The following is a 523,232-nucleotide window of genomic DNA, read 5'->3' on the forward strand; positions in this document are numbered from 1 at the left end:
CTGCAAACTGGGGACCCGTGGCGGGGGCAGCAGATGGGCTGGGGAAGGGGAGAGGGCCGAAGTCAGGGGATGCACTTCCTCCTGACATGGAAAGGGAAACGGGGGCTGCTCTGCGGATGTCCTTGGCTTCACGTGATGCCCAGCGGAGCAGGGTGCGGCGCGGGATACGTGGCCAGGGAGCCTCCTCCTTGGCGCCTGCCCTCGCGCCCGACAGCCGAAGGGGCTGGTGTTTGGAAAGAGGGTGTTGTGCTGACCCTCCCTGACGGGCCAGGAGCTCGGGGAAGGTGAACACACGCTGCATTTTGCTCAGCCTGGAACAGAGATCAGTTTGTTTTTTCAGCCTGGGTTTCTCTTCCCCTTCAGGTCCAGCCTCCCACTCTTATTAAACAAACACATCAGTCTGGGGAAAGAAGGTATTTATTTATTTGGTTACTTTTTTTTTTCCTAGGGAGGAATACCATCCTGTCGGCATGACAACGACACTGTGGGCTACCATAAACACGGGCTCGTTAGCAGCGCACCAATGCATTGGGCTATTACGCAGGCCGCGGCCCGTCGGCGCGGCTAAGGTGTGTGGGTTTATGGTGCGATCTCGTTGGCATCGCAGCACGGCAGTGATCCGAGCAGCCACAGCCGGGAGCCGAGGTCCAGAGGGTGAAATCCCCCCTTGGCCAAAGTCTAGGCGCCACGAAGTCATTTGCTCGCACGCCACGTGAGTCCTGCTTGCACCTGCTCTCGGGGCAACGCGAGCAACGCGCTGAAAACCAGGAGCGCCTTGCACTAACCATCCCGCCACGTTGCAGCAGCCTGGAAAGTGGGTCTCCCGAAGGATGGGGGTTTCTTTTGAAAAAACCAGCTGTCCCTTCTGAGCCGTGTCGAGGGCACTCGGCTCCGGCACTTGTGACATCTTTGCAGAAATAATGCGAAGGACATTGCTGCAATATTGCAATAATGCATTACGAAGCCAAGGACATCCTCTTTGTCTTCGACTTTTCCATGCAGTGACACGCGGCCTCGTTGACCTGAATGGTCCTCGTCCTGGGCTGGGTTCTGCAAACTGTGACCCATACCGGTTCCCCATGGGTTTACCCGCCTGGGGAGAGGCGCCCTGAGAGCTGCTGGAGCTCTACCCTGGGCGCCCGGCTATAGGGCAACGTGGGGGAAACGCCCCAGAGGAGGGGACCCCTTTCCCCGGGGGCTCCTGAGACCGTGGGTGCAGCCGGAGCACCAGGGATGGGATCTGCCAGGCATTGCAAAACTAAGGGCTGCAAGCATGTCCGCTCCGGGGGCTCTGCGCTGCTCGAACACCTCTCCTCCGCTCTCCGCTTCCACCCCATTATCCCGGATCGCACCTCTTCCTGGAAAGGACTCCCCGGCGTCTCTGTGTCCCGCTGTCCTAGCTGCTCCCATTGAAGGCTGTTCTGTCCCACCCATAAACCCAGAGCTCGGCCCCTCTCTCCCCATCCCCGGAGGTCTGCTCTCCCCTTATCTGCCCTTCAAATGCACACCCTCTCCTCCCCAGCAGGTGAGCAGCTGCTTCTCCTCCCTGAACCTGTATAACAAAATTGTCTGGGTATGCCCATCACCTCCTCTGGGCGCAGATCCTGGGGAGGGGCTGCGCACCCTTTCCCCTCCCCGCGAAACCACAGAGGAAAATGGCCTGAAACGCAGCTGAGGAAGCTCAGGCCACGCAGGATCGGGCCCTCTGCTATGCATTGTGCAAAGTGCTATCCGTTTTATTTATGGCTCTCCATAAATAAAATAACAACGGTAATCAGCTGGATGGCCCTTCTTCACCATGTCAAATTGAAGATAATTTTCCTTTCAGGTTTTTTTGAAGGCGAGGGGGGAAAGGACCAGTTTCTCATTTCCAGATTTTTCCGCAGACCAATCAAAAGGGGCAGTAAAACATCCTTTTCTCTTGCGGAAGAGCAGGGGGTGGAAATTAAAGGAAAAAAAAATCTTTTTTTTTCAGTGAAGAAGTCCATTAATGTTTTTAAATACCAATGAAAGAGTCTGAAAAGATATAAATGCTTCAGCATATCTGTATCTATAGCATCTACATCTATATAAACCATATCTATATCTATAGCTATACTATGTATATTTTAAATACCAGTGAAGGAGCCTGAAAAGATATAAATGCTTCAGCAAATCTATATCTATAGCCTCTATATCTGTATCTATATAATCTACATCTATATAATCTATATCTATACTATACATATTTTAAATTTTAAAGAAGGAGCCTGAAAAGATATAAATGCTTCGGCAAATCTGTACCTGTATCTATATCATCTACATCCGTATAACCTATATCTATAGTATACATAGCATGTACCTATTTGCTGACGTACTACAGTTTTCTATAATGCACATCAATACATGGTTTGATATACTTTAAATTATACATTTGCTGAAGCATTTATATTTTTTATACTATAGGTTTACGTTTTATATATAGTGTTATATTGTTCTATATTGTTGCATATCCATATATCTGCTGAATCATTTCTGTATTACACACACAGGCATGTGTATGCACACACGTGTATGCCTGTATTTTAGCACAAGGCACCATGTTTGAAAGACTTTTCCTTCCAGCCCCCGTCCAGGGGGTCGCTGTCCCTCGCTCCCCCCGGCAGGGCACGGGCGCCTGGGCTTCGTTGCTTCCACTCCCCCCGGGACACCGCACCGAGCACCGACGAACGCTCGCTCTCCCTGACGAAGGGTGTTTGTGCCCGAAAGCTTGCAAAGAACAATTTTTCCAGCTATTTAGTTGGTCTAATAAAAAATATTGCATTTACCCAAAGCTGTCTGCCTGGGGACTGGTGCTGCATTTACCTGGAGGGGGGATTTCTGCCCCCCGTCGCCCTGCAGGCCATGGGAAGGAGCAGCCGGAGAGGCAGGCCACGTCGGTCCCGGGCACTGGGCTTTACTGGAGAGGGTTTTCCAAGCCTGGCTGGTCTCCACGAGGTCCCAGCACGGGAGGGAGGTCATGTGCAAAGCCACTCTCAGCCTCGAAAGCTTCTCTCCCACGGGCTGGACGTTTCCAAGCCTCATCAGGCCTACCAACAGCTGCGTCTGGGCGTGAGCGCTCTGGGCACAAGGCCCTGTGGATGACAAAGGCAGCAAATGCTTTCGCTTTTGCCTTCCTGGCTAGTCCAAACTCCAGCTCGTTCCCAGGCGGCTTATCTGCCCCCTCCCAAAGACTGAGCAGAGGCACGGGGCACTTGCGTGGAAAGGAAAAGCTTTTACAAACAGCGCGCTGATCTTGCAAGCTGAGCCTTGGTGCAAAGGCCGACCTGTCCATTGAATGCATGGACAAATAAATGAATATTAGGTGGTGGAGCGGGTGCTGGAGGGTGCTGTAGAGGCCGAGAGCACAGCGGGTTTCAAAATGGGGCTGGAGATTTCCGTGTAGAGGAGGTAGCAGGAAATATTTAACAATTAAACACGTCGGATGGAAGGGGTATTAACGCTCGTGCCTCAAGGTGTAAACCCACTTCCAATGACAGTGGTTGTGACCCCGTGACTGCAAAGCAAGGAGCAGGTTACTCCGTAATGGCCTGCGTCCCTTTTCCTTGCGTTTTCCCTGCTCCTGGCTGCGGTGAGAGGTTCACTCCCCGGACATGTGAGCTGATGAGGGCCCGAAAGCTGACGTGCATCCACAGATCCCCGTTAGGGCTGAGCTAGTGCCTTGCCAGGGGCTTCCCGTCCAGCCCACGGCGTGGGTGCAGCGAGGGGGGACGCGCCGAAGCTGGGGGGCCGGTGACAGAGGGAGCCAACTTTTTTGGCAGGCGTGCTGCAAATGAGCTCTGCAGCCTGCCTGAGCGCTGCTCTCATCCCCTTCCTCTGCCCCATCTGCTGCTCTGCTTTCTACCCCCTCCCCTGTCTGCTGCTCTGCTTTCTACTCTGTGCCTCATCTGCTGCTCTGCTGCCTGCTTCCTCCCCGATCCGTCCCATGCTGCGCACAGAAAATGCCCACAGTACATGCGGCCGCCCATGCCACTGGCACTGTAGTCCCACGGCATCTTGTCCAACACACTGTGCAGGACCTAGGTGGAAGGTAGAGTCACGAGGGTTTTGCCAAATAACCAAAAAGATGCTTTCTCAAAGCCCTTGTCCTCTCCCCAGCGCGACCTGACGGGCCTTGGGAAGGAAAAGAGCCAGCACCGAGAGCAGGCAGGCTTATCGGGGAGGCATCGACTCTTTGTCTAGACCGATGGAAATGCTGTTTCTCGCTAGATCCACGCGAAAAGGCCTCGTTCCTCCTTCTGGCGCACCAGGAGGAGTGGTCAGGGGCCACGTGCTGGCTCTGAAGAGTTTCCCGGCTCCGAATCCTAAACTTTTGGAAGACGGCACGCGTTTCAAGCATTTCAGTGCCGGCTGGCACATTGCTAAGAGCGATCTCTGCGAGCGGGACCCCGTAGGAGCCCCGTTAAGCTATTGGGCAATCAGCTCATCCGTCACGGGAGTAAGCCCGGCTCAGCTGCTTAGATCAGAATAATGTTCCCGAGCTAGGAGGTAAATCTTTGTCTTAAATGTCCTTGCTTAAAGGATCAGGAGCTGAGATATGACTGATGGGGCCACAAGCTCCTGTCTTAACTGCTGGGATGAAGCCACGAGCGGGAGGAAAGCAGACCCCCGCTCCAGGAAACCAGGGGAGGGAGGGTGTCGGCAGCTCTGCTTCTGGGATGAGATGCAGGTTTTGCATCTCCGTCCCCAGGAGGGGACAAATGGGCCTCGGCTCAGCCGTGGGCAGGTAGGGCCTATGACACACAGCTGAGAAATTCTGGTTATAACCAGGAGAGGGCACGAGGGTCACACCTCCTGGCTCCATCTCCCCTCTGCTAGAGCCGCAAGCAGGAGGTGCCTCGAGGAACTGGGAGCCGGCTCCATCCCCTTTAGGGGTGTTGCTTGTAGCCGTGCTGCCCTAAGGACATAGGCAGACCAGGCTCTTTGGGGAAAAGTTGATATCCTCACTTTTCTGAGGATGACCCCGCTTAAAGGCAGGCGGGAAGAATTCACAAGATCTAGTAGGAAGCTGGGGTGCAAGAGCTGTGCACACTCGCTTGCACGGCTGTCCTCACAGCCGCACCCGACATGTGCCTAAACTGCAGTCAAAAAGAGCATGTGCTCTGCTGGATACGATCGTGCACCGCTAGCGGCTTTGTTTCTCGATGGAATAACCTCTGTGGGCGCTTCTACACGTGCATGAACACGCTGTAGTTCATGCACTTTTAATTTAATACCTCCATTGTGAGGTACTAGGAAACTGTGCATTGGCCTGTCTTAATGTGCATTGAGGAAAAAGCACTTTTTTTAGTGTTGCTTTAATGTGCGTTACAATAGGCTAATGTGCATTAAAGCGCGCATGTAGATGCACCCTATTCATTTAGTTAAAAAAAGTCCTTCCGTAACTAGAAATAGCAAGCTTTTTAAAATAAAAATGGAAGGGTTTTTTTTCCCCAAGTTATTATTAGTATCATTGGCAGGATTACAGAAACCCTGTAGGTGCCTAATTAGGGGTCAGGGCTCCACCGCACACAGGCAGGAAAAAGAACACGGCCCCCCCAAAAACACAGTCCCTGCCACAAAGGGCTTCCGGTCAAAGGCCTCCCTCCCGCTAAGTCTTACCCACTGACGGAGCTGTTACACCACGAGGAGATGCATTGAAGTGCACGGGCAGAAAGCTGAGTGCACGCGTACATCTTAGCAGCATCGGGACCGCCTTGGATTTAAGCAGCCTGAATACGGCAATCCCGTGCTGGGGCACGAAAATGCCAAAGTCTGGCCCTGGCTTGAAACTCAGGGCAGACAAATGTGGAAGTGGTATCTCTGGCTGGACGATGTGCAAAAAGTTAAGTTAGACTCAAATGATACTTTTCACGTATTCATATTCTCAAATGAGGCTTTCATGGGAGTTTGTCTGCTCCCATGGGGACACTACATTGGCCTGTGTGTATTGGGCCAACTGCAGAATTGGGCTGTCATTAGCAACACAGATTAAGAATTAAAATAATAATCATTATGAGCATGAGTGCATTCGTTAAAACATTTTCTTAGGCTTTCGTTTCTCAGGGAAGACCACACAACACAGACTGTTTAGACTCGTGATGTACATCTGACAACAAAAGATTTAAGTATTCAAATGGAGTATTTTTTTTTTTTAATCTGAAAAACACTAGGCCTGATTCTCAGCTGGCATCAGGCGGTCAAGAGCCAAGGATCGAGCCCCTTTTCTCCACGCTAAGAGATATGGCCCGGCTGTTTTCTTTTGCAAACTTTGAAACAAAATGAATTGCCCTTTGGCTGAGAACAAGAGCAAGAAATTTCACTCGACAGGGTTTTTCTTTCGCAACGCTGCGAGTACGGCAAACACAGGCGTATGCTACAAGTACTCCCTTAACCCGACTCCTATCATCACGACTGCCAAGCTGTAAGGTAGGTTTGATTAGTCCTGCTCTCCAAAATATATTTCCCAGAGATTCCTGGGAGGCAGAAGCTGCTTTTTAACTTGATTTCTTGATGTGTTTCAGCACCCCACCACTTTTCAACGTGTGGCTAATATAGATGACTATAAAGGAATATTTATTTAAGTCCTCAGTTGTTCATTGATCTCAGCATGTGTCTCATTACAGGATCAGTGCTGCATGTGTATATCTGTGGTAGCAGAGCATGTCCTATCTAGGCATTAATATATAGCACTATTGTGTTTGTGAATGTTTGCATACGCAGCCTGTCGGGTGGATTTTCAAGGCCTGCCAGAAAGATGTGAGAAATTATCAGTTCAGAAAAACATAACTCTTGTTAGGAATAATCCTTAATTGTTCCAATCTATATTTCAGTCTGAGAAATCTAACTCTAATTAGGGGTAATTGGTGGCTCCTACTAATTGCTAGAGGAGATGCACAGAGAGATCAGACCTGAGATATGAGGAGGAGTGATCTTCATCTGGAATGGTTACAGCACCATTTCTGCCTAATAGCACAACAGGATTGCAGGGGCCTGGCAGGAGCAGCTCTTCCTCTGCAGTAGTTAGGGACTGATTTAATTATTTGCAAAGATCTCTTAAGTGGTGCCATGGGGAAGAGATGCCTGGGCTCCGAAGCACGTTAGGTAAGGTCCGAATTGACACCCCTTCCCTCCCGGGCAGGGTGGCCAAACGCGGGTCTAGGGACAGAGAGCGGGGTGCTATGTTGTGAAGGATTGCACTCGGGGATTTTGGCACCTACAGAACTTTTTGCAGCATTGCTGCCTTTCCTTGCACCGGTGGGAAAGCAGAGCCCTGCAGCTTCTCCAAAGGCACGTGGCGAGGCTGGTCCCGACTCCCAGCCTTACACCCAGAAGACGAACCATGCGGCCACGGTATCAGGGCAGGAGAAGGCATGACACTGTCTACCCAGCAGCATCCTCCTGCAGGAAGACACATGCAGCAGGCGACATCTTTCAGTAGAAGCATCCGTAAGGGTTGCACCGCACCTGCCTTGCTCTAGCAGACCGGGGCGGGCTGGGAGCCGAGGCGCAGGAGGTAACAAGTGACAACTAAAGTGCGTGAAACACCTTTGCACACCGGTGCTGGACGGCTTTCAGAAGCCTGGAGCCTCGTGTCATTTTTGGTTTTGAAATACTAAGCATGAAAGCCAGGATGGCTTTGTTTGGCTGTGTGTACTACCATTTTGCAAAGGTTTCATCCTGTGCAGGCCTATCTTGGAGCTGCTTAAAAAAGGGTGGGGAAATCCCCCCCTTCCTGCTCTCCAGAACTGTATTGACTCAGGGCCTGGGCTTGCATTTCTTAGCTACCCCCAACTGCCACCGACTCTGAGCCTTTAAACAATATGTGCATTTTCCACACTCCTGCCGAGCAAGTCAGAAAGAAACAGAGGAACTGCAGCGCTTCAGGGATGAGTCAGGCTTAACAACAGCTGTGAGGGTAGGAGAAAGCCCCAGCACCCAAACAGGAATACGCGGCCCCGCGGGTGACAACGCGAGTCGTTCCATGAAGGTGCTGATCTTCTTCCTCAATTTGCAGTCCGGCTATTCCCCGTACAGACTGACAGCGTTTCAGTGCACGGCGAAACGAGGCAGCCCAACTATTTTTTGAAAGAAAGCCCCCCTCCTAAATTTTTAAATCATATAAAAAAAAAAAAATAAATCCCTCCTTTGCTGAATAAATGCGCCTCTGCCATCAAATCCTGACACAGGCCACAAGAGAGAAGGAGATGAATGGTTTCTACTGAGCCCCCATCTCCAATTCAGCATGCAGTTTTGTCTGACGGGCAATTTCTGCTCAAGAAAATCCCAGGATTGGCATCGGAGGCAGGTAGGGGAGGATTAGGATTGAGAGGTGCATTGTGGAGGGAAATCAGTCCTTTGTGTGCACGGGCAAATATGCTTATAGGCGTAACACTATGGAGAGGGATCCTTGTCCTTGCTGCCGCATTTGAAGACCTTGTGTGTGCCTGCGTGCGAGTATCTGCGTCGTGTATGGGAATAACACGCGCACACGGAGACTCAAAGACCTGAATTTTCACCCTGGCTTTCCTGCTCTTTTCATACGAGGTCTGGCAGGGAGCTCAGGAGGTCGCACCCAGTCCAGCCCCTGCTCCAAGCAGGACCAGCCCCAGACAAGGGCTTTGTCTACCTCCAAGGATGGAGACGCCACCACCTCTTTGGGTGACTTCCTAAATAAACTGTCCTAATAAAAAGGTTCAGTTAGGAGTGGAGGTTCATCTTCCCTCTATTGCCAACCCAGTCGGGTAATCTCCCATAAAACTTTGTAGTGCAGAGAATTTAGACAACCCCTCCTTCCCTCCCCCCAGTCGGTTATCAGCCTCTCTCCGACTTTGAACCGTAGAAAAGGAGGGCTGGAAGGAGGAGGTCACATCTAGTGCATCTGCTGCTCGGGGCAGGACCAGCCCCAGCTACATCACCCCAACCAGGGCTTGAACACCTCCACGGATGGAGACTGCACCACCTCTCCGGGTAACCCTGCTCCAGTGCTTTACCAGGAAGTGGTTCCTCCTGTCCAGCCTCCAGTGCCTGGCTGCAGCCTGAGCCCATTGCTCCTGGGTCATCATGTCCCGCACTGAGCCCAGCCCAGCGCCAGGCTCTTTGCAGCCGCCCTGCAGGGAGCTGGAGGCTGCTGTGCGATGCCTCCCACCTCCCCTTCCGCAGACTCCCAGCCCCGCACCCGGCCCCAGGGGGGAAATCACCGGAGCAGCTCGGGGGGGTGCAAACCCCAGGCGGGAGGGGGTGGGCAGCAGGGCCGGGACTCCATTTCCCATGCTCCCTCGTACCCTAATGTATTCCGTGCTCAGCCGGGCTGTGTGCGTGTGTAGCCAGGAATCCCTGGGCGAGTGGAGGCTCATTCACTGATTAGAGCCGGCGCGGGGAGGCAGCGCGGCTCCTTCTCTCCGCCGCAGCCCGGGCTCCGCACGGCCCCGCACCCGACCCGACCCGACCCGACCCGGGGGCAGCCCCTCCGCGCTGTGAGTACCCGCTCCGCTCCGCTCCGCTCCGGGGGCGGCCGCAAACTTTGCGGGGCAACTTGGACGCGGAGGAGAGAGCCGGGGTGCTTGCACTGGATGTGTGTGGAGCGGGCTCGGGGCGTGCAAACCCGGACCCCGCGCCGGGGCGAGCGGGGCAGCGGCCCCCGGGCGGGCTGGGGGGGCTCCCCGGGGCCGGCGGCACCCGCGTCGCTCCGCGCTTTCCCCCCGCGGGGCTGGTGCGGGGGAAGCCGGCCGGGCCCCGCACCCCCGCGGCAAAAGTTTCGCAGCGGGCGAGAGAGGCTGCGTCCCGCCGGGCCCCGCCACCACCCGCAAACGAGGGGTGCTGTGGGGCTGTGCAAGGGGGTGCGGGCCCCGGCCCGGCGCTGCACGCCCCGGGGCGGGGGGGGGGGGGGGCAGGGGGGTTACTCCCCCAGCCCCGGGGGTTTCTCGGGCTTTGCGGGGCGCGCGGAGCCCGGAGAAACGCGGCCGAGCCCGCACCTGTTTCCTTCGCAGGCGCGGAAAGTTGCGCCGGGGCTGCTTGCTTCTTTCCCTTTCTCTTTTCTTCCTTTTAATTTTTTTTTTCCGCCTCCTTTCTCCGTTTTCCTTCTTCCCCTTCTCGTCTCTGCCCTTCTCGGGGCGTTTGCGAGCCGCCCCGCGTTTGCGTGGGGCACGGCTGGCCGGGGCAGTTGGCGGCGGCCCCCCTCCGGGCGCTGCCCTCGCCCGCGCTTCCTCGCCGCTTTTTTGTTGCAACTTTGTATCGGCGCCGCATCCGGGCGCGGGCGGCGGGCGGCGGGATCCGGCCCCGGGCGGCGGGATGCGGGGCCCGATCCGCGCGGGATGCGCGGCGGGGGTGCCGCAAAGCCCCGCTTTCGTTGCGGTGCCGGCGGGAGGAAACCCCCACCCCAGACCCCAACTTTTCCCCCTCAACTTGCCCGCGGCTCGCCCTGCGCCGCCGCTCCGGGTCTTGCCGCCCCCTCCCCGCAGTGTTTTTCCCCGGACGCCGGGACTTGCCGGTGGTTTTAATTCGGTGGCGTTTGCAAAGGGCTGGGAGACCGCAAAAATGCAACCTGTTGTGTGTCGGCGGGCTGGTGCGGGGGAAAGGTTTGCGGGTTGTGTGGCGGCGTGTCCGTGGGAGCTGCCGAGCTCGTCCGCCGGCCGCCGCCGCGATTTGTGTTTGCTCGGGTCCTCCCGCGTTTGCGATGCGGGCTCAGCCCCCGCCCTGCCTGGCTTTTATCGCCACTTTCTCCTGAACTACTTGCAAACAGCGCTCTCGTCTTTTTGCAGTAGAGGAACCAAAAGCGAGGCAGCGGTTTCCCCTTCCAACTTGTTCCACCGTCAGGGAGAGAAATAGAAATTGTATTTAATGCTCCAAGTCTCGGGCTGGGCTGGCGAGCTGAGCCTTGCCGTGCCGGTCATTGCTGTGTGCCGTGACCAAGCGGTCCCTCTAAAAAAAACAACCCTCCAGGCGGCAAAAGGTGCGTTAAAAAGTTAAACCTGTGTTTTTTGGTCTCTCTCTCTCAGGCTCGAGGCTGGTAGACAGTTTTCGTAGCTTCATAGATTGATCTCCACCCCCCACTCCCTCTACCCCTTGTTTAGTTAATTCAACAAAGACTTTTTGCAATCTGTTTGGAGTTTGTCTGATGCCGTGGAAAAGTAGCTGCTGATTTATTTGGTTGCTTTTCGATTTCTGTCTCCAGCCCGTCTTTTCTCCTCCTTTCAGCGGGCATGTCAGCTGTTATTACTTCCTATTGATCCCTTTGCAAAGTGAGAAGTGAACTAAAATTAATGTCAATTCCACTGCTCGGATCAATAGCTGGAGTTATTTTAATCTGGATTTGCACGGGGTGCTAAATTAAAAAAAATCAGCATAGAAGCAGAAAAGTAGCAGTTACTTTCTCCGTCCCCGCTGCCTCCTGGTCACCCAAATGTTCCATCAAGATGATTATCCCGCGATCCATATTTTTTTAATTAAGAAGGTCAGTTAGTTTTCTTATTTTGGGTTCTGTATTTAAAGCCCTGACATTTTGACATTGGGAGTGTATTAACTATAGATTTTCATAATGACTGGTCCGCCGCAGTCTCATCTGTACACGTTGCTAATGGGGGGGACAGCGAGAGAGAACTAAAAAGGAAGTAGGAGTTTTAAAAAAATTAAATTTGGCCGGGTGAGATATTGTAATGTGTTGATTTATTCCCCGCGTAATGAAGTTTGCAAACGAATAAAGCGGCCAGAGTGATTCACAATATCCTACAGGAGTGTCAAGTGTTGCGGCCAGATTACTAATTTATGAAATACATTTAACGTAATGAGGTGATGGCACAAGTAAAAATAGAAAAGGAGCAGGGAGGCGGTGGTGGGGATGCGCTCTTCCCCGCCCCCCCTCGCAAAACCGTATTTTCCCATGATCTCCCAGCCCCGCTTACATATTAATGACGGTTTATTTCGGTGTCAGCGGTTATTTATTTACATGCGTGTCTTTCCAGACATTTTACACGGCTGCTAAAAAAAAAAAAAAGAAAGAAAAGGGGGGGGGGGGCGCTGAAATTTGCCGGCAGATGCAATTTCCTGACCTCCAGGGTTTTGTGTGTGCGTGGCTCAGCCTCGCTGAAAGCAGCAAAACAAGCGTGCCCTGGATTGCAGCGCCGAGCCGCCTGCCCTTGCCATCTCCCCCCCGCACGCTCTCGCTGGCTGCAACTTGACAGGAAAGTTATTTAAAATTTGGAAGAGAGCAGATCCGTTAATGTGAGATACATAATCTGGTAATTTAGCGATGATGTCTATAAGGAAGGGTGCCAAATGAGGAAGCGGAGAGATGATGTCCACTCATCTTCACAATTAATAACAGTCAGTGCCGCGTCTGGGTACAGGATGGGAGAAAGGAAATGTTATCGTTGGACTGCGTTACAGCTCCAGACTGGGTTTCATACAATTTGTGAGCCTCGGCTCCCTCATTCATGCAGTACAAAAGGCACTCCATTAGGCAGACACTCTTTCAGTAAGTTTTATTTGAGATGTTTGACCCTCTGGATTTAAGAGACACAATTTGTACCAGCTTTTTATTATTATATGATTTTCGTGGCCCTTTGAGCTCGGGCAGGCTAGTATATTGTTTCAAAGTTATGGTCCTTGTATTTTAAGCTGGGTCCTGGGGCCTGAATAGTAGGCAGCGGAAGCTGGGAAGAAAAGACCCCGGGTTGCTGGGGGGAGAAGAAGCAAAACAAAAACCCCGGCTGAGCGCGGAGCCGCAGAAGGGAGGATGATTTCTGTGCCTCTCTTCGAGGGGCTTGTGGCTGGCTGGGCGGCGCTAGCCAAGCTCCGAGGCCTGGGAGAAAGCAAGCCAGAAATTTTGTTAACATTTCCCTGTAAATGTTAATGGCACATCCAGGGCAGTTTACAAATCTACTTAAGAGCGAGTGCATTAGGAACTAAAATTACTGATCCGTTCTCCGCCGTCCCCGACCCGAAAGGCAGACGCTTGCAGAGATCAGATGGCAGAGGCACCCATTATGATTTTAAATATTGTCAGAGGCGCCAGGCACTTTATTGATGAAGTCTCTGCCCCGGGTTTTTGTTGTTTGTTTTTTTTAAAGAAAGTGTGTGCCTGTATCGCCACGCATGTTCTGTACGTGCACGGAAAATGCACGCCCTTCTTTGTGTGTGGGCATGCGTCTACGTGTGTGCGTGTAAATATGGATGTACTGCACACGTGCCAGAGGCATGTTCTGTATGTGCATGGCAAATGCACACCTTTGTTTGTGTGTGTGTGTGTAAATATGGGTGAACTGTATACATGTCAGAGGCATGTCTGTATATGCACACAAATGCATGCCCTTGTTTGTGTGTGGGCATGCATCTACATGTATGTAAATATGAATGCATTGCACATGTGCCAGAGGCATGTTTTATGTGCACAGAAAATGCACGTCCTTCTTTGTGTGTGGGCATGCACCTACGTGTGTGTGTGTAAATATGGATATATTACACACATACTGGAGGTATGTTCTCTACATGCATGGCAAATCATGCCCCCCTTTGTGTGTGGGCATGCATCTGCGTGTGTGCGCGTAAATATGGATGTATTACACACATGCCAGAGAAATGTTCTCTACATGCACAGAAAATGCATGCCCTTTTTGTGTGTGGGCATGCATCTGTGTGTGTGTGTGTGTGTGTGTGTGTGTAAATATGGCTGTATTACACACATGCCAGAGGCATGGTGTGCTGCAGAAACACTCGTGTGTTTGTGCCGATCCGTACAACAGAGTGCTTGTTCTTATGTGGGAGTGTGTGTGCGCAAATAGTAAATTCACTGCTGTGCCCGGGCATATGCACTTACATTGTAATTCTGCGTGTGCATATCTATACAATTGTAATCGGGTTTCGTGACGACTGATATCTTCATTCTCGATTGCCCTGAGGTGGCTGGCATGCGTGGATCCGGCTATTCCAAACAGAATCGTCTGTATTAATTTCCGGGGTAGGATTTTTTTGGCCCGTGGCTCGCCCCTTTTGGGCTACACCCCCGTGGCGCGGGGGGCTGCTCGCGGTTCCAGCCGGGTGTGAAGTTGTCTATTGATTTTCCCTGAATGAGCACAGCGGCGCGTTGCTGGCCAGTTGGGTCGAAGGCGTGTGGCCTGCTGCGCCCAGGAGAGGGGCGTGCGGAAGCCTGACCGCTTGTGTTTTCTCTTCCCTTGTGTCTCCGCAGTTCGGGTGCCGTGATGATGCCCCAGTGATTTCCTCCGCGCTACGTCCAGGCGTCGCTTCGCTTTCCTGCCGGGGAAGATCGTTCCCTTTGTGACCCTGCTGAGCCAAGAGACTCCGATGGACTTACACCGGGCAGCCTTCAAGATGGAGAACTCGTCCTATCTTCCCAACCCGCTGGCGTCTCCGGCGCTGATGGTGCTCGCCTCCACTGCCGAAGCCAGCCGCGACGCGTCCATCCCCTGCCAGCAGCCGAGACCCTTCGGCGTCCCGGTGTCGGTGGATAAAGACGTGCACATCCCCTTTACCAATGGCTCCTATACGTTTGCCTCCATGTATCACCGGCAAGGTGGGGTGCCCGGCGCCTTTGCCAACCGTGACTTTCCCCCTTCCTTGCTGCACCTCCACCCCCAGTTTGCGCCCCCCAACCTGGACTGCACCCCGATCAGCATGTTGAACCACAGCGGCGTTGGCGCTTTCCGCCCCTTTGCTTCCACCGAAGACCGGGAGAGCTACCAGTCGGCCTTCACCCCGGCCAAGCGCCTGAAAAACTGCCACGACACCGACTCGCCCCATCTGCGCTTCTCGGACGCCGATGGCAAGGAGTACGAGTTTGGCACGCAGCTCCCCTCCAGCTCCCCCGGGTCGCTCAAAGTCGACGACACGGGGAAAAAGATCTTCGCCGTCTCGGGCCTCATATCTGACCGGGAGACCTCGTCCAGCCCCGAAGACCGGAACGACAGATGTAAGTACCTCCGTTACCTCTCTCGGCTTCGCTTCGCTGAGCCTGGCGCGCAACAGGTGTGTTGCTCTGTAAAGCTGTGGTTCTGCTGACGGACGGGGGAACGGCCTTGCCGTCCGCCTGAGTTCAAGCATAAAATGTTGCCTTGCCTTTCCCCCCTCCCCAGCGGACGTTGCTGGATTGTGGGGTAAGGTGTGTTCGGAGGAGGCCCTGCTCCCTGTTCTCTATGCTTTAACGTGGGATGTTTAAACCCAGGCGGATGCCGGTGCCCCGGAGCTGGGAGAAAGCCTCTGGCATGTGTGTGTATGTGCATGTGCATGGGCACGGTGGGGTGCACAACCAGAAACTGGTTAGGGAACTTGATTGTGCAAACTGCCCGCTCCGCTCCCACCGCGTGCGGTTCTTGCGTCTGATGCCTCGGACTTTGCAAAGGGACCTCGTTCTGTATTCAGTCGAGGAGCGTTTCTGGCAGTCGGGGTCTCTCCCGGAGGGAGACGGCAGAGCATGCCGCTGTGATTCAATACGTTGGCTCCTGAAATAGGCCGTGCACTTCCTCTTCTCTCTCTTTCCCCCTTCAAATGACCAGTGAAAGGTGATCCGCCCTTTCCCGGCCCCGGCAAAACACTGTCATGTCTCTGCTCTCCGGCTGCCTTGTCCCTGGCATTATCTCCCGTGCAGCCGGGAACAGCTGCCCCGCTGCCCTCCCCGCGTGCAAGGCCGGCGGGTTTATCTGACCCGGTCGGTGTGTGTGCACCGTCCTGCCGGGGGAAAGCAGAGCGGCGAGGTCCCGCCGACCGCAGTCGGTTACAGCAGCGTTTAGCGGGAGCCCAGATGTGCCGTGCGGATGCCAGGGAGGGGTTGTTTTTATCTGGGCTGCTTTGTTTGTTCTGGTGGATGTTCGTCTTGTTGCCCTTTAAATAATATTATCTGTGTCTCTGTGCATGCCCAGACCGACGCGCGGCACAGAAACCTGCCGCGCGCCTTCCCCTCTCCTCTCCCCCTTCCGAGATGATTTTTCTTCTCCTCTTTATGATGCCGAGGAGAGTAATAGAGACATTGTGGCTCGCTCTCCCCTGTCGGCACTGCTTCCTCAGGCTGTCTCCTTGAATTAGGCACTGTGTTAACTTACCGGCGCTAAAAGGCATCTGCCTAAACCCAGCGTACCTTTTCAATAAAAGTCATCATAAAATCAACCTGCCTTGTAAATCCATCGCTCTTTGGTTTTGAAATATGCTGCAAGTGTGTCTTTTATGTCGGCGTTCGCGAGGGTGGGACGGTTCCCACCGAGAGGAGCCCAGGCGTGCCTCGCACGGCAGCTGCGGGCTCTCTTCTCCCGCTCACCCCCTTCGTCGCCCCCAAATTCCCCTCCATGCCTTGCAGCCGCCGTCATTGTTCCAGGTCTCCTCCTTGTGGCTTTCCACCCGGCACAAGTGCACACGCGTGCGTGTGTGTACGTTGGAAATGTGCATTGAATTTGGGGGGGAGCGCGGCCCCCGGTGTTATCGCGCTATCGGAGACGTCCTTCGTGAGTGTTTTATGGATCTCTCCCCTTTATCAGTAGAAACTGGGCATGGAAATGAAGCTTGCTCCGTTGACTACTCGGGGAGATAACGACGGAAGAGCAGGTCCGCGAGCTAAATGAATTTAGAGCGTGTCACTCGCTGTCTCTCGCTAGCAAAATCCTGTCAGATAAGCAGTTTGAAGGAGTGAATCCGTGCAAGGAATTGGACGGCGTGCCGTGGACTGCCGGACGCGCACGTGCTCCCGTCGGGAAGGGGACCCCGCATCCTTGCCGGCGCGGCGCCCTGCGTGCGGGTGCTGCACGATGCAGTGAAGTCCTGCGCCGGCCGCCGTGCGCTGGGCTTGCCATGAGAGGCACAAGACAAACTTTGCAGGTTGCTTTGCAAACTTGTGAAGAGGTGAAAAGCGTCCCCCCTCCCCTCGCTGCTCTTTTCCTTTAAAAGAGAGAGAAAATGGTTAAAATGACTAGCTCGACACCAGAGCAGCAGTCCTGGCATCGCAGCCAGCAGGACTGTGTATGGACTGACATGAAGTGGGGGGAAACCTGGATTTTTTATTTTTATTTTTTTTTCCCCCATTTCTCATGCCTCGATTAATTTTTAATCCTCCCTCAAAACGTGCCCCCGTGCTAGCCCAGGTTTGAAAGCCGGTTGTTAGGGGAATCCTTGATAACGGGGCGTGCGTGCTCTTTAGATGCCCAGCAGCGCGTTTCATTACGATTAAAGTTCTTAAACCAGCGAGCGGCGACACCTGACGCTCGCTCGCCCTTTCCCTCCATCCTCTGCCCACCGGGTTTTGCGGTTGCACTTGGGGCGCGCTTCCCGCGCCGGGGGAAGGATCGCGCCGTGCCATCCCAGGGATCCTCGGCGGAAGATTTTAGGATGCAAAATGCCCCTCCGGGAAGGGGCCGAGGGTGGCAGGACCGAAGGGGCTGCGAGAGGGCCGTCCGTGTTCGGAGGGGTTTTTACACCCGTGTGTCAATATGTATTTAAAGGTCTTTAAAATTTTTTTCTGAACTTTGCCCCTCGAGCAGTTTCCTGGCTTCCTTGCGTAAACAGTGTGTGTAACTCCTGGTGAAACGTGGATCCTTCCCCTGAGCGAGGTAAATGCCTCTGCAGACAGGCTTCCAGGGAAAATTATATAGGTGGGCGTAGGAAACCTGAACTGCATCAGTTAAGCCTTCATGTGTCCAATAGATGCCCTTCAGAATTGCAGGGTTCAGCCGCTCGCTTGTCTGCTCCCTTTCATGATCCTGAAAACCACAGCGCGATAGGCGTGTAACTCTGATTGCATTACTTACGTGCCGTGCACCACTACAAAAAACCCCCCCATTTTAAGCGGCCATTTGGAATTTTTTTGTGTGTCCTTATGACTTTGGGGACCATTTTCCGAGAAACTTTCCTTTTAAGAAAAGGACGGCAACGCGCTGGAGTTTTAAAGCCCCTGAAAAGTGGGTTGGCTAATGGAAAGGCTGTCGAGCCGTCACTGCAGAGCCGGCTGGACTCGCACCCGGACGCGTTCCCGGCAGCGTTTGCGGGAGTGACAGGGCACGCGCCTCGTGACACCGGTTCCTCCTCTCAGTTACTTCCCTGCAAACCCAGGCCAAACCCACTGGCTTTTAGTGGAGTTGCTTGGGATTTGCACTGGTGCAAGAGAGATCAGGATCTGGCCTCATGATGCCCAGACGCGACAGTCCCGCGGGCCCAGCTGGGATGTCGCGTGTGCATCGCAGCCTCCCGTCGGCGAGCGCCTGGGTTTTAGTCCTGAGCTGCACAGCGTGCACTTGTGCTCGCTTATTGATAAATCAGATGGAGGGAGTTTTGGGGGGTGTTGGGCAAGCGGCCGGTGGCTGCAGCGTGCCAACCTCGGTGGGGTAGGGAGAGGCCGTGCGTGCCGGAGGAGACACGCCATGCAGGGAGACGTGGCCGTGTGTTTAGACGCTTGCTTTGGCTGGGGCCGGCCGGCTTAGGCGCTCGCCGGGGAAGATAATGACATTTATGGCCCGGCGGAGGTGTCTCTCGGACAGCGCGCGCTGCGGGCTCTGACAGACACATTTCATGGGGCTCTTTAAATAAATGTACCCTCATTAGCAGGGGTGGAATAAATGTTATGTCCCCGTGTGCGATAGATGCCTGTAATCCCCCTTGGAAAAAAAAAAAGATTCCCTGCTTCGCTCGCCGCTCTCTAATAAAACCTGTGCTGATGGCTCCCCGCAGACGGTCACCGCGGCATCCCCTTCGCGCAGGGCCGCAGCTCTCCGCGCCCCGTGCCGCTGGCGCTGCCCGGCACCCACGTTCGGGGACCGCACGCGGCGGCTTGCCTTGGCGGGGTAAACCCTTAGCAGCAAATCGCGTTTTCTTTGCTTTGTTTTGGGAGAAATGGCCAAGCAGTTAAAGCACGCGAGTCAAGGCAGCGGTTCCCCTCTCCTCCTCGGCTCTGCGACTGCCTCTGGTTTTGGCGAGCCGGCCTCAGTTTCCCCATCTGCACGGAGACCTCGCGGAGCAGCCCAGCATCCCAAGGGAACCGCTTAATTCGGTAGCGTTTGGAGAGCTTTGCTCGCCTCCAACAAGTCCCATCTAAAGCGGCCGCAGTCGTTGACGGATGCTCTTTTATTTTGGCAGGACGTTAAAAAATGATCCGAGCGTCACAGTGCTCATCGTAGCAGGAAGTGAGCCGCTTGCTCCAGGCGGGGATTTTCACGAGTGTCTCTAAAGCACGGGGGCTTTTTGCCCGAGTCTTTGAAACAAACGTCTTGAAGTTTCTCTCCGGCTGCGTCCAGGGCCGGTGCGGTGCTAAGCGTAATGATGATGAGAGTTGTCATGTTTGGCTCGTTTTCTAAAGTGAAACAAGGCGGCCCTGCGAGCGGGTCGCACGCCGGACTCGGGGGGGCACGTGCACGGCTGTGCTGGTGTTAGGACCTGCAATAGGTGTGCGCGCACGTGTGCTCGTGTGCATGTCCCTCCGTTTCTAATTAGTCCCTAGCAGAACAATGGGGAGCGGCAGGGCGGGGCGGGGGACGCGCTGCTGTAATGCCCCCACCCCCTCCACGGGGGTAAAACTCGGGGGCGAGATAAAAAATGACGCTGCGTTGTTCATAACCCTCCGTGACGGTGCCGGATTTGAGCGCTTGAAACTGCTTCTGAAATAATCAGCTGAATTAAGTGGAACGGTTACCCCTCCCCAACCACAGTGCGGGGGGCGGGCAGGGGGGTGAGCGAGCGTGCACAAGCGTGCGTGGGGAGAGTGCAAAAGCAGCGGTGGGAACGCACGGGTCGGCAGATAGAGGGAGACGCTGCGGCCTCAGGGCCACGCTCTGGTGAAAGCGCGGCCGAGCGGAGTCAGGATCCGGCCGCGCGCCCAGCGGCCGGGGCGCCCCGCCACCCCCTGCTTTTTGTGTTTTTTGGCAACGACCGTCCTGCTCCCTCTGCAAACTGTTGCCGAGACTCCTTTTCATGCGGTCGGGTTTAATTGTCTTGTCGGGATAAAGAAATGTTTGAACAGTTAAAGTGGGGACAGGCTGGATGGGAGCAGCCCCTGCCGGCTGCAGGGCCATCTGGCCTGGCTCGGATCTGCCGGTCTCCAGTTTGTATTTCTCTCTCTGTTATTCGGGGCCGTCTTGCACACTCGGCATGCCTAATCACCATGGTGAGGGAAGGAGAACAGACACTGCTGCCTCTTCCACCGGCCCCCCTTGCCTCTGCCTCTGCCTCTGCCTTCCCCTCCCTTCCCATCAATTGTCATGCAGAACCGATCCGGGTGACCGTTTTACTCGCAGCCGTCATTTGCTGTCTTCGCCTGGCTCTTGGCAGAAGGATGGCTTTTAATTGATCGTTTGGAGGGAGGGCTGGGGCTCTTTTCTCCTCCAAAATGTTTCCCCACGCACAGCCTCTGCCACCCGGTCGTCTCGGAAATGCCAGCCGTGCCTCGTGCCCTCGCCTTCCTCTTGGACCGGCGGCCGCTGGCTCCCGCAGGTCTCCGAAGGGCTCCTCGCGGCCGGGCGAGGAGCGCAACGCTAAATGCAAATGTCATATTTATCCACCTGCAGCGGGAGAGATGGGCACACGCGCAGTAAATATTTATCGGCCTCTCTCGCTCTGCAGGCGGGCACGGGGGCGCGGGTGTCCGTTCCAGGACGAACCCGGAGTCTCGCTCGGTGAATCGGCAAACCAAATATTTCTCCAAAAAGAAAGGAAGGAAGGGGGGTGGGGAAAAAAGCACCCATCCCGGCAGCGCGGGGTTCAAATTCTGCTCCTCCACACAGATGTAATTGCAGAGCACTGATTTCCCTTTCCTCGGATGGAGCTGCTTTCACAATGTCGAGCTAGGGAAGGGGGAAGCCGACCTTGCGGTGAAGGCAGCGAGTTTGGACTACGGAAATCGCTGGTCTCGGGCGAGCCTTTGAACCTCAGTTTCCCCGTCTATAAAATGGGGCTAATGGCACCTACGTCACAGCCGTCGGTAGTGCTTTGATATCCTCTGACAGAAGACGTGCTACAAGGGCAAAGTATTAGTATTATTAATATAGTACAGTTAGTAGAATATTATGAACTATTATAAATCATTACAGCTAAACTACAGTTATTAAAGGAAATGACCAAAGTGCACTTTGTGAGCCACTATCCCCGACAGTTAAAACATTGCTTTATTATTCCACTTGCTAACTTGCAAAATTCAGGAGTTGGCCGTGGCATGTCTTAGTTTGGCGATTGATGGCATGTGCAGCTAGCGGAGGGGTGAGCGTGTGCGAGGGTGGGGGTAGACGGAGTGCAAGAGAGCCAGTAAGCATTTCTGCCTATATATATATGTGTATATATATATATATATATTCCCCCTGCTCCAGTCATCTTGGGCATTAAATACCTCAAGGGAAAAAGAAATTCTCGGCTGTTGAGATGAACAGGAGTCGAGAGGCCTGGCTCGCTCCCCGGGGTGGAAAGCCTGCAGCGTGATGGGGTCTCTTTTAACAACCGCGACTTTCTGGGATTCTTCCCAAGGGAAATTCTTTTGAGGCCGTCTGCGAGCCGGCCGCGTCCCTTGGTTGGCTGGCTGGTGTCTTTCGGACACGTTGCGTCAGACGCCAGCAGCAAAATTCATTCCCCCCCCTTCGCTCACCTCCTGGGGAAGCTGAAAAATGGGATAATTGTATTTTATACCAGATTTTATGGTTCCCCGTCCATCCTTTCTGCTGGTTAATATCTCTAGGTATAAAATAGATTCTGCCCGCTTGTGTGCGAGGCTGGCTCGGGGTAAATAATTGCCGTCTAAAACCCCAAATCTGCATAAAGACGACAGCGTATTAGTATTTGTGCAGAGAATAAAGTTAACCCATTTGTATAATATTAGGCTGTATTTTTATTAAGGATTTCTGATGCAAGCATACCCTGAGAGCAAAGCTGGTTTCTATTAATACTTTTGTGGACCAAGGGGAAAAACAGACACGGAAAGTGAACGGTAATAGTTTTTCTCCAGCCGTTCACATCCCTGTGCCGGTCTCCCGGCGTGTCTGCCTGCTGGGCAGGTTGTGGGGGGTTTTCTCCCCTTGCCTTCAGGTTTGCAAGAGAAGACCGCAGAGCTGGGGGCTGCTGGGGGTATTTTGCGGCGGTGCAAAGCCAACTCAGTGCTTTTTCTGGGTGTATTTGCAACTGGGTGCTTGTGCACGTGACGGGGCTTCACCGTCTCCTGAGCCGCGAGGGTGCAGCCTGCAGCGCTCCCCGAAAGACGGGGTGTGCACCTCTCTCTGGTTTCAGAGATGCATCTTTGATCTGTGTGCGTGCGTGTGTGCGTGCGTGCATACCTGTCTGCGTCTGGACGGGTAGCTGTCGGTGTGTGCGTGCAAACATGGGCGCCGTCGAACCTCCGGGTATAGCCCCTGACACGTGTCCGGGTTTATCCCCCGCCTGGATGTCAAAGTGTTTGTCGGCTTCACGGCTCCAATCCTCCACGCGGGACCTCATCCGGCCGTGCCCTGCGTGCGCTAACTGACCTTTTGGGCCCATCTCCTTGTCGTCGTGCTGGTGTAAATCAGGAGTGACTCCAGTTGAGCCGGGCAGGGGAGAATCCGGCTGGTGGGCTGTCTCAGATGGAAGGGATGACGTGCGCGGGGGGGGCTTGGTGCAATCTAGTCCTTCAAGTGCTGGAGAGTTTTGCCTGATCGAGGACCGGAGGGTTTGATCCTATCGGTGTCTTGGGGGTTTTTCATCTGTTGTCTTGTCTTTTTAAAACGCTGATGATGGTTGTGCTCGTCCAGTCGCCCCTCTGCGCAGATCGGAGCGGGGGCTCTTCGTCCCCGGCTCCGCGCAGGCGTTTTGCCGGGGCGGAAAGGAGAGGGTTGAGAGGGACCGGGACGAGGGAAGATTTAGTGGCCCAGAGCAGTTGTAGCTCGGGGGGGTGGAGGGGAAGAGGCTCTTGCAATCCCTCTCTTGTCGTTTCTCATCCCTCCTCGGGGTGAAAGGATCCCCTCCGGGCCGGGACGCGGGCCGGGGGGGTCCCCGCTGCGGTCTAGCAGCCCCTTCCCATTCGGGAAACTTGAAACTGGGATCTGCTTTCTCGTGACGTCCTCCCTCCAGCGCACAAAAATGCTTTGTTCTCGCGGGTTGATTGCGAGCGCCGGGCTTATGGCACACACTCATTTTTACAAGGGAAAATAAAAGCACTAAAATCTTTTCTTTTGGAGGGAAAATATAAGAAGTTATACAAGGGCTGCGTGCAGGCGTGAAAGGGAGGATCGGCGCGGGCGCGCTCGTCTGCCCGTGGGAGCACGGGGCTTTATTATTAACCCGGCGCTGGCTGCGATGCTAAACCCAGCAGGCCGGGGCGTGGAGGTGGAGGCGAGGCGAGGCAAGGCGGGCTGGCATCGCCCTGCCGCCTGGCTCGGGACGGGGCCGCGGGGTCAGGCCCGCGACGCGGGGCAGCAGCGAGGGCCTCACGTGCGCCCCTGCAGCGTGGGCTCCCGGGGAGCGGGGCGCTCTCCTGTCCCCAAAACACGAGGACGTCCGCGGGCGGGCAGGGAAGCGGGGCGTTCGGGGGGACGAGCGGCGCTGGGCGTGTAAACAGAGCGAGACGCTGGCGCTCGGATGAACGCATATTTGCGTTTCTGTCTGCCGGGCTTTTCAATCTGCATCGTGTTGGCTTTGCTTAATGTGATTTAACCCCTGTCTCTTTCTCTCTCTGGCCCATCTTCCTCAAAACACAGCGTTGGGAGCTGGGTTTTGACCTTGTCTCCCCCAGCCCCTCGGCAAGCCGCAGCTCCCGAAAGCCGGCGAGCGGGAGCAGTTGTCCGGCGCCCGGCGTCCTGCGCCGCGGAGCGGCCCGGGTTATCTGGCATTGCGCAGAGGCTCTTCTGACGATCAGTCTGGTGTGAGCAGGGTCCTGGACGTAGCTTAGACCGCTCGCCTCTCCTCTCCCCTCGCCGTCCTCCCTGGATTCATTTAAAAATGTTCGTACGGGTTTCTAACAGAGCTGGGAAGCCGGGCGGGCGGGCACCGGGCTGGGAGCCAGGACACTGGCGGGCTGCAGGGGTTTAATCCCAGCTCCGCCACTGACCTGCTGTAAGGCCTTGGGTATGTCACTTGCCCTCTGAGCGTGTCACTTCCCTTCCCCTTTGCAATTTAAATGGCAGGTGCTTTGGGACGAGAGGAGCCCTTCAGCGCGTGTGCGTGCATGCATGAACACCTGCAGCACCAAAATAAATGGCCTTTGGGTATTACTGTAATACAAGCAACATAGAAAATCAGAGTATTCCTTGAGCTCAGTCGTATAAAACCCTCCCAGAGAAACCCCCATCCCCAGCAGAACGAACTCGTTGGAAACGGAGCAGTTTGCAGCCGACTACGAGACGGAAGAGGGAGGCAGTTGCAGAGCCGGGACTTGTCCCCTCGGCCTCCCCGGCGGTATTCCCCGTCGCCGGGTGCGCGGGTGGCAGCCCCAGGGAAGCCCGTCTCCCCGCCGGTGCTGCCGAGTCCACGGGTAAATGAGCTAAGGGGCAAAATGCTTGCTGTCCCCCCCGAGCCAGCTCTGAGCCACGGGGTCCCTGCTTTCCTGGATCTACTCGGACCCAAAGGCAGGGAGCAGGGCTGCGGGCGGAGAGACGTCTTGATACCCCGCATCGCCTACCCCTCCTCAGAGAGCCCCTCGGGCCCAGGCGTGCTGACCGCGGGAGCTGGGTGGGAAAGACGCATCCGGATGGCCCTGTTTTGCCGCAGGCGAGAGGCCGGTTTGCCCGGGCCGGTTCGTGCCTCGGTGCAGATGGGAAAGGACAGCGGCTCTCCTCCGCTCTGTTTGCAGCGGGTTGGATCCTGCCGGTGCTGCGGCGCTCTCTGTCTCGTGCGGGGAGTGCCGTGGAGGGTGCTGCGCACCTGTGGAAAGCGGCTCCGGCCTGCAGAAGGGACCGTGCGGCTCCCCGGCCAGCGACGAGCCCGAGTCTGCAGCATCTGGCTGCAGGAGCCCAGCGTCTTCGGCTCGCTCGCCTTCTGAGCTGCAGACCGGTTTCACTTCCAGTCACCGCTGCAATGATTCATCGCGGGCTCTGCATTTATCTCGGCTGTCCCTTGCTGCTCGCTCACCTCCTGCCTCTCCAGGGAAGCATGCCTCGACGTGGGCGCTCAGCCACCGGCTCGCTTTATCGGGGTGACGGAGCAATGGGCGACCTCAGCATCCCCAGGAAGTGGGTGATACTGGGATAAAGGCCCCGGCCTGTGCGAATTCATACAACCAGATGTGCCACTTGGAGGAAGATGTGCAGCAGAGACGGGGGGGCACCACCTCTACGTGGCTACCCCGCCTGCCTAGCACAGCGGCTGTCCCATCCCCTTTCCTCCGGCTATCGTATGATGCACGTGCGTGCAGTACATCCTGGCCCTGATTGCAAAGCCAGCTGCGTGATGACTGGCAGCCAGTGTTCATTCATGATGTGGAGCCGCGGTGGTGGGCAGGGAAGTGTAGGTCAAAGGGTGAAGGGCGCTGGTGGAGCATAGGGCTGGCACGGGCTGGAAGGGGAATTTGTTTGCAGAATAAAGGCAGGGTCTGCAATGAGAGCGGTGTGACGGGCAGGATAGCCCTGCAAAGGCGGATACAGAAATCCCGGGGACCGGCTGGAATAGAGCGGGCGCAGGGGCACGGTTATGGGGCCAGGACGGCCGTGTTGTGCAGGGTTGCACAGCCCCTGCCCACATTAGCAAGCCCTGTCCTGCGGTCGGTGGGAGTCCTAGGAGAGGGGACATGGCTGGAGGATCGTCGTGGGTCAGCGAGGCAGCGAAGCTCTCGCCTTGCACTCGATCTGGAGTACACCTTGCACCGGTACCCTCAGAACTGGACCCAGCACGTAGGCCTGGCAGGGAGGGAAGGAGCTTGGATGCTCCTCGTGCTTGTTCGCGTGTGGGTGTCTCCCGCTGGGATGCCGTCAGCGGTGGCTCTGGTTCAGAAGTTGCACCCAGGTGGGATTGCACGAGGGCCCGGAGGGCATCTGAATGCATCGCCCGGTTCTTCCCTGCTGAGAGTTTCCCCCACTGCCAATGCACAGGGAAGAGAGGGCGATGCCTGGCGGCGTCCCCTGGACTATCCCAGCAGGCCCCCAGGCGAACGGCATTCGTGACCACAGTAGCTAAGGCATTTAGCTGGGCGTGGGCTCTGCCCCAGCTTGCTCTCTGCCTATGGAAGTGTGTTTTTTTTAATAGAAATTTTCTGGCCCGTGTCTTACTGGGCATTTCTGCAATACCCACTGTGACATGAGCGTCGCCCGCAGCTGCACCCACAAGAGACGGGAGGAAGGACTCGTGCTTCGGGCTCCAGACTCTCGCTTGGAAGACTCCTCGCTGACCACGTGGAGAAGAGAAGACCGAGGGGGATTGAATAGCAGCCTTCACCTCCCTGCCGGGGGGCTGCAAAGAGGATGGAGCTGGGCTGGTCTCAGTGGGGGCAGATGGCAGGACAAGGAGCAATGGGCTCAGGCTGCAGCAAGGCAAGTTGAGGTTGGATATTAGGAAAAACTTGCTCATGAAGAGGGTGGCGAAGCACTGGCGGCTCCCCAAAGAGGCGGTGCTGTCTCCATCCTTGGAGGTGCATAAGACCCCAGTAGACAAAGCCGTGTCTGGCATGATGTAGTTGGGCTGGTCCTGCTTGGAGCAGGGTTGGACTGGACGTGACCTCCTAAAATCCCTTCCAGCCCTCGTTGCCTGTGATCCTGCAAGGGGGCCCCTGCAGCATTTTCCTCTTGCAAGAGGGTGCTGAGGGCAAGCTCCTTGCTTGGGAGGAGCTCGGACGTGGACGCCGCAGAAGTCCCCGGCGGGTCCTGCCAAGGCTGAAGTGCCCACGTGCGGGTGAGGCGGAGGCTGGCTTAACGCATGCAGCGGCGGTTGCTTGTTTTAAAGGACGGTGGCCAAAGTTTAAAAAAAGCAAGGAAACTTGGATGAACTGCGCTGAAGAGCAGGAGGGCAGAGAAAGAGGGGAAGAACTGGGGTAAGGTAGATGAAAGGGGGAGATAAAAGGAATAATGCAGGGAAGGATGAGTAAGCGACATTCTTGGAGTCGGAGCCCAGGCTCCAGCTTCCTTCCTGAGCCGTAAAATAAAATTAAAACAAAAAAAAAAAAGTCTTTAGAACAACAAAACTCTGGACGCGCTGGCTTCCTTCCTGACGGGCCCGGCCTCCACCTCGTGGCGTTGCGGTGTGTCCTGCGTGGCTGATGGAAAAGCCCAAGAGGAGAGTTTGGGGGGGTTAACCCTTTCTGGGCTGCAATTAGCTCTGTTGCAAAACTGCCTTCTGGTTTATTGGGGGGGGTCGGGGTCTCCCTCTCCCACCCCCATCATTTGGGGAGGAAGGGCAGTGTTGTTCGTCCAAGGGATGGGTGCCTGTCTCCCCGCGTTCTTCGTGTGCCCTCGCCTCAATGGTCTCCGCATAGCAAGGGCCCAGGTGGCCGAGTTCGCTCCTTCGTTGTGATCTTCTTCCAGGAAGCTGTTGGGGAGGGAGGGGTCCCTTCCTCCGTGGGTTTTACCACGGGTCCCATCCAGAAACCCGGAAGAATTCATGCCGCTGGGATAACTCTCCCCTTGAGAAACCCTGGGCCCCATCTCCTCCTCTCCTTGGCGTGCGCGCCGGGCGGGCGGGCCATGGCGTTGGCATCGGCCGTCCTTTGGTTTCTTCAAAATTCATGTTTTCATTGGGGGTGAGGGAAAGAAAAAATGTGTTTCTGGGTCTCACAGGTGTGGTGAAAATCCCTGGGAGCACGGCCTGGCGTAGTGCGAAGCAGCGGGGTGGACAGCGCTGCGTCGGGTGGTTAACTCTGAATCCTACTGATGGATGTGGGGACATAATACTAGAAAATGAGAGTGGGAAGGAAGCTCAGGAAGTCACATCCAGTCCAACCCCTGCTCCAAGCAGGACCAGCCCCAACTCCATCATCCCAGACAAGGCTTTGTCTACCTGGGTCTTCAACACCTTGAAGGATGGAGACTGCACCACCTTCCTGGGTTATTCCAGTGCTTCTCCACCCTCCTGGTGGGAAGGTTTCTCCTATATCCAACCTCAACGTCCCTTGCTGCAGCCTGAGCCCATTGCTCCTTGTCCTGTCGTCTGCCCCCACTGAGACCAGCCCAGCTCCATCCTCTTTGCAGCCCCCCTGCAGGGAGGTGAAGGCTGCTATTCAATCCCCCTCGGGCTTCCCTTCTGCAGACTCAATGCCAGCGTGCATCTTCTGCAGCTGCTCTTCTTAGCTGAGCAGAAAGGGCTTTTCCCCTGAACTGCCGTGGGGAAGGTGTGAGACGCGGTCCCGTCCCACCAGGGTCAGGGCAGGTCTGGACGTCGGTGCTGGGAGGAGACGGGGAAGCGCGTCCTGCAGCAAACGCTCTCCGCCTCGCTCCTCTCGGCAGGGTTCCCCTCTCTGGGAGCTTGAAGCCACTTCTTCGTTCTCAACAGCTGACAAAATATTTATTTTCAGGTACTTAAAATATTATAATTTGGAAGTGGAATCGGGGGCCTGGCTGCAGCCGAGCCTTTTTCACCCACGGCTTCAGCAAAACGCCTCTTTTGTCCTCCTTCAGCCTGCCAAGAAACGCTCGAAACCAGGCGTGGAGCTGCCATCTCTGCGCTGGAGAGAGCGAGGGGGTCAGATTTGCCAGGAAACGTCCAGAGGTTGCAGCCGCGGGTCGTCCTGTTTGTCGTCGTCTGCCGTCGGCTCCGGCGGTCGGGGTCTCCGAGACGTCTGCGGACCGAGACGGTGAGGGCAGCTTTGTGCAAGCAGCCCTGCTCCTTCCCGCGCGCATCGATACCCCGAGACGCTCGGGCTCGCTGCCCCCCGAGTACAGCCGTGCTTCGAGGTCTCGTTTCCGAGGAGCAGGCGGCGTCCGCCCTCTTCGTGCCGTACTTCTCCCTGTCCTGCGTGTTCCTCTGACACCCGCTCGCCCCCTCAGAGGTGCCTTCGCCGTGGTCCCGGGCGAACTTTTGCAAGTTCAGGGTCACCTTTGGACTACGGGCCAGTCCCCGTCGCTGGTAGAGGCAATGCACTGTCGTGCCGATGCCGATGCAGGGGGAATGGGGCTGCCCGTGAGGAATTAGGGGGTTAGATATTAGCAAGACCTTTCTCACTAGAAAGGTAGTAAAACACTGGGGCAGGTCACCCAGAGAGGTGGGGAGTCTCCATCCTTGGAGGTTTGCAAAACCAGGGTGGACGAAGCCGTGTCTGGGATGATGCAGCTGGGGCTGGTCCTGCTTGCAGCAGGGGTTGGACTGGATGCGACCCCCCCGAGCTCCCTTCCACCCTCGTTTTCTAGGATGCCACGACCTACTCCCAGCCCTGGTGTGGGCACCGGTCAGCGAGGGCACTCTTCCAGCGAGCTCGGCTCCTGTCCCCTGTGCGCTGGTCCCTCGCGGACGGGGCCTTCCCCTTGCAGCCCCCCAGCGCGGGCGGGTGGATGGAGAGCCAGGCGAGGGCAAGGCAAGGCCTGCAAGTCTGCCCCCGGCTCCGCTCGCCCCGCTTTGTGCCATGCTGCCTGCATTTCTTGTGGTCTCACAATAACTGTGTGGCACGAGGGCACTTGGCAGGCTGCACCGTTGGCTTCCCTGCATGGGCTGCCGAGGCTGGGCCAAATTCTGCCCCGAACTGGCAAAATGTGCGGGGGGAAGCAAGTTTCCCAGCAGGACCCACACAGGAAAAGCCCCTTCCGGCTCCAGGCGCGAGCCCCTTTCCTGGGGGCAGCTGCTTGCCCCCCGGTTCTGCCCCGGCACAGTCAGCCAAGCGTGCTAATTTTCAGCAGAAGTGCTGTAATAATTAGGCAGCTCGTCGGAGGGTTTAGCAGTACTTAACCAGATGTGAAAAGCCTCGTCCCCCGGTCCCAGCTGGGTTGCAGCCAGCTGCCTTTTCCCTGCTGCCAACAAGGGACCGCGGATGCCTCCCTGCAGCCCGGGCCTCTCTTCTTATGCTAAATACTCGTTTGTGGAGGGGAAGGGGTGGGTGAAAAGCAAAGGGGAATGAGCCCCAGACACCTGCAGAGCTCAGCTTGTGCCCTCCATCAACTCTGCCAAGGGCCTGGCTGCCCTGACCGACAGGAGTCCTGGCTCTTGCTGTTGACTCGGTTTAGGAAGGTTGCCTCAGTTTCCCCATCTGCACCATGGATAACCCTGCCCCTTCTGCACGGCGACGCTCTATGGGTAGCAAGCATTATCGTTGCCGTCAGCACGGCTCTAGGTTAGAGGGGGATCCTAGCAAGCTGTGCTTTTTACCCGACACCGATACTGGCCGCTGTTGGAAACGGGAGCCTGGATTCGACGGGTCAAACGTCTGAGTCAGGCTGGCAATTCCTGTGGCTCTGCAGTGAAGTTTTACAAGCACCACACCAAAAGCGGCGCGTTACCAGCAACGGAAATGCATCTACAACATGCAGAGTTATGGTTATCATATAACCCTCTGCATTGTCTACAGGGGAAAAGACCTACTAAATCAGCGAGACCCGAAGAGCAAGCTGGCGAGTGTCTCGGAGATAAAAATGATAAACACGCCATAAACTCCTAATCAAACAGCATTCTTCTCCTGTCTGAAAAATAAAATGAAATAAAAACGGGGCTGTGCTTTGGACACGACGCCTCGGCGCGGAAGCGGCGAGCTCCTTTTCTGCGCTCCGGATTCGTTCCTTTAATGTGCGGCACGTACCGGGCGGCAGCGCGGGCGCGGCGGCAAGTACGGTTGTGTTTTATTGCCGGTGTTATGCTGCATAGCAGAGCAGGGCCCGAGAGCCGCAGTTGGTTGCGTGGCGCTGTAAACGAGAGCTACCTGCTGCGCTGGTTCAAGCGAGCTGCGTGTTTATTAGCGGCGCCGATAAAATAGGAATAAACCGGGAAGCTGTGGTCCGAGGCGGCGACGGGCGGAACGGGTTCGTTCCAAGCTCCCGCCGTCTTCTCCGTCTCCGGCTCGGCCAGTCCCCGACCCCGGGTGCTGCAGGGCTGCTCCTTGAAGGCTTCGCATTCGGGTAAAGGGCAAATCTGATTGCTGGGGACAGACTCGCATCCCCGGCGCGACTCTGTTTTTGGCCGAGAGGTCCAGTGTAGGAAGACACTGTGCTCCGGGGATGCTCGAATTCAGGTCTGAGTGTAAATCCTGGAGTAGCAGGAGTCGCTCCAGATTCACGCCACTGCCCGTCCGATACGACCCTGCCCTTGGGGACCGGCCGGTGCAGCAGAAAGCAAGCGCCGTGTTTTCCAGGGTGCTTCCCGGCTCCCTCAATAACAGGCCCTCCCTGCTGCAGCTACAGAAATAAGAGAAGTGAGAGCAGACCGTGGACGCTTGGAGCGACGGCTTCTGAAATACCGGCCTGTTTAACCTAGAGGGAGCTCTCCTACATGAAGAATGAGATCCTGGCCAACGCCGGCCTGCACGGCTCTTCCTCTTGTGTTTTGTGCATCTTTAGCCAACTCCTTCCCCGTACGTCTCTGCCGTGCACCCTGACCTCGAAGGTCCCGGCAGCGTTGCATTCAGGACCGCGGCGCGCTTTCACACCTCAGTGGTGAAGAGAGTAGCAGGGCCGGGCCAGGCCGGGCCTCCTGCGCTTGCTAGAAAGTGCATTGCTCTTGATGATTGCACATTTTTGCACGCCTAATACAGACATCTCAGGTCCCGGATGAGTCACGTCTGTCAGGATGCCAGACACCTGTTCCCTGACCTATTCTGGGGAAGTCTTGACCGGGCTCCATGGCCTGCTCGGGACGGAGGGAGGAAGCGAGGGAGGGAAGGGCGCTCTTCGGAGAATATCCTTTGTTGGCTGCGTGCGAGCAAGCAGGTTCACGTATGCCCCGGTTCCCGCGGGATGCTTCTCCTGAAAGCTCCCCTGGACCACGTCGTGCCCCTGGGGTCGACGCAGCCTCACGAGTTCAACGTGAAGATGCTCTGGGTGTAAAGGACGGGACGGAGGCTGCATCGGGGCAGACACGGGCCCGATCCAGACTAGCCCACGAGCTCTTCCAAAGCGTTTGGACGGTGCCGTCTCTGCTGGGAAGGCGCAGGCCGTGTCTCAAGGACACGTGTCTGTGCCCACCCTGAACATCTGGTGTTGAGGGCTAACGCGAAGGGCCGTGTTTCCTCCGTGCCTCCCATCCCAGCCTTTTGAGCTCTTGATCCCTTTCCTTTCCCTGCTGCACCCAGGGCCTTGATTTGCCGGCTGGAAGAGGAAGCAATGCCCAACGCAGTTGCAGATGCAGCTGTCTGGGATGCACCCAACGCGGTGGGAGCCCCAAACCTCGGCTGGTAACGCCGTTCCACCCACAACCGCCGCGGCTCATGTCTTACCCTCCCCGGCCCCCCTTCCCCGGGGCTTTCCTAAGCCGCTTGGCACGGTCTCACTTTCTTTAGCAGCCTTCTAACTTCTAAGAGGCTTAATAGTCAGGGAGATGGAGGGGGGTTTCTCTCCCTTTTACAGCTCTGGCCTTAAGGAGTTTATTTTATTAAGCTGATTCGAGTTGATTGCAAGGGAGGATGGAGTGGAGTGGCGGAGGGGTCGGGGCGGGGGGGCTGGTCCCTGGCCCTGCCTTTTGAAATGGTGTTTGTTGAGATCCCTGGCATTGTTCAGGCCGGACTTTCCCGCGAGCGCTTTCCTGGGAACGCGGGGGAGAAGCGGCAGGGATGCCCCCAGGATCGCTTCCCCTCCTGCCCTGCTCGGGGGGCATCGCCTCCTTGCCCAGGTCTCCTGCAAGGCGTCTGGGTGCTGCTGAGCGATCTCCGGCTCCGACCGCTGTGCGGGAAACGCTGCCCGCTGCTCCTCGAAGGAGGAGAGGAACTCGGGGTGCGGGAAACAGACGGGGCAGAGTTTGCACGGGACAGAAGTGAGCTGCTGGGAGAGTCTCTAGGCTGGAGTGAATTGGGGAATCCTAGAAAATGAAGTTTGAAGGGAGCTTGGGAAGTCACATCTAGTCCAACCCCTGCTCCAAGCAGGACCAGCCCCAACTACATCATCCCAGCCCAGGCTTTGTCTACCCAGGTCTTCAAAACCTCCAAGGATGGAGACTGCACCACCTCGCCGGGGAGCCTGTTCCAGCACTTCACCACCCTCCTCGGGAGAGTTTGTCTTAATATCCAACCTCAATGTCCCTTGCTGCAACCAGAGCCCATTGCTCCTTGTCCTGCCGTCTGCCCCCACTGAGACCAGCCCAGCTCCATCCTCTTTGCACCCCCCAGCGGGGAGGTGAAGGCTGCTGTTCAATCCCCCATAGTCATCTGCAGACTCAGTCAGCCCACTTCTCCTCACCAGTCCTGTGCCCCAGCCCCTCACCATTTTTGTTGCTGGACTCTCCAATGTGTCCCCATCCTTTCTGCAGTGGGGCCCACAGCTGGACACAGCACTCCAGATGTGGCCTGCCCAGTGCAGAGCTGACCTCCGTCACGCTGCCGTTAAGGCTGTTCGCGGGGCGAGAGGGGGAATGGCTGGAGCCGGCTGAAATCCCGGCGTCCCAGAGCATCGGGTCTCGCACTCGCAGCCCCTTCGGACGGCGGGTGGCCGTAGGACCTTGTCCCCGAGGTTGGCCCTTCTGTTCTCTAGTTTTCCTCTTGGGCAGCGGTCCAGATCGCCGATCCATCCATGCCCGCCTTGCTCGCAGGCTTCCCGCTTGCCTGTGCATCGTTTCCTGTCTTTTCCCTTCAGGCTTTCCCTTGCTGGGGAAGGAAAAGCTACTTGTGAGGACGCACTGCGTGCTCTTGTCATGGGGCTAGGATGCCTGGTGGACCAGCGGGTGAGCAGACGTGCCTGCGCTTGGGGTGCAGTGAGATGACGGCTCACCTTCTTGTCCCCACACCCCTTTCCCCCCATTTCATGACGAGATAAAGCCACGTGGTCGAACAGAGGAATTCAGCTTTGCACGGACTTGCCAAATTCGAGGGTCTCAATAGCAGCTGTATCTTGAGCTAGACTGTATGGGCACCCGATAGCTCGCGCCAGCGGCACGGCACCTGGGTGCGCCTCGTCGCCCGTCTGAGCTGAAACCTTCCCGCGCCAGTTGGATGCTTGACTTTATCATTTCCAAATGCCCCCACTCTTGCTGCATGGCTCTCTGGGTGGCTGGCTAGGCAAGGTGCCCAAATTGTGGCCTCCAAATCCCTTTAACAAACGCTTATTATTGACTTGCTGATTGAACAGACTGAGCCTTGCTCATTTAATGTTGCATGGGTCAACTCCTCTCCCCAGGTGGGGAAGACCACGCTGAGCAGACGGGCACGAGACCTCCCTCGAGCGGGGTCTTGGGGGGTCCCATTGCTCGAAGGCAGCGGTGCCTTAGGCACGTGCGGTGCGGAGCAAAACCTCCAGGTCTGATGATGTCGGCGGCTCATTTTGGACCGTTATCATCCCCTTCCCTTGCCCCCATGGGGAGCGCCTGGACCTGTGGGTTGCTTTTAGGCTGTCAGCGGTGGCTCTTCGCAGCGAGGCTCCGTCCTTTGGGCCTGTACAAGGGATTGCTCTATGATGAGCAACTCCACATCTGTCCCACGGCAGTGTTGAGAACAACTTCTTCTACCCCATGAGACCAGGATTTTGGAGCTGAAAATGTGAATAGGTGGCATTTAGGGAACAGGGATGGCTAAGGACACGGATGCTGAATGGGCACGGGTTGGTAAAGTTCCCACCAGTGCAGGCTGCCAGGGTCTGCCTGACGGCGTGAGGATGGGACGTGAATGGGAGAAGGCGCCAGCGAGCCTGATGAGGACGGTTGGCTCGAATGAAGAGGAAGAAGCTGGTGACGAGGATGGAGTTGTCCAAGACGGCCGTGACCTCCGTTTTCCGCAAGCCCCTTGGAGGCATCTGAAAGCCAGGCTGGACCAAGCGTGGGGAGGTCGGATGAGAAGCACAGCCCTGGAGGATGCGTTTCCTGGGGCTCTCCCTCGCGGCTCTCGCACGCATTGCGGGACGAGGCATTTCTTCCGGGCACGGTGCATCGTTTCTGCGGCAGGGGTGTAGGTCACAGCCGTGGTCATCCAAGGTCGCAGGCGGGCAAGGCTCGTTGGGTAAATCCGGTAATTTTTCTTAGACCAACTCAAATGGTTGAGGAAAAAAAAACTTCTTTGCAAACTCTCGGGCACCAACCCCCTTCGCCAGGCTGAGGATGGTCTGCAGATGGTCCGCGCTCGTCCCGGGTGGAGCGGTAAAGCAGCCCGAGGCCAGCACGGATGCAAGAAGGCAGTTCGTTTCTGCCGCCGAACAGGAGCACGCTGCCTGCGTCTGCATCGGGCTATGGAGGAAAACTCCTTTTGGGCTACAAGGGTTGGTTTGGGGGTTTTTTTTGCCTTCCTGATGCCATTTTAGCTCCTTCTGAGCTAAACCCCCGAGGGGCGGTAGCACCAGGCTGGCAAAAGTTGGCCGTTAAGAGCTGAGAGCGCGGGGTGAGGCGGTCCTCGCTCTCCAGAGAAAACCAGTTTTTCAAGACTTTAGGGAGTTGTAACTAAGCAACAGATGGCCGGGGGCGGGGAGGGGGCTGAGCCCCTGCCCAGGCTGGCCTGGGAGCCCCTGGCAGAGAGGGGTTTGCAGGTTAGCACGAGAGGAGACGGCTCGGAGATGCTGCTGGAGAAGGATCCAGGATCCCAGCCTCGGTCTGCGATGGCGTCGGAGCGGTGAGGATGCGGTGGCGTGTCGGGTTTGGCCCTCTCTCTTGAGCTGCGCGGCTCTCACGTTGTCCGATTCGTCTTGGAGCCCTTTGCAAAGGCAGCTGGCGCGTGCCCCGACGCCCGCCCGGGTGGGTGGCTCTTTGGGCACGGCGTGGCCGTGCTGGGGTAAGGACTTGGTAGACAAGGTGCTTTGGGTAGATGTGCTCTCTTGTATCAGACCAACGCAAATGGCCGTGCGTCTGGGAAGGAAGGCGTCGGGGCGTAAGCAGCTGCCTCGCGCGGTCCTGTGTCCACGTGCCCGGAAACGGGCTGCGGGCGCGAAGGGCTGGCGCACGCCTGCAGCTCGCTTATCCCGGGAGCGCGTGGGTCCGGCGGAGAGCCCAGCCCGGGCCGGCCTTTTGCACGTTTGCGTTTCGGAAAGGCGGCGTCCGAGCCGACGTCTGGACTTGGGGTGCCGTGGATGCCGCGCGCCGCCGCCTCCCGCGTGCGAGGCGGTGGGGCAGGGTGGCGGAGCAGTATATAACTCGGTCCCAGGCCGCGCTTGTGTGGGAGCCTATAATTAGCAATTAAAGCATAAAAAATAGTTCCAGCCGGCGACTCCTAAATAAATGCTTGTCACTGCTGATCAGAGTTGGTTTATTTCCATGTGTGTTTTCCTTCCCTCTTTTTTTGTATAACTTACAGCCCTGTAAATGCTCGGCAGCTGTTAATATGATTCTGTCAATACGTTTACCATGGTGATTTGGCTATATTTGGCGAGCGTGTGAAGAAATCACTCACTGGCTGGAAGGAGGAAAGACAAGCTGTCGATATCTAGGGAGAAATGCTAATAACCCCGGTGACAAATCATTCCCGGGAATCTCGAAGGGTTAAAAAAAAGGGCCGTGCTTCCCCGCCCGAGTGGGAGTGAAGGTGACTCATCGGAGCTGCAGACACCAGCTGTCATCTCCAGCTCCTCGCGCACTTAATCACTTCACTTTTCTAAAGAAATATTTTGTTCCTCTCCAAACAGACCCGGGATTGTTTGTTTTCTATGAATTATTTACCGAGGAGAAGGACCTCTCGAGGTATCCATCTGCACTCGGGAAGCGGCGCGGCGCGGCATGCCGCCGGGGCTCGGCCGCGCAACTCGCACACGCGCCGTCCCTCTCCGCGGCGGCCCCGATTCTTCCCGGCGATGCCGGTGCGAATCCCACGTCGCGCCGGGCAAGCCCGTTAAGTTGCTTCGGAGGTGCAGAGGCGGATGTTGAGACTTCGTGTCTCCAGAGATGCGTGCAGCCCCGGCCCCGCGTTACATTCGTGCAAGCACTGTATTGCACGCGCATCGTGCCGTGTGATGCGTCACGGGTGCCGGCACCGTGTCCTGGCTTGCTCGTACGCGGCGTCCCGTGTTGCACGCGCGTGCTTGCTCTCTGCCCAAAACGGGGTGTGGGCCGAATGCAGCCGACCCCCTTCGCCCCCCGGTAAATCGCCCAGCCCAGGGCAAAGCCCTGCCTCGCGGCTCTCGTTTCTGCTCTCGGCGCGTCTGTGTAACTTCCACCGCCGACGGGAGCGCGGTGATGTTTTAGCAGTCCCTGCGGGCCTGATCCGGCAGCCACCGAAGTAAATGTAAAGCGCCTCATTGACTTCCGTGGGCATCGGGCTAGGCCCTAAATGTTAGTCAATTCATTGTGGGGTTGTGACAGGCAAATATTGCTCCAAGGTGACTGCTACCAGCATAATCGATCTATCTGCCTCGGATATCTCCAGGCTGCCCGTCACTGCCGCGGCGTCCGAGCGTGAGCGAGCTCCCAGGCGGGCTGTGCGCGACCGTCCCTGTCGGGTCCGAGCTGCGACCGGTGCTCGTGGGTGCCTTGAATTCCTCCTTTTCCCTTGTGCCTGCAAGAGCCCACCGCCTTCCTTCAGCCGTCTGATTGCATTTGCTTTGCAGCGTGTCCTTGTCATTTATTACCGAGAAATAACGGGCGTCGTGGGTACGCAGTCGTGCTCTCGACCCGCTCGGTGGCGAGGCCAGGTGGGGAAGGAGCACGTGCGTGCAAGTCTCGACATGGGAACGGAAGAGGAAACCCTTCAAGACGAGTCCATCCCGCGGGGCGAGCGTGGTCGGAGGGGCGGGGGGTGTCCAGGTTCAAAGCCTCGTCGAGAAGCCGTGCCAGCTTCCTGGGGGCTGAGAGCTTGCAGTCTTGTGTTTTAATTCTTATGTCTGACCGAGGACCCTTGGCTGCCGGGCCGTGTTGGACAGCCTCCGTGCATGCACACGGCTCTGCTGAGTGTGCAAGACCTGCCCGGGCAGCACGAAGCGCCGTGCTGCTCCACGCAGGGCTCCCCTGCCAAATACCCTCCCATCTCCATCCTTGGAGGCGTTTTAAGACCCGGCTGGAGCGATGCACTTGGGGCCGGTCCTGCTTGGAGCTGGACTAGACGTGACCTCCTTCAACCCTCGTTGTCTATGATCCTGGACCAGGAGCGTGCCCGCCATGCGCACCGCTGGGCTTGCTTTCTGCTTCCCAGATGCAACAGGAAGGGGGGCGTAGGATCGGACCCGGCTGTCAGGTGCCCCCGAGGGACATCGGGGCGGCTTTTGAAGCCACCGGTCCTGCCCCGAGCCCGGAGGCTGCGGAAGTGCAATGCAGGGCCTTATTCCTTGCTCCCCGGGCGGTGGCCTCCTCGTTTGGATGGAGCTACTGTTGACATGTGCGGGGGATTATCGGCGCAGGAGGAGAGCGGAGGTCGAATCCTTGATCCGATCATGCCTTCTCCCACGATTCCTCCGATTCTCCCGCTCCGAAGGCCCTTAAGAAACACTTAAAATCAGAGCAAATGACAATGTGTTGACTTCCAGAGTCCTGTGAGGTCTCCTAATCCTCAGGCTATTCAGGACATAAGCACTTTGGGGCAGGGACTTTGGGCCCTAGTCATCAGTGATGTGCAAATTAGCTTAATTGAAGAGCCCCCCGGAATTAGCATCTCTTGCAAACCGTCACCTGGCAAGCGGCAGATGCACTGTCTTACCTTCTGGCCACAGCTCTTCCTCGTCTTCCCCTTTCCTGGCGATGAAGGGCATCGTGCATCGCACGCTTCGCATTTCTTAAAGTACGGGGTGTTTGGATCGGCTTAATGCTCTTCCACCGTGGCCCTGCAGCTGCCTCGCCCCTCGACCTGGGGCCGCAGCCCGCCGTGGAAAACAGCCGTACCGTAATATAAAACCAGACCTCGTCGCTTCTGCCCGCCAGCCGGCGTGCAACGGGCACTATAGGACGTGCTGGGCACGGATCGGGGCGGCGTGAGCACCGGGGACTCCTGAGGTCTCCTCCCCGCTCGAGCGCCGCCTCTCACTTACCTTCCCTGTGCCTCAGTTTCCTCGTCTCTCAAAGCTGCCGGCGGCTACGCTTTAAAACAGCTCGAAACAGACTTCGTCGTCACCCTCGTCAGTGATTTCAATGCAGCCGGATCAGACGCTCAGCGAATTGCTCAAACCCTGCGTGACGCCAGCCGAGCCCTGCAGACGCTGGGAAGCGGAAATCCTCCGAGGAGAAGTCACCGGGCTCGGTTCTGGAGGGCGCGCCAGTAGAAAAGCCTCAGGAGCAGCTTTCCCGGTCACGAAACGTGATGCTGAGAAGCAGAGGGTCAGCCAGGTTAACCCTAACCCTAAGCCTACACGCGCGTTGCCTGGCCCGGAGGCGGAGACACGGGGGCAGAAGCTTAGGAGGACCGCTTCCCTTTCCAGAGAAGAGCCCCACATCCCCACTGCCCCGTTGCGGGGAGCGTGTGGACCTCGCCACGGTGGTGGGCTTCTTGGAGACCGGCGGGGTCAGCTGCTTTTCGTGCTTCAGACACCAAAATTAGGAAGGCATGGTCCTGGGCTCCCTGTCCTGACCTTGACTTCTCCCCACAGCTTGAGGCCATTGCTCCCAGTCCTGTCCCCTGCAGCCACAGAGACGAGCCTGTCTCCATCCTTCCGGGATTTGAAGCCTGTTATCAACCCACCCTCCGTCTTCTTTTCTTTGGACTAAATGAGTCGAGCTCTTCCAGCCCTTCCTCCTCAGTCTTGCCTCCCAGGCCCCGAATCATTGTTGCTCTGTGCTGGGCTCGTCCCAAAGTGCTCACATCCCTCTTGAAGTGCAGGGCCGAACCTGGACACGGGGCTCCAGGTGCCGAACGAGTGGGAGAACCATTGCCCTTGGTTTGCAAGTGACCCTCCTGTTCATACAGCCCAGGATGCTGCTGGCTTTTTTGCAGCAGGAGCACACAGTTTAGCATCCGCTGTAACCCCCGGATCCGTCCCTGCAGTCCTGCAGCCCAGGCTGGATTTGTGCATGCAGTTGGTCCACCCCAAATTGAGGACGTTGCACTTGTCCTTGTTGAATCTCACCTGGTTGATCGTGGGCCATTTTTTTCCATCCTCTCCAGGTCATTCTGGAGCCCAGCCCTGCCCTCCAGCCTGTCTGCAACTCGACCCAACGTGGCGTCGCGTGCAAATTTGCTTTGCGCGCGCTGGATCCTATTGTCCAAATCACGAATGAAGATGTTGAACAGCACCAGCCCAGGACCGACCCCTGGAGAACCGCACTAGACACCTGATGTTGAGCCGTTAACGACTGCTCGTTGAGCACAGCCGCCTAGTCTGCATTTCCTTAGCTTCTTAATGAGACCGTTGTGGGAAACGGTGTCAAGGTGTATCCCATCCACTGCTCCCCCGCAACGCCACTTCATCCGAGAAGGAGATCAGGTTGGTCAGGCATGGCTTGCTCTTGGTGAATCCAGGCTGGCAAGGGTAAGTTGGGATCACCTTGCTCTCTAGGCGCTTCATAATAGATCCCTTGAGGGCCTGCTTCATGATCTTTGCAGGTATTGGGGTCTGGCTGATGGGTTTGTAATTCCCTTTCTTAACGACGGGCTCTATATTTGCCCGTTCCCCATCATTCGGGACTTCACCCAACTTCCACAAGTTCTCCAAGACAGTGGCGCCAAAATTACCTTGGCCAATTCTTTTAGTCTTGAGCAATCCCACGCGGCCGAGGGTGATTTGTCATCCACAATTGTCTCATTTGTGGGTCCGAAGATGGCTGATGAGGCCGATTTTGGGATAGACGGACCAGTGCAGCTCGGGCATGCGGGGTGGGTGGCTCGGGGGTCTTGGTTCACGCTGTGTCTGCCAGTCCCGCTTTTCCATCTCCCGTCGCCATCACGAGGTTTCAAAGCACTGGGATCCTGGCAGCAGATCTTCCTCCGTTCGGGGCAGTCCTGGGCGAGAGTCTCCCACGAGTTGACGTCCATGTCGTATTTTTTTCAAGGACGTCCTTGAAGCGCTTTCTCTGCCCTCCTCTTGAGCCTACACCGGGACTGAGCTGCGACAATTAAACCTGCCTGGGTGTGGACTTGGGGCAGGGAAAAAGGCAGCCAGATGGATTAGGTGTAGTCCTATTTCCAAGCTTTGCAAAGACGGATTAGGCTTCATGCTAACGGCCAGCAAACGCACCTCCCCGCTTGCACCTCCTGCTGGGACGGACGCCTCTTGCTCCGCTGGGTTCAGAGTCCTACCTGCGCCCACGTTTTCACTCTGCAGGCCGTCGTGGCCCTCCAGGTCCAAGCTCAAAGCCAGTCTTTGACCCTCGTGCCTCGGTTATCCTTTGCGTTGAGGTTCCCTTCATTGCCTCGGGACAAGGAGCCCTTTGCCTGGCATCGCAGCATTACACGTTGCACGAGGTTAATGCACTTGTAGCCCTCTGATTTCTCCCCGCGGGCTTATCAAAGATCGCCTGCTCTTCGCCGCGCGCAGGCAATGGGCCCCTCCTGCCCAAACTTTGTCCACCTTAATGAGGCATTCGCACAGCACTTACCATCCAACTGAATAGGACAGAGCCACTGAGAAAACCCTTTGTTCTGCTCGTGCTGCTCCGCTCCGCAGTCAAAGGTGACCAAATCCTCCGCTACCCGGATTTGTGAAAGGAAGAGCAGCGCCAGGCAAATAGGATGGGATCCTCCTGTTAACATGAAAGCTCATCAGAGCAGTCCTGCAGGCACTTTGAGCAGAGGAGCCCTTCGCTGCCGAGCGGGAGATCTGCAAGGTGGCAATTGGGCATCGGTGCCTAGGTAGTGGGGGGCATGCGGGAACAAAGGCACTTCTATAGGAGAGGAAATAAGGGCAGGAATCGCAAAGCACGTCATGGGCAAGCCCCTTGCATCCCAGCCTGCCACTGCTTCTAGGGGTCTCGTGTATCTGCATCACCTCTTTTTTCTCTCAGCGATTCAGCCACGGCGCTCATGGCAAAGCTGTCTCGGCCAGGTGCTTGCAAAAGAGGGAGACTGCATCGTCTTTGATCCACCGGGCAAGGGTACCGCCGTCCAAACGGGCTGGCTTTCTCCAGGGTGAGGGGTCCCTCTACTTGCTGAGCAGGAGAGATGGAAGATGAAAGCCGGGGGCAAACGAGCTCTTTGGGCGGATGGACGGCGGCTCGCGGGAGAGCTTCAGGGTACAAAAGCAGAATCGGTCGCACGACTCCATCTTGTCTCTTGCTCCGGATGTCAAGTTAGTCCTTTGCAGACACAGGGTCGAAGGTGTCGTGTCGTCTTCGAGAACCGTGAAACAGCGAGCGGGAATCTGTCGGACCAGGTGTCTCCCAGCTCCTCGGGCACCGCGCCGGGTTAGACGTTCGGGCCAACGACCAGGGATATAGGAGCTCGGTGGGTGCGGCTGGGATCACGCCCGCGGAGGAATGAAGATCAGGGCTGGCCTCTGGGTCTGCACGGGTCAGGTCACAGCCATCCAGATGTGCTCCCTGGGTCCACCTGTGCAGATGTGCTTGCAGAGTTGAGACCTGTAGGTTTGGCCTTGATAGTGGTGGGAGAGAGGGACCTCTCATGCCCCACTCCCCGTGTGCTGCCCTCGATTAAACACGAATCCAGAGCATGCCCACAAGGTCATCCCTCATCGTAGCCTCAAAGCAACCACTGACGCCCCCGACCCTATAGCGTGCCCCAGGTCGGGAGCACAAGATCAAGGACCGAGCAAAAGCCTGCAGCGGGATGGACATAGCCAGGTACACGTGCCCTGGAGAGCCTGGGATTTGAGGTGAAGTCTTTTATGGGACCGACTGCATTGTTGGGATACGATCGGGCACGCTTCTGAATGCAAGGTGATCTTCTTCGGGTGAGCCCAGGAAGGGGACCGTGCCCCCCGCCAGAGGCAAAGAGGGAAGGAAAACCCCCAGTTGTCCTTGTCAGTCTGATCTTGGGAACGTTTCTTCCCGACCCCGTGCCTGGCATCGTGCAAGGCAGCCAAATCAAAACGTCACCTCCGGTGCACGGTGCCCCGCGCCGTTGAATCCTGTTGTCTCTGCGACATTTGTGTCTTGGCCAGGAGAGAAGAGAGGAGAAGTCGGGGCTTGTGCACCTGCTCTGCCGGGGGTGCACGTGTCGTGTTGCACGTGCTCCCACGTGGACATGCAGACATGTCCGCATGGAGGGAGCATGGATCTTCGCTCGGTTCTGCCAATGCGAGTTTGATATAAATTAGTTGATGATGCTGTTGTGTCGTGTTGAACGTGTTACTGAGGTTAGGATTTGCACCGGCTTGCAGATCGGGCGGCTTTTCCTGCCATGTTAGCGCAGTCGAGAGAATGGGATTGCAGAAATACAGGGCTGGAAGGGACCTCAGGCGGCCGTTTAGGTCCCTGCTCACCAAGATGTGAAAATTAAACGCACTCTGCCGAGCCCTTCGTCTTCCTGTTGAACTCTCCCAACAACTCTGCAACGCTGAAGTCATAAGCACTCGATCACTCGTCTTGTAGCGGCTGGAAGAATCGCGGTTGCCAAAGCCTGGAAGAGACTCAATGCCCCCCCACAAAATCACTGCCTGGTTTCAAAAAGCTTGGGATGTTTTAGTACTGGAAAAGTTGGACCGTCAAGTCAGTGTTTTACAGGGGAGAAAAAAATCCTTGGGTGGAAATTCTTGCTGTTTGCTAAAATCATCATCTCCTGCCTCCAAACCATAAAATGTGAGAAACGTGTCTGAATATGGCAGGAAAAGGCAGCTCCGAGTTAACCCTCCAGAAAGAACTTAAAGCAGGGTTGAGCAGAAGATAAGGAGAGTTTTGTATGAGGCAGAAGTCGAGGGGAAAAGGGTGGACGAGTTATTACGTAGAGATGAAGAAATGCAAAACTTAACATGGACGGAAATATGAAGGACCTGCTAGAGGCTGAAAGAAAGGGGCAGCCGAGACCCCTGTGGACGCTGCTTTGAGAGAGAGGAGCCGTGCTGGTGGAAGACCTCCATCTGTCCGCACGTTTTAGGGATCGGATGCATCTTTCCACGTCACACCTGCTCTTTAATCAGTTGGATTCATTAATAAAGTTAAAAAACGCATCGCTCCGGTGACCAGATGTAGTTTGCTCGCCTGAATGGAAACGGAGCCGGTGTAGTTCCCCGGGCGCAGGATTGCGTGGGTCATGAACGCCCGGCAGTGCTGCATCTGCGGGTCGCGGAGCCCAGCTGGGCCTTTGAGGTGCACCGGTATCCCGAGGGAAAGGGGACAGGGTAGCACGTGCACACGTTCACTGCAAGGTGTGCAACAGCTCGGGGGATGCGATACCGGGTGCCAGCACCTCCTGCATTTCCTTTCTCTTCCAAAGACTTTGCTCGTGGGGTGGGCATCCTGGGGAGAGCGAGGAAGCCTGGCTGAGACCCCTGACACAGATACCTCTCGCCCCTTGGCTGCCTTGCTAGATATTCTTGTTTCTCCATTAGCATTTCAGTCATCATGGCGATAAACACATCCATAACGGCGCCCTGCGGGTACCTCTCTCCTCCCGCTGCCAGGTGCTCGCGAAGTGCGTCTCCGGTCAGGCGTCCCGCGCTGCCACCGCCCGACGCCGCCGTGCCCCCCGAGGAGCCAGGTGGGCACAGGGGCCCTCCTCGTCGTCCCCTCTCTCTGCGAGCGGCTGGAAAGCGCCAATTCTGTTGAGATTAAGTTATAATTTAAGGCAGCGAACATGTGCTCTGCTGGCGGCTATAAAGATTCAAATCATAAAGTTTTACAGTGGAACGGTTTCTGTAAAAGCATCGTTAGAAAGCGGGAACCATGCCTTTAATTCTTATGACACGTGTGGTTGCCGGGTTTGTTTTGGATTCATTGGTGTCTGGTGCCAGGGGAGCAGCCCCACCTTCGTCCCTGAAGTCAGACCCTCTCTCTGCTCCGTGCCCACGTGCTTGGCGAGCTTGAGGGCCACTGATGCAGAGGTTTAAAATAACCCTATATCGGCTTAATTTTGACCTTGCATCAAATCGCTTGCTTTCTGCTGCTCACCCTTTCACCCCCGCTTGCGTGTTGGCGTCTCGGGCACGGGGCGTGCGGGGGAGCGGGTACCCCTTCTCTGCCTGGGCTTGCTCCGGCGGGTAATGGGTAATTCAGGGTGCGACGTAGGGAATTGCTATGGGATGGCACGATGGGGCATCCAAGCGCTGGTGGGACAGGGCTGGGTGCATTGGCAAAATATTGGGGAGTGCTTTGGGTTGGGGTTCGGATGACTGTTGTACGAACTGATGCAGCGGGTCGGACCGCGGGTCCGTCTTGCCCAGTGCCCGGTGTCACGCGGCCGCTGGAGGGACAGCGAGCGGGGTTTTCCCCCGTTCCTCTCCCCCCTGCAGCCTCCAGCACTGAGGGTGTGATGCCGAGCCCGTGCCCCTCGCTCACCTGCTCGATAGCGACTGATGCCTCTTCTCCAGGGACATCTCCAGTTTATGGAAATGTCCTTGAATCTGGTTAAACCCTCAGCGTCCCCCGCACCCGGTGGCAACGAGCTCCACCTGTTCAATGTCGCACGAGACCTGCCTTGTGCGTTTTAAACCTCCTACCTACCCGCCTCGTGTTGCTCCCCCAGTTCTTGTCTGGTGGGAGACGGTCAGCGATGAATCCCTCTCCACTTCCTCTTCGCTCGTCAATAGTCTGTAAACCCCGCTCCAGCATCTCCTTTCTGAACGGAGCAGGCCTGGCCTCATCGCCCCTCGTCATAGAGAAGACCCTCCGTGATGGCCCTCGCTGCCCTTCTCGAGGGCTTCTCTCTCCTTTCAGAGGTGCGGGGGCCAGGTCTGGGCACCATGGGGTTATAGAGGAGCATCCTAGGAGCACACTGATACTGTCCCTTGGGTTTATCAAACTGTGGAAAATTTGCCCAAAGAAAGGAGCATCGTTCCTGCTTCCTCCGCTAGCTTTGGCGCCCAGTTGGGCGCAGCTCTCATAAAGGTTTGGAAGGAAACAGAGCTGCCAAGATAGGGCCAGCATGGCCAAATAGGTCTTTCCCACTCCATGCTTCTTGGGGCTGGCCGCATATCTGGCTGCAGCTTACTCTCCCATTTAATTCGTTTCACTTAGTGCAGCCGGGGCAGCAGCCTGGGGGTGACCGACTTCTTATATTTCAATATTGAATGCCTATTTTTGCCACCCCTGCATCAGGGAGCCTGGAAGATTTGTAGGGGATGGTGCTCCACAGTGTTGGAGGTGCTCGGGATGTCGGGACCCCCTTGGGAGACGCGAGAGGCTGGGGCTGGGAGAGGAGCTCCTTTGTTGGGCGTTTAAGTGAAAGATTTGCAGAGTTGGAAATGTCACTGTTGATCTTCAGGATTCAGGCCAGCTCCCGTTTGCGTGACTGGACCAGGGGAGACCTCTTTGAGATGCTGGTTTGGTCGTTAGATGGGCTCGTTGGCTACATCCCACTCAGCTTCTGAAATTTCTTTGCAAAATCACAGACAACGAGGGCTGGAAGGGAGCTCGGGGGTCACATCCAGTCCAACCCCTGCTCCAAGCAGGACCGGCCCCAACTGCATCATCCCAGCCAAGGCTTTGTCTACCTGGGTCTGAAACACCTCCAAGGATGGAGACTGCACCGCCTCTCAGGGTAGCTTGTCCCAGTGCTGCACCACCCTCCTGGCAAGAGAGATTTTCTTAATATCCAACCTCAACCTCCCTTGAAGTTTAGATTTCATGCTAGATTGCTCATTCTGGATTTAAGCCTAGAAGGAGAGCCGAAGTCTTGGAGAAAAGCTGAGCACGCAGGGGTGGATCGCGGGGCAGGTATTTCCCATGGCACGCCGGGGCCCTGGCTGGAGCGCAGCACAGGGCCGTCCTCTGCTGAGTTGCATTGCAGGCATCAGGCTCGCGTGGGCGATACCCAGGATGGAGGTCGGTCTGGGTGTGAACCGTACAGGGCTGGAAACTCATCCCTCGGCGCCGCTCCAGATATCGCCTGAGAGCCGTGCGTGAGGTCTCCCCAGAGGGGAAGGCATGAAGCACGACAGCCTTGGTCCCCAAGATGCAGATGTTGTGTCGGGGGTCCTGCTCGTGCCTCGGCCATTAGACAAAGGCATTTCACCCACACTTTTTAAATTAAAATGTTGCTTCCAGGCCAACTGGGTTCTGAATTAGGTTGCATATTCAAGTCTGCATGGTGCTACCCCTGACAAGTATCCTACATCCAAACTCTTCAGCCTGGGGCTTCGGATACTCCCAGATCTGCAGAAGAGAAGACCGAGGGGGATTGAATAGCAGCCTTCAGCTCCCTGCAGGGGGGTGCAAAGAGGATGGGGCTGGGCTGGTCTCAGTGGGGGCAGACGGCAGAAGGAGCAATGGGCTCAGGTTGCAGCAGGTTGGATATTAGGAAAAACTTTCTCACTAGGAGGGTGGTGAAGCACTGGAGCAGGTTACCTATAGAGATGGTGCAGTCTCCATCCTTGGAGGTGTTTCAGACCCATCTAGACACAGCCTTGGCTGGGATGATGTAGTTGGGGCTGGTCCTGCTTGGAGCAGGGTGGGACGGGACGTGACTCCTGAGCTCCCTTCAACCCTCATTTTCTATTTGTCTGTAAATCCCTGGCAGGCATCAGCTGGAGGCCTTGAGTTTCGATGCCCCCTCGTTTCGCTTGTCCTGAGCCAAAAGGCGGAAGGAGCCAGCCAGGGGAGAGCCCAAGAGCCGCTGCCCATCACCATTCATCGCGTAGCCCAAATCCTCCTATCTGGAGGAGTGGCTCTCGCAGGGGCCAGCCTGCACGCGGGGCGTAGCGTTATAGATGTGAGAGGCTGGACGGGACCCTACCAACCATCGGGTCCAGCCCCCTGCACGAGGGCAGGAGAGACCACCGGGGTCAGATGGCCCCACCGAGATGGGCATCGAGACGCTTTTTCGAAGCTCAAACGACACCGAGTCATCCCACGCCGAGAAGACGGCATCTCCCCTCGAGCGACTTCGCAGCTCCACCCGGGAATCCTGCCCTGACGCCCGCCTGCCCGCCGGGCGGTCCCGCTGCGGCGTTGAGTCCCCGCGACGGCTAACCGAGCTGCGCGTTATTGAACCTGTCCTCCTCGCTCAGCCGCGCAGTCACACACGCGTCTGGCCGGATTTGCACAACCCCGCGACGGGCAGCCCGGGCCCCGCTCACACGGAGCAGCCGATCGATAGCCGAGGCGGTGATAGATGAGGAGAGTTAGGGATGGGTAGTCTGCTGAATTTACATGACCCGGGTGGTCCGGGGAAGCTGCGGCTTTGCTGGGAGACTTTCAATAGGAGACAGAAGTCTCCTTAGTTTCCAGCTGCTGCCTGCATTTGGAAAGCATTGCGGGGCCTGTTGGGTGGGTGGAGGAAACTCTCCAATTGTGCGGCAGAAAATAACACGGCGTGTTTGCAGCCTCCCTCCACGACCGCTTCCCCCCCCGGCCCCGGTTTAGCAGCATAGCCCAGCCGACGCACCATGCCCCACTGCCCGTGCTGGCAGGCCCTTTATCGGGGTGCTGCAAAGGGCCCCCATTGCTCGTCCCTTCAAAGCGGCCAGCGGCACGATGAGAAAATGCATGGTTTCTTGCTTTTCTTTTTTGGTCTCTTGTCTCTATTGACCCCCCACCATCGCCACCACCGCCAGATGCACGGGGAATCGATCTCCAGGCTCCTTGCGTTCATTAGCAAACACGCGCAGATAAACATCGGCGGGAGGACGCGGGCGCTGAGTGGCGCTGCTTTCCGGAGGGGACAAGCGCCGTCCCGGGCGGGTGGAGGCTGCGGGCCAGGGGCACGGGCACGGTCCCCGTGACCCAGGAGCACGCGGGCTGTGCCAAGATGGGGGGATGTGGCGGCTGCCCGCTGCGCTGATCTGCAGGCTCGGGACCCTTCACATGGGAGGAATGGTGCAAAACGACCCAAAATGCTTTCTTCCTCCTTGGTGGCTTCTGCGCTCTTTCCCAAGAGAAATCCTCCAGCCTAGAGGAAGTGCCCAGAAGGCGAAGAGAAAGCAGCCAAACGCTCGTCGGTGCCCAAACGGCGCCAGCGGCAGAGCGAGGGAGTTTGCCGAGACCCCTTCAGGTGCGATGATCCCGGATGTCGTGGGGAGGGTCGGGGATGCAGGTTGCAGCCGCGCTGGTCTGCGGGCAAAAGTCATCAGAACTCGTGGGGAGGCGACATCTGTTATTAGACCAACTAGATAGTTGCAAACAAAAAAAAAGGTCTTTATTTGCAAGCTTTTGGGCATGCACGCCCTCCGTCCGTCAGGCATAGGAGAATGCAAAGGTTGTAAAATGTCTCCCAGGTGGAAATGAAAATTCATACTTCGCAGGAGCGCTGAAAGGTGGTGTAGGAGGAGTCGACTTCCTAAAGCCAGGGCAGTTTCCAGCCCGGCTCTGCCCCTCTTGGCCTGCTCCCTGCACGGTTGTTTCAGTGCTGCCGTTAGGTACCTGCTGCACGACCTGGACCCGGGGGTCCTTGTAGACACCACGTCCTTGTAGACACCAAGGGTTTCCTTGGTTGCATCTGGCTGCTGGAGGGGAGATGACCCCTGCTGCAAAGTGGGGTCATGGATGCTCCAGAGACCCCAGGCCAAGGCCATGCCCCCACTGCAGAGGAAGGCAAAACTCCCCAGTCTGGACCAGTCTGAGCAGGGGGGAAATCCCTTCCTGCCCCAGTGCAGCATCGGTCTGATCCCGAGTGCAGGGGTGAGACCCTCCAGCCAGGACCCTGCGGGTCGGTGCCGGCAGGAGCATTGGCCCAGCCCAGCCCCATCTCCATCCTGGGCAGCAGCACCCAGCGCCTCTGGGGAAGGCAAACCCCCCCCAAACCCTTCCTTCCTGGACTTACGGGGCATCCAGCAAAACCCAGAAGCCAGGGATATACCCAAGGCAGAAGACAAGCCTCCAACAACCCTGCCCAGGGCTGGTCCACCTGAACCCCTCCAGTGATGGAGAGTCCCCACTTTCGTGGGCATCTGTCCCCCTGCTCCGACAGCTGTGATAAATGCATCTGCTGGAGACGGTGGGGTTGGCTGGGCATGGGGCACTCCCAAGGGCCCTGGCACGGGCATCTGAGCACAACCCTGTGTCCCAAACGTGGCCAAAACCCCTCTGGACTCCGATGGGATTTCCTCCCCCCACCACACGGTAAATGCCTTGGGGTTTGGCCTTTAAAGGGGGAGCTCGATGGTCCCAGCAAGAAGCCAGGATTAGGCAAGGTGCAGCTAGCTCTCCTCTTCTGCTTGTGTCTCTTGGTGCCGTCGGAGACCCCTGCGTTGCATGAAGGCCTGTGCGCGTGCATAAGTTGTAGCGCTTTAACGAGACCGCTGTCGTTAAAGCATCCCATCACCTGGAGCGCGACGTGGTTCCCGCATAACAGTGCTTCAACAGAAGGAAAAGAAAGCGGCCACAGCGGCGTCGGGCGCCTTTTTCACGCCGTGGCCGTGTCCATCCTTGCGGGGCACCGGTGTAGCTGTCTTGGCAAACTCTTCACCCGAAACCGAAGGAGTTAGACCAGCACAAAAGCTATTTGTAGGCGAAGCTGGAGTTTGGATTTGCTTCAATTCTCTTTCTCCTTAAGGGGGGAAAAAAATCGATGTCAGCAGCCTCGCGCGCCGGTGTGACCCTGTAATAACAAACTCGCGTGTGAAGGGCGGCATTCATGGCCAGCCCTACGGTAACAAATGAGCACGGGCAGGCAGGCGCTGCAGCAGCCCCGTGAATGCAAACCAGGCGCCGGAGAAGCCCTGGGCATGGGGCGGTCCGGGCGGGGGGACCGCTGCGTAGCCTGGCTCCTGTGGGGAGAGTGCCCGAAAGGTGGTGCCGGCTGTTTGAGACGGCCGGAGATGCACGACCGCAGCACGCCGTCACGCACGGGCTGGCCAAGGAGACGTCCTGAATCTGCCAGGGTCAATTCACAACCGGTCGGAGGAAATGCATGGTTCACTCGGTGCTTAATGCGACTGGGACCGCGTCCCTAACACTGGACGCTGCCGGGTCGAAAGCTCAGCAAGACTGGGATGATGGAGTTGGGGCTGGTCCTGCTTGGAGCAGGGGGCTGGACCTCCTGAGGTCCCTTCCCACCCACATTTACTCTGATTTGAAGACTCGGAGATGCTGGATGTGGTACCGGCATGCCCAGAGTCGTAGCTAATGTGAACCCGTTTTGGAAGGGACACAAATGACCGTGGGTCAGGGCTCAAACCAGTCTGCAGACAGCTCAAGTTGCCTTGCGAGGCTTGACCCCACATCTGCCTGCTCTGGAGTAATTGCGCCTGCCCTCGCCAGTGACTGCGGGAGGCGGACGCCGGCCCGTTGGTTATGCAAAGTGGGTCTAGGTCCACCGAGAGACCTGCAGACCCCTCTTCCTTACACAGGCCATACAACAGGCGACGTCCGGGGGAAGAGGCAGGGACGGGAGGGATGGTCAATGCCAAGTGACCGCCGGCCAGCCGGACCCCGGATAGATGGGTCGCTGGGCTGCGCGGCCCCGGGGAGGGAGCAGGGTTGCAGTTTCTGGCAGGTGCATGAGCATTTCATATGCATGTGCATAGAAATTCTCTATGTATCGCGTGTGTGTATGTGTGTATATATGTGTGTATATAAAACGGCACGTCTGTGAATAGATGTGCACCAGCACACCCACGCCTTCCCTACCCGGCACTGCCTGTCCGGTTACCTTGCAGGAATTAGGCAGCGTTTCTCTCCGTTCCCACTCCCTGACGTCTTGGGGAGCAAAACGCTCGCGAAGCATCCGGCCGAGGGCCGTCGGGAGCGGCGGGGAGAAATCCCCGTATTCCTCCGGCTCGGGCATTACCCCGCCTCGCCTTTGCAGCAAAGCTCCTCTCCCGCTCCCCCGTCTCGCTGTCAGCGCCGCGGCACCCTCCTTGCTCCCTGTTTTTAATTCTAGTTTCTAATCTCAGCCGCTCCTGTGATAAATTAATTGTAATGATAGAGGCCCCAGTTACGAGGTCTGCACCGTTTGCTTGTAATCTGAGCGACAGGTTTAGGGCCTGCTTTATTTAAGATGCGAGGGTAATTACATGGGAGTTAGCATATGCAGGCAGGGAGATATGATTCATTCTCCCAGCGACGGCCATGACACAGCTGTTTGTCGGATAAAATAGAGGAACCGTGTTGTTACAAAATGTTCCCCTTATTATACCTCATTAAAAACAAGGCTGCGATAAGTCAGACCTGGCAATGAATAAAATGTATTGCCCCCTGTAAAAGCTGATAGGAGAGAAAGGGGGTCTTTGAAGCAGCCCGGGGTCATTTATTTGTTTTTTGCCCTCTCACGCTCGTTCTTTCTTCCCTCGCCGGGTTTGTGCGTCGCGCCGGCCGCGCGGGGAGAGAAGAAAAATGGTTTTCATGCCTTTTTTGAACCCGGTGCTTTCCCTCCCCTGCTCGGGGAGACGTCGGATAATGCCGAATGCGGCCGCGGGCAATTAGCAAAGCCGTTTGGCGGGGAACAAAAGGAGAGATTTGTTCTCCTCGGCCGAGCACTACTTGTTCCTCTTCACCTTTCCCCAACGCAACAGGCGGAGAGAAATCTGCAGATCGCCGAGGCAGCCGGTGGGACTGGTGCCTTCAAAGCCCGAGTGCGAACAAATACAAATCCCAAATAATGTGAAAACCATCCTTTCAGGAGAGATGAAAATAGATGTGGGGGGTTTTTTTTGGAATAACCTGAAAAGTGTTCAGGTGTTCTTCTTCTTCTTCATCCCCCTCCCCTCCCCTCCCGCTTTCATGGAGGAAAATAGTGAAAGTTTAAACAATAAAAGCAGAAACCGTGGCGGGCGGGGGAAAAACACCAAGCAACTTCTGAGAGCCGTATGGGGGCGAGAGGTGTCGAGAGGGGCTCTCTGAACTGGCGTGCTCCCGGAGCGCGCTCAGGCGCTGACGTTCAAAGGACGGCTTTGGCTTTTTCGCTGCGTTTTATTCCCCCTTTGCACACGCTAAGCTGTCAGACTTTGCCGACTGCAAATCCCACCGGTTTATTATTTGGGGGCTTTAAGGGGACGGTCTTGGCTTTGGTTTTAATGCTTTTTTTTACTCGGGAGGGGCTGGTGGAGGTTTAAATGATCACCGCTATCTCGTGGACGCCCCGCAGAGCCCCCCGTCATGGCACGGGCAGTGGCACCGGTGCCGGGAGCTGCCGGAGACGTTTCAAAGGGCCCCCAGAAGCGGGTCGGTTGTGTGTCGCACGCTCGCCCCGGTCCATAAAGCTCCTTTGCTTTCCTTTGGCTCCTCTCCTGCTTTTCCATGGGCACCACGATGGCACGTAAGGATTGGCGAGGCTGGTCGATGGGAATCTACCCTTTGTAAATGGGCCAAACGGGCCAGGATCTTGCTGTCTCTGTGACTGCGGAGGGTGCCGACGACTAAACCCCGCAGTATGTTAATGCACTGGCCAGGGTGTTTTTTTAGGGTCAAATTAGGCACCTGGGAGCAAACTTGTGCAAGAGCCCTGTGCAGTTGGCTGTGCCATCGTCGGCTGCCTCGTGGGCGCTGGTTTTGAACCCACGGGCGAGACCGTGACAGTTGTCTGAGGAGCAGCGAGAGCACCGACGCCGGCCCGGGGGCGCGGGTGGAGCGGAGGAATCTGGGTGATGGCTCCTGGCGTCTCTGGGCGTGAGCAGGTCTCCCATCTCTCTGGGCCTTAGTGCTCCTGTCTGCGAAATGGGGATAGCACATGCTGCCCAGACTAGGAGGTGGCCCTTCTGCAGCCGGGCACTTGTGAAGCGCCGGCGTGCCCAGCTGGGCCTGCCGTGCCCTGACTCCGACCCGCTCTTTGTTCCTGGTTTGCATGGGGCTGGGACCAGCATGCGTGCGCACAGCAGGCGTGTAACACACCAGGATCCTGGCCTGCCCCTCCCCTCCCTGCACGCCCAGGGTCCTTCGCGCCCGAGGCTGGCCTGGCCCCCACTCCTCTATCGATCCCCTGCCCCTGCTCGCGGCGGCCGCGTCGATCGGGGAGTCGTCTGGAACGAGGTGTCCTGTTTCCAAATCACACGCCAGGCAGGAGTGATGGCTCCCAGGCTCCACCCTTCCCACCCGGGCAATTTACTAAAATTAGAGCTTAATTAAGCATGCTCTTCCTGGAGATTTTGCATAATTTAGCAGCCTGCCTTAGACAGCCTGGGGGCTGCAGGGCCGGCCGCTGAGGCGGGAGCGCGGGGGGCTGCCGCGTGCGTCAGCGCCTGCCTGAGGTCCCGATGCTGCTTGAAAGGGAGACTTGGGATGGCTAGTCCCATTTCACAGGTGAGGAAGCTGAGGCTCAGGGAGACTCGCCCATGCTTGCTCATGAGGCACGGCTGGGATGGACCCCAGACGCGCTCACCCGCGAGCCAAGGAGGCAGACTTGGCCTCCCTTTCCCCAGGTGGAAGTCACTGCATCTTCCCGCGATGCCCCACGTGCTCCCTGTAGAAAAGGGGGCAGACGCGTGTGCTTGTGCATGTGCGTGCACGCAGGCAGTATCTTCCTGTGCTCGCTGCTGGCTTTCTCTCCCGAGCCATGCTGACACTTCAGGCCCTGCCTTCCCTTCTCGAGGATGCACGGGCCATTGTACCGCGGTCCTTCGAGCCCTCGCGGGGAGCAGGTGCAGGGAAGCCGTGGGTCTAGAAATGCCGGAGGCCACCTGAGTCCTCCCCAAAGCAGCCCGGCGGGAGCTCACCCCGAAAGCTGCGGATGGGCAAAGGCAGCCAAACCCTCAGACCCGTGGCTGGGCTGGCAAGAAGCTGGGGTCCTCCTCGTCTGCTTATAGAGGGGTGCCCGGGGGTCGTTGCCTGCATGCCCGCTCTTGTCCTGCCATGAAGCTGGGAAGGGGGGTCAAGTGACACGGTTTAACTTCACTTATACCGGGGTAGGAGCAGGCACGTGTGCTGGTTCCTGGTGCACCCGACGTGCAGTCTTGCCTCCTTTCCTCTGCTTGCACGGCCGTGCCCTGGGCGAGCCCTGCCGTGGCCGTGGGCGCTCGGACGCCGGGTGCGTGGAGGGTCAGGGAGACGTGGACAGATAGGGGCTCCCGCGAGGGCCCTGGGCAGATCCCTGGAGGCATGTAGGTGCTTGTTCCTATTTCTCGACCGTTGCAGGTGCCGGGCGCCCCACGGTAGACTCCAGGCCCCCGTAGGAGAGTGTCATGTTTTGGTTTTCTCTCAAATTTGGACAATAATTCTTCTGTTGCAAAAAGGCCACAACAGGGCAGGATGTTTTGAAGCCTTTGGAAACCTCCGGCCTGATCTTGGGACTCCCGTCAGCACACGAACATGGCCAGGCACCCCTGAAAGGATCCCCAGGGACCCTGGTTGAGAGTCGCGGCTCTAGTCGTGCAGCTAGGTAGCTGCTCCCTGGGGTCAGGGGACGCTCCCCCTGGCCCAGCTGCCAAGGGGCTGATTGATGGATTAACAAACTCTCACATATGTGGCAGCAGGAGGAGGAAAAACAGTCCTTCTTGGCCCCTTGGGGTAGTCGGCAAAGCCCAGAAACCTGGAAAGTCCCCATAGCAGAGCATGGGCATCACATCCCTGCCCAGTCCAGCCTCTCCTTGAAGACCTCCGGGGATGGAGAGTCCACCCCTTCCCTGGGCATCTGTAATAAATGCATGTACTATTTATCGGACGGCGGCCCTTGTCCGAATCGGCCACTCCGGGGGTGCCCCTCGCCCCGGGGGTGTCTGAGAGCCAAGGGGTCTCTCCCTCGTGCACGGCAGGGAAGGGCTTTGTCAGGCCGAGCTCCTCTCCCGAGGGACCCTTAAACCCCTGCGAAGGACGGGAAGGCAGCCAAAGGGCTTCGCCCCGGGGGCTGCTGCGGAGAGGAGCGAGCGGCCGGCGTCGGGGGTCTTTGCCGGCTCCGAGGCGCATGCCGGGGGCATGGGTGTAGGAGCACCAGCAGCTGGAGGACGCCCCTTCCACCCCCCGGCTTGGCCCTCGAGGGGCTGAAAGGCAGGTGAGTAAATCACACGGCCCGGCTCTATCATCGCAGGGCGCCGCATTGTGCCCCGCACAAAGGCGCTAAGTGCTTCGGCCGCGGTGCGTGTGGGGTGCGCGCCGGCTCGCCTGGGCCCCGGGCCCGCGGAGGCAACGGGGGAAGGAACAATGGGCCGGACACAGGGCTGGGTTTTCCTTGTCGCCGGCCCTAAAGAGCCGGAGCGACACAATGCCGGGGGGTGGGCTGGGGGGGAGGGCTCTTTGTCCTCCTGTTTTATACACTCTCTTTTCAGGGTGGGGAGAGGGGCTGAAAAGTTTCTGAATTTCAATCAGCTTTGGCTTTGAAAGAGTTTGGCTTTTGTTGAGGGGCGAGAGCGCGGGGGCGACGCTGGGGGGGAGCGTTTCAGCTGGGCCCGGCGGGCGGTGGGTGCTGGGAAGGGGGTGGGAAGGCGTCTTTTGCATTTGCTTTAACGACGCTTCCTTTGGCTGCGGGGATTTTTCCCCACCCCACAAAGGGTCATCGCGGAGCTCGGTTGCGCTGGGGGGGATGAGGCTTAGCGGCTCCGAGCGGGGCTGGGGGACGTATGAAATATAGGCCTAGCTGAATAGCCCGTCCCGCGGCCTCCCCCTCCCCGGCGGCAGCTTGGACTCGCGTAAGCTGCTGAAGAATGGACCCACCCATGCCTGGAGACCACCTCCTCCCACCCCGGCTCCCCTTCCTGGGGCGATGAAGTGGACCAGATCCTATAGCGAGCAGCTGCCTGCCCCGGTGCCCGGCTCCCCAACCCGAGGGCACGGGGCGTCCGAGTTGGGCGCGGGTGCGCGCTGCCCCGCGGCACCTCGGGAGATGTTCCCGGGGCAGCAATTTGGCGTCCCCGGGTGGCCCCGATGCTGCTGCGTGTGTCCTCGCCGGCGGTGGGGAGTGGCGCATTGTGCGGGCCCCTGCTGGGAGGACACGGCTGCCACTGCGGAGCAGGCTTTAGAAAGGCTTGTTCGACCTGACACGCTGAAACCCCCTGGCCGGGCGCCGTGAAATTTCCAATCTCACGGCACCGTGACGGGGAGCGGCGAGCCGAGGGCGGTGCATGGAGAGGCGGGAGAACGACCTCCCTGTGCCAGCTCGCCCTCCCCCTCCGCTCCGGCGCAGCCGCCATGCCGGAGCGTGCCCGGAGCCGCGCCAGGCTCGGCCGCGGGCCCCGGAGCGCTGGGACCCCGACCAGCGTCCCCGGGCAGATGGCCCTGCCTCCTTTTGTGCGCGTCTGCTCGGCTCCTGCATGCAGCGTGGGGAGAGGCTCTTTGCCTTTGTTTTGCAGAGGCTCGGTTAAAGGAAACCACTTCCCTCGGCCTGGTGCTCGCCGGCGCGCCGTGGAGAAGGGTCAACGGGAGGGATGAAGGAAACCGTTTCTTCAGGGACGGGTGTTTGGCCACGGTTATGGCCGAGCTTGCACAATTCAAGGTCATGCATTGCGTCGTTGCAGCTCCGTGCCTCAGTTTCCTCAGCCGTGGAGGCGTGCTGTACCCGTGCACACCGGTGCCCGGGGAATGTATTCCCCCTTCCTTCCACCCTGTTAGAAACAGCACGGCCCCTTCCTCCCGGTGCTCCTCACCCTCGCCATCCCTGAAGACCTTCCTCCACCCCTGCCACTGTCTGAACAAGAAGTGCAAGCACGTGAGGCCTGGCGTCCCATCGCGGCAGGGCCCGAGATCGAGGGCAGGCCGGCGAAAGTCCGCTCGCGTGGCAGGCTGGCTCCGCTGCTGGATGAGGACACGATGAGGGTCCTTCCAAGCAAATGGCTGTGAATTTTTTCCCCCTCTGCCACTGCGTAGCCCGTGCGCCATGTGATACGGAGAAACCGCTCTGGAAACGATTGTCCCAAGCTTTGGGAAGGAAGAGCTGGTTTTTTCCTTGAACCTCCAGCCACAGCCAGGTCCTATCGCTGCCCTGGGCTGAGGCGTCCGTGAGGACCCAGCCCGGGGAAGCTCTGCAAATGCCCCCGGTTCTCGCCCCGGGGTGGGAAGTGGAGGAGTCCGACCTGCTAACGGGATAAACGTCCCGTTTCCAGTCCCTCGGGGGCCCGGGGTGTGGGACCGCGGGCTCACCAGGAAGAAAATAACTCGCGCCCGTCCTGGGCCTCATGCCCGCGTAGCTTGGGGGGAAATTCCACAATTACCGGGGAAAGCGGGAGCGGGGCTCGTTTGGTCCGGCTGTTTTCCCTTTAAGAGAGGCAGCTGGCGGAGGCCGTTCGGAAATTCGGGACCTTTGCCCCCGCGCACCCTGCACGTGTAACGTAGCACGTGTTGTGCCACGGTTACGTGCGGCTGCTTCATCGGAAATCATAGAAAATGAGAGTTGGACGGGACCTCGGGGGTCCCGTCCAGTCCAGTCCAGCCCCTGCTCCAAGCAGGACCGGGCCCAACTCCATCATCCCACCAGGGCTTTGTCTACCCGGGGCTTCAACACCTCCACGGATGGAGACGTGCCACCGCTCGGGGCTGCTGCTGCTGCGGGGTCTAAATCAGCCGCGGAGACATTTGTGGTGCTCAGTAACTACAAGAAAGGGGTGGCGGGCACGAAGATGTGCCACGTCCACCGAAGGAGTTGACTGCATCCCAAGCACCCGGCGGGAAGGAAAGCGGCATGCTCAGATATTTCTCACCCCTCGACCGAGGGCTTCTGGCAAACCATGGCGGGGTTGGGCTGTGGGCAGCAAAACCATCGTCCCCTCGCCGCCTGCAAAATCCCACGGCGGGGAATCTCCCCTTATGCGTGCAGGGCTGGTTTCTCGCCGTGCGCCACGGCTGCTCCTCCGTGGGCTGCAGACCGGCGCCGGGGGGAGCGGACGGACGTCCTGCCACGGGTGCTGTCGCCAGCCAGTGAATTGCAGAAGTGGCGGAGATCCCACGGGACCGGGAGCCACGGCCACGGGTCCAAACCCCCAAGGATTTTGCGCTGGGCTTGGATTCCCGCAGCCCAAAAGCTGCCAGGGGGACTCAAGCTGACGGGGCTTCCCGCAGAGACGGGCCGAGAAGGGGAAACCAATGCATCGCAGCAATGTGGATACGGGGCACCCACGGTCGGGCCGGATCAAGGCGCTATCCTGCCAGGACGTAAATCTGCATCGACCCCGAACGCGGGCCCGTCCGGACGAGCTCCGCCAGCTCCCGCAGGTTTCTCGCGGATTCGGGGCCAGCGTGCGGGGATTTCCGGGGCCGCTTTGCTCTTCAAAAATAAAAAACAGCGACTTCAGATTTCCCCCCTCCTTGTGCCCAATTCCCAGCTGGCAAAAAAAAGCGCCCCTGGGTTTTGCAGAGTTGCTTTCCTTTGCCTCCTGTAGCGCAGGTTAAGCTAGTGCCAGCTCCGGTCTCGGGAGAATCCCCTCCAACCCCCTCTTGCCTTGCTCCGTCGCCGGCAGCTTTTTCATTATTTATTTAATGTCTTGTACCGTAAATAATGGTGACTTTATGGTTATTAGGAACGGGTTAAGGTACATGCGGGCAGCACCAGGCTGCCTTCAAAAGGAACAGGCCCGGCATAAAATGTTGCGATAATTGCTTTACTGCTGAGTGCTTGGTCTTTATTTTGTGTCCGATTTGTCTCTTAAGCCAGCGTAACGTTCTCCCCGCTGCAGGAGAATGCAGAGAGCAAATTGAAGGTCTGAGCGTGAACAATGCAACATGGTGCACTGCTGGGTTTTTCTTTTCTTTTCTCTTTCTTGGTTCGTCTCTCGACCTCCCCCCCGGTCCTCTCTGCTCCCCGCCCTCCCCCACGCCCGGTCCTCCCTCCCGGCCGCTCTGCTCCGCCGACCTCTCTGCACCCTGGCCCGGGCAGGTGAGATTGGAGACCGGGCCCGGCCAAATCCTCTGCAAAAGCAAAGATAAAACTAAAGGCACAAAGTGCCGGCACAACAGAGCCTCCATCGGGGCCTCCAGCTAGCACGGCTTTTCTGCAGGGCCCAGCCTCCGGGGATGCACCAAAGGTCCTGGCATCCTTAGGGCCACGGGTGGCAGGGACGAGGGATGCAGGGTTGTGAAAGCGCCGAGTGCGAGGGGCTGCCTCCCCGAGAGGGTCCGTGCCATCCTGCCACACACACTAATTGCCTTGTTAGGAGTAATTAGACGTGGATTTGTGACTCCCTGAGCACAGAGCTCCTCTTTCCCTCCTCTTAATCATCAAAGGCAGCTGCGATTGAGCCACAAACAATGGACAGTCCCCGAAGCGGGGGCAAACCCCATGGCACAGCAGGTTTCTCTTCAGCCATCTATCTCTTGCACCCGCGCCCTGCTGCGGGGTTGTACCCGTGCCCTGCCGCGGGGTTGCACCCGCGCCCTGCCACGGGGTTGCAGTTTGTCCTTCCTTTTCCCGGGAGATTCACCGCCGTGGCAGCTCCCCGGCGGGATGGTGGCCGACTCGCTTCTGCGATGCTGAGCTGCTCGCTCAGCCTCTCTCGCGTCTTAGCAGGGATTTTCCCACCTTCCCTGCATGGCAGGGCGGTAGGGAGCCCCGTTGCCTTCCTTGTGGAGTCGAGGCCTTCGAGGCAGCCTTGGGATCCGTGCAGAGACGACGGGAAACGAAGCGGCATCGTTTCTGGTTCAGAAACGACGACCGTCTCCGTGAGCCTTCGCTCAGTCCCCTTGCCGCGTACTTCACACTCAGACCTGGTTATGAGGAGCTGATGCCACGGGACGGAGCCCGTGCATGGCTTGCAGGTGCCAAAAGGGCAGCAGTGGTCTCAGTGGGTGCATCCACATGTTCACTAACGTGCTGTCGTTGCTGCGCATGAAGTTTAGTGCGTGCATGACCAAGTACTACATCATGCGCAATAACTTGTGCCGCCGTGCAGCAGTGCCGGCGCATGGGTTTTGGATATTACCTGCGCGGTAGCGTATTAGCGTGGGTTTTGCCCGGCACGTTACTGCGCGGTGTTGTCAGGCTACTGCGCCGTTAGCGTCTCGTGTCAACACACCCAGCGTGTAAAGACCTCTCTGGCTTTGCCTCGCTCTCCCGAGACTTTTCCTGCTTTGAACCCAGGCCTTTTCTGACCTTTCTGCTGTCTTCCCACCTGGCACCAGGAAGTGCAAAGGTGCAAAAAACCCCGTGCTCACTTGGAAATAGCTTTGGCACGAGCTTTGGGCAAAGGTTTGGACCCGGTCTTTGTCCAAAGGGCAGCGGCTAGCAGGCCGATCCATCTCGTCGCTCCCGCGGCGCTGCGGCGTTCGTGGGAAAGGAGAGCCTGGAGAGGTCTCGCCTTCTCCGGGTCCCTGCAAAAAGCCGTGATTAGGGAGGCAGAATGACGCCAGGGAGGGGGTTTCCCCCCTTGCAGTGAACAAGGGCTCGTTTTAATCAGGAAACGCTGATACAGTGCAAAACCCCAGGTTGCAGCTCTGCCCAAGAGCATCGGGAGCATGCCTTGCACACAGGTGTGCCCCCCCCGTGCACACCCCTCACCTGGGCCCAGGGGCCGAGCCCTTCCTAAAGAGCCGGGAGTGGAAATATGAATGAAACAGGCCGCGCACGAGGGAGGAAGGATTTGCTCTGCGTATCTGAGCAGCTTTAATTAGCTGTTCCTGGCGGCTCGTTGGGGTAATCCATTTAAAGGGGCTGCCTTTCATCTGGGAGAGATGCTCTCTTCTCGGCTCGGGGAGATGGGCGAGCTGTAATTGGAGCAAGGATTAGGCCGGAGGAGTCCCGAATGCGAGTGCCCCTCGAGAGACGCCTCCTTTTAAAAAAAGAGGAGGAAACCCCCCCCCCAGCCCCCGAAACAACCCGGCTCCAGCGCCCTCGTCTAACCAGCCACGAAAGTCAGCAGCAAAATGGCCAGTGCTGCCTCTCCAGGCTTAATGTGTCCTGTTTTCTGACCCCGAAACGTTCCCTTTATGAAAGGATCAAGTTGGGAGCATTGTCCCAGCGCCTTGAAAAGAGCGGCACAGAATGCTCTTTTGTGTTAAGTTGCCTTTTTTTTAGCTACTGCCTGCTGTGTTTTTTTTCCTCCCCCCTTCTCCGGTGGGGGGAGACTGGGACGGACAGTGACACAGACAGAGACTGTCTTGATGAACCATCTGTGCCGGGGTGTAATCCAGTGGAGCTGAAAAATTAAACAGCATTTTCAATTAACTTTCTCTCTCCGGCTCTTTTTTTTTTTTTCTTTTCGGCCTTTCTTATGTGGAAGTTTTCTTTTAACCCTTTAAAAGACACTGGAGTGGGCAGCTGATGGGTCAGGTGGTGGGTGCGGGGGGCCGGGTTTCTCCGGGGGGGGAAGGGGACGGTCCTAGGAACGGAGGGGGTGATTTATGGGATCTGGCTATTGTTACGGCCGGCCCAGGACCCTGCCTGTGCCGGCGGTCAGAGCCAGGTGCTGCTGAAACACCATTCATACCAATTAATGCAAGGGTCATCCCTTAATTAATATGACCGGGGGTGTTTTGATTGTCTAGCTCTTTTATTTCATGATTGATTTTGGAGTTCTCTCTTGGTCTTGGCCCCCAGGACCGCGCGGCGAGGAGTTCCACGGGTGAATGATGCATTGGGTGTAAATGCATTCAAACATCTCATAAAATCATAGAGAATGAAGGGGACTCGGGGGTCACGTCCAGTCCAACCCTGCTCCAAGCAGGACCAGCCCCGACTACATCACCCCAGACACGGCTTTGTCTACCCGGGACTTAAACATCTCCATGGACAGAGGGTGTCTTTGGGGGGCTCCTTCCCTTCAGGGGAAGCTCAGCTTTGCGTTGTCCTGTTGATCCCCCGTGCTGTCCCGTTGTTGTACGTCCCATTGTTCCTGGCCTGTCTCTCGCACCCCGGCATCTCCCCAGGTCTCTCGCCGTTCCCATCGCCCACCTGGACCTCTGTGTCTCTCGGCCAGGGCTGACTGCAGCATCCCGGCGGTGGAGCAATGGGCTCAGGCTGCAGCAAGGGAAGTTGAAGTTGGATATTCGGGAAAACTTTCTCACGAGGAGGATGGTGAAGCACTGAACGGGTTACCTAGAGAGGTGGTGGACTCTCCATCCTTGGTAGACCCGGGTGGACAAAGCCGTGTCTGGGATGATGTAGCTGGGGCTGGTCCTGCCTGGAGCAGGGGTTGGACTGGATGTGACCTCCCTTATTTTCTGTGATGTCACGATCCCAGCCAAGGACAGTCTGTTGGTCCCCCAAATGGCATCACGCTTTGCAGCGCCGTGCTCGCGCCCGTTCCCGATGGAGCCGGGCGTTGGGTTTGCTGCAGCTGGCTGAGCTGGGGGCTTCCTCGCTGCCCCCCAGCACCAGCTGCAATTATTTTTGGACCCGGGGAGGGGTCCGAGAGCTCAGGTTGCTCCTTTCCACGGGCGCTGCCTTGTGCGGCTTCACGCTGCGTTTTTCCATGCCCGCGCTGCCTGTTCTCCAGGCTTGGGCAGGTCCCCGGGCAGTGTTTATGGGGAGCTTAGGGAAGCGTTTCTGGGCTCGCTTCCTGCCGCGGACCGTTTATCCCGACCCAGGTGCTTCTTCTGAGGGTCTGAGTCGAAGGCGATGCATGTGAATACGTTGCCAGCCCCTTCTCTTTTATCCTCTGTTTCACCCGTGCCAGCGGTGACACCTTGTCCGGCGTCTCCGTTTCGGACTTGCTTCAACCCGCTCGCCGGCGGTGCAGGTCCAGCACGTGTGTTGCTCACGCCCGTCCTGTCCTGGATCCCTGTGGTATCGGCTGTAGTGCGGGTTTGCAGAGCACTTTAGGAAGGTCGCTTATTCCCCATTGACATGCAAGGGCACGGAAGTGCAGGGAAGGTGAAGTGACTTGACCGAGGACACCCGGCACCCAGTGGCAGAGAAGCTAGCCCCCTGGAATTGGGGTCTGGGCCTCCACCTCCCTGGTTTCACCGGCTGCAAGGAGCTGACCTCAAGGCGAGCGGGGATGTTCGTGGGAGCAGCGTGGCTCCTTCAGGCTTGCTGGGCTGGGAAATTGCATTTGCCTGCTTGTGCGAACCCCCGTCTCAGGAGCAGGCAGTGGGGCAGCACATCGGGTTGCTCCTTGCCAGCTCCCCTTGCCCATCTCAGTGTGCTCTGAGCCCTGATCCCATCCTCTGCCCCTGCCTGTCCTTCCTTCTCTGACACCAGCTGCTCCAGTCCCACCGTGGCCTGGGAGAAAGGCGCCGGGTAGGACTTCCTACCTCTCCGGGCAGGTGCAGCGGTGACATCCAGCAACATTTCCCCGTCGCTCCATCCCAGGCCTCCCCGGTGGGAGCGTCCTTGCAAGGCTGGACGTGTCCTCCAGCAAGGCCAAGCCGCAGGCACAGTGCTGCTGGCCACGCACGGCCACGGGTCCAGCCCCCAAGTCACCAGATAGCAGCAGCCACGTGCCCCCAACCCCTGCCAGCTCCCGGAGCAAGCCCCGCTGCTCCCTCCAGCCTTGGCGCCTCGTAGCCCTTGTTCTCCATTGCTTTCCCAGGGGCAGGTCCGGGTGTGATGCCTGGGGCTGTATCAGGGTGGACGATAGTCTTTTTGCAGCGTTTGGATGATGGTCCGTCCGGCTTGGTTTGCCCAGGGCAGATCCTGCCGCAGGCAGGGCTTGGATTAGGTGTCAGCGGTGCAGCCCCGCGGCTCTGGGATCCTGTGCTCCTTGGCTTTCAAAGCAGGGAGGGGGCTGCCAGGGCCCCCAAACCCAGCGGCGAAGAGGGAAGGGTTGGAGCCCACGCGGTGATGCTTTGTGCACGGTTGAACCCTGCTCGCTCCAGCGCGCCGGGTGGGTGGGTGGGTGGGAGACGCGTGCCCTCGTGGACCAGGGCGGGTCCGGGAGGTGTGAGCTGGGCCGTGGCTCTCCGTCGGGTGCCCGTTCTCCCAGGGTTTCGGGCACCGGTGCTGGCGTGGAGACATCCCTGGCTCCGAACTGCCCGGGATCCGGAGAAGCGGGGACCCTGCAGCTGTGGCCCTTTTGCCTTCTCCCTCTCATGCTGCCCTTGCTTGGGGTCTCGGTGCTGGAGAAATACCCCACGCTGGCACCCGTTTCCCCTCCCAGCTCAGCACGCAGAAAGCCCCCGTTCCCGGAAAGGACCTCGGTGACGTGGCTGGGGCACCTGCGGGAGCTCCCAAACCTCCTGGTCTCACGCTCGCCCATGGCTCTGCATGGCCTCGGGGCAGCTGTGCCCAGGGGCAAGGGGTTTGGGGTCATGTCTCAGCCCCGAGCCCTCATTTTAAGAGCGGGAAGAGAAGTGAGGACGCCAGACCCTGGGTGCCCTCGCCCCTGCACCCGCTCCCGGGGACACGTGGTCAGCAGCGGGGGCCTCGAGAGCGGGGCCGGGGCAGAGACGGGCACGGAAATGGGGACATTACTGCCTCCGCCCCCGCGCCCCCAGCCAGCGCCTTCTCCTGCTCCTCTTGGCAACCTCAGAGTTAAAAACTTTACCAGTTTCTTTCTCTCTCTTTATCCCTTCCTTCCTTTCAGAGTTGACAGGGGCAAAATAAAGGCTTTTTTTTTTTTTTAAACAATTTTGTTCCTTCTGGGAGTGATGGAGCGAGAGTGAGTGAAGATTATAGCTCTGTGTGCTGAAGACCTTCGTAATGGGGGGAGAAGCAGTGACATAATGGGAACCTAATGGCAGTAATTGGCCTTGGTTTTGACAGGGCCTATATCACGGCTCGGGAAAAAAAGAGATGTTTAAAGTAAAAATTTACACAAAATTATACGGTTTGGGGGGTGAAAACGGCTGTTGGGTTTTTCTCGCTCTCTTTTTCCCCCTTCCTCCGGGGACGTTCCCTGGCCCCGTGTTTGTGTCTGTGTGTGTTTTCACGTCCATCACTTAGCGCCGGCACACGCGGCCGCGAACAAGGGAGCGTGCAGCTCGGCGCCCCGGGATTCACGTGCCGGGTTGGGGGGAGCGTGCCTCGGCCGTGGCGGGCCCGGGGCAGGGCAGCTGGCCGCGGACCGTGCCGCGGGGTCGGCCACGGGGTCTGCAAGACTTCGGGCGTAGCTGAGCATCGGCCGGGCCCTTGGCCGTTTGCAACGTGGGTAAAATAGGCAGAGGAGACGAGCGTTGTGCTGCTGCCGTGACACTTCCTCGGGTCCAGAGTAGTTTCCTTCCTCCATGGTGCTTGCACCCCCGGGGCATCGTCTGCCCTGTGAACCCCTGTCTTCCCTTCCCAGTACGCGATGCCGAGAGCGTAACACGTCCCGTGCCCGTTTCCTCCGGGCTGGGGACTTTGGGCCGCGCGGTTCTGGCGTCTCATTGATAGCCCACAGCAGAAAGGGTCCCGGCCCTGGTCCGGATCCACAAGCTCCCTTCGGGCTGCAGACAGATGTTACATTGATCCCGGGATCAGCCCTCGTCTATCTCGGAGCCAAGCGCCGTCGTACACACGGCCGTATCTGTTGTCCCGGGATAAATCCTGAAAAAGTCTCCGGGATACGAGGTAGTTAGTTTGTTCCGGGATGGTGCTAGGTACGTCTGTACGGGTGTCCCGGGGTTGTGTCGTTGAATCCAGGGCAGAAAAGCAGCGCTTGCAAACCCCTGATTAGAAGGGTGATGCGTGGACACCTCAATCCCGGGATATTTTTGTCCCGGGACATTCACAGGCACAACTTGTCCAGGGACAAATGCAGGCCTGTTGTTAGCCCGTTCATCCCCTCCCCTGCTCTTTGCCCCGCTGTCCTCCTCCTGTCCCCGGGCCCGTGCATTCGGAGTCTCAGCACTAAGGGCCCTTGGCCTCGCGGGTGGAGAGCGCTGGATTCGTCGCATCCGTGGGGATTTTTCAGGTCCATATTCATCGTTGCTCTGCTGACGCCAAAGGGCCTTGTGCCCAGCTGATCCCCCAGCCCGAGGCCCCCGAGGTCCATCGGTTGGTGGCTGAAGGTTGCTGCTCTCCTCTGGCCCATTTTCAAGAGCTGGACACACGGGACCAGATCCAGCTCCGGTGCTGAGCATCTCTGTGACAGCCGGGTGTGTAAGTGCAATCTTCTCTTCCACCCGGCTCTGAAAACTGCACGTGCCCGAGGTCAGGGATGGGAATTGGGGAATCGGGGGTCCTTCTCCACCTTATCGCCCTGTGGACTTTCGTCGTAAGGCTCAAGAGTTGGGCGCCTTGCAATGTGGATGCATCAGTGTTTTTGCAGGGGCCTGAGCAGAGGGGAGCCGGTTTGCCTTTGGGTGTCGTGTGCCCTGGAGGTGTCCACGGGTGGAAGAGGATCTGGCCTGTAATGTGGAGCAGAGACCTGGGCCTGCCCTGCCAAGCAGGTTGCGAGTGGCCCGGTGCATGAATCCCAGACAACGAGGCTGGGAAGGGAGCTCAGGAGTCACATCTAGTCCAACCCCTGCTCCAAGCAGGACCAGCCCCGACTCCATCATCCCAGACAAGGCTTTGTCTACCTGGGTCTTCAACACCTCCAAGGACGGAGACTCCTCCACCTCCCCGGGTACCCTGCTCCAGTGCTGCACCACCCTCCTTGTGAGACAGTTTTTGCTAATATCCAACCTCAACTTCCCTTGCTGCAGCTTGAGCCCATTGCTCCTTGTCCTGTCACCTGCCCCCACTGAGACCAGCCCAGCTCCATCCTCTTTGCAGCCCCCCTGCAGGGAGGTGAAGGCTGCTATTCAACCCCCTTGGTCTTCTCTTCTGCAGACCAAGCCCATTTCCCTCAGCCTCTCCTCACCAGTCCTGTCCCCCAGCCCCCAACCATTTTTATTGCCCTCCGCTGGATTTCACTAAGCAACTGGTTGGGTCCTTGCCGAGCCCGTGTTGCCAGCCCGAGCGGGGCGTTGCTGGGGGAAGGTTGTTTCCACCCAAGACGAGCTGGAGGAGCAGCTGTCTGAGACGTGGGCATCCCCAGTATCTGGCTCAGGCCTGGCCAGGAGATCCTATGTTATTTCCTGCTCCGTGTAGATGACGAGCTGCCGCATCTCGCTGCGACGGTGAGCGGATCCCGCTGGGGTTGCCCATCCTGCTCCCACGCCGGACACCACGTGCCCCTCTCTATACACAGAGGCGCAGATTTCCTCCCCAGGTGGCACAGGAAGCACATGCCAGAGCAGGGACGTGAATGCTAGAGCAGCGCGTGTGCATGCGTGCTGTTGGTTGTAGCCGTGTTGGTCCAAGGACCCCCACGTTTGCATTTTCCCAGACCTGCATTTTGCATATTGGCTTGTATTTTCCCCGGGGGAGTACATGATTCACCAGCAGACTCTCTCTGTGCCTGAAATAGCACGTTTGTGCCTGAAAGCTTGCAACAAGCAATTTTTCCAACTGTTTAGTTGGTCTAATAAAAGATATCACATCTACCCGAAAAACCTTGTCTGCCAAAGCAGTGTGCACCGTTCTGGGCTCCGTGTTCAAAAAAAGGACGTGGAGACGTTGGAGAGGGTCCAGAGGCAGGAGGTGAACGTGATCCAGAGCTTGGCAGGCAAGGCAGGCGAGAGAGGCTGGTGGAGCCGGGCACGTTCAGCTTGCAGAAAAGGTGCCAAGAGCGGCATGAGAGCGTCTCTGCACAGCCGTGGAGGAGAGGGCGAGCTCCTCGTCTCTCGCTGCACGGAGCAGGATGCGGAGCAATGGCTTGAAGTTGCAGCAAAGCAGGTTTAGGTTGGATCTTAGGAAACATTTCTTTGCCGTCAGAGCAGGGAGGCCGTGGGGGAGACACCAGGGAAAGGGAGACTTCATCCCTGGAAGGGTTCAAGGAGAGGCTGGGCGGGCATCGACCAGGGGGGATCTAGGTGCAGCAATGCCTGTGCTCTGCGATGGGGATGTCTCAGGCCTCTGGGCTGTGCTGGGTGCCGTATGGGGCAAGAAGGGGTTTTTTCTCGTCCCGCTGCTGCATATTTCAGGGTTTGGGGTTTTTTCCACCTTTCTCAGCAGCGCTGGGTGCAGGTTGGGGCTGGGCTCCTCCGCAGGGTCCTGGCTGGAGGGTCTCGCCCCTGCGCCGACGCTGCACTGGGGCAGGAAGGGATTTCCCCCTGCTCAGACTGGTTGCACTGGGAGGGTTCCCCTTCCTCTGCAGCGGGGGCACGGCCTGGGCCCGGGGGCTCTGCATGAACCTTTGCAGCAGCAGGGGCTGGGGCGATGCCTGGGGCTGCATCGGGGTGACTGTCAAGTTGCTCCGAGGTCGGACACGGGGTTTGGACGGGGCTGATCCTGCCTCGGGCAGGGCTTGGACCAGATGTGACCTTTGGGGCTCCCTGCCAGCCCCGCGGCTCTGGGATTTCTCCGAACTCGGGCTTCCCAGAGCCTGCGGTCGTGCCTAGCAGCTGGCCCATCCTCCCTGCCCCTCGCGGCGAGGGCCCGTGTCTGCGCGACCCGCTCTCCCTGCACCATCCGAGCGGCGCTCTGTGTGGGCGTGCGCACCTGACGGGGCTCGCACGAGTGTGCGAAACTCGTTTGGCGACCGCGGGGGCTGCTGGGGAGAAACATCTGCTCAAAACCAAGCGGTGCCTCCTGCTAAATGGCCTAGAAAGCCCCGGCGAGCGGGGTCCCGGGCGGAGGGCCGAACGCTGGGAATGTTTTGTCTGGAGGAGCCGGGCCCGGCGGAGGTGGGCGTCCGCGGGGGCTCCCACATCCTGAGAACCAGCCACATCTGGGGAAGTCGTTTGGCCGGCGCTGATGGCTCCCCAAGCCCGCCTGGCTTTAATGACTCGTGGTGCCGCAAGAAGTGGCCGTCTAATGACCATTCCAGCTCGGCCGGGGGAGCAGACCCCGCGCCGGCCGGAGCAGGGGGCTCAGCACCGTCCTCTCACCGTCCTCTCCCAGGGTCCGGATCGAGCCCTCTGCCCTGGAAAGCCCTGAATTGGGAACTCGTGGCTGGCTCTGAGCAGCCCTGGGCTAGTCCCCATGTTCCCTGCCGGGGGACAGACCTCCAAGGGCGAGGAGGCTGGTACCGATACCGCCTATCCCAGTCCAATCTCCCCTTTGGACCAGGTGCCGGGTCTCCCTCCAGGCTCGAGGGACGTCACCGCCCGGCGCTGTTCGGTGACATCCACCTGCGTGTCCGGTGGGCAAAGATGCACCCTGCGGGGCGAGAGGGATCCTTACGGGGGTGCAAAGCCATGCGCTGGCCGTTGCAATAGGAAGCGGGATGGTGACCTGCGGAGGGGTTCACGGGGCCGGCCAGTGTTGAACTGGGCTGGTGGGTGAGGACGGCGCTGCCCTTCTCCCATCAGCTGGGCCGCTGTTAATCCTCCACGGAAGGAGTCCAGGGGCAATTCCCCGTGGAAAGGACCACGGTTTCCCCCTCCCTGGTGGCAGGTTGGAGCCCATGAGCTCGGTCAAACCTCAAAAGTGGCACTTCCCGGGTGGGATTTGGCATCAAAATAGGAAACAAAGATGCGTCTAACTAGTGCAAGGCAGACAAAGCTCTTCGGGTGAATGTGATATCTTTTATTACACCGACTAAAACAGTAGGAAAAATTGTTCTTTTACACAAGCTTTTGGGTACCAACACTATTCTTTAGGTGTCTACAGTTGATTTAATACAAGATTTACCCAAAGAACCTCGCCTGCCTCCAACGCGGCTACATCCAGCACCCCTGTACCTAATGCGAGGGCATTCGTTCCCACCCGGTTGTAATCGCACCCGGCGTGTCATTAAAATGTGGAGCTCGTTGCAGTGGAAGCTGATGATTTAGGCGAGTCGCCGAGGGATGGGACACGTGCGCGGTCGGTCGGCTGCTATCGAGCAGGGGAGCAAGGGGTGCGGGCTCTGTATCCGACCTTCGATGCTGGAGGCTGCAGGGGGAAAACCCTGCTCGGACCCGGTCGCTCTGCCTCCAGCCTCGGCTCTGTGCCGCCGCGTGACACAGGATGCTGGGCGAGACGGACCTGGGGTCCGATCCGGCGCACGGCAGCTCGGATGTGCTTGTGCAGCAAGCACAAGCGTGCGAGCAGGCCCTGCCCGCCCGCTCCTAGCCATCGTGCTTTCGGGGGCCTCCACGTTCCCAGCAGCCGCGTCTGGCTCCGTTGGCAAGTAGCCGCGACATTTCTCCTGGTATTGTGATAACTCGCCCTGGCCCTCCCCCTGCCCCATGGGTCGCCCCAGACCCCCTGATGCATTTCCATGTCAATCCAAATGCAAAGAGAGCGCCCAAAATGCCGGATTTGCATATGCAGATGGAGGCCGGGGTCACGCCACCCCGGGCGCGGGGCTGGCCGGAGACTGTCCGCTGCGCGGGCGAGAGCCGCACAGCCCCGGCTCATAAAGCCGCAGGTGTGGGATGTTGTTATTTAGTCTGCAGCCTGGTATGTGACAGCTCCCGCTCTCCCGGAGTGGTCTCCGATAATTAGCGCATTACGATTGCTGCACCTCGAGCGCGGGCGCGGGAGGCAGAGCCCACCCCGCCACTCCTTGTAATTTCACATCCTGTGTTTTATGGACCCGAACTGTTTGGGGCGGAGAGCGGTGGGGGCCGGGGGGGGAAAGGGCAGCCCCCTCCTCTCCTCCCCCCTGCTCCATCAGCCCAACCGGGGTTGTTAAGGCGACCAAATGCTATTCGGCGCCTTGGCATCGGGCTCGTTTGCAAAAGTTTTCCCTTTTTTTGTTGCTGGCTGCGGTGGTTTTGGAGCAAGATGCTCCCCGCGCCCGGCCCGGCTCCGCGCTCCCTTTTTTTCTGTTTTTATTGCGCGCTTATCACCTCTTTCCCTCCTGCTTTGGAGATTGATTTCCTTTCCTTTCTCCCCTATTCAGGGCCTAAACGCAGAATGTTCGATATTTCATTTGAGGCCGCTAATCGCATTACCGCCCTTGACGTTTTACAGATATCATATTATGGGCGCAAATTTGGCAAATTATTAGCGCTGTAATGTATAGCTTGTCAAAGGTATTTAAGACGCTAAGAGCCCTGGGCTTATCGGGGTTAGCAGAGAGCTCACGTTGAGCTTTTGAAATGCAGAGAGCCGGTTATAAAACACACTGTGACTCTCTTTTCAGCTTGTAAAAAGGAAGAGGGGGGAAAAAAAGAGAGAAAGAAGGAGAGAGAAAGGAGGGGAAAAATGTCACCCGTCTATCAGGGGCGTCCAGGGCTGATAACAAGCAGAGTCTTCTCTCTGGGTTTCACTGGAAATGTGAGAAGCTTTTAAAACATTTCACAAGCTGTCTGGGAAAGAGGAAAAATCTTTATTGAAAGGATGTAGCAATCTTTTTACTGCGCGCTATTTATCTCCTGGGAAAGAGCCGTAAGCAGGAGTCCCCTCCCGGCCGGCGGCCTATCTCGGGGGCTGCACCCCGGTGCCGACCGCCGCAGCGGCTCCCGCCCGGGGTCTCCGAGCTCTCCGGGTCCGGCGGTGCCCGTTCGGACATCGGTTGCAACGGCCCCATCCTCTCCCTGGCATGGGCCTGAGTTGCACCCTCATCCCTTTGCACCCAGGGAAGACCGGCGAGAGGGTGCGGATGTGCCCCCCCATCCAGCCGCGCAGGCGAGGGGAGCGAGCCCCGTTTCCTCCCGCCCCGGCCGGGCACGGAGGCCGACAGTAAGTGTGGGCGTCTGCCTTCGCGCCCTCTTTGCCCTCCTAACCCGGCTCCAAAACCGGGGTCCGGCCCCGCGAAGGCTGCGTGGGGCTGTCGGGGGTCGTCGCCCTCTGCTCCCGTATTGTGATGCTAACGAGCCGCGGAGCTGGCGAGCGTGCAGGGGGCGGTGGCGCGGGTGCGATTCGCTCCCCGCTGGCGGCAGAATGGATATCATGCCTCTGATTATGGGCTGAGACGGCGCCCCGCCGACGGCCCCACGCCGCGCCGACGGCAGCAAGCCGTAAATAAGCAAACGCTGCGCAGCAAGGGTGTGTGCGTGCATGTGTGTGCGTGCGTGTGCATGCACACGTGTGGGAGTGCGAGTGAGGGACCCAAGTAGGGGCTGACTGGATCTGTATGTGTGCGGGGTGCGTGGGGGACCGCAGTAGGGGCTGACCGCGTGTTTCGTGCCTGTGTGTGCGCATGTGCATGTGTGTGCGCGATATAGGAGGGACCCAAGAAGGGGCTGACTATCTTTGTGTGTGCGCGTGCATGTGCGCGTGTGTGTCTGTGTGCCTGATATGTGAGAGGGACTGCACACAGGTTGGGGCTGAGTGTGTATCCTTGGGGGGGGTGTATGTGCGCACTCGCATGTGTGTGTTTGCACACGTGTGATGTATGAGCAGGACTGCACTCAGGTGGGGGGCTGACTGAGTATCCTTGTATGTGTGTGTAAGTGCACACTTACACATGTGCATGTGTTTGTGTGCATATGTCATATATCAGAGGGATGGCACTCAGGTTGGGGTCTGACTGTGAGTATGCTTGTGCACACTTGCGCACGTGTGTGTAAGAGGGACTGCACCCCGGTAGCTGCTGACTGTGTATCTGTGCGTGCCCTTGTGAGCACATCCATGTGCGGGCGCCTTTGTCACGAGGAGGAAAGGTGGGAATGCCGGCAGGAGGGCAGGGGGCTTGCATTGTACAGCAGTGTGTGTGCGTGCGTGCGTGCGTGCGTGCGTGTGTGAATAAACCACGAGGGATATGAGTGCCTGTGAGCTTGGGAAAGCCCACCACCTGCTTCCCTTCTGCAGCAGCCCTCGGCCCCCCGTTTCGGGCGAGGGGGGTCTGCAGTCTCATCGGAGCCGCTCTGCGAGCGCGAGCCCCCAGACCCGTGCTGCCGTGAGCACCCCAGACGGGGCGGGGGCAGGCGTGGGGTGCATCTGGTGCACCTGCCCCCGTGGCCACCAAGAAGGAGGGCGAAGAACGGACCCAACCTGGCGAAGGTGGCAGTCTCGCAGCCCCCCAAACGGGGCTGCTGACCCTCCTCAAGCGCCAGGACACCCAGGCTGGGCTGGAGGGACGTGGCCTGGCCGTGGCTGAGAAGAAGGGGGAGCGTTGCATGCTCTCGGCTACTCACCACGGGGCTGAAATCCTTGTGGTTTGCCTGGCATGACTTGGGGCTGCTCCCTGCTCCCAGGCTGGGAGGACATCAGTTGTCTCCTAGTCCTTGCCTTGGTGCAGACACGTGTCAGCCGTCTGCCGGGCTGGGCCGGACCGAGGTCCCCAGGGGCTGCACACGTGCGAGGGGGGAAGGCGGGCGACCTGCCCCGTCTAGGGCGCCCGCAGAAATCGGGGCCGTGGGGTGCCGGTACGGGCAGCGGGGCGCTCCGGCCGGCTCCCGGAGGAGGGGCAGGGGCAGCGATGCCTTTCCCAGCCATTTTGTCAGCATCCCTCGTTCCGGTCCCGGGAAGCAGGGGTGCTGCGCGTCCCCGGGAGTGCACATCTGTCCGGGGCGGTTCCAGGGGTGTCACCGCCGAAGCGGACAGAGCAGCGCGTGCCCCCCAGGGACGTCCGCGGGAGCCCGAGGGGGGAATCGGGGTTGTGGAGTGGAAACGGGAGCGACTCCGCTGGTGCGGACGAGGTTGCAGGAGCCGGCCAGGCCGGAGGCGCTCGGATCCCGTTGTCCTGCCGGCTCCCTTCCCCTCCTGCGCCGCGGCGTCCCCCCTCTCTCCTAGGAAATGGCGCATCGGTAAGTGCTACTTAAGAAAACACATGTTCTCCCCCTTGAAGGCAGCCCCCGCCGGCTCCCCCCCACCAACACCTTTCTTTATTCGACCCAAACCTCACCAAGGGGAATTTGCAACAACTGCGGTGATAAATCCGCCCGCAGATAATTGGCAAGAAAACAACACTTGTGCAGTATATAACGTTTTATGGTTGTTTCATGTACTTTATTATAATACTAATGAGCAGTTATATATCAGGAGCTAACTGCACGCCGGATTAGCTTGTTAGCATGATATGAAATGGCAGAGCAAATAGTCCAGTCCCCCTCACCCGCGCGCCCTCCCCCCTACCTCCCGTTCCCATTTGCACTGAGTAATTAGTATGCAAATTAGACCCCGGGACCACACAAGTTCCAGTATATTACAAGGGCTTTATTATGCTCTTGTGAGTAGATGATGGAAACGGCCCATGACAGTGTTTATCTCACTACCTCTCCCTTTTTCTCTCCCTCCTTCTCGCATACGTTGGCACAGAGTAAACAGGCTGGGAGCTGGACCCCGCCACGTTACGGCTCCCTGAAGGTCTCGCCAGCTTGCCTTGCTCCCGGCGCCCGGCGTTAAGAGCTTCCTCCTGGAAGCCGCGTAACAATGATGTTCATAATAATAATCATGCTGATGATGATGGCGATGATAATGCTAAGAGCAGCCTGGGCTCTGGCAGCGGCCGGGGAGCAAGGCGAGAGATGGGAGCGAGGTTGCCGCCACTGTTTGTCGCCCCTTTGGAGCATCCTCCGCGGATGCCGGGCAGCCCCGGGTGCAAGGGCAGGAGCACAGCCGGAGCTCGCGGGCTCTTGGCGAGCTGTCGAGAGCAGCCGGTTTGCTCCCAGCGTCGTTCCTCCTTCTCCCCTTGCTCTGTATTTCTCCCGCGCACGCTCTGCACCCCGTGGGGATGATCGCTGCCTCTCAAGTGCCTTTGGTGTTGCACTGACCTCCCTGGAGACTGGCCGTCTCTGTTTCCCCGGGCCGCGGGCACGTCCCCAGGACGGCTCTGCCAGCGTGACTCACTCTTGGCTCCCAGGTGAGAGGAACTCGGTCTCCATGGCTCGCTGACCGGCCTGCCGGGAACGCCGGGAGCCTGGGCTGCGATTGCAGCGACGGGGCAGGTCGAGGCAGAAACCATCCGCTCCCGGGGGCCGGGAGTTACTAGTCATCGCTAGTAACCCACGAGTTACTAGTGGTTACCAGCTGGAACGGATCCGCAGAGCCATCAAACAGCACCGGTTCCCGTGTCATGCCCTTCCCTCCAGCTCCGCTGTCTCCCAGTTGCAGCAATCGTCCCATCGGGGTGGGATTTGCAGTCCGAATTGCCCACGGGGCTGGAGGGGCCCAGGCAAGTCCTGGAGTCCAGCCTGGTACCGAGTCACGCACCTGCTAGTCAGTCCCGTTCCCAAATAGAGCAAGCCCCGGCTGGCAGGCGCTTGGGATCCTGGAAAATTTGGGCTGGGAAGGGACCTCAAGGTATCACATCTAGTCCAAGCAGGACCAGCCCCAACTGCATCATCCCAGCCAAGGCTTTGCCTACCCGGGTCTTCAAACCCTCCAAGGATGGAGATCCCGCCACCTCTTGCTCCGTTGCTCCCGTTGCACGGCCCTTCTCGGACCAGGACCCACAGCGACTGGCGTCAGGAGCTTCCTCCTGGAAGCACCGTAATGCCGATGTTAATAGTAATAATAATAATGCTGACGATGGTGATGACGATGCTAGGAGCTGGCTCTGCATGGCTATCCCTAGATTTGTATGCATTCAGGCTGGAAGGGACCTCGCGAGATCATCGGGTCCAGCCCCTGCCCAAGGAAGGAAGCCCGAGCAGGGGCTGATAGTAGGGGTGAAGACGAGGATCGTGGATGCCAGGCTGCCTGTTTCTACCCATGCTGGAAACCAGGCATTAGGCCTGTGGGTAACGGACCCCCAAATGCAGCCAGGAGGGGTCTGGGATGGGGAAATAGGGAAAGTAGGTGATTTATCCAGCGGCAACAGCCCTCCAGATTGACACCGGGTTGTACATGGAGGAGGTCACCAGCGCCACGAGTTGCTGAGTCTTTGCAGCGTTAAGGTAATCCCCTGGCACGGGGCATGCACCGCTGCAGGTTTCTTCCGACGACGTCTCGCTTTCCTCCCCCGGCTTTCTGGGCTGGCCGGCCCGGGCACGCGCTCTCCCCAGGGGCGAGAAGAAAGAGGAGGTGCGGCGGGAGAGCGAACGGGGATCCTCACCCGGCTCCCTGCGCCGTGCCCTTTCTGGCCTGCAGACCAAAGCGCTGCCAGCCCGGGGAGAAAGACCCGCCGGCCCCCGAGAGAGAGAGGAAAAAAAATTGGCTGCGTTCGTACTTAGCATCAGGAAGAAGGGGAAAAAAATCTGTGTAGCCGGCAGTTTTTGTAAAGCGTTGAAGTGCACCACACATCACCCCCTGACAGGCCCTGATGTTAGCTCCCGGAATGGATCACAGGAGACTCATTAGAAAAAACAAATATTATCGCACGCTGAAATGATTTATGGAGAAAAATGAAAAATTTTGTGTTGTTGCGTCCTCGCTCTCCCGCTCTCCTCTGCTTTCGCTCAGGGAAGTTATTTATGGCACCGGGCCCTCGGCTAGAGCACGGCACCGCTCCGAGCTGCTTGCTACTGCAAACTGCATGTGTTTGGCTTTTATTAGTGACTTAAAACTTCCTTCTTCTCTCGCCAGCCCCCCCTTTTCCCTCTTCATTATCTCAGATTAACTGAGATGCATTTTCATGTCTGCCCTTTGCATGTTGAATAGCGATCCTAGCACCGCTCGAGCGGTGCATAAAATGCATGGACCGCGGGAAGGCAGGCATGCCGGCGTGCCTGGCCCGGGCGCCCGCCCCGCTCATCTGCTTGGCACCGGGACAGTTTATTGTCAAAGGCGCAAATGCAAAAAGATCTGGGTCCAGATCTGGGACCTGCAGCCGTTCGTCACGTAGATGCACCGAGCCAAAAGGCTGCAAGAGCAAGCTAAGGGAAGAGCAATCCCCCATCGCCATAACTTGTGTAGCCATTGGGAGGAACTGGGCTCTGGCAGGGGGCGAAGGGCAGGTCTCCGCCCTCCACGACACCCAGTCATTCGAGGCCCAAAGAACGAGATCTCTGGTAAAACCACCTGGGCAAAACCATCATCGTGGGAGCTCGCCTGCCATCGGGGTCAGCAGTGGTCTGCACGCCCCAGGGCCTGGGTTCAGATCCCACCAGAGCTCGTGGTCCGTCTGCCCCGAAGCACCCGAGTCGCCCGCAGCTTGAGCGACGCACGGTGCCGACCCCGGCGCAGGTTTTGTGGGCGCGCAGCATTCGCCGCCGCCTCCTGCCATGCATTGCGGATGCCGTGCGCTGCTCCGGAAGTGGCTGCATTTCGGTCTGTAGCTGCAGTCGTGGACGCCCTCTGGGCTCCCCACGGGCCAGCAAGGCGTTCGGGGCCGTGGGGTGCGTGCTCCAGAGATGGAGATTCATTGCAACTGGGCTGCTTTTTTTTTTTTTTTGCAAAACTATTTATTTCTCTATCTATAAATCAATATGTTTATTATTTAGATATAACTCCACCTCCAACACTGCCAAGTGGCCCTTATAGCACAGGTGGCAGCTCAAAGCCCACTAAAAACCCGAGAAGGACACTTCCCCTGTGACGTGCCTGGGACCGGGCTGGTCCCCGCTGGCTCGCGCTGGCGATGGAGCTGGGAGCGGTGACCTGGGTGCTGTTCCTGGCCCCAAAAGACACCTGCGGTATGATCTGGACCGAGGGACCATGGACCGGAGGCCCTGCTCCTGCATGTTCAGACCCTCCCCGCTGCACCCGGCTTCTCCAAAGCTGCTCTGCTCCGTGCCTCAGTTTCCCCATCCCTAAAGACGCTGCCCTTTGCCGAGCGCCCTAAATCAGATGGGGCCTGGTGGGGTCCCAAGGGGGTCTCATGCCAACAAGCCCGTGGAGACCGGTGGTCCGTGAGCTGGTGCGTGCTGCCCGCCTGGTGCCCTTCCCCTGCCGAGAGCCCTGCACCTTCACGCTCCAGGGTAAATCCTGGGGGGAAAACACCCCAGCCCCAGGCAGGAAAGGTGGGACGTGCACATGCGTGGGGCCACGTCAGGGCCGTGGCCCCCTTCTCCCCGCTACGTGCCCCCTCTCATCTCCTCCCGCTGGGTCTGGCCAAGTGGCTCCCCTCGAGTGCCTTGCACATGCAACGCGGGGAAGCCGGGGTCTCCCTTTCAGGGCGCGACCCCCCCGTGGTGGCTGGCAGGCTCCTGTCCCCTTGACACGGTTGCTAAGTGTCCCCAGGGCTGCGGCGAGCACGCCGGCCCTGGGCCTCCGCCTGGAAACTCTCTGGGTGGTGCACGGCCCTATTCTTCGCGTGGCCGCTCCCTCTCTCAGCATCCCCACAGCAGTGCAATAAGCTTTCCGGAGCGATGGTTATCGCCTGCCCTTTTCCTCCGCTTCCTCTTTGTACTGAGCCTTCCACGTGAGCCGAGCCCAGGAGACCTCCCAGCCCTCGCCCCCCTCCGCGCTCTTCCCCAACGGGGCCTGATTGTCTTTCAATGGAGCCGGGAGCGAAGCAGGGGTTAATACCCACTGACACCTGCAGCTCGGCTGGTGCTGTTGACATGGGGGTAGGGGGAGGACGGGCGGGCTGGGGGGGCCGCGGGGAGAAGAGATCGTTGGTGGCTTTATTATGAAGAGCTCAGCAGGCCTGGGGCCGTCTATTGTCCAAGTGGCAAATAAATAAATAGGAGAAAGCAAGTCTTCCCTATGGCTCAGCAACGGGAGGTTAACAGCTGGACATGACATGACAAATTGGGCATTTTTCCGTGGGGGCTGATCTTAACAGCTCTGTGTGAGAGCCCGCGGGGAGGGGGGGGAGCCCGGGGAGAGGAGGGAGGCAGGGAGAGGCTTTCCAGCCAGCATCCATTTCTCTTCGGAAGTCACTTGGCTTTGTCCTGCGTCACGGCGCGCTCCTCGGCCCAGCCCCGGGTTCAGGGAGGTGCTCTGGGCTGGTGCCCCAAAGCCCCGGGTTCAGGGAGATGCTCTGGGCTGGAGCCCTGAAGCCCCGGGTGATGCTCTGAGCTGATGCCCCAAAGCCCTGGGTTGATGGAGATGCTCTGAGCTGGTGCCCCAAAGACCTGGGTGATGCTCTGGGCTGGTGCCCCAAAGCCCTGGGTTGATGGAGATGCTCTGGGCTGGTGCCCCAAAGCCCTGGGTTGATGGAGATGCTCTGGGCTGGTGCCCCAAAGCCCTGGGTTGATGGAGATGTTGTGGGCTGGTGTCCCAAAGCCCCGGGTTGATGGAGATGCCCTGGGCTGGTGTCCCAAAGCCCTGAGTTCAGGGAGGTGCTCTGGGCTGGTGTCCCGAAACCCCGGGTGATGCTCTGAGCTGATGCCCCAAAGCCCCGGGTTGATGGAGATGCTCTGGGCTGGTGCCCCAAAGCCCTGGGTTGATGGAGATGTTGTGGGCTGGTGTCCCAAAGCCCCGGGTTGATGGAGATGCCCTGGGCTGGTGTCCCAAAGCCCTGGGTTGATGGAGATGTTGTGGGCTGGTGTCCCAAAGCCCCGGGTTGATGGAGATGCTCTGGGCTGGTGCCCCAAAGCCCTGGGTTGATGGAGATGTTGTGGGCTGGTGTCCCAAAGCCCCGGGTTGATGGAGATGCCCTGGGCTGGTGTCCCAAAGCCCTGGGTTGATGGAGATGTTGTGGGCTGGTGTCCCAAAGCCCCGGGTTGATGGAGATGCTCTGGGCTGGTGCCCCAAAGCCCTGGGTTGATGGAGATGTTGTGGGCTGGTGTCCCAAAGCCCCGGGTTGATGGAGATGCCCTGGGCTGGTGTCCCAAAGCCCTGAGTTCAGGGAGGTGCTCTGGGCTGGTGTCCCGAAACCCCAGGTGATGCTCTGAGCTGGTGTCCCAAAGCCCCAGGTTGATGGAGATGCTCTGGGCTGGCGCCCCAAAGCCCCGGGTTGATGGAGATGCCCTGGGCTGGTGTCCCAAAGCCCTGAGTTCAGGGAGGTGCTCTGGGCTGGTGTCCCGAAACCCCAAGTGATGCTCTGAGCTGGTGTCCCAAAGCCCCAGGTTGATGGAGATGCTCTGGGCTGGTGCCCCGAAGCCCCAGGTTGATGGAGATGCTCTGGGCTGGTGTCCCAAAGCCCTGGGTTGATGGAGATGCTCTGGGCTGGTGCCCCAAAGCCCTGGGCGATGGTCTGAGAGGTGCCCAGCCCAGCCGGGGCAGAGGGAGATGCTCTGAGCCGGTGCAGGAATTGCAAGCCACGACCCCGTTCTGAGCCAGGGTGAGGCTGGGTCAGGGCCAAGGTACCACGCCGGTCTCTGGGGCGTGTACCCCTCGCACCAGCCCCGTGCACCAGAAGCATGGCAGGCTTGGCTGGCTGGTCACGCCCGGGCACACAGTGGACATCGATCCAGCAGTGGATCTGCTATGAACAGCGCCCTTGCCATGCTCGGCCCCTCGCCTTCCCCCTCTGTGGCTTGCTGGGGGATGACCCGGTAGAGCGAGGCCTGGATCCTGCACCGTTTGTCCTGGGGCTTTGCCGCGGGCGTGTGAACCCTGCCGGAAACAGTCTGCCATCCCCAACGTGCCGGGTGTCGCTTGCCCGTACGGTTCAGGAGGAGACTTGGCTTTATTCAAGAAGTTATCCTGGGGGAAGCCCCCGCAATCCCCCTCTTGCAAGCATGGGTGCTAACTCCAGACCTCCGGTTGTGCAGCGTCCAGATGGGGATTTTGGGCCAGGGGCTGCGGGAGCCGGCTGCACTGTGGCAAGCTGAGACGGACCGTGTAGCATCCCGGAGGGGGGTGTGGAGCTCAGGTGAACCCCTCCAACCCCATCCTGCACCCCCGACGCATGGGTCCTCGGCCGCGGAGGGGAGGGGAGACCCTGGCCTCGCTCCCCTTGGAAACAGCCAGCTGCAATATTAACTGCAAGAATGTGCCCCCAGCCCCTGCCCCGGCTCCGCTTCCTGGGGGAGGCCAGGTGGAGGAAGGCAGCGTGTTTGGACAGCCCGAGTGTCAACTAATTAGCGGGCGGTCGCAGGCCCATTTGCAGGGCAGCTGGCTGGAGGCAGGGGCCAGGGCGCCCCTCGCCGCTTGCATCCATCCGTGAGCAACGGGGCAGCTGCTGCTTTGATCTGGGGCAAGGAGCGGGGCTCCCAGGTGAGCTCTTCCCACTGCGCCGCGCTGCCCCAGCACCAAGCCTGGAGGTGCGCGAGGGTCCGGACCGGGGTCGAATGGTGTCAAACTTCCCTCCGCTGCCCCGGTCTCCCCAGGGCGCGCTCCAGTGCCCCGGTTCGTGGGGGTCTCACCCCTTCCTCTCCCTGATTTCCAGGCCTCTCCGGCTGTGCTCTCTGCACAGACCCATAAATGAAGTGTAATAACCCAAGCGGTGATTGTTTTCCCTGCAATAGCTGTGGAAATCTCTCCCCCGAGAGCGCCGAGCTGCCAGCCCCGGGTATTAGATCACAATCCCGCTAACCTTCCTGTCCCCTGGGCCATAGCTTGCCGCCACCGCCCGCGGAGCCAGGCACTATTTATTATATCTGCTGGCCTGGGTGCGCGGCGGCCTGTGCCGGGAGCCTGATGGAGCTGGAAGGCAAAAGGCCCTCGGGGGGCAGGCGGAGACGGATGCCAGGCTCGGCCTGCCCCATGGATGGACATCGCGCCCGCGGCCGTGGGGTGCGGGAGCCCAGATCCTCCCTGATGGAGGCAGGGGGTTGCGGTTGCGGTTGCGGTTACTCCACCGTGCCCCACGGCCATGTCTCCAAGAGCTGGGCGCTCCCTTTGAGCTGCTTCGTGCTCCTCGTGCAAAGACCCCGGCGAGCGTGGCCGGGACCACCGGCTGCTCACGCCGGCTTACGGAAAGCCCCTGGGAGCATCCTGGCTTCTTCCTGCCCCGTCGGCCGGCTGTAGCGGGGCAACATCGTGCATCCGGGTAGCGCTTCCCTAGGCTGCTGCTGCTGCATTTGCTGTGCCCGGGGGCGGTTTGCGTGCTCAGGCGTGTTGGGGCATGACGTGGACGGGGAGTAGTGCAAAGCGGTGCCCCGTGGCCCGTCTGCTGCTCGTGGCTCCTGGAGCAGCAGGGACTCGGGCGCAGGAGCAAGGGGCATCCCTGCCGCTTGCAGAGCTGGGACATTGCAGCTTTGCTGCCTGGCCTTAAACACCCCGAATCCGACCCGGTCTGTGCGCTGTGGGGTCCGGCCACGCTCCCGTGTGTTCCCCGTGTGCCCGGGACTCGCCTGTTGTGCACTTTGCTGCAGTGCACGCAGCGGCATGCGGTCGCCGGCGTGCCAGGGGGGTTGTGTACCAGTAAGGGATGCTCTCCCGTGGCAGGGCGCGGATCGGGGCCACGAGAGGGTCCCTTTTCCCGGAACCGGCCCCCTTCCCCCCGCCCGTTGCTCTCCTGTCTGCCGTGCCGCGCTCCAGCCCCTAACGGCTGCTCTGAGCCCACAGCCTGATTGAATTTGGAAGCCTTTGTTTACAGATGTCTGGCTGTACAGGGGTATTTATTGAATTTTCCATGAAATGTTGCTCCCCTAATGCTATAAAGAGCTGCCCACATCAGAGGCGCTGCGCGTTAACGGATCGGGTTACGCCGAGATGCATCGCTCTCCTGTGCCGGCCGTGTTTCACACTTGCCGGGGGCTGGGGGAGAGCGGATGTCCCCATGCCTGCCCTGCAAGGCGGCTGCCCGCGGCCCGTTGCACCCCGGCATGCCTTGCTCTCGACCGAGCCCTGCCTGCATCGAAGGGCAGCTTGGCCTGCAGCCGCAAGGGTTCGGCTGCCGACGAAGGGATTTAGGTGCTTGCAGAGAGGAGAGGCTGGGGGCATGGCGGCGAGGCCGAGACAGCCGGGCACGTCCTTTGTCCTGGCTCTGTCGTCCTCCGCTCCATCCAGCCCCTTGCAAGCCAAGCGGAGGAGCCGGCTTCCCCACGGAGACCCCCGCTGCATCCCCTGACCTCGGTGCATCGCTCCTAACCTCCGGCTGGGGCAGGAAGGGAGGCTGAGCCTGGCCCGCGGAGGGCACATCCGGCGCGGTGGCAGCTGGAGGAATGCCTCTTCCTTCCTCGAGAAAGAGAGAGGAGTACAAAACCATCTTGCAAAGCGCTGGGTCAAGAGCCCCAGGATCCCCGATGTAAAATAAATGGTTCTCGGGAGAGAGCATGTGTTCACCATGTTAGAAAAACAACCCCCTGCAAACAGCACAGACCGCACGCTGCCCGGGGCGGGGGGCAGCCGGCCCAGCATCAGAGCAGCACCCTGCCCCCCGTGCCGGCCGTATCTCCGCGCCGGGCTCGGCGAGGGCCGGGACGGTCATGGGATTGTTTTCTCAGATTCGATGGGTTTATTTATCCTTGGTCCGAGCTCCCATCTGGTCCGACTTCAAAGGGGGGCTGCAGCGAAGTGGGGAAGCCACCAAGAGAGACTCGGCAAACAGCAGTTGTGCAAAGTATATAAATATTCCCGGACACAGAAGTGACTGTGTCTGACGCGCCGGCAGGTGTGGCCGCGGCCGCCGGCCGTGCCGTGCCTCGTCCTCTGCTCGCCCCGTCCCGTGCGTGCCCCTCTGCTATTTGCATGCCTCCTTCACCGGGCACGGATGGCACGATGCCTGGACCACAAATGCCCCCTCCTCTCGGGTGACACTCAAGCCCTCGAAGGCTGCCCCTGATTTCAAGTGCTTTGGGGGTATGTGGGGGCAGAGCCAGGGTGCAGACCCCATCCCCTTCTTTCCCCTCTGTATTGGAAGGTGACGTGGGGATATTGCAAGGTCCGCAGGATGCAGCCTCTGACCCCGGGAGCCCCCTCGCTGGGTGGAAGGAGCCATGCCACGTGGAGGGGCTCGGGCCCGGAGACGTTTCTGGGTTCGGCTCAGCCGTGAGCGGGATGCCGTGCTGCAGGAGGGAGGGATGGGGACCAGAAAGCCCCCAGGAGGTGCCTCTTGGGGTGGACCCAGGCCCACGTCCCAAGGAGCTGCCCCCAAAGGCACCCCCACCCCTGCAAAGCCCAGGCTGGGGGGCACCTGGCCTGATCCCCCCCCCCCCCCCCAAACAACCTCACTTAAACCCGATCCCTCCTTTAAGGGCCAGCCTGGCCCGTCGCGGCGGTTTGCAAACAGCCTTCGCGCGGCTTCCCCGAGACATCAAAGTCTATAATTCACGCCCTCCCGCGTGCTGGGCCTGGCAAACCCCCGCCTTTGATGTGGCCCCCCTTTCCCCCGGGTTACCTGCACGCGGGGGCCGAGCCGGGCATGTGTCGGCCGCGGGAGGCACCAGGCCTCTCTGCAAGGCGTTTTACAAGGTGTCTGCTGTCACGCGGCGCGTTCCTGACTGCTCGCTCTGCGCGCGGGACAGCTGCAAAACAGAGGGAGCCGGGGGGGCCGGGGGCGGCTTCCCCAGCGCACCTGGGCTCGCCCAGCACCTGCACGTTAATGGAAAGCCCTGGCGAGCCGCGGCGGGCGCTGCGCACGGGGCAGGCGGCACGCTTTCGGGCCGCTCCGGTGCCCAGGGGCGGGAAGGTGGGGGGCACGCAGCGTCTCCTTTCCAAACTGACCTCCTTAATCCCTGCTCTGGCCTCGCAGCGTCTCCCCTGCGTGCCCCCCGTCATCCTCGCTGCCCTTCTCTGCTTCTCCACTCTCCTTTTGGAGGTGCGGGCACGCATGGATTTACACCAGGGATTTACAAAGGGGCATCGTGACACTTCCCACGGCGTTCACCATCCCCTTCTTCGTCGTCCTCGATGCTGCGTTTGCCTTTCCGGCGGCAGACTGGCTTTAGGGGGGAGTTTGTCAGCACCGGGCTGGGCGCGAGGACCCCGAGGTCTCTCCCTGTCCCAGGCGTCATGCCCCTTGCCTCGTTCCCCGTGTGAGCCGAGTTGGCTGCACATCCCCGTAGACAGCCCCGAGCCCCCAGCTCTTCGGCAGGCTTCAGCCCCTCTCCCCTTGCTCCAAAATGACCCCACCAGCTGTATCCAGACGCTCCCCCCCATCCCAGTTTGCACCAGTGGTCCCCATTGAATAGTGCAGAAGCTTTCTCCTGGCCTCTTGCACCATCACACCCCGTTGGCCCTCCTCCCAGTCCTGCTCAGCACTCAGGAGCCACGTCTGTCTGCCCTTTCCCCAGGCCTCTTCCTCCATCTCCTGCTCCGTAATACAGATTTAAGGCAGTTTTCTGTGTCTGTTGTGTATGGGAGACCCCAAGCAAGGGCAGGGCTCGGCATTGCAATCCCTCCAAGGCCGCGGGTGGGGCAGGCTGCGGCCATCTAGATGCTCTAGAGATGCTCTGCAATCTCAGCTTGCTTGCCCTGCTATTTCTTGCAATCAAGCCCGTGGCCCTTGTGGCTCTGAGATGCCCTCCGCATGGGCTGCAACGACGGCGTGAGGGCGCAGAGAGCCGGGAGCCTTGCTCTGCCCAGTTTCCTCCAAAGCCAGTGGGTCCTTTTAATATCCGAACGGTTTGGTCCTGCTTCTGTGTTATTAAGAGATGCTCCAGAGACCCTGGACCCAGGCCGTGCCCCTGCTGCAGAGGAAGGGAAATCCCCCCAGTCCGGACCAGTCTGAGCAGGGGGCAAATCCCTTCCTGCCCTCCAGCCAGGACCCTGCGGGCTTGCCCCGTCTCCCCCCAACTCGTGCACTTCCCAAATTGAAGTCCAGGCGGAAACCTGCCAGGGCGGCGCGGAGCCGTGCGTCTTGCAAGCCAGATGCCGCCCACGGCCGGGGCGTTGAGCCCGCCGACGGCTTTCGCGGCCGGGATGGGCGAGGATTTATTTTTTTGCAGTGGGTGTCTGTGGAAATATATGGAGAACGCCTCGCATGTGCTACCGGCTGGTAAGCTGGGAAGAAGGGGCATGAATCATGTCACCTGGCTCCGTCTTTAATCATATCAGCCCGGTTTGGTTCTCCAACAAGACAACATATATTATCTGTGTTAAAAAAGGCATTTTACAGGGTTGGGAGTCTAAATATCATTTATAAATATTTAATCCTACAAGTGATCTTTGCAAAAGAAGAATAGCTCTTCATTATCATACCTGTGTCTATTGAAATATCACCGTTATTTATCACCGCGCTTGGCACCCAGGCTGGCCGGGGCCGCAGGAGTCGTCGTGTGCCAGGTGCGGTCTCTTCCTTCGCGCCCGCGGCGGCGGGGACCGGGCTGAGCCTCACGCGGGCGCAGGGGCGGCGGGCAGAGCTGCAGGGACGCTCCGGGGAGGCGACTGCGCACCCCAGAATCAGCTGCTTCTAGCGAGAGGGGCTGGGCACGGCGCTGGGAGCCGTGGGAAGGGCACTGGCATCTCCTAGCGCGGGGCCGGTCCGAGGTGCAGAGCCGGTGTCTCTGCCGGCTGTTTCACCTCTCTGACATTCAGCCCGGCTCTGCCCTGCTCTGTTTTGACTCCTGACAAGCCTTTCAATTTGCTCTCCTCTCTGAAGAGCCGAGAAGCCATTGATAGTTTCTCCCTCTGAATTATTGAATCCCGGCGTCGGGTTTCAGCCCCGGCGGAGGGGCCTCGCGGGGCTGCCATCGATCCGCCGGGCTCAGGTTCAGCCCGCTGCCAGGCTCCCGGGGGCCGCGTGAGTGCTTCGCCGTGGGTGCACGGCTCCCCTGGGCGCTGCGGAGAGCGCCGGGGTCTGGGGGTAGAAGCAGGACAGGAGGGTTGATAGGACACGCAGCCAGCCCCCGGGCTGCCGCGCTGCACTCCTGGCCCCCAGCGCTTCTTGCACTGTGGCAGGATTGGACCCTGCTAGGCCTGGGCACTGCCTTGCAGCTGGGCTGAACCAGCTCCGTAATGCATGCAATGCAATGGCTGTGGGCCCGTAGTCCTAGAAAGGCTGGATATGTGGAGAAGCCGACTGTGCCTCAGTGACCCTTTCTGTGAAATGGGGTCATGGATCCCGGCTTAGGGGAAGCGGGGCTTCTCTGGCGGGAGGAGGGGAGGAAGGGTTATCACGGCATGCCCACCTCGGGCCTCCTGAGGAGAGGAAACGCAGCGAGGACAGAGAAGGGCACGTCCGCAGCGTCTTTCCCAGCCTCGGCGAGAGCCGGTGGGGTGTCGTTGCGGCTTTCAAAGCCTGCAGAGACACCTGGGCTTTCAAAGCCGGCGCTCACCAGCGCCCCATGAACGTGGCCACAGAGCAGCCCTGCCCCGAGCTCCCTGGGCAGCCCCACGGTCTCCCTCCCGCCCCATCCAGACCCGCACCGAGCGGGCAAGAGACCTGCGTGGGTGAAAGCCTCAGCCCCGTGCACAGCAGCAAGCAATGTGCCAGGGACGGTGAAGAAGGGGAGGAAGTACCACGATGCCCTCTTGTAAAGCCGCGGTGCATCCGCACCTCGCCGGCGGTGCCCGAGGTGTGGTGCCCGCACCTCCAAAAGGAGAGAGAAGAAGGGGACAGGAGAAGGGTTTGCAAAAGGGAGAGAGGAGCCGGGGGAAAACCCCAGCCGCTTTCCCTTCCGGTCTCCACTTTGTGCCCGTGTGACACCGGAAGACGCACCCAGGGGCTGCCCCGGGCTCCAGCAGCCCTGCTAGTCTCACATGCATCCCCCCGGGGCCGAACTCGTCTTCCTCCCCGTGCAGGTGCCTTTAAGAGGCGAGGAGGAGGAGGCCGCGAGGAAGGGCGCGCGGGGATGTCACGCACCGATAACACGTCTCCAAATCGGATTACGGCAGGTTTTCGGGGGCACCGCGGCATCGATCGGCTGGGCCAGAGCCGGGGGGGCGAGGCCGCGGCGCGGCGGCGCAGGGCAATCGGATCCCTTCCATTAGGCTGATCAATAGCCCCCACGCGGGGGGGGGAGCGTTGACAAAACCGAATAACTATAGACGCGAGAGCTGAGAAATCGCATTACGGCCCAGAGAGCCAACACAACACGGGTAACCCTGTCACCTCGCACCCCGCCAGGGGAGCTTAACCCTTGCGGGGTGGAGGGTTGCAGCAAGACCGGGGCCGGGGTTGCCTCGTCTGGATAAACCCCCTCTGGGGATACCCCGGCCTGGGTGCTGTCGGCAAAATCCCTTCCTGCCCCAGCGCAGCGTCGGTCTGATCCTGAGTGCGGGGGCAAGACCCTCCAGCCAGGACCCGGCAGGGTCGATGCCAGCGGGATCCCAGTCCCATCCCCAGCCGGGGCTGCAGCAGCACCAGCACCTCTGGGGGAGGCTGGAAATCCCCCAATGCATGGAGCAAAACAGTGAGGATGGGGCGTGGGGGGTACAGGGAAGGCGAGCATAGATCCCAGGCGTGGGGTCCTCGCTGTGGGACCCTGAGCAAGGCAGAGACTTGCAGGAAAGGAGGTGGGAAGGGAGCTCAGGAGGTCACCTCCAGCCCAAGCAGGACCAGCCCCAAATGCATCATCCCACCCGGGTCTTAAACGCCGCCAAGGATGGAGATTCATCACGTCTCTGTGTGACCTGCTCCAGCGCTGCACCACCCTCCTCGGGAGAAAGCTTTCCCTACTATCCAACCTCAACTTCCCTTGCTGCAGCTTGAGCCCATTGCTCCTTGGTCTCTGCCACCATTGAGGACCATCCTTGCCCTGGGGAGAGCGTGCCCCCGAGCCCAGGCATGGAGGTCCTGGCCCCAAAACTACCACACTGCCCAGAAGGAACGGGCAGGTCTAGGGGGCTGGGCTGCAGAGGGTGGAGAGTGTGTGTGTGCACACACCAGGTGTGAAGTGTGTGTGTACAGGGTGGGAAGTGTGCACATGTGTACGTATGCATGCATGCAGGGTGTGAAGAGTGTGTGCGCAGCGTGTGAAGAGTGCATGTGTGCATGTGCAGGGTGTGAATGTGTGTGGGTGGGTGTGCATAGTGGCAAGATTGTGTGTGGGTGAGAAGTGTGTGTGTGCATACAGGGTGTGAAGAGAGTGTGTGTGCAGTGTAAAGAGAGCATGTGGATGCAGGGTGTGAAGAGAGCATGTATGTATGCCAGGTGTCAAGTGTGGGTGTGTCTGCAGGGTGTGAAGAGTTTGTGTGCATTGTGTGAAGTATGTGTGTGTATGGTGTGAAGTGTATGTGCACACAGGGTGTGAAGAGAGTGTGTGTGCATGGTGTGAAGTATGTGTGTGCATATACCAGGTATGAGGTATGTGTGCACGCAGAATGTGAATAGTGTGTGTGCATGTGAAGTGTGTGTGATTGCATATACCAGGTGTGAAGTGTGTGTGCGTGTGCACATGTAGGGTGTGACGAGATGGGCGGTGACGGGCCCGGCGCAGAGAGGCTTGGCGGTTTGGCAGCGCGGCAGGGTGGGGAGCCTGGCACGGGGGTGAGGGGCACCGTGTGTGCCCTCGCGGGGCCGTGCCCGTGTGGGTCCTGCGCTGCCGGCTGTGCAGGTGCCAGGGCAAGGAAGCACCTGCACCCCGCAGCTCCTGCCCGCCCGCCTCTGCCCATCTCCTCGGGGCTGCCTCTCGTTTGACACGTCTCATTAGCAGACATTTAACACCTTGTTTTGCTCGGCTCGGGCTGCAGCCAGACAACACAGCCACAGCCTTTGACCCGACCCCCAGCCCCGGGTCACCTGGTCACTCGGGGCTCTCGGGAGCGCGTCCTGCACCTGCCCGGCGCCCCTGCCGTGCACGTGGCCCCTTCCCCGAACAGGATTGCAAGGTCTGCGTTAAAAAAAACCCACACGAGGGAAAGAGGAAACGAGCTTTGAGCATCCTGGTATGAACTGGAGTCTCCCCAGGTCCCCATCGCCGCCCCCCTGCACTTCTCCGCGCGCAGCGCTTTGCTCCTGCACTGCGAAGAGCGCCCAGGAGCTGCCACCTCCGTGGGCCTGCATTTCTCTGGTCCATCCTGGCATTTTGGGTCTCTCCGGGCTCCCGCATGGTGCCCGTGCAGACCTGGCAGCCGCACGCTGGGCTTCCCCGCGCTGGGCTCGTGCCCTGAGCTGTCTTCCTCGCCGCTGCATCCGGCCCCCCAAAGCAGCCGCGGGCCCTTTGGACCCTGGCACTGTCCCCAGCCGTTGCGCGGCCCGCCTCTCGCTGATGGACGTGGCTTTGGGATGGACGTGGTCTTCTCCCACCGGCCAGGGGGACGGGGCTCGGCTGCCAGCTCTGCTCTGCTTCGGGTCCCGGGAGCGCGTGAGGCTGGACCGCGTGGGGCGCCCATAACGGAGGCTCTCTATCGTCTTGCCCCTGGCTTCGCCTTGTAAAATCTGGCTGTAGCTGTCTCGGGGGGTTGAAGGGAGGGATGATTTTATTTATCTAGGATCCCACAGGCCTCGGGCTTTCCACGTCACCCGCCGCGGTCACGCACCGATTGTGATCTCTCCATCCTGCTGCGGCAGTGCCCCCCTCCACGCCTCCCGGCCCCGGTTAAATATAGTGGCAGACTTTGGAGGTGATTAGTAATAAAATTTTAACAAGCATCCATACGAACGTCCCTGTCACTTTTATGAGCCCTTTTATAGCGGGGAGATATAGGAGCGCCTTAAATCTCCCCCTGGCAGGAGGGGCCGAGGCTCTGCCGCGGCAGAAGGGGCGGCCGCAGGGGATGCCCGCCGTGCCCCAGGCGTTGGTGTGGCCGTCAGGGTCCCCGGAGACCTCCTGGAGCGTGGCGCTGCAGCACTGGCGGGGTTCGGTCCCAGAGCGCGTCCGGCATCCCGGCGCGTCCCGCCCAGCGCAGGGAGCCTGGACCTCATCCCGGTCAGCAACGCGGCCGAAAGCGCCTCCGGCGTCCTTGTCCGGGAGCTGGGGTGCGGTCCGGGCATGCCTCCCTCGCGCGGGGGCTCTCCCTCTTGTCAGGCTCGAGGCTCCCCTTGTTAGGCTCAAGGTCTCCTTGTTAGACTCTGCGGCCCCTGGTTAGGCTCAAGACCACCTTGGTACTCTCCATAACCCCTCATTAGACTCCATGTCTCCTTGTTAGACTCCACAATCCCTTGTTAGGCTCCATAACCCCTCGTTAGACTCTCTGGTTCCTCATTAGGCTTCATAGCCCCTCATTAGGCTCAAGACCCCCTTGTTAGACTCCAGAGCCCCTTGTTAGACTCCATAGCTTTTCATTAGGCTCATGCCCCCGCTTGTTAGACTCAGGGCCCCCTCGTTAGACCCAATACCCACTTGTTAGACTCCATAACCCCCTTGTTAGACTCAGGATTGCCTTGTTAGACTCAATTGCCCCTCATTAGACTCTAGGCTCCATAGCCCCATGTTAGGCTCTATGTCCCCTCGTTAACCGTAAGCCTCCCTCATTAGACTCCAGGTCCCCTCACCAGACTCAAGAGTCCCTTGTTAGACTCCGTTGCTCCTCATTAGGCTTAAGTCTCCCCTTGTTAGGATCAGGACCCCCTTGTTAGACTCCACGATCCCCTTGTTAGACTCAATACTCCCCTGTTAGACTCATTTTCCCCTCGTTAGACTCCAAGTTCCCTCCATAACTTTTCTGAATTTAGCAGCGCTCTGTTTTCTGACGATGGGAAGACGCCAGAGCGGGTCTGACGTGGCAGAGAACGCCGCCGGCCCGCAGCGGGCGGGGGGTTTGGCCCCTCTGGATTCCTGCCTGCCATTGCAAGTTTGTCTTGCGAGTCGCGTCTCGGTGCCTGTGCACCTCGCGGCTTCGTTGAAGCGAGTGCTGGGCAGCTCTTTCTCCTCCGGGAGCGCAGCGTGGAAGGGTGGAGCTCGTGGCCACCAGATGTGGAGGGAGCTGATGGTTTAACCATATTCACCAAAGGATCAGACCCGTGCTGGAGGAAAGGGGCATTGGGAGCCCCCAAAACCACCCTATTGCAGCCCCCACCCAGCTGCAAGGCTGCCGACAGAGAGTGCAGGACGGATCTGACGCCAAGTGCCTCGGCCCCGTGGGAATCCAGCCAAAACGGCCAAGGCCAAGGGAAACAGAGGCACGTGGGGGCCAGGAGTCAATGGCAAAGCTGATGGGGGGAGGCGACTCCCCTGCCCTCCTCAACGTGTGCCCTTGGCCCTTGCCTGCACCGCCTCCCACCCACGTCTCTTCGGTGCCATCGGCGTTCCCGCTCAGGGCCTGGCGTGCGGAGCGGAGTGGGGCGCACCTGGCATTTTTACTCTGCAAAGCACGTGGCGCTGTGGTTGGGGCTGGGCCGGCTCCTGCTTCTGCTTTGGTTTGATTGCAGAAAGAGAAAGCAGCTTTGGGCAGTGGTGCCGGGAAGCAGGAACCAAAACTGGCACTGCTGCAGCTCCCCAGCCCAGAAATAGCAGCCTGTCCCCACGTGGTCCCTGGCCCCAGAAGTTCCCTGCTCCTCGCCTCCAGCGGAGTTGGTGCGAGCTGCTCTGGCACCTCTCGCCGGCTCCATCTCAGGTCACCAAGTCTCTCCCCGCACAGAGCAGCTGTTCTCAACCGTGCGAGACCCCCTTGTTAGACTCAAGGCAGCTTTTGCTAGACTTGGAAAATGCCAGTTGTTAGTGTTCACCTGCTTTTTGACTCTGGAAAAATAATAGAGCGGGGGTTTCTTTTGCCGGAATATTTTGCACGCCTGGATTTCCAGATGAGGCTAAAGGCAGGGTGCAGGGGAGCAGGATAGGGCCTGTGCTTCCTGCCCAGCATCTCTGCACCTGGCTGCACCGAAACGTTCCCCGTCTGGCCAGTGCTGATGCCCTGTGCCAGGGTCGTGCATGGAAGGGGGGTTCTCCGTCCCTGGAGGGGTTTCGGGACAGGTCGGGGAGGATCTCGGTGCAGCGATGCCCGCGCTCTGCTATGGGGATTTCCCAGACTCCTGGGCTCTGCTAGTTGCTGGGCTTTGCTGGGACGTCTCCGGAGCGACCTGGGGGGACCGACCCCGGGGCCAGAGGGCAGCCGGAGCCCCCCGTGCGTGCCGGGGCCGGAGCCACCTCCGGGAGGAGGTCAAAAAGGCAAAGTTTCCTGGGAGGTGAATTATCAGTGGGAGCGATAGCGGCAGGTCAAGCACCTCGGCACGGGGGTAATAGAGTTAAGGTGCCGGTGGCGGAGGGCGCCCGGCCGAGAAGCGCGGCATTAAGGCAATGAGCCGGGCTTAATCTGCCCCCAGTGAGGGCAGCGGGGTCTTTAATATTGTGTCAGGCGCGCAGGCCCGCGGTGGCGGGCTATCCTTCACGGCGGGCTAACCGAATTAGCCCCTCCTGCACCGGGGTGAGCGTGGGGTTGCAGGGAGGGCGATCGTGCCTCGCAGCTGCAGGGAGAGCGAGTGATGGCCTGGAAATTCAATCAGGGGGCGAGGTGGCCGCAGATGCTCCCGCGACGCGGCCCGGGACCCGGGGCTCCCCTGCCGCCTCGCGGGGACGGCGCCCGCGGCTCCGTGGCGCGCGGCCCCCCGCACTGCTTCGTGACACCCCTAGACCTCGGCCCGTCTCCGGGGCCGGACTCTGAGACCCGCCTGCTCTACCCACTAGGCCCTGCTGTCCCCCCAGGAGGCCGTGTTTCCCAGCCAGCTGCCACCCCCTGCTCCGGCAGTCATCTTGCATCAGGAAGGGACCGCGTGCGGTGGGGTCCAGGAGCCGGTTTCTGTGCCAGCCTCTGCCACTGACCCCCTGGGTGTCCTTGGGTGAGTTCCTTTGCCCCAGGGGCCTCCTGATCCCCCGACGGGCTATGGCAGGCTGTATGAAGTGCTCTGAGCCTGCTCCTTCCCCCACCAGAAATGCCGGGGCTCCAGGAGCCCAGGCGCGGTGACATCCCCTCCCCGGGGACCCTGCTTCGGGCTTCGCTCTGTTCCGTCGGTGTAACGTCTCTCCGTCTGTCCGCGTCTCCGGCTTCGAGGAAATCGCCCCTCCGAGTCATGACACCGTCATGCGAGGACTCGGTGCTCCTGCCCCCTTCCAGAGCGAGCCCAAAATGGGCTGGTCTGTGTGTCATTGGCCCCATACTGCTTGCAGCCGCGGGGGGAGAGTTTCCTTCAGTGCAAGTGGCACAGCTCGGAGGGTTTGGAGGGGCGAGCCCCCGCCCCCGCACCTATCTGTGTGCTGAGCTGGGGGGGTTTGCCCGCCCTGCCCCGTCACGCACAGCCGGGGTCTCCGAGAGCCAGGGAGAGGGGTGGATGCTGGGGGGAAGGGACTTGCCCGGGGTTGCTCAGTGAAACAGTAGCAGAGGCTTCCCTTCCCTTTCTGCTCTGTGCTGCGAGCACCACTCCTCTAGGCACCCCTGCCCCCATAGCCTCCCTGCCTGAAGGTCTGCAAAAGGAGCGGACCCTCTTCCAAACGACCCTAACCCTACCCTGGGCCAAGCCCCTAGATGCCTGTGCATGGGGGCACCAGGACTCCCCCGGCCCCTGCAGCCGTGCACCCCCCTCCTGCCCCGCGCGCTTGCCCATTACAAACAGGCTCTGCCTGCCCTGAAAGAGCCGCATCTATCAGAGGCGCTCGCGTCGGCCGTAAATTGTACCGTAATGATGATTTCCTAAGTGGGCCGACGGGTGCTATATCCGCTCCCGCCTGCAGCCGCGGTTCCCTTCCCCCCGGGTCCTGCCAGGGCCATTTGTTGTCCCCCTCATCGTCATCACTGGGGCTGGACGGGAAGGGGACCATACGGTCCCGGAGCCCCCGCCTCCCCCCAGGAAGCCCATGTGTGCGTTGGGGGGGAGGCCAGGCTGCTCCAGGTAGGACCGGGGCAGCCGGCTGCATCTGGAGGCCCTTACGCCGAGCCCCCGCCGCCCCCCAGGCTGTGCGGAGCAGGCCCGACGTGTGAAAGCTGCAATTACGGGTAATCCCTCGCCCGGCGCATGGTTTGAATTTGGCAGAACAGGAATGCGAGGGGAGGGGGGCGTCGAAATGCCGCCCAGACCCGCAGCTGCAGGAGTCATCAGTGCACATCTGGTTGCAGCTGGCGAGCCGCCGGTTTTGCAGTGTGTCCTTGCCCCTGCGAGGGCCTGGCACGGATGTGCGCCACCCCCCGCCAGGCGCACGCTGCTCGCCGGGTCTCATCCTGGAGACTCCCTTGGAAGGCAGCGCGGGGCTGGTTTCGGGGAGGGGGGTCCTTTGGCCAGGGCCTGCCCCCGCCTCGCCGACGCAGCCTGGTTTGGGGCTCAGGGGAAAGCCGAGCGATCTGGGCTCAAGCCGACCGGTGCCTCAGTTTCCCCCGTCTGTAAAATGGGCAGATAAAACCACCTCACCTGGGCCGGGCGCTCTGAGATCTTGCGGGCAGAGAGTGCAGGACGAGAGGGATTTCCATGCTGGTTTCCCAGACTCCTTTGCATTTAGGTTGGCGAGGGCCAGACAAGGGGAAGGCAGCCCCAGCTCCTTCAGCATCCGACTGGGCCCTGGGCGGTGCTCGAGCATCATAAACCCCTGCAATGGGTCCAAGGCCACAGGGGACGGTGCTGGGGGGGCTGTGCACTGGGAAGACCCAGGGCTGACCGGCCCCCTGGCACTGGGCTCCCTGGGCTGAGATGAGCCCCCCACCCAGCACTCCCAGCTCGCTTACGGGACCAGCAAATCCCTGATGGGCGACGGCAGAGCGGATGGAGATGGGCTCTTCCCTGTGGCCCCAGGGGACAGATCAGGAGCAACGGCCTCCAACTGCAGAAGGGGAAACTGAGGCTGGAGATGAGGAGGGACTTTCTGACTGAGGGGGCTCGGGCTGGGAGCAGGCTACCCGGAGGAATGGTGGACTCAGAGAAGCAAAGAAACCTGGAGAAGTGGCCCCGGGGGTGTCCTGGCACTGGGCTTGTCTCTTTGAATTCTCCATCCAGGTGTGCAGCCGTTACCTGCGATCAGTGCCCGGCCTTTGCACCACTCTTTACATCCACTTGACTAGAGCCAGCATCAGCGGTCAAAGGTCCTCCTAGCCCTAAGCGCCGGCTGGGCCAGCGGGTTACGACATGCCCGCGTGCAGACAAGGGGGTGGCCGCCCGGCTGGCAGAGACAGGACCCAATCCTGGACATGCGGTGGCTGCATAACGAGGCACGGCTGCAAGGCAGCATTCGAAGTGCAATGCATTATCCCGCTGGGGAGACACGGATGAGCCACACCGGAAACCCGGCAGGGCTTGCAAGGTGGGAGGAAAGGGCCGAACCCTCTCCGCTGGCACTTCCAAGCAGAGGCTGGACACGCGTCCATCCGGGCTGCACGTTGCGGGGTCCGTGCAGGGCAGGGGGCTGCGGGACCCTAGAGGTAATTCTGCGATTGAGCGAGCACCGGGGTCTGGGTCCTTGCAGTCCCCTGCCAGCTCCGGGCTGGCTCGGACGGGAGAGCGTGTCCTGCTCCGTCGCTGGAGAAGCAGAGACGGGCAACGAGGGTGATCGGGGCGTGGAGGGGAGAGACGACGAGGCTAGCGAGGCCAGGCCTGCTCAGTTCGGAAAAAAGATGCGTATGGGGAACTGGAGAAGGGTTTGCAGAACACGAACTGGGGAAGAGAAAGTGAATAGGGATTTATTACCGACCGCCTCTGGACATGACAGAGCACGCGGCCGCTCTTCTGCCACGTCCCTCCCTCGGGTCCCGAGCCCGACCACCCTCCTGGCAAATGGGCCTGGCCCCGCGTACCAGGGCCGGAGGCCACGAGCTCAGCTCGCATGCTCCCGTGCCCTGCCATGGAGGTGTCCCCGGCTTTGGCTCCTTGGAAATTAATTTTCCTGTCGATTGCCGTATTCCCTTGAATTGATGGGGGCCAAGCCTCGGGCTGCTTGCCAGCCGCAGGCATCGCCGGAGCCAAGCGCGCGAGCGCCGCGGGCTGCGCAGCGTAATGAACTCTCCAAGGACTCGTTGCCGCCCGGCGCGTGCTCCACATTAGCCGAGGAGTCATCTGGCCCAGCCATTAACTGTCCCATTTAACGTCGTAAATTATTAACCTAATTTTGAGGAGGGTCGGTGATGGCTCGCGCTGCATGGCCCCCTCCCCGCCTCTTGGCAAGGGGTAAAACGTGTCTTGCTCCGGGCTGGGGCAGCTCTGGGGGGTGGGTCCTGGGTTCGGGTCTCTCCGAGTTCAGCAGCGTGGGTGCTGGGGCGCCAGTCACGTCCCAGCTGCAATCACTTCTTGCCCCGTGAGGTCCAGCTGGCCACAAACGACCCCCTGGAAAGCAGCGGAGGGGCACGGAGCCACGTGGCTGCCCCACGGGCCGGCTGGAGACGCCGTGGCCTCTCCCACGTGGGCCGGCAGCTCGCGGGGACTCTCCTTAGCACCTCTGCACCACAGCCGGGGCTGGGTCTTTCCCCGCGCCCTCGGAGAGGAGAAGCTGGCTGCGAACCTGGGGTTCTTCGCGTGCCTCAGTTGCCCTGTGCACGGACCCTGGTGCAGCGTCCGCGGGGCTGCGGGCTGAGTTCCCCGGGGCTCTGGGTTCAAGGAGGGCGCGGGGAAGCCAGGACTGGCCGTGGCGGGGTCATTTCTAGTGGCTTCAGAGCCGCTATAGAGGTGCTGTCATGGGGCAGAGCCTCGGGACGGCGTCAGCTCCCGAGTCCAAAGCTGAGCGCCTTCAAGCCAGCTCTGCCCAGCCCAGCCCAGCGCCGTGCCGGCACCGGGGGCCAACGCAGCCTTGCCACGAGCGCACCTGGGTTGATGCACCCGGCGCGGGGCAGCAAGAAGGGCACGATCGGGCTTTGCAGGCAGCATCCAACCTGGGCTTTGTGCACAAGGAGCAAAGCATGCTCCCAGGCCCGCTGCTAGCTGCAGCCGGTGGGCTCGAGGGCCGGGGTCCTTCAGACCCAGCATCACGCTCCTCGGGAGCAGCGCCGACGCCGGGCGTGCAGGCGTGAAACGTCCGGCCCGCCTCCCTCCTTTGTAGTCCTTCGAAAGGTTTCTCTCCCTGAAACCCCGCGCCCTCATGCCCTCCCCCCAAAAAATTATTATAAAGAATTATTGCCATTAGTACGTCTTTCCCAGTGAAAGGAGAAAATCGCCTCATTCATAATTTATACCCTCAATTACTATTAATAAAGAAATATTTCAGCAGAAAATCGCCTGGGAAAATTACACGTAACATTGCATTAACATTCTATTTGAACATTTTCATCACATTTGTTATAGAGTTAATAAGGGGGATATGCTCCCGTGACTTCTTCATGAAATTATGGGCTGCCTATGATAGTTTAATCTTTTAGACTTTATATAATATATTCACTTTACTAATTGAGCTATCCGAGGAGCAGTTAGGGATGTTCTTCAACGTGGAAGACAAAGCGATCGCGGCCGTGACTTCCTGACGGGAAGATCTCCTTCCGGAGATGAGGAGGGGAGACGCGCCGACGGGCCTTTGTCCTTTCCCCGCGGGCCGGCTTCAAAAGCGAGCGCGGAGGAGGGTGCAAGATGAGCTGAGCGTGCGAGGCTGCTCCTGACCAGGTCGCCGCGGCACGAGCGTGCAAGCCCGTGTGTGTAAAGCTAACCAGGGGGAAGTTGCTGTCCTGGGATAAGGGTGTCTGCACACGGAGCAGTGCCTGCTTTAGTCTGGGACAAAATGCAGTCGTCCGTGTCCGCTGTCCCGGGACAGACCCTTCGTGGGATGGGAAGAGCCGGCGGGTTATCCCGGGGCATCGCCATGTGCACCTGATCGGTTGTCCTGGGATTGCATCGTTGAATCGGTGGCAGAAAAGCAGCCGTGCATTGAGCCGCTTGCTCAACCCCGATGGACAGAGCCATGTGTGGACACGCCAATCCCGGGACGTTCCTGTTCCAGGGCAAACCCAGGGGCAGCTTGTCCCAGGACAAGTGCAACGTCTGTTCCTAGCCTCAGGGTCTCCAGGTAGGGAGCTGGCTGGGCTGGACTCTCTCATCTCCCCGGGGAGCGTTGCCCACCGTCTTTGGACATTTTTGCCGGGTCGCCGGCTGCAGAAGAAGCAGCCCAGGCGTCTCGCTCTGGTTAGACTCGAGGGGTCTCTCGGGAGGCTCACGCCTCCTCGGAAAACGCCGGCTCTTCGTTGTCACTCCTTTTTCTGCTGCAAAGAGCGCGGCGAGATCAGAGCAGGGCGGGAGGGTGTGGGCACCCTGGATTCCTACTGGAAATCTGCATTTCTCTTGCAGATCCAGCCTGGGTGTTTGCACGCCTCGCGGCACTCGTGTCATGCGCACCCTGGCAAGGATCTCACGGCACCTGGTTGAGCAGGTGCCTCCCACACGTGCGCAGGCGTGAGCGGAGAGCGTGCATCCCCAGCCCCTGTGTAGCACCGTGTCCTGGCGAGCCCGGAGGGGCTCAGCTCTTGCCAATGGGGCTCGGCCCCCCGTTCGATGCATCCCATATGTATTCGGCAAGGCACCCAGGTGCAGAAGCGACCCGTTCCCCTCAGGACTGAATAGTGCAGAGCTAATGAGACGCGTCGGCATGCCAGGCATCGTAGCTGGGTCTCGATAGGCACCGGTTTGGAGGTCCAGCCCGCATAGCCACGTGCCCAGGGGACCTGTCCCCTGCCCCAGACAGAGCGAGGCGGGCTGTACCCCGTGCAGCGGGGCACGAGGAAGCAGGGGCACCCTGGGGCAGCTCTCCCTGCCCTCTTGTATCCCCCCTGCCTTCGCTGCGTGCATGCAAGCGGTGCTGAGCTGAGCCGCTCCAGTCCCTCGCGGCGCTCTCCCCCAGCTCGCAGGGGACCACGTCACGGGGTCTCTCCATCGCCCAGTCCCTCTTGCTGCATAGCCTTTTGCCCCGGGCGCGAGGGGCCCCGCACCGCGTCGGTCCTGCCCCGGTGCCAGGGCGGGAGCATCCCGCGCCTCTTGCCCACGGCCCGCGGCTGGTCCTGGGCAGGATGGGCCGCCCCGTAAACAGGACGAGGCTTGTAAACAGCTCCAGCTGGGATAAATGCTGCCCGTTGGGGTGGCAGGACATGGCGTCAGGGCATTGTGGAGCGGAGAAGGGCAGGGAGAGACGCCGAATAAACAAATGCAGCTTGTCCCCGTCTTTCTTTTCTGTTCCTCTTTCTCCCCGCGCTGTTGTTCCAGCCGGACAATCGCTCTGCGGAGGGAGCGAGGGAGCTGGCCGCCCTTCAAGCGTGCTGGGGGTCGGCGGGGGGGTCTCTGTAGGCAGATGTTGAACGAGGTGGATGCACCTGGGCCCAGGTATACCGGGGGACTGTCAGGCCCAGGTGTGTCCACGGTATTCGACGTCCGCCGCCCCGCCGGAGTCTGCTGTCCCCGAGAACGAGCAGCCCGGGCAATGCCTGTGTGTGTCGGCACGCGTGGGGCGTGTATCCCGTGTCCCGGGATGTCCGTGCATGTGCTGGGATGGTGTGGTTGGGGCTGATCCTGCTTTGAGCGGAGGTTGGACTAGTTGACTCCTGAGGTCCCTTCCACCCTCGTCTCTATGCATCCCTGCACCGGTGTGTCTCCAGGCTCGGCCCCGTGGAGCCGGGAGGTTTGAGAGGCGTCTAGACTGAGCAGAGACGCTGTTCTGCCAAGTCCGAAAAGAGCCCAGGTCCGTGGCCCTCGGTGCAAGCTCCTCCACGCTCAAAACGCGCCAGTGCAACCTGCTCCGCTCGGGGCCACGGCTGGTTTGGAGGCAGCCCCGGTGCGGGCTTTTCTCACATCTCCCCGATGCTCGCACGCGCGCACACCCTGCTCTTGGCCGAGCGCCGCGGATCCCCGCGGCGCGTTGTCCGGGGGTGATATACAATCCAATGACACGTGGCATTTGGAAAAGGTCGTTTCTCCCAGCAGGATTCATTATCCTGCTTCAGGCCAGGAAGCCCGAGGGCTGCCCCCTCCTCCCCAGACCTCTGCCCGGTCTCGGGGAGCTTCGGGAGCAGGGTGAGCCCGCTCGCTCCCCACGCACGGTGCATCCCAAGGGCTTCCCTGTCCTGCCTTGGGAAGCCCCGGGGATGTGGCCGTGTGCGAGGCCCGGACGCCCGGGTCCTATTCCCCACCCGGCCCGGCGGTCTCGCCCCCGCGAGGTGGATGCAGGTGAGAAGGACGTTCCCGTCGCGCTTCCTGCCCCCTCGACGCCCGCGCGTTCTGCGGCCCCCGGCCTCTAATTATGCAGTCAGCCCCAAATCGGCTGCGTCTAACGAGGCTGACAGACTAATATCTCAAGAGCCCTTAATGCGTTATCGTCCCTCGCCGGATGACCTCATATTTATAGCGGCTCTGGCGGGAGGTTGAGAGACGTCCTTCTCCCCCCGCCGCCCCCCCAGAGCCGCGGCTCTTCAGCCTCATCTGTTAGGATCAGGAGGGGAGCGGAGAAATCTCCCCGTCCATCCATCACCGCCCGAGTTCGCGCTATTAGATGATTAAAGACATTTTTTATAATATTTGGAAGAGGCTTGGAAACGTCTCTCAAACCGCGTGATTAATTGCCGGCTTAACCCTTCGTTGGCCCGGCCGGAGAGCCTGGGTTGCTCCTGCCCCAGCGAGGTGTGATTCATAGCCCCGGGCACCTGCAGGAAGTGCGGGCCCCTCGGCAGTTCCTGATCCAACTGGGGCTTGGTGGTTTCTGAGGCTTTCAACGGCTCCAGCGCGGAGGAAGCGAGCCCCCGGGCTGTTATGCAACAGGCGGCGGAGGTGCAACACGCGTGCCCACGTTGCACGTGGTGTGATGGGCAGGGATCGGGGCCTCTCCGGGTCCCCGTGTGTGCCCCTGCCTGCATGCCCTGTCTCTCCGGGGTATTTGGCTCGGCCACGTGTGGCTGCAGCGTGTATTCAGCTGGGTGTCCAGCGTCACGGAGGGGACAGCGGATGCCCCCACCCCATAGCCATCCCCCCCGCAGGGTCGGCCCCAACCCCGGCCCCAGCTGCGTGCTGCTACGGGGCAGTGCAACACCTCCCGGGATCCCTTGTTGCGACCTCCGTTTCTTGCCGCTTGATTGCCAGATAGGAGCAATGGTCACGGAGGGCTCCTGACATCGGCTGCGCGGGGATCCCCTTGTTCCTCCGTAAATACCCGCTCTTTTCTTCCTCGTGCATCGTTCCTATAGGGGAAATGCACAGGGCATGGCGGGGAAGGAAGGGCGGAGGCGCCTGCAACCCATCCCGGCCACGCGTCCTCGAGCGAGGGGCAAATCGGCGATGTTTCAGTGTCATCGTTCAAGCGTCCGAGCCCTCCGCGGGTTCGTTATCGTTGCAGCTCGGGCCTTATCTTTGCACCGTGGACGTGTGCGAGGGCAGGAGGGGAAATCCTGGCCTGTTGTCAAAAAACAAGCGAAAGGACAGAGCCATTCCCCAGGCATCGCGTGGTTATACGCAGGCCCAAGCTGGGGCTTAGCGAGGCCACGGGGAGACGGGGGCATCATTCCTGCCATCGTCCAGGCAGGGGAAACTGAGGCACGGAGCTGGGCGGCAGCATTCACTGAGTCACGCGTCTGGCGCTGAGCCCAAGCGTCCGGCACCCGCCGCAGCTCCCTCAGCCGCCCTCGCCCGCGCGGGTCTTGACAAACTCTGCAAATGCCGTGATGAATCCCAGAGGCGCCCGGCGCGGGGTCTCCGAGGTCTCCGAGGTTTAAACAGCCTGACACGGAGGCAGCTGAGCCATCGCAGGCGGGAGCGAGGAGACTCCTGCTCTTCTGTGTCCAGGGAGCCTTTTCGGGGGGTCCTGGGCCCTGCAGAAGGCGGGGGGCCGAGCAGAGCGGGGCAGAGCATCCCCCGGACTGGCCGGCCGAGAGAAGGGCTTTGCCCGGTGAGCGCGGGGGCATGACCGGGGCTCGTCCCGCGGATGCTCCTTGGGGCGCCGTCCTGTCCTGGGTCATGGGGCGGCGAGGAAGGGGGCCGGGCGGGCGCTCGGCCTGGAGAGATGCTCCAGACCCCCTGACTCCAGCTGCCTCCTTCCCACCCTCATTGCTTATTTCTGGGCCATTACGTTGGACAGGGGGAATTTGTTTCTGTCCAGAGCAGATGCCTGGGCAGGCTCCGGCCTCCGGGAATCCATCAGCCCGCGCGCTTGTTTGTGCCTCCCCCGGGACCCTCGCCCTGCCCCTTGCACAGCCCTCGGCCCCCCGTTCACGTGCCCACGCTTGGCTCACACACACACTGCAGGCACACACACATGGCACAGGGGAGAGGCCAGGTCCGTACGCACATGCATGCACATGTGCAAGGGACTCGGGAACGAGGCTAAATCCATACACATGCTTGTACACACGTGCAGAGGGCTCGGGAACGAAGCTAAGTCCATACACGTGCTTGCACACACGTGCAGGGGACACAGGAAGGGGGCTAGGTCCATATATATGCTCACACATATGCATACACACACGTGCAGATGACACAGGAAAGAGGCTATGTCCATACACACATGCACACAGGGGACACAGGAAAGAGGCTGAGTCCATACATGTGCTTGTACATGCACACATGTAGAGGACACAGGAAAGAGGCCGGATCCACACACACAGAAGAGGGCACAGGAAAGAGGCTAGGTCTCTACGTGTGCACACACACAACAGAGAGGACACAGAAGAGTGGCTAGGTCCACACACACACACACACACACACACACATACATATGCAAAGGACACAGGAAAGACTCTGGGTCCATGCACACACACACAGGACACAGGAAAGAGGCAAGATCTATGAACTTACATGTACACTGGCATGCGCATGCACATACACACACCGAGGACACAGGAAAGAGGCTGGATCCACACACGCACACACACACAAGAGGACACAGGAAAGAGGCTAGGTCTCTACGTGTACACACACACACACAACACAGAGGACACAGAAAAGAGGCTAGGTCTGCACACACACACATACATATGCAAAGGACACAGGAAAGACTCTGGGTCCATGCACACACACACAGGACACAGGAAAGAGCCTAGGTCTGTACACACACACACAGGGCCCAGGAAAGAGGTTAAGTCCATGAACACACACACGCACACAACTCAGGAAAGAGGCTCGGTCTGTGAACGCACCCCCCCACCACACACACGCACACTCACAGCCCAGGAAAGAGGCTAGGCACACACCCATGCACCCAGAGCCGTGCAGGGGTCCGGCTGCACGCACCCCCGGGGAAAGGCTGGTGCTCTGGGCCACGCACTCCCCGTGCCACGGGGCCAGACCCTGCCTGGGTTTGCGGGGAGGGGGCTCCTCTCTCGTGCAGAGCCGAAGCCCCGGTCATCTTCCGGGCATGATGCTGCAGCCTTGCTGTGGCCGCGCCCGCGCTCGGGCAGGCCTGCCCGAGGGATGCCAATGCAGCAGCGTTTGCATCAGCTGTGTAATGACCCTGGTCGCGGAGCCGGACGTTTCCCATCAGGCGTGCAGTTTCTCCCCCCCCCCCCAAATTTCTGCATCCGACATGGAAAGGTAGAGATGTCCAGCTGCACCGCCCCTGCTCTCAGCAGCTCCTGGGCAGGGTGCGTTGCCCGCGGGCTGGACCGGAGCGTCCGGGGGTCCGGTCGGAGCAGGGGGTGGGCGCTGGGACCCGGCGGCGTGGGAGCCGCCAGCTTTTCCCTCCCTCCTTCCCCCACGGCCTGCACATGAAAGAGAAGCCCAGATACCAGAGCAACCTTTGGCACATTTATTGACACTCCCTGAGTTCATACCGCAACTCTACAATCTTTCCCCGAGATTATTAAAAATTAATTGATCACTTTTATATCCCCCCGATACCCAAGGCTGCTCGGAGCCGGGCGCTGGGAGCGGGGCGTGGGGAGGGCGGAGGGGGTGTAGAAAACACACTGATAAATGTTAATTACTCTTTTACAGCCCCTTGTCAAATTCCAAAGCAAGTCGTAAATTCATTAAACTCTAACGGATTAAGCACATGCAGCTTATTTAGTCGCCATAAACAAGATCATTTGGATGTTGACTTTTCCTCTTTTATTGCTTCGGCAAAAAAAAAAAAAAAAAAAAGGCAGAAAAAATAAAGGGGGGAAAAATGGAATCGGGGAGGGGACAGCGGTCGCCAGAGAAAAAGTTCAGGTCTCTTAATATCCAGCTGTCCCCCGAAAGCCCAGGGCAGGAGCCGGCCCCCTTTGTGCCGAGCTGGGCCTGGGACCCAGGTGTCCGACGCTCCTAAGTCACCAGGGCCTGTTCCTCGTGTGAGCGATTGAGGCAGGAAATGGCGTTCAGGAGCTTCGCCTGCCGGCGCGAGGCTGGACGGGCTGCTGGGTCGGGGAGTCTCCATCCTCGGAGCGGTTTAGGACCCCCTTGGCCAGGACGATGTAGTTGGGGCTGGTCCTGCTTGGATGTGAGGTCCCTTCCCGCCTCGTTGTCTGCGATTCGGGCTCCGCGGGGGTCTCGCGGGGTCCGCGTGCCACGGGCATCTCCCTCTGAGCGGGGCAGTAGGGCCAGGACCCATCGTTCCTTGACCGGAGGTGCAGGACTCCTGCCCCGCACGGCTTGTGATCCTCGACCGGGGGTTAACGAGCAGGGCTCCTGGGTTTCCCAGCCCTGCACGGCTTGTGATCCTCAACCGGGGGTTAACGAGCAGGGCTTCTGGGTTTCCCAGCCCCGCACGGCTTGTGATCCTCGACCGGGGGTTAACGAGCAGGGCTCCTGGGTTTCCCAGCCCCGCACGGCTTGTGATCCTCGACCGGGGATTAACGAGCAGGGCTTCTGGGTTTCCCAGCCCCGCACGGCTTGTGATCCTCGACCGGGGGTTAATGAGCAGGGCTCCTGGGTTTCCCAGCCCCACACGGCTTGTGATCCTCGACCGGGGGTTAACGAGCAGGGCTCCTCGGTTTCCCAGCCCCGCACGGCTTGTGATCCTCGACCGGGGGTTAATGAGCAGGGCTCCTGGGTTTCCCAGCCCCGCGCGGCTTGTGATCCTCGACCGGGGGTTAACGAGCAGGGCTCCTGGGTTTCCCAGCCCCGCACGGCTTGTGATCCTCAACAAGCCCATCTGGGTACAAGGACCTGCCTCCTTGGGCTACCTTCACGCCTGCCAACCTGTGCCCGGAGATGGGCAGGGCACAGCGAGACCTCCTGCCTTTGGTGAGCCCATCCCCAGACCCCTGTGCCATCTCGCCCGGCCCCGATCCAGGGGACAAGCGCCGCGATTTAGGGCCCAAGGGACCTCGTGCATTAGCACTACGGCCTCGCCTACCTCCACGTCTCCCCGGGGCGTCTTGGCTGGGGAGAGGCAGAGGCGGGAAGGTCAGATCCTGGAAAGTGCTTTCTTCCTGCTGGTCGTCAAGTACAAAGGGCATTGATAAATCTCCGCGGCGGGCAGGCGGGCGGGTGGGTGAGCGGGCATGTGTCCCAGCAGACCTGCCTGGGGGTGCCTTGTCGTACCAAATCCCGGCTTCCCGCCCCCTCGGGTCTCCCCGGGGGTCTCCCCTGCGGGCGCCTGCACCCCCTGGCCCGGGGCGGCGGGAGCGGGAGCCGGCGGCGGGCAGCCAGGGGTTAACGGAAGGCAGGCGTTCCCGGCTAAGCAGTAGCTAACAGCCACCGGCTAATAACTTTATGGCTTCAAAGCAGGGCATTTATCATGCTGAAGTTTGTTTATGCACTAGTTATATGGCATATTATACCCGATCTGTGTTGGCCTGATAAATCCTCAATGACAAGAGAGGCTACCAGCGGGGACCTGCCGAGTCCAAAAGACCAGTAGCTTTTTCCTGAACTCTGCTTTCTGCGATAAGGATGTTTTTTCCCGCTTTTGTTTTGTAAGGCGGGGCGGGGGGGAACCCAATGACCTGTAAACTTCCCCAAAAAAGCCCCTGAACGCGGAGCGGTCCCGCGGCCGTGCCGGCGGGGAAGGGGAAGGCCAGGAGGGCGCCGCGGCTGGGGTGAGTGCGGGATGAAGGACCCGGGTATCGGAGGAGGCTCCGAGCCCAGGTCCCGTGCGCTCCCAGGCGGAGGGACGTGGGACTCGGCGAAGCCCGGCATCCGGCCGGCATCCCCCAGGTCACTAGTGCCAGCGCCAGGCGCCCTTCCTCCTCGTCCTGGTGTCCGTGCCCTCTTGGGGCAGTGCAGTGCGGGCACAGGAGACTATTTCTCCTGTCTTCCAGCGATCTGACCCCTCTGCACCTGCTGAGTGAGCTTCAATGTGCCCATTACTGCGATGGGGAAACTGAGGCACAGAGAGGCCTGCTGCAGGATGCGTGGTGAATGGCTGGGAGTAGAGTCCAGGCCTCCTGCCCTGGCTTCATGCTCTCCGTGCCTCGTGCCCAGCACGGAGCAGCATGGGGATCCCCGGTGCACCCCGGCTCTGTCCCGTGCAGCACCAAGTCCCTTCTGGGAGCTGAGGCGTGCGCTGAGTCCGGCCCGCGTGAAGGGGGCAGGATCTGCCCACCTGGGTGTGCGGGGTCGGGTGGGATGGACGGAGCTGGGGCGTCGGGCGCCGGCGTGCCCTTGCGCTGGCCCGAGCCCCAGCCCCGTCCGGCCGGCCCAGGTCCCGGCACCAGGGCTGTGGGGGAGCTCTCGCCGCCTCCTCCGTGCCCCTGGCGTGGCAGGGCATGGCCCCCGCCTGATTGTCCTCTGGTGTCTGGTGTTGGGTTGTGGTGTGTGTGTGCGCGTGCGCACGTGTGTGTCTGTGAGCCTTCGTGTGGTTCTGTGTGTCTGTGGGCGTGTGTGTGTGCTCCTGTGCGTGTCTGTGCATACATGTGTTGGTACCCCTGCACGTGTGTGTATCTGTGTGTCCACGAGCTTGTGTGCATTTGTTGGTATTACTGCATGTATGTGTATGTGTCTGTGAGCATGTGTGCGCTCCCGTGTGTGTCTGTGCATACATGTGTTGGTACCCCTGCACGTGTGTGTATCTGTGTGTCTACGAGCATGTGTGCATTTGTTGGTATTACTGCATGTATGTGTATGTGTCTGTGAGCATGTGTGTGCTCCCGTGTGTGTCTGTGCATACACGTGTTGGTACCTCTGCATGTGCATGTATGTGTGTGTGTGTGTGAATGTGGACACGTGTCCACGAGCATGCATTGGTTTCCTGGGGTATGTGTATAGGAATGCGTGTGTGCGTGCGTGCCGGTGAGTGCATTGGTTCCCCAAGGTGCGTGTGTCTGTGGACATGTTTGTGTGTCCATAAGTATGTGTTGGTTTCCTGGTGGGGTGTGTGTGAACATGTGTTGGTGCTCCAGGGTGTGTGTATATGAATGTGCATGTGTGAGACCATGGGTGTGTCTGTGAGCATGTGTTGGTTCCCCATGATATGTGTGTACAAATCTTTGTGTGTGTATGTGTGTGAGAGCAGATGCCGGTTTCCCAGGGTGTGTGTATATGAATGGATGTGACTATGTGGGAGTGTCTGTGAGCGTGTGTTGGTTCCCCAGGGTATGTCTCTATGAGAGTGTGTGTGTCTGTGAGTGTGTTCTGTTCCCCAGGGTGTGTGTGTGAATGTGTGCGTGTGTCTGTGACTGTGTGTGTGCATGTCTCTGAGTGTGTGTTGTTCCCTGGAGCATGCAAGTGTGTGTGCATCTGTGTGTGAGCATATGCCAGTTTGGAGCCAGCATGTGTGTATATGAATGTGCGTGTGTGACTGTGGGTGTGTCTGCAAGTGTGTGTCCGTTCCCGTGTGTGTGTATCTGTGTATGAGTGTGTGTTGTTCCTTGGGCTGCGCGTATATCAATGTGTGCGCACCCTGAGCCCACGCTGGCCCCCAGCATGCGTGCGCCCACTTCTGCGTGTGTCGGAGCACGCGTGTCGCGGCGAGTGTGCACCGGCCCCGCCGGCTGTAAATACTGCCGGTGCCTGGGGGAGGTGCCGCGGTTTATAGCTCAAGGTCAGGCCCATGAATCACGCGGAGGTGTCGGAAGGAGCATTAACTCCTGGCCTTCTCGGGGGCGGCGCAGGGGCCGGGGGCCGCGGGCGGTGATTAAAGGCGGCCCCTTCCCCTGCCCGTTTTACGGTAAAAGGAAAGCAGTAAATGAGGGGCCTGCGGGCCCGGGGCTCGCCCGCCTGCCCCAGGGAGAGCTGCAGAGCTGCCCCGTGCCCAGGGGCAGGGGCAGGGGCAGGTCCCTCGGGCTTTGGCCCCCGCTGCCAGCTCCGCGCGGCGGATGTGCTGCCCCTCGTTACGACTTCGAGCCGTCAAATCATCTGACTCCAAACAGCGGGGAGATACCCATGTCTGTGCCTTAGTTTCCCTGTGCGTAGCAGGCACCGTGGTCTGGGCTCATCGAGGGGCAGCGGCTATGTTCAATGTCCTCGTTCGCTGGGTGGCGATGCCCATTGCTGTGCCTCAGTTTCCCCCTGTGCATAGCGGGTGCTGTGGTCCGAGCTTGGGGCCAACGTCATCATTTACTGGGCTCAGAGCGGGTTTTACTTACTCATATCTGTGCCTCAGTTTCCCCTGTGCATAGTGAGCACCGGGGTCCGGGCTCGTCCAGGGGTCCAGTGTCACCATTAGAGGGGTTTGTGCAGCGGCGTGGATAAAGGGGGCTCTTCTGCGGGTCAGCGGCCTGGGAGCCGGTGCCAGGCTCCTCCAGATCGGGCCGCGGTGCCCGTGACCCCAGGGCTGCAGCAAGGCGGGGAAGGGGGGACAAGTGCATCAGTCCACAGCAGCGGGAAGGGGCACGAGTCTCTCTGGGGGGGTTCAGGCCTGGCACTCCTCAATCCTGAGCTGGGACGGGGGTCCCCTGGCCCGCCTGCGTCCCCTCCAGCCCAGAGGCCACGATGATGGGAGCCGCCTGGCCCTGCCTGGGTGGAGGCGCGGAGCTGAGGATGCAGGAAGGGGAGCGAGCGTCGGAGCTCGCGGGGCGCAGGGGAGAGGGCCGTGCCCGGGGAGCCAGGCGCGGGGCCCGGGGCCGGACCGCGGGTGGCGTGAGACACCAGCCCTCCCCGCCGGTAACACGCCGTGCTGGGGGCCGGGCCCGGCACAGACCCGGCTCTGTCTCCGGCCGCCCCGGCGCAGCTGGGGTCCCATCCCACGGCCCCCCTGGGCTCGCCCCGAAGGCACCGGGCGGCACAGAGCCGCCTTTCTCTGCCCGCAAACAAGGCCTGATTGTGCTCCACTGCTGCCAGCCACGGACAATTCGGGGTGGGGGCAGGAGAGGGACATCGGGCCTGTGCCGTCCGCTCCACAGATGCTTTCCAAGGAGGCAGCACCCAGCGAGCGGCTGCAGGACCCTGGGTGCTTTCACCCACTCCTTGGCATCCCTGCCTCAGTTTCCCCATAGAGAAACGCATGAATCCTCTAAGCTTTGCTTGTGAGGTCAGCTCATCGGCGGGCAGGGCAGTATCCTTCTCCCCCCACAGCCCCGGAGCACATCTCTGTCCCCCTGGCGTGGTGGGTCACCGGAGGCGCACTGGAGCTGGGTTGTGCTTCAAAGCCTGCTCGGTGGGGACGGGCGCAGACACACGGCCCCCGGTCGAGCACCGCGCACCCTCGTGGGTCGTAGACACAAACTTCCTGGGCGGCAGGCAGCCCCTTACCCCTCTTGTCCACCCAGCTGCACGCGGGCGTATCCCCGCTTGGATCTGCCCCCGGTCCCGTGCAAGCAGCTTCTGCCCCAGGAGGGGGTAAGAAAGTCCTGGACAGTGTCGAGGGAGGAGCCCGCCCCGGTGGGAGATGGGACCCAGGGCGGGACGGCACCTGCCCACCCCTGCTGTGCTCACCAGCCTGGGACCTCCCGGTGCAGGATCGTCTCCCACCCTGCTGCCTTCGCCCGGCCTCTGGGCCCAGCTCTCCTGCTCCGCGCTTGCTAGACGGGGGGTCCCAAAGGTTTAGCCGCCCCTTTGCTCCCCAGGGACACAGGGGGCTGGGCTAGCATCCTGCCCTTGCAGGGTCTCGGCTGTCGCTGCCGCGCGCATCGGGGCCAGCTAGCTGCAGCGGAGCCAGATGCTCGTTCGGGGAAAGCCTCTTGGTGTCGCTGGCAGGTGGAGATGGGGAGCGGCTGGGGTTCTGGGTAGGGATAAGGGTTGGGGTGCGGGCTGGGGTTAGGGTTCAGCCAGCGATGCATTGAGCAGCCTGCTCGATGCTGACCTGGGCGACCACGCGCCGGCGACCTGTCTACACTAGGGCTAGGGGGTTCTGTGCCCACTAGAGCTCAACCGTGGGTCCGGTGGGAACATGCAGCTTCACAGTCACCCCGGGGGCAGGCTCAGGATGTCCCATCCGTCCTGCCCCGTGAAGCTCTCGGGGCAGGGTCCCGACGAGGCCTGGCAGGACGTGGGTCGTGCCCCGTGTTGGGGCGCTGGGGCTCGCTTCGGTCAGGGGCTGAGCAGCCGGCTTCGCGGAGCGGCGCCTGGGGACTTCTTCATCTCGCTGCAGGAGGAGCAGCTCGTCACGCCGAGCGAAATTGCCCGGCCGGTGGATTTATTAATTTTTCCTTCCTCGGCCGCCTGACAGGTGTTGTGCTAAGAGCCCGCGCCACCGTCATCTCGCTAAAGCCGATGGGGGCTTAGCGCTGAAATGGGTTTCTCGCCGCCGCGGTGCCTGTCAACAGCCGCAGCCCTCGCGCAAACAAAGCAGCCGCGAAAGCGGGCGACCGGCCCCGGCGCGGGGCGAGAGTGGGCTGCACGCGGTGTCCGTCGTCCGGGGCGGGGGGGACCGTGCTCGTCCCCGGGGACGGAGCAGGATTGTGCCCGGGGGAGTCCAGTCCCGGCAGTGCCCAGGGATTTTAGGGTAGTTTTCCTTCGGAGGCGGGGGGTCTGCGCTCCGGGCCTTGCACGGATGGGCTGGCAGTAACACCGAGTAGCCCATCATCTGGACAGGGCAGAGCCCACCCGTGCGCCGGAGCCCTGGTCCTGGCTCGTCTCAGCAGGTGCTGAATTGCTCGCTGGTCCCGAGTGCGAGGGACCCCCGGGCCCAGCCCCACGATGCCCGGAGCCGGGTGGGTGACTGGGCACAAGCCACAGGGGACAGCCCGGACGCCCGCAGCGGCTGGACGGGGATGACCGGTCCTCGCTGGAGCCTCTGCCTCCGGGCTGGAGCCACAGTGACACCTGCTGGCGATGGGCAAGGGAGCCCGTTCCCGGTGCCCAGCCCCGGGGGCCACGCGGGCACCGTGGTTTGGGAGGGCACGAGGATGGGGGGGTGAGGATACCTGCAAAATTCAGGCCCCCTTGCAAGCATCCCCCCGCCCTCCGCAGCAGCCGCGTGCGCCCCCGTGGCGCTCCGTCACCTGCCGTGAGCCCGGCCTGTTTCCAGTTAACCCAGTGGTGCAAAACACGCGTCTGGTCCCACGGAGGGGGGCGCCGGCGGCTCGGTCCGGAGCTCCTTCCGGGCTGCACCGGAGCTCCCCCATCACCCGGCCGGCTCCCCGGGCCCCCCCGGCCCGGCTCCCCATCCGCCCCGTACATTTACCTAACGCTAATGAGACGTATTGATTGGAATGATGGGATTTGTAAAGGTCACCGGGTTAAAGTACATAAAACCAGCCTTTCTGGAGCTGCAGCATCAGGGCCGATGGGTCTAGGGGGAGAGATTAAAAGGGCCTCGCGCTCGGAGAATGGAGGGAGCTGACAGCAATTACATTTCAGATGCGTCGCATGGTTATAGCCCATGCCCCGGGAGACCGCGGCCCCCTCCCGCCAGCTTCATCCCGCACCGACTCCGCGGCGGCCCCTTTCTCCGGTCCTCGCGGGGCATTTCCACCCCTCGCTCTGCTCCGGTTGCAGCCCTGCAAGGCCTGTCCCTGCTGCCCGCACCCGCTCCCCGGGCTCGCTGCTCTGGCCGAAGCAGGAGAAACGTGGCGGCGCGGCCAGGTCCCGGTGTCGTCGCCACTCGCACCCGGGACCTCCTCTTGAAGGCTGCGTGGGCTCCCGGGCGGATCGGGCACAGCGGGGCTCAGGACCAGCGCCTCCAGCACCTGGCACCCCCAGAAAGACACCGGCTGGGTTGCAATTAGGCCCGTGAGTTGTCACCTCTGCAGCCCAAGCGCTGCTTTTCCCCGGAGGGAAGGCCGTATCCTGCCGTGCCGGCTACAAAAGGCGCCTCCTCCCCGGAAAAGCTCCCGGCAGGGGAGTCCGTGCCGCATGCGGCGTCTCTGGCTCCGGCCCTTGTGCCTGCGTCTTTATTTATCCTCCATCCCTCCCTCTCTCAGCTGGTAATGAGTGGTTTTGCAGTGGGAACTAAATGAAGTTGATTGCCCACTGGTGTCTGCCATTAGTGGTAATTAGTTAAAACATCAGAGTATAAACAGTAAATTGGCTCTAATAATTAATACTAGCACTCAAGCATAGGAGAGACACCGAGGCTGGGAGAGAAGCAGCGGCAAGCTTGTAAAATCAGCCGGGGAGGTTTTAATTAAAACAGGAAGAATGCGAGGAACACGGCACCGGGGAAGGACGCGCGGCGCTGGGCTCGGGCCCGGCTGCCCGCCGGCCTGGGGCCTTGCCGGGACAAGGGGATGCTCCAGCCACGCCGGGGGTGTCCGGCGGGGCCGTGTGGGCAGCGCAGTTAGCACGCAGGGGCCACCGCCCCGGCTAGCATCGGCTCTTCCCTCTCCTCCTTCCCCTGGCAGCACGTGCCGCCGTCCTGAGAGCCCCCGGGGCAGCTGAGCATCCCCCCCGGATCGGGGCCACCGGCGTGCCCGGGGCGTGTCTGTGGCTGCCTGCGGGTATTAATTATCCCCCAAGTACGCTAACGATGCTAATGCCGCCGGTGACAATAGCCCATCTCGGCGCGTGATTTAGGGGCTCTGAGCGGAAGCCGGGCTCCGGGGAGCACATGCGCGAATTCTCCACTGATACTAAACCTCCCAATAAATCTCCCGCGCACCAAAAAGCCCTGGGCACTAAATCCTGCAATCCGGTAATTGAAACCCCGGGCGCTTGCTCGCGCGAGGCCGGGCCCCTGCCACATAATGGACGTCCCTCGCACACCTGATCTGCTCCCGTGCAGACAAAGGGAGACGGGTTGTGTCCTCGGGGGCGTCTCTGCTCTTGAGCCGTGGTCACCCCCTGCCTTATTACACCGGAGGAGCCTGGTTTAATAAGGCTGGTTGACAGCCTGGTTTCCCATGCCTCGGTTTTCCTGTCTGGGAAATGGGTATGCAACAGAAAGCTAGGGTAGCAACAACGAGCAGAGCGTCCCGGTTCCCTTGTCACCCTGCGGCATGTGGCTGGGGAAACTGAGGCAGGATGAGGCTGGGACCAGGAGTCTGGGCTCTCCGTTGCCTGTTTGACCGCGCACACCTGCTGATGCTGCACCCGGGGCCCGAAGGGCTGCTGTAACCACTGGGCAGCCCTCCCCTCCCCGCCCCGCCTGGGACGTCGCCTCCCTCCCGGTGCCAAAAACCTGCTTTCCGGGGACTCACCTGAGCCCTTTTTGGGGAGCCCGGGCGAAAGGGCCCCCCCGTCCGGTACAGACTGGGCGGGGGGATGCAAAACCAGGCGCTTTCCGCCCGGTCCCCAGCCCCCCCAAACGCCGCGCGAGCCGCAGCACCCTCATTTCTCAGGTCACTGCTTGGCTAATGGTCTATTAATTTGTTCCCGTGTCCCCCGTGAGCGAAACTCAATTTCTGCCTCCGTTCGGCCCCGGCTGGCGACAGCGTGATGGATTGGATGAACCGCCGTCACCGCCTGCTCCGGCCCCCCCACGCCCCGAGACGCGCCCCACGCCCGCGTGCACACGCGCCCGTCCAGCCGAGCCCGCGCGGGCCACGGGCGCCAGGGTCCGTGTCCGGCAATGAAAAATGACAGAAATCTTTCGGGACAAATCAGGTTTGCCGGCCCGCTGGAAGCCGCTGAGCGCCCGGGCGGGCCGGCACCGGGGGGGCGCTCAAATGGAATTTCCTTATCGGCGCGCGCTGCGCGGGCGCTATCAGGCGCGGTAATGCAGTTATAAATTCAATTTCGGCGGCCGGCGCTCAGTGTTTACTGTCGCCTGTTTGCTGGGGAAATGTAAACACTTTGCGGCCCGCCACGGCAAAATTAATTTCTGGCTGAAACCGGGGAAAGGGAGGGGTGGGGGAAGGAGGGGAGACGAGCGAGAGCCCGAGCCGCGGCCTGGCCCGTTCAGCGAGGACCCGGAGTGGAGCTCGATGCCGGTCTTGGCTTGCACCTGGCTGGGTTGGTGGGCTCGGTGGGCACGGGCGTCGTGTTTGGGGTTGGCCACGGGGTTTCGTGGTCCTGCCTCCACGCCCCGCTGCCTTGCAGTCGTCCCGGGAGCTCGCGTGGCCGCCTGGTTGCAAGGGGAGCACCGTGTGCACGACTTCCCCGCGGCACCGCGTCTGCCCCGAGCCCTCCCTCCCCGCCCCGGCACACGGCAAGCCCGGTGACCGGCGGGCGCTGCCAAGGGAGAGTTGAAGGTCTCCCATTAATTCCAGACTAAAAATGACAAATTCATCTTCTACGACAATTAAATGAAGTCGGTAATTGATGCTAATTGATCTTCCGCCGAGAGGCCTCTTGTGGTAGCGCCCGCACCGGCGCTTCCCTCCTTCCCGTGCCGGCCACGCGGGAAACCCGCCCGGCCACGGGTCCGCGGTCCCCCCTTGCCTGCCCGCGAGCCATGTGCGCGCCTCTGGCGCTCTCGCCCCGCGTTTGTTTGAAGGCAGGTACCAGGCCTGGCTGCGTGAGCGACAAAGGATTTATAGCCTACAGCTGTGTAGGTTTCCACTTAATTTTTATAAGCCCAGCATAAGAGGCAGCGGGGGGTAAAGCATACTTGGATTTTCTCTACTTAAAATATTACGGTGTTAGCACTTTTGCCGGAGCCCCGCGCAGGGCCGTGGGGGGCGGGCCGCGCGCGGGGGTGCGCTTGGAGCTGGTTGCTTTACAAGGCTCCTTTAATCTCCAGCCAATATGTCAAAATCAAATTAAGCCTTGGAGCGGGCCGGGGTGCGGCGTGCCAAGCGCGCTCGCTCGCCTGTAAAGGCCCGATTGTTTCTGGGATTGTTTCTGGGAGCCGTTAGGAAGGCGACGGGGCTGGTGCCCATTAAGGGAGGCAACGTCACTTCCGCCGGAGCAGGAGCAGGTTGCTGGAGCGGGGAGGAGGTGGCGGGGTGCCCCCCGGCTGGAGGAGCCGTGCCTGGGTGCGTGCTCCAGCACCGAATGGGTCCGGCGGGGGGCCCCGTTCCAGCCCCTCGGGGATAGAGAGGAGAGTCTGTGAACTCCCTGGGGCAGGGACTGCCTGCATTCGTGCAGCGCCTGGCGCGGCGTCTCCCTGAACCCCCACGGGGTACAAGGCACCGTGAGACAAGCCATCACCCTCCTCCAGGTGCGCTCACCTGGTGCCAGGGTGCAGAGCTGGGGCCCGGCTCTGCCCCCAGCAGCAGCACCATGTCGCATTCCTCCCTGGGCCTCGGTTTCCCCAGCTGGGAAATGGGCATGCAGTGGGTTCATTTGCAGCCCCCTGCAGGACTGGGAGGCTTTGCTTTCAACACAGCCCTCCCACTTTCCAAGGGCGAAAGGCTTTGCTCTCCCCCCTCTCCCTGTGAGAGGAGAGGGGAGCGTCTGTCTGCTTTGGGGGAGAAGCCAGTTCTGGGTCCGGAAAGGCTGGAGCGAATCGTTCCCGGGGCTGGAGCTAGAGGTGAATGCGAGGGGATCAGCTCACGCACCTGCTGCCTCGAGTCCCCGTCTTCACAGCGTGCGGACGGGGTCCAGCCTCGGGGCTGTTGGTCCGTATCGGGACTCGCGGGCCGTGGTTTTTATTGCGGCTGGGTGGAGGGGGATCTGGCGGTGCATATGGGGGTGGGCTGGGATTGCGGGGCGCTGGCCGAGCCCCGAGCTGGAGTAACGGGGGTTCAGCGCGTGCATTAGGACGGGTCGGGAGCGAGGGGCAGCAGCAGGGCTGGGAGAGGGGAGCAGACGTGACGGCCACTGTCTGAGGCACCTGGTGAAGGGAAACTGAGGCACTGAGAAGTGAAGCGACCACCCCTGAGATTGCACAGAGCCAGGGGCAGCCTCCTCCAGCCGCCAGCCCCTTCCCAGGCTCGGCCCAGCTTGCACCTCCTGCCCCGCGCGGGGACGTCCCAGCGCCAGCCGGCCGGACGCACCTCCCGCACCCGGTGTCTTTGGGATGTCGAGACCTGCAGCGGTCACAAGTCGGGGTGGAAGAGGTGTAGCGATAGGGATGTATTTATTTGTGCATCTAGAAATAACTATATTTGCAAAAAAATATATATATATAGTGAGCGGGGATTTGGACCCAGGTGGTTGTACTGACCTGGCAGGGGAGATCTCCCGCATCCTGGCCTTGAATGACTCGGTGTTGTTCGAGGGTGGAGACCTGGGCGGGCGGACCCCTGCCAGAGTCGAATTCCTCCCGATCGGAAGATTTTGGCTGCGCAACTTTTGGCAATTGATGGCATTTATTGTAACAGGTGCATGGGTTTTTAATGTGGTTCAAGATGTGTGAAAGTAAACTCATGCTACATGCTGTAACTATAACTATATAACTATATACACACACACACACACACATATATATAACTGTATATATATCTATAACTATATATGTGTGTGTGTGTGTGTGTATATATAGTTATAGCATGTAGCGCACATATATATATATATATATATATATATATATATATATATATATATATTTCCCCCAAAAAATATATTTTTTTTAATTATTTAAATTATTTCCAAAAAAATCCCCATTATGGCAATGGGGGATTGCTCTCGGGGTCTCCCTCTAGCTTATTCCTCTTGGCTCGGGGCAAGCGAGCGCAGGGGGCAGCCGAACCCCAAAGCCTGCAGGCTCGGGGCTTGCCCGTAGGATGCTGCAACGGATGTGGGAGCATCCGAGCCCCAGGCTGGGAGCGTGGAGACTTGCTGGTGGTGCAGCGATTGAGCTTCGCTCCATCCAAATAGAGACCTTAATTCGGACCTGATTTGGCCTGGAAACGAAATGATATTAAAAAAAAAAACCCGGCCTGGGTGGCTCAGCACTTCCGAGACGCGCGGCACCGGCTGTTTTCCGGGAACCGGTGGGCCGGGCGCAGATAAATAAGTGATCCAGACATCTCCACGCTAAACACACATGACGCACCCCTCCCGCCCCCCTCGTTCTATTAATCCTGACAAATGATGACGTACAGACGTGTAATACGGACGGATTCATCATACATTCAAATGCGCAGCCCAGGAGCAGCGGGAGGGCAGAGGCAGACAAGTGTATTACACGGATAATGTATTTGACGTATTAATAAAACCCGCCGCATTGCTCAATCCGGGCGAGGGGGAATGCCGATACATGATGACAGATCGCATATTGATGGAATCCAGATGTGGGGAATCATAGTCCTGGGGCCTTTCTCATATTGACTGGAGGTAAAAAATGCAGCCTGTCAGCACATTAAGTCTCCCCCCGCGCGCCGCGGCGGTGGAGGGGTTATTTATTTCTGGAGAGAGAAGCTGCCCCTGGCTTCTTGCACCTGCCTGCGTGGGGCTGGGAAAGGGGGTCGCACCCCCGGGTGCCTCTGATGGCAGATCCTGACTTCACTAACGACCGAGGGAAGACCGGGGCCAGGCTCCGGGTCTCCTCCCTGCTGCTGGGCGAAGGGGTGCTTTTTAGTGCCCCTTCGAAACAAAATCCTTAGCTTTTATAGTAAGAAGCCAGTGATTCTCACCCGGGAGATCCTTTCACGGGGCACCACGTGGTGTTAGCACTGGCGGGTGGGCAGACGGGGTTCACACGCTAAACCCAGGGATTTCACAGAGGAAAATGCAGCTGCCGTCTTGTTGACAGAAAACGGCTCCCGTGTTTCCCTGTAGTCAGAAAACGAGTGAAAATGCAGAGCTGGCATTTTCTGAGGGGGTCCTGGAGTCTAACGAGGGGTCCCAGAGTCTAGCAAAGGGGTCCTGGAGTCCAATAATGGGACCCAGAGTGTAACAAGGGGGTTGTGGAGTCTAACCAGGGGGTCATGGAGTCTAATAAAGGGACCCAGAGTCTAACAAGGGACCCTGGAGTGTAATAAGAGGATCCTGGAGTCTAACCAGGGGGTCATGGAGTCTAATAAAGGGACCCAGAGTCTAACAAGGGACCCTGGAGTGTAATAAGAAGATCCTAGAGTCTAACAAGGGGGTCCTGGAGTCTAATAAAAGGACCCAGAGTCTAACAAGGGACCCTGGAGTGTAATAAGAGGATCCTGGAGTTTAACAAGGGGATCATGGAGTCTAATAAAGGGACCCAGAGTCTAACAAGGGACCCTGGAGTGTAACAAGAGGATCCTGGAGTCTACCAAGGGGGTCCCGGAGTCTAATAAAGGGACCCGGAGTCTAACAAAGGGGCTCTGGCGTCCATCCAGGGATGCCTCGAGTCTAACAAGGTTGAGCCCTGCTGCAACAAGCAGCCGGCCTTCTCGTGGCAGCTGCCTTTTCATCCCGTCGGCGCGTCCCGCTGGGCTGGGCGTGCAGTAATTAGTATCTGTTGTGCACACAAGGAGCGAGACCCCCGGACGAGCCGCCCCTCTCTGCACCGCCGGCTTCTCCCGGAGCAATGGGCGCTGAGACGGCTCCTTGTCTCAGCGGGGGAAGCTCCCTCTCCTGCTCACGGCGAGCGCTGCAGTGGGACCTCCGAGCATTGAAGTGATTCCTCAGCCTGGCGCCAGCTCCCTGGCTGGGTGGGATTGCACCCGTGCGCTCGGCGCTGCAGGGTTTGGAGGGTGCACTGCCCGTGCCCCACCATGCCAGGTTAGGAAGAGGCAGAGACCAGGTGTTTTGGGTGTGCAAAGCGCTCGGTGCGCAGCGAATGGGCACCGCCGACTCTCCCAAGAGGGCTCAGACAATGTTAGTGGGGCCACGGGGGTCTTGTAGGGATGGGAGAACTGCCCCAGTGTGCCCAGTCAGCCCACTGGGATGCACCGTGCGGAGCTCACAGGGCTCTGGAGGGCTTGCTGCTCCCTTGTACACCTTGCCCTGAGAGCGTGTGCACCCGTTGGAGGAAGATGCAAGCAGGACCAGAGCGGGACTGGACTGTGATACACTGGCATTTCTCTGGAAGGGAAGGGAACCCGGGTCTGTATTGCTGCACCCATTTCACAGAAGGCGACACTGAGGCACAGCACCTATGTGCAGCATGTGCTGTACAGCAAGCATGCCACGCTGGGCTGGAAGCTGCCAGGGGGTGCGGGGATGCTCACACCTGCTGCACACGGCTTGCGGAGCGGGGTCCGAAACCAACCTTACCCAGAGACCCCGCAGCAGACCCCAGAGCAGGTGGGGTTGGTCTGAGACCCTACAATGGCCGGGAAGCTGGGGCGAGTGTCTGTTCCTGCCTGGAGGTCAGTGCTGCGGGGAAAGCGGGGCAGATATGCACCTTTTAGACTAACTAAGACCTATGACACGGCTGTGTCCCTCTCTCTGCTCAAGACTGGGGCGGGTGCTCTCAAAACCATCCGGCCAGCTGGGAACGCTGGCCTCGGGGTGCTTGTGAAATCCCTCCCCTCGCCCCCACGAGCCTCAGTCGTCTTACCTGCGAAATGGGGACAAGAGCAGGTCCAAACTAAGGCACCTGCTTCGACCCAGGGCTGGCTGCAGCCGGGGGGCGGGGGGGCGTGAACCACCCCCCGGGAGGAGCAAGGTCATTTTTCACATGGGGAGAAAGCTGTGCAGAGCAGCCATAAATCGCGGGCATGCGGAGGGCCGGGCACGCGGGGCGGGGGGCGCGTAAGGATGACAAAGCATGTCGTTCCAGCCGGCTGCAGGACGCTTTGCCCGATCTCATTAAACACTGCAATAAAATATTAATAGTTATTGTCCCTCTATTTTTTGTAATTATCCTGGCGAAGAAGGATCTGCCGCGAGTCACTAATGTATTCCCAGCAGCGGGTTGCTTTTTAATCCAGGCGCAGCCGTCGCGGGGCGGGGGGGCGGGACGGCAAGGATCAAAGGGTTGACGTGGGGCCAGGAAGGAGATCCTGCTGGGACCAGCCCCGCGGGGTCCCGGCTCGAGGGTCTTGCCCCTGCGCTCGGGGTCAGACCCACGTGGCAGTGGGGGCAGGAAGGGATCTCCCCCCTGGTCAAACTGGTTTGCACTGGGCAGGGGATTGCCTACTGGGGTAGTATGGGGGCAGTTTAACGATGGTTGCACGCCTGCCCATGCCATAAGCACGCACTGCACGCCATCCAGATGTGCACCGTGGAGGTCCGGTGCTCTACCATGCTCGGTACATGACAGCCAGTCGGACGGACACGGGCTGCCAGCAGACTCAGGGACACTTCTCCCATCTGGCGCATCCTGGGTGCCCCGAGCTTGGCCCGGAGAGTGGCTCTCGGGTCTGCCGGGATGCCTGGGAAGGCCTCGAGAGCTCGCGACCCAGCACGGCGTCCTCCTCCAGCCCCAGGGACGAATTCAGACATCGGGGGAGCAGTGTGACCTCAAGGGAGTCAACAGCATGGCCGGGGCCGGAGCCGGCGGCGGCGGCTGTCCTTGCCCCAAATCTGCCCCAGCATCGTACTCCTATCCCACTTAAACCCCATCTATCGGTCTGTCTGTCCATCCTGACTGCCACCCACCCACCCACCCATCTATCTATCTATCTATCTATCTATCTATCTATCTATCTATCTATCTATCTATCTATCTATCTAATATAGCTTTACACTGGCAGCACTGTCTCTATCTATCTATCTATCTATCCCTGTAGAGTTGCACCTCGTAGACTAGTAGGTATGTCTGTATTTGTCTGTCTGCCTGTGCATCCATCCAGTTGTCTGTCCGTCTGTCTGACAAGGCTGAGGACTGCGCCCGGGCCGTACAGCTAGGATGCTCCTGCTAGGATTCGGGAACGTCAGAGGTCCTGGGTTCGAGGGTCATGCCCCTAGGCGCAGGGTGGGTCCAATCCAGAAGGGGTTTGACCTCCGTGTCTGCTCGGCACCGCGCTGGGCTTTCTGCAGTGGGGCACAGTTCACTTCTTTGGGTCCCTTGAGCGTGGTGTTACCAACTCCTCCTGGTCCCGCCAGCGAGGACGCGGGCAGGGCTGTCTTCGCCGGCCGTCCCTGGTGCGATGTTTCGGGCACGGCGCCTGGTACTCGGGCGTGAAGGTGGTATGGGAAGCGGGTCAGAGAGACGCCTGTATGGGGTGGTCTGGGGGCTGATCCTGCCTCGGGCAGAGGCCGACCCGCAGCGGTGATTTCTCCGCTCCGCCCCGACCTGCCTTGCCGCCCCGGCAGGGTCCCGTGCCCGGCTCGGGTCCCGTCAGCGGCGGGGTGGAAGAGAAACGGTGCTGACAAGCCCCTCGGCGAGGTGGAATGAGGGGAAATGATAATAAATGCAGATGGTCAGGCGGGGAATGAAATGATCCATCTTTTGCAGGGGAGGCGGCGGCCGCCCCCTCCCTCCGCGCCCGCTCAATCAGGGGCTGTCAGCCCTCCAGCGGGCTGGCATTTTTGTGAAGAATCTCTCGGCTAAAAATTGTTGTCATTCCTATTTCCTTGTTATCAGTCGGCGGCACCTCGACGGCGCCCGGAGATTAACGCCGAAGCGCCGGGCACGCATCCATTCCGCGGGAACCTTATCCATTACGCCGCGCGCGGCGGGGCCCGCCTGCCTCACCTCCCCCATTCATCATCTTTAACGCTGACAGCCCGGCGCAGGCCTTTCAAATTTATCTCGCCGCGTCCCGGGCAGGGTCTATCCGTCAAAGCGCGCGAGGGGGAGCATGGGCTCCTCTTCCCCCGTTTGCTGGGGCCGGGGCCGGGGCGGGGGGGAGAGAGCCTGCCCGAGTGAGGGACTGGGTAAAAGATTGGTGCGAGATACACAATTAATCATGGCTCGCATCAATTTGGTTGATTTACTCCCCGGAGGGAGAAGGGGCGTAAACACGGCGTGTGCAGAGGCAGCGTGGAAACATAATGTGTCTGTCTATAGGAAAAACATTAACACATCATCCCCGTTGCGGCTGATTGATGGGGGACCGCGAGAGGGACAGCCGGAGCTGGCAAGGTGACAGAGATCCAGCAGCCTGCCAGGCGGGCCCAGCCGGGAGGAACCGCCGGTGCCTGGGGTGCGCGCCCGTCTCCCCCGGTCCGGCTGGGACGGAGGGATTGCGCTCGCCGTGCAGCTGGGCGAGCGAGCTCCCCGCCGGGTGCTGCTACGGCTGGGCATCTCCGGATCGCAAGCTGTCACTCCTTCCAGTTACCCATATTTTTCAGAGGCGGAAACTGAGGCACGGGGAGCCTGAGAGCCTCCCAGGGTCATCTTTGCATCCACCCGACAAGGTCCTCTCTGCACCTGGGTGCCCAGTCCCGGTGCCCCGATGAGGGAAGGGGGAGATGCACCCCACGTCCAGGCCTGCTGTGCTCGGGGGGCTCAGAGACAGAGCTGGACCCCAGGCTTTTGCAGGGAACGGCCTCCTCGGAGGGATTTGTCCCTGCTACGAGCGATGCTATTGTCCTGGGCATGCGACATGTATGTGCCCATCCTCACGCTCACGGGAGCACAGGCCATGGTGGCACGGGTGCCACCCATGCAGGCGGCAGCTCATAATTCACCTGGCAGTGCCCATCCTGGAGGAGATGGAGCAAGGTGATGCTGCCAGAGGACGGTATTGTACGGCCACAGGGCCCCTATTTCACTGCAATCTCCAGAAAGACACCGAGATCCAGGTCTATCCCGCAGTCATCGTCCCCGCTCTCCTCCGTGGATGCGAAATGTGGGTGACCGAGCGTCGTCTTTGCAAGGTATCGCCCGCGACGTCTCTGGAAAACCCTTCACATCCCTTGGGAAGATGTGGGGAAACTGGAGAGAGTCCAGTGGAGGGTGACGAAAATGGTTCAGGAACTGGGGTGCAGGACTGGTGAGGCGAGGCTGAGGGAAATGGGTTGATTAAGTCTGCAGAAGAGCAGACCAAGGGGGATCGAATAGCAGCCTTCACCTCCCTGCAGGGGGGCTGCAAAGAGGACGGAGCTGGGCTGGTCTCGGTGGGGGCAGATGGCAGAAGGAGCAATGGGCTCAGGCTGCAGCAAGGGAAGTTGAGGTTGGAGATTAGGAAAATCTCTCCCGAGGAGGGTGGTGAAGCACTGGAACGGGCGACCCAGAGAGGTGGTGCAGTCTCCATCCTTGCAGGTGTCGAAGACCTGGGTGGACAAAACCGTGTCTGGGATGATGCAGTTGGGGCTGGTCCTGCTTGGAGCAGGGGTTGGTCTGGATGTGACCCCTGAGCTCCCTTCAACCCTTGTTTCCTTGGATTCTGTGATTTCTATGATTTGAAGATCGCGACACAAATGCCAGCCAGCGTCCCCAGCCCAGAGCGGGCGATCCTCAAACACCCACCGCGCCGGACCGGACATTGGGTGCAGGTGCCTGACATCCCCAAAACTAGCGGTCTGCATAGTAACGGCCTGAGGTCTCACGGCAGCCAGAGGAGATGCTCCAAGGACACCTCGAAGCAACGCCTGCTGACACGGAGAGCAGCGAGGAGCTGGGTGCGACCTCCCCCAAGCGCCCCGAGGTGACGCATCTCACCCTTGGAGAGAGGCGTCCTGCCTGCAGCCTGCTGTCCCCGCGGAAAGACCTGCAGCTCCTGCGGACGGGTCGGGGCTCAAGGACTAGACTCGTCGCTCACCTCGAGACCCATCGAGGAGCCGTGGCAGAGCTCAGCCTCGAACGGCGGGCATGCCCACGGCGATACGCGTCCCCGAGGCAGGCTTCCCAGCAGCTTGGAGGCTCAGGCCAGATGGTCCCACGCATTCGCCGGGCAGTGCAACCCCCTTCCCTGGGAGTCTCCATTTGCACAGAGGATTTGCAGCACAAGAGCCTTCAGGATCCCTGTCGCAAGCACCCGAGCCCAACACCTTGGTGTTGGGATCAGTAGTGCCGGGCTGAATGCAACGGGTCAGGGCACGATAACCCCCGCTGCCAAATTTCCAGACCCATAGGGACCCCGGGAGGCATATGACAAGGCACCGTGGCTAGTAACAGCCCCGCCACGCATCACAGAGCCCCCGAGCCCTGGGGGCAGCCTGCTCTGGTGCAGGACGTGCAGGTCCTCTTGCTCCACCATAGCTGAATTATCTTAGCCGGTGGCCGGCGAAGGGGGAAATGCAGCGCTGGGCAGCTGGGGTTGGCTTCGGAGAGAGGCACGGTCGCACAGAGCAGGGGGGAGTGGGAGCAAGGGGCTTGCAAAATGCAAAATGGGGACGAGAAGGTCAGTAGGGGTTTAGTATGGACTCTCTCACCCCACAAAAGTAGGGTTCATCATGTGGAACGAGCGCTGGAGACGGGGCACGAGGACCTGGGTCTGACCCAGGACGTGGCAATTGCCACGTTCAGGTGGAGCACCCGGCCCCGAGAGACACGAACCCCGTGGCTCGCGACACCCGGCGGGGGCAGGCCGGCTCTCTGCTCCCGCTAACGTTTTGTAGCAGCAAAAATCGTGCCTGGACCCCAAGAGTCTGCAGCGTGGTTGGCATTTATCCCTTAAAAATCTCATTTTTCAACGGAAGGAGCCAAGTGCGGGGACGGGATCGGGGTTAGCTTCTGGCTCCGCTCTTTCCCGTCTCGGAGAGCGAGGGGGGACCTGCGCCGGCTCCTCTGCTCTGCACAACTTCCAGCTTTTTCACCGCAAATCTGCAAACGGGTCGTCTCCCCCGAGATGCAGACCTGAGCCTCAAAGGCGATCGGTTTTAGGTCTCCTGGGTCAGGCCAGGGGGCGATGGGGCAGCTGTGACCGGCTCCCTGCCCCGGGGGCGGATGAGCGAGCGCTTTGCTCCGTCTCACACACTCACGTGTCATAGCCGTGTCACACGCCAGCATCCAGAGCAGCTCCCCTGGCCGTCCCTGCTCCTGCAGCAGGCCTTTCACAGGGGACCGCATTGCACGTGCCCTGCCACCTGCTCCCATGGTCTTTAGCGGCCTGTCCGGTTGGAGATGCACGCTTGTCCCCTTTGCATCATGCATGCGCACACACACACGCACATATGTGCACACAGACATCCCCCTGCACGTCTCCTGGAGCTCGCACAAGTCTGACACGTGCACTCGTCCCCGGGCAGCCGCGTTTCCCGGTGTCTCTGCAGATCTGGTTCTCGGACCCGTCCCTCTCCCAGCCCCAAAGGAGCCCCCCAGTGCAGCCCCCTCCCCAGACCTGAAAGCCCCGTGAGCTGCACGAGGCAGGATCAGGGCCCCACCTCCGGCCCCGTTGTTTTTATTCATCCCCCGGTGCCTCGACATGAATCCTGCCTGGAGAGACTTTTTTTTGTTGTTTTCTCTTATCTGGTGGAAACGATCCATAATTTTGTAGTGGCTGTTTAAAAATATATATATATAAGCTGGTTTTTACAGCTCTGTTTTATCACCTTTTTATTATCTCGGGTCAAGAGCTTTACTGGGTTGTGTTCAGGGAATTATGCAAACTAAGAGAAAATACCATAGCAAAACTATAGATTTTCTCATTAAACTCTGCTTGGACACGTAGTTATTGTAGTAAAACTCTAGTAACTATTACGGGGCCTAATATAAAATTATCGTTTGACACCTCGACAAGATTGGCCTCGCGGTGCGTTTAAATTAACCCCTTCTCTCCCGCGCCGGCCTGGAGCACAGGTCCTCCTTGGCGGTGGTTCTCCGGGCGGTTACCTCCCCGGCGGCGGAGTCTCCTGGACGGCTGTCCGAGCAGCCCGAGGCAGCTCGGGGAACCGGCCGCCGGCTCTCCCTGCAGGATACGTGCGTTGGAGCGGCTCCGCCGAGACGTGGGAGCGACGCAAGAGCCCGCTAGGCTGTGTTTGGCCGATACATCCCCCCTTCCTGGGGGCCTGGGGATTGCTCCATCCCGGTCATCAGCATCCTCCTCTGGCCCCTGTGCACATGAAGCCCTTACTCCTTGCAGAGAAGGGTGGGTTTATTAACCCCATTCAGCAGATGTGAACACTGAGGCACTTGTTTAAGCTGTGGTCATGCAGCGAGGGATAAATCCCAGCTCCTTGGGCCAGATTTACCATGGTACTGAACCGATCAAAGAAATCCCCCCGTGCTGCAGCTCCTGCCCACCCCGTGCCCTGGCCCGCGTGTTTCCAAGGACGGGCTCCGTGACGGGCCCGCCGTGTCTTCGGTCCGGCGGGGCCGGGGCCCCGTCTCTCCGGCTGCACGATTAACATTTGAAAGCCACGGGGATAATAAGCGAGGGGAGCCTGACAGTTCAGCAACTTCATTCGAGGGAAACGCTTAATCATATTTATTATGTAAACACCGCTTGCCGTGCCCCCATTAAATTATTAATAGTGCCATTAACATATTTACATATAAATCTTCCTGCAATTGATGGAAGTGGCTCGCGGACCCCTGTGCCAGCTCCCTCGGTGATAATGGATTCTCTCGTGCAAAAAGCCCATTCATTACCAAGGCAAAACAGGGATTATTTTGCTAACGGCTCGACTCAGGATTGTCACCTCTCCGGTGCCGCCGATTGCTGCCTCTCCAGTGCCGCCGTGTTTCCCGCGGCTGGGAAGCAGTCGCTCTTTTTCAAACGTGGCTTCCCTCGGAGCCGTGGCCAGGCGGGACCGTGACGCCAGCTTGCAAAATACAGATCTTCCCACTTTGCCTTCCCCCCGGGTGCTGCGAGGCGACTGTCACGCCGGGGTGCAGCAATGCACACGCGGTCTCCATGCACGTGTCAGCACGTGCGGCACGTGCGGCTTGCAGGGCAAGTCTCTTGTAGGCACTCAATAAGGACTTGCTTTCCGTCTGCTGTCACACCCACGGCCCCCGGGCAGCATCCATGCCCCGATGGGCAAGGAATGGGGGGCACCAAGTGAAACTGCACGGTACTAAGTTGAAAATGAGCACGAGGCAGGTCTTCTCCCCCCAGGGTGGCATTAAAGGGTGGAGCTCGTTGTCACCAGATGCGGTGGGAGCTGATGGTTTAGGCACCAAGGGGCTGGCCCCGTGCTGGGAGGAGAGGGGCATCGGGAGCTCACAGGAGCGAGGGGTACGGGCTCTGCATCAGACCTTCAATGCTGGAGGCTGCAAGGGGGAGAGGAGCAGGGGAAACCCTGCTCGCCTTGCCCTGGACAGCTGCCGTATCACCTCTCTGTGCCTCAGTTTCCCCTCTGGGTGATCCAGCCACCCCTTTGCCAAGCCCTCAGGGCACCGCATAGGGACTCGGCATGATCTGGAGCGGGGTTGGCATCACCCAGGCCACCGCAGATGGAGCGTGGGAGGGATTTTTTTTTTATAACAATTAAGCAAACCCCCCCCTGACATGCCGTTACCATTGTCTCTAAAAACCGTGCCTGATTTTTCCAGCAATTCCTCACGAAACAGGCACTTTCAGAAAAATCATAAGAAAGCAATCGTTTCAAATTGGTCGTTTGGGACTCAGATTACTAATCTAATACATTTTTTATGGAGGGTTGCTGAGAGGTTCCATAAAACACAGTCCATGAAGCTGCCCAAACTTCCCAGGCTCGGAGTTGGACAAATCGAACCCAACAATCAGCTCCGCCATTCGGGTTTAGGGCCAAGGCAGCGGCCGCCGAGATGGAGACATTTATATTTCTCCATCAAAAGCGCCTCTATCTTGGCAGAGGTTCAGTCCCCTGGGGGGAGGCCTTTCTGTGTGCTGCGGGGAGGGGGAGATGCCAGGCTGGCGACTAGGGAAACCTCGGCATCTCCCCCTGCCCTCCAAGCCACCAGCCTGGGACCACGGCTGGCTTTGCCCGTGGTTGCACCCGGCTGTGGCCTCTCTTAGGCATGACGAGAGACGGGGCCAGGAGGGCTGGGGAGCTGGAGCCAGGACTCCTGGGGTCTTTGGGCAGCTGGTGCAGCCGCCGGGAGAAAGGTCATGGTCCTTCATCAGACTAGTTGTCCCAGCAGGGTGAGCAGGTCTCTGCCCCCCGGGCGCTTACATACGTGGTCCTTGTTCGTGGCCGGGGGACCAGAGAGGAGGGAGATGAAGGGCCTCACCAAGGGTCTCACAGGGAGTCAGTAGCAGAGGCAGGAACTCAGCCTAAGTCCCCCATGGCCCCCATCCACTGCTCTTCTTGCTGCCTCAGTTTCCCTGCTGGCAGCATCGGGATGGCGCTGCCTGTCTCCCTGGGATGCTGGGAGGTTTCTTCGCGTCGCCCGGGAGGTGCCGGTCGAGTGCCGGGCTTCAGAAATGCAGCGGGAATCTCGATGCATTGAGAGCCGGCTGTCGAGGCAAGGGAAGGATTTCTGGTAGCGCCGGGCGTGCGACACCAGCAGAGCAGGGGGTGCGGTATCCATGCCGGGGGGGCTAGGGGCAGCCAAGGGCGGGCACTGCCTTGGCAATCATTCCTGTGCCCCAAGCCAGCCAGGGCAGGACCCGGGGCCGAGGGCTCTGCCCGCAGCCAGGACGACTCACGTGCGTCCCCACCGCATGAATCCTGCACGGGCCCTTTATGGTTCTGCTGCGGGGTTGGCAATATGCTGTGTGTGTGCACGCATGCACAGCAGTGCATGCGCATGTGTGGAGGGGTGCGTGCATACCTGAATGCACGTATGTGTGTTCATCTTTGCGTGCCTGCATGTATAGGTGTGCACCCATGTGTGGATGGGTGTATGCATATGTGCATGTGTGTATATATGTGCGTAGGTTGTAGCCGGGTTGGTCTCAGGACACAGGCAGACAAGGTTCTTTGGGTGAATCTGATCTCTTTTGTTAGAACAACTTAAATAGTGGGAAGAGAATTTTTAGCAAGCTTTTGGGTTTAAAAACCCTTCGTCAGCTGCATGCATGTGTGTGCGCACCTGTGTGTGGGTGTGTGTCTGCATGTGCGCATGCACATATGTGCATGCACCTGTGTGTGGAAGTGTGTGTACATAGGTGCATGCATGTACATGTGGGCATGTATTTGCATATGCACATGCATGTATGTGCACAAGTGTGCAGTTGTGTGCACCTCTGTGCATGCATATCTGTGTGCAGACATGCGTGCATGTCAGAGTGCGCACATGCCCGTGTCTGCCTGCAGTTGGATCTAGTAGGAGCACGTCTGCTGCACGCCCTCACCCCCCGGCCGGCTTTCCCAGCACTGTGACCCCGGTGGGGACCGGATCCCCTGAGCAGCTTGGGCCCCTAAGACATCTCGCAGGACTCAGCTGGATGCCCCCCAGCGTCTCCCATCCTCTTTGCCCGCGTCCTGCTCCGTCCCGTCTGCCCGGCAGGGAGGGCTCTGTTTGGCTCCAGCGCTTTGCGCCGACCCGGCTCTGTCCGGCGCTCCCTGCAGCCCTCCCGAGGGGCCGTTGGGTGCATGCACCGTTTCCTGCTGCCGTTAGCACGGGCGGGCGCGCTCCCCTGTACCCGGCCACATGCTTCATAGTTTACACCCCTTTGCCCCTGACCGAGCGCCCCGGGCCCTGCTCCAGACGGCGTTGGGACGGCTCGGTTTCACTTAGTCCTTAAAAGCATCCTCTGAACAAAAAAGCCTGATGCTCCCCAAGGATACGGAGAGAGGCTTGTCGCCCCGCGGGGAGCTTGTTTGCTTCATTGCAAGCTCCAGGAAGTACCCAGGGGGCATTTATAAATCTCCTAGAAGCCAAATGGACCCGGACGCACCTCCTCTTGTACCGATGGGCCGAGGGATGGTACCGGAGGCAGCCCGCGCGTGATGGTGCTTCTGCTCCTGGCTGCATCGGGATGCTCTGTGCCACTATTCGGAGCGTGCATCTTTTGGGAATCGTAGGGGAGTTGCTGGGGCCCTAGAGCTGTCCTGGGACCACCGTCCCTCCCCGCGGCCCCTTCACCCAGCAAACGGGCATTGCACACATTGGAGCGGTGCCACCAGACTGCAAGCCACGCAGACCCAGACAGCCTGCCAAGCCCCGATCGCTCCAGCGGCTCTTCTCTGAACTCCCTCCAGCCCCTCAGTAGCTCTCCGGGCTTTGCCGCGGCCCCCTCCGGTGCGTGCCGTGGCGGCCTGCCATCGCGCCGCTCGTCCCAGGACAGCGTCTGAGTCCGTGTTTGGTTTAGCCGAAGGGGCGAGCAAAGGTCCCGGCGGGCGCGGGGAGAAGCGGTCGTGACGCAGCGTCTCCGGGCAGGGCTGTGCGACACACTTGGACGTGGAGAAGCGCGTGTGTGCCAAGAGCTGCTTGCGCCTTCCCCATCCCCTCCCTTCTTTGAATCCTCTGGATTTACCCCCCGGAGGAATTTGGCCCGAGGTCCTGCTGCTGCTGTGCGCCTGTGGGAGGCTGGGAGCCGGAGCCAGGGCTTTGATCGGCGTTGCGGAGAGGAAGCAGAGCGGTGCTTAGACGGGAGGCCCCGATCCTGCCCCTTTCCCTGGGATCCAACCGCAGGAGAGCCGAGCCGGGGCATCGGGCCAGGGCAGGGGCAGAGGACGGTCCCCCCAGCGCCTCCAGCATCTCTGTGCTGTGAAGAAGGAGCATGCATCGTGCACCAGGAGCAGCTTCTCCAAGTGGCGCCGGCTCCGGGCACGGCCAGGCCTTGCATTCCCAGCCCTGAGATCTCCGCGGGCATGTCCGAGGGGGGCACGAGGCCGGTGCAGCCCCCGCAGCTGCTCTTGCAACCTCTGCTGCAACCCAGGAGGTCTGGTGTGAAGCCCGCCCGAGCCGCTCCGCTATTAGCCGCTCCACAAACATTGCCCTTCGCGGCGCTCGATGAGCCGATAGCTCGATCGGGGCCACGGGGAGCCGTGCCGCCGGACCCCCGCCCGCACCCGGTGCGCTTCAACGCCAGCCTCTTTGGCAAAGCCAGGCCTGGCTCCCCCTCGTTCAAGGGGCCGCGGTAACGAGGCGACCCCAGTCCAAGCTTGACGCCGTGCAACCGTTTTTAGATCTGGGGGGGGTGGAAAGATCAAAGCTGTTTCTGTTGCCTTATTAAGTGCATGAAAGCGGCACGGAGCAGCCTGCCCCGGCCCCCCCGGCCCCGTCTCCCCTCTCGCTATTCATTAGTGGTCACAGCTGTGCAGTCGGCCAATTACTTGGAAATAATAAGTACATTTTGCAGTAAATTAAATATTAATTAGGCCTTGGCAGGTTGTTTTTCCCCTCGGTTTTTTTTCCCTCCCTCCTTGCTCACTAAAAACAATCCCAGGCCGCTGGGCTGGGCTGTGCCGGCATGCGGAGGGCAATTAAGGGACGGTTTCAGAGGGCGCATCCCCTGGCCGTGCTGCGGCCTCTCCTTGTTGCAGCTGGGCGCCTTCTGGTGCTCGTCCCAGCCCTGCCACTGACTTGCTGGGTGGCCCTGGGTGTGTCCCTTTGCTCCCTGGGCGTCTGTCCCCCTCCACCTCCCTGCCCCGTGTCGCTGGATGCCGCCAGCTCTTCCCCCAACATGACAGGGAAGGAGGGAGCCGGCTGTACAGCCTCCAGCTTCATATGGGACTCCGGTCCTTGCAAACCAAGCTTTTCTAGACCGGGCCGTGGGCCACAAGCAGCGTGGCAGGGCTCTCCCGGGTCCCATGCTGAGCCGGAGAGAGCGTCCTGGGTAGCTGTAGCTGTGACGGCCCAGGGGACACTCTAGAAGAAAGGGGTTTTGGGGACTTCTTGGGAGAGACGTCCCCTGAAAATCGTGTTTATTAACCCGGCACTGGGAGGCTTCGAGCTGCAACAGCAAGGCTGGAGGGACCTCAGGACGCCTGGGCCCCGTCCGCGGGCTGCCTGCAAAATGCCTGGGGTTCAGATCACCCCCAGCACTTGCTCGCTGTCTGATCCGGCGGTTTTATTTAAAAACCCCGGGGTTTGGGACCCTGCTGCAGGTGCGCGCTGCGCTGGGGGTCCCCTCCAGGCCAGAGGCACACGAGAGGTCGGCGCAGCACCTCTCCCTGCACCGCGCAGCTTTTGTTCTGCCCGCTATTTATTGGCATCCTGCCTCCTCCGAGCGCTGCGATCTCTGCCGACCTGCCGGGCGCCCCAGGGGCTCTTTGAAGCCTGCACGCTCCCCGACACGGGCTGCGATCCTCCTGGAGCAAGTGTGTGTACTCGCCCAGCCTGGCCGCTCGCTTGTGCGCGAGCTCGCCGTGCGCGTGTGCCTGTCTGGAGCACGTGGGCTGCCAGGCGTGCGAAGGGCGTGAGCTGCCGGCACTCGACAGGTTGTGTTTGGGGCTGAGTGGGTGCTTCTCACGCTTCGTTGTGGGCAGTGGTACTGGTGCGGCATGCCGGCATGGGATGCCCAGGCGTCGGGGCTTTGCCGGGTGATGCTCGGGGCTTGCTGCAGATGCAACCACAGAGGTTGCACCAGGCTGCAGCCTTGGGAAGGAGCCTGGCACCAGATCGGGATCCTGACTTGGGGTCACATCCCCCTGCTCTCCTGGGGTTGCTGGATGGGCTGCAGGGCACAAGGCAGCCTGGGACCGATGGACATTGTCCGATCCCTTCACATCTGGGTCTGGAGAGCGGCTGGTAATGCAGCCATGGGGCGGGGGGGACGCCGGACGCCGGGACCCCTGCGGCAGGGGTCATGCCCAGGCTGGCCTGCCAGCTTCTTTGGGTCTCAGGTCCCGAAAACCAGCTGGTGGTTGAAGTCCTTCCTTCCTCCGGCCACGGTCCCCTGCGCCCTGCCCTGCTCCCCTCTCCTTCCCCTCCCAGCGGCTCTGCATTCACGACCGCTCGTCCTCAAGGTGAAATGAAGGCCCCCGCCTGCGCTCCGCGGGGCTGGGGGGGGCGATGGGGGCCGCGCGGCCGCGCAGCCTGATCTAGTGATTAAACAAAGGGATTCAGCCAACATGTGTAAAATTAAGTGATCAAGAGTTGATTACAGAGTGCATTGATTGTGTACTGATGGATTAAACCCAGCCGTGCTCAGGGTGCGATTTCCCGAGCCGGGGAGAGCGCAGGCGACGGGCGTCTGGGCCGGGCGGCCCGGCTTCTCCCCAGCCCCGGCTGCTCGACATTCTCCGGATAAATCTGCAGAGAGGCCCGTGGAATGATAATCGATTATCCATTTCTCAAAGTCACTTAAGGGCCCTGAGCTACAAGCTAAAGTGCCGGGGCTGCGTTGAGGCATTGGGTATGCGCCGGCATGTGCGGGCGCTGGCGCGGGGGGAGCGTGGCATTGACCCTGCCTGCTGCAAGCTGATGAATCTATTTTCTTGTAGGAAATAGTTTTGACAGTTCAATATCTGTGTTTTCGATGTGTGCCCCCCGCGCGCCCGCCTACCTGCTGGGCGGGGAGGGGAGCGGAGCCGCGTGCGCCGCGCCGGCGGGCTGGGGACCGAGAGGCAGGACAAGCCTCTGCCCCGTCACCCCGGCAGGGATAGCATGTCCGTGTATCACGCGGGAGCCGCATGGAGGAGGCTGGGGTGCTGGGGAAGGGGGACAAAGCAGCGAGCAGCACCCCTGGGGCGCCTGGGTCCAGACCGGCGGTCCCCCACGACGTGCCCGATCCCGTCAGTCGGGTGGCGAGCTGCCGGGAGAGCCGGGGGCGTCTGGGGACAGAGGACCTCCCAGGTCCCCCTGCATGGGACCAGCATGGCACGGGTTGGGAGCCGTGACCTTCCGGGCCACGGAGCGGGGGCTCCTAGGGCCCTTGGGTATCAGAAACCAGGGATTGGGGGGATTTGCTGACACCCCCTGGGACCCAAGCACCTCTGGTCCTGCCCCGGGGGCAGCTGTGTATCGGGGCACTGATGGGAAGGAGTCCCTGCTCTGTCCCGGCCGGGGCCACGCAGACAGGGCTGTAGCATCTCCCTCCCCAGGTCGCAGGCCCCTTTCGCCAGGCTCTGTCCGACAGGACCGTGCGACCCGGCAGCCCCCTCTTCCATCCCACGGCTGCCCCCAAGTCGCTTCGTCCCAGCTGCCCGGCCCCCTCCTGCAGCCTGTAATCCCGGCTCCAGCCGCTTCTGAGTCCTGCCCGGCTGCAGGTGCATGGGCCTGTTGGACAGCGAGGCCTGGCCCTCCCAAGGGCCTTGTTAGCCAGTGCAAACCAGTCCCGAGGGCACCACTAACCAATGCAAACCAGTCCCAAGGGTGCCAGTGCAAACCAATCCCAAAAGCACCATTAACCAGTGCAAACCAGTCCCAAGGGCACCACTAACCAATGCAAAACAGTCCCAAGGGCACCAGTGCAAACCAATCCCAAAGGCACCATTAACTAGTGCAAACCAGTGCCAAGGGCACCACTAACCAATGTAAACCAGTGCCAAAGGCACCATGAACCAATGCAAACCAATCCCAAAGGCACCATTAACCAGTGCAAACCAGTCCCAAAGGCTCCACTAAACCAGTCCCAAGGGCACCATTAACCAGTGCAAACCTGTCCCAAGGGCGCCATTAACCAATACAAACCAACCCCAAGGACACCATTAACCAGTGCAAACCAGTCCCAAGGGCACCACTAACCAATGCAAAACAGTCCCAAGGGCACCAGTGCAAACCAATCCCAAAGGCACCATTAACTAGTGCAAACCAGTCCCAAAGGCACCACTAAACCAGTCCCAAGGGCACCATTAACCAGTGCAAACCTGTCCCAAGGGTGCCATTAACCAATACAAACCAATCCCAAAGACACCATTAACCAGTGCAAACTAGTCCCAAAGGCAGCATTAAACCAATCCCAAGGGCACCCGTGCAAACCAGTCCCAAAGGCACCATTAACCAGTCCCAAAGGCACCACTAAACTAGTCCCAATGGCACCATTAACCAGTGCAAACCAGTCCCAAGGGCACCACTAACCAATGCAAAACAGTCCCAAGGGCACCAGTGCAAACCAATCCCAAAGGCACCATTAACTAGTGCAAACCAGTCCCAAAGGCACCACTAAACCAGTCCCAAGGGCACCATTAACCAATACAAAACAATCCCAAAGGCATCATCAACCAGTGCAAACCAGTCCCAAAGGCACCGTCAAACCAGTCCCAAGGGCACCAGTGCAAACCAGTCCCAAAGGCACCATTAACCAGTGCAAACCAGTCCCAAAGGCTCCACTAAACCAGTCCCAAGGGCACCATTAACCAGTGCAAACCTGTCCCAAGGGTGCCATTAACCAATACAAACCAATCCCAAAGACACCATTAACCAGTGCAAACTAGTCCCAAAGGCAGCGTTAAACCAATCCCAAGGGCACCAGTGCAAACCAGTCCCAAAGGCACCACTAACCAATGCAAAACAGTCCCAAGGGCACCAGTGCAAACCAGACCCAAAGGCACCACTAAACCAGTCCCAAGGGCACCATTAACCAATACAAACCAATCCCAAAGACACCATTAGCCAGTGCAAACTAGTCCCAAAGGCACCATCAAACCAGTCCCAAGGGCCCTACTAACCAGTGCAAACCAGTCCCCAGGACACCACTAACCAGTGCAAACTAGTCCCAAGGGTGCTATTAACCAGTGCAAACCGGTTGTAAGGGCACCACTAAACCAGTGCCAAGGGCAGCGTTAGCGTGGGAGTGCTCCACTGGGTGCTGTGGGCCCCTTGCACTAGCGCGGCCACGTGGAAGAGCAGCGTGCGACCGGGAGCCCAACATTTCTGGCTTCCCCAGGAGCCGTTTCCCCTCCCAGCCGCCCCCCGGGAGGGTCTGCAGTCCGGGTCCGGCCGAAGTCCCGGGCAGAGCTGCCCTCGCCCTTGGTGGGCCCAAGGCTGCCTGGCGGGCACGTGAGCGTCCCGGGGACGGCTGGCAGGAGAAGACGGGGGGCTCGTCTCCTCTGAGCTCGCAGACGCCGAGGGCTGCACCTGCTCCACGACCCTCACGGCACGGCCCCTTCCCGCCCCGCGGGCCAAGACCTGGCCCGGGGAGGGGGAAAGCCATGCAAGGCAGTGCCTGCGGGAGGGACGGGCAGGGGAACCGGCGGTCCCGCGTGGCACTGGCGAGACCACGCCGTGGCCGGCCCCTCTCCTCCCTTCAGCTCCCTGCCACGCTCTCCCTTTCCTCCTGGCGTTCCCTCTCATCGAGAATTCATTGTCTTGTCAGGCGCTAGTTAGCCGGCATGCGTGCGAATCATAAATTACACCGCCCGGGCCTCTGCCGGGCTTCAGCGCAGACAAAAAAATTGCACTCCATCACCGTGTCTCCCGGCTTTTAGTGGTATTGATCAAGCCTGCTCCCTCCCGCCCCGCCCCCCCCGTTTCATTTTAACCGAGCCGGTTAAGTGCAGTATCTTATTTTGTGCTGGGACAAATGAAAAGAATATTAGCAAGGGCTGAAATATATCTCTTTTTTATCTCTCTGCTACTTTTTTATTGAATCTTTCTGAGTAGGTGGCTTTCCGCAGGATGACAGCCTCATGACAGGCTCCTCATTAGAGCTCAGACAGTAATTGTGATGCATTTCCCTGCGCGGCCTTTTCACTCCTCTCCCCCTTACCCCCCGCCACCGCCTCCTTCGCGCTGCCTCTCCCCTGATTTGTAAAGTGATTGGATGTACAGGCTCGCTCCCGTCCTCAAATTATGGCCCGGCTCCATCCGTCTTCCTCTCTCCTGCCACGAGCAGCCGTGGGCACCGTGGATCGGGCGCGGGGGCTCGGAGGTCTGGGCCCCGCGCTGCCCGCCGGTGCTGGGCACGGCTGGAGACGCGCCGCTTGGGCCATGCCGCCTTTCCAAAGACCATCTGCTAAAAAGTCTCCGTGCAAAGGCATTAGGCTGCGCTGCTGGGTTCCTAGACCGGCGGTTTGCACCCTTTTTAGACTCAAGGCGCCCTCGGTAAGCTCGCCGAGCGGCAGCTGCTCCTGTTTCAACGACGGGGGAATACCAGAGCGGTGTTTCTGGTGCAAAGAGCGGAGACCCGAGGTGCTGGACACGGCAGGTCCCTGGTTGAGAGCTCTTGTGACCCCGTCTACCAGGCTATCGCCCCATGGCACCCTGAAAGGATCTCTTGGGTGGGACACTCCCATGTTTGCGGGGTGCCAAAGCCAGCTGTTGGGACCGTCATAGGATCACAGGAAAGCAGGGCTGGGACTGTGGCAGGATCGACCCTGATTAACCCATCCCAGCAATGTGTCTGTGCACCCTACTCCTGGACCTCCCAAGGATGGAGATTGCAGTGTCTCTGGGTATCCTGGTCCAGTGCTTGACCACCCCAGAGCCAGAAGGTTTCTCCAACTTCGATGTCCCCTGCTGCAGCTTGAGGCCAGTGCTTCTGGCCCTGCACAGAGAAAAACCCCGTCTCCATCCTTTCTGCCATCGCCCTTTTGTTCTAGCCCAAGGACAGGACTTTGCACTCGCTCTTGTTGCATCTCATCATCTAGGCAGGGCTACCCACTGGTCTCCCCCAAAGCATCCTTCAACCCAGACAAGCTCTTCCAAGGCTCCCGGCTGCGGCAGAAATGCAGGTGGCGCGGGAGCCTGGGAGGCCGTGTCTCCCTGCAAATGTACTGAGCCCAGCGGCGATGCCCTCGGCCACGTGACGCCACTCTCCCTCCCAGCTGGAAGCAGTGCAGCCACGTCAGGCCAACGGGCCCTGCCCCTCGGCGGTGCTCGTTCGCCCTCCCCCAAGGCCGCACAGATGCTGCGCGGCTCCCGGGCGGCAGGCGGTACGTGCAGAGTGGGGTGGCATGGCTTGGGGCATCCCTGCAGGCCTGGGGCATTTGCAGTGTGCATGTGGCCCTTGCTACGTGGCAGGTCACAGAATCACGGACAAGGAGGGCTGAAGGGAGCTCAGGAGTCACATCTACTGCAACCCTCTGCTCCAAGCAGGACCGGCCCCAACTGCATCATCCCAGACAAGACTTTGTCTAGCCGGGTCTTCAACACCTCCAAGGATGGAGACTGCACCGCCTCTCTTGGTGACCTTTTCCAGTGTTTTACTACTCTCCTAGCGAGAAAGTTTTTCCTAATATCCAACCTCAACTTCCCTTGCTGCAGCTGGAGCCCACTGCTCCTTGTCCTGTCGTCTGCCCCCACCGAGACCAGTCCAGCTCCATCCTCTTTGCAGCCCCCCTGCAGGGAGGTGAAGGCTGCTATTCAAACCCCTTTCGTCTTCCCTTCTCCAGACTCAATCAGCCCAGTTCCCTCGGCCTCTCCTCACCCATCCTGCTCCCCAGCCCCCAAACATTTTCATTGCCCTTCACTGGACTCTCCAATGTGTCCACATCCTTTCTGTCGTGGGGCCCACAGCTGGACACAGGACTCCAGATGTGGCCTCCCCAGTGCTGAATAGAGGGGAAGGATCACTGCCCTCCATCTGCTGGCAATGCTCCTACCAATGCACCCAGGATGCCGGTCGCCTTGGCACCAAGGACACACTGCCGGCTCCTGTCCAGCTTCTTGTCCCCTGTCCCCCCAGGTCCTTGTCTGCAGAGCTGCTGCCCAGCCTGTGGGTCCCCCGCCTGCACCATTGCAAGGTGCCGGGACGCCGGCTCAGGCCATGCGCCCGGCTGGGGCTGGCTTCTGGCACTGCTTCCCCAGCTGAGCTCTGATTACATCACAGAAATTAAAATCATAGAAATTAAGGGCTTGAAGGGACCTCAAAAGAGCATTGAGTCCAACATCGGACCCTCCCGGCCTGGTGCAGCTGCTGCACCTGGGAAGGTGGGTGCGGGACACCTAATCCATGTGCATGTTGCACACCCTCGGCGTGCGTGCAAGACACTGCACGAGGGGCTGGGCTGTGGAGCGATCCTGATGGCATCAGAGGGGAGATGCCCCTTGCCATAAGGCCCCGCGTGCATGGTGCTTGCTCTGTCACCTTGTTCCCAGGCCCTGCGCTGCCATCTCCCCGCCGGTCGCCTTGCCGTTACCTTCCTCCCCTCTGCCCGCGGCAGCCCCTTCCCCACCACTTACTGTCAGGGCACGGTGCCACGGGCGGCCCAGCGCGCCGGGCCATTTCCGAGCTAATAGGAGGCTTGCTGGGGATGATTGTTTTCCGAGCGGGGAGGAGAAGCAGCTTGTCACCGCGATATCTGCTATCAGTACACAAATAACACCAGCCCCATCATCAGATGGAAATAATCGCCGCGGAAATGTGCCGGGGGGGATGCGGGGGTTGCCGGTGCCTGCAGCCGCGATGCCTTCAGGGAGGCTGTGTCAGCACTTCCCCGGCCACCTGCCTGCTTTCGGCGTGGCCCCCGCGACATGGGGCCACCACGGCCCCTGCACGCAGTGACACGGGGCAGCCGGCTTCAGCCCAGGGGATTGCAGCCTTTTCATCCCTCTGCCACCAGCCAGCAGAGAGGGGCTGCAAAGGGAGCCCTGGCACTATGAAACACCAGCAAAGCTGGCACGCACGGCTCCGGGCAGGGCTGTGGGGTGGGACACGTGTCACTTCGGAGGGGGTGGGATCAGCAGACCCCTGCCGCGTGGATGTGGTACAGATGCGTGGATGCGGTACCCAGCGCATCCGTGGTACCCAGCCAGCCTGGATGTGGAGGTCAGGCTGATGCTGAGATGGGGACATCGCATCCTTCTGCTTCCCCATCCGAAACCAACTCCCAGCACCGAAAACACAGGACGGGGGGAGACCCTTGAGAGGGCCAGCCCAGAGCTTCGCGCACAACTACCAGGCCTAATACCCTTGCATCCGGAGCAGCTTTGGGGGAGAGAGCAGGGGAAGGACCAGGCTCATATGTGCCCAAAGGAGTCGGCCTCTCTCTGGCAGCGCAGCCCGGACTCAGGTACCACCCGGCTGCAGGGGGGCATCGTAGGTGCAATTGTGACTGACTCTGGGGACAATTGCAACCTCTGGCCCCGCCTGGGCAGCAGAGCCCGGGCGGGCAGTGTCCCCCGTGGAAGAGCCTGCACCAGCACCAGGGGTGCATGCCACCAGCCTGCCCCGAGCCTTTGGGGGCCAAATTGAATCCCTTGGTGCCCTAGAAAACACAGCCCATTGCTGCTGCTGGCAGTGCAGCCACCCCCATGGTAGCAGCGTGCATGGAGCTGGTGTCCAGCCATCGCTCTCGGGCTCCGGGGAAGGGTTTGGCTTCGGGGCTGACCTCTGTGCAGCCGAGGGGACTCGGGAGCAGTGCCAGCCGGGCCGCTGTGATGGGAAAGGAAGCCCCATCCGCCTGTTTATTTTGGGCAGGAGGCGCGGAGCGTGGCATTGTCTCGCGGCAGGAGCGGGGGCTATAAATAGTGGCCGGGGGGACCCTCCTGGGCTATTTCAGGCCCCGGCTGCACAAAGGTGGATGGGCTCCAAGGGGAAGCGGGATTCCTGGCACGCCGGGGTCAGCACGCGCTGGCCGCTGCGAGGAATGAGGCTGCGCCCGGACACGGGAGGGCAGTCACGCCTGGCGGTCGGAGCCACGAGGCCTGGGAGCTGCGTGCGTGACGGGCTGGCCGCCTGTGCAGACAGGAGCCGGGAGCTCTCTCCTCGGCTCTGCGAAGGGAAGCCAGCCTAGTGGTTAAAGCAAGACCCTGCGGGAGCGTTCCCACCTCTCGCCCTGAGTGTCAGGGACTGCCTCCTCCTCTGCCTCAGTTTCCCCACCCAAAAAAGGGGCAGGGGTTTGGGTTAGTGCCTGGAAAAACCCACGGCAGGCACCGCTCAGCCCTGAGCAAGTCGTGCCCCAATCTTTTAGGGTCGGGGCCGTCCCGTGAGCCTCCGGTGCATGCAGCCATCAAATGGTCCCTTTTGGCTTCTGCATGGCCCCTTCCTGCCTCGGGCTGGGGTTCGGCCTGCCAGAGCCGCATCTGATGCATGAATAAATAATCCCGGGAGGGCCCCGGGCTGCAGCAGAGCTCGTCCCGCTCCCCAGAGCCGGGCTCACACCGCCCTCTGATGCGCGGCCACGCTAGTACAGCCGGGAACGGGGCCGGGCTGGACGTTATTGGCTTTTATATCAGCGCTGCCCATCGGCCTCGCTCCAGAGACGGGTCCCTGCCAAGCCCCTCAGTGTCCAGAGGAGGGATTGGGCCCATCAGGACGCAGTGCTGGGGTGTAACAGTGTAAAACCCTGCTCCTGCCCCGTTCGCTCTCCTGTCCGTGTCCAGGACGCTGGGCAGGACGGGTCTGGGGTCTGACCCGGGCATGGCAGCAGGTCCCTGGTGTAATGCGGCGGCCCCGGGGTTTGCCCTGCGCGGGGGTGAGGAGCCCTGTGGTCTGAGCGCGTTGCTCCAAGGTATGTGCAGTGAGTCCCTGCCCCGGGCAATTCCCGATGGGCACCGGGGTGGGACTGGGCTGCCGGGTCCCGGTCCATTCTGCCACCGACGCTTGGTGTGGACTTGGCCATGTCCCTCCATGCTGCAAGGAGGAGGATGGTGTCCCAGGGTGGAGGGGGCTGCAACGACATGTAATAACTAATGCCACGGTGTCACTCCCCGTGCTGTGGAGATGGGGAAACTGAGGCATGTGGGAAGACCAGGAACACTCTGATTTACGGGTGTATTATTGGAGCATCCGGGAGCCCCGTTGCAAGCCTATCTGTGCCAGGCGCTGTACAGACACTAAACGAGAGCCAGCCCCGGGCTACGTGCAAGGGGGGGGCAGCCAGGAAGTGAACCCATGGGGCTGCGGAGATCCACGGGGCACCTACCATCCCCCCCGGACCCCGGGCATGTCTGCAGATCTGCTGCATCTTCACCCAGCCCAGCCCAGCGGGGAAATCAGGTCAGGAAATCCCATATACCAGTGATTCTCGCGCCAGGCGTCTGGAGGAGATCCTTGCCAGGGTGCAAACATGATACCCCACGTGATACCCCCAGCCACGCATGCAGAGAGTTAACACCCTCCTGCCCTGCTCTGGGCTTGCTGGGTTCCCTGCCACAGGCGAAGTGGCAGGGTCGGGGGCTGCATCGGGGTGGATGGTGGCAGAGAGCATGGTTTATCTGGACTGGCTTGCACTGATGCTTCCCAACCCCTTGTGTCCCCACAGGCAAGAAGAAGGCCACGTTGTTCGACAGCCAGGCCCCGATCTGCCCCATCTGCCAGGTGCTGCTGCGCCCGGGGGAGCTGCAGGAGCACATGGAGCAAGAGCTGGAGAAGCTCACCCAGCTGAACATCAGGTAAGGGGCCCCACAGCTTTAGGCCCCTGGCATGGAGGGACCAAAGCAGGAGCAGCCTCGTTTCCACCTGGGGCTCATCTCATTGCCTTGAGGCGAGCTGGGGCTGAGGTCTCCGGAGAGCAAAGCCTCCGTTGCATGGGTCTGTCCTGTCCCCTTGCCCCGGTGCATGCAGGAGGGAGGCAGGGCTGGGGTTTCTTGCCCTGTTCTGCCCGTCTCCGCTGTTAAACACCAGCTGGCAGCAAGGATGGGCATATCTCCTTGCTGGTAGTGAGATACCAGCATCTCTACCCTCCCCGGATCCAGCCCCGTGGGGTCAGTCCCTGTGCCGAGCTGAGCAGGGAGCTCACCGAGGCATCGCTGCTCCCTTACTCCGGCAGGGAAGTGCCAGAGCCCCTTCCTCTCCTCCCCTGCCGCTCTCGCAGAAAGCAGAGTCCTCGATTCAAAGAAAAAAAAAGAAAGAATTAATTGCATTTTAACTGCTAGCAGTTATTTAGGAAATGGCTGCAGCCAGGGGTTGGCAGCTCCCTGCCCCTGCCTTAATAAAACTCCGCCGCCCTGGAAAGGAGCGTGTTGATTTCAATTATTAATGAATTCCCCGGTTATTAAAAGGTGAGGACAGGGAGCAGGCTGCCGGCGCGGAGCGCAGTGACGTCACCGGGCCGGCGGGGAAAGCAGCGTGCACATGCACACGCGTGTAAGCGGGGGGGGTATGTGCATGGGTGCACACGTGTCGGGGGTGAGCTCCGATCAGCTGGACAGACCTCCGCTGGGGTCTGCGGGGAGGAAAGGACGGCGCGGCTCAGCCTGCGACACAGCAGCAGCCTCCGGTTTCGGATGCGGGCGGAAAGGGGCGGAGGGAAATTCGGCAGGAGGAGGCACGAGGCTGAGACCTGCCCAGCTCGTCGCACTAGTGGCACCGTGCCACCGCTCAGCTCCGCGGCTCTTTAAGAGCAAGGGGGGTATGGGGGGGAAGGGAACGACCAGCCCATTTATCCCGCCCGACACCCAGTCCCCTTGCGCGCGTAATTTATAGTGTAATTTGGGCTGCATCCAACTTAATAAAGGGCCACTGCAAATTAGCGAACAGGTTTAAATGAACAGAAGCAATTAGCGCTCAGAGGAGCCCATCAAGGAAGCCGGGCCAATCTCCGCGCGGAGCTGAAAGCGCCGGCCGGCAGCCGCGATGGCGGGCGGGCGCACGGCGGTGATGGGAAGGTGGCGGTTAATGGGAAGGGAGAGGAAACCCTAAATCACGCTGCGTGACAAGGGCCAGCGCGGGCAGCTGACAAATGAAAAGGAGCGGCATTATTCCCTTAAATAACCCAGCCGTTAACGAGGAGACAGCTCGCCCCTCTCCGCCGGCCGCAGTGCCCGGCCACGCGCGGGGGAGGCATCGGGGGGCCTTTATTAATTATTAAATAACGACTCCCGCCGTGCCGTGATAGATAACGCTCCATCTGGGCCGAGGATTCAGGTGACGGAGGCTAATCTCGAACAAAGCTGCTCTCGTCTTCCCCCAGCCCTGGAACGGGGGCCGTCCACGAAGCCTTGGGGGTCCGGTGAGGCCGTGGACGTGCCCGGGTGAGCTCAGGCCACCCCCTACTCCCTGCAAGGCCGAAGCAGCTCATCTTTACTAGGGGATGGGGGCAAACATCGCGGGAGAGGGGCAAAGAAATGCAGGCAGAGGTCCTGTTGCAAGGTCCTGTCCCGTGCCATCTCGACCCGTCCTGTCCGTGCATCGCGGGTCCAGCTAGGGTGAGCCGTCCTCCTCCAAAAGCCCCGGGGCTCTCCCGCCGCCGGGTCCTGGTGCCTTCTAGGTGCCTGCAGAAGTGAGGGAGACATCACACAGGGCCGGGAGCTGGGCAGTGGAAAGTCACGGGCCAAATCCTGCCCGTGGATCCGGCCTGCGGAGTCGCCTCTGCCTATGCCCTGGGTGGTACCACCTGCCAGGCTGGCCCTGCACGGCTCCGGGGTGGGCGCAGGGACCTGAAGGGGGAAGTTGAGGATGGGCGGCAGGAAGAATCTCCCTCCGGGGCTCATCTCCAGGGTGGGGAGGTCCAGTCTTTGGGGCTTTGGGATCGGTGGCTGCACACAACACCGGGAAGCTCCCAGGGGGTCAGACCAGCGTGCATCTGCCCCTTGTCTCCCACCTTCCCCTGTGTCCGGAGGGCAGAGGACGGGGTGCTCCGGCAGGGACCCCATCTGCTTGGAGCACGGCGAGAGCAGAGCAAGGGCGTGCGTCACAACCAGTTCCCCCACGGAGCAGGGACTGGGTTGGACTGGGCAGCAGCGCTGGGTGGGCGTGCACAGGACGGGTCCCATCCGGGAGGCTCAGGGCCAAGATCCCCCTTGGGCAAATAAGCCAGAGCCCCCCGCCAGGCTCCGGCCCCCGGGAGCAGGGGGCTGCGTCTTCCCTCCCCGCGGCTCTCCCGGCCCCTCGCCGGCTCTGGCTGGGCTCCGGAGGGAGGTGGGGATGGAGAAGGCAGATGCAAATTTCATTTCTGAGCCACTGGCGCCGTTTCAAGAGCCGGCAGCCTCGGAGCCCTTCTCGGCGTTACATATGTAACAGCCTCATTGAACTTGACATGTCAAATTCAGGCCATTTGTGCAAAATCTCCCTTTAATAATACCGTTTCATTTCGCTCAAATGAGACTTGAATGCATGTAAAATGGAAAAGGATATTTAAGCTCTAACATTAGGCAGATGTCTTGCCAGAGGCCGATTGAATATATGAGATTTTGAAGTGCTTAACACGTTTTCGGTGCTCTCTCTTAGAATATGTCACCTGGCTTTCCCCCCCTCCCCTCCCTTTTTTCCTTCCTTTTTTTTTTTATCCCCCTCTTTAAGTGAAGGGTATAAATTGAAACCAAACAAAACTACAAGCCTCAGCTGGAAGGGGATTAACTCTCTCGGCCCCAAACCCCTCAAGGCCATCTTCTGTAGAGAAATGAGCTCCTGACGGAGCTGACGCTCGAGGCAGCACCAAGCGGTCGTACTGGACCGGGATATGGGGAGACAACCGAGTCTCACGTGCCCTTTGCATGCCCTTGTCATGTTAGAGGCGTACAGCCCCTTGCACGGTGGTGCACCATCTCGGCACGACCCGGGCAGGAGGAATGGATGTAGTCGGGGGAATGAAGCGTAGGCTGAGCAGGGTTTTTTGATAACAGACTTCCAATCCTCGAGGGGCAGAGAGGATGGAGACGGGCTTGTCTCTGTGGCTGCAGGGGACAGGACTAGGAGCAACGGTCTCCAGCTGCAGCAGGGGAAACTGAGGCTGGAGATGAGGAGGGATCCACTCTGAAGGGGTCAAGCACTGAACCAGGCTGCCCAGGGAGGGGGTGGACTCGCCGTCCCTGGAGGTTTCCAAATGCAGCTTGGACAGACTCACGGCTGGGATGAGTCTGTCATTGGTGACCCTGCCTTGAGCATCTGATTGCATGAGATGTGACCTCGGGAGGTCCTTTCCAGCCCTGCTTCCCTACGATCCTGTGCCAGCCCTGTGTGCCTCTCCATGCCCGTGCCCTGCTCAGTCCTTGCAGGCTGCATCCCCTACCTACCCAGGAGCCTGGGTGCTGCCTGCTGCCCGGGCCATGGGGAAGAAGGAGCATCCCTTCGCTGAGGGGCTTCGGGTGCAGGGATTGCAAGCAGCCCCCGGGACCCGCCAGCGCTGTTCTTCCCTAAGCAAAGTCGGTGCAGGTGCAAAGCAGGTTTAGGCTGGAGCTCAAGGAAAACTGCACTGGTGGAGCAGGGAGGCCATGGGAGAGATGCCAGGGAAGGGAGGCCGCTCCATCGCTGGAGGGGTTCAAGGAGAGCGTGGATGGGCACTGGTTGGGGATGCTCTACATGATGGGTTGTCTGGACTGATCCTGCCTCGGGCAGGGCTTGGACTGGATGTGACCCCACAGCTCCCTGCCAGCCCCGCGGCTCTGGGACATCTGTTTCTGATTCTAGGTGCAGCCCGTCGCATGACCTCCAGCCCAGGTGAACGCATGCCTTTGCAAGCCCCTTTTTAGGCACCTGGCCTTTTGCCCTCCTCGCACCCTCTGCTAAAGGGGATGTGACCACTGGGCCGTACTGCCGCCCACCACCTGGGCTCTGGTGTCTCAGCACCCCTTTGCTGTCAGCCAGGGCTGTGAAGTGCACGGGCAAAGCATGTGTGTCCTGCCCCGGTCGCGGCAGCACCAGGTGGAAGATAACAGCCTTCTACTGCAGGCCGTTGCTCTGTTCGCGCCGGTGGCCGAGGGCCGCCCGGTTGGGTCGATGCGCCGGCGTCTCCGCGTTTCTCTGCTGCTTGGAGCTCTTCGGGAACGGCAGCGAGCGAGCGTAGCGGCCCAGCCGAGCTCCCGGACCGCCCGGCGCCGGCGCTGGGCCCGGCACGGCCGCGCGTCGAGAGTCGGAATGGCACGAAGTCTGGTCTCGCCGCCTGGACGCTCACTCTGAATGGGGCTTGGGGCATCCACCCACCCATCCCGCCACCCCCACCTACCTACCCACTCACCTGCCCACACATCCCCCACCTACCTACCTACCCGCCCATCCATCCATCCATCCCCCCACCTACCTACCTACCTACCCACTCACCCACCCACACATTCCCCACCTACCTACCTACCCACCCACCCATCCATCCATCCCCCCACCTACCTACCTACCTACCCACTCACCCACCCACACATTCCCCACCTACCTACCTACCCACCCACCCATCCATCCATCCCCCCACCTACCTAACTACCTACTTACCCACTCACCCACCCATCTGTCTGTCCATCCATCCATCCCCCACCTACCTACCTACCCACCCATCCATCCATCCATCCCCCCACCTACCTAACTACCTACTTACCCACTCATCCATCCATCCATTTATCCATCCATCCATCCATCCCCCCACCTACCTACCTACCCACTCACCCACCCACACATCCCCCCCTACCTACCTACCCGCCCATCCATCCATCCCCCCACCTACCTAACTACCTACTTACCCACTCATCCATCCATCCATCCATCCATCCATCCATCCATCCCCCCACTTACCTACCTACCCACTCACGTAACCGTTCACCCACCCACCTACCTACCTATCTATCAACCTACCCATCTATCCACCCTTCCTTCCTTCCTTCCTTCCTTCCTTCCTTCCTTCCTTCAGTCCATCCATCCACCCACCCACCCACCTACCTGTCCGTCCATGCATCTATCTATCTGTCTATCTGTCTACCACCTCTTTTTGCCAGTAGACCTTTTGTGGGTGGATGAGCCGCATGTCTCGTATGTGCGAGGCCGGATCTCGCATCGGCAAGGAAACTACAGAGAAGCCCTGGCTAACATTTGGGGGTGGGCTGATCCGCTGGGCGGAGGGCTGGCCCGCGGGGCAGGCTGTCTGGAGTCGCTCCCTGGCTCTGCTACTGCCTGGCTAAGGGACCTTGGGCCAGTCGCTCCTGTCCCACCCGTGGCACTGGTGCCAGTGGCTGGAAGCGCCTCTTGCTGCCTGCTGTATCCCATCCTCCTTCTCTCTCTGGTGCCGCATCCTCATAGCTTCGCAGGGAACAAGAACAAGAGCCGGTGCTAGTTATCTCCCCCCAGGCTGTTGGAATAAACTCCTATTCCAAGACCCCTCCAGGGACCCCCAGGATGAAGGAATCGGGGAGAGATCCCCCCAGGGACGAGGACAGGGCCATCCCTAGCAGGCTCAGGGACAGAGCTGGGGACAGATACAAAGCACATTACCAGGGCATGGACTGGTGACCCTCTCCTTCATCCTCCCGCCTTCCTCGAGGTCAGGTCCACCCCCAGCATCCCTGGCAGAAGTTCGCCTCCATGGAGCCAGCTCCCACAGCCGCCTTGCTTCCTGGCTTGTGTTTCGTGGCCCTTTGAGTAGCATGTTTCTCTGATGGTCCAGCTGCAAGCCAAGCTGCTTTCCCTGCTCGTGGCCCGCTGCCATCTGCGCGGTCGACATGTCAAAGGAAGACGATGCCGGAGGGGCCTCTGGCTCCGTGCCGATATGGGGCCTGGCATATGACATACCTTGCCTGCCACGACTGTTAAAACCTGGCCGCAGTGTGGACAGCTCCGGTCGGGGGTTGGTGTGACACCAGGGCCCCCTGCTCTAGGAAGCGTTGTGTTAGCCCAGACCAAGCCCTTGTCTGAGATACCCTTACCCGGCAGAAGAGAAGAGGGAGGGGTGGATCACAGTCTTCAAATCCCCAAAGAGCGATGACAAAGAGGATGGAGACGGGCTTTTCTCTGTGGCCACAAGGAACAGGACTCGGAGTAACAGCCTCCAGATGCAGCAGGGGAAACTGAGGCTGGAGATGAGGAGGGACGGTCTGACTGAGCGTGGTCCAGCACTGGACCAAGCTGCCTAGGAGGTGGTAGACTCTCCATCCTTCCAAGAGCAGGTTGGACACACGCGTGTTTGGACAGGGCTGATCCTGCCTTGAGCGGGGGGCCGGGCTGGATGTGACCTGGTGAGGTCCCTTCCCACCCTGCTTTCCTGTGGTCCTCAAGTGGCATCGCTGCCAGCCACCAAGGAGACTCAGACCCAGCAGCTGCCCTGGCTAAGTCAAGTGGGTTACCCCCAAATCTGTCCTGCTGTCCCGTGTCACGTCTGGGACACGGCTGCAGCTGAGAGGTCCACCTGGGGACGCCAACTTGTTGGCCAAGCCATAGGCGCTGTCCCCAGGCAGCCAGTGCTGTGGCCAGGCCTGGCGTCTGAATGAGAGCTGAGGCATTTAGGAACGGGCTTTTTTTGTTAACAAAGCTCCCGAAAATCTCTCCCCTGAAAACCAGCGCGATAGCCGGGCACAGAGAGGGAGCGTCAGCGCTTCCCCACCGGCCCCCGTCTCCCAAACTTTTCCTCCTTCCCTTTCACTCCCTGCCCCTGTCTCTCTTTCTTCCTCTTTATTTTCTTCCCACCTGTTTTTCTTTTCCTCTTCCCTGCCTCCCCTGGTCTCTGTGGCCCCCTCTCCCCCTCCCCTCCCCCAGCCCCGGTATCAAGGCGACATCTCCCAGCCAAGTACTTTTAATTTCCCCTGTAGCCCTTGCTGACACGGTGGATATGCACAGCAAGTTAAATTCCCGCCTGATCAATAAAACAGAAGCAGTGTGTCCGACCGGTCGATATTTTTTTATCTGTCTTCAGCCCAGTCCTGCTGATGACAGCCCCCCGCGCTACAGCAAAGACACTCAAGGGCATCGAGCTTTGGCAACACAGCTCTTTTTTTTTTTTTTTTATTTAAATGAAAAAAAAATCCAGATGCTGGCAAAAAAAAAAAAAGTTCACGGAGTTTGGCCTTTGCTTAATAACGTTTTATGATTTATCTTAATTTTTAATTGAAAAAAATTTGCGAATTAATTGATTTCTGGGACTTGCCAATTAACATTGTAATTGGGTGCGTGATAAATTTCAAGGGAGCCTCATTTTTCTCCCTCTCCCTCTTGTCACCGTGGAGGGGACCCGCTGGGGCAGATGCTTCCCGTCCCCGGCGCGCCCCCCCGCCGCGGCCAAGGTGCTGCCGGCCCCCTGCTCGGAGGAGGCGCAGGCAAGCTAATAAAGTCGTGTTATTAGAGTCTCGCCAGAGGTGACCCCTCGAGGCATAAATCCCCGCCGGGGAGAGCAGGGACAGGTACTATTAAGTGCCTTGCACTACCTTCTTCCAGGCAGCACTGGGTGCCCCCCCTGCACCCACGGCCCCCTCCCTGCCGCGGCCCACACCTGATTGATCTCCGCCGAGGCCGGCTTGACAGCGGCCAAGTCTGCCGGAGCTTCCCCTCCTCTCGGCGTGGATGTACGAGGAGTTATGGAGGGGTGGGGAGAGGAGCGGGGCCCTGTAGCTCCCGGTGGGACCGTCCTAGGGGCAAGGCAGGGCTGGTTGTGGGTGTCTCGGACCCCGCCAGCCCTGACACGAGCCAGGCGGTGAGGGGAGGATGCCTCCAGCTGCTCCAGCTGCTTTCTCCCCTCGGCCCAGATTGGGAGCAGCAGACCACGCACTTCCGCGCCTGTCTCTCGATGCCCACCTCGAAGCCCAGGGAGGCTGTTTGCTTTCCTCCGTTGTACGGCTGAGCCCAGCTCTTGCACAGCGCCATTGCAGAGGGGTCTCGAGATGTGAATCCCAGACTCTGCTCTGGGTCCGAATTCAGGCGCTGGCTCCAGCCCGTCGCGGGGTCGTGAGAAACCTGCCTTTGCAACCAGCCGGCGCTTTCCTCGGCTGCCAGGTGCGCCAGGGTTTAATTTAGGCTCCCCCACAATGGAGCGGGAAGCCTGCCAGGATGCTTGGACATCCCAGGGAAGCCAAAGCAGGACAAGGCCGTGTGCGTGGCGCTGGACAAGCCAGGAGCAGGAGAGGAGGGGTGGGGGCAGGCAGGGCTGAGAGCTGCTGGCTGGGGGGGAGCATGGGTGTGCAATTAAAGCACACGGCGTTGCACGTCTGTTCAGCGCTGTTCAGCTGGCTTTGCCAGCTGGCTTGAAGAGTGTACAGGCTTTGCTTCATCCACCACTGAAATGCAGCCAGCTCTGGGGTGGAACGCAGCAGGGAGCCCGTGAAGGGCCACGGGGAACCTGATGGCGTGATGTCTCTTATTTTTAATGGGAAGACTGGACCCCCCAAGTCTGGCCATCGCTGATGGGGGGTTACATCAGCCAGAGCCCAGCGAGGCTGGCAGCAGCCCCTGGGCTTGCTCCTGTCCTGTCCTGTCGTGGCGGGGAGCAGGAGAGGAGAGGAATCCCTCCAGCATCTCTCTTGCAGAGGGAAGGCGGGGAAACGCAGCCCCACTGCAGAGGCACCGCTCCTCCCCTCCCCTAGCAGACCCCGGTTTTGGCCCTGCTGAAAACCCATGCGGGTTTGATGTTGGAAGCATCAGGTGCCGCGGGTTCGAGGGCCTTGTGGTGAGGGCATGAGGCTGGCTCAAAGCCAGGCCCTGCCACTGACTCCCTGTGCGTCACCTTGGGTGTGTCCCTTTACGCCCTGCGTGTACAGCGGGGATCACACTCCCCGTTCGTGACCTGGAAGCCCTCCGTCCTGAGGCGGTGAGGGCTGACAGCCTGCTCGTGGGTGCAACGGGGCACGAATCCCAGGGATGCCCAGAGACATCGGAGCTGGAGAAGGACCCTCGGAGCTGTTTCTTCCCCTCGGTGCCCAGAGCCCGTTTCTGCATCAGCGTCAGCAGCTGGTGCCATACGGTCCTTTCCCTGCAACCCCCCAGCTCAGGATCAGGCCTGTCCAAACCAGCCCAGACAAACCCCGGGGCCAACCTCTGCGCCACATGACAGTTGCCCCTGACACAGCCCCAGGAATCACCCTTGCCCCCGGGATACAGGGGGGCCACGGCTGCTGCCAGGGGGTCATGAATGCTCCAGAGACCCCAGGCTGAGGCCGTGCCCCCGCTGCAGAGGAAGTCTGCGGTCCCAGCCAGTCTGAGCAGGGGGGATCGCTCAAGGGAGAAAGGCCCAGAAGCAAGGGGGGGGTCTCCCTCTGCTTTGCAGCAGCAGCGTTGCTCCTGGGGGTAGCAGGGAGATGCATGGGCCAAGCTTGCAAAGATGCTGGGTGCAGACAGGTGCAAAGCCCCAGCCAAGTGCCCAGCAGACAGGACACGTTGATGAGGTCCAGAGAAGGGCCGGGGCCAGGAGAGACTAAAAAGGCCAGGAGTCCTGAGTTTGGAGAGGAGACGGCTGAGGGGGGATACGATTGAGGCTATAACATCAGGAAGGGTGTGGACAAGTGCTAAAAAGAGGGGCAGCCGCTGAAATGATGGGAGACAGGTATAAGAGCAAGGCCTTTTTAAAGCAAGGTGTGAAGAGGTGAAACTCGTTGCCCCAGGCGGTGCTGGAGGCAGAACCGGGTTCAAAAAGGGACTGGATAAGTTCGTGGGTGATGGATCTCGGGAGACGTTTCCTCGGACATGTCTACCCCAATGCTGTTGGATACTGAACAGGGAGAGAGACCCAGCTCAGCGCCCTCCCTCCACAGCACCCGGCCCTGCCACAGTCGGGGACAGGACAGCTGGACAGCCCATTGCTCCGGCCCCGTCTGGCCCTGCTGAGAGCCTGGGAGATGCTTGCAACAGCTGAGCTCGGGGGTCTTTTGCAAATCTGGTGTGTCCTGCCAGGTCAGGGGAGCTTCCAGAGATGCGACGGTGAAAAGCGTCCCCTCGGTTCCTCCTCTGGAGGCAAGTGACACCTCTGCTCACCTGCGCGGACATCAGAGACCCCCGCTCCCCTCTTCCCAGGCCAGCTTCCCTCTTGTGCAGGGGCAGTGCCCCCCGCCCGTCTCCTCCAGGGTCTCGCCGGTCTCCCCTCCAGGTCTCCCCACCTGGGTGTTGCAGCGGTCAGGCATTAAATCATATCATCACAGACAACGAGGGTGGGAAGGGAGCTCAGGAGTCACATCTAGTCCAACCCCTGCTCCAAGCAGGACCAGCCCTGACTACATCATCCCAGCCAAGGCTTGGTCTAATTGGGTCTTAAACACCTCCAAGGATGGAGAGTCCACTGCCTCTCTGGGTAACCTCTTCCAGTGCTTTCTTACCCTCCTGGTATAGTCGGAGAAACAAGCACCTTTCCCTGGAAGCGTTTCAAGGAGGCATATCCATCGTGGCTGGCTTCAGGCAGCATCCTTTGCGGGGTGGCACGGGGGACCGAGCCCTGCGAAGGCTGCCGCTGCAGTGTGGTTGGTTGCCAGCCGTTGCAAGCATCTCCCAGGCTGTCGAGCATCCTCTCGCTGAGGATGAGCACAAGCCTCCGAACTGCTCAGGTTCAAGAAACTCGGGGCTTGGCCGAGGCCAGGGTTATCCCGACCACTGGTTGGGTGCACGTTAGGGATCCCCTCGGATGCACAGTCCTCACCGTGCTGTTTGCAAACCGCTGCACGGTCTAGGACTGTGATTCTCAACCGGGGTCCCACAGCACCCCAGGGGGGCCTTGAGGTCCTTTCAAGGGGGGGCAGGCAATGCTAGCACTGGCAGGCGTGCAAACTCACAGGAGAAACCCAGAGGTTGCAAACAGGAATCTGTAGCATTAAAACCATCCTGCCCTGTGGTGGGCTGGCCCCGTTCTTGTGCGTGATGGCAGAAAGCCGTTCTTGCATTGCAAAGTCAAAGCATTTTCCCAGGGGTGCCCGAGTCTTTTGGGGGTGTCCCAAGTGTATGCAGGGGTCCCCCATGTCTCAAACGCCGAGAACTGCCGGTCTCGGGGCAGGCGCCGCGGCTGAAACACATCGGCCAAAGCCGCATTTCCCGCGACGTGTGCAGCCGTTGGCTCCATGCGAGCCAGAGCTCTTTGTGGAGAGTCATCCACGCTGTTTCCCTGCATAATCTGCTCATTTGTTTCTGCCTGGTAGGAGAGACCTAGCAAACACGAGCCTGGCTCAGCAGCAGAGCTGGCAGCCTACGTCTGCTCTTGCGTGAAGCCGGGTCCCTGGGCCCAGGAGCAGTGGGGTGCAGCATTCGCAGCCGTGACCCCCGAGCTCGCAGCCACGGGGATGCAGAGCTCAGCACCTCCGTGGAGGACCTTGGCTTTTGGTGCCAACGTCTCGGCTCCGTGGAGCACCTCTGAAACCAGGCCGCTTTCATGCAGTTTGGGGCACCCCGGTCTGACCCTTCCCATCCTCGGCGCTCTGCTCCTGCGAGGTCTCGAACTCGCCACAGCCCAACAGTGGCCCTGGCACCCCAGAGCTCATGCACACATGCTGCCCAGTCCTGAGAGCTGGGTGTTGCTGCTTTCCTCTCCGGGGCACTATCGAGGCAGCGGGAGGTATCAAGAGTATTAGATGAGCCCTGTCCTAAAAGCACCGCCTTTGGGATCGGCTCGGTGCAGGAGAAGCACTTGCGAGGGCTGCTGATAGCAGAGGGTTGGGGGCCGGGGGCTGCGGGCAACGGAGGATCCGATGCAGGGAGGGTTTGCTGCCCCTTTGGACATAAAACGCTCCCCTCCTGGGTCTGGCCGTTCCCTGGGCCCCTCGGAGCCGCTGCCCGGGAGCCCTCAGGTGCCTGCAACCCACCAGCCAGGCCGGCAGCATCCGCGCCCCGTGCTCAGGGTTTCTCCTCTTTCTCCCAGGTTTGCTGCAAGGAAATGTTCCTCTTAGCAGCTGTCGTGAAATCATAATGACGGGGTATAAATCACAGTCGAGCCGGCGAGGGGCCCCAGCCGTGCTCAGTCGTCGGCTGTAATGGGGCGACACCGGCGGATGCGGCCGTGTCGGGGCAGGTGCCCGGGGGGAAGCGTAACTCAGGGGCCGGCGGCTGCTGGAGACAAGGACGTTCCCTCCTGTGACCTACCCGATGCACACGGGTTGAATCCCCGAGCGTGGGTGAACAGCGGGCACGTGCGTGTGTCCAGCCCGTGTCCAGCCCTCTTCGCCCTGCATCTCTCCCTCGCCCCTTTATTTCCGCCTGGAAAGGAAAAGCAGTTGTTTGGTTGTAATGAACTAGATAAACAATTCCCCAAATAGATTAAAACGCACTGTAACTTATAAAAGCGGGTAGTAATTATATTTTATTAGCTAGCAAAACACCATTTTTTTATTTCGAAGGATAATTCCATGTAAATCACCTTAATTAGAAGTGTCAGGCGAGCCTGTGAATATCCTACTTAGTAACTAATTTCCTATGTACAGGTTATAATTTAAAACACATGGATCACTCGCCGAGTGGAAATATGCTAGCCGTGAAATAATGTGGGGAGTGTCGGGGTTATTACTATGTAAATGTGTAATCATCTCCGAGCACAGCAGACTGGCTTGGTGATTAAAGAGATCTCCGAGGTCTCCAAAGATTGTGCTCCCTGCCAGGGCCTAGAGCGAAAAACTTTAAAAGGCGCCGAAAAGTGTTTGAACTTTAAAGGTCTCCGCTTCCCGTTTACCATTTCCAATTTGTCTGCAGCGTTTATGGAACGGCAGGTTTCTCTTTGCCGACGGCCGCGAGCCCTTTCCCCCATCTTGCTATTTCGAGGAAGGGCGAATTAGCCCTCGGGGTCCGGGATCCTATCTCGAGCAGGGACCGGCGCCAGAGGAAGGTGTGAGAAGCCGCGTGTGCGGGAACCTGCTCCCAGGGGCACGCTCTTCCTCGCCCACAGTGGCACGCTGGGACGCGAGGCTTCCTTCCCAAATCCCCCCTCGTTAAAAATACCTGCTATTAATAGAACGGCCCTAAATTTAGCTGGGAAAGAAGGGGGCGGCTCTAAAAAAAGATCCCCCTAAATTAAAGGCGATAGAAACTTTTCCAGGAGATTTAAGCCAAAAGCCAGGGGACGTTTATCGGCTCCCCTCCGCGGCGGGACCTTGGCCTTTGCACCGACTGTGTGAAAGGCTGGCTCCGGTCCGTGCGAGGCAGCCGTGGCTCCGCCGAAGGACGCGGCACAGCGGGGCGTCTGTGCCCCAAATATCAGCTCCGAGGGCAGCTTTGCAGGGCCCAGGCGGGAAGGGAGCCGGCGCCTGTGTCGGGGAGGTCCGGACCACCGGCGGATCTCCTGCCACCCCCTGACAGTGCCCTGGGCTGGGCACGATTGCAGATCCCCATTGCTCCCCCCAGGCAAGCTCACGGCTGAGGCCAGCAGCACCCGCACCCCGACCCCAGTGCAATCAGGCACCCCAGCAAAGCCAGCTGTCGGGGTGGGGGGAAACCCCCCGGGGAAGACTTCTCCTCTCCTACACCCCTTATGGCCTGGTCACGCCGGATAATTCCTCCTAACACCCCGTGCAAGGCCCAGGGCAGGGCGGGGGCAGCCCCAGGAGAGGCCACCTTCCCTCCATCCCTTCTCATTTCATAACACCCAGCCATCTGCCAAATCAAGGCAGATTAGAACCAGCCAAATTCAATTTCTGCCCGCCGCGGCGGCAGCGCGGCATCTGGGGCCGGCGCGTCCCCAGCAAAGCGAACATGACAGGCACATTGCTTTTTTGTCACATCGAGTACCGCGTCGATCTTCTAAAAGTCTCATAAAAATTTATTGATGCCTCCCCTCCCGCGGCGGGCGAGGCGGGCCGGGGGGCCGGGCGCGCGGGCCGGGCGCGTGTCTGTGTGCGTGCGCGTGTGTATATTAATGTTCCTGAAGTCGATCTGATTTGATATGTCTTGTTCTATTGTCAGCATCTGTTTAGCGAAGCTTTTTAATACTTTCTGGCTGCTGATCACTCATCCTTAGCCCGGGATGCAGGCTTGCATACAGATTTTGTTATTAAACACGATTCCAGCCCCCCCGAGCCCCCCGCTCACCTCCCCCCTCCACCCACCCATCCATCATCTCCCCCGAGCCGCGGCGTGGCAGGAGCCAACCACGAGGTACTTACCCGCGCAGACACCGGCCTGGCAACATATTTCAAGCGCCTGGTTGCCGGCTGCAGGTGCTCCGCGCCGACAAATCGAATCAGGGGGAAATAATTTATTTCCTAATGCTGTTTGCGGCGTGTTCGCAGCAGAATTTACATGAGAGAGATTACTTTAATAAGCCAAACATCGCCGCCCGGGCCCGATCGCCGCCACCGCCACGGCGCGGGGACGTGTAATTGTTCGGGGGCTCACCTGTCTGCAGGGGGGAGCGGGATTAAATCCGCGGCTGTTCCCGCAGGGAAGAGCTGGGTGAGCCCCTCCTTCCCCGCGCCGGGGAATGGGGAAAGGGGATCCACGTGTCCTCTCACTGGCGCTTGCCTTCATCTCCTTGTGTTTAGGGGGTTACCCCGCTCTCGCTCCCCCCTGCCCCTCGGGCCTGATCCTGGGCTAGCTCCGCTCTTGGGGACCCCGTGCATGCAGGAGAGCCTGGTTATCATGTTCCCCCCGGGGTATTTTGTGTCCGTAGGATGCTGTTGCTTGCAAGCTAACCCTCGTCTCTTCTCTCTTGGCAGCAAGAACTCCATCCTGAAGGAGGCCATGGCGTCGGGCACTCCCAAGGTAAGTCCCCTGCTCCCCGCTGACGGTCCCAGGCCTCTCCTGGGCGCACTGGGCTAATTTCGGGCTTTGTCTGCGGCGCGGGCTGGGCTCCGAGCGGTCTGCAGCCAAAGCACGGGGCGGCCACCACAGCTCCAGACTGCAGCTAACGAGAGCGGCTCCAACACGCAGAGCTCAAGCCATCAACCCGGGCGTGAGAGTGGCGAGAGCCAGAGCCAAACGCCAGCTGGGGAGAGACGGGCGAGCGGCATTGCGGGAGAAAAGAGAGCTGCCGACCCATGCCGAGAGCTGTGCTGCGTCTCCGGCAGATGCCCTCCTGCATTGCCCGCCCGCCCCGCCGGCTCTGGGGATGGGAACCTGTTGCTCTCATGCTAAGAGTTTGCACGGACATAACCCTGGGGTGATTGGGGCCAAAGAAATGGATGGGCAGATGAAGAGATGGGAGGGGTCACTGAGCATGGTGCGCCCATTTCACAGGTTAGAGCAATGAGGCAAAGAGAAGCGACTTCCCCAGGGTTGCACTGACACTTAGGTGGCAGGGCCGGAGCAGACCCCAGGTGTCCAGGCTGCCAATCCACCATCAGCATCTTGCAGGGGAGAGTGTCGACCTATTTGCACAGATCAGGCCGTTGTGCTAGGAAAGCCTTGCGCAGGGGTGGAGGGCACAGTTCAGATATGCTCTTCCCTGTGCCATCAGGACGGTGGTCGTGGGAGGCTGGGCCAGTCCCTCTTGGTCCCGGCCGGGCTTGTCACTGCGCTACGAGGGACCGCGCACAGGCGTTTGTCTCCTCAGTCCCTCAAGCAGGCACTGCTGTCCTGACCCCCAGGCCTGGGGGGCTCAGAAGCCCTCAAGACCACCCTTCAGCAGTCCCAAGTCTCTGCCAGTCATTGCCCTCGTTAGCACAGACACCCAGCGCCCCTCGTTTCCCGCAGGCAAAGCCTCAGCACCTAGCTCACCAGCCTCAAAGGGGCACGTGCCCATACACACTACCTGCGGGGCTGGTGTCACCCCTTGTCACCTCCCAGGTCCTCCGGCTGCTTTCCAGGTCTTCCAGGGTAGAGCAATGGCAGTAGCATGTAGGACCGTGATCGCACTGCACTGCATCAGGGTAGAGCAATGGCAGTAGCATGTGGGATGGTGATAGCACTGCACAAGATCAGGGTAGAGCAATGGCAATAGCACTTAGGACAATAATAGCACTGCATTGCATCAGGGTAGAGCAATGGCAGTAGCATGTAGGATGGTGATAGCACTGCACAAGATCAGGGTAGAGCAATGGCAGTAGCATGTAGGACAGTGATTGCACTGCACTGCACCGCACCAGAGTAGAGTAGAGCAATGGCAGTAGCACTTAGGACAATAATAGCACTGCATTGCATCAGGGTAAAGCAATGACAATAGCATGCAGGAGGGCGATAGCGCTGCACAGCATTAGAGTAGAGCAATGGCAGCATGTGGGACAATAATGGCATTGCATTGCATCAAGGTAGAGCAATGGCACTAGCATGTAGGATAGTGATAGCACTGCACTGCATCAGGGTAGAGTGATGGCAGTAGCATGTAGTATAGCAATAGTACTGCACTGCATCAGGGTACAACAACGGCAGTAGCATGTAGTACAGTAATAGCACTGCACTGCATCAGGGTAGAGCGATGGCAGCAGCACATAGGGCGGCGATAGCGCTGCACTGCATCAGGATTGCTGGCCAAGGCTCCAGCCCCACATCACCGCACACATTCCCGCCATGGGAACTGATCCTCAGGGAGGGAACGGGGCTTCCCCAAAGCCCAGAGCACCTCGCCCACCCCCACTGTGGAACCGGAGCTCTGCCAGCTTGCAGGTTTGAACCCCCTGCCTGGCATCTCTCCAGTTAGGCTGACCCTGATACCTGAAAAAGAGCCAGTGGAGGGAGAAGCCGGGGTCTGGAGGCTGCCTGCCTGTCGCACAAAGGAGCGAGGAAGGGCGCGGGCAGGGTGGCGGTCCTGTGGCCGGCAAGCTCCCCTCTCCCAGCTCATCAGGGCTGGATGCAGGCGACTCCGCAGTGCCGAGCGTGGCGCCGGCTCGTAGGGGCAGATCAGCTCTTTGGGGGCAAAGACCCCCAGTCGCTGACAGATGCTGGATAAGCATTCAGGAAAGCCTCTCAGCCCCTGAGGATTCAGGATCTCTTAGTGCACGCCCTGTTGTGGCCCCATCAGTGGTTTTTGTGGTGTCCTGAGAAGGACGGGCTGGACGAGGGGAGCCTGGGAGAGGAAAGGGGGGGCGGCAGGGGCCACAGATGCATCTGAAGGGATGGAGACAGCCCTTGCCGTTCCCAGCTGGGGACCAGCAGACTTCAAGCCGAGTCACAGAGCTGTGGGGCTGGCAGGGAGCGGCAGGGTCACATCCTGCTTGAGGCAGGATCAGCTCTGTCCAAACCAGCCCAGGCAAACCCCATGTCCGACCTCGGAGCAACACGACACAGTCATCCCCAAGACGACACAGACCTAACTCCCTAACCTGGCACAGGGAAAGCAGCCGCTGATGTCCTGCTGCAATTAAATGTTGTCGATATTTGCTCAAGAAACCCCACGAGGCTGTGCCCCTGTTGCAAAGGAGAGCAAAACCCACCCCAGTCCAGACCAGTCTGAGCAGGGGGAAGCATTTAGCATCTCTCTAGTCATCGAAGCGGAGATGCGTGGGGCCAGATGGGGAGTGCACCCGTCCCAGCCCTGCTCATGGCAGCATCGGTGCAGCACTGCAGAGCCCGGGGAGCCGTCGGCCTGTGGAGCCCGGGCACGAGGGGCACAAGGGAGGGATGAGACTGTGTGAAGAGGGGGGCACGGGGCAGCAGCAGGGGAAGGCTTCTCCCCCACGCCCTGCAGGGACCCCCTGACTTGCAGCTTGTCCGCCCAGCTCAGCCGCACCGGGGCCTTGCTCGCACAGCCTCTGCTGAAGCGAGCACCAGGCCAGGATAGCTTGTGCTAGATGCACGTCTACTCTGGGTAGTCTAGAAGGTGCACGTCTACCCTGGTGTTTGCTTGGCTTAAAATCATAGAAAATGAGGGTGGGAAGGGAGCTCAGGAGTTGCATCTAGTCCAACCTGCTGCTCCAAGCAGGACCAGCCCCAACTACAGCATCCCAGATACGGCTTTGTCTACCCGGGGTCTGAAACCCCTCCAAGGATGGAGACTGCACCACCTCTCTGGGGAGCCTGTTCCAGTGCTTCACCACCCTCCTAGGGAGAAAGATTTTTCCTAATTTTCCCTTGCAGCAGCCTGAGCCCATTGCTCCTTGTCCTGCCATCTGCCCCCACTGAGACCAGCCCAGCTCCATCCTCTTTGCAGCCCCCCTGCAGGGAGGTGAAGGCTGCTATTCAATCCCCCTCGGTCTTCTCTTCTGCAGCCTCAATCAGCCCAGTTCCCTCGGCCTCTCCTCACCAGTCATGCCCCCAGCCCCCCAACCAATTTCATTGCCCTCCGCTGGACTCTCCAATTTGTCTACAGACTTGACTTCAGACTACATCTCAGCAATACTTAGCTGATGCCAAGGTCTCAGTCCGGAGAAGCAACCCAGGAGCTCCCCAGGGTGGTGCCTTGGCTTTGAAGCCAGCAGCAGAGGGCACAGATCAAGAGCCCCTCTCCAAAAATGTCCTGCTCCACACGCTTCCTTGCTTGTGTTTCCCTTTTCAAGCGAAGCTGGGAACTTTGCCGGATGCAGCCAGTGCCCGGCAGGGCCCCGTTCCCATCACACCTTGTCTCCCAGCTGGTTGCACTGCTCGGTGGTTCATTCCTGCTTTTCCTTACGTTCCCCTCGTGCAACTTTTGAGCTGTCTCTGTGACCTGTTCCCCGGCAGGGACCGCTCTGCGGGGCTGGGGAGGGCTATGCTGTGGGTTTGATATTCAAGAAGGGGTCCGTGTGGCTTCACCGGATGCATCACTTGGGTGTTTGCGTTTCTCCGGGGAAGGCTTTTCTGGACACAACAGATGATCCATCGGTGGGGCTCCCTGCCACGGGGCATCCCCTAGACCACAGGGCAACCTTTAGACCAAGCCCTCCGCAGGACCAGGATGAGGTTGGAGGTTGATATGGAGAGAGAAGGTATCTAAACCCTTGTGTATCAGGGTAACACCCGGTGTAGCCCCTTCCTGGAGCAGCCGGTACCAAGCCCTAGAGAAGGCAGGATGCCAGGAGAAGGATGCTGGGCTGCCCTGGTGCATGCTCATTGCTCACCGGCCTTGCCTGCCGTCCCCATCGAACGTGCCGGTGGGCAACCGAAAGCTACTGGAGAGCAACTGGGAGCCAGGACCATCTTTCACCCCAGAGCCTGTTTGCAACGGGTTTGGGTCTGTCCTGACTTTGCAGAGGGTGGCAGGAGGCAGGCGGCCAGTGTACAGCACACAGCCCTCCGGCTGGGCTGGGATCGGGGCCGCGGTGCTATCGCCCTGTTATTTTACAGCAGCGTGGAGCAGTTTGAGGAAGAATTACTGCACCCGGCGGGGAATCTGACCACTAAAGCCCTCCAAGGAGAAAGAGCTTTGAAGGCAGGCGAGGCTGAGAGCCGTAGACCTTGACAAGATCCCTGCGCCAGCACGGCCGGTTAACTCCTCGGGGCCATTGTACGGTGGTTGGAGTCAGGACTCCTGGGTTCGTAGTCCGAGCGCTGCTGTGCCCCTGGCTCAGTGGGTGACCTTGGGAGAGTCACTTAATAAGTCTGAGCCTCATCGTCCCTCAATGCAAAACTGAGCTATGGAGACACATCTCCAGCTCCATCTTCTCCCAGGAGACACAGAGGCTTTCAGGGACCAGACTACCACAGGGCATATCAGCCAAGGCTGTCAATGCCCAGTCATCTGGCATTGCCCCGGGAGAGAAATACAGGCTCAGTGTGCAGCTCCGACCCCCGGCGTCTGCAGGAACAGGGGGGACGTGTCTTCGTGGCCACGAGACACCCACACCTTGACTGGACACCAGCAGGAGCAGATTTGGACACCTGGCAAAGTTTCCACGAGGGTAGCGGGACCATCCCAGTATCAGAGAACTGCAAGCAATGGCATAAAAGCTGGCTGGGGGGACCGAGCCGCGGCGCGGTATCACACGTGGCTTTCAGGTTATAGTTCTCAAGTGATAACAGCTATTAGCAACACTCTGACTGCTTCCCCGCAGCGGAGGGGAGGGCGGGCGGCAGCCAGCATGTCAAGCCATCACCTCCATGCTAAGTGATAAGTACCTATTTAGACGGCAGAGTTAAAGCCCAGCGCATCAGGCAGGAAACACTTTGTGCCAAAATAAGGCAAAAATAAAAACCCAGGCCATAGAGATGTATAAAACGCGGGGCGAGGGTATTTGTTCTGCTGACAGCAGCCGTGATGGATTGTTTAAGAAAAATAGACTCCCTGTGTTTTTCCGGGGCTATCAGAAAGCAAGAGTCCAGCACTTAATAGTCTCAAATGACTGGCCTTGAAAGGCAGCGAATGGCAGCGACAGCCGTGAGCCTCTTTCCTGCGATGACACCTGACCTGCCGGCGGGAGATGGAGAAGGCGGTTCGGATGGGGGGCGGGGAGCCATTTCCAGCCATTTCTGGCTGCACCCGGGATGGACACCTTCCCCCCCCCCGCCGGCATGCTCAGTGGTGTGCACACGAAAGGTTTAGGGAGCTGTGTGTGTACCCCACCAGTGCGCTGTTTGTACGTGGGCGTGCAGGCCTGCAGAAGTACACAACCCAACATTTAGGGCTCTTGTACACGTAACTAAATTTGTCCTTTCTTGTGGTTCAGCAGCATTACTGTTTGCACGTGCGCGTTTTCCTGACGTTTATGGCATTTTAAAGTAAAACTCATCCAGAAGTAATTTAGTTTGGCTCACCACAAATTAAAATTTTGCGTCCGTGGTCGTGCAAACGGACGTGCAGTTGCAGCGCATGAAAGGGCAAAATCGTGGCGTGTACATGAGCCCTAATTGAGCTGGATCTGCTGCCGGAGGGTCCATTGTTGCCCCAGAGCCCTGCAGTGGCGGGGTCCCCGGGGCCGGAGATCCAGTGAAATGCACCTCTGTGATGGGTGAGCACAAGGCTCGGGCATCGCACATGTTTAACTGGGATCCGTGCCTCTGCAGGGGCTGTCTGCCCAGGGATTGCTTGCACTGCGTGCATACAGGCGCACACGGCATCACCTTCACGTGCTCCTAGCTCATCCTGCTCCTGCAGAGGCTCCTGGGAGATAACCTCGCTCCGACTCCAGCAGAAGAGGCAGCGATGGACAAAGCATGGGGTGGGGGGGTCAGAAGAAAGTAAAAGATCCCTGCGGTGAGCTCAGCCAGAGCCACGGCCGCCCTGCACGGCAGGAGGGAGGGAGCCTGAGCGAGTACGCGGCCTGGACAAGATTGATGGCCTCGTTGCCATTAAGAAAAAAATTAGCCGGTGGCGGCTATCATATTAAAGGGTGAAGAAGCCGTGAATTATTTTCTTAAAGATCTTATCACTTACAATGATAATTTTACCTTCCAAAAGGCCACTTTTAATGAGGCGAGCCAGGCAAAAAGTCATGATTTAATGCCGGCTTTTTTTTTCCCAAACACATTTTACTGCTTTTTTGTCCATGTTTAAAAAGCGCTGGTGACCTTTTTTTATTTAGCTCGCCCCAGGTGGGATGCCGGGGCCGGTCCTCGGAGGGTTTATCACCTCTGCAGAGAGCGCCTTTCCCCCGCCGGAGAGATGATTTAAGGGGGCACGGGAAGTATGAGGCTGCGCTGTTGGTTGTGTGCAGCCTTGGCTTTGCTTTCCAAAACCGCTGGGGCCAGGCGATGGGCTCTACCCAGGGCCTGGCATGGGGTAGGGACCCTGGGCAGGTCGGATGCTGGGTTGGAGTGGACTGGGGAGGGGGTGTCATCTTACTGGAAGTAGTTTCCCCATGGAAAAATGGGGGCAGTGAGCAGGGCATGTTAGCAGGGCAGGGTGAGTGCTGCTGTTCCCAATGGAAATAACCAGGGGCTTTGGGCCACATCTGTGGCTTGCTTGGCAGTTGCATGTCTGCACACATGCCAAGGTCATGCCTGCCATGAGCCCGTCATGAGAGAGCTATGGGAGGGTGCAGTCAGAGCCTGAGTTAGCTCCTGCAAAACACTGGATTTCTCCCAACGGCGTTGGCCACGTGCCACGGCTCCCACGCAAACGCAGCTTGGTTTGGCAATGGAGGTGGCCCCTAGTGCCACCATGCTACCCGAAAACACACGCATCCCAGGCAGGGGCACAGCTCGGGAGCAGGGCCGGAGCGTGGTCTGCCCACGTGCTTCACCGGTCTCTGTGCTGTCACCAGGTCTGCTGGCCTGGTCAGTCCCTGGCTGCAGACCCTTTCTGCTTCAGGGCTGGAAGATACGGTCCCGGCCATAACAGCAGGATTTCGGGGGCACCGTGCTCCAGATGTGCTCTCAGGGCTCTTCTACCACGAACGCGGTAACTCAAGGACTGCTGCCGGAGCCAGATGTTGCCAGAGGTGGACATGGCGACACACGTGGAGAGGGCTTGGGCTGGGGCTGTTTCCATTCTCATTCGGTGCCCTGCGTTAAGCACCGGCTTTGCTGCTTTAGGCCCTATCACGAGCACAGCAAAACTCCTGCAACGGGGTGAGCGTCGGGGCATGTCCACGTCCAGCCGCCACCCCTTCCCGAGCATCAGGACCGAGTCTTCGGCATTTCCTCTCCCAGGCCACCACGTGCCAAAAAGCTCGCATTGGCGCTTCAGCTTTGGGCCCGTCCCTCTTTGTTACTCACCCCGGATAAATGATGGTGAGAGTCCCCGCTCCCCCCTCCGCTGCCTGGAACAAATCCATCTCCTTGTCTCGAGGTCCCTCGGGGGATGCGGCAGTGCCGGTCCCTGCAGCCTGGGGATCGTCGGTCGTTTAACATGCAGGAAGAGCCACTTTAGGACAGCTCGGGACCTACATTGCTCTGTGTGGAGCCTGGGCTTGGATGGGGGTTATAGCTCGGTGATGCAGCCTCGGGGATGAAGGACCAGCTGTCACGTCACCCTCCCTACAGAGTCTGACCGAGGGATGTACCCCAGGGTGGTACCCGGCTGAGCAGAGCTAGCCTGGGAGATACCCCTCCAAGGACGGGACGTGCAGGCGAGCCCAGAATGGCCGGGGCAGCGAGGTGTGCTGATTGCAGCCATCCTAGCGGGCAGCCCCGGGGACAGTCCCAGCCACGCGGCCGGAGGCGCAGCGTGCTCCCCGCGGCTCGGGGAAATGAAATGCACCAACGCAGCACGGGGGAAGCGCGACCGGGTGTCCCGCATGCTGCATTGGGCACGCCGGCGAGGCACTTAGCATGGAAGGGCTCACACGCAATTTAAAAATAGACAGTTTATTAATCTAAACGGCGAGTGTATGTAGAAGAGGCCTCGAGATTGACATCTTTGGGATTAGCTGAGCCCTGCGTTTTTCCAGAGGTCATCGCCATGGCGCTCGGGAGGTTTGTGGAATAAATGGGGCCGGCATCCTTCCCAAGCCCGCACGCTAAAAACTAATACATAACGTTTAATTTACTGTCTCCATAGCTCGCCCGGCCATTTTTCACATAATCGTATTGGATGAGAGCGGCCGGCAGCGCCGGGGCGGGAGGAGCCGAGCGGGTCTGTCGGTCCGTCTGTCACTGAGGCAGGGGAAGACGCGTGGGTTTTCCCCCCTCCTGTTGAAATAATTGGAAGAGGAAATGTCTTTAACCCCCGTGCCGGGACGTCCCTCTGAGCTCAGGTGCAAGAGGGAGCTCAGGCGGTGCCGGGTCTGAGTCAGGGCTGGGCTTTTCCAATCCCTCCTTGCTCTTGTCCCAGGGTTCAGGCAGGTCTGCTAGGGAGCCCTGCAAAAATCCACCCTCTTTACCCCCGTGCAGCCCCTCGCCGCGGCAGGCGAAGCTATGCTCGCTCCCAGCCTGGGTGCAGGTCCCGCAGGGCAGGGGCGAAGCTCTGCTGCACCGAGACCCTCGCCCTCGGAGGTGTTTGCAGACTGGCAGGGGTCAGCATGCCCGCAATGCAAAGGCCAGGCTTTTGCCCGCAAACCGCACCGAGTCCTTCAAGGCGATGGGGCTTTCCCTGCAGCTCGCTGCTTTGGCGTGGGGGCAAGCGAGACCAGGGGGCATCTGATGGGGCTTGCATGCAGGATGCTGCCGTGGATGTGGGGAGTACGTGAAGCCCCAGGCTGATGGGTCTGGGAGGAGGAGACGTGCCGGTGGTAGCGCCGCACAGCCCGGAGCGATTGAGCCGTGCTCCGGCGATAGCATTCGGACGTGAGATTTCAGCCCCCAAAATTGCCAGTCGCCTCCTCCTCGAGCTGGGCATCGCGTGGGCACAAACCCCTGCCCCGTGCGGCTTGCAAACTTCCAGGGCGAAGCAGGCGCAGTCAGCTCGTTTTCTCTCCCGGAGGCCGTGTTGTGCCCCAAGCATCAGGCGGGGATCGCGCCCCAGCCCCAGCTCAGCACCATGGGCCCAGCACCCCGCTGCGACCCCGCCTGCCTTGCTCTCAGCCTGGTTCCCAGGCCCATTTCCTGCTGACGGTCAGCGCTACGGGCGGCTTCGCACCGCTCAGACCTTTCCAAAACGCCCCCCCAAAAGCACATTTTTCCACTTTTCACCTCAGCCCGGAGGCAAACGTTTCCGGAAAATTCCTCTTTCTCCAAAGCTTTACGCCTTTTAATAGCGCTGCTACCGCACTTGACCCGTCCAATTCAGATGATAGCCTGGCTTCCCTTCGCAGGCGTTTGTGTCATTTATGGTTGTTCCAGCCGACGTCCTCCGAAACAAAGAGCCGGAGAGTCATATTTACAGTGTGTATTTATTTTTGCAGTTAACTTCTTTTCACCGTCTCTCGTCTGCAGAAGTTGAACTGCTGTGTATTTGTCATAGGGGGGTTTTTTCCCTCCTCTCTCCTAATAAAAAGGTTCAGTTCATCCTCTCTCTATTGTCAGCCTCTCCTGGTAATCTCCCATAAAACTTCGTAGCGCAGAGAATTTAGACAGCCCCCCTCCCCAGATGATGTGAAGGTTATCAGCGTGTTTCTGACTTAGAAAACGAGGGTTGGCAGGTACTTCAGGAGGTCACGTCGGGTGTGTCTACGCGTGCAGTTACACACGCCTAAACTTAATGTGCCGTTGTTTAAGGCGCATTAAGGTGACTTAGGCGTGCGTCTAGATGTAGATTTGCTAATGCACATTAAGGCTCACAAAATTTAGGTTGGCATGGCTAAGTCTTATTAGCACATGTGTAGCTGCATTAATGCACATTAAGCATCTACATGTCAGCTAATGCGACTTAACTATGCCAGCTTAAATTTGGTACTTGCTTTAAGCAGGTATTCAATTTAGGTGGGATTAGCCTAAAACTGCCATTTTTAAGGTGCATTAAGGGCATGCATGTGTGGACATGCACCCTTACTGAGCCTTAAAAATGACGGTTTTAGGCTAATCCTGCTTAAAAGGGCCATGTGTGGACAAGCCCATCTAGTCCAACCCCTGCTCCAAGCAGGACCAGCCCCAACTACATCATCCCAAACATGGTTTTGTCTGCGAGGGTCTTCAAAACCTCCAAGGATGGAGATCCCCCCACCTCTGTGGGATCCCAACATCAAATCTCTCTCCCGCATCGGAGGAGGCTGCACTTATGCTTCCTGACCTTGAACTAAGAGCCTGGATGTGCCCTCACTGCACGCTTTGGCGTGTGCTCTGTCTGCAGATCGTCAATCGGGGATTATGAGAGACACGACGCAGTGCAGGGTTTCTCCCCAGCTAAATCAACCTAGACTATGTGCCTTTCTCTCCACCCATGCAACACCCCTTACCCTGGGATGACTGGAGAGCATGGGAGCCGGGTCACGATGCTCCTTGTTTGGGGTGGGGGGTTCCAGCCCTGCCTTAGGGTGCACTGGCAGCTGCATGAAGGGCCAGGGCTGGGGTGTGAGCAAAAGCAGCTCCCTGCCGGGGCTGCCTCGGTCCCACCCGCAGCCTTTGTGTGTGGCACGGTGGCACGTACACTTTGCACGCCAAGAGGCCAAACCACCACCCTCAGTGGAGGCCATCGCCCACTTGCCGGGCTTCTCGCCCGTTTATTGGGCAGAGAGCAGACACTTCAGTGGACGTGGGGGAGCTCTGCATTGCTCATGGGGTAAACGTCTCCTTTGCTCCCTTTCTCTTGCAGTCCATCCTGTTGTCGGCCTCCATCAAGCGGGAAGGGGACTCTCCGACAGCGTCGCCTCACTCCTCGGACGATATCCATCACTCGGACAGATACCAGGTGAGAGAGCCGGGCAGGCACCGGCGGGCACCGTCACACCTAAACAGGCCATTGGGCTGGTGGGGTAGGGGTATGGCAGTGTCTGGAGCCAGCGGCATGCAAGCATCACCGCTGGGCTGCTCTGCTGACCAGGTACCCAGGGACGGCTCGGTCCTTTGGGCATCCTTTTGGCTTGCATCTCACACCTGTGGAGCTGTAGCAAGGTGCCTCATTGCCTCTACCTCCCCGGCTCCTTTTAGCACAGCACTGGAAGCCAAGAAATGCTGGGCAGTAGTCCCAGCTTCTCCGACTCCCACTCTTGATGTACCCTTGGCCTCATGACTTCCATGCATTACCTCAAGCTGCCCATTTGTAGCATGGGGTTATCCATGACTGATGTTTGCAGGGCCCGTTGAGTCCTCACGTAGAAAAGCACCAGTTAGGATAAAAGCTGCGTCAGGCAAGTGACATTTTTAGCAGGGGCAGTCGGCAGGCCTCTGCCACATGAGCACGCCACGGAGCCACCTGTTGTATTGCAGCGTGGCACGTGGCCATACAGGTCTGAGTACGACCGTGTGGGCTTAGTGCAGCTCCGTGTAGATTCAGAGACACTTTTCACCCTCGTTCGTGATGTAGATTGAGGGCATAGAGCTGAGCCTGAATTATGCATGTATGACTGAAAGGGGTGGACATATCTGTATGAGATGCTGTAATATGGATGATGGAGCCCAGGAAAATGTTCCCTTCTTCCTCCCCTGTGTCCAAATTCCCTTCCAAACGGCACTGATCCCAGGCCGGGGATAGGTACCAGCCAGTCCAAAGTGGGCTAGTAAAGGTCCAGTAACCCACAGCCCATCAGGGCTACAGAAATGAAGAAGGGAAAAGGATACCAGCACCTGCCCCTAGCCCTCGTGGGATGCACAGCCTTAAGTGTCTGACTTCGAGTCACAGCTTTGGTGGTGGGAAGTCTGGCTCAGGTTTCTGTTGCAGTGATGGTTATAAAGCCCTGCTCCTTTCGAGCCCTCTGCATGTGTCTGGCTTCCTAACGCAGTCGAAGCGATGACCCCGTGCAATACAGAGGGTTGGGAGGGTAAAAATGGGCTCGGTTTCACTGGGACAACCTAGTCCATTTATAGGTGGCTTCTGAATAATAAGTGACTGATTCTCAGAGCATCTAAAAGGAGCTTGCAGACCTCAGAGAGGAGGGAGGACTTGCACCCACCTGCAACACCGGTGGGTGCAACACCGCAAGAGAGGTGCGGAGGCAGGTGGAGAGAAGGGAAGGGACAGTAAGATCCAGAGACCCCGAGCTTGCCCCTTCGAATGACGGGGTCTGTCCCGGCAGCTCAAGATCAGGTCTCACAGCATGCGGACTTCTGTCTAAATGCTGCAAGAAATGTGTGTCCGTTCCCATTCTGCCCTGCACGCTTCGAAGACCCTCTTAAACACAGGCTGGTAAAACCATCAGCCCTCCGACACGGTGCTCACATCTTCTTACCAAACGGAGCCCAGCTCTCCAGTGCCCTGAGCCCTGTCCGGCAGCAGCTCGTCCCCACTTCTGATATCTTTCCCCTCAACTTCGCCCTGCCCAAAGAGCACGCCTTCCTCCCCGGCTTTCTGTTCAAATGAAGAAAGGCTGGACTAAATGACCTTGCGAGGTCCCTTCCAGCCTGACTTTCTTATACCTGTGCTTTTCTTGGAGGCCGATCCCACACGATGGCAGCGCCCCTGAATTCGCAGCTTCGCCCCCCCCCCCCCTGTGAAACACGAGGGCCCTTCCAACCTTGCATCCAGGGCAGCTGTAAATTTTTATGGTGCCATACTTCAGTCCCCGGCTTCTCAGCAGAAGCCTCCTGCGTGTGCTGAGTCCAGCTTGTCTCTAATGCATTGGAAGTTTGCGAGCGTGTTTTATGGAGGGTTGCAGCCCCTTCATGCAAATGCGTAATGGGAGCGATACGTCTGCACTGCAGGGAGAGAAGACCTCTGGGGCCTGATTTTCATTTATGCCGCGGCTGCTTTATGTTGCTCTGGCAGCGTAAAGGGAACTTCCAGTGGGTGCCAGGGCTTCATAAAGCTTCGAGGCAGCCGTAATGATGCCTTCATGTAAATAAGGCTCCAGCCTCTCCACAATTAGGGGAGAGTTTATAATTAGCAAGTAAACTGCTCCCAAGCTGGAGAGCAGTAAAGTCATGTAGAAGCCGATCTCCCCACCCTTTTGGGGGAGACTCCCCGCCACTTCAGGGGCTGCAGAACTGAGCTGTTCATGTGCAGACGTGTGCTGTGATTATATATGTTTCTTCGTGCTGCAGTGCCGGTAATTTTGCCTTGCAAGTTACTTAGGTTATTTATGAGCTAATAGAGAACATACAATATATTAATAAAATGCTGTGCAGCACTGATTTCGGCTGTGTGCATTTTCAGAGGTGAGTTCCTGAGGCTTGGCTTTATTGGCCATCACATCCTCCTGCCCAGCAAATGTTTAGCGGAGAGGGAGATTTGGGAACAGCAATAGAAAAATAACAAGGATGCATTTGACTTCGAAACACTGAGCGCTTCTCTCATCTGTATAGCGCAAAATTCATCCTAGTGTCATCTGGACCATTCAGGTGCAGTTCCCAGGAAGGTCCTTTGGTGAGGACCCAAGGGTGAGGTCAGGACTGCTCCAGGCATCATAACCCTGGAGGAAGTGGCAGGATAGGATCGCTGGCACCAACCTGGCTCTAAAGGGTGGACATGTCATGAGGTTTTCAGAGGACATCCACGCAGCGTGGCGTAGTGCCATTGGGACCTACCCACGCTAGCTCCGTAATCCTCCAAATCCAAGATCCCTGGGGAAAGCAGCCAAGTCCTCTTGGACTTGGGCTCAGCCAGTTGTGAGCCGGTCATCACTGCCATCAGATGAATTTACAAGGGTTTCGGTGTCTCGGGCGATGGGAATCCCATGGGAAGAGCTGTTCTCGCGAGGCTGCAGCAGCATCTGATCCAGCAAAAGGGGACGGAGCCAAAGATGAACCCAAGCTGAGTTCAGGAAAGATTTGGGATCAAGTTTTTGGCCTGTAAGTGTCCATAATGCCCATCTGCTGATGCTCAAGAGCAGATCCCTGTAGATTTGATGCCTGCCAGGTCCAGCCCTATGCACCAAGTGAAGATGGGAAAATAAGCCGTCCCTGAATGCCATTTGTTTGGCCTTTAGTCAGAAGGGAACAGGGTATGAATCAGAGGTCGTTGATGCTGGGGGCATGTACCTGGCAAGGCTTTGCACGGGGGAGAGCATAATCATGCCTAACCGATTGCACAGGCCTCCCGTAATGCTGTCTCAGCCCCCAGCCCCGTACCCAACGGGGAAATGAGACCAAACACTACAGCAAGCCACTCATCCTGCCTTAAAGATAGCACTGAAGATCCCTTCTCTGCGAGGCAAGGGCACCCGAACCCGTTTATGGGGAGCCCATCGTGGGGTGTTTGTGGTGAGTAATTAGCAGAGGAAGGACTTAAAATCTTTGCCCAGCAGAGCTACATCTTTCTCTGCTGTTTGGACCACAAGGGTGACAGCATTTACCCAGCTTGTAGCTTAATTAATTAAAGGTGTGGAAACAGGAATCAGCGACTCGGATTTCATCCTTGAGCTGCAAAACAGGACTGCGTGTCGGCTCCCAGGGAGGACCTGCAGCGCATTGAACGAGTCCGCGCTGCAAACGGTCCCTAGCTGCATCAATCCTGAACGTTTCCCCATGGCAAAAAAATACAGGTTTGCTGCTTCCACCCTAGTAGAAACAATGAAGAGCAGAGACCAGGCCAAACGTGTAGCTGTGGCTCAACCAAACGAAAGCTGGTGTTCAAAAGCGACCGTGAAGTTTTTCTGAAAGGAAGAAGGATCAGGGAGACGGGTTTATTGGGATTGAAATCGTGCCCTGCTGTGTTTGTAGCCAACGCAGAGCAGCTGCCTGCTACTTGACCGGCATCTGCAAACACAACTGCGGAGTGAAAGGCAAAAAAAAAAGGAAAAAGTGGGGGGAGGAGTGGGAATTTCAATACACCCGCATTACAATGCAGTTAGTGCCTGGCCTGTATCTGGGCCGGGGCGGATGGATGGAAACGTGCCAGTTAAAGTTTGCATTGGAATTTCTCCTGCTACGAGCTTGAGCTTGGGTGCGCTCAACACCTGGGCGCTCGCACCTCCCCGCATGGGGGGCCGATCTGGTAAATCAGGGATTGGGGCCAGAGCAGGGTGCACCCCCGACAGGCCAAATTCCCTCTTCTTTCACGAGTATCACAACACGTGAGCCCCTCTGATATCCATCCTGGCCGCCTCAGCTACCGAGCTACTGACTGCAAGCTTAAAGCATCCTTTATTATCTTTGTAGAGCTTCATTTCCACTTCCCTCTCCCCACCTTCATGGGTTCAACCTGCCCTCGGTTTTACAAGCCTCGTCTTTGCTCTTCCTACTCAAGGATAACATGCAACTCCCCCCCACCCTGCCCCGGTAGCAGTTGTGTGCTCGAATGGGAGAGGGGAGATGAATTCCCTTTGGAGCCCACTAAACTCTGAGTTGTGCAAGAGCTCTGCACGCAGAAGGACAAAGACCAGCTAATTGTGATGCTGCGGGCTCTGGCTGGAGTCACTAAGGGATATTCCACTGACGACCCGCGTGCATCAGATCATATGGATAAAGCTTCTAACAAGGCACCAATAAAACACATGCACGGCTGGCTTACTGTACTAGAACGAATCTGGCAGCTGAGGCTTTGCTTGAAGCAAGAATTACTCTTTTTATTCCCCCCCAAAAACCCCAATAATCTGCATTTTACAACTGTTTTACTGCCCAGCTCAAAAAACTATATAGAATTTAATTCACTCAGCAGTTTGCGGTGGGTGTAGCCACACTTGAAGCGTTCCCTTTACCCGCCGGAGCAGACCAGGCGAGCTGGGCACCTCTTAGGATGGTGGGTGGCTGCTTTAGAGAAGGGAAGAAGTCGGGAAGGATTTCACAAATCAGCATTTTGTTGATCCCATTTCTCTGCCTGTTAAACCTGCCCCAGCCATTGACTTCAAACACCGGTGTTAACCCGCTTCCCTGCCTGTCTTGGGGTTAGAGCCATGCACATGAAGAAATAAACCTCCTTCTCTCTTCCCCTTCCTTTTTTTGAGTCCTCTCATTGCAAACGGGAGAGGAGTGAGAAAGCTTAACTTGTTTTAGGATCTTGCAAAGCTGCCCTGTATCTCAGCTCAATACTGGGTACATCTACACGAGACGCATCGAGTGCATTAAACTGCGCATTAGCGCGGCGGGCCGGGCCTGTGCTAACGTGCAGTAGATTTAATCTAATGAGCATTAACATCACTAAAAAAACCCATTTAACTAGTAGTGCCAGTTACGGTGCGCTAAATTAGTACCTGTCATTACAGGTACTCAACTTAATGTGCCATAACGACAGCGCATTAATGCATGTGTAGACGCATCCACTGTGTTTTAAAAAGGCTGCAAAACTTTACCATCATCCTGATGTGATCCTAGAGAACACAGGGCGGCAACTCACATCAAATGCAGACACTTCAAATGAACTGTGTTTTAGGGGGGTGTATTTGGGGGGGCTACAGACTTTAGCGGGGGTGGAGGGGTTCTTACTTAGCTTAACCCCTGTTTCCCAGGGTTTCTCTAGCAGTTTCAGGCCCAGTGACTTCCTTTAAGCTCGTGACTAGTCCTATTAATCTCAACAGCGCTACTCACGTGAGTCGAGTTAAACACGAGCATTAGTTTTATCAGGACAAGGGCCTGAGGGAAGGTTGTCGGGTAGTCCTTCTTGCTGCCAGAATAAGAGAGAATAATCATGATTTTATTCATTGCCAAGGACTGCAGAGTCGAGGTCGGTCGGACACTGAACTCATCCCTATCAAGTGCAGCCGAAGTGCTGCCTGAAGGGTGTCCGGGGTTTCTTTCGAGTCGGGTGGAAGCGGTACGTCCGGTGTGAGCAGGGTGGAGGCTGTGTAGCTGCACGTGGCGTATATAGGAATGCATCTCCTAGGTGGGATCAATCATGGAAACCGAGAAAACGAAGGAGCTCAGGAGTCACGTCCAGCCCAACCCCTGCTCCGAGCAGGACCAGCCCCAACTCCATCACCCCAGACACGGCTTTGTCCAGCCTGGTTTTAAAAACCCCCAAGGATGAAGATCCCACCGCCTCTCTGGGTGACCCGTTCTAGTGCTTCCCACCCTCCTAGCGAGAAAGTTTTTCCTAATATCCAGCCTCAACTTCCCTTGCTGCAGCCTGAGCCCATTGCTCCTTGTCATCTGCATGCACTAAAACCAGTGAGGGGCATTTCCCCGGGGTCGGGGGCAAGTTCTCTGCAAACCCCTATCGTGGTGTATGGTGGGTCTCGTGCCATTGGCGGGGTCCCCCCACAGCCCGGGCTGGCAGCCGCACTTCTGTCTGGGGCAAAACCTCTGCATTTAGGCTGCAGGAGCGAGGTGGCAGCCGCCCCGGGTGCCTGGAAACGTGGCCCCGAAGGCTGTGGCAGTGGAAAGCCAGTGCAAAAGCCCCAGGTCCCTTCCCTGAGCTCGTGCTGCTGAGGTTGGGCTGCTGCGGGGTGCGCTGCGGGCTCCTGTGCGCAGGATGGGGCTGGTCCCGTGCGGGGGTGCTCGTGGCCCCATAGGGGAACGCTCGTGGCCCTATGTGGGGATGCTCTTGGCCCTGTGGGGGGGTGCTCGTGGCCCCGTGGGGGGATGCCTGTGGCTGGTGGGGGGGTTGCTCGTGGACCCATGGGGGGGGATGCTCTTGGCCCCGTGGGGGGGTGCTTGTGCACCCATGGGGGGGGGGGTGCTCATGGCCCCGTGGGGGGATGCCTGTGGCTGGTGGGGGGGTTGCTCGTGGCCCCATGGGGGGATGCTCGTGGACCCATGGGGGGGGATGCTCTTGGCCCTGTGGGGGGGTGCTCGTGGCCCCGTGGGGGGATGCCTGTGGCTGGTGGGGGGGTTGCTCGTGGACCCATGGGGGGGGATGCTCTTGGCCCTGTGGGGGGGTGCTCGTGGCCCCATGGGGGGGTGCTCGTGGACCCATGGGGGGATGCCCATGGCCCATGGGGGGATGCCCGTGGCCCGTGGGGGGATGCTCATGGACCCATGGGGAGGGATGCTCGTGGCCTGTGGGGGGATGTTCATGGCCCCGTGGGGGGATGCTTGTGGCCCTGTGAGGGGGTGTCCCCATGGGGGGATGCCCGTGGTCTGTGGGGGAGATGCTTGTGGCCCATAGGGGGGATGCTCATGGCCCCATGGGGGGGTTGCTCGTGGACCCATGGGGGGGGATGCTCTTGGCCCTGTGGGGGGGTGCTCGTGGCCCCATGGGGGGGTGCTCGTGGACCCATGGGGGGATGCCTGTGGCTGGTGGGGGGGTTGCTCGTGGCCCCATGGGGGGATGCCCATGGCCCATGGGGGGATGCCCGTGGCCCCATGGGGGGATGCTCATGGACCCATGGGGAGGGATGCTCGTGGCCTGTGGGGGGATGTTCATGGCCCCGTGGGGGGATGCTTGTGGCCCTGTGAGGGGGTGTCCCCATGGGGGGATGCCCGTGGTCTGTGGGGGAGATGCTTGTGGCCCATAGGGGGGATGCTCATGGCCCCATGGGGGGGTTGCTCGTGGCCCATGGGGGGGATGCTGGTGGCCCCATGGGGGGGTTGCTCATGGCCCGTGGAAGGGGGGTGCCCGTGGCCCCGTGGGGGGGTGCCCGTGGACCGTGTGTGGGGGAGGGGGCTGGCCCACAGCAGCCCCTGATGGGGGGGCTGGGGAGGTCATAGGTCAGCTGCCCCAAGCCTTGCCCCTAGCAGCCACCCCCTCCCCCGATTGGTTGAGCTCCCTGGAACCCAAGCGCTGATTGGGCCGGGAACCCTACTCCTGCCCCCTCATTGGGTGCGGCTCCCCGGCCCGAGGGCGCCCCCGGCCCTTGATTGGGGGGCGCCGCCGGGTGCTGCCCCCCCATAGGCAGCGGGCCCGGTTGCTATGGGGACCTCCGCCCGCCCTCGCTCCCCGGTGAACTTTCACCCCGCTCGAGCGGCGGGTCACATGACCGGGGCCAACATGGCGGCGGCCGCTGGGGGTTGATCGCGGGCGCCTGGCGGGGCCGCGCCGCATCCGCCCGCATCCCCCCGCCGCCCGCGGGCTCCGGCCGCCGCGCCCGCGGCTATGCAGAGCGGGAGGAGGGGGCCCGGCGGCGGGGGCCGGGAGGAGGTGGGTGCGGGGGGCCGGGCCGCGGGGACGGGCCTGCTTTACAGTGTGTGGATGGACGGGGGGGAGGGGATAGTAAGGGAGTGTGGGATGGGGGGAGGGGATGAGGGGGTGTGGGATGAGGGGGAGGTGGGATGGGGGGGAAGGGGGTAAAAAGGGGGGAGGGGGCCATCTCCCCTCGAGCCCCCGGCCCCCGCAGCGGCCTCCCCAGCAGGGATGTGACGTGCTCTGCTCTTGTCTCCCCCACAGACCTTCCTGAGGGTGCGAGCGAACAGGCAGACCCGGCTGAACGGTGAGTGCCCCCTCCATCCCTCCCTACCCCCCCCCACCCCCCGCCCCGGTTCTCCTCGGGGCCGCGTCGAGTCCCAGCCCGCCCGTCGTGCAAATCTGTGCGAGACCTGACGCGACACGGACCTCGCACTCGAATTGTGGCAGCCGGCGTCCCGCTCCTGTAAACTGTCGACGTAGCTCCGGAGGTCCCGGGGGGAGGGTCGTGCCCCCCTAAACCCCCCCCCAGTACCGAGTGGACTATGGGGGACCTCCGTGCTGACCCCAGGCGCAGCGCTGGTCTGAGTCGGAGCGGAGGGGCAAGATTTTCGCAGGCCCGGCGATGCCTCTGTCACCCCTGGGAACCAGGGTGTCTGCGTCATTCCCCGTCTCCCTCCGCTCTCGCGGTGATGGAGAGCTGCGGGGGTGAGCAGCGACCTGGGCCGTGCCAGTATAGGTTGTCTCCATTAATAACCACATGTACCGGGGGGAGGGTTTATAGGGCCGCTCCCTCGTGTTGTTGTGGCTCTTCCTGCCCGCAGCACCACGTCAAATCGGGATCCGAGACCTGCCCTTTTGCCTTATCCTGCGTTTTGAATCCCGTGCCGGGTCACGTTGTGTCCGTAGGATCTGGGCCTTAGCAATGTAATCTGGCTGCTAGCGGCTTGCCGTGTCCTTGGCCTGACAGCTCAGGGCGTCTGGATCGTGCACATAGCCGTCCCCTTCCCGCAAGATGGGTAGATCTGCTTGTTTTTGTACTGAGTATACTCGGAACAAGCCAAAGCTCTGGGTGAAAAACAGAGTTGTAGGGCTGGAAGGACTAGGAGGGTCATCAAGAAATTCCCAGGTGGTTTTAAGGTTTGCTGTTCCTCTTTATTGCACAATTGACCACCGAATACAATGTGTTTACCCCTTATTTCCTTTAAATGATATTTCCACTTCATTACGTGAAAACAAGTTTGGTGCGACACTGGTGAATTTAATTTGGCCAAAGCCATGCAGCTTTCTTTGGTGAAACTTTAAACTTCCAGGTTGCTGTTTCTGTAGCAAATTTTAAATATTTCTTTTTTATATTGCCGCTTACCACTAAATTGGATGTTATTATAAAGAGGTCACTAATACGCAGTTGCCAGACTTGATGGTTCAGAATTATACTCTCAAAGCTGTGTTGATTCAGTCTTTCTCTCAAACTTTATGGGGTTTTTTATTTTTAAGCCAACAGAGAATGTAAACAAAAGATCCCGACTTAGTGGTCCCAAAGCAGAGCCAGTGAACAATTGGAGGACTGCACCTTGGTGTAGCGCCTATCATTTCTTTTATTTCATACGCATGTTAAGCCATTCTTAGCCTTAAAGTGGTTTTAAGTACAGTGTCGTACAATTGGCTTCTGCATCTCTTTGTGAGCAAGTCCAAGGCAAACTTGAAGGTTTTAATATCTAATTTTAGCACAAAAAAAAACACTTAAGTGTTCAGTGCTGGGGGAAAATAACTTCCCAATGCTTGGTTTCTCAGATGAAGTTTCATCATAGCTTCCTGACACAGCGTTACCTTCAAACTGAGACAAAAGCATAAGGAAAGTCTGTTAACAGGGACTTTTTTTTTTCTGTACAAGTGCCTGGCAATTCTGAGCTGTGGTTCTGTTATGAAACTGCTGCCTGTCACTATTGATCCTTTGCTGCAGTGCATCATGCTTCCATTGAAAGCTTGTGGGGTTTATACTTTTTGACTTCAGTGGAGCTAAGATTTGACCCCAAGGTGGAGCTGCATGTGGTACAAGTGTGGGGCTATGAGATGAGCTCTCTTAAATTCTAGTAGGCTCCATTCCCGGTTGGTTATTTAAGAGATGAATGTTGGTTTTGTTCATCATTAGTTTTGTCCTCTTTCTCTGGACCCCTTCTGCTTCTGCTGTATCCTTTCTGGGGGACAGTGACCAGAACTGGAGACAGTATTCCAGGTGAGGGCGCCCTACTAATTTTACGTATTGGCATTATCATTTTGATTTCCGTTGTTCTTTTTTTGTGTGCATCCTAATGAGATCTGCTCTAGCTCGTGCAGCGGTTCTGGACTGGTTACTAGAATCGCCAGGTGAGGTTCTGTCACTCGTTAGCAGGAGGTCAAACGGAGCTGCCGACTCTTTCTGGCCTGTACTTCCATGACTCTGTGCCCGTTCCTGTACATTGAGTGGACTTGCCCGTAGCAGTACCTGGGCCTTTCTACACATGCTTATATCTAATCGAAAACCCAGCAGTGCTGTTGAGTAGTTCAGATTATTCTTTCTGATGTTTATTGCCTTGCATTTGTCATTGTTGGATTTAGTCCTTCAGTCCTCTCTTTGCCTTGCCTAACAAATATGCTATGAGGTTGACAAACGTCCCTTTCAGATCGCTAATAAACATCTATCTAAGCCTTTGTCTGGACAGATAACCCTTCCCCACACTGAAAACTGCTCACATGCTGGTTTTCGCTCTCTGTCTCTCAGCCAGCTTCTAATCCAGGAGGGAGCTCTCCTCGTGCCCTATGACAATTTAGCATCCACATTCCTAATTAGTTTCCATAATAGCCTCTTACGTGAGAGTTGCTCAAAGGCTCTTTGAAAGTCCAAATATACTGTTGATTGATTTTTTTCCTTTTCTGCATTTGTGTGTGTGGTTGGGTTTATTTCACTTGCCTTTTTTATGCACCAAAGAAGTCCTATAGATCAGAAACAGATCTTTCTTGACAGAAACTGTCCTGTAGCACAGTGGTCATCTCTGTGTTACCAAATTGTATTTAATCATTGCTGTAACCAGTTTTTACCTTGGTGCTAACATGAGGCTTGCAGGTTTGGTTCCCAGGCTGCTCCATGTGATGTTTTCTTGCAGAGAGCAGCACACCGCTGTCTGATTTCCAGCATGTTTTCGATAGGTGTCCATTGTTTGGCTGGTTCATTCATAACTTCCTTCACAACTCCTGGGTCCTGATGGCTTGTTGTTCTCCTGTCAGGCTGTGATTCATGTCAGCTGTCAAGGAACAGCATGAGTGGAGCGGGAAGTATCATCTCAAGGTGGCTGTAGCCCTGGTCTTAGTATAGCTGGTCCAAATGGAGTTAATGTGATGTTACAGTTGGAGGACAGAGGAGCTCACCTGGGGGAAGCTCCTGCCAGCCCATAATGTTAGTTCTGTAGGTCAGCTCCGTCACTGGGAGTTGCAAGCAGGCTGGGGGCAGATGCAAGGTCTGGAGCGGCCGTTTAACATCCTCCACATGCAGAACACCAAGTGAACGTCTGCATCCTGTGCTGGCCATGCTTCAGGGGCAGAGGGTGCTGCTCTGGGTTCAGAATGGGCGGCAGCCCCTGAAGTCCCAGATGCATCACAGTGCTAATTTTTCTGCGTTACTGCATGCGGGAGGCTAACTAAATTTCATTTGCCCTTCTGCTGCTGCTGAAGTCTGCAGTCCACATTTTCAGAAGAGCCTCCTATGCGTTAGTGCTCTCATTTTGCATGGGCAGAAGCAGCATGCCTTGAACTGCCTGCCTGTGCAGTCAGTCTTATGGCGTTCTGGAGACCAGGCTGTCTGCTCGCATCTGGCATTCGTGACTGAGTCCAGCAGGCCAGGCACGGGCCTCTGTGTATGGAGGTGTGGAACGAGCCATCCCTGATGACCACGTTGGAAGCCTGGCTGCGTGACCGCCCCTCAGGTCCTCGTGTGAATCTGCCCCTCATGATCTCACTTGGGCAGCTGCGCCGTGACATACGCGCTGGGTCTCAGAGAGCTTCGCTTCCGCCCACCTAGTGAGTACATGGTTCTCTTGCTTCAGCCTGCTCTGGCGCCAGCTCGTCTCGTCGGTCCATGGCTGCTCCTGCTGTGGACCAGCCTCCTCCCCCAGCCAGCCTGGGGCTGTTGCATGGAGAAGTTTACAGCCTTGGTTTGGGTCCTGTTGAAGTTTTCCCAGCCCTGAAGGCTCCCCATCTAGTGCTGTAAGGAGCTAGTGCTAGCAAACACCAAACGCATTTAACAGAAAAAGAACCCCTCTTGCTCCACGAATGCGGTTTCTGTAAAACCCTCGGTAGAGCCACAAAAGAGGAATGGGCTCAGCCTGTGGATGGTTTACAGCTCCCTCCCCAGCAAATTCCAAGGGCCTGGTAACGCCCCATCCAGACCCTGACCCCTGGAGCTGCCTCTGCAGGACAGACCCTTCCTGAAGCCGGGTGGGCTCTGCACGGGTGGTCTGCACCTGCAAGGCACCCGCTTTGCGTGGCCAGCCAAAGGGCTGGGGCTGCTCCTGGCCGTTCTGCCGTCATGCAGGGGAGAAGTGACTGGTCCGTAGAGTTAACAGAAATCCTTGAACAATCATTGGACAAGCAGAAGAACACCAGAGCTGCGGGCACTCCCTGCACAGGCCCTCGCCAGCTGCTCCAGGCAGGAGGGGGAACTGGAACGCAAGCTCTACAAGCATCACCTTTTCTTCTTCTGATGCAGTCAGTGTTGTGTGCAGTGCACAGCCCTATGAGGCTAGGTACTTCCCAGGCAGGTCACCACTCCTTGTCCTGGCTCTAAAGGGTGCTCTGGGGTTATAGGATTCTCTCAAGGGGCAATGAAATTAAATCTAGGCCACTTTCTCTTGAAGCAGGCGGGTGAGAGGGTGACAAGGAGCAACAGCTTTCAGAGGGAAGGTAGGTGTGAGCAGTGGTGGAACGATGTGCTCCAGTAACTCAGCATGGGCAGGTTTGCCATTGTACTTGGGGGCACAGGAGAGAGCTCCAGCAGCAAGGGTGATGGCGGCGCTGAGACTCCACTCTGCCAAAGGCTGTTTTTTGTGCCCCCGAGCTAACTAGCAGGGAGTGAGTTCAAGCAGCATTTTGCCTGGTTTGATCCAGCCTGCCCCAGAGCAGGGAAGTGGCTCGTCCCGCTTTTGCCTAGTGCTGTGTTTGGGGACTGACCGGAGGCCATCCTGTGACACCCTACACAGCAGAGTGCTGTGGCTCCAGGTGTCCCTGCCCTGTATCCCACCTGCTCTCTTGCACGCTGTGGCCTGGTACCTCCCAAGCTGCCATGGTTCCCTCGTGGCCATTGCCTTCCTCCTGAGACTGGCTCCCCATGCCGCAGCGCTCCAGCAGATCCATGTATGGGGCCCCGTCTGTGCGGCTGGGTGTGCCCCGACTTGGCTGCGTGTGGCACTCACAGCAGCGGGCAAGGGGTGAGCAGATCAGTCTCTGAGCACAGCCCAGGGCAGAGCGCGTACGGTGGCGCATACTTAAGGTAGAGCTGATCAAGTACATCAGTTAAACTGAAGGCCACGAAGGTGCGGAGAAGCCCTCTGATGGCCTAATTATAATTATTAATACTAATAAAAATTAGTGAACTCCTCACCTCCTGGCAGAAGGCTTGAATAATAACCAAGGAGGCTTTGTTCAATCAGAAGAGGCAGAGGCACAACGGTGGCTGCAGCGAGCGCCGGCTGGACACCGCTCAGGCTCTCAAGTGGAGTCCCCTCTGCTCTGGCTTGCCAAAGGATTGCTGCGCTTTTATCTTCCTCAGTCAAAGGCAAGAAAAAACTCGGCGTCTCCCTGTTTGGTCCTGCGACAGGCACATGGGGGGAGAGAGATTAGTGAGCTAATTAGAAATGATTGCATCTCTCCACACTAATTAGCAGTGCTGTGGTCTCACTCGCGTGTTCTTTTGAGTTGTTCCCCTCTGGGACAGCCCCGCAATCGCCTCCTGCCTTTGGGGCTGCTCCATTCTTCCTGCGCTGATTGGAAGTGATAGCCGAGCTGCGTGCCAGGGATGGGAAGCATGGCTCGGGACAGGCCTCCTGGGATACAGCGCTCCCTTCATCTCCTAGCCGGTGCCTGGACCTCATGCGCTGCTGATGGCGCCATGCCACCGCTAACAGCCATGGGACGGAGCTGGCAGAGGAAGCTGCTTTCAACACCTCTTCTCCTGCAGCCGTGTGACTTGTGGCACTCCTGCCTCAAGACAAAGAGCACATCATGCTGACCAGGGGAGGTGCAGCTGGCCCTGGCATGGAGATGTGGTGACCTGGGCCCTCTTCCTCATCCTATTCCTGTCCTGCCTGAATTGGCAGCAGAGGGATGAGACAGCTGAAATGTAAAGGCCCCAACCTCCCAATGCAGCACAGCACAGCACAGCCAGGCAGGAGGAACTAGGAAGGTTCCTTCTAACCTCTGCTCCTCTTTTCCTTTGAAAGGACAGAGAAGTGGGGGAAGGCAAAGGAGTGACACTTGTGTAGAGGGGATTTGCAGTTCCCAGCTGCAGTCTAGCGAGCGTAGCCTGTTTCTCTGGTTCTCAAATGTCTTAGACTCAAGGCACCCTCGGTAGGCTCCAGGCCTCCCTCAGAAAATGCCAGCTCTTAGTTTTCCCTCTTTTTTTTTTTTTTTTTTTTTTTTCCTTCTTTATTTTTAACTACAGAAAAATAATGGAGCAATTCTTCTGTGGCATACAGTTCAGAAAACCCTCAACTGGGCAGCATGTTTTTAACACTCCTAAACAGTGTTAATGTTGTGTAGCACCCCTGAAAAGATCTCGGGGCACCCCGAGACCTCCCAGGTGGTCAGAGGAGTGAGGGTTGGAGACCACCTTCTTCTTCTGGGCTGCACATAGTCACATCCTCGGTGTTCATGCTACTTCCAACTCCCAATCACTCTGCAAGACCAAGCCCTTCTGTAGGAGAGGGAACTACCTTGGGTAGCATCCAGCTGACCTGGCCAACATTGCAGCATCACACTTGCTCTCTGAGATGCGAACTAGGAGGAGCCCAGTCAGGCTGGGCTCCCGTTTGTAGTTAGCAGGGCTGGCAGTTCAGAGAGGTGTGGATTTTATCAGGAGCAGAGTGCACGAACAAGGCCCTATGTGGTTTTGTCTGACTTCAACATAGGCCCCTTCTCGAGGAGGAGGCGAGGCAGGGAGCGAAGCATCAGGTTTGATAGGCCAAGGCGGGAGCTGAAACTCTGGGAGAGCTCTGTGCTAGAGAGAGGGCACCCCAAGCATGTGTGGGGAGACAGGTATTCAACAAGCCTCTCCATTCCCCATTGCCCAGAGTAGCTACTCACGAGGGCACTAGAGCCACTAGGATGTGCGGATGCTAGTTGCTGAAGCTGACGTGCGTCAACTGGGAATGGCAGGTCGGAGGGCTGGTCCCTGGCAGCATTTGCAGGAGTGGTTAGATGAGTATCTAGCTGGGGTCATCTAGACCCAGCACTCTTTCCTGCTTATGCAGGGGGTCGGACTCGATGATCTATTGAGGTCCCTTCCGATCCTAACGTCTATGAATCTATGGTGCATTTGCAGGGTCAGCTGGAAGGAGGGCACTGCTTTGAGGAAGCTTCTCTCTCCTCTGGGAGCGGGAACCCCTGGTTTGAGCACATGGTGGGCAGTGAGCATCCCTGCCTTGAGCTAGAGAAAGGTGATGTGCCCTGGTCTGAGGAGTATGAGGCCATGCAAGCCAACAAGGACTCCTTGCTGTGCTGGTGGGACCCCTCTCCTCCCCCCCCACTCTGTCTGTGCTCCTCTCCCGGGTTGCAGTGAGCCCTCGATCTCGCTGCCCACACATGCCAGGGCAGGCGTCACAGCATTCGGCACACGTGACGGCGCTCACAATGTCAGTAGCAATCTCTGGCAAATGCTGCTTCTCGGTGGTGACATCTCTCGTTACTGCGCGGGCTTTCCTTGGCCTCTTTCTTGTCTCTCATTCAGGATTTTGCCCTTCCTTATTAATTAAGCAGCTCCTTTCTTCCCTCCAGCACCCGAGCTATCCCATAACACCTGCCCAAAGCCATCACAATAAAGGACAGAAGTTCTGAATGCAAATGACTGGGTTCCAGATGTTTCGATCGCATTAGGCAATGGCTTAAATTAACTAGAGATTGGATTAAGCAGCAGGCTTCCTTGGCTGCTTTTCCAAATCAGCACGACTCCCCAGGCATCTGTCCCGCTCCCTTTCTGCTGTGCTGAGCATGGTAACCCCTTTTCTTAAATGAAGAATGTGTGTAGATCCATTGGAGATTGGGAAGATGACGAGGAGCTGCCCCCATGGGGCGCAGACAGTTCCTTGTTCTTCCTGCCTCCAAAAGCTGTCTTTTTGGCTCCAACCTGCTTTGCCCTCCTGTTCCTGACATCCCAGGGGAGAGAAGCACAGGCATACAGGGAGGCCTAAGGTGCTAAAAAGGACTGTTGTGCAGTGTGTGGGGGCTCTAGATGTCTAGACTGGAGCTCTCCAGGGCTCTGTGCTGGGGATCTGTGCTGGCTGGGGGCTCTGAGTGAGCAGGCAGAGGCAGGCCAGGATCCAGCTGCTGGATTGTGCCTGGAAAACAGGGGCAGATTCTTTAGCAGTGAAGAGAAGCAGCCACGTTGGCCCCTTGCCATAGGGGCAAGGCCAGTCCTCCCTTGCAAAGGGCCTGGGCTGGGAAGGTACCCAGGCACCTGCAGTCCTGCTACTTGTGATAGGGTCGGTGGGGCGTGGTGGGATCTCAGACTCCTGGTTGGATCTTGGTCCTAGTCTCCATGTCTACATGTCTTTGAAATGTGCATAGCTCAAGCACTCGCCACAGAAAGTTGGCGGGGAACCTCCCAGCCTATATTCTCCATGAGGCAGGACTGGCTGGTGACAACAGGGGGGACCCCCTGAGCTGCAGCCTTCAGGTTTGGGAAAACAGTGGGCCTGACCTGTTGTTTCTCTCTCCCTGGTTTTTTTCCATGCAGCTCGGATTGGGAAAATGAAACGGAGGAAGCAAGACGAAGGGCAGGTATGTCCCCTCTGCAGCCGGCCTCTGGCAGGATCCGAGGAGGAGATGAGTAGGCATGTGGAACAATGCCTTGCCAAGGTAGAGGCGCAGCAGGAACGGGTGCTGCCATTCCCTTCTCCCTACTCTCAGCTCTGTCTGCAGGCGACCTAACAACACTGAGCACAAGCTAACTGTCCATGTATGAGGCCAGGGGTGCTCTGCTGGAGAGCTCTGGTCACCCTCCCTGTCTCAAAGTGGCTCAGTAGTAATTTCCTCCTGTCCAGTGCTAGGAGCTTTGTTTCTTCCATGCTGCTCATGCCACGTTAAAGAGCTATAAACTGCATGGCTCTAGGCAGCTAGAGCCTATGGTCCCCACTAGCCGGTCTGCATTCTCTTTTCTTGCTTTTTGTCCCTGGCAACATCAGAACATTTGTCTTTTAAAGTGGCTTGGTTATAAACACAGCGGGTGCATCTCCCTCCAGGAGGTGAGGACCTCATGTGGGAGTGTAGCCCCCTCTCTTCTCAGTAGCATGAGCAGAGAAGGTGAGGAGGCATTGCTTTGAGGAGCAGAGCCTTTGAGCTCTCTGCACGGCCTCCTGTTGAAGCTGGTTCTGGGCCCCTGGCATACACCCCACTAGAGCACCCCAAGGAAAGCATGTACGAGGGGAGCTGGGTTTTTACCAGTTTCCCTGAGCTCAGTGTCTCAGGAGGCCCCGCAGACGGGAGCTGCCCTGGGGTCCTGGACAAGGAGTTGTCAGCTTCAGGTGAGGGCAGCAGCTGCCTGCCATGTAGTACAAGGCAGCCTGCACTGGGACCCTGGGAGCTATAGCTGTAACATGGGACTCTTGCTGCTTGGCTTGGTGTGCCTTGGAGGGCTGAGTGCTTCTGGCTGCTGGAAACAGGTCTATGGTGGGAAACCAGAGGCTGCTCCCGCCCCGCAGAGCTCATGGCCCCCAGGAGCTGCCCTGAGCCCCTTGGCGCAGTTCCCTCGTGCCGCTACAAGAATTGAGTGTCTCATTCTCCACCCTGCCCAGAGAGAAGGCTCGTGCATGGCTGAGGATGACTCCGTGGACATTGAGAATGAGAATGGCAACCGCTTTGAGGAGTACGAGTGGTGCGGGCAGAAGCGGATACGGGCCACCACCCTCCTGGAGGGGGGGTTCCGAGGTACTCGGGGCGTTGCGGGCCTGGCTGAGGGGCTGACCTGGGGACTGTTCCTTTGGAGGGAGGGGTCGACCCTGTTTGCATCCAGGCCTCTACCTCAGAGAGGCACTGACTTAGCCCTGTTGCCCCCGGGGAGTGATTCCTGTGTTTATCACCCCTGGAAAAACGAGGGTAAAAATTTTTAAGCTGATCTTAAACAAAAGCCTTGTTTTATTTGGTGTTCAGGAAGAGGTGGCTGGGGAGGGTGCAGTGGGGAGCCGCTCCCGGAGGGAGATCAGTGGAAGGAAATCACTTCTATGTTGCGCATATTAAGAAATACATGGATATATCTGAAAGGAGGGGAGAGAAATGAAATTGTAAAAATTCCCAGCCTGGAGTGACGAAAGCTGGTTTATCAGCCGCCGGTGATGTATTGAAGGTGACAGCCAAGTCGCTTTAGCACCTGCATAAAATATTAAAGGGCCGGTTGTGCATTTATCACTCCATCCCTTTTAAGGTTGATAAATGAGAATCCAGCAACCTGCTCCACACCTCCAGTGCGGCAGGCCCTCAGGGCTCCCAGACAAGCACATTTTCTTTTTTCCTCCTCCTGCCCCTTCCCCAGCGACAGGGAAATCAGTTACCGAGGAGAGAGTGAGTTATGGCAAAATTTGACCTCTTGTGAGCTTTATTGGGGGATGTAATTTTAGCTGGAACCTGGCCCCTTTCTTACACTCGGCCCTTTGGCCTCCAACACGAGGATTTACTAAACTGACGTGAACCTCCGGCGCTGCGGAGGCCGTCTCTCGGCAGCTGCGCACGTATGCCATGCCTAATGAGACAGGGGACAGCGGCTCCCACTGCTGCACAAAAGGACAGCGTGCTGCCTCTTCCCCTGCCAGCAAGGATTTTAATTTCAAGTACCCCAAGAGGAAAGACTGCGCAGGGATGGAGTTGAACTGAACAGCCAAACGGGAGCTTGAGCTGTGTAAGTCAGGCCTGTGTCCCCTGCAATGCCTTTGTAGTTTGGGAGTGCTGAGGTTAGGGAGCAATGGCTCACAGGCTTTCCTGATTGTCCTCCGAGCAGGGAGTCTGCTCTGCCTCGTGCCTGTGTACATGTGACCTCCACCATCCAGCACTGCTGCCCTCTGGGGTCATTTTGGAGGGAGCAGATGCACTCGCTGTTCCCATGATGTTAGCACAATGCCACTTCCTCAGCCCCTTGGGTCCTGGATTGGCCAAGGAGCCGGCACACAGTCTCAGCCTCTTGGCCCCACCCGGCTGCATGGTGGCTGGGTTTGGAATGGTGGTGAGGTGGGGAGAGCACTTCTGAGGCCTATGACCAGACAGAATGGCTTGCTGGCCTCTTGACTTTAGGTTTACACAGGCTCCTTGTATGTCTGCTGTGTAAATGGGGAAGTTGCCATGCTCACAGGGGCTGCACCCACCTGGTAGGGGGCTGTGCCTCATTTTCTAGGGGCAGCCTCAACCCAGACATGACTGTCCCTTCCCTTGCATGCCGTCTGCCCTCCCTGTGAGCGCTAGGCATCCTTCTGTCACTGAAGAACCAGGTAGGGGAGGTACACAGGCCTGGGCTGAGGAGGCATCCTACATTTGCTCCTTAAGGTCTCGATAGTTAGCAGCAGTCAGCTCCATTCCTTGCCAGTGCAGGAGAGCAGTCCTGCTGGCTCTCAGACTGGACTGGTGCTCATCACGAGACTGGGGGGCTCTGCCCTGTGGGTCTGCCTTGGGGACCTCAGCACATGTCCTCCCTCCTTCTCTCTGGTGGGGAGCTGCATTTTGTACCCGGACCCCAATTTTCCAGCTCTTGCTCCCTGAGAGCACCTGTGACAGGCTCCGTGCTCTGTGTGTGCTGGCCACAGAGCTGATGACCCACACCCCTTACGAGGTGCACGCTCCACTGGGCAGGGAAACCCTGCCACCATGTTAGCCTGGGATTGCGGGCTGCCCAGAACATGCCTGCAGCCTGTTGGGCAGTCTGCTGTGTTGTAACCAGCACATGCACTGAGCTTCCTGAAGTCTCTGCACCCAGAAGGACTGCAGGCTGAAAAGAGTTGCAGTTCCAAAGGGCCACGAGCCAGACCTCTCAAACCCCACTGCCAGGCTCCCCTTCCTCTCCCCTGACTGGTCATGGGCAGAGGATAGACCTGTTCCATGGAGCTCCAGGTGAATTTGGTGCGACTGACCCTCCTTCCTTCCCCCCTCCTTGTATCGATGCCAGCTGGCTCTCATCTGGGGATGGGAGCCTAAAGCATCTAACCTTCCAGAGCTGTGCAGCATCCTGGAGACGCCCTCCACTGCTGCAAGCTGTTTGGGGCAAAACTGGCAGCCCCCCATTAACCCTTTGTGCCAGGGTTCCCCCTCTAGCCCAGTTCCCGTGGCTGGAAAGGAGCAGTGATGCAGGAATCCAAGGCAGACCCTTCATGCCAAACAGACCTTTTCTGGGTTCAGTGGATGAGAGATGACACGGAGAAAAATACCCAGGTGGAGGGAGAACAGACATCCCCGTGTCTCATCAATCCCCGTTGTAACGGCACATGGCTCTGCGGCGACATTGCAGCCTGGGGCGCAGGAGACTGGCCAGTATTCATGGCACAGCTCCAGCTCTTCCCCCATGGGCAGGGCTGCAGCCGGCCCCAGACTCGGATCCCTTCTCCCCCCCACCCCATGGACAAGGAACTGCAGGTCCTGCATACGGGTGCCCTGTCCCACATCCCCTGCTTCTCACTGAAAGGATCCAAAAGGGCAGTGACTGAACAGCCCGAACACTGGCTGTGTGCAAGAGCCAGGAGCTTGGCCTCAGACCCCCTTGCCAAAAGCTGGCCTTGCCTGTGCACAGTCTGGGGACAGAGTTCTGGCCCCGTGGTGGGCCAAGTGTCCTTGGCTTGGTAAGGCTGTCCGAGGAGATGGCACCTGTCCAGTCTCCAACACTGCCAGGATTGTGGTGCCAAGGGGCCAGCACCTGGGAGCACCAGACCCCACGCACACACACGTGCCATAAAGCGGTCCCCTGCCCCAGTGAGCTGAGCACCTCTTGAGGCAACAGGTGGGTGAATCGATAGAAGGCCGTGGGCGTTGGGGCCTCAAGGCAGCGTGCTGGCTGCCTTGCAGGCGAGCATGGCGGAGGCATTCCACCCAGGGATTAGATGGTGTTAGCTGCCTTGAAACTCTTTCATTCGGGAGCAGCTGGTTTGCTAAAACCCTGTATATCTGGCTTGCAAATCTGCTGTGCTGTCAGCTGAGCAGGGGTCAGGGCTCTATCAGGGCAGGGCAGGCACTCTGGTATGGTGGCAGGGGGATTGGGCCCTTCCTGTCCAGAGCAGCCTTACCTTTTGTCCCCTTCGGCACTCTCCCTGCGGAGAAACATGCAGCTCGTGCAACGGCTTTTAATCAGGTCCTTGTTGCAGGGGGTGAAAGGTCAGCCTTTGAAATGCAGAGACCAGGTGGCAGAGACCTGTTCCTCCCCTCCCCACCCTCTCCAGCATGGCCAGTGCCTGAGCATGGGCTCCACACAGACGGGGGGAAGTGGCGTCTGTGTCAGGGTAGTGTCACGGGACGCAAACTTGCAAAACCTCCTGGCAGGGCCTGGCCGGCTGTGCCCAGATCCCCCGAGCCGTGGGGAGCGGTGTCTGCATTTGGCACTTTCCCTTTCTGTTCCTCTTTGCTCCGGAGAATTATTTCGTGCGACCTGTGTCTAATAAGCCAACCTCTGTTTAGGCAGCCGCAGGGCTCAGCACCGAAAGCACAGAGCATTTCCTTCTGTGATGTGTAGCGCCCGGCACGTTTGTCCCAGTCCTTGTGTCCCTCCCCGGCTTGGACGCGCGGTACCCCGAGTGTTTACCATCGCAGGTTCTCCCTTTCAAGAATTCCTGAGGGAAGTTCAAAAGGGTTTTTTTCCCTTTTGAAAGATTCGGTGTCTCTTTGTGTGTGTGTCTGTTCCTTGAAAAGAGGAAGGGGGGGAGAGGGAGGGAAAAAAGTGCTTTATCTGAAAAGAATCGCATCAGCTTCGCGCTGATAGAAGTCGCTGTCATCTCCTAAACGGCTTAGCGCACTCAAAAGGCGAGCAGACTTAAAACAGTGTCCTACACAGGGATCGATGTGTGCAACACAACTGGTAACTGCGGGGAAAAAAAGCCAGAGATAACGGTAATGATTGCATTGAAGGGAGCTTGAGGGAGGCATGTTCTTTGTAACACAGCTTCAAAGGGGTCTGGGCTGGAGCCAGAGCAAACTCTCCTGTGAAGTCCCCGTCTCTGTCGGCCTGCAAGGAAGGTGCTCCCCTTCTCCCTTCCCTGACTGGGGGGCTGCGAGGATGAGGGAGGGATCTGTTAAAAGCTCCATATTTATTTGTATTTTTTTTGGAGAGGGTCAGTCACTCGGGATGGCGTGCGGTTCCTTCAGCAGGGGAGGGCGGGGGGCGATCGGGGATGTCGGGCCGCGGGCGGGGGGGCAGCATGTCAGCTTATCGATTGCACCTCAGTCAGGAGAGCTGCAGGCGCAGCGCTCTGAGCACGAGCGGCAGCGTGCTTAATGTGATTGAAAGGCAGTTAAAATGGCGGTGACCTTTTCAGGGGGAATTAGATTGCCTGCCAAGAGTGGTTAGAGGGAGTGATAACGCCAGCTTGAGGAAGCTGTCCAGTCAACTTCAAAGAGAGAGAGACAGAGACAGGAAAAGCAAGCGAGCAGCAAGTACCATTTAAACTCCGAACCGCACTGTCTGATAGAACAGAGATTGCTGTCCTCTCCAGATATGAAAGGATTGAAAGATGGTCGCTAAGCCCCCCCGTCCACCTGCCGGCTCCCCCACCCCCCGGCACGGCAGCAAGCCACTTGCCCTGTGCTCTTATGGATTTCTTGTCCTCCAGCAGATCAGTTGCCTTGAAAATAGCACAGAGGGAAAGCCTTTGAACTCATTAAAGCGGTGAGCAGGGCACTTCCAAGGAAGGAGCCTTTCTAACGGAGATCGAGGAGACAAGGGCCTCAGCCAGGCAGTCTGCAGGGGCACTCACCAGGATGATTTAATTGTGGAGTCGCTCTCATCCCTCCATGCCTTGCTCCCAAGATGGTGCAGATTTGGCCCCAGTGAGCGCGATGGCCTGGACAAGTAGAAACGCAGCCCCGGATAGCATGGGCGAGGGGAAGTCCAAGTCACCGTGACCACCGAAGTCACTCCCTCTGCTTCAGCTCTCATGTCAAATGCAATCAGCCCGGCAGGTTGGAAGGCAGAACTTGGCAATGTCCGGCTACCCCAAAATGCCTCGCACGTGGCTGCAGTCCCGCTGCCAGCACCCTGCAGTGGTGGGACCCGTCTCGCTTGGAGCCCCCGAGGCAATGAGAAGGCAGGAAGAGCCCTTGCAGGTCATAGCCGGAGGGCTGGGCTGTGCACACTCGGGTGTGCTAGCAGCTGTGCAGAGAAGGCCCCTGCCCAGCAAGCAGGCTGTCTAGAAAGAGGCGACTCCAGAACCAGTAGTGACCTTGTGCTGCCCAGCACGTGTCTGGCAGCTCCATCGCACAAAGTCTTGGAGCTGAGGTTCACTGCTGAGCACCGCTGCTCTCCTGCCGCTGCACCACTGCACGTGGGGAGGTGCTTAGTCCCGTTTCTCAAATGGAAATCTCTGGCACAGAGCAGCAGCCCCTCCCCATCCTCTGTGTTACGTGCACACCAGAGCAGCGCCCACCATGTTATCCCACGGCTGGCAGCTCCCTCAGCCTGAATTGGAACAAGATCGGGCAGACAGAGGCAGCCAGCAGGTCTCCTGCCTCCCTCCCACCCCTCCCAGGAGCGAACATTGCAGTTAAGGTCATGCCAGAGTGAGGGGGACAGGGAGGCTTTTGGAGACATGGCAGTGATGGCGTGGGTGCAGAAATGGGGGTGAAGATTCCCTGGGGGTAGCCCAGGGAGCAGAAGGCATCTGTGCTATGCTCGGTGCCCTCTGCATGGATGATTTGCCGCCTGTGTCCCTCTCCCAGCCCTGAACGGAGCAGCAGGGCCATCCCCTGCTAGAGTGAGTTGGATTGGGTGTTGGGCGTGAGAGTGGCCAGCCCCATCCAGCTCCATTTGTGCGAGGTCCTTCATCTCCAGCAAGATGCTGGCTCAAAACCCCCTTCTCTGTTGCACTTCCCCTTCCAGCCTTGCCCCTGATTCCCCCACTCCATCCCTAGGGGACTTTAGTTGCGTGCCCAGCCCCTGCCAATGCCTTTTCCATAGGCGCCATTTGATAGAAGCTTCCTGCTGCATCTCAGCCTTTGCTGCATAAAACAGCAGGTGCTCCTGTGCTGTCTGAAGTGACAGGTGACACTTGGTGCCTCGCCAGATGGGAGAGCTCTGATTTGCACTGACATTTGCACTCCTGGGGAGAGACTTGTACTTGGCCATGATCTACAGGTGTAAAAAGGGGCCTGTTTGGGCCCCTTGTTGGTTCAGCTTTGGCAGCAAGGGGTTAGGCAGGCTGCGTGGGCCCTACAGGGCTGTATTCATGTGCAGGGTCAGCGGCCAGTAAATACCTCCCAGGCTGAAGTAGCCAGGCAGCGGTATTCAAGGATCAATGTAGCCGAGGCACCGGCACCTCCAGATACAAACAGCTTCCAGCCGGGCACACAACCCTACAGTGTTTGACATCTGTGCTCTGTCTGTACCTCGAGCCGGCCACTTTTAAACAGCCCCTTAGACATTAAATCATTTCCAAGACAACCTCTCCAGGCCCGGATAATGGCTAGGCTAGACTAGCGACATCTAACATCCAAGGTTAGTTTGCTTGCCTTGTTTCTATGATGGCAGTGGGCTACGGCCAGTCAGTTTTACTGGGGGCTTCCCTGCTGGGTCCATTACATAGGGAGGGTTTCAGTCTCAGCAGATGGCTCCCAGTGCAGTTCTTGAAAGTTTTGGTATAATATGAATCTGAACAGGTAGAATGTGCATGTCGTGGGTGAACAGCTGGATGGTGATTTAGGGGCCACAGTCCCACAGCCTGTCTCATTTACCCGGGATATGTCGCTGAAGATGGCTGCACGGGGTGGGGGGGGGAAGCACGTGGGCAGGAGCAGGATCCCCTGCACTTCCTTCCACATTTGACAGCAGTGTGGATCCAGCTGCGCTGCTCCGTCAGGGTGGGAAATCTATCACTTAGCAACGAGGGAGGGACGGAGAGAAAAATAATTAAAGAGGGAAAGGCAAATGGTGGTTGTAAACTGGCAGGAAGAGGCAAGGAGCAAGGCAGCACCTGAAACGACTCACTTTCGCCCCCCCCCCCCCCCTTTAATTGACTACATTTCAAATTGACAGCGTTGCTTTAAACTTGCATTTCCTGGCTGTGAGCCCCTCCAGCCCCGTCTGCCATCCAGACAGAGCTGCTCCAGCCCAGCCACTTCCCTCGCGCTCCGTCCTCTCAGCAGTCCCACGTTTGAGGCAGGCGGCGGGTGATCTTATTTTTTTTCCCCCCAAAACCATCTGCAGTTTTGCTGGAACTACAGCCTCCCTCTTGGACTCTCAGGTCAAACTTCAGCCTTAAGCACCAAGGGTTTGATTGACGTGATTTTAATAGCATTTTAGAATACAGTTGTTAAGTCAGGGGCAGTGAGATTTTTCTAAAGGAAAAGGGAGCAGGGTCTCAATGGCTCTAAACAGCTCCTGTCTCCGCATGTCGTCTCTTCCACGAGGCGGTGAAACGCATTATCGAGTAGTGCCCGGAAAGTGGCTAACTGCGTTTGACACACGCCAACTCCCTGCCTCCACACTGGATAATTGCATTGTCAACTGTTCAGCAAAGTGGCAGGTGACACTGCGGCCGGATTGATTGTCCTAGCATGGAGGCTCCTAAGACTGTCAGCTACCCAATCGATAGAGTTTACACAAGACACCGTGACTGCATCTGTAACTAATTTCAGTTTGAAACTCGCCAGCCGCCGCTGTCCCTGTTCCCCGGCTTGTGTTCTTATTCACCTGTATCTCCTTCCCAGGCTGGAAACTTGCTTTTCCCATTGAAAGCGCATCTTTATTTTTTAGTTGGGAGCAGCGAGTGAAGCAATCGATGGCGTGTTTTGTGGTCTTGGAGTCGAGGGCATTACTGCACATGGCTAACTAGCAGCTCCAGTTTTGCAATCGATGAGCTGATCAATTGATTAAATTAACACTGATTTTCTTTCTTCTTCCCAGCCCAGAAAAGAAATAGTTTGGGTAGAGTGGGCGGGTTCGTCTGGGAAACTTGAGGCCTTGGATTTCAGACCTCGACCACATCTTCCCTCCACAAATAAAACCGCCCTGCTCATCATCATTTAAAACAGGGGCCTGCTGCCTCTGTAAGCCAGGGTGTCGCTTCCAGCTGCTCGCCGGCCTCCCTGCGTCACGCTCAGCTGCGCTAGAAAAGTCGTCCTCCTGGCTCCGCTGGGCTGCTTTGTTATTGGCAAAGTTGCGACATTCCTGTGATCCCTGTCAGTGCTGCCTATTGATCCGGGGCTGGGAAGCTGCTTAGCGATTTGAGATTACTTTAATTCCCCTCTTCCCTTTTTTGTTTCCACCTTCTCCCCGCGGGAACAAAAGCTCCCCGAGCCACCCTTCTTCGACCACAGAAATCGAGCCAATGGCTGCCGAGAGCCTGGCCTCAGCTCTTCTTTTGTGCTGCAGCAGCAGGGTTTGAACTCCTGGCTGGAGGCAAAGCTCTGTGCTTGCCCCTTGCTGCCTTCCCTGGCACACAGCATGAGGAGGCAGTGTCATGGGGGTGACTGTGTTGGATCAGAGCATTGGTCTGAGTCCGTGTGCCTGCCTCCTGCCCCAGCCATCATCCAGTGCTGTGGCTTGAAAATCTGCAAATGCCCCCAGGCTTTTCTTCAGCACAACTCATAGGCTGGAGAAATGCCTTGAACCTACAGCAATTGGCACGGATCCTGAACCCTGAAACACTTGCATTCACTTGGTGTATCTTGCTACAAGACGTGTTAAGCAGCCCTTTCCTTGGAGTCTGCTCTTCTGATCTCTTGGCAGAGGTCCCTGCAACTAGGTAGGATCCTCAGTGTCAGCCTGGTGTCCACGCAGCTCCCACTGTGGGAGCGGGAAGGTACCTTGCCAAGCCGTGCATCGGTCATACACGTGCGCTTGCTAGAGGCTGCAATCGCTCTGCAGAGTTGATGCACCTGGAACAGGGTTGGCTCCTTGACCTTGGTTGAAAACAAAACCCTGCCCTGCAAAACCCCTCTCTGTACTCCTGGCTGCTGCCCCTGGGAAGGGCCACGTGAGCCAGCAGCAGAATCCATGGGCAGAGGAAACATTTGACTGTGTGATCATCTGGCCAGGGAAACATTATTGATTCAGGAAAGATTGCTGACGAGGGTCGCTTCACCCATTCGCTGCTGCATTTAAAAGATGCCCTGGCAGGTTTCTCTTTCCTTCCAAGCTGCCTTTTTAAAATAAAGCTGCTTCCGTGCCGTCTTGTTCACCCAGTGTGACATATCTGTGCAAATGTAGTGAGGGGGTGGGCCAGAGTGGGTCTGATGAGCGAACCCTCCAGCATGGGAAGCTTGTGGGGGGGCTTTTTGTTCCTGAGTATGTCTCCTCTACCTGACTGCGGTCCTCCAGCCAGCCCCCAGCTGGTCCACACACCCCTGGGGTGGAGCTGGACTCAGACCCACTTCTGCAATGTTTCGTTTCTGTAGCGCTCTGCACTAAAGGGTGGGGGACAGAAGTTTGAATTCAGGGCTCTTAAAATAGCTTTCTTCTCTAAACCTGTCCATACATTCTGTTAACAGATGGGATCTGAGACAGCTGGAGTTGTATACAGGGGATCTTTTGACTAAGAGGTTGTAAGAGGTGGGTTTTGGAGTGTCTTGCAAGGTCAGGAGGTCTTGTTCAGGCCTCCGGAGAATGCACAGTGAAACCTCATAGCAAGAGAAGAGAGGGATTTGGGAAGAGATTTATCTCCAGTCCCTTTGAATCCATGCCCAGGAGGTCATTGGAAAGCATTTCCGTTCTCCTTCAAGCCCTGCCAGTTCCCCTAACCTGTCAGCGCCTGAAGAGAGTGGCCAGGAGGCATATGATTGCACTTTGCAAAGCTTCCCATCCATATTTCAGCAGCCGCCTCGTGTGTTCCCAGCGTTCACAAAACCCCAGCTTGGTGTTAACGCTGCCTGCTCCAAGGCCAGCCAAAGCAAAGCTGTGTACACAGTGCCGGAGGGCTGCGGGCGCTCTAGGTAAGTGATCTTGATAGGTACATTCTGATTGATGGGAGAGTTTGTCTCCCAAACTGTCACAGGGTTTATAGAGGTGCCACTCAACACCAGTGCTGGAATTGCTTGTCAGATCACCTGGCTACAAGAGCAGTGGGGATCGGAGACAGAGCTGTAACTTTGTTTTTTCACTGCTTAATGGCTCCAGCGTCTGACCTGCCTGCTCACTCTTGTTTGTTTGGACCTTAAGGAGGCAGCTGGGATTAAGACTGTCAGAAAATTGCGCTGCCTTAGCATCAGTAGGGCTAACTGCATGGTGGAAGAGAGCGGGGGAGCAGGGCCTGCTGCAGCCGGCATGCCCACTGCCAGCGGGAGGGGGCTGCAGACTAAAAGGGGCGGAGAGGGTCATCTTTAATCTGAACTTGGCACTTCCAGGTGCCTGTGATGTAACTGCAGAGCCTGACCGGCTCCGTCGTCAGGTCCTTGGGTGCTCACATGACCAACTGCTGCAGGTCAGGCACCTGATGAGCTCCCGGCTTGGACCTAAAACTTGACCTGTGTGTGGCAGCTTGGCCATTCTTGGCAGTTGGGGGTGAAGCTGAGTCCTGAGGCCAGACCCCTTCAGAGAAAGGAGATGGCTTTAATCCATTTCTTGAAGGGGACTCCAAACCCTGCACAGCCTTCGGGAGCTGAGCTGTGCCTGAAGGAGGCTCGTCCTGATCCCTGGGGTACTGTGTTGGGTTGCAAGTCCTCTGGGGATAGCAAGCTGGGGGGGGGGGTTTCCGGAGACCTGTGTTTCCTTGCCGTCCAACAGCCTTGCTTTCAAGGGACTGCCCAACACACCAGGGTCCCTTCAGCCCCCCACTAGGCTCCGGTCCGTGTTTTCCCTGGTTTCGGCTGGCAGCCTATTCACAGCAAACACAGACAAGGGGTGGGGGGTCCAAGAGCTCTAGGCCCAGGCTTTTAGAGAAGCAGGTGTGTTCCTGTCAGGCCGCCCTTGCGTTTTGCGTTCCTCCTAATCCATTTATAACAGCGCTTGACCAGAAATCTGGTTTGAATGAGCCCAAGCTGAATGAATAATGTCAGGCAGTTCAGACGTCAAATATTTGAACAGCTGCTTGGGTGTTTTCGCTGGCTTTGCCCAGGGAAGCACCCCAGGGAGTTAGGCACGGAGGGACAGCTTGAAGCGGTGGCTGTAAACCCCGACCTAGCGGAACTGGCCTTACACACCGACCTGGTCTTGGGTGAGGGGGTTTTGAACGTGCGGGCCAGAGGCCACCGGTCCCCCAGCTGCTCTCAGCTCGGGCCGTGCACTGCATTTTGTTCTCCAGCGTTCTCCCGCATGCAGCGGTGAGCTTGGGATTTATGACCTTGTCATTCAGTCCCAATGCGCCACGGTACCGCGCTCCCTCTTCGAAACCAGGAAGCTGTGAATTTCTAAAACTGATAAATGGCACAGCTTATATTGTGACTCTTCCACCAGGCGCGGTGTGTGCTTTGTTCCACGCGCTGAGAAATACCGGTCCTGGCTTAGCTGGCTGACAAAGCGCAATCCATTATAACTTGCGTTCTTGGTACAGAAATCCTGGCCCTTGTGCAAGCAAAGGTGTGTGAAGCTGGGGACATGTATTCGAGAGAGACCTGGGGCTGGATTTCTGGGGCCTGCCTAACCCCTAAGTGCTGTCCTGCCAGGCCGGGGTGCCTGCAGCTGATCGGGGAGGGAAGTTTGACCTGTAGCCCCTCCTCTAAAGCACATCTGAATTTTAAACCCTCTGTGCCACCCCTTGCTCCATTCGTGGAGCTTCTCGACTTGACATCACTTCCTAGATCTTTTACGTTGTGCTGCAGTCCCTTTTGTTGTGATACCCCTTCAGGGCAGCCCAAACTCTTCGGTGTTGCCAGCTCCCCACGAGGCAGCTTTCATGCCAGTCAGACTCCACGTAGAATCACAGAGAAGCGGGGCTGGAAGTGAGGAAACTGCAGAGGTTGCATCCAGTCCAACCCCTGCTTGAGGCAGGATCAGCCCTGTCCAGACCAGCCCAGACGAACCCAGTGTCCCACCTCTGAGCAACGCAGCAGTCACCCCTAGATTGAGGTTGGACTAGGTGACCTCCTGAGGTCCCTTCTAGCCCTCATTTTCTATGATTTCTAAGACATCACTCCCAACCCTACCACAGGTAAAACAGGGGGGCTACAGCAACCAACATCCTACTGCTGTACAAGGGTGTTAACACAGCCAGAGGCCGTGCCCCTGCTGCAGAGGTAGGCAAAACCCCCCAGTCTGGACCAGTCTGACCAGGGGGGGAAATTCCTTCCTGAACCCAGATATGGCATTGGTCCACCCCGAGTGGAGGGGGAAAAACCCACTAGCCAAGAGCCTCTGGCTTTAAATCTCAGCAGGAGCATTGGCACAGTCCAGGCCCCATCCCAACACTCAGTGCTTCTGAGGATGGCTTAAAAACACCTTGACACATGGAGCAGAAAGAGAGAGAAATGGCAACCAGCAAAGCCCAGAAGCCTGGGAAGCTCCCATAGTAGAACCAGGCATCCCTACACCTAGATCATCCCTGACCAGTGTCTACCCTCTTCTTGAACACCTCCAATGATGAAGAGTATCAGGGTGTTTTTAAGCCTTCCTCTGAGTGAACATTACTCCACCAGTACCATTTAAATCGAGCTTTTTTACGGGTGACTCGGCACTCAAGCTGCTGCACCTCTCAAGAACCAAGCCTCTGTCCTCAGAGGAGTGGCTCCCTTCTGGCACCCTGTAGCGGGCGTGCAAAACCCACTAGGCACATGGTATCAGTCTGGGCTCTGCTGGTGCTGTTGAAGGCTCATCCTAATCCTGTCTTGTCCTAGCGGAGCAGACACAGGACCTGCTGCAGTTTTGCTCTGCACATGGTGACCAAGTAGGTCTCTGGTAGGAAGGGATGGAGGCTTATCTCAAGGCAGAGGACATCCATGCTTGAAGCATCTCTGAAAAGCATCCTCTGTCCTGCGGTCGAAGTGGTTTGGCCTCCTTTGTCGCACAGCTCTGCCCCTTGCAAAGGCCGCTGAACTTCTCTGGTGCTGGAAGAACAAAGGGTTTGGTTCCCTGCACTGAGACGGGGCCTGGCACTGATGGCACAGAGGTCAGAATGGAAATGTCCCCTCCTGGCAGCCCTAGGACTAGGGCACAGTCCCCCTGTTCTTCCAGTTCTCCATTAGCAGCTGTCATAGCTGGGAAGAGCCACCGTGGGATCTTACCGCACCACGTGGCCTGGTCTGTCTGGGGCAGTATTTCATGGCAGATGAAAACCAAAATGCTGCGTTCACTGAACCAGCTCCAGAACAGGGATGGCTCTTCTTTAAGCCTCCCTCAGAGGTGCTGGCTGCAGCCCAGGCTGGGGATGGGAACTGGGCTGTGCCAGTGCTCCTGTTGGGACCAACCCTGCAGAGTCCTGGCTAAAGGGTCTTGCCCCTCCGCTTGGGGTCAGACCGATGCCAAATTTGGCAGTCAGGAGGGAATTCTGCCCCCCCAGTCAGATTGGTACAGACTTGGGGGAGTTTTGCCTTCCTCTGCAGCAAGGGTACAGCCTCTGCCTCGGATCTCTTGTACGTTCAGCAACCTTTAACAGCAGCAGGACATTGGCTGCTGTGATCCCCCTGCCTTCCCTGTGGCAGGTTCAGGTGTGAAGTCCTGTGTTGTGCCAAGGGTGACTGTTGTGTTGCTCAGAGGTCGGACACTGGGTTTGTCTGTCCTGGTTTGGACAGGTCTGATCCTGCCTCAAGCAGGGGTTGGACCGGATGCAACCTCCATAGGTCCCTGCCGGCCCCGCGGCTCTGTGATTTCTACTGTGAAGCTGGCAGGCATCGTGTGGCTGTGCTGGGTTCTTTAAACATGCTGCGTGGCAGATGCCAAGGGAGCTGCCGCTGTAGATCTCTGTAAGGATTTGTCAGTCCCAGCAGGAGTGTGAGGGGGGCTGGTAGTGCCCTAATAGGGGTGCATTGCACCACACCGAGCAGGCCTGGCTTCTTGATTCTGAAATGCTTGTCTTTGCCTTACACAACTTGGAAACAAAATGATGGAAAGACACCCATTCCCCATGCACGCGGTCCCTTCAAGTGGGCTTGTGAGTCGCAGGATCTCTCTCCAGCCCCTGTGCCAGTCGCTCCTTTGACCCTGGGCCCGTGTCCCAGGCATTCGTTATCTGGCTCACGTTCTGCTCACCTCTGGGACTGGGCAGGTCGTGGCTCCAGCTTTGCATGATTTGTGTCTCCCTCCTCTTCAAAAGACAAATGTAGCCCTGCGTGTCCAGAGTTTACGGCCTTGTAGCAGTGATGGGCTAAAGCAGTGCCAGGTGCGGAGGATGGTGTTACGGGGGGTTAAATGCTACACTCATAAATTGTAGCCGTGTCGCCTGCGGCCAGTTCTTGGGCAGCTCCGAAAGTCTCCAGCTCCTTTGACAGGTCTCTCCCGGCACTTTAAATCTTCTCCTGAGCATCATGATGAATTGAGAGGGTTGAGATTTACTAGAGGAGAGAAGGCGGCTTGGGACAGATGCTGGCCAGTGGTGTGCAGTGCAATGTAACCTGGGCTTGAAATGAGATGTCTGAGGACGAAGCGGCTGCCCCAGCCTCACTGCTGGCATGACCCAGGTCCTCAGAGCTGCTGCACACCTCAGGCCGTAGCCTCGGTCTCTCCACTTGTACAGGGATCGAGTGAAAGTGGAGTGCAGTGGGGCAAGAGCTGGCTCCGCTTCTGGGGAGAGGGTCTTCTGGAAACCATTATGCCACTGCTACGGTCACCCTCCACAGAGCCCTCGGGTTTATACAAGGAGGGGAACTATCAGATCCATGTTAATGAATGTTATTAGTGGCTTTAGCAGTGGGGTAGCTCATATGTCTGTAGAGAGCAGCGGGATCTGGCTGCATCCCTTCCAGCCCTAAACTTCTGTGAATCCCTGCAGTGGCCTTGGAAGTGAGATCGTCCCCCTGCTGAGCTCCCCACACTGCTCTTACCAGCCAGATGTACTGCTGCACTCCTGCCGCCGGCAAAATGCAGCTAGTCTCCCGCTCCACAGTGCTCACATCAGACCCTGGCATGACCCAACAGGCTGCGCTGGGCAGAGGGATTCCCATCCCTATGGAGCATCTCTAGTGCTTCTCCAGCTCAGCCCCTGGGTAGCCCAGACCAGCCTTCCCCTTCCTGCAGTGACCCTCGGTATGAGGTCCCTGCTCTGAAAGCTTTGCTAAGACAGGAGCGCAGGGGCCTGGCCGGGCGGGAGGAGGCATGCAATCCACCATTCAGGTGTGTGGCTTTACTACAGCTGTGTAGCACAGGGATGTTGGCTGTGGGTTTAACACCCCAGGTTGGGATCCAGGAGGGCTGGGCTCCTTTACCAGCTTTATAACAGACACCCAGCGTGATGTGGGTGATGGTTACTCGCTTAACTCTCCATGCCTTGGTTTCCCCACCTGCCAGCAAAGACATCACATCACAAATGATGAGCAGGTCTACTTCCCCCATGGGTACTTGGTAATCTGTCCCCAGCTGCACCACCCTCCACCCATGGCCTTGGCTGCCTGGCCAGAGCTGTCCTGGGCATTAAGGAATGGACAATCACTGCCCAAGAGCCCGAATAGGCAGAATGCTCTTCCACTAACGAAGTGGAGCTGTTCCAGGGGAAGGGGCTGGTCCCCCTTTGCTTCTCCTGGGGTCGGATGGGGATACCCCAAGACAGAGGTACCGGCGCTGTGCTGACTCCCTCGTCACCTGTAGCCGGAGGGCCTGCGGGAGCCCTGGCCGTCAGCTGGCACCGAGTGTCTGCCCAGAAGTTGGGTTTATTCTCGCTCTTCAGCAAACAGGGTTCAGAACTTGCTAGAATTGTCATGGGGGAGTCCCACCTGCCACCACGCTGCTGTGAGACCCTGCCGCAGTTCCCAGTGCGTGGCAAGCTGGTGGCCTCTGGGTCATCATTTTTTCGGGCGTTTGCCACAGAGCTCCACATTGTGACGCCCGCCTGCCTGTTTTGTCCCCTCCAGGCTCCGGGTTCGTCATGTGCAGTGGGAAGGAGAATCCTGACAGCGACGCCGACCTCGACGTGGATGGGGATGACACGCTCGAATACGGGAAGCCACAGTATCATTTTTGAGAGGTTCTGAACTCGGCAAGCCCCGAGGCTGCGTCTGCTGCTCTGGCTGTTGCTGCAATCCCAGTTTGCCTCCTCGGGGCTGCAGCTGCTCCCCATGCTGCTGCTCGGGGCTTCTTTGGACCGGGATGGGCCCCCGTACCTGCTGTAATGCTTCCTTCCGTTTCCATTACGGTTCCTTCTCTGTGCAGGTTCCCGGCTCAGACCCAGGGTCTGGGAGAAACCCCTGAATTTGAGCCTTTGGGCTGTTTTCCTAGTGCAGTTGATGGGCTATTTCATAATCCTCCCCCGTTACCCGTGCCACCTCCAGCTGACTGCCTCAGCCTGCTTTGCTGTCAGCCCGTCACCCCCACTTCCTAGCTCCCCCCAAGGTTTCCCTGGCACGTGCCATCTCCTGTGCTTTTCTCAGAGGCGATGCGCAGGGCAGTGTGCACTAGCATGGCTTGCCTGCCTCCATAGCCAGGAGTTTGCTCTCCCAGCTGTGCCCTTTGCACTGAAAAGGTGCTTTCTAGGTCCTCCCTTGCAGTTGAGGTCAGGGCAGCTCCACCATACCTAGAAGCTTTCATAGTTCTTACTAGATCCCCAGCACCAGGGTAAGTAGCCCCCAGTTCAGCACCACAGGCAGGAAGCAATTAGACCCTTCCATCCTCAGGGTGGAGAAGGATTAGCTGTTCCAGGATTTTAATTAAAACTTGCACCTGTGTTTACAGCTAATGTCAGTCTTCTTTACTCAGCTGGGGGCAGTGGGCATCAGCAAGAAACCTAGCCCCGATCCACCGCAGGCAGAGACTGGCCTCCTAAAAAGGTGGCAGGGTATGGAGACCATGTCACCTCCTATAATAGCTCAGCCCCTCATAACATATCCAGGGGGTGTCTCCACATCAGACAGGAGGCCACTGCCCCCCCTCCTGAAGGGTGTCACCAGGGCCCTGGTTTGGCTCCTCTGGAGATGAGAACTCAACGCAGAGTGCAGAGGTATTGGCTGCCCTCAGTCAATCAGTGGCCGGTCCAGTTCAGCCTGCATCAGCTGGATGGCCGCTGATGCCTCCCTTGGCCGAGCAGTGCCCTCCTTAACCCTTCGTTCAGGTACACGGAAGCTGACATCATCCCTTGCACCGGGGAAGAGCCGGGCGAAGCCAAAGAGAGGGAGGCGCTCCGCGGTGCTGTCTTAAAGTGAGTATCTGGCCCGTTTGCTGGGCTGCAAACCGTGTGGGGTGGGAATGCTTGGGGCTGGTGGGAGATAGGGAAATGCCGAGGTCCCTAAGAAGACATTTGCAGGGTATGGGGCTGAATTCCCCACCTACCGCACAGGAGGTGGTGACTGGGGCTTCACAGACACCGTCCTGCTCCAGCCCCCAGGCCATGTCTCCTCCCCAGGCAGCGTGGCCTACTTTTGGGGCAGCACTAGCTCTCTCCTGGCTGGGGGGGGGGGTGCAGATTTTCACCACTGGAACCCTAGGCTCTGTCCTTCGCTAGGATGGAGCCCAGCCCTCGTGACAGAGGCCTGCAGCACATGGCTGCCACCCAGGCTGCACCGTGGATCCGCACGCAGAGGCTGGCCCTTGAGCGTGGCTGCTTGGCGTGGGACCCACAAGCTGACCCCTCTGCACTTCACCTTGGGGTGGGGGCAGGCCAGGGGTAGCCACTGGCCTAGGAGAAGAGTGCACCAGCTCGCTTACTGCAGTTTGCTAGCAGCCAGCACATGCCGGGAGCTGGGGCGCAGGGCGTGTGGAGAGGCACTTCAGGCAAATAGCAAAATGACTGTTAACAGGGAGCTGGGATTGTTTTCCAAGGCCTCTGCCCTGCCTGGAAACCGGGCTGAAATTACCCCTCTGTCTCTTAGACTGAGCGATCGTGTGAGGTCAGGGTTGAAGTGATTGATAGAGCGGTGGAATGAAGCTTTCTTACTGCTTAGCCTGTCACAGGCAGCGGCTCAGAATTAGGTTCCACTCCATAGAAACTTAGGGTTCGCCATGCTGAAGCAGACAGACTTTGCTTCCCGGTGCTTCCAAGTGAGGCCAAAGCCAGTCCCTCAGCCAGGTGAGCAGCAAAGGGGTGTGAAGCTCCAAGAAAATCCCTTGGCAGCACCTAGGTGTGTGTTGTGGCATTATAGCAGGAGGTGGGTACCAGGAGACCTGGCCCCTGGCCCCGTCACTGAGACGCCACGGCTGTGCTGGCACCAGAAGCAGCATGGTTGTGCCCCTGCGGCTCTCCGGCCAAGCCAGTTAACATTGCTGAGGGGCAGAGCCAGTTAGCCGGCCTCCACGTTCCTTGGTGTATTGTAGCACCCTGCAGACAGCAATGCCTTGAGGACGTGGCCCATGTCTCCGCCTGGCTCCCATGCCCTGCTTCTGGGCCGGGAGATGGCTGTGTGAGTCCCGTGGAGCTGTGAAGAATTCTGCAGCCCTGTGTCCTACAGCTGGTCCTCACGGAGCTCTGTTAACACAGAGCTGAACGTGCTCGTTAGTGGTCAGGATTTCCAGGCTCCCCTTGTATTGGCTTGCAAGGGAATGGACACAGTTGCCGGTTCCCTGTGCCTTTTTCCAAATTCCAAGCACTAAAAGCCCACTGCTGTGGCGGGGTGTAGCTCTTCAGGGGAGAAACCATCATAGCAGAGAGAGAAGCCTTGAACTATTGAGCCTGCCTCTCTGGAGATCCCAGGTCCAAGGGTGGGCTGTACATTAAATAGAGATCTCAAGCCTCCATCAGTATGTCCTGATCTCTGTGTGGCGTGGCAGGGGCCAGTGCTAGAGGATTAGGTTTTGAGCATGTACAGCAGAGCTGCGTAGGCAGCTCCTGTAAAGCCAGGCAGGTCCCCCTTCAAAGCCCAGACTGAAGGGCATGGGGCTGTTTGCAAGAAGCTACTAGATCTCCAAGAGGCATGTGTTTGCTGGGGCCGGCTTTTAGCCTTCTCTCCCCTTTTTGTTTCAGTGGCGGCACGCCCAGTACCCGAATAACGCCGGAGTTTTCCAAGTGGGCCAGCGACGGTGAGTCTCGGGCCTGTTTGGTGCCCAACAAGCAAATGTTTTACGTGTCCTGGAGGGGAGGGGGGGGTGAGCTTTTATTTCCCAACCTGATTTTCTTCTGTGAGAAGCTGACAGGCTATGTGGACAGGGGAGAGCAGTGATATACCTTGACTTTAGCAAAGCGTTTGATATGGTCTCCCACAACCTTCTCATTAACAAGTTAAGGAAATGCAGACTAGAGGAAAGCACTGTAAGGTGGCTGGATCGTTGTGTTCAACCAGTAGTCATCAGCAGATCAATGTCAAGTTGGGAGGAGGTATCAGGTGGGCTTCCCCAGGGGTTTTGTTTAGTATCTTCATTAACGAGTTGAATGATGGGATCAAGTGCACACTAAGCAAATCTGCAGATGATACTAAGTTGGGTGGGGTGGCAGCTACTCTACTCTGGAGGGCAGAGCTAGGATCCAGAATGACTTGGATAGACTGGAGAAATGGTCTGCAGTCAATCAGATGAAACTCAGCAAGGACACGTGCAACTTCCTGCACTTGGGATGGGATAGTTTCATGTACCAATACAGCCTGGAGAATGACTGCTGGGCTGCAGGACTGCAGAGAAAGAGCTGGGGGTTACAGTGGGCCATAAGCTAAATGTGAGCCAACAGCATGCTCTGGTTGCAAAAAAGCCAACTACATCCGGGGTTGTGTGAACAGGGGTGTCTCTTGCAAACCAAGGGCAGTGATTCTCCTGTTCTGCTCAGCACTGGTGAGGCCTCACCTGTGTCCAGTTTTGGGCCCCACTTCAGGAAGGATCTGGACTGTTTGGAAAGAGTCCAGCGCAGAGCAACAACAACAATTAGTGGCCTGGGAAGCAAGACTTATGGGGAAAGGCTGAAAGAGCTCGGGTTATTTAGTCTGAAAAAGGGAAGACTAAGGGGAGTTTTGATAATAGGCTTCCAAGCCCTGAAGGGTGATGGCAGAGAGGATGGAGACGGGCTTTTCTCTGTGGCCGCAGGGGACAGGACTAGGAGCAATGACCTCAAGCTGCAGCAGGGGAAACTGAGGCTAGACATGAGGAGGAACTTTCTGACTCTGAGGGTGGTCAAGCACTGGAACAGGCTGCCTAGAGAGATGGAAAATCTCCATCCCTGGAAGTTTTCAATACCAAGTTGGACAGACACGTGTCTGGGATGGTTTAGTCAGAGTTGATCCTGCCTTGCATCTATCCAGCCCCCTGTTCAACTTTGAAGTCCCTTCCAGCCCTGCTTTCTTATGATGTTTTATTTGTCATCGCCACCCCACCAACTCGCCCTCAGTCTTCTCTTCTCCAAGCTGGGTCATGTAACCTGAACAGACTTTGTCCTGTGTCCGCATAAAGAGAGCAGCCAGATAAGTCACTTCAGTGCAAGGGGCAAAGGCCGTCCTGGTAGCAGTCAGACCCAGGCTCAGTCCCAGCTACTGGCTCCTGGTAGGAGCTGATAAAGTGAGATAGCAAACATGTTGCCTGGAAATCTGGCCTCTCTCTGTGTCTATTTGGAAGTCTGTAGGATCCTTCAATTTTTTCAAGCCTATCCAAGGTGTGTCCTGGTTTCTTTAAATGCCAGCAGCCCCATAGTAAACCAGTGGGACCATGAACACCCCACAAACCAGCTTAGCACTTCTGAGCTGTAGATCCCAAGGGCTTTACAAAGCTGGGCAAAGGAGACCATCATAGCATTGGGATATGAAGAGTCTTGCTCAAGGGCACCTAGGGATAGAACTGTGAATAAAACCCCAGCACTTGTTCCCCAGGCCTGTGCATGCTGGACCCAGACCATTGCCAGTGGGGCCAGCACACTGAAGCAGGCTTCTCTGTGTGGGTGTGGAAAGGGTGGGGAAGGGGAAGTGTAAGGACTCTGCATCCCTTTCCTGGAAGTGATCTGTCCCCCATGAGAGTCTCTCAAAGGAGTGTAAGATCTCCTGGATATCAGAGATGTTCTGGGAGTTCGGATTTACCCCCATGGCACATACCCCATCAGCAAGTTCTGGTGCCATAGCTGTAGCCAAAGAGGTGCAGGGAAATCTGGCTGAAAGTTTTGTCAAGTTGCTCTCCTGAGGCTGGCTGTGATTTCCAGGAGCCTGTGTATGCCTCCCCACGGGACCCCACAGCCACTCAGCGCGTTCTTGTGCCCTCTGGGGTGTCTCTAGCTGGGCTCTCAGCGGCAGAGACACTCAGAATCCAGAGTCCCTTTTGCCAGTCATGCCTCGTTTTCCCCCCAGCTTCCCCTGCGGGGCCCGCTTTTATCCCTGCAGGAAGCCTGCCCTGCACAGCGGCTGCATCAAACTTTTATTGAATGAATTCCTGGCTGCCACCACCAGCAAAAGCCATGTGGATCATTCAAGCATGTGTACAACAAGGGTGGCACTTGTGCCGTCTCAGAGCCCTCTGTCCTGGCCTCCAGACAGCGGCGTGTCCTGTCAGTCTCTCCTCATTCTCCAGGAATTGACACTATGATCCTATGATAAAGCAGTGACTCATTGCCCCCCTTCCCCCTCCGCGTGCCTGCACCTGCCTCCCGTTTGCATGGAGCAGATGTTCCTTTTACTAACCAGGCTGTTCCTTCCCTCCACAGAAATGCCCTCGACGAGTAACGGGGAGAGCAGTAAACAGGAGACCATGCAAAAGACCTGTAAGAACAGCGACATTGAAAAGTGAGTGCATAGTGGGCAGTCCTGCCCTCCCGGGGGTGTTGGGTGACTTCCCAGGACCCTTGCAGGGAGAAAGGGGGATATTAACTCATGGAGGAATAGTGATGGGCATCTTTTTGCCCTCCTTAATCACAGCAGCGATTACCCTGAGACAAACCCCCCACATGCTGAACAGCAGCACTGCATCGCAGCTGCTCTTAGCTCCCAGCATCACATTCAGCTGATACAGGAGGCAGGCCTGGGGTGAGGCCATCTCTTTTTTGCACTCCTCATTTGCTGGGGAAACAAACTGGCCTTCATGCCTTGGCTCGCAGAAGAGCTGCCTTCAGCACTGGGGAGGTGGGATGGGGGCGAGTTGTGTGAGCACACTGCCAGCTTTGGGATTCCTCTCTCAAAGCCTCCCAGTGTCCCATGCTTCCCTCTCTTTTCAGCCCCTTCAGTGGTACGTACCTACCCCACGCAGGGAAGGATTCTCAGCTGCCCCAGGACTCTGGCAGCCCTAGTGCCTTCGTCTGAGGGCAGAGCTGAATGCTAGTGTCCCTGTGGCTAGTCAGCATGGGTCTTTGCTTGAGGTGTCCAGGTTGCTAATATGCAGCATCCTTAGACCCCCGCATCACAAAGGATGCAAGTGTGTTGTATCCTTGAGCAGATTCAGGAGCTTGGGGTCCAGCTAGTGATGTGCATCATAGCTTATAGGGCTCTTCATCACTCCTCCACCTTTTCGCTCTCCTTTTGACCTCCATGCAGGCATTGTCACTTGGCCCTGTCCAGAACCAAGCCAAACCCTGCTGTCTGCCCTTGGACGGTGCTCTGCTTGGGCTTCCCTCCCTCCGTCCCTCATGCCCCGCTAGCCAGGGTTTCCCCATCTGCTTTAGGCTCCTATATGAGATCAGTCCTCCGTCCTTGTAAAGTCTCTCCATAGATATTTTAATTCCCTTTTTCTGAGAGCTGATGACTGCCTAAAATAAAAACGTCACCCAAAGATCAGGCAAAGGGTAAACCTGCTGCGAGTGAGGCAGGAGCGCCAAGACGGTGTTTTAAGTTGAGCTGGAATTTGTGTCTTCGTTCCCGACCCCTTTGTGATTCGGGATGAAGAAGAGCTTCAGTTTAAAACTCAGTGCCGCCTCCTCAGGGACCCGCCTCGACCTGACTGCAGCGAGCTGAGTCCCCCGTGCATTTTTGGACTCCACCAGCTAATGCACCTTTGGGACTGGCTGGGTGGGAACTGAGGGAACTCCCTCTTTGCACCTCTGTTTTAGCAGCTTTTTAAAACCTCCCGCTTTGCCTATCTCTGGGACAGGCCGTTTGCTTTATTTACGCTCCTTTAATGCTTCTCGGTGAACGGGTTCCAGCCAAGGACCGGAGACTCTTGAACCCCAAGAGATCCGTGTGATAGGAGCCCCTCTCTCAGGTCATCTGTGTCAGTGGTAGGGATACAGGCACCTGCTTGAATCCCCTCAGCATCACTCTGTTGGGCTCAGCACCCCGGGAGGCCTTGCTTGGCTCCCAGGAGAGCCCGTGGGCCTCCACCCTCCCCAGTCCGCTCCTATTGAAAATCTTTAAACGGCACAAGCCGAAAGGATTTGACATTTTCCAGAACACTTGAGCCCAAGTGATAAAATTGACACAGCTTCTTTGATCAGATTATTAAAGCTTTATCTAGTGCCTTCGCAAGGGTCCCAGCGCACTTTCCGGACAAGGCGGACAATAACTCTGCGTCGTGAAATATGTGTGGATGTCCTGCCCCATATTATCTCTGCTGCACTTCAACTTGCAGGCTTGCTGGAGCTGCCACAGAAGCGGCAAAACCCATTAGAAATTATAGGTAAAGGCTTCATGTCTTGACTCTTCCAGAGAGAAATTCCTTTCTGTAAAGAATGGGGCGAGCCAAGGCGTTTTATTTAAAGGCCTGTATTTCCATCAGGATCAGAAAGCGATATAGGAATCCTCCACCTGAAACGCTACCTCCCCTCCTTTCCTCTGAGATTTGTGTGTGATGAATAGTTTCTGTCCTGCTGGTTAAAGAGCCTGGATGCTCCGTGTGTTTGTCTGTGTAGAGGGGCTCTGTTAAATTAATTGATAACAGGGATCAGACCTAGAAGCCTACAGGAAGGGAGGGGGGAAGTTTGCACTGTCTGGCTGCTACCACTCCACCGCTGAGCCATGATATATGGTGACCCAGCCCAACAGGCTAAATTGATTCATCTCCAGTTCCTGTTTCTTAATCTGGAGCTAAATTGGTTTCATTTTTCTTGTTTTGGGCGGCGCTTGCAGCGGGCGTTCAACAGAATCACTCGGCTCAGTTGTTCATAACTTGAATTTTTGCTTTTAAACATGGGGGTTTATTGATTGGCTTGTTAAGCTCCTGGTAGCATCTGATTAGCATTTTAAGCAGCGTTTCGAAGCATGCGGTTTCTCACCTGCGGCAGCTGTGCTCCCCACTTAGAGCAGCGGGTAATGGAGTTATAGCTGATCCCGCTAATCAATCTGACTTGTACGCGACTGATGCTCCTTCTCCCCTTCCCAAAAATAAGTCTGGGCACGGAGAGTATCTTTTTAATTAACTCATACAGTACAGCATGCTGTCCTTTCTTCAGCACACCGCTCTTGTACGGTGCCCGAAAGTTCACGGGAGCTGCATCCGGGCCTCCTCCAAAGGGTCTCCAGGCTCGGCGGCTAGTGTAGGACATCGGGGAAAGGCCTCGCCAATCTCCCCACCTCCTCCACGGGTCTCTGTTCTCCCACCACCGACTTCATGCTTGCATGCTGTACATGTGAACGTCACGCGGTGCCCACATGTAAGAAGCATCATGCCGGGGGCAAACCCCTAACTCATCTCTGATGGTGGCAAAAGCAGACTACCTATGACCTTCGCCAAAAGGGCGAGAGGCGTTATAGAGGGAGAGCTTCCAACCCTCCCTGGCATCTACCGGCTTGGAGAAGCCCAAGGAAACATCCCCAACCGTTCAGTTCAGCAGCCGCGAATAGATCCATCACCCGTGAATTTATCCGGTCCCTTTCCGAACCTGCCTGTGCTCTCCGCCTCTCATCCTAGAGGGTCACCGTGGGCCCGTCCCGGCCCCGTGCATCAGGACCAAACAGCCCTGCGGGGCAGCACGTGCAACGCGCACCTCTGGCTCGCCCGGGCACGTCGCTTTGCCCCAGCCCCGGAGACCCTCGCCAGCCCCCGTCGTTTCTCATCTCCTCCGCCAGCAACAGCATTCAGCCAAGCCCGGCGCCGCGATCTCTCCCCCCTTCCCTCCCGCTCTCCAAGTCGCCCATCGCCATTTTGAAATCAAGGTTCCCCGGGGTGAAAAGCCAGCATCTTAATTCACAGTGCCAATGTTCAATTTTGCTTTCTGCCACCAAACTAGATTGCAGGCCAGCGCCGGAGTCTGGGTGAGTGGCCCGCCGGGTCACCTCGCATTTGTTTTCTTCAATTTTGTGTTGTCATAAATTCATTCCAGCCCGTTGTGGTTGATCAGTTTATCTCAGTCGGGGCAGAGAGCGCTGCTAGCATGATATATGACACGAAACATTGTAGCCAGCCTCTCCATGAATCACTCCAGCTGTTCGGTGTCACCGGGAAAGCAAACAGGCCCGGGCGGCTGAGTGTTGACGGTGATGAGCTCAGTGTGGGAAGAGACATGACGTATGAATGTTTATTTAATAATTCTCTAATATTTCCAGCGGAGTGTGGCTGCGCCTCCCGAGGTGGGGGGAGGCGGAAGGGGGAAACTCTAATCTGTTGGGGTGGACCATAAATCAGGCAGACAACATCATTAATCAGGGGCGGAATAAACCTGGGAGGAGGTGGGAACGGAGCTGCCATCGTCGGCGAGAAGGGGGCCCCCACGCGCTCTTCCTCCATAAAACAAACCTCGTCCCCCGGCGGCGCTGGGCGCTCGCAGAACGGCGAGCCGGGGCGCCCGGCTAGCTCGGCGCGCGTCGCCTCTGCCGTGGACGTCACGATTTAAGCCCGCCAAGCATTAAATCCCTTTATAATTATCTTCTTTATATAACACTTCATGCTCATCATGCTTCGCTGGCCGAGAGGCTCGTTGGGTTAAGAAGAGGGGTTTACAGAAGAATTGCCATCGTGTTTGTTTTATTTTTCACTTCTCTTCCACCCTTCCCAACCAGCTGCTCTCACAGCTCCATCTCCAGGCCGGCTCTCCGGATCGGCTGGGATGAAGCCGGCGAAGCTGGCGGTGGGGGTCAAGTGGCCGATCGCGGAGGGAAGGGGCATGACATAGCAGTGCCCCTCTCTGAGGGGCTTCGCTCCTGGCCAAACCCGGCAGGTGAGGTAGGACAAACCCAGCAGGCATGGTAGGAGCAGGGGAAGCAAAGCCAGAGGGTTTTCCTTGGCCAAGGTGGCCAGGACTACACTAATCAGCACGGTGGAAGGGAGCAGGGAGAAGACATCAGGAACTTGCACAGTCAGATAAACCCTCCATGCCCCTTCTCCACCAAGCTCGCACCATCCGCGAGCGAGGCCTGACACGCTGGAAACCCATGGCGGCCGGTCGGCGCTGGGTGCACCTGAGGCTTGCATGCGGGTGTTTTCGGGTTCGGGCTCCCCCCTGCTGATGGTATGTAGCGTGTGTATAACACGCACATTGCTCTTCAAGAGGGCCGGTGCTCCCGGTTCAGCTGATGTCCAGAACGGTCTAACCAGGGCCACAGCAGCGAGAGCGGCGTTCTGAGACCCGTGTTGTTTCTGGCCAGTAGCCGTCCCCTGCAAGTGATTTCTTAAAACCGATGGGCCAGCCGAGCTCTGTCTAGATCCCGGCGTGTTTTGGTCCCAACGAGGCAGGTTACCAGGGGGAGCTCAGAGCTCTCCGTGAGTTGGGGGTCTCTTTTACGGCAGGACTCAAGAGGCTGTCTGGCCCTCTGCTACTTGAGACCCTTCACTGTCACTCGGCTTAGCAGGGCATGATGTTTTATGAAGGAGCATAATATAAGAGATCCCAAAAGTTGTAGGCTGAAAGCTTGGGGTAGTAGCTGCGGTCCATCCATTCCCACCCCCCTCAGCCATCGCCTGGCTCTGGGGCTCCTCCTCCGGCCCCCACGACCGATCACAGCTCCAGGAAGGCTGTGTGTGTGTGTCAAAGGCGCAATTCAAGCATCTTTTGCCCTTCAAGTCTCTCTTCCCTTTTTTTTTCTTTTTCTTTCTTTTTTTTTTTTAAAGTTCCAGAAATGCTGTTAACTTTAATTTGTGGAGTTGCTTCTCGAGAGTGAAAAATCGATGGGGGGCTATCGCAGTGTGAAATTCGACTGTCACCATTGAGCTATAGAGTTAGCAAGATGTCTTAGAAGGTAAAAAATAAATCGTGGCCCAGCAAGTGCTCAGCTGTGCTATTTCAAAAGGGATATGAGGCTGATGGGCCGTTAGAGGGTATTTCAGTTAGATGGATGATGATTCCCTGTGAAATATTGGAGTTATTCCATAGGTAAGAGAAACTTTAGCTTATAAAGCGCAAACAGCTGCCTGCCAGCAGCCTAATTCTGCCCTTGGACGTGGGAACAGCTTGTCGGCAAGAGAGCTGGTTCCTAAAAGCAGCCGCTCTGATGAAGGTTACTTGACCCTGCTGTGTTTTTTGTGGTGTGCTGAGGATGTGATTGAGTGTTTTGTCCTAGACTGTAAGCTTTATGGGGCAGGGCTTTTCCTCCTCGTGTGTGTGTGTGTGGGGTGGGGGGTACCTTGCACCTAGGAGCCCTCCGAGCCTGGTATCCCATGAATAATCAAGACTAATTCTGAACTCCGGGATGATCTGTGAATTTGCACAATGTCTCAAGGCTCATTCAACCCAAGGCAGGTGGAAAGTGAAGGAGCAGGTCCCCCGGCCTCCGTCCCAAGGCATCGCTCTGCAGCCAGGGCCTGCCTCTTGAGACCTGGCTGTGCTTGCCAGGGACATCGTTTTCCAAAGGGTTCCCCATAAAATGATGCTCCGGTGCCACGTTTATCAACTCCAGGAAGTGGGAAGTGTGGACTGTTGGCTTCCTCGCTCTCCAAACCGCTATTTAATGGTGGCTGCGGCAGTGCTTAGAGGTTGCAGTCGGGGTCTCCTTTGCGCCAGGTGCTGTACAAACAAAAAGGTAGTGCTAGTCCAGAGCGTTTGTCTCAAAACTCTTGGGCTGGTAAATGAAGTATTATTGCAAAGCAAGTGACTGGGGGAAAGAGCAGGCTGGAGGAGGAAACGGCAGTGTTCGTTCCTCTCTCGGCTGCAGCGTGTTTGCAGTAACCTGCTTCTTGATGTTAGAAACACACTTGGTCTCCGTGTCTCTTCAGTGCCGGGGCCTGAACCTTGCTCCTTTGGCTTCTGACTAGGCCTTTGCTCCCTCTCTCTCTTTTCTTCTAGGATTGGGTATTTGACTAGTCAAAAATTGTAAAAAATTCCCAGTAGGTCCAAATGATACCCAGAGAAAACACAATTTTTCACATTTAGAAATGTGGCCAAAAAACCCCAATTTAAAAATCATATTTCTTTCAAGAAAACGACAAAGAAATCTAGGGGTTTTTTTGTAAAATAGCTGTAATCTTAGATCAGTCAAAAACTATGCAGTCAATCGACCGATTTGTCAACCCTTTTGTCTCTCACTTGACGGTTTTGAATCTCCTCCCCAAAAGCCACATTACCCACTTTGATGCATGGACATTTGCTCTCCATCCTTTCGAGAGCTGGTTTCTAATTTCCAGCAGTCCCCGTCCTGTCAGCTGCTGGTTTCCTTCGGCAGCTCTGGCCCGGTGCTCAGCGAGGCAGCGTCAATAAATGCATTCACTTCCTTCAGCGGCTTTATGCTGCTTTTGTCGAAGGGACCGGTTTAGCGTAAGTGATGCTAATTCCAGGCCGCTGGTTCCCCGCAGAAGGGAGCTATTGAATAACACTCGGTAACTTCAGTGTGAAAGTTCCCGGGCAGGTCACGCGGATTCTAGGAAACTACTTTGCAGATGCATTATCACGATGCCCTTGTGTAACTCCCAATCAATGACCGTTAATGGGAAGTTCTGGAAAGCTTATCAGCTGGAGGCTAAACCCCTTAGCAGGCAGCAGAGGAATTCAAGCACCGCAGTGACAGCGTGGAAACTTCCTGTTTACTGCAGCTGCTGGCGTCTGTCCGTGGGAGTCGGAAGAACTTCATTGTGCGGAGAGTGGAGGTGAGGCTCTGCCAAGATCACCTCTCGGCCCCAGGAAACCGCCAGCCTCGCTGAACTGTGGCAAGTAGAAGGCCAGTGAAAATCAACCCAGGTGCCTTTTTGAGATCCTCTCCAGGGTGCTGCGGGGTACTACGCAATGGTAGCACTGTAAGGTGTGCAGACGTGGTCAAGATCAACCCAGAAATTTCAACTAGGAATCCAGAGCATTGAAAACCTTCTGCTCTGTGATCTTCCTGAGCTCTTTGCAATGGAAGAATTGCTCGATTCGTTTCCTGTAGTCAAAGAAACAAGTGGAAACTAAGCTGGCATTTTCCAAGGGGTGCCTTGAATTTAATGAGGGGTGCCCCGAGTGTAACATGGGGTGCCTCTGATCTAAAAAAACCAGTAGAGAGCTGCATCCAGTCTGTGTCCAGTGGCACAGTCCAGCCACCCCCGTTCGTCATGGAGAGGGGTCGCCTGTTTAGGCAACAGGCCTCTGCAGCCGTTCTTCCGTCTCGAGCCAAATAGGTTCTCCTGGAGAGCAAGGTGGAGCCACAGTCGGCACGCCAGCCCCTCGCATGAGGCTGTGCTTCCAGACTCTCTGGGCTCGCCCCCCAAACCCATGGTAGAAACGCGCTTGCATCTGGGAGACGCGCGAGAGGAGAAAGGACCATCAGCGTCATGTAGGAGATGAGCTGCGTCTGGAACTAGGCCTGGGAAGTTATTTCCTCGCTGCTTCAGCAGGGAACCTCGCCGCGCCACGGCAGCCTTCCCGCGCGAGGCTCTTGCTCTTTGCAGCCAGGGCTGCTTTAGGCAAGCAGCGCGGCGGCATTTATTTTCTCTTTGGAGCAGAGGACCTAGGCTCTAAATCTGAATCAGAACGACCCATGTATTCTTTCTCCCAGCTTTCATGTAGAACTATAATTGCTCAAATGGCATATTTAGGCTTTTGGCATGCGCTCAGCCTTTCACTAGCCTCCTTTTCCAATCATTCCCAGTGGCCAGCGGGTACTACGGCTGCATCTCAACACGCTGACTCAGAGGCTTCTTGCGTTCTGAATGAGCAGTCGTGCCATCTGTCTCTGTTTTGATCCGGGCTGGGCCCATGTGTCCCGATGAAACGCTGGCCAGGAAAAAAAAAAGGAGAGAGACACGAGCCAGCTCCTGAATTTACTCTCTGCCTCTGTAAAGACATTGTCGGGCTCTCTGTTGCCGAGGCAGGGGAGGTGTGAAAGCATAATGAATTCTTCTGTCATTAAACTCTTGGGGGAATCTTTACCCAGGTCCCAACTAAACGCGGCTTACAACGCCTCCCTGCAACGGTAAGCCCCCTCAGTGATATTGCAACAGTGCGTGCAAGTGTCAGAGAAATAATTCCTCTGCGGGGAGAGCGGAGACAACGGTTCGGGTTTGCATCGAGATGAAATTTAGTCAGGAGCAACCTCCAAACTTGGCAAGCAGCTGCCGGCATTAACAACTTGTGCAAGCAAGTATAAAATCGAGGCGCTCGTGCCTCGGAGAGCCGCGGCTTCGCCAGCCTGCGCCCTCGCCTCCCACCCCGTTCCGAATTCGCGACTCAGAACACGGAAACCAGAACGTGGAACATTGCATTATTCATCACTTGGCAACCGGGAGCCAGGGCACTTCGCCAAAATAAACCATCCGCTATAATTACAGGTGAAGCAACATTCTTTAATATCTTACAATACAAAAACATACATTAATCAAGGCAAGAGGGCGCTCTCTCTGGGTTGGTTTTTTTTTTTATTCATTTTTTTTTTCCTAGAAGACAATAAATTAGCATCCGTGCCAATTCCCTCAATGCATGTGACAACTCTTGACTGGATTAGAAGACCTCCTTTATTTTAAAAGAGGGTGGATTAAAGACAGGCCCCTGAAATGAGGTTTTTAATGTAGGTGTGGGGAAGCCAGTTCCTAAACCGCTGATGTCTTGCCAAAAGGCTTTAGAGGCCAGCCTTTGAGCTGGTGCGTAGCGTTATCGCTTGGTTGACTTCAGGGCTGCTACGTGCCTTTTTACGCCAGCAAGGGATTGGCCCCTTCTGCGTTGGCTTTCCCATCCGGTGAGATGTATTCCTAGCGCAGCCTCCTGCTGCCAACATCTGCCATAAGACCAGCCATTTATTGGGTCGGACCCCAGGTCCGTCTTGCCCAGTCTCCTGTGTCACGCGGAGGCTGGAAGAGAGAGTGCCTTAAGGGCTAGGAAGATGTGACGCAGAGGCCGTGCCCCTCCTGTACTCAATAGCACGTGTCCGATCCCTTTGTGAACCTGATTAAACCATCAGCTTCCACCACGTCTGGTGGCAACGAGCTTCCCTCTGTAATTTGACGCTGGGTGAAGCACAACTTCCTTGTGTTCGTTTTAAACTTCCCGTCTACTAGTTTGGGGCTGTTGTCCCTAGTTCATTTATGACAGTGGACGTCCCTCTGCATCCAAATGCTCGCCGACATGAGAGCATTGCAGTTGTCCCTTGCAAAGACCCCCCTGTAAAACCGGCAGGGTTTCATGCCCTAATTCTGCTGTCCTGTAGGGTGGCCCCCTGTGCCCAGCCTCCCCTGTGAGCCCACCTGGCTGTGATTGCATGACTAGCTCTGGAGTTTGCACCTACTGCAGTCGCTGCCAGCAAGGTGCAAGGCAGGTGATGTTACCCTGGGGACAAAAGACCTTTTTTTTTAAACTTTAAAATCCCCAATTAGGCGGTTTTTCACTCCTTAGCCTATCTTGCCTGGTAATTTCAGTGCTCCGGGTGTAGTGTTAAATATGAGCACGGTGCAACATTACGTCGCGTCGCTCCTTTAGTCTGAGCAAACGCTCCTCCTGCTACGTGTGCACAGCTCTGGTGCCGTGCGGTGCTTTACAGGCTAATAAAGCTCAGTCTCTGCGCCAGAGGAGTGCGCGGTAGTTATGATGTAAATGGAGGGGCAGGGAAGGAGGGTTGCAGCTATGCGAGACTCCAGTGTCATTGCTTTGCTTGTTGGATCAGGATTACGTTGGATCGCACCCCCAAAACGAGCTTTCCTCACTGCAGCACAGGGGCCAGGACCATCTTTGTTTCAGATCCATTCTTTGCTCTGCCTCAGTCCTGCTGCAGCCGAGCTTTCCTTCTGGCCATCCGGTATGCATCCTGTGCAAGCTGTTAGCAGCTTCACCTCTGCCCTTAGCAAGAGCCATTGGAACATGCTTTCTGTCGGGATCATCTTCTTCTTTCATATGATTTTAGGAGCAAGAGCGATCGTCACCGTTTTAATTTCAGATTCCCCAACCAGACCAGTGCCCTGCTGGAAAGCGAGTGCTGGGATCAGGGGAAAAGATTAAAACCAATGGGAGCCAAGCTTTTCAGCAGGTGTGCCACCAATTAAGCCCACACCCACCCGGAGTGCCACTCCGATCCCTTTCCCCTGCCCAGTCTGCCGCTCTGCTTTCTGCTCCCTGCCTGGTCTGCTGCTCTGTTCCCTCCCTACCCGCTGCGTGCCACACTCATAAGCTGTGTGCCACGGTTTGGCCACCCCTGTGCCCAAGTATGTCAGGAGCACGGCGAATTCTCCTGCCAACCACCACGTTCACAGGCATATGGAAACAAAAATAAATGTATCATGGAGGGGGGAAAGAGCGGAAGGTCGGGATATCAAGTGTCAAAAGTAGCCCATGAAATTTTACGGGCGGTGCATTTAATCAGCGCTAAACGTTTTTTACAAGGTACATACAAACAGCGGCGCAGTTAAAATTTATGGAATGTTATGTACAGTGCGGCCATTTATGAAGAAGGGAAAATTTATACCCGGTCGAAATAAACAAACCGGAGGGATGTTTTATGGAGAGCACTTGACAGCCGAGCTCCTTGAGCAAAACCCCCCGGAGGCAGGTCCTGGCCGACAGCTTCGAGGTGCTTTCCCGTCGCGGAGGCTGTGGCGCTGCGGCACCCTCGGGCTTGCGCAGGGGCAGGGACTTAAATGTAGTAATGCTCTTGTTTTACGGTGTGCGAGCGGCCTGGAGCGAGTCCCCGCAGGAGTGCTGCGGCGGCTGAGTGCTGCAGGTAGGAAGGTTTTTCGCACAGCTCTGACTCCTTAGCCCGTATTGGCTGGTGGCTTCTCTCCAGAAGGGCACGCAGCTGTCATCTGGGGTGAAGTTGGCTGCTCCAGCATCAGCATTTTTCCCCCCGTCTCTGGTCAAGTATTTTGTTGATAAAGCACAATCTTCGGTCAATTGAGAGATTCCAGAGCTGCGGAATCAGAGATAATTTAATTAACGGAGTTGCTTGTGATTGCCCCCGGGGACGGCGGGTGGCAATCGCTCGATTTAATTTGGAGAAACAAAGATCGCAGGCATGCTAATGCTTGACAAATAACCCGGCTTGGTTGTCTTATGGGGAGGCCAGCTGCCTCCCCCGGGAGACTCCCAGCCCATGGAAGGAGCTTACATGGAGATTATCGTCTTCTGGGTGGCTTCTTTGTCTCTCTTTTCCCAGGACTGGAACAGAGAAGGAGTGGGCAGGTTTGGGGTTTATTAAATAGCCATGGGGCAGAGGGAAGAGAGAGGCAACAGCTTAGAGCAAGCTGCAGGAAAGGGTTTGCTGATGCTCTTCCTCGTCTTCTGCCCAGTTCCATAAATCTGTCTCCTGGCGTGCAGCCGGCACAGAAACCTCTGCTGCATTACCGTCTGGTTGACCACAAAACCCAGCGAGCAGACAACAAAGGGAGTAACTCAGAGATTCATCCTCAAAGCTGGGCCCCGGTGACTCTTTCCCCTTGCCCGCATCACCGTGGCTGTCCAGCCGCAAGGCAGTGCCTACAGTCGGGGTTTCTGGGCACGGGAACCTGCCTCTTGTAACGGAGCAAATCCCCTCCATGGTGCATGTCCGCTCTGGGGGGAAAGTGGAGAGCGTGTCATGATAATCCGCACCTGGGAGGAGTGCTTACTGGGAGAGCAACCTGCACTGTTAGCACAGGGATGGTGAAAAGTCGGGCCTGTTGGGTCCAGGCATCCCAGCAGCTCTGCAGGACAGCTGCCCCTGATCTCTCTCTGTACTGGCATTAGTGTGTCCTGGCTCTCAGTGCTCGTTACACAGGTCAAGGAACGCTGTGGTCCACACCCGGACACCCTGGCTCCGCCGTTTTGTAGCATTACCAGACCTGGCCGAGGTGCAGAGCAGGACAGCGGAAGAGCTGGGGCTGGCCCCGGAGCCTGGACCCCGTTCCAAGCACCGTCTGCTGCCAGCCCCTGCCCTCCGCGCCCAGTGGTGCTCATGACGGTGTCAAAGCATGCAATGTCGGCCTGCATCACACCCCGTCTTCCCCAGGCACACGAGTGTGAGCATGCATGGGAGGGAGCTCCGTGCTTGCCCAGCACAGGAAGAGTCCTGTCAAGCGGTGCTTATGGGATGTGGGATGGAGTGGGATGTGCTCCGAGCCAGGCACATGGGAAGTGACTCTTGTCTTTATTCCCTCCCTGGAGGTCGGTCCAGCTTCCTGTATTGGCTGATGTTTTCCCTGTTTCCCTTGACCCCATTTCCTCCACCTTTGGAAGCCGCGGCATCCCGCTTCTCCCTTTTGGTGTCACCCAGAGTTTTGCACCTGTTGTATCTGCTGCTCTCAAAATCTTGCCTATGAGACATGCAGGTGGCCAGGACCTTGCCTATCTCTGCCCAGGAGAGAGGAGCAGAGCCCCATCCCCCAGATCCATCGTCAGGGCTCATTGAGAGGGCACCTGGCAGGGAGGATTGCAGGCTTTAAAGGCGGCTGCAGCAGCTGAGCAAGGAGAGGTTGCACCGGCTAAAACTCCCTCTCCCGTGAATGCCCCCCAGCCTTGTTAATAAATGTATATTTAACAATGTCTGGAGCGTATGAAGTGATAATAACTAAATCGATACCTCCAGCATTGATTGTGCAGGATCCCTACAGCGTGACGCATGCAGCGGTGCGGTAATTTTCCAGCTAACTAGCACCCTGATCTACAGCCCTCCTATTGATTGGCCGTTGTATCAGGCAGGCTCTGAGCATTATTGCTTATGCCTCTATTCAGCCTCCTTTTTCTGATTCATTCGTTTAATACTGGACAGGCGCGATTCTCTCGGAGGCTTTCCGAAACCGGCCGATGGGGTCAGCCGCTCCGACTCCTATGAACAAGCCATTTGCTATCGCCTCCCGTTGCGGCGGCAGGGAGTTTCCCTGGCCGTTGCGGGGCAGGGACAGATGCGTTCCCTGCATCCAACCTGAGAGGCTCATCACTCAGGGCGTTAAGAGGAGCCGTGCCTCCCCGCAGGCCAATTCAGCTGCTGTTGGCGGTTTGCTCATCAGCTGCTTCTGCTGGGGGGGAACTTGGCTCATTTCAGAGCTCTCTGGTCCCCGTGGATCTCTTCCTGCCCCTCGCCGGATAGCAGAGAGCAGTCGCCTTGCTGCCAATGCACGAGGTTTCAGGGCAGCAGCACTCCAGGGGCAAAGGGAGCAAAACTCTTTTCGATTTCCAGAAGAGTTGCCAGGTCCCATCCAGACAGGACCAAGGCTTGACAGCTCCTTTGTGCAATCGCCATCCCCAAGCACCGTGGGAGCCCCGGGTTCGTTCCAGCCCCTGCTGCAGCAGCTGTTTGTGCAGAGACGAGCAGCATCGGCCAGGGGTGGAGGGGGATTGTGCGGCCGTTCCACCTCACGCAGCTCTTCACTGCAGCGGGGACCCATACCCGTCTCTGCTGCACGTCTGCCAGGCAAGCAGCCGAACACCCGGGCTGGGACATCTCGCTGAAATGGGAGAGACGCAGCAAAAACAACTCTTCCATTCTGGCGAATCAGCATTTTCTAGCAAAACCGTTCCTCCAAAAATCCCCAAGCAGTGCCAAAGCAGAAAAGGCTCCTAGGGTAAATCCGATATCTTTTATTAGACCAACTAAAATTTTAGTTGGTCTAATAAAAGATATCGGATTTACCCAAACAACCTTGTCTGCCTGTGTCCTTAGACCAATACGGCTACAACCAACACAGCTCGGCCAGTGCAAAGGATTTTGAACATGCCCTGCCTCCTTGCTGAGGACCAGGCAGGTCATTGCAGCAGGAAGGTCTGTGCCACTTGTTCGTGAAGCTCTGCTCCCTTCAAGGTCTGCATTTGTCCTCTGCCCCCACCACAGTCTTTCCAGTGCATCGCAGAGCTGCTCGCTTTGCTCACCAGACCAGGGGGTTTCCTCCTGGCCGCCGTGCCCAGGCAGCATAGCAGCGGGAGAAGCCACAGCAACGTTCCCGTCTGCCTTGGGAAGAGCCAGCACAACAGTCCCCCGTGGCTGGCTTCCAGACTGCTCTCTGCCATGTCTTACGGCCAAGGGTGGTTACATACGGGGCACACGTGCGGCCCTTTGACCCAGCCATTATGCGTTCTGGTCCCTTGTATCCACCTGCTGATGTGCTGTTTGCTGGTTTCTGTGACCCCTGCATGCAGCTAGGCCTGTGGGACCCCGACCGGGGCTTCTAGCCGTAACAGCGCTATGTATAACAACTCGGACGTTAGCAGGCAGCCGTTCTTCCAACTGTCAGATTTGATCTGGGCTTCACCAAAACCACTGTCACCTGCAAACTAAGTCTTTTTCCCAGCCCCTCTGTCAAAGTTTCCCCAGAGAGCATCAGAGGAAAAGCCTGCTTGTCTCTGACCCGAGTCGCTGCGGCTCAGCCTACTCTACTACTCTTCTCCGGCATCCCCGTTTCCCAGCCTGGCTGTCTCCGGGTGCCCCTGGTTTTTTGGGGGCCGAATGCCTCTCCATCAGGCTTGCAGAATGGCTGTCATGCTCATCCCAGCATCCACATGACGTGCAAGATAACGCTGCCCATCCAGTGTGACCCCAGGCACACAGGCAAGTGGGGATAAGCTGTTTTTATCGCTCGCTGTGGTGTGCGGTATCTGCAGCTCCCAGTTTCCTCTGCGTTCATGCCTTGCCCGTGCTAGAGGAAGGCTCAGAGCTGCATATGCTCATTTGCAACGGGGAGGGAATTGCGTTGACATAGGAAAGCCTCAGGATGATCAGGCAGAAGAGGGTGAATGGAGGTGACCGCCCACCCGTGCAGACCATGCCACCCTCTGGCTGCAGCCTGCTCCAGCCAGTATTAACCACCCACCGTCCTTTGCTCACAGGTCTTAGCTGAAGCTTTACAGCCTGGCTTCGGTAGGACTCCTATCTGGCGCAGTGGAAACCAGGCTCCTCCTTCACCCTCACATGCCAAGCTCCTTTCCTCCCAGCCTTCTCCCATCCTCCCTTGCACCCACCTTGAGGGCCGTAAATTTAACTTCTCCTGTCCCCAAGCCCCGACGGCCCACCCGCCCTGACTCCTGTCATCTTTTGCAGAATTACGGAAGACTCAGCAGTGACAACGTTCGAAGCGTTAAAGGCTCGTGTCCGTGAGTTAGAAAGGCAGCTTTCCCGTGGGGACCGCTATAAATGTCTCATTTGCATGGTGAGTAGCACTCCAGTTGTGGTAATGAATCAGAAAATGTCTTGGTCCCGAGGCCCGGTGTCTGTTGAGGTGGGGAGAATTGTCCTCATCTCCTGGAAGGGGAGCGCACCCCTGTGCCTGCCCAAGGCAGAGCCCCTCACCTCCGCCCTGAGTACATGTATGACAAGTTTCTCAGCCCACAGCTTCCCTTTTGCTGCACACGCGGTAGCTCAGGTCATCCCCACGCATCCTAGGGGCCATAAGACCTTGGCCTCTCCTCTCAGCCTAGCTGTGCAAGGCTCCCCGATGTCCAGTCTGTTAGGGAGAGCAGCCCTGGTTTGGAGGTAGGACCGTGCCCAAGTGCTTAGAAGTTGCCTGCATCCTGATGCTTCCATGTGCGGCCGTGTTGTGACTTCCCTAAAGAAGGCCTGCAGCTCCCTCTAATGGCGCAGCGTCTGCAGCTGTCCCTCTTCACAAGACTGCTTCTCCAAGCTCCTTGTGTCAGCAGAAGGAAGGTTAAGAGCTTATGCAGGGCAGCCCCATGCACTCTCGGCTGGCAGCAGATGAGCAGGTCTCCCAAGGCACGCTGTCACTTGCTGAGGCCATTTGTCAAGGCAGGAGAGGGAACGTGCACTGGCCATGGTGACATTCCCTTGAAGCCGTGTGGCGTGCGCAGCCACGCAGGCGTGCCTGGCAGCGTGGCGTGAGCACGCCTGCACAGCCACGCATGCCATGCAGCTTAGAGGGAACGCTGGCGGGGAAGTCGCTCCAGCAGGGCAGATAGCTGGGATTAGGGTTAACCTCACCTCAGTCCCTGGTCTAGTATGGTCACGGGACCGTCCCTTGGGGATCAGTGCCACGTGGCTGCAGTAATTCCTGCGTTTCCCTCTCCAAATAACCAGGCTGAGCCGCGTCCCCCTTGAGCGGGTCATGAGTCTCCCTCAGACTCTTTCTGAGAGGCAGAGAAGTGGGCCGAGGAGGCTTCCCCCCGTTACGTCTTGCTTCATTTTCCCTCCATCTGGAAGCTGCTAGGAGCTTGTGCAGAGACCCTAGGATTTCTGCCCTCCCTGGTCCTGATGCTTCCTTGTTCCAGAGGTGGAAGGGCGAGGGGGGTCTCTGGCCTGCACCCTTTTGCCAGGCTCCAAGCAGGCGAGTGCCCCGGAGATGAGACCCAGGGGACAGGACCGTAGGGGAGGAACGGCCCGGCCTTCCCAGCGGCGGTAACGTCTCTGCTTCTCTCCGCAGGACTCGTACACAATGCCCTTGACTTCCATCCAGTGCTGGCACGTGCACTGCGAAGAATGCTGGCTGCGGACTCTGGTGAGGCACTCGACTACTTTCTTGTTGATTCGTAGACTTCTCTCACTCCCCAGACACGCGCTGTGCTTCAAATTACCGTGGGAGCCGGGGGCTGCTGTTTTGCACCATGTGCTCTGAGCGTGGTTCTGGCTCGGGGGTCCCAGCACTTGCAGCCAAGCGCCCCTCTCATGTTCCAGCCCCACCCGGGTTCCCCTGCCTGGAGTTGGGTGCGAGGTGCGATTGCTAGAGCAGCCCGGCGCCACACCATGGCTATAGCTGGCTTCAGGGCTGTGTGCTAGAGGGGCCCCGGGTGTGGAACGTGCTGGCCTGCTAGAGGAGTTCCTCACACGGGGCCGCTACAGCATTGGACCTCCACTGAAACGCACTGAGCTGAGCTTCCCAGGAAGCTTAGGGGGAAGTGAATGTAGCCGAGAGTGCTGGAGGTGGCTTTTATATCTAGAGGGGTGGAAACAGCATCGGGGGACGTGGCAATACTTCTCATTTGGTTTTGGACTGGATGGAAGGGGTGGCCTCGCACACCCCAGACTCAGAGTTTATTTGGAGGTGTCCCTGTCACCGCCGGCCTGACTCTTTCCTCGGCTGGAGAAGTGGAAATCAGAGCTGGTCCATTTTGCCCTGACTCTCCTGCCTTGGTGGGATGCTCCCATGGGGGAACGTCGCACCTTTCAGAGCAGTTGCTGCTGGGCACAGCGAAATCCTCTTGTCCTTACGACCCGACCATTGGGCAGTGTCTCCTTTAACACCGCTGCTTAAAAACCTTGCGTGCCAAAGCTGGCATCAGCAACATCAGGTCTTCATAGCAACCTCCATAACCTGGCTCTGCCCTGGGCAGTGTTACGCAGCTATTCCTCTGCGCCCGTCACCAGTTGGTCGTACAGGCTTTCATCCCCCAGCAGCAGCTGTCGTAGCAGGAAGGCGCCCCAGCGAACGCAGGCACCGCTGCCTTCGTGCGCCAGGGATTGCCGGGTTCAGGAGGGTGTTGCTGTCATGTATGGGGTCCCCCTCTCCTCCCTTTCCCCCTTAGCTGACCGGTCACAAGCCCTCCTGATGCTCATGTCCACCATCCCTGCTCCCTTGAGATCCCTTTGTTGCATTTCCCATCATCACGAGGCTGAACCCCTCCAGGCAGCCAGGGGTTCCCCTTGACTTTCCTCCGCCCCCCCCAGGAAAGCAGCACGTGGGGCTGCTCTCACTGTCCAGCCAGGGTCCGCGCTGGTCACTCGGCTCTTCCGCTGCCTGGGCAGGCTAGAGGGGATGGGGACAGGGCCAGCAGGATGGGGTAGGAGGCACTTGGCACTTGTGTAGGGGAAGCAATTAATAAGCAGCCACTCATCTGTTCCCCAGCCCTCCCCTCTCCCCGCAGCCCGCAATTTATTAAAGCAGGCCTTTCACGAGGCATGCTCCTGCGCAAAATCCCCCGGCCTGGGCTCGCATGTTTCTAATGTAACCATTAAAACGTAGCCCGAAGACAGCAATAAAAACCCTGGAACGCCTTGGTGCTTTTGTGTCTTGATCAAAGTCAATGTGTGTAATCTCGTTAAGGCTGCCCTCCCCTCCGCCTCGCCCCTTCCCCCGCTTTTTATGAATTTAATGGCACGCAGCAGCTGGGCCCGGCGTTGAGCGCGCACCAATCTACATTGTTCTAATTAAGGTATCTCCTTTTATTTCGGGCACAAAAGAGACTCTTGTTTTTTTTAACGAGCGAGGAGCTGTGGGATAGTGTGTGTAATAATCACCCCTGTTACCTTTCCCGGGGTATAAAGTGAGCCCCCCCCCCCCCCGGGGGGGCGAGGAGGGAGCCCGCGCGGGCAGCACACATGGAAAGACTTGGTCGGGGGAGCGGGGCGGCATTTTTCCCGTGTTGTGCAATAAACAATTTGTTGGAGTTCGGGGCGGGCGGCTCACGCGGGGCTTCCGGCGGCTTTTGAACGCGCTGGAGACCTGCCATCCATCCCGCCAGAGAGCAGCCCTGCTTCCCCTGCACGCCTGGGTTTTATATGTGCCGCCGAGGCCCGATACTCAATTAGATTTCTTCTTTGTATCGTCCGTTAAACAAGGAAACAAAGGATCAAAGCAGCCAGCAAAGCCGCGGGGTCTGCTCGGGGTGGTCAGAGGTGCGGGAGCTGGGCTGGGTGCCTGCATGAGTCTTCTCGCAGCAGAGAGGGCCTTAAAATGTTTTAGGCCCGAGGTTTTCCAGGCTCGGTCGTCTCTCGGCCCTCTCCCGCCTTCCAAAGGTGCTGCTGAGTATCGGGCCCGTAGGGCGAGGTTCTGCCCTGGAAAGGGCATGAAAAGGGCTGGTTTGTATCTTTGGCTTGGGCACGGGTCTGCGTGGTCGAAGAGGAAGAGGATGGGGGGCTACATACACGCTCGCCTGGGAGTGCGAGTCACTGGTGCATGCACCCTTTTCGTCCCTGGGACGTGCCGACCGTGGGGTGATCCACCAGGCAGGGCTGGCTGCGGCTCCTCTCCCAGCGCTGTATGGGGTGAGCAGGAGTGAAAGCACAGCGCCGACGGCAGCAGCCCTGGCTGAGGGCAGGCCTGTTCAGGAGGAAGCGTCCCTGATCTGCCGTGGAGTTAGGATGGCTGGAGTCCAGCAAGGGCCCAATGTGTCTTCATACCAGCAGGAGCTGGTGAATAATAATTCAGGGACTGTCCAAGTTGTGCCTGTTGTCTGGAGAGAGGACTGAGCCCCAGGGTGGTGCCCCACGCCCCGGTAGCAGCCAGGAGTGCTGCCACGTGGGTCCACGTGTGCCAGGATGCCGGGTGTGCCTGTGTCCCACGCAGCGGCGGTCTGCATAATCTAATAATCCCTGCCTGGATTGGTCTCCAGCTTTGTTTGAGTCGGCTTCTGAGCTCCTTGGTACTTGACAGCCTTTCTCCAGGGCTGAACCAGGTGTGTTTGATTCGGTTGGTGTCGTGCTTCCAGGAGGCAGGGGGTCTCTCTGTCCTCAGATAGGGAAACTGAGGCACGTTTGCAAAGCGACGGCTCCGTGAGACAGAAACGCAGACTCAGGGCACCGCTCCCCACGGCTCCTTCCAACCACGTGGTTTCCTGCTTGGCTCTCCTGCTCGAATTGGTGGCATTGTAGGGAACGAGAGCATGTCCCCCGGTACTGCCGGCTAAGCGATCTTTCCAGAGCCCAGGACAGCTGAAGCACCGCAGCGCCTCCTCTGCCGCTCACCCGCTTGAGGACTTCTCCGAAGGACCCCTGGGGCAGGTGCACCGCAAACCCCTCCAAAAGCCCCAAGCCTTCAGCCTAGGCTGGCAGAGGGCACAAGGAGCACCCTTCAGCCAGCAGCCGCTCTTGTCTAGAGCACGAGGCAGCAGCCCAGCCCACGCGTGCATCCCATCATGGCAGCATGCACGCAACCCACCTTGCTGAACGTGTCTTTGGCCCTGGATGGAGCCGCGCTGCCACTGGCGCAATCAGTGAAAGTGCTGCGCAGCCGTTGTCTGGCTGCAGCCGTCCCAGGGAACCGTGTCCTGAAGGACGAGAGCTATAAGGAATGTGGTCTGGCAGCTCGGGCAGGACTTGAGGAGAGGCCGAGGGAACTGGGCTCGTTTAGTCTGCAGAAGAGAAGACCGAGGGGGATTGAATAGCAGCCTTCACCTCCCTGCAGGGGGGCTGCAAAGAGGATGGAGCTGGGCTGGTCTCAGTGGAGGCAGATGACAGGACAAGGAGCAGTGGGCTCACACTGCAGCAAGGGAAGTTGAAGTTGGATATTAGGAAAAACTCTCTCACTTGAAGGGTAGTAAAACATGGAACAGGCTCCCCAGAGAGGCGGTGCAGTCTCCATCCTTGGAGGTTTTTAAACCCCGGGTAGACAAAGCCTTGGCTGGGATGCTGTAGTTGGGGGTGGTCCCGCTTGGAGCAGGGGTTGGACTAGTTGTGACCTCCCGAAGTCCTTTCCAGCCCTGATTTTCTAGGATTCTGTTACCTGCTCCACTGTTGCTTGGCGGTGAGAGACCCTGCGCAATAGCCCCCGCGTTCATGAGCTGTCCAGGGCTGGCTGCCGGTCTGTCCACTCCTGACCCCAGCAATGGCAAAAGCTGCTGCAAATGACCCCAGAGCGTGCCTTCATCGGTCCGGAGCACCCCCTGCCCGGATGCTGCATCCTCTTGGGAAACTGCCGGCCCCCCAGGGCAGTCGGAAGTATCTCAGCCCACACTTCACCTCCTCATTTCGGTCTAAAACAACCACCACGTCATTCCTCTTCCTTTTTTAAGAGGAAGCCTCTTAAACCAAAGCGCCCCGATCCTTCCCAGCCCCACGTGAGCCCTAACGAATTAGTGGTGCTTTGGCTCTCGTTAACTTCTTTTTCAAACCACCCAGAGCGATTAGCCGGCAGGGTGGATCCATCACTTGCCAAATCGTAATTAAGAAAGGAGCACAGGGCGGGGGAAACGGATCCCATTGTGGTCTTGGCCCCTCTTTTTGGCTGTGTTTCAGCCCTGAAGCAAACTTCCTGCAGCGGGTGGGTTGTTTTTTTTTTACAGACCCCTGAAAAGTGGGGTTTGTAATGGAAAAGCTGAGGTGGGCGCTCCTGTGGCCCACACGGCTCTTGCACATCAAGGCTTTTCTACCAAGGAGGGATGAAAGGAGCAGAAGGACCTGGAAGAAAGAAAAAAAGAAACGGCCGACAGGTGTGACTTGTTACGGTGCCGCATTTTTATTTCAAGGGGAAAGTTTTTAGTAAGTCCAGCTGGCAGGTGAGCTGGGGAGGTGTGGGGAGCACATACCTTCCCTGCTCCCAGTGCCAGCGCACGAGAGAGGACGGCTTTAATCGCCCCTTGTAACAAATAGAGCGCGCCACTGAAAAAGGGGCCAGGGCAAGGAGCAGAGTCGTAAGGGGGAGATTTTTTTTTGGTCTTTCAGAAAAAACCCAGTGCTTAGAAGTCGGGGCTCTGACCCCGGCACGCGTGGGGTGGGGCGAGGACGCCGGCCAGCAGGAAGAACTCTTGAGGGTCATTTGCACCTGCACTATTTAATGCCCAAGCGGGCACGGAGCCACACGCACAGCCAGCCCGCCGGCGGGACCTCTGGGCTTGAGCGTCCATGCTGCAGACAACAGCCTCGGGCACATCACCCCGCCCTGGGCACAGGTGACGTGCCACCCGCTGCCGCCGCTGTAAAAGAGCCCATGTCCAGGCACGAAGCACAGCCGGGCGTTTTTCCCATAGGCCCAGCAGCTGGACCGCGTGGAGACGCAGCTCCCGCCGTGCGCTGGTGGGCAAGGACGCTGCCGAACGCAGGGTGTGGGAGAGCCTGGAGGCTTCGTGCGAACGCCGGGAGGAAACGGGCAGGCTTCAGCTGGGCCTCTTCTGCCCCCGGCCTCGGAGCTTCACCGGTGCTGCCCGCCGGCTTCAGGCTGCTTTGACGAGAGCCAGGTTAGGTGACACGGGGACATACCAGAAGAGGCCGTTTATCTGCCTGCCGTCCTGGCGTGCCCAGGGCTAGGCCGTCCCCCTGGCTCTGGACCTGGCGCAAGAAGGGCGTTCTCACCAGATCCCAGCCGGGGGGAAGCGGCACAGGCAGGCCCTTCGGAGCAGGGATCCCCGAGGGAGCTGCCCTCGGCAGGGGCGGCCGTCCCCGCGATCGAGGGCTCCGTGTGCTCTCCGCCGGGCGTGTTCGAGCGCGCGGCTGTCAGAGCGGTGAGCAGTGCCGTTCTCCCGGGGCAAGCGCCTCCGCCCCCAGCGCCAAGCCGCGTTCTCCTCCCTCGCCCGGCTCTGGGGCCGCACGTGAAGCAGGTGGTGTGTGCAGAGCCGGGTATTGCTGGGGCAGGGGAGGACCGGCCCAGCCTCATTATACAAGGTGTGCAGGCTGGAAAGCACTGCCTCTTCCCTCCCCCACCAGCCCCCAGCTGCTGATCCCCTTTCCTGGAAGCCTGACACGCGGGTGTTTCTCTGTTGGCTTGGACACGGCTCTGCGCTGGGGCCTGCACGGCCTCGTGGTCGGCTCCCTCTCCTTGCCTGTGCTCCTTGTGAAAGACAAGGAGACAGCCCTCCGTGCTCAGACGTGCAGGGGAGCACCCAGCCAACCCCGCGCACCATCCTGACGGGTGACGCTGACTGGGCGTCCCCCTGCCTCTGGCCTTACAGGCTGGGCCCCGTCTCTGCTGGATGGAAAACCCAGAACCAGATGTGCCGTAGCCACCACATCTGGAATGCCTCAGCCCCCTGTGGGTGCTGCCTTTTGCAGCCACTGCCCAGCATGACGGGATTGTTCGGGGGCAGATGCAAACTTCGGGGCCCCGCACCACCTCTCGCTGCTGGGAGGGCCCCCGAGGACAGAGCCCCCGGGATGTGGGGTGATGAGGGATTGAAGCTGCGGGGCTGGTGCCTGCGCCCCAAGTTGCAGAGACTGGGTTTAAGGCAACGAGTCTCAGCCAGTGCCTGGGGTGCCGCGGGGAGCCACGCAGGGTTAGCACCGGCTGGCGTGGAGGCGGGATTCGCACGGGGAACCCAGAGGTTGCACACAGGAATCAACAGTTGTGGTTGTTTCATATTCGCTGCAACTGCTCTGTGGTCAAAAAACGAGTGAAAACTCAAGGGCTGGTATTTTCCGTGGGGGCCTTGAGTTCCCCGGGGGGCCTGGAGTCTAGGTAGGCTAAAAAGATTGAGGACCACTGGTTTATGCATTTCCAGGGAAGTACATCAGCTTCTGGAAAGGGGAAAGGGCCTGTCCTGGGCTGCAGAGTCCAGAGCTTTGCTCTGGGCAAGGAGATGTGGGGGGTGGATGGTAGACGTGGCCATCCCGCTGCTTCCCAGGTCTGACCCTCCCCTGGCAGCAGCACCAGGCAATCCCAGTCGGGACCAGCTCCACTGCCGAGCCTCACGGCATCTGTCTCCCCCGGGCAGGGCAACGTCTCCTGGGGACCTTGTGGGCCTGGCGTCGGAGGTGCTGAGCATCTTCAGCCCGGCGCTTCACGGGGGTCTCGGAGCAGCGTGGCAGGATGGGAGCCCTGCCCTGCTCCCGAGTCCAGCCGCCCAGAGCCCCCCGAGCCGCATCTCCCCCAGCTGCACGTGTTGGCAGCAGGGTCGGGGGCCACAAAGAGCAGCCCCCATACCCTCAGCATCAGGCGCCGTATGCTCCGAGCTGCTGCGCTGGCCTCCCCTCCTTCCCCGGGGCCAGGCCCTTGCTCCAGCCCCCGGAGCTGGGCAGGGCAGGGCAGGGGGCAGGCATTGGCCAAGAGGCAGATCTACCCCCCGTGACGCCCCTCTGTCTCTGTCCCCTGCAGGGTGCCAAGAAGCTCTGCCCTCAGTGCAACACCATCACGTCTCCGGGCGACCTGCGGCGCATCTACTTATGAAGGAGGCAGCCGGAGGGCGGGATCCGGCGGCTCGGCCCAGCCCGGCTCCAGCGCCGCGGCGGGAGGACGACGACCGCGACGGCAAGAGACGTTTTTAACAGAACCCAATAGACTCCGACCGCGGCCAGGAGGCTGCGGGAGCAGCGGGGACGCCACGGACCGAGCCTGGCCGTGGGACCTCCTTCAGCGACTCCGGTGGGCAAGCCCCAAACCTTTGGCTGTGACGCCCCCTTTTTAAACCAGTACCCCAGCCCCGTCTCCCCGGCGCTGGATGAGCATCGGAGGGGCGTGCGACCCCTTCAGAGCAAGGGACCCTTGGCGAGACACGGAGCCAGAACCTGTAACTCGTGCTCTTGGTTCGGTTTTTTTTTTTTTGGTTGTTTTCTGAGTTTCGTTTGGTTTTTCGTTCCGTTCTGTTTTCCCTTTGGGTTTTTTCGTTCGTGGTGTTCTAGTGACTTAAAAAAAAAAGGTTTAAAAAAGACAAAAAAAAACCTAACCCCCCTCCCACACACAGGCAGAAATGAAGCACATGTAATATAGACGATATATGTTTACAATGTTGTGTATAAATGGGATAGACTCAAACATTACATACTAATAAGTTTCCCTTCCGCCTTTTTTTGGTTGTATTTTTTTTAAAGAAGAAAAAGAGAAAGAAAGAAAAAGAGCAGAGAACATTAAACCCATATTTTTCTTGGTTCTGCAAAGTTTTGGCATTAAAGTCATTAGTTTAAAAAAAAAAAAAAAGAATATATATACATATATATATAATATAAATGGTTTAATGTTCTGTGGTGTATATTTCCTCATTCAGATATGAAGTTAACAGCTCTTAGTAATGGCTGTAGCATCACCCATAACTTACAGGACTTATGGGGAGTAGAGGAGATGGTTTTTTGTCATTAGTCGTAGCTAATGGGGCTATTTATACTAGGATCCTTTTCCCCCCGGAAGGACAACCGCGGTCATTTCTCAGCAGGGGAGGCGGAGGGCCCTGGCTCCCGGGCCCGTGGCCTTTCCCACCAGAGACGGCAACGAACTCGGCTGGTCCCAGCCTGCCCCGTGGCCCGCTCCGAGCCCAGCCGCGTCTCCCGGGCTCCCCCCCAGCACCGCCACCGCTGCCTCGGTTTGTGCCCCGTCGACGGACTCGCTGTGCTGCACGAAGCTGCCCGTGCCCGCCTGCCGCAGGGCGGCCCGCGGCCTTTTGTCCCCTCCCTGCCGGCTGGGAAAGGCCCCGGGGCCGGGTGCTTCCCGTCTCCCGTCGGGGCGGCGCTGGCTCTACGCCGGTCTCGCCCCGCACGGTGTCCCGGCAGGGAGACGCTAGGAACCGTCCCGACTTGTTCTGCACCTGGGGCTTTCCCTTCGCACACCTCGGCAGCCCCGTGCTCCCCGGCCTTCCAAAACCGCCGCGGGCCAGCGGCGCCGCAGACTCGCCTGCTCGCTCCCGGCTCACGGGGCCGTCTGCGCCCCCCAGGAGCAGAGCTGCGCCGCTTGGCCCGGCCAGTGTTGCAAGGCTGCGCGGGCACCGCTAAGCCAACGGCCGAGACCTCACCGTGGGCTGCGACGTTGGGGTCTTCTAGCTTTTCCTCCCCACATGTGAAGTGGCCACGCAAAGACCTGTGTGGGCTGGTGTATAAAGGTGGCTGAAGCAAGCCGTGGCGAGGCACCGGGGTCAGCAGCTCGAGCTGGTTCAAAGGCCTCTCCTGGGGGTGCCGGGATCTGGCTGCCGGACGTGTGAAAACACCCAGAGCTGCCGTCACGCACGGGCAGACGGTCGCTGGAGCCGGCATCTGGGGGGCAGCTGGATCTAGCCGCTGGGCGCCCTCCTCGCCTCCATGTAGGCAGCGCTCAGACCCTCCGCACCTTTAGCATGAGGGTTGTAGAAGCAGCCGGGGAGGAAACATCGCGGCGAGGGAACGTCAGGGCTTTGCTTCGGGGCCGGCACGGGCAGGCCGCGCAGCGTGGCCTTGACCCGGGAAGCGAGTTCGAGGGCGGCGCAGCGATCCGTGTTGGGGGCGGGGGACAGAGCGGGCGCTCGATGCCCAGGCCGGCTTCTCCCCCCGGTGTGTTGTGGACCAGCAGTGTGCTGTATGTACGTAGCTGTAAAACCATATGTAACCAGTACCGTTCCTTTCTTTTCATGTAAAGCCATCCCTGTTTCGTCACGGCGCGGGTGGGGGGTGTACGGGAACCGGGGTGGGGGGGAGTCTCGTCTGGGCCTGCTCTGGAGCCAGCCGCGGCCTGCAGCACGGCATCGCTTCCGCCTCTTCCGCAGGGAGTTTTAAGGAAAAAGGAAATAATAAAAAGACGTACGGAGTCGACGATCTTTGCCCAAAGAATCCCAATTGCACACGGTGATATTCCAGTCGTGTCCATGATTGTGTGTCAATGTATATTCTATAAAAAGGTACTTGTCATTCCCGTTTGTAAACTACATTTGACATTAATTAAACCAGTATAAATCCTCCCGTCTCTGCCTCCCTTCTCCACGCTGGGCCCTAGCCCCCGGCGCGGCGCGGGGTGGGCTCTGGGCGTGGGATCATACAGGCCTTGCAGCCGCTCGGGGAGAAGCAGCCGGGCCCTGGAGAGCAGCAGCGACCTCCCAGGGAGAAGATCCCACTGCTCCCACCACATCTACCACGGGCACGACGGCAGTGGGAGCAACCAGGGGGCAAGGAAACCATTCTCCCTGGCACGGCTGGGCCCGAGCAGCGTCGTCCCGAGGTGGCTGGTGTCCCCCAATGCGCCGGAGGCCGAAGTGGCTGGTTTTGCACCAGCTGGAGGCTGCAGCACCTGGGGATGAATCTGCTGCGAGGCTCTGAGCTCCAGCAGCCGGGAGATGCAGCCCCAGGCTGGGCTGGGTGTTGCTGCGAGCCAGGCGGAGAGGGATGTGCGGTCTGAGCCCCGCCATGCATCCATCCCGCTATGCCCCTGCAAGGTGAGCAGGAGACGGGCGGGTGTGAGTTCGGGCTTCCCCCCACGTCCAGGCGACGGGTGCTAGATGTGCCCGGGCTCGGACATGCCAGCGGTGGACCATGCACACGCTGCTTTGTCAGGGCAGGGTGGCCGGCAGCTCCCGGGGGCTGAGCCCAGGGGAGGGGGAAGCAGCCCCAGGACGCCCCCTTCATTGCAGCAGGGCCAGCCCCCCCCACGCCAGCTCCTCTGTGCCACAGCTCGACCAAGAGGAGACTCTCCAGTGACGCTTAGCAGTACAGGGCACGTGAAACGCACTGACTGGCTCCCATCAGCAGCAGGGAGCTGTCTCGCACACAACACACACACACGTGGCCTGACCCAGCTGAGGTGGGGTCATGGTGCAGTGATGCCGACACCAGTCTCAGACCCCACTTCCACACCAGACCCGCCTGGGCATCATCCGTGCACAGGGAGCCTCTCCACCGCTCTAGGTGTTGCAAGGTGACTTGCCCGAGGCCACAGAAGCAGGCAGTGGCAGAGCCCAGCCGGAACCCAGGTGCCCCATCCCCAGGCTGGGTGTAAAGGGAGCAAGGAGGAGGCAGCCGCCTGCCAGGGGCTCTGCCCAGCTGCTGCGGGCGAGTGCCTGGGTGGTTCACGGGGGGTGTCCAGCCCCGCGGCCCCCAGCCTGGACGAGGGGGTGGGATGCACTGGGGCACCTGGAGGTTGCACGCAGCTCGGCTGGCCTGAGCGCAGCCAGGAGCTGAGCGTCCAGCCCCTGGGCCCGCAGCTGTCCTGGGGGAGCCCAGGCCGGGGGTGACCCCTGCAGCCGCCCAAGCTGGACGGGGCGGGTGGGGGTCGTGGTCCTGGCGCTGCAAGGTGGGGCACTGCTGGCCCCTGCTGGCAGGAACGGGCTTTGCAGCAGCTGGGACAGGGCTGGGGGTCCCCCCCCAATGCACCACCCCGCTTCCCATCAGGGAAAGGACCCAGGCATCCTGCACCCCGGACCCCTGCATTGGGGGTGGGGGGGGGGATTAGCTTGGCTTCAACACACCTGCCAAGCGTGACCATGAGCCTGAGAGCAGTGGGGGGCAGTTTGAGCCCCCAGCGCCGGGCATGGCAAGGCTGGGGGTCCCCTGGGTCCCCAGTGCTGCTGAAGGGGGGGCAAGCATCCCCTTCCTCCCAGCCCAGCCCTGAGAAAGCGATTAGCATTGACCAGCATCCAGCTGCCCCCGGCCTGGAGAGGTCAGAGGTCAACGCCGGGCGGGGGGCAGGTTCGATAATGAAGTCACAGCAGCTGCATTATTTTGCCGTTTGCCTTGACCGGCGCGGGGCCGGGGGGAGCCGCCCCAAGAGAGCTGTGCACCTGCGTTAGCGCCCGGGGCAGGTTACAGCCCCCCCGTGCCCTCGGGCAGCGAGCTGGGCCGACGCAGCGCAGCTCCAGCACCCAAGCAGGGGCTGTGGGACAAGGGCCCCCCGCCCCCTTGCCCCCGCTTCAGGCACCCCGGGCTGCGCTGCCCTCGGGAACCCTCTGTGCCGCAGCGGGGAGGCGAGCAGGGCCTCTCTCCTGCTCTGAAAGCCCTGCCGGGGAAGGAGAATCCCCCTTGGCTGTTAGCATTACGGGGCTCCTGACACACGGATGCAGTGCCAGCCCCCGGGGGGTGTTCAGGCCGGGCTGTTTGCACGTTCCCCAGCAGACATTACAACCCCGCTTGCTGTGAGCAGCCCGGCGCTAGGCCAGACCCTCCCAGGTTTGGGGGGGTTGCTTCGCAGGGGGGTCCCTACACCTGCCAAAGGAGGTGACTCGATTCCCCTCTGCAGCCGGAGGTCCTGGAGCTGCGATGCCCCCAGACATGGCGGCTCGGGGCCAAGCCCCACCTGCGTGCTCACGGGACGGCGCCAGCTCCGCTGCAGCAGTGCCAGGGCAATCCCTTGGCTCTACCAGGACAGCCAGGTCCACACCAGTCTGGACCCCCTGGGCACGGGGGTTTGGGACGTTTCTGCCCTAACTGCAGGGGCCAGAGGGCTGTGGGACCCACGCAGAGCTGGTCGGAGACGTGGACAGGATGTGGTTTGGCCACGGGTTTGATTCTGGGGCTGGTCAGTAGTAACCGGTCAGTCCTCCGGGGCTGGAGCTGGTACGGACCGAGCCTTTTAGTGCTGGACGCTGCAAGGGAGAGAGGAACAGGGGCAAACCCCGCTCAGCCCTCACTCGCCCATGGATGCAGGACACGGCAACTTTTATCGTGATGCCATGCATGTCTGCAGCGGTGCGGGCGCAGGAAGCCCGGGGGCAGGCTGCAGGCTGGCAGGGTTGATTGCAGCCTGCCCGGGCAATGGGGCCAGCGGAGAGGGATAATTAGCTAGCAGGACGATATAAGGCTCCCAGGAAAGAGCTGGAGGGAGAGCGAGGGTTTTAGGGAGAGGAGCTAAAGACAAGCAGACAGATGAGAGGAGCTGGAGACAGGTGAACAGGTGGGAGCTAGCAGCCCGAGAGAGCGGAGCCGGCGGGTGAGCTCCTGGTGCAGCCGTGCAGGGGTTTATCCTGAGAAGTGTCCTGAGGCCGTGAAGAGCACAGCGAGATACGGAGACCGCGAGTGTGGGCATTGCGGGAGTACATGGACCGGAGACCTCGCTCAGTGCTTGCTCGTGTCCCGCCCGAGGGAGCTAATCAACCCCGAAGTCTAACGAGCGTGAGTGCCTCCAGGCCCAACCCTCATGTGCACGCAGGGCGCGAGGGTGCAACGCCGCCGGCCCCCGGGACGTTCCCCGGCTCAGCCAGGCCCGCGGGGATGCAATGGGGAGCACGACCGGGCATCGTGGGAATGCCAGGGAAGGGGTTCGGGGCTGGGCAGCATCTGGCGCGGGGCCCCGTCCGCGCCCGGGTCCCCCCAACGGGACGCTAATATTTTATTTAAAGCGCGGGGCGGGGCGGGGCCGTGCCGTATCGAACGTATTGAGCAAATGCTAATGTGTAATAGCGCGCGTCAGGGGGCTCGTCCATCACCCCCGCCGCCTTCTGGGGGGGATCCATATCTAATTAACAGTAATGAATGAGGGAGCCGGGCCGGCGACAGCGTGCCAGGTTGTTATGGAAATGAGGCAATCCCATTAGGCAAAACACTTAATTAAACAAAACCTCCTGGAAGGCAGGTGCTGGCCGGACCCTGGGCCGGGGCCTGGGGAGCCGTGCTCTTGGGCCGCCCCGTCTTGGTTGTCCCTGTGTCGGGGGGACGGGGGACTCGCGTCCTCCTCTGGGCCGAGGGCCGCGGCCCCGGAGAGACCGGGCAGCTTGGTGCCGTGTCCGGAGCTGGCTGGGTTGTGCAGCCCCTGGCGCCGAGGCTCGGCCCTTACCCGTGGCCTGCAGGCCTGACTGGCACCAAGACAGGGAGCTCAGCCCTCACGTGCCCATGGAAACCACACTGCTACACGTGTGCGTGTGAGTGTGTGTGTGACCATGTACACCATCACTACACGTGTGCATGCATGCCCCTGTACACCACACTGGGGGGGGGGGTGAGAGAGAAAGAGAGAGGGACCATGTACACCACTGCTACACGTATGCATGCACACCCATGTACACCATACTGCTACGGTGTGTGTGTGTGTCCATGTACACCGCATGGCTACCTGAATGTGTTTGCCCACGTGCCCCACATTGCTGTGTGTGTGTGTGAGAGATCATGTACACCAATACTACACATGTGCATTCGTGCCCCTGTATACCACACAGCTATGTGTGTGTGTGAGAGACAGACCAGGTACACCACTGCTACACGTGTGCATGTGTGCCCATGTACACCACACTGCTATGTGTGTGTGTGCATGTGCATGTGCGTGTGTGTATGTATGAATACATGCTTGCACAGCAACACACACCTGGTGCCCTGCACAAACGCAGCCTCACACCCACACCCTTGCACTGGACATGCACATGTGGGTCCACAACAGCACCTGTTCCAAACACACATGCAGAGGCCCATTGCCCACCTATGTGCATCACACACACACACACCCTGCACACACGCACCTGCCGAGGATGTGACCCTCAGCTCCCCGCCAGCCCCACGAACCCGGCCGGGCCTGTGACTCGGGTCCGGGCGCAGCGAGTCCCCACCCCGTGCCCATCCCAGCTCGTGGGGGAGCCTGGAGACTTAATTCGCATGCACGCCGTGCCCGCCTGGGTTTCATGCCCCCCTGGCCCTGGCCCTGCGCCCCCACATCGACGCGGGCGCGCGCGGCAGGAAGCCAGGCACAGATTTCCGATCGCAGGCGTGTACTTGGCTCCTGCTCTATTGACACCGGAGCTGGAGGGGCTCAAGGTTAATTCCTTATCAATACCCTATTGTCAGCTCGTTAATCAAAGCGGGAGGTCAGGGCTGCTGAGGTGCATCTGCCTGCCCATGCGTGTCCGGCGGCCGGATTGGGGTGGCCGGAGTGGACCCCAGCCTGGCCCAGGGACCACGGTCTGGGGGAGAGCGGGGCTGGCAAGTGTACATTGCATCTCAGCCTTGACCAGGCTGCCCTCTGCTACCCTGCCCGTGGGCACAACGCCCCGGGCCTCGAGAACGGGGATGGCCAACCCGCGGCGTGCGTGCCACGCGCGGCACCCACGGCACGGCCCGTGGCAGAGTGGAGAGGGAGCGGGGACACGGCAGCAAATAGGGCGGGGAGCAGAAAGCGGAGCAGCAGATGGAGCAGGGAGCAAAAAGCAGAGCAAGGGAGCGGGCGGGGAGACAAGGCAGGAAGCAGAAAGAGCAGGCAGCACATGGCGAGAAGCAGAAAGCAGAGCAGGAGCTCGGACAGGCGCACAGGGCAGGGAACGGAAAGAAGGTGAATAGATTGGGCTGGGAGCGTGGGCGAGGGAGCTGAAAGCAGAGCAGCAGATCAGCCCAGGAGCCAGAACAAGGAGCAGAAAGCAGAGCAGCAGATGGGGCGGGGGATGGGGAGGGCCCCGGGAGAGGGTGCAGGGCTGACCTGTGCCTCTCCTGCCAGTCCGGATGGCCCCAGATGCGGCTGAGTTAAGGTTGCTGGTGGTTCCCCACCACGCGGGGAGGGTCCTGGGGGTCTGTGCGGGCCGGGGGCAGTTTCACTCGTGACAGGGCAGCGGGACCGTGGCCCCAGCGTGACGTCTGCAGGGATTTCCTCCCCGCTCAGACTGGTCTGGACTGGGGGGTGCCTTCCTCTGCAGCGGGGGCACGGCCTGGCCTGGGCTTTCGGGAGCGTCCTTTGTAACAGCAGGACGTTGGCGCCCGTGGCCCCCCTGCTTTCCCGGGGCAGGGGCAATACCCGGGGCTGTCGGGGGCAACGGTGTCGTGTTGCTCAGACCCGGGGTTTGTCCGGGCTGGTTTGCACAGGGCTGATCCTGCCTCTGGCGGGGCTTGGACTGGATGTGACCCTGCAGCTCCCGCGGCTCTGGGACCCTCTGTGTGCAGCGCTGAGCTGGGGTGCGTCGGACCCCGTCTGCTGCTGTTCACGCCGGGCCTTGCCCAGCGGCCAGGGCACAACCAGGCGGTCCAGAGCCCCCTGCACGCGGCCGGCAGAGAATTGAACCGAGCACCATCCCCTGCCGAAATGACAGGAGGGTCCGGTGCTGTCATCTGCCGGTCACCGAGGGCAATGACCACCGTCCTTCCTACGGACCCGGTCCCATGGCTCTGCCCTGCCCCGATGGGATCCTGTACCACCTCTGGCCTCTTCCAGCTGTGCATTAAGCGGCCCGACTCCCGTCTGTCAAGTGCAGTCGCTTCTGTCTCTTCTCCTCCCTCCAGGACTAGGACCAGACGTTGCATTTGTCCCCAGATAAATTGTGCCGTGGTTGTTCTGGAACAAAAATATCCCGGGATTGGCGTGTCCACACATCGCCCTTCTCACCAGCAGCTGAATGCCGTGCCGCTTTCCTGCCCGTGACTCAATGGTGCAATGCTGGGGTAACCGTACAGATGTACTGGCAGGATCCTGGCATAAATTGTGACAACTTCTTATCCAGGAAACTTCTTTAGGATTTATCGCGGGACGATAGAAATGGATGTCTGTATGACAGCACTTTGTCCTGGGATTAAACTGGATTATCCCGGGACACGTGCGGTGTCTGTTCGCAGCTGAGGTGAGACCTGTGCAGGGAGGAGTGTGTTTCGATGGGGTTTGGGGGCTTGTTTGGGGTTTTCTTGGTGCCTGATTTACGGGGCGAGGGCTGGGAAACGCAGCATCGGCCTTTCAAACCCCTGTCCTGGTGGTGCCCGGGGCTTAACCAGGACTATCTGCTTTGCTTCCACTCTTTACAGTTTCTCTTCGGCTGCAAAACCCGACCCTCTCGCTGGGCTCGGGTGCCCCGAGCTGGGGGTGCCCGGCCCCCCCGTGCAAGGAGAGGGGACACGAGCACCTGAGCCTGGGAGAAGGGGAGGATTTAAACCCGCTGCTCTCCAGGCCCCGAGTCCCAAAGCCTTTACCGGAGTTAGGGCAGAACAAGCTACAGCAAAACGCAGCCAGGAGAGGCGGGCGCTCCCCTGCCTGCCCTCGCACCTGGTCGGGACCCGAGGGTCCTGCCCAAGTTATTCCGTGCTGCACAAAAGCCTTAAATACTCAGTGGCCCAAGCTGAACGCGCCTGCCCCCGTAGCCCGGGAGCTGGCAAGCCCGGCTGTCACCTGGGGAGCATCCTTGCCACGTGCCCCTGGTTTCTGTGGACATCAGGAGCCTTTTGGGGGGAGCCGGCTTGGGGTTTGGAGGGTGACACGGTAGCTGCCTCCCTGGGCTGCCCGCAGGAGCGATGCGTGCAGGGACGTGTTTTGCACCAGGCAGGTCTTCATTGGAAACCCCAGCCGTGCCCTCGGCTCTGTCAGGGCCCAGAGGATCCCGTCAGGCTTGGGGCACAGCACCGTTTGCTCCTGTACAGAGGACGTGAACTGGGCCCATGAGACATTCATAGATTCGTAGAAAATGAGGGTGGGGAGGGAGCTCAGGGGGTCACATCCAGTCCACCCCCTGCTCCGAGCAGGACCAGCCCCGACTCCATCATCCCAGCCAGGGCTTTGTTGACCCGGGTCTTGAAAACCTCCAAGGATGGAGACTGCACCAGCAGCTCTGAACATTTTTCCCGGGTGCCTGGACCCACACGTTGCTCTGGCCCGCAGAAACGAACGGCATTAACCGTCCCTGAGCAGACGCAGGGCAGCCTGCGCTCCAGAGCAAACGGCTGGAAGATGTACGGTGCCCAGGAAAGGGCTGAGCGTGCCCACCCAGCAGCAGCACCTTGCAGAGGAGCCGTGGGGACTGCCCCAGCCCTCCTCACCACCAGCAGCTGGCAGCGGGGACGGGGAAGGAGAAGAGACGACCAGTTTGCGTGTTCACGCTCACCCTGGGCTTGTGGACCTGAGTGATGGGTGTGCGACAAAGTGAGCCCACCTTGGAGCACCAGCCCCAGTGACACGGTTCCCCAGGGGCTGCGGGCTCCTTCCCTGCCTCCCACGGCCGGTCCTTCCTCATTCGATAAGCCTGGTTTTCTCGGGGTGCAGAAGAATTCAGGGGTTCAAGTTACAGGTAAACCAGGAGCCAGCAGGCGTGAGCCTTGCATCCCTCGCTGCTCCTGCGTCGTCGTTACCAACATACCTGGGCCTGCCCCGCTAGCACCGGCTTCCCAATTGCAAAGATTTTACTACAACCCCTGCTTGGCTTTGCTTGTGACCCGAGCAGCACGCGCCTGTGCCTCTCCCGGCACGAACGACTGGTCTCGTGCGCTCTGTTGCACAGGGGCCCCGGACAGAGCGGGCAGCAAAGTGGCACGTGCCGCAGGGGAAAGGGCAAGACACCAACCAGCTGCCTCTCCGGCCCTGCCGCGTGCTAAATAACCTCCCGGGCACGACCGTCGTTAGGACGACAGGATGTGGCACAACGAGCAGAGCCCTGCAGCTGGGTGCGTGTGGCTTACTCCATAACCCAGCTGCCCCATGAGGCGGGTGGGCATGCCCGTTCGTCCTGCCTCTGGATGAGGGTTTATTCCTCATGCCAGGCCCTGCGAGGACCCCGCAGCCGGTGTCTCCATGGTCAGGAAAGCAGACGGATCGATGCTTCAGTGCTGCCACCTACTCGCCGGGCTCCCGCACAGCAGCGCCGGGCTGGGGGCTCGGCAGCTGCGCGGTGCCGGAGTCAACAAATCTAGCGTCGGGTCTCCCAGTCTGGGCGACTGTATTAATTTATGAGGTGTGTACCATGAAATCAGCTTAAACGTTTCTATAAATGCCGCCACGGCAGCCGCCGGGGCCGAGGCGAGCGCTGGTTAGTTTAATAACCTTTCCTTTATTATCTCTGATCCTTAGGAGAGCTCTTACCGTCCTACAACTCATTGGTTTGATGTTCAGAAACAAAAATACAGCCCTGGCTCCGTGGCGGGCTCCAGAGGACGGGAACGCCAGCGGCTGCAGCGAGCTGAGGGAACGCCACGAGTGCCAATCCCGCCTGGACCGGCCCGGCTTGGCTAATGGAGCTCGTGGCACCGAGACAGGATGCCGTGCCGGCAGCAAGCTAGCAATTAAAAAAAGAAAAAGCCGCTTATTAAAATGAACCCAACTGGAGCTGGCCTCGGGAGCATTTCCCTTCTGGTTCATTCACACCCCTGCCTATACACGCAGGCACAAGGCCAGAGCGTCTTTAGGCTGCTAGGTCGGCGGTGGCAATCTCTCCGTTCGAGGCTGAGCTCTACCACGGCTCGTTGATGGGTCTCGAGGCGTCTTAGGAGCCCAGTCCTTGAGCCCAGGAGTTGCAGGTCTTTCCTCCGGGGAGAGCAGGCCACAGGCTGGGATTTCTCCCCTTTTCCTTTCTCTGCGTCGAGGGTAAAATACCTCACCTCAAGGCGGGATGGCGTTCAGTGGAGGTTGCGGTGCCATTGGGATCAGCTGGCAGCCAGCTCCTCCAGGGCAGCGAGATATCTCGGAGGGCCACGACAGCAGCGGGACATAGTGGCGCTCTGCTATTCTCCATCCCCCATATGCAAAAGGCAGCTGCGATATCCCAGGACGCGTCCGTGATGAGCAGACAGTCATCGCAGACGGACACCTGAAAACCAGATGTGAACTCTTTTCTCCAGAGATTTCAGACCCATCTATAGCTCCGTCCTCTCTTCTATTCCCAGATACCTAAAGTTTATCCGCGGTGGTGTTGTGGGGGGAGAGGGGAAATGGTGTCCTGACAGCTGCCGTTCAGCTCAGCAGCTGGGAGGTTGGTGCCAGGATCTGTTTGCCTTTTCGGCACGTGTCCTAGTGTTTGCTGTGTGGACACCACCAGGAAAAGCCGTTCTCTTCATCACAAAGGACTTTGCCAAGTTCCACGTTAGACGTTTTCCTCCTCTCCCCATTGTTTCCATCAAATGCTCAGCGTCCCGCGGCTCAGCTCCCTGGAGGAGATGGAGGGATCGTGCCGCTCAGCTGTAAGGTGCAGCACACCGCCCCCCCACCAGCAACAAAAGCTCCTCTGTACATGGCCAAAGATGATGTAAAAGGGCCCTTCGGTGCTGCAGAAGCGGCTCGCACTTGTTCCCGTAACGGCAAGGGGTATTTGTGTAGTATAAACCTTGGAGAATCACGGTACAGGCCTCGCTCCCTGCAAATCAGGGCAGATCTCAAAGTAGATATTTAACAAGAGCATTCGTGGGGGAAGTTCTGGCCCTGATCTCTCAGTGAAATGCCTGGGGCCCCTTCTGCTTTGCTTTACATCAGAGAGGCTGAAGAGGAGGTAAATAGGGAGAAAGCATGGCACTGGCTGGGGAAATAACCCACCGCACCTTGTGGTCAGGACAATGGCTGCACCGGTCACTTCAGGAAACATTTCCGAGACCCGACACCAGACCGGGCTTTGCCAGGCAGCGTCGCGCATTTCCAGGAGCTCGAGCCGTACGGCTGCAGTTCAGTCCACCCCTTCTCCGCCCTACAAAAGCCAGAGGCCAAGAATAGGCAGACAGATCTGCACAGATGGAACCAGCTGGTTATCAGCAGCCTGCAGTATAACCCACCGCTGCTTCACCCCTCGCTCCCCACGCCAACAAAACCAAACGGCAGCACGCTTTCTGTTTAAAGCTCTTGCCCTCAAACATGCTTCCCCAGGCAGCCTGCGTGTGTGGAGGACACGTGGATCATGGGACACGAGTTGGGAACGAGGCCCAGCCCGGCACCATCAGAGAGAACGCAGCTTCTCCAAGCCCCAGGAGATCCGGGGCCGGGAATGGAGGTAGCAACGTGGTTACAGAGACCCATGGGCAGCTTAGCAGATGGGTGAATCTACCCATCTGTCCCCCACCGCAGGGCTGGGGTGAGGAGGTGACAAAGACAGTCACAAGACACGCACACTTCACATCTTATTTCTTTTTACTCTTCCGCCAAAAGCTTTAAAGTCATACAGCTGACAAGGCTGGAGCCCGAAGAGGAGCTCAGCCCTGCTGCCATGCTCTCCAGGCCCAGCGAGATGGAGCCAGGCTGACAACTCGGTCGTGCTTCCACACACCACCCTTCCTGAGACCCCGTGTTTGGTCTGGGGGCCTGGTCTCAAACCCTGCAATGCCCTGGGGTTAGGGCAAGACAGCTGGCGAGAGGAAGAACCATGCCACCCTGCAGAGCTCCCACTAACTGCTGCAAGGTGGCAGGAGCAGCAGGATAGGAAGGGAGACTGAAGATCCCGGTTCTGGTAGACACCACGCGGGATGTCTGCAATGGAAGTGGTGCAGTGGGCAGAGACGGTGGTGGGGTCAGAACGGGGGAGACAGCCGGGAAAGCAGCTACCAAAGGGGCAAGAAGGGTTATGCGGCACTCCCCAGTGTGGCAGTTTGCTTCTCCCCCAACCCCCTCATTGTGAAACCTTGGCCTCCTTCAAAATCCCAGTGACCTCAACAGGGTCAGAATTGCAACCCCTGCCATGCACGTTACACCAGTCTCACGTCTCCTTGTCTGACCTGTCCCTCCGACTGGCCCGAAGACCTGCGTTTAGCAACGGCAAGGCCTGCAGAGGAAGCAGGAGTGCTTTGCCATCACCTTCTGGGCAGCTCAGGACTTTACTGACAGCAGAGATGTGTTGAAGGGAGAGAGGGGCATGGCGAGACAGCAGTCTGGTCCCTGTCTCAGGCAGCACGTGCTGGACTACGTCTCAGAGCAGCTATGAGCCCCCAGTGCAGTCAGCCAGGAAGGAGCCACACAGGCTGGTGTAATAGGAGGGGTGGGCCCGAAGGTGGCTGACGTGAGCGGAGTCCAAGAAGTCGACCACCTTCACCGGGACGCCGTGCTGCCGCCGTGCCTCAGCCATGCGCTCGACGTCGCTGGCCTTGATGATTTTGTCGGCCTTGGAGTAGAGATAGAGCTCAGGCCACCTCGAGGGGCCTTTCAGCAGGGCGTCGTAATGGTTCTCATGAAGAAAGCGGGTCAGAGGATACAGCACGATCCGCAGAATCACGACCAGGGCAGCAAACACAAGCAGGAGGGAGGAGCGGAGCAGCGCGTTCGTTGAAGACAATACCGCCGCCAAGGCGCGGAGGCTGCCCAGCACGTTCCGCCTGCCGGGGCCGCTGTCAAAGACGGTGCCCATCACCCGGAGGTACTTGAACTGCCTGTGCGTATGGAGCAGCTCCACGACGTAGCGGTACAGCATGACGCCGCCGTTGCTGAAGACGTGAAACAGCAGCGGGTTCTTCTCCAGCCGGTGGTCAAAGAGCAGCTGCAGGAGCTGCTGCGCGGGGGTCCGGAGGGATCGGATGCTGCAGGACTCTGAGAAAAACACCATTCTCCAGGGAGCTGTGTAGCGGATCACTGTGCAGCCCTGAGAGGAACAGACAGAGGCTGTCACCGGGGGCTTCACGCACCACCCGGCAGGCAAGTGGCAAGACAGAGCTCAGGTTCAAGAGCTTCAGAGGCAAAAACCTTAGACGCTCTAAGCTTGGCAAGTTTGTGAAAAGGGTCAAAGGAGGCAGCTGCCTGTGACAGCGGAGGACTGGACGTGGGAACCTGGAGCCACTCTCGTGGTCCTTCGTGAACCCACGGGCCCCGCTGTTTTCTGGGTCGACAGCTCTGGGATACAGCAACCCTTCTTCAGGGCCACCACAGGACATTTCTGAGGAGCAGAAACCACCTCGCTCACCTTTGGCACATCTGACACGCTCACAAGGCTACATGCGTGTGAGAGGAGAATGTCTTCCAGTCCCTGCCTGGTGACACGTTGAGCCCGACAGCATACGAACCTTGCAACAACCTACCAAAATCACTGCCGCTGCTGTTTCCAGGGGCGATTCCCACCTAAACCCAAACCCCACCTCCAGCTAATAACGTGCAGGTGTTACCAACCATGATCCCCCTGATCAAGTCCTTCTGTACCAGCTGGGTTAAACATTAACAGCAGGGAGGCTGGGTAATACTTCTTAATGAACTTTGGCATTTATATTGGAAACATTTTTGGATTCAGAACAAAGTCCATTCTCGCTACCGAGAAGAATAATGGATTTGTTTCTCTAGGTCCTAATGCCATCACCCTCAGTCATGCCCTCGGCCAACAAAACAAGGGCTTTCCAAAGGGGAACGGATGATTTAAGGGATTGGCAGCGGGACAGACAGAGTCACGACCTTTCTCCTCTGTGTCACCGCAGCAAACCCTGTCCAGGTGGGGAGTGACAACGCACGGCTGCCATCTGGGAGCTGTTCCCCAAAGGGGAAAATGAATTTGGGAGTATCACACCAATCCCTCGTGGATGTCCCTCAAGCCATATTAACTCCCCTAATGAGGATGCTCATTAGTCTTGGCACAAAAGGCAAAAGCTGAATGAACCACGGGGGAATGAACTCCTTCTTCAGCTCTTGCATTAGCCCTGCTGGGGCGGGGAGACTGTGTTTTCACCCCCACTGCCCCGTCAGGAGTGCAGACACACGGAGGATGAAGTCGTGCAAGTTTCACAATCTTCGATTATTTCCGAGGTTTGGATGGGGGAGCAGGTCCTTTTAAGCAGCACTTTCTGCCTCCTACCTGGGCCTCAAAGACAACGTGCAGCGAATCTACCGCCGTGCTACGGGAGGATGCAGAGCGCCTAGGGCAGGGGTGGGCACAATGCGGCCCGCGGGCCGGATGCAAACCGCCAGGCCATTTTATCCAGCCCGCGGGGCCCCTAAAAAACATAGAAAAATCAATATTTATCTGCCCCGGCTGCCTGTCATGCAGCCCTCGATGGCTTGCCAAAACTCAGTAAGCGGCCTGAAATAATTCTCTGAACAGAAAAGTCCTTTCACCAGCACACGGGAGAGAAATCAGCCCCAAAACAGCCTCGCTGCCGCCCGGGATCTCGAATGCATTTGAATGATTTCCGTCCCTGCCGCCGCTGGATAGCGACAGCGCTCGCCTCGCCGCCAACTCGGCGTCCGTGGCGCGTCGGGGCGCCAGGTCACTCGTCCGGTTTAGTTTGGAATAACCTAGACGGACGCGGGCGCGGGACGGTTCAGACGCCCTCGATCCTGCCGGGAGCAGGGCTGGGACGCGACGCGACCCGAGGGCGCCACCGGCGGCTCAGCTGCAATTGTCGTGAGCGTCGGGACGAGCTACTCACCCTCTGGCGGTAGACGCTGCTGTACTTCGCCAGGTGCTGGTCTCTGCAGCCGCCCCAGCCCAGCAGAACCACCACGGGCCGCGGGCGCTCGCTGCCCCGCTCTGAGACAACCCCGGAGACCCAACAAGGTGCTCAGCATCAGTCACAAGACCCCCCCCCCACCCCACCCCACCCCCCAGGGGTATTAGTTAACCCTCGCAGCCCCCCCCCCCACCCCCTCTCGGCCCCAGGGGGTAGGACAGCCTTCCCCCTCCCCCCTTGCAGGGGTTTGAATTAACCCTCTCAGCCCCAGGGGTATCAAACTCCTGCCCCCCCCCCCACAAGCCAGGAGCATGGTTTAACCCTTTCTACCCCACGGGGATCAGAGCCTGCCCCCCCTGCAGAGGTATTAATTAACCCCTTCTGCCCCAGGGGAGGGGGGGATGAATGAACCCTTTCTAAGCCAGGGGGATCAGAGCTTTGCCCCCCTGCAGGGGTATTGATTAACCCCTTCTGCCCCAGGGGAGGGGGGTGAATTAACCCCTTGTGGCCGGGGGGTGTATGTGAATTAACCCCTTGTGCCCAGGGGGCATCAGAGCTCTCCCCTGGTCGGGGAGGGCTGTCAGGGACATGCCCCCTACCCGGGCTCCCCCCCGGCGGCGGCGGCTCAATGGTCGCGTCCAGCTGCTCCCCGGCCATGGCCGCCCGCGCGGACTTCCGGCACTTCCGCGTCGCCACCGGAAGCGCCCGCCCCCCTCCCCGGGCTGCAGCCAATGGGAGCGGAGAGCATCCCCGCTCCCCATGACCTTTCCCCCTAGCAACGCGCCCCGCGCCCTTAGCAACGGGACCTCCCGCCCGTGGGCTCTGAGCGCCGTCCCCCATTGGCCAGGCGGGAGGTGCCGGCCTGCCATTGGCTCGCCGGGGTGTCAGTCAAGCTGAAGAGACAGGTGAGGGGCGGGGGCGCCGTCTCCTCTCTGCCGGCAGCCCCGGGTGGGGGTGGTGGGGGGGCTATGATCCCCCCCGGGGCAGAAAGGGTTAATTCACCCCCCTAGGGGGGCAGGGCTCAAATCCCCCCCCGGGAGAGAGAGGATTAAGCACTGGGGGGAGGGGGAGAGCTCTAATACCCCCCCTGGCGCAGAAAGGGTTAATCAATACACCTGGGGGCTCTGATGCCCCCCAGGAGGGAGGGGGTTAATTAATACCCCGGGGGGGGCAGGGATCTGATCCCCCATGGGGCAGAAGGAGTTAATTCATGCCCTTGGGGGGGTTGATACCCCTCAGGAGAGAAGGGGTTAATTAATTGTGGCCCCCGTCAGGAGAGAAGGGGTTAATTAATACCCGGGGGGGAGGGATCTGATCCCCCATGGGGCAGAAAGAGTTAATTCATGCCCTTGGGGGGGTTGATACTTCTCAGGAGAGAAGGGGTTAATTAATTGCGGGGCCCCATCAGGAGAGAAGGGGTTAATTAATACCATGGGGGGGGCTGGCTCTGATACCAGAAAGGGTTAATTAAAACCACTGGGGGGCTCTGCTGTCCCCCCTGGGAGAGAAAGGGTTAAGGACTTGGGGGGGAGGGGGAAATTTCTAATTTTAATTTCTAATTCATTGATACACCTGCAGGCTCTGATGCCCCCCCCCCCCGGGGGAGAGAGGGTTAATTAATACCAGGGGGAGGGGGGGGCTCTGATACCTCTCAGGAGAGAGAGGGTTAATTACCCCCCCATGGGTGCGACTGCATCTGGGGAGGTTTCGGGCTGTAAACTTCTTCTCACCAGATCGGTGCGAGGACGTGCGGGGTGGGGGGGGGCGCTTTATGGGACTGTAAATTTCGGGCGACCCATCTCGGGGAAACACGTTGCCGCTCCGCCCGCGCCGCTCGCGGCATCCGTCAGGGCCCGGCCAGCAACGTTCAGTAAATCACGGGCCCGCTCGCGCTCCTGTGAAATACGACTTTCACCCGCCGGCTTCACCAGAGGCTCCTAGCAGGCCGGTCTCCTGTCAGCACTGACATTTGTTATGGCTAATAACACTTTCAATCACAACTATTTTGGGAAAATGGATTTATTTGAAACCTTCTCTCCCCTCGAAGGAGATCCTGAAAAAAACTCTGCCAAGGACACAGACTCCTACAAACCACAGCCCATTAATTCCCTAATGAAATGCCAACTCCTCCTAATTCCCCGGCATCGTTTCTTCATCCAACTTTTAAACGATTCTTTTCAAAATGTCCTGAGCTCTGCGCCGCGGCGTGCAATCCAGCCCGGGCAGCGGTGATGGGAAGTCACCCCTGTGCAGGTGTCCGCTGGCTTTTATGAATGAACCGGAGATTTCGGACCGGCTCCCAGGAGCTGCGTCAGGTCCGGGTATTGGTGGGCCAGCGGACATAACCTCAACAGAAAGGAGCGACTCCTACCCTGTCCAGGCAGGGCTTCGCTTCGCCAATTAATTCGCTTCTAAATTGCATCTGCATTTAAACCTTCCACTTCCTGATGCAGACAAAGCCTCAGTCAGAGGGGTCTGGGCTGAATGAGGTAAATGAGGAACCGTGTTTTTTCCCCTCAAGGATGAGGCACGGTGGGCGCATCTACATGTGCCAATTTAAGGCGCTTTAGCCCAATTTAAGGCACATTAAGGGCGTGTCTACACGTGCGTGCCCTTAATGTGCCTTAAAAATGGTGATTTTAGGCTATTCGTGCCTAAATTTGATACCTGCAAAAGCTCGAATTTAGGCGCAAATAGCTTAAGAGCCTTAACGCACGTGTAGATGTGCTAAGGCACACCAACACCGTGTATATTAACTAACTTTAGTCCCACCTTGGTCCACACACCACATTAATGTGCCTTAGCACGTGCACATGTAGATGTGTGCCTAAATCACCTTAATGTGCATTAGGCAAATGAAGCGCGTGTAAAAGCATGTATAGACGCGCCCAGAGGGAACTGTACAGTATCGCAGCCTGCGTTATCCCTTTACAAACACCTGCGTACAAGCCCAGCTTTAAGCTTTAAGCTGAAAGTCAAGACCGTTGGTGTTGGCAGGAGAGGAGCTGAGTAAATAGAGGACTTCCAATTCCAGGGCCCTCGATGTGACACTTCCTACAAATACTGCTTACGCTGTAACGTGTAGAGGCAGGAATAGGGAAATCAAACAAATGGGTTAACAACCATTCAGCAAAGTGGGGATCGCTATGCTCAAGGTCCCCGGGGAGCTGGGGTTGCCTGCAACATCCCCATTCCTTGGATATGTTCATTATTGCTGCCCTTTTCCCCAGTTTAAGACCAGTGAAACCTCTGGGCACAGGTTGGGAAATCAGCTGATAAAACAAACCAGTGCAAGCATCTAAAATGCAAAGTTTCCCCCTTTTATGGTCATATCCCCGCACATCGCTGCTCCCATTTCCCTGCTTCCTCTCCAGTAGAGGCAGGCGTGTGATACAATAACCTTATTCCAAGGCAACATCAGGTGTCTTATGAACGTAGGAAAGAGGGCATGCTATCATGGAGATAGTTGGTGGCCAAGTCAACAGACGTGGATTCTGCTCCCAGTTTTGTTACAGATTTGCTATGCAGCCTTGGGCAGCCGAGTCAATCTCTCTGTGCCTCAGTTTCCCCTTTGATACAGCGGGGGTAGTAGCAGGGGTAAAGGAAACTGAAAGATTAAGTAATGGTTGCCCACTCTAATCAGTACTGGTCTTATTTGTTTGTACGGACTACGTTTCTCCTTCAGGGTCCTGTAACCCCCCTCTCGCACACCGCTGATCATGACTTCCGCAAAGGAGCAGGCGGCCATCGGCAGGCTGTTAGCCTTCCTGCAGGAGTGGGACAACGCCGGAAGAGCTGCCCGGAGCCGCATCCTGGACAACTTCATTGAGGCAAATCAAGGCAAGATGGGGCCGGAGTTGGAGCTGGAATTCTCGCAGGGAGCCAGCCTGTTCCTGGCTCGCCTGACAGCGTGGCTCCGGCTGTCGTATCGCTTTCCTTGGGAATATGGCAAGGGGTGGGAAGGGGAAGGAATGAGGATTGGGGTAGGCACTCCCTATGCAAAAACAGCCATGCCCAGTTGAGTTATTTTGGGCTGCTAACAGCGGGAATCTGGGGGCAATTCTGTGCTGATGCTATTAGCATAACCCAGCTCCTACTGCCAGGGTGATTCTGGGTTGCCCTGCAGATCTCCCTTTCTGTTCCCCTCTCCTTATACAACCCACATTGGAGCACCTCAGCCTTTTAATCAAGGGCCAAATGCAGGCTCCCTGCCCAGCTCCCTGATGCTAAGGGGAGGGAATTGCCCCAGCTCAGGGCTGGCCAGGCTGCCTCTGCAGTGGTTTGTGGGCCAGTGGGCTTGTGGAGCGAGAGCCTGTGCTCCCTCCCCAGCATAGGGTCCCCTGTGTTGCGGGACCTTGCATGATCATGAGCAGGCTTGGTGACCATGAGAATGAACTCCTTAACATCGCCAAACAGTTACATGAATGGAACATGCTTAGACCAGCTGCTGAAGGCCATAGGCATCTTTTTATCTGCTGCAAGTGGGTGAGTATCACACATCCTCCATGAGGTATGTTTGTTTGCCAGAATTACAGCAAACCAGGGTACAGACTGTAGCAAGGAGCCCTGATACCCTCCTATAGGGGTGTCAAACTCACCTGGGCGCATGGACCAGATCCAGAGCTCAGAATGCGTCTGTAGGCTGGATCCAGAATACAGGCTGCTCACTGGGCTGCACATTTGGCAGCAGCAGCATTAATTGAACCCATTAATTTCCTGGAGCCGCCACACCTCACATCATCACGTTTCTGGCCCGTGGGCCAAATGACAGCTGCACACTCTGGATTTGGCCTTCAGGGCCCCCCAGAGGGCTTGGAATTTGTCAGTGGGACAGGTGGAAGCAGCATTCATTGCTCCAGGAGCCATGACATTGAACACTGTCACTGCTCAGCCCATCACCAAATTTCTGGCCCTGTGGGAAACCCTGTAGGCCGGATGACACAGCTCCGCAAGCCGTATCTTGGACACCTCTGCTTTACTACTAGGGCCATGTCCAGGAAGGGGCTGTTGTCCTGGGCCTGTGCTTTTGAGCTCCCAGGCTGTAGGCAGGATTTTCTCATCCCCTCTGCCTGTCTCTAGATCCCTTCTGTCAGGAGAGACCCACCCACAGACTGGTGGTGTAGGTGGATCCATTCTGAATTGGGCTGTGGGGCATGAGAAGCCTGCTCGGGGAGCTCGGATAACGTGGTGATGAGAACACCCTCGAAGGAGAGGAGTCAGTCATGTGGAAGGTGCTGGACTTGCTATTTCGCACAAAGCTGGGCAAAAGCCAGGGCAGTGCCTGTTTGCCAGGAACACTCTTTTATGCCGTATTACACTCCATGCTGTATTTTATGCTGCTCCCTGTGTTAACTGTTCAGTGAATCCTGCATGTTCCCCACGCACAGTCCGATCGTTGGCCCCAGATCGGGGTCTGACAGGCATCTTCGTCATGGAGATGCACAGGTTCTCCATGTATGGTGTTCAGTATGTGAATGTGGCCACTCAGAGGAAAATCTCACCTGATCTGTTGGGGGCACAGTACATTTCCAGGTGGGGCATTTGCACTGGGGCTCCGGGCTGCCTTTGTGGTGACCAGTCCTCTTCCTCCGGGAGATTAGACACAAGGAGAAACAGGGCAGTACAATGAAGGTTGCCAATAATATGAAGAGCTGAGGAAAGAGGATTTTTTTTTTATAACCAGTGACCATTTCTGTTTTGTTGCCCTCATTTCTGCAGCCATAGGTACCTCATCGAATTTCTGGAGGTTGGAGGTGTCCTGACTCTCCTGGAAATATTAGGGTTGAGCCAACTAAAGGAAGAAGACAAAAAGGAGTCAATAAAGCTACTTCAGCTAGTAGCAAATGCTGGCAGGAAGTATAAGGAGCTCATTTGTGAGAGCTATGGTAGGTGTCAGGCGCCACATGTATTTGTTATCAGTCAAGCATTTAGGCACGGATCTTCTCTCTGGCCTCCAGACCCTTTGTTGCTCAAGCAGAGTCCTTGTACTGGAAGATTATTTTAGAATTTGTTCTTGTTGGAAGGAGTCCAGAGTTTCAGCCATTGCAGAGTGTGCGCGTTTCATCCCCCTTCTCATTTTTTAATGAGCCTACTTTGCGCTAGTTTTCCTTTGATGCATTACAGCAGTTGTTCTGGTTGCAACTATAGTTAGGGTTACAAAGCAGTTTCCCTTATAACCTGCTGGGTTCACGTACTCCTAACCTTCCCCAGCTTTCCCTCTTGGGGTGAATATTTTTATATTTGACATCTGTTGAAAGATCATTAAAATGACTTTTTTTTCTGGACAGTGAAAGCAAAATCTCTTCCCTTGGCTTGGAGTTTTGAGAATTAAAAAAAAATACCCTGCTTTTCCTACTGTAAAAGGAGCCCATTAGTGCAATCAGTGACAGATACCTGCCGTTTGAAACCGCTTCCTCAGTAGCAAGATGAAAATGACTGAACCAGTCAAGGGGTGCTCAGAGGACACAGTTGGCATCATTAGAGGCAGGTTCTTTGCTGGTATACATGCACGCATTTCCATTGACATCCGTGGTGTTTTGCCCCTTGGCACCAGCAGAGAACTTGGCTCCATTGTATTTTAAAATCAATGTAGTAACTACTGATACACTCCCAAGAATAAACTCCCCACCTCCACTCCCCAAGCAGTAATTAAAATGGGACGGAGTATTTGATCCTTTCTTGATATCAGTAAAGTGACCGGGCTACTGACCAAACTCAGATGAATAACCACTTGGGCTAATTTTCTTTTCAGCTGTGTGACTCAGAGAATCTTTTCATACACAGGTGTGCGATCGATAGCTGAGTTCATGGCCAGTTCCAAGTCAGAAAAGGCTCAGAGACAAGTGCAGATTCTGCTGGACTCCTTAGGCCACGGCAATCCCAAGTACCAGAACCAAGTGTACAAAGGCCTTATTGCTCTGCTGCCGTGTACCTCCCCGCATGCCCAGCAGCTGTCCCTGCAGACTCTCAGGGTTGTGCAGGTGAGTGGAGTGGAGCGAGGGACAGAGTTCAGCCCCAAGGCTGGCGTTACCAGAACGCTTGTTCCACCATGAGTCTGTCATAAACAGGAGGCAAAAAATATATGGAAACCCTGCTAGTGTTCTAGGGACCTGGCAAGAGCTTATTGAACAGAGAAGCCTGAAATAAAACCAGCTCTCAGGGACATCTACACATACACTTTAATGCTCATTAGCCTATTTTAATGTGCATTAAAGCATTACTAAAAAAACTATGTTCTTTAGTTAATGTGCATTAAAATAGCCTAATGTGCTTTAAAACATCACTAAAAAAACGGCTGTAGTTAATGCACATTAAGATAAGCTAATGCGTATTTTCCTAGTACTTCACACTGGAGGGTGTGTCTACATGTGCACGTTAATGCGCATTAGCCTATTTTAATGTGCATTCAAGTGTCACAGAAAAGTGCTCTCTAGCTAATGCACATTAAAACAAACTAATGCGCCTTTTTCTAGTACTTCATTATGGAGGTACTAGATTTAATGTGCAGTACCTAAAGTGCATTAAGGAATGTGTAGACCTGCAGAGGTACTAGATTTAGTGTGCATAACTAAAGTGCATTAATGCATGTGTAGACGCACCTGCTGTTTTGTAACTCAGCCGTAGGTGTACAGGGCTGCACACCCGATGTGGATAAGGCCGCACCAGAGTGAAGCCTGCATGCTGAGGTTATACTGGAGAAGGCAGCTGTGGAGCACGTATCCTTTTGTGTTCGGCCGTTACGTTATGTGACGTTAACCCAGAGCACGGGCTTTGAGTTCCCACACATTTCCACGCAGCGCTGAGAGCACTCTGAAAAGAACTGAGATGCCTAGCGCTCTTTTCTGCCTGATTTGAATAATGACATAATGAAGAGCTCCCCCCCCAGCCCATTTTCATGTCAGGCTCTGACCTCCAAGGCTGTGCATAAGCTGAGTGCTCCACTGAGATCTAACATTTTGCTTTTGAATATACTGAATGGAGACGATGCTTTATCATTCCCCGTCTCCTCTTGGCTGTTACTTCTTCTGAAAGGCGAGCATGAAACTGCCTTGTATTATCCTGGCTTTAAGAGAGTAAAACCCAGTCTTAAACTCAGATCATGCTCTCACTACCTGGAGAAGCCCAGCTGTTATCAAAGGAAACCGTATGTCGGGATTGAGCATATGGTCTGTAGTGCTTCACTCTTAAATCCTGCACTTCCCAAACTGGATTATTGACCCTTGAACTTAAAGCCTGCGCCTTGATCTCTTCTGTTGCACACTGCATCAGTAAGAAAGTGTGCGCACAGACAGAGCCACCGGCAGGTTCAGGCTGTTCCAGAGCATCAGTGGGACTAAAACCAGTTTAATTCTAGGGCTGATTAGTCCTAGCATCAAAACAGGGGTGGGACAGTCATTTACACACGAGGCTGAAATGGAGTAAAAGTTGCAGGATTGTGCCCTGGGTCTATTTCCCTTGTGCCACAGCACAGCCGGGCTGTTTAGCTCCCTGCCAAACCCAGATGAATATCTCACTGGGCTACAGACGTGCAAAACCCAAGGAATTAACACTCCACCTATTCGTTTGCTACCAGGCGATCGTGGGGAAGAGCCACCCCAGCATCGTGGAGGCCGTGCTGGGCGTGCTGCGCTCCATGGAGCTGGAAGTCCAATACGAAGGTAGGAGCCGTCTCAGCATTGCCACCCCCAGGGCTGCCCTTTCGATCCACTTGCAGGGCGATTCTCATGTAAGTTCTGACCAACCTGACGGTGGGTGGTTGGACCCAGAAAGGTGCTGTGCGAACAGGCCGGGGACAAAAGGGTTACGGGACCTTGTTTCTCCCTCTGTTATCTCTCTTCCCGTTGACAGAAAACGATTAAGGAGGCGGTGTAACAAATAAATGCTTTACTCACACTTTCGTATAGGTGGCTTCCTCTACAGCAATTTCAAGATTAAACTCGCTGGTGACTCGAGAGCTCTAAACACGTTTGAATGATATACTCGGTCGTGATGGGGGGCGCCCGGGGGGAAGGGATTTCATGGACGCAGGACCTCCGGTGAGGGTGATCAGGCCTCTCCGATATGGCGCGGGTCCTCTCTCTTTTTTTGGTGCGTGCGCTTTTTAAATGGGCTGCATCTGCTCGCCGCCTTTTTTTTTTTTTCTTTTCTCTCTCCTCCCCCGATCACGCCCCCTGCCTATCAGCGTGGGCTGAGACCTCCGATCTCGCGGCTATCAGGCCACGCTCATCACCTCCCCCACGCCACGAGCACAACTTGCTCTTACGTTTGGCGTTTGGTCATTTTTTTTCTTCTCTTTATCACATGCCCCCTTGACCAAATGCCAATTTCAGACATGTTTAAGCTCGAGAACTTCTTTTCCTATAGCGAGTAAGTGGGTATATACAAAGCTAAAACGTACAAAATACAATATCTAATACAAATACATAATAAGGCACTAAACAATGGTATCAAAAGTGTAAAATTTCACTCAAGACTTGCAAATAAGTCAGATAGTTAGTCAGTACTGAATCCAACCGCGTCTGTCTAGATGCAGCACGGCATTTTTACCGGGGTTGTCACCAATGGGTTCACTCATGGCAATAGTTGTCCCGAATGTGAGTTTCACACCATGTCATACATCGGCGACTTCATGGCGTTTCGGGCTGGAAAACAAAACTTGGGGTTCGTTAGTAATGTATACTAAACTGTACTACGTCGACTTAGCCAATTATGGTGGGCCAAGACGGTGCGTGCGGGTGAGACTGCTTCAAGAGAAACAAAATAGGTATTCGGGTACTCGCCGGGTTTAAGTACAACACTGGGAGCTGGGGTTGGGCGCTTACTGGTAGCTGTGGGAATGGTTAGCCACACTGTTTCTTGGGATGAGTAACATGGCTGCCAAGGCGGATGTGGCACCGGGGTGCATTCATTCCACAAAGCTTTAGTGGCGTTCATGGCAATTAGTACATCATTGTTGTACTTAGTCCAGTTCTTGAATGATCCATTTTCCCTTAGCCTTAACTGTTCCTTGTATAGTCCTATCTGGCGCTCCACGACGCCATTGGACTGCGGGTGATAGGGTAGATGGTGATGCCACTGAACATTGTGCTCTATCGCGAACCGCTCTAAGGCTTTGGAGTTAAAAGGTGGTCCTTCATCGGAGGATGTGGGGCACTTGCCAATGGGCGAAAGCGAGCTGTAGACATCCTTGAATTACGGGAGCGGTGGTCTTCCTCGTGGGGAGGACGAGGATTTGACGAGTTCCCAGGTCTACGATTACTAGCCCCTTGTTCAGTGTCTTGGCTCCTGGGAGTGGCCTGAGCAGGTCCACTTGCCACACCTTACCTGGAGCAAAATGCGCTGGGTCATAGGCGCCCTTTTGGTGCTTGTGGCGTACCGGTTTTTCTCGCGCACAGGCAGAGCAGGCTTGGATTATTCTTTTCCACTGTTCTACGCTCGGTCCTTTGTTGCTTTGTTTCCTCCAGCGAACTTGCGCCCTTTTTGCTCCGAGGTGTCCCCAACGCTTGTGGAGCCAAGCGAGAAAGGGGTCGGTGTCTATGATGTCAGTGACGTGTAACTGAGGTATGTCCTTTTGATTCATGGGTCCTTGGTGTGCCAGTAGCTGATCTATGACGGTATGTACGGGGTCCGTGTCAGGTCGGTGAGAACGCGTGTGCTTGATTAAGGGGCGAACAGAGAAACGTAATAAAGTGGTCTTGACATCGTCCCAGAGGGTTGTGTGTTCCGTAACTTGTGCCATTCCGGTAACAATCTTGTATATATATTCTGAGTCTACGGCTATGACAGGTACCGGAAGCGTCCCATCGTGGTGACGGTAGGTGTGTTCAAGAGCTAGTTGAAAGCCTCATAGTTCAGATGCTTGGACCGACTCTCCTGGATGGGACGTTTGGAGCTTGTAGTCGTGACAGGAGTCACAATAATATCCATACCCTCCGCCATCACGGGATGTACCATCTGAAGCTATCCACGCTGAGGATGTGGTCCCATACAATTGTAGTACAATGAGATCATCCTCTTCAGTGGCCGGAATCATTTCTCCGTCAGCGACTTGCCACGCCGACCAGTGATACTGGTGACGAAGGACTAGGGCGCTCCAAGGTTTTTCTGTGCCCTGATACTCCGGGTGGATTTTACCAGGGTTAAGTAATCCTAGTGTGGTGCCGCCGGGTGCAACAAGTACACCTGGGCTCGCCGCGAGGTGTTCTCCTAGTTGAGCCGCGAGCATGACTTTCCCTAGACAACCATACCAATGTTGGTGGCATTTGAGTGTGCAGTGACCAGTGTACGCGAGATTTCCCGTTTCGGCGTCACTGGCTCTAAACCAGATATGCTCCGTGGTGTAGCCCACGTGAATTGTCAAGGGATTGCCGGCGGGGGGTGCGATCAGACGCATCTTTTTAACCTCTGTCATAACTTTTTCCAACGCGGCTTGGTCATGCTCATTCCATGGGACTCTGCGTCGTGTTTTCTTGCGAATTTGGTGTTGCAACCGTTGGATAACTTTTAAATGTGATGGCATTAGGAAATTACGGAGCCAATTCATCTGGCCTAGCAGGCCTTGAAAGTCTGCCTGCGTGGTCGGCCAAGGTGAGGACAACTCGGGGTAGCATTGTGTGTTGTCCCTGATCGCCATTGTGTCCCCAAAAACTTAATGTCCGAGGATGGCTCGCTCATGGACTTGGCCGGGTTTACCGTCCATCCTTGATTGCTCAGGTAGTCCTTTAGGTCCGTAGTGGTGCCCCATGATGACAATGCTGTCGACATAGGTCCAGATGTGAATATCTGCGGTCGATCGTCCCATTCATCGCTGTGGCTGCTAGTGCTGGTGCGTTGCGGTAACCTTGTGGACAAACCTTCCAGGAAAACATTTGTCCGGCTACGCACATATTAAGGATCCCATGCGGGTCATGTATAGGGATCGAATAAAACATGTCCTTTAAGTCTAGTGTGGTGGCAAACCACTCTTCACCCCTCTGCATCTTGGTTATGCCATCGAGGATGTCCGAGACGGTTTGCGCAGCGGGCATTTGGAGCGGGTTACAGCGACGATTCGCTTGTCGGTAGTCCACCACTAGACGAGCTTCCGTTGGTTTTCCTGGTTTGGGGATGCCCCATCCGGCCGAAAGGTAGGTGGAGGATTTTACGGGCTGAATGCACCCTCGCTTGCACAGGTCAACCAAGAGGTTTCGGATCTGGGGCTGCAGGTCAGTGCACGTCGGGATTGGCTGATACCGCCAGGGCGCAGGGTTTACTAGCACTGGCTGGCGTTTTTCGCCTGGTGCCACAGTCAATGGGAGTGCTAGGTATATGGCGTTCTTTAAGGCCAGCGCCTTTATTGCGGGGATGCCCAAGATGTTTATGCCCCCTAAGACTCCATACAGGACCCTTTTGTTGATCCAAAACTTGACCACGGGCACGGATGTCATGGCGTTTAGCCCTTGTACAAAGATGACTTTGGATGTCTTGACATGGGGCGTTTCAGATCTCAACACGTTTACTTGGGCTCCCGTGTCTAGCAAAAAGCGCGTAGGGATAGGGGTAGAATCTGCAGTTGCGCTCACGCTATAGGTTGCGTACGGGCGTTTGTCGTTGGTGGGTCGGCCGTCGTTGCCCGTATCGACGGCCGCTATTTGTTTTTTTCTTTGTCTGGCTCCTGCCCCCAAGGCTTAAAGCCTAGGTTCAGCGCCAGTGCCCTTTGCCCCTCGTCTCCTAGCCCACGAAGCTGATTGTTCGTCAGGCCGCTTTTGTTTAGCAGAAAGCCAAACGTGGCACGTTCCTCAGGTGTGCGGTCTGGCGGTCGCCCGCGCAGCGAGCGATCAGTTCGGGGTTTACTAGGTGTTGCTTTCCACGCTCCTACCGCCTGTACTGCCGCTGGCGGGGTGGGCTTGGGTTCTGTTTTAGGCGCTGTGGTAAGCTTTCCCAGGCTACTTAGAAGGTTCCCTATCGGCCCCCCTACCAGTGGGTGTAATAACAAGCGGAACATGGGTGTATTCATACCTCCATAAATCTCAACGCAGGCCTCCACTGCTGATGCAGACACAGGGACCTTGCCAGGATCGTTACACCAGCGATGCGGCCAAACACTGTTTGCTTGATGTGGAGTCAGGGTTAGTGGATACCGTCCGGCGTCCCAGGTTAAGTAACTGGCTCCCGCTATTGCATACAGGAGCTGTGCGGGCGATGAATCACCGGGTGGATCCGCATGCCAAGCATGAGTTCGGTTTTGCAGCGCTGGGACCACAGCAGCACACAAAGGGATTGGCCAAACCTTGTTGTGCAGTATTTGAGTCGTGTCGCTACACGCTCCTCCGCTCCATGCGGGTTGGTGCATTAGGGCAGTACACTCCTCAGGGTCTACTAAATCTGACCTGTGTTCTAATATTAATCGTCCTAACCATATTACCAGTGTTTCACCTGGATTTAGTTGGGTGTCTCTTGCCAGCTCTTGGAGTTCCCCTCTGGTGCACGTGCAGAAGGTAGTGAGGGTGCGGGTGCCCGCGCCATCAGTGACAGTTTTCACTAAGGCTACAGGGTTTGCATGCAGAACGGGTGCGCCTACATCGGCGGGGAGGGCGGGATATAGCTCCGGCGGGGTGTTATACGGAGGCGGTTCCTCGGGTGGGGCCGACGGGGTTTCGCTAGCGTCGGGGTTTCCCGCCTGGAGCTTTTCGGTCGCTCCTTCTTCTTCTCCCGTGGCGCCATCTTTAAGTGGTGGCTCTGGCTGTGCGGTACTCTGCTGCGCGGCCATCTTAGTCAGCGTATCTATTATGCTGGCTTGGTTCGCCGCGTGTCGTAGTAAGGTGGTCACCGAGCAAAACAGGACATTAATCATTTTTCCCTTATTCCACTTTTGCCCTGTCCACCCTGTGGCGTCCCGTTCATCGGCCTCAAGACTCTCGTGGAGTGCCGTTAGGATTTCATTTTCGGCGCCCCCAGGATCGAGGTTAGGGCATCTAAATTTACCGGGAGGGGTTTCGCAGCCGCTCACCTCCTTTAGGTACTGGATGCACCTGGCGTACTCTTTCGCGGGAGCGCGGTCGTCTGTGCCTGTGGGCTTGACACGGCTAAGTAACGCCTCTGGTTTTGTGTCGGGCGGGCGGTAAAGAACCGTGGGGCTGGAAAGGAGGCATCCTAGGGCTGCGGGGCTGAGGCCAGACACGGCCCATTCTTTAAGCGGCTCCTCACTGCCCTCAGTCGGGCGGATGGAGACATAGCCCCCTATCTTCCCGTCTTGCCCAGCTTGATGGTACGCCACGTGGGCCCACAGAGTATCAGCGTCCGTGGTCGGGGGCCAGTGATGGTTCCCCCACGGGCAGTACCTGACTAGCTCGTCAACGTCTCCTTCGTTCCCCCTTTGCCCCGAGGATCCTGTCCATGACGCCATGACCAACCTGACGGTGGGTGGTTGGACCCAGAAAGGTGCTGTGCGAACAGGCCGGGGACAAAAGGGTTACGGGACCTTGTTTCTCCCTCTCTTATCTCTCTTCCCGTTGACAGAAAACGATTAAGGAGGCGGTGTAACAAATAAATGCTTTACTCACACTTTCGTATAGGTGGCTTCCTCTACAGCAATTTCAAGATTAAACTCGCTGGTGACTCGAGCGCTCTAAACACGTTTGAACAATATACTCGGTCGTGATGGGGGGCGTCGGGGGGGAAAGGATTTCGTGGACACAGGACCTCCGGTGAGGGTGATCAGGCCTCTCCGATATGGCGCGGGTCCTCTCTCTTTTTTTGGCGCGCGCGCTGCACGGGCAGCATCCGCTCACCGCCCTCCTCTCCTGATCACGCCCCTGCCGATCAGCGCGGGCCGGGACCGCCGATCTCGCGGCTGTCAGGCCACGGTCACCACCTCCCCCACGCCACGAGCACAACTTGCTCTCATGTTTGGCGTTTGGTCATTTTTTTTCTTCTCTTTATCACATGTTCCTGTGGCCGCAGTGTCCCAGGGCTCTTGCTTGGGCAGCGGCTGTGAGTGCTGGCTCTGTGGCCTGTCTCGGGCTGAGCTGAGGAAGAGGGGAGGGAAGGCATGGAGCTCCCAGGCTCAGGGGATGGTACCACACGCAGATGCATCACCACATCACTTTGCTGTTGCTGCTGGAAGCTCTCTGGCTGCTTCAACCACTGTTTGCAGGGAAAATACATCAAAGGGCATTCGTACTCTCTGCACGACAAGATTCTTTGGTAAATGTGATATCTTTTATTAGACTAACTCAATCATTGGAAAAATTGTTCTTTGCAAGCTTTGGGGCACAAACACCCGTCTTCAGGCACAGAGACAGTGCCCCTCAGTCCCCACACACAGCCCTGCTTGTGCCCCTTGCTCCTGACCCACACCCCCCCCGGCCCTGCCGGTGCCCCATTCCTGACCCACACCCCCCTGGCCCTGCCGGTGCCCCTCACCCCACTCCCACAGCGCCCTGCTCCCCCTGTGCCTGAAGAAGGTTGTTTGTGCCCGGAAGCTGGCAAAGAACATTTTTTTAACTATTTAGTTGATCTAATAAAAGATATCACATCTACCCAAAGAACTTCATAGTCTCTGCCAGTTTTCCCTCCTAAGCAGCCAAGGCCAATCTCCCCCAGGCTCATGGCCGAGGGCAGAACTTGCTTCTCAGCCTGGAAAGTAACAGCCCTGCAAGGGTCTCTAATCGCTGCCCCCACCAGCGCCCCTGCCGCAGAAACATCGAGCTGGGGGGAGAAGGGGCGGCCGGCTGGAGACCAGGCGCTCACTGGGGCGGGATCCCGGCTGCGCTGCCTTTTTTTTTTTGCAAAAATATTTATTTCTATTTATAACAGTATAAATATGTATATGTTTATACATACACACATACATACATATACATATATATATATAAAACTGTGTGTGTGTGTGTATAACTGTACCTCTAAATATATATATTTTTATACATACATACATACACACACACATATATATATACATATATATACACACAGTTTTATATATATATATATAAACCTGTACCTCTAAACATATGTATTTTTATACATGCATACACACACACACACACATATGCACACACACAGAGTTTTATAGCTATAAAAGTGCACCGCTAAACATATTTTATGCACACACACGCACACTGGTATACAAGTGTACCTATACCCAGGTGCCGAGGGCTGCAGTGCCCGGTGCTGCCGGTGCCCGGCGCTGTGCAGCTCGCGGGCGGGGCGGGCGGGAGCAGAGCTGGGGGCGGGGAGCGGAAGTTTAGATCTCCATAAATTTGCATACCCAGGGTGCAGTGCGGCGCGGCGGGGCCTCTCCCCCCGCTTTCCCTTGCAGAGCCCCCCGGCGGGGGCGAGGGCCGCGGGCGGGGGTCGGGCCGTGATTGCAGGCCGCGGGCGGGGCGCGTGCCCACCCCTGCCCCGCCTCACCCTGACCTGGGCGTCAGGCACCCCCGCCCGGGCAGCGCGTCCGGCGACCGGGTAGGCATACTCTGGTTTCTCTTCAGATCGCATAAATCTTTCGCCTTTTACTAAAGATTTCCGTGGAGAGGAACAGTTATGAGTTTCGACCCAATTTTTTGAGGCCCCGCTTCGGCGGGGCTGCCCCTGCGTGTGCAAAGACAGAGCGATCCGCCTCGGAAGCGAGCCCTAGGGCGGGCTACTTTGTAGCGAGCGGGAGCCCGGGAGTGGCTTCCGGCGAGGGGAAGCGCGCCCCGCCCCGCCCCCGAGCCGAGCCGTGCCAGCCCTGGGACTGCGCCGCGCTGGGCTGCCCCACCGCCCGGGTGTGGGCAGGGGAGGGCGCTCCGGGCTCGGAGAACGCCCGCTCTGCACCCGTGCACACCCATTGCACACGCACTATCATGCGTGGCAAGGCGGCCAGTGTGCTAGAGATGATCTCTGTTATTAGAGCGATGAAAGATGCCGCTGCTAACACGCCGACTGCAGGGTTTCGTAGCCCAGCGCAGCTCCCAGCTTCATCCCCGATGCACGACCGAAACTTTGATTCTCTTTTCCTTCCCATCGGCTCCGGGCAGCCAAAACCTCTATACGACCAGCGTAGAAAAAAGCAGAAACTCAGGTAGGAAATAAGAAGCAAACATCACTTCCAGCACTAACTAGTCTGTCTTTTTGCACACTCAAGAACAGCCCCATTGCAGCAGGGCCTCAAGAATTGGGGTCAGACTCACAACTGCTTCTCTCCACAGACATTCTTAGTAAAAGGCAAAAGATTTATAGGACTTGAAGGAGAACCAGAGTCCAGCATGCAGAACGGGCTCCGGAAATGCCCGGGGCGGCGGGCGGCTCCGCAGCACAGGTGGTTGGGGCCCAGCCCTCGCCCCCTCCCGTGCAGCGCTCCACATCCGGAGCCCGCAGCCCCGCACAGCAGGAACCACTGACTATTTTCCCCAAACAGCAAAGAAACATCCAGAGTCCCGCGTCTCCAGGCACGCTGCGTGCTGGGGCTGTGGCTGGGTCCTGCCCAGGGCGTCTGTGCGGGGCTGCAGCGCCGGGCTGAGCTGGGTTTCGCAGGTGCCGGCGGCTACGGACTGGGCGCAGCCACGCAGAGGCGGGCTAAGAGTCACTGGGGCCCTGGGCAAACAGCACTGGAGCCCCCACCCCACGGCATACAGCAATGATCAAAAAGCATTACTAAATAGACCCGTTAAATGTTGACGCCGCGCATTAATGAATAAAGCACAGCACGCGGTGTTGGAATGAACTGCTCGGTTTTGCCACGCACCAAACTGAATAAAACAACTTTGGAAAATGACTCGGATGCCTGGGATCCCCACGACTGGGCGAGGACATGAAAGGAATGATGATCTAGTTTAGCGGTCGTGGAGAGTCTTGCTTGCCTGCTTTTCTTAAATACACATTTCACATTGTGCCTACACGACAGTAAACTACTACAAGAGACATGCAGGCCGGGCCGATCGCCCCGAGTACGGCTCTGAGACTAGCGCCAGTGATTCTTGCGCTTAAAATAAGACAGCAGCCGACGCAATACAACTCCAGTCTGACCCACCTGCGTGTCTGCCTCTGTGCGTGTCCGTGTGTCTGTGTCTGTGTCTGCCCTCGCTCCTGACCCACAGCACCCGCATCCTGCCAGGGTTTGTAGGGACGCCCCCAAGCTCCAAACCCTACACACACCCCCACACCTTCACAAATAACCGCCTCCCACACTCACATACACACAGTTCAAAAAAAGCCTTTCATGATTTACATACCAAATCTCTTGATTTTTAACAGTTGTCTCATGATTTTTGGCAGGGTTGGGTTGGCAGTACTGCATTGATTTAATGCCCCCCCAATCTGGTTGACATCTGATACCTGTAGGTAACCAACCTGCTGCTGTTCCCTGGAGGCCTCCGAAATTAGCATTCCTGCGGAGCAGGTTTCTAAACACCCTTCCGGTGAATCTAATACCTTTTATTAGACCAACTAAATAGTTGGAAAAATTATTCTTACCAAGCCTTCGGGTTTAAAAATCCTTCATTCGGCTGAGAAAGCATCTGCCGTTGGTGTGCGCTCTTCCTGGCTGGAATGAAGAGTAAAGAGGCCAGCGGCTGGGCTGCAGCAAGACAGGCAGTCAGTGAAGATGTGGATTGAGGAGTCAGTGGGTGAAATAGTTGGAAAAATTATTTTTTGCAAACTTTTGGGCACAAACGCCCTTGTTCAGGCAAAGAGAGCGTCTGCAGGTGTTTTGTGCTGTTCCTGGATGATCCGGGAAGGTGGAGAGAGGGAAATGTTGACCTGTAGCTGGACTCTCTGGGTAGATGTGATAGCTTTTATTAGACCAAATAAATAGTTGCAAAAAGTTATTTGCAAGGTTTTACATTTAAAAAAAATACAGAACGCTAAAGTTAGGCTTTTAAGGCTTTGGGGATCTAGGTGAGTGGCGTGAAGATTTTCCAAGTATGCTAAGCACCCCATTCACTTAGGAGCCTAGCTTCAGATATGGAGCTTTTAAAATAATTTGCCCAACTGCTTGAACCACTTCCAAGGGAAATGGTGCTCGCTTCAACCTGGTGGGTCTTCAAAAGGAGGCTAGTCAATCACTTCGCTGGGGTCAGCTGACCCCAGCGCTCTTTCCTGCCAGGGCAGGGGGTCGGACTGGATGATCTGCTCAGGTCCCTTCTGACCCGACCTACTATGAAACTAGTATTTCCTTGGGTCTCTCTGCGCCGTCTGCTGCCTTTGCCCTGGGGGCCCTACATCCTGCCTGGCAAAGGGCCCAGGCAAACGCAGCTGGCAGAGACCTGAGCAAACAGCTGCAGCCTGCCTCTGCCCCGTGCACAAATCTGGGGGGCACATGCCCCCCCTCCATGCCTTCCCTGGCCCGGGGTGCACGCAGCAACAGAGTGCTGCTCCCTGCCCCCGCTCCGATTCCCTGGACAAGCATCCTGCTCCCTGCCCCAGGCACGCACTGCCCTGGCTGGGGCTGAGCAGCACTGTGTCCCCAGCCCCTGCTGCCCCGGCCCCAGCACCCTCCCTCACTGTGGGGCTTCAATTTGCCCCCACCTCATGCCCCCTTTTCCCTTCCACAAACCTACCTCCATGCAGCAAGTGGGCTCTGGGCTGTGCAGCTCTGCTGAGTTGCCCTGCTCCCCGTTCTCTGCCAGCCAAGCCAGGGGCTCCTGGCCACGAGCAATGCACACTTGCATGCCACCCCCCTGCCTGCCTCTCCCTCCCAAGGCCCCTATTTACTGAAGGGCCTTGGACTACTGTCCACCTGGCCTGGGCATTAATCCACCTATGACACGAGGGGCTTTACTGCGCAGTGGACTAATCTACTGTGCAGTAAAGCGATGCTGAGTGCGTCTACACGAGATGCTACGTCATCATAACGACAAGCTATGGTGACGTAGCTCATTGCTACAGCAACTTAGCATCAGTGGGCACTAACCATGAGGCCGATGAGGCACCAAGCTACTGCACAGCAAGCGTGTCTACATGTGTAGCTACGTGCGTCGGCGGGCATTTTGCATGGGAGCGCGGGTCCGCGGGTGTGTATTGTAATGGGTTTATGGCTTTTGTTGAGTGAGTTAAAGAATGGGAAGAAAAGTGTACTAGAAGGTGTATATACATACATACATACATACATACATACATATATATATACACATACATATATATATATATATATAAATAACTTCTATATATAGAGAGAGACATATTTTTCCCCCCCAAAAAAAGGAACGCACCTTTGTTTAAGGCACATGAACGTGATTTAGGTGCACATCTACATTTAAACAAGCTAAGGCACGTTAAGGTGCATTAAATTTAGGCTGGCATAGCTAAGTTGCATTAGCACATGTGTAGCGGGGGAAGTGTTACTGCACAATATTGTACTGTGTGATAAGCCTAGACAGCATTACTAGCAAGTGTAGATGTGCCCGCAGACAAATGGTTTGATTCGGTTTGAGCGCCATGTCTCACAGCAAGCTCAGCCCCTGCAGATAGACAAGGCCATTGCCTGCACTAAGTACCCCCAAAGCGTCCCGTGCTTCAGACCATCCTGGCTAATTGCAGACAAATGCCATTTGAGCCTTATGTATACAACTATCCCACACCTGTTTTGATGCGAATCAAATCCCAGGCTGAAGAGCCCCAAATTAGACCGGTTGTTGTTCTAGCCTGTCTCCACGAGCTTCCCTCTGCTCCACAGTCTGGGGCAGCCGTGACCTGCAGGCACACAGGACTTAGGGCAGGTGTGGCCTGGGGCTACCAGCCTCTCCTTCCCCCTGTCCTGACAGAGCTACGGGATGTCTGAACGGGCCTCTCCTCTCGGTGGCTCAGGGAAGATCTTGGTTCTCCCCATCTGTAGACAGCTCCCACCAGGGCTGGAGCAGAATCGGTCTTAAGTGAGAGCAGACAGGGAGAAGCAGGAGCGGTCCGCAGCGCGCTGGTGCCCAAACCGGCAGAGCCCAGAGAGGTGGGGACGCGGCGGTCTGACGGCTCCCCTGGGAGTTAGCGCTGTGCATACAAGTCCCTACGTCCCTTCTCTCCGTAGCCATTCAGCTGATAAAGGATCTCACCTCCTACGACGTCCGTCCAGCGCTGCTGCGGGGCCTGGTGGCGTTACTGAAGCCAGCAAGGAGGGAGGCTGTTAAGACACAAGCAAAAACCCTGGGAGGTAAAAGATCGGAGCAATCTCTCTTTGCACGGACCTGAGGGTGGGGTGGGCTGGAGGGGAACCGGGTGGCAGCTTCTGGACTTGCTCAGGCCACTGACGGATCACGTGAGAACCGACTTCAGGACCTTTTTCTCCTCAATCACCAACCCGGCCTGGCAAACCCACCCCTTTGCTCCTCTGCAGGGGCTCGATGCTTCACTTGATGTCCAGGCTGGGTGAGACACTGGCAGCCGCTCCCCCTTCCCCAACAGGATGTAGCAGCCCTTGTGTTACCCCAAAACCTTGGCTCAGGGGACCAGTTGGTTGATGAGAGAAAGAATGCGTGAGACATACCAATTTACGCTCACGTCAGCATAAGTCACCATATTTACTGCGCAGTGCGGGCGTGGATGTGTGCCTGGACTGCGTAGTACTTTCAGTTACTGCAGAGTAAATGTGCATGTGTAGACGCACATAGATACATCAGGGTGAGGGTCTCAAGTACATTCGTATCGAGATTTCTTTAGGCACATTGCTTTAAGCCCACGTATGCCCTTTCCCCAGGTGCTGCTGGTCTCATTCCCCAGGGTACTGCTCACACTTACTGGCAGATAATGTGCTTCCAGACAAAGTTTCCTCCCTGTCAAATGTTCTCTCATGCAGATCCTACCACGTTTGACCTCGCCGAGTCCTTGCCGGTGTACGTACAGCAGGCTGCTGCAGCAAAGGCCATCGGGTAAGAGACGTCAGAGCCACACACAACAGGAGCGCGGCAGAGCACATTGAGACGCCGAGGTGGGCTCTTCTGGGGGACTGGTGGCGACGTGGTTGCCTGTAGGACCTGATGCCCGAGATGGGAAGGCAATGCTAGGTCTTAGAGGCAGATGTCTGTAACGCGCTCCGTTATCCACTCCCATTTGCTGGGAAACGGAGTGGATAGCTGAGCTCTTGGGGACAAGTGAGGAATGATACAGACTGATGGGAGGGGATGCCAAGCCACAGGTGCCACAGGCAGGGGCTGTGCCCTGGGCAGCAAGTGCCCTCGCAGCCTCTGCTAGAGGCAGCTCTTTCATGTCACCCCCCAGCAAGCTTCCATGTGGAAGGACTTTGGGGTCTGACTGGGCCGGCTTCCTCGCAGCGTCCTAGCCAAGAGCTCGACCGACCTGGCCAAAGAACTGGTCCAGCTGAGAGTGGTGCACGGCCTCATGTGTGCCATGGGAAACCAGGATCACGCCACCGGCCAGCGACAGGCCAGCATCACTCTGGCGGTGAGTGAGCGTCTCCTGTGCGGGAAGGGTCTGTAATGGGGCTCTGCTGAGCAGGGGGATGCCCTTTGCGGCAGGAGAAGCTGGAACGGTCAAGGCTTTCCCAGGGCTGGCAGGGAGCGGGCCACTGCTTGCCCACCTTGCGCTCACACTGCCACAGAGATGCCAGGTGGACCCTGATTCAGATGTGTAACTAAGCTGCTGTCTGCCCTGCCGCTGGTGTGTCGGGGAGAGCCTGTCCCTCCCCACTCCAGCGTTTGCCTACGACTCATGACCTGGCGCTACAGTTATGGGTCACCCAATAAAAGATAGCTCCAAAAGCCCCTTATTCCTCTTCCCCCGGGGTGCACTGTCACCCTGTGAAGGGGCTGGCTTTGAGTGGAGCCAGATGATGCCCCGTCTCCCCCGTGCAGTCACTTACCGCAGCTCTTCTGTTGCAGCACTTTGTCCAGACATTTCCCGTTGTGGAGGAGCACGTGCGGAAGGCGATAGGAGAGCCCCTGTTCCAGCTCTTCATGGTAAATCCGCTTCACTCCAGAGTGTCTGTGGGATGCTGTGTGCGTGTGTGTGTGTGTGTGTGTGTGTATATATATATGTATATATATACATATATACATATATATAATCCTTCTGCTGAGCATGTGTCACAGCAACAAGGGCCAGGTTCAATTTTGGGGATACTAAATATATTTTCCCTTGGCTTGAGCCCCACCCAGTCTACCTGGGAAACACTAGATAAATCACTAGGGTGTCCAGTAAAACCAACAACCCCGTTCTCGCACAGCAGTGTGAACACAACACTCAGCTGTATTACAAAGCATAAAGAAAAAAACAAAAGCTATCACTAACTGTAATGTTAAAACACTACAGACTACAAAACAGAGTCTAGAGGTGGTACCCTCCATGGGGGGGGGGGTCTTTACCCACACCCAGGTCAGCTGGGACTTGGGACTCCCCAAAGGGCGGTTCTGAGCAGGGGCCACACTGGAAAATCCAACGAGCTGCTCCGTGGGTCGCTGCGCCGCAGGGAGCTGCTAGAGAGCCTGGGTCCTTCCACGCTGCAAAGGGCCCGGCGTCGCTCCCTGCAAAACCGTAGCGCTGATCCTCACTTCTGCATGGTGGATTTGAGGGGTGGACGGCAGCTCTGGACATACAACAAAAGAGCGCCAGGCCTATGTGGCGGTGACCTGGACATATAGTCAGGCTACACGGCTAGGCTGAGACCTAACAGCTCGGGAACAACAAAAGGGGAACCAGGCCTGTTTTGCCTTGGCCTTGAATTCGAACTCGCGCCCAACCACAGCACTTGGTTGGGGCACGAACTGAAAAAGGGGCAAAAGAAAGCCCAGGCCTATTTCAGCGGGCCTGGATGGAGCAGCAATTCAACTGCCCCTGCACGGACTCATCCCACTCAAAACCCAGAAAACAAATGGGGAAAGAAGCGGGAGAGAACAGGGGTGTCCCTTTGCAGGGCCGAGGTGGACAGGGCGTCCCCGTGAAGTCACAACAGATCCGGCTTCTGGATTTGAACCTGCACGAGCGCGGGGACAGGGGTAACGCTCTTGTTTTTGTGGCTGCGCCAGGGAAAGAGGTGCTGGAGACTCAAGACGTTCACGCTTTGAAAACTGTCCTGCTTTAGTCAGCAGGACCGAGCCTTTCCAGCTCCCTCCTTCCCTCTCGCTCCGCCAGAGCCAGGATGTCGGCAGGGCGCGGTGTCTCATTAAAGGACACCTCGAACCCAGCGTGTCTTCACCTGCGTTCAATTAGCCGACTCCTTCCTTCTCCCCGGCCAGGGGGTAGTGCTGTGCTGGAGCCATGCCTCCGTTCTCAAGCCGGGGCCATCTTGTCCTGACTCCGGCCCCGTCTCTGGCACAGATGGAGACAGTCCGAGGCTTGTCTGGTCCCTCACTCGTGCTGTGACCCTGGTTGTCAGACCTGCAGGGTCTGCGGTGTCCGGGAGGAGGCGGGTGTGCAAGCCACTGGCTAGATCTGGGCTGCCTGGATTTCAAGCCAGACACTAAGTCGGCAGAAACCTCCGGGTTTGGACCTTGAGACCTTGGCAGGGCCAGGCCAAGAGCGATGGCCTGCAGGGAGCAATGCTAACAGGGCCGGCGAGGCCTCTCCCAGCACCGGCTGGTTTCATTCTGCACCAGCCCTTCTGGTGCCTTGAACAAGAGCACGGCCATTACCTCCATGCCTTTCATTGCCCTTTCCTTCCAGCTCTCACACCACGGGGGTCAGACGTACCCAGTATTCCCCTTTCTCACACAGGCCCCGCATTTGCCATTCTCTGCTCAAACTGCAGCACTGACTTCCAGATTTGTTAACATCTCTTGCTTCCTGGCCTGCCCTTAGCTCTTAAACTGCTGTGATGTGATGTGCTCCAACACTGAGGTCCCTTTAGCTTGTGGGGCCCGGATAGGCTGCACCCCAGGCCATCTGCCGAGAGCTGGAGCTGGATGTCTCTGCTCACAAGCAGTTGTGCTCAAGAGCTCTGTGCTACGCACACGCGCAGTGCAGCGCCATAGGTAAAACACTCGACGGCTGCTTCGTCACGACACCCTTTGGCTTCTGGCTTTTCAAGGCTGCTTTTACTGGGGCATTACCCCTCCTGCCTTGCCTATCCTGTGGCCTGGCTGGTTTCTCTCACCTCTGTCTCTGCTCTTTGTCCTAGGGAGATCCCAAGAGCTTGTACATGAACATGGATGCGGTGCAGACGGACATCCTGGTATCCAACAAAGTGGACATCCCAGGGAGCCTGCTATGCCTGGAAAGGACGCAGCAGAAGGAAGGTGCGTGGGGAGGCACAGGGTCACTTGCGACAAAGCTGACCCCAGCCCTCCTAGATATCAGGGCTGAACTCCCTGCCCTTTACGCGAGTGCAAACCTGCACTCAGTCCTTTCTTCTGGATGGATCCCGACCAGCGCAAGGGAGAAGGGGTCAGACCGAGCCAGGCAGGATCCAGGGCAGGGGTGGATGCCCTGACTTGTAGAAGGGCCTGGGGGTGGAGGGTGGAGGGGTTACATGCACCTCGGGGCTCATGGGGCTCTTTTGGTCTTTCAGAAGCCTGGGAATGAGCAAACCACAGACCTGGACCAGCCCTGCTCAGCCCCTGCCACCCCCAACCCTCCAGCTCTGCGCCTCCCACGCCCCAGCCCCCCTGCTTCCTTCAGGTTGAATCTCAGAACATCTCGCAGGTTTGGTCCTTGCAAAAATCTCTGACTTATGAACTACGCAGCCGGACATCCTCCCTGCCCCAAAGCGATGGCAGAGCCAGTTCTTGGACTGCGCTAGGGCAGGGGGAGAAATCCCAGGGGAGAGGTGAGAGGGAGAATCAGGTCATGGCAGCGGTCATGGCAGCATCTCCCCAGCGCAGGGAGCAGGCTTTGGCTTTTCAGTTTGTATAAATCTTTCACCTTTTACTAAAGATTTCCATGGGGAGAAGCAGTGATGAGTTCTCAACCAATTTTCTGAGATCCTGCTTCAGCTGATCCGCCTTTGTGTGCATCAAAATAGATGCGTCGTTACTACAGCTATAGATGCAGTTTAATCTCTTGCTGATGAGATGCGTATCTGCATGCGCCGTTCACAGCAGAGCGTGCAAGGTCAGTGCTGTGGCCTGCTCACTGTCTCCCGCTGGGATCCATGGTGCTCACGCGGCTTCCCTGCAACTTGTGCGTTGCCCCCTGACAGCACCCGGGGCAGACGGGCCCGGGCAGGATGAGGCACTCGAGCCAGGGGCCTCAGGGCTCAGCAGGCAGAGCCAGGGTGGGTGGAAACTGAGCGCTGCTGGTTGCAAAGCCCTGAGCACAGGCTTTTGCTCCGGCGGTGCCGCCTTGGAGAAGTGCAAGGATGTAGCAGCCCCCCAAAGGGAAACACGGGCATGGGGGGAGCTCAGGGCAGTGGCACCTTGGCTGCTCTGACAAGTGATTAGTGGCAATTAACAATTTTTAACTATATCGTGGACACGAGTCCCTTCCACAGGGGCTTTATGGTGCCCGAGATGTGCAGTCTGCCACCCGTGCTGTCCAGTCACCTTGACCTCATGAGCAGGTGCTTCTCCCCTGCCTGAAGCCATGCCAGGGTCAAGCCCATGCTCTGGCTTCACTTCATCTCACATGACTCTTTCACCTTTAGAGTTTTGACTTTGGGCAGAGAGCTTGGACTTTGTTAGCAAGCTCTAATTCTGCCTGGGGGGTCAAGGAAGGATTTGGCAAGGGACAGGAGATGGGATGAGAGCCGACAGGATGACCGATACGTGCCAGCTGCTTGTGCATGTGTCTGCAAGCATGCCATTTCAGGCAGAGGCAATGAACTTGACTATATGCTGCAACTGGACTTCAGCCACCCACTGCTGCAAAACAATTCGAGGTAAAACCCGAAATGCTGGTGGGACTGGCATCGCTGCGGGATGTACTGCAGGTGAGCTGGGAAAGGAGAAGAGCATCGTGAAGGCACATGCTCCTCCTCAGGAGAAACGCTGCGAGTCACTGGTGCAGTTCGGGAAGGGACGGCCTGCTGCAGACCCCTTGTTCCTAGCTGGGGACTTCAGCCGTGTGCTGGGGGCAGAGGACAGGCAGAGACTGAAAAGGGGAGCGGGAGAGGTGGATAGGTCATCGCGGCTTTTAGCAGAGATTACGCGGGGCTCTGGGTTCACAGATGCAGGGAAGGAGGCTCAGGGACCAAGAGGATCATCTGGTGCTGGCAGCAAAGCGGGCAATAGGCAGGGAAATGCAGCAGGGTAAGGGTTTGGACCTTCCTGGGGCCACAGACGAGGAGAGCACCCACAGCTGCTGCAGGAAGAGCAGCATGAACCAGGCCGTGCACGAGGACAGCTCAGGGCCACCCCTGACACGGGCAAGGTGCCAGCACAGCACCAGACAGCCTGGAGGTGCCTGTGGGCAGGTGGCACAGCTGGGCTACACCGGGCTTCCACCGGAGACATCTCCCTCCTGCAGTGACCAAACAAGGGAGCACAGGCGAGCGAAGCTGCCAAGAACCGCTCGGAGACGCTGCAGTAAGGCCAAAACATTTATTTATTTTAAACAAGCTTAAGAAAATGCTGATTTTCCTCCCCTGCCCCCCCCCACCCCCAATGATCGTGCAGAGCCTCGTGGCTACGCAACATTAAAATGTGGCAGGAAGCCTAAACGATTCTGTGGGGCGCCGACCTGGCCGCACCGCGACGCGCTCGAGAAGGAGGCAGCTGCCCCTGCCAGCCCTCCCCACTCCCAGGGCTCTCGAGAGCGGTGCCTGCTAAAGGGGCCGGAGACAGCGCAGCTTGGCACGGGGCCGCCATGGTGCCTTGCTAGGGGACAACCCCGGAGACACTGGGTGTCCCAGCTGAGGGAGAAATGCCAAAATCAGTGACAGACACACAGACAAGGGCTTTGCCAGTGAACCAGGGGCCGATACATTTACTGCGGCTTCCTCTTGCTCATCTGCTGGCTGGCCTGCTCCTCCATCTGCATGGCGAGCTGCAAGGACTCCAGCGTGTCTGCAAAGGGGGGAGAAAGTTGTTAAGTTCTCGGCTGCGGTAGACCAGGAGCCCCCGACTCCAGCTTGGGCAGCGGTCGGGAAAGCCCCGCGGCTGCCAGAGCTGGCGACAGCCCCTTGCTCTCTCCCTCCTACATCCTGTCAAGGGGAGGCAGATTCCCCCACTGAGCTCTGCCATGGGCCAGGCACAGGCTGTGCAGCTGGCGAGCTGGGATGCTTCCAGCCCCCGCACTGGGCTGGCCGTGTTGGGAGCCAGGGGTCTGCAAGCACCACTCCCCTTCCTCTGCACCACTCCACGAACGAGTAAGAGATGCCAGCGAGAATCCCACTGGTCACTGCAGGTGCCTGGATGCTGCCTTCACCCCAGACTGCCCCCACCCAGCCCTCCTGCCAGCCACGGGATGTGCAGAAGGGAGCAGGAGGCATCTGGAGGGGCACCCGTACCTAGGATCCCGAAGGCACGCCTCGTCTCCTCCTTCAGCAGGCACACGGCTTGGCTGACAAAAGTCTCCAGGTCGTAGTCTGGCTGCTCTGTCATTTCCAGCAGGTCGTCGCACTGGGTCATTTTCTGCGTTCGGGAGCGAGGTGTAAGGAGAGGGACAGGTGTTAACGTGGCCGTCGCCTGTGATGCTGGGAGCAGTTTGGGGCCAAGGGCAGCACCGGCAGCAAGGGCAAGCCAAAGGGCAGCGCTCCGAGCCGCTTGTTCTGAGCCCTAAGTGCAGCCAGCCCGCTCCAGCTAGAACCCTGCTCCCCCAGGTCACAGCGCGGGAGATATGGCCAAGCTGAACCGTTTTGAGACCGTGTACATCTAAACAGCCAGATCAGGACAGCTGCTGCTCACAACACAAGAAGTAGGGTGCACGTGTGCGTGTGCGTGCAGGCTCAGAACTGGCACTCTGAGAAGCAGGGTGTGCGCACGTGCGCAGGGGCCTTAACGACGCTGAGGACCACTGGGTTATGCCCCAAGTTTGCAGCGTCTTGGTGTCAATACAAATCGGTCGGTGTGAAAAGTAACTGGTAAGAGAAAGGGCTGGGCATCGTCCAACACGTTGCCCAGGGTCCATCCCCACCCCGGCTCCCAGGCCGCCCCGCCTGCTTATCGTTATCGGCAGCGCACCCCTCCCCTCACCTGTCTCAGCTCCCGGAGCTCCTCCACGGCCTTCTCCTCCAGCTCGCTGATCTGCGTCATGGCGTAGCGGAAGCTGGACATGTGGGGAGAGAGCTCCTCTTCGTCCTTGCCCAGGTGCTGTTTGGGGGGAGGGAGAGCAGACCCAGGTGAGCCCAGAGACGTCATTCGCCCTGCGCCAAACCCAGGCAGCTCCTCCCCTGCCAGCCACGTACCTCAAGTTGCGGGCCTGACCCTTCCTCGCTGATCTCTGCCTCCTCGCTCTCCGTCTCCATGCGGGTCTGCATCTCGCCGGCGCCTCCGTTGTGAGGGCTGAGCTCTTTCACCCTGGGAAGGGGAAGGATTGCATCAGGGCCAGGCCGAGGGTCACGCAGGAGCTGCTGAGAACAGCTCTGCAACAACCAGGCTCCGTGCAGGGAAGGAGGGTGCCGTCAGTGACTGCAATGCGCTTCCCCTGTGCCCGTTCTGTGTGGTAACCCTCGGGACCCCTCCTGTCACCAAATCACCCACGGCCCCTGTGGCAGACAAGCTGCTGACGTCACTGGCGCTCTGCTCCACGTGGAACCAAGCCTCTCTCCGATCACACCGACCTGATGCCAGCTGGAGCCGGACGTGAACCAGACACAGAGATCAGCTGCCCCATGCCCCGGGCACGCTCTACTGAGGCCATGACGCACAAGAGCCTCCATGCATTGACCTGGCACGGTCCCAAGGGAGCTGCAGTCTGCTGTCCACAGCTGCTACGTCCACCTGCCAGCTCCCCGCCCCGAAGCCACGAGGGATCTGGGCCAGGGACTGCCAGTCGGGGCATGTGAGCCAGGTGGGCCGAGTCAACAAAGCCCCGGAGAGGGCAAGTGCGAAAAGCCTGGGCCCTCGTGGTTGTCGGCGGCAGGCTGGAGGCCATGGCTGCCCCGGGTCACCAGGGGGGCCTGAGCAGGGAGGAGCTCCCTCCTTGCCCCAGAGGCAGCCAGGGTTGGGGCTTCAGCGCATCTCTGCAGCCCCGGCCCAAGAGTCCCCCCAGCGCCAGGCCAACAGCATTGCTTCGTACAAGAGATCTGTCAGTCCAGAGGCCGAGTCCCTGGCGTGGTAGGCAGTGTGGCACACGCCTGGGATATGGGACACCTGAGCTCACGCCCGTTCCCAGGGCAGCACCCTGACTGGGGAGGGACCTGGTGCTGGCAGAGGAGTCGTAGCCGAGTTGGTTCAGAGACGAGTGCCTCCCCCCGGAGCCTGCTCGTGGATCCAACCGAGACAGCGTGCAAGGGCCTGCGGGAGCCTGCCGAGCCCAGCCCCAGCCCCGAGTCATCCAGAGCGATTACTGGGGAAGAGGGGAGTCAGCCCGACCTCCCAGCACCCCAGAAACCCCCCACACAGGCTGCTGGCTTCTGTCTGCACTGCTCTCCGAGGCGCCTGAATCACTCTGCGGGTCGGAGGCTTGGGCACCAGCTGGGCCCGGAGATGCCATGAGGCTGCAAGGGGCTCGAGTCAGGCGTTGCCAAGCCCAAGTTGGATTAGAGAGGAGAGAAGAGTCAGCAGGAGACCGAAAAGGCTTGGCCTCCTCAGCTGGGAAAGCAGATGGATGAGGCGTGCCAGAGAGGGCGACAGCAGCACCAAGAGTGCGAACAAAAACAGGGAACTGCTCATCGCTTCCCAGAACGCTAGAACCAACGTCCCGAGATTGGCAGGGGACGCGTTTAAAACTAACAAGACTAACTAAGGAGGCTCGTCAGGGAGGCCCTGAAGGGCTACAACCCCAAGGGGAGGGGAGTTCAGGAAGAGTGGCTGCTCCTCAAGGGAGCGATCCTGGATGCACAAGCAAAGTCCATCCTGTCTCGGAGGAAAGGCAGCAAGAGGGCACAGCAGCCCCCCTGGCTCTCCAGGGAACTGGCAGACCTCCTGTGTCTTAAAAGGAAGACCTACAAAGGATGGAGGACTGGAACCACCTCCAAGGAGGAATACTTTGCTCTGGTCCGGACCTGCACAGAGCAAACCAGGAAAGCCAAGGCTGCGACTGAACTCCAGCTAGCTACAAATATCAAGGACAATAAAAAGTCCTTTTTTAGATACGAGGGGAGCCGGAGGAAAGCAAGGGCAACACTGGACCCCTGCTAAACCAGATGGGACGACTGACAACCGATGCCCAGGAAAAAGCCAACTTGCTAAATGGGTATTCTGCATCAGTTTTTCACCACTCCCGTGGGACGCCCCTGCACACTGCAGGACAGGGAGACCCAGGTGAGGGAGATCCCCTGCCCTCCATCAGTGCTGACCTCACGAAGGAACACCTTGAGAGGCTGGACACCTTCAAGTCAGCCGGTCCTGATGGGTTACACCCCAGGAAACTCAAGGAGCTGGCAAGCATCATAGCCCAGCCTCTGGCACGGATCTTGGAGAGCTCCTGGCGCTCTGGTGAAGTATCTGAAGACTGGAAGAAGGCCACGTGGTGCCTATCTTCAAGAAAGGGCGGAAAGTGGATCTGGCAAACTACAGGCCCATCAGCCTGATCTCTATCCCGGGGAAGGTCTTGGAAAAAATTATCAAAGAGGCCATCCTTCACGGACTAGCTGACGGCAATATCCTGAGGGATAGCCAGCACGGGTTTGTTGCGGGTAGGTCTTGCTTGACCAATCTCATTTCCCCCTACGACCAGATGACCTATCACCTGGACAAGGGGGAAGAGATTGACGTCATATACCTTGACTTTAAAAAAGCCTTCGATCTGGTATCCCACGATCACCTCTTGGCAAAACTGCCTAACTGCAACTTCAACCTCATCACGATCCACTGGCTGGGGAACTGGCTCCGTGGTCGGACCCAGAGGGCGGTGGTTGACAGTACCCAATTGCCATGGTGCGCAGTGACCAGTGGGGTCCCTCAGGGCTGTCCTAGGGCCTTTACTTTTTAACATCTTTATCAATGATGTGGACATTGGAGTCAGAAGCGGACTGGCCAAGTTTGCCGAAGACACCAAACTCTGGGGTAAAGCATCCACATGTGAGGACAGGAGGGCGATCCAGGCCGACCTGAACAGGCTCATGAAATGGGTGGACGAGAACCTGAAGCAGTTTAACACTGAAAAATGCACGGTTCTCCACCTCGGGAGGAAAAACCTGCAGCATGCAGGTATGGGCTCGGCAGTGCTACGCTGGCTAGCACCACGGATGAAAGGGACTTGGGGGTCAGGATTGACCACAAGATGAACGTGACCCACCAATGTGATGCTGCGGCTAGGAAAGCGAGCAAAACGCTGGCTTGCATCCACAGATGCTTCTCAAGTAAATCCCGGGACATCATCCTCCCCCTGTACTCGGCCTTGGTGAGGCCACAGCTGGAGTACTGCGTCCAGTTTTGGGCTCTGCAATTCAAAAAGGATGTGGAAAAGCTTGAGAGAGTCCAGAGGAGAGCCACGCGCATGATGAGAGGTCAGGAAAACAGACCTTATGAAGAGAGGCTGAGAGCCCTGGGGCTCTTTAGCCTGGAGAAGCGCAGGCTCAGGGGTGATCAGGTGGCTGTCTATAAGTTCATCAGGGGTGACCACCAGGATCTGGGGGAACGTCTGTTCACCAGAGCGCCCCAAGGGATGACGAGGTCGAACAGTCACAAACTCCACCGTGACCGATTCAGGCTGGACATAAGGAAGAACTTCTTTACAGTCTGAGCCCCCAAGGTTTGGAAACCGGAGGTGGTTCAAGCAGTTGAATGCCTTCAAGATACATTTGGATGCTTATCTTGCTGGGATCCTATGACCCCTGCTGACTTCCTGCCCCTGGGGCGGGGGGCTGGGCTCGATGATCCTTCAGGGTCCCTTCCAGCCCGAATGTCTATGAAAGACACTGTATTTTTTTTTGTGCAGCGTGTAGCTCACTTGGGGAACTCCCTGCCGCAGGAGTGCGAGAGGCAGAGAGCAGAGCCAGGTTCAAGAGGGGGCTGGACAGATCCATCAGATCAAAGGGTCAGGGATGTGTCTGCCGACATGCTGGAACCAGACAGGTGTGAACAGGGAACGTCTAGAGCCATCTGTTGCCGTTCACACGCTCCCTGCCTCAAGCATCCGCTCCTGCCAGTGGTGGAGACCAGCCTCCTTGTACCATGCTGCCGTGGGCCGTGGGCCTTAGGCCCCCCCACCCCCCAGAAAGGTGGCTGGTGAAGCACTGGAACGGGTCCCTAGAGAAGTGATGGAGTCTCCATCCCTGGAGGTTTTTACAGCCCAGCTAGACAAAGCCTTGGCTGGGATGATGTAGTTGGGGCTGGTCCTGCTTGGAGCAGGGGTTGGACTAGATGTGATCCTGAGATCCCTTCAACCCTCATTTTCTGTGATTCTGTGAAAACTTTATAATCAAGGAAATTCCCGCAGGCGGAGAAGCGTAGAGAACAAGGCCGAGGGGCAGCATCTCACCGACAACGTTGCATCAGATTCCGTATTCGTGGGACTCCCTGTAGGATCCGAACCCCGGCCACCTTCAAACAGGCCCAGGGGGAGAAAGCACCAAGGTGGTCCCCACGAGCCTGGAACACTTCTCTGCTCTGCCACCCACCCCTGGGACCGGGGCGAGCTAGCACCCGTGTCTCCCCCACGTGAAGTGGAGACCCTGCAGCCTCATGGGCGTGTTGCCAAGGTCAACACAGAACAGCGGTACAGGCAGAACTTTGCTCGGGTGAAGCCGCTGCGCGAGGAGCGTTACCTGTCGGCGTATCTCAGGGTGTTCAGGGTGTATTCACAAGAGCTCATACCGGGTGAAATCATGGCGATCTGCAAATACACAGGAGGTTGTTACAGGCCACGTGGGCTCCTGCCGGCGAGACAACATGGGGCAAACGTCCCAGCCAGACGGCTTAGCGACCTGCTGTTTTACAGCCCGGGTTCAGACAAGATGACTTCTTTCTTCTAAAGCTAGGGCGTGAAACTTGGGCTGTGTGGATTAATGGCGGGCCAGTCTGCGGGCTGGATCAGGCCTGCAGATTGTCCCTGCGTGCTGGATCCACAGCATGGGGCTGGTTCGGTACAGGCGCCGCAGGCAGCTTATGCCCTGGACCAGCCCCCTAACGCCGCCAGCCCCATGCTCCTGGTCCAGGACAGACCCCAGCTGGGACAAACAGGCAGCACTGGGGTCTGGGTGCCAGGGCTCTGTAGGCTGGATCTTTGACCCCCAAGACGTTCGATTTCTAGACCTCAACTTAATCAGCTCTTCACCCTTGCTTGCTATAATCCAGGCTCCTGTTGCACGTTGTCTGGCAGCAACAGACTTCCGAGCTGGGGAAACTGGGTTGTACAGGCAGCCCTGCTATTTGCTGGCTTTTTTCACCTTGGGCAACTGAACTGTGGCACAGCAAGACGTCTGCCACCTCTCCACAGGGCCCGGAGCGCAGAGAGCTCCACCAGTTCAGCATTCAGCACCTCGCTCCAGTCCCGCTCCCGCTGTTGCAGGCCAGCAGGCGCTTAGTAAACTTGCTGGTGTGGGAGCTATTCCTTCTGGCTTCTGCAGGGGGTTGATAACTAAACTCTGAATGCAGAGCGGCTCTTGGTAGCATCAGCCGGAAGGAACTAGCTCAGCTGGGGAAGTTTCCAGGGAAGAAAATTAAATCTTTCACTTGCAAAGTGACTAGATTTGGGCTGGCATCGTTAAGAAAGGTCCAGTCACTTTTAGACACCTGCTTTTCTGAGTGATCAGCTGCCTAAATCCGACAGGCTTAGGAGCTGGAATCGGGCACCAGGTTTGTCCGCGAAGCGCTGTGCTCACCATGCAGGTCCGGGAGTTGGCGCCTATAAAGGAGTCCCGCAGCACCTGGGTCAGCTTGCTCTCCCGGAACGGCGTGTGGGACTTATTCTGGCCGAGCGCGCGGATGCACTCCTAGAAATAAACCACGGGAGTCTCGTCAATGCAGCGTCTCCCGCCAGCGCGCTGCGGCGCTACACGGCTGCTGTGGCACCACCCCGAGGGCTCCGTCAGGGTCAAGGTCCACTGGGTAGAGACTCTGGCAGCGACACTGGCCCCAAAGAGCTTCTCAATCTGCAGGAGCTCCACGCAATGGCTTAACTGCTTTGGCTTTCACACACGGTCGCCTTGAGCACTGCCTGGCACTGCTGCTGTCGGGAGCCCTGCACACCCCTCACCCCTTTCTGCTGCGCTGGGTACGTCCCTACAGTCCTCCTCACAGATGCTTTGTGAACTGGGCTGAACTGCTTCTGTGACCAACGACCAGCACGCGAGAGGAGCAGGGACAGTTTCACGGGAGATGCGTAGGGCAGCGACCGCTCGGTGCTAAAGCGACCGCGGGAAAGAACAAGGGTCACAGGTTGTGACTCGGTTTCCCTGCTCGACTGGCCAAGAGATCGTTCTCTCAAAGAAATGGGCAGGAATACAGACATCTGACTTATATAAGACTCCACATGACGGCACAGGGGTGGGAGTCCCAAACTCGCCTCAGACCATGAGAACGGATTCTGAGGGGCCGGCGAGCATGTCTGCTCTCCGCTGTTTGCAGCTGCTCTTGGTAATGACACCCAATTGCCAAGATCCCAATAAGCTGGTGTCTAGTTCAGAGGACCTGGCTTTGGCTTCTTTTGCACTTCTCCAGATAAAAATAAAAGCCGCCAGAGACATCCCGGGAGTGACAGCGTCACCATTCTCTGCCCTCCAACATTACACCGTGACTGCTAATAAGCCACGTAGCTTAAGCGCAGAGACAGGCAGGCCCTTGGGGGACTTTTTTGCTCTGTCTCCGTGTCCAAGTGCTCCGTAAGAAACTGCTCTGTGCTGGGAAGAATGTGCCGGCCACGCCACGCCAAGAGGACGCTCCCATCTAGGCACTGCTCTTACGGGTGACTCCCTACCTTCAGGGCCAGCAGGCTCTTGTTGATCTCTGCCCCTTCCATGCGTGTCTGCCGGTCGGCGCTGGAGGTATCTGCACCCCGCTCGTTCCCAGCCAAGTCCACCAAGGAAAACTTGCCATGAAGCTTCCCACGGCGGCGGAGGAGGATCTGGAAGCAGGCGTGGGACCGGGAGGAGCTGGAGTTCGCAAAGGTCTGCCCGGATGTCCTGCAGGGAGGGGTACAAAGACAGGAGGAGTTCAGGAGTCCAGACATCTCTGGGGCGAGCACTAGGTAAGCTGGCCTCAAGTCACGCAGCCAGACAGACAGTGGCACGGTCTAGCTGCCTTGCTCGTTATTTCACACAGGCTGATACGAGATGTGACCAATGTCCAATTCCTGCAGCTCAATTCAATCCACTCCTAACCCCTCCTCGCAGCCCCTCCCGAGCCCACCACTCCCCGTCCTGGCTCTGCTTCGGACTTCCCATTGAGCCGTTCAGACCTGGAAGCCGTGCACTGCAGGCTGTCCCTCCCATACAGGAGTGTTTCTCCCGGGCAGCACTTCTGACACACCAAGTCCAGGCTCCGGCTCAGCCCTTTGCGCTACACAACGGGCCCCGTCACCTGCTCGTGACCAGCCCTTGCTCTCCTGAGGAAGCGGAGCTGGCCCGTCACCCCGGTCCTGCACTACAAGTCCTCGCAGGGCCTAGCACCAGGGATGGGATCTGCTTTCCCTTGGCCTCTTAAACCAATCCATTCCCCCACCGGCTATGTTAGTGGCCAGGCCAAGCCCTGCCCACAGCCCTCATGTGTCAGGTCCACACAACGCAGAGCTGGGCGCGCACTTTGCTGCAAACGCACCCATTAGATCTGCAGGCTGGACTGGACCTCTGCATGGTTTGTGAGCACTGGAGGGTCCCCAGGGCCAGTTTGGGTTTGCTACTTGCTTTGGTGAGCATGTATATGTATGGCTGTGGACCATTAGCTAAGGGGCACGTGAGCTACTGAAAGCTCCCCTGCTCCCAGTCTTCAAATCTCCATTACCGTTACTAGGAAGGGTGGGGCATATCAATCAAATCAAATGCTGCTTGCTGCCAAAAGAGATGGTAGGGTCACCTCCCCACCCTTCCCTCAGGGAACTGGGTAAGAAAAAGCTCTACAGATGGGGCTGCCGCAGGGGAAAGAAGTAGAGTTTGGAAGTAGGTTTTTTAAGAGCAGTTTGTGCTTCAGCCTCAGAGCACGGGAAGGGGAGGGGAGAGACTCACATCTGGAGTGCAATCCCGACTGCCTTCGCCAAAGCAAGCTGCAAACAGGCTGGAAGGGCAGTGTGCTGTCCCGGGAGCCTGGCCAGCTGCTGGTTACCGTCTCACCTGGAGGAGATGCTTCTCACAGCGGCACAGGGCAGAGAGCAGCCACACAGGGCAAAAGCAGCAGCCTGAAGTTGTGCTGCCCCTCCTGACCCTAGGGCAAGCAGGGCCTCAGCTCTCGGCTGCCCAGCGAGGTCTGTGCTGCAGCGTGCCCGACAGGCCTCGAGAAGCTCCTGATAGGCAGGTGCTGACTGAGAGGCCTTTAAGGAGACAGACAGAGGTCTCTACAGGCTTTTCATAAAACAAGCCACCCCTTACAGTATCTGTGCCCTGCCATGTACCACACTGACTGATCTTACTCCCCTGGGAAGCGAAGGGTGCGCTCGTCACAGGGGAGTGCTGTTAGCCAACTCCCATCTGAAGCCTGGTCAAGCGGCCGAAGTTATGGATGGTCCAGTTCTCATAGGAGCTAGAAAGAAACTGCTGCTTCCTCTGGAGACGAACCTGCAGGCACTGCCCATCTCGATCATCTTGATGACGTCCTCAGCGCAGCCGACCTGGCGCTCTTGGAGGCCGACCACCTGGACCTGCTGCTTGCCGTCTTCCAGCACCCGGAGCTTTGCCTTCTTGTTCAGTAGGTCGAACACCTGGATTGAAGCACAACGATGGTTCCTTTCCTCGGGTCCGTCTCCCTACCCACGTCTCGAAGGGAAGCAAAGCCCAGTGCCACAGTGGCAGACCAGCAACACGTCACCCAAACGTCCCCATTCAATCATTCCAGAGGCACGAAAGGCCCAGCACCCAACAGGGATGTGCAGGCAGGAAGTAAAAAACACGTCAAATGCAAGTAAGTGATTTAAGCTACAGATGCGCAACGTCTCACCTTCCCATTATAGATTTCAAAGAACGTCACGTAGACTTCCAGGCTCATGTTCCTGTACCGTGGCTGGCCCTGGAGGAGGAAGACGTCCCGTGCTAACAGGGAAAGGAGGCAGTAGTCAGCTAGATCACAGACCAGTCCCAGCTGCATCCTTATATATATATTTATTTGTAAGGACCTTCAAAGGTCTTACAGGCTTCACTATAATAGATATGACCCAAGCGCACACATGCGTGTGCATGCACAGAGACGCACTGGTTTCTAGTTCAAACCCTTAGAAGCAACTTACATGCAAACGCATAGATCCCCTTGGAAGCATTCTGAGCTCTCCCTGAGAAATCTCCTCCCATGGTCTATGAAATAAAGGCAGGTCATTACTGAGAAGTCAGGCTAGCAAGATACCGCACCCCCCCCAATACATTGCACTCTGAGCCAGGGACAAACGTAACCTGCCGAAATGGAGATCCCGCCTATAGCGTGTGCACGTAAAAACACACCTTGTTTCATACAAGTATTGGGGCTTCTACACTTCTCACGTGACACATGATCCTCACACCTCATTGTGTAGGCTGGCACCCTGGTCTCATAGGCTGGGGATTGTAACGTGACCAAGATGCCAGAGCTAGGGGTCGTAACATGAAACTAGCAGGGAAGGAGTTTAAAATTAACACCAGGAAGTTTTTCCCCCCAGTGTGTCACTGATGCGTGGGACTCGTTTCCACTAGATGTGGTGGAAGCCAAGAGTGTAGCCAGATTCACCAAGGGACTGGACCCATGCTTGGAGGAAAAGGGCATCAGTAGCCATTGAGCCCGGGAGCGAGGGGCACGGCCTCTGCATCAGCCCTTCGATGCTGGAGGCTGCAAGGGGGAGAGGAACAGGGGAAACCTGCTCAGCCCCAGTCACTCTCCCTCCCAGCCTCCGCCACTGTGTGACGCAGGAGACTGGCCGAGATGGGCCTAGGGTCTGACCCAGGACAGGGCAGTGCTTATGCTCATATATTAAAATGTGCCAATTTGAGACAGAGCCCTGCATAACGGATCCCCCTGCTCTTCACGGGCTGCACAGTTAGAGTCAGCAGTATGACTTTTCCTGCCCACCAAAAGGCAGCAACTGCTGCCTTCCACTGTAGATTCAACATTATTGGCCCATTTGCTGGCAAGTGACCAGTCTCCCCCACGTGCCAATTCAGTTCCAAGTTCAATAACTGTGTCTACAAAACTCCATAAGCCATGAGACGATGACCAGGCCAGGATCCTCCCTTCCACGCCCACAGGCCTGGGGGTTCAGATACTCTGCCTATTCAGTCAGGCATTCTGTATGCAAGCCCCAGGTCCGGAGACCTGGGAGTTCGGATGCCCCCAGGCACACTTGATCTTAGCCACGTGGCCTATTGCTGTCATTTTAAAGGATGATAAAAAAAGAAGATGCAGTTTCCAGAGGAAATCACTGAGGAGTAACACAGTGTTGCACCAGGTAGGTTGGGCTAACTGGAGACACTGCAAAAGCCAAGCACTTACATGCGTTTTACCACTGCCCGTTTGGCCATATGCAAAACACGTGGCCTTCCCGCCCTCAAAGATCGTCTGCACGAGAGGCCTTGCGGTGAACCTGGGAATTCAGAACACAAAACCCAGAGCTCAGTGGGGGCAGACGACAGGACAAGGAGCGATGGGCTCCAGCTGCAGCAAGGGAAGTTGAAGTTAGATATTAAGAAAACACTCTCTGCTCCCAGGAATCCCAACAAAACAAACGATGCCACGAGTTAAAAAAACACTGGGGGTCAGGCTGATGCTGCATTGGGGTCAGGAAGGAATTTCCCCCCTGGTCAGACTGGTATGGACTGGGGCGGGGGGTTGCCTTCTGTGGCAGGGGCATGGCCTCTGCCTGGGATCTCTCGAGCGTATAGTAACAACGTTTGGAGCAGCGGGTCCCCTGCTTTCCCTGGGGCAGGTCCGGGTGCGATGCCTTGTGTTGTGTCAGGGCTGACTAGCTCTGCTAAGAGGCTGGGCAGTGGATTTCTGTGGGATGGTTTGGATAGGGCTGGGCCTGCCTGGGGTGGAGGGCTGGACCAGATGACCTCTGGAAGCCCCTTCCAGCCCGATTTCTCTTGGACTATGACTGAAACTTCACCAAGAGCCTTACTGGACGTACAGTCTGCTGGTTTCTAACCAAACTGGGGGTAGTCAGATGTGACCTTACAAGCACCTGTAGACCGAATGCCCCTAACTACGTAACCAGAGACAGCTGCTTTCAGTTTGCTAGCGAGACAGACTACATCTCACGGTGGAGACAGACGACGTCGTCTGTCTCCACCAAGTGGCAAAGTCCATTACCTATACACCATCTCGTTGGAGGCCGTTTCATCAAATGAGTAGTCGAATTTGAAGGCCTGGTTTTCCAGGTACTTGGTGAGGTCCACCTTCAACTTGGGCTCGTGCACCAGCAGGATGTTCTTGCTGGGAACTGTGATCACGTCACATTCCTTTTTGAGGCGCTCTGTTGAGGGCAACGTTCGGTACGTCACGCGAAGGAGGCCGTGTCCAACCCCCCTCAGAGCCCAGGGCAGGCTTCACCCGTACGCGCTTACCTTGCTTATTGAGGGGCCGCTTCCTCACGCAGACACAAATCCTGTGTTCTTCTATCTGGAGGAGAAGGACGACAGGTTACCAGAGACCGAGCAGAGAGCTCCAGGACTCCCCAGGCATGCGTGTGCCGTCTGAGGCTGAGCCTATGCCATGGAGTGGCTGCTGCTCAAACTATGGCAGCAGTGCTCAGGCGATGGGGCTGGTGGGGAGGACACAGCTCTGCTGGAAAGAACTTTTCTGCTGCTCGAGATTCACCTGCTCCTGAAAAGCGACAGCCGCTCTGCCGCGTGATCCCTTCCGACCAAGCCCTGCCAGCAGCCATCCATCATGAGAGACTGAGCCAGACAGAGGAGCTGTTTTTGCAGCTACTGGGCTGAATTCAGCCCATACAAGACTCCACAGATTTGATCGCCGATCAGGGCTGGCTTTGATCCCATCAGTCTGCAGTCAGTGGGGGGGCTGACTAGAGGAAAGGGCTACCCAAATGCCCATGGCTTGTACAAACATGATGCTGGCTGTAATCGCAGAATCATAGAAAACGAGGGTTGAAGGGAGCTCAGGAGGTCACATCTAGTCCAACCCCTGCTCCAAGCAGGACCTGCCCCAACTGCATCATCCCAGCCAAGGCTCTGTCTAGCCGGGGCTTAGACACCTCCAAGGATGGAGACTGCACCACCTCTCTGGGGAACCTCTTCCAGCGCTGCACCACCCTCCTGGTGAAAGTTTTTCCTAATATCCAACCTCAACTTCCCTTGCTGCAGCTTGAGCCCATTGCTCCTTGTCCTGTCGTCTGCCCCCACTGAGAACAGTCCAGCTCCATCCTCTTTGCACCCCCCTGCAGGGAGCTGAAGGCTGCTATTCAATCCCCCTCATAGTTTCATAGTAGCTAGGGTCAGGAGGGACCTGAACAGACCATCTCACCTGACCCCTGCCACAGGCAGGAATGGATGCTGGGTTCACAAGACCCCAGACAGGTGATCATCCAACCTCCTCTTGAATCTGCCCAAGGTAGGGGCGAGGACCACTTCCCTGGGAAGTTGGTTCCAGATTTTGGCCACCCGAACTGTAAAATATTGCCTTCTGATCTCTAACCTAAACCTATTCTCCATCAGCTTATGACCACTGTGGTGGGGTGGGGGAGACTTCTCTTCTCTGGACTAAATCAGCCCAGTTCCCTCAGCCGCCCCTCACCAGTCATGACCCCCAACCCCCAAACCATTTTTGTTGCCCTCTGTTAGACTCTCTCCAACGTGTCCACATCCTTTCTGTAGTGGGGGCCACAACTGGACCCGGGACTCCAGATGTGGCCTCCCCAGTGCAGAATAGAATCACTGCCCTTGATCTGCTGGCAGCGCTCCTCCCAGTGCAGCCCAGGATGCCGGTAGCCTTCTTGACAACTGCTGGCTCCTGTTCAGCTTCTTGTCCCCCATCACTCCCAGGTCCTTTTCTGCAGAGCTGCTGCCCAGCCAGTCAGCCCCCAGCCTGCACCGGTGCAGGTGATTGCTCTGTCCTAAGTGCAGGACTTTGCACTTATCCTTACTGAACTGCACAAGATTTCTTATGATCCAATCCTGCCTCGCAGGAGATGCCGTTGCCCCAATCACCCTTTGTGCAGCTTGCTGCGCGGCAGTGGAACACTACATGTGGTGGTCTGGAGTACAGCTTTGTCACCCTGGACTGAGCCTGACACGAGACAATCACTCCAGCTATCTGGGCGTTTAATGAAAGCTCGAGCAACTCCAGAGGTGATGCAACCCCCTTCGCTGCTTTGTCCACTGACCTGGTTTGAACGTTACCCTTAATGTTCAGCCCACAGCTCTGGTGCAGTAGGAATAAGCTCAGCCAGTCGAGCACGATGGGACTCTGTTCTAGCTCGTCCATACTTCTACTAGGTTAGGCTAAGCAAGTACCAAGGCCAACGTTTCTGGCCAGGTCGTAGCCACAGCCACAGCCACAGCATGATGAAAGGCAGAGTCCTGTGGTATTTCCACGGCAGTCAGTGACAACATGGACTCACCGGATCATCCATGGATATGGGCCGGCAGGCCAAAGTCGCTTGGAATTCTTTGATCATTCGTGCAAACTCCCAGTTCGGGCAGCTGCTGTCGAATTCCTGCAGGTCAGTGACAGACAATAAGGTACTTCAGCTGTTACAGGCCACAGCCAAGAGGGTGTTAAATACCAACACTAGGTGCCCTGGTCTCTACAGGGGAACCCCGTGGTGCTGCAAATCACCCGCTGGAACATTTAAGGCCGGACAGGGGGACTCGTCCCATGCAGCAGGAAGGACAACTTCCAAGGAGATGCGCAGTTGCATTCTGCTGCTGTTCCCCCTCCCTGCCTGCATTCACTGCCCTCCACCGAGACACCTGGGATTTCCCACTTCCAGCCCACTGCTGCCTCGCGGTACCACCACATCCAACGCGCTGGCCCTGTACAAAGCACAGCACAGCGACACTGGAGTCGGCAAGGGCTCCGCCACGCTGACAAAGACGCCACACTATAGAAAACTAAGGACAGTCAACCCAGCATTGAGCCAGCTCCCTGCTTTTTCTAGGGCCGTGATTCTCAGCCAGGGTGTTGCGGTACGCAGGGGTGCCTGGAGATCCTTTCAAGAGTGCCAAGCAGTGTTTGCACTGTTAGGATTCACAAGATAACCCCAGATTTCATTTAGGAATCTGTATTGCTAAAGTCATTCCGCCTGACTAGGGCTTGCTCAGCTCTTTGCAATGGGAGAATTCCTCTAATATTTTTTTCTATAGTCAAAAACAAGGAGTAAGAACACAGAGCTGGCATTTCCCAAGGGGTGTCTTGTATTTAAGAGGTTGAGAACCACTGATCTAGGGAGGGTAGCAGGAGAATCCTACACCAGCAGCTCTCCCTTGTGAGGCTTCATATGGCCAAGAGAAGAGAGGCCACGCAATAGAGATCTAGCATGGTCTACAGCCTCATTATCTGGTTACAAGCTCTGTAACCATATAACTAGCTCAGTTTGATCCGCCTGCCCTGCGATGAGGTTTGCCAGCAGCCTGCCTTACGCTGTCAACAAGCTCCAGAGCTGCACTTGGCACCAGGCTGCTTTCTAGGGCTAGCAGCAGGTAGCATAGCTGGCTCAGCTCAGACCCAGTGGAGCCAGGTGGAGTCTACTGGTGCAGCAAAACACCTGCAAGAACACTGCGAAGCTCCACCTGCTGCAGCGATCCCTGGACTGGCAGGAAAAACGCCGGTCAGGGAATTAACACACCCTCCCCCCACATCCAAAAATCAACTACCTGAGATCCTGAAAGAGATTCTATCCATGAGAAGAGCCCTTTAAAGAGTGCAAAGTAACCCGAAAAACCCATGCTCGATATCCAGCTTGCCCAATATGCGTACGCCAACCCGGCATGTTTCTCCGCTAGCTCTGTTTTATAAGCAGTGTCGTTCCCCACCTGTGCCCGTTTCGTCCTGATCTCACTGTTCTGAGCTCTCTTCTCTTCCCTCTTGTTCTTCATCTTCTCCATCTCTTTCACGATATTAGATTTCCTCCGAACTGGGAAAAAAAAGGACATATCCGTCACCCCTGAAAAGCAGTCCTGTCTAAAAAGAACCCCCGCCCTTTATCTAGGCCTGGGTTAATGACATCCCATTTGCACAGGAGCCCATCTTCCAGGGAACAATCCTTTGGTGTGGTCTGTTTTCTGTGCTGCCTTAGATTTCATAGACATTAGGGCTGGAAGGGACCTCGGAAGATCATCGAGTCCAGCCCCCCGCCCAAAGGGCAGGAAGTCAGCTGGGGTCACAGGATCCCAGCAAGATAAGCATCCAGTCTTCCCAGAAGACATCTACTTTGAAAAACCAGTTCAGGAGCCGGCACGTCAGAACAGATGCAGCTTGACAGCAAACAACATTTTAACTGGAAGCCACCAAGGGGTGTCTTCTCACCCCTAAGGCACTCTTGACTGAAGGCTGCCTCGAATATAGGGAAACCAAGTCCCAACAGATGCTGCTGCAATGCTGATCAACAAGCCCACCCTCCTCCCACTGCTCCCTGTACCTGGATACGAGGAAGAGCTGTTCCTGGCAGGTGGCAGTTGCTCTTCCACCATTTCGTTTGCCAGCAAGGATTCTGTAGCACAACGCTGCCTGCTAACCCGGGTTCGACTGATGGCTGAAGGGAAGTGGAGCAATGGAAGAGCATTGATCAGGCCTCAGAAGCGAGGACAGATGGTTTCCGTGTGCAAAGCCCAGAGGGCAGAGAGGGTTCAGGGAAAGGGGAAGAGAAAAGAGCTTGGGCCAAACAACAAAGGGCACAACCATAAAAAAGCACAAGGGCCATTCTCAGCCGTGCTAGGGCAGGGGGTGACAACGCTTTAAGAGCAGCAGCTGTGCAAGCTGAGCTCGCTCCAAACCAGGTCATGACACTCGTGACCCAGCAGCTGCTCCCCTGCACCGCTCAAGTCCTGGCTCCATGGGCTGTGTGACATCACTTAGCAGGCTGGGTCCGACCCACGGGCTGTAGCTTGCTGAGCCCCGCGTTGGGGTACTGCAGAATTCAAGTGCAAGATTGGCCTTTATGCTGCTGTACAACTCGTCTATAGGGACACGCTGCCTTCAGTTTAACAACCACGTGGCACTTTCATGTAGCCCCCCAGGCTCCCACCCAGCTGCCACTTGCTCCATCACTCTGGCTGCAGCAGCAGCACGGGTCTCCAGGCTCCCCCCCATCCCTCGGCTGCTGCTTCCTGCCCCCATCCCAGAGGGGTGGGGCAGGGCGGCACAGCACAGCACAGCCTGTGATAGTAAGGGACCTGGCGGCCTGGAACACCTGTGCTCACTGAAAAAAGCAGAAGAGAGGATGTAGCCTGTGACCGCGGAGCTGAGGGTAAGGCCAGGGCATGGGGAGTGCAGCAGCAGGGATGCCTGCCTGTGCCGCCTCCGGTGGCTTAGAAGTCAGACACCCTGCTTTAGGCAACAAGTGTGTTAACGGTGTGATCACATAGCATCGTTAGCTGCCTGTGCACCTGCAGTCTTCCCCTAGCCAGCCAGAGGTCCACCAAGCCCAAGAACTGCATCTAGTGACACCTGGCTACGCTGCCCCGATAAACCAAAGTCAGGTTTACTCCTGGGCGTGCAAACGATTGGCAACATTTACCTCCGTCGCATCAGGAGACTCTGCCAGGTGCCTCGAGACCCTCATCAACGGGCAGAACCTGCTTTCCAGCCGGGCACCAGCCTCTCACAACCCCTCCTGCTCTGCACGCAAAGCATTTACCAGCCAGCCACTCACCCGGAGCTGCCGCAGCGTTTCTTGCTTGCGTTGAAGTGGAAGGATCCACCTCCATCTCATTTTCCTGGAGCCTGCCCTGGGCCTCCGTGATGACAGACATCCTGGTGACTCTCCCACGCAAGGCTGCGAGGACAAGGAAAACGAGGTCAGTGTTTGTGGGCACTGGGCATGGAAAAGGCCCGAGTAGCACACGGCAGTACAGAAACTAATGTGGTTACACCAGTGGTGGCAGCATCTCGGAGGCTTTAGAGAAGTGAGGGAGGTGCAGTGGTGAGCTAGCCAGGCAGCTGGGTGAAAGGTGCTCGTGGGGGTGCCAGCAGCGGAAGACAAGACCGCTCAGATGGGACCTGCAGACCCAGGGGACTCCCTCCCTTGTCCCACTTGGCTCAGAGAATGCCAGGATTCATTAGTGCCCCACCGCCTGGCATCCTTGAAGTCCTTGTGCTGGCTCCCGAAGGGAAATGACAATGACTGCCCCTCTCGCTCTCCTGCCAGGTCTGGCATGAGGAAGCTGCTCCGGGGAAGCACTGTGCCCATCACCATAGCTGCAGCAATGCCCCCTTCACTTAACAGCTGTGGAGTTACTGCCTCTGTGACAACACTGCGCTGCCCCAGTGAGCTACTGGAAAAATGCAGGGAACATCCTCATGGTCATTCAAGACAGCAGCCAGCTTCCTACTTGGAGGAGCTCTGGGAGCTTCTCGACACTGGTGCCTTGGCTTAGGATTAGGATTGAGTCAGGGACCCTCCTAGGGAGCCCAGCCTGGGCAGCTGCACCTGCCTTGGGCTTCTGGCTGGCAAGCACTGCCCAGCTAGTTGACCGGCTTGCCTTCCCGAGCCAACAGGTCTGAGCTAGCCTGCTGCGGCCAGCCTCCTGGTCCCCGCTCCATCCCTGGACTCCATCTTCGAACATCCCTGTGGACCCATCTCCTGACCCCGCTTGGCTCTGTTCTCGGTTGATAACTTGGCATCTGATTCCCAGACCCTGCCCCTGGCTCATGCCATGGACTCTCCCTGGATTTCCTTCCAAATCTGGTAATTTGGCTCCTGAACTCTAACCCAGCCTCTGGCTCCAATCTTCCCCCAGTGGCCTAACCCCTAGGCCACACTGCCTATGACCTGGCCCCTTCGGACTGTTTGGCAAAGCAAGCAAATCAGACTGACAGTCTGCAGTCTAAAGCTTGGATGCCCCCTCTGATTGACCAATAATGATGCTGAAGCCAGAGTCAGACCCCCCCCTCCCCATTTGCACGTGAAGAATCAAGACTCCTTCCCCAGGTTTATGATTAGCAAGCATTCTGGGTAAGCCCTCTCCACAGCACTGGCAGTGGTGCCTGTGAAACATGCAGACCTCATCAGACCCCTTTACCTGGCAGCTGCTGGTCAGGTTCAGAGACCGTAGGTGTCACTTTTGCAACTTTAGGGACAAAACAGAAGGAGATGTTCATCACACTTGGAAAGGAAAGAGGAGATGCCACGCACCGCAAGGCACCACTTCCAAACCCAGGCTCGCCAGAGAGCCGGGCAGGAAGGCCACTCTGCTACAGAGCGAAGCTGCAGTCAGAGGTGGGGGCAGATTCGGTTTGTGGGGGTCTCACAGTACAGATCACTGCAAAAAGCTTCCAGGATTTACAAGCTTTGGGTTCGAGGTGACAGGGCCCACTGCACCCTGAGGGACTCCTGTTTCCTTACAGAGCTGCAATACCCAAAGCTGGGATTCAGCTTGCTCACCTTTATGCTACAGGGCTTGAACTGAGGTGAACTCAAGTGGCCTCGAGTGAGATTTGTTGGAGATAAGGGAAGGCTGAAAACACCCTGCTCTGCGAGCTGGCTTTGCTCTTGGAGATGGGGACCGCGTGCAGACTACATGCCCGACAGTCACGGGTCTCTGCTGCAGAAGAGCAGTGGGGAGCTCTGGATGGCACGTCCCACCCGTCAGGGACTCACTGCAAAGCCCTTTGTTTCTTCAGCTGGCCGTTCGCTTCCAGGAACAGAGCTGCCCAGACAGTCACTGCTGTGCCCCAAGATACCAACCAGTCCCCAAGTTTGATGGAGCAGTCTGGGCTTAAGGCCATTACAGCTGCTGTGACAGATTCACACTGGTCCTGCCCTGCAAGTCACCTTTCCCCTCCAGCATCACACAGGACCAAGAGGCAGGGTGGCCCGAGAGCCAGTCGCTCACAGCACTGACTCTCTGAAGAGGACAAATGGTGGCCAACAGGAGGTTTGCTGTGAACACGGGAATTTCTTCACCCCATCTCTGTCCCTCTCAGCAGCACCCGCTTCCCCTTTCCCCATCCTTTGTATTCAACAGCCCAGCTCGGGTTAGAGGTGGTCAGGGCTAGGACCAACCTGTAGGTAGCCAACCCCTGCTCAAAGCTGCCACCCTACTGTGCCTTCTGCCAGTGCGTGTGAAGTGGGGGGGAGTAGGTTTAACTGGTGCCCCGCCAGGCCAGGCAACCTTGCAGAGACCGCTCCTCTCCATCTTTCCACACCACTCTCCTCTGCTAAAGTCTGTCCCCAAACCATTTTGGTCTGTGAGCTCAGAGGCTCTGACCTGCGCGACATTCATGCACACGTTGGCTAGTCTAGAAAGCCCAGCAAGAGCCAGGCCTCCACTATTTTCTTAGCAGACTGTTCAACAGATGCACGCCCCTCTTCACTCCCAGTGTTTTCTTGTCGCTTCCATTTTTCTCCCCCATCTTATAGCTCAAAGAAGGTAGCCCTTTCCCTGCTCCAGAGGCTCCATAGCACCCACTTCCCTTGCACTGGAGAATGGATTAGAATTAGCTGCTGTAAGAACTTGCTTGTAACTTGTGAGTGGAACAGATTAAGTGAGAGCTATGGGAAAGGGCAAGTGGCAGCTTACCAGCCCTCTGGTTTGTGAGCTTGCTCACCCACAGAAACACTACAGCAGCCTGCTGGCAAAAGGCCTGCACTGGGGCATGAAGGCATCTGAACCTTCTTAAAGGTAATAAATGTACTCAAAGCCTTGTGACTTCCGAATTGAATCTGTAACATTATGTAGGTATCAACACAAGATCTTGATAATCAGACTGCGGCCATCAGCTTGAGTTGGATCACATTTCTGACACAGGACAAATAGCACCAGTTCCCAGGACTACAGGAAAGGAGCGGAATCGGACGTTCTTACCTTCGCGTGGGGCAGGGATTTTTGACGACGTTGTTCTTCGCTTGAATGTCTGCAATAAGCAATAAACTGCAGTCAGCAAGGGGGATAAGTTCCTAAATCACGTACCACACCTGCGTGTTAAGACAGTGTCACTTACTTAAAAGTGCTCCTTATCTATTTCAAATGGTAGAAAGCTCCGCAAACCCACCCCACTATAAACTCTACCTGTATATCCATAAGGTTAAAGGGTCAAAGTAGACTTTAAGAGGCAAATACTTATTTTGCTAGAGAGGCATTTACATCTCCACCTGCCCCACTTGAATTTCAGCACCGTGATAAAGTCTGCAGCATGTGAGAGCACTGACCTGGACACCTACATTCTCCTGCAGAGGAAAGTTCTCTTTCACCTCAGAGGGACTAGGAATTTCTTCGACGACCTCAGGATTTATTGCTATTACATCATTAATCTCAATCTAGAAAGGCAAAGACAAGGGTCAGAGAGAAAGGAAACAATTTTCCACCAACAAAATGGTAAATATCATAATGCCCCCTTACAAATCCACAGCGCATCCACACCTTGAATGCTGTGCCCAGTTCTGGCTCCCACACCTCAAAAAGGATAAGCCAGAGAAGGTCCAGAGAAGGGCAACAAGGATGTACGGGGGGACTTCCACACAAGGAAAGACTAACGAGACCAGGCCTGTCCAGTTTAGAGAAGAGATGCTCGAGGGGAGACATAGTGAGATTTACAAAATACTAAAAGGCGAAGAGAAAGTGAATAGGGATGTATTATTTACCATCTCTCCCGATACAAGAGCCAGCAGTCGTAACACAAAATGAGCAGGCAGCAAGTTTAGAACTAGCACCAGGAAGTGCTTTTTCACCCACTGTGAAATTAAAGGGTGGGACTCATTGCCATCGATGTTGCCAAAGCTGACATTTTAACCTGATTCAAAAAGGGACTGGATGAATTCTTGGAGACAAGAGGCATTAGTAGCTATGGAGCTCAGGAGTGAGGGGCATGGGCTCTGAATCAGAACTGCCTGAACCCAAAATGCTGGAGGCTGCGAGTGGGAAAGGAACAACGGGAAAAACCCCGCTCAGACCCAGTCACTCTCCCTTCCAGCCTCCGCGCTCCGCCACTGCGTGACACAGGGCGCTGGGCACGACGGCCTCGGGGTCTGACCCAGCACGCGGCACATCTCACGTTCTTAGCTGTGATGGAAGACTTAACAGCCAGATGCCAGGCTTAAACAGATCTGAGCTACCCACCTGCTAGATGGGGAAATTACGGCCTGCTTTGACTAACAACTTAGCATTTCAAATCCCGCTCGAACAGTCTAAAATTTAAAAGAAATGGGGTTTTGTTTTACTGTTTTTTCTACCAGGAGCTGCCAGGCAGGAGCCACCAGCACTTCTGGAGAGATGGGCAGGACAGGCTCAGCACCAGCCGGTTTAATATCTAGGGCAAGGGTGGACAAAATAAGGCTCGTGGGCCATATCCAGCCTGCCAGTCGATCCTATCCGGCCCACCAGCTGCTGCCGGGAGCCTGAGAAGGGAAGGCTGTGCCCCTCGACTGCAGCGCGCCAACTCTTCCACCCCACCCCACCCCACCCCAGCTTCCTGTTGGCTCTGCAGGTGTTGGCATCCCCCCAGCCTAAATAACTGCCCACCCGTGCTCTAGGGGCAGATCTTAGCAAACCCCAGTCACTGCATGATTTTTGCTCCGAGAGAGCGATGCAGGGTTCCAGAAACCCTAAAGCCAGGAAAGAGCTACTTACACTGAGCTAAACAGAGGACCAAGGTTTAATCCAAGAGCATTTTTTAGACTCCCTCCAGCTGGGTGGAAGCAAGCAAGTAAAGCGCTTTCACTTCAGCCCACCTGCTTGACACAGCAGCGACATCACAATCCTGCGCTGACAACATTCTCAGCTTTGGAAAAGCGTGGTGTCACAAGTGTCCTCAGGGCAGGGGGAAGAAGTAGGGAGAGGACCTCAGAGGGTGAAGACTTGGCCATACTGGCTCCTGTTTCTAAATCTCCACCTTTTATCAACAGCATGGTGCCAACTTTGGGAGAGTCCGTATGCACGACGCTTGGATGATAGATTACTGCATCCTCCGCAGAAATTCAGCTACCCTTGACATTAAAAACAGCACCGATGCTGCACAGAAAGTTCCTATTTTATACAGGCTTTTTCAAAGGCATCACTGGATAAAAATAAAGTCCGTACAAAGAGCAAAAAGTCATCATTGAAGCCTGCCGGACAAGCAAAATGGTACATTGTAGCCATGCACAGACAGAAAATTAAAGTACCTGTCAAATTTTATAGATTAGACCTCACACAAAGTTAGTCCACTTGAAAACGAAACGGTGTGACGTGCATTCACGCAGGTGGGTGCACGTCTAGTGCATTTGAGACCTGGCAGCTCTTCCTACAAGCTGCCTGTATGCAACCCATACAGGGTTCAAAACAAGTCCCTTTACTCCCGGAACTAGTCCAACTAAAAATCAGTTATATTTGTGGAGACAAGAGTATTGGTTACTCGGAAGCTTATGACACATCAAGTACTGTATAATTAAGGAATTTCTCTGACTACATCCCTTGTCAAAGATCTACTTCTGAGCACTGCGAAGGGTCACATCACACTCGCGGATGCAAGAAACTGGAGAAGACGATATCAAGGTCGCTCCTTTTCCCCTTGTGAAAGCCTGGCCTCGCAAGCTCACCAGTCTGAGGGTCATGGATTCTTGCCATCCAGCTCATCTTTAGAGAGCAAATAATAGATTGCCAATATCACACGCCCTCAGCAAAATTGGTGGGTCTACACGAGTATGACAGAGGGTCTAATTTGGCTGGCAGAACCTGGATTGACGGGGATCAGGCAGGACATGCCAAGAACCCAATTCCCTCTTTGAGGCTTCACCTGCTCCTTCAGGCCTCCACCTGGCTGGCGTGCTTTGTCTTCTGCCTGTGTGCGCCCAGGCAGCGTCTCAGGTGCCAGGTAATGCCATTGACAGCTGGAATCCAGCCCGAACAAGAGCCAAGCCCCTGTCTGTTGCAGACCTATTTGACTTTCAAGAAACTAGAAATGTCAGCGCATCACTACATTTCAGGGTGGTTTTAATACAGGACACGTCACATCATCAAACACAACAAACTCACCTCACCATCGCACACTAGGGGCTTCTTGGAGGAAACCTGAACAGATCATTAGGATCACAGCAAAGTAGGGCCAGAAGGGACCTCACGAGGCCTGCTCAAGGCAGGATCTTCCCAGGCACGTGTCTGTCCAACCTGCTCTTGAATGTTTCCAAGGATGGAGGTGCCACAACCTCGCTGGGCAGCCTATGCCAGTGCTTGCCAGTGCCCCTGAAAGTCAGAAAGTTCCTCCTCACCTCCAACCTCAATTTCCTCTGCTGCAACTTGAGGCTATTGCTCCTAGTCCGGTCCTTTAGTTGCAGAGAAAAGCCCATTTCCATCCTTGCTGTCACTACCTTTCAGGGATCTGAAGACTTATCAACCCCCCACCCCAGTCTTCTTTTCTCCAGGCTAAATAACGGGACCTCTTTCAGCCTTTCCTCGTCAGTCTTGCCTCCCAGGCCCCTAATCATTAGAGGCACTGAGCAGCCACATGAAGCTGCCAAACTCGTGTAAAACAGGACTTGCCAAGGTCAGCAGTGCCAGCTCACAATGCAAGATGGAAACCCACCATCCTATCAACTCCCCAAGAATTAAGAACACTATAACACTGCTTTAGGGAAGAAGCCATGATGCAGGGGCACCTGTAATTGTACAACACAAGAGCCAGGTGAAAGCAGATACATGTAAATTAATAGTCATTTAGATGTATTCTCTCAACTCCCTATAGTCTTATTACAGAAGGCAATGCTCTTTTCCAGTCCGTGACAAATGTGTAAGTGTCATCTTCCAGGAGCAAACATAGATTCGTCGGTGCTCGGGTCAGAAGGGACCTCAACATATCACAGAATCATAGCATCCCAGAAGTCGGGTCGGAAGGGACCTTGCAGATCTTCAGGTCTGACCCCCTGCCTGGGCAGGAGGGAAACTGGGCTCAAGTGACCCCAGCCAGGTAGGCATCGAGCCGCTTCTTAAAGCCCCCCAGGGTAGGAGCCGGCACCACCTCCCTTGGAAGTTGGTTCCAGATCCTAGCCGCCCTGACTGTGAAGTAGTTCCTACGGATGTCTAATCTAAACCTACTCTCCAACAACTTGTGGCCGTTACTCCTTGTTATCCCGGGGGGCGCTGGGGGAAACAAGGTCTCCCCCAAACCCTTCTGGTCCCCCCAGTGAGTTTATAGACGGCCACAAGATCCCCCCTCAGTCTTCTCTTGTGAAGGCTGAACAGGTTCAGGTCCCGTAGCCTCTCAGTGTAGGGTCTGCCCTGCTGTCCCCGGATCATGCGGGTGGCCTCCTCTGGACCCTCTCAATGTTGTCCACATCCCTTTTGAAGTGGGGTGCCCAGAACTGGACGCAGGACTCCAACTGCGGCCTGACCAGTGTCGCGTAGAGGGGGAGGATCACCTCCTTGGAGCCTGATATCATTGAGCCTGACCCCCTGCCTGGGCAGGAGAGCACGCTGGGGTCAGATGACCCCAGCCGGATACCATCTATCCAGCCTTCTCTTAAAGACCCCAAGGCAGGAAGAGCACCACCTCCCTTGGAAGCCCATTCCAAATTTGGCAACGCTTACCGTAAAGAAGTTTTTCCTGATGTCCAACCTAAATCTGCTATCTGTTAGTTTGCGACCATTGTTCCTTGTTACCCCAAGAGGTGCCCTGATAAACAGAGCATCTCCGATCCCTTGCTGCACCCCACTAATGAATTTGTAGGCGGCCACCAGATCCCCTCTCAACCTTCTCTTGCGGAGGCTGAAGAGGTCCAGGTCCCTCAGTCTCTCTTCGTAGGGCTAGTCCTGTACGCCCCTGACCGTACGAGTGGCCTCCTCTGGACTCTCTCGAGTCTATCCACATCCTTCATAGATTCATAGATGTTAGGGTCGGAAGGGACCTCAATAGATCATCGAGTCCAACCCCCTGCATAAGCAGGGAAGAGTGGTGGGTCTAGATGACCCCAGCTAGATACTCATCTAACCTCCTCTTGAAGACCCCCAGGGTAGGGGAGAGCACCACCTCCCTTGGGAGCCCGTTCCAGACCTTGGCCACTCAAACTGTGAAGAAGTTCTTCCTAATGTCCCGTCTAAATCTGCTCTCTGCTAGCTTGTGGCCATTATTTCTTGTAACCCCCGGGGGCGCCTTGGTGAATAAATACTCACCAATTCCCTTCTGTGCCCCCGTGATGAACTTATAAGCAGCCACAAGGTCGCCTCTCAACCTTCTCTTGCGGAGGCTGAAGAGGTCCAGTTTCTCTAGTCTCTCCTCGTACGGCTTGGTCTGCAGGCCCTTGACCATACAAGTTGCCCTTCTCTGGACCCTCTCCAGGTTATCCACATCCTTCTTGAAGTGTGGCGCCCAGAATTGCACGCAGTACTCCAACTGCGGTCTGACCAACGCCCGATAGAGGGGAAGTATCACCTCCTTGGACCTATTCGTCATGCATCTGCTGATGCACGCTAAAGTGCCGTTGGCTTTTCTGATGGCTTTGTCACACTGCCAGCTCATGTTCATCTTGGAGTCCGCTAGGACTCTGCCCACTGTCCAACCTGTCCAGGTCTGCCTGCAGCTGTTCCCTGCCCTCCGGCGTGTCCACTTCTCCCCATAGCTTTGTGTCATCTGCAAACTTGGACAGAGTACATTTGACTCCCTCGTCCAAGTCGCTGATGAAGACATTAAAGAGTATCGGTCCAAGGACCGAGCCCTGCGGGACCCACTGCCCACACCCTTCCAGGTCGAGACCGACCCATCCACCACGACTCTTTGGGTGCGACCCTCCAGCCAATTCTTGAAGTACAGCACCCAAAACTGGACACGGTACTCCAACTGCAGTCTGACCAATGCCACATAGAGAGGAAGTATCCCCTCCTTGGATCTATTTGTCATGCATCTGCTGATGCACGATAAAGTCCAGTTAGCTTTGCTGATGAACATGTTAGACCCAATGACAACGAGGGCTGGAAGGTTGCTCAGGGGGTCACATCCAGTCCAACCCCCTGCTCCAAGCAGGACCAGCCCCAATTACATCATCCCAGCCAAGGCTTTGTCTAGCTAGGTCTTCAAAACCTCCAAGGATGGAGATGCTACAGCCTCTTTGGGTAACCTGCTCCAGTGCTTCACCACCCTCCTTGTTAAATTTTTTCCCTAATATCCAACCTCAACTTCCCTTGCTGCAACTGGAGCCCATTGCTCCTTGTCCTGTCATCTGCCCCCACTGAGACCAGCCCAGCTCCATCCTCTTTGCAGCCCCCCAGCAGGGAGGTGAAGGCTGCTATTCAATCCCCCTGGGTCTTCTCTTCTCCAGACTAAAGATATGCAGTTCCTTCAGTCTTTCCTCACCAGTCCTGTCCCCTAGTCCCCAAGCTATTTTCAATGCCCTCTACTGGACTCTCTCCAACGTGTCCACATCCTTTCTGTAGTGGGGGGCCCACAGCTGGACACAGGACTCCAGATGTGGCCTCCCCAGTGCTGAATAGAGGGAAAGGATCAGTGCCCTCGATCTGCTGGCACCGCTCCTCCCAATGCACCCAGCATGCCGTTACCCGTCTTGGCACCGCGGGCACGCTGCTGGCTCCTGTTATAGCGTTACCATTTAGGGAGATGAGGCATAAGGCATTTCACAGCCTCCTTGTCCTCCAAAATGAAGACCAGCCTCACAAAAACAAATGGCCCAAAACAAGTACATGGAAATAAGTAAGTTCGGACGACTGAATTCAAACTCATCGTAACTGAAATAACGTTTAAGAGCGACTCCAGAGCAGCATCTCCCAGCAAACAGTGCAGATGGCGGCTGCATCACGTACAAGCACAACGCGTTTGCCTCCAAGGTCAAGGAAATGAGAAGCATTTCAAAAAAAGACCAAGAAAAAGCTGGGGGTCTACACCCGTTACTCAGGTTACGACCAAAGCAAACCAAGTGTTACTTTACTGGCACGTGCGTTCGTTTGCTGCATCACATAACGCATAAAAACACAGCGAACTAGGCAAAAACTACTCAAGGGATGTTTCCTTAGTCCTGCGGTGATTCGTCAAACATCAAGACCAGTAAAATTAGAGGGTCGTTAACACCCGCGGAACGGACCCACCTCCTTTCCTTTCATGGCGCCGCCTTCGGCCCACTCCACCGACACCGACAGCGTCTCGAGGGCCACCGCCTTGATCCTGGCGCTGTGCACCGCCCCTGACCGGACAGGGGGCGCGGTGAGACGGGCCCCGAAACAACCCCCACTTCCCCCCCCCACCCCATCCACACCCCACATCTACCCCCCACCCCATCCAGACCCCACATCCCCCCCACCCATCCACACCCCACATCTACCCCCACCCCACCCATCCACACCCCACATCTACCCCCCACCCCACCCCACCCCACCCATCCACACCCCACATCTACCCCACCCATCCACACCCCGCCCCGGTACCGTTGCTGCGCTGGATCTTGATGAGCAGCCCGGGGCGCAGGCGGCTCCAGACCCGCTGGTCCATGGCGGGCAATGGGGGGGTGTGGTGGTGGTGGGGGAGGGGCACGTGGAGTCGCCTCAGCGGCCCCGGGGAGAAGCCCCGCGCAACCGCCGCCGGTTTAAACCACGCGCCACCCACCGCGGGGCCTGCTGGGAGCCCGGCACTACAGCGACCGGCATGCCTCGCGGCGCCGCCGACGGAAATGGGGCTCCCGCCGGCCTCCCGCCTCTCCCGCCCGGAAATACAGCTCCCGGCATGCCCCGCGCCACACGCAATGAGGCTCCCGGCTGCCCCTGCGCTACCGGAAATAGGGGTCCCGGAAGTCTCGCGCCTCTCCTACTCAGAACTACAGCTGCCGGCATGCCCCGCGCCACCGGAAATGAAGCTCCTGGTTGTCCCTGCGCCACCGGAAATGGGGCTTCCGGCTGCCCTTTCTCACCTGGAACTACATCTCCCGACATGCCGCACGGCAAACCACCCCCCCCCCCCCCGCAGTTCTATGCCTTCCGGCTCCAGAACTGCTCCCGGCATCCCTCGCGCGATCGCAGACTATATCTCCCAGCATGCCCTGCCGGAACTACAACGTATGGAATTGGGACTACATCACCCGGCATGCCTGGCGGCAGCCATCGCCAAATGGCGCCCAGCACACCCCTCCGCCAGCTACCAGTGCAGCCCCCCCACCCGAACTACCACTCCCAGCAGGCCGTGCGCCCCCCAGGGGCCGCTCTCAAGCCCTGCAGGAGCGGGGCGTGATGGGAGTTGTAGTCCGTCGCCTCGAAACTCGACCGGGGGCTGCCCTCAGCGCTGACCCAGCACAGCACACGGCGCCTACCCTAGTACCGTCATCCTTGGTACCGTTACCATTACATCATCTTTGCTACCGTTACATCATTCTTGGCACCATTAAGAGATTCTTGGTACCATTACATCATCCTTGGTACCGTTACAGTTATGTCATCCTCGGTACCATGACATCATCCTTGGTGCTGTTATGTCACTCTTGGTACCATTACATCATTCTGGGTACCATTACGTCATCCTTGATGCCATTACGTCATCCTTGGTGCCATTACATCACTCTTGGTACTGTCCTGTCATTCTCGGTACCGTTCCATCATCCTCAGTACAGAAACGAAAGTGCACTTTTACAGTTGCATCGTTCTTCGTACCCACGCCGCGACCGGGTGCAGCGCAGCCCTGCTCATCTCCGTGTTAGGAAGCCTCTCCAAGGGCATCTAACCCCCACCTATTATTTCCTATTGTAAACAGCAAAGCGTGCTCCAGGATCAGGAACTGGCTGATCAACCACCAGCAAACCCCCAGATCCCACCCGCCAGCTCTCCCCAGTTTCCACTTCACACACACACACACACACGCACCAGCTATTTGCTGTCCCGGAGCAAGGGGACACCCCCACTCTGCCCCTCTCCCCCAGGAGCTGGGATGAAGAGTAAAGAGGCCAGCGGCTGGGCTGCAGCAAGACAGGCCGTCAGTGAGGATGTGAATTGAGGAGTCAGCGGGTGAGACAAGCTGGGAGTGGGGGAGAGGGAATGAATGTAGCTGGTAACTAGTGGAGAGGTGCCTGGGGAGTCAGATCTCAGGCAAGTTATAACGTGCCATAAACCCAATGTCTGTATTTAGTCCACCAGGACTCATAGTAGAGCAGATATCTTTTATTAGACCAACAAGATTTTTTGCAAAAAACTTTAATTGAAATTAAAAAAAAATTTTTTTTTTTGCAAAAATCTTGGTGGTCCAATCAAAGAGATCATCTCTCCTATGAGTCCTGATTGCCTTTTCCTCTAGACCAATGCGACTACAACCTGGATACCTATATTTAGTCCATGATTTTTTTTTTTCATCCAGGAGGTTGATGAAGTGAAGTTCGTAGGCTCATCTGAGAAAAGTGTTTTGTAAACTCCCTTTGAGGATCAGAACTGAGAGACTGGAGGGCGAGTGTATTTCTTGTAAGAAACGTGCCCCCGCTGGTAATTGGGTATTCTTGTCTTTCCAGCATGCATTTATTCTGGAGCACAGTTGCTGTTTGGTCTCTCCTACGTATTTTCTATCAGGGCATTTGGCTCAATGGATGAGACATATAACATTTCTGGAGCTGCTGGTGTAAGACCCAGGACTGGGGGTGGTTCTGTCGTGGGGGGTAGTTATTGTGGAGGTGGTGGAGGTGTCTTGGCAGGTTTACATGTCTTGTCCTGCATGGTCTGGATCCATTCGGTGTGTTTTGGGCCGTAGGAAGTTTGCTTGTGGTGATGAGGTTAGGAAGGTTTGGTGCTTGTTCGATTTAAAACGTCCAGCCCTTCCAGAAAATCCCTAACTACTTCTGTGCAGACCAGAGGCCTGGCAGTGCTGTCCCCAAGATTGCCCCTACCTGCGGTGGGAGCTGTCCTGGTCCCTGTCCAAGAAAACACGGGCAAAGAACTTGTTAAAGATTTCAGCTTTCTCGTCTGGTGTAGCCACAAGATTACCATTTGAGTCTAACCGGGGCCCTACATTACCGGTGCCTGCTTCTTGCTCCCAATGCATTTGAAGAAGGACTTTTTGTTGTCCTTAATCCCGGTCGCTTGGCTGAGTGCCACCGTCGCCTTGGCCTTCCTAATGGCCTCCTACACTCCCGGGCCAAGGAGGACTATTCCTCCCTGGTGATGGCCCCTCTCTTCCAAGGTGTGTGTAGGGTTTGGAGCTTGGGGGTATCCCTACAAACCCTGGCAGGATGCGGGGTGCTGTGGGTCAGGAGCGAGGGGCAACATTAGGGTTGGGGGGCGGGTGCTGTGGGTCAGGAGCGAGGGCAGACACAGACACACGGACACGCACAGAGGCAGACACGCAGGTGGGTCAGACTGGAGTTGTATTGCGTCGGCTGCTGTCTTATTTTAAGCGCAAGAATCACTGGCGCTAGTCTCAGAGCCGTACTCGGGGCGATCGGCCCGGCCTGCATGTCTCTTGTAGTAGTTTACTGTCGTGTAGGCACAATATGAAATGTGTATTTAAGAAAAGCAGGCAAGCAAGACTCTCCACGACCGCTAAACTAGATCATCATTCCTTTCATGTCCTCACCCAGTCGTGGGGATCCCAGGCATCCGAGTCATTTTCCAAAGTTGTTTTATTCAGTTTGGTGCGTGGCAAAACCGAGCAGTTCATTCCAACACCGCGTGCTGTGCTTTATTCATTAATGCGCGGCGTCAACATTTAACGGGTCTATTTAGAAATGCTTTTTGATCATTGCTGTATGCCGTGGGGTGGGGGCTCCAGTGCTGTTTGCCCAGGGCCCCAGTGACTCTTAGCCCGCCTCTGCGTGGCTGCGCCCAGTCCGTAGCCGCCGGCACCTGCGAAACCCAGCTCAGCCCGGCGCTGCAGCCCCGCACAGACGCCCTGGGCAGGACCCAGCCACAGCCCCAGCACGCGGCGTGCCTGGAGACGCGGGACTCTGGATGTTTCTTTGCTGTTTGGGGAAAATAGTCAGTGGTTCCTGCTGTGCGGGGCTGTGGAGCGCTGCAAGGGAGGGGGCGAGGGCTGGGCCGCTCCGGGGCTCCCGCTCGCTACAAAGTAGCCAGCCCTAGGGCTCGTTTCCGAGGCGGATCGCTCTGTCTTTGCACACGCAGGGGCAGCCCCGCCGAAGCGGGGCCTCAAAAAATTGGGTCGAAACTCATAACTGTTCCTCTCCACGGAAATCTTTAGTAAAAGGCGAAAGATTTATGCGATCTGAAGAGAAACCAGAGTATGCTAAAGTAGCCGGAGAGCAGCAGCCGGGCCGAGCCCGATCCCTGCTCTGCTCACAGCGACCCCCGCCGCGGCCGGCCCCCAGCGGGCTGCTCGGCCCCGAGCCCGGCCCCGCAGAGCCCCCCGCCAGCCGCAGCTCGGGGACCATCAAAAGAGCGAAAATCCCCCCCAATTGTCCTTTTTTGGAACCGCGTTGCATCCTGGGCATGCAAATGATGCGTCTCGAGGCTCCGCCCATGAAGTGCCCTGCCCAACAAGGCGTGCGGCTGCTCAGGGGTGCGCGGCGCTCTCCGCGTCCCAGCAGCCATGCGGCTGCCCCGACACTGCCCGTCGCAGCCCTGGCATCTCCAGACAGAAACAAGGCGTTTTTTGCAAAGACCCGAACATGTTCTTAAAGCCTCACTTCACGGTCCGTGCGTTGGCCTAGGCTCGCTCCCCGGTGCAGACAGACGTGACGCCCAGCACAAATGGAACAAACCACCAACACAAGGCGCAGCTGGTTGAGGACGGAGCCCAACGGGTCGCGGATGCCGGGAGCCCAATCTTTCTTTATTAAGAGGTCCCCGAGGTTTTACAGTAGCCTCAGCCCGAGCGGGCGTGGGGCGAGCTCTCAGTTCTCGTGTCCGCGCCCACTGGCCCTCCTCGGGCACCCATCCTTCGGGTAGACGGCGGGGCCACCGGTGCCAGGGGGCACTCGGCTCCGGAGCTGCCAGCCCGTCCCCTCCTGGAAGAGCCGGCCATGAAGCAGCTACTTTGCTTGCCCGCTCCCCAGGCCTCTCTGTGCACGCGCGCCAGCTGTCCTCGTACCGGGGTGGGCACAGATGGGAATCATCCTCAGCGAAGGCCACGCGTGACCTGGGGGTGAATAGCAGCTGCAGCCCCAGGGCTGGCGTTTAGCTGACAATCTCCGGCTGGCCCTCGCTCGGGGTGATCTGAGCAACCCTTTACATCCTGCCTCGATTGGTCTAAAAGGGCAAACTCCCCCTGGGTGTCCTCTGTTTTCCTTTTCCTTTCTTTTGTCTCCTGCGTGGCTGCAACCAGCTCTTTCTGCTCTCTTCCCTCCTTCCCTTCTCCTGCTGACAACGAAGCAAGCTTAAATTTTGGGTGCATTGGTCGTCCAGTTGTCGACCTCCTTTACCCAGGCTGCAGATTTTGATTCCTCCTTCTCTGTTAAGGCGGCAGACCTAACTTTTTCCTCCTCTATTATAGCAGCAGACCTAACGCTTTCTTCCTCTACAATCCCTTGTAACTCTTGCATCTCCTTCGGTAAGGCTTGGCTCGCCTGCAATAGACCCTGCACGAGTGCTGTAGCAGAAAGCCCCTTTTCCTCTTGCCTGCAGTTGCTCTCCCCTCTTTGGATATGTTTTTCCTCTTCTACCTTTTCTTCCTTCCTCTCTCTTTCACTTTAAGATAAGGAATTGTGTTTTGAAATGTGTAGGTGTGCATTTTGTATCTCCCCTTGTATTTTGGTATTTTTATCTATTTGTGTGCCATAGCATTACTTTTGTAGCTTATATTTTATACTCCTCACCTCTCAACTTTCAACTAAATGTGTTTAGTTTCAGAACTAAGTTATACATTGTAACAACGTTAACGAGGGCAGGAATCAAACTGCCCTTCCCTGTATCAGGCTGGCCCCTGAAAGAGCGAGTGAATCAGTGATTGAATGTGTAACACTGGAGCAGCAGGCAGCTATTAACACCTAAGGAAACTGCAGGTCAACCAACAGAAGAACTCAATAGAAGACAATGTAATAACCGGGAAATCTCTAAACGTCACTGATCAAGGGCTAGAAGCCCTGGCCTGAGTTAATCAACGCCAGAGACCAACTTTTGGGCTGAATATCTCCAGATCGACCACTCCCAGAGCCCTATTTAAAATTAATCAATGGACTCCCAAACCTGCACGTGCATGCGGACGACCCCTGGGGCTGACAGATGCCATCCAGTAGCGACCGAGGGGGGGGAAGTCCCACGAGGGTCAGTGACCCCTGGATTGGGCAAACCTGAAAACTGGGGAGTCACCAAAGTCTGCCAAGGACAGATAAAAAGCAGTGAAAAGTGACCCTCAGCGGCACCCTCTTGATCTCCAACTTGACCAGCACCTGCCCTGTCCAGCGAGAAGGACCAGCCGGCGACCCCCTTCTGGAAGATAACACCACGCTGAAAGAAGCCTCAATGACAGACTCCAGCACCTGTGGGATAGGTATACCTGACTCTTGTAGCTCGCTACTGTGTGTGCGTGTGTGTGTGTGTGGGAGGACCAGCCCCAAGGTTTACGATTTAACTCATTACAGTGTTTCAATCTGCCTAATAAACCAGAATTTTAAGGATCCCGAGTTGGACATTTGTAGCCAAGTGCCACCTTTTTCTCTTTCTCAGACAGTTTTGGTTTAACTGCCGTGGCTAACAACTCCCAAGCCTTGCAAAAGCTTAACCATGCAACAGGGCCAGCAAATATCAATGTTTGCAAGGAGTCCTTCTTACCAATTTTCAGCTCCTTCACAAATGCTCCAATGCTGCAGGGATCTCATGTGTGGGAGCAGTGACAGAATCAGGCAGGATGCCTCCTTTTATCAACCCGCCCAGAGCTGATCTGATCGAGAATTCGCTCTCTCTAGCACCCTAGCGCGGAGAACTAAGAGGGAAATCGGGGTCCTAGGTTGCTACCCTTGTCCCCCGGCCCCTAGAGATGACCTTTGCCCATCGGTTGTAGCTCCCAACTCGATGCCGTCACTCCGTGCCTGGCTCGCCCGTTGTTGCTACTAGGATTCTTTTTGTGTTGCTTAGCTCTGGGAAGGCCTGGACTATGCTAAAAGCCTGAGCATACCTCAGTTTGCCTGCTACACTGGGCACTGCTGGTGTGCTTGTGCTTGCCCCTCCGCTCCGGGGTGGGTGACACCTGCGACACCCATGACAACAAAGAATGAAGTTGTATTTGTCACGTGACAGAGCTCCAGAGCCCACTGGGCCTGCAGCTCTCACTGCTGATCAGCGTGTTTCTGGCACGAACCCCTGAGACACAGCTAAGACTTCAAAGTGCATCTTCCTAGTCATGGAGTGGCAGAGCCCAGAGCCATTTCCCTCAAGAAACGTAGCAAAAGCCCCAAACTTGAACAGAAACTCTACAGGCTGCCTGCTCCATCCTGTGTGCGATTCCCTGTGACTGCACAGAGCAGCCGGGCTGGCAGGTCCGCAGCAGGTCACATTTAGTTGGACTCCAGGCAGGGCCAACCCTGTCCACACCATCCTAGGCAAAGGTTTATCTCTAATCCATGCTTTAACGTTTTGGAATTTAACCCTTGCACCCAACCACCTACTACAATGGCTGAAACATCGAACACGCTGCAAACTGTCCCAGATACAGCAGGGCCAAGGGTGCTGCCAAAGTCCTGACACGGCAAGGACAGAACAGAACTAGCATTCCCGGGGTCAGAACGCCGGTCTGTCCTGCCCAGTCTCCTGCTTGACAGTAACCGAAAGCGGAGTCTGGAAGGGAGAGTGACCGGGTCTGCCACTCTTTTTTTTTTTGGATTTTATTTTGGATTTTAAACTTCATTGCAGAACAACAAGAAAGATGTTTTCACCTCCCTCCTGCCATCTGACACCTCCAGGGAAGCAATTCTACCCGATCTACACATCAAAGAGCTACTCAACACAGCTCACAAAGACACTTCCATGGACTCAGAGGGACAGCCTTCCATCTTCAGCTTCCTCTGTGCAAAAGTGAAGTTTACTTCTTACTTGTAGGGACTTTTTACCATTTGGTACCATCAATACTTTTGCCAGAGGCTGGCAAAGGGACTTTGATCCCGAAAGCTTGCAGAAAAGGACATTTTTCTTGCAACTCCTCTGTTGGTCTAATAAAAGGTATCATTTTGGAACCAAGAGTTCTAGTTTTTTGTATGGGTCTGCCCAGGGGTTTTCCCCTGTTCCTCTCCCCCCTGCAGCCTCCAGCATTGAAGGTCCAGGAAATTCTGATTCAGCGCCGTGTCCCTCTCTCCCCTGCTACTGATGCCCCTTTCCTCCAAGAACATGTCCAGTCCTTCGTGAACCTGGATACGTTCTCAGCTTCCACCATGTCTCGTGGCAACAAGCTTCACGCTTTAATCACCCGCTGCGTGAAAAAGAACTTCCTGCTGTTAGTTTTAAACCTCCTACCTACTCGTTTCATGGTGCGACCCTTATTGTATTGTGAGAGAAAGTAAATCATACATCCCTATCTACTTCCTCTTGGTATTTTTTTTAACCGGTGTTAACACCTCCCCTCTCAAGTGTCTCTTTTATTCATAGATTCATAGATGTTAGGGTCGGAAGGGACCTCAATAGATCATCGAGTCCGACCCCCTGCATAGGCAGGAAAGAGTGCTGGGTCTAGATGACCCCAGCTAGATACTCATCTAACCTCCTCTTGAAGACCCCCAGGGTAGGGGAGAGCACCACCTCCCTTGGGAGCCTGTTCCAGACCTTGGCCACTCGAACTGGGAAGAAGTTCTTCCTAATGTCCAGTCTAAATCTGCTCTCTGCTAGCTTGTGGCCATTGTTTCTTGTAACCCCCGGGGGCGCCTGGGTGAATAAATCCTCACCAATTCCCTTCTGTGCCCCCGTGATGAACTTAAAGGCAGCCATAAGGCCTGTTCAGTTTATAAACTGAACAGGCCTCTCCTCATAGGCAAGCCTCTTCGTACCACTGATCATCACCCCTGTCGCCCTTCTCTGATCCTTCTCTACTGCTTCCTTCTCCTTTCGGAGGTGCAGGGACCAGGACTGGGCACAGGAGTCAAGGTGTAGATGCACCATGGATTTATATAGGGGCTCTCGCTGCTGTTTGGGTAGCTCAGAAGCAGGGCACGCCTCGTAAGCTCCATTCGCAAAATGAAAAGAGCTTTTAGCCTTATTTGTCGCAGTGACAAGTCCTAAGCGATCCTAACCTGGGATCACAGGGAGTCTGACTATGGTGGTGCAGCAGTGAGGTAGCCGTGATGGTCCAGATGAGAGGTGAGGATTTCTTCCAGGGATATCCTTTCAGGGACCAGCTATGTACCTGGCTGGGGAAATACCGTGATCACTAAGGCAGTTTTCCTAGGTACAGGGGATACCTGCTTTTCCGTCATGGGGTGGAGGTAATGTATAGTTAACCTCCGCTTTCATTTCCAGTGGGAAGACCTTGGCTTTATGCCCACTTTACGGAAATGGAAGACTCCTCCCTAGCTTGCTCCTGCGACCGTACGGCCGAGGGCAAGCGAAACCCGGGAGCATCCAAACCCCAAACCGAACCCTAAACACAGGATGCCTGCTGAAGGATTTGGAAACATCTGAAGCCCCCGGTGAGGGTGCCGGTAGTACGGCCACACGTGGTTCTTGAACGACTCACGTATCACGGATTTGGAATTGATTTGTCTGATTAGGTTTGGAACACGGAAAATATTCCTTAAAAAAAAAAAATGTAGTTGAGATAAAGTTCAACCAACTTTTGAATGCAGGACAGTCATTCAGGCGCTCTGCGGATTTTGCCCATAGCCCTTGGTAGGAATTACTGGTATGTGAAAAGCATCGCTGGGCTGTGCCCGTGCTCCTGCTGGCACCAAACCCAGAGGACTTAAGAGGGTCTTGCCCTTCCACTCCAGGTCGGAGCAATGCCAGATTTGGGGCCTCGAAGGAATTTCCCCCATCAGAGCGGTATGGGCTGGGGGAGATCCCCCTTCCTCTGCAGCGCCCAGGACCCCTCTTTGCAGCAGCAGGGCGCTGGCGGCCACGGCCCGCCTGCATCCCGGGGCTGTCCCGCGGCTCTGAGGTCTGGGCGGTTTGGACAGAGCTGATTTTTTGTTTTTTTTTTAATTAATGAACATATACACTTAACACCTCACCGAGATCCGCCACAACAACCGAGACCATTGCTTTCCTCTGTCCTTGTAAGCGCAGGGACAGGGCACGTGCACGCACCCACGTGCTTCCCTTAGCGCGCCGCAGGGCCCAGTCGCCCTGTGATGATGTACCACTCCCCCGGGCGCAGCCATGTGACGCACCCTCCCCCAAGTCCGAGTCGCCGCGTGATGACGCCCGCAAAGGGCGCCTCTCGCGAGACTTCCGCCCCACAAACCGCCCCGTGAGCCTTTGCGACCTCCTCTTTGCAGCGGGCGCCGCAGGATGGGTGAGTGCGGCCGCGCTCCGCCATCCGCCGCCATCCGCCCGCGGGGCCGGGGCTCGGGGTGCTGGCTATGGCCGGGCGGCAACGCGGGGCTGGGGGGCACCCGCGGGGGCCGCCATTGCGTGGGGCCGCGCTGGATGGGGGCGGGGTGGAGCGCGGGCCGCCCTGCCCCTCCCCCCCTAGGGAGACCCGTGACCCCTGACCTTTCCCCCTATGCGCAGGGCACCTTGCACCCCCCCCTCCCTTCCCCAGACTGTGTGGGGGAGGGGGGGTATGACCCCTGACCTTGCTCCTCTGTGTGCAGAGCACCCTGCACCCCCCCGGGCCGTGGACCCCCAGCCCTTCCCCAAACTGGGGAGTAGGGGGGACATGACCCCCCCTGGCCCTTCAGGGTCCGGCCAGGCTCCGAGTCTCCATGATGAAGCTTCTCTCAGTGCTGCATGAGACCGAGCGCACCATGCGGAGACCAACCTTGGAGAGCTGAGAGCTCGGAGCCTTCCCCCCCCCCCCCCCGACCCCCAACCTGCCCCCCCCACCTCACCGCTGATGCCCCCCCTCGCTCCTTCCCCGCAGGTATCTCCAGGGACAACTGGCACAAGCGCCGCAAGACCGGCGGGAAGAGGAAGCCCTACCACAAGAAGAGGAAGTATGAGCTGGGGCGACCGCCGGCCAACACCAAGGTGGGGCTCAGGCCGCGGGTGTCCGTGTCCCCCCTGGCTTCTCTTGAGCCCGCGGGGCACCGGCATCCTGCCAGAGAGGGGTAGAGGCAAGTGGAGTGATGAGAGCTCGGCCTTAGGCTGGCGCTCGGGACCGTTCTGGTCCCTCGCGCGGCGCCAGCCGATGCTAGGGGTTGTCATAGTTACACTGACCACGCTGCCGGGCGCCTGGAGCCGGCCGCCTGGGTCCCGTCCCGTCTCGTCCCGTCCGGCCTCTCAAGCACACGCCGTTTCTCTCCCCGCAGATCGGCCCGCGCCGAATTCACACCGTGAGGGTTCGTGGCGGGAACAAGAAGTACCGCGCTCTGCGGCTGGATGTCGGCAACTTCTCCTGGGGATCTGAATGTGAGTGCCGGCCGGCCGAGGCACTCACGGGGCGCACGGGGCGGTTTTGAAGCAGCCAGGCTTTCCTCTACTGTTCTGGGCTCTGAGTGTGGCGTGGGGTAGGGGTCTGCCAGGGGGGCTCTGTGGCACGTGAAGAATGATGAGAGCTTTGACCTTAAGTGGGCTTTGGAGGAGGCTCCGATGCCTCCGGGAAGCTTGCGATGACGGGAGTGTCATAGTTACACTGAGCACGTTGCTCACAGAAGCCCCGGGAGGGGGGCAGAGAGGAGCCCGTTAGCATGGAGGGCTTCCCTTCGGACCAGATACATTTATAGGAGCATCAGCAGGGCCACGCTGGGTCAGACCAGCGGCCAGCCGGCCCAGTTTTCTGCTTCGGACGGTGGCAGAAGTAGGTGGTTTAGAGAGGGAGAGAGCATTGAACTGGGTATCTCTAGAGCAGTCTGTCATCGTTCAGGATCCTCCACGTCATCCAGTGCCATTGGTTTAGAGATGCCAGAGGATACATCTCCAACTCCTTAACCCCCACCCCAGAGTATATGCAGGCCTGAAAGCAGGGCAGAGCAGCTCAGGAGAGAGCAGGAAGGGGGCAAGGGATCTTGGTGAGAAGCGACTTGCCTGGGGTGGGATCTGGAGAAGGGTGGTGGGCAGGGAGGGGTGTGTGAAGGGGGTGGGCTGGCAGAGCTCATTCATAGTCTCATAGTTGAGGGCTGGAAGGGACCTTGCAGATCACCGATTTGTCTGCAGTCATCAGTGTTGGTGTCCGACTGTCCTTGTACGGGTCTGGGGATCCTTGGGCCTGGCTGAGGCCTCTGGAGAAACGGAGAGAGCTCAGCGCAGGCTGGCAGTAACTGACAGAAGGCTGGTTGGTGTCTCCGGGGGTGTCTGTGCAGCGACACCCACCACCCTTCCTGTCTTCCCTGCTGAGCACAGGCTGCAGGGTGGGTGAGACATGCAGAGGGGAAGGAGCGTGCTCACCGCTGCCCGTGAGGGATAAACGGGGCTTAGTTCCCAGGGCTGGCCAGGCGCTCTTCTGCTAACTCAGATTGTTGAGGCTGGAGGTTTTGCCCCGTTGCTGAGCAGCCCATGCTTTCTAGAAGCTCGTGGAGGATGGGAAGCCAGACCTGGCCCCATCCCATGGCTACCTAGGCCTGGGTTATTCATGTAGGAAGAACAGCTGTAGCTGCTTAGCCTGCCCTGTTTTCTGTAGGGAGATTGAGTTCCTCGTGGTAGGAAGCAGTTGCAAGACTGGGCCCTCCCTTTCTAAACCTGCCCTTACCTTTCTTTGCTGAATTGTAGAAAGGCAGGTCCTTAGGGAGGTTGCAGCTAGTCTAGCCCCCAGCTCAAGGCAGGACCAGCCCAGTTTAAACCCACCCCGGACAAGGGTTTGAAAAGACTTCCATGTCAGAATTGCCGTACATGAGACTGGATGATTGAGGCTGCTACTTGGTCTCTTCTAGGATTTAGCCTGCTCTTTTTATAAAGCACAAACTCTTGAGTTCATAGACCCACAGAAAAAGAGGGTTGAAGGGAGCTCAGGAGGTCACATCTGGTCCAACCCCTGCTCCAAGCAGGACCAGCCCCGACTACATCATCCCAGATGAGGCTTTGTCTACCCGGGCCTTAAAAACCTCCAAGGATGGGAGGTTCCACCACCTCTCTGGGTAACCTGCTCCAGTGCTTCATTACCCTTCTCATTAGAAACCACCCCAGGGTGACCAAGTATAAACTGCCGAGCTGTAGGGCCGATGGAGGTTGAGCATGGGGGGTGGTAGGCAGCCTGCTGGGTGCTAATGGGGCTTTGCTGTCCTTATTTGCTCCCGATTCTAATGAGCTCCCTCCTTTGAAAGGCTGCACCCGCAAGACCAGAATCATCGACGTGGTCTACAACGCCTCCAACAACGAGCTGGTCCGGACCAAAACCTTGGTGAAGAACTGCATCGTTCTCATCGACAGCACCCCGTACCGGCAGTGGTATGAAGCTCACTACGCCTTGCCCCTGGGTCGCAAGAAGGGCGCCAAGCTGGTATGTATTGGGCTGGGGGCTTCGTGCCCGGGGCTGGCTGACTTGGGGCCCCTTGTTGGGAGCTAGCACAGGGTTCCCGCCTTGCCAGCTGCTGCGTGAAAAACCTTTAGTCAGATGTGCCCTTGGTTGGTTGTCCTCAGCGGTTTGAGAGGGGCCTGCCAAAGCCATGCTTTTTCATGAAGCCCAGTATGTGTCCCTGCTAGGCTGGACTTTGTGAGGGGCCTGCCTCTTTGCTCTCAGGTCTTCTGATGATGATACTTTTGTCCAGTTCTGCTGCTGAAGGGACAGCGATGACAACTTACAAAGCTGAAGAAGACCTGGCAGACAGTGGGGCAGGTCCTCGCACCTGGGAGCAGCAGGTGCCACGAGCACATTCCCTTAGATTCAGAGATGTTAGGGTCGGAAGGGACGTCAATAGATCATCGAGTCCGACCCCCTGCATAGGCAGGAAAGAGTGCTGGGTCTAGATGACCCCAGCTAGATGCTCATCTAACCTCCTCTTGAAGACCCCCAGGGTAGGGGAGAGCACCACCTCCCTTGGGAGCCCGTTCCAGACCTTGGCCACTTGAACTGTGAAGAAGTTCTTCCTAATGTCCAGTCTAAATCTGCTCTCTGCTAGCTTGTGGCCATTGTTTCTTGTAACCCCCGGGGGCGCCTGGGTGAGTAAAACCTCACCAATTCCCTTCTGTGCCCCCGTGATGAACTTATAGGCAGCCACAAGGTCGCCTCTCAACCTTCTCTTGCGGAGGCTGAAAAGATCCAGTTTCTCTAGTCTGTCCTCGTAGGGCTTGGTCTGCAGGCCCTTGACCATACGAGTGGCCCTTCTCTGGACCCTCTCCAGGTTATCCGCATCCCTCTTGAAGTGTGGCGCCCAGAATTGCACGCAGTACTCCAACTGCGGTCTGACCAGCGCCCGATAGAGGGGAAGTATCACCTCCTTGGACCTATTTGTCATGCATCTGCTGATGCACGATAAAGTGGCATTGGCTTTTCTGATGGCTTCGTCACACTGCCGGCTCATGTTCATCTTGGAGTCCACTAGGACTCCAAGGTCCCTTTCCACCTCTGTGCCACCCAGCAGGTCATTCCCTAGGCTGTAGGTGTGCTGGACATTTTTCCTCCCTAGGTGCAGCACTTTGCATTTCTCCTTGTTGAACTGCAGCAAGGGGTGAAACCCCTTGGGTGGTTGCTTCAGTGTTTAGGCACTTGGTTCTGGCCCTTTGAAGGTATTTGGGTGCTCAGCTTGCCTGGGATTCGCTGGTTGCTTGGTGTCGAGATACCTTTGAGAATTGAAGCCCTGGGTCCTACATGTAGGCTTTGTCTCTGTTGATTGCCAGATAGATCCAGAGTACGTGGGGAACCACGGGTCTGCTTGTTTATGGGGCAAGGGGTAACTCGTTTTCCATTAGGGCATATCCTCTGGGACCTATTACATCTTATTGAATAACTGGACCAGCCAGAAGAAGGGGGGTGGCTTGAGGATTTCTTTCACTGGACCAGCTGTCTAGTTCGGAGAGATGTCAGGCAAGCTTTCAGGCACATGGTACTTTTCATACCCAGAAGCTTGTCTGACATCTCTCTCGCTTCTGCAGTTGGCCAAATAAAAGTTAGAAAAATGGCTTTTTGGCTTGCCTGTCAGCTGCCTTGTCAGAGCAACAGTGCTCCAACCCTGCTTTAGCAGAGCCCTGTGGTTGGTTCCATGCATCTAGCCTGTGACAAGGCAGCACTGGATGGAAAACAGGCCTTTCCACACCGTACTTGTATGGCCACGAACACCTCTGCAGCTTGTATTCTCCCAGGTTCGCCAGCTGGCACTAGCAGTGCACCATGAGTTGCTGATGAAATGTTGTATCCTTGCACTTTCTAGCATGCATGTGTCTGACCGTTGCATGCTGCTGCCAGCGAAGCAGAGACTTGGACGCCTAGAGAAGTGGGGCTGGAAGGGATCTGCAGAGGTCATATGCCCTGCCTGGGGCAGGATCAGCCCTATCCAAACCATCCCAGACAAATCTAGCTAGGATCCTCCAGGTTTTAAGTCCCAGCAGGAGGGCACAGCCCAGGCATTAGACCAGGGATTCTTAACCAGAGTGCCGTGGCGCCCATGGGTACCACCAGATCCTTTGAAAAGCTGCTGTGAGATGACAAGGGAGGTGTGAGCAGAGAAGCACTGGAAGGAGGACAGCTGGGCCTTAGCATAGCCCATCCTCAGTCCTTTGATGGCCTCGTTGCAGACACCCGAGGAGGAGGAGATCTTGAACAAGAAGCGCTCCAAGAAGATCCAGAAGAAATATGATGAACGGAAAAAGAACGCCAAGATCAGCACCCTCCTCGAGGAGCAGTTTCAGCAGGGCAAGCTGCTCGGTGAGTGCCCAGGGGGAAGAAGGGAGTCAAAGTTGGACCTTGTCCGTGTTGCTCTTTTGTGAGTTTTGTCTGACTCAGCTGGAGTGGGGGACTTGGGTAGTTGTGGGGATGGGGGTCAGGGCTGCACCTGTGGAGGAGTCCATGTTTAGTGGGTGTTGCCAACAGCTTCCCAGGCCTGGGCTTTGCAAGCTGTCAGGGCCCTGGAGGGAGGGGAGAGACCTCCCGTGGAGACCTGACCGTGCCAGCCTGGGCTGAGTCCTTACAGGCCAGTGGGAGCTGAGCGGGCAGCAGACACTCCACCTCCGGGGTTTGCCAGGGCTGCAGGAGTCTCTTCCACTCACCGGCTGCCTCTGCATGGGGGCTTGGTGCTGAGGTCTTCCAGTGACGAGAGCTTTATCCAGTTCTGCTGCTGAGCTCGAGCGATGACATTGACAATCTGAGGATGACCTCACCGGGGAATCTCCCCATGCCGTGTTCCCACCAGGGCACCTGTTGGCAGTCGCACGTGATCCTAGAGTGCTGCTTGTTGAAGCTTTCAGTTTCAGTGCCCGTTGCTGCTCCGTGCATCAGGCAGCTGGCGCCCGGGCGAGGGGAAGCCCCTCCTGGCTGGATGTATGCTGCGATAGTGTCTGCTTCCCCCGCCTAATGCCTGCCTTCTCGTTGCAGCCTGCATCGCCTCCAGACCGGGACAGTGTGGCCGGGCGGATGGCTATATTCTGGAAGGCAAGGAGCTGGAGTTCTACCTGAGGAAGATCAAGGCCAGGAAAGGCAAATAGATGTCAAATACTGACTGGAGAGAGAGAATAAAAGCACCCCGAGTCCTCTTGTAAGCGGCCCTGTGCTTTGTTGGGACGTGGTACAAGTCCCTGTCTCCCATCAGCCCTTTGCGGGAAAGGGCAGGGCTCAGGGAAATGCTGAACTGTTGGTGTTTTTTAGATGTGTCCCCTCCCTCCCAGGTCTTCCAGCTGCTGTCAGTGCAGTTCTTTCGCAGCCTCGGTACACACTGACAGTGTGGCCACGCACGCAGTAGGTGGCACTGGTGGGGTGGGCACAGCTAGCCCAGAACAGACCCCTGGCGTGTCTGGCTTGGTGCTCTCCTGTGGCAGCCAGCACTGGGGACCAGAGCTCCTAGCCCAGGACTGGTCTGGGCCAGGGAAGACTGGAGGACATGGGGTTGGACTGGGCATCTTGAACGTGCACAAGGAGCTGTGGGCAAGCCAAGGAAAGCAAACCCATGCACTAAACAGGTTCAGCCCTGCAGCAGGGGAGCGGACGGCCTGGCCGGCTCCTTCCACGGGGCTAGGCAGCCTTTACTGCCACACATGGTAAGGAGATGAGTCGCATGCTGCTTTGCCTGTGGCTCTAAGCTGCCTTGGTGCCCTGTGTCTGCGAGTCCTGTGGCTTGCTGCTGCCCTCCTCTGTCCAAGACGCGCACACCTAATAATAATTTGCAGCAGCGTCAGCGTTGACGTGGTTGGGTTAGCTGGTTCCTGCTTGCTTTGCAAGAGCCCTGGGTGTGGGGGGAGCCCTGGCCCTGCTGCCTGCACTGTCAAGTGACTGGTTGGTCTCTCCTTGGCCTCCCAAGTCTCATTCCAGTGCGAGATGAACTCCCTCCTAGCAGAAGGGCTGGGCCTCTGGTGGCTCTGTCCCTTTCGAAGGGAGGGTACAAACCTCCATCTCCCAGCACTTCCCCAGGCTGCAAGAATGGTGGAAGAATCCCTGTGTGGCTGTTAACAGGGAGAGGAGCTCCAGCTGGGTGCGGGGGTGCTTATACACAGTCTCAGGAAGTATTTGTCTGTACCTGCATGAAGCTGCTCCCTTTCAGATAGCTCCCCTGCGGGTCCTGCAGCCACCCATGCTGTGTGCCCAGCTCGGCTACCCGCCTGCACATGCCTGGGAGAAACTGGTGCCAGTGCTTTTTGCTTTTTAGCTGAAACACTGCCACCTTTGCCCTGCGGTGGCTGTGCCTCGAGGGCCCTGTGCTCTTCCGCTGCTGAGAGCCGTCTGTGCCCAACTGGTGCTAAGTGCGGTTAGGAAAGTCCCGGTTCCTCTGCATGCAGCCTGGGGCCGGAGGGAGCAGACTGCCTAGTCATGATGCCAGTGGCTGGGCTTTGAAGGGAAAACAGCATAGCCCTTGCCAGGCCTTTCCACACACCTCTGGCTGCAGGAGAGTGGTGCAACTGTAGCACCAAGCACTGCTCTATGCATGAAGGGTGTTCTCCTAACCCTCCTCCCCCTCCAGACCGCAGCCCCAGCAGGGTCGAGCCCCAGAACAGCATTTTAAAGGGCTGGTTGAGACGCCACGCTGCAGCCTTTCCCCCCCCCCATCCTCTGAGATGGGGGTAGCAGGGTGGGACTGCTGAGTGAGTTCATGAGATGGAGCCCTGCGGTTCTGAAACCTTCATACCTGTCATGAAGCCAGTTAGAGCTGGGGTGCTTTGCCCCCAGCCTGCAGACCTGTGCCATCCAGCCCACCCGGCTCCCCACAGCTCTGGAAACTTGGCAGTGCGGGCAGCACTAATTGCTGCTCCCCTGCTGCCAGGTTTCAGGGCCTGGATGCTAGACAGGGCACCGTGCGGCCAAGCCAGGCACACAGTGAAGATGGTACACGGCATGATTTCTTTCCCACCTGTCCCCAATGGCATGGAGAAGATGAGCCCTGCTGACTTACAGACTTCATTTTTCCTTGAATAAATGCAGGTGTGTGCCCACCTTGAACCAGCGCCAGGTATACATGTGTGTGCGTGCATGCATGCATGTGCATGCTCTGGACACTTGTCCAGCCCAGTGGAGAAGAGAAAGAGCGAAGTGCATGATCTCAATGCTCTGTTACCAGGACCAGGGCAGGGGTGTGGGGACGCCAGGGCACACGGCTTTCCCAGGCTCTTGCCATGGGTGCACTGTCACCCACGCCGTGGGAACCGGCCGTGTACCATTACCAGCGCAGCCTGATACAGCGCCATAAATCCACACGCAGCTCTGCCTGTGACACCTTTGCCTGGCTATGGAGGAAGTGTTTTATCTGGCCAGCCTCAGGTGTGTTAAATGGATAAGCCAACACGGCCTTGGAGCTTTTACCACCTTTGCAAAACCCCATCTGTTGTATGTAGGAGCATCTAGGCTCCTGGGTGTTGCCTGCTGCCCTGATTACAGTGGTGGTGGTATCCCAGTCTGCCCTGACTCTTCCCTGACCTAACTGTTGGCATCAACACGCGGCCTGTGTTGTGCCCGCACCTCCCCTTGCAAATCACACGTGCGATGTAAATGAAAGTGGGGCTGGTGCCTTGCTGGGCTGCGGAGAAGTCCGCGGAGCATCTGGGAGCCTGCTCCTAGTCCCGGCAGCGCAGGCCACGTTCTGGTTTCAGTCCCCAGTTCACTCGTGCCCCACACCAGTGCCCTGTGCCCAGGCCTTTATTGGAAATCAGTTGCAAGGGTGACAAAGCAGAGGGTAGAGTCTAGTAGGGGGCACAGAGCAGTGGGGGAGCGTGGCTAATCCAGGGCCTTGCTGACAGCTCGGGGCAGCTCAGAGCTGGGCCAGGCCTGGGTCTGTTTAGCGCAGACAGCGCCCCGAGCGTCGCACCTCTAACAGGCAAAGGAGGGAGCCACGGCCTGCACCCACTGCGGGACATTTCTGTGCCCCTTGCTTTGCCGCCTGGTCCCCTGCAGACCCAGGCCTGGGACCGGTATCTGGCTAACACATAGCCCCCTCTGAGATGAGCATGTCCCCGCCGTGCAGCTCCGAGCACCCCAGCCCCAGGCAGGGTTGTATGGGGGATTCGATGCCCGGCTGTGCTGGGAGCCAGGCGCGTGCTTCAGCCTAGCTCGGGCCCAGGCTGCGGCTCTCTGGGGGCCGGAGGGGGTCCCAGGCCCCTGCTCTAGGCCGCCGAGGAGTCGGGGCTGGAGCTGTTGTCGGGGACAAGCTCCACCCGGATCTCGGGGGGCTGCAGGCGGTTGGGTGCCCGGGCGCAGGGGGCAGGGGACGCGTTGGTCTGGCTGCCCTCGTCCTCCGTCTCCTCCTCCTCGATGCGCGCCACGGCTTCGGGGTCGTCCCCGCGGGTGGTGCGGGGGGACGGGGAGCTGTCGCCCCAGCGGCGCAGCAGGTGCGGGTGTCCGCGTGCCGTCTTGCCGAAGTTCTTGAGGCTGATGGCGGGCGAGGGCGCGGCACCCAGGAAGCGGCTGAGCAGCGGCGTGTGCGCGCGGGGCAGCGCGGGCGAGGCCTCCACTTGATGGCTCTGCTCCGGGTCCTCGCTCATCCTGCGGGGCCGCAGGCGTCACGCTGCAGCCAGCCTGGCCCCGGCACCCCGTGCACCAGCCTGGAGCCGGGGTGCAGCTGGGCCGTGCCCTGCTGCCAGCCTGGGACAGGGCCGTGCGACACCCCCCAGCTCCCGGGGCTACAACCGGAGCAGCACGGGTCCAGGGCATCCTTCTTGCCCGGTCCCCAGCGCCCCGAGGCGAGCATGGAGCAGCTATGGGGTGGCTGCTACCCCCATATCGAGCCCAGCCCCGGCCCTCTCACCGCATGTCGAAGGTGGAGCCCAGGAAGGAGGGCTTCAGGGTCTCGGCGGCTGTGGCGACAGTGTAGGGGGGCAGCGCTGTGGACTCGTCCCAGTACTTGTCCTTGGCCATGGGGGGCAGGTTCTGGTACATGTCGTCCACGGAGAGCAGGGACACCTGGGCAGGGCGGGGGGCTTGCATCAAGGGACAAACCTCTCAGGGGGGCATACCCCAAATCACTAGCCCCAGCTGTGAGGGTGAGGGTTTGGCCCTGTGGCATCAAGGTGAAAGGCCCCAGCTCCCAGGGGAGCCACGGTGCAGCCCAGACACCTGGGTCGCGGGCGCAGGACCGGGGGGACCCACCTGCAGGTTCCTGTCGATGAGCTTGTTGGTCTCAAAGTCGTCGTCGTCCTCCCCGAAGGGGTTGATGAGCTGCTCGGCTACCTGGGGAGGGCACAGCGCCCGCCGTGAGCCGGCTGCGAGCACCGTGGTCCGGAGCTCGGTTTGTCTGGTGTGGACAGGCCTGATCCTGCCTCCGGCAGGGCTTGCACTGGATGTGACCCTGCAGCTCCTGCCAGCCCCGCGGCTCGGGGAGTCTACGATTCTTCCCCCAACGGCCCGCCTGTCCCCGTGGGGGACCCGCAGCCTAGCCCAGCAGCGCTGGCTGGACACGGATGGATGTGGCCGTGCCAGGGCTCAGCTCATGGCTCCCTCCATCCTGGGCACAGCAAGTGCCTGGAGGCCCCGGGGCCCCCCCGTCCTGGTTGCAGGGGCTGGAGCAGCTGCCAACCCCTGCTGAAGCCAGCTGTGCCCAGCTGTGCCGGTGGCGCTCACCTTCAGCCAGCCGGCGTAGAAGAAGAACTGCAGCAGCGTGGGCAGGGGCACATACATGTCCAGGGTGGATGTGGCGCCCGGCTCCAGCGGCTCCAGGAACTGCCGCCCGATGAGGCAGAAGGCGAAGAAGGAGTAGACGGCGATGGTGACCACCTGGGTGAGCCGGACAGAGGACATTGGAGGGGTCCGGCAGGTGCCCAGACCCCTCCCTAGGCTCATCCCCCCTGGGTCGGTGCAGAAGGGAGCTCCGGTGGAGCAGGATTGTGCCCGTGCTGCAGCCATGCCGAGGGGAGCTCGGGCTGGGCATTGCTGCCTGGACGCCTGGGTCCGTGCCCGGGGATGAGGGCCGGACGGGCCTGACCTGGGTGTACACCAGGGGGATGCTGATCCAGTCGTAGTGGAAGAGGAGGCTGCACTTGGCCCGGTACAGGTTCAGCTCCTGGCAGACGGCGAGAGCAAGCAGCACTCGTGAGCGGCTGCAGCTGGGGGCGGGGGTCCAGAGCCCCCCGCGGCCCCCGACTCACATCCAGGAGCAGGCGCAGGGCGACGTCGTCCCGCACGCGCCCGTCGCGCCGGGCCTGGGCCGCCAGGTTGGTGAACCACACGCAGGGCACCCAGTACTTGTTGAAGTCCGAGTGGAGGCTCTCGAACTTCTTGCGCTCGTCCTGCGTCATGAAGCCTGTGGCCGGAGCCACGCGGGGGTCGGAGCCCGGGGTCTGCGCCACCCCCGGCTCCGGCCCCCTCGCCGCTGACCCTGCCAGGCCCTGGCATGGGGACACCCCCCATCCCCACGCCTCAGTGCCCCTTGACCAGGGGATCGCTAGCCAGGGACCATAGGGCACAAACACAGTGCTGGGTTTGCACACGCCTTGGCACGGTGGGGCATGGAGGTGGCACAGAAGGGGCCCCTGGGCATGGAGACTCCCCTCCAGAGCAGGACACGGTGCCGTGACCAGCCCCCCGCCCCCCGCATGCAGCCGCCCGCACCTGCATCCACGATGTGGTCCATGGTGGGGAAGCGCTTGAGCACGCGGGTGCTGACGGAGCGCAGGATGAGCACGGCGGACAGGTTGGCGTAGCGCACCAGCGTGCGGCGCAGCAGCCGGCCCCGCTCGTCCCGCCCGTGCACGGTGCTGGAGATGACGCACATGAGCTGGTCGGGCAGCGGGATGCTGCTGTACTGCGCCCACCACCGGTTCACGATCAGCGTCACGTAGAAGCCTGCCCGGGGCCGGCGCCGTCAGCCCTGGGGCAGCTGGTGCCCGGCAGGGGGGTAGGGAAGGACCCCTGCCCCAGGGAGGGGACTCGTGGGACAGCAGGGCTGAGGCCACTGCTGCTGGCTGGGGTGGGCAAGGCCCCGCTGGCCACGCACTGTGTCCTAGTGTAGACAGGCCTCCGGCGCCGCGGCCTGCTTGCAAGCTCCCCCACACACAAGGCACCACAAGGTCTGCCTGTGTGTCCTTGGATGGCCTGAAATAGCTTTGTAAATGGCTCTGCTGCCATCAGCCCCATGGGGCATGTGCCAGCCCCCCCGGTTTGCCCGGTTCCAGCAGCCGCCGGGTGCCGCTCAGGGCAGGGGGGTCCTTCGTGCACCGGGAGCCTGGTCGTGGCACCGGCCTGGCGGGGCCTGTCCTGGGTGCTGGGAAAGGGCAGGGAAGTTCCTCTTTCCCCCGGGCAGGGCCAGGCGCGGGTGCCATTAAACACCTGGCAGAGATAAGGTGGCCACGTTCCCAGAGTGGGGGGAGGGCAGGGGCAGAGCACCGGGGGGCTGCCTGGTTTCCTGCCCCTTCTCCACGTACCCCCAAGCTGCTCCCCGCCTGGGCCAGGCCCCCCAAGGGCCCCTCTGCTCCCCAGGGCGACCCCCAGCTACCTCCTTGCTCACAGCCCCACGGCCTCCATCCTCCACGGGGACCAGTGCACGGCACCGCACACACACACACATACATGTGTTCACATGCACATACATGCACATGCACAAACATAGAGACACACACATAGACACACACAAGCACACATGCACATGTTCCCACACGTGCGTACATGCACATGCAGACACACATACGACCATGCAGACACATTCATGTACCTGTGCACAGAAACAGATGCACACAAACCCATGCACACCCATGCATCTGCACGCACACACATACACACACACAGACACACCCATGCATGAACATGCAGAGACACTCACACCCACAAGCACACAGACACATGTTCACACACGCACAGACACACACACACAAGCACCCACAGGCGCATGCACTGATACATGCACCGGAACATGCAGAGAGACACATGCACAGACAGACTCACACACGTGTTCACACACAGACATGCACAGACACAAACACACACAAACATGCAGAGACATGCTAATGTGCAGACACACAGACAGATGCATGCACGTGTTCACACATGCATACAAGCATACAGACACACATGCACACAGGCACTCGTGTGCACATGCACTCACAGACAGCTGTCCTGGGAGGCAGCTGCCTCTGGGGTGGAGGTGATCAAGGGAAGGCAGCAGGTTGGGGGGACTCGCAGGTGGGGTGCAGGACGCCTGGGTTCTCCGGCTGGGTGTCCCAAGGGAGGACAAGCCTGTGCCAGGGCCCGGGGCGGCAGGGGCCTTACCTAGCACGAAGGAGAGGGGGATGAGGTCCGTGGAGCGGTCACAGTACTGGGCCACCTTGGTGAACAGGCGCTTCTGCTCCTCGCTCAGCAGCCGCCTGCCGGGAGCCCGGGGAGCCGGATCAGGCCCTCGCCCGGGCGGCTGGACTGGCACAGCTCCCTCGTGCCCCCCACCCAGGAGCAGGGCCTGCCCTCCCTCCCTCCCTCCCTCCCAGGGGCCCTGGCCAGCTCTCTGCCTCTCCAAGGGCTGCTCCGCGACCGCGCTGGCTGCAAGTGTGTGAGACACACGCACGTGCGAGGCATACACGTGTGCAAGGAGCCGGCTTGCAGGCATCTCAGGTAACAACCCGCTACTGCTGGCTGGGATGGGGACGCAGCCGCTGCCCCAGCAGCCGGGGGGCTCGGGCTCACCGGTAGACGAGGCTGAGCGTGGTGTAGAGCAGGGCGAAGACCAGCAGCTCCTTGTACAGCAGCTTGTAGATGCTGCCCTTCCAGCGGAACAGCAGCTTGGAGAAGCCCCCGAAGCGGGCGTCCGCCACCTCCAGCGTGTACGACACCGTCATGGCTGCACCTGCGCACGTGGGCAGGCACACGCCGAGGCTCACACGTGTGCACGCCTGCAGCACCTCGGGTGTGCATGCTCCCCATCCGGACCCCCGTGCCCAGGCAGCTCCGTCCCCAGCAGACCGCGGCCCCGGGGACCCCCCGGGAGCTGGGTCCCTCGCACACCTGCATGCCTGCCCCGTGCCTACCTGCCACCGGTGTCTGGGCAGCGCCGGTGCCTCCGGCTCCTTCCCTTAAGTACCCGGCGCGGGGCTCATAAACCTGAGCAGCGGGTGATGGATGGGGGCTGTCAGTGCCAGGAACAGGGAACTCAGCCCGGGCACGCCCGCCTGCTCTTCTGGGCACCCCAGGCTGGCCCGGGTCCCCTGCCTGCTCCCCGTGCCCTCCGGGCACTGCCCGTTGCCCCCGGTCTGGAGCAAGACTCACCCCCTTAGCACCCAGCGTGGGAGAGAGCCACACCCTGGTGCATTCTGGGATTGCCGGCCAGCCTCCCCCCGCCAGTGGCTTTGAAAGCAATGCCTTGTGGGAAGGCGCTTGGAGGACTGGGTGGGTTGGTGCAACTCTGGAGCCTAATGATGACCTTGCTGGTTCGGCAGAAGTGCCTGGCAGGGGGTGTGGGGCGGGGAGGTGCCGGTCCCCCTCGCACAGCGGCTTCCCTCCTCTCCTCCCAGCCCAGGTTCCTCACGGCCCCCCAGAGCCACAGGGCTGGGTGCAGGGCCCCCGTCTCTGTCCCAGCCGTGCCCCTTGGTCCCAGCCAGAGACATCTTTGATTTACAGCCCGTGCCGCTCCCACCCTGCCAGGGCAATCGATGCCCAGCTCTTATCTGCACCTGAGCCTGGGCCCTAAATCACTCCCGCCGTGGGGAGGCGGCTGGGTGTTCGTGGGCAGGCGGGGTGCCCCGAGCCAGGACGCCTGGGTTCCCTCCCTGCCCCCAGGCCGGCCTCCCCCCACGGGCAGAGGGGCCCCCGCGACGCCTGCACGCGGCACCAGGGTGGGCAGGGACATGCTTTATTTCTCATGGCACCCAGCACGGCACAACGCCCGCCTGCTTCTTGCACACACACACACACACACCCTGCTTCTCTCTCACACACATAAACACACACAGAGACTGCTGCACACACACGGCACAACTCCAGCCTGACACGCAGCACACCCCCAGCCTGCTTTGTACATGCACACACACATACACAACCTTTTGTTTCTCTGCCTCACACACACGTGCACAACCAGCCTGCTACACACACGTGACACAACCCTAGCTTGCTTCTTATGCACACATGCCCCCTTGCTTCTCTCTCTCTCTCACACGCACACACCTTGAGCCTGCTTCCACACCCCCAGCCTGCTTCATGCACCAGCACACATGCACACCCCCACTCCTCTCTCTCTTACAAATGCACACACACACGTACCACAACACACCCCAGCCAGCTTGCTTCACACACGCACATGCACACACACACACACACACACGCTGCTTCTCACATCCCCGCCAGTGCCCCCCACCTTCACACCACCACAAGCGAGGTGCACCGGGACGCCCAGTCCTGCCCCACGTCACGGCCCAGCCCGTGGTGCAGAACGATGCACCTGGGACGGGTGCTGCGTTCCTGCCGCTCTTCCAGGCCGGCCCCGGGCACACGAGCTGTTTCCACCCCGTCCCAGACCCTCTGCCCGTGGAGCCCGGGGCTCTGTCTGCTCCAGATCAGGGGTAACTGGCTTCTGGAGACCCCTGAGCCCCCGCCTGCTGCACCCCAGCTGGGCCCAGGACATTAGCGGCTTGTGCTGGCAGGTGGGGCAGGGTCCCACTCCAAGAGCTGCCATGTCCGGGGCGTTCTCTCTGCCCCCAAATCCAATGCAGGTCAACCGACCCCTTGAGCAACAGGAAGCCTCCTCCGCGGCTCCCCCCAGCCTTGCAGAGAGCTCCTGGGCCACGCTGGGGGCAGGCGGGCCGTGACACGGCTCAGCCCAGCTCCACGCTCTCGTACTCGGGGGGGTCCGAGTCGTCCAGCTCCAGGCCAGGCACCAGGCTGTAGTACTCGGCCGTCTGGCTCCGGTACAGCTTCTCGCGGGCGGCCGAGTCCCGCAGCACCTCACTCATGCTCAGCCTCTCCGCCTCGGGGCCGCCGGCCGTCTCCTCGGCCACGGGCTCCATCCACAAGCTGCTCGTGCTGCCTGGCACCAGGGCGGGGGGCATCTCCACCTCCTCGTACAGGTCCCCGTCGCCCTCCGGCAAGGTGGCGGAGGGCTTCGGCAGCCCCTGGCTCCTGGTGGGGGTGGCGGGCAGCTTGGGTGCCCAAGCCACCGTGGTCACGTGGCACTCCCGTGGGCCCTGCGCCGCTTTCCTCCGCCGCCGGCAGATGCACCAAGCGACGGCCAGCGAGGCGCCCAGCAATGGCAGGCACACGGCGAGGGCGGTGAGGTCGGGAGCCTGGCACAGCTCGTGCGCTGGTGCCTCCCATAGCTCCACGCCGCGATAGCGCTCCGGCGTGTGGCACCGGGAAGCACCGTCGGACACGGCTCGGGGCAGCCGCCGCAGGCCGGAGAGCAGGGCGCAGCTGCAGTGCCAGCTGTTGTTGGCCAGACCCAGGCGGAGGAGGGATGGCTGGAAGATGCCGGCGGGCAGTGCGGTCAGCGCGTTGAAGCCCAGTGAGACCTCCTGGATCCCAGCCGAGGCCCGGAGGAAGGAGCCGGGCAGCGCCTGCAGCCGGTTGTCCTCCAAGTCCAGGACACGGAGCCGGGGGGCGTCTGCCAGGAAGCCGTCGGGCAGCGTCTGCAGCCGGTTGTGGCCCAAGCGCAGCACCTCCAGGCCCGGGGGGCCAGCGGCCGTGCCGGACACGGCCGCGATGCCGCAGTGTGCCAGGTGCAGCTCCCGCAGGCCCCGCACCTGCCCCAGCGTGTCCCAGGCCAGGAGCCCCACGGCCGAGCCGGTGAAGTTCAGGCAGCAGGCAGCGGGGGCGGGAGCTGCCCGGAAAGCCTCGTAGTCCAGAGCCGCGCTGCAGTCGCAGGCGTCCTCCTCGGCCCCCAGTGCCAGGCCCGCCGCGAGCAGCAGCCGAGCCCAGAGCGCGGCCCCCCGACCTGCAGCGCAGGGGAGGGCAGCAGCGGTGCCAACATCTCCCTGGCGAGGGGAGCCCGGCATGAGCTCTCCCAGGCCTTGCTCGCCCTTTCTGGCCCCGAGTGCAGCTGGCTCTGGGGCGGATCCCGGCAGCGCGCTGGAACGACGGGTGGATATTGGTCTGCTCCCAGGCTGGGCCGGGCCTGCTCGGGCCCTCGCGCGGGAGAGGAAGCCAGGCTGGAACAATGGCCGGGGGCTGTTATGGGCCGTGCCGCCCCGGCGCAAACCTCACCCTTCCTGCCTGCCTGGCTCCTGCTGCAGGCCCGGGGGTCCCTGCTCAGCCCCTTGCCCGGCTGCTACCACGGAGGCAGGGCTGGGGGCTGGGGCACCAGGGCATCCCCTGCACCCCCCTGCCCAGGGCAGCCCCCGCACCCGGCCAAGGGGACCTCGTGTCGTGGGGGTTTAGGGGCAGGACCTGACTGCCGGGGCGGGAGCAGGGAAAGGGGCAGCTCCGGGGCCCCGATCCTGCTCCCCTGGCCCCGCACACTGCATCTGCGCCTGCCCCCAGCCCGGCACAGCCCACCCGGCCCTGGACAGCCACTCCCCGGTGCTCGGCGCTGTGCACGGGCCGGCCGGCGGTGGCTCCGCGCAGGGGCTGCCCACGCCCAGCTGCCCGCCAGGCCCTTCGTCCTCCTGTCTCCCGCCGCCCCGCCTGGCTCTGGGGGTTTGCGTCGCATCCATTCGTCGGTGGAATTGCCCGTCTGTCTGTCAGCCAGCCCACCTCTCCCCGTCCGTCTGCCCGTCCATCCATCTATCTCTTCATCTGTGTCTCGATCGGTTTGTACCCCACAGACTGCCATGTATTTGCCTGTCTGTCTGCCAGTCCATCTTTCCATCCATCTCTCTTTCTGTCTATCCATCTATCCATCTCTCTACCTCTCTCTCCCTACAGATTCACACCTTACCGTCTAGCCAAAGTACCTGCATATGTACGTGTCTGTCTGTCTGTCTCTATATAGTTGCACTTCATAGACTAGTCAAAGTATGTCTGTATGTATGTATTTGTCTGTCCACCAGTCCACCAGTCCACCAGTCCACCAGTCCACCTATCTATCTATCTATCTATCTATCTATCTATCTATCTATCTATCTAATACACCTTTACATTGGCAGCACTGTCTTCTTTCTTTCATGCGGGTCGACCTCTGATGTCCTGATGCCCCCCTGGGTGTCCCCGCTGGCAGAACCGTATATATGTATATATATAAATACTCCTTTTGTTCTTCGTGTTCTTGTTTTTTGCCTAGGCAGGCCTTGCAGGCCATGAGCCCAGGCCTTGTCCGTGAGGCCCAGATTCTCGGACCAACCTGGACATGATCTCTACTGTCCCCACTTGCCACCCTCCCTGGAATAAATGTCTCTTAAAAGTCTTAAAAGTCAAAAAGTCTTTCTTTCTTTCTATCAATTTGCACCCTATGGACTAGCCAAAGTATGCATGACTGCCGGTATGCATCTCAAGCTTTCCTAGGCTGAAGTTCAAGGCACTCCAGACTGAAAGACCCCCCGACCCCGTCTCCCCTCGGAGGATGCCGCCCCCATTGCTCTCACTGGTTTCTGCACCACAGGAAAATGCTGGTGCTGTCTGTCCATCTGTTGACAAGGGCTGTGCGAGCCCACACCAGGGCAGGGGATTTTACGGCTCCAGCTTTCCATTTGCCATTTCTGGGTGGATCGTGAGAGCCACATTTGCACCCCTTGCCGTGCTAATGGGGCGTGCACCCTGCAGCACCCCTGAAAGGTCCCGCGGCACCCGAGAATCACAGGGCTGGAGCCTCCTCCCCGGCTGATGCATCTTTAACCCTGGGGGTGGGTCAGGAACGGGCCGCTGGTTTCTAAATCTCTGTCCCTCTTCTGTCTCCTGACCCGGCGGGACAGCTCCTCCATCCCAAACTGGCCGAACTTTAGCCAGGCACATTTTCATTTGGGAGTGGGGGATAGGCCTGGCTCCTTCCAGGCTTGTGCAATACGCGCTGCAGCAGGTGAAAGCAGAGGGTCTCAGGCTTTCACCCCGCACAGAGGACACGTCCCACCCCGGGGCATTGACAGACAGCAGCACTCGCTCCTCCGATGGCAGATGTGGCTTATGACTGCACAGAGGAGATCTCTGTCCTCCGAAGCACAGGCGCAAGGGTGCAAACAGGTGCCTGAATGGGCCTGAGATAGTCTCGCTGCATCGGTTACAGCTTTTGCCCGTGGCGCACGAAGCCCGGAGGCGTCTCCCTAGAGGAGAGCGGGGAAGAGCACCAGGCACAGGCAGCAGAACACCATACTAATGAAGAGCATTCATTAGCAACGGCAATCAGCATCTTCAGCACAGGCGACCCACTCATGAACAAACCCTCGCCCCAGCTCTGGGGGTAGGCAGGTAAAAACTGTTCCTTCCCAGGGAGGTATTCCCTGCCCTGCAGGGAAACTGAGGCACGGGGAGCTAGGGGGGCCCAGGATCTTGCACCCCGTGTTCTTACAGCTGGTGGATCAGTAGCATTTCAGACCCGCTCTGCGGCTGGGGGTGACGGCGGGGACCGGGTATCGCATTGTTAGCAGGGGATATCGCAATGCCGGCCTGACCAGCCGCTGGCAGGACGTACTCGTGCCCCTGCTCACACGACCCACTGATGCCCCACGGGTGCTCCTAGCCTGGGGGCAGCTGGACCCGATACCCCACGACTGCTCCTTGCCCGGGAGCAGCTCTGCCTAGCTTGCTCCTCTGCTTTCAGACTGCGATCAAGGTGGTTTTGGGCCCGGGTGGTTTTACTGACCTGGCAGGGGAGATCCCCTTCTTCTCGACCCCTGCCAGAGTCCATAATGCCTCCCAACCGGAGGATTTTGGCTACACAATTTATGGTGATGGGGGATTGCTCTCGGGGTCTCCCTCTAGCCAGCTCCTTCCGCCTTTTGGCTCGGGGCAAGGGAGACCGGGGGCATCTGAACCCTGAGGCCTCTGGGCTTGGGGCCTCCACGTAGGATGCTGCCGTGGACGTGGGAGTGTCTGCAGCCCCAGGCTTGGGAAGAAGGAGTCTTGCCAGTGGTAGTGCCACACGGACTGGCACTACTGAGCTCCGCTCCATCGATATTTGGACCTGATTTGGCCTGGAAATGAAACTTTATTAAAAAATAAATCAATCCTGAGGGCTCTGAAATGCCTGCTAAGCCTCCCCGTGATGCCAGGATGGAGCAAGAACGCAGGGCGGTGCCATCTGGATGAGGAGGTCACGATGGTTCGTCATGCAAGACAACGCGGCTTGTGCATGCTGGCTCGGCCCCGGTCGGCGCCCGGAGCTGAGTGGTGCTGAGGCTGTTCCCGTACCTCTTTGGGGCTTTGGGCCGTGCACGGTTAGACATCCAGGCTGGCATGGTAGACTCCCGGTCCGGGACAGCAGCTAGTGCAGGGTCACCCCTAATTATCGCAGCGATGCTGCTGCGGCTCCCTCCTGCTCCCCAGCTGGATCTGGTGGGGGCACAGGAAAGAAGAAATGCAATAATGCAATAGGGGATGGGTTTTATCAGATGCAAGCAGGACAATATATATATATATATATATAGAAAGAGAGAGAAAGCAAGAGTGAGAGACCGGATCCCCTGGAATAGCAACAGTGCTTGGAAAGGTGCTGGAAGGGCCACAGAGGTGCTGCTTTGCAGGGAGGGCTGGGACCGCCTGGCACAGGGGACACGATCCCTGGGCGATCTAAGAGCAAATGGGCCAAGGAAGATTTTTTTTTATTATTATTTTTAAGGAAAATGTTTTGTGTCCCAAGTCCAATCAGCCAAATCAATTCCAAATCCACGTGAATCACTCCAGACCAGATGTGGCCCTGCACCCGGCAAGCATCCTCCACCCCCGCCCGGGGCTTGGCAGGGCAGATGTGTGGGAAGTGTCCGGCTAGGATGCAGCGAGGAGACCAGGGGTATAAGGTGGAAGAAGGGAGGTTCCTCGCTAGCCTGAGCTGAGTTGGAGCCCGGGGACAGCGAGACCCTCCCCGCCTTGCCCAGCTGTCCGTCTACTCACCGCGCTCTCGGGACGAATCCTGCGTGGGCGCAGTCATAACTTGCAGCCCTGCTAGCTAATGCATAGCTAGGATGCTGTCATCGTGCTTTCCAGCTGGCCTGTGCGTTTGGCAAGGGCGTTGGAGCTGGATGGCTCCCGGGGTCATTCGTATTCCCACGGAGGAGTGGGGGAGAAGCTGTTTCCTGGGGGCCAGCTCCTGGGCTGCTCGGCCAGGCTCCGTTTCCTCCTCTAAAGGCCTCTAAGTGGTTTCTAGGCAGGTCAGGCTCTTTGGGTTGATGTGATATCTTTTATTAGACCGGCCGAGTAGTTGGAAAAACGTTTTTTGCAAACTTTAAGTGGTTTCTGGCACCCGACACCACAGTGTCCGGCCCCTCCCTGCTGCCTGGGGTCACTTCCTTCCCGCGCCCATCCATGCCATGCGCAGGGTGGGGATGGTCGGGGTGCCAGGCCCTGCATGCCGCTGCCCAGCAACTCCGGCTGTTCCCAACAAACAAAACAAGCCCCGTGGCAACGGGAGCGCGGCCTGCGGGCAGCTCGGCGCGGTGACTCATGCAAGCGGGATCTCCTCCCTGGAGGAGTGGGGCAGAGGGCAAGGGGGGGGTCCGGATCAGCAACCTGGGGGCAGCTTTCTGGGTGACCCAGAGCACGGCGAGGGTCGAGATGCAGGCAGGCTGGGGCACTTGGTATGCTGGAGCATGTCGCATGTGTGTCAGGATTGGCATGGAGGGGGAGACTGCTCCTTTTGCACACACTCCTCGGGGGATGAATGCCTCTGAGCCCAGCCCCAGCCCTGCAATCAGGCTGGGAGGGAGCGGGGCTCATAGGGACTTGGAGGGGCTCGGCAGAGGACCATATTTGCAGAATGACTGTATTTTCCAGTGTATGGGGCATGCCCCCCAGTCTAACAGGAAGGTGTGTCTTATATGCTGGAGCTGTATTACCTGCAGCAGAGCCAGAGCTCGGTCATAGCCGGGAGACCTCGAGAGAGACATCCATGAGAGTTAGGTGCCAACGTGACCTTGGGCTCTGGTCCCGGGGTCTTCCCAGGACCAGCCGGGGTCTCCCGCTTGCTCTGAAATGCTTCTGGCTGGAATAAAGGAGGCCGTTGCTGGAAGGAAACCATTCACGTCTTGAATGAACGATGGAGCAGGGTCCGGGCATCCTCCGGCCGGCTCAGGCAGCGGGGGTGAGTGCAGGCTAGGGTGCATGTGATGGGGCTCTGCCCCATCCAGCTGGGCCTGGCAGTGCTGGGCTGGGGTGGCCCTGGCTGGAGCCAGCTGCCCCCTCCTCCCTGCTCGCTCCCTGGCCCAGGGGCTGCCTGGGACCTCTGGGCTCTCCACCCAGGTGCTGTTGGCATGCACCTTGCACTATCCCTTGCACCTGGGGGGGGGCATTTAAAGACACAGGACCTTGTGCACGAAGGCAGGGGAGCAGCGAGTGAGAGCAGGGGCAGGAGATGAATGGGGGCAGTTCAGGTTTGGGGGAGAGGGGGCAAGTCCAGTTCCCGGCTTTAAGCTCCAGAGACCCTGTGACTGCAGCCAGGCTGCACAGCCTTGGGGAGGGGGCGTCTGCCCCTGCCTGGGGGTGCTGAGTAGCCAGGACAGGGTGGAGAGCTGGGGGGAGGGGGGTTGCTGGGAGGTTCCCCCCATGCGTTCCCCTGCCCCCCCGCAGCCCTGGGAGCTCCCCCGGGGATCGATGCCTGTCGAGGGAAACAGGAGTGGGTCTGCTTCCCGCCACTGCAGGAGCACACTTGTGCACATGCACACACACTCATGCACATGCACACACACATCTACCCGGCTCCAGCAATGGGCCAAGGTTGGATAAGACGGAGCCGTGAGCATCTCCCCCTGGCCTGTCTCACTGCAGGCCTCAGCCCCGGACCCCCAGCACATCCTGACCGTGTCTGGATGCTACTCTCAGCGGCCCAGTTCGGCCTGGGGGTTAGTTCCAGGTCCCAGTGCCTGCACTCTGCCAGCTCCCCGCTAGGGCATGCACACACCTGCACATGCATGCACACGTATGCACATGCACCTCAATGCATGCTCCCCATTCCCGTCCTCTCCCTCCTGACTGTCACCCCTCTCCCCAGGCCTCAGTTATCCTTTCAGGACCCATCTGGGGGGACCGGTTCCCACCTCTCCTGCCCAGCTGTTCCTGTGGCAGCTGCGTGGCTTGCCCAGGCATGGGCACTTTGGGACCCTCTGATTGCCCCAGGTGCATCCCTTCCAGCATCCCTTCCCGCCCTCATTGTCTCTGATTTAACTGTAGTGACTCTAGGACTCATGGCACAAGCTCTGGCTGCTTTTTGGCTCATTGGTTATGATTTTTTCCAACATTGATGTCTGATCCAGCCTGCGAGTGCTGCGCTCCAGGAGCTCGGTTGGCTTTTGCCTGGATTGCTGACGGCACAGCATAGCACTTCTTATTTCTCTTGAACTGGAGAAATGTTGGGGCTGTGTCGTATGTGGGGAGGTGTCACAGCACCTGCCACCCCCATTCAACATCCTAGATCCGGCCCTGGCTGCAACCCTAACCCTGACCCTAACCCTAACCCTGTGCTTCCTGCTACCCAGTTGCCCCAAGACATGGGTGCCAGCCTGGGCTCTGCCCTGCCCGGTGGGTCCTGGGACCTGCAGGAAAGGTCTGGAGGAACGGGACTCGGCCGAGGCAGGGGCCAGGAGCCTGGAGGGAGCCGTGAGGAGGGCTCGGCTCTGCTTCCTGGTGCTGAGGTGACAGGCACGGCCACGCTTCTGTCACGGAAGCGCAGAGACCGCGGGCAGGAAGGACGGGGAGGCCCGTCGCAAGGGGCACCGGGCTGCTGGGTCAGGTGCGGAGGAGATGCCAGTCAGGCTCCATGTCTGCATGCACATGTCAGCATATCTGTGTGCCTGTGCATGCACAGGGGAGTGAGCACCTGTGTGCGCACGGCAGCATGCCTGCACATGCACATGCGAGCAAGCACCTGTGTGCCTCCATGTGAGCATGTGTGCAAACGCCTACATGTGCTCATGTCTGTGTGTGCACATGTGAGCATGCCTGTACATATGGAGGGGGGTGCACACATGTGCACTCAAGTGCATGGATGGAAACCCAGCCTCCTCCTATGTGACAAGCTGGTCCCAGCTCCTGCCAAGGCAAGGGGAGCCACGCGCCGTCCCCAGGCTCGGCACCATCCCTCTGAGGGTCCCTCTGCCCCGTGCTGTGGTCACCACGGGGCAGGGGACAGTGAAAGGCCTGGTGCAGAGCTGGGCTCTGCCAGGGCCTGCAGGATGGGTCCAGGAGCAGCAGGCAGGGTAGGGGGGATACCCGTGTCTCCAAACCCTCCAGCTGCACATGGCACGGCATCACGGTGGGCAGCCTGTGACTGTGGGGCTCACCCTCAGCCCAGCCCCCAGTGCCAGGGAAAGAAGTGGCGTGTGTGTGCGCGTGTGCATGTGAGCCCCTACCCCCCCCGGCCATACACAGGGGCCCAGGGGCACCAGGCTCCTGGCTGGGCCCTGCTCCACCCCCATGGGCTGCCCAGCCGCCGGGACACCGGGCCTGGCCCTAGTGGTGCGAGGCTCCGCCACGCCGAGCACAGCTCTGGGGCCCTCCCCGCTGAGGCCTGGAGCAGAGGCTCCAGCGCTTCTGGGGCAGGCTCCGTCGGAAAGAGCAGGGCGCCCCGTGACGCCAACGGGGCCTGGAAATAGGGCAGGGGGAGGGGCCGTTCCATGAAGCGGGGCCAGGCCGGGTCTGTGTGCGAGGAGCTCCCTGCGCGGGCGGCTTCCTGTGACAGCTGGAAACAGCAGAGCAAGCAGCCTCCGGGCAGGAGCAGGGGCAGGGGCAGGACTGGGGGGGCAGGAGTTAAGTGGGGACAAGAGGGGCTGTCCTGCCTGATGCACTGGCATAGCAGCTCCCCAGGGGAGGGGGTTGCACCCCCTGGGGGCCCAGCAGGCCAGGGTGGGGGGGGGGAGCACTCCAATGCACCCCCAAACAGAGGGGTGAAGCCCCTATCCTTACTGGGAAAGGCACAGATGGGTAAACTGAGGCACAGAGAAGGGCAGATTCACTCGAGGGCTCAGGACGGGCCCTGGCTTGGGTGGGCAGAGCCCCCCCGACATCCCCTCACCCCCACAGCTAAGCCTGTCCTGTCTGCCCACATCCTGCCCCCAGGCTCCTTCCCTGGGCATGGGAGGAACAAGAACCAGAGGGTCTTGTGGCCCAGCCAGGATCGGGTCCCTGGGGAATGGGGGCCCCGGGAGAGGCAGGGATGGGAGCAGTGATGCCTGGCATCACCAGCGCATCCCAAGGAGCTTCACAAACAGACCCGGGAGAAGGGGAAACTGAGGCACGGGGCGGGCGAGGCGACGCGATCTACCCAAGACAGCAGAGCTGGGTGGGGAGTGCGGGAGCCTAGGGTCCCCAAGCCGGGAGCAGGATCAATGGGGCTGGGGTCAGCCCTGCCAGGCCATACCCCGCTGCGGGGAGGGGGTCTGCATCCTGCCCTGGCTGGGGGGCCCAGTGACCCCCCAGGACCCCTCTCTGGCTCAGTGTCTCCGTGGGGGGCCTGTTTCCGTGCCCCTTTGTCTGCACCCAGAAACCCTGACTCGCCCCAGGCCGAATCCTGCCTCTGGCACAGGGGGAGGTGACGCCCGTCCCCGGTGCCTGCTCTGAGGGCCAGCGGGTGTCTGCAGACGGGACCTGGCCATTCCTGCCACCCCCATCCCGGCCGGATGGGCTGAAACGCACCCACTGACCCCCCTGGGGACCCCATGGCCTGGGCCTGTGCAGCCCTGACTGGGGGCCTGTCCCCTGCGGCAGGAGGGTATTGCACTGGGGAGGGGTGGGTCTGGGGGGTGCAGCGATGCAGTCGTACCCCACCTTTGCTTCCTGCCCCACCCCATCCTTCAAAGCAACTCCCTGGCATAGCAGCGGCATTTCTACCCAGGCGGCAGGGAGGGCAGAATCGCTCCCCGATTCTTGCTAATCTCTCTTCACTCTGTAGGTGTGAACGACCCCTCGGGAAGCAAGCTGTCCTTCCTTATGCCCTGCTGCTGCCTGTCAGCCCTTCCTGCAAGCGTCTCTCTCCTCTTTCTCTGTTTCCAGCTCTAGCCGCGAGCCCGAACTCTGGTGCGACACGATTCACGCCGAGGCACAAAGGACCGACGGCGACATGTTGGAGGCACGGCCGAGACGCTCCCGAAGGCCATGACTTTGACATTAGGTGGTGGATGTGTCTGGGATGGTTTGGGTGGGATGACCTGGCCTCAGGCAGGGGTCAGACTAGTTGTCCAGTCCCCTGCACAGCCCCTGTGACCTAGGGGTAGCTGTGCCGGCGGTGTGTCAGGTCTGATGGCAGTTTTTTATATAGATGACGGATTATATAGGATGGTTTGGACAGGCCTCATCCTGCCTCAGGCCGGGCTTGGGCTAGATGTGACCCCCGCAGCTCCCTGCCAGCCCCATTTCTCTATGGTTTCTATGAAATAAGAAATGTACTCATAAAACATCGTTTTTTCCAGCATCGGCGTCTAGTTTACTGTGTTTTCTGACGCTTTACGTGTAGCCAAGCACGTCAGGATGGCTCTAGGATTTGGAAAAGGGGGGGTGCATCGTCCCATGCGAAACAACCCCTACTTTTCTCCGGTTTAAAAGAAACTGGACACTTGACCGACACGCCGGGGGGCTCGCGTGGGTGACGGGAGCAAAAACACCTCGGACTTCATTGCAAGGAGTCAAATACGGGAGGAGGAAGGCGCGCTGGACGGCGCGAGGCGGGGAGCTCACCCGTGTGGAGCGGAGAGATGAGCAGGAATGAAGTCGGTGACAATGGGGGGGTCGCGGTTGGGGGGGAGGGGTGCACCCATTAGCAAAGCTTCCAGCCCCAATTCCCCTGCAGAGAAATCCGTGCCTCGTTGCACGCGATGAGCCCGGCCAGCACCCCGCGTTTAGGAGCCGGGGAGGGAGTGATAGAGGGCTGGATGGATGGATGGATGGATGGATGGAGTGCAGCGGCGCCTTTAAGAGCCAGCCCCGCCCCGAGCCGGAGGGAGGGGTTTCCCTGCGGTGACGTCAACGCCCATTGATAAAAGCGGGATTCCCTGCCGCGCGCCCCCACTCGCGGCCGATCCACGTGCGCGGGGCCATGGAGCCCGTGTGCGCCCCGGCCGCCTTCCAGCCCTGGCTCCGGCCCCAGCCCCGGCCCCGGCCCCGGCCCGAGCCCCAGCACCAGCCCCGCGCACCACCCGAGCCCACGCGGGTCATCGAGGACCCCGGATCCGGCCGCTCCTACGGCAAGGGCCGCCTGCTCGGCAAGGTACCGGCTCGGGGGAGCGAGCTGCTGCCCTCCCCGCGTGCGGGGTGGGGGGCCCGGCCCCGGCGAGACGCCCCTTGCCCCCGGGCAGGCGATGCCATGGTGGTGGGGGGCGGCAGGAGGCTCCTTGCCCCCCCCTTGGCTGGCTTGTGCGGATGCCAGGATGGGTTTGGGAGCCATGGAAACCCCCCGGTCGCGTGTGTCTGCGCGTGTCTGCGTGAGTGCAAGGGGGGAGGGCGGCTGTAGGCACCGACACTTCCACCCCCAGCGTCAGCCCCCCATCGTGTTGCCCCACAGGGCTGACTGTGCCCCCTGCCTCTGCCCCTGGAGGACGTGGCTGCCACCCCCCAGGCTTCGGGGACCGCGGCTGCTTGGGGCTCATGCAGCGGGGTGCGAGGGTGAAGCAGCGGCTGGGCGTGGGAGGCGGCTGCTTTTCCAGCCTCGGCCCGGGCGGACTCTTGCATCACGGCAGGGAAAACCTGCCTGGGCAGCTCTCCCTTTCGGTGGCCTGCCCTCTTCCCACTCACTTCCCATGGGCAGGACTTTCCAGCCCGGCCTGGGGCCCGCGGCCGCTTGCTCGCTCCTTGCGCAGGATTTTGCAGAAGTGGTTGCAGAAACCCCGGGCCACGCGCTTGTCACGCTTCCCAGCTGAGGACATGGAGCCTGAGCAAGAGCCGGGCTTTCGGCCACGTGGCCGGGGGAGCGGTCAGGAAGGCGCGTGGAAATGACTGTCCTGGCAGAGTTGAGAGTCTGGGCGAGTGAGTCACGGGGGGGGGGTGTAGGGACGCCTGGGGATGTCCTGTGTACTAATGACTTCCCCTTCCCTGCCAGGGCGGCTTTGCCAGGTGCTACGAGATGACCGATCTCTCCAGCCACAAGACCTATGCCGTGAAGGTCATCCCCCACAGCCGCGTGGCCAAGCCGCACCAGCGGGACAAGGTAGGTGGGCCGGGGCAGCGCCGCGGTGGTGGGGGTGGGTGAGAGGATCTCCTGGCCTCCTGCGGGGACTGATGGCTGCACGGTCCCTTCCAGATCCTCCATGAGATCGAGCTGCACCGCGACCTGCACCACAAGCACGTGGTCAAGTTCTCCCATCACTTCGAGGATGCCGAGAACATCTACATCTTCCTGGAGCACTGCAGCAGGAAGGTGAGGGTGGAGCCGGCCATGGGTGGCCAGCCCAGGGCGTTCCCAGGTAGCGCCCAGGCAGGGCAGAGCTCCTGCTCCCGCTCCCCTCCCCGCAGCCGCCTCGGCCTGCGCCCAGCAGACACAGCGTGAGAACTGCCCTGTGCTGGGTCAGGTCTTGCCCCATCCCCGGTGTGCTGTGGCGGCTGGAAGGGAGAGACCGACTGGGGCTGAGCAGGGTTTTCCCCCTTGCAGCCCCCAGTGAAGGCCTGATGCAGAGGCCATGCCCCTCGCTCCCGTGCCCGATAGCTCCCGATGCCCCTTTCCTCCAGCACGGGTCCAGTCCCTTGGTGGATGTGGCTGTGTTTGGTTTCCACTACGCCTGGTGGCAATGAGCCCCCCCGCCTTCGATGCTGCACTGGGGAGAAAGCTTCCTCTTGTTATTCTTCAACTTTGTAAACAGACTTTTCTCACCTCGGCCCGTTACTTTCGGTTTCCAGCCTCCCTGGTCCCACGCACTGCTTATGCAGCAGCCCTGGGCTCATGGCTGGGCTGGTCTTGGCCCGGCTGCGTCTGGATCTGGTCCCTGCCTCGGGCTAGCCTAGGTATTGCCCGTGTCTGCAATGCACAGGCTCCCGTGGAGCCGACTGCAAATCCCAGTTGCCGTTGCCCCGGCTGGGCCGGACCCGGTCTGAGCAGGCGAGGAAGGATGCTGCGTCCCGGGGTCATCCGTGCTGCCACTTGAGCTGCCCACCCCAACCTCATGTCCAACCTCTGCTTCTCTTGCAGTCGCTGGCACACATCTGGAAGGCCCGGCACACGCTGCTGGAGCCCGAGGTGCGGTACTACCTCAAGCAGATCATCTCTGCCCTCAAGTATCTCCACCTCCGAGGCATCCTGCACCGGGACCTCAAGCTGGGTAGGTCCAGGGCACCCCCCACTCGTGCTGCTGTCTTGGAGAAGTGGAGACCCCCCCTCTCCATTTGCTCTGTGCATGTACTGAGAGCCTGACCTCGCTCTCGTTACAGGCAACTTCTTCATCAATGAGAACATGGAGCTGAAAGTGGGCGACTTCGGCCTGGCCACCCGGCTGGATGCTGCCGACCAGAAGAAGTAAGAGCCTCTCCGTGCTGGGTGTAAGGGGCCATCTCCCCCTCTGCTTGGGGAAGGGGCTTGCCTGCAGCCTCCTGGCAGGGGAGGGGAGCGTGGAGATGGTGCCTCTGCGTCCTGTCTCCTCCCCGGGCAGCTGTGCGGGCTGGCCAGGCAAGCTGGCGGCCGGGGCCTGGACTCCCAGCCGGGCTGGAGAACAATGCGCCGACTGTGACCATTGTCCCGCCTGCCCCGCACAAAGCAGCTCTGTCATGTGGCTTCTCCAGCAGGGAAGAGAGAAGCTAATGCCAGGAAGAGGGGGGCTGGATGACAGATGGCAGAGCCTGCAGGGAAGGGGAGGGGGTGACACGGGGGTGGCGGGGTCCTGCGCCGGGCACGGGATAGCAGCTGTGCTTGCAAAAGCCCTGGGGCTGGGGGCTGGGGACCTGCAGCCCCCACAGTGCAGGGTTGCTGCCGCCTGGCTGGCTCATGCATTGCCCCTTACTGTGTTGTCTCCCCGCCAGGACGATCTGCGGCACCCCCAACTACCTGGCCCCAGAGGTGCTGCTGCGGCAGGGCCACGGCCCCGCCTCGGACGTGTGGTCCCTGGGCTGCGTCATGTAAGTTGTCATCGTGGGCCCCAGCCCCTGCCTGGTGATGCATACCCATGCGGGGAGGGAGGGGGCAGCCGGGGTCAACGGTGTCAACCGCCCCATGGCCTCCCGGGGGCGGATGCAGCCGGTGGCGGTGACTGTTTCAAAACAACGGAAAATATCAGCGGTGACAGCCGCAGGGCTATTTATACCGGGCTGATCATGGGCTCCGGCGTGATTGAGAGCAGCCTCCTGCACCTCGCCAGCCGCAGGCTTCCTGTCGAACTTTCCATCTTCTGCGAGAGCTGGGGCTGAACCTGCCTCCTTTGGCTCGGGGCAGGGGGAGGGCGCCTGGCACTTCCCAGAGGGGTCCGAGGGGCGTGGGTGGTCTGCACGCAAGAGGCTTCCCCGTGTGACTCCCCGCCTTGCTCCCAGGTACACACTGCTGTGCGGCAGCCCCCCCTTCGAGACCTCGGACCTGAAGGAGACGTACCGCTGCATCAAGCAGGTGGAGTACACCCTCCCGGCCTTCCTCTCTGCCTCCGCGCGCCAGCTCCTGGCCGGCATCCTGCGCCGCAGCCCCCACGACCGCCCCACGCTGGAGGAGATCCTGGACCACGAGTTCTTCCGAGTAAGTAGGGCCCCGGATGGGCCTGTCCCTCCCTCCTCCCCCAGTCCTGGGCAGCACATGCCAGGCAGGACGCGCTTCCTGCCCAGCCAGACAGCGATGCCTGGGGGCCTGTGGGTCACTGGCGTCGGGTGGTGCTGCGTGCCCTGCTCAGATTGCAGCAGAGTCACTGCCTTTCGCCTCCGGAGAGCCCCGGCCTCTGTGGGCAAGGCAGGGCCTGGTGCTGGGGATGGCTGGTGGCAGGGTCAGGGGTGATTGTTGGTTCCGTCCAGCCCCTGACCCCGGCCCCTGCTCCCCAGGCATACACACCGGACAAGCTCCCACCCAGCAGCTGCATGATGGCCCCGGAGCTGACTCCTCCCAACCCGGCCAAGAGCCTGCTTGCCAAAGTCACCAAGACACTGTTTGGGAAGAAGAAACCCAGAGGTGAGCCCAGGGCTGCTCGGGGATTGCTCCGTGCCCAGCTGCAGCCCTTCCCACCCCTGCCCTGGGCTGGGAGCCGCCCGCCGCGGTGTTGCAAACTGAGCCCTGCCTGGGAACTGGGAAGTGAAACTGGGGAGAAACTGCCCCGCCTGAGCCTGGAGGCCAGGAGGAGCTGGGGATGCAAGCCTGGACCAGGGGCACTGCGGCTGGGGAGCAGACGATGCAGCCCTGCAGCTCTGGGAGGGCTTGTGGGGGGTCCCTGAACGGGGTGCATCCCCTGCGCTGCCGGGCTGGTGTTGCCAGGCATCTTTGCTCACCACCTTTCCCTCCCTGCAGCTAAGAAGGGCCCGGTGGAGGACAAAGATGACCTCTCCAAGCTGGTTGCTGGCTTCATGAAGACCTCGCTCTGCCGACAGACCAGCTACAAGACTATGGAGGGGAACGAGGTGCGGGGAGACATGGCCCCAGGATGGTGGTGTGCTTTGAGAAACCCCAGCCTCATGCATGGGCTGGGGCTGAGCTGTTGTCTCTCCCCAGGTTTCCCCCGGGTCAGGCCAGACGGCCTCCCTCAGCCCGGGCGAGACGCTGGCCGAGGAGGGCTCCCGCAAGTCCGTGTCCCGCTCGGCCGGAGGCACGATGGCCAGCAGCTGTGAAGGTGGGTGATGAGCTGTGTCCAGAGCCCCCTGCTCGTGGCCTGGCCAGCCTCTTGTGCTCTGGGTAGGGGCTGCAGACCCCAGGAGGGGGCATGCAGTAGTGCTGGGGGTATCTGTGCTGGAGATGGATTCCCTGCTGAGAGCTGCTGGCCAGTGCAAACAGCTCAGCTGGGTATGGAGGGCTACAGACCAGCACCCCTCGCCTCCTACTGGGGACCCTGACCTGGGCAGAGCCCCTGTGCCCTGCGGCATCTCGGTGCCTAGCTCTCACGGCCTCTGTGCTGTGGCCTTGGGGTGTAAAACTCCTGCCTGGCTTTATCTAACCTTGCCTGTGCATCCCTGCAGCCCTCAACGACTGCGTCCCGGCCTCGGTGCTCGTCGAGTCAACCGTCAAGCTCCTGACCAGCTGCCTCTCCTCCATGCCTCCAGGTACGGGCAGCGCTGGGCTAGGGCCAGGGGTGGCGTGGCCGGGAATGGGTTTTAGTCTGTGCCAGGTGCCACCAGGACAAAGACTAGGCTGGGGCTCCCCTGCCTCCACTGGCAGCACCGTGCCCGGCTCTGCAGGACCCCGCTCACCCCCTCCTCTCTCCTCCCTGCAGCTGAGAGGAACCCGGCGTCCCTGGCCCAGCACGAGCCCTTCGTGTGGGTGAGCAAGTGGGTGGACTATTCCAACAAGTACGGCTTCGGCTACCAGCTCTCGGACCGTGCTGTCGGCGTCCTCTTCAACGACGGCACCCACATGGCCCTCTCCGCCAACCGCCGGTGAGAGCGGGGCTCTGGGCCCAGTCCTGGGGGCTGGTGGGACCCCCTGTCCTGGCTTTGGGGTGTGCGGGAGGTTGCCAGGAGCTCCTGGACATGCCCTCACCCCTCGTGCTCCCTGCAGCATGGTGCATTACCACCTGACCGGCAGCAAGCACGTGGCCTTCCGCGCCACGTCCGTGCCCCCCGCGCTGCAGGGGCAGCTGGGCATCCTGCGGTACTTCACCTCCTACATGGAGCAGCGTCTCATGAAGGTGAGTGCTGCAGCACTGGAGGGAGGGGCCCTGGCAGTCCCATGGGGTGTGGGGACAGGTGGGCGGTGGAGATGGGGTGCTGGATGTGGGGAGGTAGGTGCTGGGGCGCTCCCTTGGGCTCCCTTGGGCTGCAGAAGCAGTAGCCGGCATTGGCTGGGGCTCAGCCCTGGGTGCGTGGAAGTGCTACCCCGGTCCCTACCCCTGCAAGCCCAGCTGCCCCCATGGGGGTGGGTGCATGCACCTGGGGTCCCTCGTGACTAACGCTGCCCTTGCCCTCGCAGGGTGGAGACCTGCCCAGCCTGGATGAGGGCAGGCAGCCGGCCCTGCTGCTGCTGCAGTGGGTGAAGACCGACCTGGCCTTGCTTATGCTCTTTAGCAACGGCACCATCCAGGTGAGTGCGGGAGAGGGATGGAGAGGGCAGGGCGGGCGGGCGGACGTGCAGGGCAGGAGCAGGCTGGCTGGGGCATCCCTGGAGCTGGTTTGGCAGGTCTGGCCTGGGCTCAGGGTCTTGCAGTCCTGGAGGCCTGCTTTGCAGTGGGTTGCTTATGTGGGACCCAGGGGGAAATGAGGGGTCCCCCTGAACAGTCTTGGAGCCTGTGGGGTGACGTGTATCTCCCCCCGCTGCCAGGTGAACTTCTACACGGACCACACCAAGGTGATCCTGAGCGAGGCTGCTGGCCTGCTCACCTACGTCAGCCGGGACCGTAGCTCCTACACCTACAAGCTGAACAGCCTGCGGGAGCTGGGCTGCACCCCCGAGCTCCAGCGCCGCCTCCGCTACGTCCTCAAGCTGCTGCAGGACCAGGCTGAGACCTAGGCGCCGTCTGCACCTTTTCCCGGGCTCGCAACCTCCATTGCCCTCACAGCTGGCACCCGGCTCCCCCAGGGCCATCGTCACCGCTGGGCGAGGTGACCTTCTCTCCAGTCGGCTGCTGGCGCTCGGGTGGAGATGCTCCCGCTGGTGCTGTCAGCCGTGCACTGGGCTGGTGCTGGGGTCTGCTTGGGGGCACCTACTGCTTTGCCCCCAAGTGCAGCAAGCAGCAGCCACTCCCCAGTGGCACCACCCTGGTGTGGGAGTCTGTGCAAGCTCTGCCTTCAGGCTCCAGCCCCTGGCTGGGCTGGGCTGGGCAGGGCTGGCGTCTTGGCAGCGGCCAGCGCTGCAGCATCTCCCAGGGCAAGATGCCTGCTGCCTCAGCCTGGCGCCTGCCGCGGCTGTCCTGGACACACTGCGTGACTCATGGAGAGTGTTTCGGGCTGCCTTGCGGCAGGATCACTACACTACGGAGGGGATTGGGGCCCTTCCCCGCAGGCCGTGGAGCGAGCTACCCCCCTGCCGTGCGTGGCCACGGTACGATGCTCTAACGAAGGCAGGGCCCCCCCGGGCGGCTCCTCTCCCGCCCCCTCCCTGCCTGACTTTATTTATGGCTGTTATTTATATGGTGTCTATTTATTGTGGCTCACATGGGCAAGGCCTGGCTGGGGTCTCCTTCTAATAAAGACTTCCTTTTTCTAAAGCAGGAGTCTGTGCTGCCTCGGCTCCCTCTCCCTGGGGCAGCGGGGTCAAGCCCCGCATGCTCTCCTCGTGCTCCTGCTTGCCCCTGCTGCTCTGTACCCCCCGGGGTTCTGAACTGGGACCGGGGTCTCAGACCCCCTTGCAGCTAGCTTGCCCTTGGGGAGAGGTCTGCCTCCAGCTGCTGTGCCCTACAGCTGGGGGTGTTTGGGTTGGTGGCTGCCTGCTTAAGACCCGCATGCCTGGCCCAGTTCTGGGTAGGAGGATGGCAGAGGGGATGCCTACCCATTCTCCCCCTATTCCCTGGGGCTGGCTCCAGCACCGGTTGCACCTGCTGTCCCCCATTATCCGCCCAACAAAGGAGCGGCTGAGCTGCAAGGTGGCCCCCACGCTCCCTCTGACTTGGGTGCCAGCTGCCCCAGCACCCCTCTAGCCCTGAGAGGGGGGAGATGGGGATGGGGACTTGAGTCCTGGCAAAGCCTCCCCAGGCAGGGATTTCTGCCCCGTTATCCTGCCCCAGTGGGAGCTGGAGGCCCCGTACCTCTGCTTCCATCTCTGCTCCGCAAGCTGGGTTGAAACTGTCCGTGGGATATGCTGCAATGTGTGGCTCTTGGGGCAGAGGTCACCTCTCTGCAAGGTCAGCTACCACATCTGGCCGGTGGGCATGGCCCCGGGCTGTGGAGACCCCTGTGCCACCACCCCGCAGTGTGGTAAAGCCACTCCCTGGGGGGACCAGACACAGACACGGACCCAGCGATCGGGGGCAGCATCCTCTTTATTGCCAGCGGCCCCAGGACTGCAGCTGGAGCATGGTGGGGCATGGCCCCGGCGTGATGCAGCTGCTACTCGTAGTAGAGCCCATGCACGGTGGCCACGGCGAAGAGGGAGGCGTTGGCAAAGGTGGCGGAGGCGAAGGTGTCACTCTCGGGGTCCCAGAGAGCACGACTGGCCACGCGCAGCCCCTGCCGCCCCGCCTGCCCCAGCACCACGCTGCACACCAGCTTGTAGCGTGGCGGTGCCAGGTCCTTGAGCTTCCCCCGCAGCCGCTCGGCCAGGCTCTGCGCCAGCTGCCCGCCCGCGCTGGGTGTATAGGCCACGTCCTGCAGGCAGGCGGCAAGCGTGGCCTCCAGCGCCTGTTGGGCCGGCGCGGCGTGGAAGCGGCAGCCCGGTGCTGGCCGCGTGCGGTAGGTGTTCTGGCACCGGGCCTCGGGCACGGGCGGGAAGAGTGGCAGGCCCGAGAAGCTGACGCGGGCCCCCGGTACCCACGGACCGTTGGAGAGCCGCTTTGCACCCCCACCCAGCACCACCGAGCTGCGCCGGCTGGCCATGGGCACCGCCAGGCTGCCACGGCGTGTGGGCAGGGTGGGCAGGCGCCCCTCCTCTGTGCCCCGTGGCAGGGCCGGGGGCTCAGCCGGGTGGGAGCTGCGGCGGGGTGGGGTTGGGCCCCCTAGGCACGGGGCCGGTGGCTGCTGGGCCATGCTCAGGGTGGCACCTGGAAGGGAGTAGCGCCGGCCTTAGCAGCTCCGGGCCCCTGGCAGCCAGAGAAAGGCAGGGCTCCTTGCCCTGCTGCAAGCCTGGCTCAGGCGCTTGTGAGCCCAGCTCCCCCCATGTCTGCCTGGGACCCCCGGGAGCCGCTTTGCAAGCAACCCCCCTCACTCCGCCTGCTTTTGTCCTGAGCAAACACCCGACCACGTTCCTCGATGTCTCCGGAGAAACGGGAGCGGGGCTGCACCATGCAGCCTGGGACCATGGTCCCCAGCACTGGGGGCTGCTCCCTGCACCCAGCCACGGCCTCAAGCCTGGGGTTCGCCCGTGTCCCAAGTGCATCCATGTTGGGAGACATGGCCTGCTATTTAGAGCCCTGGGGCCAGCTCCGGGCCAAACGGCCTCGCTCCGGCCCGGGCAGACGGCACTGGGTGACCAGACACCGGCTGCAGCTGGGTCCAAGGCTTCGAGTCCAGACCCCCCAGCTCCTCCCTGGCAGGGTTCATTTGAGCAAGCCCCTGTTTCTATTGGGGTGGTGCCCGGCCCCCTGCCCCTGCTAGGTGCTAACCTGGCCCATGCCCTGAGCATCCTGGGCTGGGGCTGGGGTTTCCCGGGCTACGTCCCCATGAGCTGCCCCAGCACCTGCGGGCACCAGGCGGGCTTGTGGGCAGGACCGACCAGGGCAGGGGAGCTTGCAAGGCCCTGGCTTCATGCCCCATTGGGTGGGCTCTGCCTGGGGCAGCCCCTGTGACCCTGCCCAGGGAGGACACGGGGCTCCAGCCGTGCCAGGGGCTGTGCATTTCCCTGGTTCGACTCCCCTAAAGCGGCTCGTACACGAGGGCTTACCGGGTGCAGGGCCACGGGGGCAGGTGGTCTGGGGAAGAGGGCTGCTGCCTCCGATCCGGCCAGCGCTCAGCCTGGCCTGTGGCTCCCCCGCCGCCCGCCCAGCTCCATCACCCCCCAGGGCCATAAATCACGGCCCGTGACAGCTTTGCAAGGCAGCAGGCACAGGCGTGAGATGGGGCAGGGGCCGGGGTCTGTGAGGCCCCAATCCTGGCCCCTGTGCCCAGCCCCAGGCTGGCACAGCCCAGCAGGGCCCTTCCCCGCAGAGGCAGGATTGGGACCCCTTCCTCTCCCAAGATGCCTACCCTACCTGTCCCCGCTCCGGTCCGGGCAGGCGGGCGCCAGGGGCTGCCTCTGCACAAGGCAGGGCATGGCATGTGTTTTGCAGCGAGCGTAGCGTGTTGCTACGTGACACCGACACGCTTCGGGCACCAGCTGGCATGCACGACTGGCACGCCTCGCTCCCCGCTCCTGCCCGTGGGCGCTCATCCATGCCCCTTCTTGGAGTGGGAGTGGTTTTTAACCCCCAGCTGCACCCGTCTCCCCTTGTGCCTGCCCCCTGCCCCCGGGCTGTGCCCACCCCATGCTGCTTCTTAGCCCCCAAGTCACAGCCAGCTCCAGGCACCATGGGGGTCAGCTCCCACCTCCCCCGTACTCAGGCTGCTGCGTGCAGCGCCGTGCGCAGCTGTGGAAACGTCCCCGTTGGTTTCCAGCTCCCCAGCACTGCTGCGTGCAGAGCCCAGCACCCCCACGGCAGGACTGGCCCAAGCCAGTGGCATGGAGCTGGGGGCTGTTGTCTGCCAGGCCCAGGGGACCCGTGGGGCAGCGGTTTCAGGCTCTCTGCAAGCTCAGGCAGGCGCTTGCCCACTTACAGACCCGAGTCCCACTGTGCACCCGCGCTCCCATCTCAGGGGCACCGAGGCAGGCCACGTATTCATCGATCCACCCCCTTGGGGTCCTGCAGCAGCCCCCCACCCTCTTCCCGCCAGCCCCTCGGCAGGTCTGCTGGGGTCGTCTCCCGGGGCCTGGTGCCTGCGTGTGCACCGCCGTGGCCCCCTGCCCCCCGCTTGCTGCTGGGAGGCTGCTATTCAGGGCTCTGGCTTGGGGGTCCCCTTGGCGGGGGTCTCTGGGACCTCAGCTCCCCCCGCAGCCACGGGGCCGAGCCCTGCCGGTTTCCTTAGAGCCGGGCCGAGCTGGGCCTCCCGGCCCCCCCGCGTCCCCCGGCTCCGCATTCCTGCCTCCTCCGCAGCGGAAGCCGGGGTGGGGGCAGGAGGCCGCGGAGCAGCCCAGGCCGCCTGCGCCCCATGGCCCGGCCCCGCTCTGCCCGGCTGCACGGGGACGCGGATGGCTTCCGGGCCGCCCTGGCCAGCCTGGTAGACAGCCCGCAGTTCAGGTGAGACGTCCGAGCCACGGCCAGTTGCACCCCACTTTGGGGTGGGGGGCTCGCCCAGCCCCCCTGCACCAGTGCCCCCCAGTGCCCAAAGCCCCCCGGCCCTGCTGCCACGGTTGCACCCCAGAGATGGCTGCACGCGGGGCCGAGGGCTCTGAGTGCACAGGCAGCCCTGGGCATCGCGAGCCCCAGGTCGCAGGACCCACGGGCACCCAGCGCGGAGCTTCTTGGCTCCCAAATCCCCTCGACTTGTCTGGGAGTCCAGGGAGGGGCCTGGGGGCCGGGGTGGGGCGATGCCTCGGGCTGCGTCGTGTTGCTCGGAGCTCGGACGCGGGGTTTGCCTGGGTGGGTTTGGACGGGGCTGATCCTGCTTTGGGCAGGGCTTGGACTGGATGTGACCCCGCAGCTCCCTGCCAGCCCCGCGGCTTCGGGATCCTCTGTGCCATGGTGCAGGGGGCTCTCACCATGTCCCCGCAGTGACGTGACCTTCCTCGTGGGCCGGGAGAGGCGCAAGGTGTTCGCCCACCGCTGCATCCTTGCCTGCCGCTGCCCTGGGCTCCGGGGGCTCCTGGACAGCCCCCCGCCAGCCCCTGGGGCCCCGGCGCCGGCCCCCATCGCCCTCAGCAGCGCCCAGCCCGAAGCCTTCCTGGCCATGCTCGAGTTCCTGTACACCAACCGCGTGCACCTCACCAGCGTCACCGTGAGTGCCACGGCGCCGGGCACGATCCAGCCTGTTTGCCGGGGAGGGGGATAATAACCTACTGGTGCTGCCAGCCGGCTGGCAGGACCCCCATGCCTGGCTCCAGCACCTTGGGACAGGGGGTCTCGGCTATGCAGATGGCCCGGGCAGGGGCAGCCCTGGGCGCCCGGTTCTGGGCAGACGGGGCTTTTCCAGAGCCCGGGAAAGCCCCTGGGCAGCTGCGGGAGTCTCCAGCACGGGGCCACGGTGGGGCAGGGGCAGGGGCAGGGGCAGGCTCTGCCCTTCCTGGTGGTCGTGGGGCCCATCGGGGCAGGGGGCTGCGCTCTCACAGCCTGGGGCAGGGAGCCCGGGATGGCTCCAGGCCCCGGCGGGCTCGCCTGCTGGGAGCTGGGGGGTCGCGGGCACAGGCCCTTGCATGGGGGTCATGGGGTGTCTCTGCCCACAGGCCCTGGAGGTGCTGGCCTCGTCCGTGGAGTACGGGCTGGACGACCTGCGGCAGGTAACGGGGCCACGGGGGCTGGCATCCCCCATGGCCAAGGCACGGTGGGACACTGGAGGAGGGTTAGGGTTAGGGTTAGGGTTAGGCTGTCTCCATCAGGAAGGTGGGTACCGCCACGCCTGGCTCCCCTCCGAAACCCCCATTGCCCTGCCTCAGTTTCCCCTCTCCCCCTGCTGACCCTCTCTAGCACTCCCTGGGGCTTAGGGCTGCGGGGCGCTCAGCGCCGGCTCCTGGAGCCGTGGGCCAGCTGCCAGGACACCTGGGTCCCGCGGGCGGCTTGACTCTGAGTCACGCTGACGTGGCCGAGTCACGCTGACGTGAGCCCAGCACATGGGAAGCCTCCTTGGGTGGGGGTGGGCATCACGCGTGGGGTGGGGGGAGCCCATGTGGAGGCAGAGAGGCAGCCTCAGTTTCCCTACCAAGGCTATGGTGCCCACCTGGAAGGGGGATCACCCTTCCGGGCAGCAGTATGGGGCCCAGGCCACGTGGCAAGTGCCCGAGGCAGTGAAGCTAGCTGCCGGTGCCCCCCACTCCCCACCCGCAGCCCCCCTGCGGTGACACGTGTGTGGGCTTCCCTAGCAGCAGTCACCGGGGCCATGTGACTGCGGGGGTGAGACCGGGCGTCAGGGGAACCCCTCCCCAGCGCCAGATGCGTCACCCGCAGCTATTCTGGGCCTGGCGCGGGGCCCGGGGAGCTGGGTGTTTCCCGCCTGGGCTCCCCCCTGCCCTGCACTGTAACCCTTTCAGTGCCAGGGCATCCCCGTGCCCCCCCATCCTTGCCCGGGGGGGGGTGCCCGCCAGCTGCAACCCCCAGCGTGGCCCATCTGTGCCCGCAGCTGTGCGTGGAGTTCGTGATGGGCACGCTCAGCGTGGAGACGGCCTGCGAGGCCCTGCAGGTAAGCACCCCCGGCCCCCCCACAGCCGGCCACAGGCTGCCAGGGGTCCCTAGCTGCCGGCCTGCGGAGAGGGAGGGGTCTTGATCCCATACCTTCCCATGGCAGGGTTTTGGGGTGCTGCGGGTTGGGAGTGAGGGGCACCGGCAGGGCTGGGGGTGTGCCGGCAGCCCCCTGCCCTGCTCCCGACCCGCAGCCCCCACTTCCATCGTGCTGTGCCCCCCCGGCAGGCAGCTGCGACCTGCGGGCAGGTGGATCTGCAGCAGCGCTGCTTGGCCTTCATCGAGGACAACACCCAGGTAGGCGCTGGGGACGCTCCGCGGGGCACGCCTAGCCCCGCGGGGGCTGCGGCAGGTGAGGCCGGGGCTGCTCTCGGCGTGGCCGGGGCCAGGGCCCGTGGTCAGCCTGACGTGGCGGTGGGCGCCGCAGGCCGTGGTGGGCACGCGAGGCTTCCACGAGCTGTCGGAGGCGGTGCTGGTCCCGGTGCTGCGCAGCGACCGTCTGACCATCGACGAGCCCGACCTCATCGCCGCCGTGCGGGGCTGGGCCCGCGTCAGCGCCGTGAGTGCCGGGGCGACCGGGCTCTGACCCCCGCGTCCCACTGTCCTTCCATTGCTGGGGAGGACGCAGCCCCCCGGCTCTGAGCCCCCGGCCCCCACTCCCAGCAGGCGGTGTTCGGGCACCCCGTGGCAGCCGTGGCGGAGGGGCCGGCCCGGGAGCTGCGCCTGCCCCTGCTGGCACCCGGCGAGCTGGCTGCCCTGGAGAGCCAGAACCGGCAGGACCCGCTGCTGCCGGTGAGACCCCCTGCCCCATCCGTCCCCACGTCCCGGGCAGGCGCTGTGCCCATCACCGTGGCATCACACCTGGCTCCCCTGGGGGTGCCCTGATGCCCCCCTGAGCCATGCTGGGGGCCAGGGGAGGCACATGGGGGGCTCCCCTGAGCTCGTGGGCCCCAAGCACCCCCCGATGGCTAAGCCCCATCCTGTGCCCGGCAGATGGAGAGCGTGGCCGAGGCTTGGCGCTGCCACGCGCTGCGGGGCAACGGGGGGGCCCGGGCGCAGCTGTGCCGTCCCCGCCGCGGCACGCGGCCCCGGGAGCACCACCTCCGCCTTGGCCTGCAGCCCCGGTGACCCGGGCGGGGAGCCCGTGGCCAGGGACCCCCTGGTTCAGCCCCGCGGGCCAGCCTCGGCTACAGCAGCGTGGGGGTGCGGCGAGGCTGTGGGTCCGGCTCAGGGCTGCGTCTGCCTCGCCACCGAGGGAGGTGGCGTGGCGCCCACGGCTCAATAAAGCCCGTTTGCTTGGACCGGTGTGGGACCTGTGCTTGCGGGCATGGGGGCCGGGCTGGCCGCCGGGGGTGGTTGTGGTGTGGGGGGAGCAGGGGCTGCTTTGTGCAGCTGGTGCCTGGGGGTGCAACGGCACCACGGGAGGCCTGGCACACCCAGCCACGTGCAGCGAGTCTGGGACTGGGTGACGTGGGGCTCGGGCTTTCTCAGGCCCCATGCCGTGGGCAGCCGGGGATGCCCCTGGGCTGGGCCGTGGCCTGGAGGGGGAGGCACACTAGGCTGGGAACCTCCCAGGATCGGGGCCCAGATGCCAATTCCTTGCCCAGTTCCTGCTGCCGTGAGCCCTGGTTTTGCCCCACGCAGCTGCAGCACCCGCTGCTGGGGTTGGCATGGGGCAAGGGGTGGGTGCAGGGCCCCTGGGGGCTGTGCTGCATGGGTGCAGGTTCCCTGCCGCATGTGCCCGGCTCTGGCCCCATGGCCTTTGGCCCCAGGAGCCCCGGCCGGAGCCTGCACGGTGCCACGGCCACGTGCCCCCAGCGACGCCCGGCCCCAGGCAGCGCAGGGCACCAGCCAGGACCAGCACGGGCAGCACGATGGAGCCGGGCACAGCCTGCCTCGCCCCTGGAGGGGAGCGACGGGGAGTTTGCTGCAGGAGAGAGCCAGCGGGTGTGTACGCATATATAGTATGTATGTGCATAGCCGGGGTGTGCATGTGTGCATGCATGCTCAGTATGGTGTGTGCACGCATAGACGGTATGTATATGCATGCTTGTGCACTTGTGTGTTCATATGCATGGATGGTGTGTGGGCATATGCATATGTGTGTGCCTAGACTGCATATGCATGTGTACACTCATGTGTACATAGGCGTGTGCATAGATAGTATATATATGTATGCATGTGCTTGTGCATGTGAGCTGCGCATAAGTGCGTACAGAGACAGTATGCGAGTGTTCATATATGCATGCGTATATATGATGTGCATGTGCATATGTGTGTGTGCACATATATGGTGTGTGCTTGTGCATGTGCATACATGTATGTACTATTAGGGAAACAGTTCCCACAACCACAGACCCACACCCCTCTGGAGACAGAGTTCATGTGTGTGTGCATGTGTGCAATGCACGCCCAGAAGCTTGAGGCCATGTCCCCTGGCCCTGCTGCGAGCTGATGCCTGGAGCGGCTGGAAACCCAGGTGCCCGCGCACCTGCGGGACTGTGGCCTCTATGGCCAGGAGAAGCCCAAGGGCAGAGGACATGGGGGAGGTCGGGGGGGGTGGCCCTTCTGCTCAGGACAGAAGTCCCTGACTGTCACCGGGCTCCTGCACGGCGCTGTCTGCCTGGGCCCGTAGTCGGGGTGTCCCCAGAGCCCCTCCGACCACGGCCCTTCCATGGAGGCTCTGGCCACGGGGCTGGCAGCTCCCCTGAACAGCTCAGACGTGGCTACGGGGCTCTTGGCAGGAGCCTGGGACAAAAACCGTGCTCTCATCTGTCTTCCCCGCAGCAGGCAAGGGCCCAGGCATGGATTGCCAGGCGTGGGGTGGACGTGGTGGCTGTGGATGCTTCAACAGGGGCTGGACGTGTTTAAATCAGCTGGTCCTGATGTTCTCCACCCCAGGGTGCTGAGGCGATTGGCAGAGGTCATTGCGGCACCCCTGGTACGGCTCTATGAGCACTCGTGGTGCTCTGGTGTGGTGCTGGAGGGCTGGAAAAAGGCCAATGTGGTTTCCATTTTCAAAAAAGGGAGGAAGGAGGACCCGGGAAACTACAGACCTGTTAGTCTTACCTCGGTCCTGGGGAAGCTTTTTGAGAGAGTTATCCTGGCGCATGTCTGCGAGGGGCCGGCAGGGGAGGGGATGCTCAGGGACAACCAACACGGGTTCATTCGAGGCAGGTCCTGTCAGACCAACCTGCTGACCGCAGAAATCCAGGGCAGCCTACGGGCCAAAAGGGGAGCACATAAAAAGTGGAAACAGGGTGAGGTCACTAAAGATGAATATACCTCCTCTGCTCGTGCTTGTAGGGAGGCAGTTAGGCGGGCCAAAGCTGCCATGGAGCTGAGGATGGCATCCCAAGTTAAGGATAACAAAAAATTGTTTTTTAGATATATAGGGAGTAAAAGGAAGGCCCAGGGAGGAATAGGACCCCTGCTAAATGGGCAGAAACAATTGGTGACAGACAGGGGGGACAAGGCTGAACTCCTCAACGAGTTCTTTGCCTCAGTGCTCCTAAGCGAGGGGCACGACAAGGCTCTCACTGGGATTGTAGAGAGGCAGCAGCAAGGCGCCAGACTGCCATGCGTAGACCCTGAGCTGGTGCAGAGTCACTTGGAAGAACTGGATGGGTTTAAGTCGGCAGGCCCGGATGGGCTCCATCCGAGGGTGCTGAAGGCACTGGCCGACATCATTGCACAGCCACTGGCGGTAATATTCGAACGCTCGTGGCGCACGGGCCAAGTCCCGGAGGACTGGAAAAGGGCTAACGTGGTCCCCATTTTCAAGAAGGGGAGGAAGGAGGACCCGGGCAACTATAGGCCGGTCAGTCTCACCTCCATCCTTGGTAAAGTCTTTGAAAAAATTATCAAGGCTCACATTTGTGAGAGCCCGGCAGGGCAGATTATGCTGAGGGGAAACCAGCACGGGTTCGTGGCAGGCAGATCGTGCCTGACCAACCTAGTCTTTTTCTATGACCAGGTTACGAAACGCCTGGACACAGGAGGAGGGGTGGATGTCGTATACTTGGACTTCAGGAAGGCCTTCGATACGGTATCCCACCCCATACTGGTGAACAAGTTAAGAGGCTGTGACGTGGATGACTGCACAGTCCGGTGGGTGGCGAATTGGCTAGAGGGTCGCACCCAGAGAGTCGTGGTGGATGGGTCGGTCTCGACCTGGAAGGGTGTGGGCAGTGGGGTCCCGCAGGGCTCGGTCCTTGGACCGATACTCTTTAATGTCTTCATCAGTGACTTGGACGTGGGAGTGAAGTGTACTCTGTCCAAGTTTGCAGATGACACAAAGCTATGGGGAGAAGTGGACACGCCGGAGGGCAGGGAACAGCTGCAGGCAGACCTGGATAGGTTGGACAAGTGGGCAGAAAACAACAGGATGCAGTTCAACAAGGAGAAATGCAAAGTGCTGCACCTAGGGAGGAAAAATGTCCAGCACACCTACAGCCTAGGGAATGACCTGCTGGGTGGCACAGAGGTGGAAAGGGATCTGGGAGTCCTAGTGGACTCCAAGTTGAACATGAGCCGGCAGTGTGACGAAGCCATCAGAAAAGCTAACGGCACTTTATCGTGCATCAGCAGATGCATGACAAATAGGTCCAGGGAGGTGATACTTCCCCTCTATCGGGCGCTGGTCAGACCGCAGTTGGAGTACTGCGTGCAATTCTGGGCGCTGCAGTTCAAGAGGGATGCGGAGAACCTGGAGAGGGTCCAGAGAAGGGCAACTCATATGGTCAAGGGCCTGCAGACCAAGCCCTACGAGGAGAGACTAGAGAAACTGGACCTTTTCAGCCTCCGCAAGAGAAGGTTGAGAGGCGACCTAGTGGCCGCCTATAAGTTCATCACAGGGGCACAGAAGGGAATTGGTGAGGATTTATTCACCAAGGCGCCCCCGGGGGTTACAGGAAACAATGGCCACAAGCTAGCAGAGAGCAGATTTAGACTGGACATTAGGAAGAACTTCTTCACAGTTCGAGTGGCCAGGGTCTGGAACGGGCTCCCAAGGGAGGTGGTGCTCTCCCCTACCCTGGGGGTCTTCAAGAGGAGGTTAGAGGAGCATCTAGCTGGGGTCATCTAGACCCAGCACTCTTTCCTGCTTATGCAGGGGGTTGGACTCGATGATCTATTGAGGTCCCTTCCGACCCTAACATCTATGAATCTGTGAATCTGTGAACCTGGTGGCCTTCTATGACCAGGTCACAACATCCTTAGACGCAGGGGTAGCAGTGGACATAGTCTTCCTGAACTTCAGGAAGGCATTCGACACAGTTTCTCACCCCATTCTCATTCAAAAACTCGGGGACTGTGGTGTCGACACCTACAGTCAAATGGGTCGCTAACTGGCTGGAGGGCTGCACCCCCAAGAGTGGTGGTGGACGGGTCATTTTTGACCTGGAGGGCTGTGGGCAGCGGGGTCCCCCAGGGCTCGGTCTTCGGGCTCACACCGTTCAACATCTTCATCAGTGACTTGGACGAGGGGGTGGAAAGCACCCTGTTCGAATTCGCAGATGACACTAAGATGTGGGGGGAAGTGGGCACGCTAGAAGGGAGGAATAGGCTGCAATCGGACCTAGACAGGTCACAGGGGTGGGCAGATGAGAACAGGATGGGATTGAACACTGACAAGTGCAAGGTGCTGCACCTGGGGAGGAAGAGCCAGCAGCAGACCTACAGGCTGGGGAACTCCCTTCTCGTCAGCGCAGATGCAGAAAAGGATCTTGGAGTCATTATTGATGCCAAAATGAACATGGGCCGACAGCGTGGGGACGCAGTCAGGAAGGCCAACCGCACCTTGTCGTGCATCCACAGATACATCTCGAGCAGGTCCAGGGAGGTGATCCTCCCCCCTCTACGCGACACTGGTCAGGCCGCAGCTGGAGTACTGCGTCCAGTTCTGGGCGCTGCACTTCAGGAGGGATGTGGACAGCATGGAGAGGGTCCAGAGGAGGCCACCCGCATGATCCAGGGACAGCAGGGCAGGCCCTACGAGGAGAGGCTACAGGACCTGAACCCGTTCAGCCTCCACAAGAGAAGGCTGAGGGGGGATCTAGTGGCCTGTTACAAACTAGTCAGAGGGGACCAGCAGGCATTGGGGGAGTCCCTGTTCCCCCGAGCGCTACCAGGAGTGACTAGAAATACCGGTCACAAGCTGGCAGAGGGTAGATTCAGACTAGACATCAGGAGGCGCTACTTCACAGTCAGGGCGGCTAGGATCTGGAACCAGCTTCAGAGACGTGGTGCTGGCTCCGACCCTGGGGGGCTTTAAGAGGAAACCTCCTCTTAAATGAACACCTCACCGGAGTCGTTTGACCCCAGCACTCTTTCCTGCCGTGGCAGGGGGTCGGACTTGATGATCTGCTCAGGTCCCGTCCCACCCGACCAACTATGACACTGTGAAACGATGACAGCGGGCGATGTGCCGGGGAGGAGGGAGGAGGAAGAAGGGCTGCTGGCACGAGACAGCATCGCCCAGCCAGACGGGCTGGCACAGCACCCACGACTGGCGTGTCGCGAGCGAGGGCCACGCTCTGCTTCAGGGTGGGGACGACGGGCTGGGGGGGTCACCTTGGATGTCAGCAATTCACAGGCTTCTTCCCTGCTGCAGGTGCGAGGAGGCAGAAAGCAGGATGCGTTTGGGGAAGACGAGAGGAGGGAGATACAGGCCGATATCCAAGTGGGGACAGGGCTGGACCCAGGGTGCGCTGGGCTGTCGCACGCCTTTCTATTCCTTCTGAACGCTTCATTTCACAGGTGTGAACGACCCAAAATCATTTCCTCTGGTCCCACCGCGCCAGCTCTCCTTGCTCCTGCCTGTTTGCTGCTCCTAGTCACGTTGTGCCCATTTCGCAGCCCTGCAGACCGTCAGGGTTTGGCTTTGTTTTTCACTCGCAGCTAAAACCATCCCCTCAGGTGTGGAAATGTTCATTCAGGGGAATGGCAGCTCTGGGGTGGAAATCGCTGTCAGTGAAGCTCGGAGGAGCAGGCCAGAGGCTCAACAAGGCTTGATTTTGCTTTATGAATCGGAAAAAGAGACGTAAATTTACTGCTGGGAACGGCGAGATGACCGAGACGGCAGCTCTGGATTCCTGCCGCCAAGCGGCTATCGCATCCGTCAGATAGCAAAAACCACAGCAAATTCAAGCTGTTTCCAATAGATTTCTTTTTCTTCTGTCTTGAATGCTTCAGCTCCGGCCACCTACATTTTAGGGAGACACCGCGTGTCCTTGTGACGTACAGCGCAGCACGCGTCGGTCCCCAGTGATGATGCCTCCCACCAGCTGAACCCCCTTTTCTAAATCTACACTTTAAGGCAAATTAGCCCAAATGTAAGGCACACCCGTACTGTGCTTTAACTGTGGTGATGTTGAGCGTGCCTAAATTTGCAGGTATCAAATTTAGGAGCAAATAATTCAAGTGCATTCATGCAGGTGTAGACGTGTTAAAGCACATTAACGTGGGCTGGACACAAGTAGGGGAAGGGACGGTGCCTCTCTACTTGGCGCTGGTCAGGCCTCATCTGGACACCGGGTGCAGCTCTGGGCTCCACATTTTACAAGCAACGTGGAGAAGTGAGAGAGGGTCCGGGGTGGGCAAGGAAGATGCTCAAGGGCTTGGCAGGCAAGGCAGGCGAGAGAGGCCGGCGGAGCCGGGCACGTCCGGCTTGCAGAAAAGGTGCCAAGAGCGACGCGAGAGCCTTTCTTGCACAGCCGTGGAGGAGCGGGCGAGCTCCTCTTCTCTCGCTGCACGGAGCAGGGCACGGACCAGCGCCTTGAAGTTGCAGCAAAGCAGGTTTAGGTTGGAGCTCAGGAAACACGTCCTCACTGTCGGAGCAGGGAGCCCGTGGGGGAGACGCCGGGGAAGGGGGGGCTGTCCACCGCTGGAGGGGTTCAGGAGAGCTCGGGCGGGCGCTGGGCTGGACGGGCCCTCCCGAGCCCCCTGCTCCAAATCAGCCCAGACGAACGTCAGTCCAAGCTGCACCGACTCACGGCACCGTGGGGTCGCATCCAGTCCTCCCCTGCCTGAGGAGGTTCAGCCCCGTCCAAACCAGCCCAGACTGGGGTTGGGGTTGGGGCTGGGGCTGTGCCCATGCTCCTGCATGAGACCCCCATGGGCAGGGCCCCGGCTGCAGCCAGAGGGGAGGTCGGCAGGGGGCAGCATCTGCCCGCGGATGGGTGCAAGGGGCAGGGTGTCGGGGTCGTGCCCCCAGGGCCTGGCTCAGGGCAGGTTGATGATTTTGGGGGGCGAAGGGAGGGGGGGGGGTCTTTCTTTTGGAGCAGAGCAGCAATGGCAGGGGGCCGGGCCGCGAGCAAGCGAGGGGCACCCACAGCTCTAGATATAGGGGTGTTGGGGGGCAACGACTGGGACCTCGGGTCAGTTTGGAGAGGGGGGCTGGGGGCAGTCTCGGGCTCCAGGAGTCAGGGCCCTGCTGCCCCGGGAGGAGCACCCTCCGCCCCTGCAAGGGTCCCTCCCCCCCAGGTCTGCCCCCCAACACGGTACCCCCCGGGCAGGGCGCTGGCATGGCCGCCCAGGCACGTGCCCCCTGCCGCTCCCCGCAGCACAGCCCCCCAGTGCCCCGGGGGCAGCTGCCAGCCTGTCCTTTGACCCACCCTGCTCCCCCCGCCTGTGGGGTCCCCCCCGCCATGCTAGGGCTGTTGCCCCCCCCCGATCTTTGGAGGTGTTGGCCCGCAGCGCTGTGTGTCCCCCGGGCCTCGCAGATCACACATGCATGCACACACCCATGTGCACACGCACCCACGTATATGCTCACACACTTACATGCTTTCTCTCACACACACACACACACACACACACACGTTCAGACACTCTCACACACTTATGCACTTGCATGCTTTTACCTACATGCTCAGACACACATGCTCTTTCTTACACATACACACATGCTTACTCACACACATACACGCTTAAATGCTCTTACACACACACGCTTTCTCACATGCACACGCACTCATATGCTCTCACACACACATACACGCGCTCACGTTTCTGCCTCACACACACACACACACACACACACACACACACACACACACACGTGCGCACACACGTGCCAGGCGGCGGCGCGGGGCGTAGATAGAATATCGCTTTATTCCCGTGCGCGGGGCCGGCCCGGGCTGGGGCTCGGCGCGACACGACCTACAAAAATAGACTCTGCTCTGTGATATAAATAATTTACCTGCCCCCCCCCGCCCCCACCATGGAGACCCGGCAGGACCAGGGGGCACTGGCAGCGGGGCAGGGGGGCCCCATGACCGCTTGCACCCTGGGCACGGCTGGGGCTGGGCCATGGGGGTGGCTGGGGGTGGCTGCTGGTGCCCCCCTTGCCCCTGAGCTTTGCGGGTGCCCTCGCCCCCCCAGCAGGGGCGCCAGCAGGCAATTGGGGAGCAGGGGGGGGGCGGGGGGCAGGAATTAAAGTGCTGGTGATGGAGGTGAAGCGGGCACTGTTTGCCCTCCGGCTCCAGGATCGGGGCCCGTGCGGGGAGGGGGCTGCAGCAGGACCGAGCGCTGCCATTTCCCCCCAGGAGGGGAGCAGGGGGGCAGTAACCCCCCCCCCCCCGGGCACCCCAACCCAGCAGCCCCCCCTTGCATAGGAACTGGTGCCTGCAGGGCTGGGCTCTGCCCCAACCCCCCGGGGTCTCCAGGGCAGGGGCAGCGCGGGGAGAATAATAATAATAATATTAAGGGAATAGCAGCATGTCGTGGGGGCGCTGGCACCCCCCACCCCACTGGGCACCCCCGGCCCTGCCCACGGCTCCTGGCGCCCACAGTCCCCGGCCCAGCCAGTGGGACGCCAGGGCACAGCCTGGCACACGTGGCACATCATGGCTTGCCACGCCACGCCACGCCAACATGGCACATCATGACACAGCATGTCACGTCCTGGCACAGCAAATGTGGCACATCGTAGTGTGCTGCACCACGTCACACCATGGCACGTCTTCAGGGGCCTCCTGGTCCCGTGGGGCAGCCTGCAATGACACGGGGCAGCAGGTCAGAGCAGGCCCCACCCGCAGCTGCACTCTCCGCCTTACTCCCACCAGGCGTGGGCAGGCACGTGTGTGTTCACACGTGTGCCCGTGGCATCAGGCCCTGCAAACACACCACGGGGCACCTCTGCTGGGCTCCCCCCCAATAGCCCAGGGCTGCTGTCCCTGGTGCCCCCTGCTGTGGGCATGACATGTGACCCCACCTAGCGGCACGTGGCAGTGGCATGGCACCCGTGGTGGGTGCGCTGGGCGCCGGGCACGTCCTCGTGGCCATCGGACTCGCTGTCCTCAAAGGCGGCGTGGGCGTAGCCGCGGGCAGCACCGGGCAGGCCGGGGTGCAGTGCCAACGTCACCGAGGCCGTGGCCGTCACCGTGGCGTAGGTGGGCGGTGGGGGTGTGGGGCGGGCGCGGGGCGGCCGGTCTCCGGTCGTGGACTCCTGTCCCAGGGGCTCCGGCCCCACCTCGAAGGCTTTCACCACCTGCAAGACAGAGGGGGCATGAGGCAGCTGGCCCTGCTGCTCTGCCCGCCCCAGGGCACCCAGGCATCCGGTCCCCCTGCCCCGGGGCACAGCCACACTCACGGTGATGCAGGGAAAGCGGGGGTCCTTGCCGGCCTGGAGCAGGATGCAGGCCTGGGCACTGCCGGAGGGGTCCTCGTCACCAGGCCCCATGGCTGGGGGGGTCTCGGGGGCCGTGTCAGGGCCGTGCCAGGCTGGCGGGCGCCCCACATAGAAGCCGTGGTGGGCGATGGGCGGCGGGAGGGGCTCTGGTGACGGCAGGCGGCTGCTGTTGTCCACTGGCGGGACCTGGAGCCGGAGCCGGTGGGGAGGGCGGGTTAGATGGGGCAGGGCACCATGACACCCCTCTGAGGTGCCCCCAGGGCAGCTGAGCCCGGCATTCACTCTGAAGCCTACTGATGGCCGCAGAGACAGAGTCCCACTCCCGCTGCTTGACGTCTCCCGCAGCCGCTGCCAGTGCAGCACACATGACCGCAGGAGTCCGGCGCCCCCCTCCCCTGCCCCGCCCCCCTCCAAGGGGGCGCGGCTCGTACCTCGGCGGGGGGCCCGATGACCGAGAGCAGGACGGGCAGGAGCACCAGCCCGTTGAGGAGCCCCAGCACGGTGAGGACAGACAGCACGGAGAAGAAGTACCTGCCGGGGGGCGGTGCAGGTGAGCGGGGGCCACCCCTGCCCCCCATCCCTCCAGCATCCCAGAGTGCTTTGCAACAGGGGATGAAGCCAAGCCTCAAGATGCAAAGCAGGAGGAGAAGCCAGCTGCATCTGTCCCAAAGGCGTCTGGGAAGGTGGGGCCAGTCCAGACCCTACCTGCCTTGCCCCAGAGGCCTCTGGGAAGGTGGGGGACCAACTTGGAGACCCTGCCCCAAAAGCTTCTGGGAAGGTTGAGGGGCTGAGGTTACTTCCCCAACCCCAAAGGCCTCTGGGAAGACAGGGGCCAGCCTGGAGTCCCCCCCGCCCCGCCTTTGCCCCAAAGGCTTCTGGGAAGGTAGGGGCCAGCCTGGACCCCCCTGTCCTCTGCCCCAAAGGTCTGTGGGAAGGCAAAAGGCAGCCCGGCCCCGCCCCGCCCCATTGCCCCGAAGGCCTGTGGGAAGACAGGGCATGGCGCTCACCTCATGATGAAGTCGAACTCAGAGCCGGCGAGCATGAGGACACCGAGCAGGGTGGAGATGCCGCCGTCCAGCACGGGTGCGAAGACGTGCTCCAGCGCCAGCGCCGAGCGCCGGTCCCGGCTACCCACGGCCGTCAGGAAGCCCTGGGATACGGTGCAGCGTCAGCCCGGTCCAGCTGGCACCTGGGGTCCAGCACGGGTACTGGGGGGAGGGGGCGCTGGCCTGGGGACACTCACCAGTGCGACGTGGACGGTGAACTCGACGCCGATGCCCACGGAGGCGATGAGGATGACGACAGGCACGGCGCTCAGCTTGATGCCCATCAGCCCCATCAGCCCAAAGAGCTCCACTGTCATCATGGCCAGCACCAGCACCTGCCACCATGTGCTGGGTCAGGGGGTCCGCTGGGCACGCACCCCCCGACGCCCATGCCTGCCATGGCCCCCCACCATCTCCCTGCACCCCGGGGCTGCCCCCGTTGGATGCCCCTATGGACATATAGACCCTCCCCAGCACCCGGGAGACATACAGCCGAGGCCCGTTGTATAGCCAAAACTCACGATGACGCCGGCCGTCCAGGGGTTGAGCAGCAGCAGGGCGCACACCAGGAAGGTGCAGGCCAGCGCGATGCTGAGCGCCAGCAGCAGCCAGCGCCGCAGGCCCAGGTACTGCTCCCAGAAGAGGAAGGGGTCGCCGCTGGGGTAGCTGCGCACGCCATGGCGCCGCGCCGCTTCCTCACACACGGCCCGCACGCCTTCGATGGCCTCCACGAAGTCGGCCGTGTGCCGCAGCCCGCTCAGGTAGAAGGGCACCTGCGCGAACTCCAGGGGCTGCGCTGCTGGGACTGCAGGGGCACGGGGCGGGGGTCAGGCCGGGCCGGACCTGGCCCGTCCTCTTTGGCCACAGCCAGGTGTAGGCCCCTGATGCAGGCGTGGCAGGCAAGGCAGGAGGTTGGTGGGCTATGGGTCAGGAGTGAGGGGCACTGGCTGGGCTGGGGGCTGTGGGTGGGGAGTGAGGGGCCCCAGCGGGATGGAGGATGGGGTGGCACAGGGCACTTACTGCGCAGGTTCTCGCCGGTGGCATCGTACTTGTCGTGCACCCACTCGGGCGGAGGCGGGTAGAAGTTGGCCTGCGAGGCTGCCAGCCCCAGCGGGTCGTTGCTGGCCCAGACCGTCAGGCTGATGTAGAAGGTGTCGGGCGGTACCAGCCCATCCACGTCCACCAGGCGCCGTGTTGTCAGCTGTGGGCACCGGCCCTGTCACCATTTGCCCCTGGCCCCGCCCTCAGCCCCGCCCCTATGGCTCCGCCCAAGCCCCACCCCCCATGGCTCTGCTTCCAGCCCCACCTGGTCGTAGTCGAGGGGTTGCTGCGGGTTGCCCGTCTGGATGAGCAGCTTGTACGCCAGCGCACCGTCCTCTGAGCCGTTGCGGTAGCTGTCGCGGGTGATGCGCCCGGACGCCCACTCCCGGTCGAAGGCAACCTGGAGCCCTAGGGAGGGGGAATACAGTGGGGCATGAACGCAGGTGACCGGGGCCCCCCCGCCATGCACCACCCCGCGGCCCCGCTCACCCCGCAGCCAGTCCTGGAAGTAGTGCAGCCACATGCGCGGCAGCTGGCGGTCAGGCCCTCGCACCACGTGGCGCAGGGAGCCCAGGGCACGGTGCAGACCCAGCAGCGCGGCCTGGGCGTCGGGGTAGTGGAAGCCGCCGGTGGTGACCACGAAGGCATGGTAGGAGGAGAAGTAGCGGGCTTGCGCCGCCAGGAAGGCGTGGGCGGCCGTGCCCCGTGGCACCACGTCTGTCAGCGCCAGCCCGTCCCGCACCTGCGTCGCGCCGTACAGGCTCAGCCCCAGCAGCCCCACGAACAGCAGCGCCACCACGCCCTGCAAGGGGGGCGGTCAGGCCACGGACATCCCCAGACCCAGGAGCCTTGCAACCGGGGCACCGGGGGCCCCCCGCCCGTACCTTGCTTTGCGCCCGCAGCAGCAGTGGTGCATACTTGCGGCGGGCAAAGTGGGCCAGGTCCCAGCGGCAGGCTGGCAGGGGCAGGCAGGCGGGCGCCCCCGTGGCCTCGTCCAGCTGGGCCAGCAGGTCGCGGGTGGAGCTGGCGGGCGTGGGCGGCAGGACTGTGACCACGTGCTGCCCCGTGGTGTCGCACCGGGCCAGGGCTTGCACCGGGCCCCCCGTGGCTGGCGCCCCACCTAGCTCCTGTGGTGGCAGCTGGAGGACGCGTGAGGCGCAGGGGCTGTGGGAGGGAGGCCGGGGTGAGCGTGGCCCCCGGGTGCCGTGGCCGCCTCCTTGTCCCGGCCGGCCCCCCACCCGTGGGCACCTGGCAAAGCAGCAGAGCACGTCGAGCCGGCGGTGCCGGCGTCGGTGCAGGTCGAGGCTGAGCACGGCCGGGAAGACGAGCAGCACCATGGCGAAGTTGGATGCCACGACCACGGCTGCCTGTGAGGGACACGTGTGAGGCTGATGGTACCAAGGGGCAGGTGCCCCCGGCTCAGTGAGGAAGGCACTGCCCAACCCCCACCAGCCTCCAGGCCCCACGGCAACCCTAGGGACATAAGGAATGACGGGAGGTGGGGAGAGGGGTGTGGGGGCCTGACCTTGGGGTCAGGGATCCTATCTGGAGGGAGAAGGCACCTCAGGTGGGGAACTGGGGTCAGGGAGAAGGCGCAGGGCAGGACTGGGGTTGGGGGTCAGAGGTCAGGGATGGTACCTGGAGGGAGAAGGTGTGCAGGGGAGGGTGGGGATGGGGTCAGGTGTTGCATTTGCAGGAAGAAGGCTTACAGGGCAGGGTCAGGGGTCAGGGGTCGTAGCAGCAGGGAGAAGAGGCTCAGGGTAGGGAGGGAGCCCAGGGTTGGGGGTCAGGGGTTGCACAAGCAGGGAGAAGGGAAGCAGGCGGGGATGGGCTCAGGGCTCAGGGGTCGTACCTGCAGGGAGAAGGCGCGCAGGGCGGGGATGGGCACCAGGGCGGCCATGAGGAAGGCGATCATGTTGCTGAGGGATGTCAGGGCCACGCTGGTGCCCGTGCGCCGCAGGCACTCGCCCGTCCGCTCCTGGGGGCACAGCGGGGGGGTCACGGTGGGGTGGGGGGGTCCGGGCAGCTCGCCCCCTCCCACCCGCCGGCACGGGGGTCTCACCTTGAAGGGGACGTGAGGACCGGCCTCGGGGAAGGCATGCGCCAGCAGGAACATGTCATCCACACCGATGCCCAGCGCCAGGAAGGGCAGCACCTGCCACGACCCAGGGTTCAGCACCCAAAATGTGGCCCCCAAGAGGGTGCCCAGCCATGCACCCCTCCAAGCACTGCCCTAAACCCACCCTGCTTAGCATAAGAGACAGCCCGCCTCCTCGTCCCATTGAGCCACCACGCCAAGTGCCCAAAGCCACGCCATGGAGCAAAGGATTGTGGGAAGTGCCACGCTGGGCTGCCCCCCCGCCCCCCCTGTACCTGTGTGGTGGCCGCGTTGAAGGCGATGCCGAGCAAGGAGCAGAGCCCGAGTCCGGAGGCCACGGACAGGGCCACGAGCAGGACGCCGGCCAGGCCCACGGCGCCCTGCGACTTGGCGCAGTCCCAGCGCAGCATGGTCACGCAGGCGTAGGCCAGCTGCGGGCAGAGCAGGCAGGGTGAGCCGCGGGCGAGCGGCCGGGGCAGGGGGTGGCCGGGAGGGTGGGGGGTCCGTACCATGAGGAGGTAGCCGCCGGCCACGCGCACGGCGCTGACGTCGGAGAAGGACTTCATGATGTCACTCAGCGTGGCGCTGGAGAAGGCATGGACCACCTGCGAGCTGTTCCCCGGGACCGCGGCCTGTGCCACCTGCCGGGCACGGTGCCCATGAGCCCCGACACGGCCCCTGCCCCCCCGGGAGCCCACGCCCGAGCCCCGCCCTTGGCCCCGCACCTCCACGAAGGCCCGCTGCCAGGCCTCCAGGATGGCGCCCGCCTTCTCCTCGCTCCAGTTGAGGTCGTGGATCTCGTAGTCGTCCTTGAAGTGCTCGTACAGCTGCCGCGGGCTCATCAGCAGGAACATGCTCTGCAGGGCCTCGGCGCTGCGGGGGGCACCCGGTCAGGCTGCCCCCCAGCCCCGCCGGGCAAGACCCAGGAGTCCGGCTCCTGCCCTGTCCTGCTCCCCTTGCAAAGCCGGGAGGGAACCCAGGAGTCCTGCCCCGGTCCTGAGCCCCCGCTGCCCCCCACTTCCTCTGCCCACGGGGGACACGTGCAGCGCCGGGCGCAGGCCCCAGCCCCGTGCCGCGCTCACCTCTGCAGCCGGCCCTGCGGGTCCCTGGCGGCGCCGCCCAGGATCAGCTCCTCGTGCCACCGCATGAACTTGCGGGAGAAGCCATGGCAGCCGCCGGCCAGCTCAGCCGCCACGTTGGGGCTCTGCGGGGACAGCGGGCGTCAACGGGGGCGGCTGCAGCTGCGGCTGGACCCGGGGGCGGTGGCAGGGGGCTCCACTGCCCATGCCCACGCCCAGCTCCGATGGGTGGAAAGGGGACACACGCACGCAAGCCCACGCAAATACACCCACAAGTGCATGCACACCTGTGCACATGTGCTCACACCCTCACACGTGTGTGAGGTTGGACCCGGAGTGACCACGATACGGGTATGTACACCCACACATTCACACACGTGTGCACACCCACACATACACCTCGCGGACATGCATGCTCAGACACGTTCACGCATACACACACATACACCCTGACACATGCACACCTCCACCTGTGCACATGCATACACACCTCTCCCACACACAGGCACACCCCCCTCACATATGCATACCCTGACATGTGTGCACACCCTTCAGACATGCATGTACACCACACACACATGTGCTACATCCACTGTCACAGATGCACACACCCCACCCCCACCCCACCACCTTGCATATGCACACACCCCTCTCACATGCAGGTGCACGCACCTCCACACACACACCTGCCCTCCCACGTGCACCCCCACCTGCCCACCGACACTGCCCGAGCCGTGGCCCGGGGCCAGCCCACCTGCTGGGTGCGGCGGTTGGGGGCGCTGGGCGGGCACTGGGGGTCGGTGGGCTGCAAGCAGGGCCGCCCCATGTAGGCCTGCCCCACCTCCGCCTTGTCCAGCAGCTCCCGGAAGCCCTCGAGCGGCGTGAACTGCCCCAGCTCCTCCATCAGCTGCCGCGGGTCCAGGTTGCTCCAGCGGATGTTGGGGCGGCCCCTGCGGGCTCCGGGGCATCAGTGGGGGCCCTGCTCCTTGCCGCCCCCGGCCCCCACAGGCCCACACCCCCACTGAGCCAGGTCCAAGTTTCCCCTGGGGCCCTGACCCCGAGGGAGGGGAGCTGCTGGGCCCCTTCTGCAGATGGGAAAACTGAGGCACAAAGTCCTTCCATGCCCCCCAAAGGGCTGGGGGATGATGCCTAGCAGTGACCCCGGTCTGGGAGGGCTGTGACCCCCCCGATGGCCGAGCCCGCCCCCGCCGCGCCCGCCGGGCACTCACGGGAGGTAGGCGGAGCCCCCCTGCAGCTTGGCGCCTTCCCAGAAGCAGTCAAGGGGCGTCAGGATCATGCACGGGAAGAGTTTTTCGATCATCTGTGGGTGGCACCGGGGGATGGCGATGAGCCGCGGGGCAACGTCACCCCTGCCCCCCCGCCCCGCCCCGCCCCGCCCCGAGCCTCACCCGCTCGATCATGCCGTTCTCGATGACAGGGACGCCCGACTTGTAGCAGAGCTTGTTCAGGTCCCACGACCTGGGGAGAGAGCGGGGCCGGGCCGGGGTCAGGGGTCAGGGGGCAGCTCAGTCCAGGAAGCCCCTGCAGGGGAGAGGGGGCGGGGCAAAAGCACCAGGGGCGGAGCCATGGCAGGGCATGACGCAAGAAGGGCAGAGCCTGGGTAGGGTGTGGTGTGAGGGGGCAGAGCCATGGTAGGGTGTGGTGTTAGGGGGCTGGCCCATGGCAGGGTGTGGTGCGAAGGGGCAAAGCCATGGCAGGGTGTGCTGTTAGGGGGCGGAGCCATAGCAGGGTGTGGTTTGAGGGGCGGAGCCATGGCAGGTGCAGTGCAAGGGGGCGGGGCATCAGGCCCATGGCATTAGGGGCGGAGCATCTGCAGTGTCACACCCAGAGGGTGCAGGGCAGGGGGAACATAGGGCTCTAGAGTGTGGGTGTGGCTTTGAGGCTGGGCCTGGGGATGGGCGGGGCCTGGCAGGCTCCACCCCCGGTGCCCGACTTACTTGCCATAGAGCGAGACGCGGACCTTGCTGGCGGCCAGCGTGGCGCGGAGGTGCAGGCGCAGCGCGTCGGGCGTGAGCAGGTTGGCGCCAGCCGGGCGTGCCGTCTGGATCAGCATCTGTGCCGTGTACACCGCCTCCTCGCCCAGCTTCTCCCGCGTGTAGCGCAGCTCCTGGCTCACGCGGCTGCCGGCTGCGGGCACAGCGCTGCCCTCAGTGCCTGCCCGGGCCGGGACACTCCCGGTGCCCCCGCGCAGGCCCCGACGGGCACGCACACCTAGATACAGACACTTGCACACACACATAGATACGGATGCCTGCACACATGGGCACAGATACTCGCGTGCACATGCATCCACATGTAGATACAGATGCTCACGCACATGTGCACGCAGAGATGCATGCACTCATAGATACACATGCCCACATATGCACATGGATACAGGCATCCACATGCATGCACACACAGATACAGGCTTGCACACATGGGCACACGACTGCTTCCACGTCATCCCAGCAGCCTGCAGAGACCTCCTCCACCCCCCCACCCCCCCACTCCATCCTTTCCCCGCCGTCCCCGGTCAGAGCCACCGGCAGGACGTTTCGAGCAGCCCTAGTGCCTGGGGCCGAGAAAGGAGCAAGACACGGGCACCGGTGGCAGAGCTGGGGGGGTGCGGGATCCCGGTGGCCATTCCCAGCCCTGTCCGGCGGTGTGTGCTTCCTGCCTCCCCCCAGCAGCCCCCGCCCAGTCCAACTCCCGCTGCTCGGGCACCACGAAGCCTTGCCTGCAGTATTGCCCAGCAGCTTTTGCACTGGCTGCACAGGGCGCCAGAAGCCAGCCCTGGAGACGCTACAGCCCTGCGAGCAGCAGAGCTCCCGGAGAGCCCTGTTTGAAGGGCTGTGCCCCCGATCCAGTCCCCCCAGCCCTGGGGCATCACGACCCCCCACATCAGCCCCCAGGCAGCCGCCTCGCTGCCCCTGGCTCCAGGGCAGCCCCATGTCCCAGCTGTCTCCCCGCATCCCGGCCCTGTGCGGCTCGGGGAAAAGCCCCTTCCCCCTTTAGGACAATGCCTGGGGCTGGTGCACCTCTTGCCCCACTGCCTTGGGCACCCCCATAGAGCAGGGTGGGGGGGTAAGGGACTCTACCAAGGACACACAGGGGAGTCGGTGGCACAACAAGGACACAAATCCAGGAGCCGGTGGCTTTCTGGGGCAGGCAACGTGGCTCCCCCCGGCACAGGGGACACAGAGATCTCTTGCTGAGGCTGCTCGAGTCCCTGCGGGGACTGGAGGTGGCCTGACCACGGGGGCAGCCCTCGTGACTCAGCGTGGTCTCTCCCTCCTGCCCCCCGCGGCGGTGCCTTGGCTACAACAGGGCTGGTAGGGCCCAGCTGCAAGGGGAAACCCCCACAGTTTGGTGCAGTAGGGACCCCCTGAGAGGGGCAGCCCCCCGCACTGGGAGCTCCCAACCTACCCAGCGCAGAGCCAGAGGAGAAATTGAGGCCATGAAGGCAAAGGGAGGTGGCCGAGGCTGCCCAGCTGGGCAGTGGCAGAGCCAGGAGCGGCTCCTAGGGCAGCACTCTGACCCCTGGACAGGATGACCTAGGTCCAGCCGTGGCACGGGGCCTGCTTATAGTGATCAGGGCCGTGTCACCGCTCTGCCACTGCCAGCCTGCACAGCCCTGGGCACGTCCTTGGACCCTGCATCCCAGGGGGGAAGCTCTGTGGGCTGGTTGTGCAGCTCCTAGCACGATTGAGCCTGATCCCTAGTGCTTGCATGAGCTCGGGTCCTGGGGGCTGTAGGACAGGCAGGCTGGGGACGGGCAAGCAGGCAGGGCTGAACGGGGCGGGAAGGGCCGAGCTGGGTCCTTCTGCCCCCCTGGGCAGCCGGCTCCGGCCCCCACCAGGCTGCTCCAGGCCCCGGGAGGGATCCAGGAGAGGGGAACCAGTGGGGGCTTCCCCCCGGCCACCCAGACACCATGGAGCTGGGAACTGGGCCGGGGTGGGGGCCGGGCAGCCGGAGCTGGAGCAGGCAGGGAGTAGGCATGTGTGCATGCGTGTGCATACACACACACACATGCACGTGTGCCTGCCTGGCCTTTGCCGCCCACTCCCAGGCCAGCTGTTCAGCTGTTGGGGTTCAATCCACTGCCGCTGGAGGAGCATGGCTGGGGGGGGCATGAAGACACGCAGCCCCCCCCCCCGGCTCGCACACACGCATGCACACGTGCTCCGCCAGCATCCCTGGGCTGCACACAAGCCCGGGCCACCGTCAGTGTTGTGGGACGGATTAGCGGATTAGGCAGCACTGAAAGGCCCCATGCTGGCGCGGAGGAAGCCCGGCCCGGGGCCGGCGCGGGGGGGACCTGCACCCCCACTCCCACTCCCCCCACAGGCCGAACCCCGGGTGCCTCTCCCAGCCACCACGGCGCCCCTGTCTCCTCTGCCCCGGCACACACGGGTGACCGACCGGGGACACCAGGCCCTCGCCCCCGACCTGTGTTCAGACCCCAGGCCTTCACGACCGGGTCCCCCAGCACCGGGGGTCTCTGCCCAGCTGCGGGGGGCTGGAAAGCTCCCAGCACCCTGTACCATGGACCCCCCCAAAAAGAGGGGGGAAACTGTTCAAGTTGGGGTCTACTCAGGGCTCTGCAGCATCCCGGCACTGGCCATTTCCATATGCATGGGGCCGCGGACTAACGATGCTAATCACGCTCCGCCGGCCGCGGTGACAAATGGCTGCGGGAGGCGCTGCGCTGCCTGCTAATGCGCCGTGCTGGGTGGCGGGAGCCCGCGGCCCCCCCGTGCGAATGCCGAGGGTTTTCCACCCTGCTGCCTTCATTCAGGCCCGGGGGAGTTTCTGGACTGGGCCCACGTCTCCTACCCAGGGTGGGGGGATGACAAGGGCTCGTCTCAGCTCCTTGCGATGCAAAGCCAAAGGCGGGTGCAGGAACCAGCGTCGCTGGCAGAGCCTGCCCGTCCCTTGCTCTGTCCCTTGGCGAGACTCCGGGAAAGGCCCAGGAGAGAGGCATCCAGCCCGGCCTGGGGAAAACCAGCCCCCACGCGCCCGGGAAAGCCCCTCCATGCGGCGCATCCCCTGGCACGGCCCTTCCCACCCGCACGCCCCGGTGGCACCGGTGCCGTCTCCTGGCTCCCGGCCTGGTGGGGGCCCAGCAGTGCCTGTCGCTGGGACCCCCCAGCCCGGCTGCAGCCCCGCTCTGTGCCCCGCCGTCCCAGGTCCCTGCAGGGGCAACTCCAGGCTCGGAGGCCGCTCCAGTTAGCAATTCATGCGGCTTCCCTTTGAACCCTGCTGGGTGCTATAAATCATCGGGGAGGGGAGCTCTGCTCCCCCCAGGGCTCACGCCCCGTTCCGGGACCCCACAGCAGCTGCCTGGAGCTCGCCACGGCGCAGAGGGACTGGCCTCAGTGCCCAACGCGGGCACCCAGCACATGCCCTGGGGGCAGCTCCCAGCAGAGCCTGGCGGGCAGGGGCAAGACCCAGGAGGGGGGCAACAGGGCTCCCTGGGCAGGGGCAGGACGGAGCCGAGTCCTGCAAGCTCATCTCGTGCCGCAGCCTCGTGCAGCTCCTGGGCCACCCCCAGCGCCGCTGGTGCTGTCTGAGCTGGCCCGGGCCAGACTCCTCCCAGCTGCCGCCCAAGCACCTGGAAATCCCCGGCCGCAAAGTGAGGGGCCCTGACCTGGTCCTACCCGGCCCATCCCCCAGGGCCCCATCCAGAGCCAGCGTGGTGCTCAGTACCCAGGGCAGCCCTGCCTGGCCGTGCTAGGCCCAAGCACCCTGCCAGCGTCGGCCCAGATGGAGCTGGCAGGACAGGGAAACTGAGGCACAAACCTCAGGCAGGATCCAGCACCTTGGACCGGGCAGCGCAGCGCAGCCCCCGCCTCCCCCGGCCCCTGCACGCCTGCCCCCTTTCTGCAGGGAAGGAATCTCAGTGCCCGCAAGGCAGTGGAAACACTCATGCACACACACACGTGTGCACACACACATGTACACACACGCTGCTTCTTGGCCCACACCCTCCTCCTGCCGACCCCAGCGGGAAGGTCCTCGCTGACCCCAAAGCAAAGGGCCACGGCCGGGACGGGCCTGACCGGGATTCCCAGAGGACTGCGGCAGGAAGGGGTGCATATGCATGTGTGTGCATGAGTGTGCAAGGGCACACCACTCCTTTCCACCCGGGATGAGTCTCCCTCTGGCTGCCCTGAGTCCGGGTGCCAGGAGAGGAGAGAAGGGGTCACAAGTGAGGCCTCCAGCCTGTGCCCAGGGCCCGGGCACGTCCCAGCGGCGCGGGGCAACAGGTGGGCCCCGGTCCCAGGCTGTCAGCAGGGGAAGGGGGGCAGCCGGGCCAGGCCGGGGGTGGGAGAGGAAAGCTCCTTCTATTGTTGAACCCCGTCCAAGAGGCGTCCGGGACCACACACGCAGCCGGGCGGGGGGAGCTGGGAGCTGGCTGACGCGCGGCAGGCAGCAACATCTGCTCCTGGAAGGCACCCAGCACGGTCGCACACACAGCCGGGGTGCAAAGCCCCCCCGGCCCGTGGGGAGACGGGGCCACGGGTCACACTGCGGGCTCCGGCCCGTGGGCCGTGGCCGGCTACTTTGGCACCCTGGGCCTGGCAGGCAGCTGGTGTGCTGTGCTGTGCTGGGCACGCGTGTGCAGGCTCGGCAGGGGTGCACGTGCGTGCCCACGCCGTGCCCCACCTGGTGTCGCCCAGCTGGGTGCGGCGCGGCGTGCCACGCGTGCTGGTGGCTCCTACCTTCCACCCAGAGCTGCTCGATGTCGGTCTCGATGGAGGCGACGCGCAGCCCCATGGCCAGCGCCCCGAAGAGCAGCAGCCCCACGAAGAGCACCTTGCCGCAGTGCCGCTGCACCCCGCAGCCCAGCGCGAAGAGCAGCGCCTGCAGCCGGGCCCGGTGCCCCGCGGCCCTGCCCTGCGGAGAGGGGCAGCGTCAGCCGGCTCCCGGCGCCCCCCGGCCCGTCCCCGGCCCGTCCCCGTCCCCGTCCCCCCGCCGGAGCTGCGGGCTCACCTGGCGGGGCCGGGGCCGGGGCCGGGGCCGGTGCGCAGCCATGGCCCGGGGGCAGGGGCAGGGGCAGGGGCAGGGGCAGCGCCCGCCGCGCTCCCAGCTCCGCTCCCGGCCGCGCCGCCCGCCGCGTCTGCGGCCGCCCGGGCCCGGCAGCCGGGGAAGGGGCTGGAGGGGCCGGGCCGGGCCGGGCCGGGGGGGAAGCGCCGCCGCTGCCATTGGCTCGGGAAGCGGCAAATGACTCCGCAGCATCCCCCGCCACGGGCTGCTAAGCAACCGGACCACCCAGGCAGCCCGCCCCGCCCCGCCCCGCCCCGCCCGGGACCGGCCCCCGGCCGCGCTGCGCTCCAGCCCGCGGCCGCACGGAGCAGCCGCGCCCGGCCCGCGCTCCGCGCACGCTGCGGCGCCGCTCGGCCAGCTCTTTTCCAACTCTTGGCTGCCGAGACCCTGAGCCAGCCTGGCGGGCGCGCTGGCACGCCGGGGGCATGCCTGGGGGCACTGCCAAGCCTGGCTGGGCGGGGGCAAGGGGGGCAGTGCCGGCGCGGGGGTGAGGACACCGGCGCTGTATCCGGCGTGCGGCTGGCACTGGACCCCGCTGGAGGGCAGGAGCGAGGGTTTAGGACAGAAGTGCAGGATTCCCACCCTCAGCCCACTGCCCAGGCCTGGCGCAGGAGATGCCCCCCGGCTGCGGCCGGCGCAAACCAGGAGCAGCGATGGACGCCGCAGGCCGTGTCCGCGGTGGTGGCATCAGCTGCGGGGTTCAGCTCCCCGGGCGCGTGCCCCCCAGGCCGGCCGGCCGCGCAGGAGAATTTCCTCCTGCGGGAACCTCAGCCCAGCACCGCGGCCTGGTTTCCAGGGGTCAGCTCTGCCTGCCCAGGGCCCCGGGGGACGTGCCCTCTCCACAGCTCGCACCACCCTACGCGGAGCCCGGTGTAACGGCAGCTACGAGGCCCTGCGTCCGCCCAGGACGGAGCACCAGCTCGCACACCGGCGGCTGGCAGAAGATGCACAACTAGGAGAGCAGGGGGTGGTGCCAGCAGGAGCATTGGCACAGCCCCACGGTGTTACCGGAGCAAAGAGCCAGGTCCTTTCTGTGCGCCCCAAACCTCCACGGATGCATTTGCAGTACCGGGGGCTTCTCTGAACACGTGTGCCCTCCTGGCCTCAGAGGCTCGTGGGATGCCAGGCTGGGGAGCACGGTGGGCATCCCGGAGCCGTGCGGTGGAGCTGGCAGCACCCCAGGCTCCTCGTCTCAGAGGCAGCGTGTGTCCCCCCACCCCAGAGAGCACCCAGGACTGCTTGTTTTGCTCAAAGGTGATGTTTATTGGAAGGATCGACCCCAAAATCTGCCCCGTCCCCCCCTCTGAAGGCTGATTTCTGTCCTTGGCAACAAGGGAGGGAGGAAGACATCGGGTGCCGGCTCCCGGCAAGGGGTGCAGCATCCAAGGCTGTGGGAGCAAACCCAGGAGTTGTGAGGGGCTGGGATCTGTGGGAGGTGGAACAGGACCGAGCCCAATGGCCCTGAATACAGACCAGCTTGGCCTTGCAGGCTGGCGCAGACGAGACGGCGGCACAGAGCGGGGCCTCGACGGCCTGTCCTGGCTTGGGGGCCGACCCGCAGCTGTCTTGCAACGACGCCGCGTATGAGCCGCCCTGGCAGCCTGGGTTAAGCCCCCCAGGGACGTGCCCTGGGGACTGCTATGCATGCATTTGCCCCTGGCCCCCGGCTTTGCCCAGGAGGCCACGCTCCCACCTCCCCTCTGCGTGTGCCAACGTGGCCGTCCGTCTGTGGGATGCCTGCCCGAGGGCCTTCGCGATGCCCGTCTCTGCCTGGGAGATGCAGATGGAGCCCGGGGCTGTGGTGCTCTGGGGAGGATCTGGAAAGCTACGGGACGCAGCAAGCAGCAGGATTGCAGCTCCATACGGACCCCCCCGCGGTGGGCTCCCCTGGGTGCTGATGCTGCAGTCTCAGGCAGTAGTGAGTCCAGTGGCTCCCCGGCTCTCGCCTGCCACCCACCGACCATCCGAGTTCTGCCCTGTGGTGCTGCCTTCTGCATCCACCTCTGCTGCCCCGGGCAGCTCAGACACCTGCCGCCGGCTCTTCTGGGGACATCAGGGGAAAGGGAAGCAACTGGCAGTGGCCCGGGATCCCTGTACAGCTTGTCGCAGAGGTGTGCTGGGCGGGGTGGAGGAGAACGCAGCTCCCCAGCTCGGCGCACAGGCCTGGGCAGGCCGTACGTGGGCCGGAGCCGACAGCGCGTGCTCAGTCGCTGCACGACGGGGCACAAGTGAGGTAAAGACAGGTGCAGCGTTCCCAGAGAGTCCTGCTTCTCCAGCTGACCAATTCAAGGACCACACTTTCCGAGTAGCCTCAGTGATTTAGGAGCTGGAGTCCGATTTCCAAGAGCTCCATGACCTCTCCGCAGGCCTGCAATGATGCTGAACCACCTGCAGAACGAGGAGTCTTCCTAAAAACCCAGCCTAAATCTCCGTGTGCTGTGATTTAATGCCATTCCTCCTCACCCTGTCTCCAGCAGCTGCGTCCCCCCATACTCTTTCCAACCATCATTTGGGCATTCAAAGATGGCTCTCAAATCCCTGCTCCGTCCCATCTTCAAAAGGCATTTGGGCATCTAACGTGGCCTTTGGACAATGGACTTTTGCTCAATGCCAAGCCCTCGATACCATTGCACTCACCAAGTCCCTGACTGAGGCCACCCCAGATCAGCAACGGTTAACACTGGTGCCTGCCCGGGGACGTGTTAGGACCTATTATTTGGAGTTGTTCCTCATAATTGCTGCCACACACGGCGAGGACATCAAGAGCCAGTCTCTGCTTTGATAGTTCATGCTGGGAAATCTCGCTTGGCTTTTATCTCGCCCCAAACACCTGCAGGTTGTAAAAGGCGTGGAGGGAAAGAGCCCGCTCATCAAACCTGCCAGGTCCTAAAGCTCCAAAACAGGGCAGCAGGTCTAATTGACACAATAAAGGGCCTCCCACCCTGGCCTTCAATTAGTGAAACAAAAGGACCAGAGTGGGAGGTGAAGGTGTAATTAAAGCACAAGGAGGAGACCCTGAAGCTGTCAGCCTGGGGGGGCTGGTTGGTGGCAGAGAGAGGGGCTGGAGCAGGTATCTGAAGACCCCACCTCTCTTCTGGCTCTGCTGCATGCTCCCGGTGTGACATGATACAAGTCACGGGTCCCCATCTGCGCAGTGGGTGTGGGACAGCCTGCACGGTGGGTTTGTAAGCGCATCGGGGTCCCACAGACCAAAGGGGTTTCAACCTTATCCTCATTTTCAGACACCTGTGATGCAAAACCCGATCCATAGCACTCATCTCTTCCCCACAGCTCGTGACCACCAGCCCCCGGCCTGCGCTGGTCTCACTGGTCACCGTCGGCAATCCCCCCATTCGAGGATGATCTCTACCACTGCTTGTCGGTGGGTCTTGAGGCATCTGAATAGACCAGTCCTTGAGCCACAGATGTCGGCAGAAGGTGCAGGTCTTTCCACAGGGAAGAGCAGGCTGCCGGCTGGGATTCCTCTTCTTTCCCTTCCTCCGCTTTCTTTTCTCTGCTTCGAGGACGCTTCACCACGACACGGGCTGCCGCCTGGCTGAGGCGGTGGCTGCGGAGCTATTGGAGACTCCCCTGTAAGAGCCAGGTGGCTTCTGTGAAGTTATGGAAGGGCAGGGCAGGGCTGGACAATCATCTTTCCCCCGTCAAGTCTGCTAGGGACTTACAGTTCCCTCTCTTAACAAGACAGCAGCTGCCCAGCCGGTGCGGTGAGTGCCTCTGCATGGCCAAGGGTACCCGAATGGACTCCTCCACACGGCTCCTCGGTCGTTCCCCGTGTCCCAGGCGTAGAGGCTGGAGCCCAGCTTGTGTTCCCACCCCCCAATGCCACGCAAGCCTGGCAGACTTGTGCTTGTTGCTCCTCTCTCCTGTTTCCAGCACACGTGCAGTTTAAACAGGGAGAGGGCCACGAGTACCTGCAGTGAGCGACCTGTTTCTCTTTGGGTTCCCGGCCTCACGCTGGCCTCCAGGCCCCTCACATGCATCACGGGCAGGATTTCAAAGTGAGAGGAAGAGGCGAGGGGGGAAGAAAGAAGAGTCAGGAGCTGCTGGGAATGGACCCAGCTGTCCCAGCTCCCCCGTAGTGTGGCCGAGACGTGTCAGCTGCCCCTGGTGTCTCGAGTGGCCTTGGCGCAAGCCCCCAGAGACCCAGGGGACGTCAGCGCGAGGTCTCTTGAACAGACACTGTCTGTGCGGTGCCCGCTCATCCCGGCTGGAACGTACCGTGCATTCACCCGGCACGCGGGTGCTGCTCTTCCTCTGCACATGCCTGGCTGCGTGCCGGGGGCGCAGACAGACAGACACACAGCCAGCGCTGGAAACACTCCCTTTATTCAGACGTAGCTCTGAAGCCGAGCAAGAAGGGAGCGACAACAGGCCAGCGACTGCCAATGCAGGGTCTCCGGCTGGCGGCTGCGCTGCCTTCATACAACGGCCCGAACCCGCTGGGGTTAGATCTCCATCAGCTGCTCGGTGCCCACGATCACCTCGTTGACATGTTTGGCTGAAAGACAAGGAGAGCCAAGGGGAGTTAGGCCCCACTGCCAGCCAAGCCCTCGAGCGAACGAGCGGCCAGCACCTTTGAAAGCTGGGCTGTGGCTTTCGCCGCCCCCGGCCTGGCCCCCACCTCTGCTACTGACCACCCCTGAGGGCTGACCTGCAGGAAGAGCTGAAAGAGCAGAAGCTCGGGGGAAGTCCTGGCTGCAGCTGCCAGGGGAGGGTGTCCACAGCAGAGATACAGACCTGCATGCCCGAGGTCGCAGCACCCGTGTGGAAACTGAGGCACAGCCATCTGGCATGGGCTCACAGAGTGCCAGGTGCTCTCAATGCCCGGGGCCAATGACGACCAGCACCATGGCAGGATGAGGCTGGTAGCCACCAAGTGACCCACTGAGATCTCAGGAGACTCCAGGCACCAAAGGAAGTGCTAGGGCTTCTTCCCCAGCTCCCCCCCGGCATCCAGACCCCCAGGGAGGCTCTCCCCAGAGGCTCTCTGGGCAACGCCTCAAGCCACAGCCAGCCCGCCCATAACCAGAGCGGCCCAGCCCCTGCTGGGCTGTCGGGGAAGGAAGCTCTGAGACCAGGGCTGTGGATGGCTACGGAGGGACCCTTTGCAGCCTTGCACAGATTCAGGGAACGGGTCTGTCAAACCACAGGAGGGGAGAAGGGGGCATGGGAGACAATGACACGGCCATGGTCCACCAAGACCTCCTGGCTGCTGCTGCCAGACTGATGCCAGTGACCCCGGGAGACACTGGACTGTCAAGGAGCCGCCCCCCTACACAGCACCTCTGCTCCGGCTTGGGCGTCAGCGCACCAGGCAGGCACCGGGGAAACTCCCCTGCTATGCCTCTGCTAACAGCGGAGAGCCCCTGCCCACAGCACTGGCTCTTCTGCCCTCCAGCTGGACCCCACATGGCTTTGCTAACCTGCCTGGGGTGCCACTGGCTAGTCCAGGCCTAGCTCTATCCTTCCCAAGACACCAACCAGGCCCTGGGGACTCCCCCAGCTCTCCCAAGCAGCCTGCAGAGCAGAGGGCGGCTGCGATGCAGGGGGGAGCTGGCGCGGGTCCAGCAAGGAAATTATGCTCTGCTCCCGCAGGCTCGACGCACCTTCCCCAGGGCACATGTTACCTACGTGGGAACCCATCGCAGACCCCTTCACCTCCTGCCCCGCACAGGGCATGCTCTGCCCTGCCACGGCTCCCAGCTGCTTACCACTCCCTTCCTGCGTGCGGCCACGCGCGTTCGGCCTGCTGCAATGGTGCGCAGGACCTCCCTTCCCACATACCCGGGAGATGGAGAGCCCAAGTGACCTGCCCGTGGCTCTGTGGTCTAACAGCGGCATGGCAGAGAAGGGCTCCCTGCTCTTCGCTCTGGCTGCCAAAGCACCCTGTTCGTCTCACCAAAGAGTCACCAACCGACCGCCTGCCTCACGCTGATGGCTTGGCTGTGCTGAGAGCCGGGACATGGCTCCTACTGCCCTGCTTGGGCCTCCCTGCTTTATCACACCCCAACCCAAAGCCGCTAGTCTCTGTTTCACCCAGACAAGGTGGAGAACCCAAGCCCCGAAAGCTGTGGGCCTGGGTGGGTCCGACTCCTGGTCGCCCAAGTGCCAGACACTGGGCTGGGTGCTGATGTGTGCATCTAGGGGGAAAGTCCTGCACGCAGGCAGGAGGGAGCTGCGCCTGCCCCAGGGAGCTGCGCTGCAGGGAGCATCTCGTTAGCAGCCATGCGGGGCTCAGGGTGGTCCCTGGAGCTCTGGGGTGTAGGGGTGTGTGGAAGGGGGAGTGCCCTGCACACTCAGTCCCCCCACACTCCCCTCTCCTTTCCCCTGTGGAGGTTTCTTACCATGCTGCCTGTCCTCTGGCCCTGCCAGGGTTACAGATGCATTTGGAGCACAGAGAAAGGGGGATTAAAGACGAGGGGCTCTGAGACAGCCTCTGACTTGGGCTCAGGTCACAGTCAGCCAGATCCTCTGAGCCCCGAGCTGATCAGACCCGCTCAGTGCTCTGCTCCTGCCAGGCTGGGGGCTCGACTGAATGGCACGGCCCCTCGGCGCATGCCTGCCTGCGTACACACACTGGCCGGACTTGCCCGCGTGTGCCCAGGGGAAAGCCAGGACGCCAGTCCCGCTTCTCAGCTCCCCTGACCGGTGGCAGAAAGGACTCAAGGCCCTTGCACAGGCTTGGAGGCCGTATGCGCTCCTGGGGCTGCTGCTGGAAAGGGGACAGCACAGCGTCCCGGCGAGGGCCCCGTGAAAGCATCTCCTTGTTGTTTGCTCAATTAGCCCCAGACAGATTGCTGCTTCTGCTGCTGCTGCTGGGTGGTGCCGAGGCTCCCTTGTAAAGGAAGGGGAGGGGGAGAGAAGGGAAGGGGAGAAAAAAAAAAAGGTTAGGGCCAGGGCCCGGGACCACCAGGAAGCTGCAGGCCTCGGGGGCTCCAGCAGACGTTCAGTTTACTCACTCAATTACATACCCTGTTTTATAAACCCTTTAAAATAAAATAGAAAACAGTCCCTGGCACAGAATTACTGCTCTATTATGCAGCAGTGATGAAAGCCACTGCTGTGTATTTGCTCTCTTTCAAGCAGGAGATAGTTTAACTTTGAAAAAAAAAGAGGGCAAGGAGGGGAGGGGGGGGGCAGAGAAACACACGCACGAAACACGCTGTGGGTGGCTCCTGCCGCGCTTCCCCAGACAGCAGGAGGGGCGCAGGAGAGAAGAGCGGCCTGTGTCTGTGCGGAGCCGGGGAGGGGGTTGCCTGCTGGGGGGTGGGAGGGGAAGGGAGGCAGCTGCAGCTCCGCTTAGGAAGGTGGGGCACGTCCGGAAGGGGAGATAAAGCAGGGGAGCAGGTGGTGGGGCCGGTCGGTTTGTGCTCTCGAGCAGCAGGGCACTCCTGGCGAGGCCTGCTCAATGCCCCCGGACGTGATCCATGCGACCGGCGTAGACTGGGGTGGCCAAAGAGTGGTCCCGAAAGCCTCAAGTGGCCGGCGGAGACCACGGATGCGATGGTGCACCTCAAGCCAAGTGGCCTGGCTGCCTAAAGCTGGGCTCCCTGAGGTCCTTCCGCTAGTTTAGAGCTGAGGTCGGGGCCCATCAGGAGAGGAAAAGACGTGATGATGGGAAGAAAGGGGAGGAGAGATGGGTTCAGAGAATCGTAGAGCCGTGGGGCTGGAAGGGACCTGCAGAGATCACATCTAGTTCAAGCCCTGCCTGAGGCAGGACCAGCCCCGTGCAAACCAGCCCAGACAAACCATCATCTAAAGTCTTCGTTTAAGGACCGTCATCCCTACCACAGCACCAGACACCACAGCTGAACCTGCCCCAGGGAAAGCATGGGGATTGCGGTGGCCACCGTCCTGCTGCAGGCAAGGGTGTTAGTATCTGCTCCACAGACCCCAGGCAGAGGCTGTGCCCTGCTGCAGAGGAAGGCAAAACCCCCCAGTCTGGACCAGTCTGTCCAGGGGGTAAAATCCCTTCCTGCCCCCAGTGCAGCACATCGGTCTGAGCCTGAGCACAGGGGCAAGACCCTCCAGCCAGGACCCTGCGCTCAGCACTGCTGCGCCTCGGTTTTCTTAACCCCTTCACGTGTGATGCACTGGGGATGCGGGAGGGGCTGGGGTGTAGGGTGCCCTAGCAGGGAGGAAGAAGACAGAACCAAGAGGTGAAGCAGATGTCCAGCCTCAAATGGCAGGATGCCCCATGGGGGTGGAGGAGCTGCAGAACAAAGGTCTCTGGGAAACGGGAGGAGTCCAATCTCCTGGGGTCTGAGCAGGAGGCAACGGGTATGTCCTCAACCTGCCCTGGGCAAGCTGTGGGGAGAGTTGGCCTCCTGCACCCACGCAAAACATGGGGCCGACGGGGTTGAGGAGGAGAACGGGACGTCCACGAAGGAGATGTGACACCGTCTCTCGGCAGCACTGGGACATGACTCCCCACTGCCTGCCTGCACTTCATGAGCGTGCAGAGGGGTGCATGCGGTCCCTTCCCTGTGCAGATGGGTGTCAGGGGTGCCCCGTGGCTCTTCGCGTGGCTGTGCTCCAGCAGAGCGTGTGGCTGTTCTCCCCAGATGGGGCCTGCAAGACTTTCCACGAGGTTCAGCGCCACAAGTGACCAGCGGGCCAAGAACCTGGGGCTCAGCTAACCTCTTTGGCACCGGCAGCTGGACTGTTCCCAGCGGAGCGTCCTGGTGTGAGCAGCCGGGGGGCTCTGACGACCGTCGTTAACTCAGTGGACGGGCGAGGAAACTTGGTCGGCACCAGTGAAGGCCAAAACCCATAAACCATTTTTATATGCCTGTTTGGAAGACAACGGCAGGAGGATCGGTGAGTAACGTGCTGGTGACACAGGGATGATGTCTGCGACACACAGGCTTTCGCTACCAAGTCCTGCCTCTGGCGAGGTAGTTAAAGCAGTTCAAGGGATGCATCTCCATCTCAGCTAGGAGTTTGCTCCATTCTTGCACCATCTCTGGCCCTTCCTGAGCTACGTCCTTGTGCAAACTGTTTAGTTGGAGTTTGTTCCCGCCGGGATCTCTGGGGAGTGCAGCTTTTCGTACACCAGCGAGTGCTCTGTTTCCAAATCTGGAGCCAGGGGAGTGCTTGGTGCCCTCAGTCCCATCTTGCTGATCAGACCCTCCCGGACAGGAGCTTTGCTTGAATGCAGAATGGCTTTGGTACGAGAGCAGCCAGTGTGCTCCCCGCCCTACCTGCCCTGTCCTTGCCCCTCCGTCCACACAGTGCTGATGGCTGCTGATATCAGAGGTGAAGGGCCCCATACCTGCTGCTTGGCCCCTTATTCCAAGGATTTACTCCAGCGGCTTTGCTGAGCAGCTCTGGTGCCTTGAACTTGGGAGCTAGAACCTGGAACTGGGTGGGGAAGAGTACCTTGTCCTGCCCCTGGGAAGAAATGTGCACTTCTGACTGAGTTTCAGGTCTCTGAAAAGCCTCTGCAGGCACCTGTTCAGTAGAAACCCATTAGTGTGGCAGCTAAATTCTCCAGAGAGGATGCCTGCACTGAATGGGTTTCCAACCTGGTATTACAGCTACAGATGACTGAGGCCCAGGTACAGGAAGTGACAGCAGGGAGTCTATCTGTCCTGATCCCTTCGTACTCCCTCTGTTGGGGTCCAGGCAAAGAAGGAAGCCTTGAATGGAGAGAGGGGGCAAGGGTTTGACTGTGGCAAAGGGAACGGATGGGGACAAGAGGTTGGGGGGTGAAGAGGAAGGTGCTGGGATTGCCAAGCAGGCAAGGCGGGGGCACCTGCCTTCAGGTGAGGAGCTTGGGGACATGTATAGGAGGCACCAAGAAAGGAGACTGGAATAAGGAGCCCCATCGGGGCAAAGGCTGCAATGCGGAGCCCAAACATGAAAGCTGGGACAGGGATGGAGAGCCTCGAAGGTGGAGACAGGGTCTGGGACTGGGAGCTGCAAGGAGGTGAGGAAGACAGATGCATGGGGTAAGTTGGAGGGGACAGGGCTGAGGCTCTGCGACTCCTCAAGCACCTGCTCCTCCAGACCTGCGATGGGAACCCAGGTGTCCTGAAGCTGCAATGTTCCTGCTGTCAAACTTGCCAGCGTGAAGCCTCCCTCATCTCCTTCTTGGACAGACCCACGCTGAAGGCGACCCCTGCTGCTATGGCTATGCCCTTTGCTCCAGTGGCAACGATCTGCGCAGTAAAGAAACCTGCCAATGACCCACTCAAGGGCCTGTGTGGTCCATGGGAGAGAACGAAGTGTTCTTAGTTTCCTTTTTTTTAACATAAAAAAGATATGTCCAGAACCGGCAGAAAGAGAACAGCCAAGCTGTGAAGTCCAGCACAAAGCAGCTGGGAAAAGCCAGATATAAAGCCTGCCTGGACGGCTTCAACTGGGCTGTGCAGCACTTCACAACCAGGGTCCTGGCTCACAGCGACAGCTCCTCGAGGTGTCTATAATGCAAACAGTGCCGCTGTGGATGAACATGCCCACGGACTGGGGGACAAACGCAGCTCAGGCAGGAAGCCTCAGTTCCAGCCTCTCTCCCCAATGGACCGGTTGTTTCTCAGCCCTAGTGCTGTCCCTGGCAGGCAAGTCTGTGCGCCGTTCCAAAAGCCAAAGTTACAGCCCGGGACTCTGCCCCTAGGTCTTCCCGGGCCGAGAGCCCGGGTGCCTCGGAAAACCGGGCCCGAGTGTTCAGCATGTGTTTTGCTAATGCCGCGCTGTGTGTGTCTCTGTCATCTCTTTTGTTAACATTGCTTCGGAAGGAGTTTCTGCCAATTTACCACTTAAGTCTGTTTTATGACTAATTTGTCCCAGATGTGCAGCTTACTCCCTGCTGGATTTGGCTCCGAGATGCCTTCTTGGGAGTTGCACCCACTCAGCTCTGTGGGTTCGTGTGGCAGCCTGCAGGCCCGGCCAGCTTCCTGGAGACCCCCGCGCAGCTTTCCCTCCCTCTCGGCCTGCAGCATCTCCCTGGTGAGGAAACGTCTGGCAGCGCATGTTTCTCGTGGGCTCATCTTCAAGAGCAGGTTAACGAGGAGCAGAGCTCGAACCCTAACGGTACAGGCTGGGAAACAATGGGTGATCCAAAGCCTGGTGTAATTACAGTCTCCCACAATTGCTGCCTGACATTTCCTACCCCTCTAGCATCTCCCTCCCTCTTCTTAGGGACCTGTGTTTCTTTCAAACCACTGCTTGAGTGCGGGAGCTTTCTAAAAGCCTGGCTGTTAATGATCTGCTAGCAAACACCCTACATTAAAGTATCAGTGAGGAAGGAGAGTTTCCTAAAGCTGGTAATAACAGCAGGCAGCTGCGGCAAGGCAGCACCGCCAGGCAGCGCCCGCCTGTACCCAATGCCTACCAAGGACTGTGCAGTCGCCTCATGCCCCTGGTGGGTAACACTGGCACTGGGGTATCCCACCTTGGCTCGCCAGAGCTCAAGGCAGAACTGGGAGCCTGGCACGGGCAACAGTATGACCCTATGTGCCCCTAATTCTCTCCATCTGCAGAGAACGGCAGTGATGGGAGGCAGTGGGCTGCATCTGACAGATCCCTATGGCCAGAGGAGGATAAGTCTCTGGGGCTCTGCCCAGCCTGTTATTAAGCAGAGGGGGCTCCATGGGAGATGATGCCTCAGCCTAAATTGTGTCTCGCTCGGTCCTGTTACTCAGCTGTGCCATTTGGACCACCACACGTGGGCTCCTCCCTCCCCCTCTCTCTGCAACAGGCAGGCGAGGAGCTGGGCTGCATGTGCAGGTAGCGGGGTGCCCTTCTCATGTGTACCTGCAAAGGGGGCTCCAAAAGGGGCACCAAACAGCGTTGCTTCAGCAGTGTGCTCAGGAGAGTGGCAAGCTTCTAGCACTGCAGCGGAGCAACCCAGCTTTGCTGTCAGTTCTGAAGAAGGCTATGGTTTGGGAAATGCAGGCGCCTCCAAGAATCCTGGCTGGCGTTCCCAAGCTATGAAGCCCTGTGAATACACACTCACCTTTGCTGGAAAGGCTGCTGGCTGGCTGCTCTGAGACCAAGGGCAAGAGCTAGTCCCTAAATCATAGCAGGGGCCGACTGGGCTGGAAGCCGCTTGGTATAAAGGAAGCTCTTGCCCAGGGGCGACTGGCTTTTTCTGGCTGGCCCTTACCTGCCGGTGCTGGTGGCACTGGGGAGGGAAACCTGAGTGCTGCCACGGGACTAACACCAAATGCCTGCGTGCGCGCAGCCCATGTGTTGGGGCTGGGAAAAAGTCAAATCTAGGCTACAAAAACAAAGCAAGCAAATGTCCCTGGCCGGACCAAACGACCACAAAGACTCCGGCAAGAAACTCACTTTTGTCATCACTCTGCACCCTGCAGCTGAGATCTGCCAAACCCCAATCCATAAATATTAATTCAAAAGCCCTTTTCTGGAGATAGGATCACTTAGACAGTCCGTCCCTTGTCATCCAGTCGGGCAGGCAATCAACAAACCCGGCTGTGGGAGCTGCCAACGTCTTTGTACTAACAACTTGATTGGATGTCCTAGCTCTGTCCACATGGAAGCCACATTTTGATAACTTCCCCAGAGCCAAAAGTTTGCATTTAATTTGCATTGCATGGAGCTGATTGCAGCTGCTCTTGTACTGTGTACTGAGCACACTGGGTTCCAGCGTGTAATGCGCTATCCTGAGCCTGATGCCTTGCGGTTGGTCACGATGGAGGGGATGTGCTGGTACCTGCAGTGCTTTCAAGTGGGGGGTGGGGGCAAGGGGGCTGCCCTTCTTAAGACAGCAAGCAGCATCTGACACCCTGACACAGATAACAACTGTGGCTTAAGGACAACCTAATCATGGTCTCTGGTAAGAGACTCTTAGAAGGCCAAGCCCTTCATGCTGTCATTGGGAGTCTTGCTTCTGACAATCACCCACTCTTTGTTCCGGTGGGCGCAGCCACAAAATCTGACCCCCCTATTACAGGATATCGTGACAGAAGAGCAGTATCAGCCCATCAGCTTATTGATGGAGATGGAGCAAGGAGAAAAGCCCAAGTGCCTTAAAAATACAACTTGCTGCTTACATCTGGGGTCCAGATGCTGGCCGCTGCCGATCAAACAGTCCCTGATGTCGGAGCCTTTCCCTATCACCGCGTGATGGCAGAGGACGCTGTTCTGGAGGCTGCACCTGCAATACAAACACAAACAGGAGTTAGATACCCAGCGAATCCAGAGGGATGAGTGGATGTGGGAGCTTTCCCCAGAGCTTCTATCGAGCCCATCCTACAGACAGATCTAGCTGTGATGCTCCCTGTTCTCTCCTACATTTCCCCCGTTCCTCCTCTCTTGCCCTGCTCCTTGTGCTTGATGCTATGACAGAAGCTGTCAGCCTCGTGCTGCAGTCAGAAAGGAAAACAGAAGGTCAGAAATGAAGAAGAGAACTAACTGGAAATCAAGCAGAAAATGTCATCATGCCCCTTTATCAACCCAGGGTGTGACTACGCCATTCATCCTGCATGCAGTTCTGGGCCTCACCCCCCTGCAAAAGGATGTTGGAGAGGTAGAAAAGGCCCAGAGAAGGACACCGAGGAATGATTTCAGGATCCTGGAGAGGCTTCCATTCGAGGAGAGACTTTTCCATTCGAGGCCAGGACTTTTCATAGAAAATGAGGGGTGGAAGGGACCTCAGGAGGTCACGTCTAATCCAACCCCCTCCAGCCCCAACTGCATCATCAACTGCTGGAAAAGACAACGGCGCAGGCTATGAATGGCTTGTAGAAAGCAAGTAGGGATTATAGAGTTACTATCTCTCATGATACTAGAGCTAGGGGACACAACGTGTACTCGTGCTGTGGACCCAATTGCCACAGGATGGTGAGGGGCCTGGTCATTTAACTGGATTCAAAAGGGGATTGAACAAATTCCTGAAGACGGGGTCCATCAGTGGGTATCTGATGTGACAGTTGCGGCCGCACCCCTCATGTTAGGACTGTCTGGGCCTCTGAAAGCCAGATGCTTTAAGGGGAAGGGGCAGGAGGTGGATCAGTCTGGATAGGCATCTGTTCTGTGCTCCTGTGACAGGCAGGAGACTGGGGCCTGACCCAGCACATTTCTTATGTCTTGACCATAATGCCAGCTCTCCAGTGGGCCCACAAACAAGGTTTTCCAGCTTGCCCTCCCCCAGCGTAGGTCTAGCGGAGAGGCAGATGAACTGTGATGAAGCTACAAACCCATGGAAGGGGTGAACTATGAGGATAGGGCCCTAGGCTGGGCTTCAGCATTCGCTGGGGAATCGCATGGACGTTCACCGTCCCTCTGGTTGTCAGAGAGAGGCACCCCCACCGCTCCCCCTTGCACACCAGCCTGACGACCTCCTTCTCCCTCTCTTCTGGCTCGCACATCACCAGCAGGGACATGAAGTCTGCCCTCGAGCTCGCATCCTCATTCTGTTGCTGACGCGCGAGTCAGAGTCGATTCCAGGTCCCACGCGGAGAGCAGCGTCGCTGCTAGAGCGTTGTGAAGGAAGCAAGAGTAGTCAAAGCTCGCTGCAGTCCTTCAGGTCGGCAGACAGTGTGGTGCAGGGACACCTGGGACAAGCAGGCAACTGCAGGAAGGCTGTAGGCGAACAGCCATGGTGGAGCTATCCAGCTCGGGTCTCCTGGATGGGCTTTGACTCCAGCATTCATAAGAAAAACCAAAGGAAAAACACAAGGGGCAGATGCCGTGCTGTCTGCCTCTCCTCCATCCTGCCAAACGCGTCCTATGCAGCAGCTCAGTCAAGCGAGGGACCAACTTGCTCAGAAGACTGCACGGTGCTGCTGCGACTTTGGTGCGAGTGGCAAGATGGCTGTGGAGATGCCCCTCCACCACGACAATTTGCAAGCAAAGGGCATATGACGTGAAAGAGCCTGATCAGCGATGGGTTCACGCTGTCCAGGCCACAAGGGCCTCAAACAGGGCCTCACCCTTTGGGTGCCCACCATCTAAACCTTCCACGCACTGCAAGAGGTGCCGCAGGGGCTGGGCATCTCCCAGGGTCAGGCCAGCGGTTTGCAAGCCATCGCCACCACTGCGTAGCACGGCCATCAGAGAAGAGATTTTAAGACGGAGCTTCTGGGACCCTTGACGGAGAATCCTGGCTCTGAGCTGAGAGCGAAGCTTGGAAGTAGCTTTTTCAGGTCTCGAGAGGAAAGGATATCCCCGCAGCCAGCACGCTGCTAATGTTGCTATTCTCTTTGCATTAGAGATAAGCTGTTTTCTTGCCAAACAACGTGTGCCTATGGTGGATAGGACACGTTAGTGCCCGAGAACCAAGAGAAATTCCATCACAAACCAGGGGAAACCACCCATCTTCAGTGCTACTGTACAAAAAACCCACGTTACTGTCCCCCGGGGCTGCAGATTTTTAAAATCATGCAATCCCGAGCGTGTTCCTGCCATCACACAACGGAGTGGCAGATCCGGTTTTTATTGCTCAAACAGAACAAAACTCCAGGAGATAAAAACATGATTTGTGGGTGTTCCTTCCACCCGCTGACAGATATAACAGGCATTTTGAAACCACTTGTAAATGCCTTTTTTTTAAGTATGCTACAAAGCCTGCCAAGAGAAGTATTTTCTATGTTTATTTTTATTTTTTTCATTTAAAGAGTGAGGAATGAACTTTAATTCTCTGCAGGGTAAATGTCACATCTCATGACAGTCTCTTGTATTCTCTTTAAATCTATGGCCACTGCATCTCCTGGCTGTTTCGAATACGAGGTGCCATTAATCGCAGAGGGAGCTCCGACTGCATTCTGCTTCATGGACGGGGGGGACGTGTGCGCATGCTCAGAGTTGATGTACTGGCATCTAATGCAAACCATATTTTTCCCCCCCTAAAATGCAGTGTATTTTTAAACTTTCAGCACTGTGGAAATGGATATCTTCTGACCTTTAAAATCCAAGGAGCACGTTCAAACCCACAAGAGCAACTAATTTGGGGTGTTTGATTTATGGCTGAAATTTCCATGCGAATGTGTTTTCCTGTACACTCGTGCAGCTGGCTGCTTTTCTTGCTTGCTTTCTTTCTTTTTTTTTTGGAAAATAAATACAAATATTCGGTGTGCATCTGCGTCGGAGAGCGTGAGCGGTTTTACAAGCCCGGTCCTGTAGTGGTAACAGATGTTGATGTCGGCTGGCAAAGACGAACTAATTTGTTATACAGGTACAACATGCGAGCAAGGGGGTCTGTGTATCCCAGAGACAGAGAGGCTGACTTTGTTTAAAAAAAACAAAACCGTAGAGATGGAACGAGGGCAAGAGGAGTAACGGCCAAGAAGGGTGGGGGGATTACAAGGATCTGGGTCTTTCAACGGGAGACCACCTAACGAGATCACTCTGCAACACCACTAATTTCAGTAAGGCCACAGACCCCCCTTCCTGCTCCCATTGTAAACAGCTAATCCCAGCAGAAAACAAGAGCGAGCAGAATGTACACACATTCCAGGCCCTGCTTTATCTTGTATTTATTTTTCTAAAAGGTCAGAGAACGTGCTGGGAGGGGGGGGGGAAGAGAGCCAGAAGACGCCGTCCATCTCTTGTGTGGGCTCAGAGGAAGCCGGGCAAAGGCAATGTCCAAAAACGTATAATATGGAGCTTTTATAGCAGAACGAGTCCGGACGCGGCTTGCTCTCTCCCCCACCCCGTTTGCGGCGAAGTTGCATAGCTCCAAACCAAAGGACAGGGTGGTCGATCGCATTTGAAAGCAATGCAAGGAATTGGGAAAGAATTCCATCTCCTGGCGAAATTATATGGAAGGAAGTTTTAGTCCCAGAGACAGGCTGATTTACGTTGCCCTGGAACTGCTGGCTTTCGGGCTGGCTATCAGTCTATAAATCAAACGTCTCGATGGCCGTTGCAACGAGCTACTTAACAAAAGCAGAGCGTGTACCACCTAAGGTTGCTGGATCACCCGAGAACAGAGAGGCTGTATTCCTCTTAACCTTGCCACATGTAAATTGGAGATCAAACGCACTTTTGGGGAGTGGGAGATCAAAATATGCCATGCTCAGCACACAGGGAGCTGGCTGCAGGAATCCAAAACACAACCCCGTAATTACAGGCTACCCGCTGATTATTTAGGGCTCCGTGATTAAAGCGATGAACGCTCCTGGAAGAAAGCAGCTTAAGTAACTGAGGTCAAGACCCGAAGTGGAGCTCTGGCCCCGAGACTCGCGGGCGTAGCAAGGTATGGATGTCACAGGTTTGCTTCGCAGCCAATCCCCTGAAATGGAGACGAGGCGGTGTGGGCTCTTAGCTTAATCCAGCTGTGCGGAGGAAAGGCATTGCTGTTGACGAGCGATGAGGCAATAAACCGACCGTTTAATGTGCAACAGTGGAAAGCCGTGGACTCGGAGCCCGAGGGACGGGAAGGCAGCACGGTCCCTAAAGCCCGAAGCTTGGGGAGCCCGAGTCTCTCGCTCCGCTGGGCGAGCAGAGGATGGGAGGCTGTGGAAGAAATGATTCAAGGTCTCCAAGGCCCCATGTTCAACACCTGTGCTGGTAGCTGCATCAAGGGTCCGCTGACATCTCTCTTGCCCTAGGCTCCCAAGGGTCTTGGCCCAGCAGACCACTGTCAACCCCCAATGCTTCTCATAGACAACCGCATGCCACGTCATCAAGCTTCTCACTGAAATTGGGGTGGGCTATGGGGGGGCCCATGGACCAGTTCCCATGGCCTCACAGACCACCACTGGCTCATGGTTTGAAACCACTGCCTCAACCAGCTACACACAGACCCGTGGGCTCAGGAAGAAGGCAGCCACGCAGAAGCCCTTGTGACGAGAGATGAAGAAGCAAGGAGGTAAGAAGGAGCGCTGGTGCTCTACCCCGACCGCTGCCCTGTGGGAGTCCTACGCAGGCAGAGGACCCGCGCATGAGACGTGCCAGGACAGGGAATAGGATCGCGGGGGGGGGAAGCAAAACTCACAAGACCCTTGCGAGGAGCCTTGAAAACCCCTGCTATTTTGCTTTCATCGGAGTATCTCTTTCACATGTTAACAACCGATGTGGGGCTATTTCAATTCCCCCATTATACGCTTGAGTAAATGAAGACATAGCAATGGTATCTGCTATAATTTACAGATCATTTCCAAAGGAACCAGCCTGCTCAGGAGCTCTGATTTCCTGCACTTCCCCTCTCGGGGCAGTACAAAACTTCCCTCAACCCCGTCCGCCCTGGGCGAGTCTCTGCGGGTGGATTGCTGAGAAGCCTGTCGCACATCCCGTTTCTAGCCAGACCCGAAGTGGAGCTCTGCTTTACGCTCTGCCAAGGCCTGCACCTTACATGCGCCCCCATGCCACTCAGACCCGCTTGCACTCATGTTTCCCAGTGAAAGGTCACAGGATCCTTCGCACAAGTGGGGCTGAAGAACTGGCTCCTTGGTCACTTCGGCCTCGTTGAATCTTATTGACCCAGGAAGTGAATGAACTTGGGCCCTTTGCTGCGCTCACAGTCCAGTCTGTGAGACCCAGCAAAGAAGGTTGTTGCAGCCACTTTCCCAGGACAGCCTCCATGCAAGGGACTGCAAGTCTCCCTGGAGCTGTTCTCTTAGACACCTTGCATTAGGCCACGTTTCTCACGATCACATGCACGCCCGGCTGACGTGCAGGGGAAGTTGTTTGTCCTCCATTCTAAGGTCTCAAAGCAGAGTGGTTATTCTTTACTTTCCAAGGCTAGTTTAATCCCTCGGTTCATTAGCTGGCCTCCTCTGGGAAGATGCCATCGTTTGGGCAGTGCATAACCAGGAGGAACTTCCCCTGGCCCTTCTTAACTGCAACCCTCCTTGGAAACCTGATGTGTAGGCAGGACTGAGGGTTCCCCGTTCATTATTCATTCACTGATTCACCGGATGATCTGTCAGATCCATGTCAGACGGACAGACACAGGTTAGGAGGTGAGACGTTTTATCCAAGTGCCGTCCGTGCACGCTGAGCCTGGGGTCTGCGCAGGCTGGATTCTCCGCACCTAAAGATCCTGCAGGCTCACTTCTGCTGTAAACAACACCCGCTCACACCTCAATCATCTGATTATACCCTCAGCTCCACTTGTGTTAGCAATCCTCTTGACCAGGGCTCTCCAGCTCCTAACTGCCTGGGGGCAACGTGCCCCGTGGACTGCACCAGGGCAAGCCACAGGACCCCTGGGTCACACACTGCACGAACACCCCACTGTACATGTGCCCATGTAGCCCCAGCCACACTCTCCACTCCCTGCACTGCACTGCCCCACACCCTGGGGCAGGGGCAGGAAGCAGAAACTGGAGGAAGGAGGCGGGAGTCTGGAGACTCCAGCTGCTCCCAGAGAGATGGGAAGGAGTGTCAGCTGTGGGGGAGCTGAGGGGTGGCAATTTAAGCCCCCACAGGATGTATGCAGCCTGCGGGCCCCAGACTTGCTCTTGACAATAAGGGAATGCATCTCACTACCCCATAATCAGAGCAGGGTTCTCATGGGCACCAAGGGCAGCGAGGTGCAGAACTCCCACTTGAACATCAAAGAGTCAAGTGCCTCTGACAATCCCCCTTATTGGATCCATGGGGTGAGCATGAAAAGATACTTATCTTGATCTCTGAAATCTAACACTCCCCTGATATGTGGAAGGAGCAGATCCGCTGGGTCTGGAGCAGGGGCTTTCCATGGTCACTCTTCAGAGCTGCACCAGGCTCTAGCCATCAACATTTGATGTCCTTTTTATTTCCATGAAACTGTTTGGAAAGTGACTGGTGTCCCCTGCTCTTTCAGGGCAGGACGCTATCTGGAAGCAGGTTTAAAGAAGTCGTGATTTATGCAGCAGCTCAGATTCAACAGACCTTAGTGAAAAGGAAACTCTTTTGCAGAATTACTGGTTAAAGCAGTGTCAGGACCCAGGCAACGGAGGCATTTCATCAGCAGGAAGACTTGATATATACTGTAGGCATCTCGTTTGTCTCGCAAGACAAGATTTGCACCGAGTGAAGCATCACCTCATTAAACACCTGCGAGTGTGGCTGCCGAGCCCGGTTCTTGAGCGACAGTCCCTCCGCACTTATCGCACATGAAGTTCATAGCAAACAGTCCCGAACATGGTGCGGGTTCTTCCTGCGGTTTCTTTTTTCCTCTGTATGTTAGACTCTTCTTACCTCGGAAGCCTTCACTCCAGGCTTAGCAGATCGTTTCCAAGAGCTTCCACCCTCAGCAGTTTTCTCCCAGTCATTTGGCTCAGTGTTCACTGTCTTCATCAACATCTCTGAAATGGAGATGAGGATGCCCGCGTGGTCTTCCTGTACAGAGTTCTCCATACAAGAGATCCGTGGGTTTACGGCCATTGTCCATTTTCTGCATATGACCAAGTCACTGAGGTCGATGCTGAGCGAGAAGAGAACAGATGTTTTGAGCACCCGCACGTTGCAAGACCTCAGCAGCTTCGTCCCATCAGGAAATTCCCAGGATGTGGCAAAGGGACATAAGGGGAAGTTGTTACGGCGCTTTTCTTGAGTACAGTATGTAGTCCAGGATTATGCAAAAGAAGCTAAGTGTCTACATTGTGTATATTCTTTTGCATAATCCTGAACCACATACTCTAAGGAGTTGAAGGAGGCTACCGTCAGGCCTGTCTGTAGCTCCAAGTTTCCCCAGAGAGACTTATCTCCACCTTATCATTAGAGACCAGGCTCCTTGGGCCACACACTGCCTGTGACCTTGCACGGCCCCAAGTATGTCCCTGGCAGCTAAATAATATGACAGGAACTGTGGTAACTGCTTCAAGTTTGCACGTGGTGCCAAAATCAGAAGGGCGCACAAACTAGAGGCAGAACTGCAGCACCACTGGGACCCACAGTGATATGGTCTTATGCTGAGAAGCAGCGAAGATGTGCAGTGTGTAAAGCCCTGGCCAGGCGGTGTCATTCGGCCGTCAGGCTGACCGTGCAGAAGGAAGAGCAGGCTTGGCACACAACGCAAGCACGCACTGAACTTTAAATACTAACCGCAGTCCAGCCCGAAGACACAAAGGACTGAAATACATGCTTATGCTTTGTTAAACCAGGGCCTTACTTTTTCACCTTCTCTCTCGTAGTTGTCCTGACTTCCCTTGACACTCCTACCCTGCCCCTGGGGCTGTGTGGACATGGCGCTGGGAAAGAAGGCATCCTCGGGGCAGCTGTGGTCTTCTATAGAAGTCATTTAAGAGTCACAGCATGGCCCCAACTTTATTCTCAGCTTTGCAAGCTGTGGGACTGGAAGCAACTTCTTCTCTCTCCTTTGCATGAGGGAACATGCTGTAAAATGGATTTTACAATGCCACCCAAACACTGCCTGGGCAACGGGATCACTCCTGTGGGCTGCTCTTCTCCAAAGGGCGGAGGGGAAGCAATCGCTTCTGTGGTGAACCCCTATAAATTCTCAATTCCATCCTGTTTTTAATTAGAAACTTTCTTCAAATCACTCCCGGTCTCATACATCAGGTGCTGATTTGGCACTGGCGAGGAAACAACCAATAAACTTCACAATCAATCTGCAGTTAGTACTCAATCCAGCTTGCTTTGCTTCTTGTTTGCTTCCTTTGTGCATGTTCTCATGGAAAGCAGTATTAAATTGCAGACATGTGGCAAACTTGAGCAGCATTTAAGTGGTCACATGCGGTCTCTCGTAAGCCTGTTCACCGAGGAACAAGTGAAGCATCTGGGCGATCCATTCCAAGACAGGTAGCTGAACAAACCCCACGTTGCGCCCGCCCGTCTTGATCCGAGTGACCAGAGGAGATCCCAGTTTGGGTCCAACATGGCACGAGTGAGTGGGGGTCATTCCTCCTTTCCCTCTACCTCACCCCGATCTCAGGGCTTGCTCCTCCAAGTCAAAACTGAGGAAGGAAGTTTGGCGCCCAAAAGCTTGTCAAACTTCTCTCCCATCTATACAGCTGGTTCAGTAAAACACCACAAAAAACCCTTTGCCTCTTGTGCACTACAACGCTCCACCCCTACTGACTCCTCCATGCCGTTTGTAAAATCCACCCTTTTCTTTCTGCCTCCATACCCAGGACTCTCATCCTTTTCCATCTGGATTTCTGTGGTCTATGCCTGCATGTCGCCCCTAAAATTCACAACCCCCTGCTTCGGTTCACACACACCACTGCTTCCACAGGGATTATGTTCCTTGCCTTTCACTCCGTCGCTCCTGATCTCTGAACGGCCCCATTGCCTCCTCCTCTTTCGCCACATCAAGTTCACACGTCTTCTCATGGAGGTCCTTTGTCACCCCATCCCTCCCTAATTCTTTGTTCACTTCCAGGGTCCCTTCCCCACCCACACTCACACCAGCTGGGGCTGCCCAGAGGCGCCAGCCTCGTCTAAGCTTCTCAGACAGACGTTGCCATATTTTCTTAAACTTTGCTCCTTACACGTGGGACAGTCTCCCTAGACCGAGCTCTCAAACCTTGCTTGCGTCGCGATGTGTCTAAGAGCTCAGTCTATTCGTGATGGTTTGAGAGAGGAGGATTGCTGGAGTTCTCTAGGTATATGGACACTGCAAATAAATACATGTGCACACGTGCTTACGTATAGATCTGGTTGTGTTCCTCTTGTCCACCCTTAATACGTCAATCGTCTTCGTGGGTTGTACATTTGCGGAGGTGGGATGTGTTTGCACAGTGCACTTCTTTACGCCAGCCCTGCTCCTGGCTGGGGTTACTTCAATAATACCAAGAACAGGAGGAAGTACACAGATTTCTCTTCATCAGTGAGTACTCTTTCAAACTCTTCCCTCCTGGCATCGGACACAGCACGAACATCAGACATGGCACTGACAGAGCTGAGCGTGACTGAGCCCGGAGCGGTGAGAACACGTGACTAAGGGAGAACGGGAAGAAAACGCTCTAAAAGACGCACCTGGTGAAAAGTTTGCGCAGCGTGGGCCTCCCGGTAATGACCAGATTCTCCGTGGTGGCCAGACACTGCCAGCATGTGGGCAGGCTTCTTGCCCTGATCTCCCAAAGCTCCCCTTCACGAGACATACGGGACACGCACACAGCTATGCCTGGAGACGAACCAGTGAGCCGGATTCACAAGTAGGCCCCGTGTCTCGGGGGGGTGGGAAAGCATCACCAACCCCTTTTGTCATCTGCTGCAACAGTCCTGGAACCAAAGGGATGAGTTCCCCGCTGGCGCAATGAAGTGATGCTCGGCTCTCTCCTCCCTTTGGCAGGTCTGTGGTGGCAGTTCTCGCTCACCATGCTCAAGCGACATTTGGATTTATTTCCCCAAGTGCCCAAAGCCCGCTATAAAGCTGGCACACACACAAAGCAACGAGATCCTCGGTCAGACGTTCTCATGAGCGAATCCCTGGAGCCTGCATCTCACTCTTACCCTAGAGCCATGTCCAGCACGCTGTACTGAAAAGGCGCTCCTAGTGAGATCTCAAAGCCTGGCTGCAGTTTGCACGGGTGCAGTAAAACCACCTCCCTCCTCCAGCTGGTACAAGCTCTGCCAGACAAAACCCAGGTTAGCTAGTACCACTGTCTACGCTTAGAGGAAAGGCTGAAAGAACTGGCATTGTTTAGTCTGGAGAGAAGACTGAGGGGGGGTTTGATAACAGGCTTCAAATCTCTGAAGAGTGGTTACAAAGAGGACACTGATGGACTACTCTCTGTGGCCGTAGGGGACAGGACTAGGAGCAATGGTCTTCAGTTGTGGCAGAGGAAATTTAGGTTGGAGATGAGGACAAACTCGCTCACAGCGCGGATGCTTCAGCCTTGGTACAGACCGCCCAGAGAGTGTGTGAAATCTCCATCCTTGCACAAGGTCAAGAGCAGGTTGGACAGACGCATGGATGGATGCTTTAGTCAGGGATGCTCCTGCCTTGAGCAGGGGGCTGGACGAGATGTGACCTCCTGAGGTCCCTGCCAGCCCTGCTTTCCTGCGGTGCTAGGATTCTGCAGGCAAAACCACGTCAGTCAGGGGTCACCCCACAGATCGGCAGAGGTCTGTAGTGCGCACACAGCTTTACACCTTGATCTCAGGGCTCAGCGAAGGCTGCAGTTTCTCCCAGACGAGACATATCCTCCAAGATAAGGCTGACTTTGCTTCTGGTGCTGTAAAGGCTATATTTGCTGCTTGTCTGGTTTAAGAGCAGACCTTTATATCCAGACTGAAAAAATCTACATATAACAGTGACTCACTAAACAGGCTCACTTCAGGACATAAGCCACCCAACACTGAACGCTGCTGACTATCCAACACGCCACACACCTCTTAAACACAGTGGCACGACTGAATCCGAGTACTGCATCTCTCCCTGCCCATGCTCCCGTGTTATCATCATACTGACACTGTGAGTTTTCCACACAGGTAGACTCTCAGTCACTTGTTCTACATGTCTGTAGGGCTCTCTCTTTGACCTTCCCAGCAGTTTTTCCCCTTTCTGTTCAGAGGCCAGAAACAACAATCCGTCTGAAACCTTCGCTCTGTTCCACCTTCTCTCAGCCCCAGGTAAATAAATGCATGATAGCTGCTCTCATGCCATCCGGGCCAAGAAGTAGTCAGGTGCCTCCGCCTTGACCTCTCTCTGTCTTCCTGCAACTTCAGTGGTGCACCTGTGCAGAACGGAGGTGCCGACTGGGCTGGACGGCCTAACGAGGGGTTGCTATAATGCCGCCGTGAATGGTTCTTGCTGATCTTCTGCTTGAGGAATTAATGGCACTGTTCTGCTGGGGAATCTTTTGACATTGGTTTCAAATGAATCTATGCAAGCGAAACTGGAAAAAACATGCCACTTTTACGGCCAAAACACGGAACCTTGCAGAGCAGCTGCTACACAGTGCAGCGCCGAGCACACCAGATATAAAGGCAGGCCGCACTCCTGTACTGAGGCTCCTGTACAGGTTTAGATCCTGGACTCTGTCCATGGTGTGACCCTGTGCCTACATGGAGCATCGCTGACTTCGGACTGCCAACTCCTTGGGTGCATCTACACGAGGCGCTTACTGCGCATTAGCCTAACACTGCGCAGTAGTGCAGTGGTTATTAACTGTGTTAATACCCTACTGCGCAGTGTTATTAGGCTAATGCCCAGTAAGCATCACTAAAAAACCATGCACCAACACTACTGCGCAGTAACTCTAGCTACTGCACATTCAGTTATTAGACGTACTAAACTAAATCCGCTGCAATCAAGGCGCGTTAATGAGCGTGTAGATGTGCCCCTTGGGCCAGGGGCTGCTCCCATGTTGACAAATCAAGACTGGAAACAGGACGCATGCTTTTCACAGAACACATTAAACATTGGCACAAGGTACAGGGGTGTGAGGGGCACTCAGAATCCTACAATCAAGTTCTGATACGTGTCTGTAAAAGATGACGTCCTCAAGCAGACAGAAACTACAGAACTGGACAGAAGAAACTAGTGGAGGAAGTTCTCCGGCCAGTGTTATGCAGATAGCCAGACCAGATGGGCACAACTGTCCCTTCTCATTAAACAAAACCCCAACTGCCTTGCTTCAATCTACTGTGGTTAACACATTGGTGGAGCTGGCTGCATTTCCTTGGTTGTATGCAAAGGCCCAGACCTCCCTGCAGTTGATTTAGCTAAGAGTCCTGATGTAATTCTGGACCACAAGTATCTTACCATCACTTTCATATTGGCCTCCTACCTTCTTAGGAATGTGCCGATCACAGTACCTACGGGTGATGCACAAACACTGAAGTCTTTATTAGAAAGAAGTGGTTATGTCTGCCTACTGCTGCATTAGGTTTTCTTTTAGTCAAGGATGAAGACACATTCATTGGCAAGTCATAAATCTGCCACATGGTTATAAAGGCAGTAACTTCCAGAATGTCAATGAGACGATTCTCAAATAGGGTTTGCATATGATGCCCAGCATGGACCTTTTACCTCCTTGAGCTTCTTATGCCTTGGTCTTTCAACTAAACCAAGTGGCCCAAAGACCAGAATCCTTCCAGTATTGTCCCATCACTCGAGTCATTTGCAGTGACACTGCTGGATCCCACTTCCCGCTGGTAATGGTATGCTGTGCACAGGCTACCATGGTGATACTTCCTGGAGTAAGTATGAACACTAATGCTGCATTTTTCAAACAAACAGCAGATTTCTAAGTCTTCACCTGCCCTGAGAGAGTGCAGGATCCAAGATGCCTTCTCCATTACTGTTATTTGCCCTAGTACCTAGCCATGGATCAGCATCCCGCCGTGCTGGGGGCTGTACAAACAGAACAAAGGGATGGTTCTTGCCACCAACAGCTTACAACGCAAATACCCTCCTCCCCGGGCCTTTAGCAATGAAGGGTTGATCATATTCTCAAAACCTGGAGACCAGAGAAGTGTTCAGATACGTTCAACTCAGACTGCACTGTCTCCACCTCAAGCGAAACAACAGAGAAGGATCAGCTGCAGTCACCAGACGGACCAAAGATGCCTAGAGCTACCGTGCAGCAAGTTTTCGGGCGACCTGTTATTTCAGCTTGGGTAGTAGTTCTTCTCTGACTCTGTAACTCAGTGCAATCATTTGTCACTGAGCTCCGGGGAGCGGTCCAGAGGGAACAGAGAACATTTTCCAGGCTGCAGCCTGTCACCTGGGCAGTCAGCATCTCTCAGCACTTGCGCTGTTCTATAAATTACCTCTGCTAGCGGCTTTCAGCTGCCTGCCCCTCCTAGCTTGGTCAAGCACGCCCATCCGTCAGCACATGTGTAATATTCGTTATTTTATTGTCTCGCTGATGGAAGACTCAGTTGTACAGTGGGAAATGCATTAAGGAGGGACTGAATTATTCTGCCTAGGCAACTCACTTTAATCCTTCTGTAATCTTCTGTAAGAGGGGGATTTGCAGTTGCTAACATCATTGAACAAGAGCCTTTAGTGCTGGGCTATCTTCCGAGAGACCTAAACTAAAGCTGTGTTTGGTCTGCCCCACTCATCCACATCGCCCAGCAACGAGAAATGGGTCATCATCCAAAAACAGTTGCCGCTGCCTAACCGGGCCCAAAATTCCTTGGTGTGTTTATCTTGGAAGAAGCGATCTCAGGCAGAGAGTAGCATCCAGGTGATGACCTCACTTTTCGGATAACGAGCTAACCAGAACCAATGCGGTTTTCTGCTGATACACCTTGTGGTATTCCCACCTGCTCCTACGGAGGTTACTCATCCTGACTCGGACCCTGAGAGTTGGCGTCAGATTCTTGACGGACGCACCCAACACGCCCGTGTCGGTCGGGAGATGATCGTGTGTGGATCCTGATGCACTGGAAAACACAGCAGCTCCTACGGCACTCTGGACTCGCTGCATTTCACAGCCACGAGAGGAGACAGTCGCCAGGACAGAAAAACGTCTTTGCTTCCTTTATGCTCTATGTAATGAATCAAAGCATTTGGGATTAGCCCCAAATGCTGTAGCTACCCTCTGCAGTCGTCACGCAGCCTTTTCTCAGCGCCTCTGGCTTCAGCTGCCAATGGGCTATTACTATGTTAATACCACTCTGTATTATTACTGGAAGATGGAGCCGTGCTCCTCATGGAGGTGGGAAGCCAGCGTGGAAGTACACCCCTGGCAGGGATCATTAACATCTCCATCAAGGAGGGCAATGTGCACATTTCAGTGAAGCAATGATCAGGCCCTTGCTCTGGAGACATTCCTCTGCCAGGAATCCCCTTGGCTGCTCCTGCACCATCTCACCCGCCCCTGGACTGGGGATGTTACAGGACGGATCAGAGAAAGGCAGCTCTGGGTACCCCCCTGTACCTCAGTGACTCCTCTGGGGCCCTGGGAACATTGGGCTACTTTTGGACATTCGCTTCCTCTTGGGCTCCCACATATTGGCAGTGGCTCATCTGACTTCTCACTTCTTTCGGTTCGTGAAGTGGCTACTGACCTTGTAAGAGGCCCCCTGCTTTGTACTGCTGCAGCGGGCTCTCCTGGGGCTGCTCTCCCATGCCACTCAGCAAATTCTACTGGAGCAAAATCTGGTGGAGCTGGTGATGCGAGCCACTGCGTGTGTGTTTTGCAAACAGCACTGGGTTTCCATCTGCCTCTAGGTGCGAATCTGATGTCTTATCTACACAAAATCCTATGTAGGAGGGACCTGGCTTATCTAGTGATACTCAAAGCTCATGGCTGCTGGGGCACTTTTGCTGCACTTGGGGGCTGGAGGCAGGGCACTTCTGGCAATGGGCCTTACCCGAGAAACTCCTGGTCTCTTGTTGTTTGGAAGAACTAGAGCTTGCTGACTCTCAGCTCACAGTGAAAAACCTCTTTTTATCAAGCACTTTCTGGGCAACAGGAGGAGGAAAGCTGTTTGTGGAGGGAAGCCTTCTACAAGGGGAGGTTTAAAATAGCTCCGCAGGAGGTTTATCTGTCTGCTGTGCCCAGATGCCACAGCCATCACCAGGTTATTAAAAGAACCCAGCAGCTGTGATGAGGGGGTTGAAATGAATGAAGATCAAAAACATGCTCCCTTTTCATTATGCTATAAATGAGGTTTCTCCCACTGAAACTCAGCAGCTAGAAAATTTTCACACCTCGCCAGTTGTTGACATGAGACTTTGCGTGTTAGCAAATCCAAGAGATTTGCATAATTCAGTACGGGACTAACAGGAGCTGACTATCTACACAAGCACGGACACAGTGATAACTGCCTTAGGCTCTGGAAAAAAAGCTTCTGCGATGTTTCGTGTCAAGTGCAGGCACCGACATCCTGGTCTGAGGTATCCGTATGCAAGTCCCAAGGAGTGCTGGGCTGACAGGCTGCTGCTGCACTCATGCTGCTGAGACTGGTTATGGGGGTCTGCTGTGATGACCATGATGAGGAGGGCATTCAGAAAACACAAATCATGTGTCCCTGCTAAACTCAAGAGGTGGGCTGGCTGCAGGGCACCCTCTGACTTATTAATCAGCTAACGATCTGGGTCCGTTCTGGGTTTAGCACAGAACACTGTTGCATACTCGGTGCGTAGGAACACAAGCTGACTTTGAGAGTAAGACTCGGGATCCTTTATAAAATACCAGTGTCTGCCCCTTCTGCGATTTTGCTGCAGGGCTGCTCACCTCTTATGCGAAGCCCTGCCAAAACGACTGTGGCATCAACACATTAATCAAGACGACAGCGTAGCTTATTAACAAATCAAAGTGCTTCCTGGTACTTATGAGGACAGCAGAGTCTGTGATGTTACCATACTGGATCCATTTACGAGTGAACTGGAGACCCGCTATTTTCTGTACACCAAGGAATTCTGATTTATGGTGTGCTTGAAATTACTGTGGATTTCTATTAAAGACCAACACTTGGCAGCAAGGTACCCTACTTACCTGTAATTTAGTTCTGTAACAGTAGTATTCTCCATAGACCTCACATCCTTTGGTTTTTTTTGTTTTTCTCATATGTGACTACGCGAGCCAACTTGGCATTTTTCAAGGGTCGGACCGCTCCCATGAGGCTCTCCACAAACCTCAAGGCATGAAGCAGCAGGAATTTATAAAGGCTTGTGCAGACTTTAATCACCAGTTTCCTTTGCACGGACACCCACAGGAAGCCAGCTCATATGGGGAGGTGGGGACATTCAGAGAGCAACAGTTACAGGTAGGTCCTTTCTCCTACCCTTAGAGATGGGCAGCAGGAGGGATGCCTCTGTAGCATGTGAGGGGAGTAAACATCAGTTGCATGCATGACAAATGTACTGTAGAGATCAGAAGGAGCAAAATCCTCCCTAAATACAATATGCCTAATAGCAAACTACGTTCAGAAGAGCCTAGATCTCCCCTCTCAGCTGCTCATGCACAGACATGAGTCCCTGAATGTGTTGGCAGAGGAAACTATCTAGGGAATCATTTGATGACTGGAAGCTAGTTCTTCTGATCTGAAAATTTAATCCTCTTACGGAGCAAATGCTGGCTGGGTTCCGTAAATCACGACAGAACGGCCAGGTTTGCGAAGAGGCAACAAGGCATGAAAGATTAACCGGTTGCAGAAAAGTTTCAGTTATTCCTGTTCTCCTCTTTGCGGGGTGCCAAGTCTCTCTGGCCTTGGGCAGAAGACAAGCTTTTCTTTGCCCTGTCCCCTAGGCAAGAGGTCTCATGTTTGAACTTCAAGTAACATTGTGATGGGTTTTGTGGCTGCCTTTTCTTTAGCTGCACACACACGCACGCACGCATGCGCACCGACCCTCAAATGGATAAAGGATCTTTGCTGGGGCAAGCTAACTCATTTGCTCTGTTTTTCAGCCACTGTACTGCTGAAGTAGAGTCCAACAGATATTGAAAAGGCCTGAGGAACAAGGCTTTTCATGAAAACTCTCAGCGTTCAAAGGCAACAGGCAATGTGAAATGTTTTAAATGGGTAACTTTGAAGTAGGGGTGGGCAAAATATGGCTTGAGGGCCATATCCGGCCTGCCAATTGATCCTATCTGGCCCGTCAATGGAGGCTGTGAGCTTGAGAAGGGAGGGCTAAACCCCATGCCGCTTCGCTCTGCTGCAGCTAGGGCCGACCTGGGCAGTGCACAGACTCCTTCGCCACTCTCCTGCCTTCCTGTTGGCATTGTGGCTGTGAACTCCTGGCATCCTGGCCGCTGGCAGCCAGGTCCGCAAGGAACAGGGTGCGATGCAGTGCACTGAGTAGCCGCCCATCCGTCAGGGCAATAAACTGCTGCTGCCATGGTGCCGCTAGGAGGTAAGTCTGTGCCAGCCGTGGGGGAGAGGGCTTTGCCCAGGGCAGCTGCCCCTGACTTACCTGCAGCGACTCATTGTGGTGGGCAGGTGGGACGACTACTTGGTGTGCTGCACTGCGCCTTGTCCTGTGAAGGCCTGGCTGCCGGGACTGTGCAGAAAAGAAAGCTGGGGGCGGGGGGAGAAGGTGGGGGAATGGACGCAGCGGGGCGGAGGAGTCTGCACACTGCACAGCCCGGCCTGGCCTGGCCCTGGCTGCAACAGAGCCCACCCTCCTCAGGCTCCTGGCAGTGGCTGGATAGGATCAGTTGGCATCTCTGCACCCATGCCGGCTCTCAGCAGCTCACTAAAACTCGTTAAGTAGCCCTCTTGCCCAAATAACTGCTCACCCCTGCTTTAAAGCATGCAGACATTGATACCAAAACTCTTAGATCTATTCAGGAACTGGCCTGTTCAGATCAGCAGTTCAGGGTGGAAGGAGGCTGTACGAGCTCGCACAGACGCCTCAACTTGGTCCATCTGCTTGACTCACAATACAATGTTTATGAACATGTTATGCTCTCCTCCCCATTTTGAAACCTCCCATTAAATCTCTCCCTTGGCGTCAGCTACCCTCCATGCTATACCAGACTTACTTCTGCTTCACTCCGAGGTTCCACAGGAGATGAGACATGTGCCTGCCCCAGCCAGCATCCCAGAGCCTTTCCAGGGAGGGAAAAAGCAAGCTTGGGAGAGCAAGATACAGAGCGACCTACCCTTCCTCAATAGTGACAGAGTTCATGATGATGCAGTTGGTGATTTTAACTTTGTCTTTTATGGTGCATGAGCTGCCAATAGTGGAGCGTTTAATGAACGTCTCCTCTCCTACTTGGGTAGATGAACCAATGATGCTGTCCAAGCCGACCTAGAGAAAAGAAGAGCAGAAATCTGGTCAAACCATCCCAGCTGTAAACTAAGTTACCTCCCAACCACTGTTCTCCTTACACCCTTCTAACACAAGCACCCAGCCTGATCTCCACGTGCCGTGAGTAATACACATTGTATGCTGGTGTCAGGCCTTTTAAAAATTATGCCTACTTGACAGTTGCTGCTTCAAAGTACTTTGCACATTCAAGGTTGGAAAATGTCAATATTCAACTGACCAAAGGCTTTTAATGTTTTCTCAGTCTAAAGCACGCTTACGAATTTTGGGTACTTTGAAAGCATAAAACAAGTAGAGCAAAGATCTCACCTCCGAACACAGGGCTATGTGGTGATTCTGTGGAAGACCTATGGCAAGCCCATGAGAGAATGCAAAAGGTTTAGCGCATTGATGAGAGCTACACTTGAAATCATGCTCTGATGGTTAAATATCTTGCTCCTGAACAGAAGGGATCCTACCCTTTCTATGCAGTCTTGGAGGTCAAGTGTGCCTCAAAGAAGCAATTACATGCAAATGATGCTTGGTGAACACACCCAAGACACATATGCTATGATCTGTAGGTTACAGATTTAAAAGAATAATGTGGGTGTTGAAACAGGCAGCCGTGGAGCAAACACGCATTAGATATGGATGGAAACTGAGCGGGGAAGAAGGATCAAACACTCCTCCTGGGACACTCAAGCAGCAAGACCCTGATTGCTTACATGCCACAGGGAACATCTTAGAGCCAGGGATACCCAGGAGTCAGGGACATGGAGCTACCTGGCTCAACAGGCTTCGGGCCCAGACTTAAAAGCCTTGTTACCATTCCCTGAATAGAGAACTGTCCGGGTCCCCCAAGACCCCTCCTCAGCTAGGTTCCAGTCCTTGGGTCCAACCACATCATTCTCAAACACAAAGGCAAGCACTTATGTGCAGGGTGTGGACAAAGAGCAGGGAACTGTTCTCCACCAAGTCCTAGAAGGTAAGAATGAGGGGGCACCCACTGAAATTGGCAGGAGGAGGGTTTAAAACTAACAAGAAGATGTCCTTTTTTAAGCAGCATGTAGGTAACTTGTGGAACTCATTGCCACAGGAGTTTGTAGAGGCAGAGAGCAGAGCCAGGTTCAAAAGGGGACTAGGCAAATTCATGGACAAAAAATTCATTAACAGCTGTTAAGCAGAATAGTCAGAGATATAAACTCTGGCATCTTGAAACCAAAAATGGTGGGTGCCAGTAATAGGGTAATGAACAGAGAATAGATCACTCTAAGTATACTTGGCTCGCTGCTCTCCCTTTATAGCATCCACTCCTGCCACTGTTACAGACAGGACCGTGGGCTAGATGGAGCATGGGTCTCACCCATTACAGCACTGCTTGTACTGTAAATAGCCTTATCTAAGCCAGCAGAGCTGGTGCACCTTGTGCAAAGTAAGAAATCATCACCCATGCAGGTGACACACACGCAATGGGCCCCAGAGAAAAGGGGTTGAAGGCTGGGATACCACAGCGAAGAGCCAGCACTGAATGCTGAATCCTGCTGGGCTTGGGAAAGCCAACTGGCTCCTAGCACCACTGGCCTACCAGCTTACCACTCCCTGGAGAAACGAAGCCTGCAACAGCTGATGGGGCATCTTAGGTGGAGCTTTAATTAAAAGTCCCAAATGTTTTGTAATGAACATAATGAACACAGATGGAAAGGTGGGAACAGGTGGGTGAGGACATGCAATGCTCTGGGTTGCGCCACGTGCGTTTTGCACTCCTCTGTCCCACTCGGTAACAATCAACCGTTCTCAGCTAAAGGAGAGAACACAAGGAGCTCGTTCTGCATTCGCTTAGACCTCACCCGTGTCTATAACACATAAGAGCTGCCCCGCCATTCAGCGTGGATATGGGAGGGGAGAGGATTGGTCACTCACCATGTCTTTGTTAGTGACTTGAGCAGATGCATGGACCAGATGTTCATCTGGGCACAGGAGAGGCAACATCTTGGGAACCTGGAAAAAGAGAATCCACCACTCCGATTAGCAAGATAAAGCTGCATCCATGTGTTACACTGGTAAACAGACAGAATCCACAGTGTGAGACGAGTGTGCACGTGGGGAAATTCTGGACGAGCCCTGTTTACCCTCTCCCTGAGGATCTGCTCTCTGCTGCAGCGTGACACAGGCCACTGGGCTAAATAGACCTACTCAGACCTAGGCAACGCCAGCTCTTATGTTCTCAGGTAAATCCACAGTGGCTTTTCTTTCTGCACAACTGAAGACGCACTGTAAATAATCTTGTTGACAGCAGACACAATTTTTCACCTGCAATTAAACGTTGCAACAAGTGTGTGGTAGGTTACCATCTGCACTCCATGGAAGTATGGAGGCAGGTTCCAGGAGAGCCCCAGGAACACACAGGGCCTCCCCTGCTGAACGCAGCTCAACCTGCCTCTCAGCTCAGCTAACACAGGGAAGTTGGTCCTAAGCTGTATCTATTACAAAACAGAGCTCGCTGACACATGAGGATGACTGAACTGAAGCGTTCACTTGCAGAGTCGCTGGATGAAGCGGAGACCGGGGAGCAGAAATAGTTCAGATGCTTGAGGGGGGGGAAAAAACCTCAAGTTGATGAAGTGGCTGTTCCAGATGGCAGAGCACCATGGAGGAAAAAGCTCACAAATGAACTTGACAGAGAGAAGGCAGGTGTTAGATAAGCAGACAAAGCAAAGAAGGTAATAGAGACAGACAAGGTCCATGAACTAGCCAGAAAACAAGTCCATGGAGAGCAATTTTGAGCCAGCTCTTGAAATGAATGGGAAGCCAGCACTGTGGAAGGATGGGATAATGTAGTCATTCTTCTTGTTCAGCTGGAAAGAGTAGGCTGGCGCGCCCTGCACCTGCTGCAGTTGGATGGGGGGGGCGCAGACCCTGGAAGGGAAGTGCCGGGCCGGGCACAATCAGCCCAGGTGCAGTCCTGGAACGTGCCCAGAGGCAATGCCGCCCAGGTGCAGTGATGGCAGGGTGGCACGTGTGTGAGGCAGGCTGGGGACAAGCGGTAGGAGGAGAATTCGAGGCAAGGGAGAGGCCAATGTCATGTTGAGACAGGACAGGTGGGAGGGGGTGTTGTAGGATGCTCGTGCCTCTTTCAAGCAGAAGGAAACCAGAAAGGCCATATGTGCACTTGGCTGAGGCAGGCAGAGAGGAATCATGAGGACGGTCCCTCCGAAGAAGCAATCAGGTCTCATCTCGAGTGTGTCCTCCATGAAGAGGAGACGAGAGACAGAAAGAGCAAAGTGCCGATGAATGAACCACCTGAAGCAGAGCTTACGGAGAGCAGGGATCAGATAAAAGGGGGAAAAATCCATGTGGTCTCAAAAGCAAGACACCAGTCTTAAGATCTGCAAGTATTTATCATTGGAAGAGCCCTCTCCTCTTGTGCGGTCACCGGAGAGGCAGTCACCACTGAGCCATTGGTCTTTCAGTTAACATGGCACAGAGATGGATGGGTAAATTCACACCTTTTTCAGAGCTACCACCACTGGCCACCACGTCTGTTAACTCTTCAGCCCCTGAGGGATGCCTGCTACCACAAGGTCTATGCAAGAAGCACGGGGGTTTTTTGGTGATATTGTTTATTCAACCAACTGCAGAGTGAGGAGAGATGTTGTACAAGCTTCTGGGCACCGAATGCCCTTTAGGACATACATTTTTTTAAAGAAATGAAAGAATAAGGTGCAGTCCTGAGGAAAAGATGCCAGGTTGCCAGGCCAGGTGATAGGACTCTGATGGCTGTAGCTTTCCCCAAGGTTGCTGCCATTGCCCTGACACAGCTGGGGAACCAAACAGTCCAAAGAAAGGATCTGAAGTAGGCTGGAATAGTTCACAGGGTCACACTTGGCTCAGAGGTCTGGAAAATGAGGAAGGAGAAGCAGCTTTCACCAGCAGAAAAGAGACGGCGATCATGATTAAACACAGTTTGTCAGCTACAGCTAGAGCAGAGCCTGGCCTGAAAGCAGGCTAGGACGCAGCCATGTGAGGGGTGACCAGAGAAGGCGACTACTTCCAGCATTTTGCTCTGAAAGGAAAGGTTAGAGAAGGGGCAGGAGTTCGAGGGAGTGCCTGGGTCAAGGCAAGGTTGCAGATATGTTTGAATTTAATTCATCTTGCAAGGAAGCTATTTGAACTCCCTCCTGAACTCACCTGCCCACACACAGGCAGCAGGACCGAGAAATGCAGCTGGGAGCTGATGGTGCAAGTACAGCCTTCCCTTGCTGCGAGGGCTGCTGCCCTGTATGGCTAATACCGCAGGAGCCTGCTTTCTTAAGGCACCATTGCCTGGGCATCAAAGCACCAAACAAGAGACTAGGACCCGGGCTAGGACGAAAACAACCGGGACTCAGAGTCTTTGGAGGCGACCAACCCAGCCGAGGTGAACCGCTGCAGTTCCCGTGAAACGTGCGTCTTTCCCTGGGTTGGTGAGAGAAACGAGACACAGAGGGACTGGGAATAAGAACTCCTTTCTCCAGCTCCTCGTTAAAGCTGTTATGTGTTTTACCTCTGCATAGTTTCCTCCAAAATGTTATCATTCTGGGGAAGTTACAAACTCAAGGAGAACGGCCAAGATGGAAGGCCCCGGCGCAAACTCAAAGCATGAACTCCATGTACCACCCAGAAGCAGACACGTTTCCAGCACTGACCAACATGCACACTATTTAGGTTAAAAAAACCAAACCCACATGGAGCCTGACTGCCTCAGCTCAAGGCGGCTGGGCTGAAGACGCGGCTGCCAAGGACACGTGCACCCTCCCTTGCGAGCTCTCCCTTAACCCTTCGGCCACTTGTGCCTCCCTTCCTGCCCCTGCCAGCGGCACTGCCCAGCCCCTGCTCTTCTCCCGTCTCTTGGGCCTCCCCCTGCAAAACGAACCTCTCATTATGTCTGAGCTCCACCACAGATGCCACAACTGCCCCTCCCTCCTCTTCTCTTCAGCCCCAGGCTGGAAACACAGAGCTCCTGGGGCCCTGCTCCCAACCCGGACTTGCATTCATGGGCCCAGCCATATAGCCAGAGCACCATGGGCACAGGACAAGCCTCTCCTATGAGTCCCCCTCTAACTCTTGTCCTTCGCCAGGCCTGATTTCTCCTGCTGCAGCATCTCCCCACTGCCCACAGCCCTCTCCAGCCTCCCTGAGCTGTGTTCAGTGGTCCAGTCCTGCTGGTGGAGACCTCTCATGTGGCAGGGAAAGGGAGGAGACACAAGCAGCATTGGCTATCTCAGCAACGTGAATGCCTCAGGGGACAATGCAATGCTATCCCTCCAGCTCTTCTTGCGGACTCTTCATTTTATGAGGCCCCATCCATGCAGAGGAGAGCTAGGACAGTGGTACCAAGCCGTGTCAGTGGGGTCATGCAGACACCGATGTCTGCTTGAGTACTAGTTAATTTATAAAGAAGAGCATTGGGCAGCCTAAAGATGAGGCTTGCTGCCGGCTCCCCTCCAAAATCCTCCTCCTCTTCACCACCCTCCCCTGGCAAGGAGACTTGTGGGGCTCACCACCCTGCAATACAGATACAAGAGAGGGGCAGAGTGGCTTGGTGCTTTGTGCACAGCAAGTCAGTATGAATTGATCTTGCTTCTCTTGGTTTCTAGCCTCAAGTCCCACTCCACTGAGAAAAAAGGGTCCTGTGTTTGGCTGGCTACAAGATACTCGCAGTCTTTCCCAAAGAAGGGCTGAGCCTGCCTATGGACAACCCCCGACCCACGTACAGCGTTCACATTTGTCCGTACCTGTCTGTTAGCTTCAATGTACAGCCCAAGAGTGTTGACACGGAAACACAGCCCCTCCTTCATGACATGGACGTAGCAACGCACTCTCCCCATGTGGAAGGCTTCATTCAGATCTCCTTGGTGATCATTCCAGCAGGTTTTACTGAGAGCAAATTTCAGCAAACTCTCCTCCTCCTTCATGAAACTGTATATGTCTGTAGAAGATGCACATGCTTAGAAGGGGCTCAGAACGATGCTTTCTACAGCAGGGCACTAGAGATGGGGCTTTAGTAGTGCCCCCAGCAGAGGATACACCTATGGCACTCTCCACCACTTCGTAGTCACTACTTGATTTTTTGCCACCTGGTGGTAACTGCTTATTCCCGTTTTACAGATAGGAGACATGAGGACAAGGACAGAGGGAATGCTTACAGTGCTGCAATCAGCATTACATCAGTATCAAGAAGGAGCAGACAAATAATAAAAAACCACAACCCAGGGGGACTCTGCCCAATCCAGTGGAGAATTACACTGGTATGAAGCAGAGAGGAAATCACCGCCCATGTAAATGGGGCTGGTGTAGACCGAATCTGTCCACTTCCATCCTAGGGCAGGGGTGAGGTGCTATCAGTTCTCCCTGCTGTGTACTCTACCCTGGGATGGCTGGATGTCAGTCTGTTCCCAATCCTGTAGCTCACATCTGCAAAAACAAGAGCATGGGGAGTGTGCCCGCTTGTCCCTGTCCTTGCCCTGGGATATAGGGCAGATAAAGGGCTGGCTAACAGTCATGCAGACAACCCCATGCTGAGCTTCAAGCTCTTTGCACGAATTGGCTTGGATGGGAGCTCTGTGCATGTGGGGCAGTTACTGAATGAGACCTTCATTCTTTCTTACAGGCACACTCATAAGTCATGCGGTTCAATAGGATTTAAAGACTGTTTGGTCAGAGACTGGGGAGCTGGGATCAGCTTTTTACTGGCCTTTAAATCCTCTGTCCCAGGGATCAGGATTTCCCAGCTTGCTTTGAAGCTGAGGGCACTGAGCAGTTCACTTGGGGCAACCTCCTCTACCACAGTCCAGTGTGTGTTGGGTGTGCTTTAAATACGGGCAAAAACAGTGTGTTTGGCCACAGGGATCCATCAGCTTTGCTAACTGGGAGACTCGGATGGGACAACCTGGCTTCTTCGTAGCAGCTTTCTGAGCTGGGGACGGACATCTGAAGGGATGGTGTGAAACATCTACTCTAGGACTAGCTGCAAATGTCTGCTTTACAGGTCGAAGTACCTGCTGCCTCTGGGCTCCAGCCAGGTGGTTGCAGAGGATGGAGTTGGGCTGGTCTCAGTGGGGGCAGATGACAGCACAAGGAGCAATGGGCTCAAGCTGCAGCAAGGGAAGTTGAGGTTGGATACTAGGAAAAACTCTCTCACTAGGAGGTTGGGGAAGCACTGGAACAGATTACGCAGAGAGGTGGTGGAGTCTTCAACCTTAGAGGTTTTTAAGACCTGGCTCAATATAGCCCTGGCTGGGATGATGTAGCTGGGGCTGGTCCTGCTTGGAGCAGGGGGTTGGACTAGATGTGATCTCCTGAGCTCTGTTCCCACCCTCAATTCCTATGATTTTATGACAACTGGCACAGGAACAGCCCAAACCCACAGGAAGTCTGAGGATACTTGCACTCACCTAATGACTTTGGCTCCCTTCTCTTTTGGTCCTGCTCTTTGTTGTCTTGTTCCTGCTGTGATGATGTGGGACAGGAGAATTGTTTCCTCACAAGATATGGAACCAGTTCGCTCCGGATAGATGTGATTGACCTGGTGGGGGGGAAAAACCCACAAGTGAAGCCCGCGGCTGCTGAAAGCTGGTGTCCCTTTCGTTTTGTCACAGAAGAGAAGATCAGACATTTAGCAGGTGTTTTTCTTCACCACAAATCAATGACAGCTGCTTGAGTGCAAGGGATACCAAGCTCTCACCCATTAACCTGGTGCTCTCTTATTGTGTTAAGAGTCTAGAAGGGAGACAGATTTCTTTGAGTGATCTGGAGTAAAGAACCCTCTGGCCTCCACAGCTGAGTCCCTGGTTTCCAACAGAGTTACCTACACCCTGACTCTGCAGAGTCTAATTTTACCACTGAACATGTGCAGCGTGACTGCTAAGTACCACTGGGCCATGCTGTCAATGTTGGAAACTCATCTGATGTAGCTGTAAAAGTTCACAAAAGGTGTGGGGAACACGGGGAATCCAGCATCCACCGCAGCATCCCTCTCAGTGGAAAACAAGAGGAGCTACTTCTCCAGGAGCTGAACACTCAGTAATATGTGAAAACGCTCAATGAAAAGAATGAACAATAAACCGAGCGGCGTCCTGTTCTCCTGCATGCCTGAGGCCCCAAAGAGCATTTGCACACTCGTGATCTGACCCTGCAAAGTTACTGCCTATTTTAACAAGTTTTGGAACGAGAGGTGCAGGCTCTTCGAAGGGCCCCAACCCAACTCGCACAGCCAACGTAAAGGCTGTCGTGGGCAATGGGTCTATGTACACACATGGCACCTTAGGGCCTTGTAACATATTTACCTCCCTCCTCCTCTGCTACCATGAAGTAAGGGAGGACTATTTGTCCTTTATTCGGATGGGGGGACCCAAGGCACAGAGGGGCCACGTGGCTTGCAAAGGTCATGCAGGAAATCTGTGATCTCCTTAAGTCCTGAGTCCAGACACGACCCACTTACATGGTGTAATTTAAACTGTTTTTTTACACCAACGTAAGCTGCTTCAGAGCCAGAGCAGCCACAGACAGCTGCTAATGCTAGCTCTTATGGTGGGAGTACTAGCCTCGAGATAGCAGGGGAGCAAAGGGCTGCGCCAGGATAGCTGCAGACATACAATACCTACAGGGCTGCTGTAGTTTTACCCCTGACTTCTGCACTGAATGCACGTGAATCAGAGCCGTCTGGGGGGCTCTCAGCATCACTTTCCTTCTTGTTTATACCTGTGTGCACATGCTGTGTCCAACCCCCTAGCAAGTACACTACCCCCTGGATAATCCTTCCTTTCATTTCTGTTCTTATATTGCACATGAAGACTGCTCCACCTCCACTCCCATGAATACGGATGCCCATAACTGCTGCACCAGGAGCTCGTAAGACTAATGTTTTATTGAATACTTAATGTGGGAAGATTGCTTGAGTTTGCAATAAAAAGTGAGAATAAAAATGCATTAAAGGTAATGTCGTCTAACCAGTTTTACTGCTCCGTTATTTTAATAAAACATCAACTAATTCACAAGGCTGAAACAAAATGAAAGTCAAGGCTGGGAAAACCACTTAGGAAACCAATGCAAAACTCAACACATGCAGCTTGGTTCAGAGATGACAGCTGCGGAAATCAATAAGCAACACAGGGATGCAGCTACCCAGCAAAGAGAGGACTTGCTTTGAGTGGTGCATGGCGTAAAATCCGAAGTCAACTCTGGACTAAACTAAAGGAGGCAATTGGTAGGAATATGTCAGGAACATACTCTGTTTGGACAGGGCCACCTAGGAGACAGCAGAGAGGAATCTCAAGGGCAGCAGCAGAAAACCCGAAACGCAACACAGAATAATCCCGTGCTTGTCTCGTTTGAGATGTGGGACGCCAGAAAGGACCCAAGCACCAAATAACCTTCATCTCAAAAGTGGGGAACATTCAGATTTGAGCTCCAATCTTTCATGGAAACCAAACATGATACTTCCCTGGTCGTCTGACAAGAGTGGCTGGAAAGCAGAGCTTATGATGGCCTGCCCTGTCATCTTTCGATAGCGCACACGGTCTGACCATCCCCGATCAAACCCTTCGATCTTTATCGCTCTTTTTTTTAGAGCCCATATGCTTTCATTTGCAATCTGTCCTTAATCTCCAAAATCACATAATGACATGTCATGTGGAGGAAGCTGTATTTCAGGAATGACAGAAGGAAAACTCTTGGTTCTTTAATCACAAAATCTCTCACCGCTAACCGTTTACAGGCTCCCTGCGCCCCGGCTCTGCTGGCTGCACTTGGACATACGTGTGGGTGTGCACACGGGCAGTTTACTAGCTTAAAATGTTTGCCTGCAGCTGTGCCATTCAGCCACCATTTCCTGCTTGGGTTTTACACGCTGTCCAAAACCGACAATCACGTGTTTCCCTCGGAGGCCGCCTATGGCATTTACGGGATCCGTTACCTATAAAATATCCAAGTATTTGGCAGTGTCTTAAACAGCCTGATGTAGAGAACAACACAACGGAGTAGGAAATGAAAGAGGGGGAAATGGGGAAAGACAAAACTGTGCCTGGTTTGCGATGTCTTACTCTTTCCTGGCCAACTCTTCCAGGCTTCCCACAACTCTCGAGTGGCTCTCCACATTCCTCAGTCAAAAGGTGGGGGAAACTCTCAGGGTCATCTATAAAATGTCACCCACCCCCTCTTGGAAAAGAAACCAGGGTGGATGTTTATCTTTGCTGGCAGCTTAAGTAGGATTTATACACCACTATTACAGGGAATTTGCTTTGGGGAGGTGTTAAAATATCAGCAGTGAGGCATTCAATGATAAAGATTGGGGAATTTCCCTTGACAGGTTTTGCAAATGTGCCTATTCAAAGTGACGGCGTGAGAATGTTATTTGAGAGGCTGATGACGAGAGTGGCAAACAAACATCTGGCTGGAGCCGAGAGGAAGAAGGAAGACAGAAGGATTAAGTTTGAATAACCTTCTCCAGGAGGAAAAAATGAGCAGAAGTCTGGGAAGGAGTGGGCTGGCCTGCCCTGCCATCCAGGGCACAGAAAGGAAAAAGTTTCCACATAGCCTATTCAAAATGTTCTTATAGCAAAGTCTCATGGAAGAGCTACAAGCACTTATACAAAGGGCAAGAAAAGAAAGGGCAAACTTGCAAAACTTGGGGAAAAGAGTTTCCTATTCCGGCCAGGTTCTTAAACCAGGCCCATCACTACAGCTCCCGAGCTCTCGATCTTGCTGAATCAAGCACTGAGAAGGAAAGCTGGAATAAGACACGAGTACCTCTAGGCTGAAGAAGTGAAGAGCAATGCCTTAAAACAAAAACCCAGCCAAAAGCCAAGTCTGCACAACCGTGCTCTGATGCCAAAAAGAAAACCAGGATGAACGACCTACCTGCTTCTAAGGAGTACCTGACAGCTGCTCCCAAATGCTAAGTGAAGTCCCCACCTTCTGTTTCCTAGGACTGTATTTTGTGAGTGTTTCTACCCTCTGGCTTTCATCATGGTCTTAATGCAACTGCAAAGATTTCCAGATCTGTGACTCTATCGAGTGCAGAGAGGGAGCAAAATAAATATTCGAATACCTGGGTGGCTTCAGTCCCACCAAAAACTATGAGAAAGGGGGTGCATTTCCAAAGAGGTTGAGTCTGATAAATGTTCAGGTACAAAAAACAGCAGCAAAATGACTCTTAATCCTACTGAGCTTTGCCAAAGCAGGAGATCTGCTCCACCGGCAGCTTAAGCGATGGCAGAGGATGACATGGAGGAGGAAATGTAGGGAAGCGGGGGACAGACACAAGGAAGAGCGAAGCTGAGTGGGATGCATGGGGCAGAGCACGATCCAAAAGGCACGTGGGATTTGGAACAGGCCAAGTGCAAACTTTTTATAAGACATGAGCTGGGCTGGAGCAAGGGTTGAGAGACAGGTCAAGGACGCTCCACTGCAGGGCGTTGTAATTATCCCACAACCAAGGTGTTATAAATACAGGAAATCCACAGCTTCGCCTTCACTTACACACATCCAGATGTGCTCCATGATGGACATGCATATTTAAAGGCATCAAAACAACTGCACTTCTGCCCTGCAGTGACACTGCGAGCATAGAAAAAAACCTGAATGGGCCTCTAAAGTCACTGAGCTCGGCCTCCCCACCCACTAGAAAGCCTGAATCGTGAGTGGGCGTCTTTCGCAGGGTGCCAGTGCAGGGCAGAGTTCAGGTTTCTACAAAAAGAGGCATTTTGGCCTCTGGGGAACGGTGGGATGGAGCAGCAATTACTCTCCAGCAACATTATGCAGATATGAACTGTGCACAACTTTCCCCTGCGGTTTGACTCGGAGTCTGCGGCTGGGCAGAATTAAGTTGTTTGGGTACCACAATTTTGCATTGTATATGCTCACATGCACACGCATCTGAGATGAACAGCTTCAACTCAGTGCCAGAGCGCGGGTGGGCCCTGGCAGCTGGGACCTCAGGAAGGAAGGAACAAAGGAGAAAACTGAAGCAGCTGGTGGATTTAAAGAAGCAGAAAGCAATCACCTAGATGGAAATGGATTCCTGCTCACCATTGTGTTTAAGAAGAGTTTGTTAAATGCAGTAGAGCAGAGCCTGGGTTTCTGGTGCCACCTGGAAGAGGCATCCAGAGCCACACGATGCCCGTTAGCACCATTCAAAACCATGCAAACCCTCTTGACTATTCAAACACGCTGTTCAGTGCATTACTGCCTCACAAACGCATCGAGTCGAGGTGCTAAGACGGTGCTGTTTGGCTTGACCCGCAGCAAGCATGGAGGCGCCCACAGCTTTGATTTCCTTGCGCTATTTCTCGCTTGCTTGAGATGTTTCTAACCAAAGTGTCAGCCCCATTTACTGGCTGTCATTCACGTTTATCTTCCACATTGCAAGTTAAACACTGGAAAGCAGCATTAATGAGTATTAGCATTTTAATATCCCCTCCTTTTTTATTAATCCGGGATGGTGCGTGAAACGTGCCATTGTTGGTGGCACCCACCTGTGAAATCGGCCAGCCTTTGCCACGGGCTCCTGATGGGGGTCTCGCCTGGAATCATTCTTAGCAGGACCAGCCACTTGCACAGGTGCAGACAATGTTTGTGATCCACAACCACACAGCAGCAGTTTATTAGCGTGTTTTTTTACCTAGTTTTGTCCCTGATCTCCCTTTTACACGCTAACCTTTGCTCTTGCACCGCCGTGAGCACGCAGCAGGTCACGTTCCGATGCGTTACCAGAGCAATAACATTGACTCCACTGGACATACTCCAGATTCACATCAAACGTAGAATACGGCACCGTATCTCGAACTGGAGCTTCTGGTTTACTAAAGTGCACGCATACATGCAGCCAAATGCCTGCTACAGATTATTACAGCATCGGCCAGAAGGAAGTTTGCACATTTACACAGGATAATAAAGATGTAAAGGAAAGAGAGGGAGGGGGAAGAGAGAGGGGGGTGGGGGAAAAAGAGAAAAGTTAATTATGAACCCTGTAGGTACATAGTTCATGGCTCTCATCGTTTAAGGGATAAAACCAGATAACGTTTAAAAATTCCATGTAAGCTGGGAGCTCTCTTGTTGGATCTCAAAGTTATTTTCTCTTGATCCTTTGATGGAGATTAAAAATTTCCATGTGAATACAAAGAAAGAAACAACAGTTACTCTGAGACCTTTTTTCCCAGCTTCTAATGCTCCAAAGCAGAGCAGCCAGCCACAGTTCCCATCTCTTCTCTCCTCCCTTCCCCGCCCCCAAGAAAAAAAAGTCAACTCACTTTGAAGACAAGACAAAACAAAACCAGGGCAAGGGGGATTAGGGAAATGATATTTATATCATGGACCAAATTAAAATGTCAATGCAGGAGGCGGGCCAACAGCCCTGACCATATATCCGTGCCAGGCAGCCTTCCTCGAGGAAACAGGGAAGAGATATGAGAAGAGTTAAAGCAGCCTGGAGTTAATACCACCTGCCTCAGACTCAACACCACTTAAAAGACGGTGTTTGGGTCCATTTCCCACAATGTGGTTTTAACGAGCACAATGGAAGAAGCAATTACAAGCTCTTTTCCCTTCCCCTCCCTGATTCACAGCTAAAAACACTGGCGTTTCTGAGACATGCTAAGAATGTGGAGTAAGCAGACGTGGGCCGCCGAAGGAGGAGGGGAAAAAAAGGACCCCAAATTAAGCAGCCGGGTCTCTTTTTGTATTGCGTTCAGCTACAGGACTACTCCTTTCTTCCTCTCCTCTACTTGTTCTCTTGGAGTCCCAGACTGGTTTGAACCATTTCAAAAGAACAACTGCAAAACAGCCCAGCAGGCCAATATATTAAAAGGTAGTTGCTCGGGCTTAACCCACGACCCCACAGCATCACAAGAAACGTTATCGCTGTTTGTTCCTGGTTTACTACTAAGATTTTTGATGCACAAATTGAGCTTCCCCAAACCTCCTGCTCATCAGGATCTTTGTCAGCATCATTTATTATCATCATTATAACTCTGATGCTAAAAATCCGAACTTTGTGCTAAAAATTCACAAAGGGAACTTTGAGAAATGCCCTAATGAAAGAAAACACCATGCGCCTGCATTTCTGGTGCGCTCCTCTTCCCAGAGTTTGTAACGGAGCCTGTGTCTGGAACACGGTATGGGACACTGTCTACGGCCACCATGTTGATACCTGCCCAGCTGGAGGCTCCTGGCCTTGGACGGCCTCCCAAAGCTCAGAAGCTGGGGTGATACAAGGAGGTCAAAGGAAGTCAGGCATGGATGCTAACAGATGTCAGCCTGAAAGGGATGTGGACTGAATTTACTGGATTTATTCCGAGGTCTGGATTTACTTAGAGGAGCAATGACGTTCCCAGCATTTACTTGGACCAAACCACCCTTCAGAGTGTTTCTCTGAAAACAAACCGTTGCAGTAAAGAAGGCAGGGCAGAGATGCACCTGACAGACTACATAAATCAGAGGCTACACAAGGAAATGTGCACAGCAGCTTTAGATTAATGTGGCGCCCTACTCACAGATAGCAGTAAGGGTGTCTCAGCTAGAAACCCAGATCCTTTGAAAGTATAAAATACTAACCAAGGAGCCTTAACTCAGCCCATGAGAATTACCAGGAACACCAGTGATTCCAAGTTAACTCTTCTTTTGCCTATGGTTGCCAATACATTCGGAGTTTTTTCAGTTCCTCCTCTGTGCAAGCCTCCGACGGCCACCCAGGGAGCTTGGCAGGCCTCTCCAGCAGCGCAGGGAGGGATCTCTTCCCTTCCCAGACAGCATCTCATTCTTCCAGATCAAGCCCACCTGCACCAAGTGCGACTCCCTGCCAGCACTCACCCCCGCCTTTGTGGCCATCTGTATCTCGGCCGTACAGTCTTACGAAGTGTCTCTGGGGCTACGCTCACTTTGCGAATTATGCATGAGAGGCATCCTGAAACGATGCCACACAGAATGCACCTGCTGCGTGGACGTCCCCACATCAAACTGATGTATTATGCAAACTTATGATAGATTTGGATGGGATTAGAGTGATGCTGTGGCCGTGATGGTCCAGGAATTATGCAAGACGCAAGGATTTCTTAGAGAGACATTTTTTATTGGATCAACTACATACTTGGGATAGAGTTACACAAGCTTTCAAATGCCAGGCATTCTTCCTAGATTCAGACATGCACATAACAAACACCTTAAAAAGTATTTGTGGACTGTGCGCTGTAAGCTGGACTGTGAGCTCTAACATTAGATTGCTATATTTTGAAGTGGATAGCTATTGCAAGTATTATTGTCTTGTTAGATAACCGCATTTCTACAATGAAGTCAAATATATCCCCATGACCTTCAAGAAGCTCCAAAAGCCACTTCCATTTTATCCTCTCTCAGCCTTCACTTGACTGGGCTGAACAAGTTAGTCCACTAGCGTCTTCTACTGAGACAGGCTCTCCGCTCTGACGGCTCCAGCAGCCCTTCTCTGGACCTGCTCTGGTCTGAATGAACGGTTCTTGAACGCAGGTGACCAGAACCAGACACGCCGTCCTTGGGGGAAGGCTCCCCAGGGTCTTCCCGAACGGCAGTAATACTTCCCTTCTGTAACGGCACTGATACTTCCTTGTGACACACGGCAGCATCATTCTTGCCCTTCTCAGACACCTCAGTGTTGGTGGTCCAACTAATCCACCCAAGCCTTTCTCCTGCTATGGTTTGTGCAACTCATGAGCTCCCAGGTCATTAGAGTAAGTCCTAAAATGTGCAGTTGTGCACTTTGTACTATTAAATTTCAGCCCCCTTCTACTGCTCCAGCCCTTGAAGTCATCCAGGTCCTCCCATATGATATTCCTATCCTCCATATAACTTCTTCATGATTTACCAAAAGCCAAAATATCATGGCCTCTTGTTGGTGGATAGTGACAGGTCATCTATCACACTGAGCAATATGTAGGCCTCCCCAGTATTTCAATAGCATTTATTCTTCAATATATAAGTGGAAGGTTAAACTTTCCCGCAGCGACGCACTTTCTGGTAGTCTTTAATTCTCTGACAATAGGACAGAGATCTCTATTCATGTCCCTGCTATCCTACTGGGAAGCAGTGAAGTTTGACACTTCTCCATAAATTAAGCGATAGGGCAAAACAAAACAGTTTTAGAAAAAAATCCTTAAAAGGGAAAAAAAACAGAGAAGTTGTTACAATTTTCCAGAACCGAAGTCAACCCTAAAAGGAGAAGAGCAGAGTTATTTCAGGTGCATCGGTCAGCAACGGATCTGAGGTGGAAGCAAACCAAACTGGAAGCCACGTTCCAAGTTAGCTCTTACAGAGAAAAACGGAAAAAATGCTGTCAGCTTTTAATTCTAATAGTGAAAAAATTCAGATGAGCTGAGAGGAAAATGTGAGGCTGTTAAATTTCTCGCTGCAGGAGAAATATGCCGCGACGTCACAAGTAGGGGATGGTCTCATCAAGTGAGGAATGTCTGGCTGGAGTATGTGGACCATTCCCATTCAGAGATCACATCCGACGTGCACATAGCTCTGTCTGGAGAAGAACAATGTTTGCAATGAGGGTGGCATTCTTGGGGGAATCCTGTCCAGAAGATATACCAGATAAAGCGCATGGGAGAGAGAGAAGCAAGACTGACTCAAAAAAACAGTCTAAATGCTCACAGCGGGACCAAGCTCCACCTGACTGCTAATCACACGAAGGAGGGCCGGGTACAAAATAATAACCCCATGTGCTGTGCGCTGTGATAACTCTGCTTTGGCCATTTCCACGGCCTTTATGCATTCAATTTCCACGGATGGAAGCAAAGGGCCAGGGCTTCACTTGGTGTAAATGAGAGTGCTTCCACGGAAGTCACTGGCCACTTCTATCATCAAAGGATCTGAGCAGTTCTGACACAAAAGGCCATGGAAAACCTAGTTCAGCATCACATGTACAAGGATCCACAGAGGCAGGATTGTAACATACACCCAAACGTGCACGCCAGCGGCCAATCACACAGCTGCGTGTCATGTGACTGCTGACCAATCACACTGAGTCAGCGCAGCTCCCGTTTCAAATATGGTGCGTCGACTTCTCAAAGCCAAGTATCTGTGACCCATCCATAGAGATAAACCAGCCCTGCCCAGGCACTGGAGACCTGCTTCAGGGCTTTCCACCACCGAGCGGCAGGTACGTTTGTCCCGGACAAGCATCCGTAGAGTGCGATTCGCTCAGATCTGGCTTGGAGAGTTGTGAGATTCCCATTTTTGTTTCAGGAAGGTTGCATAAGTGCACCGGATTGGTATGAGGGAGGGATAAGGTGCTGCTGCTACAGAGGATGAGAGCAATACTAGCAAAGCCCAGTCCTGCCCTGCTCGGGGCATGCAGAGCTGTGTCTGACGTGCGAGGCATGGTGGAAAAGATGAATTCACATTTCACACCGTAATTGATTGCACACCCAAAGTGGTGGGGGATGGAGGGGCTCGCTTAGTTGGGGAGTTGCATTTTACAGCTTCCCCACCTTATAGCGCCCTTCCTGCAGGTGCTGCTTGCTGGTTTACCTGCCTGAATCACAAGGAAGGTATTCAGGATAAGTGCAGAGAGGAGACAGTTCCAGCCATGCGGCAGACACATGTTCGCACCCAGGTATTCACAGAGCAGGTTCTGTTTTTAAGTCATCTTTCAGGCAGCCGTACAAAGACCACCAAGCCAGGGGGGTTCGGTCTGCCAGACCTCCCCCCACAGCCAGCTGCCCTTGCCAGGTGACAGTCTGAATGATAAAGAGGCATTTAGAGGGGGAAAAGAACAAACCTGCTGATTTAATCTGGGCAGCACCTTAACTTAAACTGGCAGAGGCCTCTGCCTGCAGCATCCCACAGCCAACCAACCGAGAGCTCCAGTCGTGCCTCAACCTGAAAAGGTCCAGGCTCCCTGGGTTACCCCTAATTCTTTCTCTGGACGAGAGGTGACAGAGGTCCTATTTCACCTCCCCTAGTCCAAGCACAGAACCTAGAGAGAGAAGCCTGGTTTCTTGCCTGCGGAGAATGCCCCTGGTGCTGGCTGACCTGCAGGTCCCCCAGGGCAGGCGGACAAGAGCATTGGGGCAGGGCTCTGCGACCTTGCACTGCTTGCTGGCTCCTATTTAGCAGGAGGCAAGGCTCAGCTTCATTAAAGCTGAGCAAACAGATGAGGCGGGGACTTCCAGGACAAGCATGGCTGCAAACGAGATTAGCTCCGCTCTTTGGGTGGCTCCAGTTAGGTCCTGAGCACTGAGAAGGAGGGAGAAAGGAATCTCCTCCTGATCTGGGGAGGAACTAATCCTTCTTATTGGCTCCAAATCAGCTCCCACGGGCTCCATCAAGGCCCAGGGGGAGTGGCAGGGCAGAGAGCTCCATTGAGAATAGGGCACATTTATGGGTGATGAACACGAATTTCCCCCCAACACTTGTGCTGCTATCACATCTGCCGCTTCCACGACAGACCTTGCAGAGGAACCATGCTCTTGCTCTACCAGAGGTGCCCTGTGCCGCGGCTTGACTGGGCCCGGCTAGTGCCAGAAGCCAGCGCTCCCTGCCACGTGGCAGTGGTGCAGATCCAGGGGCTAAGCACTGGAAGGGGAGGATCTGCCCACACCAAACGGCCGCAAAGTGTCAGGCTCAAATAATGCACGTGGCTTTGAAAAAGGGGGCAACAAAAAGGTGACACCTGGCTCTGGCCATGAAAGGGCACCACAAAGCAGAAGTGCTGCAGTGGGCAAGTGAGGCACGTTTTTGGCAACGGTGGGCACCATTTCTACACAAATGCCAGAGCCTGACAGATCAGAAAACCAAGGCCAAATGTTCACCACATTTGCACATGCAATTACCACATCTGTGACTACAAATCACGTGCCGTTCACTTACAGCAGTGAACGACATGCAGGCAAATGCCTGAGGGCAGCTGAAGGCACCTGCTTTCTGGACAAGCTGCCCTAAATCGCAGCGTATCTTTGTTGCAGGTAGTGGGGCTGCCCAGTCCTGAATATTATTAGATCTTGGTTTCATTTGCTTAGAAGTTTTGCCAAACTTCCACTGTCTAGGCTGAAATTTCCCACACCAGGTGTTCGCCAGTAGCTGGATCTTCCAGAAAGTTTCACCCAAAACGTTCCTGCCATTTCCAAGAGCGAGGTTCAGGGAAAGTCCTTCTGTTTTTCCTTCTGAAAAATTATTTCCCAGCAGTTGAGATGTTCCAGCCCCTCCCTGCTTGAATTTGGCATGTGGCTATTTGTGCGCTAAGCAGACAACTTTTGCCAGTGCCACAGAAGCTGCCTGAATTAGACCAGGCTGCAAGACCAAATTGCATGGCTGGACATGGGTTCGTTTTGCAGCTAAGACGTACAAAAAACTAGAACTCTTGGTCCCAAAATGATACCTTTTATTAGACCAACTGGAAAATAGCAAGAAAACTGTCCTTTTCTGCAAGCTTTCGGGATCAAAGTCCCTTCGTCGGGCTCTGGGAAAACTGTAGATGGTACAAGATGGTAAAAAGTCCCCATAGGTAGGAAATAAACTTCATTTTTGCTCAGAGGGAGCTGAAGATGGAAGGCTGTCCCTCTGGGTCCATGAGAGTGTCTTTGTGAGCTGTGTTGAGTAGCTCTTTGATGTGTAGATCAGGTAGAATTCCTTCCCTGAAGGTGTCAGATGGCAGGAGGGAGGCAAAAAAACCTTCCTTGATGTTCTGCAATGAAGATTAAAATCCAAAATTGGCTAAAATTCGGCATCTTCCATGTTTCAGGGGTGTACTTGGTAGCCGCGTTGGTCTGAAAGGTATCATTTTGGAACCAAGAGTTCTAGTTTTTTGTATGCTCCACAAAGACACTCTCATGGACCCAGAGGAAGAGATTTCCAGCTTCTGCTTCCTCTGTGCAAAAATGAAGTTTATTTCTTACATATGGGGACTTTTTACCATTTTTAACTTTCCCTGAGCCTGATGAAGGGCCTGTGAGCCTGAAAGTTTGCAGAAAAAGATCATTTTTTTGCAATTTCTCAGCTGGTCTAATAGATTCATAGATGTTAGGGTCGGAAGGGACCTCAATAGATCATCGAGTCGAACTCCCTGCACAGGCAGGAAAGAGTGCTGGGTCTAGATGACCCCAACTAGATGCCTATCTAACCTCCTCTTGAAGACCCCCAGGGTAGGGGAGAGCACCACCTCCCTTGGGAGCCCGTTCCAGACCTTGGCCACTCGAACTGCGAAGAAGTTCTTCCTAATGTCCAGTCTAAATCTGCTCTCTGCTAGCTTGTGGCCATTGTTTCTTGTAACCCCCGGGGGTGCCTTGGTGAATAAAACCTCACCAATTCCCTTCTGTGCCCCCGTGATGAACTTATAGGCAGCCACAAGGTCGCCTCTCAACCTTCTCTTGCGGAGGCTGAAGAGGTCCAGGTGCCCCAGTCTCTTGTCGTAGGGCTTGGTCTGCAAGCCCTTAAGCATACGAGTGGCCCTTCTCTGGACCCTCTCCAGGTTATCCACATCCCTCTTGAAGTGCGGCGCCCAGAATTGCATGCAGTACTCCAACTGCGGTCTGACCAGCGCCCGATAGAGGGGAAGTATCACCTCCTTGGATCTGTTCGTCATGCATCTGCTGATGCACGATAAAGTGCCATTGGCTTTTCTGATGGCTTCGTCACACTGACGACTCATGTTCATCTTGGAGTCCACTAGGACTCCCAGATCCCTTTCCACCTCTGTGCCACCCAGCAGGTCATTCCCTAGGCAGTAGATATGCTGGACATTTTTCCTCCCTAGGTGCAGCACTTTGCATTTCTCCTTGTTGAACTGCATCCTGTTGTTTTCTGCCCACTTGTCCAACCTGTCCAGGTCTGCTTGCAGCTGTTCCCTGCCCTCTGGCATGTCCACTTCTCCCCATAGCTTTGTGTCATCTGCAAACTTGGACAGAGTACACTTCACTCCCTCGTCCAAGTCGCTGATGAAGACATTAAAGAGTATCGGTCCAAGGACCGAGCCCTGCAGGACCCCACTGCCCACACCCTTCCAGGTCGAGACCGACCCATCCACCACGACTCTCTGGGTGCGACCCTCTAGCCAATTCGCCATCCACCGGACTGTGCAGTCATCCACATCACAGCCTCTTAACTTGTTCACCAGTATGGGTGGGATACCGTATCGAAGGCCTTCCTGAAGTCTAAGTATACCACATCCACCCCTCCTCCTGTGTCCAGGCGTTTCATAACCTGGTCATAGAAAGAGACTAGATTGGTCAAGCACGATCTACCTGCTACGAACCCATGCTGGTTTCCCCTCAGCATAATTTGCCCTGCCGGGCTCTCGCAAATGTGAGCCTTGATAATTTTTTCAAAGACTTTGCCAAGGATGGAGGTGAGACTGACTGGCCTATAGTTGCCCGGGTCCTCCTTCCTCCCCCTCTTGAAAATGGGGAACACATTGGCCCTTTTCCAGTCCTCTGGGACTTGGCCCGTGCGCCACGAGTGTTCAAATATTCCCGCCAGTGGCTCTGCAATGATGTCGGCCAGTGCCTTCAGTACCCTCGGATGGAGCTCATATCCAGGCCTGCTGACTTAAATTCATCCAGTTCCTCCAAGTGACTCTGCACCATCTCAGGGTCTACGCATGGCAGTCTGGTGCCTTGCTGCTGCCTCTCTACAACCCCAGTGAGAGACTTGTCTTGCCCCTCACTTAGGAACACTGAGGCAAAGAACTCGTTGAGGAGTTAATAAAAGGTATCAACTCTGAACAAAGATTTCTAGATTTTTGCACATCATATTACCATAACTATTCTGAAAAGTCAAAGATGCCAGCTCAGAGGACGCTTTAAACCTTCATCTCTCTGTGCTTCAGTTCCCTTTAAAACTGGGTAACAATATCCCACTCCCAGGTAGAAGGGAAAGAGGAATTGGAGAAATAGTTTGTTCAGTGTCCATGAAGCACTACAATGATCGGTATCAAGCAGGTTTCTAAGTGTCACAGGAAAACCAGTGAGGAAATGATTTATTTTGCTTTCAGAGGAGGATTTGAGTGACACGTAGTAAGAAACGGGGCCACCAGAGAAGTGGAGGATGGAGCAAAACACCGAAGAGCTGCTTGCTCACTGAGCACCACGTGCACCAACTGAGGCAGCGATCCCAGGGACAAAAACGAATATGAGGTCATGTAATTAAAGACCGTCTGATAATGCACAGCACACAGGGACCAAATTCAGGTTGCACAGGAAACCTTACTGGTGAAACTTCCTAACTTTCCAATGCTCAACTTTGCAAGCTAAATAGTCTTTTAATAGCCCTGGGGACACACACGGTGTGATTAAGGTTAAGGGCGTATTTCAATTACAAGCCTGCCTTTCCAGGGGATAGAACTGTTCCAAAAAATATCTGCACCAAGAAAAAATTAACAAACATGATGGGGGGGGGGGAATTATAAGTAAGGAAGGGTTTTTTTTTTTCTTTTAAAGAAGCCATAGCCAGGCCTCTGATTTTCTAAGCACTACTCTTTGTGGGTCAAAATGACAGGATTCAGATGTCTAACTGACTCGGTTGTAAAGACAAGCAAGCATGTAGACATCTACCATAAATGCTATCTTTTGTGCCTGTCACTGGCTGCAAGCTTGATATTCTCCCCACTGCACGTGCGTTACAAACACGTATTGCACATCCAGAGACACACCCACCCCCCAGCCTTCCAGCAGGAGATTGAGAGAGTCTAAGGGATTTCACTGTTACACTGTCAAAAATGTCTGTGTTTAAAAACAAAAAAACGCCCCCCAGAATGTCTGCCAACCTTTATCTCACCGTGTCAGGGCTTGGGAAATATTCTGGAAAGGCAACACACAAAAAGACTAGGTTATTGCACCGGGATCATAATTTTTCCACTAGAAGTTTCCTGGGGTTTGCAAGCAGCAAGCTCTGAGCACATAGCGCAGACCTTTGATGCGTGCCTACACAGCAGGCAAGGCTCGCAAGGCACCGGCCCAGATCCTGCCCTCTGCTGCACACTGAGCTCAGGGGGGAAAGAAGGAACAAGGCCTCTCTTTTCCCATCTTCCCTGCTTGCAGCAGCAAGGCAAGAATCCAACCTGGCACGCAGGAGAGTGCCAGGAAAAGGGACTGGCTACTGTGTTGGCAGCACCCCGGAGCCCCGCCAGGCGTGAGGTGCGGTCGTGCCCCCCGCCAGCCACAGTCTCTCCTTCTGTCGACGGCTTGCTGGCTTCGCCTGCATCCCGATTCTTGGGAGAGATGTAGTATTGAGGTGCCTGCCAGGGCTGCAGGTGCTCGCCCAGAGCCATCCTACCTTGGGCTCCTGTAAGTGGCAATTGCCCACTCTCCCATCAAAGCGGCACCTTCCTTCCACTATAGCCTCACTCCTCAGCTGAGCTTGATCCTGACAGAGGAGACGTTTAAAAGAAAGACTGAACTTCTCACAAGCTGCTAGGTGTAGGATGCCATCTGAAGAAGCTGAGTCTCTGAAGTCTATACTCTGCTTGCCCTGTCATGGCAATTCTACCAGGCTGGCCCCGTTAGAGCAGGGGGGACAGAGGGTCTTGCCTGGAAATCCGCAGGCAGAGCACATTTCTTGTTTTATTATCAGCAACCCTGGAAGAGAATGAGTTTGGGCCACATCTGTGCACATGCATTATGTCAGGGGCTGGGCATGACTGATAGGATTGCTGGTCGAATTAGCTGGGATAGGGATTATGACATAGCTGGGCCTGGGGGAAGTTATAGCTGCCAAAAACCTATTCTGTCTAAGAGGAGGATGGAAAAGGGCTTCACTTCCCTGAAAAACAACCTGCCCCCGGTTCAAACAGAATGCAGGGGCCGTGCCCTCTTGGCTCTGCTTGGACACGTGTGCGTCTGACCTAGACTTGTTCAGAATAAGCAGACCACAAGAACAGCCGCTTCCCCTGATCACGGGTCAGATGCTCTGCCGGCAAATTTCTATGCTGGTTAATAACTGTTCACCCTCCACATGACACCTTCCATTGGATCATCGCTGGCGGAGCCTCCGGACAGCCCTGTGCAGAGGAGGAAGCTAAGGCATGGCAAGGTGAAGAGACCTGCCCATTCTCAAACTGCAATGGTCTCTCTGCAGAGTCCCTGCACTGCAGGTTGGCTTGCCTATGACCTGAGCTTTGTACATCCAAGACAGAAATCACTGCCTGGGCTGCATGGGGAACAACAGTAAGTTTTTATTAAAGGCAACGGAGACTTTTCCTGCCTTCACAGTTTGCTCAGCATCCTCAGACCTGTGTGCTGCATATGTGCACTGATTTAGTGACACTGATGCCAGGCAATGGGATGGACATTTTAAGAGTTTAAGAAAGGATGAAATTACCTGATTCAGTAAATTACAAATAGATTTAATTCAATTTAAGACATTCTTAACAATGTAAGTGCACCCATACACAAGCTGCACCAATTCCACTCGTTTGGGTGAAAATCACAGCTCCAGGTAAACTGATACTACCTCGTGTTTGGCCAGCCCTTTTTCCCACCAGGGAGGGCAGGACTCAACCCAGTAACTGGGTTTTTCCCAGTAAACCCCTGACCTGGAAGTAACCATCGTTTTCCTCTGCAGCATGCAGTACTATAGCTAGGATTAGGACCCGATCACAGAATCAGACTAATTAAAGAAAATGAGGATTGAAGGGACCTCAAGGGGTCACATCTAGTCCAACTCCCTGCTCTAAGCAGGACCAGCCCCAACTATATTGCCCCAGCCAAGGCTTTATCTACCTGGGGCTTAAACACCTCCAAGGATGGAAACTGCACCACCTCTCTGGGTAGCCTGTTCCAGTGCTTCACCACCCTCCTAGTAAGAGAGTTTTTCCTAATATCCAACTTAAACCTCCCTTGCTGCAACCTGAGCCCATTGTTTTAACTGTTAGCAAAGCTTTTTCTGATGGTGTATGTCAAAATAAAAATGGGGAAAAAATGAGAGGTCTCAGTGATGCTACAACAATGGCAGAAAGTGCTACTCCTGCCAACTTGCCCCCAGGTTTAAACATGAACACAATGTAAATACTGTAATACCAAGGAAGTACACTGTGTCAATGCTTCTTGGCACTGCACAACAGCTTCTCTGTTCGCTTCAGTCCTTGCTGTTAGTTTTAACCACACGCAACTTAAACACAGCATCGGAGCTTCTCCAGCCCTGGTGTGAAACTGCAGAGAAGCAAAGCCTTTGGGAAAATTTTCTCTGGATTGAAAAACAATTATGCAGACATCAGTACTTGTGAAGCAAAAATTTCCACGGGGTCTTTCACTGCTGCTGAGCTCTCTGGGCAGGCACTGTCCTTCCCTTCCCCAGCAAAGAAAAACAAGCAGAGGATGCCCACCAATGCTGGGATCTAAAAGCCTAACCTATTCATCATGGCAGAGGTCCCATTTTCCAATTGTGGCAATGCTGTGCACCGACTGGCTCTGTCCCAGTTGGCTGCTGGATGAATAATAAACACGTATATGAAAGAAGATAAACATGCAGCCACCTGCGGGGAGGAATCTGTGCTCTGCTCTGGAGCCTGGGAAGGCTTGGAGTGGATTGGGGTGGCCAACCTGCAGCACGGGTGGCACGACTGGCATGGACACCCTCTGCATGTGGCATGCAGCAGATGAGGGAGGGGACAGGCAGCATAGTGATAGACATGGCAGGGAGCACAAGGCAGAAGGCAAGAAGTTGGGCAGGGAGCAGAAAGCGGAGCAGCAGATTGGGAAGGGGATCAGAGCCTCTGAGGAGGGTTTGGGGCTAATATATGGCATGCTTGCCAAAAAAAGCAGAGTAGATGATCTTGTGGACACCTTGGACAAGAGGTGGCCTGCGACCACAGGAGGCTAGGCTGAGAGCTCTGAGGGCTCCTGCCTTCCTACCTGCTAGCGAGCTGGTACGATGAGGGCTTGAGAAGCCAGGTGACGCAGGAGCATGCTCCCAAAATGCCATCTGCCAGCTACAGCTGACAGCAACGGAGACCCGGCAGATAAACCCCATATGCACCAGGAGGGAGAAACAGTGCTGGCAGTTACCATGCAGGTTCCATCTAAAATGCACACATGCAGAGGCCCTGCACTGGCCAGCCCTCCGACGGACGGAGCCCCCGCAACACAACCCCAGCAGGGATCTTGGCCCTAAAAGGGCTGCACTTCTGCCTTCCACCATGCTTGAGCTGACAGAAAAGTCTCTTTCACAACAGCCCCTCTCCTGAGAAATACAGCCATGGACCTAAGGCTTGGCCGAGACCTTTATCCTCCATCTCACTTTAACGTGGGGCAACAGCCTGGAGAACTCCGCAAACATTCAGCAACCATAGAGGGCACGACAGATGCCACAGACCATTTCCCAAGTGAAAGCTGTCCCCAGGCTGAACTACTTGCTGTTTGCTTTAAGGTAAACACATTGATTTTTTCCCTCTCTTTCATGAAATATTATAGCCAGGATCACTCTGTTCTTCCATAAATGGACATTTTCCTTCCCCTTGGTGGGTGGTCTTGGAGTTTCCGCATGGGAACACCACAAGCTAAGAACAAAGGATGCTCCGGAGATAGCCTGCCTGCAGGGTTAGTGGGTGCAAAGAGGGGGGAGAAAAGGTGATCGCAGAGGGTCAGACTAGAGCTTGGGTGCAGAAAAGACATAGGCCTGAAAGGTATTAATGGTCCTATCCAATGGGGACATTAGAGCAGAAACGAAGAGCCTAGGACGCTGCATGGGGAGAAGCAAGGGACGCAGAAGTGATCAGAACAGGAGGCAAAAGCTTCTGCTTTCAACTCTGCTGCTGCAGGGCTTGAAACAAAGACACCAGGCAGAAACCAGAGCTTGGAAGGGGGATTTTCCTTTGTGAAAGGCAGCTAAACCACATAGCCAACTGTCTGATTCCAGAAGCAGGTGCAAGATTCTGCTGATTTCCTGTGACATGCGCAGAAGTGCAAACCTTGCCATCGGGAAGCTGCTTTAGAGCAAGCCCCTGGTTCCCTGTGCCCACCCCTGCCCTTCCCAGGTCCTTACTTGTTTTCTGCAAGGAAGTCCACTACGCACTTCTTCATGCAGTAGAGATGGGCATCGATCAAACCCGTCCGGATGTGAATTCTAGGATGCCTGGAAGAGAGAACAAAACAGGGGAGTCACAACATGGCACTCCACAGCCATTTATTAAGAGCCTGACTTGATTGGTATATCGGTGGATGGTAAAAATGTCTCCCTGCCCACCTGCAGCAGAGCCAGCAGCAAGGTGAAGAGCAATGGCTGCCACCGCAGGAAGCCGTCTGTAAATGTACATCCATGGGCTCTGCACTGCCCTGCTATCCAGGAGAATACCCATCTCCCCAAGGACCCCTGGCTCCTGCTGTATTTTCTCTGCTGGGTAGGAAGCCAGGGGAACACTTTCAAAGCACTGGAGGACAAGGAGCAAAGTTGGGAGTGGGATTTCACAGAGCAGCCTAGGGGCTTTCGACAGCCTTTAATGTGCAAGGCTGACGGGATCACGACTCGTGTCATGGGGGCAAAACCACCGCTGTGCATCATGGCAGGGGGAGAGGGTGCTTCAGGGAGACAGACTCCCAGCTGGCGAGCTGGGGTGACTGTCATAGCTCAAGGATGGAGCAGGTGGGGTCAGTAATGGGGGAAAGTCCACGCTCTCTGAGCATGGAGGAGCTGTGAACGCTGAGCTCCTGCCCAGGCCCACGCCCCACACCCACGTTTTGGAAGCACCTCAGTGTTTTCCACTAGATGCAAATCTGTGTCATGAGCAAAGGCCAGGTCACATCCCCTGCTTCAACCACCATGTTCACATCTCCTTAATGGCGATGGAGGTCCCATATTACAGCAGACTCCAAAGGACTGAGATGTTGTATAGCAATTGCTTGCCCCTCCACACACAACTAGCCTCCTTCAAGGATGTTCTGGCATGGGGAGAGGGACGCCTCTGCGCCTTCCCCTCTTTGGCAAGGCAGAAGCTTGTGGACTGCGGTAGGTTCTTAGATCAAGAACCAGAGAACACCAGCAAAGTTGTGGGAGATGGTTTTAATAGGCCTCGCGATCCAAGGAGGGTTATTAGAGAGAGAAACTTCACTCCACACCCCAAATTGTCCTTTATTTTTAGCTTTTTCTCCTTTGATGTCTGAATTTAATTACGAAGTTGGAGCTAACACGTCCTGCCAGCAGGTCCGCTCTGACTCTTGCTCTCATTTCCCAGCCCTGAAGCAAGCAGAGACGCTGGAGCAGGAACACTTGCCTTTTCACTCTATTATTTAGTTAGCCTGTTAAAAAGGGCTCGCTTCCAACGTCAGGACTTGCTCTGGCTTTTTTCTTGGCTGGAGTGAGACAGAGGTCTTTGCCTGTGCCATGACAGAAGCTCACGCTGCTGGCATGCAGGGAAAATTTACAGACACGGGAGCGGTGGAAATACCAAATGTTCCAATCAAAACACTTCCTGGTGTCTCTCTTGTCCTAAGACACTCCAGGACTGGTTATCAATAGGGCAGATGCCCACGTGGAAGGAAGCCCAACCAGAACTGCTCTCTATGAGAAAATGACGGGGAACCCACTAACTCTATCAGTGAGTATCTGCATGTGAGTGAGACCTGGAGCACTTGTGTCAGTGCACACGCACGTGAGAGCTGGACTGTTGCACAGGGTTGGCAGTCTTGCTGGTGGGTTCCCTCCTGCATTGTAATATGGGAAAAGCTCCCTCACTTACACGTGATGGAGAGTGTTAACACTGTCACCATGGCATGTTTTTGAGAGGTCCGGAGCACTTTTTGTTCCAAAAAAAATATAAAAGGGGAGACAGGAACAGGGAGGAAACAGAGCAAGCCAGAGAGAAAGAAAAAGGAAAGAAATGAGAGAAGGCAACAGAGGAGAAAGGAAAAGGGAAAAGAAAGCTGTGCCAGAGAAGGAAAGGAGACCGAGCAGGGAACCAGACTGCACCTCCCTGGCAGGATGGCAGAAGGGTGGGCTCCCCCTCCCCAAAAAGACGTGGTATAACAAACCCCTCCGAAACACAAAGACAGTGCAGGGATGCAGCCAGGGCGAGGGGGGGGTCTGCCAGATCAAAGAGAAGCTCCTCAGCTCACAGCACTTCCATCACTAACTTCATGTGTGGCCTCAGCCCCTCTGTCTCTCATTTATCCACCTGCACCACTCACCTACGTGGTGGAGGAGAGAGGATTTACAAGCTGCCATGTGCACAGCACTGCAAAACACCTGTCAAGCGCTATTCCCGGCAAGGATCGGGATAAAACTGCAGTCCTGCTGCAGGCAGGCAGCTGAGGACTGTCAGCTTTCTCACAGCCCCATCAACAAACACACAGGCTCTTCCTAAGGCAGAGGAGGGCATGTCTCCAGGCCTGTTGGATGGAGCAGGGAGGGCTCCCAACAAGGATGCCTCTGCAGGAGAGACCACCTAAGCGCTTTGCAACAGAACAGACTCATAGATAACATTATAATCACCACTCCAAAAGGTCAAGCAGGCGAGCTCGGGCACAGTGCCATAAATGAAGCTCTGGTTTAAGTAATGCAGGCCTGTGGTGAGGACAGCCATGCAGTGCTAGACTGATAACGGTGCTTTAGTGTAAGAGATGGCAAACAGAAAAAAGTCCTCTGAACGTATCGGTGCTGAAGCCAAATCTAACTTCAGGTGAAGGTAAAAGAGGAAAAAAATCTAATCCGTTCACGGAGCAACAGACCCTCTCACCGATAACAAAAATACTGCGTCCTGCCGTGCCCTGCAGCTACTCTTTACGAGGGCATGAAAAATGTGTCAGTCCAACTGATAGAGAAATGATGAGGAACCCGTGTCCTGATTGTTGCTTAGGCCCAGGCTTCTCAGTCTGCGAAAGATAAGATGGCATGCCTTTAATTACACCATCAAAGCAAGGCCCCGTTTTTCCCAGGAGGTGCTGGCTGCAGCTGGGTGTGTGTCAAATAATGAATGCTGGTTGGCTTAGCTCATTAAAAGAAGACTGAAGATTTGGCTGGAAGGGTTATTAAGTAGGCAGCGATTATTACAGCTACTTTAATGTTTCCTTTACAGGAAACTTTGCTAGGAATCACACCCACCTACAGAGCATGGGCTCCACATAACCAGCGCGGGGCTTGACTTTGCTCGCTGAGGCAGGTGGTAAAGCCGCCATTCAGCACCTCACAATCAGGCTTACGGGGCCTGTTCGTGGGTGCGCTGTCTTTGGAAGTCAGCAGGTCTGCTCCTGACAGCAAGCTCCGTGAGCCATGTGTGGGACGGCAGGACCGAACCCTGGGGAGGGATGAAATGGAGGTTTGCAGAGACTGATGCAGTATCTGCAGTTGGGAAATGAGCTCTGTGGGATGCCGCATGGACTGAGCTTCCACCGAACCTTGTGTCTGGACGCGTCTGCGCCCCTGCGATGGCTCACGCCGCTCAGGTGCGCAAGGCAGTGCTGATAGGATTCATGCTTGCATCTTCCCTCACACCGCTTTGAAAACAGAGCCCTAAGCTCTTCCTTCCTGATAACCTTCCCTGGTGGCTTCCTCCCTCAAAGACGTCAACCACAGAGAGAGGAGACTCCCTTTGAAGAAAGGGAAGAGTGGAGTCTTGTTTAAACTGTAAACTAATTAAGAGAGATGACCGCTAAGAGCTTAGTGTTCCCACCAGCCCTGCCTCCCCCGGCCAGTGAGGTAATACCAGCCCGGGGTCAAAATCATCAATCTGCAGGGAGCACACAGGATGCTTAAAGCCAACACGCCTCTGCATAGCACGGGGCCTCGCTGCATTAACCTCCGCTGCTGCACAAGCAAAGCAGCAGAGCAAGTGAAAGCCTGTGGCCTCTTTCCCCCTAACCTGGTGCCACTGGGGGTGGAAGGTGGAAATGTCTTCAATGAAGCCCGGGGACCTGGAGCTGTCTGTGTTCTAGCACTGATCTGAGGGGAAAAAAAGGCATTCAATGATAAGCTACAGGACACGGGGCCTAGGTGTACCCTGCAGACGGGGCTAGAGGGCTCAGTCCCTCCATCTGCAAGAAAATAAGCACGAATCCCTTTGCACCGTCCCCCCAACTCTCCTGGCCGTGGGCTCCTGCCAGCTGTGCCATCTTCTAGCACTGATCTGAGCAATGGCCTAAGGGAAAACAGACACTCAGCAATATGGGGGCAGGCAGTGGAGGGACATGGGCAGCAGTTGGAGCAGTGCCTGGACCTGGAGCCTGGGGGCCACGCACAACCCACAGCTGGACAGATCTGCGTATCCATTCTGGTAACTGAACCCCTGCAACACCTCACCCATTTCCAGGCCCCACTCCAGTATGGACGGGGTGTAGGGCTGGAAATGGGTGAAGTGCACACGGCCATGCGCTTGCCTCTGAAGTCCCCCCTCAAGGACACTGGCTTGGGGGCAACAAAAGGGATCCAGAGCTCCTCTTATCCCATGCTTACCTCCTGTGGAGGGGGGCAAGAGATGGAGTCTGCAGGGCAGGGAGTGCAAAGACTTGCTCTTCCTGGGATATTTTGCATTAGGATGCAACTGTGCTGACTCAGTCTGCAGAGCAAACTGAACTGGAAAAGCTAAAGGGAGAGCATGAGTGGCTGAGAGGAAGTGGTAGTGAACTGAGAACTTAGTACAGCACCGTACTTGTCAGATGCATGGCCCCCCTTGGAAAACGTCGGCTCTTAAGCGTTCACTTGTTTTTTTGACTACAGAAAAATACCACAGCTGCATACTAAATGCTGCTGCTGCAAAGAACGCAGCAAGCCCACAACAGGGCGGAACGGTTTTGATACTCAGGAGTCCTGTTGGAAACCTCTGAGTTCCTCTCATGAACCTTGTTTGCTAACATTGCATGGCACCCCACAACAACTCTGAAAGGATTTCGAGGCACCCCAGGGTGCTACGACACACTGGCTGAGAATCACTCCATTGATTTCAGAGATGTTAGGGTCGGAAGGGACGTATTAGATCATCGAGTCCGACCTGTTCAAAATGACTGAAAGGGAAGAGGCTCTATGTGTGTCCAGATGTGGGAAGCTGCAAAGGAAGAGAAGGAGGGAAGAGGGACAGACAATATTTAGACACGAGCTCCAGGAGTTATTCACTCCATATACTGGACAGGAGGAGGAACCAGGCCTTACACCTACAAGTTTCTGCTCCGGTTGGCCACATGCTCCCAACCTCCAAAGCACCAGATGCCCGTGGAAGATGCTGCTCTCCCATACACTCCAGGCACCATCCCATACAACACAGCTGCTGGCTGCAAATTAAAATAGATTCAGGTCTAAAGCAAGCTGAAGCTGGCTTAGCCAGTTTGGATGAGAGCCAGTCTCCAAACCTGTTCTTACACTGGGCTAAACTCTGAAGGCAACTCTTGGAGCCTGGGATGGAGTTTCTATGTGGCTAAGGCAGGAATAACAGCTGAAGATCTGCACCCTGGAGCCTCCGTGGCTTCGCCTCCAATCACGTGGGCTCCGGTGGGACTGTGCGCTGGTGCAGAATTACTCCGTGAAATCAGCAGGCTGAGGAAGATGACAGCGTGGAAGGGAACAAGCTCTAAGCAAGCAACAGGAGTCAGAGAATTGCAGAAAAGCTACCGAGGAACAGGAGCTCCTGCTGATCCCTCCTACGCCTGCTCCCCAAGGGCTGAGTGGTAGACACATGATATATTTTGTTAAATCAAATAATTACAGTAACTGCATGGGAAATCGTGAAACCGAATACTGGGTCAAAGCTGTAGGTCACCGGCACTATATAGCTTAAACACAGCAAGGCTGCCACAGCTTCCTTATGTCACTGGCCTAGACTCAAAGGCAAACAAAACAGTGCTTAGAACAGCATAACTCAGCGATCAGAGCCTCTGCCAGTCGGATTCATACGGTGCTTGCAGTCTCGGAGGTTATATGGATTTGAATAGTGGTTAGCGGGTAACGAAAACCTACAGCCTGCAAAAGCTGACGTTTGAAGCAACAGCAGAGCCAGACTGGCCCCAGAAAGGAGCTGTGTACCGAGAAAAAGAGCAGGCTGGTCCCAGCTGAGCATGCGATTGGCAGCAGGAAGGACAAAGTGACAATGAGTGCACACCTTGCAACGTAGGGTGTCAGCAGCAGGCTAAAGTTGCCCACTTCCCCTGCTCCTGCGGCCGGGCCAGCTGGCCCCAGTCCCATCTGCCCAACCCTGTATTCAGTCCCCTCTCATCTCCTGCCATGGCTGTAGGCTGCCTCACGCCCTAGCAGAGACAGGGTGCGAGCAGATGTTTTCCAAGGCAGAAGCCATCCCACTTAAATGGACAAGGGTTTCTTTAAAAATGGCTGTGCTTGTGGTTGTCCTTTCATGCCACTGCTGTGGAAGCCCTGCCCATGGGCTGCGTGACCTGATGTGAAGCCAGGTGATTTGGCCTGGCAACACTGGTGCCTCACTTCTCAGTCCACCCTGCTGTTACCCCCGGTCTCTTTGCAGGACCCCCAGCAACCGATCGTGGGACCCCACAGGTCAGTGGAACGTGGTTTGATAACCATGACTTCAGGGCTGCAACTCTCAAGCACCAGGGTGCTCTGGGCCATGAGATACTTCTAAGGGTGCTGCATAGTGTTAGTGCTATGACGTGTGCAAATACCTACGCCCGAGTCCCAAGATAAACCCAAAGAGGAATCCCGAGTGTCCAAGCCATCCTGCCCTGGTGTGGGCTTGCTGAGTTCTCTGCAACACAAGAACTGCTCTATTATTTTTCCAATAATAAAAAACGAATGGACACCAAGAGCCAGCATTTCCTGACGAGGTGGAGGTCTTGAGTCTAAAAAAAACCTTGAGAACCACTGCTCTAGGGAAGAATGAAAAAGAAGAAGGGAAAGGGCAGGAGGTATTGGGAAAACCAAAGGAGACAAGAGTTCAAGCATTCTTTTTATGGTTTAAATCTGTAAAAGGCATCTAAGGCTCCAGCCCACCTAGGGCTTCTCCTGCAGAAGATCCAGCAGCACCCGCGTGTCCCTGCACCTTGGTATGTGGTGACAGAACTGCCTGCACCTGGGTCACAAGCTGCTGACCTGCAACTCCACCGGGCTTCCCCGGGGCCTCCTGCTTCTGCTCCGCTTTTGATATGAGACAAAGATGGTAAGAACAGGCACATGCAGCCGTGTCTCCGATGCACGGAAGTGATGCCAGCTTGTAGCCGGGCCACAAAGACATCTCCCCTCGCCCCTCAGTGATAGGTGCAGGTGTAGCAAATGTTGAGGCCATCAATTCAAGGTAACTGGCAGCCGAACAGCTCCAGCTTGGCCACGCTGAGCAGACTCTCTGCACATCAATCCCCTGCCAGACAAGCACAGCCTTGGTTAGCAAGGACACACCTTGCTTGGGGGAAACAGCTCCAGCATGTTGAAGAGGGAGAGGCGGAAGAAATGTTGCAGGAGGAGTGATGGGAAGACACTGGAAGACCATTACAGCACACAGGCTGCATCGGTCTGCTTCCACACACGAAGTAGATGGCCTTCCAGGCTAATACCCAAGGCTCAATCCTACTCCCTCAGCTACATCCACGGGTTTGAGCTGAAAGACCCTCAACCCAGGCAAGCAGTTCCTCTGTGTGGAGAGAGGTAGGGTTAGGGGTAACACTAACATTCAGCCCTAGGCTAGTTCTCGCAGCCCCCTTTTCATGAGGGCTGCACATGTGGAAACATAAATGCTTTTCTGACCAGTCCAAAATCCACAGCACACACTTCTGTGACTAATAATAATCCAAAGGTATCAAATAAGAGTTTACTGAAAACTGAGTAATTAGAAAAGGAGGAGCTTTGTAGTATGACAACCCAACCTAAAACCAAAGGCAAGTTGGAATCAGATTAAAAGCAAACAAAGTTGGAATAAGATTAAAACCAATTAACAGAGACTGCTGATCACTGCTTTAATTTAAACAGAACTCAGAGGGTATAAATATTTTACTCACTAACTGGCATTTACAAACCCCCTGCAGAAATACCATGATGTCATGAATATGTGTCAGCAAAAAATCTTTAAAAAGGCCCAGGAAAATCTATACCACAAAAAGAGTAAAGTGTCCACCCTAAAGCCAAATGACATTTTTTAAACAAGTAATGACAGTAGTTAGAACCACATCGGCTTACTTCTGGTTAGGAGAGATTACTCGTTATTTAAAATGTCCAGGTCCTTTAATGGCTTTAACAGAAGTCACCAAATCAGATTACTCCCTAGGAAGAAACCAAGCTGACACCTAAAATGCTTCTGGAGGGTGTTATGACTTGGAGACCTAACTCCTTAAACCCCAAATGAATGGAAGTGTGCCATGCATGCTGCATGCTGAGAACAGGGGAGCTTTTTAAACCGTCTTTCACCCACCTATTAGTGCCTGTGCCACTGCCCACGGTTGGGACATGGTAACTGCTCTTTTTGCAAAGCGACCAGATGGCAGTTAAAACGCCGTAGCGGAGAGGGGCTAACTGGAGCAAGAATTGTGGCTAACCTCATGGACTGAGAGGGCGTTCTCAGCGGCAGGGTAACTCCCCTCCTCTGCACGACTACGGCAGAAAGGGAAACCACGCAAACAAAACCCTGTCCTTTGCATCCCAGCATGTGGGGTGTGAGCTCGCGAGCTGCAGCAGGCTGGCTGGGGGAACCGGAACAAACACAAGGGAGAGTCTTGCCTGTTTAAAGAAACAACTTTTCAAAGGAAAAGCAAATGCTTGAAAGCCAACACCGCACTGGTCAATGCTGTTTCAGAATTTAAATATTGATACAATGACTTTGTTTCATGTGGTTGCAATAACTGAGCCTGGGATCTGGCTGAAGCTAACGAGGGTTTTATGGTTCTCTGGTGGGTGTGTTGGTGCAGACTGCTCGTCTGGAGACGTACTGTGGCTGTCACGCTGAAAGAGGTGAGAATGGTTTTACTAATCCAGACCTAAAGCAGTTCCTAGGGACTACACTGCAGTGACACACAACATCCTCTTCAACATGAGTGTATATTCACATACTAAGCATGTATGCAGTAAGACTTAAAATAAGGTGACTTAACTTAGTCAACTTAAGTTAAGCCACGTTGGAGCGTGCACACAGACGGCTCTTTGACATGGTGGCAGGCGTCTTGTGAGCTAAGTCAACTTAACTAACACAACTCAAGATAATACACCCTAGGGACGTATTATCTTGTGCTGCATTTAAGTTGACTCTCCTCTACGTGCACGTGTATGCTCTGACAGTAAAGTTGACTTAAAAAAAGTTAAGCCAGCTGAACTGTCAAAAAGTGAGTACACATGTACACACCCCTTAGGTCAAAGTATCACAGGCCATGGGATGGGAGCAACACGCAAAAAGACAAACAGGAGCTAAAAAAAGCCTTTACTGTTTACTGTGCCCAACTGTGGCACCAATTTAAATATTAATGGATGGAGGAAATGTGCTGGCCATTTGCTTAATTCAGATGCTTCTGTAAACTGATCTTAAGAAAAAACCTCTGCGCAAGGAGCGGAGCAGCAACAAATCAGATCCTTTCCCCATCATAAGGCTAAAGACCTCATTGGAGAATCCTCTCATCTTGAACCATTTAGCCTAACGAAAAATCAAATCAAATGAAAAGAAGCCCTCTGGCTGCTGACCTGCAGATTATCACGGACAACGTCCTTGACAATCTCCAATGTTATTAAAACAAAACAACTCCCATTTCCTTTCTTGCCTGAAAGAGACGGGGCCCGTTCCCGGCTGTGGTTAAGGCCTCCCTCGGTATTCTCCATCTGCAGGAATGAGACCGGTGTCAGCTGTAGGTTTCTAAATAGCTTGAGGTTTATAGGAATTAAAGGAGGAAGAATTAAATTTGAAACTCTGCTTGTTTACTAGCACTAATTAAATATGCCAGATTTCTGGGCAAGCTTCCTAGCCTGTGGCTACTACATTACTGGCTTATAAAACAGTCAACAAGTACACAAGTACAAAGCGCAAGTACAATAATGTGTTTCATGTCCAGTCCTGCCCTTAGCTTGTAAAGAAAATAATGTATTAGAAGCAATCTGAAGCCATAAAGACCTCTGCTGGCTTTCTAGACTGTATGAGGGATAGTAAAAATGAAACACAACCCTTGAGTCTACAACAGTTGCTTTTGAGCAGCGTAATATTTAACAGGAGGGGCTAGGAACCAGCACCCACCGAACAAAAGGAGCAAGGAAACCTTAACAGCTAGTAGCGTGCCGACTCCTGACAACCCAGTGGTTCTGATCCTGCATCCTCAGAGTTAATGGGAGCTTTGCCATTTTATTTCAGCAGCAGGGTCCAAACATTTCCACCAAGGAAGCTGAAGCTCTTGTTGAGGGCTCCAAATTCATGCGGGCACTGTAGTTTGATTTCCAAGTTGCAATGGCACGTTGTAGCCCACTCAAGGGCACATTCGATTTGCAAAATTCACGTGGAGGCAATCTTTTGTCCTGAGTCTGAACTCGATGGGCGTATGTCCCAATGACGGGGTGATACAAATAAACAGAACAGACTAAAGCCAGCTCCAGCTTTAACGGAGGCCTTGAAGCCTGCTCTTCTCAACCCGCAAGAGAGGTAAGGTAGTATCTGTTGTCTCCATAGGCAGGAGGCAGAGCCGAGAGACACAGTAAAACTCCAACCAATTCCCAACAATGCAGTGCTTGAATGCACGGACTGGTTCCCAGACATTGCCCAAAACTGAACAACTTGCACAGTGACCGTGAAAGACGTGTGTCATCGCTCTATGGTAGCCCTGCTCACCTTTAATGAAGCCCTGAGTAAAATTTCAATAAAAACTCAGCCACACAAATATTCTGCAATAAAAATAAGGGCACACAGGTATGACTCTCAAAGGCCCAGCGTCACGTTCATGAGGCAAAGGGAAATGATGCAAAAATAATTGGGGGTTTGTTTATATCTGAGATTTACAAGAACAACTCCAGAAACTGCAGAGTTTCTATGGAGGGATTGATTTAATTAGCCGACACAGCCCCTTTTGTTTGCACTAAGCCCTCTGACATATCTTTATACAAAATGGAGACTTAAGGGTGACTATTGCTGATCTACTCTAAAGATGCCCAGGTGCAGAAGAGAATTCTCAAACACGGTCCCGTAAGATTTCCTATACAAGCAAATAACATTCAATTTATGTCTACTCAGACTATACATGCTTTCAATTAAAAAGGTGACCGGATCAATCAGATTCATATAGTCTTGCAAACCGGCCAAAAATACAAATACAAATTCAAGTCATGAAGGAATTTCTGGAAGTCCAAACCCTACAGCGCAGCACTTCCACTTCTGGCAAAGATAATGCCCTGCCCTTTTCAAATGACTCCAGAAGTGCCAGCCCGTGTAAAAAGAATATCACGTTTGGCATTCAACTGCCTGTGTTAATAAGGGATCCTCTGAAATCGAGGCTAAACCTAATTGGTGAAATCAATGCCTAGCACATAAACATTGAATGTTCAAGTAAGAGCTGAACCCCACATTGCTTAATAAGAGTTGGGCTCAATTTGATTATTAATTACTATATCACTTGCCTTGGCCAACCTCTCAACCCGCTGACAGAAGCCTGCTGCCTACCAGAGGGTGCGTCTACACAAGGCGCTTACTGCACCTTAGCCTAATAACACTGCGCAGCAGCACGTCACAGCACAGACCGTGCTAACAGCCTACTGCATAGTGTTATTAAGCTAACAGGCAGTAAGCATCACTAATGAACAACGCACCGACGCTACCGCCCAGTAACTCTAATTACTGCGCGTTCAGGTAGTACTTCATTAAGGAAGTACTAAACTAAATTTGCAGTGTGTAAAGCGCATTAATGAATGTGTAAGCGTGCCCAGAGAGAACCACCTAATAAAGGTAGCATGGCACTTTGCTAATTATGGTAGGTGATACTTGGATTCCTTGTACTTTGAAGGCAGGAGGCTAACCAGTAAGTGTGGTCTCTTATACAAGTTTCGTTACCTGGCTGTCCTCCACGTTGCTCGCACCCCCACACTACGTAGTGCCATGACATTTTGCAATGAGCAGTCTAATGCAGCAGTGCTCGTTCTCTGGCCTGCAAGCCACATCTGGCCCATGGGTCTCCCCGTGTGTCTGGGAATTTGGCAGTAAGAGAGTGGTGGCAGCATTAATTCTGGCTCCCCTGCTGCCCTGTGGGCTGAATGATGTGGCCCTTTGCACTAGATCATACTAACACGTGGGTGGATCTGCAGGGTCATTCTGTGCCCAGATGACACCTGTAGACCGATCCTGTGCTGGATCCAGCCCACAGATCAGCCCCATGCCATTCATTTGGCCCATGGGGCTAGACAGGTTGAGCGCCACTGGTTGAAGGCGTTTGGTGTTAATAAATCATAATGTGTGATCTACTTGTGGAGGACACAGCTTACCTCACAGTCACAGAGAACTGCTCCAGGGCCACATGACTTCCTTCTACCCCTTTAGACAGTTGTGTCTTTATCCAATTCATTCATTCCCACTTGCCTGGCTGGCAGCAGGCATAGATCAAACAATTGTGACAAGCCCAAAGCTTTCTCTAGGCTCTGCCTGCCGTCCTCCACCGCAATGCATTGGAACCATCCCTGAGCTCCACGCACGTGGCTGACCCATTGCTGCAGTCCAAATAAAGTGACTGGTGTATATTTTCTCTTCTGCGTTTGAATAATTCCTGGCAGTAAGCTGCAGTCGGCAAGCTTCAATGTCCTTCCCAGAGGGAAATCCAAGGTGCTGACTCAGATTTCTTAACAAAGCAGCGGGGAAAAGAATGGCATGTGATAGGAACAAGGGGTAAGATAAAATGCATCTTCCTATGCAGGAAAGGAGAAGGATGAAGACAGTTCAGAGGCCCAAACCAGACTGGAAACAGGTGTCATGCTATTCTTCAAACAAATTAAATTTGTGAAGGGTCCCGGCTTTAAATATCCTGTACTTGGGGGCCTGTCATATACACTGATTCCAATGGATATGTTTCTGCACGTACAGGACTTAATATGACGAGGCACAGAGTGCCTATTATCCAATGCCCTGCACGATGCCGACTGCTGCCCACACACCACTCAGGTGCTATCGTGATAGGGGTCTTAGAATAACTATGATAAGGAAGATGAGAGTATCCTCCTGGATTAAAACCTGGGAACGGATCTTTTATGGGGGGGAAAGTAGACATGATTAGTGACAAAGCTGGCACCCTGCGAATCTGCAACCAGTGCCAATGTTTCTGAGGAAGGTGAAAAAAACTCCCATGACAAGTGTAGAATCAGGAGGGGGAAAACTTCCTTCCTGGCCCCACATGGCAAGCAGGAAAGCCCCAAAACATGGAGAATCCCCATAGCAGAACAAAAGCGTGGCGGCTCCTAGATCATCCCTGACCAATGCTTATCAAAGTCACCTCGGACACCTCCAGGGACAGAGAGTCGACAACTTCCCTACGCATCTATTCCACTGTCTCAGTGCTCTAGCAGTGAAAAGGGTTTTCCAGATATTCGATCTAAATTTACTTTGCTGCAACTTCAAGTCATTGCTCCGCATCCTCCTCTCTGCAGCCAGAGAGAAAAGGTGCTTTCTCACTTCTTCATGGCAACTCTTCAAGTATTTGAAGACTGTTCGCATGCCCCTCGTAAGTGCCTTTTCTGCAAGCTGAACATGCCCAGCTCCTTCAGCCTCTCCTTGTATGCCTTTCAAACCCTTTATCGTTTTTGTCATCCACTTCTGGACCCCCACTAACTTCTCCAACTCCTTTTTAAAATGTGGAGCTCAAAAATACAAGCAATACTCTAGATGAGGCCTAACCAGTGCTGAGTAAAGGGACGCTATCACCTTCTGTGTCTTGCATCTAATGCTTCTACTGATGCACCCCAAAACTTCATTTGCCTTTTCTGCAGCTGCATCATATTGAGACTGTGACCTATCAAGACCCCCAGATCCTTCTCCACAGAGCTGCCACGCAGCCACGTGTTACCCGCCTTGTATGTGTATTGTCAATTATTCTGAGGTGCGGCACCTTGCATTCACTAGTATGGAACTTCATCCTGTTAGCCACAGCCCAGTTTTCCAATCTGTCGAGATCCTTCTAAATTGCGCCCTGCCCTCCAACGAGTTCACAATCCTTTCCAGTTTCATGTCACCTGCAGATCTGCTCTATGCCAGGATCCGAATGATTAATTAATACAATGCAGGGTAGAAGGAAGTTAGTTGGCCATGGAGCAGGTCTCTCTAACTGCAAGGTGAGACAGATCCCCTGTGGGACTCCACTCCAAACTTCCTGCCATGCTGACATGGACCTGTTAATAATTACCCTTTGCTTGTGACTATTGAACCAGTTGTCTATCCAGCTTACACTAGTTTTGTCCAGCCCACATTTCCTCAATGTGTTTATGAAAAGGTCATGTGGGACCTTGCAAAAGCCTTGCTGAAGTCCAGATGCATGATATCCATAGCATGCCCTTCATCCACCCGAGTAGTCACTTTGTCAAAGAAGGAAATCGAGTTCGGCCTGATTTGGTCACAAGGACCAAAAAGCACACTTCAGAATGAGCCTTCAGCAGCTCAGTGCATTAAGCCAGCTGAAGAAAAGTTTAAAGGGGCTTTGATCGCATGTGCAGGTATCTATACAGTAAGAAGACGGCTCATACCACAGGACTCTGGCCTAGTCAGAAAGGGATACGCTTTCAAAGCTAGAAACATGCAGTATGTAGGAGGACATCTTTAACTGAGAGTTTACAATCAGTCAAACGCCTTGCCAAAGTACGCTGTGGGTTCTCCATCACCTGCAGTCCTGAAGCCAAGGCTTGATGCCTTCTTAAGATGCATTCAAGGTCTGACCTTGCAGCAGCTTATGATATGCAAAAGGTCAGACTTGAGATATCGGTTCCTTCAGGCCTTCCAATATAAGAACAGAAGAACTGCAACCGCCGCAGCCTCCCTCCCCGACGCTGTTCAACGATGCTCCACCCCAGCACTTGGCATTTCTTCCACTTCCAGAATTCTTGACTTCTGATGTGTATCTTATACATTCGTTAGGATATTGACATCATAGGAGGTCATTATTTAGCCAGCCACTAATATCACCTTTTGTTTTATTTATACAATCCATCACTCACAAAACTGTGACTGTTTCTCTTCAGACACGAAATATCGATTACTAGGACACGCGAGGAATTCATATGGCAGACCAAATCAGAAAGCCAAAAGGAGAATTTAAAGCAGATTATTTACAGGGGAATTCTTGGAATGGTTTTATAACCTCATTTTAAAAGAAAACGGTGTTTAAAAGATTCAAACCTTGAAAGAGGCTTCTTGCCAGATAACCCATTTCCTACTGTAAGAGGAGGCAAGTCAGAGTGGGAAAAATACCGCCTTTTTGTCCTGGCTGTGAGTGAAGGCCCCATGCAAAACTGCACACGGGTATAATGAAAAGAGACAGTCCACTTAAAAACCTGCTATGGGGCCAACCACGCTGCAGTCGAGAGCTGTAAAACAAAGAGCAGGATTAACAAGCGCTGGGACAAACCAATGGGATTTTAATTGTATTTTTCATTCACCCGATGTTTCATCGCGAACACTTGAAGACTCCAAGGGTAATTAGAGAGGAAATGACATATGCTGGCGTAATTACAAGTAGCGTGGAAGATTACAGTATATAATAAACTCTACAATAATACATTGAAATGCTATTAAGGGATCTGAGACGCACTCAGAAAAGCAGAAGAAATGAGGCTGAAAATCTGGGTTTAAATATGGTCTGTAATGGATCCTGCATAGTGAAACGTTACAGCAGCTGCGTCCTGGAGTTTACGTTTTACCAGATACTATTTTGACTTTGAAAAGGAGCAAAATCGGCAGAATCCTTCATACGAGCTGTTTACAGCATTGTACATCCAAGGGGTCTGTCTTAACACCAATGAGATGCATCACAACTTGCTGGGAAGGTAGACAAGGATTACATCCATTTTAAAGATAGTGAAGTGAAGCAGGTCCAGGTGAAGCAATACTTTCCAAGGTGGCAAGGCAGCAGAGGGAAAAGCCAGACCTCACTCAGAGGTCCACGTCCTAACCACGAGGCTGCCCTGCTAACGCTGGCCCCAGGGATGGACCACCACTCCACACGGCAATGTTGGCCCTTTCAGGCATCGGATGCCTTACTGATGAAGCCAAGGGAAAGAAATCTTTCCCTTCTGAACAGAAAAGAAGACAAGTTTTCACCCCAGGGACGGCTGCAGCAAACAGACAAGCGCTTCTCTAGATCTCCACAGAAGGAAGAAAAAAGTATTGTGAAGTGGGTGTTCCCAGCTAGGAAAGACTGGGCCAAACTCAGCACCCGAGGTTAACAGGGACCCAGGATAAGGAGATTTATTTTCTTGGAAGGAAAAACCAGTTGCATTTCCGGGCACTACGGCTCAGTTCTCCCCCATGCTAGAGCTCTGAGCTTGCAGAAGAGTTTACATGTCGTGTGTCCTGCTTCCTCCTTTCCAGCTAACCAATATCTGACGTGACAGACAGGCTCTAAGTCATATCTCTGCCTCTACAGAGAATTGCAATTTTTAAAACTACTCCACCATTGTATTATCGTGGCTTACGTTTTAATAGCTGAAAAGCAAATGGGAGCGATGTATTCCTCACACCCCGGATACACATTAATTTCTGAACTGGAAAGATCAAAAACACACCAGAAAGCAGTCATCCGGTTCACAGAGACAGACCAACCCTTTCCCGAATGGATGCCGTTGGCCTTTGCTGGTAACTGTACTGACCTACAAAGGAATCTAAATTCTATAAATCAATATCTCAAAAGGGATTTCATGTTTAGGAAGGAGAGGGGAGGAAAAACAAAGCCGAAGTAGGGAAATAAAACCAAGTCGCACAATAGCGGCTCCAGAAGTCTGGCCGTGAAGATAAGAAGAATGGAGCTGGATGTGGGAAGAGTCCATTATTCTTTCAATACTGTCTGGTGCTGCTACATATGCGCTCACATTCTTTCCTCTTTAAAAAGCTTAAATTTTCAAAAGCTGCTTGGCCTGGGAAAGTGGCATGCACTCAAATACCGAAGCAGGCATCCAGGAAGGAGATCTACCTGAGGAACAATTTTTCTCAAGGGCTCTTAGCAGCAAAGATGGCCGGACGGACAGAGGAGAAAGCTGGAGGCGCCTCGTTCCCGGGGCCTTTATCCATTCTGTCTGCTCACCGCTCCTCAGGTGCCTCTCTCAACACACACCCCTAACACACTCGAATGCAAGAACGAAAACAGGGCCTCTCTGAAAATAATCACACTTGTTGAAAGACCTACCCTGCATAAATATCTTCAATAACCGTACAAACAGAAATCAGCATTTTTTTCTCATACTCCAGTTGAAATTTATGGTGCTGCTGGCGGTAGCTGTGTTATTCCTGTTCTACCTGGCTAGGACTCAAAGCCAGAAAGTTGGAATTTCAGATTTTCAACGGTGCTATAGTTCATTTGATAAAAGCCAAACATAATCAGTTCTCTGAATGTTGTATTAATACCTTAGCAAGAACTAATGCAGATATTCATGGTGGAGACCAGGGGAAAAGCAGTTGGGAACTCCTAACGGCTTGGAAATGTATACGTAATGTTGTATTTAAAATGCAGAAAAGCAGACAGTACTGTGCTTTGCACGGTCACTAAGATGATCCAGATCTAATTCCAGCATTTTCTGGCTGAAATCAAGGCCCCTGGCAGACGTTACACTTAAAACTGGATTAACTAGTTAATCCCATCTTCAATAGCACCTGGGCCATGTGCTCAAGCAATTAACGGCATGACAACGCAGGAAACCAGCCACAAAGTCATTCCACAAAATGTGAGTAACATTTTTGAGGCTGGTTTCCATTGTGCCTTCAACTGAATGTGTGGCAGGGTCCCTACCATGCAGCCCAATGCCAGCTGCAAGATGGGGCTTGGCTGACAGCTCCCTCCATGCTGTATGGTGCAGGGTGCTGGGACATGGGAAGCTTGCAAGCTGGGAGGTTGACTGCCTTGCCTGCAGCTCTCAGAGAGCTGTGGAGCAAAGCACTTGACACATCCTGGTCGTAGGGACCCTGAGGTTCCTTAATCCCAGGGTCCCTGTGGACCAGGACCTTTAAAACCCAGGGGCACAGCTGGGCTGCACATGTTGTTTTCTGACATCCCCAACACAGAGGACCCCTGGGACTGGGGAACCTCTGACAGATCCCAAGGCCCCAGCATGCCAAGACGTTAAGAAATGGTGTGTGCAGCTGGGGTGTACAGGAGCTTTTCTGATGTCCGGATGCGCAGGGCCCTGGGAGCTGGCTGGAGACTCTGGTGTGGCCCTAGGGTTGAGACCAACAATCAGCTAACCCCACCAGTGGCTTGAACTGGCACCATTGCGGTCCCAGGGCTGAGACCAACAATCAGCTGGTTGTCAGTCCAGGCCCTGGGATCACAGTGGTTCATTAGGCACCCAGCTTTCAACTTGCCGGTGCAGGGGGAGCCCAGGATCATCATTTCAGACTCCTCCTACAAGGACAAGTGGAAATGATCTGACCCCAGACCCAAAACAGCACATCTTGCCATACACGTGTGGCACGACAGAAGGTGGGATTGCTGGAATTGGGGAGCAGACCCATTGTGTCATTAAACGAATGTGTGCCAGGAGTCTAAGAGGACAAGCAAACAATACAACGGTATTTCAGATTCAGCTGTTGGGGGAGGAAAGCCTAAAATCACCTGAAAAAGATCTCTTGGACTATATAAGAAGTAGTTTTACCCCCATGAAAAGGAGCAGCCAGGTAATGATCCCAGGCTAAAAGAACGGTGGCATTACAATGCAGGAGAAAGCAGCAGCATCTGAAGCCAGAGAAAACGGACGAGGAATTTTCTGGGCTGGCAGAACCACAGATGATGTGCCATCCTTCTGCGGAGATCTCTGCTATTTACTTGCCCCACTAGACTGCCTGGGAAGCAAGTCTTAGCTGATTTCCCCTTCGCCTGCTGTACTCTCCATTTCCTGTGTAATTCCAGAAACTGCCAACACAACGCTGTTCTGGGAGAACCACACAAGGGCTATCCGGCAGGGAATTGTGTGCATAGCTTGGAACGAGTGGGAATGCTTTAGAAAGATCTCTCTCTGCTGTCAGCCGAGAATGAGAACTCAACAAGGAGCTCAGGCGCTCAGTTAACTTTACACAGGCTAATTGCATCCTCTGACCCTTGCTATTATTGGCTTTTGTGGCATTCGGCACTTTAAAACTGCTAAGACAGAGTCATTCCTGACCTCCTGCTCCAGCTGCCTTGACGGAAGTGCAACAAATTGGTATTTAAAAGATTATGCAGCTACAGTTTGGTCAATCAATGCCGAGCGCAGTTAAGTTTAACCGAGATGAGATCACTTTCATTTATCGCTGTGAGCTTACAGCCCATTTGCAAGAGTGACTATGTTTAAGGAAGCACTTTTTAAGGTCAGGTTTCTTAGTGTGAAATAGTTGAATAATGCAAACCCCCCCCCCCCAGGGATCTCTCTCCAGCCTACTGAGAAGTCTTCTGCTAGGCATGACCTCCGTGAATTTTAAAAATAGAAGTAACAGAACCACAAAAGTGAGCTCTGCCTTGGCTACCGGTACTATTGAGCAGAATGAGACCTTTCCAGCTTTTATAGAGGAAGAGCCACGTTTCACTTCACCCTTGCTTTGCTTTAGGTAATTTCTTTTCTCCCCTGCATCCCACACTGCCTGCTAAATTCCCAACCGGGGGTGTTAACTAACTCTGCATTCCTGCCGGCTCTGCGTCATGGAGCGCCATACTCCACTGATGAGTAACACATGTCCACCATGTGGTAGGGGAGACCTGACGGCACTCAAACAGGCCTGGATAACTCCTCTGACCTTCCTTCCACTCTCCTCCCTCTGCCATCCCAGCAGCACAATCAGGACTTTATGGGCCTTTCCTTTAGGAAGAGGGTGTGCTAATGCAATCTTCTGAGATTTCAGGCGAACGTTTCGGCGTGCCACAGCAAACATGACTGGTGCCTCAACAAGAGCAGCTCAAATTTAAAAAAATGAAGAGTTATGTGCATTTTCTCCAAACGTTCGAAGGAGCAGGAAGGCTGATCAGGGCTAAGAGACTAGGAAAACCACCAGCTAACACGGGCACAGCTCCCACTGACTTCATGTAACGCACAAACTCGTTCTGCTGCTCAGCATGCCAGACACTGTTGAATATAACAAGATGGCAAAATTGTTCTTTAATACAAGTGGAATATTTACCAGACTTCAGGCAGGGTAGTGCTGGGAATCAGCGTGCGCAAGGTCAAAAGGGGGAAGTCACGCCAGCACTAAGCGCATGCGGGGAAGATGTGCGAGCAATACAATCGGCTCTTCCTTTCCTGCAAATTCTGAAGGGTAAGACAGCATCAGGCCTAGACCCCCCCGCCTAATCCAGCACAGGGACAAATGACTAATGACAGTCGACTCACCGCAAATTCAGTAACGATTAGAAACCAGACCCCAAACCCCTCTCTCCTCATTTTTGGCCTCGCACTTTCTGTGATGCTGGTAGCAATCTTATAATAAAGCCATTGCCAGCAGGCTTTTCTTCAGCTGCATTCAAGAGATGATCTTACAAATACTTCCAGATTCTGAAATCCCAGAACGCTATTTTGATCTGTTAGCAATAGAGCTGCCAAGAAGCGGCATGCCTTTTTTTCTAGAAACAAAAAACTTGGACATGTCAGCATGTTCTCTTCAAGCCACCCCTGCCAGAGTGAAATACAACATGGCAGCAGGAACATGCTACCATCCATAGGAAATAATATCAATCACAAATATCAGTGTATTTTCCACAACTTGGAGCTTGACATTTAGTCGATTGCTTCTGGAATACATTCAGGTTTGTTGCACAAATGCAAATTAGAAACACAGCACGGAGGAGGAAAGCTACATTTTCCCCATTATTTTTATTTGGCTCTAGCATCTATTTTAAGAACGATGAAAAAAACCCCATCAAAAGAGTGGAGACTATCCATCCCCAATGTATTTCAGGAAAGTGCAAAATAAGTTGAGCAAAGTTTAAACGTATAATAAAGAAAGGCAGACTTGTTGAAAAAAAATGACTGTTTTACTTCATGGCTATTGCACTTAATGAACTGAGAAACTTCTAAACACGCAAGCGAGAGCTACAAAGGGCACCTTGAGAATGTCTGCTCCCTCCTCACAGCTCAGGCAGCAGCAAACCCGCCAATATTTTGCTGCTGAAATATTCAGCGAGATGTTCTTTTGTAAAGAAATATGATTAAAGCCATGCCAAGGTTTTTAAAAGCGTGGTTAGGGTCTGAAAAGTCAGTGTGTAAAAATCACACCTTCTTCAATAGACTTTGCTCCCTGGCTTAATTCAGGATGAAGCTGCTTGTGTTCCTGGCTAAAGTAAGTGTTACTACTTTTTAAATTCCTGTTCGTAGCACAGAGCCAATACTACTCCAGGAGTGAGAGCAAGGAACTTGCACATGAGCAGCGGGACCATTAGCTAAAGCCAATCACAAAATTGTGATTTCCAGGGATGCCTGAGCCAAAAAGGCCCCAGCTTGACTTTCAGACCCCAGCTACAAAATCAGCTTTTTGCTTGTAAACTGAACAGGCGTGGGGTCACTGAAAAAGACAAGCTGAGACCCCTTTATCCCCGACATTTTCCTTAAGCAGAACCATAACCTTACCCGTCACTCCGCAAGGGCTTCCCAAACATCTCCATTAAAAAAAAAAAATCCAACTGCTATTTGCAAAGAAAGTTTCAATACCGAAAGGTCCCAATTTTACCGAAACGGGGAAACGACCTGACTTGAAATGTTTTTAGGTAAACAGAATCATTGCACCTGCGTGTTTCGCCTCTGCCCTTTTTCAAGGTGTTGCATTTTAGGACAAAGGGTGAGGAAGTCGGTGGTCCTAGCAGTCAGGAAGAATTTCAGATGGAAATTTCTGAGCGGGGCAGAGCTGTGCAGTGCAGCCGCCACACTGAGCTGCAGCGAGTCTACGCGATGCACTTACTTAAAAGAAGCCGTGAACACAAAAAAGCCAATATCTTATGGCAGTGAAAAAAGAAATCAAGTGTCCACAAGCTTTTCCTGAGCTCCCGTTACCCAGCTGCCATGATGGTGACTTTTGCCTATTAGCTTAGCCTTAAAACAACAGTGCGGCCTTAATTCTTTACTGTCACGGTGAGAGGGGGAAGGGAAGAAAAAGAGGCCCTCCTTTTCTCCCCCTCCTTGTATTAAACAATCTTAAAAACAAATCTGAGCTGCTATTTCCAGGTTATTCCCATTCCTGCTCTGGCTATTTATAGATGAGGTATTCCTTTCTGTCTGCAACAGATGAGGTAATGAGTAGCTGCGATTGTCAGGGTGATTTATTGGCATAACCTCCAGGAGAAGCCCTGCACCTGCGATCCCGCGGCTGGAACACCCACGAAGCCTGATGGTTTATTAGGGACGACTTGCCCTTCAGCAGCCCGCAGCATCTTAAAAGGAAATGCTCCGAATGCAGACCTGCTCCAACAGGTGTCTTTTACTGTCTGGCTTGGCCTGGCCATAAATATCCAAGGTGAAGCAAACAGTTCCCTGTCTGTGGCAATTGCTCTCTGAAAACGAATACTTCAGCTCCCTCTTTCTAAGGAAAAAAACAGGCTCTGGAATTCTCATTACTCTCTCGGCCTCCCGGTCCGCCCGGCCCCGGGTCGGGGATGTTACTGATGACACCGGGCCTCTGGGGTGGGCATGCCACTTGTGTTTCCCCTCTCCAAAGGATGCTGCTGGACTCCCTGCTGCATTGCTTTAGCTCCTGGGTCCCACGTCTCAGCCATTTCCCACAATGAGTGCCAAGACCAGCTTACCCAATGCTTCTGGTATCCCGACATGAAGCCTCCTTCCCTAACAGCACTGCTCTCGCTCGCACCGGTGGCACAGCTGCCTACGCACCCTGTTCTGATGTTCTTCTATGCAGAGGCAAATACCTTTGAACACAGATATTTGACTCTGCCTGGGAAAGGGACTCTTAAACATGGGGGCACAAAATGCTCCGTCACAGTGGTAGCTTGATGCTCTGGCAGGTGAAGAGGCAGAGTCTGGAGTGCCCGGGAGGGAAGCAAGTCCCTCTATAAACCTTGACTTCCTCTCAAACCAGAATATCCCCTTCTGCAATAGCTCAGTTGGTGCTAAACCGCTCTGAGGGGGAGCAAATGAATGTTTAATACTCAGCAGGTACTCAGGGGAGTGTAAGCTTCCCCTTCATCCCTTCCAGCTGCTCTTTTACAGCAGGGAAGTGAAAAGTGTGAAATCCAGTGATAGGAACAAGGCAGGGAAGGTCAGGGAAAAAGTTCTCCCGGGGGTTTGGGGAGTTGTTTTAAATTAGTGTTCTACAGCGCCGGGTGTTTTGTCAACAGGACTCCCATCCTGCGAGAGGGAAGGGGCAAAAGCGTTCCTTTGAACAGTTTCCATACTTGGTCTAGACCGCTGCTGTTTGAACCACGGGGTCACCAAAGGTCCTGGTCATTTGCTTGGTTCAACAGTGTGAAAGAAGATTTGCGCTCGGTCCCCCGTCCCGAGGAAAGAACAGCTCAACAGAGCTCAGGCACAAACCCTGGATTGCAAAAGGCCTCTCTGAAGGCTTTGGGTATAACACTCCCACACGAGTGTTCAAAGAAGAAAAATCCATTCTGCTTACTAAAGGAATTTCTAGCACGGGCACTAGAAATCCTGTGCGAGGCCAATGAGCCATTGCTTCGGGAACGGAAAAACAACCAGAGACCAGGAAGAGATTGCTATAGGCCTTTCGTGTGACCTGTGAAAGACAGCAGGATTGGGCTTGTCGCCTTCTCTTGATTTACTTTTGCATTCTTGTTTCTGCATGAGAAAATCCTCCCTTGCTCAGGCTGGCTCACAGCAGGTCTAGACAGCACGGTGGTTAAGACGTGACGGGCTGCCAGCATTTTTTCCTCTCCCAGAGCTCCTGATTGCTACCCCTATGGACCTGCACAAGTGGGGAATTCTTTAAGGGAAAGGCCTTGCATCTACAACACACCGTATCCCTTAACATGCCCCCAGGATAGGAGCTCGGGGACAGGTGAAGCATGGGTGACAACTCTGAGTAAGTGCTGATGAGAGAGGGGTGTGGTGAGATTCAGTAAGTCCAAGTCAGAACCAAGCCCACGCTTCTTTGCTGTGCTCTGAAATACCAGGCGATCCACTGGACAAGGTATAAAACTAAGGCCTGGTGGTTCTCGGGAATATAGTTAGACACAAACAGACTCTTTATTCAGCACAACCTTGCCTGTGCATTTTTACGTCTCGTAGCTGCAGTCATAAATCCTTACAGCAGTGATTCTTAACCAGGGTGCTGCGGTACCCTGATAAACTCAGAGATTTCCAATAGGAATCCAGAGTGTTAAACAGCCTGCCCTGCTGTGGGCCTTCTGAGTCCTTTGCAAAAGAAGAACTGCTCTAGGATTTTTCTGTAGTCAAAAAAACAGTGAAAACTAAGCTGGCATTTTCTGAGAGGGGACTGGAGTCTAACAAAGTTGAGAAGCACGGCTGTGCAGCTTTTTATGCCCTTAACCACCTGCACAACTAAGACAAAGAGCGCTGCAGATTCTGCACCATCAATGCTATCATTTGCTAAATTCTAAACAGCTGCACATGAGAAGATCTCCTGAAGACAATGGGGTTGAACAGATGTCCCGGAGGATGAAGACTGATTAATCCTCCTTCTAAAAGATAGGTTAAGTGAGATAACGGGAGTGAGACAAACCTGTAAAACCAGAGGTCAACAAAAATCACATGCGTCACAGCCGTAATGATTTTGGCCACTCGTAAATGCAGCGAGAAAAACAACAAGCTGCAACATTCTCCGAGTACAGCAGAGAACGCCGTGGCTTGTTTGTAACAATCGCAGTCCCGTGGTACAATTTCATCAGCAAGCACGTCAACTTGGCGTAAGCCACAACAATTCTGTGGGCGTCACAATGATCATGAGGTTACAGGTCACGGCCATATAGATTTTGTGGCAAAAGCAGGAAGGCAACCCACATCCTACCGTCCTGAACCATGCACAATGCTACATGAGCTGAAGGGCAGATGACGCACAGGTGGGGGCACTTAGCTCGCACCCATTCATCAGTTCATAACAACACGATTCAAGGTGGATCAGCAGAAAGATTGCACAAGTGATGTTTTTCAACTCACCTAAAAGTATTTTTAGAATGCTGCAAAATATCAGCTAGCTGCTGCAAAGGTGTTTCTCATGAGGACCAGCATCTAAGATCAGCTAGAAGCACCCTGGGCTGCATGCCTGGACTCTGAAGACTCCACTGAGGTCTCCGATGAGACACCCACGGGTAGTACAGGTTTCCCAGGGCCATATAATATTGCACGGCAGCAAAAGTCCCAACAGGACTCTTATGAAGTGATGTGAATAGCATGTTTTGGGAAGGTCAATGATTCAAAGAACTTACCTAAGTGCCGCCTACACAGAGTCTAATCACAAATCCAAAATGGGTTCTCCAATGAATTGCTTTGGCTGCAGAGGCAGTCACGGATTCATGCTCTATGTGAACGGGAGCGTTTGGAAATTATAGTGCGGGTCCCCTTGAAGTCCATTCACGGCCAGACAAATGAGAGGAGCATCTCGTTTGTGTGAACGGACCGCAGACGTGTGAACTTGAACTCTCTCTGAATTTAGCTATATTGGCTTTTCTTGAAGAACAGACAATGCTTTCACTGCGTCCTTCCCTCTGCCTGCTCTTTCTCATGATAATCTGCTCTTGTCAAACACGGACACCAACTGGTTGCAATGCAAAAAGAATGAACGCTTCTCACAGAACAATAGCCCGTGCTCTCGCTGCCACTCTCTGGAGTCCTCCAGCTTGCACTGTGAGCCGGTCCTTTCCCCCCTCCCTTCTTTACCACAGGGCATCTTCCATCCACCACCACCCCAGCCCACATTTGTTCCTCCCCACTCCAAGGCAAACGTCCACCTGGGGCTTACTTCTGAAGGATGGATCTCTTAATAATGAGTTCTTCATCCAGGTCAGCTTCATTGGCCATGAAGAGCAGTCTCTTTCCTGTGTTGTCCAAGCCAATGAAGTCCCGCTGCTCCACTGGGGTGGAAAAATCAAACACAACCATTTTACAAGCATGCCTTAGTGCAGTCCAGGAAGATGAGGTGGACCGTCACATTAGCCCTAACACATGAAATACTTGGGTACCAGCAGAGATTAGCCCGTGAAGCCAAATAACTTACATGCAAGAGCTTGCAACAGACATTTGCTTTCCCTCCTCAATCTGGGGGGTGGAAACATGCAGGTCATGAGGTTCCTGCACATGGTCCCAGCACCCCCTCCATCTTTACCAGGAAGATGCCAACTGCAGAGACAGCAAGTCCCAGCACGCAGTGCTCCATTTTGATCTCAGCTGAGCTTTATTTTTCCCCTTCCCTCTCTTTCTTTACTTGAATTTACATAAAGAAAAACCCACGGTAATTACAAGTTCTTAGAATTCCAGCTGCTTTTCCGCCCTGTAAATCACTCTCCTTTTCTCTCATCACAATTAGGTGGTGTGGAGAGGATTATGATTCCAGGCAAGACACAACCATTCTGCAGCTAGTATTCCATTTTTTGTATTATTGATGATAAGTGTATCTGATGATAAAAATACGTCCTGATAAATACCATCAGTAAGAAAAACATCTGACATACACACGCACACACACACCTGAAGCTTCAGTGCCCCTAGGACAGGTATTTAAACAAGCCCTCTCTTTCAAAAGGTACCCGACCAACAGGACACTTAAATCATGCTCGGTGTCAGCAGTGCTACTGAAATCAGTGACACACCAACGGTGACTTTGACCTGCTGGGCCTAGAGTTCTTTCTTTTTAATGGTCTGGGACCGCTGAATAAAGCAATGGAAATGATTTGTTCAGACAAATCTCCGGGAAGAGGGACCAAGCCAAGTCTTTAGAGCATAAAGCTCAGGAGAGCTGGGGGAAAGTCAGTTTACTGAAAGCTGAATTCACTTTCCAATGAATTTGGGATGCAACACAATTGTGACAGCATCTGCAAGCTGCTCCATTATACTAACCCTGCAATGGCAAAGGGGGGGCTTATGTTTTCCTTCACGTAAAATAATATTATTTTTGGCCGGATACTTACCTTCCCTCAACCCCATCCCAACCCTAGACAAAAAAAGAAAATGCTCTGTGAGCAATAATGTCTTTCTTCTTCTTTCAGCCAACTGCATTTTTAACCCCCATTCTCCCCGCTTTGCTTTCTTCGTGTTTGCTTCTCGGTGGCTGCCGTAGCAACAGCCACCATCTAAAGAAGGTGAAAGCCCCACAGCTGTTGAAAGCTTCCCTGTGGGCTGCCTTTGATCCTAGTGATCAAGCTAGCTCTCCCCAGAAATTCCCCCTGTCAAATTAGTTATACAGCTAAGGAGCATAAACATAGGCCTCGCCGTGTAACAATGTGAAAAATGAAGCAGTCAGGATCAAGCTAACCCGCAGCTCACTGGTATTGAGAAAAAAGTTTGTGGGAGCAGCAATGCTGCTCGCCCGAGGTATTAAGGAAGGCAGAACCCAAGGACTGTGCTCCAAGCGGAGAGAAATCATCACCTAACTTGTCTCAGTCCCCCGCTGCGCTTCAATACAGAAGAGTGGCAGGTTCCTCAATGAATCGATGCCTCTCAGTTCGAGTCAGGTTTGGTTGCCGTCGATCTTATTTATGTTTAAGTTGCAACAGATTCTATCTGTACAGAAAAGATCCTGCCTACACCAAAAAGCACCTCTAAACCAGGAAAGTGCCATGATTGCAGCCACATTTTTCTCTTGTCTATGAGGACAGAAAAAGTTGGTATGGCCATGTTAGAAAAGTATGCTTTACTCCCTGCAGATGCCCCGATTCCATGCACAGGTGAGAAATATGGCTATATTTTAATGGAGACACAGCAAACCATATCACTCAACTGAAATGTAAGAGACCTGCTTCAAAATGCATGGGCACTAAGTGGCTCAGAGGGACAAGACAGGCAGGTGACAAGCTTAATTAGTGGCTGTGGGAGAAGCAGGAGAAGAAATGGGGACTCTACAAGGATGGTCACTCAGAATCATAGACAGTGAAGGTTGAAGGGAGCTCAGGAATCGCATCTAGTCCAACCTCCGCTCAAAGCAGGACCAGCCCCAACTACATTATCCCAGCCAGGGCTTTGTCTACCTGGGTCTGAAACACCTCCAAGGATGGAGACTCCACCGCCTCTCTGGGGAGCTTGTTCCAGTGCTTCACCACCCTCCTCGTGAGAATTTGTTTCCTAATATCCAGTGTAAACCTCCCTTGCTGCAACTTGAGCCCATTGCTCCTTGCCCTGTCATCTGCCACCACTGAGAACAGCGAGATGACCTACAAAGGAAACAAAGGGCCTTGTGCCCCATTTTTCACCTTTATGTTGGATAAAGGCAGCTTGAAAGCCTTTTGTCTCAATAAAAAAAAAATGACCTTAGGATTTTGATGTGATCTACCTTTAAAAACTTTCTGAGCATAAAAATTGAAAGTAAATTCCAAGCAGTTCTGGTAGGGAGGGGAAGGACTTCTTGGTCAAACTTTTTAGACAAATGTAATTGGCATTGGAGAAAAATGCCTTGGTGAAAGATGCAGCAGGAATTCACGCACTGCCACGCAACCCATGGCCCCCCAGCAAAGTCAGGGAAGACTTGTAAACATCCCTACTGCTTCTCTAGCAAGAACAAGCAGGAAGAACGGCCCTTTCAACCCTTTCACACTTCCTTCATACATCTGAAGGAACGGACACACACACACACACACACACACACACACACACACACACACACACACACACACACACTAATCTTTTGCTGTCACCTGTAGGGTATATATGTTGGGTCCAGCCTAGGCAGCTAAACTTTAGACACTGAACACCTCAAAAAGAAATGTCACATTGTTCAATATATCCAGTGCAGATTTGTTGGCTTTGGGCTCAATACACGGTGAAGAAAATATCACCTGGCACCCTAAATAGTCCTTAAACACATTGCCTCTATCAATTGCTACCGTTCCTTAGCTTCTCTCAGCTCCATGTCATGCATTTGAAGGCCAGAGGGACCATTTATAATCAGTAATCTGGCTTCTCATGCAACAAAAACCAGAGAACTTCACCCAGATTCTTGCACTGAACCCATTAACTCATGGCTGAACCGTCAGACGTTTAAGGAGAACATCAAGTGCATCAGAACTGACAGACCTCCCTGCTTCGGCCTCTGTAACCAATAATGCTGCATACAGTCAGTTACAATGGCAAATTTCTCCCGATTTCTGAAGAGCTGGCTTTAGAGCTGTTCTCTCCACCTTAGATATGAAGCAACAGATAACGTACTAAAAAGCACAACCTGGAATCACTCAGCGGAGATCTGGTAGGTCTTTCTTACTTCTGGCTTCTACAAATCTATACGACGATCATGTTTGCTGTTAATCTAAGAGCAAAGGTGGCTCTGAACACAGGTTGGGGGATTGCCAGATCTCAGGATTTATTTTCCACCGACACCAGAACAGTTCTCTGAAGGCGTAGAGCACTGCACAAGTGCAGAGTGCTGCAGGTGGAGCCGACAGTCCTGCCTGTTATTACGGCTGCCTGACTTTTCCCATGGTGACATCCTGGCTTGGGTTGCTTGTAACCTCATCAAACTTTGTTTGTGCTGAAATGTTCTATTCCGGGGGCTGCTCCAGGCTCAAGTTTTGGAAGGGTTCAGACGAGCCACCTCAGCTGTCTCTAGGAACGATATGGTTCTCCCCATGTTTCAAAACTCTTGGGACATTTTCTTTCCAGGATGCTAGCACTCTCAGGCTGTGATGGGGCAACTGAGTGCAAGCAGAGGGTAGCTTTCATGTCCACAACATGCCTTTGGCCACTGTTACATCTGGCCAAGTTACAAAACCACTGGAGAAACACACCTTGTATACAGACTGCAGAGACGCCTTCAATTTTAGCAGCATGCAACATGCTCAGGGCTGTCACAGCTCTTGTGTGATCAAACTGTGTGCGTGACACTTCCGCAGAGCCAAGGGCAATGCTGGCTTTTCTCCTGGGTCTGCTGGTCCCAGCCATACTGGAAATGAGCAGGAAGCTGCTCGCCAGTGCACACCATGCCCCATACCCCGTGGTGGGCGAGTCGGGGCAGGGTGTTTGCATCTACACTTTGGGTATTCCTGGGGGTGGGTGACCTGCAGCTGGGGGAGTTTTCACTTCTGTGCTTTCCCTTCCCTCCTAACCATGAGTTCAATAAACTTCAATAGCCTATGACTGACCAAAGTCTGCAGTCAGCTTGACTGGCTTGGGGGAGGAGAGGGAGAAGTGCTTGGACCCACACTTTTGGGGTCCCAGAGGCTTGGGCATGAGGAGGGGACGTGGTCAAGTGGCGAGTGAGGAAACTGCTGGCTGTTAGGAAGATGGGTTTTACTGACTAAGCAGTACAAGGGAGCAGCTCATGGATAAAAAGTGGCAACAGAAGGGGAAAATGGGATAGCAGAGTCCTGGCTACATATCAGAAGAGCCAGCTGCAGCACTGTATGTATTTGTGGAGGGGGAGGAGAACACTGCAACGTGGGATGCCTGGAGGACTGAGCAAGCCCATGTCACAGAACGCTTGGTGTCCACATATGACAGTAAACTGCTTCCAAAGAGACCTTGATTTTCCAGGTGCACTTTTGAACCGCCCAAGATGGATTTAAACTGGATTAACAGGCTTGTACATCTGTCTGCTTCAGGTTTAAACTGCATTTAAATCATTCTATGTGTTGTGTGCGTCCATGTCTTTCTAATCAGACCCCAAACTCGCTAAAGTCAACGGGAGCTGTTCCATTAACTTCAGTAGGCTTTGGATCAAGATCTTCATGATCATGCCGCTCTAGGCATTAATTTCAGACATCAAACAACGATGATGCCAGCACAGGGGAATCTGGGTTGCATTTAGAAAACTCTCACCTCTCCTCAGCTGACACTAGCTCATATCACATATGCAAATGCATGTATTAAACACCTGCATAATCCCAACCCAACATCTCCTTACCTGGGGCCTTTTTCCCTTTCTGTCCTGGTACCACTTCCATGGGTTCATGAGCTTTTTTCATCAACATGGAGAGCATGGCATTGTGGGCTCGAAACAGATCGACGACTTCATGTAAAGCAACGTCTGTGATCAGATCACAGCTCAGCACCAAGACGTCAGTCTGCCAGACAGAGAATGAGAGAAAAACGCTTCAGAGACATCAGTTACCACATACTCGTCGATTTGCAAGGCTTTAGTAACAAACGCAGCCCGCAAGATGTAATGGCTGTATCCTGTTTCTAGAGGGGTAAAGATGATACCTAGATGCAAGGCATCAAGGTCTACCAGTTGTCACAGGTGAGCTAGTGCTCTTACTGCGCATGAACATCTAAGAACAGGACACAAGGTCCATGATATCATCTCATCTCATCCTGCTCCTGCCACCCCAGAAGTAGTAGGGACCCTGGCACAGCCTTAGCCTTCAACACTGCCCTGAAGCTGTGTCATACTTACAATGGCTGCTATCTTAGTTAATACTAACACTGATCTATCTGCAGCAATCTCAGTGTTGTCTCTACCTCTGGCCACAAACCACTTCAATCTGTGTTTAAAGCAGGTCACTTTTACTGGAAGAATCAAATGCTGGGCACCTCCAGTGACTCACCTCCCCCTGCCAGGCTTGCTTCAGTCATCAATACACCTGCTGCAAGCCGACCACACTCTGCACCAAAGTCCTGAGAACAAATTTGCATCTAACTTTGACCTCAAAGGGATCCTAAGCTACGGGGGCCCATGCAGAAATCACACTGGAATCGCCACATATAGAGTAAAGCAGGGCAGCTTCCGCACTCCTGCCACTGACAGACGCCAGAGTCACACGAGCTCCTGGTGCACTGCAAGTGTGAACAGGGGGAATTTGCAGAGTCACGCGAGCAATCTGTGCCTCGCAAGTGTGTTGGGATTCTTTGCCAAAATCTATTAGGCAGGCGACCAACCTCCTTTTATCAAAACCACTTCTGAAAAAGAACAGCTGCTGCGGGACTAGCTGCCCATGAGCCTGGATGGACTAACTCCAGAATCATGGCGCAGGAACATCATTCTTCTTTCCCCTCTTCTTGGTATTTGTTGCTTTTAGGCTCCTCACAGATATTACATTTATCATGTGATTCATGTGTTCATCGCACAATAGGTGGGAACATTCCAATTTTCTGAGCCAGAGAAAGGCAAACCAGGCACAAAGCTGTTCCACATGCAATGTTCCCTTTAATATGGAACAGCTTTGGGGCTGGTTTGTATGGCACTTTAAAATGAATGTGTGGCTGGGAAGTTGACAGATTTACAGGTGCTGGGCAGGGGGAATCTTGATAGGCTCCCTCCACTTGCCAAGTTGAAAGCTGTGTGTGGTGTAGCGCAGTGTTTGTGGGTTTACAGGTGCTAGGCGGGGGAAGGTAATGGGGCCCACCTTCTTGGCATGCTGAAACCTACATGTTGGGCAGGCCTGCCTGGGTTTTCCTATGCACCAGTTTATAGATGCCAGGTGGAGAAAGCCAACATGTTCCCCACACTCAGTAAATGTAAACCTGCGTGCCAGATAAAAGCTCCCATTCAAGCTTTTATCCCCAATTTTAACAATCACAGGATACACGATTGTTGGGAGCAGGGATCAGATCCCATCATGCCATTCAACGAACATCTGTCGGTGGCCTCACTTCTTGGGCAGGCAGTCACTGACCACTGAAGCTCTGTGGGCAGGAATCGTGTTCGGTGCCCTTTTGATTATTATTAAATACTTTGATGCTATGGCAATAATGGGAGGAGCAGGGCTACTTTTCCCATAGAAACCACTATGCGGACTTTGCCTGTGGCTGTTCTATCAGGTCTGAAGGAAAACGTGACCATCTCCTCTACTGTCTTGGAAGGGACTGCAATACAGGACTTAGCACAACATTAGATCTTGGGGTCTTAACCAGGGCATGGACAAACACACAGACTGTGGTGTGAATCACACTAGTTTTGCATCAGGATCAGGAAGGCACAGACATGCAGCTACCCCAGGGTGGCTCATGGGAGGTGAATATTACTCTGTCTACTCTGAGAAGGATGCAGACAGACAATACCTGAACCGGTGTAACTTACAGCAGAAGCCATTTCCCCCATTCGGCTTAGGGGTTTGCATCATCTGTTTGCTTAATTTTTTTACCCTGGGATAAAGTTAGTGACACATACATAAACAAGGCGCCTGTTCATATCCTGGGAATAACTGAAGTTTGATACAGTGGAAACATTGCAGAATTTGCAGGGGTTTTCCAAAGGACTGCAAAGCAATCATCACATGCTTCCCCCCAACCGTGGGAGTCCGTCATGCCACGAGCTGCATGTTAAGAGGCTCAGAGCTCCGCAGACCCAACCACCAGACTTCTAGCTTCGTTTTTCTGAACAAGTAATTTCTCAAGAAGTTTCCAACTGGAAGGGATGGTGTCTAGGCGCAAAGTTTGACTGGCTCTGAATTCTGAGCTAATATTGCTCTCCCTTTCTTTACAAAAGGTATATTTCATGTTAGGATTTTGCCTGGAAAATGCTAAGCTTATGACAAAATAAGGTCATGCACTCAGAAAAAAGCCCTGCACCAACCAACCTGCTTTGGCAAGCCGGGGGAGAAAACAATACGTAGCAGGGAAGCACATTTCAGTTTCCAGAAAACAGTGAGAAATGCAATGAATTTAACTTTGAAAACCACTCTAGCATCCTTTTAGCCTCTTAAATTTCCAGATATTCTGTCTCCTGCAAAAGCATGAATTTAGCTGCAAACTTTTCAAAGAAGGGCAAAGATCTAGCAAAGACCCTTCAGAACCAGGCCCCTTTTTATCTTCCAACTGAGTTTCCAGCAGGAATGGCTCTCTGGGTTCAATCCATCCTGACGAGGATAAAAGGAATGGGCCAGCAGACCTGTCATAGGGACAGACTAGCCAGACCTATGAAACAAATCTCGTAATTACACAACGTTTCACTACGTGCTTTAATCTGTCGCTGCCGTGAAGTCCCCACCAGCCTTTCGTATGGGTGAGCGGGCTCTGGGGTTTTTTCTCCTTGCTATAGGCTGAGCTTTTGCAGAAACCGAATGCAGAGACCCCTGAGGAGCAGAAGGGAACAGAACGGCCACATGTCTGGTTGCCATCTGTTCTAGCCATCTCCTCTCCCAGTATGTAAATAAACGGCCGCGAGCGCGGGGACCGGGGAAACACACGGTTGCTGTGTCAAGCCCGCGGTTCTGCCTCTCCTCCTGATGAGCAGAGCAGCGGCCTCAGAAGCACGCTGAGAATACACCGCGAAAGGCTCTTCTGGGACTCGGCTGCCTCCCCTTTGAAGCCCCCCCACCCTCATAAATAAAGCCCTCACTGTCTAATGGATGCACTTTTTTCCAGCGCAGAACCCCCGAAAGAATAAACTAATGGCTGAATGAAAAAATAAACCATGCTAGCGCCCTTGGAGAAGGGCGTGTTTGCCTCTACTTTCTTACGGGCGGTGTAGTAGAAAGAAAATAAATGGTACGGCTTGTGGGGGTTTTTTAAATATGTGTTTCATATAGATACGGTAGAAATACGAAGCACCTTCCTGATGAACCGCTGCTTGAAAGGAGGTGCGTACGGTGAGCTCTCGTGTGCTAACAAGGGGTCTGTGAACATACTTGATTTCATGAATTATGCAAACACCGAAGATGCACGCAGACGGAGAACGGTAACGAGCTATAAGCAGCACAGATTACATCAACCCCAAACTATTATATAAACAGATGATAAGAATCAACATGAACGGACTTAAAAAAAAACCCAGCATGTGCCATACTTCGGCATACGCCCCAGCGGCTGTAAGAGAGGAAAAGATCTGCCCAGCCTGTCATCTCAGTGTTCACTACAACAACCATGGCTGAGTGGGAAGGACTGCCCCGTGCCGAGTGCTAGCCTGGGAACTAGGGCCAATACCCTGCACCTGCCATGGCCCAGGTCCCTGCTGCGCTAGGCACTGTACAAACACAGCACAGAGAGGTGGCTCCTGCCTCAAAGGCCTTGCAGTTGCAGTCCAAGACAGAAGAAAGAGCTGGCAGCAGACAGGAAAGGGAGTGCAAGGAGCCAGGTGTGTGCAGTCATCGCAGCGGCACAAGGAGGGCCCTGCGGAGGAGATGCAGAGCCATCACTCAGCATAGACCCAGGCCGAGGCCAGGAGCACAGCCAAGGTATATGCCCTGCCGCTCCCTCCCACTCTGTGCACGCCAGAGCCTGGAACGAGGCAACGCGGACGCCTCAGAGCAGCCTGGACCGAACTGCAGCACGCCATGAGTGCGTGCACAGGCAGCTGCACGGCCTCGATGCAGCATTGGGTGCACGTGGCAAGGAAGAGGGACATGGTATGCCCCTGGGCAGTGCTCCTGGGGCCAGCACACAGTGGTGTAGATGGGCTCTCAGTGCCAAGGCTCAGTTTCCCCACCTGCAAACCAGAACCACACCATTATCCTACCAGAAAAGTAGCTGGAAACAGCGAGGGGCTGGGATACTCCCCAGGCCAGGCACATACTAAGTAGGGGTGCACAGATCCCTACAATGTGCTGCCAGGCAGGGGGCCTAGATGCCCTGGGGACAGGCCCAATAAAAAAACCCAGGGCCTTTGGGAGCCAACACAGACAAAACCTTCAGCCTAGAGTGCACAACTCTGAGACTGAAGAAAGTGCGACCCAAAGAACAGAACGTGGGAAGACGGACATGAGAACAGAAAACACACTTGGAAATGAATCCAGTTTACAATGCAGGGCCAAAGAAAACTACAGCAGCGATGTGGGGTAATACACCAGGCGACCTCAAATGCCCTGGCATTGCTCACAGCCTGCGTGCAGTGAGCACCAGTACAGACCCGGCTGCATTCAGCCTATTTAAACAGGAGATCTGCTGGTAACGGGCAATGCGTGCAGGGTTTTTAAGGTGCCTGCTATACCTTTCCGGTTGGGCAGAGTTACAGACAAAGCATGGGCCTCTTCAGCCTGACACCGCAACCACCACCAAAATGCCAGTCTGGAAAATTATACAACATATGCTGCACGGACAGCTCCGATTTGGATGAGACTGCCGGCCTCGAGGCAGAAAGAATAACAAATGTCAGCTTGCGTTATAAACAGACGAATTAACACACAATCAATCGCAACAAGCCGGCTTCTCAGGGAAACCAAAGCAGCATGCAGAGCTACACACCAGAGCCCCCCGTAACACAAACCTGTAGTTGTGACTGTACAAGAAACTGAAGTGTTTCATCTTTACACCAAGTGTAACTCCACTTGCCTGCACAAACAGAATACTTTGCATTGCTCTGGGTGGGTGGGGATCAACCTTTTGGCCCCACAGGCCAAATGAGGAGCATAGAGCTGGTCCACAGGCTAGATCAGGGCCCCATGCTATCTCTGCCTGGCTCATGTATTGGGATCAGGGCCCCATGCTGCCTCTATCCATCCCTGAGCACTGGAATCAGGCCTGCATGTCTGGCTCCAGACTACATGGCCCCTGCCCAGCCCTGCACACTGGGATCAGGGCCCCATGCTGCCTCTGCCCAGCCCCATCCCACCTCCACCTAGCTCTGTCCGCCAGGATCGGGGCCCTGTGCTGCCTCCACCCAGCCCTGCACCAGCCTGAGCGCTGGCTCTAGCATGCAGAGCCATGGCCCACGGACCTGTGGGCTGGATGACAAGGCACTGAGGACTAGATCTGGCCTGCATTGTGGGGGATGAATATCCCTGTTAATATTCTGTGAGAAAACCACAGCAGTCCCCATTCCTGCTGCAACCAGGATACTGCAGTGCTTGACTTTTTTGTATATACAGCCTCAGCCCTACGTTGCATTATCTTTGGGATGTGTATGCAAGACCCTTATTATTATCTTTGGGATTTGTATGCAATGCCCCTGTTATTCTAAGAAAGGAGGAACTAGTTCAGCGGTGGACAACTGGACTGAGAGACTGCGTTGAACAGAGATGCCACCACTTTTCGGGTCAAGAACCTAACCACATCCAAGGATCTGGGAGACCCCACTGTCACCTCAGTCTCCATTTACAGCCCCGCAGCCATGACCTCTTAGGAAGCTCGTAGGCTGTTGCGGGAACCGCGGCCGTGATCCGTGCAGAACCCAGCGCTCCTATTCTCCTGAGTTGGTAGGAGAATAGCAGCCTTGGCTGGGAATCCCTGCTCCCCTCTCCTCACATCCCCAGTGGCAGAGCTGAGCAGTAAATCAAGGTATTTTGTTACTTGATACAAAGCGTTTCCTGGCTAGGTGTTCACCTTGGATGTCGTGTGTTTGCTGGTGATGTAGAGCATGAACAGCCCTTGGGAACAGTGTCTCAAGGACCTCAGGAGGGCGAGTTCTCCCCGGGCTGCTGCTTTGCTGAACCTGAACTGGACAACAACCCTTCCCCAGCCAACAGGAAAGAAACCCGTTTTTTCCTGTACCCTTTCCTGAGCAAGCGTTTCAGAGCGTTCTCTTAGGCTTTCCTTTTTACTATCAGGAATCTTGGGGAGGCTGCTGAAGTGGTGAGGTTGGCCCTGAACTCGTCGAGCAAAGACATCTTCGAGGAGGGTGAACATGTTCCCCCACATAACGTGCCTGTTGCCTGCCAGGAGGAGCTGGGGGAGAGCTGCCGGGAGCTTGGGAGGAGCCCCAGCTCCTCTCCCGCAGCGCAGAGCAGCCTCCAGGCGATCGCAGGTGGGATCTGCCAAGGACAGCACCGGTTTAGGTTATCTCCATATCTCGAGAGCAGCCGTCCAAAATTCCTTTTCCATACATGTGGGCTGGGAACAGGAAAGAGACGCCGGAGCCCCGAAGGCATCCTGTCTCAGCGTGCTAGGAAGTCTCGTTACCCAACATCAAACTGGATCCGTGGGGTGGGAAAGGGTGTTTCCAAAAAAAGCTGTAAGCACCCCAAACCAGGAGGCTGTGGATGAATGCAGCTGAGCTCACAGACGGCAGAGCGGTGGGACAGACCATAAGCGTGCAGAACTGCCGTGAGGCCTGAGCTGTACCCCCAGAGCCTGTCCTTCCCTCTGCCTCGTGCTGCTGCCAAAACCAGTTCTCATCTGTCGCCCCCCTCCGAGCACTCCCTCTTCGCCGCCGCATTCAGCGTAAACGACTTGTCTTCACCTTCAAGGCTGACTCCCCCACAACCCGTCTTCTCATTTATTACCGAGATGTCAGCTCCAGTCTCAGACCAGCCTCCGATGCCAGCTCAGCCACATGCTTGCTGCCTTCTCAAACGAGCACCTTTCTGCTTTCTCTTGTGCTTCACTTTCCACCGAGGCTCTCGATTCACCTGCAAAGATGTCTTGCTAACCTCTGCCATGACATTCCCTTCCACCACCCCTACAAAGACTTGGACCATCAGTGTGCTGAGATGACCCCCTTGCACGTTGGCTGGTGCTGGCTGATTGTTCCCTTGCACTCCTGAACCTACATTGTAGGATCCCAGGGGCCTACAAGTCACTTGGTAAACTCCAGCCTCACAGCAGAGGTACCAGGCTATTCGACCAGGCTCTGCCCACCCCCCATCCCCCAAACCAAAAGCCCTTCTCTTCAGTGGAGGGGAAGGATCTTGGAGCCCAGGAAAAGAGTTGCAGGGAATAAATAACGCAAACAGAGCCAGGAGTGAGGTCAAAAGCTGGAACGAGGGGCTGAAACAGAGCCCTGGACAGCTCTGCTCTGTTCACCTGGAACCCCCTGCTCTGTGGGGTTCAGGGAGATGGCGGACATCAAGCAGCTGATGTGCCAGAGAGACGGCCTCTCCTTGTCCTTGAAGCTCCTGCTGTGAAGTTGAACAGGCTCGCAGGCTTCCTAGGTGGCTCCAACACTGTGTCTCGGACTTGACTTGGAGGAACCCCACCCTGACTGAGAAGGTGGACCGGTCTCTGGAGTCAGTTCGGTCCCTGAGCTCCCCAGGGAGAGGGCTGGTAAGCACTGGCTCCAGGCACTTGCTTATCTAGATAATGCCTGAACCTTTCCTGGGCAACTGAATGGATCACCAACTAACTTCGCACAGAGGACTGAACGCTCTACTTCTGACCGCTACAAACCTGCATTCGGACTAGCAAACTCCAGGGGCATCTCGTACCCAGTCCCAGAAGGTCCTTTAACCCAATGCCTTTTGATCATCTGTGTCTATATGTTGTTATTTTTTGGAGAGAAGGTCAAAATGGGATTAATTCAGATTAATTTTTACTTATGCTCTTTGCTTTAAAATATTCCCATTTGAGTCGTATTAATTCCCCCAAAGCATACACCACAGTAAAATATTTATACAGAAGTTTTGATATATTTTAAAGAAGGAAATGATGAGGCGCCTAATGAAAAGAAACACTATTCCAGCTTCTGCTGTGTATACTGTGAAATGGAAAACTATAATGGGGACTCGTTCAAATCCCGCAATGCTGTAAAATGTAATTACTATTTGTCCTGAATCAGCTTAGCAAAGTTATTTTAGTTATATGCATTTGCAAGGGGCCCTGCTACTCCTGCAACTCAAATATGGTCTTGTCTGTGCCATTCACATGAAGGAAAGTCTGGATGAATGCGCGCATGCTAACACGGGCAAAGACAGATTGATAAAGAACAAAGCACCAACATGCTCCAGAGGGGTCTGGGTTAGCTGAATATGGGGCTGGGAGTCCAAAATAATGGGACTATCCTTTAAGAGATGGCAGTTAAAACAAGCAGAACCACAGCTCCATCAATGACTCCCCCAAGAGCTGGCAAATCACTTAAACTCCCTGCCTAGTTCCCTATACGCATTAACGGGGAATATCTTCCTCCCGGGAGGATCTGTAACTGTGAAGCATCATTGCAACCATTCACAACCCTGGATGTAAAAAGCAAGTGCCTCATAGAAGCTCTGAATGCTTTATTGCCAAGCTGCAGTAAACACAGGCAGCAAGATAAGCAACCACAGTCTCAGAGCCCCTCGGGCAAAAGAAGATTAGGAAAAGAGTCCTAAAAAGAGACCCACCGAGCAGGGACCGAGAGGGGCCAGCACTGCCTGCTTCTCCCGCAGGTCATCATCTGTGGGGTTTGATTGCTCTGCTTTGGTCGGTCGCTGGAGAGGAGGGTTGGGGCGGCAGCATCACCCAAGTCAAGACACCCATGCTCTCCTACCACTGCCAGCCCCAAGAGTGAGAATGACATGAACCCACAGCTTACAACTCATCTCACCCAGGAGATGAAGCCTTGGGCGGTGGGAATTTCCAGTCACTGCTGCCCTTGCTCAACCTGAGGCCGAGACGGGGGCAAAATGCTGCATTGGCCCATAACCAGCCCCGTGAACCGGCCAGTCCTCCGGCCTTGCACGCTAATATCACGTGAACGGCAGAAGAGTCTCCCGCAGCCATCCCAAGAAATGACTATTTTGACTTGCGTGTCAGACGGCCCCGCAGGTACACGGCGGGCGCTGGAAAGGCTGGGGAATGCTTTCAAAGGAATTTGAAAACAAGGCCAACACTTATTTGAGCCCTGCTTAAAGAGAGGATTCCTGTTTGTTGCCTCAGAACTGAATTTCATTAGTTTTCTTATTTCCACTGGCAGTACAAAAACAGCTCTCTCTCTATTATGGAGATTAAAAGTTTTTCTTTCCATGGTCATCAAATGTTGCTCAACTGTACCAGAAGGATTCAGACCCCAGCGCCCAGCCGATGCAGCCCGCGTACTTACATCATGTGTTTGGAAAGCAGATTTTTCAACAGAGGAAGTGAAGCGCTTATCCGTGCCGGCCAAGACTCCACGGATCAGTGACCCTCAGCAGCAGACGGACCACCACCGTGACATCACACTTTCCACGACATGGCTCCAAAAGATGCACATACCAGGAGAATCTGGAGTTTCGATCGTTGTTTATTTGTTCGGGGAGGGGATTTTTTTTTTTTTAACGGCCTTTCTTACAAGGTTTGGAATGCAACTCTCCAACGCGGGGAAGCCAGGTGGACCACCTGAGACGTACTGTTTCATACGCCAGCGCTGTGGTAGCAGAAGGCCCACTGATTAGTTCTCAGGGTATTAGTCACGGCTTCCATTAACACAACTAAGGGCTCGTCAAGGAAGGAAAATGTGAAATCGTTCCGTTGCTGTTACTCTGCTGGAACGCCACGTTGTAATAGCTGCCCGGAGTATAGTTGGGTGACACAGGGGAGAGGAAAGCTTTATACGAGATGAAAAAATATGGACTTAGTGAAGACAAATTCTTGACCCAAGCACACCTCCCCCTGTGCTCCCTGCCTCCATCCCGAGCCCAGATTTCATGACCTAACCAGGTTTCTCAACCTGCCACCTAAAGGGGCCCCAGCCTGTGAGGACGGCGCCAGACAGCAGCTGTGTGGGGCTGAGGAAATTTGGCACTGAAACAGGGTGACCAAAATCAGGGAAGCTCAAGTTGCAGGAGCGCTCGCTTGACAGAAAGCCCCCAAGTTCTGCAGCAGCTTGATAAAACGGTCCAAGCCGCGACCCATGGGGACACGGGGCCAGAGCCCAGCTCCCTGGCACCACACGCAGCCACATCGTGTAGCTCAAACCATAAACTTGTCGAGCTCCATCTTGGATTTCGTCGGGGTACTTCAGCCCCTGGCTCTGCCTACTGGAAGGCTCTTGCAGGACTCGTTCCTCCGGTGCTGAGAAACCACCTCCAAACATCCAGCCTCCCCATTTGTTTTTGTGCCAATACCGCACTTTAACTGAAAGGCTCTCCTCCCGCCCTGCCGGGCACCCCTCCGCAACACTTTGCTAGAGAGCAACTGCATCCCCTCTCAGCCTTTGCTTCACTTAGCAAGGAAGGCAAGCTCGCTGTCTCTCTGGAAAGGCCCAAGCTGGGCTAGCAGCCCTTCTCCGCACCCATCCCAGCTGCAAGCCTCCTTTCCAGAACCTGCCCATGAGTCACCAGAAGTGCATGAATTTCCATGCAGCCTCCCCAGTGTCTTGTGCTTTCCTCTCTCTGCTGGAGCCATCTCACCAGATACACCCAGCATCTAGCCAGGGTGCCATCACACAGGCACCTTGGCCATCCTGCACTCAGCTTGCACACCCAGACCCTTCTCTTCAGACACTTTCAAGTGATGAGCTCCCTCTTCTCAATATCAGTCCCTATCCGTTCTGCCTCATGCTCAGAGGGACAACCGACAGCACGACTGCATCATCGCGTAACGCGGTGACCCAAACACCGAGTATGTGGGTTCTCTGCCACTTCCCAGCTAGAAGTGCTGGTAGCAAGCTACGGAGCAGGCCTGCAACAGAAGTGGCAAGTGCTTGAGAGCTGGAGACGCTGAAACTCGTCTGAACAAAAGCACTGGGAAATGTGCCAATGGGCCAGATGACCTAATTAGCAAAGCTTGAAAAAACCACTGGCTCAAGAAGTGCTGTCCCAGAGGAGCAGGGCACCTGGCAGGACTCACACCAGCTTCACTGCTGCTATTCAGACTCATGTCACTGCCCTGTTGTTGCCGCTACCCATAGCTTCCTTATGAATCTATGAATCTTAAGCTACAGAGGCGAGCACTGGAGGCAGCTACTGAGGAGAAGCCAAAATACCCGAGGTTGGAGCAGGGGAAGGGACAGATAGAGACTCCCTGAACCTAGCAGCAGCCAAGAGGCTCTTGGGGCAGAGAGACAGAGGACATCCTCCCTCTTGCAGCAGGTAGCAAGGGTTGGGATTCATATTATTCAGAGCAAGGCCAGCATTCTCCCAGGTCCTAGCAGATGCTGACCTGGGCATCTCACCAAGGTATTTCTCCTGGCCCACACATGAAGTCCTTCTCCCAGTTTCTCCCTCAGTCGCCTTCTGTGTCTGCCTCTGGCTTTGGAGGCATCCTAAATCTTTCCAGCACAGCTTGGTAGGTCTTCTCCACCCTTCATCGACTCCACACACAGGATATTTTCACTGACTTTGCAGAGGGAATTTGCTGGCACCTGGTCCTTGAAACCATAGCCAATTCCCTCAAGGTCAGTAAATGAGACTATTCACCGATGTGACGTACGTAAAATTAGCGGGCTGACACCCGGGCAGCACATCTCGGAGGAATGTCTGTGCAAGAACCAAGTGTGTAAGTGCCAGCACGAACGACTCTGAAGTCTGAGGTTCGTTTCCTTCTAAAGATGCTGACTGCTGCGTGCATGTCCTTTCCCTGCTGCTATGTGCAGCCATCGCTTTGGACACCAGGGCTGCTCTTCACGACTGCTGCTTTGAAATACTACTGCCCAACCCAACTGTTTGGGTTTCCACACAACCAGTACCGGCGACATACCCCAATGGCTCTATGGTTGAGGTTACAATCCCAGGAGGTGACTCTAGGACTTGCATGTGTCCATTCTGCAGTCCTGTTTCTATTATGCACCTGATGGCTTCATTTTAAACCCCCCATAATCTGTAATGTTAAGGGCTCTGCCTCATGCCCAAGCATTCTGGGAAGCTGGAGGTTAATCAGACCAGCTGCTTTGTAGTGACAAGTCCTTGAAGAAGGGCCACTCTCGTTTCTGAGAGCAGGCTGTGTGCATTCCCTGCACACCCAGGCAGGCTGGTCCAACGCACATGTCCATCCAAGTCATGTCCAGGTCTCTCCCCAATAAGAGCGGGCCCATAAGGTGACTAAACCTTTTAGAGAGCCAAATTTTGTGGCAAGTTCATTCTTCTTTTCACTAACAAACTCTACAGGCACCTGGCAAAGCAAACGCGTAGTGCCTACTTCATATCCCCCGTACAGGCTGGGGTGGTACATGTGAGCTAGGCCAATTGGGCAAGCAATTCGAATACTGTAACAAGCGTGTACAGTGTACTCCACCTGCATACATACCAGATAAAGGCACCATTCACTTAGCTACATAACAAATGATGGTACCTGTTGCTTACATGTTAATCGCATCTGGTTAAGTGCAAATTCTGATAGAGTATACAACATTTTTCATCCCCCATGATCAGCTCTGCAACTTGATTGTACTCTGGTTAACTATCTAATAACGTTAATGTTCTACTACTGTGACCAGCTGTACTTGGTTTAACTGCAGCAGAAACACTGAAGGGGTAGTAGCTGTTCAAGCTGTCCCTTAAAGATAGATGCACGAACAATTATATCGACCTCAAATGATATTGTCATAAACCAATGGTTTTCAACTGGTGGTCCATGGACTCCTGGGAGTCCACAGACTATGTCTAGGGGGTCTGCAAAAGATGATTATGATAGATCAAAAATATGTGAATGCCAATACCTACAATTCAAACGGGTCTGTACCTCCATTTGAAATTTCCAAAGGGATCTACAAATGTAAAAAGGTTGAAAACCACTGTCAAACTGTTACTGTGCAAATGTTACAGCTGCATGATCCAAGAGTAGCAAAATCATTGCAACTTTAATCCTGTTTTATTCCAGCTCAAAGGCACAGCTAAGATGTATTGCTAGGGGACTGTGTTCCTACAGTTGACACACAATGCATCTATATGTCCATGCCCCAACAGCAATCGTCTGAAGCCTCCAAAATGAGAGCAGCTGGTGGGTTCAGGGTCTGCCCCTCCAACGGTATTGACAGCTCAGTGTACTGACTGAGACGTTTGGGTATGCGTACACTCCAGGGATGTGCATAGCTTATTTCAGTTCCTAGGTTCTGCACCAAAAAGGAGTACACTGCAGTAACAAAGGATGGCTGGGAGAAAAGCGCAGAGCTAGAAATCACCTAGATCCATATTCTGACATCCTCTTCCAAAAAGAGTATTGAACTTGTTTGGACTGCTCCCATTTCAGGTGAACATGGTGCACTCTCATGCCGGCCTGCTCCCCTGGGAAGGGATGTGGGGGCGAGGTTCCTCGGTGTAAATATCGTTAGTGTTGTTCTAATCCTGGTACAGGAGCACCCAGGTTGCGTATGGACAACACATCGCAAGAGGCAGCCCCCAACTCACTAAGCCCAGGGGCTAATTTAAGCCAAAACTGCAATCAGAAAGGAGTGAAGGAGAAGCATGGTGAGGTTTCAAGTAGTTCAAGCAGAAAACAGTACTTAGGGACTGTCCTTGGGTAGCAGATATTCTCCCGCTTCGCCATGGCAGAAAGCAATACAGTCTGGTCTCATCTATTTAAGAAGTGGTGCCCTCCACAGCAGAGTGGCAGATGGTCCCCTCCAGAACCAGGGCTGCTTGAAGCAGAGCAGTGCCAGTTCCTCCAGTCCGGCTGGAGAACAGGTACGAGGCCCTGGCAACACTGCAGGAGAAGGGAGGAGAGGAGAAAACCTCTGTAGAGGAGGCAACTCCATACTCTGAACAGGCTGAAGGAGCTAAGCAGACCCAGAGGAAGAAACGTTGAGTGATCATCATAGGCGACTCCATCCTGAGAGGTACAGAGGGTCCCATCTGTCGCCAGGACCCCTCGACACGCGAGGTCTACTGCCTGCCAGGAGCAAAGATTGAGGATGTGACGGGGACAATCCAGGCCATTACCCAGCCCACCGATTACTACCCCATGGTCCTAATCCATGTACCCCAGAGTGCTGAGAGAATTAGCAGAGGTCACTGCGGGACCCGCGGGCCTATAGTTCCCTGGGTCCTCCTTCCTCCCTTTTTTGAAAATGGGAACCACATTGGCCCTTTTCCAGTCCTCTGGCACCACACCAGAGCACCACGAGTGCTCGTAAAGCTGTCCCACGGGTCCTGCAATGACCTCTGCTAATTCCCTCAGCACTCTGGGGTGGAGATCGTCAGGAACAGCTGATTTAAATACATCCAGTCCCTCCAGAAGTGCCCTGACTAGATCCTCACTGACCCTAGGCCTGGGTGCGCCTCCCCTGGGGCCTATGGGGGTCCCGGTGGGGGGGTGACCCAGTCCCTGCTCAGGAAAATGGAGGCAAAGAAATGGAGCCTGGGGAACTCCCTTCTCATCAGTGCAGAGGCAGAAAAGGATCCTGGAGTCATTACTGATGCCAAAATGCACATGAGCCGACAGTGTGGGGACGCAGTCAGCAAAAGCCAACCGTACCTTGTCGTGCATCCTCAGATGCATCATGAGCAGGTCTGAGGAGGAGATCCTCCTCCTCTATGCGGCACTGGTCAGGCCGCAGCTGGAGTACTGTGTCCAGTTCTGGGCGCTGCACTTCAGGAGGGATGTGGACAGCGTGGAGAGGGTCCAGAGGAGGGCCACCCGCATGATCCAGGGACAGCAGGGCAGGCCCTGCGAGGAGCGGCTACGGGACCCGAACCTGTTCAGCCTACACAAGAGAAGGTTGAGGGGGGATCTAGTGGCTGTTTACAAACTGGTCAGTGGGGACCAGCAGGCATTGGGGGAGTCCCTGTTCCCCCGAGCACTTCCAGGAGTGACAAGAAATACCGGTCACAAGCTGGCAGAGGGTAGATTCAGACTAGATATCAGGAGGCGATACTTCACTGTCAGGGCGGCTAGGATCTGGAACCAACTTCCAAGAGAAGTGGTGCTGGCTCCTACCCTGGGGGTCTTTAAGAGGAGGCTGGATGAACACCTTGCCGGGGTCGTTTGACCCCAGTACTCTTTCCTGCCATGGCAGGGGGTTGGACTAGATGATCTGCTCAGGTCCCTTCCGACCCTACCAACTATGAAACTATGGTACCTGTGCCTCAACTTCCATGCAGGCTTTGTCCACATGAAGGATAGGTCCACACTGCTTTTGACCATGCTAGGGAGCATGGCAGCAAAGCAGGGCTCACCTGCTCTAAGACCATGTTTTGAGGTGCGGTGCGGTGCATGGAGCAGGTAGGCCAGGGCATGCTGTGCCCTGGAACAGCCCAGAGTCAACGCAGAAAATTTCAGCTCTCTGAAGACAGAGAAACTTATAACCAGAGGTAAGACCGGAACACGAGCATAGCACACAGGGTGAGCAGCGTTTGTAGCTGCTTTTGATCCCAGAGCATGTTTAACTGGAGGCCAGGTATGTAATCACTTCACTTCTCTCCTGCTGAATTAAGCAGAGCTACTTCTTTGTGACGAAACAGCTCTACCACCTTTAAAAGGTTTGGTGAAGAATGCTCCATCACTGTGCACAGCTTCTCAGAGCTTTCCAGGAGGCAGATGGGCAGAAATCCCTGGAAGCACTTCTTTTGTATCCAGCTGAGTCTGGTACACTGCTGCATCACCAGTGAAGCAGAAAGCAAAGCAATGCAGGAAGCCCTGGAGTCTTCAATGAACCAGTGGCACATGACTGCACAGACACAACATGCCATCCATGCAGTCTGAAGAAAAAACAGCAGGAAATGAGAACTCTTGCAAGAAGATTAACTCAGCATACGTGGCATACACAGTGTGACACACAAACTGTTTAATGCAGTTGTTCTCAACCTTTCTGGACTTGACGCCCCTCCATAACTTCTGTGAATCAAGTGGCACCCAATTTTAAAAACGAATGACTATATTACAGTGCTTACCTCCTGGAAGAGGAGCCAGAAAGTGGGCATGGGGGACTGTTCAGGCAAGGACAAGCCTCAGCCTGCGTTTATCTACATAGCTTATCGACTGCACCCTGGTTTGATACACACGCACTCATCAAGGTACCAGTTTCCTGCCAACACAAGGCTTGACTAGCACCATGGGTGGATCCAGGATTTATTGAAGGGGATGCAACATGCTGCTCCTCAGACTATTGAGGGGAGGGGGGCAGGTGTGGCTAGAGATCGTGGGCCAGTGGGGGACACTGGGGACCCAGGCAGGGAGCAGGTGCACAAGATGGGAGGGAGGGATCCAACTATTATGGCCCCTGGCTGACCTGGGCGTGGGGGAGCCCCAGAACTGTTCCTGCCCTGCTCCAGCCATTGACTACAGGGGACAGCTGTGTGGGAGCCAGGCTCAGCTGGGAACAGTGACAGTAGTAGGCATGCTCCTCCTTCCAGCACCCACACACTGCTCTTGCCAGGGTTCCCCTGATTGCGAAAAGCAGGTACTGGAAGGAGGAACATGCTCATTGCTATGGCTGTGCCTGGCTGTGTCCACCTCCACACAGCTGCTCTTTGTAGCCCGCAGCTGGAACAGGGCAAGAGTAGCTCTGGGGCCCCCCTTGTGCCTGGATCAGCCACAGACAGGTGCCATGCATCCCTTGGGATCCATCCCTGACCAGCACCTATCATATGGTTCACGTGGGCACTATCCACTGATCCAAGACCTGAGACTGAGATTGGCGACACCTTTCTTCTATTTCCATGATGACTGGAGGAGTGGAGAGTGCTGTCTGGTTGTTTTCCAGAGTGAAGCTGTCGGCCTCTTAAGAGGCTGGGAAAGTTCTTGTCTGACCTCTGCCCTTTGACCCATACCTGGTCAGGAATAGCACTTCTGCCAGCATCGCTCTCCAGGTCACAGAGGCTTGCAGAGAGTCCCATCATGGCAAGGCACCAGTCTTGATGGAGCAAGTTGATCTGCAGGCAGGCACCCACCTCATGCAGTTGTACTGACATCACTGGCATCCTATGTGGGCGCAGGCCTGCCCCAGGGCTGACAGTAGTTACTTGTAACAGTGGCACAATGTTCTTGGGCAGAAGTGATGCTTGGAAGGGGGCCCTTTATGAAGAAAAGACTGAAGAAAGAGGAATGACAGCACTATGCATGCGCAACACAGATGCATTCATATTTTGGTATTTACCCTTCACAATTTTAAGCTCCTGATCTTAATGTAACATTAGGAAGGTCTGCATTATTTGGCAGTACCAGTGCCAGTACTACCAAATAATGCACAAATACAAATACTTCAAGGAAGTTCACAAATAGGAAAAAAAGAAAACAATACTCCCTCTTCCCCCCCCCCCCCAAAAAAACCACACGCTTATCACCTCCTATCGCAAAGGCCCAAAAAGAACTTGTTACTTACAAAATTGAGAAGTGAATTCTGTTGTTCATTAACTCCCAAATACAAGTGTTTATGGGGGGGTTTGAAATCAACCCACAGATTGTCAAAGGACAGGCTCTAACAGGAAGAATATCCTAAAGTATTGACAAGGCGTTCATCACGGAGGCTGGTGATTGAATTACTGTGCTTGTCAGCTGCTGGCAGAGCTAGCCAAGCCAACAGGATGGATTTGTGTTCCAATCCGGCACGGAATGCCTACATTGAATCAAACCCTGAACCAGATGCATCCACGCTGCCAGAAGAGACCTGGGTGCACAGAGCAGGGAAAAGACTAACCAACAAGAGTTTGTGCAGGTTTACTCTGGTCTCGAACAGCATTTCAAGGACCAGGGAACAAAGCCCAAAACGAGCAGAACCAGCTGCCTCTCACTCTGAACTGAGAGGTCACCTTGCCCTTGACTAATGGAGGTGGTACTGGAACTGGAACAGCAACAGGGAAGGACAAACGCTTTGTCCCCAGCGCTCACAGGCTCCACTAACCTGAGCTCTTTTACAAGACTTGCTCAAGTCTCACTGAGATTTGCAATCATGTGTTTAACTGGCCTGGAGGATATGTCTAAGAGCACACTTTATGCCCCTGGCTTTATCCTCCCTCGCTCGCGTTCCACACAAGCATATTGTCAATGGAATGCCACATTACCTCATTTGTATCATGTCAATTAATTACCTGCAGACAGAAGAGCAGGTTTAACTCAATTTGTGACATAAAACTTTCAACAACCAGCACAGACTTCTCCCCAGCTTTTTGGCAGCAGCTGTGATAAGGCTGCCAGCAAACTGTGGCCATAAGAGTCAGTTCTTTCCTCAAGAAAAACCTTGGATTCTCCACTGAGGCTCCTTTCCCATGGTCTCTGAAATGCAGCAGACAGTGCAATTCTTGTGCAACTCTCACCTACAGCAGACAGTAAAGGGCCTGTCCTTCTAAAGGTACACTAGCAGCATGCACTATCTTGTGGAACAGCTCCAAAATCCTCTGTGCTGAGATCTGCTACAGCTGAAATTCTGTTCTACTCTAAAAGGGCCTGCCTGAACCCAGACAAGGGCACCAGGCATACTCTAGGTACTGTAAGAAGACAGAACGTCAGCTTCACCTCAGCCTGTACTTACTTCTATGGCCTGAAACAAATCATGTGTACGTCTATCACTGGGACCTGAGGGGTCTAATTCATAATAGACCCCTCAGGTCCCAAACAGGATCAGGGCCCTGCTGTCTCCTAATACGTCACATGGCACCTGGCACAACCCAATGAATAGGTAGGAAAAGCACTGTGCTGGCAAATAGCACAACTAGGAAACAGGGACAAACAAGAAACTGAGACTGATGAATTTGTGCAGGTTTGCTCTGGTTTCACACAGCATTTCAAAGACCAAGGAACAAAGCCTGAAGCAAACAGAACGAGGCGCTTCTCACTCTGAACTGAGGTCGTCTTGCACTTGACCAACGTACCAACAAGAAATTGAGGGACACTTGCCTGGGGCCTAGGAGAAGTCTGGGGCAAGGCAAGACCTGAACCTAGATTTCCCCAGTCTCAGTTTGGTGCATTGGCCAGAAAACCTCTCTCTGGAACAGTGGTTCTCAACCTTTTAAGACTCAGGGCCCACCTCTGCAACTTCTTAATGCGGGAGCAACCCATCTGAGAGCCAGTGCTGTGCTTTGTCAGCTCAGTGGTTCTCCACCAGGATATGCTGCTGCTGCCACCTGCACGTCTCAAATGGAGCTAAATCGGGAAGCGGCTGTGGCAGAAGTTGGTGCTCCTGTCTGCATTAGGGTTCCTGATAAGCCTAAAGCAGCAAGGGGTGCTGCAACCCCCCCAGCTGAGAACCACTGCTCTAAGAGAATGAGAGGCCTTTGAGCCCCATCCCTACTGCCCAAAGCACTCAACAACTTGTAGCTCCTGCTGTGGACAGGATAGGTATGAACAAATCAAGAGCTACTGAGAATGGAAGCAAGACACTGATTTCAGAAGCAGGCTAGATTACAGCCATCATCTTGGCCTTGTTCCACCCTTCCTTTAAGTGATTCTGTGCTAGTCAACGGGCCGTTCCAGCCATTCAGAATCCTTGCTTGGGTTTCCCTCCCCAGCTGTTGTGAAAACTGATCTCTCCAGAAACTCAGTTCTTTAAAAGAGCACTCAATAGTACCATTCCTAGAGAGCGGCCAGGCATTAGAATCAGGCATGGTGGAAGGAAAATAGATCTGAATTGAGACAGTCTTCAGTCAAGGTAAAAAAAAGAAGTGTACCTTAATTTTCGGATGAATGTACCTGAGCGAGTCTGCAGTGCCCCCATCCAAATCATCACTGATGTACACGATATCTAGCTTCAGCTTTGTGTCTAAGTTCAGCAGCTTATGGATTTCTTTGGTTGTAACCACAATGACCTCTGCAACATAAAAGAAAACTAAGAGGATACAACAACTAACAAACGTGGCCACCTATCTGATGCAAAGCATATACTCTCACTTCCAAACTTTCTCCACTGCCCTTTAAGAACAATTTTGGTCAAATCAAGTTCTACAAATTAAAAGATCTTGGCCCAGGAAAGGATACACTTTGCAAAAACAGAGAATAAGTTCCTTGATTAAAGGCAATGACATTTTGGTCATCACAAGAGACAGAGTATGAAATTGAGGGCCCCTGCTCCTATTGTCGATAAGTGCTGCTCCTATTGTCAATAAGTGATTTATTTAAACTGTACATAAATCATGTCCAAGATATGCACATTATTCTTTAAGGTCCTGTACTTTCAGAGATCAAATGCCACTTAAAAATCCTGTCTTAGCACATCCTGCCTTACTACCTGCAGGGGGGCTGCAAAGAGGATGGAGCTGAACTGGTCTCAGTAGGGGCAGATGACAGGACAAGGAGCAATGGGCTCAAGTTGCAGCAAGGGAAGCTGAGGTTGGTTATTAGGAAAATCTCTCTCACGAGAAGGGTGGTGAAGCACTGGAATGGGCGACCCAGAAAGACTGTGGAGTTTCCATCCTTGGAGGTTTTTAAGGCCTGGCTTAACAAAGCCTTGGCTGGGATGATATAGTTGGGGCTGGTCCTGCCTGGAGCAGGGGTTGGACTAAATGTGACCTCCTGAGGTCCCTCCAACTCTCTTTTCCTATGATTCTAAGTATCACTAATATCAGCAGTGGAAGGTCTAACTGGATACCTCATCTTTTTTTTCTACCTCTCAACATGCACAACTTACTATGGGGTAAACACACAAAAATACTGTTAGAAAGATCATCTCTCCTAACACCCACTTGGAAGGGAACACAAAATAATTTGATTTCGTGGCTCATAAGTGGGTTAAATCTGTGCAGGCAAGATAGAAAGGAAGTGGGTGAAACTATCATTTTAATACCAATGTGGTAACGAGGCTATTTCCTGTGACCCCAAAAACTGGAAGAGAAAGCGAAAAGCAAAGCTTCCTGGAGTTACCCTTGGGTGGGAAAAACCCATAAGATACTTCGCTTGGGGGATTTTTCCAAAATGCATGGTGGGGAACAAAGGCAGCCAGGGGCACAGTTTATCTCCTGGTTAAAGATGGTAGACTGATTCAAAACAAATAGATCTATGCAAGGAGAATCCATCCCAGATCTATTAAATCATGATACGGAGAAAAAAAAGACTGCAACCATGAAAACACAGCAGTTTCGTATCAGGGACCCCAAGTAACCTGTCAAAAACTCAACTAGTTCTGTTCTTTAGAACAACAAAGTCAGAGGTAAAGATGACTTGATGCTGCGCTCAGATGCATGCCCTACACAATCTGTTCCGGATGGCTTGGGTTCAAAACTGGCTGCCAGACCTAACCAGAGGAAAATAATGAGTGACACTGCCTTGGGTTGGAGACAGAGATGACTGGTGCAGCTGGGGCTCTTGTCAGATCCTCTTAATAAATATATTAATCCTGTTGATGGGGAAAGAAGAACTATTAGTGAAACACACTACTCTGGGAGATGTAACTACAAGCAAAAGAGACTACGTAGAAAATACAGAGGAAAACAATGTAGGATTAAGGGTGGAAATAGAAATGATGCCATGCAGCATGGCTTTGTTTGCCCAGGCAATTTCTTTCTTCACAGAGCTACACATTCAGTTGAAACTATAGACATACAGATGCAACATTTGGACTTTTACCAGCATGGTGAACACAGTACAATAAAGCACATGTTAAATGGATTCAAAACTGGCTGCCTTGAGTCACAGGGGCACCTACCCACAGATTCATAGATGTTAGGGTCAGAAGGGACCTCAACAGATCATCGAGTCCGACCCCCTGCACAGTCAGGAAAGAGTGCTGTGTTTAGATGACCCCAGCTAGATGCTCATCTAACCTCCTCTTGAAGACCCCCAGGGTAGGGGAGAGCACCACCTCCCTTGGGAGCCCGTTCCAGACCTTGGCCACTCGAACTGTGAAGAAGTTCTTCCTTATGTCCAGTCTAAATCAGCTCTCTGCTAGCTTGTGGCCATTATTTCTTGTAACCCCCAGGGGCGCTTTGGTGAGTAAAACCTCACCAATTCCCTTCTGTGCCCCCGGGATGAACTTATAGGCAGCCACAAGGTCGCCTCTCAACCTTCTCTTGCGGAGGCTGAAGAGGTCCAGGTGCCCCAGTCTCTCCTCGTAGGGCTTGGTCTGCAAGCCCTTAACCATATGAGCGGCCCTTCTCTGGACCCTCTCCAGGTTATCCGCATCCCTCTTGAAGTGCGGCGCCCAGAATTGCACGCAGTACTCCAACTGCGGTCTGACCAGCGCCCGATAGAGGGGAAGTATCACCCTCCTTGGATCTATTTGTCATGCATCTGCTGATGCACAATAAAGTGCCATTAGCTTTTCTGATGGCTTCGTCACGCTGCCGACTCATGTTCATCTTGGAGTCCACTTAGTTCCCAGGGCTGGCCAGCCGCTCTTCTGCTAACTCAGATTGCTGAGGCTGGAGGTTTTGCCCCGTTGCTGAGCAGCTCATGCTTTCTAGAAGCTCGTGGAGGATGGGAAGCCAGACCTGGCCCCATCCCATGGCTACCTAGGCCTGGGTTATTCATGTAGGAAGAACAGCTGTAGCTGCTTAGCCTGCCCTGTTTTCTGTAGGGAGATTGAGTTCCTCCTGGTAGGAAGGAGTTGCAAGACTGGGCCCTCCCTTTCTAAACCTGCCCTTACCTTTCTTTGCTGAATTGTAGAAAGGCAGGTCCTTAGGGAGGTTGCAGCTAGTCTAGCCCCCAGCTCAAGGCAGGACCAGCCCAGTTTAAACCCACCCCGGACAAGGGTTTGAAAAGACTTCCATGTCAGAATTGCCGTACATGAGACTGGATGATTGAGGCTGCTACTTGGTCTCTTCTAGGATTTAGCCTGCTCTTTTTATAAAGCACAAACTCTTTTGAGTTCATAGAACCACAGAAAAAGAGGGTTGAAGGGAGCTCAGGAGGTCACATCTGGTCCAACCCCTGCTCCAAGCAGGACCAGCCCCGACTACATCATCCCAGATGAGGCTTTGTCTACCCGGGCCTTAAAAACCTCCAAGGATGGGAGGTTCCACCACCTCTCTGGGTAACCTGCTCCAGTGCTTCATTACCCTTCTCATTAGAAATCACCCCAGGGTGACCAAGTATAAACTGCCGAGCTGTAGGGCCGATGGAGGTTGAGCATGGGGGGTGGTAGGCAGCCTGCTGGGTGCTAATGGGGCTTTGCTGTCCTTATTTGCTCCCGATTCTAATGAGCTCCCTCCTTTGAAAGGCTGCACCCGCAAGACCAGAATCATCGACGTGGTCTACAACGCCTCCAACAACGAGCTGGTCCGGACCAAAACCTTGGTGAAGAACTGCATCGTTCTCATCGACAGCACCCCGTACCGGCAGTGGTATGAAGCTCACTACGCCTTGCCCCTGGGTCGCAAGAAGGGCGCCAAGCTGGTATGTATTGGGCTGGGGGCTTCGTGCCCGGGGCTGGCTGACTTGGGGCCCCTTGTTGGGAGCTAGCACAGGGTTCCCGCCTTGCCAGCTGCTGCGTGAAAAACCTTTAGTCAGACGTGCCCTTGGTTGGTTGTCCTCAGCAGTTTGAGAGGGGCCTGCCAAAGCCATGCTTTTTCATGAAGCCCAGTATGCGTCCCTGCTAGGCTGGACTTTGTGAGGGGCCTGCCTCTTTGCTCTCAGGTCTTCTGATGATGATACTTTTGTCCAGTTCTGCTGCTGAAGGGACAGCGATGACAACTTACAAAGCTGAAGAAGACCTGGCAGACAGTGGGGCAGGTCCTCGCACCTGGGAGCAGCAGGTGCCATGAGCACATTCCCTTAGATTCATAGATGTTAGGGTCGGAAGGGACGTCAATAGATCATCGAGTCCGACCCCCTGCATAGGCAGGAAAGAGTGCTGGGTCTAGATGACTCCAGCTAGATGCCTATCCAACCTCCTCTTGAAGACCCCCAGGGTAGGGGAGAGCACCACCTCCCTTGGGAGCCCGTTCCAGACCTTGGCCACTCGAACTGTGAAGAAGTTCTTCCTAATGTCCAGTCTAAATCTGCTCTCTGCTAGCTTGTGGCCATTATTTCTTGTAACCCCCGGGGGCGCCTTGGTGAATAAAACCTCACCAATTCCCTTCTGTGCCCCCGTGATGAACTTATAGGCAGCCACTAGGTCGCCTCTCAACCTTCTCTTGCGGAGGCTGAAAAGGTCCAGTTTCTCTAGTCTCTCCTCGTAGGGCTTGGTCTGCAGGCCCTTGACCATACGAGTTGCCCTTCGCTGTACCCTCTCCAGGTTATCCGCATCCCTCTTGAAGTGCGGCGCCCAGAATTGCACGCAGTACTCCAACTGCGGTCTGACCAGCGCCCGATAGAGGGGAAGTATCACCCTCCTTGGATCTATTTGTCATGCATCTGCTGATGCACAATAAAGTGCCATTAGCTTTTCTGATGGCTTCGTCACGCTGCCGACTCATGTTCATCTTGGAGTCCACTAGGACTCTAAGATCCCTTTCCACTTCTGTGCCACCCAGCAGGTCATTCCCTAAGCTGTAGGTGTGCTGGACATTTTTCCTCCCTAGGTGCAGCACTTTGCATTTCTCCTTGTTGAACTGCATTCTGTCGTTTTCCGCCCATATGTCCAACCTGTCCAGGTCTGCTTGTAGTTGTTCCCTGCCCTCCGGCGTGTCCACTTCTCCCCGCAGTTTTGTGTCATCTGCAAACTTGGACAGAGTACACTTCACTCCCTCGTCCAAGTCGCTGATGAAGACACTGAAGAGTAACGGTCCAAGGACCGAGCCCTGCGGGACCCCACTGCCCACACCTTTCCAGGTCAAGACCGACCCATCCACTACAACTGTCTGGGTACGACCCTCTAGCCAATTCGCCACCCACCCGACTGTGCAGTCATCCACGTCACAGCCACTTAACTTGTTCACCAGTATGGGGTGAACCATGCTGACACAGTGTCCTGGAAGGGGTATTCCTGGCATGCCTGAGCCCCCCTCTCCCAAATGACAGAACTGCAGCACTGAGGTAGCTCAAGGTATATCCCCATGTCTGTTCTCAAGACCTTGGTTTCCAGACCTCACAGCACAGCTGCTGGTGATAACCCAAGACAGGCCTCCCCAGTATATTTCCAGGTCTGGCTGAGTAGGATGTGCACAAGAGAGCTGCTGACACCAAAGTGCAGACATGCCCCAAAAGTAACAAGGGGAAGTAAAGGTGGGGGAAGGTGAGGGTTGATATTTCTGAAGAAGTTACCTGGGGTCAGGGCAAGGCCAAAGCCTACTTGACATTTTTATCAATGGTCTGAAAGTAAAGGTAAAAAATTCACCGCTCACCAAATTCACAACACATCAGACTTGTGGGGACTGGCAAGACAACAAGTCAGTCATGCAGGGAAGTGTACAGGCAAGCCCCGCTTAATGGAGTTTCACTTACTGCGGTTTTGCTATAGTGCTCATTAAAAATACCTACTTGGTTTCACTTAGCGCTTAGCAGTTTCGTCATAATGCTCTGCATGCGCGGGGAGGGGAAAAAGTGGTGGCAGCAATGGTGGTAGCGGCGTCAAGTGAAATGGTGAGTGGCAGCCGGCAGGGCCCAGGGTGGGGTGGCAGGAGCCCAGGGTGTGCTCTGGCACATGGTGCTGGAGTGGGTGGGGAGAAGCAGTGGCGAGAAGGGGCAGGTGGGGAGCCAGGCAGTGTAAGCATGGAGCCTGGGCTGGTGGGACCCTGAGTGGGGTGGCAGGAGCCCAGGGTCCCTGCCAGTGGGCAGGGAGGAGTGGCAGTGGTGGTGAGAAAGAGGGGGGGAGGCATGGGCACAGGGCCCGGGCTGGTGCCCAGGGCCAGGGCTGGCAGGGCTGCAGGAACGCGGTGCCCGAGGCCAGGGCCGGCAGGAGTGCGGGGCCTGGGCCAGTGCGAGCCACTGCTCAAGGACATGTGTACAGTGTCTCCTGCCCTACACCACAAGCCTATGGAGCCTCCCCGACCCCAGCCTGCAGACCATGACCTGTTCTGCTCCGGTCACGCACTCACCTATCGGAGCCCTACTGCTCACCGTTAATCCCTGGGTGGGCGGGTCCCCAACTCAGGCCCTGTAAGCAGGGTGGTTGGGGCCACACACAGGTGTGTGGCCAGTGGGTGCAGGCCGGCAGGGGCCATCACAGTGGCAGAGCAATGAGGCCGGGAGGAGCGATACTTTCCCTGGCGGACCCCATGCAGTGCCTTGCCGGAAGCGGCAGGCGCGCAGGAACCAATTATATTTATTTACATTAAAACCTATGGGGAAATGGGTTTCGCTTAGCGCTCAGTCTTTCCGGAACCAATTAAGAGCGCTAAGCAGGGGTTGCCTGTACATCACTTGGTGGGTTAGGCACATTCAAATAAAACGTGAGTCAATGCAACCAAACGCAAGATGATGCATCAACAAAGAATATATGACATGCCTATGGAAAGGGATGGGGTGGGGGAAACACAAGAGAGGAGGGGGGACACATCCTGGAACGTAACCACTGAAACAGATGTAGGGGTCACGTGGGCCAACGCTTCAAAGCAAGCTCCTAGCAAGATACAGGGGCAAAAAGGACTCACGTGATCACCAGACATACAAACAGGGGAGCAGCAAGCAGGAGGTGCGTGCCAATTTTATGTCCACATACAAGGTTTCAGAGACCAATGCTAGAACCTAAATGATTAAGTGGAGCAAGGAAGTAAGGAAAGAGGAAATTACTGTTGAAAAGGGGTCAAAGAATGGTCACAACAAGAAGGAAGAGGATTTAGCAAGAGGTTTAATGAGGTGAAAGGAAGGGAAGGAAAATCTAGGCTGAATACCAGGGAAGAACTACTGCAGGTGATATTCGCTGGGTTGCAGACCAGTCTCCCAAGGGAAGGGGCAGTACGTTTTAAAGCAAAGCAGAAAAAGGCACAAGAAATGCTGTATTGTGCAGAGAACTACAGCCGGTCCCAACCTCTACTGTTTAGCAACTGGCAATTCCTCACCTTCAAATCCAACCCGCTCTAACAAATTTAGCGGGTACCAGATCAAAGGCTTGTTGCCTACTGGCAGCAGGGGCTTGGCGATGCTGGAGGTCAGGTCCATCATCCGCGATCCGCCACCGGCCGCCATCACCACTGCCTGAAACTCCATCTTTGCAACCTGAAACGGCAAGCACAGGGCAGTCTTAACCCCAGGGAACATGCTTCCCCCTAGTTCAGTCACCCGCATTACATCACAACGTTTCAGGTCAAAGGGCATCACCTGAATGCAAGCTCGACAAATCCCAGTCACTGTTTCTGTCCCTGCAGATTTCACCAGGGAGCCTCCAGGTGCTCGAATATGTGAAATTAAGGCCAAGAACACTGAGACGCACGATGAAATGGCAGGCAGCTTACTCCACGTACAAATGTGCCAGAAAAGGGCGTAACACTGACTAACAGCCCAATTTCCCACCTGCAAGGCCTCACTGCCATGACACTTGGCTGGTGAGTTAGTGGCTCTCCCCCTTTTCAGACTCCAGCCCCCTCACAAAATGCCAGCTTTTAACTTCCATTTGTTTTTTGACCACAGAAAAATACTAGAGCAATTCTTGCGTGGCGAAGAACGGGGAAGGCCCACAGCAGGGCAGAACAGTTCTTCAACACTCTGGATCCCAACTTGAAACCTCTGGTTCATTGTGCGAATTGCGTGTAAGCCTCTATGCAGCCAACAGTGCTGATGGCAAGGAGCTCCCTGTGGCACCCTTAGCGAGTCATTATGGTGCTCCGAGACCAGTGGCATCCCCCAAGGCTCTGTCCTTGGACTGGTTCTCTTCAACATCTTTACCAACGATGTGGACATTGGTGTCAGAAGTGCACTGGCTAAGTTTGCTGATGACACTAAACTTTGGGGGCATAGAGTCCACAACTGAGGACAGGCTGGTGATCCAGGCTGACTTGCATGAGCTTAGTAAGTGGGTGAATACAAACCTGATGACATTCAATACCGAAAAATGCAAGGTACTCCACCTCAGGGAAAAAAAACCCGCAACATGCTTATAGGCTTGGCAGTGCTACGCTCGCTAGCACCACAGCTGAAAGAGACCTGGGGGTCATGGTTGACCACAAGATGAACATGAGCCACCAATGCGATGTCGCAGCTGGTAAAGCAAACAAAACGCTGGCTTGCATCCAGAGATGCTTCTCAAGTAAATCTCAGGACGTCATCCTCCCGCTGTACTCGGCCTCGGTGAGGCCGCAGCTGGACTACTACGTCCAGTTCTGGGCTCCGCAATTCAAGAAGGATGTGGAGAGGCTTGGGAGAGTGCAGAGGAAAGCCACACGCATGATCAGAGGTCAGGAGAACAGGCCTTATGATGAGAGGCTGCGAGCCATGGGACTCTTCAGCCTGGAAAAATGCAGGCTTGGAGGGATCTGGTGGCTGCTTATAAGTACATAAGGGGTGTGCACCAGGATCTGGGGGAACGTCTGTTCACCAGAGCGCCCCAAGGGATAACAGGGACCAATGGTCACAAACTCCTCCGTGACCGTTTTAGGCCGGACATAAGGAAAAATTTCTTTACTGTCCAAGCCCCCAAAGCCTGGAATAGACTCCCCCCAGAAGTGGTGCAGGCACCTACTCTGCATTCATTCAAGAAACGCTTGGCTGCTTATCTTGCTGGGATCCTTTGAGCCCCGCTGGTTTCCTGCCCCTGGGGCGGGGGCTGGGCTCAATGATCTGCAAGGTCCCTTCCAGCCCCAACGTCTATGAAATCTGTGCATCTCTCAGCACTTGTGCTTTCTGCACGGCCGTCCGCTGCATCTGATGACGTGACCTTGGGTCCATGGAAGCTTGTGCTATGTATACACATACGTGTGTGCGTGTGTGTGCGTGCGCACACATATGCACACATCTAAATGTGTGCGCCTATGTTTGTAAATATATACACGTGTGTGTGCGTGCATGTATGTATATATACATACGTGTGCATATTACACACACGTGAATCTAAATGCACATGAATTTGTGCATATATACACGTGTGCATGCATGTGTATATACATACACACGTGCGCATCTAAATGCACATGCATGTGTGTTTGTGCATGTGTGCATGCATGTGTATATACATACACACGTGCACATTATACACACGTGCGCATCTAAATGCATGTGCATGTGTGTATGTTTGTGCATGTACGTATATACATACACGTGCACATTATACACGTGTGCATCTAACTGCACACACATGTTTGTGCATGTATATGTGTGCATGCATGTGTATATACATACGCACGTGCACATTATACACACAAACGTGTGCAGCTAAATGGCCGTGAATATGTGTTTGTGCATATATACATGTGTACATGTGCGCATGCATGGGTGTGTGTGTGTCTATACACACACACACACACACTCGTGTGCATCTAAATGCGGTTAATTCGTCTGAAGGAAGCGGCGAGCTGTCCGAAGTGACGAATTATCAGGAGTCGGGCGGCCGGGCGGCAGCGCAGCATCACCTCTCGTGACGAATAAACCGGAGCCACGGCCAGGCGCCGCCCCAGCCGCCGAGGACCGGCCCCGCACCCCCGTCCCGCGCGGCCCGGCCCCGCCGCCGCCGCCCCCTCCCTTCCCCTCACCTCACCTCGTCCCGCCGCCGCTGCCGCCTGCGCCCCTCACTGACAGCACCGCAATGGCGGCGCCGACAGTCACTGCGCATGCGCGGGAAGGGCTGCCCGCCGATCCCCGAAGGCATCGATCGCAGGGAGGAGCGCCGAGCCGCAGGAGCCGGGCTGCCAGGGGGGAGAAGAGAGCGCCGAGGCATAGATTCCTGGGGCGGAGCGCCGAGTCATCGATGCTGCCATGGGGCAGAGGCAGGGCTGCAGCTGGGGCAGGCTGCAGGGAAGGGGTGGTTTGCAGGGGTGAGGGTCTGCATTGCAGCAGACCCCAAGCCTCCCCGGCTGCAAAAGGCAGAGATGGGCTTCAGAATAACCTGGCTTGCTTGCAGGGTGCCCACTGTATTTACTGGCATACCACGCGCCACCCCAACAAGACACGCTGCTGTTGTGGGAAGGCAGATTTTTCCTTTGAACCGAACTGTTTGGTCTCAGTTTCCTCAAGTGCTCAAGTATCAATTGCTAATTTTGTGGGGGGGAGGTGCATGTGTAGAAGGTGCAAGTACAGTTGCAGTGTCAGGTGCTTTCCCAAGCTGTTAGCATCATGCTGTGCTCCTGCTTTCAAACTTTTCTCCACCCCTGGGAGGGCTGGCAGCTTCTTGAGATCTGAGACTGCATTTTACGTGGGAGCGGAGAGCTTAGATCATCAAGTGTCTCCATTACGAAGCCAAAGGTTGTGACAGCTGCACACAGGCTTGGTTCGAGCGAATGCATGGCTGCTGTTGCCGCTTTCAATGGAACAGTGACATGCTCGTTGCTTGGTACGGAGGACTTTATTCCCCAAGTAAATACTGTGATTGAGTTTGTCGTAAAACTGAACCAAGTTCTTAACAAGTGTGTTAATGGGACCTCTCTCTTCACTCCCGGCAGTCTTCAGTCCCAGAACTGCAGCATGTTCTGCTTGGCTGTCTCCCTCTCCTCTCCTGTTATCGTCGACTGGCTCATTGCTTTGAGGTGCCTGCTCCGGCCTGGTGGCTGGACCTCTCCTTTGGCAGCCTGGGCATCTCGACATCCAAGATACACATCACAGGCCCCCAGCAGAGGTGTTAAGCAGGAGCCTGGAGAAGCTGCTGCCATTTCTGCAGACCCTGGGGTCACCCTGCCGTTGCCTCCATGCAGCAGCCGGGATGGCTGTCACACACCTGCTATGAGCCTACTCTCTCACAGCATCAGGATAAGCGAAACTAGAAGATTGAAAATCCTTGAGTGGTTTGGCTCGGGCAGGGGGAGGAAGCTCCTTGGCTCTGTTGTCAGCTGGGTTGATACATGCTGAAATGCATCCTCTGGGAAGAGAGCATTTCAGGCAGAGAGCACATCCCCAGTCCTGGTGAGAGCTAAGAAAACATTCTGAATGAGACCCAGTGCAGCCTGAATTCCTGACACTGAAAATGGCCTGATGCAGAAGTAGAGTCTGGCCTAATGTACCCTCATCTAAAAAGAAGGTTGACTCTGAAGCCTAATGGTGGGGTTACCTAGCACTCCTTGCACTGCTGAGTGTTTCAGTAGACATGTCCAGCTGCTGTGGGAGTGCAGGGGGTAGGGGGGCCTGGCACTGAGCAGCTTTGCTTTTCCCTTTTTACTGATCCAATCCCACAGGTGCACCTATGGGGCATGCTTTTCCAGCCTACCCCATAGGGTCACGGGATCTGGGTCCTTATTCTCACCACAGGCATCACTCAGCCCAGCAGGTAGAATCATAAAATCACAGACAATGGGGGTTGGAGGGACCTCGGGAAGTCACATCTCATCCAAGCCCCTGCTCCAAGCAGGACCAGCCCCAACTACACTCTCCCAGCTAAGGCTTTGTTGAGCCAGACATTAAAAACCTCCAAGGATGGAGACTCCTCCACCTCACTGGGTAACCTGTCCCAGTGCTTCACCACCCTCCTTGTGAGAAAGTTTTTCCTAATATCCAACCTCAACTTCCCTTGCTGCAGCTTGAGCCCATTGCTCCTTCTGTTGTCTGCCCCCACTGAGACCAGCCCAGCCCCATCCTCTTTGCAACCCCCCTGCAGTGAGTTGAAGGCTGCTATTCAATCCCCCTCTCTTTTGCAGACTAAATGAGAGCAGTTCCCTCAGCCTCTCCTCACCAGTCCTGTCCCCCAGCCCCCAAACCATGTTCATTGCCCTCCACTGGACTTTCTCCAACTTGTGCATATCCTTTCTGTAGTGGGGGGCCACAGCCGGACACAGGACTCCAGATGTGGCCTCCCCAGTGCTGAATAGAGGGAAGAATCACTGCCCTCCATCTGCTGGCAACACTCCTACCAACACAGCCCAGGATGCTAGTAGCCTTCTTGGCAACAAGGATAATTCAAGGTCTCCTTTGCACTTCATAGCTTGCTCAGTGCAGCCACTTCTGGTGAGACGACACAAACAGCCGGTCCTGCTGGAGAAGCAAGGTGCATTCAGGAAGAGAAACAAAGCACCCGGTCTCCGGACCCAGCTGCAGATCTGGGGAAACTCAGGTCCTGGCAGAGCTGCCAGCATGGGGCACATGGCTCTCTCAGCTCAGGTGAAATCCATTGAGTCCTTCTGTGGAGCCAGCACTGGAGCCTGCCCTTCTTGGGGCAAACCCCCTAGTTTGTAGAACAAGGAACATATCCTTCTGGGGGCATGTGCTGTTCTTCCCCTTCTGCTTGGTGGGATCTGAGAGGGGAAAGGACCTGCTACGGGTCAGCCAAGAAGCGGAGCAGAGAACTGAGCTCTGAGCCTCAGAGTCTGGGGCTGGTTCTGATTGCTGGCCCTGCCTCTCCATTGCTCGGCCGTTATCCCTGCTGTCTCGGTACCAGTCTCTGTGGGAGCCAGCAGCTTCACACGCACTCTTCTTGCGGTGCCCCGATGCACCAGCCTTCTTGCCAGGCTCCTTCCCAGCTCTCTTGCGTTTCCCCTGGCCCAGCAAAGTGGCTCCGTCCCTATCTCTGAGGCTGGGAGCTCCTCGGGGCAGGACCTAAAATTACATCACAAAATTATGTCATGACAAAAGTCGCCAAGGCCGCCTGGCAATGCCCTTGCCCTGATATAACGGCCCTCGGAGGTAATTAAAACTTGCAGTGCAGTGGGGGTTCATAGATGCTCTAGAGACCCCAAGCAGAGGCCATGCCCCCACTGCAGAGGAAGGCAAAACTCCCCAGTGAGCACCAGTCTGAGCAGGAGGGAAATCCCTTCCTGCCCCAGTGCAGTGTTGGTCCGAGCCTGAGTGCAGGGGCAAGACCCTCCAGCCAGGACCCTGCGGGGTCGGTGCCAGCAGGAACACTGGCACAGCCCAGCCCCATCCCCAGCCTGGGCTGCAGCACCCAGCGCCTCTGGGGGAGGCTTAAACCCCCCTGACACATGGAGCAGCAGGAAGAGAAAAATTTCCCTCCCAGCCCCATGCAGCAACCAGCAGAGCCCAGAAGCCTGGGAAACCCCCATGGTCAAACATGGGCATCGCTGTGCCTAATCATCCCTGACCAGTGCCCATCCATCCTTTGCTTGCCCCCTCCGGTGCTGGGAGCCCACAGCCTTTCTGCACTGCCTCCCTGCTCTGCCAGTGACGTTTTCCTGCCACGCACTTGATCTGAGTCCCCGAGAGGCCGAGAAGCGATGCCTGTCACACCGCGCAGGCCTGCCAGCCGTGGCCCCTTTCTCCCCCCACTTCTCCCAATGACGTCTCTCCACACTGGGGACAGGGGATCTATCCTGACTGGGCTCCCATCCCCTCCTCTCAGGCGCTGCAATGTGTCCTGGGCCCTGGATGCACGCCAGCTCAGTGCATCCCGTCCGAGCGTGGGAATTGCCCTGCTGCCGCTGCAGCCAAGCATGGGGGCTGGATCCGCCCGTGGGGACTGACACGGTCCATTGAGCTCTGGGAATGCGGCAGGGGAGGGGAGCTGGGAAAGGGCGAGAGGCACAAACCGGAGTTGGACGACAAAGCGGCCCATCCGCTCCAGGGGGAATGCTCCCACCAGGCAGAGCGGGGTCTACGGCCGCCCCTCGAACCCTCGCCTGGCTCGGAGCTCCCCGGCGCTGGCTGCAGCACAGAACCAAGCAGAGGTCCTGCCTCAAAGCCCAGGCAGGGAGGGGAAAGATGCAAGAAGATGAAGTGACTTGCCTGAGGTCATGAGGGAATGCAGTGGCAGAGCTGGGATTACGGTCCCAGGTGCCCTGAGTGCCCCTCCGTTGCTCACCCCACAGCCTGGCAGCAGGAGCAGACTGTGCTGGAGGGGCAGAGGCAGGGCTGACCGGAGCAGACAGGTGTAGTGCTGCTGTCACATTAATAGAGGCGCAGGACAGGCAACAAGGGGCCGTCCTCCCCAGGGACACAGGTCCACGGATGGTCCAGCACGGAGCCAAAGCAGGAGAGACCACGGTCCTGGATAAACCCCGCGTAGGCAAGCAGCGACTGGGCAGGGGCTGCCTGGCTCCACTTTGACCCAGGACCCAGCCAGCAGCACCGTGACGGGGCTCCAGGCTGGCCCTGTCCTCTGGCTGCCGCTGGGCTGTGGCTGCTCAAAGCTTCAGGGCAGCTACTGCACCCTCCCTGCTGCCAAAGCCCCTGCCATTGAAGGGGAGTCTCCCTTTGCAGTACGGGGCCCATGACACACAGTGGAGCAGTTCTCATCATGACAAGCAGAGGGCAGCAGGTTGCTGCTGGCTCCTAAGGGTGCTGGATAAGTAGCTCATCCCCCAGCCGAGAGCTTAGGATCACGTGGGTCAGGACAGCACAGGCCGATGCCTGGCCAGATCCGCACTAAGAGTCCAGGTCCCAATCCTGGAACCGCGTGGGGTCGAGGCCTTGCCAGCTCCCACCTGGGACTGTCGTGCTCCTACTTCCCCGTGGGCTTGGCTTCTGCCCATCAGTGCCAGATGATCCTTGCTTAATGGGGAGCCAAGCTGGATGCCCCCTCCGAAGGCGGCTTCAGCCCGGAGCACCAGAGCTGGGTTAAACAAACACGTGCAGGGAGCTGATGTCCTTTAAATGACTTCAGACGGGAAATCGAGGTAGGAAGTCCAGCCTGCCCGGTGCCGACTCCCAAGCCCTCGAGCAGGAGATGAATTGCAGTTTAATAGCTCCGATTTAAAAAAATGATGATTTCTGGCTGCTTCCAGCTTTGGAGGAAGACGATGCTTCCAGAGGGTTTCGTCGTCCCAGCACTCAGTGCTCGGGGCCTGGGCATCGTACAGCTGGAAGGGAATCCCGGGCGATTGCTTTGGACAGCACTTCAAGCCATCTTGTGGGCCTAATCCAGGCTGGTGCTGGACACCCTCCACGCCAGCCTTGCTTGCAGCTCCTGACGCCCACCTAGCTGGATGCCCCGTGTCTGGGCGGGCACTGGGCAGCCTGGCTTGTCAATTGCTTCATGTGCAGCAAAGCCAGCGCGGGTGTCCCATGCGACAGGCCCCTTCCTCTTCCCAAAGCACCAGGAGCCCCCTTGTCCCGGTGGCTCCCACTTTGCTCCCCCAGCGCCTGTGACCCTGTGACGTGGAAACGGCCTCTCCCACCATTGCAGCTGGAAGGTGCAGAGCTCTGGGCGTCTGCTCCAGCTGGCGGTGCATTGGGGTGGGGGGCTAGTCCGGGCCCACCCCAACTTCGGCACTCTCATTGTTTCTGCACCTCCAGGCACTGGCCCCTCCAAAGCCCCTGATCCGGAGCACCCCAATGCAAAGGGCGATGTCTCCTGGCCTAGCTGGGAACCCTGCCTGCTGGAGCGCGAGCCGTCTACTCCCCCATCCCAGCGTCCCGGGGAAGGATGGGATCTGGAAAGCCCCAAGCCAGGAGAGATGGGAGGGGACAGGATGGGGAACAACCGCACAGTGCCTCGGGAGCACCTCTAGCCACCACTGAGCTTGCAGCTCCCCCCTCCTCTGTGAAATGCAGCCACCTCTGGGGTGGGACGCAGCTCTCAGGCAGCCAGGTGCAAACGACCTGGGCTGCCAGGCACCTGCCCCAGGGAAGAGCAATGGTCCACCAGCCGTCCAAAATGAGGGCCCTGGGGAGGACTGGGAGCTCCGCTCACGTCCCTGCCGGCTGCAGGGAACTGCAAAGAGCGGTCCGAGTGGAAACCTCTGTGTCTGGGGGTTTGCACGGATCTGGGCTCAGAGCACGTCAGGACATTACTCACGCCAGTGCGGGCGCCCGGCTCCCTCCCCGCGGCCCAGCCCTCAGCCCGGTGCCAGCGGAGCCGCCTTCCTGGAAGCTGCAACCCACGGCCTGGGTGGTCTGCGGGGCCGAGGAGCCGGCTGCTGTCAGGGCAGAGGAGGCCAGGAGGAAGGGAGAGGGGTTCCCGGCTGCACGAGGGGGAAGAGAGGGGAGTCCCCCCCTCCCCAGGCCCGAGCATGGGGGATGCTGAGTGTGGGGAGGGGACGAGGGGTCCCGGTGGCGCAGGCTGGGTGGGAAACGGTTTGAAGCCTGGTCTAATTCCTACGAACGAGGCCGTTCCAGGGCATTTCCCAGCAGCTTGCACTCGGTCCAAGCACATCAGCAACGGAGCAGATGGAGGAGAGGCGGGTGGGCCCGTGGGACTGGGTGCGCCTGGCACGCTGCCTTCCCTCTCCTTCCTTCCCCAGGGCTGAGGCTCAGCTCGAGCGACTCACAGGACCCCCTCCCTCAGCTCACACCTGCCTCCAGCCCCACCAGGCACTCAAAACAGGGATACAAATCCATTCCCAGGCGGAGCAGACGAGGGGAGGCAGCCGGGGGCCAAGGGCAGGTACTGGGCGTGGGAGCAGAACAGGTCTTGGCTCTGGACACCGATGCTTTGGACCCATGAGGAGCCAATCTTGTTGCCACTTGCACCTTGCCCCTGCCCCAGCTCCTGCTCCACTTTCTGCTCCCTACCAGATCTGCTGTGCTGCCCGTCCCCTCCCTGATCTGCCGTGTGCCACATGCCACTTGTGGACTCATACCACAGACTGGCCAACCCTGGGGTCTGGACAGTGTCAGGGTCAGGCCCCATCTCCCTGGCAGACTTTGAGCTCCTGTCCATGGTCACTGTTACCCTGCCCTTCACTCTGATGCCGGGCACTTCTCTGCTGGAGCAGAAGCTCTCCCACCCCATAGGCCAGGGAGCCCCCAAATGATGCCTGCTGCTAAGAAGGACCTTTTAACCCCTTCAAGACTGCTGCCAGAAAGGAGCAGGGCCTGCCTTCCTTGCCACTGCCACCCTGAGACTGAGCAGCGCCGAGCACCCATGCCTCCTGCTCAAGTCACTCGATAGGCAGCGGGGCTGGGTGCAGATCTAGGACCATGGTGCCACGCGAAGGGGGGAGAGATCAGCCCCAGCCCACAAGTCTGGGTCCCCACCAGCTGCCAAGGAGGGCTTCTGACCTCCCTGAGACCAAGTCCCCTGATCCAAGTCCTTTTGCAAACCCACTCCTGGCCCCTTAACAAGGCCCGAGTACCAGGTTCTCCAGCCTGCGGGTCAGCATCAGCCCAACACCCCCAGGCAACGGCAGACCCAAAGCCACGTCAGGCCTGCCCAGCTCCAAGGATGGGGAGAGCCCTGCCGGTTCATTCAGGGGTGCCGAGCACGTGGCCCAGCTGCGACCCACAGAACCATGTCATCCAGCCAGGAACGAGGGGTTGGGGTGAGCACTGCAGTGTTAATCCCAGCAGCTTCCCAAGATGCTGCAGCGACTCACGGCACTGCAGTGGTTAACGCTGCTGCTACACGCCCCGCCACTCAATTCCAGGTACAGATCCCAGTGGACCTCGTTCTGACAGTAACGGGGGGCTGCATTAACCCTGAGCCGACAGCAGCTCCGGCCCCCACGGAGGTTAACATCTCTGCTGCCTGCCCAACCACCCGGCTCCATCCCAGGAGCCCTGCCGGCCTGATCCAGTGCAGAAAGGAGTGCACAGATTTGACATCCCTGCCTTAAGGGGTAGCAGAGCCACAGCATTTCCAGATCCCCTCTGCTTGCAAGCCAGTCTTCTTCAACGGTGCTGTGGCCATGTGGCAGCTTCACGGAGCATGTGGGCCCAAGGAGACATCTAGCGGCCGGTGCCGTTCGGAGGTCCATCCCTGAGCTGAACTGCAATAACATCTTCAGTGCACGGATGGAGGGAGGAGGCATCACCAGGAACATGGTCCGCGACTCGGCGCGACAGTGCCTGGCAAGAACAACGCACATGTGGTCCCCATTTTCAAGAAGGGGAGGAAGGAGGACCCGGGCAACTATAGGCCAGTCAGTCTCACCTCCATCCTTGGCAAAGTCTTTGAAAAAATTATCAAGGCTCACATTTGCGAGAGCCCGGCAAGACAAATTATGCCAAGGGGAAACCAGCACGGGTTCGTGGCAGGCAGATCGTGCCTGACCAATCTAGTCTCTTTTTATGACCAGGTTACGAAACGCCTGGACACAGGAGGAGGGGTGGATGTCGTATACTTAGACTTCAGGAAGGCCTTCGATATGGTATCCCACCCCATACTGGTGAACAAGTTAAGAGGCTGTGACGTGGATGACTACACAGTCCGGTGGGCGGCGAATTGGCTAGAGGGTCGCACCCAGAGAGTCGTGGTGGATGGGTCGGTCTGGACCTGGAAGGGTGTGGGCAGTGGGGTCCCGCAGGGCTCGGTCCTTGGACCGATACTCTTTAATGTCTTCATCAGCGACTTGGACGAGGGAGAGAAGCGTACTCTGTCCAAGTTTGCAAATGACACAAAACTGTGGGGAGAAGTGGACACGCCGGAGGGCAGGGAACAGCTGCAAGCAGACCTGGACAGGTTGGACAAGTGGGCAGAAAACAACAGGATGCAGTTCAACAAGGAGAAATGCAAAGTGCTGCACCTAGGGAGGAAAAATGTCCAGCACACCTACAGCCTAGGGAATGACCTGCTGGGTGGCACAGAGGTGGAAAGGGATCTTGGAGTCCTAGTGGACTCCCAGATGAACATGAGCCGGCAGTGTGACGAAGCCATCAGAAAAGCCAATGGCACTTTATCGTGCATCAGCAGATGCATGACGAATAGGTCCAGGGAGGTGATACTTCCCCTCTATCGGGCGCTGGTCAGACCGCAGTTGGAGTACTGCGGGCAATTCTGGGCGCTGCAGTTCAAGAGGGATGCGGATAACCTGGAGAGGGTCCAGAGAAGGGCAACTCATATGGTTAAGGGCTCGCAGACTGAGCCCTACGAAGAGATACTGGGGCACCTGGACCTTGTGGCTGCCTATAAGTTCATCACGGGGGCACAGAAGGGAATTGGTGAGTATTTATTCACCAAGGCGCCCCCGGGGGTTACAAGAAACAATGGCCACAAGCTAGCAGAGAGCAGATTTAGACTGGACATTAGGAAGAACTTCTTCACAGTTCGAGTGGCCAAGGTCTGGAACAGGCTCCCAAGGGAGGTGGTGCTCTCCCCTACCCTGGGGGTCTTCAAGAGGAGGTTAGACGAGTATCTAGCTGGGGTCATCTAGACCCAGCACTCTTTCCTGCCTATGCAGGGGGTCGGACTCGATGATCTATTGAGGTCCCTTCCGACCCTAACATCTATGAATCTATGAATCTGTGAAGGAAGCAGCACTCTCACCTGCGTGATCAGAGGAGGTGCAATCCTGCCCCAGGATGAGCTGGGGCCTCGGCAGCGAGCAGGCGGGGCTGATTCTGGCTGGTTGAGATTGCAGTGCAGCAGCAGCAGCTCTTTACGACAATGCCAGATTCAGAGGCGTGGGGGTGGGGATCTGATTGGGAACTCGAGGCAGTGACACTGAGCCTCCCGGAGGCCCTGGCAGCTTCAATTGCTCCCCAAACTCCCATCCTATGCTGCCGTGTGGCCCTGTAGCGGGTTGCTATACAGCTGCCGTGCTCCACCCCAGAGATGGCTGCAGCAGGCGATGTGTGCATGAGGCTGACAAGCAGCCTGGGAGTCTAAACTACCAACACCTCAGGAGCTCTCCAAGGGCCGGTCAGTTGATTTGAGAGGGGACAAGGTGTTGGTCCTGCAGTCGGTTACACTTTAACCTGCCACGGACCCAGACGCAGATACTCAGGCCGGTTCTGGGGGCACCCAGAGGAGCGAGGCTGTCACATGTCGGGTTTATTATTTTATACACAATTTCCGTCAAGGATGGGGAGCTCTTCCCACTGAACAGTTAGCAGAAGGCAGGTGCTAGGTGCAATGCCCATGGCATCACATTACCCATATGTCCGTGCCCGCGTCCCTGTCCATGTCGATGGACACGCAGTTATAGGCTGCGTATCGCAGCTTCTCCTCACAGACCTTGGCCCTGGAAAGGAAGAAAAGATGCAGTCAAGGTACTGCTGCAAGTCCACCAGCCGAGGGAAGCCGAATGCTTCACACACCAGGGATTACGGCAGAAAGTACTTTGTAGCACAGACTAGGGAAGTAAGGCTCAGAGAAGCAACCCCATGAGCCTGGGGAAGATCTGGATGCAGAATCCAGACATCCTGACTCGCAGGCCTGGACGTGAGCCCTGGATCTAACAGGTGAAAGCAGAGTTGCCAACTGTATGTAAATTGACAGACAAACCATTATAAAGAGAGCCTAAAAACACCTGTTCATAAAGTCTATAAAAAAACTGAACCGTCTGTAAAAGACACCAAGCAGCCAGAGCTTGATGGAAGCTCTGTCTCTTAACCAGGCTGCATGCTGAAGACCACACAGAGCAGAGCAATGCTAACTAGTGTGAGACGGTCCAGTGGGGTCCCACACTGGTGGGACACCAGCTCTCTGCAGGAAGTATTTTCTCAGGGCATGGTAGCCTGGTGTGCACATGGGAGCCCCTTCCCCACCCCAGTCGTGTGCTGCTGCTGCTGCTACAGGATCCCATCACTGCCTGTAACACTGGTCTCACAGGCAGGCAGATAATAGTCCATTTGGAGTCCAGGAATGGGCAGGGGGTGGGGATAAGTAGAGGACCCCGGGGTGGGTCAGCACAAACAATGCAAAACTATTGCTGCAGTTAAACAGGGCTGCCAACACAAGATTTTTTTACTTGGCTTTTTTTTTACTGACAATCTGGAAAACATTTTACTGACACCCAAACTATTTCACTATAGTTGGTGTTAACTCTAAATCCTGAACCAGGCTCTTGTCTGTAAAACGTGTCAGTAAAAGTATACATCAGTAAAAAAGATTGGCTATTAGTAAAAAGTTTACAGATTATTAGTAAAAAAATGGTCTTAGGTTGGCCTGAGTGCAAGTGTGAATTTATCTTTCACCCTGAATGAAAGGCACCACGTCCCCCAGGATCACAACTGCCAGGTAGAGGGGGTCAAGAAGAAGCACAGCTTACGAGGTGTACTGCGGTAGGAAGAGAGTGCTGGAGCAGGTGGAGACTTCAGGCAGCACGTCCATAGCATCAGACCTTGGGGGAAGAGATGTGAAACTAGTTGGATCCAACAGGCTGCATACACAGGGTAAGCTGAAGGCTTGGACATCAGGGCACAGTCCAACCCCACGCCGGGGAGGGGGCAGGGCAATCACCCTGCTGTCTGCTGGTCGCACAGGAGGACCAACTCACATTGACACGTGTGGGGAGATGTGGATCGACACGGGAAGGCGACTCCTGCCACTCACGAACCTGAGGAAGCGGCTGCGATCCTCTGTGGGGAGAGAACGGGGGTGCTGGGCGATGGGGATGGGAACAAAATCCAAACCCGGAGCTCAACTGCATGGAGCTCTTCATGTTCCCTGGGCTCAGCCAGCTGGAGATCTGGGCATGTTCCCCCACACAAAAGGTGCCCGTGGCTGAGGGAAGGACCTTGCAGGGTAAGGATGCTCAGGCCCCCAGGGGAATTCTCCAGGTGACTGCTCCAATTCTGCTCACACCCACCACATATACCTCTTGGCCTGCACAGACCCAATAATTTCTGGTGCAGCCGCAACTAGCTCTCCAGGGTGGTCGCAGCAAGGCAGGAGCCGCATGGGTCACTCACCGTTGGTGAAGTTGGTGAGCGCTTCCCAGAAGCACTGGATCCTGGTGTCTGATGGCTCCATATCCTCGAACTGAGCTGGGATGGAGAAGGCAGAGAAAAGGCTCATTAGAAACAGAGATCCCCATTCCCACGGGGTACACTGGAGCAGGGCATTGCCTGAGCCCTCTGGGGCATCTCGACTGGATCCTGGGTGGGGGAGAAGAGGCCCCCGATTCCATGCAGACCTATGGCATAGGGTCCTACACCCCTAGCACTTAAGCTGCACGAGCTGAGCCGTGGGGCCCTCCTGCTCCCAAGCCCGAAGGCACAAACAAGCCCTGCAGAGCATGCACTCCTCGCCCGGGCCTGGCTTGGAGTCTTTTTTGGCTAAACTGTCCCCACACGCCACATGTGCGCCTGTGCTCTGTTATGAGGATTTCCCGTGCTTCTGGGCTTTGCTGGTTGCTGCAGGGGGCTGGGAAGGATTTCTGCCCCCTCCTCCCCTTGGTGCTACGTGCATCAGGGTTTCTTCTTTTTAAGCCTTGCCCAGAGGTACTGGGTGTTGGCTGCACCCAAAGCTGGGGATTGTGGCGGGGCTGTACCAATGCTCCTGGAGGATCCTGCCTAGGTCTTGCCCCTCTGCTCAGGGTCAGCCCAATCGCCACATTCGGGATCAGAGAGGAATTTTACCCCCGGTCAAATTGGCGCAGACCATGGGGATTTTTTGCCTTCCTCTGTAGTGGGGAGAGTGGCCCTTTTCCTGGGATCTCCCAAGCGTATATTAGCAACCTTTGCAGCAGCAGGACATAGGCCCCCACGGACGGTCCCCCTGCTTTACCCATGGCAGGTTTGGGTGTGATGCCTGGTGTTGTGTCAGGGTTGGCTGCACAGTTTTGGCTAATAGGTTGGACAATGGGTTTGTCTGGCATGGTTTGGACAGGGCTCGGCAGGGGGGCTGGATTAGATGCAATCTCAGCAGGTCCCTGCCAGCCCCAGTTGTCTATGATTTTACGAATCTGTGTGAACACAAAGAGGGGCAGCACACACCGGAGCTACACTTTGAAGGCAAAAAGTCTCCAGATGTATGCATATGAGGCATGTAGGGAACGCACAGTGGCAGGTGATGTGGACAGCAACTCAAGAAGATGATGTTGCATTAGCCTTGCACTTACTGAAATTCTTCAGGGCCTCCACAGTGACCTCAGGGTCCCCACAGACTTTCTTCTCCAGCTGCTGCCACGTGATGAAGTCGAGAACGGTCTGTGGCACCACCCTAAGCAACCCCGCCTGCAAGGCTGCGATCTGGAGGGGGAACAGAGCCGGCATGGTCAAGAGGAGGGGAGGGACACCCCACGCACATCCCCAGATCGGGCTCATTCGAACCCAAGGTACAATGTGACAGCAAGCTGGGAGAGCTGCTGGCTGGGGAAACCAGAGGAAGAAATCTCTGAAGCTCAAGTCTAGGTTGGAGAAGCAGGGTGAGTACTCCTATCCGGCAGTGCATTTTGACTCCACTCCTGAGCACACTGAAATTAGCCTTCCTAAAGGCAAGCACTTCCACCCTGCTAACTATCTTACCCACCCTACGCCGGATGGTGAATTTGGCCGATGGGTGGTCTCTGCCAGTCTGTCACCTGAAGAGATGCAGCAGCACAGTGGGGAGAGGCTTGAGGCCCTGGGGTCCCCGATGGTGGCTCGTCACAGCGCAATTACCTGCTCCGTGCTTTCCTCCAGCCGAGCGGTCCGCACCAGGCGGACGAACTCCTCACGGTCCTCATAGCGCACCACAATCCGGCTGCCGTTGGGGATGAGCTCCACGGTGCGCTGGTCGCTGAGCACCGTGGTGTAGGTCAGCTCGTTCCCAAACTCTGACTCAAAGGTCTCTCTGTCCATCCTTTCCACCGCTTCCAGGAACTTCACCTGATGCACCAGGATGAGAGCCCTTGCTAGTCAGCGCTCCAACACACGTGCCCTGGCCCGAGAGAGGCTCAGGGCTCGGCCAGGCTTGGCAATGCATGACCCTCTGCCCAGAACGGGGCTTCCCCTGCTGGGGCACGGGGTCCCCAGGGGCGCTTGAACCCAGATGAGCACAGCGGGCTGAGACCTGGAACCATGAAAGCCGGCAATTCTGCACGGGCTACGGGTTCAACTGTAAACCCAGGCGTGTGTCAAGAACCATGCTCCTTTAGCATCCGCACAGGCAGGCCAAGCCCCTACCCCCACCCAGCCCCACTTCGTCCTGTGCCCAATGCTGCCGACAAAAAGAAGCGTCCCAGACAACTCCCCGTCCTCATTTCAACCACCCACTCACCAGCACGGAGTCCACGGCCATGAAGTCCTTGGTCCAGCTGACCTCCTCCCCTATCAGCTGCTTCCACACGAAGCCCGGCAGCGCCAGGACCTGTGGAGGGCGGGAGCGATGGGGAAGGAGGGGGAGACATCATGAAGACTGGTCAATCAGTCAGGCAAAACGACACCCTTAAAGGACTCCTGGACAAGAGGCCCAGCCAGCAAGGCTGGAAAAGGGCAGCGCCTCTTCCCTGCCAGGACTCACCAAGAACTCCTTGCCCCGCAGAGCGGCCCCCATGATCTGGCCGATCCACTCGTACTTGGCAAAGTCCTTGCAGGAGGGGTTTGGGACGTACATGTCCCTGGCTTCCCCGGTGCCATTACCCTGCAACACAGAGACCGTGTCAGAGCTCGTTTCCCCACCAAACCCGCTGCAACAGCCCAGGGGAGGTAAGGCCATGCCCGTGACCTCCCCCTTCCCATCCAACACCCCACGGACTAGGGAACCGCCCCACAGAGAGACCTGGAGGGCACAGCCCAGCCCCGCTTCCCATGCAGGAGGCAGGAAGAGCAGCTCACAGCTCGCTGAGCCACACGGGCAGAGTGCATGAGGGTCTCGTGCAGTAGGATGAGGACACCTGTCCACACACTGCTCCTCTCCAGGCCGTACTGTCCCGCTTTCTATTGTGGTTTCCACCACAAGAGCCACAGCCTCGACTACCCGCAGAACAGGCTGCCCTGAGAGACGCGTATCACGGCACCTGGTTGGACGTGCGGATGAAGAAGGGCAGCGGCACGGGACCGTCTCCCGAGCTGGGACACAGCTCCTCTGATATGTCTGTCAGGCTGTCCCGAAACCCTCCGCCTGCAACCCAGACAGACCCTGCATCAATGCCATCCGCTCCCCGGGTGCCTGGCCAGACACGGGGCCCTGGGGCAGCTCTGGTGCAGGTCAAACCCAGCCGGATCTTCTCTGGGTGCCTCTTGCTGAGTGATACAGGCAGGTCCTGCACCACCCCTCCTCGCCCCCACCCCTGCTGCCTTATGGGACCTGCAGGAAACACCCTTGGGGAAAGCCGTACCCCAAATCCCTGGCCCTTCTCCATCCCCACTGAGAGTCCTGGTGCCCTGCTGTCACGCTCAGTGTCACTGGTGGTGACTCCCTGGGGGGAGACTCTGATTGCAGCGAGTGGACTCCTGACCCAGGGCCCTCACAGGTGGGGATGGGATAAGGGAGGCATGGAGAGGGGCTATGGCACAGCCCTGCCCCGTCTGAAAGGGGGCACGGGAAGCAGACAGCTCCATGCAACAGCTGGAGCACGTGGTCGTCAGGGACTGTGGAGAGCTAATGAGCGGGGCAGAAGTTAAATGCACTCTTGCTCTATACAGACTCTGCCCGCAGAGGTGCCTGCAGACAAGGCAGAGGCTGTATAAATGGAGAGCAGCGGCACCGGACCGTAGAGGAGCCACCACAGGGAGGGAAGCACAGGGTCCTGGAAGGGGCAGGGGGATCTCGTACCGCAGTCGCAGATGCCCTCGCCAACAAACTTGCACTCCCACCACTGGTCGTAAGACGATGGCCACCTGCAAGGAAACCAGGGGCGGTCTGAGCCGGTCTGCCCAGAGAGCACGGGCAATCCAGGGACGTCGTGAGCCTCCCAGTACAGAAAGGATCTGGACACGCTGGAGAGAGTCCAGCCGAGGGCAGTGAAAATGGTTGTGGGCTGGGGGACAGGACTGGTGTGGAGAGGCTGAAGGAATTGGCCTGATTTAGTCTGGAAAAGAGAAGACTATGGCCAGGGGGTTGATAGCAGCCTTCACCTCCCTGCAGGGGGGCTGCACAGAGGCTGGAGCTGGGCTGTTCTCACTGGGGGTAGATGGCAGGACAAGGAGCAATGGGCTCAAGCTGCAGCAAGGGAAGTTGAGGTGGGATATTAGGAAGTGCAGACAGTGGCACTCTCAGCTCCCTGCCAGGGATGGAGCCCAGATCTGCCTCCTCACTCACACGCCTCCCCTCTCCTTGGGCCCCTGCACTGAACCCCCACGTCCAGCGCCCAGAGGCTGGGCCAAGGCAGAGCCCAGCACTGCACCACCTATGGCCTGTACCTGTAATCCAGTGGCTTCCGCTCCTTGGCGGAAGATTTGAGGCCCTTGTACACCTGGAATAAGCAGAGAAGCACAGGACTTGGACATATGCATCTAGCTGGGGTCATCTAGACCCAGCACTCTTTCCTGCCTACGCAGGGGGTGGGACTCGATGATCTATTGAGGTCCCTTCCGACCCTAACATCTATGAAATCGCCACGGACCTCCTGCAGGCTTGAAAGTAGGCAGCAGGACGGTGCTCCCAGCCCACTCCATCCTCTCTCAGCTACACATCTGCCCTGGGCATCCGCATCCCTCGCCCTGTCGCACTCTGGTCAGTGATCCCCCACCCTCTTCAGACCCCAAGCATCCAGGATTGCCCATGCTGCACAAGAAACTCTGCGTGAGTTTTTGCACTGGACAGCAAGCCCCTTGCTGCCACCCCTTGGAGGCTAATGCTGCTGGGCTCCAGTGACTGCTGAGTGCATAGGGCAGAGACATGGGCTCTCCGCTGGAAGTCCCACCCCGGCCCTCACAAGACCCTATCCATCCTCCGTGGACAGTGGGATGAGTCCCCAGGGCCTGCAGAGCTGGCACGGGGAAGGGGCACCTGAGTGAATATGGCGTTCCTGCAGCTGGGGTCCAGGCCAGGGTTCTCGCGGTGCTTCAGTGCCAGGTGCCGGCTGATGAACAGGTCAGGCATGTTGTTGGGTTTTTTGGTCTCCGTCTCCTTCAGATAGCGGGAGGCGAGAGCCTGGGGCCACTTGGACAGGAGCAGGAACTGCTTGATGTGCTGCCAAGGGCCAGGCAGGGCTGGGGTTAGACAGACAGACACCCGCACCGCCTCACCTCACGCACCCAGCCTGATGGACTGCCCAAGGCACCAGTCCTGCTCTGTGCAGCGAAGCAAAACGCCGCTGCAGCCAAGTCACCCTGCTGACGCGCCTCGGCCCCAGAAGGGCTCGCTGCAGGCTCCTCCAGCATCAGCCCAAGCTAACCTTTGTACCAAGACCACACCTGCTTGTGACATGCAGGAGCCCAGGTGCACGCTCACCTTGAGTTCATTGAATAGGCTGACGGTGGGGTCCCAGACCGGGAACAGGTAAGGCAGGACGCTGTCCAGAAGCTTCATAAACCTAGAACCCGACGGGGAACAGCTTGGAAAACCCAGCAGAGAAGCTGCTCCTGCCTAGGTACTTGTGGCAGGGGGCTGCAATGCAGCAGCTCTGCTCCTGCAACAACCCCCTTTCCCTGGGGAGGATCCACAGCACTGCAAGGGCTGTCCCGGGGGACTCTCAGGAACGTGCCAGCCCTACACACTGGGGAGATGCCTCATGCTCACAAAAGATCTACATGCAAGAGAAGCGCATCTTCCCCATGGTGGGGGAAGCAGCTGCCACCCATCTCATGGCAAGGATGCATAAGGCAGGCTTCACTTGCTTTGGGCATCTTTGGAGAAGCCTGCCTCAGAGGTGGGCCATTAAGACTCGTTTAAACTCTAACTCCCGTGTGGTGGTGCAGCTGATGTAGGAGGGGGCTCTCTCCCATGCAGGACTCAATGGTACCAAATGCCCCAGGGCATTGCTAGGAGGTAATGCCCTGCAGAAAGCAGGGTACTGGGTCCCCCAGTTCTGAGGCACCGCAGAAATGAACTAGTGCGAGGTGCTCTCTGCCCCGGAGTCAACGATTCACAGAGAAGTGGGGCTGGAAGGGACCTCAAGACCCTCTGCCAGAGGCAGGAGAGGGTCCTGTAACACCACACTGAGGTGCTGCAGGGGGTGGGGGAAAAAAGGAGCATCCTCCCCTGCAAACTGCTGCTGATTCCAGACCCCAGCCTCATGCCAGCAGACACGCTCCTTACAAAAACAGCAACTTTGACTGAGCAGGTGCCGGTGCGCTCCCCCGGGACCAGAGCTGCATTTTCCCCCATGCATGGAAGCGACTCTGACCCCCCGGTCCCACCTTGCGCACCCGGCTGGTGTCCCAGACACTACCTCTGAATGAGCACAGCGCGCCGGTACAACAGGTCGGGGTCCGTCCCTTCCAGGCGGGGGTACCGCACCAGGTGGGCTGACTGGAACATGTCTGTGTGGAGCCTCACATCCCAGTGCCACGCGGCCTTGATCTTGAGGCCCCAGAGGCGAACGTTGAGCCCATTTTCTGCCCATAAAAAGCAAGGGTGACACAGTGGGCTCAAGCTGGCTCACGGCCCTGGCTTATAAACAGCACGGGGGTGATGGGGCCTGCAGTGTCTTGAAGGAAAGCGGGGTTACAGGCAGCATCTGAGATCCTGCAACAACACCCCTACCTCTGCACTCCAGGATTCGTATCTCAATGACAGGCTGGTGAGTCAACATATCCCTGAGCAAACACACGTCCCCGGAACAGTTCCTGCAGAGACAGCACAGGCGGAGATTGCAGAGCGGTTTTACCACCCTCCAGCCAACACCTCTTCATCCACTTACCTGAAAGAGGGGGGGGTCCGCTGTGCTTTGAGCTCAGGAGCTAGGATCAGGACCTGGCCTCAAATCTCCTGCTCGCCCACCAGTTTGATGGTTAGCCCTAGTCAAGTCACCTAACCTCTGTGTGCCTCCTGCGGAGATTTCAGTGGCAATGGCTGCATGAAGCACTCTGCGGTCCTCTGAGTCCAGCCCATCAGGACTTAATGCATTTTGAAAACAAGCCATAGGAGCAAAGCTTGGGTACAATAGGGGTGGAGGCAGAGAGGGATGTGATGGCCATTTCCAAATATTGGAACGGCTCTCAAAGTTAAGGCAGGGAATCTGCTCTCCCATGCTCTCCCTGTGCTCAAGAACAGGAGCAGCTGAGGACAAGCAGCTGTGCAATGTTCTTCCTACAAGGGGTTGCAGAAGAGGCGGGCTGGGGCTCTGTCCGGGGCACTTCAGAGCAGAAAGCCCGGATCTGGGAGGGGGGTTGGTCTAGATGACCCTCGAGGAGTCTGGGCTCTGGAGTCCCCACCTGGCGCCGGTAACCAGGGATGATTGACCCGGAGCTAGCACACCCATGCTAACAGCTAGGAGAAAGGCACAGGGAGGGAAACGTCAGGTGCATCTTCGCATACCCACTGGTCCAGGGGCTGGGACTGGGGGAACTCTCTTACAGAAACCAACCTTGCCCTGCCCTGGGCAGGACTTGTGACCAGCTGAACTACGGGGCTTTTATGCACCCCGAGGAATTCAGCAGCCAGCGCACACACAACCGGCAGCAGTATCAGCACACTTGGCACAGTTTGCTTTGGCAACCCTCAGTTGCTTTTCCTTGGGACCCTCTTGCCAAGGGCCCCTTGACCTAGAACCTAGTCTCCTTGGTCCATGCCTGCTCACACCCAGCACTGCACCAGGGCCAGTGGGCAGGCTGCAACGCATCCCTGCATTAGCACACAGAGGTGCAACCAGAGGCAGAGAAGCCAGGCTTAAAGCTTCCCACCCCCCTCCAGGGAGACAGGCATGTTTGGTTAGTGGCTAGAGGGATAGAGGTTACATCCGCCGTGGCACCTCAGCCCACTACAGCCCAGCTCTCTCCTGCAACACCCCAACCTACTCACTCCTTGATGTTCAAATCAGCCAACTTCTTCAGCTTGCCCATCACACCGCCATACACAGCAATCCTTTTGGGACTGTAGCTAGCATCACTTGGCTCTATGGTGACCGCAAGCTTCCTGGAGAGGAGACCGAGAAGCAGCTAAATCCTCCAGTGCTCTCTCAGGGAGAAGCCCCTTGAACAGTGAGCCTGGCTTTGCACACCCACAACACACCCACGTGCACCAAGCGCCCCAATCTGAACCCAGTGCACCCAGTTCTGGGTGTCAGAGTGCAGTGCTGGGATCTTCTGCTCGTTCTCTCAACCAGGTCCCCAAGCACATGGCTCTGTGCTGAGTATGCATCGCCTGGCTAAGGCAGGGAATGGGGTGAAAACCATCTGCTTGCAGGGAATGACAAGGCTCCAGCATGAAGGAGCATGGATTCACTTAGGGGAAATGCAGGAGAACCAGGGCAGAACTGGCCAAAGGGGCCATTTAGATGTTTGGGCAAGGCCCTTGGGAGGGAGCTGTAGAGACAGGGCAAGCTGTCTTGGGGGGGGGGAAGGAGGCCGCAGGCCTATCTGCCTGAACCCACGCCTGGAAACCCCTGCCAGACTGGAGCCAGACACACTGCTCCCCCACAGCACAGCCAACACCAGGGCAGCCACCGTGCCACGCTGGAAATCAGCTGGTGCCTAAACAGTTCGGTAGGGCTGTCGGGTCTCACGTGATGAGGGTGCCTTTCTTCATGGTGAGCCGCACCCAGTGCTCGCCCCGGGCTCCGTCGCTCTCCCAGAAGGTGTACTGCTGGTTGTCCGTCAGGTGCGACACGTCCTGATCCTTCTAAAGGGTGAAGAGGCAGAGAGAGACAACATGAACCAAGGCATTGGGTGGGCTGCATCAACCTCCAAGCATCTCAGGAGTTCACCCATACTTTCTTCTTCCATCCCAGGGTCCCCCACCTTTGCCCCGGCAGCCTTCACCACCCACCAGCCAAAGCATGCAGGCTACACAACCAGCCCTCCCAAGCACCCAGCTGCCCCTCCATGTCCAGGAGGAAGGACAGCTCTCCCTGGAGCCTGCATCCAGAGTGCAACCAGCACCCCCGGATCGGAGGAGCTGAGCTGCGGCCGGAGAAACCCCAGGGAGATGCAACCCGTGGTCACAGTGACGTCTGCCTTCCCCTGCGTGGCTGCAGACACGACCGGCCGGGTCTCAGGCCTCTCCTCAGCACCTGACAGCCCACCCTACTGCATACCACGTAGGAGGAGACGTCAATGTTGTCCACATACTGGTTGATCCTGCCCAGGCTCCTGTTCCCCTTTGCAAAGTAATCATACATGAAGCGGACCAGATCTTCGTCGCACTCGAAACTCCACGTTGGGGGAACAAACCTGCTGGCACACTCGGGGTTAATGGGGCAGCTCTACTGCCTGGGGGGCAGGTTGTGCTCTACTTCTGCCCCTTCAGAGGGGGTGAATGAATGGCTTGTGGTGCCAGCACCCGGGTAACTACACGCTCCGTGGCTGGCCACCGTCCCCAACGCTGTATATCAAGCCCCGGGGACTTGCACGGCAGCTGAGCAAGGGGTGCATCACCTTCCCTCGGAGCGCTCTGCCCTGGGACGTGAGCCTGCACCTTGACAATGGCCGTGAGACATGGGGCCGCTGAGCCAGGGTCTAGCCTTGAGAATAACAGACTTTGCATCCTGGCTGCTGTCCTCAGGCTGGCACCCATGTTCACAAACACGCCCCGAGGAGTGGCCCGGGCTGATTACAGCCAGCCTTGCCCAGCAGAAATAGCTCGGTGCTGCTGACATGACAACCACGGGAGCAAAGCCGCTGGTGCTGAGCAAACATCCTCAAGCAGTGGGACTCTGCCCTGCCCCACCCCAGCCTGCTCCAACCTGCGGGAGGTTTCTGGAGGCCACGGCGCAGCACAGACTCGCTCCCAGGGATCAGGAGAGAGCACGAGCAATGGGGCGGGCTGTTACCGAAACTTCTGCACTGCATCCTCGTCCTGATCCAGCTGTCTGGGCTTCGCTGCAAACGGCAGAGAGGTCAAATCCACCACTTGCTCCCAGCTGAAAGGGCCAAGGGAAGGAGGGGTTAAGGGACCCGCACTTCTCCATCGCCCACGATGGACACTGGGCTCAAACCAGGATGGCTAGTGACACGAGACTCAGGTCTTTGCAGCCCTGCCCTGCACTCATCCAGCTCATTACAGGGCAGGCAGAGCTCAAGGGCGGTCCACAGCACCGACACAGCAGCTGGGCCCCACAGAGGCCAACAAAGCAGACTCTGCACGCCCCCAAGGGAGCTCTTTTAGAAATGGCCGGCCCAGGGGAATTGCTGGTTCAGGGGGCATCTCTTATGGAGACACCGGGGTGATCACCGTATCGGCTGTGGACACCCTGGGACCTGGGATCGGAGCCTGGCAGGGGAGATCCCTTTCTTCTTGCCCTCGAATGACTCAGTGTAGTTAGAGGGTGGAGACCTGTCCCTTGCACGGTGGTCAGGCTGCCCCTGGCAGAGTCTGCAAATACCTCCCAATGCAAGAAAAACCCACACAAGCCAATGGGCCTGAACTGGCACCACCACCAACGCCCCTCATCTTGCTCGACCTGGGCGCTGAGGGTGGCATTATGCGCTGGCTCCCATCCAAGCACAGCCCAGGGGCCACACAACCCTCGAGGCCCAACACATGCTACTCGGTGCTAAGGTGGTCTCACAGGACGGGGAGATGCTGGGGAGTGGAGCAGCAGCTGGGCAGCCCCGCGCTTTCCTACCTCATTGCAGGGTGATAATCCACTCCGAACAGCTGCTGCCTCCTCTCCATTTCATCTGTGGTGTCCACGAGGATGAGCCTGTCCCAGTCTTCTCCATGCTTGCGCACCAGCACCCAGCCTTCTTTTAGCTCACAGCCTCCCTTGCAGACCGCCAGCTGCTCCTGCAGAAGAAAGCACAGCCCAGCAATAACCCTGGGCACGGGCTTGAAAGAAAGGGGCCTGGTTCTGCCTTTGCCCATTATAACCCCTCGCTACCAGAAACCTCCCCGCAAAGAGGCACAAAAAGCATCGGAAATGAGCTCCAATTTCATCCAGGTCATTTTTCCGTCCAGGCTCAGGGCTGTTTGTGCGCAGCCCGTCCTCTGCATGTAGCAAATAGGACGAGGTTTAGTGTGGGCTGGTGAGATGAAGAATGAACACGCAATGGAGCCCATCTTCTGCCAGGGCCTTTCTACAGTGAATCGGCTGAGCTAAGCAGATCAATACGTGCCAGCACCGGGATCCCTTCCCAGATCTCAAGTTGCAGCAAAGGAAGTTGAGGTTGGATATTAGGAAGTATTTTCTCGCTAGGAAGGTGGTGAAGCACTGGAGCAGGCTCCCCAGAAGGGTGGAGGAGTCTCCATCCTTGGAGGTGTTTAAGCCCTAGTTAGACCAAGTGGTCCTGCTTGGAGCAGGGGCTTGGACTAGACGACTCCTGAGGTCCCTTCCCCCCTCCCGCATTTCTATAAATCTATCTCCTGCCACGAAGATCAGGAGCAATCATAAAGCAATGGGAGGCAACATGGACAATAAAAAAAACAATTAAAGAGACAGAGAACTGGTTGTGGAAATGAATTCAAGGAGGTGCCTTATCCCAGCTATGAAACGTCCCACATTACTACCCCCGAGTGCCTGCTGCTCCTGTGTGTGTGTATATATATATATATATTCTGCTTAATATTATATCTCTATCTAAGTAACAGTATATACTACAGTCTACTACATCTATCTATGGAGCAGAAGCAGGTGTTTTGAGCCATGGCACAAGCGCCATGAGTTCAGGAAGACTTTGCAGCAGGAAGGAGGAAAGGCTCAGCCCTCCTCGGCTCGGACACAGCCGGCAGGAGCCCGGCTCGAGCCCGGCGGCGGATGACTCAGCCCGTGCTCGGCCGCGGACACGCATGCTCGGGCCAGGACTCGAGGGGCAGCGCCCGGCTCCCGGCTCCGGCCCCGCACCCTCCGCCCCGTCCCCGCCCGCCCGGCCGGCCGGGAGCCCGAGGGGCGGGGGTCCCCCGCACCTTGCTGAGCTTGGCCCAGAGCCCCGCGCCGTTGCAGTACTCGTCTCCGCTGGCGCGCAGGCAGCTGCCCTTGCGGAGCTCGAGGCTGGCGCGGGCCAGCGCCTTGCCCGGGGCCGGCGGCGGCGCGTCCCACACGGGCAGCAGCGTGCGCGGCGCCGGCGCGGCGGCCGGGTCCTTGCACGGCTTGTACTGCACCTCCCGCGGCACGTAGCACAGCGCGGCCGGCAGCGGCCGGGCCCGCCGCCAGCACTCCGCGCTCTCCAGCACCAGCCGGATGCGGCCCAGCCGCTGCTGCGGGCTCTCCTCCGCGCACGCCCGCATCCTCCCTGCCTCCAGCCGCACCGCCGACCCGGCCCGACCCGCTCCGCTCCGCCTCCCACGGCTGCGGCTCCGCCTCCGCCTCGCGGGCGCGGCCCGCACCGCACCGCGCATCGCCTCTGCCCCGCACCCGGGCAGCGGGGGACCCGGCATCGCCCCCGACCCGTCCCGGGGTGCGGGGGAACCGGGCATCGCCCCCCGACCTGCCCCGGGAGAGCGGGGGAACTGGGCATCGCCCCCCAACCTGCCCCGGGAGAGCAGGGGGAAATGGGCATCGCCCCCCAACCTGCCCCGGGAGAATGG

At 57.0% G+C, this 523,232-nt stretch overlaps 13 protein-coding genes, 1 long non-coding RNA gene and 10 other non-coding genes across 37 annotated transcripts; 13 read left to right on the forward strand and 11 right to left on the reverse strand.

Moving 5' to 3' along the window:
• The first annotated feature begins 9,355 nt into the window (after nucleotides 1-9,355).
• RNF220 (ring finger protein 220) lies at nucleotides 9,356-235,601 on the forward strand. 6 transcript variants are annotated; one of them, XM_059727728.1, is made up of 16 exons: nucleotides 9,356-9,494; nucleotides 14,201-14,941; nucleotides 142,392-142,521; nucleotides 157,363-157,408; nucleotides 168,564-168,659; nucleotides 177,105-177,147; nucleotides 178,993-179,076; nucleotides 185,821-185,942; nucleotides 186,878-187,010; nucleotides 203,187-203,283; nucleotides 204,380-204,466; nucleotides 206,225-206,280; nucleotides 208,868-208,946; nucleotides 224,418-224,526; nucleotides 225,751-225,825; nucleotides 233,065-235,601. In XM_059727728.1, the coding sequence occupies exons 2-16, from the start codon at nucleotides 14,317-14,319 to the stop codon at nucleotides 233,134-233,136; spliced, it is 1,854 nt and encodes a 617-aa protein (XP_059583711.1). In that variant the 5' UTR covers nucleotides 9,356-9,494; nucleotides 14,201-14,316; the 3' UTR covers nucleotides 233,137-235,601. The 6 variants fall into 6 exon arrangements, with proteins under 6 accessions (XP_059583711.1, XP_059583715.1, XP_059583712.1 ...); XM_059727729.1 differs by having other exon boundaries at nucleotides 9,357-9,494; nucleotides 185,821-185,864; XM_059727730.1 differs by lacking the exon at nucleotides 178,993-179,076 and having other exon boundaries at nucleotides 9,358-9,494.
• A 10,783-nt stretch (nucleotides 235,602-246,384) lies between these two features.
• Nucleotides 246,385-250,329, reverse strand: TMEM53 (transmembrane protein 53). 4 transcript variants are annotated; one of them, XM_014607423.3, is made up of 3 exons: nucleotides 250,229-250,329; nucleotides 249,609-249,709; nucleotides 246,385-247,840 (listed from the first exon to the last, which is right to left on the reverse strand). In XM_014607423.3, the coding sequence occupies exons 1-3, from the start codon at nucleotides 250,284-250,286 to the stop codon at nucleotides 247,184-247,186; spliced, it is 816 nt and encodes a 271-aa protein (XP_014462909.2). In that variant the 5' UTR covers nucleotides 250,287-250,329; the 3' UTR covers nucleotides 246,385-247,183. The 4 variants fall into 4 exon arrangements, with proteins under 4 accessions (XP_014462909.2, XP_014462907.1, XP_014462908.1 ...); XM_014607421.3 differs by lacking the exon at nucleotides 250,229-250,329 and adding an exon at nucleotides 248,159-249,173 and having other exon boundaries at nucleotides 249,609-249,696; XM_014607422.3 differs by lacking the exon at nucleotides 250,229-250,329 and adding an exon at nucleotides 249,035-249,173 and having other exon boundaries at nucleotides 249,609-249,690.
• Nucleotides 250,330-253,112: 2,783 nt separating this feature from the next.
• On the forward strand, nucleotides 253,113-275,530 carry ARMH1 (armadillo like helical domain containing 1). The gene is made up of 11 exons (XM_019477095.2): nucleotides 253,113-253,554; nucleotides 254,046-254,114; nucleotides 255,348-255,514; nucleotides 256,413-256,609; nucleotides 258,202-258,286; nucleotides 270,607-270,729; nucleotides 271,372-271,444; nucleotides 271,847-271,976; nucleotides 272,414-272,491; nucleotides 274,648-274,765; nucleotides 275,038-275,530. The coding sequence occupies exons 1-11, from the start codon at nucleotides 253,349-253,351 to the stop codon at nucleotides 275,049-275,051; spliced, it is 1,260 nt and encodes a 419-aa protein (XP_019332640.1). The 5' UTR covers nucleotides 253,113-253,348; the 3' UTR covers nucleotides 275,052-275,530.
• LOC132250704 (uncharacterized) lies at nucleotides 254,078-266,328 on the reverse strand. The gene is made up of 2 exons (XM_059727735.1): nucleotides 258,521-266,328; nucleotides 254,078-255,420 (listed from the first exon to the last, which is right to left on the reverse strand). Exon 1 carries the CDS (start codon nucleotides 264,010-264,012, stop codon nucleotides 262,255-262,257), a length of 1,758 nt encoding a protein of 585 aa, XP_059583718.1. The 5' UTR covers nucleotides 264,013-266,328; the 3' UTR covers nucleotides 254,078-255,420; nucleotides 258,521-262,254.
• On the forward strand, nucleotides 266,079-266,194 carry LOC132251005 (U5 spliceosomal RNA). The gene has a single exon (XR_009462815.1). It is a non-coding gene; the product is annotated as a U5 spliceosomal RNA (small nuclear RNA).
• On the reverse strand, nucleotides 266,737-266,851 carry LOC132251018 (U5 spliceosomal RNA). Its single transcript, XR_009462827.1, has one exon. It is a non-coding gene; the product is annotated as a U5 spliceosomal RNA (small nuclear RNA).
• LOC132251017 (U5 spliceosomal RNA) lies at nucleotides 275,356-275,467 on the forward strand. Its single transcript, XR_009462826.1, has one exon. It is a non-coding gene; the product is annotated as a U5 spliceosomal RNA (small nuclear RNA).
• A 1,462-nt stretch (nucleotides 275,531-276,992) lies between the features above and the next one.
• KIF2C (kinesin family member 2C) lies at nucleotides 276,993-306,391 on the reverse strand. Of its 2 annotated transcripts, XM_006273906.4 has the most exons (22): nucleotides 306,136-306,391; nucleotides 305,800-305,894; nucleotides 298,947-299,054; nucleotides 298,603-298,651; nucleotides 296,818-296,865; nucleotides 295,449-295,571; nucleotides 294,216-294,329; nucleotides 293,611-293,711; nucleotides 292,197-292,292; nucleotides 290,182-290,236; nucleotides 289,928-290,090; nucleotides 289,112-289,202; nucleotides 287,883-287,946; nucleotides 287,597-287,688; nucleotides 287,218-287,360; nucleotides 285,429-285,633; nucleotides 284,335-284,445; nucleotides 283,279-283,346; nucleotides 278,812-278,923; nucleotides 278,600-278,716; nucleotides 277,915-278,038; nucleotides 276,993-277,471 (listed from the first exon to the last, which is right to left on the reverse strand). In XM_006273906.4, the coding sequence occupies exons 1-22, from the start codon at nucleotides 306,197-306,199 to the stop codon at nucleotides 277,392-277,394; spliced, it is 2,223 nt and encodes a 740-aa protein (XP_006273968.1). In that variant the 5' UTR covers nucleotides 306,200-306,391; the 3' UTR covers nucleotides 276,993-277,391. The 2 variants fall into 2 exon arrangements, with proteins under 2 accessions (XP_006273968.1, XP_014462902.1); XM_014607416.3 differs by lacking the exon at nucleotides 296,818-296,865.
• A 3,408-nt stretch (nucleotides 306,392-309,799) lies between these two features.
• On the reverse strand, nucleotides 309,800-309,915 carry LOC132251006 (U5 spliceosomal RNA). The gene has a single exon (XR_009462816.1). It is a non-coding gene; the product is annotated as a U5 spliceosomal RNA (small nuclear RNA).
• A 6,051-nt stretch (nucleotides 309,916-315,966) lies between these two features.
• Nucleotides 315,967-322,335, forward strand: RPS8 (ribosomal protein S8). Its single transcript, XM_006273271.4, has 6 exons — nucleotides 315,967-316,063; nucleotides 316,634-316,740; nucleotides 317,022-317,121; nucleotides 318,969-319,144; nucleotides 321,376-321,505; nucleotides 322,172-322,335. The coding sequence occupies exons 1-6, from the start codon at nucleotides 316,060-316,062 to the stop codon at nucleotides 322,279-322,281; spliced, it is 627 nt and encodes a 208-aa protein (XP_006273333.1). The 5' UTR covers nucleotides 315,967-316,059; the 3' UTR covers nucleotides 322,282-322,335.
• On the forward strand, nucleotides 316,467-316,551 carry LOC132251040 (small nucleolar RNA SNORD55/SNORD39). Its single transcript, XR_009462845.1, has one exon. It is a non-coding gene; the product is annotated as a small nucleolar RNA SNORD55/SNORD39 (small nucleolar RNA).
• On the forward strand, nucleotides 316,829-316,934 carry LOC132251044 (small nucleolar RNA SNORD46). The gene has a single exon (XR_009462849.1). It is a non-coding gene; the product is annotated as a small nucleolar RNA SNORD46 (small nucleolar RNA).
• LOC132251041 (small nucleolar RNA SNORD38) lies at nucleotides 319,387-319,459 on the forward strand. The gene has a single exon (XR_009462846.1). It is a non-coding gene; the product is annotated as a small nucleolar RNA SNORD38 (small nucleolar RNA).
• LOC132251043 (small nucleolar RNA SNORD38) lies at nucleotides 321,882-321,948 on the forward strand. The gene has a single exon (XR_009462848.1). It is a non-coding gene; the product is annotated as a small nucleolar RNA SNORD38 (small nucleolar RNA).
• Nucleotides 322,336-323,046: 711 nt separating the features above from the next.
• Nucleotides 323,047-323,176, forward strand: LOC132251062 (small nucleolar RNA SNORA35). Its single transcript, XR_009462867.1, has one exon. It is a non-coding gene; the product is annotated as a small nucleolar RNA SNORA35 (small nucleolar RNA).
• Nucleotides 323,177-324,896: 1,720 nt separating this feature from the next.
• Nucleotides 324,897-330,065, reverse strand: BEST4 (bestrophin 4). Its single transcript, XM_019477062.2, has 9 exons — nucleotides 329,882-330,065; nucleotides 329,474-329,568; nucleotides 327,821-328,054; nucleotides 327,358-327,512; nucleotides 327,195-327,272; nucleotides 326,834-326,986; nucleotides 326,363-326,443; nucleotides 326,022-326,176; nucleotides 324,897-325,759 (listed from the first exon to the last, which is right to left on the reverse strand). The coding sequence occupies exons 1-9, from the start codon at nucleotides 330,031-330,033 to the stop codon at nucleotides 325,381-325,383; spliced, it is 1,482 nt and encodes a 493-aa protein (XP_019332607.1). The 5' UTR covers nucleotides 330,034-330,065; the 3' UTR covers nucleotides 324,897-325,380.
• Nucleotides 330,066-336,237: 6,172 nt separating this feature from the next.
• LOC132250614 (uncharacterized) lies at nucleotides 336,238-337,630 on the reverse strand. Its single transcript, XR_009462207.1, has 2 exons — nucleotides 337,160-337,630; nucleotides 336,238-336,601 (listed from the first exon to the last, which is right to left on the reverse strand). It is a non-coding gene; the product is annotated as an uncharacterized LOC132250614 (long non-coding RNA).
• Nucleotides 337,631-343,246: 5,616 nt separating this feature from the next.
• Nucleotides 343,247-350,493, forward strand: PLK3 (polo like kinase 3). Of its 2 annotated transcripts, none has more exons than XM_014607417.3 (15): nucleotides 343,247-343,457; nucleotides 344,286-344,393; nucleotides 344,487-344,603; nucleotides 345,369-345,498; nucleotides 345,608-345,692; nucleotides 346,193-346,288; nucleotides 346,697-346,892; nucleotides 347,189-347,315; nucleotides 347,649-347,758; nucleotides 347,850-347,967; nucleotides 348,311-348,394; nucleotides 348,565-348,727; nucleotides 348,849-348,978; nucleotides 349,260-349,370; nucleotides 349,608-350,493. In XM_014607417.3, the coding sequence occupies exons 1-15, from the start codon at nucleotides 343,287-343,289 to the stop codon at nucleotides 349,794-349,796; spliced, it is 1,935 nt and encodes a 644-aa protein (XP_014462903.3). In that variant the 5' UTR covers nucleotides 343,247-343,286; the 3' UTR covers nucleotides 349,797-350,493. The 2 variants fall into 2 exon arrangements, with proteins under 2 accessions (XP_014462903.3, XP_006273339.2); XM_006273277.4 differs by lacking the exon at nucleotides 343,247-343,457 and adding an exon at nucleotides 343,544-344,212.
• Nucleotides 350,494-351,246: 753 nt separating this feature from the next.
• On the reverse strand, nucleotides 351,247-353,268 carry DYNLT4 (dynein light chain Tctex-type 4). 2 transcript variants are annotated; one of them, XM_019477031.2, is made up of 2 exons: nucleotides 353,128-353,268; nucleotides 351,247-351,981 (listed from the first exon to the last, which is right to left on the reverse strand). In XM_019477031.2, exons 1-2 carry the CDS (start codon nucleotides 353,192-353,194, stop codon nucleotides 351,332-351,334), a joined length of 717 nt encoding a protein of 238 aa, XP_019332576.1. In that variant the 5' UTR covers nucleotides 353,195-353,268; the 3' UTR covers nucleotides 351,247-351,331. The 2 variants fall into 2 exon arrangements, with proteins under 2 accessions (XP_019332576.1, XP_019332573.1); XM_019477028.2 differs by lacking the exon at nucleotides 353,128-353,268 and adding an exon at nucleotides 352,821-353,115.
• Nucleotides 353,269-354,011: 743 nt separating this feature from the next.
• BTBD19 (BTB domain containing 19) lies at nucleotides 354,012-357,602 on the forward strand. 2 transcript variants are annotated; one of them, XM_059727739.1, is made up of 8 exons: nucleotides 354,012-354,210; nucleotides 354,685-354,907; nucleotides 355,353-355,406; nucleotides 356,243-356,302; nucleotides 356,530-356,598; nucleotides 356,729-356,860; nucleotides 356,965-357,093; nucleotides 357,295-357,602. In XM_059727739.1, exons 1-8 carry the CDS (start codon nucleotides 354,122-354,124, stop codon nucleotides 357,427-357,429), a joined length of 891 nt encoding a protein of 296 aa, XP_059583722.1. In that variant the 5' UTR covers nucleotides 354,012-354,121; the 3' UTR covers nucleotides 357,430-357,602. The 2 variants fall into 2 exon arrangements, with proteins under 2 accessions (XP_059583722.1, XP_059583724.1); XM_059727741.1 differs by having other exon boundaries at nucleotides 354,015-354,210; nucleotides 356,968-357,093.
• Nucleotides 357,603-365,397: 7,795 nt separating this feature from the next.
• PTCH2 (patched 2) lies at nucleotides 365,398-379,376 on the reverse strand. Of its 2 annotated transcripts, XM_059727738.1 has the most exons (24): nucleotides 379,198-379,376; nucleotides 378,927-379,101; nucleotides 374,157-374,346; nucleotides 373,608-373,677; nucleotides 373,428-373,519; nucleotides 372,953-373,148; nucleotides 372,202-372,323; nucleotides 371,845-371,992; nucleotides 371,629-371,760; nucleotides 371,395-371,550; nucleotides 371,084-371,176; nucleotides 370,874-370,999; nucleotides 370,270-370,388; nucleotides 369,906-370,185; nucleotides 369,511-369,823; nucleotides 369,287-369,429; nucleotides 369,001-369,181; nucleotides 368,502-368,785; nucleotides 368,178-368,315; nucleotides 367,942-368,084; nucleotides 367,366-367,465; nucleotides 366,896-367,120; nucleotides 366,518-366,793; nucleotides 365,398-366,296 (listed from the first exon to the last, which is right to left on the reverse strand). In XM_059727738.1, the coding sequence occupies exons 1-23, from the start codon at nucleotides 379,237-379,239 to the stop codon at nucleotides 366,518-366,520; spliced, it is 3,744 nt and encodes a 1,247-aa protein (XP_059583721.1). In that variant the 5' UTR covers nucleotides 379,240-379,376; the 3' UTR covers nucleotides 365,398-366,296. The 2 variants fall into 2 exon arrangements, with proteins under 2 accessions (XP_059583721.1, XP_059583720.1); XM_059727737.1 differs by having other exon boundaries at nucleotides 369,287-369,823.
• Nucleotides 379,377-383,582: 4,206 nt separating this feature from the next.
• EIF2B3 (eukaryotic translation initiation factor 2B subunit gamma) lies at nucleotides 383,583-498,836 on the reverse strand. Its single transcript, XM_019480739.2, has 12 exons — nucleotides 498,741-498,836; nucleotides 496,114-496,270; nucleotides 488,911-489,050; nucleotides 468,795-468,954; nucleotides 463,710-463,821; nucleotides 437,774-437,863; nucleotides 418,222-418,352; nucleotides 416,563-416,756; nucleotides 412,709-412,786; nucleotides 410,643-410,791; nucleotides 392,292-392,395; nucleotides 383,583-383,770 (listed from the first exon to the last, which is right to left on the reverse strand). Exons 1-12 carry the CDS (start codon nucleotides 498,813-498,815, stop codon nucleotides 383,718-383,720), a joined length of 1,443 nt encoding a protein of 480 aa, XP_019336284.2. The 5' UTR covers nucleotides 498,816-498,836; the 3' UTR covers nucleotides 383,583-383,717.
• LOC132251042 (small nucleolar RNA SNORD38) lies at nucleotides 492,811-492,883 on the forward strand. The gene has a single exon (XR_009462847.1). It is a non-coding gene; the product is annotated as a small nucleolar RNA SNORD38 (small nucleolar RNA).
• Nucleotides 498,837-508,770: 9,934 nt separating the features above from the next.
• Nucleotides 508,771-522,968, reverse strand: LOC102559270 (E3 ubiquitin-protein ligase HECTD3-like). The gene is made up of 21 exons (XM_014596534.3): nucleotides 522,612-522,968; nucleotides 521,335-521,495; nucleotides 520,540-520,629; nucleotides 519,805-519,940; nucleotides 519,274-519,389; nucleotides 518,571-518,684; nucleotides 517,314-517,396; nucleotides 517,000-517,165; nucleotides 516,060-516,141; nucleotides 515,616-515,798; nucleotides 515,027-515,079; nucleotides 514,440-514,504; nucleotides 513,682-513,785; nucleotides 513,186-513,305; nucleotides 512,943-513,032; nucleotides 512,345-512,551; nucleotides 511,804-511,933; nucleotides 510,653-510,727; nucleotides 510,238-510,319; nucleotides 510,010-510,081; nucleotides 508,771-508,980 (listed from the first exon to the last, which is right to left on the reverse strand). Exons 1-21 carry the CDS (start codon nucleotides 522,930-522,932, stop codon nucleotides 508,884-508,886), a joined length of 2,547 nt encoding a protein of 848 aa, XP_014452020.2. The 5' UTR covers nucleotides 522,933-522,968; the 3' UTR covers nucleotides 508,771-508,883.
• Nucleotides 522,969-523,232: the final 264 nt, after the last annotated feature.

The sequence above is a fragment of the Alligator mississippiensis genome, chromosome 5 (assembly GCF_030867095.1).
Source record: "Alligator mississippiensis isolate rAllMis1 chromosome 5, rAllMis1, whole genome shotgun sequence".
In the NCBI taxonomy this organism is placed as follows: Eukaryota; Metazoa; Chordata; order Crocodylia; family Alligatoridae; genus Alligator; species Alligator mississippiensis.

Coding starts and splice junctions, on each gene's coding strand:
- RNF220 (XM_059727728.1), top strand. CDS start 14,317: ATGGACTTACACCGGGCAGCCTTCAAGATGGAGAACTCGTCCTATCTT. Junction 185,943..186,877: donor TGGAACAATGCCTTGCCAAG/GTAGAGGCGCAG, acceptor CACCCTGCCCAG/AGAGAAGGCTCGTGCATGGC. Junction 225,826..233,064: donor AATGCTGGCTGCGGACTCTG/GTGAGGCACTCG, acceptor TGTCCCCTGCAG/GGTGCCAAGAAGCTCTGCCC.
- TMEM53 (XM_014607423.3), bottom strand. CDS start 250,286: ATGGCCGGGGAGCAGCTGGACGCGACCATTGAGCCGCCGCCGCCGGGG. Junction 249,710..250,228: donor GCCGCCGGGGGGGAGCCCGG/GTAGGGGGCATG, acceptor GGGTTGTCTCAG/AGCGGGGCAGCGAGCGCCCG. Junction 247,841..249,608: donor GCAGCGTCTACCGCCAGAGG/GTGAGTAGCTCG, acceptor TGTTCCTCTCAG/GGCTGCACAGTGATCCGCTA.
- ARMH1 (XM_019477095.2), top strand. CDS start 253,349: ATGACTTCCGCAAAGGAGCAGGCGGCCATCGGCAGGCTGTTAGCCTTC. Junction 271,445..271,846: donor GCTGCAGCAAAGGCCATCGG/GTAAGAGACGTC, acceptor GCTTCCTCGCAG/CGTCCTAGCCAAGAGCTCGA. Junction 271,977..272,413: donor AGGCCAGCATCACTCTGGCG/GTGAGTGAGCGT, acceptor CTTCTGTTGCAG/CACTTTGTCCAGACATTTCC.
- LOC132250704 (XM_059727735.1), bottom strand. CDS start 264,012: ATGGCGTCATGGACAGGATCCTCGGGGCAAAGGGGGAACGAAGGAGAC.
- KIF2C (XM_006273906.4), bottom strand. CDS start 306,199: ATGGACCAGCGGGTCTGGAGCCGCCTGCGCCCCGGGCTGCTCATCAAG. Junction 278,924..283,278: donor ACCCTGAGATACGCCGACAG/GTAACGCTCCTC, acceptor TCCCCTTCCCAG/GGTGAAAGAGCTCAGCCCTC. Junction 278,039..278,599: donor AGCTCCGGGAGCTGAGACAG/GTGAGGGGAGGG, acceptor TCCCGAACGCAG/AAAATGACCCAGTGCGACGA.
- RPS8 (XM_006273271.4), top strand. Junction 319,145..321,375: donor GCAAGAAGGGCGCCAAGCTG/GTATGTATTGGG, acceptor GCCTCGTTGCAG/ACACCCGAGGAGGAGGAGAT. Junction 321,506..322,171: donor TCAGCAGGGCAAGCTGCTCG/GTGAGTGCCCAG, acceptor TTCTCGTTGCAG/CCTGCATCGCCTCCAGACCG.
- BEST4 (XM_019477062.2), bottom strand. CDS start 330,033: ATGACGGTGTCGTACACGCTGGAGGTGGCGGACGCCCGCTTCGGGGGC. Junction 327,513..327,820: donor GGACCACATCGTGGATGCAG/GTGCGGGCGGCT, acceptor CTCCGGCCACAG/GCTTCATGACGCAGGACGAG. Junction 326,444..326,833: donor TCTACGCCGGCTGGCTGAAG/GTGAGCGCCACC, acceptor TGCCCTCCCCAG/GTAGCCGAGCAGCTCATCAA.
- PLK3 (XM_014607417.3), top strand. CDS start 343,287: ATGGAGCCCGTGTGCGCCCCGGCCGCCTTCCAGCCCTGGCTCCGGCCC. Junction 344,394..344,486: donor AGCCGCACCAGCGGGACAAG/GTAGGTGGGCCG, acceptor GGTCCCTTCCAG/ATCCTCCATGAGATCGAGCT. Junction 345,693..346,192: donor GATGCTGCCGACCAGAAGAA/GTAAGAGCCTCT, acceptor TCTCCCCGCCAG/GACGATCTGCGGCACCCCCA.
- DYNLT4 (XM_019477028.2), bottom strand. CDS start 352,944: ATGGCCCTGGGGGGTGATGGAGCTGGGCGGGCGGCGGGGGAGCCACAG. Junction 351,982..352,820: donor CCCCCGTGGCCCTGCACCCG/GTAAGCCCTCGT, acceptor ACTCCCTTCCAG/GTGCCACCCTGAGCATGGCC.
- BTBD19 (XM_059727739.1), top strand. CDS start 354,122: ATGGCCCGGCCCCGCTCTGCCCGGCTGCACGGGGACGCGGATGGCTTC. Junction 354,908..355,352: donor TGCACCTCACCAGCGTCACC/GTGAGTGCCACG, acceptor CTCTGCCCACAG/GCCCTGGAGGTGCTGGCCTC. Junction 356,303..356,529: donor CGGCCTGCGAGGCCCTGCAG/GTAAGCACCCCC, acceptor CCCCCCCGGCAG/GCAGCTGCGACCTGCGGGCA.
- PTCH2 (XM_059727737.1), bottom strand. CDS start 379,239: ATGGCTGCGCACCGGCCCCGGCCCCGGCCCCGGCCCCGCCAG. Junction 373,678..374,156: donor CGCGTCTCGCTCTATGGCAA/GTAAGTCGGGCA, acceptor CTCTCTCCCCAG/GTCGTGGGACCTGAACAAGC. Junction 371,993..372,201: donor CCGCAGGGCCGGCTGCAGAG/GTGAGCGCGGCA, acceptor TGCCCCCCGCAG/CGCCGAGGCCCTGCAGAGCA.
- EIF2B3 (XM_019480739.2), bottom strand. CDS start 498,815: ATGCGCAGTGACTGTCGGCGCCGCCATTGCGGTGCTGTCAGTGAGGGG. Junction 496,271..498,740: donor GGCAGCGGCGGCGGGACGAG/GTGAGGTGAGGG, acceptor TTGCCGTTTCAG/GTTGCAAAGATGGAGTTTCA. Junction 392,396..410,642: donor TCTGTCACTATTGAGGAAGG/GTAGGTCGCTCT, acceptor TTTGTATTGCAG/GTGCAGCCTCCAGAACAGCG.
- LOC102559270 (XM_014596534.3), bottom strand. CDS start 522,932: ATGCGGGCGTGCGCGGAGGAGAGCCCGCAGCAGCGGCTGGGCCGCATC. Junction 519,941..520,539: donor GATGCAGTGCAGAAGTTTCG/GTAACAGCCCGC, acceptor GTGTGCCAGCAG/GTTTGTTCCCCCAACGTGGA. Junction 517,397..518,570: donor GCTGATTTGAACATCAAGGA/GTGAGTAGGTTG, acceptor CTGTCTCTGCAG/GAACTGTTCCGGGGACGTGT.